This window comes from Miniopterus natalensis, chromosome 14 (assembly GCF_054644295.1).
Source record: "Miniopterus natalensis isolate mMinNat1 chromosome 14, mMinNat1.hap1, whole genome shotgun sequence".
NCBI lineage: Eukaryota > Metazoa > Chordata > Mammalia > Chiroptera > Miniopteridae > Miniopterus > Miniopterus natalensis.
Window position 1 is genome coordinate 41,335,602 of NC_142094.1, and position 466,914 is coordinate 41,802,515.

Consider the following 466,914-nt stretch of genomic DNA (forward strand, 5'->3'; position numbering starts at 1 on the left):
AGAGGAAATATTAGGTGACAAAAGTGGGGACCTTAAACAGTGGGGGGCTTCCAGACTTAGTTTCCCCTTTGTGCTCTTCTGTATTTTCCACAACCAATGTTTTAAATTTCTGTCCATTAAGTCACACCAAGGAGGAATGCAGTCCCCATGACCTCAGGTGACTGTCCCTCACTGCCACCTTTGAAGCACTTAAGCCCGAGGTGCGGCTCTAGTTCCTTTAGTGCCTCTGTCTCCTCAGGCTGTTCCCTTAACGGGAAAGAACGGTCTTACTCACATGGATTTTGGCTTCAGGCTGCGGACAGAGGAGGCCTGGCACCGCCTGTACATCATGAATGAGCCCACTGCTCTGCTGTGCTCGGTACTGCTGCCCCCAAGGCCCCGGGCTCCAACGGTCTCCTGTCCTTGTGTCCCCCCGGGTGGGAGCTTCTAGGCTGGAGGCTGCACCCCTCCAGCAAGGTAGTGGTTCTCAGTCTCAGGCACACCAGGACTGCCTGGGAGCTTTTACAAACCTCAAAGCCTGGGATACGAGGCTGGAGTACAGGAATCTCTGGGTGGGGCTAGGCTGGGAGTCGGGTACAGAATGGGGTACGCAGAGGCCAGGACCTGCCCGGGTTTCTAGGCACCAAGGAGGGTCCAGGGCCCAGGCATGTTTGACTTGGACAATATCAATAATCATAACCAGCATTTATTGAGCACACAACTCCTGTCCAGCAGCACCTATAAACACCCTGAAGGGGAGGTACTGTTGCTCCACACGGGGGGAGGCACACTTAGTTTGGGAAACCTGCCCAGGATAGCAGAGAGGAAGTGGCAGAGTTGGAATTCAAACCTGGCCAGTAGAGCACCTGTCACCTGGGGAGGGAAATGGCTTCCTGAGGGAGCTCTTCCTACTTTCTACAAAGGCAGAGGGTAGGTGTCTTCAGATATGGGCAATGGGACTTCCTCCCTGTCTCCTGCGGGTAACCGGACCAGCTCTGGAAGAGGGGCTGCCCCAGCTCCAACCTCACAGCCACTGCTGTTAAGGAGACCAAGGGAGCCTCTTGGACCCCTTCCTCCTCCAGACGGAAGCATCTGGGGGTTTGGTCACTGCCTGGAGTGGAGACTGCTCCAGCTGAGGTTTCTTTAAGAAATCCTGAGGGGGGGGGGAACAGAAGAAGACAAACAAACAAAAAAGGAATAAAGAAAAGAGATTCTGGGGCTGCCCGGGGGACTGTCCCATCCTCAGGTGGCTGTCATGGACAGAAGAAGGCTCTTGCAGGGGGAATGTATGCAAATGGGGGTGGGGGCTGGAGAACCAGGGTGCATGGGCCACTGTACCCAGCAGTCCACCCTGGCCTAGAGCAGGGGGACACGGGAGGCCTCCCACAGGCGCCGGGCCAGCTCCCCCGCCTGCTGCACCAGCACGTCTATGGGGATGACTGACAGGTGGAGGGCCAGCAGCTCATGACACTTGACGGCCTCGGCTGGGTGGCCCTTGCTGTAGTAGCGCAGGAGCTTCCTAAGGGAAGAAGAGGGAAGACAGGATTCAGGAGCGAGGCCACGGTACCCCCCAGAGCCAGCGGCCTCTCTTGGCACCTCACAGGCACTGTCCCCTCACCAGTTCCCAGCACCCAGGCAGCAAGGCCTTCCCTGCCCCACGCTGACCAAATTGTATAAGGCTCGGCACCGGCCTGCCGCAGTCCATCCGTCCCTCTGGGTTCTCAACCCTGTGGGGGCCTGCTGAGGGCAGCATTCTAGCTCAGATGCCACAGAGCCAGCAGGGAAGTCCTCGGGCCTCAGCGCAGATGTTCGCAAATGCTGCCAAGAGGGTGCCAACAGCAAGATGGGCAAAAGCCCAAATGTCTCCCACTCACTTTCTCTCTCACGGGATGCTGGCCCAGGCTGCAAGGAGCCTCTAATGAGAGTTTCTAGGTTCTTGGGGGCCACCCTGAAGGAGGAGCTGCTCCCCATGGGGGAACTGTCACTTATCACCCAACATCTGTGCACCCGCAGCCCCAAAAGCCTTCCAAATTCATGTCACCTGTAGTAGTCTCCTCCCAGCATGCCCACGGGAGTTGAGTCGTCGGAAAGGACAGGCATCTCAATTATCTGGAGTTTGTACCCCTGCGGGAGAAGGAGGAGGGTCCTGATTGGGGAGGTGGTGGGTATGGTGGGAGGAACATGGTGTGGGTCCGACACACCGGGTTCAGAGCCTGACTCAGCCCTGCCTGAAGTGTGCTTGGTGCTGGGGAAACCATGGACCTCTTTTTACTTTATTTTCTCATCTGTGAAGTGGGAATAACAAAAATCCCAATGAACATTAGAGACAATGTAGATAAAGTTCAGAGTATCGTGCCTGGCACATGGTAGCTCTCAGTCCTATCAGTGAATGGGCCTGGGTCGCTATGCTCATGAGGGCCAGTGGGAGGGTGAGTGGGGAGGTGCCATGATGAGCAGAGCACTGTCAAAAGGCCTGTCTCTTCCTGAAAACACTGGGAATTCCCAGTGTACATCAGAGGGGAGTGAATCAAGATCCACTGGGAGCCCACTATGTGCCAAGTCCAGTCATGGGGCTCCTCAGAAAGCCCATGTGGGACTGTGGGCTTGCCCTGCAGCTGAGGAGGGGAACTTGACAGTGCGAACTGGCCACTCAGGATGGCACAGGTGCAGCCAGACGTCACACCAGGTCTCCCCACCCCACAGCCTTCCTTTAGCCCATTACCCTCTGGGGCCAACCAAGCACATGAAGCCGTGTCTCACCCTAGAAACTAAGGCTAAGGTCATACACACATTGGGAAGTTCTGAGACACAGAGCAAACATGGGAGCCTACAGGTCAGAAGAGCTGAGAACTGGGTTCTGGCTTCATCACCTATGACCTCAGTGACCCTGGCCATGGTGTTTATCTCCAGATCATGTTTCGCCAATGTGTAAAATGGGGTCAATGATACTGGCCCAAATCATTGCTTGGGGCTGTGTAGATGCGGGGTTATAAGAACAGTGGTGAGAGACTCCTGTGATTGCACTGTGGAAAGAGGAATGGGCCATCAGCTCAGGGTCACCTCTCGCCAAGAACAGAGAGAGAGTAGGGCATGAACAGTGGGCACAGGAGAACGGGACCAAGGGCATGGGGGGCTAGGAGAAATGACCTTTAGAGAGCTGGAATCATGACTAATGGTGACAAGTGAGGAGAAAACAAGGAGAGAAACAAAATGAAAGCAAAGGAAGGGCTGGGGAAAGAGACACAGACAGACTAGCAGGCACTGGGACAGCCCAATAAACTCCCAGGCCATGTCTGTACACTGCAGGAACAGTGAGGACTAGAGAACCAGCTAGGAACCAAGAGACATAAGCCACACTGTCAGCTTTATCTGGGCAGGCTGGTTAATTGCTTTGAGCCTCGGTTTATCCACCTGTACAATGGGAACAACAGTGTGCCATGCTTTACAAGTGCAGTGGAGGATGTTGAGGCACTGCTGAGAAAGCAGGTGATCTGAGCAGCCTTTCTCACACGCGGCATGCGCCGCCCTGTTCACGTTACCTAACGCTGCCTTGAACAACAGCCTAGGTGTTTTAGACAGCTGGGTGGAGGGGTCATAGAGCGGGTGTGAAAGTGGGACCTCTGAGTTCTGGGTCCCAACGGGCTTAGCTTATCTGTCAGCTCCACCAGGGACAAGAAGAGATGAAGAGACAGACTGAACACCATCCACGAGAAAAGCATCCAAGAGTAACTAGGAAAGGAAAGCCACACCCACCATCTCGGTCTGGAACCACAGGAAGTAGGAGCAGTAGAAGTCCCCCTCGCGGAACAGCAGCGTGGTGTAGCCCTTCTGCAGGTATCTTCGTGCCAGCCGGATCAGAGACCAGACCTGGGGGAAGGAGAGAGTGCTCAGCATTCCCTGACAGCAAGGCCTGTGGCTTGGCCCTCTCCCCATGGCAGGGGCAGAGCTCAGGCTCTCCCCTCCAGGGGCAGAAAAGTACCCGAAGGAGGAGTTCCTTCAAGGCCAGGGGCGTCTCCTGCTCTTCTCTCCTTTAGTGCCCAGGCACAGCCTTGGCTCGGAGCAGGAGCTCAATAATAATCCCTGTGGGATGGATGGGTGGACTATTCCTCCAGTTCCCATGACGATAAAAATATGTAGAAACACTTTATATATCTTCACTATACAAACCAGCTATAAATTAGTCAACTCATCATTCAGGCCAGAAACTAGCCAAAGACAATGGTAACACTGTAGGAGCTGGAGGGGTGGCTGCCTGGAAACCCTCCTGCTGTCTAGGGTCAGCTCCTCCCTTCTGGGCTGGGAACCTCTGACATGGGTTCCAGGCCTGGAAGATGCTAGTAAGATGTTTGAACACGCAGGGCACCCTGATCTAGGCATGTCCTCTGCTTCCGTGGTGAAGTCCAAGCTAGGCTCATCAGGGGGTCCGATGGAAACACAATGCCCAAGAACTATGTGACTTAGACCTGCCACCATGTCCTCTTGCCTCATTCAAGGACTTGCTGATGCTGTCTTTGAGCCATCTGAGGGAAGGCGGCAGGGACAGCTCGGGGCTAGAAACAAGCCTGATGAGCCCTCTCACCACAAAGCCGAGTGGAAGGCACATGATTCACTCCAAACCTGACTACAATGCAATGTCTAATTAAATCTGCAAACAAATACATGGATTTGCTGTGTTTTCAGGAAAGCAACCTGACAACATGTATCAATAACCTTAAAAACATTCCTCCCATTTGACTCAGTAATTCCATTTCTGGGACTCCACTGTGAGAAAGCAATCAGAGGTGAAGACAAAGACGGATGCTCGCAGGTGTGCGCTGCGGAATTATTTATAACCGCGAAAGCCTGGAAACCATCTCCTTGTTCGACATCAGGGAAATGGCTGAGTAAATTATGCTACATTCCCATGATGGACTATTGTGGAGCTGTTAAAAATCATGTTTATAAAGAATTAATGACACGAGGAAATGCACCCGATAGAAAGTGAAAATGTGGTAAACACAATTGCATAGACAGAAAGAGCCCAACTACAACGAACTGCACAGAAAAACAATGAAAGAGATGAACCAAGAGAGCCAACGATCTCTGGAAGGAGGGACAGAGATGGAAGTGATGATGGTGATGGCAGTCCCAGTAAATACTCAGTAAGTAATCGCTCTCTGTTGTGCCACATACAGTGCTAAAGGTTTTACATGCATTTGTAATCTTTGCACTAATTCCATGTCAATAGTGTTTCCACCCTCTTATACAGGTGAGGAAACTGAGCTTAGACTAAGTAATACCCCAGCCACAAAGCCAGTGAGAGCCAGAGATGGATTTCCAACACAGGCCTTCTGTCGCCCATCTGATTTTAACCATATGACATACCTGGATGCATAAAGTGTGTGTGTCTCTGTATGTACATATAGTCTGGGTCCTCCCTTCTCCTTACCCAAAATACCAGTTTGCCATGAAGGAGAGTCAGTTAAAGAGAATAAAATAATCCCCAGAGAATGCTTCCTTAGTAGAAACCACCTAGTTTAAGTTCTAATAGTCAAATTGATTAAGCTGTGTTTTTTGTTTCATTTAATTCAACAAATACTTATTGGGCATTTATGCGAGGCACTGTGGCAGGCCCTGGCCGTTTCTTCCTCTGACTTCACTGTCCAGTCTCTGCTAATCCAGGACATTAGCAAACGCCCAGGAAGGTGTTCCCCGGCATTGATCAAGGCTCGCGTGGCCCCAGGTGCTGATCAGGGTGCTGGGGTGACAGAGACAAGTTGCTAATCTTAGGTGCCTGCAGAGCTGGACATAGATGCTGACAGAGGAGCAGTAGGAGTTAAGGTGGGGAGTGCTCCTGAGAGCAGGGGGACTAGTCCCTCCCAGGCAGGGGCCAGGCCAGCATGTCCTGTCTGATGGGCAGGGAAGAGTGCCTGGGCCAGGCAGTGGTTACCTTGGTTTTGATGAAGGCAGCCAGGGGCCCCTTGCCCAACTCCGACGAGGTCCTTTCACTGCTGCTGAGAGAAGGGGCCACCATCTGGCCAGTTGTGCGGTCCACGTAGATGAAATGCACCAAGCCTGGGAAGTCTTCTAGATAGGTTCAGGTCTGAGTCAAGGTGCTATAAGCCAGGAACCAGGGTGGATGCTTCTCTGACCCTGACCTAATTCTGCGAGACTAAGCAGTGGAGTCGGAGGCCAGGCCTGCTGCTTCTGCCCCTCTCTGAAGGTTAACGTTTCAGCCAACCCCTAGGAGCCCCTCTCTCAGATCTCTCCTTACCTCCGAACCCCAATCCTGAGAAGTTCTAAGATGCAAGTACAATGGACCCCCAATACTAGAGTTCCAGACGCAACAGGAAAATGGTATGTTCATATTTTATGATCTTCATGAGGGATGATTTTAAATTATACACACAGTGTGGCTAGCAGAGAGGAGAGCCACATACGTACTGAGTGAGCCTAACTGACCGCTCAACCCACACACCTCACCATGACTTTGTTCAACTCTATACTTCACTTTAGAGGTTGGAAGGTTGGGAAAGACACCCAGTGCAGGGCATGGCTGGTGCCTCTGTCATCCCTTTCACCTGCACACTGGAGACAGAAGTTTCAGGGAACTGGAGACCAGGCCCTTTAGAGATTTTAATATAGGCAAAGCTGCTTTATATAAAGTTCCAGGGAAAACCAGAGTTCAGTAAAACTAGTGGTCTGTAATAAAAGGGATATGGTTTTTAAAACAGGGATAAACACATTTAGTGCAGGCCTTCTCAGAGGCTTCCTGCTCTGCTGCGAGCTGTGGCCTCTGAGGAGGACATGGCTCTCAAACCGACAGGGTCTCCAGGACTGCCGCCCCTCATGGAATGCCCATCACCACTTTGCTGGCTGGACATCAACATGAATAAATTTTAAGGTTTTTATGAAGTAACTCTGGGACATCAGGGACTTCTGAAATTTCAGCCTTGGAGTGTTTCTACAGACAAGCGCCTGGACACTATTTCCTCTTACTGTTGTCCAGAGGAAAGCAGCTGAGGTGGTGGAATATGTACTCTCCCACCCCAAAGCTGCAGTCCTTAGAATGGGCAGGTGGAGGGACCGGCTTGGGGCTCTGACATCAGGATATGACACCATGGTGACATTCCTCCTGCTCTTCACCAGGACAAAGTCCTTCCAGTCCATCAGCTTTTCTCTGCAGGGAAAGCAAGGAAGCAGGGAATGGGGAGGGGGTCCCCCTTCTCCTGGTCACCAGGGGCTACACCCACACTCACTGCATGAGCATCTGGACCTGGTCCTGCAGGTGCTGGGGCAGCTGAGGGCCTCCCTGGCTGGGAGCTGTGGTCAGGAAGCTCAGGCGGTAGGTGGCGCAAAGCTGCCGCTTCATCTTCCCGCACAGCTGGAGCAGCCTGGGAATGAGATGAGAGCATCACAGCGGGAAGGGCCCTAGGAGAATACACTGTCCCCTGTGGGGGTCACCCCTGCCCCTGCACTGGCAGACCCACCTAGGACAGCACCTTATCCTGCAAGGTCACCCCTGGGACAGCACCTCATCCTGCCCCTGCACCGAGGACAGATACAGCTAACAAAGCATGCCTCACCCTCATCCCAGTTTCCCCCAACACGGCATTTCCTGCACTTCGGTGCAGTTCATGGGATCTAGTCCAACTTCATGGTTTATTTCACGAATAAATGGGGGGAGTGACATGTGTGAGGTTACACTGGATCAGGGATGAAGCTGGGCTGGAACCTGGGCAGTGTGTCCCTGGTGTGGGGTCCTCATGGCCCGGCTCCTTAGCTTCTAGCCGCTCTGCTTCCAAATTTCCCTCCAGTGTCCAAGGACTGGACCCCACTCTCCCAGACCCTTGTGCCCTCAGAAGCGCTTTCCTAAACATTCTCTCCCTCTTGGCCTGGAGGCAACTTGCCCTTTCTGTCCAAACTTGCCCCCCTGCCCTCAGAGCCCACCACTCACTCCCAGGATGATCCGGGCTCACTTCTGGAGAAGGCCTTGGTCTTAAACTCCTGCCAGGTACTCTGTAGGACAGGGGACAGGTCAGCTTCCTGATGGTGAGACCACAGCGAGGTCCAGGGAGACCTTCCAGATGCCAGGCTCTGAGAGGTTACCCCCTGAAGGCTTATTTAGGGCCCGTGCACATGTGTCCTCGCACAGCCAATGTGGGGGTCTCTGGCAGGTCCCCCAGCTCTCTGCACCCGCTGTACACCATGTTCTACTCACTTGGCAGGTATTCATTTCAAAAGCACTTTCTGTGTGCCAAGTACTGGGCTCGCTGCCTGGCTGGCACAGACACAAAAACTAATACTGCCAGAGTGGCAGGTAAGTGACTTGAGGGAGGCTGGACATGGGGCAGGCGCTGGGCACTGAGAAGGAGCCCTGAGCCATCTCCTTAAAGAGGAACTTTGCATTCCAACGCAATGCCACTGAGAGCTGGGAGCACTGGGAGATGCTGAGCAGTCTTCCAGCTGCTCTGGGCAGAGAATCTGGGCTATCTGGGGCTGGGGCTGGGGCTGGGGCTGGGGCTGGGGCTGGGGCTGGGCATCACTGGCTTGCTCTGCCTCCTCCAACCCTTCTGCTCTTTTTCAGGCCGATGCGCAGGCAGCCACAGTGACTCAGTTCCTCAGGCTGACCCAAGACCCAAGCACCACCAGCAGCTATGCTACCCAATCTACCCCCACTTCCTGCTAGGCTCCCGACTCCACTGAGCCTGTTTCCTGCTGCTCAGGCATTGCCTCCCGCACTCTCCCTTGTCTCCTAACCTCCTCTCCCCATCTGGGCTTTAAGTCCCCTGGGGGTGGGAGTGGCATCTCTGTGAGACCTCCCAGGCTGTGAGGAGCACCAGGGGCAGACCCATAGCCCTTCCTGAGTCCTGGACTCAGGCTCTGGCTCCCCTAGAAATCTTGGCCAAATCACGATCTAAGTCCACGCCTCCTCTAAAAAAGTGGAAATTATAATTCGTGTTCTGCCAAACTCACATAAACATGCTCTGAAAATGTCAAGTGCCGTTAAGTTTTTGTCACAATTGCCTAACAGGGGAACAAGGATCACAGACCCGTGGTGGGGCAGAGGCTGGGCCCAGAGCCGTGGGCCCCTCACTGGTGTGGGCTGAAGAGGCCCTGCCTCCTCTCCCGGGGCGGGCATACTGAGAACTCGGCCTTACCTGTATCTCTTGGCCCCTACGATTCTTGACAAACTTGTCCATCCTCTGGCGCAGGTCCCCCATGAGCGGGTGGGACCGCAGGGAGCTCCGGGCCTCCTGCCCCTCCTTCAGCTTCTTCTCCAGCAGGGAAAACCCATCCAGCAGCTGGTAGAGGACGGGGGCCAGGGGCGCGTTGGGGCCCTAGAGGAAGAGGCAGAGGGCACGGGAACAGGCAGTTGGGGAAGGTGTCCAGGCTGCAGGGAGGTGGGGCAGGTGGGGCCCTTGTACCTTGGTCAGGAGCACCATGTTGATGCCTGGCCACAGGGGCAGGCAGTACATGGTGTGGGGCACCATGGGGCAGTAGCTCTCTTTCACACTGGCATCCAGGAAAATCCTTCTAGGGCAGGAAGGTGCTGGGGAGCTGGGGATCAGTGTTTGGAGTGTGTCTTCTCCTATCTGTGGAGGAAGGGGGGCTGTTGTGGGAGGGGTACTGAGCTGGCGTCCTGCCACGCTGGATCCACCCACCACTGTCCATTTGCCATCCTCACTGTAAACCATGAGGAGCAAATGTTTCAGCTCCAGGAAATCCCAGCTCGTAAGTCCCTGCACCCTAGCAGCTCTGGTTCTAATGTCCATCTCTCAGCTGCTTCTGGGCCTTTCTGCCCAGACTCAGGACTGGATGCCAAGCAAGGGAGGTGGGTGGTAAAGGAGAAATAGAAAAGGCAGGAAAAACAGGCAGGGTGGAGTGAGGGCAAGGGGCTCCCTCCCCATGTCTTCACATAGATGAAGGCATTTAAATTTAATGACATCTTGTCATTTCAACCACCCTCAGAACATCATGATAGCCATTCCAGTGGGAGAAACTGGAACGACTATATGAGCAAGACTACAGCCTTACAGAGGTTCTAAGAAAGCCTTTAGTGGGCAGAGGTAGAGAATTAAGGAACGCATTAGAGATGCCACCAAAACCTCTCTGTAAGGATGTCACTGCAGTCTTATGATAACAGCAAAAAGCTGACACAATGTGCTAGTTCTTCTGGGTGTTTGCCAAATAAGTAACAACATACACACAGGATGGCCTCAAGCAGTAGCAGGCCACACTGTTGAAGAGTACCTAGCAAATGAGAATATGTTTAAGGAAAAGAGTGCAATGAAATCCATTAGAACTCAAATTTGGTAAAAGAAAAAATATATATGTAGAGTGTGTGTATATCTATCTATCTATCTAGAGATTTTTAGTCTTTTTTTCATAACTTACTTTGTGTTTCCCAATTTTTCTACAATGAATTTATTTACATTTTCATTTAAAAAACACACAAAAAACTAAATTGGACTTTCACTCCCAAGACCAGTCAGAGGAGTGGGGATTTATCAGGAGTTGAGGTCATCCTTCATCTCCCCGCCCCCATCCCAGCCCCTGCCTCTGGGCTGAGCTGTGCCCTGCACTATCAGCCCTGAGGTGTCAGGAGTTACTTGGAGAAGAAACCTCAGAGTCCCTAGCCCTCACTGCAGCATCTCAGATCAGCTGGTGCCCTGGCACATTCCCCTCCCCCAGAAGAAACTTACCTGGACCAGGGAATCATCAGTGGGTGGGGTTCCCCCATCCAGCCAGATGGTGCTACCTGCAGGCCACAGGTAATAAAATAACATAAATAATTGGGAACTATAAATAATGACCCAATAGTGTATCAGAGGAGGAGGGTGGAGCAGGAATGGCCCCACCCCAGCTACTCATAACAGCTGTCTGGGCAAGCACTTAGCATGGGCTGGAGCAGCACTACCCTTCCCATCCTCTCCCAAGCGGGCAAGTGCGAGCAAACTCTGCAGTGCCAGGGCTAAAGCAGCCTGGACTGGGAAGAGAAGCCCTCCCAGAGCCAGGTGCTGGCAATGCGGGAGGCATGTTCCTCAGCCCCTTAACCCCCCCTTTGTTTCTGCCCTCTCTTCTCCTTTAGGGCCCTGCCTGGCTGTAACAGTGCCTTGTCACCAGGAGGCAGCACACAGCCTACATTTCCCCATTTGTTTAGTCAATCAGCAAGCTTTTACTCAGCACCTGGAATTGAGCTAGATTTCCCTTCTTAGTATAGCTCACGAAAACCTATGGAGCTCACTACATATTGGAAATGTTATATGTTTGTAATAATAGTGTTCTCTTATAGTTTACTGTGAATAACTATCATTTATAACCATGTTTCTCTGGGGAGAGTCTGTTCCTGTCGCGAACACCTGATTTACAAATGGATGAGTGCAAGTCAAGCCGCCTGTGAGCTGTGAGTTCTGTGCACTGTGGAATGGCATTATTTACCGCTCTGAGGCATCAAAAGCCACTGAGAGAAAGGGGCGAGGAGGAGGACTGTGATGAATGAGGAAAGGGAGCAGTGAGGAAAGGGAACTTCATCGATCACCCCCAAACAGTGCTTCTCAATGTGCTTTGGGCTCACGGAAAAGCTTAGAGGACAGCTACGGACCCCTGCCTCAGAGAAATGTACAAGCATAAGTGAATCAGGACATGACCTCGGGGGTCCCAGGCTCCTTGCAGCCCATCCAAGGACCTAAAGTTAAGGATGTCTAACCAGTGGGTTTTAACTGGCTGCACAGGAGACCTTTTAAAAATCCCTATGCCTAGGCCACACCCCAGGCCAGTGAAGTCAGAATCTCTGGCATAGGCCCAGCTTCAACAGTTTTTAAAGATTCCCAGTGAGCCCACTGTGCAGCCAGAGGTGAGAACCTAAATCTGTGCATAGTACTGGTTCTCACCCTGAGGCTCACTTGCCTCACAGGGAAGTTTCTAGAAGTATTCAAATCTGGACTCCAGCCTGGGACCACAGCTGCCCAGGTTTTTCCACTGCACGGCCAGTGTCCAGAACTGCCACATAAGGAAGCCACATAGGGTATTCGTTTCAACACTCAGTCCCTGCCAAGTTCCTCCTCCTGAAGCCCTGGCCTTTTCTCTTCTATCAGATGATGTCGGCGTTCCCTTTGCCTAAGAACTTCAGAGATAAATATGATGATGCCCATTTATAGTGACAACAGTCTAGATTTTGGCTCCTATATTTCTCTAAGCAACGTTGTCTTTTTTGTTTTGTTAATAGCATTTTGAATATTTTTATTTATTTTTGTTGTTTATCCACATACTTTGAAAAAACAGGTAAGATATAAACTATAGAGACTGAACATTTATATTTTAAACCACTGTACTTGAAATCGAATGATTAGTACTTAATTTTAATTACCTGATTACTTATTAATTACAAAAAAGAAACAGAAGACAGAGAATACATGTATGAGACGAGAATTTTTAAATGAAGCTAACTTGTCATAAAAGTTTTGGCAATCACTTGAGTGGCCTTCACAGTCCTTAAATTCAAGCTGGAGCAAGCAGGGTAAACAGAGGGGCTGCTGCAGACAGTGTCCTGTGCTCTAGAAACCCGGGTGTCTGTGCCTGGGCTCTTACAAGGCAGGGGGTCCACTGAACCTAAGACAGACTCTCCAGGGCTGCCACCTGGCATCTGCCTCCTTCCTACTACCCCTCTCCCCCCCCATGCCCATGTCTCACCTGAACCTGAACTCTGCTCCCCTGGGGAAGGAGCTGGGGTGAAGTACTCCTCAGGGAGGGAGAAGCTGTCTGTCTCCTGGGAGGAGAATAGGGCAGCTTGGGCTGAGGGCTCAACCCTGGTCCCTGCTCTCCCAGCAGGGTCAGGACCCTCCCCTCCCCTCCCCCTCCCCTCCCCCTCCCCTCCCCTCCCCTCCCCCTCCCCTCCCCTCCCCTCCCCCTCCCCCTCCCCTCCCCTCCCCATGGGCACACAGCACATACAGTCCCTGCAGAACTCTTGGGGGGGCCTGAGGAACGAGGGCTCCAGGCCTGCTGCAAGGGGATGTTCTGGCTGCTCTGCAGCATCCGCGGGGAAGGCTGTGACAGGCAGAGGAAACCACAGTTAGAGCATGTCTGACTGGCTCCTCCCCACTGGTCCTCTATCTCCCAGCGATTCACAGGCACGGCCTTCCAGCCCTGTGTCCTCACTTTCCAGGGATGTTTCAATCCTAGGTGGTTTAGTCTTGCTCCAGAACCCTGAGAAGTAGATGCTGTCATTGTCCCATTGCACAGATAAGACTCAGAAGGGGGAAGTACCTGCCCAGCTCACATGGCTAAGTGGTGAAACAGGGACTATCTGACTCCAAAAATCTGCACTTTTAGCCACATGCATTCTAGAGCTCCCCTTCTATCTGAAAGCAGCAGGAAAGCGTCATGACCACCACGTGCCCAGAACAGTGACTCAGGAGCCACGGCCGCCCCAGCAGCCTGCCTAGCACCCTCCAGACTGGTTTTCTGGAGGGTCCTGTCTCCCTGACGGCGCCCGCTGCCCGGCGAGCTAGCTGCTTGAGACCTGAGGGTCGTCCTCGGACTCTGCCGTGCTCTCACTGGGGTAGAGGTCCTGAACCAGGAGGGTGAGGGCGAGGAGGTCGGCTGGGCGCAGAGAGCTGGCACTGTGGCTGCGGAGAGGACAGGCAGCTGGTCAGCATGTGCCCAGTACCCCGAGTGGCAGTGGATGGGGACGGGTTGGTTAAGGGAGACTGGAGCGTGGTCCCTGCCCTCAAGGAGTTTACAAATACACCAGCTGATTTCGTCCTTTCTGGAGAAAGGCAAGGTGTAGATAAAATTAGCTCACTAATTTTTAGACTAAAACTTGGCTGTGTTAAAAAAAAATTACCAATGGGAAACTGCCAAAGACCAGTAACAGCATATCAGGAAGCCCTAAATTCAGACTCTTGAGACAGCACTGCCCAAAGAAACAATTCAGAGGGGAGTGAGCTGAGAGGGGTTGGACAATTGAAGAATCTGAGAAGGCTTCATGGAAGAAGTGGGTCTTGAAGGTTTTCTTGGCCGGGGACTGGTGCTTTGCATGCGGGGTGAGTGGGGGCCGGGGAGCTCACCTGGAGTAGAAGGCCAGCAGCTTGGAGTGCACGAGCAGGAAGGCGTGCAGGGCCTCCTCGCCGGCCCGCGCGGGGCTGGAGTTCACGGCCTGGATGACGTGCCGCTCCAGTGCCTCTATGCACAGCTCACAGAGCTGAGGGTGAATCAGCCGCTCCACAGCCTGGCCACACGTGGGCAGGGAGAGGAGGCCATGTCACCCACCACCCTCTCCTGCTTTAGGCCCTGGCCAATGGGCACATGCATTCAGTCCACACTGAGCACAGACTATGTGCTGGATACTTGGGAACAGGGAGACTCAGACCAGCATGGTCCCTGCCTTTCTGGGGCTTCTAGTCTGCTACCTAGAATCTAGTGAGTTTGGGAGCCAGCCCGTGCCCTCACTCATTAGAAGGATCAAGATGTGGTCTTAAAGCTGCATGGCCCCTCTGATCTGACACTTGCATGGCCTGATGATGCTGGCACCCAGTAGTCACCTCCACAGCGAAACACTGCTCCTGGTCCCGCAGGCGGCTGTAGGTCCACAGCAGACTCTGGAAATGCTCCCACACCTGCATGCGCTGCTCCACATCTGGGGGCCGTAGCCTGGGGGAAGAGCAGGGAGAGCCATGAAAAAGCTGGCAGTCACCCAGCCGGTGTGGCTCAGTGGTTGAGCACTGACCCATGAGCCAAGAGGTCACAGGTTGGATTCCCCATCAGGGTACATGCCAGGATTGTGGGATCAATCCCCAATAGGGGGTGTGCAGGAGGCAGCCAATCAATGGTACTCTCTCATTGATGTTTCTTTCTCTCTGTTCCTCTCCCTTCCTCTCTCTCTAAAATCAATAAAAACATATATATTTTTTAAAAAGCTGGCTGTCCTCAACTTCAACCAAAGAAGCACAGTCCTATATCACTGTCAGGGCCAGGAGAGCTCACGTGACCTGACCAAATAACTGGGAGAGCCCATGAAGCACAAGGTGCAGCGTTCAGACCATGCCCTAGCCGTGGAGTGGAGTGGGATGGGATGGGCAGGAACCCGGAGCCAGAAGCCTGAGAAATTTGCTGCAATTCTCAGTTTGTCTCACACACAAACATGACACAAAGCCAGATAGGTACCCAGGAAGGTGCCAGGAAGAAGCCAGGGGCACAGAATGGACAGGCAGCTTCACAGAGGCTGGGTACACACTTCCTGGCCTCAAGAGGGTGATTAGCAAAGGATCTGGGGGGATCAGCCACAAGGACTCACTCCTTCCGGATGAGCTGGCCATCCACAGTGACCAGCCCGAAGTGCACCTCGAACAGGAACTTGAGCACACGCAGCTTCTGCCGCAGGTCCGCCTCGCCCTCTGTGTGGTCTCCGTTGATGGCGATGAACAGGCATTCTCCGAACTGTTAGCACAGTGGGCTGATGTCAGCTGGCCCCAGGGGACACCCCTCACCGGCCCTGTTCCATGGGGACAGTGAGGGGAGGATCAGGTCCCAGGGGATTTTAGTAAGACTCGGCTTCTGCCTTCTAAAGGAGTCTAAAGTTCAAGATCAGGGAGAGGCATGTGGACTGCCCATGGAGTCAAGGGAGGAGGAACAGGGGCCCAGGACCACACACTCACCAGGTGAAGGACATAGAGGAAGTTGCTGTTTTCTGTTGAGAAGCAGGTGTATGTGTCTGAGAGCTTCTCCAACATTGTCATGGAGGAGATGATGACTGGGGCCAGGAGGGTGCTGAGCTGGTCCTCCAGGGCAGGAAGCTGCAAGAGGGGAAGACAACAACACTGCTTGAGTGTACCAGACACTGGGGACAAAGAAACAGAAAAGACCCGGCCTTGCCACCAAGGGTCTCCACAGTTCTAGATCTGCCTGCAAGGGTATCACTGTTCTGTCAGAGGGGGGAGCAGGAAGACACTGCCTCCAAACCTTGGGTGGTAGTTAGGAAGGCTTGGAAGGGTTCTGTGTTTAGGACTGAAAGCAGAAGGAAACATTGAGGGATTAGGCCACATTCCACAGTGCAATGCTTGGGCATTTAATGGAGAGCTGGCCAACTCTAAGAACATTTGCTGCATCTACTAAAGTCCATGCCCTTTGTAGCAGAAGGTCTGCTGTGGGGGGATGTAGCCTACGGAAAAGGATCAGAGAGCGGGGCAAAGACACATGTACAAAGATGTTTACTACAGCATCGTTTATAGTAGCAAGCAACTGGGAGAAATGCAAATGTCCAGTGCCAGGGGAATCTAAGTGATGGAAGAACAGCCAGCCACTTAAGCAGTGGAGTGCTTCAATGACATGGTACATTCCTCTGATACAATGTTACATTTAAAAAAAATGGTATGCATGCTCTGTATATTAAACTACATAAAAAGCATTGAAAAATATTAAGAAAATCAACATCATTAAGTTTATTATTTCTGGACAGAGGGGTTGTGAGTGATTTCCCCCCTACTCTTTTTACATTTCTGTACTTTCCCTATTTCCATAACAAGCATACTTTTACTTTTATAAGCTCTTCTCCCATCCATCCTCTCTCTGCACTCCCAAATAAGGAACAAAACAAACAAAACCAAAAAGAGACTGGACAAATTAGTTGAAAATCTGCAAACAAAATGGGATAAAGCCAGTGGAATGGTCATAGCTCAAATTCACAAAACTGGAATGAAAAGAAAGGAGGAAAACTGCTGATCTTCCCCAAGCTGATTTCGGGGACTTGGCTGGAATGTGGAGAAAGCGGAGTCCTAACTCGGAGCTGCAGAAACCTACAAGGAGCTGAGTAAGACCTTGCCTTGAGAAGCAAAACAGGCAGCTGGCCAGGGGCCACACATGGCATTTAATATATGAGCACTGTGTGTCTGATTTTCTCCCAACATTCAGGAACCAAGTTCTGTGCCCAGCGGCTGCAGAATCTGTCAGTGAAGCTTAAACACTGGCTCCGTCTCCTCCTTCAGGTCCCAGCTCAGACAGCCCCTCTCCTGACCACCCTCAGGGCACCCTGCCCCAGTCACTCTCCATCCCATACCCAGTTTAAGTTTTTCAGACCATTTATCACTCCCTGAACTCATGGTATTTACTTGGTTCACTGTATGTCACTCCTCTTTAGCCTCTAATTCCACAAGAGCACGGTCACATTCACTGCTTTATCCCCAGATACCGGAACATGGTAGGTTCTCAATTAATATCTGTTGACTGAATATTCCTCCAGATAAGCAAATGTTCACATGTCATCATTTTCTGGAACTGTCATGAGCGAATTATATTAATAGAAAAGTCACTTAAAAATCTAGATTGTGTATAGCAACTCATTTAAAAAATAGTGGCTTTCACTGCAGGTATAGCAAGAATTTATTTGGTTGGGGGGGAGATAAAAATATTTGGTATAGGAGAGTGTAAAGGGACATTCTCATACGAGTTGGTGGAATTATAAAGTGGTACAATATCTTTGAATGGCTTTTGAATCAATGTTTCTATTTTTAGGAATTTATCCTAAGGAAATAGTAAGGTGTGAGGTAAAATTCAAGTACAAATGTTCCCTATAGCAATAGCTACAGACAACTACAAGCGATATACAGTCCAACATTGAGGAAATGGCTAAATAAATGGACGCATTTATTCATACACAGGAATATGTTTCCATGAACGTTTATGCTTTTGAGAATATTTAACAAAATGGGATAATGCATTAGATATAATGGAAGCAAAAAAACCAGAAAACAAAACTGTAAATGTGGCATGATCCCAACTATATATAAAAATGAAAGACACAAAGAAAATATATTAAAGAGCTAATAGCTAAGGGTAGTAAATTTATGGGTCATTTAAAAACAATTACTCTCTGTTTCTAAATTTCCTAGAATTAATTCACATTATCTATAGGATCAGGAAAAAAGTATGTTGTATACATATGAAAGTAGAACTTTAGAGGCTCTTTTCTTTACACTAGTCATGTAGGAACTGAAAAGTCAGGAATTCATTAGTTTGTTCCTTTAACAGGTTTTTCTTAAAGAGGAAGAGAAACATCAACAAATGGCTGGTTGAAATAAAAGCTTAAGGACTGAAAATGACAAAGTGAAGTTATCAGATTAAAAACTTCTGCTCTTTGAAAGACACTGTTAGATGGATGCAAAGATAAGACACAGATCAGAAGAAAATACCTACAAAACATGTATCTTCCTTGGACTTATACCCAGGATACAAAAACAAACAAAAAACAAACAAAAATGCCACAAAATACACAAGAAACTCTCAAAATTCAATAAAAATAAGAAACAAGCCAATAAATTGGCAAAAGATTTGAACAGATACTTCATTAAAGTTATAAGGATGGCAAATAAGCACATGAAACGATGCTCAAAATCGTTAGTCATTAAGGAAATGAAAATTAAAACACAATCATGAGCTTCTCTCGTGAACAAATTATATTAATAGAAAAGCCACTTTCTACTAGATTCCTATCAGAGTGACTAAATCCACAGAGTGACCACAGCAAGTGTTAGCCAGGCTACTGAGGAAATGGACGTCGCATACACTCCTAGTGGACCATAAAATGATACCACCTCTTTAGAAAGGCTGGGCAGTTTCATAAAAAGTTTAACATATGCTGACATGACCCAGCCATGCTACCCTAGGGATTCCCGTGACAAGTGAAAGCCGATGTCCACGCAGAGAGAGACCTGTAGGTGAATGTTCACAGCTGCTTTACGTGTAAGGGACAACTAGAAACCACCGGATGTTCCCATCAACAGGTTGTGGCGCACTGTCAAAGCAGACTGCTCACAACGAAAGGGGATGAACTACTGATACGCAGTACAAGGGGGATGAATCTCAAAACAATCATCCTGCATGAAAGAAATTCTCACCATAGCATCAGACCTACACGGGGCTGCTGGAGCCAACCCTAAAGGGCAGACCCAACACCAAAACCAGCCTGAGTACCTGCTGTATGATTTCATCATGTAAAAGTCTACAGAATACACACTCATCTATTGTGACAAAGAGCAGATCTGTGGTTGCCAGAGCGGGGGTGGGGGGTGGGGGGTGAAGGATCACAAATTTGGGGGATGTGGATATGTCCATTTTATTGACTGTGATGCGATCGCAGGTATATGTACATATTAAAGTACATCAGGTTGTATACTTTGAGTATGTTCAGGTTATAGTATGTCAATGACACCTTAATATAGCTGAGAATTTGGGGTGGAGGGGGTGTGAGGGACTCTGGCGCAGCCCCAGAGGGTGGACTGGCTCTCCTGCCTCCTGGCCTTCTGTGCTGTCCGCTCCCACCCATCCCTCCAGTCCCACACTCACCTCTTCTCCCTCATTCTCTGGCTGCCCAAACTTCAGCCGCAGATTCTCTTCAAACTCCTCGTCTGTCCAGTAAAAGAGGACCTCTGCGCCCTCTGTGGCCACCAAGACGCACTTCATCTGCCAGGGAGAAGCAAGGTCAAGGTCGCCTCCCAGTCCCTGCATCCTTAAGCATGGCCTGAGTGATGAAGAGGATCATAAGCCCAGCAAACATCTACTGAGCCCTCACTGTGTGCCAGGCGCCACCTTGAGGGCCTCCTGGTGTTATTTCGTCACCCCCTCACGGCAAAAAACAGGAACCTGGTAAAACAGGAACCTTCAGTTCCTCCCATTTTATAGAGCACGGTGTGGCACAGCCTGAAGCGGCAGAGCTGGGATCCAAACCCAGGCCTGTCTGATTCCAACGCTGGGGCTCTTTCCTCTGTCTTCTGACCCCTTTCACTACAGCATTAGACCAACTACGGGCCTAATGGAACCAACTGTAAGGAAGGCCCAGCTCTCAATCTGGACAGGAGTCAACTGCACAGGGAGGCAGCCAGTCAGAGCCTGGCCTGGAATGCAGGGCAGCTACTGAACCTCCCTCTGGGTAGTCCAGAAGTGTGTTTCTCCTCAAATCAAAAACAGCCCCAGAAGACAAGCTTCAAAGCCCACAAGGAGTGGTTTCAGCATTACAGGAATTTCATTCACATGTTCTTCCTGCTCTGGGTGGAAACAGAGGCCGCCTGACCTTGTCCCTGCGCATGCTCACACCTGCCTGACTGCTGTGTCCGCAGCCACATCCACCAGTATCTCTGGCCCTTCCGAACCTCCTTCCCCACCACCCACACATGCACCCTCTGTGCCACACATTTTAAGGCTTAATTATATAAAATGTGTTTTATTATTCACCAACTGGTAAATTCTTAATTCAGAGCTTCCCACAGTGTCTTGGACCCCTGGAGTGCAGCAAGACCTCGATCTTCTCCACCGCGGAGAAGCCTGCCCAAGCCTGGTGAGGCCAGAGCTCTCGGGCCAGCTGCACGCAGCTGGGAGAACCCCAGGCAGGAACGTCAAACCTTCTCGTGTACCTCATGTGCCACAAAGACATGATCACGTTGCACATGTGCCAAGATGTGACAATGATTAGGAAACTGCTCTGAGTCTTCCATGAATGGAGGTCCGGTTTCCTCAACAGGATATAGCATTTTGAGGTCTTCGACTCATTTACACTCTTTAGTTTCCCCTATGTGACCAGCTTAGTGGCACTTACTGAATTCTCCCCAAATCTCCAGTTGGTTTATCAATTCTAACTCAGAGCACTCAGCCTGAAGGTGTTTCCAGCACAGTGAAAAACAGAGACTGCAGCCTACCCATGGAATTGCTAAGCACAAGGCAGAGACTGGGAGAACCATGAAGTGTGAAGATGTTGCTGGATGAGGGCAGGTAGACCGAGAAGAGGCTCTGGGACTCCCAGGTAAGAGTCACACGATTGGGGGCTTGAGGGGCCAGCCTGATGTGGGGTTGGGGCATGGTGTGTTATGGAGTGGAGGCTGTGGTCAACAGCAAAGAGCCCCTGTAGGCGGGTAAGGATGTGGGAAACTCCGTGCTGGCCATAGATGGGTGAGGTTAGCTTATGGAGGCAGGTCATCCTGGTGTGGGATAAAGAGGGCCCACTCCTTGGTGGAGGCCAGGAGAAGAATAGTAGCTCAGAGACACAGCAGACCTTGATGACTGCCTGGATACAAGGAAGGACAGAGAGAGTAGGCAAAGTGACATCAGGATACAGCGCTGGGCAAGGGCTGGGGAGAGGGCTCTGCAGAGCCGGGGAGAGCTCAGTCCACTGCCTGCCTCTGTCCGCCTCCCAGAGCCTGAGTAGCCCAGAGTGGGTGCTGCCTGCCTCCGTATGCCCCAGGCAAGGCGCAGTCATCTACCTTGGCGAGGAGCGCAGCAGAGCTTCCAGACAGCCAGAGGTTCAGAAAGGGCTGCTGTTTACAGACTCGGTGACCAGCTCATGGAGCAGCATAGCATCCTGGGGCCTGCAAATGCTTAAAACAGAGAGGTCATGAGGGCAAGCAGTTCCGACTGTTCCCTGTTCCTGGGAGTGGACAAGGTGGTGAAGGACTGAGTGGTTTTCCTCTGGCCATGAGGCAGTCTGCTCAGAACATTCTCCTCACAGCCAGGAGGTATCTGAGTGCCCTGTGTCCCTCTGCCCCAACCCTCAAAGAATTAGAACAGGAACCCAGCCATCACAGTCATTTGGACATAGCTGGTGCCCACAAACATTAATTTCCACCTCCTGTTTCCTTCCATGCGCTCTCATTTCACTGTGGGTCACTCAGAGCCATGGTGTGGTCAGCAAACCCACTCTGAGGAGCCTCAGGGAGCCGCTATGACTGACTGAGTGGAGACAGCATGGCATATTCAGATGGACAGGGAAGTCCAGGAGAGGGGAGGAGCCCGGGATGACGTGATGAATGGCAACAAAGCAACACAAAAGGACCCTGACACCTGGTTCTAGTTTTGGCCTTGCCATGGCACTTAAACCTCTGGGCCCCAACTCCTGCTGTGAAGGGGAGGAAAAATGCCCTGCTCCACCTGTAAGATTATAGGAGAGTCGGGGGTAACCAGGCAGGAGGGCCTTAGGAAACTGCTCTAACACAGGGTGGGTGGGTGGCGGGGGAGGGTGTCTATATTCTTACTTCCCAGGTGCCCTTAGTCAAGTAACAGGATGAGCTAAACTGGTTCCTGATCATTCACATTTTGATGATAAAAGGCAGGAATAATAAAAAGCTTTAGCTTAAATAAGAGGCAACGAAAGGGCTTTTAGGGGCTCAGCATGTTTTTTTTTTTGCAACATAACTGCGACTTGCTGCATCACGGGCATGACTGGCCTTAATGCCCTATTCCCAGAAAAAATGGGAATGCTTCTTAGTGAACCTTAGGTTCTACTTTTCTTATTCCAAAGAACCTCCCGGTGTCGTTCCCTGCTCTATCCCGCGCCCAGGAGGGGACACGGGGCTCGCGGCAGCTCCAGACGGCGCCCGGGCCGTTCACCACCCCGCCCGGCGAACCGCCCCCGCCTCCCGCGGCTCCGGCGGGGGCGCGCTCGCCCGGAGCCCCGGCCTCGCCCGCGCTGGCTGGAGGACCGGGACCGGGAACCCGCGGGCCCCGCCCCCGGCCGCCTTCCCGTTGCCCCGCACTCTCCAGTGGACGCAGCTCACCCCCGAATCCCCTCGAACCTCACAGCTACCCAGGGCAGAAGGCCGGGCTGGTGGAACCCGCCCCACCTCGCAGCTGCACAAACTTTGGCTCCGAGTAAAGCGGCGGGCACCCGGCACACGGGGGTGGGTGAGGCTGCGGGGGCCCGCGCCCCACTTCCGGGAGGGCCGCGCGGGGCAGGGGGACAGGGCCGCCGCCCACGGAGGGGGCACCAGAGGGCCGCGCCCGGACCGCCCGGGAGGCCCGCGTACCCGGCGCCGCCCAGCGGGTCCCGCGCCGCCCGGCCGTCCGGCCCCCGGCGCACTTCCGGGCGGGGCCACGTGACTCCCCACGTGACCGCCCTGCGGGAGTCGCGGGCGCCGCGAGGGCCGGGGCTGGGCTGCTGGGCCCTGAGAGCGCCGCCCCCCGTGCTCCGTGGTCCCTTCGGTGGTCGCCTCGGAGGGCGCGGAGGTCCCAGGCCTGGGGCTCGCCACCGCCGTCAGGGGCGCTGGGCCCCTCCCCTTCCCTTAGCGCGGCGGGAACATCCCCGCTCGGCCTCGTTTCACAGAAGAGGAAACCGAGGCCCGAAGATAAGGAAGAACTTGCCGCGGGGCGCAGTCAGGACGGGAAGCCGGGTTTCCCGGCCCCGGGCTGGGCTCTTCCCCACGGCCTGGCTTCGCGCACTCGCGGGACCTGGGTTCCAGGGCAGGCGCTGCGCGTTTCCCTGGCCTCGCGGGGAGACCGCCGGCAGGGGGCCCGTTGTCCCCAGAGCCCCAGGCTGGAATTTCTTTCTGCGAGTTCTCGGTCCATTGGGCGGGGGATTGCACCTCAGGGCCTTTGTTTTGAGCCCGTGCTTGCAAGATTTTCTTAAATTGTGTATTTGTAGCGGCTGAAGGTGGAGAGAGCTGATGAAGGTCATGGAAGGGATTAAACCCCAACCCAGGTCACCCCTCCGTGCCCCGGAATCTCCTGGGGACTTTGAGTGCAGCCCAGTGGGGGATGACCTTCAGAGACTGGGATACAGCAGACAGAGCGCCCCCTGCCCCAAGGCAGGATCCAATAGTTAATGCCTCCACCACCTGCAGACCCAGCAAGCATCACTCCTCCCCTTCCCCCCACTGCCCATCCCTCCCGGCCCACCTTAGGGCCCAAACCTCCCAACTCCCCCCACAGCACAGAGCGCCCCGCAGCCTCCCTCCCGCCCATAGCTGAGGCCTTCTGGCCGTGCACTCTTCATCCCGTTACCTCCACGCACCAACTTTCCCTCTTGTGTCAAACTCTTCATAAGCCTGAATTTCAGAGGTTGAATAAATTCCATCAAGTGGTTGTGCTGCTGTTTACTTACTCTCGCCCCTTGCTAGTCCATTTCCCAGCAGTGATGCACGAGGGGCCAAGGTTATCCACCTTCTCGCCAAAGCTTGTCGTCTGTTTTAACTTAGCCGTCCTAGTGGGTGTGAAGTGCTATCTCATGATTTTGATTTGTATTTCCCTAGTGGTTAATGATATTCAGCATCTATTCATGTGCTTTGCAGCCATTTGTATATCTTCTTTGCAGAAATGTCTATTCAAATCCATTGCCCAGTTTAAAATTAGGTTAATTATCTTTTTTGTTAGTCATAAGAGTTCTTTATATATTCTGGACACGAGTCCTTTATTAGCTATATAATTTGCAAAAATGTTCTCCCATTATGTGTTTCATCTTTTCACTTATCACTTGTAGCACACACGTTTTCAATTTTGATGTAATCCAATTTATCTATTTGTAATTATGTCCAGGTTTTTGTGTCAACATAAGGTTTTATTTCATTTGGGTAAGTACTTAGGAGTGGGAAGGCCGAGCTCTTTGCAAAGTACAGGTTTAAGTTTATATTAAGCTGTTGAACTATTTTCCAAAGTGCAGGTACCATTTTACACCCCCTCCCCCCTCAGCCATACTGAGAGTTTTAGTTTTTCTGTAGCCTCTTTAGCATTTGATATTGTCTTTTTCTAACTTTAGCCATTCTAGTAGGTATGTAGTGGTTTTTATATATGTATCTCATTGTAGTTTTAATTTCCATTTTCCTAATGATGAATGATGTTGAACTTCTTTGCATGTGCTTATACCCCATCTATATTCTTCTCTGGTAAAGTATTCAAAAAAATTGCCCACTTAAAAAATTAGGTTGTCTTGCTTCTTTTTATTTATATGATTTCTTTATGTATTTGGATATAAATTCTTTAACAGATATCTGTTTTGCACTTTTTTGCAGTCTGTGGCTTTGTCTTTTCATTTTCTTTACAGTGACTTTCAAAGAATAGAAATCTTTGTGCCTTTTTTTTGGTATGCTGTCTAAAAAATCTTTGCCTAAGCCAAGGTCACAAAGAGTTCCTCCTCTGTTTTCTTCTAGAAGCTTTATAGTTTTAGGTTTTGGATTTATGTCTATGATCCATTTCAAGTTGGTTTTTGTAGATGGTATGAGAGAAGGGTTCATTATTTTGCATATAGATGTACAATTTTTCTAGCTCCATTTGTTGACAAAATATCCTTTTTCCACTGAGTTACTTTGACACATCTATCTCAAATCAGTTGACCATATATGTGTGGATCTATTTATGGACTCTCCATTCTGTTCAATAAATTTGGAAGGATTCAGCTCACATTAAGGATTTTATTGATTTTTCTTAAATAGCTTTTGGTTTCATCAGTTTTCATTTCTCTAATTTCTGTACTGATATTTACTATTTTCTTTCTTCTGTTTACTTTGGATTTAATTTGCTCTTCTTTTTTTTTATAATTTCTTAAGGTAGAAACTGACCTGATTTGAGACCTTTTGTCTTTTCTAACAATGAAGTTTACTGCTATAAAATTCCCTCAAGATACTGCTTTATCAGCACCTATAACTTTTGATATGTTATGTTTTAATTTTCAATTAGTTCAAAATGCTTTCTAATTTTTCTTTTTCTTTTTTGACCCATGGGTTATTTAGAAATGTGTTATTAATTTCAAAATATTTGGAGGTTTTCTAGGTATCTATAGATTTCTATTTCAATTCCATTTGGTCAGAGAATATGCTTTGTGTGACTTGAATCCTTTTAAATTTACTGATATAGTCTATCTTGGTGATGCCTGTAGCAGTCTTAGAGGCTAAGTGCTGAAGATGGCAGAGAACCCACATCAGCCTGGATCCCTAAAGGACTACATGGAACAGAACCACTGCCCACCTTAGCCCCATTACCACCAATTGAATTTTACATGATCTGTGAGCAAGAAATAAACTTCAATTGTGTTAAGCCATTGAGATTCTGGAGCTTACCTGTTATTGCAGCTATTAGTTACTTTAACTAAGATAGACAATGACATCTAACTTGAATAATAATATTTAATTTCCATTTAGAGTACTTGAAGCAAAGCTTGTGGGGGAGAGAGGAGAAGGAGAGGGAAGCACACCATGAAATCAAAGATCCCCAGCATGTGTTTGTTCCAGGCAATCAGTCTGAAGGTCAAGGTGTAGCATGGACAAGTGACCTCCCTTTCCCCACAGAACACCCTGAGAACTGAAAGTTAGAGTATTCACATTTTATTACTTACAAAACATTTCCTCAATATATAAACTACCTCATGAACCCAAACTCTCTGCAATCATCAGGCTCATATAAACCTTAATATAATCTGTTTTCTGGAAGAAAATATTAACACCTGTTAAATCCTCTGCACAGAGAAGAAACTTTCCCTGGGAGGTGTTCCTGCCTCATTTTGCCAACTTCCAGATCAATAAAACTAAGGTTTCTTTTTGCTTCTTCCAAAAATATAATTTATTACATAACATTTACAACTTAAAAAAGAATCCTAGAAGATTTTCATGAATAATGATTAGAAGAGTAATGTTAGGCTGCAAGGAAAGCCCGCCTTTCTTTCTGCTGGGTGCATGGGATAGAGGGATTTATTCATGAGCCAATCGTTTGGAGCTTGGCCACTGCTCCCAGGGCTCCGAGGGGCTGCTCTGGCATTTGGGAGGAAGTCGGTACCAAAGCATTTGATTTGCTTTTTTGGTGTTTTGGCTTACTTGTTTTAGAGTGATATTTGTGAATACTACCCATGGGGCAATGATTAATGCATTTTTTATTTAGTCTGGAAAGGTGAAGAGAAACTTCCATACCTCTGGGTGGTGGAGAGAGGAGGAGCACGAGTGGGTGCCAACTGGCTCTGCCACTTACCTCCAGGACTTAGAATATCAAGACTCATCACCTGTTGTGGGTGGTGGTGGTGGTGGTGATGGTGGTGGGAGTGGCCCTTTAAATTGTTCTACAGGACAATACAGACGAAGAGGAGGGGACCAGGAGGGCCACTGGAGGGCCAAGATGAGCCTGGATTCGAAAGTCTACAGCCAAGGCTGGTCACAGCCCAACTTGCTACTTGTCAGAGTTGTTAGTTGGCTTCCCCAAACCCGAGGTGAACTGTCCTGGGTGAAGGCACTACTAGGGTTCTCTGTAGGCACACACAAGATGTTAAGGAAGCTAACTGTGGGCAGCACAGAGATAAGAAAAAGTTGGCCATGACCGGTCCAATGAGAGAGAGCATAATGCATTGAGAGCAAGCTTTGGAATCCAACAGATCTGGGTTCAAGTCCCAGCCCTGCCACTCTGCTTATCTGGATGGTTTTAGATAGATTACGTCTCTGGTCCTCCCCAAATACTCACTGCCCAGGACTGGGATAGGAAGGCAGTTACAGAAGCCTTTGTGTTCCTGTTAGTGGGTCTGAGAGGCAGTGATTGTAACGTTCCAGTTGTTTGGGCCCTATAATAACTGTTTCTCTTTGAGAACCCCTTACTATCTTATTTTCAATTCTGGTACATCCTAAGAAAAGATTGCAAATGTTTCTACAAACAAAACTGAATTCCCTCTTGGTACAGCAGATTTCCCTGGGCTCCAGGGTGAGGACAGAGCGGCTGGCAGAGGTGAGGCTGTGGACCTGGACAGTAAGTTAGTAGAAGAGAGCAATTGGCAGTGTGCAGGCTGGGTCAGTGGTGCTGAGGTTGGGGAGAAGGGGAAGGAGAGGAAACCGTGCTCTGTAAATGTTTATGCCCATTCTTCCCTTGCCTTCTCCAAGCCATATCTCTATTATTTTTGGTTCCTCTATTGCTATTTCAAATGTTTAAAGTCCTTCCCTGTTTCAATGTTTTTATCCACCTGGTTCGCCTTTGTTTCTGCAGAGATTATATACTGCCCTTTTGCTTTCAGAAATAACCCTGCTCTTAATGAATTTCCAAGGTGAGTCCTGCAGCTGCATCCGTCCCAAACACACCAGCCTGGAGTGCACGCAGTAGAGCACACCTGCGGATGCTGGGCCTGGCCTGGACCACTGGCAGCTCAGCAGTTCACAGTCCTGCAGGATCCTCTCCACTGCCTGACCCCAGGAGGCCACAGAAGCCCAGTGGGGGCTTCGCAGGCAGATTCCACCAACAACCTCTGTCCTGTGGGAGGTGCAGGGCTTGGACCCAACTGTCTGGGGAGGGGCTGGGGCTGCAGAGGGCAAGTGGGCCTCTGGGAATTGTGGTTCTGGGAGTCCCAGGCCTGTGTCTCACTCTAGCCCAGTTCTGGCATTTTCAAGCTATTCTCTATCTGGAGATAATGCTAATATCCCATAGTTGCAGCTTTTTCAGGGCACTACAGGAACTGGGACACTCTCTCCAAATAACAATGAGAATTTGTTCTGAGCCTTTGCGATAAGAAAGGAGAAAGAAAATCATTCCTAGAGGCAGAAGGAGCAGAAAATCATCTTAACAAAAGACACAGATTTCTCATTATCAGGCTTTCAAATAAGCACTTTAGAAACCCATTCTTTGGTTTAAAATAAAGTGGTTCTTAAGTCTTAGATTGTCTCAGCCAGGTCCTGCTTTAGGAGGAAATATCTGATCTGGAAGGCTGGTGGGTGAGCTCTTTTGTCCCAGGGCCCAGTCGGGCAAGCTGCTCCCAGATGATGATGGTGGGTGCTGATGCTGAATTCTGCCACAGGCCGGCCTTTGCGGGAAGTGTGATAAGGGCATCCATAAGAAGGAGGCATCCCCACTGATTTAGTCATTACCCCCACCCCAAAATGAAAAATCCAGGATAGATGCTTTGCACTAAAGTCTCTATGGGATGTGATTTTACAGTGACTTTCTCGGTTTCCTTTGAACAATGCAAGTACTTCTAACGTGAGACAGTTGCAAAGTGAGAATTGCAGGGCTCCAGAGATAAATCTCAGTGATCCCCTTCTCCCTTTTTATCAACTAAAAGAGCAAAACCTCTTAGGAGCAGCTTCTAATACATAGAGAAAGCAGCAGCAGGAACTACCTATATTCTGCACACGTGGAGGCTTTGTGAAAATTGGCGCTTACAGAAAGTGTGTCTGAGTGGAGCTTTGGAGGTCCTGGCTGGACTGAAGTAGCAGAAGCCGTGAAGAGGTGAAAGGGCGAGTCTGTGAACTAGGCAGCCACTGAGCGTGGTGGTTAAATGAACAAGTTCTCGATTGTTCTGAGCTCAGCAAACCGTTGCCCCAGGTGACCCTGGGAAAGGTCTGGACCCTCTGCATGACTTACAGGAAAAACAGGGGCTACTGTGTATGTAAAGCAAAGAAGCCCAGGGCTGGGCCTGCAAGGACCTCAGGTTGCTCTGGTTACTATCAGGGGCCCTGCAGCTCTGCTTGCACCAATGGATAGAAGAGCTTCTGATAAGAGTTTGGGGAAACAATCTCTTGGTCTCTCATTTCTCTTTTTTCACTCTCTTCCTCCCTTGGGCTCGTCCTCTGTAACCTCTCTCCTCCTTTCTCTCTCCCCTCTCGGAGCTGAAGCTTCAGTGGCAGGTAGACCCTCTGAGTGGCCTCCCTCTCCAGAGCTGCTTCCAGGCTGAGCCACCCACTGGGTCCAGCCGGTCCTATCTCCCCTTTCTTGCTGCACCTTCCGTGTGCTGTTCCTTCTGTACCTAATAATAAGCCTGTCGAAACCATGTGCACTCTCTTCTTTACACGTACAATGAGCCTGTCAGCTTCCCTCTCCCCAACTTGCAGTTCCCCAAGCTGAGAATCCTCTGCCTCCTCTCCTGTTTCATCTTCCCCCGTCTCTCACCCTACCGTTCACTCTGCACACTTGGCCTAGTCCTTACCTAACTCCTTGGCACCTTCGGCAGTCTCCCTGGCCTCTGGCCTCAGCAGTCCCGCCCCTCCCTCCCCTCCCCTCCATTCCTGTCCTTGGACAGCAGCAGAAATTGCATCGCTCCCTTAGTTGGAACCCTGACATTATCAAATATCTCCTCCTTTTAAAAGAGCATCACTCATGTCATTTATCCTGAGAAAGAAGATCCCATCCGCGGAAAAGGAAGTCATTTCAGAGGCAGATTGTTTGCAAAGACCCCACAGCCCAGACAGAAGGTCCTCACGATGAACTTCCACTCACTCCACTTGCCCCCTTCCAACTGGGAGCTTTCCACCCACCACCCAAGGTTTTCCCATCAGCCCTGTCTCCAGATTCCGCCTTCCCCATAACCGCTAACCGGAAGCTGTGTCCACTGCTCAAATAAGCTGGTCTGGGACAGGAGGGGCCTGGTGGTCTTCAGTGACCAGATTGGATTTCTGCCTAGCAAACGCACCGAGAGGCACACAGCTACTCGCGACGAGGCAGAACGATTAGTCAGCTGTGTCCTACGGTGAGGACCTTTGACCTAGACCTCTTTTATTTTTTAAATGGTTTTGGGGCTTATCCTTAATAAATATTCTTTCAAGTCTGAGGCAGGTCTGATGATCTGCTTTGTTCAGTTGTTGTTGGTGTGTGCGCATGTGTGCTGGTGGTGTGATGTGCTTTCTCCATGCACCGAAACTGCCCCCGCACAGCCACACGGCGGATGATGGTCGCTTTTCGTGGTGCCTAATACACTGCTCTCCACTTAGCGAGTGTTGTCGCCTGACCCCCACTGCAACCCTGGGGAGTCCGGATCCACAGAGGAGTAGAACCTTCTTATGAAGCCTGGAGTATGAGCGCAATTTTACTTTTGAGCACTGGCTTCCCAGAGGAGTAGCCAGTGATCGATGCCACTGTCAGAAACCCAGATGCACAGGCTCATACATCAGCCAGGAAATGACACGGAGCTCACCCCGCAGGCCGGCGCTGGCTCCCCGCGGCCCCCCTCTGGGAAGGGAGCTCACAGGAAACCGGCGCAACAGCGGGAGCAGACGGAGGAAAGGGGCTGGAGGGGACGGGGCTCTCAGGCCCACCCGGCTTTCTTCCTTGCCATCTTCCGCTGAGGGCGGCGGCCCAGGCGAAGGCCTGCAGTGATGCCGCCCTGCGGCCAGCACCGTGGGGAGCTGTCCCGTCTGTCCAGGGAGTGTGCTTCAGCTTGGTTTCGCGGTACACGAACAAGGATACGTACAGCTCTGCACATACCTTCATCCTCACGTAGGTCAGGCGATGTCCACATTCCCCTCTGGGGTGGATGTGAACTACCCGGGCTAAGCTTGTGCTATCTCGGGAGAGCAAGTCTATGTTGATCCCAGCAGGATGGGGCGGCAGAGGCTGGTTTGGTGCTAGATGCCTGAAAAGTAAGGATACTATTGGGCGGAAGGGTGGAAAGCAGTCCAGCAGGCGCGCTGGAGCTTCGTGAGGGCGAGGGTGGCTTATCGGTAGCGGCAGGCCAAGGCGTTGACATTCTTGACCACATAAAAGCCCATGGTGACTGGAGGGATGACCAATGTCCGGCCTGCTCGCAGGGGGCGGGGCTTCAATTCTGGGAGCGTCCCATCGTCCACCATCACCAAGGGCTGGCCGTTCAGCTGCACTGACCTGTGGTGAGGAAAACATCATGAAACTGGTTATTGCATTATAAGGGACCATTGCAACAGAGCCTGGGCAGCCCCTGACGGCTGCCTGTCTGTCTGACACACGCACAGCTCTCACTGACTGACACTTGCGATGCCCAGGCTCTCACCTAGGGGCTTTATTTTAATAACATATCCAAACATCTCAGCAACACTCTGAGAAAGAAACTCATGATCCGCTTTCTACCTGCAGCGGTTAGTGACTTGCCAAGATCAGCTTGTAGGTCTGGAAGCCAGGATTTGAACATAGGTTGTCTAGCTCCACAGACACATCATTTAGATAAGTGACAAGTCTCTGAGACTCAGAAGCTGAAAAGTGTTTAGTGCTTATATATATATTAAATATGTTTTTATTGATTTAGATGGGGGGGGAGAGAGTGAGAGAGAGAGGGAGAAACATTGATGTGAGAAACATTGATTGGCTGCCTCCTGTGTGCACCCTGACCGGGGATCAAACCCGAAACCTGGGCATGTGCCCTGACCAGGAATCAAACCGGTGACCTTCGGTGCATGGATGGTGCTCAACCAACTGAGCCGGGGCTCATGCTTATATATGTTTTAAGTCATAATAGCACTTTAGTTAGACCTGTGGCCTGCTGAACAGGCTTAAAACGATTTCCGGAATCTTTTATTTAACTTGAGGTTTTCACTAATTTACTTGATAGCTTAGAGAACTGACACCATATTACTTGTATAGGGCTGTTCTGAAGGACAGAGATAGCTAACAGCTCTCTTTTTCTAATCTAAGAGTGAGTTTTCATATCTAATATTTAACGATGTTTTCTCTTTTAGCAATACAATGAGGTATAAAGTGATAAAAGTGGGCATTTGTGATCACAGTTCACCTATCCTGCCTGTTTTTTCCTCCTGGGCAGCAGCACCCTTCACCCTGAGAAGGGGCCACACGCATAGTGCAGTTAGAGAGCGAAGGGGAACAGCCCACCCGTGCTTGGCCTGCAGTACAGAATCCAGACAACTTCCCAGCTGTTCCCGACTGGGGATTGCTCGCACAGCCATGTACCCAGGTTGAAGCTCAGCTTTATGGGTCAGTAGAAAAGGCCAGAACCAGGCCACCCACTGGAAATAAGGCTGTGAGTTACCCTCAGAAAATCAACATTGCATGGTGAAGACTGTTTCTGGGCCTTGCCCAACCTTCAACTGCAGTGATATCATCTGAGCAGTAAAGAGAATAAATGTTAGAAATTGATACAAAGGTCTTTGTTTAGTGTTCCTTCTGTGCTGTGAACGATAGGTTTAGAGAGAGATAACCAGACTCAGGCCCAATGGAGCAGTGGATTCCCAGATATAAGTGTGTTGTGAGTTGCTCCCCGTGGAGAGTGAGGCAGAGGGGCAGCTCCCGGCCAGGCCCTCCAGGAGTAAGTCTGGGCCGAGTCCAGATCTGACAGGCCAGAGGGGGCAGCCCACTCTTCTCGCTGGTATGACTAAGGAGTGAGTGAGGAGGAGACTCCTGTACAGAGCCAGGCCCGCCTCTGGGGGTGGGAAAATCTAGGTCTGAAGATTAGGTATTGACCCCATCAAATCTGCTCCAAATTCGAGTGATTCTCTCTGGTGAAGACAGTCTACTCATTAGTGTGGGAGGCAGGATGAAAGAGGTGTTTCTGTTGCAAAAACAAAACAAAACAAAACAAAAATGCAGACAGGTCTTAACAGTGTATTTTCACTATTTTCCTTCAGGTGGTGTGACTATCCAACAACCACACGTATGCACTGTCAAACACAAGTTCAATGATACTAATTAACCTTTCCGAAGCATACTCGCATGTATCACTTCTCTACTTGAAAGCCTTCACTGTCCCTCTCAGGTGCAGAATTAGGTGCAAGCTCTCCCCTTGAGGAACTAGGTGTTGCCCTTTTAGATTCAGGTGATCCCAGAGTACTGGCACCTCTGGCTTCTAGGCAATGCAGGACCGAGTGGGACACAGGCAAGCCTTTTAATTTCTATACTGATAAGGAGTAGTTATGCTGGAACAGGCCCCATTCTGATTTCCTTATTGGCTGGTTAAAAAGTTCACTCGGAGTGGGTGGACCCAGGGAGCACGGTCAAGATTCTGGACTGATCTCTAATTCTAGGAGCCCGACTGCTAACTTGCTCGATGGTTATGGAAAATCTCTCAACCTCACGTCCTGCAGCTTTTGCATCTGTGAGACTGCACAAGGCTGTAGTGGGAATGCAATGAAATAAAAATATGAAAGTGCTTTGCAAGCCTAATGAGCCATGTAAGTGGGAAGTGGTGTTTTTGTTATACTTTTCATTGCCGTGATGGGTAGATACACTTTTTGGTCCTTAGACTTGAGTGCTCTGTGGCAATGACTACTTTCCTGGCTCCCCGGCTGAAGGCTTCTCTTCCCTTGGCTTCTATGTTCGTTCTCTTTCTTCCTCTCTCTCTCTCTCTCTCTCTCTCTCTCTCTCTCTCCCTCTTTTCCTCCATTTCTTTTGCAGGGGGGCTGCTCTCTTCTACCTGCCTCTCAGATGTTGGGGTTCACGGTCTTTGTCCTTGGACCTCTTCTTTTTCCATATTACATACACCCCCTGAGTGCCATCACCCACACCCAGGACTTTATTATCTACATGTCCATGATTCCCAACCCCGCATCTCTAGCCTAGACCCCCCTAACTTATGTACCTCCACTTCAAAGTTCCTACGTCTAAAGCAAAAATCTTCTACTCAGACCCTGTCCTCTTTTCTGCCTTTTTATCTTTGTGCTGGTACCACCGTCCTCAGTTACCTAAGCCAGAAAGCTAGGCGCCATCTGATATTTCTCCCCCAGTTCCTACATGTAGGGTCCTTAAGTCCAATCAATTCTACCTTTTAATACTTTTCACATCTGCTCCTTTCTCTCCATTCACTGCTATTACTTTAGCTCAGACCCCACCCCTGCACTTGCCACACTGTTGCCCTAGTGACCTGGGCTGTCACTGCTTCAGGCTCTCCGGGGACTCCCCATCCCTTCCACTCGAACAGACACGCAAGCCCAGCTCCAGCTACCTCCCAGTCTCCGATCACGCCAGTACCCTTACCCCAGTGCTGACTCACTGTGGGTCACAGACCCCGGGAGTGTGTGTGGGATGAGTTGGCAGTTTCTGTAAGGATTTCATCAATATATGCATGAACAAAGGTTGTTTTACAATGAAAAACTAGTAAGCCTTGCACATAGACAAGATAATATTTCTCAAATGTGAATGCCAGTAGGCACTGTTGGGATTAATAAGACACATGTTAATTTAAAACTGTAATACAATTCCCAATACGATTTTTTGGGAGGATGAGGGCATCATGTGCTTTTTTTCAAGCCAGAGTTCTTAGAAGGACAATGACTCTAATGCTGACATTACAAAGGAAGCCTCCCCCTTTCCAAAGGCCCGCACCCCGTCTCAGCACGACACGACCAAATTACTAAATGACTTGGAGTTCAGCTTCTGGGTTGTTTCAAAAGAGTTCTCTCTGTTGGATTGACTGCTTGGGTAGTTGTAGAGCTTGCTCAGGTGTTGCTCCCTCTGGGGAACCTTCCCTGACCCCTGGGTTAAGAGCCCCACCTCTGAGCTCTCTTGTACCCAAAATTTACCTATAACCCCCTCACTGAATTGTAGTGATTTACTTGCTCTGTCCTTCACTGGACTGTGGACTCAGTGCAGAAAGGGACTGTGTTTTTGGTCCATAAATCCTCGGTGCCTAACAAGATGTAAGGCACAGTGAATGGACTTTTGAGGCTCTTTTGCATTATTTCTGGCCTTCTTGGGTTGAGTTTCTCCAGTTCCGAAGAGGCTCCTGGGAGGCTCGTTGAGTGTCTTTATAGATTTCATTAACACAGCGATTTTCTACCTTTTCCAGCTCATGGCACACATAAACTAATTACAAAAATTCTGTGGCACATCAAAAAATACATTATTTTTTTGTCAATCTGATAAAAAATATATATAGGTATCATTTTGATTTATTTACACTGGTAGGCTATTGTTGTTTTGGCTGTTGTCATTTTTTATTTGACAATCTAAGGGAAAAGAGGTCAGTACTCCTGACTAGTCGGGTATTGCATGTTTTAAAAATTCTTGCGGCTCACCAGTGTGTCTGCCAGGGCACACCGGTTGAAAATCGCTGCATTAACATACCAGTTGCTCTGGCTCTCAGTGGCTCCGGAAATGTTAGATTATTAGTGATTCTCAGTCTCTCACTAGATAACCGTATCCATCCTGAAACAAGGCCACTGATCATTGCTAGTGCTTCTCATTCTTAAAAACCACCTATATCACCAAGTCTTAGCTCAGCCAACATGAGTTATTTTTTGGGATCCTGAGTCCTCAACTGTCCTTATCTACAAAGTCCCTTCATTATGAAGATGGCCTGTGTGCTTACCATCTCCATTCTATTTTTCCTGTTTACATTAAAAAAAATTATCCCGTTACCCAGTGACATTATATCATGCTAAATATTACAATATTTCATTTTTATGCATTGAAGAATTTAAAAATTTACAAACATAATCATGTTAATGATAAAAAATCACTGATTATTGAGCACTGTCTATGCAAAAGGTACCACACTATGATTTACATGGACTATTGCATTTTGTCCTTACAACTACCCAGGCAGGTGTCAGCATCCCTATATTGCAGGTGAGGAAACCAAAGCTTAGAGGGGTCTAGCACTCACCTAAGCCACACAGCTAGTAAGTGGTAGGGCTGAGACTGCACTGCCACCCTTCACCACAGTCCTATCTGGCCTTCCTTGTGATCACTAAAGAGCCCTTTATTATTATTATTATTATTATTATTATTATTGTAACTTTACTATTGAGATGAGGTCAGAGAGGCTAAGTGGTCCGGGCAAGGTCAAATAGCCAGTAGGTAGCTAAACTAGGTCTCAAATTCAGGCCCCTTGACACCTCTTTCTACTGTTTCATTTTGTTCTCCAATTCCAGATGGCACTCACCAGGATCGTGTTTCTTTATTTGAAAACCTTTCTTAGCATATTTTCATTATATTCTGGGGCCTTCTTAATGCCTATGACCTTTCAAATCAAATGCTAAATGATCCAGCCTATGTTGAACTATTTCCCTTAATTCCCTAGCTGTTGAGGGCATTTAAATTATCCAAATATTAGGACAACTGGGTTTTATCACCATCTGTTTTTACAAAGGCTGAGTTACTTTGCAGTTCCTAAAGTTGTTTTGTCTGTTTTGCATGCTATTTGAAATGGGATTCAATGTCTCAATTTGGAGTCAAGCCCTCTGCTCCTCAGGTCTCTAAGGGAGCCTCTTGGCCTGGTCACCCTCCTTCCCCTGTCCACCACCTGTCTATAATCTCTGGTCTTCAGGTCTTAGCATCGTTTTCGTTAGCAGATGACACTGCAGCAAGCTTTCAACTGTTCTGAGGTCTCCTAAACAAGTCCAGTGAGAACGCTCTCTGACAGTCTCGACAATAATCTGCTGGACTCTGGCCTGGCCCCAGGTGGACTTTCGTAGGGGCAGAGACAAGGGAAGCCTGTGCATTACTGGCAGCAGCTTTGGGACCTAGTGTCTGGTTGAGGCTGGCATACTTGGAGCCTTGAGTGGGAGGTGGGAGGTGAAAGGACTCAGAGGTAACCAGTTCCACCTTAGCCACTTTGAGAAAGTGATTTTTTTCTCCGAGGTTGGGTTTCTCAACCTGTAAGACAGGCTAGATGAACTTTAAATTCCTTCTGGTCTGAACATTTTCCAGGCAGGTGGCCCAAAGCCTAACAGCTAGCCTGTGGCAGAGTTTAATGCCAAATTCAGAGCGATCCTGCACAAACAGAAATCTGATCATAACATTCACCTACCTAATTGTCCAGTGGCTCCCTGCTGATCTTAGAATATTGTCCAAAGTCCTTACAAGACCCCATAAACAAGTCCTTCTACACACTCCTCCAGCCCCTTAGAGGCTCCCTGTAGCTCCTACCCATTCCAGCTCCCCACCTCCGAACACCTTTCCTTCTGTGCTGCAACTTCTCCAATCACAAGCTCTCCAATCTGCCTAAACCCTTCCCCATACTCTTTCCCCCCTTCCTGCTTCCTTTTCCTGGCTAACTCCTACTTGTCCTTCAGGTCGGTGTCCCTCCAAAGTGCTCCCATATTACCCAGCGCTTCTTGGGCCTCAGCACTCATCACACGGTCCCTCCACTAGACAGGAAGAGCCTGTTTCTGCGCCATTCGTCCTGCATGCTCCTTCCACCAGCTCACAAAGAGGATTCTTGATGAAAGGACTGGATATAAATAGGTGGGTAGCAGAAAAGACACTGGACTGGAAGCCAGAGACTGGAGTTTTAGTCTAGACTCCACGAGCATGACATGTGCAGGCCTAGCTATGTCACCAGTCCTCTCTGGTCTCAGCTTCTGGCTTGTTAAATGATGAGGGGGAGGGAGGGAAGGACAGGAGGAGTGGGGTGGGAGGGAGGGAGAGAAAAGGGACTGAACGAGCCCGAGTGCGTGACTGGGGGCACACGGAGGGGGCGGCAGGGGCATCAGCCCCCCACAGCCCGCACACCTAGCTCTGACACTCCCGTGTGCTCCCCCTGAGCCACTAGAGGTCACTCTTGTTCCACACAGCGGAGCGCGGAGCCGACGGGGCGCGGGCCCCCGGGTCGCGGAGCGCGCGGGTCAGCCTGTCCCCACCGCCGCGCTGCGGCCCCGGGAAGGCCGCGGGGTGAGCCCCGCGCCCGGTCTCCGGGAAGAACTAACGCCAGGGTCAATCAAATCCCAACAGAAACTTCGCTGCAGTCCTCTCGGCAGGGGGTCCCCGTGGAATGGGGCCAGAATTAAGGGAACGGTGCGAGCCGGACTGAGGTTCCCGCCGGGGTGCGGGCCTCCGGGCCCGCGTGCGGGGCGAGGGCCCGCGCAGGTGCAGGGCCGGCGGGGCCGGCGCGACTCCGGGGGGCCCGGGCGCCCCCGCCCCTCGCCAGCCGCGCACCTGCGAGTGCTTTACGGGACCCCGCGGCCCCAGGCGCCCCCGAGGCCCTGGCCGCGTTGGAAAGCTGGCTCGCGCGGCCGCCCTGCCCTCCTCCAGGTCAGGGGCGGGTTAGGGCCGGGGGGGCCCAGCCGGCCGAGCGGGGCCGCGCTCCCTCCCGCCCCGGGGCCGTGCATCTGGGGCCGCCTGGAGGGGAAGCGCGTTTGAAGGGCCCTGAGTGATCGCCGCCCCGCCGAGCGGGCTGCTCGGGAGAGGCCACCGCGCCGGTGTCCCCGTCCAGGGTCCCGCCGCAGCGCAGGCCTGTGGGACGCTCCGGACCCTCCTGGGCTCCGCCCCTCTGGGGTGCCGGCGGATGCTTCCCCCCCAGGGTGTCCCGCAGTGGCTCTCCCTGCGCTCTCTGCTCTGCCTGGAACCTGGTAGCATCTGTCAAAAAGCAAACTCTTCCCTCCGGGCCCCATCGGATGTGGCTGCCTCCACGGGGGCCGCATCCCAGAGCCCCAGCTGGAGAGGCACATTCTCTGCCCTCCCTTTTAGCACGCATCCTTCTCAGCTTTATTTTATCCATGTGTGGGAGCCATTTTGCCTGCTAAACAGAAATGTTTTCATTTCTTAATTTTTCAGTACCACAGGGTTCAGTGCCTTCTTGCCTGTGATAGTTCAGATTAATGCTTGTCAGTCAGCCTCTCTAGGAGTGCTCATGTGGCTGGTTAGACACTCCAGGCCTCTCCTCTATTATTAAAGAGAGGAGACCAACGAGAGAGAGAAAATGCAGACAAAAGCTTCCTGTTCCCCCTACCCCTCCAAACGCTCACATCACATATGAAGTTCCTGGCCAGAGACACTGGGTGGCTGATAAGATCACCCGCCCTTCATCCAGCCCTCTGAGGGCACACTGACCCAGTGAGGAGCTTCAATCAGGCTTCTGTATCACTGAGCAGAGAAACCACCAGGACTTCTTTATGCAAGCAGAGCCGGGGGATTTTATAGGCAAGTTGTCAGGAATGCAGGCTTTTCCTACTTGGTCAGGTTTGGGGGTCCTGATTTGATCTGTGTTCTATACAAGTCTGTGTAATAATTGTCCAAGCCATAAGGAGAGTCTATCAGTGCTTCTAATGGCTGAAAATAACTCAGCAACTTGGCAGACAAGATGAGAGCCCAGCTATAAGGAGCCTGCACTTATACTGATATTAACTCCCAACAGATGAGGGGATCATCCGGGGGCAGTTTGGGAAGAAAATTTGATTCTGTGACCATGTCAAAGCTCCATGTCATAAGCATATCACACTCACAGCACAGGACACAGTAGGAACCAGCTATAAAAGTCACAGAGACTTGAATATGTGGTTAGCTCTGTTCCCTTCGCATTGTAGATTTGGTGCCATGGTCACCGACATTCACAAGTAGTGTGTGAGAGGCATTACTCACATTCCCACTGTTCTTTGTGTTGTACAGATGTAATTATAACAGATGTAGTCCTTACCCACTGAGAGAGAAAGCACAGAAACATGCAAATGTGTGGTCAGACACACTATAATTAACACATTACACAAGGAGAGAGAGAGAAGGAAAATCAACTTCTTGGCCTGGATTTCGAGGCCTTCAGAATACTGGCACCAATGTATTTTTGTGGACTTCCCCTTCACCCCCCAAAGCATCCTATATTCCAGTCACATGAGACAATGTGCCACACCCCCAAACAAAATGGCCCTTGAACTTTTGTACTTTCAAACCTTTGGTAAGCTCCCCTTCCCTCCAGCATTTCCTAGACATGTGACTTGTCATTCCAGCTCCTGCTAGATGGCCCTCAGCCCGGAAGATTTCATTCCCGGGTCAGAATTCATCTCTCCTTTCCTTACACTCCCACTCTCCTATATGTATACTCTTGTCGTTTGTCTTGTCTTAAAGTATCCTCTATGGGGAAGGACCAGGTTTCCCCAGCCTAATTGTGGGAAGCTGGAAGAGGCAGTCAGGGGGTGGGGTGGGGTCAGTCTGCAGGTGAGATGAAGAGAGTCAGGTAAGAGGGCAAGTGTGTGTGTGCGCGTGTGTGTGTGTGCATGCACATGCCTACATGTGCACAGACAGGTTTTTCCACATGTAACAGTATGAGATAGAATCCATAAGCTATGCCTCAAATTAGCTCCATTACTATAAGATCATGGATACCTATTCAAATATGTTAAATCAAAGGGATAAATATCTCAGTTTGATAAGATTTTGATAATGTTCCCTATAATATCAAGTGCCCTGGTGTACACTCAAAAGGGAAAAATAAGACATCCCAAGTGGTACAGGTTCTTTCCAGGGTCCACAGATGTCAAAGTGCAAAGAGTGTGGTGGCTCTGAATCCTTGCAGAGATGAGCAGGCAAAAAGTAGTCTGCTAAGTGACTGCTGGGGTTTGGCAGCTGGTAGAGTTTGGCACTCTAGCCCTTTGTGTGGAATGAACCACATCCTGCTGTGGCCTCTCAATGCTTGGCAGCCAAAGAAATACCAATCCAGGGGCCAGGCCCTGCTATAGGGATGAGGTGGGTTAGGACTTTTTCAGTTCCCTGGGCCTTACGTTTGTCCATCACTCAGACCACAGCCCCTGGAGTCTGTGGAGAAAGGAGAAGATAGGGGCCACTTCTTTCCAGTCTAACAGAACTGCCTACATGCTCTGCTCCCCAACTCAGTTTAGAATCAACTGCTGGGAAACATGTTAGCTTTAACCCAAAGTGCACATTTAGCAGTGTTTCATCTGAGTCACCTGGAGCAGAATGGAAATCTCTGCAACAAGGGTCCCCAAGTGAGAAGAGGTACAGAGAGGAGAGCACAGCCTTGATGGACAGCTATGCAGAGAGATCCCAGCGGCTGGGAGTGAGCTGGAAAAAAAATGTATTCCGTAGCCTAAAACACCTGAAAAACTCTCAGAAAACAACAGTGAAAACCCTGGGTTCCTAAGCATCTGAATGTCAAGTCACTGAAAATATAAAACATTTTGTAATCCTCTAATCTGGACAGTGATCTGTACATTAGTACATTACTAATTGTGAAGTTAAAAAACAAACAAGAGCACCTTCGGGAAGTTGTGCACAGTCATGGAGAACCCCCGGAGGGCTCATGGCATGTTCACACCTTTGGCTTAGTGCCTGAATGAGGAACAGAATCTGGGTGAAATCAGAGATGCAAATCAGCAGGGATCTGGTTCCAGCCTTTTCTAGAGAGACAATGGTTCTCCACCTTGGCCACATATTTGAATCACCTGGGGAGCTTTAAAAAATACTGGTGCCTGGGTCTGAGCCCAGAGATTTTGGTTTAATTGGTCTGGGGTGAGGCTTGGGCACCGGGGTTTTTAAAACTCCCCAGGTGATTCAAAGTGCAGGCACGACTGAGAAGAAAGAGTGGGAGCATTCTGCAGCTGGGGGTAATGGGGTGTCGGACAGCTTTCAACCATTCATTCTGAATTTATTTTGAATAAAGCAGGCTTTTTTGAAAAAAACAAAAAAAACCCTTTTAGAGTACCATGTCAGGAGGTCACATTTTTAAACCTAAACAGAAGATGTGAGCTTTTAAAAGACATGCTTTTCGTCGACTAGTCTGAAATGGGCATTTTTGGTATTTCAATAGAAGTGCTTTATTTAATGTTTCCCCTGCACCATGTACACCAGTGAGAGGACTGTGCTCCTCAGCACATACCAGGGAGGTGTGCGTGGTACTTTACAGGGTGCATTCAGAACCGAATCGGATGAAGGGCCCGCACAGATAAGGAACTTGGCATTACATGTAAGTCTTCATATAAAGAGATAGTCTCATATATGCCTATGTTTCTCCTTTACAGTGTCTATTTGAGACTTTCTGAACTGGAACACTAACTTCCTATTCCCTCAGGCAGCTTGGAAGTTCCCCCTCGCAGGCACCTTTCCTGCCACTCCCTGCTCCCAGCCTCTGAAGCTTCCCTCTCCTCCTGGGGGCTCCGAGTGGCCTTTCCAAAGGGCTGCAGAGGATGTGGCTGTATCTGCACCAGTAGGGCCTTTGCTCCAGGCAAGGGGGAACCCTTACATTTTTAAAAAGGATCTTTTAAAAATGACATTTTAAACGAGCACCCAAAGCCCTGCAGGAGTGAACAGGTTTCCTCACACACTCTCAGCTTGAGCAGCACCACTGTGGATGTTCTTTGCCTCTTATAGGACGTCTAAATGAATTCCTGATGCATTAAAGAAACGGAGATTAAAAAAACAAAACAAAAAAAGAAACTAGGAAGAAAATAAAGATACCTATTTATCTTATTTCAGAAGTATACATACATAAAAAATATAAGTGGAATGGAAGAAGCCGTAAGGCAAAAGATAAATGGATTTAACTATATAAAAAGGGAACACTCTGTATGTCAAGATAATACCCTAAAAATGAAATAGTTGGAAAATAGCAAATAAAATACTGGAGACAATATTTCAACACATATCATAGATAGCAAAGGGGAAATTGCCTTAATATTAGAAAAAAACTTACAAATCGTTAATAAAACAGATAACACCCCAGTAGAAAAATATGCAGAGGACATAGAAAATTCATAAAGGCAATACAACACCAATAGACATAAAAATGTTCAACCTCACTGTTACTCCAAGAATACAAATTAATAAGAATACTATTTTTCATTATAAAGTTGGCAAAGATTTAAAAATATGACTACTCTGTGTTGATGAGGTAAATTGTAATTAAAGGGTCACATTTCATACTTCTCAGACCTCTACAACTAAGCTTGTCTGAAATAAGAAAATTGAACTGTAAATCACATGAGATAAGGGTCTAAAACTCAGTGAATTCCAAGGCAAAGAGGGCAGAGCGCAATCTCTAAACCAGGCTATTTGAAGAATGGGTGAAAGAGCTGAGAGTGTTCAGCTTAGAGACTAGAATTCTAAGGGGAGACATATTGAAAGAGTGTTATAAAGAAGGTATAGATTTACTCTGCTTTATTTTTCTAAAGCAAGGGAAGAAATGGGCCACATATCAAGGGGATCTTTCCTACAATCAGACCATCTAGTCCTAGAGTAGGCCAACTCATGAGATGAGCAGTCTCATCAAACAGACGCTGCCAGGCTTTCTGTCAGGGATGTTATAGGAGAATCATCTTCATTTTAATAAGTGCAGAACTTCCACAGGTAGAGGGATTTATTTTAAAAAGAAACCAAATTAAATGACCCTAGACAAATGAAGATAATGGAAACCTGCAGGGAGTACATCTGGTCGACCTGAGTTCAACAACTCCAGGTACCAACTAATATCAGCAGTATAGAAGGTAAACACTTCGATGTCTTGAGCCTGCTGAGATAAATGGATCAAAGGCCCTTTGGTCCCAGAAAAGAGGTCTTCAGATTTTGTTGTTGAGTGAGTAAGAAGTCTTGGTATAGAATTCTTAGGGTTAAGATTTTTCCCAAAGCTCAGATCTGTCCAAGTTCCAAAATAAATGTGGTGCTTCCAGTTATCATCAGAGAGAGACTGTGGTGGGCCAGGTGGTGGCCAGCTCAGCCCTTAGGACTTTTCACACTAGCCAAGCTCTGAATCTGGAAATGAAGTATTGGTCTGTGGTCCGTTCCAACATGGACATGAAGTTATTTTTAAAGTCTTAGCACCTGGGAGTTCCTTGAGTATTTTCAGAACCGATTTGTTTGGCTAACATTAAATGACACCTCTCTAAAGGCATGCAGTTAGATGCCAATGTTTTTCTTTGATATTGAATTTAATGGGGGTAAAATCAAAGCAAAAGTTGTATCCCAGAGAGATGGGGAAAAAAAGCTGTATGTAGAATAGGGAGAAAAAAATTCATTTCTTCCCAGAATAGGCAATAAGATTCTTGGTTCATAGGATCCTTGTGATTCTTTCAGCTAAAATCATGGCAGCTGAAGGAGAGTGTCATGCAGATATGAAATTCAAACATTTAATATGGAACCTATTACCCCCAAGGCAGAAGTACTCTGCACCTCTCTCATGGCACCATCCACAGGCTGCTTCTCACTCCTTGTTTGTTTCTAATAATAGAGAGGAACTCTTTCAGAGCCGAGACCTAAGAATCCCGTCCTCTCCTCCTCCAAACATCCCACATTAAATAGCTTTTGAAGGCCAGGTGCTGACATGGCCTGTCGTTAGGTCAATCAAGAGACATTCTGGTCTGAAGTATTCACATTAAACTTTATGTTCAGACTTTTCCCCTAGTTTGTCTACTTGGAATCCCTGAGTTCTTATAGTTATAGGGCCACAATTCATTTAAAATTTTAGCCACATTAATTGCCACTGCATGTTAGGCTGCTGAAGAGGGAAAAGTTATGTCTGGCACAAAAAAAAAAAAAAAAAAGTTGATGAATAGTTGAAGACATAAACTCTCCAGTATCCCTGGGAAACCTTTCCTTCCAGCATCTCTCCCTTACAGGTGGGCCTCTGAGGGTGGGCTCTAGGAGGTACAGGGCAGCTAGCAGTGTCTATGTATGGGGTCAAAATATAACATTTTGAGATCGATTTTTAGAGACCTCAAATTAAACCAATTTACAATCACTCCTGGTATTTAATAATCCCTTTATTTGAGAAGAGCAGAGAAGAAATAGAAGGGAATCACCCAATTTTGCTAAGAAGAAAATTTGCTTTTACTAAAATTCTGTGACTGGGAAGCAGAATCTTAGAAGCAGCTCAGAGTAAAATTTTTAAGAAGGATCTGAAACTAGGAATTGTGCAGAAAATTTAATGGAACTGGGGTGAGTTTAGCCTAAAGGAGAGAGCATTGCAGAGTAACCTAATGCTTTAAAAATGTATCCATTATGTAAAGAACTGAAGATGAAATTAATCCAGACAGTATCATGACAGACCTCAGTTATCCATATAGTATATTTGTCATTATGTAATTACAACTTTATATTACTGGACTCTTGGGGCAATATAGTGTTGAAGAAAGTAACTGACTTTGGGGTCAGGAACTGAATGCTAGGCATTTTCTAATAGTTGTGTGACTCTTGAGTAAGTCACTTAATGCTCTAAGACTCAGTTTCTTCAGCTCTAAAGTGGGAGAGAGGCAGGAATTGTTCTCCTTGCTTCATGGTGCTGTTTAGAAGGTTAAATGAGATAATGGCTATTAAAGCTCTTCATTATCTTAAAGTTCCAGCCACAGGCACAGCAGGCCCCAGTGTTATATAATTCAGTGTTCTTATAAAATTCAGACAGAATTGAAACTGTGGGCACCCCTTCCCCGGAGGTCTTTAAACACAGAGCATCTCCTGGTCCAGATGTCCCAGCCACAGACTGTCTGAAGGCAGAGGAATGAACCAGAACACCTTGAAATGTCATTCCACTCCAGGATTCTCAGCATTTCTGAGTCCCTCAGGTCAGTGTGTTGAAATACAAGGGCTGATGTGATAGAAGTTGTTTTTTCTTTTCTAATTTTTGGGTAGTTTTCCATCTAAATGGAATTGAATAAGACACATATAGAAGAACACTGGGATCTAACCAAACACTTGCTCTTGGTTTGATTTTTCCCCAAAAAAGTGAGTCGTCCCGTTTTTTTTTGCTGTAAGCTGACTGGTTTGGCCTGACTTCATGTTGCTTCTCTGTTGAAAGACACTGGAGATATTTATGTCTGGGGTAGAATTGATTTCCTAGAGGACAATGTTTATTGATTTCTGATCACACGAGGCACTGGACAGATTCTCTCCTTTGTAGATTGTAGAGCTGCCCACGAAGGTGCTCTTTGACTTATCCAGAAAGGGAGCTAGTGCTGTCTTGGGTGTGAATGATCACCTTCCTCACAGAAAGGTGAGAAACCAGGGACATGACAGGGAGGGACCTGCAGCTGGAGATCTGCTGGAGGACACTGGCCCGATATTAGCACCATCTCTCCTGTAGCACAGTCTCTGTGTGGGGCCTTTCAGTGGCTTAGGGGAGCTACTCTGAGGGCGCGCACAGAGTAACGGGCTCCACAAGTGAAGTGTGTGTGTGTGTGGGGGGAGCATGGCAGGGAATTACAGAATTCTAGTTTAGTGGGAAACAGTACCTTGTACCTCAGCCTCCCACTGAGTGAAGGATCTTGGAGCTGCCTCGGAGGTGGCCATGGCTGCTCAGCCTCTGATTAACAGGCTACCTCCTGAGAAAGCCTATCCTGGCCCTGGTCGGACCAGGCAAGCCTTGGGAAAAGGAGCTAATTTTGTGGTGAAATCTTTTTCTTTTAAATTGCACCCCCTGGTTTTCTGTGATTTCAGAGGATTCTAGGCCAAATCTGTTTTCTTTCAGTTAGCAGACCTTTGATTATCTGAGGAAAGTCCTCACGACTTATCTTATTTTTCTTCTCTGAATTAAATCTGCCTATTTCTTTCAGCCACCCTTGAAGAACACATGTTTCAGATACAGCATACCCTTCCCTTGTACACACTGAAGTTCTTTAGAAGTTTCTCTTTTCCCATCCTGGAGGGTACAGAGCACCCACCTTTTGTCTGGTTCCTACAATGAGAACTCTTATATAAAGAGTTGAGACTTGAGTGGTGGGACTTACGACTTGTTCACTCACTGAGAACAAGTGAGTGAACCTTCTTTATGGACCTGGGTGCTTGGACTATGCCTGCTCAGTGGCCCAAAGGGGCTTCCTGAGCAATAACGGCTGACAAACCTGAGCCCTGAGTTCACATGGAGATAACCCTTCAGAAATGTCAATATTTCCAGCCCTGATGGCAATCTACTAATCAAAAAAGTTTGCCCATGTCTCCCTCCTCCTGAGGCCCCAGGAGGGAACACCAGAACACCCGGCTGGTGGCTTGAAAGGTGCACTGACTTGCTCTGTGCCCTCTGCCAGGTTCTTCCAGACAGGAGCAATTGTAGGCTCCCCTGCTCTCAGAGCTTTCCCTCCCACTCTGAACTAATATGGCTTCAGACTGCAGCTAAGAATCAGCAGACACTGAACACAGAACCTGGCCCCAGAGGCTTATAAATGAGAGAAGGAGACACCAAAGGCTGAACTCACTTCCTAGCATTTCCTTCCATCCTTTCCTGCGGCCTCTGCTGCACCAAAACCACACCCTTCCTGTGAGAGCCCCATCCCAGAACCATTGAGGGCTCTTGCTCTTATTAGTAGTTATTGAGCAGAGTGCGGGATGTGGCAGTGAATGTGTGCATCTGGCAGCTGACAGTCTGAGATGGCACAGCGCAAGTCAGAGTCACCAAGGTCTAGAATGGGGGAGGTGGAAAATTAGCAATAGTTTACAGGAGAGAAACAAGTTTAGAGAAGTGAGCGAAGGGCCCAAAATTCCACAGTGGAACACTTGCAGGGTTACAGCTGGAATCTGGGTCTGTTGAGTTTCAATCCCAAGCTCTCTTTAATATCATATACGTAAAAGCCTATGTGGTACCTGTATTTACACTTACATATGTACATGTATGCATAGATGCATAAAATTTTCATTTGTAGGAGGCTTCATTTCACCCTTATGTTCTAATTTGATTCACACAATAAACCGTCTGACAGGTAAGGGAGCTGAGGTTTGGTCACACATACAAATGGTAGCAACTGGATTCATATCCAGGCCTTCTGATTCCAGCTCCCTCTTCTTCCAATTTCGATACATTGTTATTTGACCTCAGTGGCTATTACCAAACCCTTCTTCAGGACCCCTGTGGAACTGCGAGGCATTTGGTCAGTTCCTTCCACGTGGTACACATGGTCTTCCTGACACTGGGCAGGGTCAGCGCCTAATCTCTTTGGTTCCAGAGGACCCTGAACTGTCACACTCACTGCTGAAGAGTCAGTCCCTCCACCAGTCATTACTTTTAGGTCTTTACTGAATGGCAGTGGGAACTTAACCAAATTCAGGGTCCTCAGAAAATCAGATCAAGGATGAGAATTTTAGAGCTGCAAGGGATCTTATCAAATATATAGCAACCCTTGAATTTTGCAGAAAAGGGGAAATTGAGGTTTAGGGATTAGGATGAAAGGATCTGCCCAGGTCATATGATTCTTTAGTCAACCAGGACCAAGTGCCTTGCCTAGGATGAAGACCAGGAATCGAGCCCCCCAGTCGAGCTGCTGGGAAGTTGAGAGAGGGGATAAAACACTCCAGAGAGTTCCTCTGATATAGGTAGGATGGAGAGGAAAGGAAAGTAGGAGCAGTGTGCATACAGCCAGAAAACACAGCCAGAATGTGAACCCAGGCTGGAAATACAGATCGAGGGTGGGCTAAAAAACCTCAGTAAGTGACTTCCCAGATTGTGCTTTGCTCCCATTGCACATACAGTTGGAAGCCAAATGCAAGCCACCAAGGTTGCAGTGAGACAGCGAACAATTAAAGCACAAATAGTTGCGGGCAGCTGTGGGAGTGCAAGCCACCTGCTCCAAGTTTACAGCTTTGTTAAACTTGGTAAACATTAAAAATGGAGTGGGAATGCTCCCATTACAACATCCCATTCCCTTCCTGGGAGGCCTCACTTGGGGAGCTGGGGTGGCTTTACCCTTGACCAGGCCCTTCTCACTGTGGCCTAGAGCTGCTTTCTGATGATAGACGTCAGCATTGTCAATAGTCGCTAGGAGAAACTGAGGGAGGGAGGGAGGGAGGATCGCAGAACCATGTATTTATGGAGTTTGAAGGGACCACAGAGCCCCTAGAATATAATTTCTCTCCTGTTGTTCAGATGAGAAGACTGAGATCCAGAGGGTGATGTGCCCAAAGTTACAAAGTTAGGGGCAGAACTGATGTTCGATATCTGAACTTTTCTGATCCTTTGTTCAGTGCTTCTTTCTCCAAGCCCCACGAGGTTTATAAGTGATGCCAAACAGGGAGTTCTAGCACTACAGAATGCGGTAGCTGGCAGGGGCGTGGTTCTAACCACCGGTGTCTTGGGCTGTCCCATGACTAGGGGGTGCTGTTGGCAGTTAGTGGGCAGGGACCGAGGATGCTACATAGCGTGAAATGTGCTCATCCTGCGTCTTGCCCAGATACCAAGAGTGACCTCGCTGAGAAAGATTTTGTCCATCACTTTACATTACAGTTGAGAGGTCCACGCCTAGAGACAGGGAGATTCTTGAGTAGGGTTCCAAATACTATTCTTAAACAGTATCCCCTGACTCCATGCTGCTGAGCCCAAGTTAATTAGCAGTACCCTGGGTACCTTCAGCAAAGGGGCAACTCTAGATCCCTTCCCACCCAGCTCTTGCTGCCCTTGCACCTAAACTATTTCCAGGTCAGCACTTACTTGGACTTCAGGCCCTCCTGTCCATAGGGCTGCAGCAGATACTGGTGCACAAGCTTGTCCCTGAGAGTCCCAGCCAGTTTGATTTTCTTTCTTGATCTGTGCAAGTTGATGATAAAAAGTGTAATGGACCCTCGAACATAGTTGTGGCTGAGATTCAGAAAGAGAAAGAAGGAAAAGATAGAAACAAAGTAGTCAGTTAGATGCTTCTAAATAATGTACAACCGCATGAAACAGGACTACCCCAGGACAGGGCACTTATTTATGGTTCTTGGCCACCCTAGACCTTCAAAGACAGGAAGGGCTTGTTATTGTGGTTTCCTGCAAAGAAGATGCTCACTTCTCACTGCACTGCTTTTGTTTTTGTTTAAATGTATTGCAATGGTTTGAGAAAACAAAATATCTTTTTCTGAGTACGGAAGTAAAACATGCTAATTGCCAAAAAATAAAAATAAAAAATATAGAAAAACATAAAAAAGAAAAAGAACATTCCCATAATCCAAGTATTTTGAGATATAATAACATTTTGGTAAACATCCTTCCAGTGTTTTTCAGTTTATTTAATTCAACAAATATTTACTGAGTATGCGACACACACATATATTGTTCTCAGGTTTTACATAATGGGGATCACACTGTTCACAGTTTTTCACCTAGTGAACATCTTAAACATGTCCCATGTTATTACATGATATATTCAATTCTACTTATAGGAGGATGCTGAATTCTTCAGCATTAGAAACGTAGCATAATTTATTTAACTAACGCCCTACTTTTGGGAACGTAGGTTGTTTTCAACTGTTTGCCATCATAAATTACATAATGAAGCACTTCATTGCACCTAAACCTTTTCACATCATGATTATTTCTGATAGACGAAGTCTTCGGAGTTGGAAACATTAAGGACAAGAGGAATGCACATTGTATGATTCCTCACCAAATCTGCTTCATTCCCAGTGGTGCCCCTCCCTGTGGAATATTTTCTGTCCTGGCTCTGTTGAACCTGAGAGTGATCAGAAGATTGGCTTTGGCCAATGAAATGTGGGTGGACATGTTAAGACCTCCGGGCAGAAGATTTGAGAGCCAACCCCTGTTTTGCCATGTCCCTTTTCTCTCTGCCAGAAGACTGGCAATGTTTTTGCCAGAGGGGCCCTATTGACCTGCATCCTGGCACGAAGATGATGTGGAGCAGAGCTGCAGCTGAGTGACAGGCAAGCGGTGTGAGTGAGAAATGCATTTGCTTATTGAAAGCCATGGATATCTGGAGGTCCTTTGTTATCATAGCACAACCTCACCTATCCTGACTGATACGCACATTTTGATAATATTGATGTTAACTCTCTAGAAAGTTTGTACCGATTTGCTCTGATTGGCTATGCATAAGAACACCCATTTCCTCATACCATTAAGAACACTGGGTATTAAACTTTCTCAACCCGAGAGGTAATAATGGGATTTCAATGTTGCATTAATTTGTATTTTTAAAAAATTCATAATGAGGTGCAGCATTTTTTTCATTTTGTCTGTTTGGCATTTCATTTCTTTTGTAAACTGACCATGTCCTTTGCCCATTTTCTATTGGTTTACAAGAAACTATTATTTATTAAAGATAGTGATCCTTTGCCTACATGTATCTTACAAAATTTCCCCCAAGTTTTCTTTGACTAATTGTTTGTTTACATTGTATTTGATGTATAAAAGTTAAAACTTTTATGTAGTCAAATTTATTGATCTTTTTGATTTCTGCTCTAGCTGTTTTACCTACCCCTGGGTTATAAAACTATTTACCACTTTGGAATCCTTCTAAACCAGTACAGGATGTTCAGAAGCCTGGGACAACTATATGCCTACATGGCTTTTCAGCATGTATCAACAAAGCTATAATGATTTCCTTCTCTCTAGTAGGAAAAAAGATTTTGTTTCTAAGGGGTCCCTTAAGGCCCCATCTGGATGGGTTAATGAGAGGAAACAGAAAAAATGACCTGGTCCTGCCTTCAAAGGAGGAGTTCAGAGGAACTTTGCCCAGAGGAAAATGTCGTTCCTTGCAGAAACAGCACCCCTCAGCCTCTGGGTCACTCATCTCTGCTTCTAAAGGTGATAATTAAGAGTTGAGTGGCCAAGGGCAGGTCAATATGATAACTTGGATTGCTTATTGGTCTTTAGTGATATAGTTTCCAGGGCTCATCCCTAGATTTCTTGATTCAATCCATTTGTGACTGGGGCCTGAGAAGCTGCACTTTAAAAAAATCTTTCTGGGATATTTGGGCAGATGAGTTGAGTATGGGAACCATTTGCCCAGAGCAATCCTTTAAGGTTATGAGAAGAATTACCAAAGTATATCCCACTGGCTGTGTCATGATTTTTCTTGCATGTGTAGGTGGGGCACATTATTATGTTCAAAGCTTTTTGTATGCCTAAATTGATATTCTAATAAATTAAATGAAAATGACTCTTCTGTCTGGTCCCCCCTCCTCTGGTCCTTCTTCTCAACCCCCTGAAACATGTGAACTAGCTTTTGGAGCCAAATGAGTTAGGTCAGGAGGGAATACCAATTTATTTGAGCAAACTTGTGTCACCAGAGCTCTGAAGAAAGATGTTTCTTCTAGCCTATGTCAGCATTTACCATCATTAAAGAACACCAACTATATTCCACTGATGGGCTTTAAGCTTAACTTAGCTGTGTGCAGAATTGATGAAGACACTGGTTAACTCTCGCTACTCTGGTTCAGAGTGTGAACGGAAGGAGGTATGCATGGGTACCAATTCTGCCCACTACGTAATCCTCTTTGTTAACAATCATCAAACAATCTTCTCAAAGGTCAGCAGGGGAGGAGAGAGCCCCGCACTTGCATTTATGAGTTTCTCCTCTGCAGAGCCAGGGCATAATGAGGCCTCAGAGACTGGAGAGCAGAGGGTGGGAGGTGGGGAAGGGGTGGGTGAGAGGGAGACCTGAAATCACAGCATCGCTCTGGGGCTCCAGGGAAAGCAGTCTTTTCAAGCTGCTTGGCAACGGCCTGATTTCCATTTACATAGTCCCTCTGAGGGAGACAAACCAGTACTGAAAACCAGCCCAGAGGCCAATGCGCAGGGGCTCTCACAGAACTCCTGGGGCATCCTCAGGTAGGAACTGGCTTGACGATTGCCTCAGCCAGGCCTTCCCTGCTTGGCGATGGGCGAGGGCATTAAGCAGAGGTTTTCTCGCTATGAAGACACATTTTTGGCTGGGGAGTACAGCACCAACCTGAAAGTACTGTGTTGAAAATCCAGATTCCTGAAGAATGTATATTCTCTGCCCACAGAAAACTAATCTTGGAACAGTGTCTGTTCCCTAAGAAAATGGGGTCTGACTGAAGGTGTGGCCTGCAGGCAATGAGTCCAGGTGGTTTTTGGTTCTCTTAATGAATGTCCCTTTTTGTCTGGTGGAACATCTGTCTTGCTCATGTCTCACTCATGGTGACATTTACCACCAGCAGAGAATCCACGAATCTGGAGTTCATCTTTCTAGCTGTTCTTTCGCTGCCTGAGACCTTCTCTGTGTTGCCATGGGAGAGGGAGGAAGTGAGTCAGGGAAGGGAGGCTGGAAGTGGAATATCTTGGACATAAGAGGTGGGGAATGTCATCTGGGAGGTGCATCTTGATTTCCAGATTAAAAAATAGTCACTGTTCTAGAAATGTCTCCAGTGAAGCTGGGAGACTAGAAAAGGGAAGGGAAGGTAGAGGATGCTTTGGAATCACAGTTATTCTCAGGGAAAGTCAATGTGCTTGAAAATTAGGTTGGTCCATTGTCTCCAAATCTAATTCAAAGTTTTTGGGTTCGGTAAAAGTTAAGCCATGTTCTGCCAAACATTTTCCCTCCTAATTTCAAAGCCCCTGTGTATTTTAAGGGAAATTTAATCCACATGTTTCTGATTCATTTACACTTAACTCATCAAAATATTGTTTTGTAAGAGCCATTTGATGTCCAAGAAGCCTCAGGAACCTTTTTTATGAGTCTTTAAAAAACTTCTTCTGAAAAACAGGAAGTCATGTTTTGCCAATAATAAATGAACTTGAACCCCAAAAGGCTCAATTTTGCTTCAATATCCACCAGGTTCCAATTGGTTCTGAACTTGGCTAAAAACCCCAGTTCCTCCCCAGAAACATACATTGTCTCAGCAGAATGGTTTAGAAAGTGGTTTTTCCCAGTCAAAAAGTATTTGTTCTGTGAACAAAAAGGCCTAGGGCGAGACCTGCCATGCTGCCAGAGCCCTGACTTGTTATCTCTAGAACAGAGAGCAGAAAACACCTGCTGGTGTTGGTATGAGCATCTAACTTTTGCTCCTAAATCTATCATAAGAGACAATGCTCTCCTACGTCAGAAATGACCCACAATGCAAGAGACTGCCATGAGAGACAGTGAGGGATCCAAGCAGAGGATGCATAACTGCCAGGGAGAGTGTAGAAGGAACGTCTGTGTTGTGTAGGACACTGGGTTAAAAGATCGTAAAACAGTTTGCAATATTCAAGGTGCTATTTGCACATACGAGTGATGCCACGGAACTGTGCACTCGATAGAAGGACAAATTACCGGCAAGAAGCTTGGCACATAGCAAGTGCTCAGTACACACTGGAGTGCAGGAGTTGCGTCAGTAGACACTTTCTTTGGGTTGTTCTACTGGTAAGTTTATACTTTCTCACCCAATCCCTGATTTGACCAAGGATATATATTTTCAGAGCACTGGTCAAGACTGAATAGTGTGAAGCCAACATGCCCACTCTGTGACATTTTTGTGACCTTGGCTTTCTTGGCCACAAATAAGTGAATCAGTAACATTTCTTCGTGACTGCTGTGGATGAGGGGGTACAGACAGGGCATGTGGCTTCCCAGAGAGATGGGGCAGAGACGCCTCTGCTTGTGCCCACCTATCTGGGGCACGTGACACCCCCTGACATGGAGACCTTGCAATCTCAGCCAGTGCAGCATATCCCGAGGGCTTTCTTTTATAAGAGGAACAAAAAGGCCTTCACCCCAATTACTACCAGTAGGGTCATGTGTGGAATGCACTAGTACAGTCTTTTCTTTCTTTTTTTTAATGGGGGGAAGGAGGAGAGGGACTGACTGAAGCAGAGAGGTTCTGGAGTGACTCCCCACAGAAGCAGAGCTGGGGAAGCGGAGGGAATTCTGACTCTAGATGATGTACCTTGTTGGAGGCCTCATGCTAGTGAGTGTAGAATTCTTCACCGCTCCACCACACCTTCTTCTTCTGGCTGGTGGGGCGATATCAAAGCAGAAGGCAGCTAAGACTCTCAGTCAGAAGTAATGTCTTAATGCCCTACTTCTGCGTTCATTCATTCATCAAATATTTACTGAGAACTCCTTTATGCCAGTCACTATATTAGACATCAAGACTACAAAAACAAATGAGACTCTGGCCCTGAGTTCAGGGTATACTCGGAACATTAGTGACACCTTCTGTGAGAATGTAAAAGAACGTCGGGTGAACACTGGGATGAGATGACGTGAGGAGCCCTCTGTGAAGACACTTAAGTCCTGTTAAGCCCATGCTATTGACATTTTCCTCCCCAAGTCCTCAGACCAATAGTATAAAGGCCACAAACTGATGTGCTTCACCAAAGAGACAAAAGGTGCCAAGAATAATTTTTTTTCTCTTGAAGCTGGGAGTCCACCTTTTGGGTGGTTACTTCAGGGCCAGGGTGGAGACAAGGAATACAATGTTTCCTTGTGTGGTGATCAGATAACTGCAGGCCAAGGCCGTAAAGAAGTCACTCTCTGTCAGGTATTGGATTGAGCTTCCTGTTGAGCAAAAGGGACGTTGAAAACCTCTGGCCTCTGCCCAAACCAGCCTCCGATCATCCACAATAGTTACTTGTATCTCAAGACAAGACAACTGGCCCCTGGCCCCCTATGCTCAGAGTGATTCTTTGAAAAATCTTATCATGATAAATTAATTGACTTGGCTCCTCTCTCATCAAGGAAGGGGAAGGAGTGTCTGTTGTAACCTGAGCGTTGGGGCTCTTTGTGCTATCCACTGCCTGAGATCAGCCCCTGATGAGCCTGCTGGAATGAAGGTCTGGCTGCAGACACTCACCGCCCACCCCCCAACCCCATTTTTCTGCACTAAGAGAAGAATTCTCTTTTCCAGGGCTGCCTACTCTGCTCCTTAAACCGGAAGTGATGTAAGAAAGCCATTTATGGTCTGAGGGGCTTGGCTTTAGGCTGAGTTTTAAGTTTTTACCCATATGATCCTCATGTTTTAAAACATTTTATCTGCCAAACTTTGCCTACTGATAATTATTTTCCTGTTTGTTCGAAAGACAACTCTAATGACAGCCAGTGCTTCAGATCAAAAAGAGGATGACTGCACATTACCATGCTGAGCTGTCCAGCCCCTAAAACAGATTTAACCTCTTAACCCTTAAAATAGCTGAAAAGGGTTTTGAAATACTGAAAAAGTTCTAAAGCTGACATTACTACCTTTGGGCACACTTTTTATCTTGGGGACCCGTAGTTTGGGACGCACTGGTCTGGGCTAAGTTTTCAGCAGATAGCTCTCCAGCATGTGTCTTAGAAAAGTTGACTTACTGTGTCAAGCTCTGCTGGTGGATCACAGAAACAGAGTTTATGTCTCTTGCCTTGGTTTAGCCAGAGGCATACAAAAGGCCTCTTGGGCATTACATCAACTGGCACAGAGGAAAAGCTCAGTAAAAATTTGTTGGCTAAAGAAGTAAATGAACAGATGGCATGCACTCTTATTAACATTTTATGAATAAACCCTCTAAGTGTGAGAAAGGGATTTACTTGGAGAAAAGCTATTTATCAGCGATCATTTGAAATCCATGAAGAGCAGGTAGAGTGAGTACTTCCAGAGGCAGTTTTCAGTAAGTCTTGAAGGGGTCCCAAATGGCATGGAATTCTGAGGGGCCCGAAGCCCGAAGGCCCTCAGGTGGCTTTCTGTGCCATCACTCTGAAGACTTACTTGTGGTGGTTTGTGCAGTGAGCGTAAATCCTTAGTTTGTCCCGGATCACTCGGCCTGGCCGTGGCTTCCGCTGGAGCCCGGCCACGTGCACGGCCAAGACTTTGGGGCCGATCAAGCGCTTGTAGAGGAGAGAGAGCCAGTAGTCCTGAGGAGAGCAGAGAGGAGAGTCAGGGAAGGCACATGTTCAGGTGTCCTGAGTACGCACGACACACACAGGCCAGAAAGGACTTCTCAGCAAGAGTAAATCCGCCCAATGCGACTCACCCTGTAAGCACGGTCACCCCGATGAAGCGCTCGCCCCGGGCTGCTAGTGAAGCCAGCATCGTCTAAAATGGCCTTTACATCCTAGCGGGCGACTGGAGCTGGGGGGACTCAGAGCCAGCCGCATACAAGCAAATGAGTCAAAGTTTCATTTCAAATAATTAGTTGGGGCCTTAAAATTTTCAGCTTTATTTTCCTATGAGTATACTTTTATACTGGTTTATGGCTGTTTAATTGTAGAATGAAAGATCTCCAATCTTTAGAATTGCCACCAATATGCAAATATAAAATGTCATTTTCCAAATATTGTCAATGAAGACGGCTAGTGGGGGACGAGGGAGAGGAAGCTGCTCCAGGTAGGAGATCAGAGTACGATCCCAGGGCCAGAAACAAAAACAAGAATGTTTGCAAACTATGGTGCTAATTCTGGATCATGCTCAATAATTCTAAAATAAAAAGAATAATTGTAAACTAAAAAGAACGAGATGTTTTCACCTTTAACTATTCCAGGGTCCATTTGGAACTGATTAATAAATATTCAATCTGTAACCCACACATGTATTTGAATTTACAAAAGCCTATTACCAACACCTTAGTTTGTATTGTATTTGTATTACCATATTTTGTTTTCGTATTTGATATAAATATAAAATTTGCATTTGCATCGTGTAAGTGCTTATCACCTGTTATGGGGTAATGACTTCGGCATTTGTAACTCACCATGTAACACGGGGCTTTCTAATTTGTCTAGGGGCTCCCCCACTCCCCCACCCCACCCCACTGCAATTCTGGAATTCAGTGAAATGCTATTCAAAGTCTTTAAGACATCAACCATGTCCTCTCAGCCTTCATCTTTCCAGGCAGAAGCCTCTTAATAATCTTATTATCTTTTCTTGTGTAGCCATCAATAACACCAGCTGCTTAAAAATGTCTGGTGAGTTGCATAAATCAGAACAAAGTCTCAAAGCCCCCTTGCAACCAGAATAGATCCAAATCTGCCCTGAGTAGTGGGCTCTAAACCCTGCCGGACCATTTAATTAACTTTAAGTGGCCTTAGGATGACTATTACATACAGCCTCCTATTATTTAAAATAGCAAGTATTTAATTATGGTCAGTCATACAGATACAAAATCTCATTGGTTCAGTTTGGCTCTCATTTGATTACAATGTCTATGTTTTTTATTATTGCTCTGTGATGTGTTTTTCACAGCTACTCATATTTCCAACGAGATGTGTACCTTTTTCTTACTGATTTCTAACGTATCTTTTAATATGAGTGGTGAGACTCCTTTCGAAAGTATGTGGAGGAAAAGTTCTGTCCAAGCTTGTAGTTTGCCTTTTATTACTTTTTATGATTTTTTTTGACATGAAGAATTTAAAAAATTTTTACAGGAAAATATGCCAATCTTTTTCTCTCAGTTTCTTCCTTTTCTTTTATTCTTAGAAAGTCCTTCCTCACACAAGGACCAGATAAAGCTTAAGTTATATTTTTCTAGTTATTATTATCATTTTAAAATTTCACCTTTTGGTTCACTGAAGAATATTTTGGTGTATGATACTAGCCTCATTATTTTCTGAATAATTTACTGGTTGTTGTAGCATCATACAGTAAATAATCTATCCCTAAGTCCAATTTTATCACATACTAAGTTTTATATACATGTAAATACGCTCGATGTTTGAACTTTCACCAGGAATGTGTCGATGTGGGCTTCTGCATTAATTTGCTGGTATTTGGGAGTGCTTTTGATAAGAAAGACTAAGGACTTTCTCCAACCTGTGAGAATGTTCTTTAAACACAGCCTTCATCTTATTTCTTTCTGTTTGCTCCAGTCTCTGTTTCAGGGGTCTGTTAGGCTTCCACCCTCAATTTCTGCACAAGTGTCATCTCTTTTCTGTTTTCTCTCTGCAAGGAGAGGTCTCAAGTTTGTCCTGCACATTGCATGCCTATGTTCTCCACGATCTTTTCTGTCATTTATTACAGTTCTACTTCCCTTGTAATCTTGTCTTGTCTCATCTAGCTTACCTGATTGGTACTCATTTAATATTTTTTTCCATTCTGTGTGTACTATGTCTATTTTCCATATACAGGAGAACATACGTAACTTACATGAAAGTACTGACATATGAGAACCATCATCCACCTTAAAAGCTACAGTAACACCCACACTGTTGCATCTAGTTTTCTTCCCTTTCCCATTTTTGTGCTTTCCATTCCCTTGGCTATTATTTTAATTTTATCCTAAGCAACATATTGTTTAATTTGTTAGCTTTTAGAAAGTGGTATCATGCTATATGTAATTTTCTATGGCTTACTTTTTTCACATTATGCTTCTAGGATTCATCCAGGGCGTTACCCCCGTCCACAGGTCATTCGTTTTCAATGTTGCATGCTTCAGTGTGTGAACATACTAGTGTATTTATCCATTCTTCTGCTGACGGGTTTTTGGGTTGTATCCAGATTTTTGCTGTTATGAACAATGTGGCTTTCAACATTCTTGTTCCTGTTTCCCAAAGTACAGGTGAAGCAATCTGGAGGAGCATTACTCCAACTGTGATTGGAGACCAGCAGCAGCCTCCTCACTGCGTGCTTCGTAGAAACATAGATTTACAGACTTTACCCCAGACCTGTTGGATCAGAATCTCCAGAGGTGGGGCCTCCAGACTGCATGGCTCTCCAGGTAATCCTGCTGCTCATTAAAGTCAGAGAAGCCCCGTAGCCCCGTTCTACAGCAATACCTAAGAGTAGACTCGCTGTGCCCTGCACAGGGATACAAGCATTCAGCTCTACAGGATAGTGCCAAATTGCTTTCCAAAGTGATTCCAGTGACTCCAGCTGATGCTTCCTTCAAGCAGAGTCTGAGTTCCCCCTGATCCGCATCCTTGCCAACTCCTGTTATTTTCAGGCTTCTTAATTTTTGCCAATCTAGTCTAGCTCTTTTTATATGCTACAAAGTCCTTCCTTATGTCTAGTTCATAAAGATATTTTATATTTTCTTTTAGAACTTTTACTGTTTTTTCATAGTTATGTCTTTAATCAGTCTAGAATTGATCTGGTGTATGGTGTGATATAAGTATCTAATTTCACATTTTCCCATATGAGTAGTCAATTATACCAGCATCGTTTATTAAATGGGCTCTCCTTTCTTTAGTGATCTGCAGTGCCCTCTGCATCACACACCAAGCTTCCATATATCTGTGGTATCTTTCTGGGCTCTCTATTCTGCCCTATTTTTCTGTCCTGCACCAATACTGCACTGCTTTGATTACCATTGTTTTGTATGTGTTTCGAAAGCTGGCAGAGCAAGTCCTCCTGTCCTGTTCTTCAGTAACAACTTTGCTAACCTGGGCCTTTACTCAGTCATAGACATTTCAGAATCAGATTATCAAGTATCTAAACAAAATCTACCGAGACTTTGGAATTTCATTGAATTTACATATCGAATGAAGAGAATTGATATTTTGATGACATTGAGTCTTCTTATTAACAAATATTAAAGGAGCTGAAAAATGAACTCCTTCCACTCAGGTATCTATCTTCCCTCCCTCCCTCCCTCCCTCCCTCCCTCCCTCCCTCCCTCCCTCCCTCCCTCCCTCCCTCCCTCCCTCCCTCCCTCCCTCCCTTTCCTTCCTTCCTTCCTTTGAAAGTGCAAGCTCAAAATTAAGTAATCTTTTCTATTAAGAAAGTATCCTAGATCTTGACAATGAAAGCAAATCTTGAAAGAAGAAGAAAACATGGAACTTTTCAATCCAGAGACTGAGATCAGAGCGCTTTCACTTTTAGAAGCCTTCTATTCACCACTCAGCAGTAAGGAGGGCAATAAGGAGAATCCAGAGTTAAGGCCCAAATGTGCTCTGTCAGCAGGTTCGCTGCTTTTCCACTTTCAGAGAAAGCGCTTTTGAAGTGCTTCCACACCCCTTTCTCCCTGCCTATCCTTTGGATACTGTTTGAAAACCATTTGTGACGGGTCTCTTCACTCTGCTTCCAAAAGTGTACATCAGTGGACAGAAAGCCTTCATTTCCCTGTCCCTGCCCCACCCCGCTCCTGGAATTCAAGGAGTGTGCGCCCAGGTAAAACGTGCTCTAGGCAATAGCCGTGTGTTTCTTGTACGGTGCAGGCCAATGTTTGCTTTTTATTTTTTATTTTTATTTTATTGTTATTTTTTAAAATAACCTCTATTGATCTCAGAGAGAGGAAAGGAGAGAGAGAGAGAGAAACATCAATGATGAGAGAGTCATTGATCGGCTGCCGCCTGCCCACCCCCGACTGGGGATCGAGCCCACAACCCAGGCATGTGCCCTGACCGGGAATTGAACCCCGATTGCCTGGATCCTAGGCCAATGCTTAACCGCTGAGCCATGCCTGGCCGGGCTGTTTTTTATTTTTTAAAAATATCTATTCACACTTAGGCCACACATGCTGTTTAAGCACACACATCTGTGATAAAATTGTGTGTACAGGAGTACAGCAATAGGCGGATAAACATGGAACTGTGGAGTCAGAGCCACCTACGTGGAGCAGGGAATCATGAAAACAGGGTGAGAGCTCACATTTTGATGGGCTTCCTGGCAATGCTGCAGTTTTGGGGTTGGGTGGTGGATCCGCAGCTGCTGACTACGTCATTTTGCTTTAAAGTAACACTCAGGTGCAGATACTCTTTGAATGTGTCAAATTACACATTAAAGGGTAGTAAAGAATAATTATGTCTGCATGTGTTCATCAGAGCTCCCCTCTGAAGATGTCATCATTGACCCACACATAGGCTGACATCTCTCTGAACTGATGGGTTTATGGTGACTTGCTCTTAGTTTAGCATCTCTTCCCTCAGGGGCCTAGAGGATTTTGGCTGGTCAGTTGATGGCAGGTTCAAAACCAAGGTGAGTGTGAAATTTCCACCTTTCCTTAGCTCCACAAACCCTGTCAGTCTCCTCTCTCGCCTGTCTGCTCTCAGCTCCCTCCTCCTGCTCCTGCTCCGTCTCCACCCCCTTCACCCCCTGCACCTCTCTGGCCTGTAAACCAGCTCTTAGCTGACTCCAACTCCTTTTTCTTCCTTCCTCCCTCCCTCCTTCCCTGCACTGTCCCTCCCTCTTTTCTCCTTTCTCACTCTTTTATTTTACTACAAATATGTGCCAGTTATATAACCATAAATAAAATTAAACAAATAATGTGATCTCTAAATCTCTCTTAAGGTAATGGCATGAAAAAACAGAAAAAATTATCTTTATGCATAGAACAGATAGGAAAGAAAAAAGAACACATACATTTCTAACAACAAAAGAGAACATTGTATGAAAGATGGAATATAATGAGAAGATTCAGACAATAAGAGTCATCAAGAAGGAAGGCAAATATAATGGTTTTTTATGTCAATAATAAAAAAATCTGCAGCAAGGAATGCACTGCAATTTTCACAGGACAAAGAGAGACACAGACATTCTTTAAATGTATCAGACATGAGAAGAGACTGAAGAAAAATAGTGTCCATTTAATAGTTGGAAAGGGAAAACTAATAACAGATGACACTGAAAAGACAGAGGTTTTAAATCTTTTCTTTTTCTTGAGGATTTGTCAAAAAGTCAATTGTCCGAAAGCTAGACAATGCAATATATAGAGTAAGTTGAACCAAAATAAATGGGAAAAGAGAAAGAAACTGACAGAAGGTTGCAGAATTCACTGGATTAATCACTGAACCATGTGTTTCTCGAGGTCTAAGATTATTTACCAGGCCTACAGCCCATGCTTAGCAGAGTGCCTGGCCTGCAGGAGGTGCGAGAAGTCAAATAGGAATGCGGACCATGGTTCAGGCTCTGTGCTGGGCATTAGGGACACGGTGGTGAATAAGGCACATGCAGTTCTTGCCGTCATGACACTTATATCTAGCAAGAAAGAAAGGCCCTAAGCCAGTGAGTGAGGCAATTTATTTCAATAGTACAAATGGTAATGGAGGAATCTATGAGACAGTATGATAGAAGCTGTGACCCCGTCTGGGGGTACGGGGCAATCAGGGAAGGGGTCTCTCATGGGGTGACATTTAAGACTGGAGGAAAAGAGGGGAGGGGATAGAAAGGGTCTTGGGCAAGAGAAAGAGCTTATGCGAAGCTCTGACGGAAAAAGGTGTTTGGGGTGTTTGAGAATCTGAAAGCCGACCAATTCAGCTTGGAGATCAGCAAGTGAATACAGATGAGGATGGTAGGTCCAGGGTGATACAGGCCTCAGGGGTTTAGAATCTGCCTTAAAATAAATGGGAAGCCACTGCAGAATTTTAAGAGATAAAGTGACATTATTCAATTTACATTTAGCAAGTTGACTTTCACAGCTGTGCAGAAAATGGATTGAAGAAAACCATTTAGGAGGCTAGTTAGAGGAAATATGATGATAGTTTGATCAAGGCGGAGAAATTAAATTAGAGAGAAGACCAGGGACTTGAGAAACATTTAGGAGATAAAATTGATTGGACATGATGATTGATTGGATATAGAGGACGAGCATTAAACAGAATTCGTAGCTTTTTAAATGCTCAAATCCTTAATTCCAGAGGATGGGATGGCTCCTGGCAGCATAGCAGCAAGAGCTGTGTTTCCCTTCTGTCCTCAACACCACCTCCTCCCAACCCACCCCCCAGCCCATGAATTCTCAGTGAGATCAAGTTCTGCCAGGGATAAGTAGAGAACATACCTAAAAGAAAAAAATCAAACAGTGTAATAGTAATAACTAACAAATGTGCACTGGTTAAATCTTTCCTAATGTGTCCCCAGACTTTAGTTCTAAGGTTTCGTTTTGTCATTTTTTGTACATATGAATCCAGTGCATATTTTTGAAATGTTTTGTCTTTATCCACTTACGTTACTCATTATTTCTCACATTTGCTATTTCCACTAATCTAGAGCTGGGTGAGGGGGCCCTTGCTTTAGAGAGCCACGGTCTGGCCCACCTTCCGCTGCACCCCTCTCCATGGGGTAAGAAGTCCACAGAGCCAAGGGCCCGTGCCTCTGTGTAGATCATGTTCTACACCCTCGTGGCCCCAGAATTCTCTGCTCAGGTAGTCCCTCGCTTGTTGCCAGGACCTGTGTGGACCTCAACCTGGAGTCTGGCTTCCTGAGAGTGGGCCATAGCTCTGAAGTTTGCACCACTGGTCTGGAAAGGTGGCAAGGGGAAGCTACTAATGGAGGTGGAGCAGGCCTTGGGCTTGCCGACTAGGTTTTCCACCCTGTGTGATCATCAGACCCTCGATGATACACTACAGAACTAGGGGTCCTGGGAAGGGGGTCCTGACCAACTCGGTGAGAGCTGTGAATACATTCTTTCATCCTACAAGCATTTTATGAGCACATATTAGTGGTATGCAAGGTATTCTATTCTGTTCAGCCTGGGTGATACAAAGACGAACAAGACATCTTCCTGTCCTTGAGGAACTTCGGGGCCAAGATACATGTAAACAACTCTCTGTGAAATGAGGCTCACTAAGTAAACCCCACATGATCAGGAACCACTTGTACTTTGGGAATTCAGAAGAGGAAACAATTAATTATGACTCGAGGACTTGGGGAATGCTTCACAGAAACAAAAGTGGAGAAATAATTTGCTTACAGTAGAAAGATATATACTCAAACCCTGGAAAGTTATTTACTATATACAAACCTCAGTTTCCTCCTAGGGGTTTAATGAGATAACACACCTGGAAACATCTATCACAGTGCCTGATATATAAAAGTGTTCAATAAATGCTGCTTATTCTTCTTTATTCCTTGAAAGATTTTTTTGGCCTCATGAAAATAGTTATCTTATAGTATGGACACAGTTATGCTTCAAGTTGCCCCAAACATAAACTTAACTGGTGTGTGTGTGTGTTTCTGTGTGTGTTTTGGAAAGTTTAATGATGGCTGGAAGGAAGCTCCTTGAGATCAGGGCTTGCCTTTGCATCCCTAATGCCTGTGAATAATATTGGTATTCTGGAAGTGTTCTTTGATTGAATGAATTATCAAATAAAGATTCATCCGCTGATGCTGGTGGGCGGGTTTCCAGGGCTGAAGGAGAGCGAAAAGATAACTTTGCAAGGTTTGAAGGTCATGGTTTTCCTGAGCACTGGTAGGCCTTACTGCAGGTGCCTAAACCTGTTCAATGTCAATGTTTTCTGCTTCTGGGAGGTATACACGTCCTGAAGTGTGTCAGCAAAAAGACAAATATTTTTCCTTCACAGAACCTCTTGTCTGACTTCCAAAGTTACAAAATCCAGTTAACTCTAGTGGGCACAAATGCTGACTAGTAGCCACTCTTCATGCAGATATCAACCTGAGAGAGCCAAGGAGAAATGAAGTGGTGCATCACCGTGGGTGTCTGCACCAGATGAGGCCATGTGCCAGAGCTACATGTAAGGGGGAGAGCCCTGCTGCTCCCACCCTCCACAGACAGGGAGCTGCAGGGCAGACCCGGGGAGTTTCCATGTGACTACAGCATCTTTGGAAATACTAAAAGCTACAATTTTCCTTCCTGCCCTTTCTAGAGGGAATGAAACCCCCACAATCCCATTGTTTGACCACCTTACTTAAAACTGTCAAATGGCTTCCGATTGCTTGCAAGCAAGAGGCTGAGACTAGTGGTTTTTATAGAAATTGGGCCCTAAACACCTTGGCTTTCAGGCTCAAGGACATTGATTTTTTTTCCCCCTCCCACCATGGGCAGGGCCTTCCTGCTTCTCTAATTACCTCCCACTCCCTCCCACTCCCATCCCCCTCTCCCCCCACGGTTAGTTCACTCTTATCTCAGATGCTAGCTTTAGGGTCACTTTCCCAGGGGAGGCTTCCTGGACCACCCCTGGCCCCTGCCTGAGCTAAATCACATTTCTGTGTTATGTTTTCTCAGAGAACCATTTCTTTCTCTTAGGATGCTTGGTTCAGTTTGTATTTGCACATTTATTGGCAGAATTTCTGAATCATATGTCTCGTCCCGTCTAGACTATGAATTTCATGATGGGACTGTGTTTCCTCACTGCTGTATTCCCAGAGCCTAACATAGCACCTATTTTCCCTTTGGTCTGGTCCCCTGCCCCTTGCTTTTCTTACCCATCTGTAGATGGACTTTAGGTGATCTACTTGGAACAAAATTACAGGATTTTCCTGTACTCAGCCCCATCAGTCCCAGACCTAAGTAAGGGTGGAGGGGCACCACTGAGGAACTTCTGGCCCAATACAATGAGATGATGCCCAGAGGACCGAGTGGAACTGCAGCCCAGGAAGCCTCCAACCTAGAAATTCAGGCGGAAGGGCCGTCACACAAGGGGCACAGGAGCATTGGTGTATGAAGTGAGAGAAGCAGGCACATGGCAAGTGAAAGCAATCACAGGCCTGCACGGGGAGTCTGCAGAGGCTTGCCTTCGTCTGCTCCCCGGGGCAAGGGAGGTGACGGTGCCTGGCTTCTACATGCCAGTGGCACAACTGAGAGGTTTGCTGTAAAGAATGCCAAACTATATGATTTTGACAAGGGTTACTTTTGAAAACAATGCATTTGAACTACTCTCGTTTCAACGACTTAGATCCTGACGGGCCAACGGGCCAGTGAAACCATTCCTGGTGCTTGGCATGAAGAACGCGCTGTGGGAAAGTGTGGCGGCTCCGCACAAAGCCAACAGAATTACCGGCTGGCCCCGCGGTGCCACTCCTGCGGTGTGTGTGCGTGCGTGCGTGCGTGTGTGTACATATGTATGTATATGTATGTATATATATCTCCCAAAGAACTGCAAACAGGAACTCAAACAGCACCGCAGCAAAGCCAAAAGGCGGAAACAATGCAGGTGCCCACCAACAGGTGAATGGATAAACAAAACGTGGTCTCTACATACAACAGAATAGTATTCGGCCATAAAAAAGAAGAAAGTTCTGATACATGCTACAACATGGATGAACCTTAAAAACATTATGGTCAGTGAAGTCAGACAAATACTGTATGATTTCACTTATATGAAATATTAAGTATAGGTAAATTCATAGGGACAGAAAGTAGAATAGAGGTTACCAGAGGCTGGGGGATAGTTATTGCTTAATGGGTAGAGTTTCTATTAGGAGTGATGAAAATTTTGGAACTAGATAGCGAAGACGGTTGCATAACATTGTGTATGTACACAATAGCACTGAACTGTATACTTAAAATTGGTTACATTGGCAAATTTTATGTTATATATATTTTATCACAATAAAAAAAAGAATGAATCACCAGAAATAACCTTTTTTTTAGAATAACTTGCCAAAATGCATCAAAAGCCTTAAATTGCTGCATACTCTTTGGCCCAATAATACCAATTCATATCATCATTTGCTGAGCACCTGTTATGCACCAAGCAAATAGAAATAACTAAGACAGAGTCTCACACTTTGAAGAGCTCATAGTTTAGTTGGTCTCTCAGTAGAGTTTTTGAGCTAACTCTTAGAGCCCACCTCTTCTCTCTTAGTTGAGTCATCCTTTGGGTGTTGGTAGGCAGAGGGGTGTAAACTCCTGTAGGTGTGAGCAGATCCTTTCTCTCCCCAAACTTACCCCCTTTTACCAAAGCTTTTCTGTAACAAAAGTATTTGTGCAAGTCAAGAAAGTTAAGTGCGCATGAGGTACTTAGAGAAGAGGCTTTATAATAACGCATTTCTCAACAGGCTACAGAAGCCAAGCTAGTGGAGAGATTTCTGGAAGGGCACTTGGAGAGAAACTCATTTATTCCTTTGTTCATGGTGGCAAAATGCGAGCACTTTTCTGATTACAAAGAGTAGAACTGAGTCTGTGAAGTCAGCCACAGATAACCACAGCTTTAACAGACCAACAGCAGGGTCAACCAGCCCCAGAGGCAACATTTTCTTGACAGCCTCTCTGACTAGCTCCGGGGATTCAGAACACAAAAGTGAAGGTGGTCTCCACCCAGACAGCTCCAGGAAAGTCTGTGGAGCACTGCACTGCCCACAAGCTATTTTGCAGCTGTTTCAATTAAAGAATTAAACTGTATCTGAGTAGCAGCAACATCCATGAGAGCCAAATTGGATTTCTCCTTGGAAAACAAGCTACAGACCACATCTTTATTGTGCAGACACTCATTAGCAAATATGTAAAAAAATACCAGTCAGAGAAAAATGTTTTCCTGCTTTGGAGGCTTTTTATTTTATTTTTTATTGAATTTATTGAGGTGACATTGGTTAATAAAATTATATAGGTTTCAGGTGTACAATTCTATAAGACATCATCTGTATATTGTGTTGTGTGCTCACCGCCCCAAGCCAAGTCTCCTCCCATCACCGGTTACCCCCCATACCCTCCCCCCCACCCCCTTTACACTCTGGAGATCACCATACTGTTGGCTGTATTTATGAGTTCTTGTTTTTTTTTTCCTTAATCCCTTCACCTTTTTCACCAAGTCCCCCAATCCCCTCCCCTCTAACAGCTGTCAGTCTGCTCTCTGTATCTGTTTCTATTTTGTTTGTTAGTTTATTTTGTTTATTAGATTCCACATATAAGTGAAATCATTTGGTGTTTGTCTTTCTCTGCCTGGCTTATTTCACTTAGCATAATATTCTCCAGGTCCCTCCATACTGTTGCAAAAGGTAAGATTTCCTTCTTTTTTAAGGCTGAGTGGTATTCCATGGTGTAAATGTCCCACAGCTTTTTATCCACTCATCTACTGATGGGCACTTGGGCTGCTTCCAAATCTTGGCTATCATAAATAATGCTGCAATGAATATGGGGTGCATATATTCTTTCTAATTAGTGTTTTGGTAATCTGCATAAAACTTAAGTGCTCTTATATTAACATTTAAGTCTCACATGCACAACATAAAGATGGATGGCAAAATTCATGCTAATTATTTAAACTTTAATTTTTCTTTACTTAGAACAACATTAAGTGGCAAATAAAAAATACCATAAGTCAAGAGAGAAACTGGCAAAAAGAAAAAAAGCTTTGCATTTTGTACCTTTAATGCCACTTTTTGAAGTTGAGGTACCACATTTTAATTTTGTATGGGGTCCTACAAATTATGATCATGCCTACAAATTATGGCATGATCAGTCCTTGCTTATCTTATCAACTCGACAGGACTACAATATCCCTTTCTTGTTGTATGTTTCACAGGCCTATACCACAAAATGGGGTGGGAGTCCAGAAAACACAAGAGAGACTTGCTGGGAAGACAATTCTGAGGGAGATCCAAAGTGGCTTTTGACAATGAAAGAAAAACGGAGAAGGAGAAGGGAAGATGGCAATTGCTAATTAAGGGAAAGAAATGGATCTTCCTCTGGTGAAAACTGAGTTTGATGGGTGAGACCCACAAGTTGCAGAGAAAGCAAAGCAGGCTTTTGGCCATAGTGACTGACATCTTAGCTCTGTGGCTCCAGATCTCAGAGGGCAGGAAGAGAAACATGGGGGTGCTTGGTCTCGGAGCATGTGAACTCAGGAGGGCGACACTGGTAGAAAGATTCTTCACTATTTTATCTCCATAAAAGAATTTGAGTATTTGGCAGCACGAGGGAAGCAGTGTTGGCAGCTTTTAACACCAGCCATGAATAATATTTCAGTGTAAAATTTTTGATGTAACTCTCCAGTAAGAGCATCTATACTAGGTTAGGTGCTCCCATGAGTACAAGGCAAAATTATATGAAGATCTGTCTAAGAACACATCGTCTAAAATATAACTTTTCTAATATTATATACCCTTAGACATCACACAGAACAGGGATATGATGATTGCCACCATTATACTCAGGCAAAAGTCCACAGTCTCAGAAGCTAGAATTTCTATTTCTAGCCTCCTAATATGATCCAATTTGGAAAAATGTTATGTGTGCTACTTGAGGACCTGGGGCTGAGGGGAGGTGTAGGAGACTGGGTGCAACAAGGGAAATGTCAGCTCTGTCAGTATGGTGGTTAGAAGTAAGATCTAGACAGAGTCTTTGTCTTTTACTGTAAGCAATTTGCATGGGTGATAAAGAAAAGCATTGACAATTCTTATAAAGAAAACTTGGTGTGGCTGTGAAATAGAAATGTGCATAAGTCATTTATACATAATGTGCATAAGTCATTTCTCTCATAACATAATAACAAACACATGTATCAGATCAACTCTGGTGTTTTATTTTGATTACAACACTAATTCTAATATTAAATTAAACTCTATAGCATGGAGTTTAGCTCTAGTCATGGGGAACCAGTCTCATCCCCAAATCACATTTTCTTGGTTCAGATTTCAGTGCCTGTGCTCATGCAGCATGGCCATCTGCTCTCAACTTCAACAATAAATACAGAGAACATTGTTTCTGAAAGACCTGGATGCTAAAACACAGAACATGGTCATCATTAAGTTTACAGACAACACTAATGGAAAGAAGGGCGGGTTAGGAATTCCAAATAGGAATAAATTCAGGGTAGAGGCCTGGAGAGAACATCTTAATCATAAAAGTGAATGATGGTGAAGGACCGCCTTTCTGTGGTCAGGACTAGATTAGGATCAGGGCTCACTGGGGGTGTGGAGATGAAGCTGGTAGAAATTCTGGGGTCTAGCACTCTGGAAGAGGACCTGGCTTCCAACGATTCTAATACCAAAGTCAAGTCCTTTGCAAAGATTTTCAGTCAGTTCACCCTGGCTTGGAGAGGAGTGGAGACCTCAAATCCACTTGGGAGTCTGTACAGTGTTGATGTGATTTAGGATAACACTATCCTAGGGTTTGTATAAAAGGGGGGTGGATGGTTTCTCTCTTATCTTTACTCCTTCCCATCCAGCCCAACAGGGGTCCTTTCATTTCTACCTCCTGTTACATCTCCCAGCTGTTCCCTCTGCCCTCTTCACTGCCACTGACCTGTTCTGAGCCATCACTGTTTCTCATCTTGTCTGCAACAACTTTTTGTCTAGGCTCCCTGCTTTCGCTCTTTATAATCCATTTTTCACAGAACAATTAAAGTCATCCTTCTGAAACTTAAATCAGATCATATCTGTTCCTTGTTAAATCCCTTCACTGGCTGCCCATCGCTCTTAGACTAAAATCCAAGCTCCCTATGGTGCTCTGCACACTCTGCATGATCTGGCTCCTGCTTAGCTCTCCAACCCCATCTGCTCACAACTTCAACAATAAATACAGAGAACATTTCACATCACACTTCTCCCAGCTCACTACACCTCGCCTTCTTTGTCCTGTGAATCCTACAGACTCTCTCCCTTTGGAGGCCCCTGCCCAGAAGTTCTCCCCCGGCTCTTCTGGAGGCCATTTCATTCTCTTCTTTCAGATCTCCTTCACCAGATTTCTCCAGACCTTTAATGAATTTTTCACAATCTGTAGTAATTATCAATTTATCAGGTTACTTATTAACTGTCTCTTCCCTGGAAAGACTCTGAGCTTCTTGAGAGCGAGAGGCCATGCCTGCTTCCTCATAGCTATATTCCCAGAACCTAACAATGTGAGCACAAGGCTGGGTTCAATGAATATGTATTGAGGAACTAAACTTGTCTCCTGTCACAAGGCCACTGCCATGCCCAGCATATTTTTAAAAGGCACTTCTGAATCCTATGGTCATTCCTGGGGAAGGTATCTGCAGCCAGAGCTGAGGAATGTACCTGGACAGTGAAATTAACCATATTTTCCAGCTCCCACGTTGCTTATCTGAGGCCCTTCAGGGTGGGACAGATGAGTACTGTGCATGGTCAGGTGATCTCTGAACCTCTGAACCTTCTGTTACAGCAGTGGTAGCTTTGGAAAAAACTTATTTTTTTCTTTTGTGCACTTTCCACCTCTATTCTCTATGCCTGGGAGAAAGCCTCCAATTTATTATCACCTACATTCTCATGAAGGTGGCTTTAATATCTGCCTTCTAGATCAAGGAGGACGATGACAGAGACAACTTGAGCGGTTCCTCTGCCTTGGCAGCCCCACAGCAGGCATTCCCCTGTCCAGCCCAGAGCCACTCATCGCTCCCCTGCGCTTTGCCCTCCCCCCCTCCCAGCTTTAGTTCCTTTGACTGGCTTCAATTCAACACACTCAAGTCTTGAAAGCTGAGTTTATGCTATATAATTCCAGATACTTATATTCTCTGAGTCATGTCATTCTATCAAAAAAGCATATGATGCAAGTTTTAGAGGGCATTTCCAGAGGCACAGCTGGAATTAAAAAAAGAGTCAGAGAGCAAGAGGAACAATACTTTGATCAACACCCATTCCCCAGGCCACATGGTGATTCCATCAGTGGACCTAAGTGTGTGCAGATCAAACCGTGAGAGCCAGTGGACAACAGACACCCAATTAGTTATAATAACCTTTGACTGGTAAGTGAAAGGAGAGAACTATGAAAACATGGACACCCAGAAGGAATTTGGGGACCAAACCACTCTGAGTTTCCCATCTGATGTGTCGGCTGGAAGTTCAGGCCCTCTGAGTGATGTGCCGTGTGTTCATTAAACTCGGGGAGCCAAGTGATTGGGAGGCAACAGTCCCAAATGAGCTTTACAGTAACTGTGAATGAAAAAGGAAGGCCATATATTTTTAAGAGGAAAAGCCATATAAATCTGACAGCTCCACCCTATTCAACAAATCCCAATCATCTCTAGCCAAACCACTCTATTTTCCTGACAGAGACTTGAACAGTGGGAAGACATTGTGAAAAATAAGTGGTAATAACCGCAAACCTCTTATGGTACACCCTGGGCTAGGTTCTAACGTCTTTGGGTCCATTCAGAGCAAGTTAGGTCACCTTCCATATTTAAACACACACACACACACCGTTACTTAACTAACACACATGCAGCAACAACTTCATATACACAAGATGAATTATGAAAGTAAATATTTTATTTCTCTCCTTAAATTGCATTAAATTTTTCTGTCTGTTTTGAAACTTCTGAGTTATTGGTCTTAATATTACTATTATTCAATTAGTGCTTTTGTTTTTATTGTGTTAAAAGAGACTAACAGGGATGAAAACAGTGTTTTAAAAAAGTTTCCAGCTAAATCAGCAATCTGTTGATCGAAAGTGATATCTATCAACATTTAATACCCTTGAATCAGTAATTTCATTTTTAGGTATGTTTACTACAGACTTACAACAATACACACAGACATCCATAACCATTCACTTTCTCCATTTTTGTGGCCAAGCAGCTGAATGTAGCTTTAGAAAAGCACACAACAGGCAGACAAGTTTCACTTTAAATATGACCCCTTACCCCAAATGTGCTCTCAGTGTTACCTACGACGTGATCCTATGAAGTTTCTCTACTTTCTTCATCTAGATTGCTTTTCTATTTCTGAGAGGACTATTTTGTACAGTTACTTTCTGCTCAAATCCTCTTCTCCACTCACGTCCCTCCCTCTCAGTCAATGACCCTGCCTTATTTTTCAAGCAATAAAAGAAACCATGATTTGGAAGCTCCTTTTCTTCCCATCACCCAATCTCTGTATGGTTGCCTCTGTGGCCTACACTTTCTTCCTGTGCAAGTGAGAAATGCTGTATCTCCTAGAGAAGGTTAGTCTCTGTCATCTTTCATCCTGTTTCTCTCCTACATAGTCGATCCTCAGTCTTTCACCTGGCTTTAAATACACTGACAAATTTATATCTTCAGTCCAAACATCCTTTTTGAGCTCGACTTGTGACTGATCTGCATACTCAATACTCCACTTGGATGTCTCCCCAGCATCTCAAAATTGGCATGTTCAAAAGTGCACACTCGATTCATCCTTCCCTTGCAAACTTATCCTTGCCTTAGTCTTCCTGATGCAGTGAATGGCTCCTCATTAGCTGTCCAGGTTTCCCTTCTTCACTCCACATCCATTCCCATTACTCATGTCAGTTCTACCTTTTAAATATATCTTGAGTTTCTCTATCTCTGTAACCACTAGCCTAGCCAAAACCATCCATCATCATCTTGCCTATACTACTAAAAGTGTCTTTCCTGGTCTCACCCTTATCCAATTGTAATCTATCCTCCACAGAGTATCTGAGTAGTTTTTATATATCTGTATCTGTGTCTATATCTGTATATATCTATATCATCTATATCTCTATATATCTATATCTATACCTGTACCTGTAGCTATCACATTATTCCCCTGAATAAAATTCTCCAGTGGCTTCCCATAACACTTCAGATAAAATCCAAACTCCTTACCATGACTTACAAGATGTATCATGATTGGTCTCTGCCTACCTCTCCAGTGTTATTTCATGCCACTCTCTCTCATCCATTACCTTTTAGCTACATTGGCTTCTTTTCAATTCCTTCAAAATGCCAAGTTCCTTTCTATCTAGGGCTTTGTAATGCTCTTCCCTATGCCTGGAATGTTCTACTATTTCTGGGTCCCAATTTAAATGTCAGCTTGTCAAAAAGTCCTTCCTGGCTCTGCTGTTCAGGTAAGTGTTCCCAGTTAACTTTTCATTAGCACACTCTATTTCCCTCATAGCACTTATCACAGCTTGGAATCATATTATACCCGCTGCTAGATTGCAAGCTCCAAAGGATATTATTCAGATATGAATACTTAGCCCTTCCCATGGCAAGTCACACATAGAGAGGTCAATAAATATTGATCAATATTTGAGTAAATAAGTGAATACAAGAATGTTAGTTATAGCATTATTATAATAGCAAAAAAAAAATAACTTAAATGTCTATTAATAAGTGAAAGGTTATATAAATGATGGCATAATCTTAGAATACTAATAGGTAGAACAGTTTGCACAGAGATAGAAACCTGCCCAAGAGGCAATAACAGAAAAAAGCAAACTGCAGAGCATGGTATTTAAAAAGGTTTATGCCAAATATAAATATATAATTGCATATGCATGCAAAATTTCTAAAACTAACATGAGAAACTGTTATATGAGAAGCTGATACTTCTGTTTAGAGGGAACCTTTATGTCCACCATACAGCTTGAATTTCTTACCATAATTATGTTACTTTTATAATTTAAAAAAATTTAAAATAAAAATAAAAACATATAATAATTAACAAATACTTAGCCAAATACTGTGTTACTGCTCCAAGGGCTAGTAGGCCTTGCTTGCTAGAAGTTATCAGGTAAAGAACCCATGTGTAAGTAGCCATTTTCATTAACTGATGGAGACCTGCTCTGCTTTGTTCCAAAGAACTAATTCAAGGTGTTTACAAATAACTGTACTCAATGTGACAGTTGGAAAACATGAATTTGTAACCAGATCAGGGAGGACCTTGTATGCAAGTCCTCTGCATTTAATTGGACAGGGGGGTCGTAGAAGACTTTGAGCTTTACAAAGTTCAATATGGGCAGCTAGAAGACTATTAATCTACCAGAGTGAATTTAACCTCTTAATAACATTTTATGATTTAAAAACCACAAACCAGGTAATACTCCTATTGCTCCCCTGCTAACAGTGATAAGATGGAGTTGTCTTTAGTTATAAAGTGTGTAGGTGATTAGAATCCTCCCTTATTCCTCTGGGTCAGATCTCATTGACCTTCACCGATTGCCTGGGCTTCATCTTATTTGGAAACCTGCAAACCATATTGGTGCCCATCGGCTCCTTCTGGCTACTTCATTTGTATTTATAGACAGACATAATGCAGGGGTGTGTGTATTTGGTGGGGTAAGGTATTTGCTCTTTCCTATTGAAAGGTACTAAGCCTAACCAGACTTGTTTCGGTTCACTTGTGTGCTTCATCCCTCACTTGGAGGCCTTTAAATCCTCCAGTGGTTGTCAAACTTTAGTATGCATAAGGAATTCCCTGGAGGGCTTGTGAGAATCCATATTCCTGGGCCCCAGCCCCAGAGATTCTGCTTCATTAAGACTGTAGTGGGCCCGAGAACTGCATTTTAACAAGTTCTCAGGTGATGCTGGGGACTCTATCTATGTTGAGAACCACTGCTTTGGTGGAGTACCCCTGACCCTCCTTTCTCCATGCACAGGGATCCTTAGGCACATGACATGACATCATACAGGAGAATACGCATCCCTTTTGTTAGTGCTCAGTCCAAAGCTTTGATTTCACAGCCTGACAAGCTCCTAGCCAGCAGCCTCTGCTTTTAGAGAATCTTCCTAAGTCTATTCAGCTGACTTTAGCCTATCATTTTACCTTTCAGAGGGTAGAACAACAGCCTTTTCTTTTTCTGGGATTCAGAGAACAGACTGCAGACCCTGGAAAAACTTCCCCTTGTCTATTTTGACCTTCATTGCTTCTGGCCTTATTGACTTTCAAGGACAAAGGCTGATCTGGTTCTTTCTCTTTCACAGGTCTGAGTCCATTTTAGTCCATTTTCATTTCTGCAGATGCTCTGGACTTACTTTAATCATTTGGTATCTTAATATCCACTGAAGACCTAGAACCAGGTATGGCCCCTTCGTGGATCCTCAATATTCTCAGTTACAGGGACTGGATGATCTCTATGGTCCCCTCTAATTCTAATGTTCAGGGAGTCTGTAGATCTCTCCTGGTAACCTGTTCAGTGGATGCTTGGCTCTGACTGCTACAAAGCCCGATGCATTCGAGGGCAGTACGGGCAACAAAGATCCAGCCAATGGGCTAGACTGCAAATGAAGCAGCTGTGATGTCAGGAGACTTTGCAATAATTTGAGGCTCAAACAGTGTAAAGTAGAATTTTATAGAAGAAGGTAGGTTTTGAGAGGTAATTATGGGAGTCACAATGGGACATTTTGAAGATATAATAATGCCTTAATACAAAATTTCCTGGCTTTCTTTTGAGTCACTGGAACACACTGTTTATGTTTTATAATGTTAATCACATGCGATTCTCCTAAATCTGGGATCTAATGGATGCAAAAATTGGTCCAAATGTCAATTTTAAACATATGTTTTTTATATTAAATAGACCTGTATGGTTCCAAACACAAGTTAACTCTTTGATGAAATTAGGGTCTGATTTTTCAGAGGTGGTTCTGATTGGTATTCAAGATGGGAGAAATCCTTAGATCCTTCTAACAGTGGGGTCAGTGGAGGAACTGGAAAGGTACTTCCTGAAGCAAAGCCCAAGGGCCTGGGATAGCTCAGTGAATATGGCTCATTCTGAGGAATGGAGGGAATTAGAAAGCTGTCCGGCAGACTCTGGTAGGATCTGGAAATTTTAAATTGGACAGAACAATGAGAGCCAATGTGAGAAGCCTTTCATGGGGACTTTAAATGCAGATGGAGAACATACTGATTTTGTTGGTCATTAATAGTTATTCTGAATTTCAAAATGACCATTTTCATATTTTTCTAATGATGTGAAACAGTTTCACTCGGTCCTCAGAGAGCAATTAACCAGATTTTTTGTTGGTGTCCAACAACCATGCTTGTTGTTTTGTCTGAAGAAAAGGAGGCTGGAAGATGACTTAGCTTTTTAAGACAAGAAGAAATTTATAGTTTGAAAAGTAACAGAAATAAGGGTTAGACATAAAGCTTTACATGCTAGGACATCACAATAAGATCTGGCAGAAACCATGATACTGAGGGATGAGTGGCATCTGCTCTGAAGATCTGACCACTACCACCTGCTTTGTCTTACCAAGGAGATTGAGGACAATTTGATTTTTAAAGCTGGACACCAACTTGGTTACGTGGTGTTTCAAATAACACTGCCATGACTCACAACCATTTGGATATTTAAATTGTATTGCCTTTTGAGCCAGTAAAAGTCATGGAAGAAATCCACTTCATAGTCATAACCTAGGATTTTTTTCACCCCAAGTGAAATTTATCAGTTAAATTATCCATTATTCATTAGTCTTGGTTCAAAATTACGGTTAGTTATATCAGAAAATCCAACCCACTACCGAAGGATAAAGATTAGCCATGGATAAGATATCAAAGAATGTGCCATCAACTCAGAAAGGAACTTCTAGAGATGTTTTATGGATATTTTGAGCAAAGGCAATATCAGTAAAAGAACTGCAGAGCCTTGTGAAGTGACTGTCTCTGAAGAGAAAGCCTTCATTTGGGTACATAAGTTCTGTAAGGTTTGATAAAAAATCAGCCAGTTATCTCCTAAACTTACTTTATATGTGAGGTAGGTCCTTGTCCCCTTCCTACCACATTAGATGTTAATAATTACTCTCTTGTTTTGGAAAATAGAGCTGTTTTTCATAAGATATGTTATTTATATTAACATATAATGGGATTTATTGTTATTTTTGAATGAATTAATACATAGTTTATAAATTTTCTCAACTTTAATTTTTGTATGGTAAACATTGGTAGATATAACCCACATATCCTTGGGTTCTTCAGGATTTTTAAGAGTGTACAGGGGATCTGAGACCATAAGTTTGAGACCTGCTGGTCTAATATGACAAGCTACTGGAGGTTAGGAAATGTGTCTGTTTTACTTCACACATCACACTCAGCCTTAGGGGCCTAGTACAGTATTATATATGAGCTTTATGATAGAGTAGAAAAAAAACCACACTAAAGAGCCAATCAGGCATTCATTCATTCTTTGATTCAATGAATGTTTACTGTTCTAGACATTGGGCATACATTGATGAAGAAAATAGATGAAACTCTCTTTCTTGTGGAGCTTTCATTCTGGGTTGTAGTCCTAATCCTGCCCCTAACTCACTGTGTAACTTGGGCAAGTCACTTGACCTTCCTAGGGCTTAGTTTCCCCACATGTGAAATGGAGAACTTGGAAAGGTGATAACTAAGGACTTCCTTGAATTCTGTGATTTTATAACTTCAGGCTTCTTAATGTGACCCTACCAATTCACCTGACATGCTGTTCCTCATTGTCACCTAGCCAGCTCTTCATCCATTATATCTTATTTTAAATGCCATTTCTTCAAGGAGATTTTGGAACACTGACCAGACTGGTAGTTGCCTGTTCAATATCAGTCTTACCCACTGGACTGTGAGCTCCCTGAGGGCAGGAACTGTGTCTTCTTTTTCACCATATGCGTGGAACCGAGCAGGTGCCCAATAGGTATTCACAGAAATGCCACTCTATAATTTTACCTTTCCCTCCAATACTTCCTAACTACCTCACTTTGCTTTTTAAAAAAAAAGTCCTTGGCATTTATCTTTATGTAATGTGTCTTACTCAGTTATTATGCTTATTAGCAATAGTGGGGATGAGGGTCTATAATAATGAAAATTCCATGAGGGCTACAATTGTCCTGTCTTCAATAACTAAAGGAGTACATGGAACACAGGAAAAAGTCAAAAACTTTTTGTTGAATAAATGAATAAATGTTGCTTGAATAAGCCATCAATGGTAGAGCACAAACACTGAACAACTTTTTTAGCAGTGGGGCTGGATTTGGATTTATTTGTACATGTTTTTCCCTAGTTTCTCTTGTGCCAAAAAATATACAGTTGTGTGAATTTTGAACAAGGTCATGAGCTGTAAATGATGCGACATAAATTGACCCATGTGGTAAAGGGGTTGTGATCTTGACCATTGTTGAACCATGAAGATGTAGTGGCCAAATGCAATTATGGTTGGCTTGCTAATTCTCTAAAACCATTTAAAAATGTGTCTTAAACATGTTTTTGAGGAAACCAAGCACATACGAAGAAAGCAAAAGAAAATTTTTTAAAAAATAGGCTACATCAATAGAGAACAGAGTCCACAGGATTTTGGAGCAACAAACCAAAGACATAAAACATAAACTCTTTCAAAAAGCACCTAAATAACTTAAATTGATAATACTCTCTGAAAATATAGTTTGTAAGATTGAGGAAATGTTAAACAGCAAGAAAATTAAATAAGCAAAAGCAACTAAATCATAGCACATTAAGACTTATATTCCAGTTAGGAAACAGCAAGTTTGAAATGCACAGCCATTTCAAATGCATCCGCCATGATATAATTGGATTCTAGATGTAAAAGAAAATATAAGGATAATTAAATTTAAGATTGTATAGACATAAGGACTATAATATAAACTATCAAATTATAAAGGAGAAGCAAGAACAATGTGGAGAGGAATAGCTGTTCTTTTAGGAATAATCTTTATTTAGGACTCAGATGGCTCATTAGATAGAGAATTTTTTAAAAATCAATTTCTTTTATGTAATTTAAAAAAACAGGATTTTAATATAATAATTTAGTATGGAATAAATGTCTAGAGTCATTGCAGTTGGAAGACCAGTTCTCTACTTTTCAATTATAATTTAAAAAGGCTTTAAATGTTAGGATATCCTCATACTGCTATATCAGAGTTTAAGTTTTGAAATTTAATTTTTCAAAGTTAAACTTTACTTCCCTGAAATGTGTGCATACATCAAATTCTGAACCACACAGAAGCATTATATTTATTAAAACATTGCAATGGTCTTCACAAATTACTTAAATAAAAACTGATGAGGATGTTGGAATTGACTTGTCCATGTGAAAGAACTCATTTAAATTCAGAATTATTTGAACTAGACATCATTTCCAAGTTGAACAAGAGGTCTTCCTCTCCTTTAATAATTCAATTTAAAGACTTATTATGCTCTTATGAGATTCTAGACTCTGGAAATACAGATATGGACAATACATAGTCCTTGTCTTCCAAGCTGGTGGTCTCATAGGGGACAAAAAACCCCACAGATAACTATAATATAATTAAATTTATATATTTCATAAAAGGACAAAGCATCAAGGCCACAGAGAAGATGCATCATTCATGTCTAATAGCTTTATAAAACTTTGGCAATAATCTCGATTCTCTGATGACTTAGTGAGTGTTGTTGACAAAAATATTGTTGACAACAGGGTAGACAAATTAATGGGTAGCTGATTTTATCTCCCCCTCTATCTTCCTGTATGATTTCAGAGATTCAGAGATGGATACTTACTGTTTTTAACCTTCAGGTGAGGGGGTACAGAGCTCCTTTGAACACTGATGTAAGCATGCCATTGTAGGAATCCCTTTTAGCACACCGAGAAGCTGAGATAAGGCCCATTCCCCACCCATAATTCTACAACCAAGTAGTTCAGCATCTGGATCCATCTTAGAAGGTCAAGAAAAATAAGCACAAAAGTAATCTTACTGTGATACTCATATTTCTCTCATTGTGGAAGATAAGACGGATATGGGTCTTTTGATTCACCCCTTACTAGATCCCTACTGAATTTCTTACAGTAGATTCCCAAACCATCCCTGTTTCCACACAGCCTCCAATCTCACCTTCTTTTGCCCACTTGCAGCAGATGACCTCAAATTCGATTTTCCTGCAACTTTAGGTCATCTGACACACGTATCCTAAACTCCCATTCTAGCAACCAGAAAGTCTTTATAATCTTACAGTGTACTGGTTTGGAGTGGAGATTTGCGAATTAAGTTACTTGGAACTAAATCTTGCTTATACAACTTACTGGCTTTGAGACCTCAGACAAACTGTTTAAAACTCTGAGCCTCATTTTCTTGTGTGTAAAAATAATAGTACTTACCTTACAAAACTGTGATAAGATTAAACACAAACTATTTAGAATAGCTCCTGATACTTAGCAAAAGACAAAATAACACTGTTGTTGTTATTAGTATCCCTCCTTTGCAGAGAATGAAGTGTCCTACTTCCTTCTTTCTTCCAACTTCCTTCAAGAGTCGACTCCTCTGATTATCTGCATCTTATATCTTATTTCCATTAAGTCTTTGCCCTCACTACTTCAAAATTCCACTTAAATGATTTATTTCCTCACTCCTGTGGCTCTCCCTCAAGGATGAACAATCTTGAAAAAAACATCTGCAACTCCTGCTTTCTTTTAAAATCAGCTACCCATTAACTTCCTTCTAATCAGTCTGAGCCAAGTGTTTTTTCTCATCACCAGTGAGCTTCTCATTACCCAGTGTGAAGGCCTTCCCTGTCATTATTCTTCCCTACCCCTGCATTTAACATGGGCAATTCAACATTGACCAACCACCTCCTTTTGAAGCTATCTTCTTTGCTTGTTCTGACCCTCCACTGTTTGAGTCTTCCTACCTCAGGCTGAGCCTTCTCCTTTCTCTTTCTTAGATGTGGGTTTTCCTCAAGTTGTTCTCAGCTTGCTTCTACTAAATCTCTTCCTCAGCCATATCATCTATATCACAGTTTAGCTCTGCATTTGACTCCCAAATCAATATCCCAATACCCGCTCAGATCTATACACTAGTGTTTCCAACTGAGTGAAGGATATTTGCACCTGCATTTCTTATGGCACTTAACTGCTATATATAATGGGGAAGATGATCATGATGATGATACTTATTCATAGGGTTTTTATGACACTTAATATAAAACATAATGCTGCCTGGCACATGATAGTTACTAAGTGTTAAATAAATGAATGAAATAAAGTTAAATAAGTAAATGAAAGTATTAAAAAATGAATGAGATAAAGTTGGATGTAAGAGTCTGCATTTAAGTGGAGAAATTCTGATAGATGATGATTTATGAATTATGATCCTAGAGGGAATGATTGAAGTCACTTGAATGATCAAAGAAAGTATGTAGTATATAAAAAACAGAAGGACCCCAGCTTGGTGGGCTTTTTTTCATATTTCAACCTGTCAAAATTCTTCAATTACCACATTTCATCAATTATAGATTATTTTTCACATTTTAAATGTCTCTAGAACATGGATACCTCTTACAATCAATGATATGTCATAGTTTAATTATCATAGTTCTTTTTTCTTAGTGGCACATAAAATAAAGGTGTGTCTTTCAGTTGACAGCATCTTAGATTTGATGAGATATGAAAAGTGTGATCTATTTTCTTTGAACCTCCAAGACATCCTGCATAAGCTTCCTCTGTAACATTTATTTTAGTCTGCCTATATTACTGATGTCTGCCAACTACTACATTGCCAAGTCCCCAAAGGTCAAGCATGCCCCAGATTCCCCTTTTTGTTTCTCTAAGAACACATTAAACAGTTCTGCCTGCAGAAGGACATCAATAAAAATTATGTGAATTAAATTGGATTCCAAAGCAGGATATCAATTATTTTTAGAACTCCTGATAGTTTGCAATTAGCCTCATAGCTGTTCCCATCCCACAGATAATTTGACATGCATAAACACACTTGTTTTCATATTACTCACATACACCTGATTCAAAGCATCTATCACATGAATTCCACATGACATGAATTGTTAAGATCAATTCCACATGAATAGCATGAACTATTTCAAGAAAACATATTGCTGGCATTCCTGGGAATATTTAAAAGTTGTATTGAGAACACAGAACAATGTTCATATATATATTAATTATTAACTATGGAATTGCAGTAGATGCTCATTCTTTCTGAGTGATGTCAGTTTGTATTGTTCCTTCTACGTGTTAATGAAGATTTGTTCCTTTTCCTGCTGACATGTAAGGCTCTGGGTAGCCCTTACCTATGAGTTCAGTCTCCCAGCGTCCCCAGAGGTCAGCTACATACTCAGAAATGCATCCTTATTCAAGAAAAGGGCTCAGCTCTTCCCCAAGCCTACCCCTCGGCAATAGCCAGGAAATTCTCTTGGTCTGCCCCAGCTGACCTTTCTACCATCCTCCTCTCCACCCACTTCCAGCCCTGTCAGCCGCTGCTCAAACCTTAATTTCACCTTTAACTTTTTGGATCCTCAGATCACATGAAATCATTAGCTTTCCTTCTTTTCCAAGACCATAGGTTGCTGAAGCCTCTGCAGCATCTTTCTCTGTCCTGTCGATCCTCTAACCTGTTTGTTTCTATAGTACAATCTGGCATCACTGTCTCGTTCATTAGTGCTTCTCCTCCTGGGAACTCACCAAGGACTCAGAGTACTCTTAGTGTTAAGTAAATAGAGATATAGGCATGTAATAGCCACTCTGGGAATATGTGATTCCTCAGTCCCATTTACCTTTTTGCATCATCTAGAAAGTCAAATTCAAATTTCTTGGCATGGTATCTAATGCCCACCAAGACACAGACTCATCCCACCCTTGAAGCCTTACCTCTCAGAACATCTTACTCACTGCCTTCTCTGCCTAGACCTCCAGCCAGATCAGACTATTCACCGTTATCCAGACTCACCATATACTCAGGCACCTCTCAATCTTTGTTCCTGCTGTTTACCTGAGCCTGAAATGTCCTCCCTCCCTCCCTCCCTCCCTCCCTCCCTCCCTCCCTCCCTCCCTTCCTTCCTTCCTTCCTTTCTTCCTTTTTTCCTCCAATTTATTTTATTATGGTAAAAATACACATAACATAAAATTTACGATTTCAACCATCTTCACAGTGTACAGTTCAGTGGTACTACATACATTCAAACTGTTGTACAACCATTACTACCATCCATCTGCAGGACTCTTTATTTTGCAAAATAGAAACTCTAAACCCATTAAACAATAACTTCCTATTGCCCCTCCCCCAGCTCCTGGCAACCATCATCTACTTTCTGTCTCTAAGATTTTGACTTCTCGAAGTACCTCATATAAATGGATTCATACAGTATTTGTCTTTTTCTGTCTGTCTTACTTAGCATGTGCCAGAATTTCCTTCCTTCTTAAGGCTGAATAATAGTCCCTAGTATGCATATACCACATTCTATTCATCCATTCACATGTTGATGCAACTTGGGTTGTCTCTGGGTTTTAGCTATTATGAATAATACTGTTATGAACATCAGTGTATAAACATCTTTTTGAGACCCTCTCCCTCCTTTTCTGCCCATTGAAATCCTACTCATGCATCTAAGCCTAACTCAAGTAGCACCTACTTCATGAAGTCTCTGTCTCCACCTGGAAATAACTGTCTCTTTCTTTCTTCTTATACAAGTCTTTTCTTGTATTGCTATATCTATTTTTACTTTATTGTGTCTTAAATAATTATTTGTACTTAAACATATAATTCCTCATAAAATTTAAGTCCTTTGTGGTCAAGGACTCCATCTTCTTATCTCAGTATTCCTATATCGCTCCCCACGATGCTTTGTGATGTTTCCTCAAGGAGTGACTACATAAAGTCAGAGAATTTGTTTGTAATTATACAAGTATCATAAAGGTAAGCGGGCAGTGAAAAGAATAATTTGAATATGTAGAAACTCTTCTAATTTTGAATCTTTCAAGTTAACTAGGAAATCTTATCAATTGCAAAGAAAGCACACTGGTCTGGGAATAAAGAGACTTGGGTGTTTGTCTTGGTTTTGCCTTGGGTAGGTTCTCCCTTTCTCTTTCTCTCTCTTGCAAAATCTGCACAATACCTGTGCTTTATTTGCATGGATTTCTTTAAACCAACCCAGGCTTAACATTATTACTAATTTGAGCCTCATCCTAAAAAAGGATATTTGTGAAATTGTTTCAGCGTGTTAGATATAATTCTTTTCTAACACAAAAGAAAATAAATATAAGAATTACAGTAAAAAAAATCTATGTACCATTAAAATAACTTCCTATAGTTAGGAAGTTATCATGGCACATGGACCATGATTTCGGAGGTATTGGCCTAGATGCTCCCTAAGGTCCCTTCCAGCAATAACAGCTCCTTCTCTGGGGAAGTGATGTCCCCTCTTGAGCCATTTAGCAAAATGCATTAAATGAATCTTTAACTGGGAATGCTTCAGCATTAGCCCCAGGGAATAGAGTGTAACTTAATAAGCCTTCCAGCACCCCGACTGCCTGGGATTCCACCCTCTTTATGCCTCCCTTCTGAGCGGTGCTGTTCGCACATTCTGCCTTTTCTGCAGCCTCTGCTTCCTGCAGGGCCTCGTCTGCGTTTGCCTGCCCAGATCTCCCCTCTGAGGGCTGTTTGTGTTTGCACACTCGGCTTGTCTTGTGGACTTGTCTAACTAAACTCCCCTTTGAGGGCTGTATATTTTGGCACAGTCTGGCTCCCTAAGGGATTCTTTTGTCCATTAACACCTCTTGTCTTGCAGTTATACCAAAGTCTTTGCTGCTCTTGCCTCAAGCAAATAAGCCCACACTATTCTATTCACGATTCTTCTGTGTATTTCTATTTTTTTATACTTTCTACAATGAGCATGTATAAAATTTGTTATAAAAAATAAAATTTGTAGTTTTTAAAAATGTAAAGGGGACATCTGGCTGCAGATGATGTAATAAAGGTATTTTAACTTCATTCTCCTCCTTCAAAACCCACTGACAAAAACCAAAAGAATGAAAAACAGCATTAAGGAGAAGACCAGTTATCAGAGAAGTAAGGACTCAGCCACAATACACCACTAGCACCATGCGTCATTAGGAGCACCTTACCGAGTGTCAGGCTTGCTGGTGGGAGGTAGAATAAAGAGCCACATTGTTGAACACTACTCAAGAAATCTAAGGGCATAGGTGGGATAAGTTTGTTCCTATTAGAGGCTTAGCTGCCTACCACAGAAAAGGCTGAGTTGAATAAGAAACCATCTTGACTTCCCACGTTTATTGTTTACCACATGCACTGTAGCCAAAAGAGACTGATGGTAATAAAGGGAGGGGTAAGCTGACCATAGTAACAGAGAGTCTCTCCCTGGATGCAGAGAACAGAGGAAGGAGCATACTCCCGGAGCAAAAGAAATACGAATTAGTGGAAGGAGACATGAACAACAAATCCCAACACAAGCAGTAGATCACCCCAATAAACATACTTCTTCAGCAAATAGATGGCCCCAATTAAAGATGAGTAATAATCAGAAGAGGAAAAATAAAATTTATTATTGGCTGATAATATTATGTGTATGTAGAAAATCCAAAAGAATCTAAATAAAGAGATTAACCATATTTGTAGAATGGAAGACTCATTGTTGTAGAGATATGAATTCTCCCTAACTTAAAGTACAGATTTAATGTAATCTATATAAAAATTTCAGCAGGTTCTTTTGCAAAAATTAGCAAGCTGGTTCTAAAATTCATATGGAAATGCAAAAGGCCAAAAACATCCAATGTAATCTTGAAGAAGAAAAACAAAGCTGGAAGAGACTTATATCATCATATATGAAGACTTATTATAAAGCTATAGTAATTAAGACACTCAGATTTTGGTGCAAGAATAGACAAATTAAGAAATGAAATGTAATATAGAATTCACAAACAGATCCTCACATATATGATAACCTGATTTATGACAAAGGCAACATTGCAGAGCATTTGGGAAAGGATAATCTTTTTCAATAAATGGTGTTGAGACAATTGGATATCCATATGGAAAAATGTTTATCGACCCTACCTTCTACCATACAATAAAAACAATTCCAGATGGGCTGCAGAGCTAAATATGGAAGGTAAAACAATAAGCTTTTAGAGGAAACATAGGAGAACATCTCTGTGACAGTGGAGTATGTAAGTGTTTCTTAAACAGGACACAAAGAGTGCTGATCATAAAGAGGAAATTGATCGATTGTTAAAGTTAAGAACTTGTGTATAGCAAAAGACACCATTAAAGGAGTTTGAAAAGGCAGGTGACTGAGTGGAAGAAGATGTTTGTAGTAGGTGTATCTGTCAAAGGATTCATATCCAGAATATAAAAAGAAAAGTATAGAAAATTCAATAGAAAAATGAGAAAATAACTCAGTCACCTCATAAAAGAGGCTAAGTAGCCAATGAACATAAGCCAATGAACAACATCATTCATCAGGCAACATAAATCGAAACCACAATGCGATGCCAACACACATCAAATCATTACCTTTCCAGGCTCTCTTGAAGGGTGTTCATGAGGCCCTAATGGAATCAAGTGTTTTATACACTGTAATCAGCTGTTCGATTATGAATGAGTTGTAGAAGGAGTGATATCAGGGAGGCAAAGTCCTCCTGAGATGAACCAAGAAAATACACTAAGTAGAGAAGAAAAGGCCTGAGAGGCCAAGAGGAAGGTGGAGCCTATGTGGGGACAGGACTAGGCTTTGGTTTCAGGCTGCTCAGGGTTCACCAGTAAACCACAGAGGGAGGCGCAGGGCCCAGGGCCATTAAGGAGGTGCATTTCAGGGAAGACACAAGTCCTGAATGGCTTTGCCCCTTCCTCTACTTGCTCTTTGTCTCAATAAAATCTGGTTGGGAGAAGCAGATAGCACAGTGAGGATAGATTTGTTTCCCTCAGTTGCAAGGTGAAGCCTGCTACATGAGAAACCAGGTGGCGCTACTGTCCCCACTTCATTTAAACTAAAATGTTCTCTTTTTCTGGGGAGCATTTGCCATAGTGGTAGAAGGCATGCATTCTGAATCCAAAGAGCTTGGGACAAATCGTGACTCTGCCACTAACTGGAGCAAGTTTCTCAACTCTCTGTGACTCAGCTTCCGCATCTGTAAATATGTGTAATAGTACTAAATTCATAGGGGTTATTTGAGGATGAAATGTGTTATCATCCATACAGTAACTGGCACATTGTTAACTATTATTACAGTATTCTTACCCGGGTAGTAGTTTAAATTCTTATTTCAAACTTTTAGTTGCCCAACAATTTGTTAACTTCCAAACCTGCAATCTCTTTTCTACCATCTGAAGCATAATGTACTGGCTCTAAATTCATAATGGCTGCTCATCCACATCCGCTAGCCCACAGCACAAAGCAATTCTGTTTTGGCAACTTGAGTAGTTAAGAATGTTGTTTCCATTAATTTTACTACCTACATATCTCCTGGAGGCAGGGCAAGGCAGTTTAGTTAAACCAAACCAAACAAAGCATTTAAGGCTTGTAAATGAGTACTCACTTGCAGTTGTTCTAAATCATCCCAGCCAGATGGGCATGTTTAAATATTTCCAAAGAGATTTCACAAGTTCTCTTAGAAACCTGTCTTAATGCTTCCAACCCACACTGAAAGTCTTCTGAAAATCTAATGTCTGGGGTGACTCAACAATTTATTATCCAAACGAGGACATTTTTAAGAGTATTAATAATTACCACAGGAACAAAGTGGGGCAGTTCTGGGCAAACTGCTGGGACATGCCGTCACCCCACAACTGGCCCCCTCCTGTTATGAGTGCTGCGCTGGTACTTATCGGAGAAGAGCAATCGGCTATCACAGTCCCTGGAACCGCCTTACATTCTTACGTTTGTACCTTTTGGTCAATTGTGGAAGGGGAACAGAAGCAGCAGAAGGCCAAAGCCTGAAGGCAAACTGGAAGCACGGTTTCCTTGCCCTCTTCCCACTCGATGTTGATGTTGATGACGAGGATACTTATAGGTAACTTACATACCAGGCACTCTCGGGAGTGCTTTAAATGCATTAGCTCAGCTAACCTTCACAGAAACTTGCACTATCATTGTCATGGTTACCCTCCTTGTTTTGTGGATGAAGAACTGGGCCACAGGGAGAGGGAGAGGGAGCATCTTGCTGACGGGTGTACAGCCAGGGCCATCCAGGAGTCCAGGTGCTGGGCTTTTAACCAGGATGCCCAGCAGCAGGCCTTCTGAAGGGCGGGAGGTGGGGGGGCGGTCAAAACCTTTCACATCAGTACCCCGCCTTAACTAGCTATACCAGTCCAGTGGGGGGACTCAGTTCTCTGCTTTCTGAGGTAGGGCACACAAGGGTCTGAGCTAGAGGATCTCCAGTGGAGGGAAGGTGACAGTCCCTGTGGCTCCAGAGGGAAGAGGAAAAACGGGAAGAAAAGTGGATGAGAATTATAGAAGGTCAGATTCAGCCCAACAGGAGATCTTTTCCCTCATTACCATCATCTTACACTAGACTTAGCTGCCCAAGGAAGTAGTGGGTTCTACATGGCAAAATGTACTCAAACAGGGGTAGGTGGCTTGCTCCTTGGGGCACTCACAAGGGAGTCTGCCGTTCAGTAACACCTTTGGGGGAACTTGTGAAATACAGAGTCATGTCCCCATAATGCTGCTCCCAGAAATCTGCATTTTTAATAAGTTTCCTTTCTGACTCTGACCCAGGTAGCCCAAGCAACACGGCTGTAAAGGGATTCCTGTTTGGAGTGTGAGATGAGATGAGGTGGAAGGCAGGGTAAAGGGATAGACACATCCCTTCTGAGCTGAACCATATGTTTGCATGAACTTTACTCTTTTAGTCTCTCTAATATTAATCTTCTTTTTGGATGTTTATTCCTTGGTTTCCTGACAGAGAATGCTTGAGTGACATATGAGGTGAGAGATCTGGGGTGTAATAATACCATGTCATGGAAACACTCATAAAGCCATGACCCTGTGGCATATGAATTCTACGTGGGGTTTGCACAGGTATTAAATGTTCTGTGGTTGGCTTTTGGAAGCCTGCTCTATCCTGACACCAGGGTTTCTAAGCCGGCCTGGAGGAAAGCAAGCCTGCAGCTTCCTGGTGTTTGGAGCAGATGGGGAAAGAGTCTGAAATATTCCTTGTCATCACCTCCAGCTGACAGACCACAGGCAAAGGAGGCAACAGGGAGAAGTTAGACCAGTTGATCTGGGAGAAAAGAGAAGTCAATGGTGATGCCTTGTGAAAGTTTCCTTCTTCGTGTTTGTCTCCAAGTGGATTGTGTGTGTGTGTGTGTGTGTACCAAGTTGTGTAGCACTTGTCTCTGGCTAGGGACAGTAATAAATCAGGGGCTACAGAACCACCACTAGCTACCTCCTGCAGGCCCTGCAAAGAAACAGGGTTTCTCGAGCACAGCTGAACCGGCAGGATCCCCAGTACTGTGGCCCCACTGCATGGGATGAAAATCACACATCTGGGATCTAGTGTGCCAGATGCACAAAGGGCTAACACAGAAAAGACAGTGCTGGGAAGACCATACCTCTCTCAGAAACATTAGTGAAAAATTTGAATGGTTTTATAACTCTACTCACCATAGTGCTTTTATCAGGCTTGGGTAGATTTTTTCTTATGCTTTGGTTCTCTGTCCTGGGTGTCAAGGATGCAGGATGTTGATCCCACTGAGGCAGTGACAGTAAAGATCTAGAAGCTAAATGAGTCCCGGTTGGAGTCTTGAGTTTGAAATCAACTTGGGCACTTACCAGGTGTATGACCCTGAGCAAGTTACTTTAACTCTATGAGCTTTAGTTTGTTAGTCTCTAGGCCAGGGTGGGCCAGCCTCACTCAATGGTGGCACTGGGCCCTCCTGAAGTGCCTGACCCAGAGCTGAGTTTCCAACTCCCTGATCGGTAGGTCGAGCCCTGTGGGTGCTAAGAACATACCTAAGAAAGTATGAGAAACAGTCTAGAGAGAACCTAAAAACAGTGCTTTTAGAATCAGCTTTAGTGATTCTCATATTGTGTGTGTGTCTTCCTAAGATGTTAAGACATTTCTAGAACTCATATATTAGCCTTGTCACTTTTGTTAAATATTTAGAAGTGTTTTTAATAAATTTACAACCAATGTTTAGAAAAAAAAAAGAGTGACAGCTATACACCTCATTAAGTTACCTCTGTGAGATAACACTGAGAATGTCCCTAGCTCAGGGTGTGGCACTTAGCAGCACCGTGGCAGAGAGGGGTAGATGAGCATGCTCAACTGCTTCAGGGAGTAAGGTTAGTAAAAGGGAAATAACTTCCTGCTCAGTCAGCCCCTAGAGGTCTGTAGGGATGGAACAGTTGCACAACTGTCCTGTAAGATTTTCATATTATTGGGTCTGCTGGGAGAAGTGCTGCTTTCTTATCTGCTCCACAACTTTGACCCTGGTTGGCTTCTCTTTTCCTCGAGCCCAACAGCTCCCTTTGTCTCCCTACACTAGAGGATCTCTTATAAATCCTTCCTTTCTGGGATCCAGCACTTTTCCTCCCCACCTCCTGCAGCCCAGCCACATCAGGATGTTTTTCTGTAGAGCAAGTGACATGGGACTTGAAGATTAATGCGAGGCATTCAGGGTTTCTGCCTAGCTAAGACAAAGAATTCCTGGAAATCAGAGTCTCCATTCTCATTGTATTTGTGAGTTCAAAATTAAAAATAGGGTTTCTTTTGGGGGTGATGAAAATGTTCTAAAATTAGAGAGTGGTGATAGTTGTACAACTCTGTGAATATGCTAAAAACCACTGAATTCTATACTTTAAATGTGTGAATTTTATGGTATGTGAATTATATCTCATTAAAGCTGTTATAAATGAAATAGACTAGACTAGTTAGCTTTCCATTCTTCTGCCTTCTCTAGTTTTAATTGAAATATAAATTATAACTTAATTATAAATTTAAATTGTAAAATATAAATTTAATTAAACTATAAAGAGCTATAACATACCATGTAGCATTGTGAATCAAGATTAACTACCACCTCTACTGTAAATCTATATTCCTCTCATTCTTTCTCTCAAGTACTATTGTACCTGTCAAAATTCAATTCATTTTTCCAGATTTATCCCATGAAGCCTTTGAAGCCTTTCCTGCTCCCCACCAGCAAGTCTCCTCTCTCTAATCATTATTAGTTACTCCTGTCCATCCTTCATGGAACCAGGCTCCAAGGCGCAGAGATGAGGAGGCGAACGGGGATACTGACAGGACCACTGATGGGGAGCTCCCCAATCTCTGACTCTGACCAAGACTGACGCACAAAAGACCTTCCTGCCTCCGGGGTCTTCCCATTCCACTGACTCCCAAGGGTTGCTGCAAAAGAAACTTCCTCATATACCAGTTGCATTTACTTTACCCTCCTAATTAAGAACCAAACATGATCCCACTTGCTTATGGGGTCCGTCCGCCTAAGTGCTGAAAGGCCTTCTTGGGACCAGCTGTCTGATATCTCACTGGCCCCTCCTGCCTCTTGCCAACATGCCCACTTGCTGTCTCTGCAAAGGTTCTTCCTGGCAGGTGAAATCCTCTCCCAAGCCATGCCTTCCTTGTCCCTCACCTTTTCAAAGCCAGATCTGGCCCTTCCCTCGCCGTGAAGACAGGCCTCCCTAAGGAGCCTGTGCCACAGTTCCCCGGTCGGTCTTTGTTCAGCTTATGGCCCATTCTGTTGCCCTTACAGCTCACAGCTACCTGTCTGGCTTCTGTCAGGAACTCGAACAAGTCCATTTGCTGACTTGAGCTTTCTTCTTTAAGAAGAGCTTCCTGGCTGCTCTGGAGCTCTTCCTCTGGACATGAGGAAGTTTGTTTTGTTTTTAACAATAAACTGTCAATTAATTAACTATTAGTTGTCCATGTGCGAGGCAGTGTGGGAACTATTTCCTTTTTCTGACCTGGTCATCAGAATAGGAAAACCAGCACTTAGTGGTGACCTGGCAGTTGGCTTCATTGTTCCATCTGCTTAGCCCCTATTTACCGATCCCCTTAACTTTTTCATGTAGAGTGGAGACATCAGATGGTTACCAGACGAATCCCTATGTACAATGTGACCCTGCTGCCCCAGAGGAGGGGTTCAGGTGTGGACAACTAACTACGATAAAGCAATCAACTGGAGTCCCTTCTTTCAAACTGCGCCCTGCACCTTCTGACTCTAAGTTTGAGACTTGAAATAATCTACCACATCCAATTTTAAAAATACTGTTCCTTCCCAGATTCTCTTTTCAGCTGTGCAGTGTTAATTATTGTATGTTTAAAGTTCTAGCACTGTACAGTATAAAATCACAAGTGTATAAATCTCATGAAATATGCTTGTTGTGGCCTCACTGAGGGCAGTGGGGCTGCACAACTTTCTTTTTAAAATATAATTCAGGCAAATAAAGGCATTAAGTTATACTAGCGCAATGGAAGATTTATTATGTAAACTTGGAAAAGTCAGGCAATTTCAGAGTCGGATTCCAGGAGAGATATTTCTAGAAAAGAAAGTAGAAAAGACCTGATGCATGTCAGTGCTGGGTCCATTTGCTGCCTGGTACAATAATCCTGTGGATTAAGCATGGGGATCACATTGCACAGACTCCAGCCCAGCACCTTACACAAAGGAGACCCATATTTAATGAATGATTGCTGCATGGGTTTCAAAGGAGTAAAATAATTTTACATTTTAAAAAGCATTTATCCTGAGGTAACTGAGCAATAAAACTACATGATCTCCATTACAAAAGGGAAAAAAATGAGGAACAGAAAAATGAAGTTACTGACTCATGTCCCCTAACATGTCCATAGCAGGCCTAGGGCTGAGGTTAAGATTTACCCACTCCAGAGACTGGACTCCAATCCTGAGGTTGCAAGGTTCATGGACTGCTCCCTTATTTCATGAGATGAAGAAACAGGAAGCAGAGTCAAGGGCATTCGAGGGTGCCTCCGAAACAAAGTTCCATACAGTTCTCACACCAAATAATTGCCGGGCAGTTGGGCTAGGCTCATTTTCATAGTTGTCCATCTCACGAGGACTTTTGCTTATCTATGCTGGGCTCCTAGTCCTGGAGTTCTAATGCAGAGGAATAGAATTCCTCTATTTCCTTTCCATTCTTATCTGGCCTTACCTCTAATTTCAAAACAAAATTGCTTTCCAAATATAGTATCTCCCTTCCATTGAGGCAAGACGATCTAGTTGATGATGTATTATTTTGTCCAGAGACAGCTTCTGTGTGTTCCAGAGGTCAGTTTATTTGTTTCTATGAACACGTAACTATATCTCAACATGCACCTTTCTGTTTTGGTCACTGCTCTAATTTTCTCTCCTCTCTGATCTGATCCACACATGCCCATGAGCATTAGGAATGACTGGAACTGGGTTTCTGCCTTCTGAGGCACTGTGTTAACTCATACCTGTCATTTGTGTCCTGCCAGCTGATCCTCCCCATCTCTCCATTTTTCTGCTTTCTTGAGAGCAAATTCACCTTCCTTGACTAACGCAATCCGTAGATTTTAATTTCCTAGCATTTCCCTTTAGACTCTTCCTAACATCCTCGTTTGAAAAAGAAACCCCCGCCTTTGACTTAGGAGCTCCACGTGGCCTCCCATGTGGACCCACCACAGGGAGCTCAGAAGCCGCAGGTGGCTCGTGGCCACGTTCAGGCAACACCTGCACAGCTGAACTAAAGCAGAGGCTTCTGAGAAAGCGTTTCTACCGGCATGTACTAAGAGCCAACTGTGTGCTGAGCACCCTGCTGGGGTAGTGAACAAGACAGAGATCAATGAGTAAGGCCTCTGACCTCAAAGAGCCCTCAGGTCCTCAGCCATAGTCAAGGCTGAAATACACAGAAGACAGCCGGAGGCAGTAGAAAGGGCACTGGCTTGGGGGCAACAGACATGCATGACCTTGGGCTAGTTACTTGTATTTTCCTCAATTATAAAAGGAGATGACACTTTTCTCATGGGGATTCTTGTGAGGATTTATTAGTGCAAGTGGCTAGGCATTCAACAAGTGGTGATTGATCAACTGTTGTTATTATTTTTAATATAATAGCAGCATTTACTATTAGGACCTTAGAGCCAAAAATACAAAATCTGAAGCTCACCTCTTTTGTGGAAAAGTCTTCAGAGATACCTTTATGTGAGAAAAGAAAGGAATTATTCCAGCTTATTGGTGAGCTTGACACTGGAGGCCAGCATATGGGAATATCTTTCTACTCCCAAGAAGAGGGCCCATTTTTTTTTACCATGAGACAACTGGAGAAGGACTCTTTGGAGATCCCACTCTGAAAAGTGTTGTTCATTGCTCAGGCCTTACAGATGAAAAGGAGGACACTGAATTTGCTGCCCCACATTCTAGAATCACAGTGAAATGGGGTGAGAGCAACTTTCTCGCTTGACTCCTGCTCTCAGGATAAATAATGGAAACTACCAGCAACTCTGCACTGTTTAGCCTGTCTACTTCTCCCCTTACTTTTTTTCACAAAGGTCATGGGTCATATCGGTCATGGCTCAAACCCAAAAAACTTTAGCTGCTAAGGTAACTGGGCTTGTCGCTGAGGTTAAAAACCACCAACACTATTAAGCAGTTCCTAGAGATGACCCCTAATTTAATTAGTCCCGAGGAAGCAAACCTAATGAGATTACTGCTATATTTCTTTTTCTTTTATACAGCCTTATTGAGATATAGTTCACACACCATACAATTCATCCATTATGTGTACAATTCAATGGCTTTTAGTACATTCACGGAGTTGTGCATCCATCACCACAATCAATTTTAGAATATTTTCTTACCTTAAAAAGAAACCCTGCACCCCTCAGTCATCACCTCTCGACACTACTCTCCTCTCCCACCCCCAGCTCAGGAAACCGCAAGTCTACTTGCCTATTCTGGATATTGCATATAAATGGAATCATACAGTATGTGGCCCCTTGTGACTGGCTTCTTTTACTTAGCAGTACTATATTTCTTGAAGACAGGTATCTTCAATGTTTTTCAAAGGGGAATTGCTAAAGAAAGCAGCGTGCAAACTGTAGATTATTGCAGCACTTAAAAAAATTAGGTACATGTACACATATTAATAAAAGTTTCTAGTATATGCATACAAATATGAAATCTGGAAGAATACACAGCAAAATAATAAAAGTGGAGGCCTGGAGACCTCCAGGTAGAGAGAGAGGATAAGTATCGACGGAATACAAAGAAGACTCTCCTTATTTGGAATATATTACTTTTTCAACAACAATTCATGCATTCCTGAAAATTTAAAAATTAATTTAAAAGAGGATGTGAGACTTCTGGCCTCCAGTTCTGCATGTAAGAAGCTTGGAAGTAGCCACCATATCCTAACAATAAGTGAAAACCCGAACAGACTTGAGAAATCAACAGCTCTTCTTGGACCGCGAGAGCGGGGAGGACAGTGCAAACAGCACTCGCCCAGGCTGGGAGAGTCAGACAGGTGAATGCGGGTCAGCACCATTAACAGGAGCGAAAACTTGGGAGCAGAAACTGCCGTGGCAACCTGTGCCCAGTAGGGAGACCTGAACTGTAATTTAGAGTTGAAAATTTGAGGGGCATCCATTCATGCGGGTCCCCACAATTTACCTCCAGGAGCTTGATCAGGTTCCCACAATAGGTATCAGAGAAAAATCCCCCTGAGCCTCTGGCAAGGAGAGGGGAGGAGGCACCAGAGCACTCTGTTCTTTAGCAAGGCCTGCCCTCAGAGGAAGCTGGTTCACCACAGCCCAGTCTGCTGGGATTTTTATCAGAGACTAACTGACTTGCGGAAGAAAAACACCAAACTACAGGCTCTGATGTTTTTTAAGATCTAAATATAATGGAATGTACCTATATGATAACCTTAGAAGGGATGTCAGCTATCTACCTATCTAGAGAAAGAATGCAGGTCACGGCACAGCTGTCGTGGTCCAGGGTGGATCTTAGGTGGAAGAAAGCCCAACTGGAGTGTCACAAAAAACAGAGATAAGATAGAAGTCACCTATTCTAACCTGCCCAGCCAGAGAGGGTGAAGTCACTTGCTCAATGGTGAATTTGCAGTAGCAATAGCCATAGAAACACTGAAGATAAAAGAGTTAATACTATACTTATATTTAAGTACTTACTATGTGACAAGCACTATGCTAAGCATTTCATATTTATTATTTCAGTTAATCCTCACAATAGCCTTACGACGTAGATGTTATCGCTATCCTCATTTTATGGATAAAAAAATAGTATCTCAGAGAGATTAAGAAATTTGCTTAAGGTCAAACAGCTAGTCAGAGGCAAGAACTACACCTCATGTCTTCAGATTCTAGTCTAATATTACTGCCATACCTTGGTGCCAATTCTTTACTTTCTTGCCTGAGGCCACCTACAACCACCAAAATCTTTAATTCCCTGTAGCTTCCAAACTTAAGACAGGCTACTTAAACTTTTCTTGTCATTTTAAATTGTATATTTGAGTTAAATTCATTTGATAAAAGTAAGATATTATTTTACTAAATAATAATTCACTAGGATTTTGCTAATCCTGTGTGAACCTCCAGTTAGTATTTTTATAGGCTAACACTTATAATCTAGGTGTTTACTGTCACTGTTAACCTAAAAATTGAAATTGACTCAAGTTTCTAAGTGAAATGAAACCCCTGTTCACGTTTTAGTGGAATAAATATATGTAAAGGTCATAAATGAGTTCAGAATAATTTGAATATTATACATTAAGCTATAAAGTGACCAACCTATAATATCACAGATAAAACCTTGAGCAGGTTAAAATAATCAAAGGTGTCATAGAAGAGCACAAATCACCAGGGAAGCAATAAAAATTCTAGCGTCTGAGAAGGCGGATTATTACGCTTACCCAAGGGAACAGCGTGGGCTGGGGGGCAGTCTTTGAAGACCACTCACCCAGACTGAAGTTCACTGAAGACCACAAAGAAATAAAAAACAACTCAATTTGGTTTAATATTTTTTTCATGAGAAACAGAAAATGTTTAAACTCATCTGCTCTTTCAATTATGAACAGGAAACATAAAACTATAGTCAATAAATACACCAAAAATTGTAATAAAAATGACTCCAGGCCTACGGCCCATGCCACAGCCAGTGAGGGGAAGAGGAGCGATAGAGAAGGAGGGGGTGCAGGGAGAGAAAAGGCAAGGCGCAGCAGGCTCCCAGCCACCTGTCACCGCGGACCCCTTCCTCTGAGTGCCCTCCTCAGGACGACCCTAGCTGTTTTCTTGATGCCTGCACTTCGGGAACACTCCCTTAGCTTCCCTTAGCCTCTGTTTCCTCTCCCTCCCCGCGTTCTCCCTGACCCTGGAGCTAGCCATTAGAGAAATCTTGGAGAAGATCACTGACCCCTCTCCAAGCAAGCCCTGACTCTTCAGTCTGCGGCCCTGGCTTTTGATTGCTAATTAGCCCCTTCTTCTTTCAAATCACCAAGGTAATATATATTCACATGGTTTAAAATAATACCAAAAAGCCTAATATAAAGAGTGCTGCCTCTGCCACCAAACATACTACATCCTTAAAGATCAATTTTAGAATTATCCCTGATTTTCTGATATGTAAGATGAGGATTTTAGCTCATCTAAAACCTGGACTCTCTATTCCTTCTCCCAACAGGATTAAGTTATATTCCCACTTCCTGTCCTGTTCACCTCTGTAATTTCAAACAACATATTTAAGCCAGTGATTCTTTCGTTAGCAGCCACACACAGTTCCTTAGTTATACCCCACGGAAAAAGGAAACCAGCTACTGTCTATGTTATGTCACTGTCTTCATCAATGTGATTTTTCTATTCCAGGAAGCTCTTGACCAGGAAGATACAACCCGAAAATAAATTTATTGTTTGTTTCAGGAACTTCCTGAAATATCAAACTTAAATATCAAACTGCTCGTTTTCTATAGATAGTATCAGATGACTGTTTACTCTCTGACTCTTTGTAACTGTCAAAATTAATGACTGAGACTTTAACCAAAACAAGAATGAGGAGAGCCTGCAGGCGGAGCTCTCATGCCCCATGTTGGTTAAAAGCCCTGCAGGAAGAACGTCAGGGTTCTCACACCCCACATACTTCCTCTTCCTATCTGTAAAAGAACTTCTTTGTTCTGCTGGGCTTGCATGTACATGGCTGCATATACCAGATTGCAATCCTTTCTTTTTTCACTCAAATAAATCCTTTTTGCTGAAGGAATGCCTGGCCAACTTTTTGTTTGTGGGCAACAAAACCCTCACCTCAAAACTCTTGCTTTGCTGTGTCCACCAATCTTGAACTACTATGTCATGGTATTCAATCCTAATCCAGCCCACACATCGAAAGACCTACCTTAAATCAGACTTCAAAAAAGTCTCATAGATATCCTGACTTTGTCCTTGCCATTCTGAGATGCTACTAAGACTTTGTAAAGGTATTTTTAGTACAGTAAGCAATAAATTCAGTTTTGCTTTATCAACAGGTTAGTTTACAGTATTTTGGAGCCAGCATTCAACAGTTTGGCAGTCCCACTGAGATCCAATTGAGATCTCATCATCATCAGGACCCAAGGCTCTCCATTCAGAAACAGTGCTTCCCAGAGTTCCTCAGCACCTGCTGGGATCTCTCTGACATTGACACTGAAGGTTATTAAGTCCTGCACTGGGCTGGCTCTAAGTTATTTTTTATTTTATTTCCTGAGCTCCTCAAATGCTGTTTATTTTGTGACCCAGGATTAAGAAACCCATTTTAGGAATCCGTTTGATCAATCCTTATGATCAGATTAGAAAACTTTTCTCTGTGATTGAAATCTGCCTTATTAGTAAAAACACTACTATTTGTTTCTGAGTTTCCTTCCCATTTCTTAGTGTGAATCTTTAAGATGAAAATTCGAAGAGGAGCGGGCAAAGACTCAGAGTCTATTCCGAGAGCTGACCCAAGGTCTAAGAATTTCAGGTTTCGTCAGGAGGAAAACTGTCCTCGACCTTGTTAGGGTTCCTGGCTGGATCTGAATGTTAAACTGACTAAGATTAACAGGAAATATAGCAACACATTTATTAATTTAATTTTTTACATTAATACTTACACAGTAACACAGGAGCCTTTATAAGGAAATGAAGATCCAAAGATATGTTTAAACTTTAGTATTTTTATGCAGGTTTGATAAAGAGTGGACAGCTGTGGAGAAGTAGATGGGTCAAGGAGTCTCACGTAAGTACCTAAGTACCCATAGTAAACGGGGGAAACTCAGAAGGCCCTTCGTTTGCCTTCCCTGCTTCAGGAAAAAAGGCGGGTGCAGGGGGTGGCAGTGTGTGCTTCTGCTGTTTTCTCAAGTCCTTCAGCTTAAAATGACAAGGTGCCAATATGACAAGGTGCCATATTTCAGGGCAGTGTGTCCTGAACCCTGTCAGTTTGTTCTTAAGCAGCATCCTTTGGAGAAACTGTTCAGGTAAGTTATTGAAACCTTATAGGAACTTGTCTCACTCTGTTTTGTCTTTGAGACTGATTCTGGGAGAGATCTCCTCTCTGAACTTTCTGTCCTATGGGAACTAGAAATCCAAGTTTTCCAATGGCGTTGGCCCAGCCTAAGTCATGAGGTACACAGTGACGCTCTTAACCATTTCCAGCCTCTCAGGGGTTTGTCTCAGTCTAAACCCAATCATTCAACCTTCTGGGTTATACTCCTGCTTCTTACATCTACTTACACAAAGTCCAAATTCATTAACTTACTTTCTAAATGGCATAGTTTCAACAAGGATAATTTAGAATTACAGGATTTTTAAGTGACCCAAAAATGCTCATATGAGAAACACCTTTGAATTAAAAGGAAGTAAATATCAAATGGTCTGCATTTTTTGATTGGTATAAAAAACATCTAAAAGAAATTCAAATTCCAAAATTGTTTCCTTAAACAATTCCTTGGCCAAGCCAAAAGAAAAATGTGAAACACTTAAAATGATCTTTTAGCCACGCCACAACTCACAACTTGAAACAAATGGCCCTCACCTGACTATTTCTGCCCCCCATCCTATGTTCTTCCATTTCCCTTGGCTCTATTCCTTCTTCACCCACTCCCTTTCTCTCCTGGCTGGCCAGAAACCCAAAGCTCAGTTACCTCTTAAAGTTAAAACCTTTCCAGAACAGGGACAGGGCTTTTAATTCCTGGTCTCAACCTGAGAAAAAAGACTTTCCAAAGCCTAGACAAGATATAGTGAAATTTGCAGAGAAATTTAGAATAGTTTTAGTTGTGCATCATCCAGGGCTCCCAGATCCACATCCTTTAGTTCATATCTTAGTGGGAACCTCAGATGCAAACAACTGGATGAAGACGGCAGAATGGGAAGACCCTCAGGGTGACTTAAGGGACCCAGAATTGCATCAGAAGCTCCTATTCAGTCCACGAGCCTCCACCATTTCAAATCCCCGACAACTACACATCTGTTCTCCATCTCTATAATTTTACTATGTCAAGAATGCTACATAAACAGAATCATACATTGCTTGACCCTTTGATACTGCCTTTTCTTACTCAGGATACTGCCCTGGCAACCCATCCAAGTTGTTGTATGTGTCAGTAGTTCATTTCCTTTTATTGCCGAGTAATATTTCATGCTATGAATGTGCCACAATTTAACCATTCGCCTGTTGAGAGACATCTTGGTTGTTAACAGATTCTTAATTACTGCTGATGAAGCATCTATGAATAATAGCGTGTATGTTTTTATGTGGACAGAAGTTTTCTCTGTGATAAATGCTTAAGACTATCATGGCTGGTTTGTAGGGTATGTATTTAGTTTTCAAGAAACTGCTCAACTTGGTTGCAGAGTGGCTATCGCGTTTCACAGTAGTGTGTGAGAGGTCCTCTCTCTGCAGCCCCATCAGCAGCATATAGCATTTGAAACAGTAAATGGTACACAAATCTGAGGTAGGTTGCTATTATTTACAGAATGCAGAAGCACCGATCTGTCCCTCTTTTCTAAGCTCTTGAAACTTCTATATATTGGGCCATTTTCCTAGGTTGGCCAACAGGAAAAGTAGAATGACAGGAGACTGTGGGCTTATGCTGAAGCCAGGTGGGAAGACATGTCCTGCTGAGATTAGTCAGGAAGTGGGAGGTGGAGAAGTGTCCTGGGTGATAGTCTGACACGCAGGGTGGGTTACCTTAAATTACTCACATGAGATTCTACTTGCAGCTCAAAGACTCCCAGCCATGATGAAAGCATTATAATCTCAGGAGGGGGCAGAATAGCTAGTCTAGCTTCCCCCTCCCCCGAGATGTGAACAGGGAAGGCTGCAGAAGAGAATGTAGGTGACATTTCCCATCACAGTGTGTCCTCCTTAAATTAACCAAACACAAACCTAGAAATATAATATTTGTCATGGCAGATCCACATTCTAGGTTAGCACACTAGGTCATATGGATTTACAAGTTAATAGTATCAGGTTAATTCAGGAAATAAAATATTGATAAAATCATTACAGGGACAACGGCGGAGGACTTGAATCTGGAGGCATTTTTACTCAAGTATTTGGTGGCTGATGTTAGCTTTTGGCTGGGGCCTCAGATGGGTTACTGGTTGAAACATTTATGTGAAAGCTCTCCACGTGGTCTTTCTGTACAGGCTTGTCTGTGTGTCCTCGCTGCACGGAGGCTGGGCTACAAGAGCAAGTGTCCCGAGAGAACAAGGCGCGGTGCCAGTATGCTAATGAGCTAATCTTGGGAGTCGCATAGTGTACCTTCCACCCGACTCAGTGGAGTCAGTCGCAGTGCCAGCCCGGATTCAAGGAGAGGGAACACCGAGCTTTCTACTCCACGGGAGGCACATCGGGTCACAAGGTAAGAAGAGCATGTGGGACGGAACATAGTTGAGTAGTTTAGAAAACGAGGCACAAGCGCTTTTCTAGGGTTTCAGCTGAGTGACTTTCCACTGGTCTAGGTCCATATGGGGGCAGCTCTATTTCTGAGAAGTGGCAGCTCTCCTTTTCTCAACTGTCTGATTTTGCTGTCATTGCGAACTTCAGGGGTTGGCAAGGTAGCCTTTGGATGGGCCTCAGAGAACTTTTTCCAATGAGGCTGAAACAGCTTTCTGTGGAAAGGAGGTGCAAGAGTGTGCAGGGCTGGGGGGGCGCTGAGTGGGCTTCCTTAACCCCATTTTCAAGGCAAACAGCCAGGGAAGCAGGTTTAATATACCAAGTTATGGGTTATTTGAGTTAATAGGGCTCCTTAAGCCTGAAAGATGGAGATAAGGAAAACTGCTGAAGTGCTGCTTGTCCAAAACTTATTCTGTGTATGCAGCTGAACAGAAGGAAAGGGAGATTTTAGGAGTAAGAATTCAGATTTGTGAAGATTCCATGTAAGTGAGCTTGACAACCTGCTCTATAAAATCAATTAATGATTTGCAGGCTGTCAATAATCCAGGAATTTCCCATTAGTTGAATGCTGCACATATGAAGTGCTCAGTAAAACGCTGAGAGTCAGTTTTTAGATTACTTCTATTTAAAACTGAGGAACACTAGAAGAAAAAAGCCAAATTAGTCTTAGACTCTGACTGCAGAATGTCTTCCCTCTGCCCCCCCCCCACCGCCCCCCCCACACATGTACACCCCTCTGGAGAACTCCTCTGCCCATGAAACTCAGTTTGATGTCACCTCCTGGACAGTTTCTCTCTGTGCGCACAGAGCTAACGACCTCTTCCCGGATGCCCCCGCAGCTCTCTGTACCTTCTTACACTGCAGCGCTGACTACACTGAATTATAATAAGTTATGTGTCTGTCTTTGCCGCCAGACTGAGAGATTTTTGAAGGTAGAATTGATAACACTCATCTTTGCAATCCACAAATTACAAACTACACAGTGCTTGGGATAGAAGAGGAACTGAATGAATGAAGAATGAGAAACAGTGGGAAGTGAAGAGGGCAGAAAGCCAGGCAGACAGGAAGGAAAGAGAATAGAGGGATAGGTTGATGGGGTGTTTTAGTTCCCCACACAAACTTCAGATCTCAAATGCACGAGTAGATTATACACGGAGTCCCTAGAATTCTTAACGATGCAGGTTACAGGGTCAGTCGGTCTTTTCCTATATACATCTCTTATACTTCATACCCCCTTCTGTTGAAAAGGGGTGAACCCAGGCAATATGCCACTACGAGATGTAGTGTCAAAGCCTTTACATAGTATTGTTGTAATTATTTGCTCACTCTTCTTCCTCTTTTCGTGTTGTCCTTTTTTTTATATTAAAAGTTTCAATATTTAAAAACAAAATGTGTGTTGGGTGCCCAAGAACACAACATCTGGCTATAAGCATTTGTAAAAGTCAGTCTTTTCTTCTTAATGAATAAAATCAATTTTTACCTTAAGAAACCCATTTTAACTTATTACAACTTAGTGTGGGTTTTAGAGCCTTTATGAACTCAGAGGTTTTATAAAAATTAACTTTTTAATTCTAGTGCTAGTTTTCTATAGCTGACTTCTAGCAAATTTAGATTTTAATGATATAATTTTTACTCTTAGGGTACCGTATTTTATTCACAGTAAATAGAGTTGTTAGAATATATGAGCCATCATTTGCCATGGTTATGCAACTTAATGTCAGTGCTGTTCCACATGTGGGGGGGGGTCGCCCTGGGTACAGGCATCACGGGGGTGCATTATGTGTGGAGATTTAAAACACAGTAATGAAACCGACTAAAAGTCAGTCTGCTTTTTATTATCACCATGTGCCAACAATTCTAAACACTGCTAGTGATAAAATATTCCTCCTTGAAAGAGTCTTTTGTTGGTCTAACTTTGAAACAAACTTCAATGGTTACTGTTGAGTTTTAATAATATACATGTAAGCTTCCAATTAGCACATTTTAATAATTTATTTGTTAGTAAACATTGAATTCTACATGGAAGTTAATTCCAAGAACTCCTTATTCAGTGAGTCTCCTACTCCTATGGAGTAGGCAACACGTATTTCTTTTGAGAATAAGTTTGTAACAGTGCGAGCTGTGTGGGATTGGGCAAGCTTTCTTCCAGCCAGCACTTCCATTTCCAACTCCTGGTACCACATATTCCTAAATTCAAACCGGAACCTCTAAAGGAACAGTGACTGCTTGGAGATCTTAAAGATGAAAAAAACAGAATTAGGGTTATTTCAATTCTGTCATTTTTGTTGAAAATTTAAACAGTAAGATAGAGCTGTGATGTGTACTATTCCTATTTGACAAATGCAAATTTTAGTTTATACTAAAATCTTCTACTAAATTTAAACAATCTCTGTAAATAGAAATATCTTTAAAATAAAAATGTATTTATTTTTTTAAATTTTCAACTGATTAATACTAAAAAAGGAATCAAGAAAATAATGTTATTACTGATTATCACTACAAGTAACTGTCACATTGAAGAATGGGGATGTTAAAAATGATCCCCCTCTGGGTGCAAATGTACTGAGCCTGTCCTGTGTGATGTGGCTACTAGGGCAAGCCCGGGTGGTGCCTGCACCAGGCAAGGCCAGTTGTGCCAGTTCATCAGCTCCATAGACACTTCCTCTTTCAGGCCCTGCTCCTTCCCAGTCCCCATCCCATTGCTCACCAACCCAAGACTCCTTTTTTGAAGTTTTGCTCTCATCAGTCAGTTAATGGATTCTTATATAGCTTAACTCTCACTAAAGAGTATTTACATTTTTATGGGAACTTTAAAAAAAAAACCAAAAAAACCCCACAGCTAAATTGAGATAAAATTCACACATCATATAATTCACCCATTTAAAGTATACAATCCAATGGTTTTTAGTATGTTCACAGAGTTATACAACCATCATCACAATCAATTTTAGAACATTTTCCTCACCCTATAATGATTAATAGTCACTCCTCATTCCCCCACACTCGTCCTCTCCTTCCTTCCCTCCACTCCCAAACAATCACTAATCTACTTCTGTCTCTATAGGTTTGCCTCTTCTGGGTATTTCATATAAATGCAATCGTACAATATATGGTCTTTTGTGACTGGCTTCTTTCACTGAGCCTAGTGTTTTCAATTTCATCCATGTTGTAACATGTACAATAATTTTTTCCTTTTATTGCCAAATAATATTATATTGCATGAATATATCACATTTTATTTATCCATTCATAAGTTGATGGAGATTAGGGTTATTTCTACTTTTTAGCTATTGTGAACAGTACTGCTATGAACATCCATGTACAAGCTTTTGTGTAGACATGTTTTTAATTCTCTTGGGTAGATACCCAGGAGTGAAAATGCTGGGGCATATGGTAACTCTATGTTTAACATTTACAAAACTGTAAAACTGTTTTCCAAAGTGGCTGTACCATTTTACATTCTCATCAGCAATGTATAAAGGCTCCAGTTTCTCCATATCTTAACAGAAGCCTCTGAAAGCAGGGAGAGGAAAAGGAAGGTAAAGGGAATGAACACTTGCTGAGGACCATGCTATCCTAAGTATATTCACTCCAAAACCTGGGCAATTTTCACTGTGCTACCCAGAAAGCCAAAACACCTTCACTAGAATGAATCTTCAGCCACATAAGAGCAGAAATAAGGAATCAGGAAGTTGAGCAGTAAGAACTGAAACTATCGATACCTACACAACTTACTGTCTACAATACCTGGCTTTACCATTCCACTATTTTCATCACTACAATATTACTAATCCAAGAAAGTCTTGCCCAGAAATGACAGAAGTTGGAAATAATTTAATTGTGCATTCCAGGCCTGGAGGACTCATCAACCCATCAGTAGAAAACAGCAAACAACAGATTATACTCCAAGATTCCTTTGAGCCCCTCACCTGTTTTTGGAGATATTCTGGGAAGCTAGCGTGCAACAGTGGATAGGAAGCCAGAAACCCCAACTGTATACGTAGACAGGTGTCTTACCTTCCTACCTGAAAGGCCAGATCTGCCTTGGAGTGGGTGGTAAAAGGCTCCTGTATTACTAAGGAGAGTGTAAAATATGTGACAAAATATGGTGGTAAAATAAGAAAAGCAAAGACAGAAAAAATATAAATCTTCTACATGAATACAAGTTCTCTTAGAAGTTTCCAATAATTTAATGACTCAATAACTCAATAACCCCTTGCAGTTTGGTCTGGTGCTACCAGGTGGTGGTCATGTGACAAAGCTATGACTAGAATGCCTCCAGTCTCATGGTTTGCCCTGAATTGTGGGTCAGTTGTTACATGGAAAGTTACCATCAGCAAGAAAGGTGCAGATTATACCATAAGCACTTCTTTGTTTTAAAAGTTGTTCTAAAGCAGTGTCTTTTAAAAGAAACAATGACCTGATATTAATTTGATGCTGAATGTTTTATATTAAAGAGGTACATTTTCATAAATGACAATTCGTTAACGCTTACAGGAGGAGGGCAGAAGCCGCCACCACCCTGGAATAAAGACATACCTCTGCCTTGAGCTTTACTTCTTTTTTTGTCTTCACCCTTAAGGCTGGCTCAGTAACAGCATTCATGGCTTTTACTATATTTCTTTATTTACCTTGCGTAAGGTGTTCGAATTAAGTCATAAGAAAACCTCAGTTTTTTCCTACCTTCCCACTGTCAAAAATTCTCATTCTTTTCTGTACAAATCATAGATGAGAGAGAGAGAGAGAGAGCAGGCAGTCTGTTTCAGGGAGCATAACGGGTTCTCAGGCTTTGCTTTCTACAGAAGAAGGTTTAATTGTCACTAAACTCCCAAAGTACAGGAAGCTTAATTAACATGGAGCAACAGTAATGCCCATGCTCAACAGCAGGTGCCAACAGGAAGCCAAAAGACCCGGCAGCACCTCCCCTTCCCCCGTCAGTAAATAGCAGGGTGGTACAACAAGAAGTCAGGAAGGACGACTGAGTGAAGGTCAATGAGTGCCAGGTGACAGAATAGGTCACCCCTTGCCACTGCCAGCACATGAGCTCAGCATCCCGTATACCCAGAAGGCGCCTAGAAGGAAGAAAGAAGGAAGAGATAGGAACTCTGAAGAGTCTGCAGAATTGCCAGGAAGAAAAGACGGAGTCACCTCTAATTGGCAAGTTGATTTCTGTTGCTGGGTTTGTTATTCTCAAGCAGGGTTAGGGGCTCAGAAGTGACCAGTTAGTGAAATAAAGTTTGTTTTCTAAATATCTGAGTTGTGGAGTATAAATTCAAGCCTCTTGTTAGGATAAAGTGCTCTTGGGTCAGACTTGGGCTCGAATCCTGACTCATCATGTTTAGTGGGAATTAAAACCCTCCTCCTTTTAGTCCCCCACCCCCCCAGGCGTGTGGTCTGTGCCTTACAAGAAATCCACACCCTGTAGAAGAAATCTAAACCCTCTTATAAACGATAGCCCTTCCCATGTCTGAAGACAACCTCATAGCACCTATGAGTTTGCCCTTCTTTAGCCTCAATTCCCCAGGACTTTCAACCCATACTCATGTCCTTGACTCAGCCCCTTAGCCATCCAGACTGCCTCCCTAGAAGCGTCTGCAAGTTGTGCCTTTCCCTTCACCCTCATTCCACGCTCTTGTACACCAGTTTGATAAGACTTCACTTGATCCTCATCCTTGATCGGAATGCTTCTAATTCCCTTTGAATCCTCATTTTTGACTCAAACTCCCCATGGAATTACTACAGAATTTAGTCAGTCTGTCAGGAAAAGGCCCTCTGGCAGCTGTGACTCAACTAACTAGATGTTCAAAATTTTCTCTGCCTTGTCTCCATTAAGCTAGTGGATTTGAATACATAAATGAGCTGAATTAAAATTCCACTCTTGAGTCCAAGTCCCCTGGTCACTACTTCTTTACAAAGCAATAAGAGAAAAAAGTTAGGCAGGCAAATCCCAAAAGCCTACTGTCCTTTTCTCCTAATAAAAAAGACAACTTTTCATTCTCTACGTTCCCCATTATGAAGCAGCCATTGGGAATCTCTGGTTATACTCCTAGGGGTCATATCATTTAAAAATTGTACTGTTTAAATATCACTCCTTATTCTTTCACTTTGGAATTCTCCTATCTGTTCAGGATGCAGCAGTCACAACAGTGGCAGTGAAAAGAGTTACATATCTAGGTTGGCGTCACAGTGTGCCATCTGCTGATAGGTACGTCACCTCAGCCTTTCTCCAGTATAGAAACATGCAGTTAACTGAAATCTGTATCCCAGGTTTAGATATACTCAGGATTAGATGCCAACTTTATTCTGATATCGTTTTCTTCTCACCAGGGGAAATGATATTTATGATAAAGTAGTTTCTAAATAGAGTACAATGTAGTGGCTAGAGAGTGAGTCGAAGAGACAGACAGCCTGGGTTTGAATTCCAGTGCTCCACTTACAAGCCAGTAGACAGGTCATTTAATCCCTCTGAACCTGTTTCTCAATCTTTAAAATGAAGGTAATAATAAGGTCTATATCATAGTGTTCTGAGCATTAAATGAGTTAATATAGTAAAGTGCTTAGACCATACAATCAATCCAATCAACAAGGGATTGGAATTATGTAGAGACTTTCAACAAGCATAGTAACCTTCTTCCCCATGGAGTCATACCAATAAGCTATGAAATCACTTAGATGCAGGGAGAATACTGAATTAGGGGTCAAAAGAACACAACTTGAGTCCTTGACACTGCCACTTGCTCCAAATTATTTGTTATCTCTGTGCTTCAGTTTCTTCATCTATAAAAATGAGATAGTAATATTGCCAGGGATTTACTGAGATGATGGGACAATTTATATAGAGCACTATGTAAATGGCAAAACATTGTACAAATGTAAAAGACTGTTATTATCATTGGTCATTATTATTTTTCTAACACTTCGATGGTCATCCAGAAACTTTTATAATATCAGGATATCCCACCTCCCAGAGAGTAATAGATTATTTTCTTCAACTCTTTTTTTTAGATTCGAAGAAAATCTTTTTATTTCCTTGGCATTAGACCATCTTGTCTTCATGCCAGTGTACTAACTAGATAAACTGCAAAACATGGCCCAATTTCCAAGGTCAGAAGTTGCCTATAATGACTACTTTAGCTTGGCTTGTTCAGATGGATGTCTGACCTCCTGAAAAAGTATTTTCAAATGACAAGGAAGGATAAAACACTTCTAGGAAGGCCTCCTCTGGCTGGCCCATATTGCACTTATGACTTCAAGCAAAGATTTTGTTCTTGTCTAGTGAAGGTATCCATTTGAGCTTGAGTATCAGCTTCTCTTGCTTTGGAGCTCTGACTCCATTTTGCCTCCGGACTTTATGCTCAAAGACTAGTCTTGACTTTGGTCATTTATTTTCTTGAGTTATCTAGAAAAGTTAGTTTTAATTTTAACTAAACCTTTCTTCCACCAGGTAAAGCAAAGACTTCATTTATATTCGTGGGCAACAAGTGCCATTTCATATCAAATAGTCCAGGGCCTTTTCTCTCACATCCTCAGGAATAAGAACGACCATCACATGGGCCATGACAACTAGAAACCATCCTTAATGTGTTGTAGTCTCCATAACTTTATTGGGTTCTCCCTCAAACTAAATCTCTCTGTTTCTGATTATATTGCCCCAGATGTACCTGGAGCATACTTTCAAGCTGAATCTCATTTTCTTATTTCCTGTCCATATTTCTAACTTCCCCAGACCCCCTGGATAATTTATCTATTGCACTAATATTTGCAGTTAAATAAGTATAGACCCACTCCTTCTTAGTCTTTGGGCTCAGGAAATATCTCCAATCATTTTTCAATCATTTGTGGTCCACAGAGAGCCAAAACATGCCTTTTCTGGGGAAATTTAATCCACATGTTTATGATTAATTTATATGTAAGTCGTTAAATTGGTGTTTCTAAGACATTTCATTTGGCAAGCTACCTCTCTCTCACCCTTCAAACCCCCTCTCTAGTCTTATTTGAATTGGTATGGAACCACTGAACCAGGTACTTTTCAGAGCTGGCAAAACACTTAGAAGAGTAGTCCTGAATATATCTGAGATTTCATTCTATCCATGTTGCAGTTCATACACAACTGTCTGAATGGTGGATGTGTTACAGTACAGAGCATGATTAAAGAATATATAATCAGTGTTCCTTTAGGCAGCAGCTATAACTGTTCCTCAGAGTGGGATATGACTTCTAACGCCTTATTCACCCAAAATTCAAGTTCATTTCAATTTAATCTCAGCCAACATCATAAGCTTTCCTTATGTACCTATTGTGTGTTAAGCATAAGTCATAATATTCCCTACCTTTGATTTGCTCATTTCCTAAAAGGAGAGACTGATCTGTGTTTTAATAAATATGATAGACAGCTCTGTATAGTGAGAACCAAGTATAACATATAATCAAAGTGCTATGAGAGAATCAGAGTAAGAGATTTCTTTTTGGGACATTAGAGAAGGTGGCACTGGGGATAGGCTTTGAAGCAAAGTATGGAGTTGGGGTAATAACGAGTTTGTGATTCTAGTGGAAGACATGTAATCTGGGAGTGACTGGTTAGAAATAAAACTAGAAAGGCAGAGCAAGTCCAAATTATGGAAGGCCTTGAATGCAAGCTTAGGAGCCAGGGAAATTATGCAGGCAATGGGAATCCAACAAAGATTTTTGAAGAAGGGGAATGATGTGACCATGTCTCAGACTGATACTGTCGAAGATTGATTGGAAGTAGAAGAAAATACAGCTAGGGGAACAATAAGGCGGTAGCTGTGATGATTCAGACAAGAGCTAAAGAGGCCCTGAGTGATTACAGAGAATAGAGTAATGACAGTGGATGGCTCGGCTTGGAGACAAGACAACTACTGAGGTGGACTTTGAAGGGCTTAGAGATGAGCAAGTTATGAGATTATGTAGGTTGTGAGTGATCTTTGAGTAAATTACCTAAACTCTCTGGGCCTCCATTTCCTCAACAATAAACATAGTATCTCCAGTTGTCTTAAGGATTAAAAAATGTGGTATGAAATGTGGTATATAACCAATTATTACAGAGATATGTGGTAGTTAACCTTTAAAAGATGGCATTTAAAAGACAGCATCATACAAACTCCATATATTTTCTAGGATCAACTGTACAAATAATGGTTTCTTTCCTTTTGCCTGTAAAAAAGAACGTATATGCTTAGGTTTCTGAGTATTTAAAGTGGTCATTTAAAAAAAGGCCATGCTTCCTAAAGGGAATCTGAACTGCTAGCTAATAATCAGAGCCAGCATATAGCAGGCTCTCATTTCACGGTAGCTCAAAAGATACAGATGATACTGAAGTGTTTGAACTATGATTTCTAGAACAACCCAACATCCATGCTATCTGGGTCTCTGAACATTTTGTTATTCTATTCACAGGTCTTTCACATATATGCTCTCTATAAACATTTAGTTATTGGCTCATTTTAAAGGCAACCAATTATTACAGAGATATGTGGTAGTTAAAGCGGTCATTAAAAAAAGGCCATGCTTCCTAAAGGGAATCTGAACTGCTAGCTAATAATCAGAAACACCTAGGACCAGCTGTGGGTAATTAGCATATCTGCACCAGTGATTCCCTATGCTGGCTTGAGACAGTCTAACTCAGCAGACAATTTTTTAGTGTCTATAGGTACTGACTGTGTACTTGGTACTAGAATAGATATAGGGATCAGTACACCAAGACCCCACACTCAAGGAATTTATAATCTAGGAAAGGAAATATGACCAGTTTGCAATTTATAGATAACACCATGCTTATTAAATGCATAAAAGGATATATATTCAATGTTAATAAAGTTTAGAAGCTGGAGAGAAAATATTCTCTTAGGAAAGTTTAAGAAAAACTCCAAGAAAGAGCCAATCTGTGACATGGACTTTGAATGTCTAGGATATTTTGTTGAAGAGACATTAGGAAAGGCAACTATGCGGGATTGAAGAAATTCGATCATGCACTCACACACTCAGTCCCTCTCCCGTTCAACAAACCTTTACCGAGTGCCTACTATGTTTGAGGAAGACAGAATTTATTAAAATAAAGTGTCAACACCCAAGGTTTCACAGTCACTTTCAAATCAAGAGGAGCAGAGAGACGAACAGATGAAGTGAAATACAATGTGGTCAGTATTTGGTAAAGTAGCTTTATAATTAAATGCTAGTAGCTTTAATTAAATGTTGTATGTATTATTCAGGACTCTCCAGAGAAACAATCAATAACCAATAGGATATGTGTTTATATCTATATCTCTATCCTTTATCTCTATCTATGTACTGATCTATCTATCTATGTATCTATCTGATTGATTTTACATAATTGGCTCGCACAATTATGGAAGCTAGCAACTCCAAAATTGGCAGGGTAGGTCAACATACTAGAGACCCAGGGATTAGTTATATTGTAGTTAGAGTCCAAAGGAAGTCTGCTGGCCAAACTCCTCCTTGCTCAGGGTCAGTCTTATTTCTATTAAAGCCTTCAGCTGGATGAGGCCCAAACAATATTATGGAGGATAATCTGCTTTACTCAGTGTCTACTGATTTAAATGTCAATCTCATCTAAAAAATACCTTCATTTAAATGTAAAAAATAATGTTTAACTAAGTATCTGGGTACCATGGCATAGCCAAGCTGACACATAAAATTAACCATTATGTTGTACGGGACAAATGCAACAAATTTGGTCCCAGACTCTGTCAGTCAGATTCATCGGAGTGGTTGACAGAGTGACACACTGGTACACTAAGGTATAAGTATGAGTTCAGCCAAGAATGTATAGGGCCAAGGGGTAGATTGTTGGGAGAGGCAGTTGGTCACCAGTCCTGATTGTTCCTGCATGTTCTTGGTAAGTGTGCCAGACTACAAGGCTTATCTGTCTTCTGATATAAAGCAGTTTATGTTGTTCACACTCCCCAGGTGGGTGAGGGAAAAGATATTATTGTGACAATGGGGCAGTAAGCCCTGTGACCCCAACCTAAAGTCAATGTGTCTGTTGTTACTGAGTCAATGAATTCCTAAAGCTCAAATAAATGGTGTCAATCAATAATAATGGCCTTGTCACCTGATAAGAAACTTTGAGTAAGTGCAAACAATGGAAGTTTACTTAGTTGAGCTATGAGCAGGTGCCACACTACCCCAAACTGAAAGTAGTAGCTAAAACAATCTTTAAAAATAAAGAACTTTTTCTTTTTGGGACTCATACTTCCCAACTTCAAAATTTACAACAAAGCTACAATAATCAAGACAGCATGATACTGGCATAAAGATAAACATATAGATCAGTGGAATAGGATTGAGAGTCTAGAAATAAACTCTTACATTTATGGTCAACTGATTTTCAACAATGGGATAAAAACAATTTAATGGGGAAAAATAGTCTTTTCTACAAATAATGCTGGAATAACTGTATCCACATGCAAAAGAATGAAATTGGATCCTTACCTCACACCATATATAATATTAACTCAAAATGGATCAGAGATCTACATGTAAGAGCTAATTATAAAACTCTTAGAAGAAAACATAGGAGTAAATCTTTGTGGCCCTGGATTAGATACCAAAAGCACAAGTGACAACAAATAATAGATAAGTTGGATTTTATCAGAATAAAACCTTTTGTGCTTAAAAGACATCATCAAGAGAACGAAAAGACAATGTATAGAATTGGGGAATATGTTTGCAAATCACATATCTGATAAGGGATTTGTATTATAAAGAACTCTTACAACTCAACAATAAAAAGACAAATTAGCTCCCCTTTAAACATGGCAAAGAATTCCAATTGACATTTTCCAAAGATTCGTAAATAGCCAATAAGCACATGAAAAGCTGCTCAACATTAGTCATTAGGGAATGCAAATCAAAACCATAATGATATACCACTTCACACCCACTAGGATGGCTATAATCAAAGACAGACAATAGCAAGTTGATGAGGATGTGGAGAAATTGGAACCTTCATATATTGCTGGTGGAAATATAAAATGGTAAAGTCACTATGGAAAACAGTTTGGCAATTCCTCAAAAAGTTAAACACATGGCCTGGCAATCCCTTTCCAGTGTATATACCCAAGTGAAATGAAAACACATGCCACATAAAAACCTGTACATGAATGTGTAATAGTGGCATTTTTCATAATAGTCAAAAAGTGGAAACAGCTGTAATATCTATCAACTTGTGAATAGATAAAGTGTGGTATATCCACATGATGGAATATTACTTAGCAATAGAAGGGAATGAAGTATTAATACATATTATAATATGGATGAATCTTGAAAACATGCTAAGTGAAAAAAGCCAGTCACAAAAACGTCACATAGTTATGAATCCATATTATGAAATATCCAGAATAGGGAATAGGGATATCTACAGAGATGTAAGGTAGATTAGTGGTTGCAAGGGGCTGGGGAAAGGAGAATGGGGAGTAACTGCTAATAGGTGTGGGGTTTCCTTCAGGTGATATTCTAAAATAAATTGTGGTGATGCTTGCACAACTCTATGAATATACTAAAAACAATTGAACTGTACACTTTTAAAGAGTGAATTTTGTGGTAGATGAATTTTATCTCAATAAAGCTGTTATTTTAAAAAAAAAAACAACCCACAAAAACTAAATTAATATAAATGCAAAGCCTAGCTTGCTAACATGGAGCTATTCTCTCCTTCACCACCCCCAATCTTTCCCTTCCCCTCTATCTCAACTTGAGCTGTTTTAAGGAGAAAGATGCCTAGATATGGGACTGATGTCTCCTCTATGCAGGACCAAAGGCCATATGCACCCATGTAAGTATGCTGAGAAACTTCTGGAAGAAAGTAGTTCAAATTTTTATGGCTCTATTGGATACAGTGACTAAGTCACCATCCTACCAATTTTGTTGGGGAGGAGGCCTGAATTCAACTAATATTCGGGCAAGGTCCCCAGTGGGTGAGAGTCCCTTGGAGTAATTCAACGTTCTTGTGTTGTAACTTCCAATATACATTCCCTACTGAATGCATATTGGCGTTAATGTTTTACATGATTGTTCCGTGAATGTCCATAATATCCAGAGGGGATCTTCCTGATAAAGAAGAGTCACATGTAGAGAAGTAGTGGGACATGTAGTGGGCTGTCCCACTACTTCTACACATAGTAGGGATATTCACCCACTTCCCTATCTGATCTTGAGTGGTGCCAGGAGGGGGAAGGGAAACCACAGCTTTGATTAAGGTGTAAAAGGCAGCAGGGATAGTAAGAGACATATCCCAATGCGATAGCCCTGTATGTCCAGAAGAATGGGAACTGGACACACATGGTGGATTCCGTTATTCCTATAGCCGTACAATGTTCCAGACATTGTAACTGTAATTGAACCCACTGCACAGACTGATGGTCCTTGGTATGCCGTCTTGGACATTGTCAACACCTTTCCTAGTCCACTTGCCCTTGAGGGTAAGAGTCAAGATCAGTTTGCATTCTTGACAAAGCCTCCAACATGTCTGCAGTTATCTTCCTAGACATAAAATTAGCAAAGATACATTAATGATCTTCCAGAGCCTCTAGAAGCTTCCTCAAGAAGGGAAATGCCCTAGTGTGGCTCTTCCCAACAACTGAATTGACTTCTGGATCTGTCATCCATCATCACAGTGCTAAACATTAGGGGGTGGTCTGGCTCCTGCAGTGTTCATTGTTCTAGGAGGAAGAAGTTTTAAGTGGTCCCACATTCAAGGAGGTAGACATATACATATATAAAAACAGGTGAAATGATAACTGCCATAAGACTGGTAGATACTGTATTTTGCTCTGTTAATATATTCAATTTATAAGCAGTAAAACTAACGTGCTGCTGCATGAAACTGAAAATTTGCTCCTTTCTCCCTTTTTGCTTTCATTATTCAGTGAAAACATAAATGTAGAAGAGTCAGCCATGGTTAAATCCCAGGTTTTATCCCCTGGATTGTTATTTTACCAGTTTTTCTGCTTTCTTATTGCCATTTTTATATGCTTTGGCTGCTAGGGGATACAGCTGACTTGAATTCTTGACTTAACAAAGCTTTGGCAGAACCAACCAAAGGGATAATACAAAGTAGTAATGAAGAATCACAGAACTCAGAACCACTGGTTCTACCTTGCAGTGTTGCCTTGAGTAAGCTGCTGGACCTCTCTGGGCCTGAGTTTTCTTCTCTGCTAAACAGAATGGGTATATCTATCCTACCTGCCTTATCAGAAAGCAGAAAAGGCCTTGGAAATAAGCTGTGGAAACTTATAGTGGAACATAAGGAAAAAAATCAAAGAAACCAAAGATGAAAACTATTATTATACAGGTTTACAGAGTATGAAATGAGAGGTGGAGGATTTTGAAGATTCTAAAACAATCTATATGTGCTAAATAGCATTATTCTAACTGAAATATTTCCTGTTACTGATCATTTAGTAGTACCTGCCTGTTGGGATGGCTGTTTCCCAGGTGTTCCCATCTTTCTCAAGCTGTTAGAATTTCATCCAGCTCAAGGAATAATTTTCATATATTTAGAACAGATAATAATGGTTGCTGTCTTAAGCACTCACAAGAAGCTGTAAGATGTGGAGTGTTAGCAGCCCCATTATACAGATGGTAGAATATGAAGGAATCTGCTAAATGTGACCCAGAAAGAATCCAGATCTGTCTGACTCTAGAGCCCAGTTTCTTAAGCACTTAGCTATACTGGCTCCCTGTACTCAGTGTGCACACAGAACCTGACAATAAAAGTCTGTCTTCCATATTTCCATTACTGGGCATGCATTGCAGCTTCCAGAATCCCAGTCACTGAGCGTCTTTAGAATACAGTAAGGACTGACTATGAACATTATGAGGAATTTAAAGATAGGAGAGATGGCTTCTGTTTTAAAGGAGCTTACACTGAGAGAGGAAATCACACGTACTTGAACAACTCTAATAACAAAAGAAAGTCATTACTGCTGTAACAGGGCCACAAGAGCCTTGAAAAAAGAGGGATTACTCCCTGAATTATTTAAAAGTGAAATCGTGTAGTTTAATTCTATTTTAACAGGGTTTATTAATGTAAGCTCAGCTGAGATGTCTGTCTGAAGATATTGGTGTGGAAACCTTGAAGATGAATCAGAAAATGTTGGATTTGAAGGGGACCGCAGATCCTCAAGCTCACCCCCACATCTGAGACAGACCTGGCGTGCCCAGTGTTTCAGGATGAGTGAGTGGGTGGGAGAACCTGGAATCGGTTTCGAACTCCTGATTGTCCTCTCCTAAGGCACTCCTTCCTTCCTGCCGCGCAGCACGGCAGAGTCCTGGGGGCAACGAGCTTTCTCAGGAACATGTATTCTTTGGGTAACTAATATTACAAATGCCTACTAAGACATCTTGTTGCACAAGCCTTTATCAATTCTCCCTTCTAGATCCTACCCTCTAACCAATAGTAATATCCCCCACCTCAGAGGTATAAAAAGCCCATTGTTTGCTGTTCATTTGGAATCCTCCCTACCTCCCTTCTCTTCACAGATATTTATAGAGTACTTCCTATACAGGTGACCTTATTTTTGGTTCTGAGGATACTGATTGAACAAGACACACCTTAACATGCATCATCTATTAAGTCTCTCTCTAAAGCTCTGTTTTGTCACCCCAAAGAGATTGTAAACATGAAGAGAAGGATCTGACTTTATTCTTGATATCCCACAGTACCTGACACAGTACTTGGCTTTAGTGTATATCATAACACCCTAGCATGGAGGCATTAAAAAATTATCACTGACAGTTTCAAACATACATAAAAATAGAATACTATGACAAACTCCCAAATGTTTGCCACCAGCTTCCATAAGTATTATTCTGCTATTTTCATTTCAAAGCTTGCTAAGAGGTGACAGAGTGCACATGGAGACTGCCAGGTCAGTGATGGGGAAACACAGTAGGCATTCGGCTCAGTCAGGGATCCCAGATGGAAAGGCAGGCGGTGGGATAGCATTACTCACACGAAGGGTGAGAGACGGGAAGCAAAAGTTTGCCAAGCTTGGGGAGGGTATCGAACACAGGCAGCCTTAGATACATTGTACCAACCAGTTTGCTGGCTACCTCTGTGGGCAGAGCAGGCCTCAGGGTGGTCTTAGAGGCACTGCATGGCCTCTGATGTGTGACTGAGCCTCTTCCCCCTGAGACCTATGCGGATGTTACTCCCTTTGAGAGAAGCTCTGCTCTTTCACCAGCTCTTCCAACAGATGCCTCTTCAGTGAAGTACTCCTTGGCCACATTTTCTAAAAAGCTATCCTTTCATTATTCTTCAACATAGCAGCCTGCTTGCTTCCTAAACAGCATTCTGAATTTCATAATTAGTTATCTGTTAATGTTCTTGTTAATTTTTAATCTCTACTATACTGTGAACTCCAACGAAGGCAGGGACTTTCTTTCTCTTGTCTTCATCTCTGTTTCTCAGAAACTAGAACACATGTCTATGTATGTCTGGCATATAATAGATATGCAAATATTTTTCAAATAAATTAATGATAGTACTAAGTATTTTGTTAATATTTCAACGGTTGAAGCAAGGGTTGACTACAGTAGAGGAAAAAAGGTAATTTCTAATCTAATCAGGGCAAGTGAAAATCTCTAACCCAATGGCTCTGAATTTTGGCTGCATAATTGAATCACTTGGGAAGCTTTAAAAAATACCAACACCTGGCTCCTCTACAGACCATCTGAATCAGACTCTCTGGGGCTCAGCATAAGTATTTTTTAAAAGCCCTCGAGGTGACTATAATACGCAGCCAGGTTTGAGAGTCACTGCTTCAATGAAGAGAGGTTATAAGGATTTTGACACCAAGATGAGGGCAGTGAATTTTTCAGTGGAAGGCAAGTCTGCTCAATTCAAGCTGAGAGTGAGTTAACATGGTGTGTTCGATTCAATCCTTCCAATGCTTAAAACCAAATCAGAGATAAAGTAAGCAGAGACTGACAGCTGAAAGTTAGAGAATGAGGTACTTAATAACTGATAGATTTTTTTAAAATGATAGTGTAGTGCATTTAAATAAGAATTAAAAAAACAGAATAACTTTATTTTTTCTATTTCTATTTAAAAATACTGCTTTTATTTTTAAAATGACAACAAAAAACAATTCAATTAGAAAAACATAATGTATTCTCTTTGGCTTTCATGCTCACTTCTATCAGAGGCCTATTTGTTAATTCCTAACCATCATAATGAGACATCACTGTGCCTTAGTATTTTTAAATACAATATTTAAAAAGAAATCATCTTAAGTTTGTCATATTGTGGCACTTATGAAAGATCTTTCCAACCCACCACAGAGCATTCCATTTTGTCTCTCCCTCCTTCCCCACTCCCCTTCCTTTTTCTCTCTTCAGATTATTTTTAGATTATTTTCTGGTGTTTTAGGTGAGCTGATGAAGTTAGGGGAGGTGGAGCTCTTCTCATTTCCAGAGCTGGCCTTGCTCCTCCATCATCATAGGTGGCTTCGAGGATGGCACACTGTGCTCCTAAAGTCAAATGCAGTGAGGCCATAATTGCTTCTACTCCTTAATTTATTTAGGTTGCCGCACAATTTTCTGTAGCTGTAATCCCTCAGTATTGCAATCTGGGAGCAATATAAATGGTTGATGGCAGAGTGGGATTTTCAATTGTTGCTTCTCAGTGATTCACATAATGTGCTGTCGTTAGCACTCTGATGTGACATATCATGGTTTCCAGGGCTTATTGGGCCATTTATAAATACCAAATGAAGGTGTTAGAACTCGTATTGCAGGGCGGTTATTGCCTTAATTGCCTTCACTGGGAAAGGATGGCAGCATCTTCTCTGGAGGAAAATAAAATGTAATTTTTAGTTTGTCTTTAACCATTTGCAGTCTGTTCCTCTCAAGTGCAGGAATCACAGCTTTCCCTTTTTGTTCTTCTAATTTTCTACTGATAGAATTTTACAAAAATGTCTACTTCTCATACATTAGTTATGAGTTTAATTGATTTCTAGATATCTGTACAGATATTCAAATGTATATTACCTTACCACAGTTATGTTCAAGTTACTAATAATTATTATTGTAACTACAGAATTTTGTATTTTACAATGTGATTTTATAAATAATAATAACAGCTAACATTTACTGAGTACTTACTATGTGGTAAAAGCTACATACTCATGGGCTCAACCCTTTCCAGCTACCCTCTGAGATAGCATTATTATTGTCTCCATTTTAACAAGGGAAATTGAAGTTTACTGAGACTTAGGAATCTGCCCAGGGACATAGAGCTTGTAATTGGTAGAGCTGGATTTGAAACTCAGGTCAGTCTACAGCACTACATTAAAATACTCTCCATGCCCAGCCGCAGCACAGTTAGCCCCATTTTACAGAGCTGGAAAGTAAGACTCAAGCAACTGGAACCTTGTGGTGCTGCACTTTGAGCCTGCATCTTCTGATTTCAGGTGCACAGCTCTTTCTACTTCCAGAAGCAGCTTTGCTTCCATCAGAGTGAGCTGTTACAACTGCTAATGTCTGTCGCTGACATCTCCTGCACATCCCTCAGGCTGATGAATAAGCAAAGGATTAGGACTGTAGTAAAAAATCAGAGGGGCTTCTAGAGCTGCCTGCCTAGTAAGACAATGCAGGCGCAGGCTTTTTCTGGGAAGCCAGGGTTTGGAGACACAGAGGAGGAAAGAAGCAAGTCATGCCCACTGGGCATGTAGCCCAGGCGCTTCAGCCACGACCGCAGAGCCGGGCCTGAGTCCCAGTGATTGATCCTGCAGCCCAGGACGCCCTTCTCTCAGCAGCTGCAGGTCTCCACAAAGGAAGGCTGTGCATGGAGAAGTTTTTGTCAGGGCCACTAATGAGAGGATTGGGTTTCACATCACAGCTACCCCTAAACAGGTACACTCTGCTTCTTTCATCTTCCTGATGGCTCCCACGGGAAAGCAAATAAAGAGAAAGGAAGCTACACCAAGAAACAGGTCACAGGCTGGTTTGGCTGGGTTTTGTACCTCCCCTGCTTGACCACCTCCAGCTTTGAAGTTCTTTCATTTACACTCAGCCTGTGTGGCCACTGGACAGCAATGGGAAAAGCTTGCGAAGTAATTTTTCCTAATTCATTCACCATGGCTCCCTGGGAAATGAACGCCTCTGTAGCTTTGCACATGCTACTGGCTGTGTGTGGAAGATCTTTCCCAGGCCGCAAACTATTCTTCCTATGCTTAGCTTGTTCTTCCCCTTCAAGATCCAGCTCAGGTGCTGTCTCCTCCAGAAAGACTTTCTTGCTGCCTGATGCCTGCCTGACATAGGCTGGCTTCTGTTCCTTTTGTCCTGACAAAGTGTTTCTGCCAGTTCCTGCTGACCCATCTGTCTCCCATCCACACCATAAGCTCCTTGAGGGCAAGAGAGTGCCTCCAGTGTCCAGCACAGCATCTATCTGGCATGTAGCATGAGTGTAATAAGTCTTTATAAATGAATGAATCAATGAATGATAAATTAATTAGGCTGGGATTACATTTACTTAACTATTTAAAGCACTTAATCTTTTCAAAATACTCTATTTTTAAAAAATAGCCTTTATTTTTCAGATTATAAAAGTAGTAATGCTGATTATAGCAATTTTACATACCCCAAAAAATCCACGAAGAAGAAAAATAAAAGCTATCTGTAATTCCACTACCCAAAGAAAACCACTTTTAACATTTAGATGTAGTCTTTTCCAGTAATTTTCTATGTGTACATGTATACACAAAATCAGAATCCTATTGTCATATCTAATTTTCTCAAGGATTGTAACAGTATCTTTTGAAGGTAGATAGAGGAGACATTTTTATCACAATTTAAATGATGAGAAAACTGGAACGCAAAGATACATATCTAATTAATGGCAGAGCTGGGACTAGAATCATGAATCTTTTCATTATACCAGGCTCCCGCTGCTTCCCTTGAGGCCTCCTAATTTGGTGGCGTTCTTCATACAAGAAGAAATGGACTCAGACAATAGTGTGGTGAAGGCCTGGGGGGAGTGGGGGGTGGGGTGGAGGGGGTCAATGAGGAAAAAAATAAGGGGACATCTGTAATACTTTCAACAATAAAGATAAATTTTAAAAAGAAAGAAAGAAATTGTGCATCAGTCCAGCATCAATAGAACATGGGTTTGCAACTGGATGTTATTCCTCAGGAAGGGGCAGATTTCAGTTGATCCTGCATCCATATCATGGTTGTGCACTAATGTTTCAAAGGGAACAAGAATGGTGTACCTAGAGTCTTAGTCCTGTAATAGGCTAACTAGCGAAGCTAGGCAGGCATCATTAAGACTCAATTTCTTTCCAATGGCCAAATGACATCTGAACGGTGGTGGCTTGGCTCAGATTCTATTGCTATGGAAACCACAGCCATAGGTTTAATCCCACCATAGACTAGTGAGTTGTGCTGCAATCCATGACCACTGACGGGATTCCAGAACAACGTACGCAACAAGTGTTCAATAAGTGCACACTGGACTGAACTGAAAGCTTATTGTTATTCAGCAGAAGTCAGCAAAAATGAATGCTGACAGCAAATATAAATATTCTGCCACTATGCTCAGTATAGAAAAGGCAACCCAGCTGAACTAGCTTTCTATTTTATTCTAAATAGAGGACTAAGTTGTAATCCCTCAAATGCAGACACATACCAGATTGTTAGCTCTGCAGATGAGGGGACCGTATCTTATTTATCTGCCTATCCTAGCACAGAACCAGACACATTTGAAGTGTCAATGTTTTTTGAATTGAATTATATTTGCTAGGCTGGTGTGGGAGTTAAGAAGATGTTGACTAGTATTTCATCATTCCTTTCCCTGAGAGCTCTGTAAATCAAGCTCTTAAAAAAAAAAAAAAAGCAGCAAGCTAAATTCCAAAACCCTCTCTTAGGAGAATGCCCACGACTGGTGGGGTCTGGACTATGTCCACTGGATGTGCAGATCTCTTCTGCACAAACATCACTTACTCCCGAGGGAGCCCATGACTGGCCGGCTGGCTGTGGAGACTCACACGTTCTCTCTTTCCCAATGGCACGGGGGTCAGGGGAAAAGGGTAGGAGTTGAGTGATGAAGCACTGCTGAACTTAATGTTCTCTTCTTCCCAGGAGAAGGAAAATCTCACAACAGGAGAAGAGTTGGCACTTTTCTGGAAGAACCATAAAGAACATGGATGTAGTTGAAAATGATCTTTTCTGAAGACAAGTTTTGTGTGTGTGTATTTTTAAAGGGCCATCCTCAGATTCTCTCTTACCTTAGATTGGAATGGTGCTATTGGACTGGCTTTGTCAGAGCTGAGCTGGAATCCTACAAACTGGGGTTAAAGTTGACTGAGTTGGTAGAAGGGTAATATGGGATATTGGGTTGAGGAGTCATTAGGCATGATCCTCACTTTTAAAAAGTTTATCCTAGAACATTAACAAAGATAAAACCAAACTGGTATTTTCTAATAAAAACCTTTCCTGAAATGTACTAAGCTAGGTTTGAAGGAGCTAGAATAGAAAATACTGATTTTTCTGGAAGGCAACCAAAACACAACTCAGTAATCCCCTAAGCTCCTAACAAATTCTCTTGAAGATTTAATCACAATATAAAACCCACAAGCTTTTATTGGCAGTGTTTGGTTATCAACTGTACAAGACTGTGAAGTGGCGTCCTATACAATTCCCAGGTCTGTCTCCATTACACATTCTGGGGCTGTTGGCAAGGTCCATCAGATTGGTGCCCTGGTCTAGCCTAGTAAATTCTTTCCAGGGGACTTAGGACACACTCTCCCAGCTGCCAAGTTCTCTACTTATAAGATGCAGAATTTATTAGCACAAAGAAAGATAAAAAGAGTCTGCTACCTTTAAGTGCTGTTACATATAGTTTCTTTATTAGACTTGGTGCTTCCAGAAATGCAGCTGCCCAGCTCATTTGTGCTAAATCAGTGGGATTTGTTTTAGCTTCCTGTGAACTTATGTGAGCTCTGCTCCCACCACGTATCAACCAAGGTCTCTTGTGCGACGCTTTCAAAGGAAGTCACCTGCAGCAACTCTCACTTGGGGAAAACAAAGCCATGAAGACTTGCATCTTTAACCTACACACGGCCATGCTTTGGAATCCAGGTTTGTCCAGTTCTGGAAATCAAGCCTGTCTAGTCACCCAAAGACCATCTTTTTCTTGCCTACGTTTTCTTCTTTCCAATTCCTTAAAATGCCTATTTCCATCTCAAGACCCAGTTCTGAGGCAAACACTGGCCTCAGACCATAGCACAGACACAACAGAGAGCACTGCAAGAAGCAGTGCAGCATGGTGAAAGCAAACAGGATCTGGAGCTGAGAAACCCTGAGAGTTCCAGCTCTTACCACTTGTCTGACCTGGGATAAGTCACTTAAAAACCTTAGTTTCTCTTCAGCAAAATAAGTATAAATAGTCATACTATCAGACTCTCTTCAGAGCAATTATGCCAAAGTGTAATTATTTTGTTTGAATGTTTATTTATTTTCCATTTCTCAATATGTGTCACTAGATTATAAGCTTTAAGAGTCCCTTCGCTTTTCGGTTCACCACAGTAGCCATTGCACATGATCAAGAAAAATGAGTAAGATTTGAATGAATGAAGAAAGGAATAAAGCAAGAAGGAAAGGAAAAAGGAAGGACGGAGGGAAAGGAGGGCAGTGTTAAGAGCATTACTGATGTACTGTATATGAAAGTGGTCTGTAAATTAAATACTGTCCAAATTATTGAAGAAATTATGACTCACATTTGATGCATTAATTACACCAGGGTGATCTTTTAAAAATGTCACATCCCTCCATAAAGCCGTCCAGGTGCTTTTCACACTACTTACAGTAAAAGTCAAACCCCTCTTAGCTTACAAAGCCCTATATGATCTGACTCCAGCGGCGCCTCATGTCCCACCAGTCTCCCCTTCCCTGTCCCCCATCACTCAGCTATTCTTGTGTTTCCTCAAACACATCTGCTGTGAAGCCTTGATGCCAGCCTCTTCCCCCTCCTGAAAGCTCTTCTGCAAAATCCATATGGCTGGCTCCTTATCATTGGGCTCTTAGCTTAAATGTCACCTTCTCAGAGAAGCCTTCCTTCTACACGCCTCTGAAGGAGCCATCACTGACTCACTGTTATATAGTACTCTATTATTTATATATTCACTTACCTATTACTAGTCTCCTCCTTACTACCTTATGATCATTAAGTATTTTTGTGTGACATTATATTTGTTTAAGATACTTTTCTAATTATTATTTTATCTCCACAAGTTTAGGAGCTCAAAACAAACACAAAACCCTATGGTTCCAGACTGAAATATCCTCTCCACCCCTCCATACCCAGCCCCACACACACTTTGAGAGAGGTGTCCTGACCGTGTGAATAAAAGCAGATGTGCCCGTCAGTTTTAGTATTGTGATTTAATTGGAGTGATGTGCAATCAGAGTTGCAATAACTGTTCAGAACTCTGACTAGAGGAATTGTTCTGAGACATGGAAACGGTGCTGCTGGGTGCCTAGCTGTTTTCTGTTCTAGGCTTGGAGGCCTCCTGGCTTAGGCCTGAGAACAGGCAGAGGAAAACGAATGGCAGGAACACTCACTGGTTCCACTGGGTCTGTTTACTGTGAATCCTGGGGAGAACCGTAATTCTGTAGAAAGAGCACTGGACCAGGGCACAGAGACAGGTTCTACCTGCCCACTCCTCCCACCCCCAGGCTATCAGTCCCTCTGTTACATGAGGTGGAACTAGATCATCTCCTAGCTCTGACATTCTATGGGTTAATGAGAGTAGTCTGACCTTGCACCATGAGCAACATGTCTGTGAAAAGGATGGCCCATGTAATATTTCTGATAGGCTCAGCTTTTCCGGACTAAGTTGGATTCCTTTGACTGGTCAGTAGTGGACAAACCCAGATCTCTGCTTCTGCCATTTTTCCTTAGCTTTCCATTTACTTTGCTTTGCTAGAGAAGTTGGTGCTTTGGGCAAATCCCCTATTGTCACATAGGGATCAACATCTAACTATAAGTGCATTTCATTCAGCCACTCTACAAGAGATGAGCTCCTACTGTATCTGATCTTGGCCAACACTCTCCCATCTGCTTTCAACATGTTGCATCTGACGTTAACTAATGTCTCCTATTAGCATTAAAGAAAACAATCTGGAAAAATTCACTCTCAAGCAGAGTTCAAACAGGCCACAAGTAGATGTGGAATCTCAACTGCACAAGGTTTCTTAAAATTATAGTAGTAAATAAATGCATAAATATGTTATTTGTAAATGTATATATGTGTGTATATGCATACATGCACATGTAGAGGTGTAGGTGGTGGGGGTTAAGCCCAAAGTCTGTGAAATAGGTCAAGAATGCTTCCGTCCAACTTATGAAAGTAACTGGTAACAGAAGAAGAAAAATTCTCCCAGTGTGGAAGAAGGCGCGATCAAAAGAACTGAATGACATGGGAAAAGAGCTGGGAATCTTTATCTCACACTTACTGGTAGTGGGTTAAAATTCTGGTCCACGAGGTGATTGTATCCATGGTCAAAAAATGAGTGCCGTATCACAACATCAATGCCCTGATTGGCCAGCATTCCTAAAGTGTTCAACCATCTAAAAAGCAGGGGGAAAAAGCTACATCAATACATTTGAAATAGCATATAACCACTCCCACCACCAAATTTACCTCATACTTTAAAGGAGAAGATTACTTTAAGCATTGAATACACAGCTGGAAGAGATTTTAGAGATTATCAAATCTAACCTCTCATTTTATAGGAAAAGAAACAGAGGTTCAGGAGAGTAAAATGAATTGCCCTTGGTCATAAATAGTTTGTTGCTAATGACTTATCTCTTATTCTTGTAATATTCAAAAATAACACGAACACCCTGGCCTCTTGTAAGCCGCATTATTACCCCTGGCCACAGGATACAGTCACAGGAGCACATACTCTGTACTTTCCATCATGTGAACTCTGCTGCTTATACCCTATCACTGTGCATGTACCTTTCATGTGTCTCTAACTCAAATACTCTTATGACCTGTGCAAGAGTGGGCCAGTCATTTGTATTCCTCATATATTACTATCAGCAATCAATGCATTAATAACTGCCCTTGGCTCTATAACTAAATGTACAGGGATTCAAGTACGCTGCCATCACATACATGTCGCAGTGGAGGACCTGCATTGCTCACTTATCGCATGCCCCACTATGCCAGCCACCCACTTTCCAGGGCAGGCTATCCTTCAAAAATACTGTTCTCTTAGTTCTTTCAACACCCATGCTAACTCTGCCTTCATTGCTTACAAATTCAGTTCATTCATTTATTCATGAATTCATTTACTTTTCTCTTTCTCTATGTATTCCTACTTCTGAAACTTAAGGAAACTTCAAATTGTAATAATATATGTGTAAGAAATGTGACTGAGAGCTTCAGTCTTCTCATTGTAAAAGATAAGGAAGGCATTTCACAATCTTTCCTCAGCATATCTGTCATGTCTTCTTCCCTCTCCTCTCACCCGAACCCCATTCCCCAGGCTCTAAGCCACATGAAGCCACTCTTGGCTGCCCAAATACACCAGGCTTTCACATGCTTACCTGAGTTTTTATACATCTTTTAACTTCTGCACAGTATTCACTTCCTCTCTTCCTCTAACCCATCTCACCTGGCAAATTTCTTTCCATCGGTTGCTCTGCTAGCCATTGTCACTTCCTCTAACTTCTGCCTCCCCAGTCAACAGTAGTACCTTCCTCCTCTGTACTTCCCAGAAGTCTTGCTCAGACCCTTTGCCAGCCCACTAAAAGATAATCACTTGCTTACTTCTCTGCCATCTCCCAGTTGGTTGTAAACTCATCAAGAACAGACATATGTTTTAGGTTTTTACCCAAAACACCCATCACAGTTCCCAGTTCACTGTAGGTGCTCAATACTCTTTATTATGTTGAAAATGATCTGGATCAAATTAAATTCTAGGAACTTTAGGAATCACCACTCAGCATACTAGAGACATATGCATAGTTATGGTTTCCCAAATCTGAAACCATATGGAGCTCCAAACCAGTGACTTACAGAATTAAAGTTTCCCCTTCCTGGAATAAAGAGCACTGCTAACTTTTATACTGTGAATGGATATCATTGGTATTTTCAAATATTTTTCACATTCACAGTTATATTTTATTCTCATAAAAACTAACAAATATTTACTGATAGAGTTACAAACACAAAACAAAACAACGCAAAACACAAAAACAAAAGTTTTAAATGTAAAAGGAAATTTAACGATAATGTAAAAGAAACTCTTTTGTTGTTGTTTTGATTGGGACATTGTAACCCAGGGAATTGAAATCACTTTTGGAATATCACATGCCTAAGCTACTTGACTTTGTTATTTTTACTCATTTAGCAGCCCTGTGAAATCAGGATAACAGGGTTAGCTTTTTCTTTGAGACAGCACTAAGTGTCTTGTGGTAGAACTATATAACATGAGTTCTGGACGGATGCCTCCTAAATCAGTGTTCTTTGAGTGTGAAAATAGCACAAATGCAATAGGGTCTATAACTAACTAATATTTATCTATGAAAGCACATGTGTCTTAGTCTCCTTTCTAGCCCTCTCCTTGTTGAGTGAATGAAGAAACAGTGATGAATAAATACCTCATCACGTATATGTGAACCCCTATACCTACCAGCCTCTGGACGTCAATACAAGACCATATTTTGGTATTTTTATCTATGAAAAGATCCCACTTGTTGACTCATTATTCACCTAACAATATTAATTAATCAACTGTCAATGCCAGGCCTTGTTCTCTGCATTGAGGATAGGTTTTTTAAAGTGCTGTGTGACCATGTAAGTCATTTGCAAAGCACTGGATATGCAAATACCTGTACATTCACATTTACAGGGATGGTATCAAATTCCTCCTTGTGACCTCTGCAGAGCCTAGCACAGTGGTCTGCAAAGATTTTATATGCATATATACATAATTAACAAATAAATGTTAATTAGTAAGTCTGATTTTTTGCTATTACATGGGGAGCCTTTGAAGGAACTCTACCATGAGAGGGAAGGATACGCATCCTCCTCTCCAAGCCCGTGTCCTACATGCACGTCCCTGCAACATTCAAAAGTGACTAGAGTCAGAACCCCTGCTTCCCCGTGGCTTTTCAGAGTAGATGGTTAGTACTGAAGTTATCTTTATCTTCCTCCTGTAATAATAAGCCCCGTGAGGAAGAGATAAATGATGTTCCAAGTCTCCCTTTTATGCTCAAGTAGAGAAGGTGGTAAGCTAGCTGAAATTTTCTACCATGGATGCTACCACAACCATTATTTTCCATTCCACAAAAACTTATTGAATATCTACGATGTTCCAGACATCACTAGAAGCTGGAGACCCAATAGTATGCCAAGGGCATATTGTAGTGCATCAAAGAATCTCAAAGCCCTGGTGGGGAAAATTACCCATGAATACTTGGCAGGGAAGAATTCTGATTCCTCACTGCATGGGTGTGCATGCTAGTAAGCTCACAGTTATGCCATGTACTGAAAAAGGTTAAAAAATGCCTTCTTTCCAATTTATTTCTAACTTTCTGGAACTTCCTATAATGTTTTACTTTATTTTTTTCCTAGGAAGTAATTGATGCCCCTTGAAGAAAACTGAACTCAGAGGACACAATGCTGGGTAGCTGTCAGTGGAGTTGAGAGCAAATGGGTGGTAAAGAGGTAAGAAAGAACACCGGGAGCAGAGTGAGCTAGTTTTCATATGGTCTGTGCCAATTAAGCAATGGGTATCTGAACTACGACTAGAACCTAAACAACTATGTTTATCTGTGTTCTGCAAAATGACTGCAGAGATCTATGGATACTTGATGCTCATGAAAAGACAGGTCTCTCTCCAGCTCCCTCCATGAAGGTCTGTGGTATTCCTCATTTCACATCATTCCCTAAAGGAAAGAATGCTCATGGAAACAGTGCAACTGGGCTGCTTGCTGGGCACTACAGCAGAGTTCTTTTGCAACAACTGAGCAAGAGCCATTCCACTGCTGATGCCAAGAGGTCCCCTGTAGTACTGACTGCCAATCTGGCTTCTTACCCTTGCCCCAGGGCTCACAGTGAAACCCAGCGGGGAATATATTTTTGAAAGAAGACTCGCAGCAACACTGCATCAAATGCTGTTCACTCCATTTCACTCATCTGAATGCTCATTGAACAACTGCTCCATGCCACTTAAGGCGAGGTGCTAAGGACACATGGATGGGAGACCCAGGGTGTCATGGTGAGTTACACTGACTCAATATCTTCATCTGCACTTGCAAGATTCCATCTGTAAAGGCAATCTACTTGCCTGGCCTGATTTTTCCTCCACAAATGTATCAAAGGAGCTTCTTAGGAGAACCTTGCTTAGCCAAAAAGCCAAGACCATAGGACTAGACTTAGATCAGGTTAGTCCGTGGTCCTGAGGGGTTTGTCCCTGCTATGTAACACTGGCAGGCCAGTCACAGGCCCTTATTCTTCTGGCTTAAATTGTTCTCTGGACAACTGCAGTAGCCTTCAAATTCATTTTCCCATCCCTTCCCTCTCCAAACTCTTGAGTATACTATTACCAAAGCCAATGTTTTAAAATACAGGTCAGATGGTGTCTCTCTCCTCCTCCAAAATCTTCACTGACTGGCCACCGAGTCTAGAATAAGGCCTCATTTCATCTGCCTGGTTTTCAAGGCATTCCATGATTTGATGGTAAGCCCTCTCCCAAGTCTCAGCCTTCCTCCATCCCTGCAGATGCCAAGGCTTTTGTCACACTAATCATTTCTCCTCCACTGTTCCTTTGCCCGTAATATTCCTTCAGCTGAGAATGCTCCCTGTCCTATCACCACCATTCTCCACCAACAGGAATTAGAGCAATGTCTCTTTGTCCCATGCAAATGCCACTTTTCCCATGAAGCCCTTCCTGATCCTCCCAGTCAGAGAAATTCTTGATTCCTTTGCTTGTCTATCACTTTTCTTTTATAGACAGACCCTGTGAAAAGTGGTGTGATATAGCAGCAAAGAGGCTGGACTCTGGAGCATGCTGCATGGGCTCCAGTCTAATCTCTGTCACTAACTAATAACAGCATCTACGTCACTGGGTTGTTATAAAGTATCTATTTCACTGGCTGTTAAATTATTAGCCATGTATAAAGCACTTTAGACAGTGCTTGGCACATAGGAAGCAGGATAGAGTTAAAATTATTATCATCATGGCACTTGTCTTCATGAGTTTACTTATCTCTTGTCTCCCTTCCTCCAATGTTAAGCTTCTGGAGGGCAAAAACCTTGTGTTACTCTTACCCATCTCCCAGGACTATAGAGAAAATGTATGCTGTCAGCATTGTGTTTTGCACTGGAGACATTAAATAAACATTACTTTTATGACGACTGCTGCTACTATCTTGTTCTGATGCCTGTGCCTGACATTTTCATATCTAGAGAAGTCTCTGATCACTGTCTACTAAATGGTTAAAAACATTCACAAATAAATGAATGAAGAATTTTCAACAGGAAATGACCTCCCCCTCTCATGGGCAGAATACTGAGCAACTGTGGAAGTTGCACTGTCCTTCTTTCCTCAAAGTCCCTGGGAGTGAAATTGCAAGTGTTACTCACAAGAATCCTGCAGCATAGGAATCTGATAGGTTGTTTGTGCCTCCAGCTGAGGTGGTCACCACACCTTCAAGCCAAATCTTCTTCCCTGGGGTATATGTATTAACCACCTGTTCACACAACAAAAGCAGAAGGGGATAGTGAGATTTTTAAGAGCTGTTCCCCAATGAGAAGAAACATATTCCCTTAAGGAAATTCCTTCAATCTCTTGCTCCCGGGTGGTAATGACCTGTGCTTTTTTATGTTGATGCACCCCACATATGGTGACCTGGTGTTCACACGTGCATGCACGCACATGCACACACACACACACGTGCGCGCATTAATATTGACACATGTCCATTCAAAGAAATGATCATTTTTTTCCTAAGTAAGTCCAATGTGACAAGAGAACAAGTGAATATTCCAGGACATAAACTAACTGCAACACCCTTCACTGGAAAATACAAATCTATGATATTTTCATATTAACAAGCATTGAGAAGCAAATTTTCTTAATGGTCTGTTATAGCACATCCATGGATGAGTGCACTGTCCATGCATTAGAAGTCATGAATGATGAGAGAGGGCAGAGTTCACTGTCTGGAGAAGTATTTTACAATTACCAGGGCATGTGTACATATTACAACCAAATTTTGGAATAAGTGCAATACATGTAAAGAGAAAAATCACTGACACACAGGTGAAATATCCTGCACAGGGAGCACTCTTCCAAGCAAAGGCAAAGCCTCTTGTCAGAAGGTGGTCCTCTGAAGTTTTGAAATGGCCCAGTCTCTGATCCACAAGTTGGAGACTAGCCAAACTATTCCGATCAGAGCTCAGATCCTTTGGAAAGCAATCTGGTAATACTTAGGGATAATGTTGTACACTGCATAGCCTCTGAAAGCAGAGCCTGAGACAAAGGCTTGTCTATAGGTAGTTCATTTGGGAAGTAATATCAGCAGGAATGAGGAACTGGGGGACTGAAATAGGGAAAACCAGTGCAAGGAAGCATTTAAAGTTGGCAACCAATGCTGGCAATTCATACTCAGTTCCATGGAGATCTTGGTAAGAGCCTTGTGAACTGTACCTCAGAACTGTCACCCAAGGGGGAACAAGGGGAAGTATTTATCCCTTGGCTGATATCCTCCCAAAGGTCAAGAGTAGCCTTGTGACTATTAATTCCCTTCCCCTGTTACCCCATTTCATTGTGCAGGCCTGAGTGCTGAGTAGGTTCCCTGTGTTCCATATCTTTGCCTTAGAGAAGTCCCAGGACAGGAAATGGGGGCGGTGGGTGTGTGTGTGTGAAGCCCTACTGCACCACACCAGCACCACGCTGGTTGCAGCCTGTGCACCTATCTCTGGTCTCCACAGAGATGGCTAGAGCAGGAGGTGGGACTGAGAGGGTGCTGGTTATGCACAAGAGGTGCTGGATGACTATAATAGTGCACTGGTTAGGTCCCATGGCCCACCAATTCCTCTCCAGTATATATAGACTAAATAAACTTTCTCTTAGGTCTCTAAGGAGAAAAGTATGAGAATGTTCACTATGTCTGTGCAGGTGTCCATTGCTAGAGGAACAGAAAAGTAAAATGTGGTGGATACATACCATAAAATATTATGCAGCATTACAGCAATAAATTCAATGTAAAACCAGCAACATGAATAAGTTTTAAAGGTTTAGTGGTAAGTTAAGAAAATAGTAACAAAATGAGACTTATGGCCCAGTATTATTCATGTAATTGCCAATTCACACCCAATAACACTAAACAGTATTTAAAGATACATGTCTCTTAAAGACATATATCAAACACATAAGGAAGTCATATATTTGAGGGAGGTACATATGAGTGGGGATTAGAGGTGAAGGTGAAAATTAAAACAAAGCAGATCTTTGCATGAACTGATGATAACAGTTTGCTATAGTATAGGAATATGATTTTAATTAATTCTCTGCACCTCAGAAAACTCATATAATTATACACATACACATACACATATACATATACGTATATAGAGACGCATATATGTCATAACTTTCCTCTTTCCCAAGCCCAGATGGGTAGACATCAGCAAACAGATTTCTTTTTTTGTTTTTTTAATCTCCTCCTAGGTACAGCTCGTTTCCCTTTTCCTCCATTTACTAGAGAATTTGTATTACTGGAGACCTATTTCAAAATCAGAGTTGGCAAAGTGCTTGACTCTTTCAGGAATATAGTTGTAAAAATATTTCAAAAATTTTAGATGAAATAGTGATCAAGAATGAAGGAGAAACCCTGAGAATTAATAGTAGAGGTCAAATTGGAATGTTGTTAAAGATTAAATAAGAATCCCCACTTGTACCAGAAACAGAAGAGTCATTGAGGACACCACAAACAGGTCTCTTCCCCTTCTCAACACTACTCATAGTGCCTAACCCACGTGGAATTGAAAGTAGTATAACAAAGAAAGCTAGGAAAACACTTTAAATAATCAGAAGACAGAGCCATATCGTGAAATTAGACTACATCAATGATTCCTCTTAAAATATACTTGTGTTAGCCCTGGTCAGCGTGGTTCAGTGGTTACAGTGTCAGCCCACGCACCGAAGGGTTGCAGGTTCGATTCCCGGTGAAGAGCACATACCTGAGTTGCAGGTTTGATCTCCGGCTTGGTTGAGGCATGTGTAGGAGGCAACCAATCCTTGTGTCTCTCTCACATCGATGCTTCTCTCTCCTCTCTCTCCCTCCCTTCCTCCCTTTCATTCTCTCTGGAAATCAATGGAAAAAATATCCTCATTCCTGGGTGAGGAATATATATCTACACCTGTGCTAGAAAAATACCTGTGCTCTTGATAAACTTTGTACTTTCTTTATGACTAAGTAGAGCTGAGTAATGGTGTTTTTTGTGTTGTCTTTGGCTTCTAGGATATACAGAATTTAATTTTTGCTCAAAGACAATTATTGAAATGAAGCAGTTAGAGAAAAGGGGTTTGGTTAAACAAAACAAAACAAAAAGATAAATACTACAGTATAATGAGCCTTGAAATCATTAAACTGAAAGAAGACAGACACAAAAGGCCACATATTATATGATTCCATTTATATGAAATACCCAGAATAGACAAGTCCATGGAGACAGAAAGCAGATTAGTGGTTTCCTAGGGTTGGAAAAGGAGAGGGAGGAGAAGAGAGGGGGAGGATGGGAATGGGGTTTCTTTTGGGGATGATGAACATGTTCTAAAATTAAATAGTGGTGATGGTTTCACAATTCTGTGAACATACTAAAAGTAACTGAATTGCATAGTTCTAAAGGATAAATCTTATGGTATGTGAATTACATTTCAATAAAGCTGTGTATGTACATTTTTTGATATTTAAATTACCTAATAATTATAGAGCATTTGGAAAAGTGTCTGGTATATGGTAAGCTCTTAAAGTGCAAATTACCTAGGCCACTCTCCTTGTTCAAAGTACATTTGATTATGCTTGGATCAATCTAACATTAGAGCTGCTTGCTTTTCTTTTGGACACAACACTTGTAGTGGTAGGTAATAGGCCAGATGTATGCTAAGGAGCAGAGAAAGGCCGGTTTAAAACTTCAAATACACATGGATCACTCACATTAACATAATTAGCATTCCGAATAGTTCATTTATCCAATCTCAACACAGGAACAACTCCTGTATTCTTCTAGAGAAGTCACATGAACAAAAACTACACAGTGAGGTAGGACTTAGTTACAAAATCTAAACAAGTTATATGAAATGTTCTGTGGGAAAGAGATTTCTATAAAGTACTCATGTTAAAGGTTCTGGGAGTAGTTGGTACAGATCAACAAGGGTATCCTGAGCATTTACTGTTTGGAACATGGTGAGAGGCTTGGTAAACTGTATGTCTACCATGAGCAGAGAAGACCATTATGGTGATGTGGTGGGAAGGTACTGAGGCTGGGCACTGGGTGGGACTGGGGAAGAAATCGGTATGGGCAGACTAGGAGAGAGAAAAATCAGGAAAACCAGATGGAACCACCTGCAAAATTCTCTCAGAAAGTGAAACTCTAAGAAACTGAGGGCTATAGTTCAGCACTGCGGTTTTCTGCGTAAATATGATTCTCCCTGTGCTGGAAGAGAGAAAATTGCAGGACTGGAAAAAACAAGGGTACGTTCCTGGTGAGAAATGATGTGCCAATGAAGGTTATTTTAAGGAACACATTGTCTGGGGGGAAGGTGGGGAGTACAAATGCTGAGATTACTGATGTGAAAGTAGAGGGAAGTTAAGTGGTTGGCTCCCTTTCAGCAGTTCTTTGTTCCAAATAGACTTGAGCCATTGGACCCATGTAGACAAGGGAGTTTTGAGGCACCCACAGAACAGCTCACCAAGTGACTAGTGGCTGACCAGAATCCTCGGGCCTGTTGGGGGCAGGGTGGTGTGAAGGGAAACCCAGCTCCTTTCCCTCATATTTTGGGGTTGAAAGCATCAGGACTATTTCATGCTGAAGGAGGAGGGCCGAGAGAGAAGAGAGAGGTTAGGAAAAACAGCACTGATTTTTTTTTTAAGTTTTATTTTCTCTACCACTTTGAATTTTTTTAAAAAGAAAAAACAGCAAAAATAGAAAAATAACCACTTATGTGGCACAGTTTCAAACGTGGACTTCCTTTTCCTGTTTCTCCAAAACTGTGACTTAAGTCTTTAAAAAAGACTCCTGAGAGCCTGGTCTCAGCCACTGGCTGTGCAAGAGATGGTAGCCTTGTAGCAGCAGACATGTTGTTTATGGTTATCCAAACCCAACACCTTCCTTAATGAGAAAGGAAGCAATAAAACAGAAACAGTGGACAGGCCAGCTGGGCTAATCAGCCCTGGCAGGAGGCCCAACCTCCAAAGAAGCTGGAGTCCATTAATTCCAGCATCTCATCTACTCAGAAATCAACCTTCCCCAGGACCTCAGGAAGAGCAGTAGCTCTTTAAGAAGCCAGAACTGATCCCTGTATCATTGGCTCAAAGCTTCAGGAAGCTTCTTAAACCTTACCTATGCACAGAGCTCCTCTTGGGGTGCCTCTGCCTCTCTGTTCATGTTATATTTATAAGAGGTCTTGGTTAGAGTTCAGTAATGTTCCGACGTTTCTTTTCATCCTCTGTGTGTGTTTGACTCTGAGCTACCTGCTACATTAGAAGAGGAGGGGATTATTCCATCCTACTCTCTCCTTCCTCACTTCCCCCTTCTGAGTACTAGATCTTACCATTTTTCCCTTGGTCTTCCTGCCCAGGCCTCCTCTAGTCCACCCTCTACACTACTGCGTATGATCACAGAGAGGTCTGTGTGATTAGTGAGATGTGCTAAAAGTAATTTGTTTGTAATACATTTGAAAGCAGTGATCTGGGGAATGAATTACAAAAAAAAAAAAAGAAAGAAAAGACTCAAACTTGTCACAGTAACATTCTTTTCATTTACCAGAATTATGAAATGTTTCCTTAACTGGGAAAAACTATGGAGCCAATAACTGCACACAGCCCATGGTTTATTTTATCCATTTGTCCATGGGAGTATGTTAGACATCAAGACATAACAGTGAATACCACTGACCAATTGGGATACGATGCCAACTGCTTTAATTAACTTAGTATCTAAGATCCTTCATAAACCCATGAGCTACCTCTTCTGCCCACAACACCTCTGGTTTACAACACAGAATGGACTCACCATTTTCAGTTACACTATCTTCTTTCAGGTGTTCACTGATCACTTTCTCCCCTATTCATTCCTCACCCATGTGATCTGACTTTTTTCATGGGTTAATTCATGTTACCTCCTCTGTGAAACTTTACTCAGACTTTCAGAAAATTAATTCTCTCCTCTGGGCCCCAAAGTTCTTCGAACCTGTCTCTGACCTTGACCTTATTATACTGAGTTGTAATTTTCTGTTTGCCCATTTGCTTTCCCTCCTATACTATAAGCAGCTTGAGAAAGCCACATTCCCCCCTCCCATTTTTTGCATACCCTATAGAATGCTTATTAAATACTTGTGAAATAATGATAATGAAATAACTTATGTGTTAATAAACAAGATCATATTTTACTGATGAAAAGGCTGAGTTTCAGAGAAGATAACTAATAGCCTCAAAACCATAACAGCAAACAGCAAATCCTCACAGTTGCAGTTCAGGGCTCTGCCTACTTTCTAGCTGAATTTTCCTGTTTGAGGAGATCTAGAAGCTTCTGGTTGACTAAACTGCTTCCATATTTAATATGTCCTTCTTAGGCCAGACAAGCTGGGTTATTCTGAGCTCAGCCATTCTCATCACATTCTTCTTGATTTATTTCTTCTGTCTAATGTACTTCCCGTCAGTTTCATTAATTTTTTTCTGTATTATTTCTTTTTATCATCTCCTTGTTCCGGAATGCCACATTTGCCCATTTTCTTTTGGTATTAGATCAATTTTTAATTTGCGGTTTCTGTGTCATTTTTAGGATTTAAAATGGCATTCTCTGCTCTTGTTATCTCAAACCACAGAAAAGCAATTGAATGTAATTGCAGAAAAACATAAAATTAAAATAAGACATACACAGAAAAGATAAAGTCACCGGGAGGCAAGGAAACTATAAGCATATGTAAAAAATGAAGAAAGTTTCACAGAATCCCAAAGCCATGACTTGTTCAAGGGTAAATTCTGGTGGAGAAAAAGACTGGACAGCAGCTACTTGCACATAAATCAATCTTCCTTCCTTCCCCAGTCCTTTTCTGTGACTAAGGAACCCCTCAGTCTTCCTGAACAGTCTACCCACTGACAAGTGAGAGGTTCCACCAGCCTCAGAGGTAATTTCCTCTCACTTAGGACAAACCCTATAATCTCCCCACTTCCATGTGGAAACATAGGTAAGTCACCCCAAGTTGCCTCTTCCTTCTGAAGAAGCTTCTTGCCCTAAACAGCAATTTGTTCCCAGGGCCGTTCTTCCAATGTCCATGGGCAGCACACAGCTACACATTGTCATGCCTTGCACATAACAGGACAAAAGCCTGTGCACATGAAACATATAAATGGAGTCCAGTGAATGAATGCAAATCACTCCCTGAAAAGCCTTGTCATCTTCCACTATCTAATTTTGTGGTAGCATTAGATATTATCTAACACTGTGGTTCCAACTTCATTCAATCCTGATTTCTAGGACACTCACCCCAGATTACATAAACTGATTTGGGGATTAAATTGATGTTCTTTCACCAGGAACATTCAGTATTCTTCTTTCAAAGGCTTCCTAATCCTGGGTGGTTAGAAATATAGCTATTATGTGGATTATGAAATAAATGGTTAACAAGTATGGGAGATGCAGATAGTGTAATGGATAGGAGTGTGGGCTCTGGAGGTAGGTGGGCCTGAGGGCGAATTATAATTTTACTACTTAGCAAGTGTGACCTAGGGCAAATCACTGGTTTCTACAATGGGTTAGCAATATATGCTACATTCAGTAAGTGGCAGTCATAACCTAAAAGGTAATACAATTATATTTCTGGAAGTTAATGATGCATTTTTCACATTTTAATGGTTTTGAAATCAGGATGTTTTTCATAATCAATATCAAAAGAAACTTGCCAGCTTTTTACTCTCTCCCCAAGCTGTTATTAAATTGATGGTATATTTACTAATTATTTGTGTTTAAGAATCAAGAAAATATTGTTATGGAATGACAATGTCCCCAACTTTGGCGCTCTTTTGTGGTAAACATACCTTTCCAGCTAGAGTCCCCAGTTTATCATTAGTGTCTAATACATGAAAGAGCAGAGCCAAAGTTTCCCTTGGATCGTTTTCTCCCGTTTGCAGATGCACAGCCAAGAGGAGTCACAGAGGCTAACTCACTGGGAAGCTCATGAAGCTTCAACTTTCAGCTCTCCACTTTCACAGGCCTCTACTACTATCCTAGGCAGTCCCTAGTAATGTGTTCACTTGGTCAGATATATTTCTAAAATGTGCAGATTTGTTCTGTTTCTTTTTCTTAAAGAGGCCCCCATTATGTAAGCTTCTGGCCACATAAAACTCAGAATCACCCAGGGATGTCACCCAAGGTATTAGAGTGACATACATATAAAATACACAGTTTGTATTTAGGGTCCTCTGCCTCTTCTGAGTACTTCTTTGGCCTGTTTCTCTTCCCCTTGATCAAAACCTGCTCTTGGGAAAGGGCCTTCTATTTGATGTTAGCACCATAGGAGGACTCTAAACCTGTGTAGTTTACATCTTCGTGGGTTATTTACATTTTATACCCTCATAGTACTGTAGAATGAAAGATTATTTTTCTAAAATGAAATATCCAGCATTAGCAAACAGAGTGCAATGTTATTTTTAGCCACAAAGAGATCTTTCCTTCACACCTACACACAGACCCAGAAGATAATCTCCTGCTATGTCTACATGTAGGCAGAGCCCATTTATGGCTGCCTAAATCAATTTCTACCTATTCAACACTACCCTACAAAGTCAGTAGCACATTAGATTCTCCTGTTATTAGACAAATGTGAATGAGACAAAGACATTACTTCCGTTACACTTCTTCCATTATTTGACTCTGCTCACTCATCTTTCCCTCCCTGCCGGCCTTCCTCCCTCTAACATTTATTGAGCACCTGCTACGTGATAAGCACTGGGGTAGACACTGGAACTCTGAATTAAGCATTCAACATTACTGAGTGAATGAGTAAATTAATGAATGAATCAATCACATACTGATTTCTGTGGTGATACTGCTGTTCTTGCCCTAGTAATATCTTTTCATTTTTGCAGTTTACTTCATTAGAGAAGGTTAACGATATCACTGTCCTCCTTTTTCCTTGTGAGTTCAGTTATTTTATGACCCTGAAGAATAACTATTATTCTTTTACCCTCCTCCCCCTTTATATACTAAGAGGCTCAAAAAAGTAGGTAAATCAGAAGGTTGATTGAGAACATTTCTTTTTTGATCTATTAATTACTTTAAAAGAATTAAATATTCTTCTTCCTTACCTACTTCCATGATCCTGCAACTAAGATATATCGGAAAAAGTGGCATAATGTTACTGCATTTATTGAGACTTCAAAGGAGTTGACCTTATTAAATATTATAAATGATCATAAGCAATGATGATAATAACAAAAGAATGATCACAGTTATATTAGGAACCATATAAACCATCCCCTCTACCATGTACATCTACAACCAGGGGCCCTCTGATTGCACTTTAAGAAAAACTCTATAAATATGCAGTTGTCTACCCTTTAGGTATTAGCTTAAATATTACTTCCTCTGGAAGGACTTCTTATCTTTTTCCTCCCTGAGAAGGTAGATATTTCCCACTATGGGCACCCATAGCACCTGATATGTCCCTATAATGGGAGACATCACATCTTACTATCATTGCCTGCTTCATTAACTATTTTCCCACTAGACCATAAGGTCTACAAGGAGAACCACCACATCAGTCTTGCTTACCATTTTATCCTCAGGGGTCTGGCAAATACTGAGAATGTTATAGCCAACTGATAAATAAAGGAAGAAAGGGGAGAAAAAAGAAAGGGAGGAAGGAAGAAGAAATTTTTCAACTATTAGGGAAGCCAACTATTCAGTTTATTTAGTATTCAAAATGCAATCATATGGATAGTGCTCTTGGATATACTTCCCTTATGACTGAGATTTCACCAACTCCTTCCTGTGCTTATTGAATTGCTGAAAATAATATCAGAAAGTGTTATTTCCTCCTCTGATTCCTCTAGGACATGAAGACACAAATCATTGAGTCCAAGCGACTTAAGCCAAAGTGGTTCTTCTTGGTTCTTATGTCATTGTTTTGGAGTCAGCCCAGCTCTCCACACTGTACTATACCATCTGTACTGCATCCTCAACATCTCTCATTTTCCCATCTGACTCTTGCCTGTATTGTTAGATTCTCAACACTTTTCCCTTGACTCATCTCCCAAAGTACAGATGATTATCCTCATTCTAATGGAAGGGAGAGAGAGTGGGGTTCATCCAAAGAAGTAGGTTGTCCAAACATTGTCTCTGTTTAGCTTTCAAAAGCATCATGTAGGTTTTCATATTATAAGAATTCGCCCACTGCTCAGAAAACTGACAATTCTTATAAGTGGCAGTCCAAATTTGTAAACCACAGCTGTTTTTAGCAATTGAGTTACTGTATTTCAGGTGCCAAAAATATCACCTATCATATTCTCCAGGGATCAAAGAAAAAGGAAAGAGAAAAAAGAGCAAAAAACAAGTTAAAGGATAAAGGTAGCATGAAGCTTCTCCAGTTAAGTAAATTATTAAAAATAACTACAGTAACTGAAATCACAGTAGTAATAACATTAAGAACTAGCATTCAACAGCAATTAACAGAATAGGGCTTCAGGTGACCTTCCTAGTCTTTCTGAGAGGAAAGGAAGATAGTGTTCTTGGCATCCTCATTTTACAGTTAAAGAAAAAGAATCAGAGAAATTAAGTAATGTCCTGAGGTCACACAACCAAACCTAAGTTCCAACCCAAGCCACCAGACTTCAACTCCTGTATTCTATCTCTTATTTAGACAGCCTTGCCACTGATTTATCTAACCAATTCCATATTATGTTTTGGTGGGAAATCTGCCCTTTTTCTATCACTGTGGGCCTGCAGAAATGGGGGTGGTGTTATTAGGACTTCTCTGAGCTTCCCAAAGTATAGAAAAAACAAAGATTTCATTTCTAGCTTTTGGATGAGGGTTTCGGGTATATACGTATTAAAATCTTACTCGGCTCATCTCTGAACTAGTTCGGGGGGCTCTTCCCCAGTCTGCACCTTGGACCCTAATTTCCCATACCCCCTTCCTACCCACAGGAGACTTCAGGAACAGTAAAAGCAACTTTTCAGCTGGCAAAGCTTGGTGACCCTTCTCCAGTCTTCTCCAGCCCATGTGTCCCCAGGGCTGGCCAGTACCTAGCACATCCTGGGCTGTGATGAGAGACTCTCATCCTGAAGGCCCTAACACTGGGTCCAGGCTACTGCAGCCAATGGAGAGTCTATCCCGGGAATCAAGTCTCAGGGAATCTGTGATCTAGTCACACCTCCAGCAGATACCCATTTAAGGCAGTATCTGGCAGGAGCTTTGTAAAAGAGTTGGAAGAAGAAAACTAGTGAGGGGAATGACTGAAGGCTACTACATGAAACAGGGAGTATGGAATTTTGGCAAACAGTATTTTCCAAAAACAACTGCAAAAATATTTCTGGTCCTTTACACTCTTCCAGAATCTTGCCACTCCCCCATCAAGGGAGCTCTTTCCTTTCCCCACAAACTTCCATCAGTCTTGGTGACTGTCTCGATAAATAAACTATAGTTGAAGTGATGCCCTATGACTTCTGAGGGTAGGTTAGAAAAGGTAATAGAGTTTCCACCTGGCTCTCTCTTGGGCATCTGACCTCAGAACCTTGGGTGGAAGGCCAGGCTATATAAAGAGTTCATATGGAGGTATTCCAGTTATCAGTCCCACAAAGGTGTTAGTCGACAGCTGGCATGAACTAATTGCCACACGCAAGAGTCAACAAGCCTTCTGATGATTCTAGTTGCTACCTTTTGAACCACCCCAGCCTTTAAGTCTTCCAGTGGAAGCTTCAGACATCATGGAGCAAAGACAAGCCCATTCCTTCTGCTTGCAGGTCATTTCTCTTAATGGCTCCACTCTTCCTCCTTGCAACTCCACTTTGCCCTCCCCATCCAAGTCCATCAGACATGTTTTTAAAGGTCTGCATCTCAATTGTGCACAGAGTTTGAGCCTTTATCCTTAAGGTTCTCTGGCCTTGCCTTCACAAATCAAGAGGTAAGCACAGCTTACTGAATTTCAGTCTTTGAACATTCCATGGTGGTTAAGGAGTGTGCAGTGGTGGAGAGTAATGGGTTGTAAAGAGAAAGGAAAAAACCTAATTCCCAACACCTTCGTCTTAGTTCTGACTTAGAGCTCCTTCTTCTACTTTAAAAATTACCTGAGCACAGCTAGAACCTCACTGTCAGTGCCACGATACCACTGAATCATTTTACTTCCACTCTGATTAGGTCAAAACCAGAAAAGGAAAAAATATAGGGACTTGTCTAATTTGTACACTGTCGTAATACAAACCCTTGTAATAGTGCCTGGAACACAGAAAGCACTCAATAAATATCTATTGAATGGACACATTAAATCAGAATATCAGAAGTGAGATTGGAAACTTTATGAGCAAGCTCTGGTGATTTGACTGTATTCAAGTTTGAGAACTGTTGACCAAAAGTGTCTTGTTAATCGGACCTACATGCAATTGCTTAATCCTCACATCTCTACAAATGTAAGATGTTACTTGGCTGATTCTAAGACATCTAGAAATAGTGTAAATATGGCTCACAATTGCAAATTCCTCAGATAGAAATTTTACTGAATAAATGTAATCATTATCTTCTTAAATTAACCCAAAATAAACCCCTGCACTTAAAAAAGAAAATAAGGTAAACCTATCCTTAAGAAACTCACAATTTAGAAGCAAAGTATTACAAAATATTTGCTTTTAAAATAGAAAAGCTTTTAAATCTTGGTATATCACTCAAACCCTTCTCAATTTGAAAAATTAGAAACAATCATCAACTGTGAGAGGGAGCTCTGGACCATGAGAATCTGGACTAATTTTCTACACTGGCTCCCATAATACTGCCATCCAACTGGGCCCCTGTGACCTTTTCCTTGCCCTACCCCCAAACTGACTCCTCTTCTTCCCAGGAGACTTTTACTCACTTTCTGAATTTTCCTAATCTGGTCAGAGAGTGTATCTAACAGGCGAGTTTTCAGGAAGTCCATCACCTTGACCACTCGGCCATCAATGTAGCAACTGGAATAAAAATAAAATAAGAATCAGATAAAATCTTGAGCAGGAGACTACATACACTTCTTTAGTCAGAGGTCTCTGTTGCCTGAGGAAACAGCCCAGGGTTCACTTGGGTTCTCATATCTTAAAAAGTTAGACCTTGGGTACTTTTCAAATAAATAATATACTATTTATTTATTTATTTATTTATTTATTTATTTATTTATTATTTTATTAAATTTATTGGGGTGACATTGGTTAATAAAACTATATAGGTTTCAAGTGTACAATTCTATAATACATCATCTGTACATTGATTGCATTGTGTGTTCACTACCCAAAGTCCAGTCTCCTTCTATCTTCATTTGTGGGCTAATATTGTGATTTTTTCAACCTTTGTCACATGAAGCTGCATTGTTTGCTCTATAGAAATGGACAGGAATCCATGAGACAAATTGGGTAATGGAGAAAAGCTTACATTTCCCTCCTAGGGAAAGTAACTTAACACACCCATCACATATCATCCCTACCCATACTTTAAAGTAATAAAGGTATGTAACAGGTTTGAAAGAGTAAGAAAACATTTTTATAGGTTTCCACACCTTTAAATAAGAAAACAAACACCAACCACAAAAATCTGATTTAGTATAGTGAGTGAATCTTCAAGGTTTTGTCTCCAGCTCACATCCCTGGGGAAAATAACTTGTAGTCAACTTTCTCTTACCACCTCCAAAGTAAATGAATGGTGAATGAATGAGTAAACAAACAAATAAATGAATTGGACAGATTAAAGTCCAGAAGAACTCTCCTAAAACAGTAAGAAGGCACTCCTGGGTGTGGTGGTGTCCAGGTTTTGTTAGGTAGCTTCAGTGAAACATAAGGTTGTGCTGACACTACACTATGAACATTTGACTCCAACAGTTCCATCCAGCTTTGTGAGGACCCTCTTTGTGAATTCTTACTCTCAAGTCTAAACTGAGACCGGCCCAGTGTTAGATGATTTTCATTATCTCAAACCTCTCCACCCCCATCTTTGCAAAATTTCAAATTAAATTAATTTAAATCAATGCTTATGATTCCCAGGTTCCTTTTCCAACCCACTCAGGTCTCCTTGGCTGATGGCTAATGTAGATTATTTCATTTTTAATAACACACCAACCTATCAGTACACATTATAGAACTATGTGAAAATTCTTTTTTAATGTTAATTTCCCATACCAATATATGATGTAGCAGAATAGTTAATTTTTTTTAAATTGTAAAGCAGGCGTTCTGGTTGAAGTGAAGGTGGGAGATGAACTCCACACATTAAACCTTCCCTTTGGCCTCCCTCACTACCAGACACTTCCACAGAATCCAACATTGGTATGTTGGAAAGAGTATGGGTTTTGGAGCCACAGATATCTAAGTTCAAATTCCAAATAAGGTATTTTCTACCTATGTGATCTTGCACAAGATAGTTGGCCTCTATCAGCCTTAGTTTTCTTATTCTTAAAAGACAGTTAACATAGCTACTTCTCAGTCTTAACTAAAGATTAAGCACATAAACCTAAAGTGTCTCCACACAGGAATTCAACAACTCAGTTTTTTTTCCAATTTCTCTTATTTTCAGCTCACAAAAATGGGGTCATAAACAATATGGAGCCAATTAAATTAGTGTGAGTATAGAATTCTAAAAGTAGAATTGTATCAAAGGGTACATGCTTTTGAAAACTTTTGTGGTTATATTAGGGAACAAAACCAAACAATGGCATGACCTTTCACCTCATTCCTGGTACAAATGCTAGACTCAGATCCAATAAACATTTATTATGTGCAACACAGAGTGCTAGGCATGTCCATGTCCATTGCCTCCTATTAGTACTTCACTATTAGCACCTCTGATTTTTTTTAAAAAGTTGTGATTAGACAGCATACGACATGAAAGTTAGGCATATTAAAACAGTGTTAAAATCAGAAATAATTCATGCAATGTTAATCTAACACACACTAAAGGACATGAATACTTGTTACTATTTTACATGATGACTAGGCATATGATAAAACTGCACTGTAATTAATGTTCTTTTATGTTTTTAATCAAATATATTATAGTTTCTTCTTTTCTCTTTGTTAGCTCCCAGTAACTATTTTAAACATCAGAGTTTATAAATTTTGCTGGCAACACATACAGTTAAATACTTATTGAGATAAAAAATACCAGCTGTACTTTTTCAATATGTACGATTCCCTGTGAACACTCTCCCTATTCCACACAATCCATGGTCCATGGTTGAGGGACCCTTCACTCTTCCCCTCCTTCCTTTTGTTTCTTTTCTCAAGTACATAGAACTTAGAGTTATAAAACCTTAGTTCAATCTCAGCTTTGCCACTTATTACTTATATGATAATTAGGTTTCCCCTTCTTTAAAATTGACTTTGAAAGAAACTATAGTATTTTCTCAGGGCTACTGTACCAATCAAATCAGAAAAAAAATGCTAGGCACAGAACCTAGCACATAAAAAGAATTCAATAAGCAAACCTAGCCTCAGGTTACTAAGAGCCCAAGGTGGCAGTAACCTAGACTATAACGCCATGGGATGGGGTGAGCGGGGGAGCACCTGTCTGGGGAAGGAGAGCATGTTCACTCACTGTAGGATTTGGAATGGGGGAAGTATAAAGCAGCAAGAACAGACATTCCCAGTAGGTGGGAGGCATAGGGAGGGATGGACAGGGCTGTGATTATGTTGCAAAAATATGGAGCTTGAAAAATCTTTATGGTCATGTTGCCTAAAGTATGTAAACTTGTTACACCATCCCTTAGAAATGATTATCTAAGACAGGAAACCCACTTTCATATACTACTAGTACTATCCCACTGTACTACAGCTTGAATCCATGAAAGGCTCTTCTAACATGGGTCTAAAATTTGCTTCCTCTTACTGTCTACTTACTCAATAGCTGTTTTCTTAGACCCAAGAAATAGTCTAATTCCTCTTTCATTTAACATCTAGGGAAAGAATTCCCACAAAATTTTGGCTTAAGCTTTTAGAGCCTATTCTTGGCCCACATTTCACCCAACAAGATGGATTCAGTCATTCTTAGTTGGTCTGGGCCTTTTCTGTGGGCTGTGAATTATACTGGAACAAGGGAGAACTCCAGGCAGGAAGTGTGACAAGGTTATCTTATCTCAGTAGTGCAGGTAAGAAGGGATCTGGGTCTAAGTAATGGAGATCACTGAAAGAAGTAAAAGTGAGAGCCTGGGAAGGAAGAACTAATAAAATAAAGCTTCTGTAGAGTGTAAGAAAGAGAGGAAGGGAATCAGCAATGACCACAAGCTTATGAGAGAGAATGTTTTGGAGAACACTGCTGCCAAGGACATGCAGGCCAGTCAGACTAGGTTTTAGATTTGTCAAAGGAGATGAATGACTGTTTGAAATATCAAGGACACAGAGAATATCAAAGAGGAAATATACAACAGGTAGCTGAAGATATAAAGAGGAGGTACAGAGTGAGACACATAATGCTGACCTGGGTGTCTTTTTCAGTTTTTAAGTAATAAATGAAGCCACGCCTGTAGATCAGCTATCCAACAGAATAAGAAAAGTTAACAGAGATATCAGACACCCTCCAAAATGCTTCTCAAATATGGCCCTGGGCATCACCTCTACCTTTGGCCCAGTTAAGAATCCCTTCCTTCCCCAACCTGACCAACATGGTGTCTTTTTAATAACCTCAGTCTGAGTCATGTTCACATTTGGGTGTCAGAGGAAGCCCCATATTATGCTGAGAAGTTTCAGCAACTTTCATTTGCAACCTTAAACCCACATTTATATTGTACTGTGGAAATAGGAACTTTAGTCCCCCAGAATATAGTATCACTTTTAAGAGGGGATAATTTAACCACAGGTATGAATCTGATAAATACTTAAGCCCTTTTCTTGGGAACCCTTGAACAGTTAGCTTGCTGTACTTAACCCTCCTAACAAAATATTCAACGTCGACAATCTGTGGTTATTCAAAAATTCCTGTCTGTTACAGAGCTTTCATTCTCTGATAGTGGCTGCCTGCAGTAATGGGCCCAGAATGTCATTTAGATTTGGATATGAAGGAGGTGGGTTAGCCTGTGTAACTATTTGGTAAGAGTTGTTAAAAATGATGAAGATGGTGATTTCTCACTAAGACGAGGTAAAAGTAGAACTGGATTCCAACTGACTGTCCGGTGGCCTGTGGGCAACTGTTTTCTCTGCCTTTCTCATTGGGATCATAAATATGATTCTTAGCTACTAGTCTGTCTCTCACAAGACTTAATTAATTTAGTAATGGCTACAAAGGTGTCAGAGGCTAAATAAATCAGAGAGGAAAGGAAGGATAAAGGGAAGGAAAGAAAGAAGAGAGAGAGAGAGGAAATTCATTAATTAGAGGTACTTTGACATCTTCCACACAAATCCTGGCAGAATGGTTGGTTCTAGAAACACTAAGACTGGTACTTTTAGGTAAATCATACTCCTCCTCCAAGCTGTCTTGAAATTTCAGCATCTCTTAGTATCATACCAGAGTGTCTGAGCTGTTCAACTAAAAGTTGAAACCAGGAGAGACTGTACAGAAATAACTTTTCTGTGAGCTATTACAAATGCAATGAGGTTGAAACCTTTCTGTGTGGAAAAGCAATCTGTCTGGCTCAATACCAGCAACCATCACCCCTTCTTCTGCTGACTTGTAGATTAGCAGCTCATATCACATCTGGGGAGGTAGCAAAGATGGCAGAATATACAAAGTAAATGGAACCATTTACCAATTCATTCACCAACTCTCTTGCCCTCCTTAGTTTTACATTTTATTTCCAGTTTAATACCTTTCATCTTATTTAAGGTTTTGCTCTTTACTTATTACAAAAGAAACAAGGCTCATTATAGACAAGTTAGAAAATGCACATAAACAACATTAAAATATAAAAATGAAAAATCAGTGATAAGCCCAACACCTAGAGACCCACTAGTTAACATTTTGCTGTGTACCCTTTTGGAGATTTTCATAATAAATACACATAAAATTTCCCATATTAGTTATCTTAAAAAATTTATTCCAGATCCTGTTCTACGAGCATATAAACTTAAAACTACCCCAGACTAGACTCCCAAGCCCATCTCACTGGGATACTGACAGAAACACTAGAGGCTCCTGGCATCAAATCATCTTATTCTTACTTTAATTCCACTCTCTTCACTGAGGGATCCTCTGCCAGAGGCAGGTCTCATCTCCTTTCTGTCTCTGCTAGCCAGGTTTTGACCCTGATTCCCTTCCCCCTTCTCCAGGTCTCTAGATTCAGTCTTCAGCATTGTACTACAATTAGCCACTTATGCCCATTAGCCTCTTAAAAAATTTAATGAGGAGAGTTCCTTGGCTCCAGTAGCAGCTGGTTTTGTTTACCTGGCTCTCTACTTTAAAAGGAAAAACCTTTGCCCCTTATTATCTGACCCCTTCTTTTATTTCAGGTAATTGCATTAGTGCTGGCTTCTCAACACTCAGGAATTTCCGGACCTATTTTGCCGCCTGCTGCTTTTAGGGAGGAGGGGCGGTCTGCTCAGAATTCTAACACCCAGCCTGCTGACTGGGAAGGTAATCCTTAAAACTGGGGCCTTCCCCACTGAAGGGGGGAAAAGCTTGGATAATCATTAGAACAACCCTGTTGACCTATAAAACCTATTCTGACACCCTGAAGCCAAACACTGGAGAGGCTGACTTGAGTCTGTCTAAAGCTTTATAAATTGTATTTGCCTGTCCTCCAAAGACCCTCACTCTGGGTTCCTGCTGAGCTCATTCTTCACACTTGCCATTAGGTTTTCTTTATTCTTGATCTTCTTTGCAATGGGTCAACCCTCCTTCCTTGTGTTCAGAACTACTTTGAGCAAGTAAAGCTTAGATGAAATGAATGCTGTTACTAAAAAAAAAAAAAAAATTCTACAGAATATAGATGTTTCTTTGGTTTTCTTAAACCAGTTCCTATAAATCCATACAGGAGTCACCCAGATGATTAAAGGGTTGTGGTTCAAGAATTTCTAAGAGTTGGTGCTGTGAAAAGATGTTATCATTGAAAAATGGTACAAGTAAAGATTGGGGTTGTGGGCAATCCCATGGGCACAAAATGGATACTCAAACGATACATTTAACGGGGCCTTGGCTGGGTAGCTCAGTTGGTTAGAGCGTTGTCCTGATACACCATGGTTGTGGGCTCAACCCCCAGCCAAGGCACACACCAGAATCAACCAAAGAAAGCATAAATAAGTGGAACAACAAACTGATGTTTCTCTCTCTTTCTCTCTCTCTCAATTCAATAATTTAAAAAATATATACATTTAATGAAAACATGACTGCCTGTATAATCCAATCCACGATGAGCCAAAAGGGTGGCCCTGAAGCTTAAGGGATATTCTAAGGGCCCCATTTTCTGGATCTTTTCTCTCTCCTAATTCCTTGCACACTTTTGGTCCTGAGTCCAGGTCATTCTCCTCCATTAACCCACTCAGTGTATGTGGAAAAACACAGTCTCTTGGCAGAGACTCCAAGACCCTTGCAGTGCTGAGGCCAGCTCTATGGGAAGCCCAGAAGGACAGGGGTGGGAAAGTCATCTGCAGCTCCAGCCACCAGAGTGGGCTCTGAGGAGGGCACCTTGGGGAATTTTCAGAGTAGCAGCAGGTGATGGCACCCAGAGTGTGGGCAGGAGTGGATCCATGTGGTTTTGAGGTTGAAACCTGAATAAACTGTGGGACCCTCTTTAAGAAAAAGGAATCAAAAGTACAAAACACAAAATTAGGTACAAAAATAAATATTTACTTAGAATGATAAAATAAATCACAACAAACTCTCAGAAACTTAGAGAATTAATTCCCTCCTCCCCTTTATTTCTGAGAGCTCTTCAGGCAATTTACCAGAAATGCTTATAGAACAATGTTTCCTGATAGCAACCTTCCCCTACCCCCTTACCACCTAGCTAGGGTATCGAGTTTCTAAAATGAGACAGATGTCTGAAAAATAAATCTGCCCCTCTTAGTAATCTCAGGGTATATTTCCTGGTTCCATTATGATCCTCAATAAAGGGCAAAAATATGAGCAAATGCAGTCATTCTCCACATAATGACATTTTGGCCAATGAAACACATATACTACAGTGGTCACATAAGATTATAATGGAGCTGAAAAATTCTTATCACCTAGCGACATCAGTAGCCAGTTGCAACATTATAGCACATTATAGCATTCACATGTTTGTGGTGATGCAAGTATAAACAAGCCTATTGCACAGCCAGTCTTCTAAAAGTATAGCACACACAATTATGTACAGTACATAATACTTAATAATAATAAATGACTATGTTACTGATATATTTACTATACTATATTTTTAATTGTTACTTTATAGTGTACTCTTTCTACTTATTAAAAAAGTTTGCTGTAAAACAGTGTGTAACAGTATGCCATGTTACTCTGGCAGTAGCCTCTCAGGTTTCATGTTTACTGAGCCTTTCTCTCTTTTTTAAATTGATTTTAGAGAGAGAAGGAGGGAGAGAGAGAGAGAGAAACATTGATTTGTTGTTCCACTTATTTATGCATTCATTGGTTGCTTCTTGTATGTGCCCTGACCAGGAATTGAACCTACAACCTTGGCATACAGGGACAATGCTCAAACCAACTGAGCTACCCGGTCAGGGCATTTACTGAGTCTCTTGATTGCATCATTTTCTCTTGTGCTTGATTTAATCTTGTACTGTTTTGTACAGTAACATGCTGTGTATACTTGTAGCCTAGGGCAATTAAGTTCTATCATATAGCCTAGATGTGTAGTGGGCTATGTCATCTAGGTTTGTATAAGTACATAATTATGAAATTGCCTAATGACACATTTCTCAGGATATATCCCTGTTAAGTGGTGCATGACAATATTTCATATCCTTGTCCTCTGTATGTAAAGTGTCGTTTCCCCTGGCTTCTTTCTAAGTTTTCTCTTTTTCTTTGGTTTTCTGCAGTTTGAACATATTTCTAGGTGTAGTTTTCATAGTATTTATCCTACTTGGTATTCCTAGATCTAGGGTTGTTTTTTTTGTCTGTCATTAATGTTGGAAACTTTTCAGCCATATTACTTCAATACTTGAATTACTCTAAGCCATTATTACTTAATTGTTCTTCAGCTCTGTTGGTTCTTTCTTCTCCTTCACGTATTCATATTCCAATTATGTATGGTATACACTTTGAAAATGGCTCACAATTCTTGGATGTTCTTTTCAGTTTTTTTTCATTCTTCATTTCAGTTTGAAAATTTTTTATTGACCGATTCTCAAGCTCACTGAATCCTTAGATGTGTCCAGTCTCCTGATGAGCCCATTAAAGACATTCTTCATTTTTGTTATAGTGTTTTCGATTTCTAGTATTTGCTTTTGATCATTTTGTAGCATTTCCATCTCTCTACTTACAATATCCATCTATTCTTATATATTGTGTACTTTTTCTATTAGAGCTCTAAATATTTAACCATAGTTGTTTTTAACCCCATCTAATAATTCCAACATGTGTCATATCTGACTCTAGTTCTGATGCTTGCTTTGTTTGTTCAGACTGTGTCTTTCCTTGCCTTTTGTACACCTTGTAATTTTTTGTTGAAAGCCAACATGCTGAATTGGGTAATAGAAACTGAGATAAATAGACTTTTACTGTGAGTATTTGGGCTATGTTATGTGCTTGTTGCAGTTATATGTACCAGAGGCTTCAAATTCCTCAAATGTCCTTGTTTGTGAGTCATCTCATGACTTTATGCTTCCCTAATTACTCCTCCTCAGGGAGAGTCTCTGTCTTGTAGCTCTTTCAGCTATAATTCACTGTTATTATATTAGCACCCTGTTGGTGTGGAGGTTGGGTATAGAAGAAGGAAAGCATCCCCTAACTTTATGACTCAATCTCCGTCTTTTAGTGGGTCTGTATTTTGGGGCTATAAATGTCGCCCCCCCCCCCCCAGTGGTATAGCTATTCCCCCTTAGGTGAGACAGGAAGGCTAGAGGGGTTAGAGTGAGGAAAATGCCTTCCCCAAAAGGAATAAGGCTCTGGTTATAACTTTTCCTTGGAGAGCTGGCCTTTGTTATAGAGAATGCTCTGGTTTTATATTTCACAATGATAACTCTAACTCTCCCCTGGTCAGTGCTACTAGAGGATTTTTCTTGGATTCCACGAAAGTGGAGGGTGAGGGGCTAAGACTGAAGCCTCCAGGAGCTCCTCGCTCTCAAGCTAGCCCACACTAAGTCCCTAGAAATTCATCAAAATTACCACTAAAGTGTTCTTACCAGTTTATGGCTTCAGTATTTCTTGTTTCAAGTAAGTAAATTTTGGTGGTGACTCTGGATTCACCTGTCTTTCCAGATTTCAGGGTGTTGGTTTATCCTGCAATTAGGATTCTGTGATACATCCAAGAAAAGTTGTTCATTTTCTAATTGTTTATCTTGTTCTTATTGAATGAATAAGAATAACAACTTCCAAGTTCTTTACATGCTGGGGCTACAGGCAGAAGTCCGCTAAAAGAATTCTTATTATGCATGCCAGGAGTGATCTTTTGGCACTCCTGCATTAAGGGTTGTATTGAGAAATAGCCTTATCTCCACTGTGCATTGTCAATTAGTGAATAAATGTGATCAGTTAGAAATATCTGCCATGGTAATGAGAGTAAGATATGAAGGCACATGTGCCACATATTTGCCATTTTTGACCAAGATGATTTTTAAGGCCCTTTCCAGATCCAAGGTTCAAGGTCTCCTTTTTGACAGAGTCAAATGATACCAAGGGCTGTCCTGTGAACACATATGAGAATCTTATATTACAGTTAGTATTAAAGAAAATGCATTTGCATACACTGTTGTTCAACAGATGCACATGGGAATATATACAAAGAGAAATGCAAAACAAAATGACTTGCTCAAAGTTCTCATGTAAGTTTCCTATTTCAGTTTGATTTTCCACACTGTCACTTATATGAGACTGAGAAACTACTTCTGTTTTACACTTCCTCAGTCCCTATGCCATGCCTTTTCCTTAATGTGGATTTTGCATCCACGTCTTTGAAAAAATAGGATAGGCAAAAACTGTCTATATTACACATGTGCATGTGTAAAACAGCATCCATGTCATCATATAGTAGGCTTTATAGAGAACCCACCAGAAAAATTTATCTCAAGGCTAATTATCAGAAAAATGATGTTTCTCATAAAAAAATTAGTTTTGTTTTTGACTTATGGACACTAGATTTTGTTTTCCACTTTGTTTTGGATACTTGGAAACACAGAATCAAATTTATAGCCCACCTCTAACAAGAGAAGAAAACCATCTGAAAAATATTTTAGAGTGTTAATCTTTCCCACTGCTTTATTGTTCTTCTAACTCTATTTTCCATTTACTCTTACTTCTCATTTATGTTTATCATTTTGCTATTGGACAGAAAAGCGGCCAGAAGGAAGGTTGAGAGAAACTGTGAGAGAAAAAAAAAGGGCACTCAATAATTCACAAACTATATATTTAGCCCTCTGTATACACAAAGCAAAGTAAAGCCCTTTAGTCTTATTTCCTGCTTTATTTTCTTTTCTCCAAAGTCAATCTTTTATTAAGTATTTGGAAAAGTTTCAGGAAGACATATTCTCTTATCAAGTTTAAAAACACTCTTTTCTTTGTCAGAACAAATGTTTTATTTGATACAATATAGTTTGTGGTTGAATCATGAATCTATTAACATTTAGTTTGTCATAAATGGATTTCCTCTTCTAAAAATTTTTAGAAATTTTTGTTTTCCTGGGGCTAGAATTGGCCCTCCTAAGTGGCACAGAGTTAGTAAGGACTGAATTAATATAATCAGAGCTACCTGATATTTCCAGAATATATTTCCCCAAAGACCACAGAATACTTCACAGGTAAACTTAAAGGATCTTTCTGAATGAGAACAGAGCAACTTTGCTGCTTCTTTCATAATGAAGATGATCGTGTAGGGCTATAGGACATTTAGTCAGTGTCTGTCTGTGTGTGTTGTGTGTGTGTTGGGCATGAGGGGGCGTAAGGAATTGGAGGCAGTCTTGGAGTTAAGGGGAGATTGATAGCCCTACACTAACGTAAAAGCTTATAATCTTGCCCAGGGGTCTGCAAACATTTAGACCTGGAAGCTATGTGGTCTCTGTTGCACCTTCTTAATGCTGCTATTGTAGGGTGAATCTACATTTTTAATCAGCATCTCAGGTAATATGATTTGTGAGTACAATAAATCCAAACTTTGAGAAATGTTGAATTACTGTAAATTATTACATCCTTGGCTTATACAAAACAAACAAACAAAACCCCACAAAGTCCCTAGTGACAAAGAGCAAGTGCTTAAAATAAGTTCAACAGAAAAGAAGGTGCTAAAAGTATACTTGGTCTTCCACCATTGGTTTCCAATAGTTATACAAACCTCCAGATTCCTCTATTTCACTCTTCGTAGTCTAAATAGCTTCCTTCTCTGTGAACTCTTCTAATCTACTGTGCCCGCCTGCAATGATTTATAGTAATATAAAGTCATGAATCCAGAAACAATCCAGGGCCATATCACCCACTCTAATCTAAACTGACTTCATAAAAATGGAATTTGGACTTAAGTAAATACACATGACTGAGTGGATGCTAGGAATCCCCCATCCAATCTTAAACATGTAGAAATGCTGCACAAATGAAAGAAAGAATATTAGCTAAACTTGAAATGATGGGAAATCTCCAAATAGTAGAAATATACAGGGATTCAAAATCAAAATGGTAACTGAATAGAATCAAGAGAACCTGGATCGAGCATAGACCTCAAGGGTAGGAACTGGGAGCTACAATTCACACCACAAATCTCAGAGGGTTGCTCCACACATGAAACAGGTTATCTGGTGAAGCACATCTTCATGTCTTTTGTCCTTGTTAATATAAAATTCCCTGTCTTTTCTTATTGACTAACAGGAATATTTTCTATATTCTGGATGCAAACCTTTTGTTGTATATATAAGGCCAATATCCTCTCATTTTGGACTTTCCTTTCCACTCTTGTATGGCATGTTTTTGTGTGTGTGTTTTTAATTTAACAAACAGATATTGTTAACTGAAATGAAGTCCAATTAATCAATCTTTTATTCAGGGTTAGTGATTTGTAGGTTCTATTTAAGAAATATTTGCCTACTTCAAGGTCATGAGAACACACTGTGTTTTCTTCTGGAGCTTTTTGGTTTTACCTCTCACATTTAGGCCTGTGATCTTGTCTTGAATTAACATTTTTGTTTATGGTGTAAGGTAGAGATCAAGTGAATATATTAAAAGCAGCAAAGAAAAAAGACTTTACCTTTAAAGGAGTGACCATATTACTTACATTATTTGACTTATCAACACAAACTATAGAAGATAGAAGATAAAATGACATTTTTTCAACTGCTAATTTTGTTTTCTAGCAGTATGGCAATGATTTATCTGGGTGTGTGTTTTTTTTATATGTATCATTATAATTTGCTGAGCTTCTCTAAATGTTTTTCAATTGGGGGAAAACTGCGTAACAAAAGAAACCATTTTAAAGTTCACAATTCAGTGGCATTTGGTACATTCACAATATTGTGCAACCATCACTGCTATCTAATTCCAAAACAGTTCCACACCAAAATGAAATCCCATACCCATTAAGCAGTCTCTTCTCATTTGCCCTCTCCCAGACCCTAGAAACCACCAATCTTCTTTCTGCCCCTATGGATTTATCTATCTTGGGCATTCCAAGTAAATGAAAAAATATAATACGTGGTCCTTTCTGACTGGATTCTTTCATTTAGCATAATGTTTTTGGAAGTTCATTCATGTTGTGTCATGTATCAGTACTTATTTTATTGCATAGATATACCACATTTTATTCATACAGTCATTCATTTATGCACATTCATGTTCAAGTATTTGTTTTTAAGAAAACCCACTTAAAAATGTAAAGAATACCTGTTTCAGTTCTTTGGGGTATATAACTCAGCTTGGAATTGCTGAGTCATATGGTAATTCTAGGTTTAACTGTATGAGGATGTGAGCTTCAGGAATTTGTGGCATTTTCTTGGTCATTTTGTCTTCAAAAATTGCTTCTGTTGCATTCTCTCCTCCCCTTCTGGTGCTCCAAGTCTCAGGACAGCAAAAGTCAACTATATCCTACCTGTTCTGTGGAGTAATTTTGCACCCTTCTTTTTCTCCCCAATGTGCTTCATTTTGGATATTTCCTATTAACCTGTCCATAGTCAATCCTATTTTTTGCTATCTCCAGAGAACTCTTAATCGCAGATATTTCTGTACTTCGAGACTGTCTATTTAATTTTTATAAAATAGACTCCAATTCTCTGTTAAAATCCTCTATTTTCACCTTTCATTCATATTTTCCTGAACATACTTATCAGTTATTTAAAGTTCCTTGTCTGATAACTCCAATGCCAGAATCACCTAAGTGTGCACATGTGCACATATGTGTGTATGTGTTTCTTTTCTCTTAGCTTCTGGCCACTTAGTTCTATTTTTACCATGCTTCATAATTTTCAAGTGCATCTGGACATTGTGAATGAAAAATGTAAAAATTTTAAAAGCTATTTGCCATTCTCCAAAGACAGCTATATTTTCTTCAGGAAAGAACATAGAATACCAACAGATTACCTTGATACTACTAAAGCTTGGTTTAAGGCTGTAGTAGGTTTGGTCTGCTTCAGATTTGCACTTACTCCTGAGACACTGTCCTTACTTCTAGAGCATGGTCATTACTCCTAGGGTATAAGCCAGGCAGTCTCAACTGAAAACCTGGGGAGTTTATTAAAGTCCCTTCACATGACTAGGACCTGCGCTCTAATCTCTGTTTATCACCATGTGGTTGCTGAAATCTTTGTGCAGCACTTGAGCCTCTCAGCTGATTTTTTTCTGCTTGGTTTCTAGAGGTCTCATCACTTGTGCATGAAGCTTAGGAGTTGGTCAATGACTTGTGGAAAATCTATATTCATATTTTTGGATTTCTTGTCTGTGCTTTGCTTTTTTCTAGGATTTTACCCTTTAATACTCAGTCACTTTGGCATCCCTAAATTCTGACTCTGTCACCATAGCCTAATAAGAATGCTATTTCTGCTTAAACTCTATTCCCCTAGGCTGTAATCTGCAAAATGTCCTTAGGAAAAAAAAAATCTAGGGATGATGTTCATATGTGATTCATTTCAAGAATTTCCCTTCTTTCAAGGATCCTAGCCTCTCAAGTCTCCCTGTGTTTGTTATACTCCAGTGCCTTAGAAAGGTTACTTTATTATTTGATCAGCTTTTAAAGTTGTTTTTGGTGGTAGGATCAGTCCAATAAAACTACTCAATCATGACCAGACCAGAAACTCTCTACAAGCAAGTATAATAATATCTATATTAAATACACTGTTGCAAAGAATAGACAAAGAAGGAAAACTACTCAACTCATTTAATGATGATAAAACCCTGATCCTAAAGGCAGTAAAGAATAGTACAAGAAAACCAAATTATAGAATTATCTGACCTATTAATATGGAAACAAAAATCTTAAAATAAAATATTAGCAAAGAGAATCTAGCTTTGTATTTTAAAAAAATAGTCTAAATAGGACTTAGCCCATAAATGGAAGGATTCTTCAATAGTAAGAACTCTGTCCATGTAATAAACTATCTTAACATTGAAGGAGAAAAACCACATGACCATTTTGATAGATACAGAAAAGAAGTTGGATAAAAATGGATACTTTCCATTACTTAAAAATAATAGTAAGACAATTCTTTAATAGGCCACAAAAATAAGATCTTCTTAACCTGATAAAGGCTATCTACCAATAACCGAGAGAAAACATCATACCTTATGGTGAAAATTAAGTCATTCCTACTCAAGTCAAAAACAGACAAGGGTGCCTTCCATCACCCTTAGCATTTAACACTGTAATTAAGGTCCTAACTAGTTCAAAATTTTAAAAAAATTAAAGACACACAATTATTAGAAATAAATAAACTAATTTATTGTTATTTGCAAGCATTATAATGATCTATAGAAAAACTAAAGAAATTACAGAAAAATTTTGGAACTGTGAGAAAATTGATCATGGCAGTTACTTAAAAGATGAACATATAAAATCTATAGTGTTCCCAAATACTAAAAACAACTAGTTAGAAACTGTATTAAAAAGATGACATTTAGCAAACCTATAAGATTCTTGGAAATAAATCTATCCAAATGTGCAGGAACTATATGAAGAAAATTATAAAATCAGATTTCTAATTCACATCCATAAAAAAAAATATATTCCAGATGGAATTAGACTTAAGTATTAAACAAACCTTTAAAACTCTAAGAAAAAAAAGAGAAATGTTTTTCATTATACCATATAGCAGAAAAAATAAATGAAATAAATTTATATGTAACAATGTGAATGTCAATCTTAAAAAAACATGTTGAGTAAAGAAAACAATTTGCAGAATATGAGAGTGTTATCACTCTATTTTATGTAATTTTATATAATTTTCAATTATGTAACTTATGTAAATGTTTAAAGCATACAAAGCAATACAACAGCTAGTTTATAGATTCTCATGGCGTTAGTAAAAACATAAAAATAAATATAGACTGGAAGTATACAATCTAAAGTTATATAAGTGGTTATCTCTGGGAATTAATGGGACCAGGTCAAGAACAGGTAGATTTCAATTTTATATCAATGATGTTTTGTTTTATATAAAATATCATAAGCAAAACTTAAAAAAATTAATACTTGTTAATTATGAGTTGAATACATGAATGTTTTCATGTAATTCTTTCTGCTGCCATTTCTGACCTCTTATATAACAGGACAGTGGAAAGGCCCTACAGGTGGTTGTTTTCAAATTACCCTTTCACTTCAGGAAAAGAGTAAAGTCTCCTCTAAACAAATTTACATGCAAAACACTTTAAAAGAGAAAACAAACAAAACTCAGGCCTAAGTGAAACTGAAATTTTATAGGGAGATGGGTCCAGTTCTAGAGGTGGAAAGGAGAGCTGACAATAAATGCCAAGAGTGAGCATCTTCCTCCCTGGGAGCTAGGTGTGACTGACTTCATTGAGTACTTGTGAAGCATTAATGGGCTAAGAACAGGGAAGTTATGAGTCTTCATTCAATTACAATTTGGGTGCAGCATCATTAAAACTAAGCTGTTCCACCTGCTACTAATTTCATTTTTGGCTGCTAGTCCAGTTATTTATTTGTTTGTCTGAATGGAGAGAGGAAGTGCTGCCGGTAGGGCAGATCAAACTGAAGTGCACATGAGGGGGGAAATGGTCATGTGTTAATGAACAAGAGAGCTGATCCTAGAGTGGTTCTCACTGCAAATTTATTGTCCAAAGTCTAAATTTGATGACAGTTTGAATGTGGAATTGCACAAATGCCTGGGATTTCTGTTTTCCCTTTTCCAGTTGTGCTGGGTAGTTTTCTTACTTTAGAACTGTAAGGGGCTACATGGTCCTAAGGACCTTCTAATTTACAGACTTGGAAACTGAGACCCACAAAGGTGAAATCACTGGTCCAAGGTCCTGTAACTCATTACTGGCCTCCTTCCAGTGCCTCTGAAAATAATTCCATGTTCTACTTCTAAAATTATTCCACTCTGAATTTAAAAAGCAGCTTTTAAAAGGCACCCTTCACACACCATAACCTCTCCTGGCCACAGGAAAGACCTTGGCAAAGGGCTGGCAAGTGAGCCCATTTGAACAGGGGAGGTAATTCCTTGCTTTGTCTCTGGACTTCAGTGTCCCCATAATTCCCTTTTACACTCAGGGTGAGCTTGCAGAGCTTGAAGAAGATATGGCCACTTTCTGCTTCCTTTAGGAGGGATGGTGGTGCAGCCACCAGGAGCAATGCTGCTTCATTGTGATTTTAGTGGATGCACCTGGAGCAATTTATGTCCAACAACAAATTCCTCTCTTCCACATATATGGAACCCATTGTGTTTGCCAAGCACATTTTCATCTATAATCTCATTTGAGCCTCAAAACCTCCCTGATACAAGTAAATTATCCCAATTTTCCAGAGGAGAAAAGTGAAATGCAAGGAGTGAGTACGATAAATTGGCATCTCATGACGCCCATCTTGAATCTGGGCTGCTAGCCATCACTTGCCCCCCTCCCCCCCCCCGCCTTTCTCCCAGATTATATTAAGCTTGACAGATACAGAATGACCATAAATGGCGCTCCCCTGGGAATCACAAGCCTTTATTAGGGCTGAGAAATGGGAGGGGCAGGAGAAGGGACAGGGGCATGATTATCTTGTTCAAAGGATGCATAAGGGAAGTCACTGAGGTAGCATGGGACAAAACTTGGGACTAATAAAGTTCTAGAGGATTCTGGCCTAGGAGGGCAACATACAGTTTAGTGTGTTCCAACCCCTTGATTCATTTGAATCACCTTAGGTTGCTTTTTATTTCTTTAATTTCTGGTTTTGAAGAGGAAGAGATTCACAAGGCTCAGGAATCAAAAGGAACAAATGGCACATGGTGGGAAGTCTCCCTCCCTCCTATGTCCCAGGGACTCTGTACACAGAGCATATATCCCCTCACACACATTTTTACATAACAGGTAATATGCTACACATACTTTTCTTGACTTTTTTTCACCTAAATATATTTTGGAGATTATATCATATTAGTACACAAATATTAGTACACTCTTTCCTTTTTAAGCTGCATAGTATTCTTTTATGTGCATATACCATGAATTTTATTTAACCAATTCTCTCTTAATAAACCATTAGGTTGTTTTCAATCCTTTGCTATTACAAAGCTGCAATAAATAACTTCGTTCAATGGATATGTAAGAAAACTGAGTTTTAGTTTAAGCTCTAATATAATGAATATAGCCATGTACCCTTGGGCAAGTCACTTAGGATTTTGACCTTTTAGAAATGGAAGGAATCTTAATGATCTTTTGGTTTAGCACAGTGATTTTCAACCAGTGTGCCGCAAGAATTTTTAAAACATTCAATACCTGACTATTTAGTTAGGGGCATTGACCTCTTTTCCCTTAGATTGTCAAATAAAAAATGACAACAGCCAACACAATAACCATCTGGTGTGAATGAATCAAAATTATACCTTTTTTTTTTTTGGTCAGATTTGCAAGAAACAATGTATTTTTTGGTGTGCTGCAGAATTTTAGTAATTAGTTTGTGTGCCATGAGATAAAAAAGGTTGAAAATTGCTGGTCTAACATTCCCAAAGCATGTGCAAGGGACACTAGTCCAAAAGGGTTGCACACCCTGGAAATTGATAATATACATAAGACTTTGAGAGGGCCAGAGTGAACAAACATTAATTAATCAAGGGTTTCACAAATTTACTTAATAATGGGGTCATTTTTTTTCAGAGACTGTGATGGTTAATTTTATGTGTCAACCTGGAGAGTATTTTGGGATGAGATTAACATTTAAATTTGTGAACTCTGAGTAAGCAGATTGCCCTCCATACTGTGGGTGAGCCTCAACCAATTAGTTGAAAGCATGAATAGAATAAAAAGACTGGCCTTTCCAAATGACACATGGCAAGAGGCAATCCAGCAGATGCCTTTGGACTTCATCTGCACCATCAGCTTTCTTGGGTCTTGAGCCTGCTGGCCCACACTGCAGATTTGGACTTGCCAGTCTTCATAATCACATGAACCAATTCTTTATAATATATCTCTTTTCTGTACATACACAGAGCCAATAGGATCTGAGGAGAACACTGATTAATACAAGAACCAACTGTTGACATGCTATGTAATTCATGTTCCTTAGAACACTTAAAATTTAAAGAGGAAGTGATTTTAATACGGGTCACAAAGGATGAACAGGTTCAAAGGCAGAGGTGTGAGGGTTAGACATTTCAAGAATCATGAAAACACAAGACATGTTCCAGGTATAATGGAAACCAGTTTGATTAGGCCTCTAGTCTTTGCCAATATTCCTTTTGTCCTCTCATTCAACAATTCATTATTAAGCACCTGCTATGTACCAGGCATCATTTTAGCTATAGGGAATACAGCAGTGAGTAAGACTGACAATGCCTCTGGAACTTGTATTCTATGAGGGGGAGAAAAAATAAGAACAAGCTAATAAATGTGTCAGATTGGGGATAAATGCTATGAAGAAAAAAAATAGAGCAGGATGAAGGGGTTACAAGGCTGGGGGGAAACCACTCTTTTGCAAAGGGTGACCATGACATGTCATTTTGGTTAGGGGACATTAGAGCAGAGCCCTAAAATAAATTAGAGTCATTCAGATTTCTGGAGGAAGAATATTCTAGGCAAAGGGAAAAACAAATGCAAGGGTCATGTTCAAGGAACAGTAAGCAGGCAGGAGTGGAATAGGACAGGGAGTAGGAAGGTGGTAGCAGGAGATGAATTCAGAGTTAATGTAATGTAGGGCCTCACAGGCCAATTTAAGGGCTTAGGTTAAGTCAGATGAAGAGATATTGAAGGATTTTGAGCAGAGGAATGATAGGAATCTGGATATATTTTGAAAGCAGAACTAACAGGATTTGCTTATGGGTGGCCTGATGTATAGTGTAGGACAGAGAGCTCTGCACAGGAAAAATCCTGAGTTCTGGTCTCTCTTGCTACTATTTGTTTATGTGACTTTGAGCAAGCCCATGTAACCCCCTTGGGCCTTACTTACCAACCTGTAAAACGGGGTCATTAACTTCTTGCTTGGAGTTAGTGGGCCCCAGTAAATGGTCTCATGATCTTCACTTGATCTATAAATTTGCTTTAGTCTATGCCTCAAAAATAGCACTCCACTATTTACTCTTTTGTATTGCTCACTGTAGTTTCATGTCAAGAACTGTATCTTCCCTGCTACATTGTAAATTCCTTGGATGCTGGGACCTTGTCTATAAGGGCTGTTATCCCACATATCATCCAGAGCTTATCAACTGATTTGAAAATAACCAATCTTCAAGTAATAACCGTAGGTGAATTATAATGCTGTATTCAATTTGCTAATGGATTTTGCAATTCTTCATCCCCTGCTACTTCTTTTACTTTTCTTGTAAATATTTAAAGTTAGTGCTTAAGAAGACCAGTTTCAAGGAGTAAGAAAGGGAAGGGAGAGAAGAAGGAAGTTCCAATTCAATAGTTGCTGAGGTAGGGAGGTTAGTTAAGAAAGATTTAGTAAAGAAGTTGAAAGTTTGACATGGGAGCTCAACTTTAAAGAAGAGATAAGATTTTTCAAGTCAGAGAAGGGGGAAGAAATAGCACTAGCCTGAAAGTGCATGCTGTGGAAAAAGAACCACTGCCTCCATGGGAGCACGGCATGCCCAGGGGTGAGGGTGGTAGAAGAATCAACAGGGATAAAACTGGAATAATAAGTACCATCCAGATTATAAGCCCTACAAGTTGTTCTAAAGTGTTGCTATTACCAAGGGAAAAATGGGAAGTTATCTTTAGAATGTAATCACCATGACAGCAAGTCCTTATGGCTACCTTGTTCTTCATTGTATTCCTAGTCTTTTATATGCCTGGCACATAGTAGGGGTTCAATAAACCGATACTGAATGAATCACTCTTTTTTTTGTTTTGTTTTTAAGATTTTTTAAATCCTCACCTGAGGGTATTTTTTCCATTGCTTTTCAGACAGAGTAGAAGGGAGAGAGAGAAAGAAACATTGATGTGAGAGAGACATCTTTGCCTCCACAGCTCCGACTGGGGCTGGGTATCGAGCCTGCAACTGAGGTACGTGCTCTTGGCTGGACTCGAACCTGGGACCCTTCAGTGCGAGGGCCAACGCTCTAACCACTGAGCTAAACTGGCTAGGGCTGAATCACTGTTTTTAAACAGGAGAATGATATAATCAGATATTTGTTTTAGAAAAAATAACTGGTGACAGTGATGAGAAGGGACTGGGAAGTGAGATAAGAGGCAGGGAGACCTCAGTTAGCTGATTATTAGCATTCTGGGTGAGACTAAATAGGTCAGGTGCACAATGGTCTTTATTATAATCAACAGGAACTTAGCTGAATAGAATATAAATGAATGCTAATAACAACTATATTTTCTTTAAAAATATTAGCATGCAGGGGTATTCAATAAATATTTATAGCTTCAATAATGTGTATGACTTGGGCAGAGAGCAAAGAAGGCAAGCAACAGCTACCACACGACTTGAGGATTCCCAGGAGGCAGCAAGTGATTATAACCTGAGTAAACGGAGGTAGAGACAGCACCAAATGGAGAGGAGAGAATGATGAGACCGGGTTAGAGTCAAAAGGATTTTCCTGTCAATCTGCTAAACTCACACATAGTATAGCTCTTGGAAAGCTGAAGCTGAACACAGAAGCACGTGAGCAGAAAGCAATTGTTAATTGAATAGATTCCAGAAAATGATGCTGTGCTTGAATAATCAGCAGCTTTTTGCAATCTTTTCACTAAATATCTGATATGTTAAGTGTGCATTATTTTCTGTTTATTAAAATTCTTAGTACATTGTAGTAAAAATGCTTGTCCTTACAGATGTTGCCAGACGTGCTGGGAAGTGAGCAATATTCTATGAATCTATGAAGAAGGAATTCATAAAAACTGTACGGATCATGGTATAATACAAACATTTCACTGCCTTTTTTTTCTCTCTTACACCAAAGCTCTGGCAAATATCAGTACAGGGAAAATAAAATAAGATAAAATAAAGTGTCTTCAGATAGTTATATTTGTTGTTTCTCCATTTCTCTCTATAATGATTTAATAAATACTAATCTCATATAAAATTTTGAGGACAGTAATGGAGGGAACCTAAGAAAGACTTCTTTCTCCTGTTACCCACAACTCCTGTCTCTTGTTACACAAGAATAATTTAATTTACCTTAAGATTTTTGGGTCTTTATATAACTACTTCAAAGGCATTTTATTTTATTTTATTAAATTTATCTTTATTGTTAAAAGTATTACAGTTATCTCCCTTTTTCCCCCATTGATCCCCTTCCCCCGGCAACCACCTCCCCCCCAGGCCTTCACCACACTATTGTCTGTGTCCAGTGGTTATGCATCAAAGCATGTAAGTTCTTTGATTAATCTCTCCCCACCCACTCCTCCACCCTCACCTTCCCTCTGAGATCCTTCAGTCTGTTCCGTGCTTCTGTGTCTCTGGATCTATTTTGTTCCTCAGTCTATTTTGTTTATTAGATTCCACATATGAGTGAGATCACGGAAAACTGAATCGGGAAGAATCAGAAAACCTGAATACGCTAACAAGTGTTGAAACTGAAGCAACAATAAAAAAACTCCCAGCAAACAAAAGCCCTGGTCTGGATGGCTTGGACTTGGGGGCACAGGAGTTAGTGCCGTACGAGGGCAAGAGGAAGCAATGCTCAAACCTAGTTCTTAACATAGGGTCTTAGGATTCCTTATGAGGTCCATGGATGGACTCTAGTGGATCCATAAAAACCTTGAACTCTTATGTAAAATTGTGTGTGTGTGTATTTTTGCATATACACATGCATTTTTCTAAGAAAATCACCCGTTTTCATCTGAATTGTAAAAGAATTGATAACCTCAAAAACTGCCTTAGCCCGGCTGGGCGTGGCTCAGTGGTTGAGCATCAACCTAGGATGCAGGAGATCTCGGTTTGATTCCCCGTCAGGGCCCAGGCCCGGGTTGCAGGCTCGATCCCCAGTTGAGGGCGTGCAGGAAGCAGCCGATCAATGACTCTCTCATCATTGATGCTCTCCTCTCTCTCTCTCTCTCTCTCTCTCTCTCTCTCTCTCTCTCTCTCTCTCTCTCTCTCTCTCTCTCTCTCCCCTTTCCTCTCTCTGAAATCAATAAAGATATATTTTTTTTAAAAGGGCCTTAAACCCAAAGAAATAGCAGTGAAAATTTGGCTACTGTGGTAAGTAGATAAGGATCTGGGAAATCTCTTAAGACCTGGAGGTCTTTCCTGGGATTGAGTCCCACCAGCCGATAATCTGCCCACTCATTAGGCTGGTTTTCTCAAGCCCTGAAAGATTGCTACTGCTGGTGATGCTACCAATTTTTCCATCTGGAACAAAGGCTTTCTGCTCTCAGTACAGCAAAATTGGGCGCTTCATGAAATAAAAAAGTCCCCTGTGCCACAGGAAAATCACCAACCCTTCACTCAGGGGACACTAAACATCCAGAAAGGAAGGGAATTTTCCAACTCCCTCTTAGCCCCCCTCCCAGTCTGTTAGGCTAACACCAGATTTACAAAACTACTCACATACAACAGGAAATGCAAATGTTAAAGGGCTCATAATGTTCAACCACATTTTTCATGTGATTCACATTAAAGCATCTTATGTAAAAGTTGAACAAGCATTGAAAAGACTCTACTAATTACACATAATGTAAATGAATTTTTTTAATTATAGAAAAAACTGAATTCCTTGACTTCCGTAGGCCAAGTGTAGAATTTAAGTGTTTGTGGATGGTGGTTCTTTTGTTATCCTTAACTTTGTTTCCTTTTATTTATTTGAAATGAAGTAGGAAGAAAAAGGGGGGGAAATGACAGGAAACAGCTATCCACCTCCGCACCAAATACCAGCAAAAACCACAGCTACATTGCCATGTAACAACAATATATTCTGTTTAAGAAACTTCCTGATCTCAGAAACAGCCATGTAACTCTAGACAATAATGAAATTACATCTTGCGCATGCTCAAAACCATCCTCCATAGCTTCTAATGACATACATGTTTTTTGTGTTGTTTTTTTCTCTCTCTTTGCTTCCTTGAACACTCTGAGATTTTGTTCCTTAGAAAGGAACCTAACTATGACTTTCAGAAAAAGTGGTAGTGGTGGTAATGATGATGGGTATAGAGGTGGTAACAAAAGTTTATCAGGACTTGCTGTTTCAGCTGCCATAAATTTGGGAACTGGGATAAGAGTACTTGACCATTTCTTATCGGAGAAAAGAAAGCAGCCACTTCTCTTAAGAAGAACAAATGTCTGTCAGGGTAAATGATTCACTCAGAGCACTCAGTCCTTTCTCCTGTAACAGTAGCGGGGCTCGATCTCAATTTGTCACCAAGAGACAAGTCATTTCTAAACTTCTTAAGAGGAAATATTTAGCTGCTCTTGAAACCACACAAGTATATTCAGTTTTACTTTGCAAACCTTCAAATGGTGTCTCTTGCTTAATTTTTCCAAAAAAAAAATTAATACTAAATAATAAAAACAATAACTTTTGCACTGAGACCAAGTTTGAAAAGTGTTGCTCACAAAGGCCACCTGAGATGATAATGTGGAATATATTACCAGAAATTGAAAATTGAAGATGACTTTGAATATCTGTATGATTTTCCCAGATGCTATCAAGCATGGTCTACCCCTGGAAATCAGAGTTCTGATAGTGGTAAATATAATGATGGGTCTATGAGATCCTAGGATCCAGTCACCTGTGAGGTTCCATGTTCTGTAATCCTAGAATCCAAACTCCCAAATGAATATAATCAACATTCCATGTAATCTGAGGAACACAATCAAACAGAGTGCTCAATGCACAAAGTAAGCCTGAAAGTCAAACATCCACATTGAGATAATACAGCTCTCCAAGGGATCAAATGACACCAGAGACAAATGTATCAAATTGTTTTGCAACTGATCCAAAGTGTGGTCCAGCTGTTCCCAGTCTGTTTTCCCAACATCAGAGGCTATTCACTTAAGGCAAACTATAAAAATACCTCCTTACTCATAAAAATAGATATTCCCTGACTTGTACGCCAGACTGTTCATCTCCTCAGGCCATGGTCTGCTGTTACCCATTCCCTCTTGTGTTCTCCTCATCAGAGTAGGATTTGGGGAGAATCCTGCCAACAATTACACTTGGATTCCCTAATTCAACAGAAAGGCAGGTTATCTCAGAAGAAGAGGGGAGCATATGACTCATCCACCCACAGCCACACACAAATTCAAGTATCATCTTCTAGACCTGCTTCTTTGGACCAGGTGTTTACACTCAGCCTGTCTGGGCAAATGCTTCCAAAGTACGTTCAAGTGGAAGCTGAGCTATTTCTTTTTTTCTCTATAAAACAGATTATAAAATATGTCTATTAAAAAGAACTGTGAGGGAAATAGTGTAGTGGAAAGAGTATGCACTCAACTCTGTGAAAAGACCTCAGTTAAATCCGGGATCACCATTCACTAGCTGTGAGAACTTAAAGTTACCTGCTCTCTCTGAAGCTTACTTCCCTCATCTCAGGAAGATGGTGTTAATATTTGTTTTGTCAGGGCAGTACTTCTCAGACTTTAATGTGCATATGAAACCCCTGGGGATCTTTTTTGACTGCAGATTCTGGCTCAGTAACTGGTCTAGGGTGAGGCCCAAGACTCTGCATTTCTAACCATTCCCAGTTAGGTTGATGCTGCTGGTCTGGCCCACACTTTGAGCAGCAAGATAGTCAGATCTTTTAAGGATTTAATTTTATATAAAGTAGCTACAACAGTATTTGGTAGATGTAAAGCTTTCACACAATACATTACATTAAACACTATGTATACAGAGCTTCAATTCCTCCAAGGATTTGCAGTTAGAGATAGCCAAAACAGAGTTTTAATAACATAAAAATTCCCATTCTTTTCTTCAAAATTGAAAAGTAACATGGAAAGGAAAACTGTTAGACTGTCTGGGAATATTGGAAAGTCTTCCCTAGAGGTGGCTGTGCTTTTAATTGTAGCAGCCTTTTAGATAATAACCACCGAGAGATTGAAGACCTGGGAACAGTGGTCACATCTCCAATTCAGCTTCAAAATTTGTTTTAATATAACACAGTTTACACCTTTTTCATGACTCTTGCTAAGGGAGAAAAGTATTTATCTCAAAGTCATATGGATAAAAATCAAGAATATGCCTGAAGAAAAGTAGCAATTTCAAAAAGGCACCATTCCATCTATGTGCTATATGGACGATCTTGAAAGATCCTATAACAAACTGAACATTTAGAAATGTGACTTCTGTAAGAAGGATAATAATTATAACCAAAACTTGCTAAACACTCATGAGAACTAAATACTATGCTCAATGCTTTACATGCATCATCTCCTTTATCCTCACAAGCCTATGTGGTAGGAACTAATATGACACCTAAGACCCATCCTGTCTTGGAGCCTTTGATCTCGCTGCTCCCTCTGGCTGTAACACACTTGCTAAAGGTATGTGCTTAGTTAAGTCTCTTACCTCCTATTTACATCTTTGCTCAAATCTCACCTTTTCAAGATAACTCCATTTAATATTGCAGTTTGCCCTCTTCCATCCAACATTTCCTTTATTCCAACTTTTGACCTTCTAGCCATATATTTTTCTTATTATACTTATTGTTTATTGCCTTTTCCTACCCTTCTCCTTCCCACTAAACCCTACCACAGTCTCCCAGAATATAAGCTCCATAAAGGTGGGGATTTCTGTCTGTTTTCTTCACTAATCTACCCCAAACACCTGGAACAGTGCCCGTCACGGAGTAGATACTCCATAATATTTTTTCAATCAATGAATACCTATTTTACAAATGCAAAAAATGAGACTCAGTGCAGTTAAATGACTTGTACAAGATAATAAACATTAGAGCCAGAATTCAAAACCAGACAGCCTGACTCCAGACTAGTGCAATACTTGTTTAACAGAGGAATAAAGAAAGCGAGGGTCAGGGATTTCTAAGTCTAAGCTGGCATCCAGACCCTTTGATTTCCCATGAATAACAAGATGGGTAGATATAATCAACCAGCACTTCCCCAGGGTGGGCTCCTGGGTAATTAAAACAAGGACAGTTGGGACCTGGCACGAAGATAGAAGGGATGTTCTTGGGATTTCAAGTCTAACAAGTCTCTAAAAGCTGCCCCTTTAATATCCATACATTTAGCAGATGCCCTTGATATAATGCATATAATGTGCTTGAGTAACTTTAATTAATGGCAGATGTTATTAGCTATGTGCAAGGCCCTGGACCGGTGTTTCTCAAACTTTCCCTCCTTAGGGAGAGGAGACACCTGTGGAAACCCGGAAATAATGCCAGATGAAGACATCTTTGGGGGTTTGTGTGTGTGTACACTGAAATGGGAAGGGAGCTGCTCACTCTCTCTCACCCAAATCAGTAGGAGACAGACAGCTTCCATGTGAATAACTGAGGTAAAGGGAGCTACTAATGGAGACTATGCAGCCTTCCAGAATAATCACACTGAGAGGAAAGCTATAAGCACCTCTTGAGCCAATGGTAAGGAGCCTACTACCTGGTTACAGAATAAGGCATTAAGGCTCAATGAGGTGCTGAGCAACTTGCCTAAGGTTACACAGACAGTAGGTGTTGAAGACTTGAATTCAGTCTGTTAAAGAGCAAAACCCATGCTCTGGATCACTTCTATAAAGATCTCAGCACAGAGCTTGATCCCAGAAAACGCTAAATTGAAATATGGCTAATATATATATACACATATAGGTGTGTGAGGATAGTCTTCTCTTAAAATAAAGAGCTCTTCAATTCTTCTTGCTTTTAGAAAGTTCTCTTTTTCTGTCTTCCTTTTTCTCTGAGTTTATTTTTTCAGCCAAGTTCCATGTCATTTATGGCTCTCTTCCCTACTTATCCTTTCCTTTTTAAATCCTCTGCAGCAGATGTATGTCTAGGCATAGCTCTCTCTAGGGCCCACAGGGGTTTTCTTCTTGCCATCCTTACTTCCTCCACCAGGAGCACCTTTCCTTTTCCACCTTCTCTTTGGGAGGAAGCAGAATAAGCATAGCTTGCAGAAATGATCACTAGAGAGATAAACTCCTTGCTAACTAGAAGCCCATTAAGTTCCCCAGGAAGGATGTTGTCTCTTTTTCTATCTAGTCTCTCTATAACAGTGATTTTCAACCTTTTTCATTTCATGGCACACCTAAACTAATTACTAAAATTCTGTGGCATACCAAAAATACATTTTTTGCTGATCTGACCAAAAAAAATATGTATAATTTTGATTCATTCACACCGAATGGCTATTGTTGTGTTGGCTGTTGTCGTTTTTCTCTTATTTGACAATCTAAGGGAAAAGAGGTCAATGCCCCGACTAAATAGTCAGGTATTGCATGTTGTAAAAATTCTTGCGGCACACCAGTGTGCTGTGGCACACCAGATGAAAATGGCTGATCTATAACATCTAGCACAGTGCCTGAACATATTTATTGGTGCTTAATAAATACTCTTTGAATTAATTAATAAATAAAACATAACAGGGTTACCCTGAAGAACCACCCAGTTTCCCCCTTTGGCTGAAAAGACCATAAGCGAAAGCCTTGAAGCATCTGCAGAGTGCTATAAAAATGCTCAGAAGTGGAATATGTGCTAAACATCTGTATATTCCATAGTGAGACACTTTCATAAACAGAGAGATTGGGAAGGGTCACAGAAAGACAGAAGGGCAAGGAAGAAGAAAACACATTTTGTATGTATGTAGTGTGCAAAGTGCTTTTCCTGCATTACCTCATTTAGTCTTTACAACAGTTTTGTGAGGTAGTCATTAACCATACTTTGTAGGTGGGAAAACTGAGCTCTGAAGGGTTTACTTTCTCCCCAATGCCCCAAATCTACTAAGGATCAGAGGGATTCTGTCCAGGCCTGTTTGACTTCAAAGCTCTTTTCTTTCTTTCTACCAAACCATAATGCAGAGCTCTATAGGTTCTTTGCTTCAAAAACAGTGTTTTAAATATGTTTAAGCACTCTTGTGAATTACATTGTTCAGTCATTTTTCCAATATTTTATAAATAGGGTCCACATTTTGCTTGAACTCTTCTCTCTAAAATTTAGTATCTATGTGATGGATTCCTTCAGCTTTTCCTTTTAAGCAGAATTTCTGCTTAACAAGTCACTCTAATGTCCCATTACCCCTGGCAACACTCATGAATTTCCAATAGATGTTCTTCTCAGGGTCATTTGCTCACATTTACTTATATTGCAGGCAAATTCATAGTTGCTCTTGCAATGACTTTTTAAAAATGTTCATTTTGCCCTGGCCAGTGTGACTCAATTGGTTGAACGCCATCCCATGCACCAAGAGGTCACTGGTTTAATTCCCAGCCAGGGCACATGCCTGGGTTGTAGGCTCTGTCTCTAGTAGGGGGCATGCAGAAGGCAGCCAATCAATGTTTCTCTCTCTCATCAATTTCTCTCTCTCTCCCCTCTCCCTTCCTCTCTAAAATTAATAAAAAATAATATATATATATTTTTAAATGTTCATTTATGCTTTTAAATGTAGCTAAAATTCTAACTTTTAAAATTGATCTCTCTAAATTGATCTCTTTAAAGCCTATAGCTGTAGTATACCTCTATATTTCATTTTTCTGCAACAACAGAAGTGAGGAATGATGTATATAAGTGCAGACTAAGACCAAAGAAAGAAAAGTGCTGACTTTTATATAAGAAAGTTATTGAAAATTAGATGACTTGAAGCTTTGACTCTGGTTACAAGGGGCAAGGAATTTTCTAAAGGCTAATTCCCAAGGCAATTTTTCTTAAAACTTTTCTCCCATCCACATGTCAATAAAGAAGCTACTGAAGAAAGTTTTATGCCAGAAAGTACGGTGATGAATATATTCTTAGAAATCAGATCCAGGCAGTCATCTTCTATGGCTGTGGTTCTTAAACTTTAGGCTACATCAGAATCACCTGGAGAGAGGTTAGCACACAGATTGTTGGATCCTGATTCAGTGGGTCTGTGATGGGAATTGAGAATTTGCTTTTCTACCAAGTTCCCACATGCTACTGCTGCTGGTGGTATAGAAGCCATAAGGCTGAGTGTGCTCTCTGGAATTTAAGCACCAGCGGTTACTGATGGTCAATCAGAAGGCAGTAGTTCTCAGTCCTCACTAAACATCAGAACCACCTAATGAGCTTCTTAAAAACACTGATGTCTGGGCCACAAAGCCTTAGATTGTTATTCTGTTGGTCTCTGATGGGGCCCTGGCATTGGGAACACCTGGGGTTGCCTAACTTGATAAATATTAAAAATGAGTTTTATTAAAAATAATCCCAGAGGACAAAAAGGCAGACAGAAGGGTTTCAGATTAAATATAGTGGTTTAAAAATAGGCATTTACCAAGTTCCCTCCCAAAACCCCACTAAAACAATGGTAATGAATTAAAAAAAAAAAAAAAGGCATTAACCTACAAGGTCTAAGAGATAGGACAAAAAAACACCACAATAAAAGTGTTGATGTCAGAAAACAGAAGGAAGAGTGGTCACTGATTTACCTGACCGGAAGAGGCTGAATTCATTCTTTTAGGAAGCCTAGAAGCAGGCTCCTTCTTGCTGTGGAACCCCAGAAAGTCTCAGGAGCTGGAAGCACCAGGTGCTTTTGAGAATGGGGTGAACAGGTGGACTGACACAGGAAAACTGAAAAGCAACTAGACCCTCAGATCCCTACCTTCATTCTACATCAGTGGTTATTAGAGTGTGATCCAGGGACTCCTGGAGGTCCACAAGACCCTTTCAGGGGTCCATGAGATCAAAACTTTTCATTATAACACTAAGACACTTATTTGCCATTTTCAATCTATATGACAAGTGACAGTGTCATTGCTCAATGATTAATATAATATATGCATGTATATTCTTGTTTTGTAGATTCTTCTAAAGTATGGTTTTCAGATTATAAATATGTATATTTTCAAAGATTAACTTAATTTGTTCTCAATGTATCTACTGTGTTCTTAACAAGCTTTTTTCTATTGTACCTGCTATAATCTATGTAACCCCATGACCATCCAATAAGTTATTTTGAAGTGCTAATGTTTTTCTTATGTCTAACATGAAAATAAAAACATTTTGTTGTCTCATTCTACAATAACATTTTAAAATTATTTTGAAGGTTATTGTACTTAAAAGAGTAGGCTATTATATTACATTGGCTAGAAAGGTACACGAGGTAGCTGATAGAGCCTTCTACAGTTGACACTGTTGAGTGACTGCTAGATGAAAACTGAGCAAAGTTAGTAAAAGGAATCACCTCAGTGCCACTTCCCAACAATACAGTAACTTGTTAAATTAAAGATTTAGCTACAAACATGAAGACAAAGTTAGTATTTCAGGATATTACTATCTGGATAAATCTACAGACATAACTTTTTTTCTTGCATCCATCCAACATCAACACCAATTAAGCATTAATAAAGATCTTTTATGTGAGTGGCACTAAAATAACTTGGTGCATTGGCACTAAATACAAATGGTGACACAAAGTGTTAAATAATTGATTTTACTCTCACAGTTTGTACTGGAAAACTATGCTGACATTTGGACTGATGGTACAAAAGCAACAGTGGGTAAAACTGCTGGCAGCTTAGCACAAGTCAAGCCATGAGCATCAAACTGTGCTGGTGATCACTGTCACATGTTTGCAATAAAACAAAAATGTCAGTTTTACTTCATAATTCCCCTAATAAAGTAATGAAAGTTATTTTATTAAATTTTAACTCTTAAGTACACATTTAAAGATAATCTGTATGATTAAATTAGAAATATACATAAAAGACTTCACCTTCCACAGCAAAGTATGATGGTTGTCTTCCACTTGTATGATTGAATTACAAACCGAATTGGTCACTTTTTTCATGGAACAACATTTTTACTTGAAACAATGACTGATAGACGAATTGTGATTACTAGGACTTGGGTTTTTAAAAGACATTTTCTCAAGAAAGAAAGAACAAAGTAAGCCTGACTTCAAGGGAAACAACTGACAGAACCTGTGGCTGATTATAAATTTTGAACTGCTAAATGAAAGTTATGATTTTAGAATATTTGTATCTGTTACCATGAGCTGGTCTGCTTCCCCAAACTTAAAGAGTTTTCTAATTAGGTCAGCAGTGATAATAAATGTGCTTTTTAAAATGTATTATAATGAAATGTGTCAACATTTGGAATATCTGCCTAACTCACAACTCAGTAAAACAGTATTTTCCAAATGATCAATGCATGATGCTACAAAATCATGCATGGGTAAAAGATACATTCAAAATGCAAGACTAATAGATTTTAATGCATCAGAGTATGAAAAGCCCATTGAAATGGCTTCATATTCCACATTGCAACAAATCTTTAGGACTATCTCTTGTGGAATTTCAGTGTAGTATCTGAGAACAGCCACGAAAATCTGAAAAAGGCAATTCAAATACTCCTCTAGCTATAGATCTAGCTATACACCTCCATGAGGGCAAATTTTCTTCATATTCTTAAACCAAAACAACATACTGCCACAGAATATAGAAGATGACATGAGAATCCACATATCTTCAGTTGAGCAACAGATACAGACAATTAGGAGACCCATAAGGTAATAACTCAGCCAGGTCACCCTACATAAACCCCCACAAGTTAGGAAATGTCCATGAACAAAACAGTCCAATCAGCTTTCATGCCTCTCTCTTAAACATTAGTGGAGATCCAAGGATCACTGGACATTTAGGAAAATCTTTAATGTGAAAGACAGAAACTAAAATAAAGGAATGGGGAAGGAAGGAAAGACATAAAGGACAAAAATTTTAATTCAGAAACTAAGAAAACTACTGGAGGGGGGGGGAGAGAGAGGGAACACAGAGGGAAGGAAGGAGCAGCGAGAAAAGAACAAAAGAAACTAAATAAACAACTAAAATTTATATCCTCAGAAAAACAAGAAAAGAAGCCATAAAAAAGAAAATTTTGAGGAATAAAAAGGGCTTTTAGAAATTAGAAATATAATAACAGAAATGAAAATGTCAATAGAATATTTAGATGATTAAGGAGATTTATCAGAAAGCGGAAGAAAAAACGAGAGAAAAATATATAAAAATTAGAGTACTGTTTGGGGAATTGTTCTGATATCTGACTAGCAGCAGTTTCAGAAAGAAACAGCACATAAAATAAAAAGAAAATTATACAAGAAAAAATATTCAGAAAAATTTTTCTAAATTGAAGGGTAAGAATTTCACATTGGCAGGGTCTATACCCACTGAGCAGAATAAAGAGAACCACATAAAGGATTGCTTGGGACAAGAAGATCTTAAAAGTATCAAGATAGGAAAAATCAGGGCAAATAAAAGAATTAAAAATTTAAAAGGCACTGGATTTCTCAATAGGAAAGCTAGAACAAAATGGAGCTAAAGCATCAAAATCTGAGGGAAATCTTTATGCATCCAAAATATAAATCACACTCTAATATAAGGTCTCAACATGTTTACCTCTCATTTATCTTTTTTCAGGAATTTCCTAGAAAGAAAAAAGTTCTACCAAATTGAGGGAGTAAACCTCAAAAAAAGGCATGGATCCAACAAATAAGAAAGTCAAAGGAATCCCCAGATGATGGTGAAGGGAGATCCCAGGACAACAGCTGTGCAGGAAGCACAGAGGTCAACCAGTCCAGATGGGACCAGAGGAGGGCCTGCTCCCGCAGTCTATCTCCAAGGACAAGAAGAAACTGATGGCTACCTGGGGTGTTTGCACAGAGAGAGATTTACCCCTTTGGTACAGAGTTAGGAAACTAGGCAAATGAGAAAGACAGTTATTTACTCCAGGGAAGGCAAAAAGTTGTGAAGGAAAGAAAATGTAATCATAGCATGCCACATTCTCTGCTGTGAGTCATATTTATTAGTAATATAAATGTAAGCACTGAATTCTGATCTCACCAATACGTTAGAAAATATTGGAGGATGGGCAAAGGTAAGGATGTTTCAGTGTGTGAGGAGTTAGGTAGGCAAGAGAGCTAAATTAGCTTCTTCCATAGAAAGAACTTAATAGATAATATTTGAATTGGAGAAAATACCAAGAAACAACAGCATCAGATTGTTATTTAGAAATATGCAAACATGTATCAGAAGTGGCTAAAACTGTGATGACTGCTTCTAGAGAGGGGGGATTGGAGGTGGGAAGGGTGGAGGTGGGTACTAATAGTTTCTATTATAAAGAAATATGCACTACATGCTTATTGCAGAAAAATTGGAAACTACAAAAAAGTAAAAATGAGAATAAAAGATTCTCCATTTTCCATATACTTAAATATTAACACTATGAACCTATTTCTTCGAGTTTATGTGCATTTTATATTATTGAGGTATGACTTGTATATTTTATTTTACTTTATTCACTTGACAAAAGCATTTTCCCATCTATTATGTTTTTCATAAATATTTTCACAGCAACATATTATTTCATAATAAATAAATTATTTATTTAGGTGTAACAATTCAGGCCTGTTCCCTAACATTTTATTATGAAAAATTTCAGACACAATTGAAAGAATTATGTAGTGAAAACCATGCTATATGTCCTCTATAACACATTTTTCAATCTATCTATCCCTCTGACCATTCACTGATCTATTTTATTTGACGAGACATTTCAAAGCAAGCTGCAGACTTTGGATACTTCATCCTAAATACTTCATTAGGCATACCATTAACTAGAGCTCAGTATGTGTTCATGGCTATTTTTCTTAAGTTTTACATACAATGATATGCACTAATATTAAGCATATCATTTGATGAATTTTGACAAATGCATACTCCTGTGTAACCCAAATCCCTCTCAAAATATAGATTACATTATAATCACTCTCGAAAATTTCCTCATGCACCTTTCCCTCTCAGTCCATATCCCTACCCCCTACACCCAGAGGCAGTCAGTATTTTAACTTTAAAATCTATTCTTTCTCACATCACATCACTGTGGCCTCCTCCTTGTTGTTAACTCTCCCTGTTCCTCCTTGTTTCTTCCTCACTCTTCCACTCTTATGACTACTCTTATGATTTGGGTTCGTCTGGAAAAGCCAGGATAACTTCCCTACTCTGGGTCAGCAACCGTAATTCCATCCGCAACCTTAATTCCCCTTTATATATCAGATAATCATCTTTACAAGGCAAAGTTTAGGGTAACGCATCTTTGCCACTATAAGCGTCTTCTTGGAGAGTTGGGGTGGGGGGTGTTCTCTCTTGAAGCTGCTTTGTTCCCTTCAGATTCTTTTTGTTTTACTTGCTTCATGTTAGTGAATCTCTTGGCACTAATTAAGACCACTGCCATTAATGTAATGAAGTGTTTCTATTTTCACACAATATATTGAGTAATTAACAATATTTCCTCTCTTAAGGAAATTTATTCCTAAGGAAAAGCTTATGGGGAAACGCTGGCATGTTCAGATTTCCATTACCTGCGCACCGATGACAGACTGATTTAAAAGAGGTCATAATAGTTGAGCTTTCCCAAAAGTGTTAGTATTGCAGTTGTGGGTGTTTTTTTTTTTAATTGTATTACTATGAGATAGTATGTGTCATAAGAACAGCTTTGGAGTTAGTTTTAACTATTTCTCTTGAAGGATGAAGAATAGCTTATTAAATGTCACCTATAAACTTCATGACAACTAATATCTTTCATTTCACAGCAGCTGATAATAAGAGCAAAAATGGTGAATACCTACTGTTGCCAGGTAACTGCATCCACTGTGCTCCCTGCCACCTTCATGAATCTGTAAGAAAGAAAAAGAAGATATTGCAACCTGAAGTAAACCATATCCACAGGTCAAAATGAAATAAGCTGAGACATACATAGATCAGGCCAATGCCTGGGCAGCTGTGCTTCCTGAGAGGGTCCACAGCCACAAACATGGCCTATCCAACAGGGATTGAAGTTAAACTGTACAGGAGGTAAAGGTAATTATACTTTCAGCTTTCCACACATCCACCACCATCTGGAACTCAAGATCCAATAGGATATTCTATCCATCTCTGTCTTTTCAAGCCCATGCCTAATAGCTCCCACACTGCTTTCCCTATGATCAAAACTCAGCCGTTGAAACAAGATGGCGGCGTAGGTAACAGCTGCACCTGCCGCCTCCCGCAGCCACATCAAAATTACAACTAAAATACAGAACCACCATCACTCAGAGCCTCCTGAAATCTGGCTGAACAGAAGCCCACAACCAGGGAACTGAAGGAGCATCGAGAGCGGTAGGAAGGGCAGAGACGCGGGCGGATCGGGGCTGAATCGCAGAGACGGGGCGGAGGGCCCGCAACCAGTACCGCAGTTGAAACCCAGGGGGGGAATCTCGGCGGTGGGGGTTTCCGGGAGGAGCGAGGGGTCCCAGCCCCACAGCAGGCCCCCAGCCCAGGGCTCCAGGGCCAGGAAGAGACGTCCCCACAACTCCGGGCTGTGAAACCAGCAGGGACTGTGGCTGAGGGTCCCAGAGGGTGCGGGAGCCCTAGCAGCTCCTCTTAAAGGGCCCACGCACGGACTCACTCAGATGCGCTCCCTCTGAGCCCAGCGCCGAGCAGCAGCTGGAAAGGAACCTGGGACACTGGGAGGGGGGGGAAACTAACTTGCCTGAAATCTGGGCGAGAGGTGGAGGGGCAGCTTTCACCCAGGCAGAAGAGCTGGCAGAGGCCATTTCTCCTTTGGTGAGTCCTCCCCCCACACAGCCGGCAGGCAGGTGGCATATTTGAATCGCAAGCACTCAACTCACACCTTTGGCCCCGCCCCGTGATTCCTGGAGGCCCCGCCCCTCCCTACTTGTAGGCTCATCCAAGCCATTTCCAGTGGCTTTTCTATGCAAATGGCCTCTCGAGCCTCATGCTTAGGACTTTCCTAAAATCTCTCAAACAAGCAGCAGAGTGCCCCATATGGCTCGATAAGTGGCCCTAGGCCTGGCACTAGTGGCAGCTGCATTGGCTCATTGCTTGGCCCCTCCTGGGCACCTCCAAGCCCAGCACAAGTAGCAGCCATCTACAGATTGCTGTGTAGCTCATGCTGGGTGGCCCTGGGCAAGGCACTGGCACAGTCTGACTCTGCACCTCCCAGGAGGCCCCAGAGACAGTGCACCTGGTGGTCAGACTCAACCACGCTGGATTATAACCCTACCACATCTACAAGTGACACACTCAAGGGGCACACTTGGTGAACACCAAAGCTCCACTGAAGTAAATCCTGCTCCATAGGGGTGTCTCCAGCACAGCAGCTCTCTGGCCATAGTTGCAGCTGGTCCTCACAGCTGATTTGTCTGGGGGTCAATTCCTCCCAGTGATGCCAACAGCAACCAAGGCTCAACTACAACAGGACAGTGTACACAGCCCACACAGGGGAGCACCTAGAAGGCCCAGCTCAGGTGACTGGGGAGGCTGAGCCACTGGACCCTACAGGATACTTACTACACAAAGCCACTCTACAAATTCCAGGAGACATAGCAGCTCTACCTAATACATAGAAACAAACACCAGGGAGCAGTCAAAATGTGGAGGCAAAGAAACATGTCACAAAGGAAAGAACAGAAGAAATCTCTAGAAAAGGAACTAAATAAAATAGATCCAAGCAAACTAACAGATACAGAGTTCAGAGTAATGGTTATAAGAATGCTCAAGGATATTAGTAAGAGTATGACAAAAATAATTGAGAAAATAAAGTACCAATTTGAAATGAAGGCTACACAAACTGAAATGAAGAATAATTTACAGGGAATCAGCAGTAGAGTAGAGGACGCTGAGAATCAAATCAGCCATTTGGAAAATGAAGAAACAAAAAACACCCAACCAGAAGAGCAAAAAGAAAAAAGAATCCATAAATATGAAGATAGCATAAGGAGCCTCTGGAACAACTTCAAGAGGCCCAACATTCGTATTATTGGGGTGCCAGAAGGAGAGGAAAGAGAGCAAGAAATTGAAAACCTATTTGAAAAAATAATTACAGAAAACTTCCCCTACCTGGGGAAAGAAATAGGCCTACAAGTCCAGGAAGCACAGAGGGTCCCAAACAAGAGGAACCCAAAGAAGCTCACAGCAAGACACATTATAATTAAAATGCCAAAGGTTAACTACAAAGAGAGAATCTTAAAAGCAGCAAGAGAAAAGCAATTAATTACATACAAGGGAGCACCCATATGACTGTCAGCTAATTCCTCAACAGAAACTTTGCAGGCCAGAAGGGAGTGGCAAGGAATATTCAAAGTGATGAAAAACATGGAATTACAATCAAGATTACTCTACCCAGCAAAGCTATCATTTAGAATTGAAGGTCAGATAAAGAGCTTCTCAGACAAGGAAAAGCTAAAGGAGTTCATCACCACCAGACCAGCACTACAGGAAATGTTGAAGGGTCTTCTTTAACAAGAAGCTAATGAACAAAAGAATCTGATGAACTAAATAGATCCAGAGACACTGACACAGGTAACAGATTATCATATTTCAGAGGGAAGAGGGAAGGGGGGTGGAGGGTAGGAAAAGATTAACCAAAGAAGTTATATGCATATATGCATAACCCATGGACACAGACAATGACGGGGTGAAGGCCTGGGGAAGGGGTGGGAGCAAGGTGGAGGGGGTCAATTGGGGGGGGAATGGGACACCTGTAATACTTTCAACAATAAAGATAAAAAAAAAAACAACTTACTATTTTGTATTCTCTAAGAACTCTGAGATCTGCTAGAAAACAAACATTTACCAAGGATGACAACACAACAGACGCCTCTAAAAAACCTTACACCTCTCCTTTTGAAGAGAGCATAGGAGAACGCAATTTACTTATACAAGTATAAAGCGCTATTGAATACACCCCAATGATGGGCTGTTACAGCTGTTTGAATGCAGAAACCTGAGCACCACATACAGAAATCTAACCATTTCTGGAGCAGCTAAGTAGAGAAGGGAGTGTCATGACAAGCGTGCTCAGCTCAAAAAGGAAACCAGACCTGTTTCCCTGCAAGGCACAGAGCAAAGTATTACTTGCAATTCCCTTCCTCCTGTGCTATTGGAGGTTCCACCAGAACCGAAGGACCGGGAGAAAGCATCTGAGTCCTCACAGATTCTGAGGACATGTGCTGACATGGCTATTGTTGAGAGAATTACCACCCAGACACAGGAAATCAAAAGGGACAATCTCAGTTCTTTAAGACACTCCTTTCAACCCTGAGACCCTGAAGGAGAACTTTTTTTCAGATGGAAACAATCCCCAATCAGCACTTCATAATTAAAGAACTCTTCCACTAGGAAGGGAGATGGTGTTTTGTCAGGAAGCCCTATCCCTGCCCTACCCCAGCATCATCTTGCCAGGCGTACACATGGGCAAAGGGGTTGCTGTGCGCTGACCAAACAGAAGTTCTGCTTTGCCACGATGGCAGAGGGACAGAGTTTCTGTAGGACTAGAAGAGAGGGAGAAAGAGGGTACCAGGACTGCTGCCTAGCATGAGACTGAAGTTTATAGAAGATGAAGAGGAATGAGAGGAGGGAGACAGGGACTGGGACAGGGAGAGGGTGGAGAGAGAAGGGGGAGAAGGAGGGGAAGGACAGAAGCCGCAGGAGGAGGAGCGAGAGAGGTGGAGGACAGCTCGTGTGTTCTCCTTCCTGCCCTGCCATGTGCTGCCTTTGAGTCAGTGAGCATGCAGTCAGCTACCTGCTTGAAGAGAGGAGAAAACTAGAAAACACAGGGAGAGTAAAAACAGATTAGCATCCAAAATACTATTCCTGCCAATGCATATTCTAAGCAGGGGAGACCTGATAATAATCCTACAAGTAGGATGGCCCAAAAATAGAGAGGGAGAGATGAAATTTTGCACCCCTTCCCAGGATATATTAAAAATTAGAAAACCTATAGAAGTATTTAGATACAAGTATCATTTTTTAAAAGAAATAAAATACTTAAAGTATATTTACATGAGCTTTACTCCTCTAAAATAATTTCTAAAATCTCTGAAACAGAAATAGTATTTTATGTAAAACTGTCTCCATTTACATATAAAAATAACCATAATGAAAATAACACTGACATTTATAGTGCTTTCTCACTGTAAAATTTTTTTCAGCTTCTCATGTGTATAATTTCACATAACCCTGAAAACAACCCTGGTAGGCAGATATTCCTAATTTATAGTGGAGGAGGCTGAGTCTCATGGAGGTTATGTGACTTGCTCAAATTCACAGAGTTTGTATGGACTAAACCCAGGTTCTCTGATTCCGAACCCTACCCTCTTTCTAGGATCCTATGCTGCCTCCAAGCTGTTTTCATGAGGTCAAGAAGTACATTACAACTCTTAGATGCAAAAAATAAGTTGAACTTTTGCCATGAGAAAATACCATCATATTTATCAGAAAAGGCAAAAAGGCCTGTGTACCTTCTTTGCTTGCTGGCTTCCTCTCACAGACTTGAGCATTTCGGTGCCTGTTTGTAAGACAAGGCGTTAAAGCAGGTATCAAAAGGTGACTGACTCAGGGCCTCTGCTTTAAGACAACTGCAATAAAGTCAAGAAGACAGACACTGAGACAATTAGCTATCAGTCTCTATGTGCTCACTACTGGTACAAACTAACTGCTGTGGGAGAGCAGGAAAGGGAGCAGTTAGCTCTACTTCTATGGTGTTAGCAGAAGGGTAAGCACTGAGAGAGGCTCCACATTGCACATGACATTGCACCTGGCATTGAAAGAAGAGTAGGATTTTGCCATGAAGAGCAGCGGAGGCATAGGAACAGCTTGAGCAAAGTGAATGTGTTCTCAGGAGTCCAGTGTGGCTTGATGTCAGGGGACAGGTAAGGGAGTGGGCGGAGGTCAGACCAGCCTGTGATGCTAACATGCCTGGCCTTTATTCTGTAACAACTAGGTATACAAGTCCATGTCCTATTTATCTTTGTCTCACTAGCACTCAACATACTAATTATAAAATATAGCTAGCTCATCCTTCATGTGTATTTGTTGTATTTATCCCGTGTTTAAACGAGAGGGAGTGTCAGTATCAGCTTTATGAGTTTTAGGAAGCTCACTCTGACTTTGGTAAAGGTGAAAGGTACTGGTGTGGACTAACTGGCAGGAGATGAGTATACAAGTTGGGAGACTTTGAAATGTGAAAATGAAGTCACAACTGAGAAATACTGTTGGAGCACTCAAGAGGACACCGCAGGTGTGTTTAAGTGGGGGAGAGAGAGGACCCTGAAGTTTAAAACTTTTTTAAAAAAATTTTCAATTACAGTTTATATTCAATATAATTTTTTAAATTAATTTTAGGGTGGAGGGGAGAGAGAGAGATGTATTCCTTGTTTCACTCATTTATGCATTCATTGATTGATTCTTGTTATGTGCCCTGACCAAGGATTGAACCTGGGACCTTGGTGTATCAGGACGATGCTCTAACCAACTGAGCTACCCAGCCAGGGCCTCAATATGATTTTATATTAGTTTCAGGTGTACAGTATAGTAATTAGACAATCATATACTTTATAAAGTGTTCCCCTGATATTTCCAGTACCTACCTGGAACCATATACAGTATTACGTTATTACTGACTATATTCCCTATGTTGTACTTTACATCCTTGTGACTATTTTGTAACTACTAATTTGTACTTCTTAATACTCACCTTTTTCACCCAGTCCCCCAACCCTTCTCCCCTTTGGCAACTGAAACCTTAAGTTTGTTTGTTGTTGTTGTTTAAAGCATTACATTTTTAGTACCTTTTTTTTTTTTTAATATGTCTTTATTGATTTCAGAGAGAGGAAGGGAGAGGGAGAGAGAGAGATAGAAACATCAATGATGAGAGAGTCATTGATTGGCTGCCTCCTGCATGCCCCCTACTGGGGATCGAGCCTGCAACCCTGGCATGTGCCCTGACCGGAACTGAACGGAGATCTGGATCATAGGTCGATGCTCAATCTCTGAGCCACACTGGCCAGGGGAACACTTAAGGTTTAATTTCAGTAATGCCGTTGTCCATGTGGGCAACCCAGGAACAGACTTTTGAGGCTGATGTTGGTGAACGTATTCCAATCATCCTGATTATGTCTCAGATAACTTGAAGTAAATAGTTATTGATGGCAAGTTATGCATTCACAGAAAATTAGGAGGAAAAAATAATCATCAATGCCTTGTTTGGCTAAAAGACTCTGGGTAGGCAATTAAGAATACATCTAACTTGGCATTTTAGAAGTTGGGAAATGGTTCTTCATGGTACTATAATCTGAAGATCTTCATATGCATTGGATAGTTTGTTCTGCTACAGGTTGGTAAGTCCTTAAATACCCTTCCATTATCAAATGTAGCATTATAAAAAGAATGGGGAAACTAGAGTTAGGAACATTTAAAGTAATGCTAATGTTTTCACCCTACACCCCTGACCCACACCCCTCAAAGAAAATCTATAATATCAATAATTAAAATTTAATGGACCCATATATAAGATATTATATAATTTACAGAGCAATATTTTAAAATTGAATATAGGAAAAGACCTACCATGATCCTGGACAGGAAAATCAATTATTTTTCTTAAACTAATTTATGGGTTTAATAAAATTCTAATAAAAAATCCCAGCAGATATTTTTGAAACTTTATAAAATCATTCTAACATTCATCTGAAGAAGCCAAGAAAATTCTGAAAAATTGGAATAATGAAGGGACATTTATTTGATGTACCATTTATTAAAATATGCCATAAAAGCTGCAATGATTAAAACATTCCTAGCTCAGGAATTATTAAGGAAATCTATGGAGCAGAAAACAATTTTTTAAAAAATTATACATAAAAATTTATTGCAAGAAAAAAGTTTAGTACATGAAAAAGCCAAAGCATTTTTTAATATGGATTTGTGGCTATTTGGAAAAAAAATTAAAGTCAGATCCTCATCTAATATCTTATTTTGTATAAGAAATCAAAACAGTAAAATGTAGCTTAGTTTCATTATATTTTTAAAAATACTTCAATCACAACTTAATATTTTTAAACAAATGATATTGTCATCTTAATTTTAGTAGTATATTGAAGCAGTAGAAAAGAGGTTTTTGCTAAATTTGAGAAAACATCATTATATGTGTTCATATGAATATTGCTATAAACTGTATCTTTTCTTTTTTCCTCTTAGCAAAATGACAGACCAACTTCAAACATATGGAAGCATTTCTACACTTATTTCAAGGAGCAAAAATCTATTTCAAATAATGTCAAACAAAATATACATTTCCAAATACTACCAGGATGACCAAACATACCCTTGTTTTTTTTGAGATGTGTAAAAAGCTCATCTAAAATGAAGCAAATGTTTTGTTTTTAGATGTCCTTGAATGATATTATAAAACCCCTAGAAATACAAAAACCAACCACAGAGCCCTGGCCAGTGTTGCTCAGTGGTTAGAGCATTGGCCCATGCATGGAAGGGTGTCTGATTCAATTCCTAGTCAAGGGCATGTACCTGGGTTGCAGGTTCGTTCCCCAGCCTGGGTCAGGACACATGCAGGAGGCAACCAATCGATGTATTTCTCTCAAATCCATGCTTCTATCCCCCCCTGCCCCACCCATCCCTCCCTTCCTCCATTCCACTCTCTCTAAAAATCAATGGGGGGAAAAAATCCTTAAGTGAGGATTAACCAAAAAAGCAAAAAACAGACAACAAAAAAAACCAACCACAGAAATAACACATAAAGAAAACTGATTAGACAAAACTCCAAGGAATGGATATTATAGCCAAAGAGTTTGGGGAATTCTCCCCACCCCCATTCCCCTTCCCTGAGAATTACGGCTCTCGGTATCTACTCTGCATCTATATCGTTTCTATACTGTGGGTTTTTCTTTAATTTTTAAAAATTTATTTTTATTGTTGAGAGTATTAGAGATACCCCCTATTTTCCCCCCTCTTCTCCCTCCACCAGGCTCCCACCCTACCCCAGGTCTTCGGGTGCTATTATCTATGTCCGTGGGCTATGCATATAAATTCTTAGGTTAATCTCTTCCCACCTCCCTCCCACCTCCTTCCCTTTGAGATCTGTCAGTCTGTCCCATGCTTCCATGGCTCTGGACCTGTTTTGTTAAAGTATGGTTGGCACAGAATATTATATTAGTTTCAGGTGTTTTTATATCTATACTGGCACTGTAGAGGACAAGTCCAAAAAGATCATAATTTTCTTTGTTCAGATCTAACACTGATGGATTCTTCTGCTTTCTAGTTCTCAGAAACTGGCCCAAACCACATAAATGAACAACTTCAACACAGCTGCAGAACACTCAGCAACAGCAATATTAGAGGTAGAATAGCTTGCACACAGACTAGTGCTGTCAGGAGTAAAATACCACTGGGAAAGTGAAATTCTGTTTAGGGTCTGGTGTTATCCAAGGATTTTCCACCAGCCACCTCCATTCTAATCCCTAGATTTAGGTCTATGAATGTGCAAGTAAAAGATGACCCAGGCTGTAATGACAAGAGGGGAAGATCTTGGTTTTCCACGATGGGGTGTCTCCATACCTGCATTGTGAAGACAGAAATTCTAGATGATTACCTAGAGAACAGAAGGTGTCTGCCCTCATGCTGACACCCAGTCATGCAAAGAAGGATAAGGGACAGAGGAGGCAGGGACCTGTATCAAAGGAAATTGGCCAGTGCCAGGCAGACCTTTCAGTACTGGGAAGTCTTTCCTATTGGAGCCAAGCTGCTGCTATGGAAAAAAACAAAATATCCCTTTTCATTGTGAGAGTTCCTTTCCTTCCCCAAGAGACCCCAAATCTGGGAGAATTTCTTTCCTTTGTTATCCACCTGCACATATGACGTATCTGAAATATTGTTGAGCCTTCTCTCCCAGGGCATATCACAGCTCTCTTATAATAAGGCACATCTTTATTCATGGCCTTTGGGGTTTTGATTTCTACTTCTGGACCACAGAGTGCAACCCTAAAAACTGGATTCTAAATTCCTCTCCCAGGAAGGAGGATAAATCCTTCACAGGGGCTGAATGTCTAAGTACAAACTTCACGAGAACGGGCAGCCGGATCTTTCTTCCTTGTCTGCAAAGAGGATCTTTGGTTCTGTAACTAACATGAGTAAGATGTGGCAGCCATTCCATACAAAAACCTAGAAAAACTTGTGAGAAAAGCATTCATTTTGAGTTACAGAAAACCAGGGACCTTCCATTTGGTCCAAAGCCAGTTACTTTTCCATGGCTAATTATATACTGAGCTATACTAGGTACTGCATTGAACAAATAAACTATTGACACCTTTCTTTCTTTCTCTTCCCCTCCTTTCCAGCCTCCCTTCCTTCTCCCTGACTCCCACCTTCCTTTTCTCTCCCTACCCCTATTTATATATAATAGTACACTGGAAGTAGGCTGATAGGCTTCCCCTCCAGCTTAAAATTCCCTTAATTTCATAGATTTATAGAGCTGTTAATATACAGAGACTAGAGATGGGTGAAAGTTTTCAATCAGTCTCTCTTGCCAATAAGTTATACCATCAGGTTTAATTTAAGGAGGTTCTTGAATGAGGAAAGGAAAAAATAAGTTAGCTGCAATTACTGGTTGACACAGACAGCAAGCAGTTTATATAATGTAAACCCCTATTAGGTTGGTATTATCACTTCTGTTTTATAGATGAAGAAACTGTGTTCGAGATCTCCCAGGTAAAAAGCAGCAGAGCTGAGGTTCAAACCCAGTTCTGGCTCTAAAGCGCTTGTTCAAACCATGCAGAGATGGCAAATTTGTGATGTGTGTGGTGCTGCTCCCTTTTTCTGAGTCCACAGTAGATGCTGGTAATAGATCTCAATACTCTCTCACTAATCTCAGAATTGGCCTAAGAATCCTTCTCAAAACAGGGTTCCAGGCACTTTTACCTGGAACTGACCCCCAACATGAAGTCCATTTGCTGCTAATGGGGCAGTGGGGTTTGGAGGAAGGAGGCTACATAGAACAGTGTCTGGAACTAAATGGAGGCAGATGTGAGACAATAATACATAAAGGACAAAATAAGTTTGCTTGATTAGAATGAAGACAAATGGCAGGGATGTGGGGGAGGGGGGTATGAGAGAAGACGCTGAAACATCTGGAAGGCTATGGCTGGAGCTGGAAGGTGCTGGTTAGGGGAGTATTCTGACAGACATCTCTTGACAGTCTAAAATGCTGAGGGGAAGTCATAAAGACTTGGATGCAAGCAAAGAAGGCTATAACTGACCTGATATGATTTGCCCTGGCTATGGTAGGAAGGAGGAAAACGCATCAAGATGTTATGATGGATTTCAAACAAAAAAGCAAACTTTCCAAAAGCTCAAGACCTGGAATGAAGCTGCATCTAAGGGGGTAAACACTGTGGAACTAAGGTGAGGAAGGATTATGTTTCTCATATGCTAGGAAAAGAGCACCACAGAGGCCCAGGAGTCAGACCGATATCTAATTTAAGACCTGGTGCCACAGCTTATTTGCCATGTGACCTTGAGTAAGTTGTTTAACCTCCCTGAACCATTTCAAATAGAGAGAACAGCAACTACTTTCCAAAGGTTTTGTGAAGATTAACAAGATAACATACATGAAGGACCAAGTATACTGTATAATGTTGGCACTCAATAAATGTGAACTTTGTAAATAATTTAACATCTGTGCACCTCCATTCCTTGGTCTGTAAAATAAAGATAATAAAACCTGCTCTGCCTCTATTACAGGGCAGTGGTTCTCATACTTTGATGTGCAAAGAATATCTGGGGTTCCTGTTCAAAATGCCAATATCTAGGTCCTATTTCCACACATTATGGTTTGGTAGGTCTGGGCTGAAGTCTAAGAATCATGCTGCATTTTTAAGAATCTCTTTGGGTGCTTTAAATGCAGGGGAATCATGACCACACCTTTGACAGATTCTGATCTTAGCAGCACCTGCTGGAATGGGCCATTCTTGGAGGAGAAAGTGGGTTCTGAGGTAAAGTAGAAGAGCAAAGGAAGAAAAAAATGGAAGAAAATAAGTGAGGAAAAATATTTCCCAGACCATCTGTTTAGTTAAATCCTAGTCTATGTTCCATGATTCTAGGCTCCTTCTAACCCCCACATGACTTCTCTGACATTAAAGGAAGAAAGAAACGTCCTTAATCATAATGGCAATAACTGATAACCTTGGGCTTGGGTAAGGAATTAGGCTGTTTCTCTAATCAGGGAAGAAGTCCTTACCAGGAAAAAATATATATAAAAGAAAGCAAGTTTAGAAGTAAGCTGTCATTAACACAATTCTCAGCCAGGGAGCAGAGCAGATCTTTGCAGTAGACGGTTCTTCTTTGCTACTGAGCACTGAACAGGGGCTGGGAGGCCTTGCCTCTCTCTAGAGGCAGAGATGAAAATTCTCTTCTCGTGAGCTAGGAGGAATAAACTGTTCTCTCCTCCTGTAGTTTGGTCAAGTCATATAACTTCCACAGTTGAAATAAAACAGAATGATAATTAGGTATAACATTGTAATAATTACTCTGTGTATCAAACTGTCCCCATGTGTACATCTTTCCACTGCAAACTAGATTGTGGTATAAGCAAGTTTCTAGGCAGGAGGTAGAGTCGTGATCACCCTCATTATACTGACATGTTATTGTAGCTACTCTTTCCAGTTCCCATCCTCATTTAGAGCTCTGAACTGCTTAGAAGGCTATATCAAGTCATACTCAAAAAAGCAATTAGGAAAAAAATCTGTCTTTTCATCTTTGAAAAATATATTTTTTAATTTTAACAACTTCGGCTGACATTTCTTTATATGACAACTGTACCAGGAACTGTGCTAAGTTCATTAAATTCATTATCCCATTTAACTTCACAACAATCTAAGAAATAGGTATTTTTATTAGTCCCATTTGACAGATGAGGAAACTGAGGTTTTAGAGAGATTAAATAATTCCTCGAGATGACCTAGCTAGTTGAGAACCTGGGTTTCATCTAGTTTCAAACTGCATGCTCTTCACCATCCTGCTTTTTCCCCTCCCCAAATTCCACTATATTGACTCACTATGGTAGAAAACAGAAGGCTCTTGTTTTAAAATGCCCTTATGAAGGAAGAGACCCATGCAGTAAAAATGCCTACAGCCCACAGTCATAAGGAGAGCCTGTGTATAGGAACATAATGAAGTTTCCATTCTTACCCATCCACACAACCTCCATTATTATCTACACTTTGGATATAAGTGGGGTCTATAAATCAGCATTAGGTACTTAGTAGAAGTATTGGTAATTAGACACAACTGAGGATAGCAATTCTGGATATAAAAGGCTTTTTTCCCTGTTTCTGGTTTGTAGATGACTGAGCATATAGCATACATCATGTAGTCTGTTGTGACGGAAAAGACTGTTGTTTGCTTTCTAATTCTCTTCTGCTTTTATCCTCTGTCCAAATTAGAATGCTTTCCATAGTTCTCTGGGCCATCATGGGAGCTAAAGGCCCTGTCTAGCTTTCTGTTCTAATACAGTTTCAGGTTAGAATATTCCACTAGCAACTCTGCAGGATGTCAGGCTAACTTCTATTCTTCATTTGTTCATTCAACAAATTTGAGCACCTAACTATGTATTAGGCTTTTTGCCAGCACTACATATACATTGATAAATACAACAGACATACTTCCCACCATCACGGAGTTTATGATCTATAACCAACAAATAAATTATAAATATGTAGTTACAAATTGTGATAAATGCTATAAAGAGGGCTGACAGCGAGTTGACAGAGAATTACTTAGCTCAGTTACTCAAAGAAGGACTCTGATGGGTTAAGAGAAACCTGGCATGTGGAAAGTGAGGAGAGCAGTCTAGGCAGAAAGAAGAGCATATGTGAAGGCCTTCAAATACAGAGAGGCGTAGCACATACCAGGTCAGTGAGACCTGACTGAAGTAAGAAAAAGGGAAAGCTGGAAAAGATAAGAATAAAGAGCTGGGCAGCAGCCAGATCATTCATTACAGAGCCTTGTCAGACGTGGTAAGGAGATTAAATTTTATTCTAGGAGCAGTGAAAAGTCATTAAATAGTCGTTAGCAATGACTGACATCATGCAAATTATATTTATAAAAGATTTTCTGGCAACTGAGTGGCAAATATACTGGAAAGGACAAGAATGGACGCAAAAAAACTAAACAAAACAAAACAAAAAACCAGTAATGAGGCTATCAATGGTGGCCTGGGTTCTGAGTGCTCCCTATTGTAATTCTTTTGTTTGCTCTCCTGCTGTCCCTCCCTTAAAGCAGGGCCCATATTCCAAATCAGCGTAGTTCAAACATGTTAGTGAAACACCAGTTCTTCAAGACGGTCTCTGAAAATAAGACTCTGGTCGAATAACTAAAGAAATTCTGCATGCTAAATCCCCTTCTTGGAGATTCATAATGTAAACTAATGTATTAAAGGTTCTGGGAAGTGTTTCAGTAAATTTGTGTATCCCAGTATTTCTCAAACTTACTTGACCATGGAACCTTTTATTTTTCTCCCTTCCACATAATGTTAATAGTCTACAGAACTGACATTCTCCAGAGTACATTTAAGGAAATGCCGCCGCAAGTCATCCTAACCGACTCCACTCCCTGGGCTCGGCAACCCGGGCGTCCTCTTCTCCATCTCTCCATTTATTATTCTAATGAGTTAGACAGCATTTTCTGACTCCACATACACTACATGAGGACATCAACCTTGCGTGTCTTATTTCTTCTTCTAATTTCTACCATGTATTTTCTATCAACTATTCCTTTACTTTTACACTGTGAAGGTCAATAAAGTTTTTACTCTTTTCTGTAACCATCATTTTCTTCCTTGATTCTGGGCTGCATCTCTTATGAGCCAGCTGTTGGGTGTCCTGAATTAATCCTCTATATCAGTAATATTTTATCTCAAACTTTCTGTCTCTGTCTAAGTTCTGTGTATGGGTGATTTCCTTGATTTTATCTTCCAATTCTTTTATTAGATTTTTTTCTTTTAAAAGCTTTTTGGATATATAATTTAATACCATTATATCAATATAATTGTACCTTTTTTATAGAAATGTGTTTTTACTCTACAAGTATAATATCTTACTATATCTTTATAAGAATACTATTCCAGGTTTTTATTTTTAAAGTTCTGATCCTGAGTTATAATCTTCTTGGGTCAATTTTTAAATTTCTTTTTTTTGGTTTTTCTCTTCCATGCTACTGGTTTCCTTCTTATGTCTTGTGATCTTTGGCTGTGAATTCATATTTAAAAATTGGGGACTAAGTAAACTCTTCTAAGTAGCAGGTGCAGATTTTTTTCAGCTATTGAATATGTGGCTTTTTTTAGATAAGTCTCTCTTTTCACTGGGATGTCTCTTTTGTAGGCAGAGCTTGCTGACTACCACATTACACTTTAGAGAGGGGGGAGGAGGAGCGCACAGGAAGCCCTTGGCATGGGTATCCCACAATGCTTTATTCAGTGTTTTATTTACTATGCAAGAGCAACTCCATGTTAGTAATACTAGCTCATCCCCATTCCTTCAGTCTCTTTGGTGAGGGCTCCCAAGCTTTGGTTCGGCATTGGCTTGGAGATAGCAGACTGAGCTGTCTGCTCTATATGGGCAGGGCCAGGCACTTAAATGATGAGGAAGAGCTGAGCTGTGGGAGTAGCCCCCTGCAGACAGACTTTCATACCAACCCCGTGGCTTGGCCTCCCGTCCTCATTCCATCCTCCTGACTCTGAGCCTATTTGCTGGGCAGATTGGTTATCTTTTCCCAGAGCTCATGCTCTCTGGGTTGCCATTTCCTTACTCTGCTTAATCTGTTGACAGGCTTCCATCTGTTTAACTGTCTTACAGAAATCTGTCAAAAATCTCTCATCTGCTGATGATCCCTTTTGTGTGTGTTTATTATTACAGATTTGTTCTTTACCAATTAAAATAGGAGCTGGAATGGTGGTTCCAGGAGGAAATGGAGGAGCCTGGGCTCAGATCTTTATCCTGAACTATATTTTAAAGTCACTTTTTGTTGCTGCAGAGACATTGTATCCTGAGCATGAATATGTGTTCATTCTGGTGTACTTTCCTTTTGAAAAGTTCTTTTTTTTTTGGTATGTAATGGCACTTGAAAGAGATATTAACTATTCAGAAGGTGGAAGTCATCCTTTATTAATTCCATTCTCTCAGCCCCACTCAACAAATCATGTCTACCATAACTTTTCACCATCTCCCCTGCCATTTACCTCAACCCAATCCACCATCATGTCATAGTGAAACAGACTCCTTACTGAGCTCTTTTGCTCTCTTACTTTTAACCCTGCAATCTATTTGGCACACAGAATAGGGAAAGTAGACTATAGCACATGTTGCTGCCCTTTTAACTCTGTAATGGCTTTCCATTGTTCATAGAATAAAATACACAATCTCTTCATCGTGGTAAAGCTGGTCCTTGCCTGTCTATGCATTCTTATGTCCTACCACTCTCCTTTTGCTCACAGTACTGCCCATCTTCCTATTCCTCAAATGCCATAAACTTGTTTCTGATTCAGGACATTGACAAACACAACTTAGAACCTCACCTAGAACTTTCTTCCCTCTATTCTTTGAACAGCTGGCTCTTTCATTCTTTTGTTCTAGGCTTAAATAAATTATTCCTCAGAAAAGTTTTATCTGATCACCTTGTCCAAATAGCTCCCCTAACCCCAGGTATCTTGATCACTTCTTTCACAGGTATACTTGCAATTTGTAATAATTTATTTGTTTTTCTTATGTACTGTGGCTCTCTCTTGGCTATACTCATCAACATACACCCAGAACTTAAGCAAGGATCAAACACAAAATAGGTGTTCAATAAATATTTGAGAGGGCATGTAGTGCTCATCTCCTTATGATGTAAAAGCCTCATAAAAGGCCTCAAAAGGAGCCTTAGTAAACATGCTTTCAATGAATATCTGCTTTTCTTGACACTACTGCATTACCAAAAAATAGATTAGATCCCTACTCTATAGCAGACATAGCAATAAACTCCAAGTTAAAAGAGCTTAACACTGAAAATTAAAACATTAAAAAAGCCCATATGAAAAGGAAATAGAACTTTGTCCTAACTGTATTAGGAAAGAAACAGAAAAGACTATCAATAAGAAAGTAGATGAGATAGTTATAATAAAAATAAACTCCTGCAACAATAAAAACATGTTTCAAAGTAATAAAAAAGCAATAGGTTAAGATAAAATTGTCATTACATAAATGATGCGTAAAAGTTTACAAAAGAAAAACAAAGGAAAGTGATATACCCCTAAAGAACAATTCTTCATGCCTTTAGATAAAAATCAATGACTAGAAATAGCTGGTTCCTGAGTGAGGAAATGAAAATAATAAAACAAACATTTTATTAAGTGCTTCCCATATTCCAGGCAACATGCTAGACCCTGCAGATCTAAACATGAAGATACTATCTCTGTCCTAGTGGAGTTTATATCCTAACTGGAATGATAGTCCTGTAACTACCTAAGTTAAAAAGCTAAAAATTAGTTTGTCTCTATAAAACTAAAGCTAAACATTATGATTTATATAAATCACCATAATTTATTTAAATCACTATTTATACAATGATTTTAAATAAATCACAATCACATTTATGCATACTGCTTTTGGGTCATATGAATGTAGAGCCAGTTGTTGAATAAGACAGTATTTATTCAACAAGCACTTATAAGACACCTACTGCATTCCTAGTTCTGAGGCTACAGAATGAATAAAACATAGGCTGGATCCTGATCCTTGTCCACAATCTATTAGGGGAGATAGATATGTAAATAGATAAGATATCATCATTTGATAAGTGCTATACCAGAAAAATAAACAAAGTGCCATGTAAGGACAGAAAAGGTGATAAGAAATCTTGCCTAAAAGTGTCAGAGAAGATCTACTGGAAAGATGAGAAATTAAGAAAGAGGGTGGTATTCCAAAGACAATGCCACAAGATAAAAAGGTGCAATAGCAAAAAGTATATGGCACCTTCCAAAATGTACATATATTTTGATAGCTAAGGGCAGGTTGTGCAAAAGGGATGTAGCTGTACACTGGCTGCAAAATGAGACTGGCTGCTGAAGGCCAGGGGTGCATGTGAAAGGGTTTGGACTTCAAGCAAGGGTGATTCGATCACATGTTGCATTTTTTTAAAAAACTACTCAAATCTATACGAAGCAATTGTTAGAGTCTAAGACTAGATATGGAGAAATCATTTAGGAGGAAAAATAATAAGGTTTAAAATAAAAATGAAAAGAAGACAGGATATGAGTGATACTAACATGTCAGAAATAATAGAATTTAATAAGTAACTGATGGAACTATGTGAATAAAGGAGAGGAATGAATCTAAAATTGTCTCCTGGCCTGCGCCTGAGGCAAAATGGTATTGTGTCATTAACCAAACTTGGGATGGGAAAAAGGAAACAACATAAGGATTTAGAAAATGTTCAGCTCTTTTCATAGTTAGCAGAATTCAAATTTAAACAATCATAAGGAATCTTGCATCAATTAAAATAGAGTAAATTAATAAAAATTACAATACTCATTGTTGTGGGGTATTGGGGAAAAAGATTCACTAATACATTGCTGCCCTGCAACCTGGTGAAATTGTTCTGAAAAAGAAAAATCTGGCAACAAAAATAAAGGCCATAAAAATTATCATATACATACTTCAACCCAGAAACCCAACTTCTTGGAATACAGCCCAAGGATGTAATTCAAAAGAAATAAAAAACCTGTTTGTATAAAGATGTTTATAGCTGTGCTATATATTACAGACAAAAACTGGAAACAGTCCAAATGCCCAACAGTGAGGGAAAGCTTTGGTACATTAATGCAATAGAATATTTTATTGCTATTAAGAATGACAAATATGAGAACTATGTAGAAATAAAGAAAGGGCAATATAAAGCAATGAGTAAAACATGCAGAACTCAAAATGATACATATACAATGATCACAACTATGTAAAATTATATCTGTATAACCAGGAGAATTGGAAAAGACTACAGAGCTGGTAATTTAGAGTGCTGACATTTTTGTTATTGTTGGTTGAGTTGCTGGGAATGTTTATGTGTTTCAAGTTATATTTCACTGTATATTTAGTACATATACATTAAGAAAGACAAATCTCCAGTTTTTTCCTGGCATATAAAGGGAAAAAAGTGCTCACCGGGACGTTTCTTTGCCCTAAGAGATTTTCCCCAGTCTCTTGAGTCCTGTTAGGCTTTGGATGTACAGGGAAGTGAACCCCGCCACTTGCTACCACAGCATCCAGTTACATGCGCATTTCTTTTATCTGTCACTTACTATTGTATCCAAGTTCCTTGACTTATTCATAACAGATCAGCATCCATGTGCTCACATTTGCAGCATGTACACAAACTAGGATGCCCTAACTACACCTATGCACTGGGTAGAAGTGTATCCTCAGTATGACTTTTTAATCTCCGACATGGAGAAATACTTGTTTCTTACCTGCTGTTACCCTGGTGGAATTATACCTCCATTTAACGAAGGCCAATCTCTCTGGACTCCATTTCTTCTAACCTTAAAGGACTTCTCACTTTGTTTATATCTTCAGTTTCTTATAGCATCTAGCTCTTCTTTCCTGAATAAGTCTCATCAACATACAAACCTGTTCAACTGTCTCCCAGGAGAAATATGCCATCACTATCTTTGACGCCCACTATCTCTCTTAGTTTTCCTGCCCTCCTTCACAGTAAAAATTCTGTTAAGGGTTGTTGTCCATATTATTGTTTCCAGTCTTCACACCCTCATTCACTCTTCAAACTATTGTGATCTGCCATCTGTTCCCACCACTCCCCTGAACTGTGTTATCCGAAGTCACAAACAACTTGCATGTTGTCCAATACATTGGTATTTTTCTATCTACCTGTTACTTGACCTCCTGGCTTCCCAGCAGCACTCCTCCCTTATTTAAAACTCTCCTTTCTTGGTTCCTGTGACACCTAATTTCTCCCTTTTTTTCTTACTTCTAAGGTCATTCCTCTTTTCTCCCTCTAAATGTAAGAGTTCCTCTGACCTCTCTCCTAAGCCTCTGTCTCTTCTTTTTATACACTGTCTCTAATTGATCTCTTCTATTCCTAATGCAAATAGGTTATAAGGATATCCTATTTGCATTTTAATGACCCCCAAATGAATATCGCTAGCAGAGATCTTAATCCTCTGTCTCATTCAATGATATACTTGACATCAAATATAATAAATATAAAGTGAAATCTAAAGTCATGATTTTCTTCCTAGACCAGTTACTCTTCCAATCTTCCCATTTCTGTAAATGACAATACCACACACCCAGTTGTTTGAATATCCCTATGTCATATCGCCATACATTTATCTAATATATCGACTTTGGGATTCTATCTTCAACAATATATTTCCTTGCTGCCATCTTAGTTCTAGGTCCCCATTATTCTTTCTCTCTCTACTACAGCAGCCTTTTCACTGCTTCCTCTCCAATCTGTTTTCCATAGAACACATAGCATACTTTTTGTAAAATAAGTCAAATTATTTCTCTCCCCAGCTTAATAACATTCACTATTTTTCCATTATACTTAGAAGAAATTCTAAGTCCTTAGCTATGCCTATAAATCCCTACCTAATTACTTCTCTAGCTATACCTGTCTTTAGCTAACCTGGTTCTTTTTTTATCCTCAGTCTTTGCACATGCTTTTCTTTCTCCCAAGAACACTGATACTATTCACTTTACACTTTGTCTAGTTAACACCTCCCTATAATTTAGATTACACTTTAAATATCTCTTTTCCTCTTATGTGTGACTTCATTAAGGAAATCCTTCCATGACCTCCTGCTCAGTCAAATCCCAGCCCTTAGAGTCATTCATAGTACTATGTACCTTTACTTGGTATTGTCTTAGTTTTAAGATCAGTTGATTAATGTCTACATCTCTCCTACTATACTATATACTCCATGAAGGCAGAGAAAGTATCTGTTTTGTTTATTATTACATACGCAGCTCCTAACATGGTACTCGGGACATATAATTTACTCAAGACACATTTACTCCAGAATGAATGAATAATTAATACAGGGTTATGCTACTGAGAGGACACTGTCAGCCCCATGAGAATGCATTAATCAAATCATTTTTAAAAAGATAACCCAAAAGCATAACTACATGGACATGAATGATAGAGTTATTGGCTTTGTTTGATTATGTATTATGTATTCCCTCCCCAATCCTATCCCCTGCTGACTGTGGAAAGTCTGGAGAGATGAAAAGTTATTCCACTGTTTGATGGAGAATCCCTGGTTTAGAGTGCGGAAAATCACTATGGAAAAAAAATCTCTCTGCCCTTCTTAAGAACAAAATAACCTGGAAAAATACGAATACATTAATTCATTACATTTAATAAATAATATTATAAGAACTGCTAAATAATCTGACATACCCATCTAGGAGGGCGATGACATTCTTCCTGGGCCGCCCAATATTGGGGCCATACAAGCTGGCTCTGGAGTAAATCCGGATAGGCTGCAACAAGCTCTTCAGCTGGATGTAATCCTTTCCCAACTGGCTGCCATTTACTGCCCGGCCATGCATGGTGCGATAGTTATTTGGCTCTAGGTTAAAAGAAGACATGCAAGTCAGAGTTGAGAAGGGTAAGGCTCTGCCAACCCTTTGCTGTCCACAGATCTCTCTGCCTTTTTCTTAACAATATGAATAAAATAACCAAAAGAGGGTGTGAGCTAGCTTAACTTGAGGAACCACTCCAACAAAACAGTCAAATGCCGTCTTACTATTCTATTCATTTTCAAACTAATTTTCACAAAAGATCACCTAATCTACAACAGAGAGAACATAATGATTTTCAGGTGATATTTGATAATGAGTGTATACTGGGTTGAATTGTGTTCTATTCAAAATTTATGTCTACCTAAAACTTCAGAATGTGACCTTATTTGGAAACAGGATCTTAGAAGATGTAATTAGTTAAGATGAAGTGACATGGGATTAGAGTGTGCCTTAAATCCAACAACCAATGTCTTTATAAAAGAGAGGGAGATTCAGGTTCACAAACATACAGGGAAGAAGGCCATATGTCAATGGAAGCAAAGATTGGAGGGATGCTGCTGTACCAAGGATTGCTGGCAGCTACCAGAAGCTAGGAGAGAGGAATGAAATAGATTCTTCCTCAGAGCCTCCAGAAGGAATCAACCTTGGTAATGCCTTGATTTCAGACTCCTGGTCTCTTGATCTGTGAGAGAATAAGTTTCTGTTGTTTTATACCACCAAGCTCATGATATTTTGTTATGACAGGCTTAGGAAACTAATATAAATGGTAAAAAAGGAAAGCTACATAAATATGGTCATTGTACCAAAAAGTTAGAAAAATGTAATGTTTAATAATAACAAAATAGCTGAGTGAAAAGATGTAGAGCAAAATCCCCTCTCCTAGTTTTTCTTAACTTGGTAGTTCTAAAGGGCAAGAAAAGTCTTAAATACCAGCAGCTCCACTGTTGAAGGGAACTAATTTGATTTGGAATGAAGTACATGCTCCAAGAAGACATACAGGCTAGCTTGAGGTTTTGATATTGGCAGGGGAAATAAACAGACCAGCAGACTTGCAAGAAATTTAGCAGGGAGATTTGGGGAATAAGACAGCAACAGTGAGCCTTGATAGCTCACATACACTCCTTATAGTCCAGAAGGCTGTGCATGCTCAGGAGAGACTGGAGAGGGCACTAGCTATCTATGCATTCCCAGATGAACGTGAAACCTAGTACACTCATAAAGAAGACATGAGAAGGCACGTCAGAAAGTTAAGTCAGTCAGACTTGTAAATTGCCTAAATTTTTAATGTGTTTCCCAATCCACATACAGATCCACTGGCGAATGGTGGAAGCCTTAATGGCTTAATTAAGCACAACCTCGGATCAATCATTGTCTCACCATTAAGCAAAGTTGACTCAAGGAAACCTCTAGGGAGCTGGCCTTAAAAATAAAAAAATTAAAAAATAAAAAACTTAAGAGATATTAGCAGGTAATAATACAAGGGAGACAGACTCTACAGAATTAGTTCAAACAAATAAACAAAAAGAAACAACACAAATAACCTCTGGGATGGAGGGTTTGGAATTCAGGGTTGCTCTAACATATTATCTAAATATATTGTTTTCAATTACCTAACATATTGTTTTCAACAACAACAAAATTATGACACACGAAGAGGTAGGAAAGTATGAACACAAACAAGAAAAAAAGCAGTAAATAGAAACTCTCTCGGGGGGTCCAAATGTTAGACTTAGCAGATAAGGACTTCAAAACTGTATGTTCAAAGAAATAAAGGAAACAATAAAAATGAAAGAAAAGTATAAATTTATTGACTGGTCAAATATAAATAAAGAGATAGAAATTATATAAAATGATCAAATGGAAATCTTGGTACTGACATGGCTCTTCACATACAGAAGAACACAGTAAAACAGCAGCTGAATTTTTACCAGAAATAATGGAGACCAGAAGACAGTGGGGTTTTTATATCAAAAATGCTGAAGGAGGCGGAAGGGATCGATGGACATCTATAGTACTTTCAACAATAAAGATAAAATTTTAAAAATAAAATTAAAAATAAATAAATGAAGAAATGAATAAATAAGCAATCATTTATCTGCTTATGCTTTAACCATTGGCTGTAGAGGTTTTTCAGAGTTTATAATATCTGATATAATCATTAAAAACAAAGTTGTTCTGCCACATATAAAGAATAAAATGTTAATTATTAACAACAACAAAAAAAGAAAGAAAATGCTGAAGGGAAAAAAATGTCAACCAAGAATTCTATAAGCAGCAATCCTTCAAAACGTAAAGCAAAATTTAGACCTGCCCAGAAAAACAAAGGACAGAATTTGTTGTGAGAAAATCTGCCTTTCGAGAAATAAAAAGGGAGGTCTTTTAGGTGAAAGGAAATGACACAAGATGGTAAATGAAAACCACACAAAGAAAGAGAGAACACCAGTAAAGGTAATTAAATAGGTAAACATAAAAACAATTTAAAATAGTCATTACTCTTAACTAATTTAAATAAGAGTTGCATAAAACAAAAACTAGAAAACTGTACTGTTGGGCTTAACACTTACAAAGATATGATATTTAGAATAATAATGGTATAAAGGAGGTAGATATAGAGCTCTATTGGAGTGAAGTTTGTATATTTAACTAGAATCAAGTCACTATTACTCTAAAGTACATTGTAATGAATTAAAATGTATTATAACAAGAAACTACTAAGAAAATGACTAAAACAAAACAAAGAATTAAAATGATACCTTAGACAATATCTGTTTTGCATAAAAACAAAGGAGAAACAAACGATCAAAAAAGAAGGAAATGGAAAACAGCAAGCTCATAGATGTAAATTCAACTATATCAGCAATTACATTAAATGTAAATGAACTAAACACTCCAATTATAAGCAGAAATTGTCAGACTGCAAAAAAAAAAAAATCCAACTAAAGAGACACACTTTAAAGTCAAAGGCACAAATAGGTTGAAAGTAAAAGGATGAAAAAAGATATGCCATTCAAACAGTAATCATAAGAGAGCTGGAATAACTATACTATCATCAGACAAAATAGACTTTAAGACAAAAATGTTACTAGAGACAATGGGGAGCATTTTTATAATGGTAAGAGTCAATTTATGAAAAAGATATAATAATTATACACATATCAACAACACCAAAATGCATGAAATAAAATTTTAAAAATTGAAGAGAAAATTCAACAATAATGGAAGGTGACTTTAATACCACATTCTCAATAATGGATAGAACAACTAGACAGAAAATCAGCAAGGATACAGGAAACTTGACCAATTGTATTAGCTAAATTAACTTGATTGATATCTACAGAACACTCCACCTAACAACAGCAGGATACACACTTTTTTCTAGTGCATACATAACATTCTTCACAACAGACCATATGCTAGGCCATAAAACAAGTCTCATATATTAAAAGAGATTAAATCATATAATGTATGTGTATTGACTGCAACAGAATTAAACTAGAATTTGACAAAAGAAAAAATTTTGAGAAATCTATGAATATTTGGAACTTAAATAATCCATGAGTCAAAGAAGAAATCACAAGGGGACTTAGAAACTATTTTTAATGGAATAAAAATTTAAAAATATAAAAACACATGGGATTACACCAAAGGCACAGTCCATGAAAGAAATAATTGATAATCTGGATTCATTCAGATTAAAAATGGCTGCTCTGCAAAAGACAATGTTAGGAGAATGAGAAGACAAGTCACAGACTGGGGAAAAATGCAACTGGGTTCTTTCATTTAACATAATCTTTTCAAGGCTCTTCTAGGTTGTAGCATATATCAATACTCCATTTTCATGGCAATATAATATTCCAATATATGGCTATACCTCATTTTATTATTCATTCATCAGTTGATGAACATTGGGTTGTTTCTGGGTTTTGGCTATTATGAATAATGCTACTATGAATATTTGTGTACAGGTTTTTGTGTGAACATAAGTTTTCATTTTTCATAGACATAAACCTAGGAGTGGAATTGCTAGGTCATATGTAACTCTTTTTAACTTTTTGAAGAACTACCAAATTGTTCTCCAAAGTGGCTACACTATTTTATATTCCCATTAGCAGAGTGTGAGTCCAATTCTCTACATCTTTGCCAAGAGCGGCATTTTCCTTTTCTATTATTACAGCCGTCCTAGGGATGTGAAGTGCTATTTCACTGAGGTTTGATTTGGTTTTGCTTGATGGCTAATGATGTTAAGCATCTTTTCACATGTTTAATCACCATTTATATTTCTTCTCTGGAAAATCTTTTGTCCAGTCGTATTCTTTTAACTGATTCTTCTGTTGTTCTTAGTATGAAGTGAAAGGACACAACAAGTAAAATTCATAGTTACAAGAAGTATGTCTACACTGTGGCTCATATTCTTTTTCATAATTAACAGACTGTATTTTGATATTTTAGAGCAATTTTCAGTTTATAGAAAATTGCACAGGTAGTACAAACAGTTCCTATATACCCTATCCTCCCCCCCCACACACAATTTCCCCATTATTAACACCTTGCCTTGGTGCGGCACATTTGTTACAATTGATGAACCCATAATGATATGTTATAAGTCAAGTCAATGGTCTACCCTGTGTTCTAAGGCTGTATGGGTTTTGATAAATGCATAATGTCATGTATCCATCATTATAGTATGATACAGAATAAGTTCGCCCTCCAAAATCTTGTACTCCGCCTATTCATCCTTTCTTCCATCCCCCTGAACTCCTAGAAACCACTGATCTGTTCACTCTCTATAGCTCTTCCTGCCTTTGCCAGGGTATCATGTAGTTGGAATCATGGTTCACAGTCTATTAAATGGATATGGAGTTGGCTTCATATGCCCTGAACAGTCACTGCTGGTGCATGCCCCGCAGCCATAGCCAAAAAATGACCAAAGCAGGTTTTCTGTCCCCTGTCAACCTAATATGGACAGAGAAGTCACTGGTGTGTCAATGAGGCAAGTCAGAACAACAGATTTCACCTTGGTTTTTACAAGTTACAAAAGGGATTTAAAATATTTAAGAATAGCAGGTGAGAGATAGATTGGACCATGTCAGTTAGATTGTTCTCTCTCATTATATCATGTTCTAAACAAACAAAGATGAATGTTTAAGAAATTTGTAGAAGGTGATAATTATTTATTCTGTTTCTTAAGGACTCAGTTGCACCTCAACAGTGGGTCATACCAGTGATAACAATAAAATGAATGACCTTGGTCATATCAGTGATTCATCCCGTGCCCACACATGTAACAGCTACCCCACAAATGCTTTCTTCAGCTATCTAACTGTAACACTAAATAGTCAAACACTGTAAACTCTAACACTAAACCATGCTCATGAGAGAACACGGCTCTCCACTATGACAATGAACTCAAACAAAGAACTGATGTAATCCAAACATCATCACATTCCCTTAACAATCAAAGAATATAATTAACTTAAGTGCTTACAAATGTAAGCTATGAATTTATCAACACTTTTGTGCATTATTTATATTTTTATCCTACATTATTTGTTGGTTAAGCAACTTCTCTGATTTATTCTATACTCCTTTATAACTGTAAAGGGTCCTCCAACTTTAATATATGAGTGTTTAACCATTCAATAGCTTTAACTTTATCCTACCTTTACCTTTAGACAACATGCTCCTACAAACTAGGAATTCTTTGTTGCATTTACGCATTCTCCACCACAGTATCCTCTACCAAGAGATGTGGCGGTGGGAGAGAAGGATGCTAAGGATGTCCTTCAGCTCCCACGCCAGTACTTGGCATATTTTGCATAGCAGGTGCTCAGTAGTAAATACAGGAATAAGTAAATAGCATAAAAGTATGTATGTGGACGGATGTATGAGGAGAAAGGATTGAGAAGATGAAGGTGATGAAGGTGAGGAACAGACGGAGAGGGAAAGGAGAAAAGTAAGTATGTTGAGTTTAACAGACTATTTATTAATCATAGCAAAGAAACTACATATGGTTTTTCATCTACCTCTCTCCTCTTTTCCCCTCCTCTCCTTCCCTAACCATTAAAACTTTATCCTATGAAAATACAGTTCTCTAAAGCTCTGAGCTACGACCTACCCTCATAAACAATTGGCAATGTGTTTGAAGACAGTGCCTCAACCTTATATTTGGCCTTCCCAAGGCTGTAACTGTCATAAACACAAATATATACAATTGAAATGGATAAATGGCTAACATAAGTATATCATACATTAATCCACACAATCACAGACTAAAAGTTTAGTAAATATTTAGTGAATTAATAACTAAATAAAGCTGGGCTGCTACAATCATCATCTCTAAGGAGCTAAATTTTGTAAGGTCAGAAATTTGATTTTATGAAATCACTCAGTAGACATCAGATTCCAAGAAACTGAATCATATAACTAAAAACATAAGAAAATAATTGGTAAGTGTATAGGTCAGGTGTAGGGGTGAACATATGACACTAATTAAGTAATTATAATAGCTTTTATTTGCTCACAGAAGTGGGCAGATCTATTTTGGGGGTGCACTTAATTTGGGGAGCAATTCATAATGTAGAGTTCAGTTAGAGATGCTGCATTACTTTCAGAGGACTTCTGTTAAGAATAACCCTCTAAACAACAAACACCATGTCCCTGAAGCAGATTTGGACTAAAATTCTTATTCTACACTTCCAGGGGTTGATTACCAGCTTCAAAATGCCCCAAGTTCTTCCTTACTTTAGATTTACCAATGAGTAATAGAAATGCAAATAATCACAATCATCCCCTAGCATTAAGCAAATACAGAGTTTACAATTTATCACATTTAAGGAAACATTTTATATCTACAGAATGTAGCTAAAAATTTGTATCAAGAAAGTCATTCTTTCATAGATTTTGACATCCTAAACTTTGTAATTTTCACCTCTTGATATTGTGTATATCTTGATTTTCTGGTCTATCGTGCACACTATTCACTGATTTCAAAGGGGGGAAAAGTAAGTTAGTCACTTGAAGTTTAGCTACTCTCAGAGAAACAACCAAAGAAATGTCTACTTTGGTTTTTCCAGTGCTATATTTTCTCTAAAGATAAAATATTTGTTAATAGGATGTGGCTATATGGGAAGAAGAGTGATTAGAGGACTGACCAGTTCTACTGTCCTTCCTTAAATCTGGGTATAATGATTAAACTATTACCTCTGTCCAAAAAAGATAAGGTTACAAAAAAAATAGATAAAAGTTTAGAGAGACAAGTGTAAGCCAGGAAGATGACCATGCAGATAATTTTTGAGAGGGAAGGACCTGAATGTATAACACAATGGTTGTGAGCAGAATACACAAGATATCTTAAGAGATATAATTCTAGCACAAGAAAAATTATCAGTAGTTTCAAAATAAATTAGAAGCAGCAGCAAAATAAATCTTCCTCAAACCCTAAAAGGTGTGTTGAATTTGACAGACTATTTATTAATCATATCAAAAAAACAGAAATGCAGTTTTTAAAATAAAAGGACAAAGTCTAGTCTTCTTGACTAGAGACTCAAAAACCACCTATTTCTACCTGGATAGAAATGCTCATAAAAAAATTAGCAGGTATTTTCCACTTTATCAAATTTTAAAATTCACAAAAGTCTCAGGCTACCCCAGTACTACCCCCTATAGCAAAAGCATCTTCATTTGGGTCTCCATCTGGTCCCTAACTCTCCCCCAATTTCCCCTACTCCAGGGGAGGAAGAAGAAGAGTAAGAGAGCTACATTCAGTTAATGGCTACAGACAGGAAAATAGGACACATTCTTACAAGGCCTTTATTTCTTCCTATCTTATTATGAAGACTTCTAATTCTAGAGTGCAATAAAGTTACACATGCATGTGTATGTGCGTGTGCTCCAAATATGGGTGAGTTACAGATACACAAGGTCATGAACAAAAATGCTGATATCATTTTGTTACAGTAATCTTAAGAGAAGTCTTGGCTTGTTAGACTCAATTGTCTTGTTCTAAGGTTTATCAAAATGTCTTTTAATCAGAGAATCAGAATATTTTAAAACCCATATTAATTGCCTCAATAATATTAGAGAGTCATGGAATCTATAGAATATCATAAAATATATCATACATACATATCATTAGAAAGGATAGTGTAAATGCAGGCAATATTTCTCTAAAGTGTGTTCCATAGGATGATAATAGGTCACACACACACACTTCAATGATAAGATCGACCCCCGTGAAAAATGAAAATGTGGGTCCCCTTATTAAAAGATTACAAATTTTAAGATGGCAACAGCATAGCATTAAACGAAGCATGGGACTCTTCCAAGCATGGGGCCTATGTGACCATACAAGTTGTACATCCATGAAAACAATCCTAGTTAACTGGCTTAAGAAATGCTGGGTAAAAAAAATGTTATAGAGATTTCATTGTAACAAGACTTCTCAGAGCCTTTTATATGCTAATATGCATTGTGAACGTCTGAGAGTTATGTATACTGTAGAGAAGTCCCCAAATATATCTGACCAAGCTCTTTTGAATTATTATAAAGGTCATCTTGTAGGACCAGCGTTCCATAGAACACACTATAAAATGTAGCTCAGGCTTTGCAGACAGGTTGTATCTGGTTTAGCATCAATTTGTTAGTTACAAATCACATATGGCATTTTCCCCATATTTGGAATGAGGTAACTAGAGATAACTATAGATACAAATGGTGTGGATTCACTAAATTTACTGCTCTTCACTATTTGGTCTTTTACTATCTGGAAGGTCAACTCAGTGGCCAAAACTCCCAAGTGTTTTCTAGGCCAGTACACTAGAGATGATCTGATTGAGACTATATCCCAGGCCAACTTATTTTTTTACCCTTTATCTTGTCAATTAGAGGAGATAACATCCTTACTTACCATTACCCAGTTCCCAAGAAATGTTGTATTTTTTGCTGGCGCTGTACTTCAGTAGACTCAGGGCACTAGAACTGTTCCAGGAGTTGTTGGGATTACGACGCAGTGCATTTAAAGCAAATATCAGGTGGAGTCCAGAGCAATCAGCAAAGTTATAAAGTTTGTCTAGAGACCTGGCTGGGAAGAAGCAGAGAAAGGCTTGTAACTTTCAAATCATCATTGCAACAAAAGGAAAATATTAGCTACTAGAAAAAGCCTTTCTATGAGCCTCCTGATAGGAATTACACAGAGAGGCTTCTAAAAGCAACTATTACCTTTTGGTTCAGGGTACATTTCAAGGTGATTTTAGAAAGCAGCATATACAATTGCAGACACTGGGAAAAGAAGAGCCATCATCCAAGGATATTGTTAAAGGGTATGACAGGAAGTAGGACAGATACTGTGCTCAGTGGGCTTTGGGGTCTAACCCAGCTCTGAGCAGAGGACTGTGACCTTCTCTGTCCTTGGGTATTTCCAGAGATTCCCAGAGACTTGGAAATTATTTCAAGAATAATTTCTCCAGTGCAAAAAGTTTGAGAAGGTTGTCCTAGAATTAAAGGATGCATAGAAAAATAAAAATCATCCTAACACCAAAACATTCACAGTTGAATAGAGAACTGACTTAAATAATCCTTTCACTTTACAACATCCTCACTAGTCAAATCAATGATGTTTACAATTTCTCCAATATAATGCAAACCCAATATAAATTTATTGGAAAGCCGAGTTACAAATCTGAGCAAAGGAAGCAGAATTTCATGAGATTAAAAAAAATGTCTGATAACTGCTCAGATCATGTAAAAATCTATAACAAGGATTTAGAAGAATTAGATCAGTTAACTGAACAAGAGAAAGCTCACAAGTATGATAACAAAGTAGGTTGCTCATAAAATACTTCGAATGTTAAAAGGTCAAGAGAGGTCTATTTTGAAGTATTTTCATATTTATGATTGTGCCACAAAAGTTAAATTATCTTATCAGAAAAATACTATTCAATTAAATAATATTTTGTTCATTCAAATTGTTCATAGTTGCAACACCACCTTATATTTTGTTTAGTATACAATGAAATACTTATTTTCATAATTTTTAGTTTCATTTATAAACTAAAATCTAATCAAACTTTTACATAAAAAATTAATACAAATGACCGATAATCTTTTTAGGTAGATTGATTCCCTTTAAGTGGTCTTTTTGTAGAACTACAGTAGGTCCTCAGTAACATCATTTTGTTCAATGTCGTTTGTTCTAACATTGATGAGATGCCATAGGAACTTAACCCTTGTTTATATAAATTAGCATATGGTAAAATTGGTTTCGTTATATGTAGTTTGGCTTAAAGCCACATAACCTAGCAAGGACTAAGTGAAGACTTACTGTAATTATCTCCATATAATGAGGATTTCCTGTGTTTGTTTCACGTATATTAGCAAAACAAATATATAGCAAACACAAAAGCACATCAAACCTGTGATTTTGTGGATTTGATGGTTTAAGACAAGGCAAAAGGTATTTACTCCCAAAAAAGTGTCAATGAAAAGTGTGAAGAAATAGCAACATAGATAGTTTTCTTAACATGGCAACATTGAGAACTAAAGCTCTAAAAATTTTGGAAATACTTTGTTAAGGATAAAGTCCAGCCTCACTCATGAAGTAATTCCTGAACACACCAACCTCCCCACAGTGACTTCAGCCTTCTCTAAACTCAGGATCTATACCATTTATTGACATCTGAGTGCCTAGTGATGTCTCCTGTGACATTGTCTTACCTTGAGGTTTACCTCTTGATTTGATTTAGTCATTTCCCCAGAGTGAATGGCTTGCTTCCCAGTTACACTATTAAGTTCCTTAAGGCTGATTCTGTATCTCATTATATCCTTCACAGTATCTATCAGAGAGCAATTTCCTGCCTTAAAATCATGCTGAAGAGTTCTGACAACCCAAATCCTTTCAGTTGCAAATTTGTGGTCTAGTAAGAAGCTGAAAGGTCCCAAAGAGAGGTTTAATAGATGTTATTGCTAGTTCAAGAGATATAGCTAGAGTTTATTAGAAAATTACATATGTTAGAATAGAGAACATTCAGTAGATGCTCAACAAATGTAATCTTTGCAACATCTGCTGTAAGGTCCCATCTTTAAGCAAGCAGATACTTAAAGATGACTTTCTACTCTCTCCACCAGGGGGTACCAATCCTCAGTGTCCTATAGCCAGGTTCCCTGGCATCTCATATGAACATGATTCTAAGGAGCCTTGTCTCGGGAGCAGCTAAAGATGAAGAGCTGGTGCTTGAGATGTAAGAGAGAATAGGCTTGGGAGTCATGCACAGGGTGGGGCAAAAGTAGGTTTGCAGTTGTGAGTATGTGAGTTTATTCTTGTATTATTTATTTATTGTATTATTTTCCATACAAACAAAACCTACTTTTGCCCCACCCTGTGTGGTATATTGTGCTGACAGTTGATGCTGTACAAGTTCTTGAGGCTTCTGAAGGACAAAACCTTAAGAAATGTCTACAAATAAATGTCAGGAAAAAGGAAAAGGGGGTGCAGAGAAGGAGAACCCAGAAATGTCGTCATAAGGAACCAAGGGTAAGTTTCAAGAAGGTGATGGTCAATAACAGCAAGTGCTGGTGAGAAATTAAGGGGGCAAGGACAGAGGAAAAGCCATGACAGCTCATCGAAAAGTGAGTTGAGAAACTAGATGGGGCTGGGGTGTAAACTTAAACAACGAGTAGTAGAGAAAAGGAATAGACTCTGGTCTATTCAACTTGTTGAAGCTCTGTGGCAATAACAGGAAGAAAACAAACAGATAGTTACTAGAAAAACACCAGAGGTAAGTTTTAAAAAATCAAGATCCAAGACCTCATTTTGTCAAAAAGCCATTTCTTCAATGAGACTAATCTCAGCTTTATATCACAAATAGATAAGATCACTGAATTCACACTAAGATATGAATGACAGTCATGTTCCTTAGTTTCCTCAGGTGGACCAGGGTGGTAGCAGCAGAGTGGTGGGAGTGGTTGGGTTTCTCGGATGTTTCAAAGGTAAAGCTGACAATCTTTTCTGAAGAGTTGAATGTGAGGTGTGAAAAAAACTAAAAACTCTGAAGCTTTAAGTTTGAGCTACAGAAAGATGAACTTGACATTGAAGAAGAAAGTGGAAGAATTGGGAGGAGGAGGGGAGGCAAAGGTCAGAATTGGTCTGAGGCATGTTAAGTTTGAGATGCCATACAAGACATAGAAGTAAAGAATCTGAGTGGGCAGAATACATAAATCCAGTCAAGGGAGAGCTATCAACTGAAAATGTAATTCCAAGTAAAACATTCTGAAAGGCTGAGAGAGACACAAAGCTGTAAAGGAGGAGCAGTGGAACTGTCACTGGAATTTTCTGGTTTACAGATACCAGTGTGCTCAAAGCAGCCTATCCGGTCCTTCCCCTGCTCCTTTTTGCTGAGCACCCATAGGTATTTGATTCTCACCTTCTTTGACTTCCTCTATAGGATTAGCTTTCTCCCTCTTTCATCCTGTTTTTGTATATTTCCCCCAAAGGAATGGTTACCCTAATCTCTCCCCTGCAATCTTTAATATGAACAATTGACATTTTCTTAATCTTATGTAAAGTGCTATACAAACCAAGTTTATAAACATGGCCCCATCCCTCACTTCCCAAACTGATAGCCACCTTTAAATTCCTCTTCTATAGAAATTATGGAGCCATTAAATGTCACCTGGGCATTAAATAGTGATTTATTGACAAATTTTGGCTTCTACTTGTGTTTCCCCAGAGATCTATCAAGATAAGTCATTAAAACTTCTTCAGGACCTAATACCCAGGTAGTTATTCCAATAGTAACCCTCCCCAAAACAGGCCCATTTCCATTACATTTTGCTCCCTTGGGGGTGGGGGGTAGGGTAGAGCAGCTGCCTCAGAGGAGGACAGCAAAGTATTAATTGAGCTCTGCTAGAGTATGACTTATCTCTACATTTTGTTGTTCATGTGATTTTATAATCTATTCATATTCACATGTGCTCACTATTAGAATAAGCTGACACTGCTCCACTGTACTCAGCATTAATTTTCCCTTTTGGAGTCAATGGTAGTGTCTTCCAAGAGCTAAGGGTAAGGATCGTATGTCCAAGTCCTTAGCCACACAGAAAAAGCATTTAAAAAAACACACAATAGTCAACAACGGGGAAATTTAGGTTATTTTTTGGTTTATTTTTTTCTTTCCAGTTTAGAAATGCACAAAATTGGACCGAGTCCTTAAAACAAATACACCCTGTCTTCTGTGTGATACCTGCTTGCACTTGGTCATGGGTTTATCAAACACTAGTCTGATCAACTTTGGACTGCATCAGAACTCCCCATCATTCTTCAACAACATTATTCCATGGCTCCCTATTGTTCTAAGCTTTTAATCTTTGTCTAGAATATCCTTTTTCCTCTTTTCTTCATTCTTCATAGTCTAAATCAATGGCCTCCTCTGTGAGGTCTTCCCTGACTCCTAAGGTAGAGACACTGGGGCTCTCCCTCCTCTGGTCTCCCCAGCTATTAACCAACGATGCTATCATTATTCAGCTCTGTATCCTGCTCTAATGGCATACTGGAGAAACTGCCAGAGAGAAGCTACCATGTCTGCTTTCTTAGCATCTATTTCAGTGTCTGATACACAATAAGCTTTGATAAATGTGTAACTCATATGGATGTTCTTTAGGCCCATTCAATGCCATTTAGGGACAATCTGCACCCTAAACACTCAACCTCAATTATCATTATTCATTGTAGCAAATTCCCTCTAGATTATGTCTATTACTCTATGATGCTACATACATTCAAATAGTATTCTCATTGCTTTAAGTGTTCAGTTTAGAATGAATTACAGGGGAGGCATAGGTTACTATACAACAGACGCCGCAACAACAGAGGAATTTCTAGTGGAAACCAGAAAAGATATGTAAGAGTGAAACAGAGTAAGGTTCACCTTACTCTGAACTAACTCTGCCTCTTATAATTCGGTGAATGGGGAACCATTTGAATTACTGAGTACAACCAATAAAGGGGGCATTTTAATTGTAGCTATTAACAGAGAATAGTTTGAAAATTGCCTAGGAGGAAAAACACAGCCATTTTGCAAAGAGTGAAGCTAAGAGTGAATTTTAATATAAAGAGAAATATCTCCAGTTTAGTCAGGGCAATGAAACTTTAACTAGGTTATAAAGAAATCAGCATAAATGTCTATAATCTGACTGAAGCTGTTGAAGGATAATGAGACTTGAGAAAAGTCTATGAATAAAAATTACAACACTATCAGAAGACTCTGGGCTAGACACTAATGACTGTATTAATCAATGTAACTCGATTAAAGGGAAAAATAAATGCTAGTGAGTCTTGGGACTTCTGGGTCCCATCAGAAGTCTATCTAAATGGTGACAGGAAAAGAGTAAAAGAGACACTGACATTAGCAAACAGGCCAGGATTGCTTTTAAGAAATGTACCCTTAAGAAAAAGATTTTATTTTTATTTTTTAAATTTTATTTTTGTTTAAAATATTACAGATGTCCCTTTTTAAAGGTGCAAATAGTATTTCGAGAGGGTAGTTTGGAGATATCCATAAAATTTTTAAATGTTCATTTCTTTAGACCAAGCAAGCCCACTGCTATACATTTTTTCCTATATATACTTGAAAAATCTCTCCAAGCTATATGTACGCATATTATCATTGCAGTACTCTTTTTAACAGCCAATAACTAAAAGCAATCCAAATGTCTATCAAATGGGGACTGTTTAAACAAATTATAAAGAATTTATGTTAAAGAAAGAGATTCCAATAAGAAAAGGGAGAAGGCTAGAATAAACTCTGTGGAATTACATTAGAATTAGAGGTTTCAGTATAACCCATGGTTTTTAATATATTTACAGATGGATAGATGTAGAAATATAGATATATATATGGGTGATATATACATCTGTAGATATGTAGATATAGATAATACTGTCTGCTGAGCAGGCCTGGAAGTAATGATATCCCAGTATCAATGAGTACACCTAGCACCCAGACCTTGGTTTCTAAATACCATTCTTTAATAAAAGGAACCAGGACTCCTTAGAGAAATGGCTGATGCCAGAGGTAGGTCAGAGAAAACACAGGATGAGCCTGGAACGTCTGGTACCAGAAAGTAAAAAAGTACTCAAAAAATGATAGAGGAATGTCAAGAGGACATAGGAGCCAACCTGAAGGAGCCCCCAATGGCTAAAGCTGAGACAATTTAAACAAAACAAATAATAATAGCATTGAATTATAACCCACAGAATAAAATAAATACCCCAAAATCATCTTGTATAAGTAAATAATTGCCTAAATAAGTTAAAGGGAGAGGAGGAACAGCTGTTCTGCACAGGATACCAATTCATAAATGTAGAAAATTGCCATTAGGCAATGCCTCAGTAGTAATTGTTGAAGTCAAGACCACTGATGGATGCTAAAATTATTATGTGAGAGTAGCATGACAAAAAAAGATATGTGGATCACCTCAAATTATCCATTAGTTACAAAGACAAAAATAGTAACTTTACAGAGAAGAAACCTGGCAGACACCATCTTACCCTTGTTATCAAAATTAACCTTAGTTTCACTTAGCATATTCTCAAAATCCATCCATGTGGGGGGTAGTAAAGGGTAAAGGGGATCAAATATATGATGATATAAGAAGATTTTATTTTGGGCGGTGGGCACACAATGTAATATATAGGTGATGTATCATAGAATTGAACACTTGAAACCTATAAAATCTTATTAACCAATGTCACCCCCAATAAATTAAATAAAATAAATTAATTAATTAACCTTAGTAGACATAATGACATAAGGAACCTGATATGAAGCCCTGATGAAAGCACATAATTTTTTGTGGTGTTTTGACAGAATACGTAAAACCTCAATTTAATTATTAGAAAATATCAGACACACTCAATTTAAGGGAAATTCTATACAGTAACTGGTCTGGACCCTTAAAAAGTGTCCAGGTCATGAAAAAGAATAAATGACTTAGGAACAACCACGGACTGAAGGAGACATGATAACTAAAAGCAAGCAATGCAGTGTCCTGGATGGGATCCTAGGACAGAAAGAGAACAATAGTGGGGAAATTGGCTAAATTTTAAAAAGCTCTATTGGTTAATAGTATTGTATCAATGTTAATTTTCTTATTTTTATAATTGTACATAGTTGTCAAATGTTAACTTAGGGGAAACTGGATGAAGAGTATATGAAAAACTCTATGAAGTATATATAAATTATAAGTTCATAAAATTTGATGAACTTTTCCATAAGCCTAAAATTCAATATAAAGTGTTTAAAAAGGAACAAAGTAGATCTATGTATATTTAAGAAAAAGAATACTAATATATATTTTTGTTTTTTAGAAAGCAGAAAAAAAGCAATGACCAGAATGGCATAATATGATATATATACATATATACATAAATATATGTGTGTATATATACACACATACACATATGTGTAAATATATGGTATATGAATAACCATTTTGTTGTAAGAAAGCAAAACTATTAAGACTGGTAATTCGGGAGGAGGGAAAGTGAAGGTAAGAGAGGGGAGTGAGACTTTTATTTTCAGTTTTTATGAAATCTGCTTTTCTCTACAAACAAGGCTTACCTAGGTGGGGAACTATAGTTCTTTCGTGTACCTTTCTATATTAAAAGGAGTAGAAGAAAATTTGAAAATATTTGATATGTAATATTTAGCATATACTTTAAGGGTTTGCTTTGTAGGAGTTGTTTTTTGTCTGTTTGTTTGTTTTTTAAATTAACTCTTCAGTGCCATTGCTTCAATCTTCTATATAAACTATGGTTTTAAAAAATATAATCCCAATATTTCTATGAGTATGGTTCACATAAATTCCAGAGTGAAAAGGTTTCTCACTCACTGCTAGGAAACAATATAACCTAGCACTTGGTTGTAGTGAAACAAAGAACAAGTGGGTTATTCTTATCTAGGCTCATGAAAGTTTAGATAAGAACCAAATCACTTATAGAGGCTTTATGATATGGCACTGTCTCAATCCCCAATGAATACATGAACGACCATGCTCAGTCCTCTCTGCCTTTACTTATTCAGTTTTCTTAGTCTGAAATGTTCTTTCTCTTTGCTGCTCAGTAAGCTATTATTTGTTTCTCTTCTATGAAGTTTTCCTTCATTCTAGAGCAGAGGTTTGCAAGCTTTTTCTGCAAAGGGCAAGATGGTAAATATTTTAGGTTTTATGGGCCACATACCATCTCTTTCACATACTCTTCCTCTTCATTTTTTTAAAACAACCCTTTAAAAATGTAACAAGTATTCTTATCGCATATTGCGTTTCCAACCTGAGAGCCACAGACAAGTTTCAGACATTATTCCACCTTTAGGATAAATAAATCTCATATATCATACACATATTTACTGATACTTTTGTATAATATTAACCTTCAAAACAAGTATTAACACAAAACAAATTATTTGTAAAAGCATTATTAAATTTATAATAACTTCCTGTCCTTAATAATTTTCTCAATCAGTGAATACCAAAATTGCAACTGGTCTTATGTGGAGTGTCCATTAAATGCCTCAATACTAAAAAGAAGTCCTCACACAGAAACTCAGAAACTGTATCTTCCACTCACCCTCTTAAAGGAATTACTTAAAGTTCCAATTCAGTCAAACAAGAAAGGAAGCCACGGGATCCATAGAAAGTACACCAAACTCAGAGAGTAATAATGGAAAGTCCAAGAATGAGACTCATGCAGAAGACCTAGAGGGGAATGAGCTTACATTAGATGAAAGGGTTAAAAAAATGTGTGAACATGATGAAGACACATTTTTTTAAGGGAAACAAAAGCAATTTAAAAACTTAGAAACAAAAAAGCTGAATAAGAAAGTCAAGTCGAAATATGAAGTAATCTAAATGTGACATGGTCTTACGCAGTTAAGAGTACAAAGGAAAATTTGTTTGACATTAATGGTAGGAAAATTTCTTCCTTGAATGACCCAGGAGTTGTAACATGAGATACAAAGTGGAAAATATCACTCTAGTCTAGATCTTCTCACAACAGTAAATAACTTTTATATGTCATAATTATGCAAATCCTCTATATTGCTTTTCAATATCTGGGTACTTTCCATAGTAAAGCATAGAAGATTCAGTTGGGGTTGCAGAACAAAATATAAATAATACCACTGATAAGGTAAAAGTAAATGTGTTACTGAAAATGGCAGAGTCGTAAAAGGGGAAGTAGGTAAAAAGGTTGGCAGTATTGATATCTTCATTTTACAAAGCAGTTGCCAGAATCCCTTCTCTGGATATAGACCCTGAGACACTCTCACCTGCTAATATTGAACATGAAGACTCACTGATTTTAAGCAATGACTCTGGTGTTTGATGGGCACGCATGAGCTATGGAATATGCCTTGCAGAAGTCCTGCTTCAGAAAGCCTAGCTGATTATTGCCTCTAGTTGCTGTCCTTCTGCAATCATCATTGTGTTCATGCTGAGGCCACACTTCCCATGAGCTGCTCCCATTCAGTGGCCAAAGGTCCTAAGGTAAGTCCATTCCAGCAAGTTGTAGGACTCCTAAGACGAATTTGGCTTGAGGACTCCTCATCAACCTGAAAGAACCTTTTTTGGAACCATGCTGTAGTCTAAGGCTCCTCCTACCCTATTATCTCTTTCCTCTCTCCACAGACATTAGACTACACTGGAGGCTAAATTTCCAACAACAGGAGAATGAATAAATAAATTCATAGAATGGATTCAATAAATGCACTACAGAAAAATATTTCTGATATGGAAAATATTAATATAGTGCTAAGTGAAAAATAGCAGGCTGCAAAACAATAAATATAATACCTTTGTTGTTTAAAAATCACTAAGCAAATATTTCTGTGCTTTTAAGTTTTCTGCATTGGCTGTAATTTTGACCTTCTTGTCTCATTCAAGCCTTAATGGAGATCTTTCAGATTAAAATTAACATCAGGAAATCTGGATCATCTTTTGGATACACACACACATGCACACACACACACAAACACACACACACACAGGAGTGGGCAAAAGTACATTTACAGTTGTGAGTACACAAAACACACAACTTGTATTATTTATTAATTCTTGAATTATTTTGCATATGAACATCATAAACCTCCTTTTGCCCATCCCTGTGTATACATACACACACATATTCTATTCTGATCCTTAATGTCTTCTCTGCCTTTGCTGTATCTGCTTGGGTATACACATACGTTTGTATGTATCTATGTACACAAAAAAATTTCAGTGAAGGCAGAGAAGGCATTAAGGACCAAAATTTAAAAAAATAGTTAAACACGAAACCCTGATCAAATTTTTACAATTCTCCTTGGCAAAGCTAATATAATATTTAAAAGAAAAATTACTCTGCTCCACATATCAAGCAACATTGGTGATTCAAGAAAGCAGAAGCTAGAGAGCCACTATCAAACCATTAAAACAACCATTAAACCAGCAACACCACCAACAATCAAAACAAAATATAGCGTTATGTTTAAATGATTAGGTCAGTTCTCTCTCCTGCTCCATGGCATCTGACTGTATTATTAACGCGTGTCAGTGCATGGGAGAAGCCTCCTAAGTCAGTGGGACAACCAGATCAGAGCTCTCAGGAGCTTCCCACTCGCCCCAGCCCCCACTCACCGCTAATTGCATCCTCCTTTCTTTCAGCATTCTTGGGTCTGGCTGGTGAGGCGTGGGCCTGGTCAGGGGAAAGAAGTAGGGCAGATGCTGCAGTTTTAAGTGAAATCAGGTGTTGCCTTGCCTGACGTGAGATCTGGAAAATGTCAGTACTTAAGTAACAGGTATTGGCAACTGAATACTCAGCCTTCCCCACTGGGCTCAGCCTTCCCTTTTCCTGCAAGAAGTACTGTTTAGGCTTTCCTTTGTCCTCTTACATCGCCAAGCTCCTCTTTAAAGACCACTGAATAAGAATTTCCATTTTGTAGACATTCACCTGACATGAGTCTAAGCATGTTGGGAATGAGAAGGTTTTTGGTAATAGAATATCACAGTGTCAATAAAGCACCGTCTAGTGTTGTTGGTGACTCAGGCTTCTACTTGTGGGGGAGGTATAAAAGATTTCTTGGAGGAGTGGGGAGCAATGAATGACTCTTTCCTCCATATGCTGAGAGCTACAGGGAGAAACATAGTACAGAGTTCGATAAAGTCAAAGCATTACATGGGGCTGGGAAAACATTCTTTGGGTTTCCTTTCTTTTTCTTCTGATAGGTTAGTCTGGAACTATTTCATTGCAAAATTGCAATCCAGATTACAGAAACACACATGTGTGCACACACACAGCTGATGTATGATCATCTTTATTGTGTTTGGTTGACCTGCATAATGTGCCTAGGCACATTGTTATATGGGATGGGGAGCCTCCCCATTTAGCATCCTTCAGTCCCGTTTCCATACTACAGTCCCATCTTAAATAGGGTGTAGCTTCTTTGGGAGAAACAGCCCCACACTTATCCAGGATACCTGGATGAAACATGGATCATTCTGAATATGGGATCAGTGCCAGTGATTCTCTAGTCTAGTTGGGACAAATGTAATCTGTGATGAGGGCCAACAAGTCTGAATTTAATTGGTGACTAAAGAACAAATTAGTGGAACAACCTCAAAACTTAAAATGCTGAAAAACTAAACAAGAACTCCAGAGAAAGAGCACTGGACTGGGAGCTATGGCTAAATCTTCACAAAGAATGCTCTATCACCCCACTTTTCACCCAATACTTTCTCTAGGCAATCTGATCCATCCCTATGGCTTTATACCTAACTATATGCAAATATTTCAGTCCCAAATTTAAACCTCCAGTACAGGGTTTGTCTCCTGAACTGCAGACTGGTCATTTAATCATCTCAACCTAAATGATGCACAAGCATTTCAAACAGTACATGTGAAAAAGAAACTCATCGGCCACCCCAATAAACATTTCTTATATTCCCCAAACTGATGAATGACCTAGTCATTCTTCAGTAACCCTGAGAATTATCCTAGGTTCCTCTCTCTATCAACCTGTCACAACCAAAACCAGTCAAGTCTATCTTCTAAACCTTTGCCAGATTTTTCTCTTCCTTAGTCCCCACCACCTCTACACTAATTCAGGCCACCAAATAATTGCCACAGCCTTCCCTTTTAGCACTCTTCAATCCTGTCTCCATACTACAGCCCAGAGAGCTTTCTAAAAAGGAGATCTACATATCATTTATGTAGTATTCTTGCCAAACATATTTAAACGGACTCTAACCATAAAGAAACAATCAGGCAAATCCAGATTTAGGTGCATTCTACAAAAAATCTGGCCTGGGCTATTCAAAAATGTCAATGTCACAAGAGACAAAATATAATTGAGGAACTATTCTAGATTTTAAAAGATTAAAGAGTAAGAAAACTAAATGTAAATATGATCCTTGTTTGGATGCAGGATTGAGGGGGAGGAGGTGAAAATAGCTACTGTGGACATTGTTGGTACAATTAGGAAAAGTTAGGATATGAACTGTGTATTAGATGATATTGAATCAATAAATGTCAAATTTCTTAGGTATCGTAATGGTATTCTGGTTATGCAGGAAACGCTCTTGTACCTAGGAGTGCAATCTAAAGTATTTAGGGACAAAATGTCTGCAACTTAACTCTCAAATGATTCAGCCAAAAATTACATAAGTAGATATATAGGTGATAAAAAGAAAACAAATGTGGCAAAATGCAAACAATTGATGAATCTAGACTTTCAACTTTCCTTTAAGTTTTAAATTTTTCAAAATAAAAAGGTGTAGAGGGGAAAAAAGAGGGAGAGCAGCCAGTCAGTCACCATTACTAAACTGTTCTTCCAGGAGACATCTTCCATGTTACAAAAACTATTTGAATTTCTTGGAGATTGAAAAATAATGGTAGGGAGGTCATTAAGGTTGAATTACCAAAGCCATTTACTCTCATCCCCAGCACCTTGGGTAGGCTTAATTTTCAAATACAAGTTAACACATGACTTAAAAGCTATCCGTAGAAGTGGCTAGGTCGTTCAACAGAGAAATTGAATTTAACCATTTTCTTTTACACAAAAGAATATAAAAACAATTACAAGCAAACTCTCTTTAAATTCTCATAATAATTAAATGAGATACTTTGCTTCATTTTAAATATGAGGAAAACAAGGAAAAACCAAACTGAATTATGTCCTAGAGTTTTTATAACTGTCAAAGCAATAAAGCACATTATTATGTGATACCAAAAGTTTGCAAAGAGTAAACATGTTAACCTTTTAAAAACAGGATAGCTGAATCTTTATTTTTCTTCTAACAGCATTACTAACTTGCTATGTGTCTGCTATATTATAATTTTCTTCTGCTCCACAACAAAATAATTTAAAAACCCTATGTCAAGTCCTAATAAAATTATTGTTAAATTTAGAATAGGAGTCCCTCTCTCCCTGCCCTTCCTCTTCTCTTGCATCCTTTTTTTACTCCCTATGCTACAGCCATATTAACTACTTGTGCTTCCTTGAAGCATAGGTTTTCTCATGCCACCAGGATTTCTTGGTGGTGGTCTAAGTCAAGGGAAATAGGATGTGCTCCTTCATGCCACAGGTATGCCTATTGCAAGAATATCAAACACAAGAACACCTAAGACCAAATCTAAACACAGAGGGAATCAGACCAGGATTCTGCTTCCAGGCTAGCTACTAAGGTTAGTCCCTTATCCTCACTGAGCCTCAGTTTGCTCATCTATAAAAGGAGGTGGTTAAATCAGACGATCTCCAATGTCAATCTGTTCTCTGCTCGCACTGTCCATGAATCTGTGAAGCTGCTCGAGAGAAATCACAAGAGAACTTGGGTAATAAATTCTGGTACAGAAGTTTTCCTCCTCTTAAGAGAAATCATCTCAAAGAAATTGTGAAAGACAAATAAAGGGTTAAGTTTCAAATCACAGTCAAGTTTAATGGGCTTTACCGATGATAGACCCAAATTCCAAAACATGTCATCTGTGAGATTTATATCAAATTACATATAAAAATTTATTATTTTTTTCCAACAAAGAATTTTTTATTTTTTATTGAGTTTAATGGTGTGACATTGGTTAATAAAATTATGTAGTTAATAAAATTCTACAGTACATCATCTGTATATTGTATTGTGTGTTCACCACCCCAAGTGAAGTCTCCTTCCATCATCATTTATCCCCCCTTTACCCTCTTCTACCTTCCCCTTCCCTCTGGTAATCACCATACTTTTTGTCTGTATCCATGATGCTTTCTTTTCTTCTTAATCCTTTTACTCTTCTCACCCAACCCCCCACCCCTCCCCTCTGACAGCTGGAAAATTTAAATAATATGGAAAAACAGATGTTAAGTGAGACATTAATTTTAAGCTGCAGAATGAGATTTAGCTCCATTTTGTAACCAGGCAGAAAACAGGCTCAGGGGCAGTGAGTTTATGTAAATGTGCTCTTATGAACGTAGCTCATGAAGGAGAAAAATTAGTTTCTTAGTATCTCATTTTCCCTCATCTGTTAGATACAGAAATAAGTTTTAAAAAGCTCTAAGGAAGATCAGTGCCTGAAATCACTAACATAGGAATGCCTTGAAATTATTCAGTCTTTCCTTCTCTTCCAAAAGACTCAGAGCTCCTTCCATGGATTGCAACTGACACCTAAGTGGGGTGAAATCAACTGTAATAAAGCTAGAGGAAGAAGCACTCCCATATTATTCAATTCATTCAACATGGGCAATGGAAGTGCAAATGTGAGAAGGCATTGCTTTCCACAATTCCACTCTTTTATTCAAGAGACTTCATGCAAGTGGTAACAGTATAAAAACCTGATGTTTACACACACCATGGGTGGGCTCTGCCTAATCAAGCCCTAATCGGGAATTATCTTGAAAATTAAAAAATTAGTATGTATTGTTCAAGAACTTTAATTTTAAAATGTGTTGATAGGTTCAGAAGCAAACTAGCAAGAATTTTTAAAGAAGATTCTAGTATTCATTCATTCATTCATTCAATATTTATTGACTACCTAGTCATGGCATACACTGAGCAAAGTTAAGAGAATATAAAATAAATAAGACAGAGTCCCTAATCTTGAAAACCTCACAAACTGGAAATCAATCCTCATACGGCCAGTGTCTTTAAGGACATTATCTTCAAGTCCAAACCATTGGAGTTAGATTTTTTTCCAGAAGTTGACATCAAAGGGTAGGGAGTTGCTTGATTTCGAAGAGACTCGCTAGGGAGTCAAACATTGTTTGCAAGCATGGGAGTCTCCATAATAAATATTTTTGTCCTTCAAGCTGGAATTCTCTGAATAAATTTTTTAAAAATTACATTTAATTGAAATAGTTTCTTCTGTAGTATTAGGTTTCTCCACTACAAAGCTAGTTTTCCCATCTCTCCATACCTCTTGTGGGGAGTTATTCATGGGAGACTTGTTTATTCATCCCCACTTATTTATTTATTAAATAATTTATACCAATATAGAAAAAAATGTTTCCTCTATAAGAACAAAAGTGGGTAAGGGAGGGAGAGTGAAAGAGGAAGAAACAGTATGTGCAGGAAGGCAGAATTAGAAAGGAGGTTCTGAGAGCTATTTACAAGGTGACATCTTTCTGATACATTATAGGCAGATAGTTTAATAGCTGAGGCAAGCTTGCAAAGTGCTGATGAAACCATAGCCAAACACAAAACATAGAAAAATCTCTAATTCTTAGAATTTTTTTTTTATCTAATTGATATCTAACTAGATTTTTTATTAGGAAGATAGTTCATTTGTACTTAAATTTTTTTTCAGTCTTGTTCTTTGTTATAATTTTCTTTTAGTTACAACTTTTAAGACATGTAAATAATAGTAGTAAGTGGGAAAATCACAGATGCATGGTTACAACTGGGCTTCTTATATATTTAAAATATTTTTTAAGGGAAAAGCATATATCAACGTGATTTTTGCTTTAGAACTTTCACTTCAGCTATGGCATAGAAGATTGACTGGAGGCTGGAGAGTGGGGAAGGGCTACATACAGAAATAGAATATATGAGGGTGCTGTAACACTATAGACAACATTTAGACTTTTGATTAGAGAAGATAAAAGAACACAAGATAACCACACATTTTCAATAGGAAAGAGTTTGTGAGTGATAATGTATATGAAACAGATCTTAAAATAGAGCAAAAATTCTGAGAAAATTCCTTCAGGTCTTCTTCAAGTGTCACTTTTTCAGTGAAGCTTTTGTAGCAGGGAAGAAAATGGTAAAATCACCACACCATTTCCTTTCCCGAGGCAGGCAGGAGGGCATTTCCTGGTTTCCTTGTAGTTAAGTCTGGGAGCATGAGATTTAGTTTTGGTAAATGAGAATGGACAGGAGTGATGTGTCACTTCCAAGCCAAGGCACCTATTGGCTACTAATCTATTTCCAACTCTCTTTGACCTTAGAAACTACATAGCAGTGTGGTACCATCACAACATGGAGGAAGCCTGGAATACTGAATTACTGTATAGAGTAATGAACCACCTATATCAGACTTATGATCAAAACTAAAATTTTGTTGGGTTAAACCAATGACAGTTAGATTTATTACTATAAAACAGCATAACCGATGTTGATTAATACACTTTCCCTGACCACCATATCCAAAATTTTCTCTGCCTTGTCCCCCCACAAAAAATCCAAACACACATATATACACACTTCCTATACTTCTTTCTGGCGCTTTTTTTTTTTTTCTTTAGTGCTTGTCACTCTATAACTTATAATGCATTTCATCTATTTATCTTGTTTATTATCTGTCTTCTTCAGCAGGCTGTCCTCCACATGGCCAGGAATTTGTGCTTCGTTCATTGTTATAACCCCAGTGATGCAGTGCTTGAAACATGGTAGGCACTCAAGAGACATTTGTGGAATGAATGAATAAAAAGATAATTTTAGTTCTGCCTGGAAAACATTCAAACCTGCAACTGCAGAGGTACTAAGAGCAGCTGTGAATTCAAGTATGAGAGACACATAGACACGTGTTTGGGACACATCAACATAGTTGGAGGGGTCATAGTTGAAGTCATAAGATTGTGTTCCTTTGGAGGGTGAGTTTTGCAGGTCGGGCTCTTCAGAAGCAGAAGCTGAAACACATTGTGGATGTTTACTGAGGACAAGTGCCTCTGAAAGGAAGTGAAGGGAATGGATACGGCAGAGGAAGAACTCAAACTGCAGTGCAGGCTGGGAACGCCCTGGCCAATAGAACGGGGAGCTCTGAGCAAAGGCTGCCTGATGGAGTCGCCCTGGATCCGACCAAAATGGCTGGGCCTTGTACCCCCACTTCGTCTAGTCACTGATGTGGGCTGCCCTCAGAAGGGCTGACTCTGGGTGACAAAATACCTAAAGGAGCTGATAGCTGGACACTGTCTGCTGACTTCAATCCCTACTTCCGGGCAATCCCTTTTTTTGAAGGGCAATCTGAGCAATACATCTCCGTATCTACCACAAATGAGGAAAGAAGACAAGGCTAATGGCTAGATTTAACAAATACAAATACTGCTATTTAACAATATAAACATGTCCCATGTAATATTTCGGGTATACTTAGGCTGAAAAAAGTATTCATTGTTTATTTTAAATTCACATTTAAGTGGGTGTACTGTATTTTATCTGGGAACTCTACTAAAGGCTAAGTCTTAGAGTAGAGCCACAGTTGTCAGGACAGAAGTAGGATTGTCAAGTAGAGATAAGAGGAAGTCACAGAATGATCCTAAAACCAAGACGAAATAATAGCAATGCGATCCAAGGAAGGAGGTGATTATTAAAATAAGGTGACATAATTGAGACTTGAAAAGTAAAGAAGATAAAGACTGAGAACTACCGCAGTCACTGAGAGACTACGGATAAAAAAGCTTCAGAGAGGAATGGACTCCAGTGCCAAATGACACAGACAAGCAGAGCACAGCTAAAATATTGGGCATGGGGGGTTGGGGAGATGCCAGTGAGGTATCAGTTTAAATGTGGTAGGGCATGCCTTGCCACAAGATGCCACTCCTTGTGTCCCCTCCCCTGCTCCCACTGGCTCACTGTCACTCCCTAGCCTGAGGTGTCAGCAAGAGAGGCTTCAAAGCACCTGAAATACAGGTTTTCCAGCAAAGCCCTGGGGGCCTGGGGAGGGGCCTGGGCGAGTGCCTGTGCGGGGTGGGGGCGGAGAGGGCCCCCTCCTCCAGTGCAACCAGAGGGGCTCAGCTGTGCGTCTGCTTCCTGCAACAGAATTCCATGCATGCTGCCGGAGCCAAGGGCTCTTTCTGAGGATGAGAAAGCCGTCCAGCCCCCTGGTGGAATGCAACCCTCAGCAGGTCTGCCCTCTGTTCAAGCCTCCAGCCTTAACGTCGCAGTGAGAAAATATGTTCATTATCATTTGTGCTTCTTACAAAACCAAGTATAACCTTGAGATGAACTTAAAAGAAGAACTTACAAATTAATGTACCACTGAAGAGGCAAAATCCTGTGCCCCCTGTTTTAGGTATATAGTACTTCTGCTAGAATACCATCTTACCACACAATCAAAAACAGTTTTCCACTGATAAATTCAGTCATTAGTCATTTATTGTTATCTTTCTTTTATCAAGGTGAAAACAGTATTGGTGTCTAATTTGTGTAAAAAAATTTTTGATCTCTTTAGACACAAAAAAGAGTAAAATTAAAATAACTTTAGCTTTCTTTCTCCCCAACCCCAAACACACACAAAATGGTAGAAGGGCTTCTATAGCTAGTTCACCAAAAACTTCATACAAGCCAAACAAAAGGAAACTTCAAGCCTGCTTTGTGGCTAGGCCTCCATGGGGAATAGCCTTCTTACTGAGTTGGAAAGAATAAAGGGTATTTTTGAACTTACGAGTGTCTGAAAACATCATGTCTGCAAAGTGTGGTTGGCATTTGTATGCATTTTAAAGAGTCTAATGAAGCCCAGCTTCTTACAAACTCCTACAAAAAATGAAGAATGGGAAATGGTTCCTGCCACCCAGGGGTCAGAGTAGTGGTTATTGTTCTAACCAATTGTACGAAGAAGACCTGTCATTTATAGATAACTCCAAAAGAGACCTGTCATTTATAGATTGCATTAGCAAGAACATCACAAAGACTGGCCCTTACCCAAAGAATTTACTCAGAGAGACATTTAATATGGAGTAAATAGAACCTCAAAGAGAACAGCTTTGAAGAGGGCTTTGAAAAGGTTGGAAGATGAAATGAGGAATGTTGTTACTTGGTGCCTTTATTAAACAAATGCTTGCCTTAGCTCTTCTCCAGCACATCTCAAAATGTGGCAAATAGCATGCCCATTAACAGACAAAAATATAACTTGGAATGTGAAATTTTTCATTAGGATGAGCCCTCAAGATAATGGGTTGTTCTCAAAACATGTGAGTGCCCTATTTCCACCAACATGGCTACCACTCCTCTCTCAGGGACGTATCTACTGCTCCATGAACAGTCCAGGACAGTTTGGATCTCAGATGGTCTCCCCTAATTATCATAGCAGTTAAGTTTGGAAACTCTATTCTCCCCAATCTTTAAGCCATTTCCTATATCCCCTCAGGCCCTGGCTCAAGGTGGAAAGTAATGTCACTGTCATTACAGCAGACAGCACTTTAGGTGTCAACTCTTTGGGAGTCATGGACACCTTCTATGATGAAATCCACTGACTCATGGAGTTGAATAAATTTTTTAGTTATTGATAACATCCCCACAACTGATTTTTTATGCTGCTATTTATCTCTAGTCTCTGTACATATTAATGCATTCATCCACTCAACAAATGTAACTGAGTACCTGCTATATGCCAGGCATTATTCTAGACAATGGGTTTATAGCAGTCATCAAGATAGGTCCCTGCTTTCATGGACCTATATTGTAACTATGTAAGAAAGGAAGAGTGGGAATGAGGGAAGTTACAGGCAAAAAATAAACAAGATAAATTCAGCTATGGTAACTCCAAGAAGACAAAAAAACAGGTTAGTAATTGAGGCCATGTGGAGAACTCTTTTTGTTTGAGCAGTCAGAGACTGATGCCTTGAGCTGAGGTGCTTAAGTGTCACCTTTGAGCCAGGGTCCAACCATGACAAGAAGCCAGCCATGCACATAACTGGAAGGAGAATGTTGCAGGCTCAGAAAATAGAAAGTACAAAAGGTTTTAAGGCAAACCAAGCTTAGAATGTTTGAGGAACTAGAGAAGGCTAAGGTTGATGAATCCTAGCGAAAAGAAATAAGTAGGACATGAGTTCTGAGAAATCCAAGAGTCAGGCTGGGGCTCCTAGATCATGAAGATGTTATATACGGGGGATCTCAAGAACTGTGAAAAGAATTTTTTAACTCTTACATATTTGAGTGTATTTTTCCTAAGATCAAGGATAATTATGGAAGTACAATTATCAAAATCAGGAAAATTTCACTAATATAACCAGAGTATAATTATCAAAATCAGAAAATAACATTAAAACATTATAATAAGTATATCTCAATTAAAAATATTATCTAATTTATAATAGACCTTACTTAAAATTTTTAAAGATTTTTAAATGTCCTTATAGAAATTTTATTATTCCAACCCAGCATCAGATACTGCATTTAATTTTCATACCTCTTTAGCCTTCTTTAATCTGGAACAGTTCTTCATCCTTTATTTTTCATGACATTAACTATTTTTTTAAGTACTGACGATTTGTTTTGGAATATATCCTTTAATTGGGGTTTGTCTGATGTTTCTTTGAGCTCATATCCAGGTTATGAAAAGTTTATCCTTCAATGTAGAATATCAGGAGGCATACAATATCAGTTTGTTCCATTACTAATATGTTAGGAAGGATGGAAAGAAAAAATATATATACCTTGTTTTGCTAGAAAGAGATCAATGTATCTTTATGCTTTAGATGATAGCAAAAATATAATGTTAATTCCAAAAATAGAAGTATAATATGGACAAATTCCCATGAATTAAATGTAAATGGAAGAGGCTTTCTGTACTTATTCAAAATAGTGATTATGAGACTTTAGGAAAATCTCAAGGGTCACTAAAAAATTAGGGAAGCAAGAGATAGATAACAAAATATGAGTTATTAATAAGGACAAAGATGTTTATAAACTTCCAACAAATAAAAATAACTGTGATTTTGAATATAAATATATGCACCTTAAATTTAAAATAGAGTAAATATTTAGGTCAATAAATAAGTTGCCTTTACATAAGGAAAGGAATTGTTGAGCATTTATGAAATTAGTTTAGACACCCAGTGGCAATCACAAGGGTCTCCACTGCAGTCTAACTTTTCTTCAGCTGTAGTGTAGTACAGTGCATTTTGCCACTAATACCAGCTAAATGCAAACAAACAAACATAAAATGTGTGGCTAGAAATTTTTTCACTAGGAATAATGAAGAAGAAATAGACCAGAAAATCCAAAGTCTGTATAGAAAATATAAAGAATGAGAGTGGGTAGAGATTGACTAAGAATTTCCATAATGTGAATGTAACCAGACCACTGGATCATAAGAGCCTTGAGGGCATGGACTATGGTTGTTCTCTGGTTACAGTTTTGTTCTTTTAATCAAAGTCTATCTTTGAACATGGTATCCAGAATCAAATTAAAACTCTATATATGACCTAGCACATACAACAGAGCTGCTGCTTCCCTTTTTATTCCTATACCTCTATTAGTGCCTAAGTTACAACTATCAAATCTAATCTGCAGAATTTTAGAGATGAAGAACTAAGACTGTCATTTAGTTCAGTTCCCTCAGTTTCAAATGAGAAAAATGAACTGATTAGAGTTAACTGACTTGCCTAAAGTTACCAACAGTGACACTTCTAGTGAGCTGACGGTTTTGGCTTAGAGCCCCAGAACACTGGTAAAGGTGTAGTAAAGGCATTACTATCAAATAACACCACTCAGGGAGCTCAGGAGATAGACATCACACTGGACTTAGAGTCAGAAAACTTGTAATTTGAATTCTAGGTCTTCCTCTTTCTATGAAACCATGGGCAATCACTGCAACTCTCTGTAGAAGGGGAATGAAAAGACCTACCTCATAAAAATGTTATATATATGCAATGCAAAGTGCTTCATTAAAAAACATTAAATATTAAAACTATTAAGAGGTATCATTATGATGATGATCTCATAGTCACAATTTGGTTACAGAGATGTAACGTTTCTCAAGTAGGTAGACTGTTATTTGGATTTTGTTTATATGCCCAATTCTCATGCTTCAGAAACATTATGCATACATTTAAATTTGCCTTTAAAGAATCTTGATTTTTAAAATTTTTGATTATGAAAAATTTCAAACATATCCAAACTAAATAGAATATAATAAATTGCCATGTACTCGTTACCTAGCTTCAACATTTTCAAAATTTTGCCATTCTTTTCTTTTTATTGTGGTAAAATACACATGACAAAATTTAAAATTTTAACCATTCTTAAGTGTACAGTTAGTGACGTTAAAGTATATTCACATGTTGTGTCTGCCATTCTTTTATTATCTACACCTCCACCCACTCCCCACCTATCCACTCCATGATCATGACAATCTCACTTTTTAAATCAGATGGCTAACACTTCAATTTCCATCCAAATTCACATGGGACTTTTTGGTCTAAATCCTCAGTTCCCCTTTCATGAGAATCATACCAACTTTTTCTCTCAAAGTTGCTGTGAATGTTAAAGAATACGCTGTAATACCACTGTTAGCTCACTGCCGGCACTATTCACGTCCTCTGACTGTTCCCAGAGAAACTGTGCTGATAACACAAAGAATTCTGTTTCACTGATGTGATGACTCTCAGGTTTTATTTGGAGTATTTTCTTGACATTTCTTCATTGTTCCCTTTTACCTTATCTAGGTGGGACATAAATCTAATTAAGTTTCCAATATGATAATAGTCTTTGTAGAAAAGTAATGAAGTTCTCTGTATCTTGATTATAATATTTAATTATAAAAGTAATAAAATAAGCTCTAGTAGCCTAAGTGAGTAGTTTCTCAACTTGTTGCAGCCCCTCATTCAAGTGTATTGTTGGGCAAATCAAAAGCAGTTTTGCCCTCTGAGTCACTGTGAAGGGCACAAGAAAGCACCGGCTCTTCCTCCTGGGTCGCTGCTCTGACTGGACTCTCTCATCCCTCTGACAGATTCTTCTCAGCCTCATTTCATCCTTCTGCACTGACTGGGAAGATATTCTAAGACCTGCTCCTCAGCCTTGAGTTCTTTTACAAGCTCTAATAGATGACTCACTTATATGACCTCAGCCTACATCTCTACATGAGCTGCTCTAAAATCACTATCTCCAGCCCATAATTTTCTGATTCCAAGAATCTTCTGAACTCATCATCATCCCCCCAAACTTTTTTCCCTCCCAGAAATCCTCTGTTTCCATTGATGGTACCATCACCCTCCTGGTTGTCCTGTCTTAAACTGGAGCCTCATCCTTTTGAAATCCCTATCTCCTATACCCAATTTAACACCAAAGGAGAGTGATTCCTTCTTCGAAATATATCTCATTTCCTCCACTCTTTTCCCAACTCCACTAATTGAGGACATTACAACTTCACAACCTAATTAATGCAATAGTTCACATGGTTCAATCAAATATAATTTCTAGCACATAATGCTTAATCAAGAAACCAGGATTCTAAACTCCTTGAAGAATTAAGTGAGAGCCATGCCTCAGCATTCCTTCAACACTTAGGAGAGTTTAAAAAGACATAAATCCTTTTCTGAGCCAGAAAAAAACCCCAAAGTTCTCTTTATTGATAAAGTATGTTATTTTATAACTAGGTCTGAATAATGCAAACATCTGATAATCTTCAGAGAAATCAAACAACAAAATTTGAGTGCAATCTGGGCCCTCTCAAATACAGCTCACATTTCCCTAATTTTACAGTCTGTATAAAAAACTTATACTCCCATTATTACATTTAGAGAGCCCTTCAAAGGTGCCATAAAGTTCCAGTCTTGATAGCCTCCAATTAGTGTCCTAGCTACATAGCTCTGAAGTTCCAGTTTACTATTTTAACATGCAAGCTAGAGCTTATCTTAACTGAGAACATTTATCTCTAATGACTGGTTTCCATTCCAAGTGCCCAACTATACAAAACAGCTAACTTCCAGATTTTAGCTTTCCTTTTAGTTTCTCTCTTGCAATCTAGTATAGTCCAGACATTTACCTTCCCATGTGGCCCTTCCATCAGAGAATACTCCAATTGACAGTCAACTCACTTCCGAGCTAAAGTTTTGATAATATGCATGCACAAATACATTTACAAATACATTCACTATAGTTTCATTTGTTTAATAGACTCTTAGGTTATAACCTTAGTGTCTATTCATAAGTGGGTAGCACAGTGGTGAGTTTATAGATGAAACACAACTGCCATGGGTTGTTAATTCTTGAAATCGAGCAATGGGTTCATTATATAATTCTCACTTCTTTTTTCATATGTTTAAACATTTTTCCATAATTTTTTAAAATTAAGGTACATACCCATTATGACTACAGGGTGGGGCAAAAGTAGGTTTACAATTGTTCATATGAAAAATAATACAATAATCAAAAAATAATACAAGAATAAACTGTTTTGTATACTCCCAACTGTAAATCTACTTTTGCCCACCCTGTATAATGTAACACCAGAAACAATTAATATTGATCTATCTGTATTCACAGGATGGGGCTATAGTAAGCTGTTAAGTGAAAAAAAAAAAAAACCCCAAGTTAATAAACAGTAAGTATAATATGCTCTATTTGGGGATTTTGAAAGCCCTGTGGGATTATAAATATATATGTTTGCATATATACATAATTTATATATATGCAAACATATATATTTGCATATATATACAAATATAAATGTATATATTATAAATATATATAAACTGACAAAAACTGACAGCTAACTGACAGCTAACCCTGTGAATTAGGAGGGATAAAAGTGGATGATCATATCTTACTCTATATACTTCAATAGGTTTGAATTTTTACCAGCATCTGTAAATTTAAAAAATAAAGAAAATAATTTAATAATATTAATAACTAAAATCTTTAGTGCTACCGAGGCCTAGAAGCTGTATTTTTGGGAGTATTAAATACTAAGGAATCCTAAAGGGATACATCTATACTTTGAAGCATATTAAACATACAATCCATTTATTTGACCTACTACTCTCTCAAGGCATTGACTTTAATAAAAAAGAGCTTTTCCTACCTTATCTGAGACTGCCTTCTGTTACATTCTGACAAGGTTTTAGGTAATTCTTTGATCTTTCCTTGTTATAGGCAGAACAAATGAAAGAAAACCATAAAAGATTTTCTTGCCCATGATTTTTTTCAAAATAGTGATCAATTTGTGTTTCTATGGCAACCAGTAGCTACTAACTTTCTGCTTGACCCAAAGACACTCCTACTAGTTCCTTATTTGTACTATAGGATCTGCATCTCTCCTTGCTTTTGTACCTACTAATTCTTATAACTTTCAGGCGCTAGTTTCCCTAGCTTTCACTACTTCTCTACCCATGTCTGGGTTCAGTGCGTTCCTATATCACAGCACTTGTCATAGTATACTGAAATTGTTTACTTAAGACTATAAGAGGGCTGCAACCAGAGGTGGATCTAGGTTTTGTGACACCTGAAACTAATACAACTTAGGGAGCCTTCTTTAAGAAAAGAATATAGGAATTGTTGATCTTAGAATCTCTAAAATCACTTCCTTCTCCATTGAGGTATAAAAGTGGCCCTGCCCCCAAGACTCAAGTAGAACCAGATTAACTGAAGGACTGCTATGCAAGAGTAAAATATGTTTAAATACACAGATTCTGGAATCAATCAGGGCGGGACTAGGTCCCAAATCCACTGTTGACCAGCTCCAGCCTAGGCTAATTTGCTTTATTTCTCTATGCCTCATTTTTTTTTAAATCCTCACCCGAGGATATTTTTTCCATTGCTTTTCAGAGAGTGGAAGGGAGAGAGAGAGAAACTGATGTGAGAGAGACACATTGATTGGTTGCCTCCCACGCGCACCCCAACTGGAGCTGGGGATCGAGCCTGCAACCAGGGTACGTGCCCTTGGTCGGAATCAAACCCGAGACCCTTCAGTTCGCTGGCCAATGTCTAAGCTTCATTTATCAGTCGAAAAATTATTTGTAGGATTATTAAGAGATGAATTATAGAAATATATAAAAATTATTTTATATATTATATATTACATGCACAATATATATTACATGTATTTATATATTAATTACAGAAATATTACATATAAAGTATGACACATTTATATAAATTATTTATAAAATGTAAAATATCTTTATGTAAATGATTAACTATTTATGGTAAATTTATCTCATATATGATATAAATGACTATTCATTGATTAATTAATTTATGTTAATTTTAGTTCATTAATTACATATTTATAAAAATTATATATATACAGCCCTGGCCAGGTGGCTCAGTTGGTTGGAGCATCATCCTGTACACCAAAAGGTTAAGGGTTCTCTTTCCAGTCAGGGCACATACCTAGGATGAGGGTTCTATTCTCAGTTGGGGCACGTATGGGAGGCAACCGATAGATGTTTCTCTCTCACATAAATGTTTGTCTCTCTCTCTCTCCCTTTCTATCTCTCTAAAAATCAATAAAAAAAAACATATCCTTAGGTGAGGATTAAAAAAAATTATACATATACACACACATATAGATAAAATATATAACTATAGGTACCATGTACTGAGGCTCTCACGTAATCACAGTCTAGAAGAAGCCAGATGATCTACTGGTCCAACAACCTACTGTGAGCCCTCTTATATCTGGCCCTGGGCTCCTGCTGCATTTCATAATCAGCTTTCCTGAAAATGACTGCTAACTAAAAATACATTAGATGCTTTTGGACAAAATGATACAATAATATGCTTTTGCATTGAGCTGATGCTCTGAGTATGACAAGAGTTAAAAGATATATCTGATAAGGGGCTAATTTCCAAAGTGTACAAAGAACTCATACTACTCAGGAAAAGGAAGACAAACAATCCAATTAAAAAATAGGCAAAGGACCTGAACAGACACTTCTCCAAAGAGGACATATACCTACTATATGTCAGGCACTGTGCCACAATATTATATTAGGAATATAATATTGAGAAAAATGGGTATGATGTCTATGTTCTTACATCCAAAGGTACAGAAGGGGTCCCGTACACTACTCAAGTTATCGTACTGAAAATCTCTGCTATAATAATTACAACAAAATAGAGATACATGTATCTTACAAAAAATGCATGGTTCTTTACAGTTTATCAATCCAAGAAGGTATGATCCAGTGTTTGGATGAATGTGAAGTGGGAGGGGCAAAAAAGGTTTTCCTGAAACCTTCAGCAATGCTTGAGCTGAGCTTTCCTAAAGAAAAAATAGGTACTATTATGGATAGCATACAGCCACTGGGAAGGTCACAAGCAAAGGTTGAAATGAATATGTGCATAATTACTTGAGAAAAGTCTGGAGAATTACTAAAAGGCCAATTACATAGTTCCTTAAGAGTTTCCTTTTCCTCAAGCAAGGCTGGCTCCTTCCTGTCATTCAGATTTCAGCTTCCATGTTATCTATTTAAGAAAGGTCTTTCCTAACCTTCTAAATTAAAATTTAGTCACTGAGGTTAAAGCCAGTTCCCTCTTCTTCTTTGTTATTTTACTTACCCTCCTCTTGAGCAGACAGTGCTTGTGGGGAGACACTCACCATCTTGGGGAATGGGGAATGAATCCTACTAAGTCAGTTATGGTGGTCTCATTACCATTACTAGGATTGGTTTAAGCATGAACATGTGACAAAACTCTCGCCAATAAAACATGAAGGAAACCTACCTCTGGGGAAAATTCCCTCACTTATGAGAAAGGAAAAGAGAGAAGATGTGCATACACATCCCTTCTTTTTATCTCTTTGTCATAGGGCATAGTCATGAATGTATGGGATGCCAGAACAGCTGCAGCCATTTTATGGCTATGCGAGGGGAAAGATGGAAAGCACCTGGGTTCTCAATGATGTCTCTGACCACTCCATTAACCACACAGAACAACCCTACTTCCAGACTCATTATTTAAATTACTCTTAATTAATTGCAGCTGTTACTTGCAGCTGAACATATACATTTTTTAGTCATTTCATCACATAATGTAGCTCAGTTCTGTAAGTAGTATTTAAAATCATTAGATTATCATGTATATGTGCCAAAGAATTCAAAGACCTTGTCTCTGTTGTTCACCATTGTGTTCTAATTGTTTAGAACAGTGCCACATACATAGTAGATTCTCAGTAAATATCTGTTGAATGAGTACATGAGAAAACTCTGAAGGATATTAAGTGTCTGTATTATGTAGGAGCAAAAGCAAGCAAACAAACAAACAAAAAACTGGCCCTGTCTCTAATATTTTTAATATTCACTTTACTGCACTTTATATTTCCTTTAATTTAAAATAGGAACTCTGAAAAGAGGGCAAAGACAAGACCTAACAATGAGATTTATGGAAGTATCTTTGTGGCAGATATAAAACTTGGCCACAAGTACTTTGACACCCCTCCCACTGAAAGGTGGAATCTATGTCTCCTGTCCTTGAATCTGGACTTTGCAACTATTTGACCAATAGAATTATCCAGAAGTGATAATGTGTCAGTTTTTAGGACCAGGCCTCTTAGGAAACTGGCAGCTTCCACTTCCTCTCTCTTCAAATGCTCATTCTTGATACCAGCCATTATGCCATAAGAAAGACAGACAGCCATGGAAAGATCCGTGTGAAGAGGAACTGAGGCCCCTAGCCCAGTTCCAGCAGGCATTGTGCTAACTCCAACTACTGGCTAAGTGAGTCAGTAGTGTTGGAAGTGGATCTGCCAGCCCCCAGGATCAGCTGTCCAGCTGGCTGATACCACATGGAACAGAGATGAGCATTACCTGCCAAGCACTGGACAAATTGAAAATGTGAAATAAATAATTATTGTCATAAACCACTAAGTTTGGGAGTGGTTTATTATTATATATAGCAATAGGTAACTATAATAGCCTTCAACAGAAAAAAAAGATGCTTAGAAAAGAGCAGCTTATATTTAGTTACAAACGTAAAACAATAATGTTAGTTATAAGTATGGTAGTTAAAAGACAGGGCAGCCCTGTGGGCGTGGCTCAACAGTTGAGCATCGACCTCGGCCCCAGGCCCCAGGAGATCGAGATTCGAATTCTGGTCAGGGCACATGCCAGGGTTGCCTGGTGGTTTCTCAGCAGGGGGCGTGCAGGAGGCGTGCAGGGGGCAGCCAATCAATGACTCTCTCATCACTGATGTTTCTCTCTCTCTCTCCCTCTCCCTTCCTCTCTCTGAAATCAATAAATATATTAAAATAAAATAAAAAAGACGGGAATGAAAGGTTGAATGAATTACATATTTTATCATGTGGCAAAAGTTAATAGTTAAAAGTTGCTTCAAGATTGTTGGGGCAGCCAGGCTGATGTGGTTCAGCGGATGAGCACTGACCTATGATCCAGGAGATGGCAGTTCGATTCCTGGTGAAGGCACATGCCTGGGTTGCGGGTTCGATCCCCAGTGGGGGGCATGCAGGAGGCAGCCAATCAACGATTCTCTCATCATCTATGTTCCTATCTCTTTCTCTCCCTCTCCCTCTCCCTTCCTCTCTCTGAAATCAATAAAGATATATTTAAAAAAAAAAAAAAAAAGATTGTTGGGGCAGTGGTGCCACCAAGGAACCTATCTCCCCACTCTCACCATGTGATGATTAATTTTATGTGTCAACTTTGCTAGGCCATAGTTCCCAGATATTAGCCCAACATTATTCTAGATGTCTCTGTGAAGATATTTCTTAGATGAGATTGATATTTAAATCAGTAGACATTGAGTAAAACAGATTACCCTCTATAATGTGGCATGGGCCTCATCCAAAGATGTGGCAAAGGCCATAAAGGGAAAAAAGACTGACCTTCCTAGAGGAGAAGAGATTCTGCGAGTAGTCTGCCTTTGGTTTTGAACTGGAACTCTTCCATGGGTCTTTAGCCTGCCAGCCTATCCTGCAGATTACGGACTTGTCAACTTCCACAATGGTGAGAACCAATTTCTTAAATTTTTTTTTCCTCTCTCTCTCTATATATACACACACACACACATAATCTCATTGGTTCTTTTTCTCTGGAGAACCCTAATACACACAGTTTCCTCTTTGCATAAAGCTTTGTAGTTTTCAAAAATATTATGTTTTCTTACTGGATGCCCACAATCCTGAAAGGTAAGAAGAGTGAAATTTTCGAGGATGCTGAAGGTTGGAAAGAATAAATAATTTGGAACAAAGTCACAATGCTGTTAAGTGGTAGAGCCTGGACTAGAACTCATAATCATCTGATTCTTGGTACCGATTATTGATGCTATATCATCCTGCCCTCTTTTTGAACTTTGACACATTCTCATAAAGGCTTGGATTACACTTTCAAAGTGATTTTTGAACACCATCTTGAATTGTGAAATTTTCATTACTCACTATTCTCCAATATCACTGGGAATTTTAAGTTACTTGTTTCTGGATGTTCTCATTCATTCATTTATTTAATTAGGCAGTCTTTCAGCTAGTCAATAAATATTATTATACTATGTGCCAGGTACAGAGGAAACTGCAGTGAATGTGGTAGATGCAATTCCTGTTCTAATGGAGATTACATTCTAGTGGGGAAGAGAGAAAACAATAAGAAGTGTAATGGAGAGGGGGAGGAGCAAAGGGAGGGGAATTAAGAGGAGGAGGGGAAGATGAAGAAAAAGAAAAAAATCAAGGTAAGGCCCGGCTGGGCGTGGCTCAGCAGTTGAGCATTGACCTAGAATCCAGGAGATCAGAGTTCAAGTGCCAGTCAGAGTACATGCCAGGGTTGCAGGCTCAATCCCCAGTGTGGGGCATGCAGGAGGCACCGGATCAATAATGATGTTTCTCTCTCTCTCTCCCTCTCTCTGAAATCAACAAAGATGTATTTTTTTTTTTTTTTAATCAGGGTAAGGAATAGGACTTAATGAAGAGACAAGTTTTACCTCTCACTAACTCAAGATCATGCCTTCCTCTACTTAATGGGCAAATGGGCAAAAGACACCTATGATTCAGAAACAAAAGTCTTCAATCTGAAAATAGTAGGTTACATGACAACCCTGAATGCCAGGAATTAAGGAGAAGGAAAAGGGAGAAGGGCTTAAAAAACTATCCTTGACACTTCCTCAATCTAACCCTAGAGTAAAAGTGCTCATGTAGACACAAGGAAGGTTTATTAACAAAACTTCTAACATTACGAGAATTTTTTTTCACTTTAATCAAGAAGTTTAAAAAATAAACAGCCATCTTGTGTGTGGGAAAAAGACTTAATGGTTTAAAATATTCTTTAACTTAACATCCCTTGGTTAAAAGCAAACACACATTTTGGTCCTGGAGAGCATGATTCTCCCCTCAGAATCAATGGGAATGGGAATCAGGGCCACACATTTTCAATAGAGGACATAAAATTCAATTTGAGTCACAATAGTCCATGCAGATTTTTTCCCAAGTTATTTTTATATTAAGGCATGCTTGAAAAATTTCAACCCAGATTTAGGTTTAAGTTTCCCAGACATAGTAAGTAATTGCTGCAGTAATGAGTTCTTATGTCTTAATTTGGTCTGCTCCAGATGTTAACATCTAGATTGTTTGTTTTTCATTCTCCACTCCTCTGCACTTCCTTATAAAACAGTACATTTGTAAATGTTCTGATTTTTTTTTTATAGGAAAGGGGGGCTGCAAGAAAGCAGGAAGAAGTAGGGTGGGCAAGAAGTTTAGTCTCACCTGTTATGCCAATTTGATCAGTTTATATGTTGCAGAGAGGCTAGGGATGGGCCACTTTTTACCTTCATAGAAGAAGCTATACTGGCCTTTCTATATTTGCAGGATGGTGTGGTGCTAAGGAACATGAATTCGGTGCTGATGGTATGCTTCCCCCAAGGCAAGGTACTATATTGGTGGTCCTCTTTGAGTGGGAAATAAAATCCCTGTGGCAGAATTGGCTGTGCTATACCACAACATAACTTACTCCCCTCCTCCCATATTTACTGAACCAAGGGAATGAGTCCCGTCCTATAAACCAGCACAATTGAATAACAGTAAGGAAAAACTTGGCTTATACCTCCAAGCTAATAAAGTAATGTACTGATAGAATATATTAATAAGAACCTGCATTGTAGACCCAGCTGGTGAGCAGCTGGATGGCAGCTGGGAGATCTGGGATTGTTCTCCAACAGATAAAGGAGACCTTGCTCAAGGGCAGTGGTTCTCAAATTTTAATGTGCATGGGAATCAGCTAGAGTGCTTTCTAAAAATGTAGATTCAATGGTCACAGGCCTAAGAATTCTGAGCCAGAAGAACTTGGATAGAGCCCAGATATATGCCTTTTCAATAAGCAGCTTCAGGTGATTCTGATGCAGGTGGTGGGAAACCACATTTTGAGAAGTACTGCTCCTCAGAACTACTAATATCATCATTCAAGATCTTTAGCAGCTGAAAAAGATAAATAGAGCTTTCAACCAATCTTTCCGCTTGGTTTTTGACAGCCGAGTCCAATCCACAGCTGGTAAAGAGGTTGGATAATGACCATAGATAGGTTTGATCCCTCAGGATAGAATGCTTAAAGTGGTTTGGGGACCTCTGTTTCTCCCCCATCAATAAGGGGTTTGGAAGGCGGCCACAGACTGGGCTTGGAATCCAGCTGGCACAAAACTTGGAAGACAATCCTCAGTGAGGTCTGGGTTCAATATCTAACTGCTAAAGAGCTTGGCTGTCGGCCTTGTGGTGTGCAGTCAATCTTCAATCGATATAATGCTTTGATAACATATGAACAGCATGGGTAAAATCCAGAAACTGTAAAGAACTTAGATAAAAGTCCTAAGACCTAAAGTTTGGTCCCCAAATGGCATGGAGCTTGGACAATATTTGGGAATGAATTTAATCCTCAAATGGTAAGAGTTTTGGATGTCAGGAATGAGGTCTGCGTTCAATCTCTTGTCATTAAAAAGCTTGGAAGACCAGCTTGGGGTCTGGTTTCAATCGTCAGATGGTAAAGAGTTCAAATGACAACAATGGTTTCTAGGTTCAAGTGAAAGCTGACAAACAGCTTGAAATAAACTGCAAGATCTGGGTTCAATCTCAAAATGTTAAGGGTTTAGATAATTGTCATGAGGAATGAGTTCAGCTTGGAGGATTCTAAAAGTCTAGGTGAGGTAGCTAAGAATCTGCACCAGATGATCAGAGACAACTTGTGGTCATGATCCATGTGGGAAAGGATTTAGATAGTGGCTACTCTTTTCAGATTATGAGAAGAGAGGATGCCCAGATACCCTTGATCTAGGACTTCATATTTAGCTAATATAGAAAGAAGCTTGAATTCCAGCCATGGGGTAAGAAAATGTATAATTTTGCAAAGAATATTATGGGATCTCTCTATACCCATAACTATGGAGATGCAGGCACCAGGTCTGGGAATGTGATTCCTGAAATAATGGAGCTCTTTTGCCAGGACTTTTGCTGACAGAATGACTGTTTTATATGGCTAAGAGAGCAGATGTCTGAGAAGCATGGAAATCTATGATGTGTGTTCCTAAGTGGGATGACAGCTGGCACCATTGCATAAAATCTTGTTCCTACTTTTACAGTTTCACTAATACTCTTCTTTCTGATTATTCTGATTTATCAACAAACAGCACTTTCTGGAACCTTTTAAAAGCATACTCAAATAGTTAAGAGTCAGACAGTTCTCCAAACACCTAACAATCCATGGGGCTCTTAGAGACACAAAAATGGAACAAGATCCCTTAGGGAAGAAGCAAAAATCAAGCCACAACTACCACCTAGTTTTCTTCCTGGAGATCTTTATTTGACCTGACAATTCAAGGTGAATTCAGAAAAGATGGCTTCATTGGGGGACTGGTTTAGAGCATGAATATATGTGCCAAAACTTTCTCTGCTTCTTGAATCTGAGCATGTTCTGAAGAATACCTTTTAAGGAATAACCATGCTTCAGACTTCTGGAACATATTAGGCATTTGTTTTAAGACATTGCTATTGAAAAATATTGGTATTAATAGGTAACATTTATTGAGCATTTATTATATGTCAGGTACTATATGAAATATTTTATATGTACTAACTTATTTAATCCTTAACATAACCCTATAAAAGAGGTCTTATTATCCTCATTTTATAGATAAGGAAACTGAGACCCAGATGTTAAGCAAATTACCTAATGTTACAAAGCCACTACTGTGTTTATCATGTCACTTTTTCCTAGGCACAAAGGAAGACTATATTTCCCAGCATCCCTTGCAAGTAAGTTGCAACCATGTGATTAAATTCAGCCAATGAGGAATGTGGACGGAAGTGATAGCTACCACTTTGGGGCTTAAACTTTTAAGGCATCTGGTACAATCCTCAGATTTTTTATAACCTTGCCACAGTAAGCTTAGAGGCCAGTACTTTAGATAATATAACAAGATGGACAAGGGCTGCTTAACATGCCTCAATCAGACTTTAAGCAAGAAATAAACCTTAACCGTGTTAAAGTACTTCAACAAATCTCAGATGCTACTGATTATATTATCTAATATTATATATACGTATGAAAGAAAAAAGTTGCTAAATAATGACATCCAATTAATTGTAGGGCACACTCTTATTTCAGAGATGTTGATTGTGAAAAAATGACAGGTCCTTATCTTCCTCATGATCAGTACGCAGGAGGCAATTTCAAGAGGCTCTAACTAGTTAAGATGGAGCAATATAAGCTTCAAAAAAGATAATAATTACAACTGATTGAAACACACAAAATATATTTATGTCATTAATCTATAGTGATATTTCAAAAACTAACTGGTCACCTTTGAAGAATGATAGAGAATTTAATTATCTTGAAAATGGTAAATAAGGGAAAAGAATCACTTACCCTACCTTTCCTATATTAACTGTACCACTGAGTTACCAGTAGATGTGGAAAGCAGATTTTTATAAAAGTATTCCAACCAATAAATTAAAAATAAAACATAGAATATGCACCATTTTTGTAACCACCAATGATTTAATGCTTTTGGGCACTGAGCACCAATAGCTGCTATCACCAGACATCATGTCCCTCTTGATGAAAACCTCAAAACCCCCATAGAGTTGCCCAGAGATTCTTATAGTCCAAAGTCCCTGGAGCCCTCTCAGGGGATCTGTGAGGTCCTTATATTTCCAACTACAAATGTGTGTAAGGCCAGGTTTTCTTCATACACTTCAAAAAAAACAACATAATACAAAAGCAGATAGGATTACCCAGCTGTCTACTATTAAACTAGACATAAAAGGCATTTGCAAAAAATGTTAAACAATGTCATTCTTCTCAGTAGACATTTTGTAAAATATAGTTCTTTATGATTTAAAATGCTATTTATGTTAATATGTTATGGGTTTATTAATGTTATTTTAAGTGAATTATTACATAAATAATTTAAATTTCTCAGTTTTAATTTCTAATATGAAAAATATTGATAAACATGACAGATAAACAAAAGCTTTTGGGGGGACCTTCAAAAATTTTTTAAAAATAAAGAAATCTTGCCCGGCCAGGCGTGGCTCAGCAGTTGAGCGTCAACCTAGGATCTGGGAGACTGGGGTTCGATTCCTGGTCAGGGCACATGCCTGGGTTGCGGGCTCCATCCCCAGTCAGGGGCATGCAGGAGGCAGCTGATCGATCAATGACTCTCATCACTGATGTTTCTGTCTCTCTCTCCCCCTCTCCTTTCCTCTCTCTGAAATCAATACAGATATATTTTTTAAAAAAGAAAAGAAAGAAAGAAACCTTGAAATTAAAAGTGTTTGAGAACTGTTGGTCTTGTCAAAGAGATCGAACCTGAGTCTGATCAAGCCTCTGGCTGCAGCTGTCAATTTTCAGGAAATACAGAGGACAGAGAAACATGTTGAACTGCAACATAAGTACGTAACCAGCACAACTCAGACTGTGGGAAACTCTATAGGTCAAATGTCCTGGATTCTCCCACAGACAAACTGTAAGGAAAAGAAAAGAATGAAGGAAGAACTTAATAAAAGAGACTTCAAAGACATAATTTTTTTTTAAACGGGCAAGACTAAACTACAGTGCTTAGAGATACATACTTGAGTGACAAAAGTATATAGAAATATAAGAAATTGATTGCTATAGAGGTTACTTCAGAGAGAAGGGCGGGGTTCATTGGAATGGGGCACACTGACGGGATTCGGGGTAGCTGAAAAGGTTTTCATTCTTGACCTCAGTGGTGGTTTATAAAGGTTTTCACCTTATAATAACTCATAAAGTCCTAAAGAGTCCATCTGAGAATTAATAAGATACGGGAAGTTTCCATGCCAATGCCTTTCCAATGCAGGAATGAGTGGAAAATCTATCTGCTTAACTATTATGCTGTTACAACTTAAGATCGCTTTTCAGCTACATACTTAACAGAAGATTAGGTACTGGCTATATGCCTCTCAAGTTCTTATGTCTTTAACTCTCTAATCATGGATTCTCACATCTTTTCTTTAGAATCTAAAACCATCTTTGTAAACGAAGTACAGTCATCTACCACTGAACAACAGGGATACATTCTGAGAAATGTGTCATTAGGTGATTTTGTCATTGTACCAGCATCACAGAAAGTATTCACACAAACCTAGATAGTACAGCCTACTACACACGTAGGCTATATGGTAGAGTCTACTGCTCCTAGGCTAAAAACCTGTACAACATGTTACTGTACCAAATACTGTAAGCGATTGTAACACAATAGTAGGTATTTGTTTATCTAAACAAAGAAAAGGTACAGTAAAAATAGTGTAAAAGATTTTTTAAAATGATATACCTGTAAAGGGCATTTACCATTAATGGAGTCTGCAGGTCTAGAAGTTGTTCTGGGTGAGTCAGTGAGTTGTGAGTGAATGTGAAGGCCTAGGACATTACTGTACATTACTGTGGACTTTACAACCACTGTATCCTTAGGCTAGGCTAAATTTATAAAACAACACCATTAAATTAAGCTCAAGAGAAAATGATGCAATCAAGAGATGTGGTAAACAGGAGATGTATAAGGCTGTTGCTGGAGTAGCACAACATACTGTTTTACAGCAAACATTTTTATAAGTAGTATATACTCTAAAATAATAATAAGTATAGTATAGTAAATAAACAACTAACAGTCAGTTATTATAATTATCAAGTAGTGTGTACTGACACATAGTTGCATGTACTTTTATATGCCTGGCAGTATAGTAGATTTGTTTAGAACGGCATCACCACAAACACGTATGCAATACATTAAGCTACATTACAAGGACTATGATGTCACTAGACAATAGGAATTTTTCAGTTCCATTATAATCTTATGAAATCAGCATTGTATATACAGTCTGCCTGATACATTTTTATGTTCCTCACAGCAACTAGCACAGGTCTAGGTGTTCAAATGATTATTAAAAATGTGGGAAGGTGTACATTCCTTACTGGCTTCCTAAGCCCTTAGCTAACCTCCTACGAGGCAGAGCTCTCCTAACTATGACAAAAGGGTACATCTGTAGATCCTATATACAGTCTTCACCCAGCTACAAGATTTTGGAAATTTATGATCTAGTCTATATTTAAAATTCATGAACTATCTAGAGATGTTAATATAAAACTGTAATAGATCAATTCTAGAAATAGGCCAGTAAAAAAATATGTGATTCACATTTTACTAAAGTATGTCTTTACTAATGTAGGTAATGAGCCATATAAAGAACATTCATTTCATTCATCTAGACATAATTAAAATGCAGAAACTTTATAAACTAAAAGCCAAACCAAATCCATGCAACATTAAGACTACAATTTGAATGCAGGAGTTAGAGAGATAATTTTCTCATGTTACTGATGTCTGGTAACTCAACTCACATAACACTGCTATTGCATTTGATATCAGTTATGAGGCTCTAAACTCTTACCAGATTCAAACCCTTCCCAAAACCTCACTAGCACTCTATTCTTGAAAGATGAGATGATTAGAAAAAAGAAATGGATTATAAACAAGTGAGTAATACTTTTGTAATCATGAATTCAAATTCATCATTCATCCATTAAGTATAATAAAATATCCACAATGTTCAAGACACCATACTAGGTCCTAGAAGGTGCATACAAAGATGAAATGATCTGGAACTCAGTTCCCCAGAACCTTACAATTTAGTAGAAGAGATAGGACATACACATAAATAATTATAATAAAAGATATACATTAAAAGTGACCCAACTAAAGTATAGTGAACGTGCTACTGGGTTCAAAAAAGGGAGGACTTACTTTCAGTTGGAGGAAGAGGTGATGATGTTAGATTAAAATTTCCAAGAGTGGCATTTAAGATCATCTTTGGGAATCAGAAATGGGAGAAACTAGTAACATTTTAAAATAGTTCACAAAGCATCTTAAAAATATACAATCACATTTTAAAAATATATTCTTATTTAAATCTCATAACAATCTTCATTTGGATTTCATTTTTTACACATAAGGACATTGAGGCTTGGAGAAATTCAGTGACTTGTCCAAGATCCTACAGCTGGTGAACTTAAATTCAAGTTGTCTTATTTCATATCCATTGTTGATTCCAGTAAACAAATTATCCTTTAATCAGGAAAGCCTCCTGACTATTGGGTTAGGGCAGGAAGTCATTTACAAGGAAAAGGGAGTTCAGCTGACTGAATTACATAATGAGTAAAAAAGAAAAGTAAAAAATATAGTTGAAAATAGGTGAGAGCAGATGGCAGGTCTAAAAGAGCAAGCTATTGTATCCTTAGATGTTAAAAAGTTCAGAGCGGAGGCGTGCCATGAAGTATGAAGGGAGAATAAATATGACAGCACATTGAAAATGGATGGGGAAGGTGATAGGCTAAGAACAGAGATAGTAGTTGGTAGCTTCTTCAATATTGTAGGGGAGAGATAATAAGAGCTTGGGTTAGGGTGATGACAGTGGGGATAGAAAATAGAAGCACAGGGAGAGATTCTATGGGACTTGAACACTGATTGGATTGGGGAGGAGACAAAAGAAAAAATAGGTTTCAGAGATTACTCCAAATGTTTAAGCCTGAGTAGCTCAGAAGAGGATAGCGTCATCAACTGAGTCATAAAATGCAGAGGAAAAATCAATGCTGCAGTGCTGAAGACTGGGTGATTGGCCTAAAGACGACTTTCACCATCAGTTCACATCTCTTTTTCCTGCTTCTAACGGATGGTTGGTGGCAATGATGGTACCTCTGGTGATATTTACCTCCTGTGTACACCTTTTTTCTGAGCACCAGATCTATATAGCAAATCACAAAGTTTTTGGTTGAAAGATCAACATGTGAATATAAAGAAATGAACAAATTTCTTGAGAAGATCATAGTCTCTAAAGGCCATTCTCAAGGAGACATTCTAAAAGTGTTATAAGCAATGGCAGCATTTTATGTTTTCCATGGTGACTACTTTGAGGAACAATCCTCAACTGGATGCATAAATCCTGTTCTTGGTCCAGTTGTCATGTTTTGTTTCTGAGTGAGCCTCATTACTTTCCAGTCACACCTGGTGCGTGTCTCTGATGTGGCTACAAGCAAGCTGGACAAGGGACTTCCCGTCTACTCTCCAGTGTGTCCTGGCCAGTGCACAGGTGTGTCGTGGACTAACATAAGGTAGGGAACTGGATCATTTGCAGGATGAAGGCAGCTGGAGTCTTTAGCACACAAGCTCCTACTGATTGTCATGGGACTGCTCAGCAAAGGAATCAGAGATTTTAATTACCAGTAGTTGTGTATCCCAACCAATAGGAATGCTTTTCCATTCCAAGTATTTCCCCCTTGAACAGATGCAAAATAAGGGGCCTTGGGCCTGGCATGTGGTGTGGGATTTCTGTTTCCTATCAAGCAAGATAACTTTACAGATTCTCTTTACAGCATGGGGTTTTGTTATGGCTGATTCTGCAGAGAAATATATCATTAAAAACTTACTAACAGAATTTTTATTTTGTTTTTATACAGCTTAACAAGAAAATAAGCTGAGTTAAAGAGTCTGTATTATCTTTTGAGAATTATAAGAAAGAAGCAAGTCAAAGTTGAAGTTTTTGGTGGCTATATAATCCCTGGATGCCTACCTCCTAGGATGACTATACAGATCTATTTATCTGGAAGTGCTTTAAAAAGAAAAATGTTCTGTTTAAATCTGACACACAATTGACTACGAAGAAAATTAAACCTAATGACTTTATTGACCATGGTCATATATGAGTCATTTTAAATTTTCTTTTCATAGGTATACTAAGAAATACTGAATTAAGACTTTTTATCCCTTTCAAATAAAACATTCTTTGTCATTAGTTAGAAATTTAAAAGTGTGACTGTTATTTTATTTTTAGATTTCATGTTTTGAAGTTCTGAAATAGAAAACATAAAGCATTATTTTAAGAGATGTTCTTGAAAAACTTTGAAATGGCAGTTGGTATACTACCTAAAAATAACTTAAAATTAACAAGAAATAATAATAAAAATTTTTAAGAGTTCAAGGAGCAGAGACTAGAAACTAAGGGTACAAGGGTATTACTGTCTACTAACTATCCCCTAGAGGCCAGAAATTATGTTACATTCACATTTGAACATGCCAACATTTTTAAGGCAAAGATAACATTTTATTTATTTATTCTTATTGTTGACACTATTACATCTGTCCCCATTCTCTCCTCCCTTTGACTACCTCCACCCAGCCCCTGCCCCCCTTCCTTCTGGCCATCACCACATTGCTGCCTGTGTCTATGGGCTATACCTATATGTTCTCTGGCTAATCCTTTCACCTTCTTTCACCCAGTCCCCCTTCCCTCCTCCCCTCTGACAGCTGTCAGTCTGTTCCATGTGTCTATGCTTCTGTTTCTGTTTTGTTCCTCAGTTTATTTTGTTAATTAGATTCCACATATAAGTGAGATCATATGGTATTGAAGATGCCAATTTTAACAGATTCTGGCATCTTTTACATAGAAAATAAATGTAGAAGAGGTATGAGATACCTGAAAAGTTTTGCTTTTTAATTGTTTTAATACATGTTCTACCAACCAAGGAGAGTTTTTTTTTGTTTGTTTTAGTTTTTGTAGTCTTATTTATGGAATAATATACTTTCTGTTTTTCAAATATAACATTAGAGTATTGAATATACTTTTTCACAGGAGCCTCCACTGCATTCTCAAATGCCCCAGAGGCTACCCCAGGTCATATAAGAGTCAAAAATATTAGGGCCCAGAGGGAGAGAGAGAGACAGAAACATCAGCAATGAGAGAGTCATTGAACATCAGGAATGAGAGAGTGAGTGCACACCCCCCACTGGGGTTTGGGCCCACAACCCAGGCATGTGCCCTGACCCGGAATCAAACTTCGATGTCCTGGATCATAGGTTGATGCTCAACTGCTGAGCCACACCAGCTGGGCTGGTTAGGTGTTTTTTAAACAAGAAAGGTCAGACAACTCATTAGGACCAGATCTGGGACCAGGACCCAAGGTTTCTGGATCTTTTAGTTATGCTTTGCTCCTTCCTACAATTGATTATATTTCTTCTTTAACATGACCTGGGTTTTCAAATTCATGATTAGATGAAAAGAAACCTGGAAATACAGCACAAGGCTGTATGTGAATATGCTGAGCCTGGATACATGCCTTGCTACATATCTCCTGCACACATTTTTTTCCTTGTCTAGGAAACTCAGGAATGGAGCAGCATCTGTTAGAGATATCTCTGGAATAACTAATGGACAATTTAAACATCTTCATTAAGGAAAAAACTTTCAGTAAAATCTGAAAAATCAAAGTTCTAAGGCTCAAGCTAACAAACAATGAAACAGATAAAACTATAAATAAACAAATGCTGTATTGTTTTAAATTTAACTTTATTGTTGAAAGTATTACAGATGTTCCCTTTTTTCCCCCAATACCTCCTCTACCCTGCACCTGTCTCCCTACCTCCCACCCGAGGCCTTCACCACCCTTTTGTCTGTTCTATGGGTTATGCATATATGCACGTAAGTTCTTTGCCCCACCTACCCACCCCCGCATTCCCTCTGAGATTCCTCAGTCTGTTCCATGCTTCTGTGTCTCTGGATCTATTTTGTTCATCAGTTTATTTTGTTCAGCTTCCCTCAGGCAACTGCCAAACTGCTATAATGGCACATTGTTTTGTATGACAGAGTTCACACTGATGAGTGTGGGAGATGAATTCCATAATATTCTACACAAGTTAGAGACACAAAGCAGCCTAGAGAAGTTTAGAGCAAGTCTAAAATACAGAGGAAGAATACTGATGGCTGAGGTTAGTGCAAGCACATCCTTGACAGTCTGGGATAGTCTCATCTTCAATTCACCATCCACCTTCAGATTCAATAACAACATCTGACGGGAAACACAAACTCCAAGTTATTAAGTGGTTTCCCAAAGCTATGTAGAAGTTGTACTAAGAGTATAATTGATCTCCCCTTGCCTTTCAATCAGAGATGGGTCATACTACCAACCAAAATGTATTTGGTAACTCTTCAAATTCTAATTATAATGGCAGCTATCATTTATTGAACACTTATGTGTCCAGCATTTACTGAGTACTTCATAATATCTCATTTAATACTTATAACAACCCCAGGAGGCATTTTTTATTATCCTCATTGAGGGAACTGAGGCCAAAAGAGGTTACACAGCTAATAAATGTTTCAGCTGAGATTGAACCCAAATTTGCATAAGCACTAAAACCTGTGGTTTTAACCACTACTCCAAGCATGGTTATTGAATTTCACTTTATAAGCCAATTTGCTTGGATTGGGAATACATTCTTGGATTCTTAGGCAAACTGTGACCTCAGTGGGAAAAAGAATTGTGATCACTTATTGATGTCTGCTATGTGTAAGAGATGAAAAGTAGTAGCAGTGACATACACATCAAGTCTTTGCCAACTCTGCCCTAGTTAATATTTCCTCTATGAAGTATTACTCTCTCTACATATGATATGTAATCTATTCTGTAGACTGGTTTATGTCATGTCTATGTGACCATATTTTGCCAGACTAATATCAGAATACTTGGTCTGTCTACTTAATAGAATTTCCTTAATTAGTGCTTTATTTGAATATCTGGGCTGTATGGTCACAGCACTATTTGTGGGTAACAGGGACCAGCCTTGAGTTTTCCATAAGAATTTGATGGCTCAACTGCTGTGAGAGAACAACAGGAATCAGCATATCAGTTTTTGAAATGTTAACAAGTCCTTATGCACTAGCTACATGTTTTCTGTGCATATCATTCATAAAATAATTCAGGTGAAAAATAGTCTTTAAAAGGTTAAGACTAAGATGAAACAGACTTGTCCACAGCCAAGGAAGTTAATTCAGGATTTGAGAGTAAAAAAGAAATCAGACTTGGCAGGAGGTGAGCAAAGAGATTAAAAACTAAGAAAGGTCAAAGAGCAGCAAGGTTAGAGAAAAAGAGAATCAGATCAAAGCTAGAAACTCATAAAAGCCAGGTCCTACTATAAAGAAAGGATTATTTACTTACTGCCTATGTTCTGGTAATTTTTATTACTGAACCAAAACAGATGAGCCAGAGTTAGTCTTGTGGATACAAAGAATGGAACATACGTTTCAGAGGCCACGGAAACAGGAGAGTGTCCTAAGACAATGGCAGGGAAGTGGAGTTACTAGCATTCCTTTAGCTGCAATACAGTCTCACTAAACTCAACTAAGATAAAAAAAGTACCAAATGCACTGAAGATTTTTCCTCCACAGTCCCCCTTTCCTCTTAACTGTGTTCCCTTCTGTCCTTCCCCTTACTGCCCTTCCCTCCCCTCTTTAATCTCTCCTTTCCTTCCTCTCACAAAACACTGTTGAGGGTCCGCTATATTCTGAGTTCATCGGGTTTACACAAGTGAACCAGATTCCACTCATCTACTGATGGGCACCTGGGCTGTTTCCAGATCTTAGCCGTTGTAAACAATGTTGCTATGAACACAGGGGTGCATATATTCTTTCTGATTGGTATTTCAGGCTTCTTAGGATATATTCCTAGAAGTGGGATCACTGGGTCAAATGGCAGTTCCATTTTTAATTTTTTGAGGAAACTCCACATTGTTTTCCATAGTGGTTGTTTCAGTCTGCATTCCCACTAGCAGTGTACTAGGGTTCCCCTTTCTCCACATCCTCACCAGCACTTGTTTTTTGTTGATTTATTTATTTAATTTTATTTCTGTTTAAAATATTACAGATGTCCCTTTTTCTCCCCAATAACCCATTCCACCCCGTGCCTTCCCCCTCCCCAGTCCCTCTCCCCACCATTATCCGTATCCTTGGGTTGTGCATATATGCATATAAATTCTTTGGTTAATCTCTCCCCCTCCACCCACCCACCCTCCTCCAACCCTCTGACATTTGTCAGTCTGATCTGTGCTTCCATGTCATTGAATCTATTCTGTTCATCAGTTTATTAAGTTCTTTAGATTCCACATATAAGCGAGATCATGTGATGTTTGTCTTTCTCTGCCTGGTTTATTTCGCTTAGCATAATATTCTCCAGGTCCATCTATACTGTCCCAAAGGGTACGAGATTCTTCCTCTTTACAGCTGCATAGTATTCCATGGTGTAAATGTCCCAAAGCTTTTTTATCCACTCATCTACTGATGGGCACTTGGGCTGTTTCCAGATCTTAGCTATTATAAACTGTGCTGCTATGAACATAGGGGTGCATATATTCTTTCTGATTAGTGTTTCAGGATTCTTAGGATATATTCCTAGAAGTGGGATCACTGGGTCAAAAGGCAGCTCCATTTTTAATTTTTTGAGGAATCTCCATACTGCTTTCCACAGTAACTGCACCAGTCTGCATTCCCACCAGCAGTGTACCAGGGTTTCCCTTTCTCCACCTCCTCACCAGCACAAGTCGTTTGTTGATTTGTTGAAGGTAGCCATTGTGACAGGTGTGAAGTGATACCTCACTGTGGTTTTAATTTGCATCTCTCTGATGATGAGCAACATTGAATAGACACTTCTCCAAAGAGGACATACAGATGTCCAAGAGACATATGAAATGTCTGTTCACTAAGAAATGGTCCTTTGCCCATTTCTTAATTGAGTTGTTTGTCTTCCTCTTGCTGAGTAATATGAGTTCTTTGTACACTTTGGAAATTAGCCCCTTATCAGATACATCCTTGGCAAATATGTTTTCCCAGACCGTGGGGTTCCTTTGTATTTTGAGGCTATTTTCTTTTGCTGTGCAGAAGCTTTTTAGTTTGATGTAGTTCTATATGTTTATTTTGTCTTTTGTTTCTCTTGCCCTAGGAGATGTATCAGTGAAAATTCCACTACATGGGATGTCTGTGACTTTACTGCCTATGTTTTCTTCCAGGATTTTTATGGTTTCATGACTTACATTCAAGTCTTTTATCCATTTTGAGTTTATTTTTGTGTATGGTGAAAGTTGGTGGTCTAGTTTCATTTTTTTGCATGTATCTGTCCAATTTTCCCAGCACCACTTATTAAAGAGACTGTCTTTACTCCATTGGATGCTCTTGCCTCCTTTGTCAAATATTAACTGACCATAATGGCATGGGTCTCTTTCTGGGGTCTCTGTTCTGTTCCATTGGTCTATATGTCTGTTGTTGTACCAATACCAGGCCGTTTTGATTACAATGGCTTTGTAGTACAGTTTTAAGTCCGGTAATGTGATCCCTCCCACTCTGTTCTTTTTTCTCAAGATGGCTGCAGCTATTCGGGGTCTTTTTTGGTTCCATATAAATTTTTGAAATGTTTGTTCTAGATCTGTGAAATATGCTGTTGGTATTTTAATAGCAATTGCATTGAATTTATAAATTGCTTTGGATAGTATGGACATTTTAATGATATTAATGCTTCCAATCCATGAACACGGTATATTCTTCCACTTGTTTATATCTTCCTCTATTTCTTTTTTAAGTGTCCTGTAGTTTTCGGAGTACAGGTCTTTTACATCCTTGGTTAAGTTTATTCCTACGTATCTTATTTTTTTAGTTGCAATGGTAAATGGTATTTTTTTTTAGCTTCTCTCTCTGAAAGTTCATTGTTGGTGTATAAGAATGCCATTGAGCCCAGCCGGGCGTGGCTCAGCGGTTGAGCATCAACCTAGGATCCAGACGATCAGGGTTCGATTCCCGGTCAGGGCACATGCCCAGGTTGTGGGCTCGATCAATGACTCTCTCATCATTGATGTTTCTTTCTCTCTCTCTCTCCCTCTCTTTTCCTCTGTCTGAAATCAATAAAGATATATTTTAAAAAAGAAAAAAGAAAAAAAAAGAATGCCATTGATTTCTGGATGTTGATTTTGTATCCAGCTACCTTGCCAAATTCGTTTATCAAATCTAGTAGCACTTTGATGGAGTCTTTAGGGTTTTCTATGTACAATACTATGTCATCTGCAAACAATGACAGTTTTACTTCCACCTTTCCAATTTGGATACCTCTTATGATTTCTTCCTGTCTGCTGGCTGTGGATAGGACTTCCAGTACTATGTTGAATAAGAGTGGTGAAAAGTGGACATCCCTGTCTTGTTCCTGTTTTTAATGGAAAAGGTTTTAGTTTTTGCCCACTGAGTATGATGTTGGCTGTAGGTTTGTCATATATGGCCTTTATTATGTTGAGGTATGATCCCTCTATTCCCACTTTGCTGAGAGTTTTTATCAGAAATGGGTGCTGGGTTTTATCGAATGCTTTTCTGCATCTGTTGATATGATCATATGATTTTTGTCCTTCATTTTGTTTATGTGATGTATCACATTTACTGATTTGTGGATGTTGTTCCAGCCTTGCATCCCCAAAATAAATCCCACTTGGTCATGGTGTATGATCTTTTCAATGTATTGCTGGATCCGGTTTGCTAGTATTTTAGTGAGGATTTTAGCATCTATGTTCATCAGGGATATTGGCCTGTAATTTTCTTTCTTTGTAGTGTCTTTATCTGGTTTGGGGATTAGGATGATACTGGCCTCATAAAAAGAGTTTGGGCGTTTTCCTTCCTCTTGAATTTTCTGGAATAGTTTGAATAGAATAGGTGTTAATTCTTCTTTGAATGTTTGGTAAAACTTGCCTATAAATCCATCTGGTCCAGGATTGTTGATTTATTGATGGTAGCCGTTCTAGCAGGTGCGAGGTGGTACCTTATTGTCATTTTAATTTGCATCTCTCTGATAATTAGTGACCTTGAGCATTTTTTCATATGTCTCTTGGCTATTTGTATGTCCTCTTTGGAGAAGGTCTGTTCAGGTCCTCTACCCACTTTTTAATTGGGTTGTCTTCCTTTTGTTGAGTTGTACGAGTACTTTGTATATGTTGGAAATTAACTCCTTATCAGATGTATCATTGGCAAATGCTCTCCCATATATCCCTATTGATATGATCACGTAATTTTTGTCTTTCAATTTGTTTATGTGATTTACCACATTTATTGAATTGTGAATATTGTACCAGCCTTGTATCCCTGGAATAAATTCCACTTGGTCATGGCATATAATCTTTTTAATGTATTGCTGGATCTGATTTGCTAATATTTTGTTGAGGATTTTAGCATCTATGTTCATCAGGGATACTGGCCTATAATTCTCTTTCTTTGTAGTGTCTTTATCTAGTTTTGGAATTAGATTAATGTCAGCCTTGTAAAAAGAGCTTGGAAGTTTTCCTTCCTCTTGGATTTTTTGGAATAGTTTGAAGAGGATAGGTGCTAGTTCTTTGAATATTTGGTAAAACTCCCCTGTGAAGCCATCCAGACCAGGGCTTTTGTTTGCTGGGAGTTTTTTGATTACTACTTCAATTTCATCTGTTGTTGCCGGCCTATTCAGGTTTTCTCTTCTTTCTGACTCAGTTTTAGAAGATTGTATTTTTCTAAGACTTTGTCCATTTCATCCAGGTTGTCCAGCTTGTTGGCATACAGTTGTTCATAGTATTTTCTTATAACCCTTTGTATTCAGTTGTTACTTCACCTCTTTTGTTTCTGATTCTATTTATTTTGGTCTTCTCTGTTTCTTTTTCTTAATTTATTTATCTTTATTGTTGAAAGAATTACTGATGTCCCCTTTTTTCCCCCATTGACCCCTTCTACCCTGAACCCATGCCCCACTCCAGGCTTTCACCACACTATTGTCTGTGTTCATGGGTTATGCATTTATGGATATAAATTCTTTGGTTATTCTCTCCCCACCCACCCACCCCCACCTTCCCTCTGAGATTCATAAGTCTGTTCCTTGCTTCTATGTCACTGGATCTATTTTGTTCACCAGTTTATTTTGTTCTTTAGATTCCACATATAATTGAGATCATGTGATATTTGTCTTTTTCTGCCTGGTTTATTTCACTTAGCATAATACTCTGCAGTTCCATCCATGCTGTCCCAAAGGGTAAGAGATTCTTCTTTACAGCTGCATAAATGTCCCAAAGCTTTTTTATCCACTCATCTACTGATGGGCATTTGGGCTGTTTCCATATTTTAGCTATTGTAAATTGCGCTGCTATGAACATAGGGATACATAAGTTCGTCCTGATAAGTGTTTCGGGTTTCTTAGGATATATTCCTAGAAGTGGAATTACTGAGTCAAAAGGCCTTTCCATTTTTAATTTTTTGAGGAACCTCCATACTGTCTTCCATAGTGAGTCTGGCTAAAGGTTCATTAATCTTGTTTTTCTTTTCAAAGAACCAGTTCTTGGTTTCACTTAACTTTTTGTATTGTTTTTTCAGTCTCTTTGTCATTTATTTCTGCTCTGATCTTTATTATTTCCTTCCTTCTACTTACTCTGGGTTTTTCTTGTTGTTCTCTTTCAATTCTTTAGGTTGTAGGGTTAGATAGTTTATTAGAAATTTTTCTTGTTTCTTGAGGTAGGCCTGTAGTGCTATGAATTTCCCTCTCAGGACTGCTTTTGCTGTGTCCTATAGATTTGGGGTTGTTGTGTGTTCATTTTCATTTGTTTACAGGAAGTTTCTGATTTCTTCCTTGATCTCACTGGTGACCCAGTCATTTTTTTTTTTTTTTTTAATCCTCATCCAAGGATAATTTTTCCACTACTTTTTCAGAGAGAGTGGGAGAGGGGGAGAAACATGGATGTGAGACAGACACATCCATTGGTTGCCTCCTGCACGAGCCCCAACTGGGCCCGAGCCTGAAACTGAGGCACGTGCCCTTGGCTGAAATCAAACCTGGGGCCCTTTCAGTCCGCGAGCCGGCACTCTAACCACCGAGCACCCCGGAACCCATTCATTTTTTTTTTAACAACATGCTATCTAGCCTCCATGCGTATGAATGTTTTGGGATGTTTTTATTGTAGTTGATTTCTAGTTTCATGCCATTATGATCTGAGAAGATGCTTGATATGATTTCAATCTTCTTGAATTTGTAGAGACTTAGTTTGTGCCCTAACATTTGGCCTATCTTTGAGAATGTCCCATGTGCCCTTGAGAAGACTGTATATTCTGCAGCATTGGAGTGAAATGTTCTATAAATGTCAATTAAATCCATCTGATCTAGTGTGTCATTTAGGGTCGCGTTTTCCTTGTTGATTTTTTGTCTAGATCTAGCGAATGACGTCAGTGGGGTGTTATAGTCCCTACTACGATTGCTGTGTCAATCTCTCCCTTAAAGTCCTCCAGAAGCTTTTTTATGCCCCTAATGACAGAGAAGTTTCCTGATAGAAAAGGCCTCTTTGTACTACACAAATTATCCCATATGAAGTGAACCACACATTCCATGTCTATTTCACATTGTTCAACAGCTGTCCCAAGCCCTTACATAACTGAAAAATACAGCTTAGAAGTGATAAGAAAAGAATAAAAACAGTTCTAGCAACTTTAGAGGAAGTAACTATCTAAAACAAATTGGAGAACTCCAGTACTTGCTGGGATCTAGGTATTACGCTATATGAGTTAGAGTTATTACTTCAATCCTCCTGACAAGTCTGCAAAGTGAATATTCTTATTGTCATTTTATAGGTGAGAAATCTCAGAGAAGTTAAATTACTTTCTTAGACAAAACCAGGTAGATACTTCTTTTCCCATATTGTCTTCCAAGAGCGCTGAAGGAAATAGCTGTTTAATTAGCAGGTGAAGCAGAAAAGAACACTAGAAATGACTCTAAAATGTAGGATTTATTGTGAATCCATGTCAACTAAATTGGCAATATGACTAAAATTAAACACCTGAAATTAACATAGTCTATTATTTCAAGATTGATCTACATGATAACAATATGACGAACAGCCAACCATACATGTTGAGTAGAAGTAAGTTTGGAAAGAAAGAGGTACCTCAGGAGAGATATCGTGTGATCTGGACCTTATAAAACTTTGGAAGTGAAACCCCAAAAGGTTTTGATGACAGTGGCAGGAAGTTACCTAAGACTTAGGGAGCCTGGTGTAACAGAGGAAGCCTTGAATTTTAGTGATGCTACAGTTGCTGCTACTTTTCTCTGGAATGCCTCAATGTCCCCCCTCTTCCCACTTGTCCTTAAACTCCTACTGCACAGGTTTTTACAAAGTGAAAAGGTTTTATTTTTGTTTGGCATAAAGCCAGGAAGGTATGCCTCAAGAAAATATGTCCCATAACTAACTCATGGGAGTCTCTTCCCAGATCCTCTGCTTTTCCTCTTTTTGAAAAGAGCAAGTTTCTCTGATATGGAACAACCCTTTCTCTATAGTGTCTCCCTGGCTTTCACAAGTTAGGTCTTCTCTCCCAGATTCATTCACATTTTGAGGGATTCTTTCTTTAAAAAGATCTCTAATCTTACACTCATATTCCTTAAAACCGAGCTAGAATGCTGGCTTCTTGAGGTCACTAAGACAAAGAATAAGCTAGTTTTTAATTTAATTGTGCTGAAAATAAGTTCACTTCTACATCCAAGAAAGTTTCTATATGGGATCATATCAATTATTTCTGGAGTTCTTGTCTCTACAACCATGTGTCCTAAGTAACTAGAATCATCTAGAATCACCTAGATAAAGTCAGGTTGGTAATGCTTTTCCTTTACCTTGCCTTCTAAGAAAGCTGGGAGAAATAGATGCTGTGATTAGGAGGTAAACCAGAAAGGGAGTAAAATGACTCAAAATTTAGGGTTCATCATGAACCCACCATGTCAGCAAGACTAGTTTCCAACTATAGTAGCTTCCACTTTCATTTACATTGGAAGAACTAATCCTCTTTAGAAGAACACAAAGTTTATAACCCAGCATCTTTTCTAACAATATACAAACTGAAGGAAGAAACTGAAGAAAGAAGTTGGAGAAAGCAAGATGAGCTTTTCTCCCTACCTGCCACTAGAGAGCTGCTGACTTCCTTGACTGAGAGCTAAGGTTTCCTATATGCATATAACATTCATTGGATCACTTATTTATTTGTTTACACAGTTTCAAAGCCCTCTGCTGGGCTACATGTAGTCTGGCTGAGCTCCAAAACGAGTTTTAAAATGTAAATTAAATACAAATGGCAAAGGCCACATATCTGAATAGTTATAAATGAAAGTCACAGAGGCATATTCATAAATATCTTTGTCATTAATCTTCTTTGAAAAATTCTTATGCAATAGGCAACTTATGGAAGGCCAAACCATTTTATTCTTACAGCTAAATGAGGAGGAAAAGAAAAACAGAAAACTTCCCCTAAAAGTTCTGAGCATTTATAGAGGGCTCTTAAACACACACACACACACACACACACACACACACACACACACACACACACACACACACACACACACACACACACACGAGATGCTTCCCCTCTTATGTTTGCATAAACCGAATAATGCCTTGAGGTAATTTCTTCCATTCCTCTCAGAGAAGCAAGGTGCTTCAGCAAACAAGCTCCCCAATATTAGAGTTCTAGTCCAAGTTCTCCCAGTCAGTGTTATTGCCTTGATGTTGATAGTAGACACAAAAACAGAGCTTCCTATCTTTATCTGTTTTTCATTCTCTTTTTCCTTCACTTCTTTGTCTCACCTCCTTATTATCTCTTCTCCTTATCTCCTCTCCTTTCCATATGTATCATTAGGAAAAATGTTTTGGCATAGTAAGGCGGCATTGTTTAGAGTAAAATGGCCAAGAAAAAGTAAAAGTTCTGTCTCCCCATTAGCCCTATCCACCCACAATAATCTCTTCCTTGGCACCAACTATTTCAGCCATTTGGAACTTGAGTATATATGTGAATCCTAACAAAAACAGAGCAGTTAGAAAGAAGTAATTTATAATGCTAAGCTAGAAGAGACGACTCAACTCTACCTCTCACTAACTGCATGACTTTGGGCCACTCATGTATCTACTCTGAGCTTCAGTTGCTTTATCTGTAAAATAGAACTAAAGGTCCTAACAAGCTTACACATGAGGTATGTGAAATTATTTGTAAATTTTAAAGGGCTAGATAAATGAAAGGGAATGTTATTATCTTCTTCTTCTCTCTGGTCTTTTCTCTAAGTTTAAGTAGGCTAACAAAAAAAAAAAAAAATCAAGATAATAAGCAAGACTTGTGCATCTTAATAATTGTTAAAAATTATATTAAGAAAAGCAATGTGGAATAATACAACAAGAAAAAGTTTCCCCTTTTTCTTTACTCTGGGAATTGAGAGCTAAAAGCCAAAAATGAGAATTTAAAAGTGAAGGTTTCTTGACGTCCTCTGCTCTTTTTCTTAATTTCCTCTAGACTGGTTTCCTTATATTGCACATTTTAAGCACACTTTGCATCATAATGACTATTTCATGAGTTGTTGATTCTTTTATGAGAAATGGTTTTCTGTGTAATCAAGCAGAGAAAGAATTGTCTCAAGGTTCACTTACAAAAAAATCAATTATGAATTGCTAAATGTACTGCTCACACAGAGAAGATTGAAACTTATTTTTTTGTTTTCTTTTGTTTTGTTTTAATGTGCCATTAGGTATTAATGTCAGCATTCTTTGCTTGTCAAGGCCAACTCATGACATTTCAACTTTCCATTCAGGGAATGAAATGACTAAAGACCCAGTAGTCTAATGATCTATAATTGAGGTCACTAGATTAAATAACTTTCTTTAATTGAAATTTAGTAAACATGTATGAACCTACCAATACACATAGGAAGTATGCTAAGGGGAGTGGGAAAGGCAAATATGAATAATAGATATAACTCTGCCCTCAAAGATCTGAAATTATAGTAAGTAGAAAAGAGAAAGACACATAACATGTAAGGAGCATATAGAGGAACATATGAAAACCAGGACTCATGGGCACTAAAGAGGGAGAGACACTTACTACTAGTGAGGGGCAAGAAGATCAAGCTTTCTATTCTAAACCACTAAAGTTCCTTATTGATAACATTCACTTATTATAACCATATAAAAAAGAAATTAATCTATTCAACATTAAAAATTCTGGTGTCAACTCACTGTACTTTTGATGGCTTCTTTTGTTTTTAATATATCTTTATTGATTTCAGAGAGAGGGAGAGAAAGAGATAGAAGTATCAGTGATGAGAGAGTCATTGATTGGCTGCCTCCTGCACGCCCCTGACTGAGGATTGAGCCCGCAACCTGGGCATGTGCCTTGACCAGGAATCAAATTGTGATCTCCTGGATCCTAGGTCGATGCTCAACCACTGAGCCATGTCTGGCCAGGCTATGACTTCTTATAATACAAGAAGCTTCACTTCTACCATAATGATTAGAAAAAGCCAGGTAATCTAAAGTTATTTCTTGAAGCTATCAGAGACAATTAAAATATCTCAGGGTAACCAATTAACCTGAATTCTAAGGAAAGACGGACACCTTCAAGGAGCGATGGGATGCCTGCACGTGCTCACCTGGGACAGAGCATGGGAGCAGGAGATGCCAAACACCATGCAAGCTGGTAAGAAGAACTCAACTAAAAAGTTCAACAAGTTGCAAACCAAAGAGTATGGGCTAGCATGAAAGCACAGGATCCCTGGGCGTCTGAGACACAAGGGTACAAAGGGAGTTTGACAGCCACTTGCAGGCTCTTCTTTCTGGATCTCATTGGGCATGCATTCAAGTGATTGGGCGGGGTGGCAGGGAGGGTGGGGCAGGAAACCAAGGAGCGCTCTACTAGGTGGCTCCAGCCTGGAAGAGGTGAGGGGTGATAAGGAGAGTAACAGTCATTCTGGGAAAGGCACAAAGCCTGCCCAGGTCCTTCTGCCCTATCTTCTCTAAGGTACAAAAGCTCTAAGCTGCTAAAGAATTGGAAGCACACCCTATCACTCTCAGGGCACAGCTGAAAACCAACTGCAATTGAGGGATTGGATGAGGAAGAAAAAAACCCATGCCCCCTGTGGGTGGGGCAGGAAACAGTCCTGGGCTCAGACCATCAGAGATTCTCTATCATCCAGGATGAGGCAGAATCACTGATGAGGAAGCCCCACCTCTGAGACCCAGGGACACAGTACCTACCTAAGACTAAGTCTGAACCAGGACAACACAGAATGAACTTCTTGGCCCTTGTTTTTCCCAACTAAGCTAGCAAGCACACAGTCATCCCACAAGTAGCTATCCATTTTCTCCAGGAAAAATCAGAAACATTGTGATAGGAACTACTTCAGTATTATTCCCACAGGAGAATCCTTACTACTCAAGGAAGTCAAGTATGGCCAAGACTCAATGACCCAGCAGGTAGTCTAGCTTTTCCACAGTACATATAGACAATGTCTCCTTCCCCTCTCTATCATTTCCTCACATTCAGCTTCTCCTCAGCTAACTTTTACCTCCAGGCCAATGGCCATCAAATCTTGATCACAAAATGTTATAATTAGTAGAGTCACTCAGACACATCATCTCTCAGGAGATATCAGACCAAGTACGGGATTCTGTGCTAACTCATCCTCTTTCTCTTGGACTTTCTATTCACCTAATTATGTTGATAAGTCCTTCCTATGTATTCCAGGATCATATGTTTTATTTACAGTCCCCTTTGAGTACCTTACTTGCACAGGTAGAGAGGATTCCACATCTGTTCTTTGTAGCCAGACATATATGTAATAGAAAATAGAAACATGTTTATGTTTGTATAAGCTAGAAATAGCTCACTACAATGTAAAGGCAGTTCAGCCCTTCAATTGCTAGTTAGAGTAGGAACAGTATGATCCTTTTGGAGCAACAAATATTTCCTTATTGGTTGAGAACACTGAACACCATAAATTTTAAGTCATTCCCAGAAGTATATTTACATAAGTACAATATTTACAACAGAAAAGAAGGTTTTGAAATACAGAATAGTAAGTATACATACACACACACCAAATCAAATCCAAAAACAAAACAATCTACAGCATAGATCTCAATGAAGTTGTGTCTTACCATAGAAAGAAAATTACATTAATGACCAGAAGCAAAGATGAGTTAAATGTATATGATTTTTAGTAAAGATGTATTAATAATGAGGTTACCTGAGGATCTGATCTAGGATAGTTTTATTTAGCATTTTTATGCATTATCTGAAACAGAGAATGCAAAGTGGAAAGTTTACATTAGTGGAGTACAGAATCTCTTCTGAATTATAAGATGTTAAAGAAATGAGGAGAAAATGCAACATTCTGTGATTTCAAAAAACACTGTAAGTAGAAAAAATATGGAGACTGAACTATTTGAGTAAGAGATAGTTTATAAAAAGCACAATACTGGTCTTAAAGGAAAATAATAATAGCTATCTAATAATAACCATAGCTATTAATAGTTATCAAGTATCATATACATCATCTCATTCAATCCTCAACAATCCTTCATAATAGCTATTCTTCCTATTTTACAGACAAGCTAACTGAGGCTCAGAAAAGTTAAGTGGTTTGCCCAATGCTACAACAATGGTTGTTGAATGCAGCCTGCAACAAAACAAAACAAAATCTCACTCATGATTATTAACCTTTGCTTCCTTGGCAACTTTAAATATCTAAGATATTTTAGGGCAATTGACAGAACACCAAATTTGACAATAGGAATTTCATTCCTGTACTTGGTAGGTTGACTTCCATGATCTTAAGGCCACAAGCTTCATTAATAAATCAGCAGGAATCAGAGAATAGTAAGTTTGGAAAAAGAACAGTGGTCTGTACCAGAGACTAAAAGTTGGAGATGGAAAGTTGCTGAAAAAGCCTCTTTAGAATTGTATGGAAAGATGCCAAACTCAATGTTACTAGTAAATGTGAATTGGTATTACAAATTATTTGTAAGGGGAATGAATTCCTGAGAAATCTGTTCATGATAACGTATTTGTGAATAAAATCAACCAGCAGAGGGGGCTGCTAAAAGAATATATAATAGAGGCAACTTAGCCCCTACCTTACTCACAGGTTATATTACAAACGTCTGTTTTCTAAGTCAATTGTTTAGGATGCAGAATTCATTTCACCAAGGGAACAATGTTCCAAATCTGGGATCAGCACTATGGCCCTCAAGCCAAATCCAGCCCAACACCTGTTTTTGTATGGCCCACAAGCTAAGAATGGTTTTGACATTTTTAAAAGGTTGAAAAAATTAAAAGTTGACTAATATTTCATGACATATGAAAATTACATGAGATTCAATTTTCAGTGTCCATAGATAAAGTTTTATTGGAATACAGCCACACTCATTTGTTTATGTATTGTCTATGGCTGCTTTCACATGTAACAGTAGAGTTAAGACAGAGACCGTATGTCTCACAAAGCCTAAAACACATTCACTCACACAATATGTGGCCCTCTACAGAAGAAATTTGCCAGCCTTCATTAGAAATGATTATTACATTCCGGGACTGGCTGGCAAAAAGTGATATCATTTAAAATGTGGTTGTACTGTGGTGTTAATAGCATCCCCAAGGCTATGTCTGGAGCTCTTTAGAGAACCCCAGTGGCATTCCAGCTGTGGAAGCAGTGAATATCAAAGCAAATCTTTCAAAGTAATACTTTTTTTGCCTTTGCTTATGCTGGCCAATCAATTTGGAATACCCTTTCCTCAACAACAACAAAAAAATAGCTAACAGTTATGAGTTAACAAAATTGAGCATTTTGAATGTTCTAAGTATTTTACATGCATTGTTCTATTTAATTATCACAACAACTAAGTGAAACAGTTGCTATGACTATGCCCATTTACAGATGGGAAAACTGAGAACAAGAGAAATTAAATAACTTGCTCCAAATAACACTTCTAGGAAGTGCTAGAACCAGGATATAAGTGCTGGCAATCTAGAACAATCTTGGATATTGTACTATTATCCACTAACCACAAAGCTATACTTTTTTTTTCAACTTTTGAAAGCCCTTTCAACTTTTAAGACTTAATTCAAATGCCAGCTTCTTTGTGAAGCCTTGCTCTCAGATTCCCTAAGCCCACAAGTTCAAAGTAATTACATTAATAGCTTTATAAGTACTCTGCGTGTCTATAAAAGCATTCAGTTCATTTTACTCTGTATTCTAATTGATATGCCACCCCTACCTCCATAGGCACATATACAAACAAAATGTAAATTTTAGGCTCCTTGAAGGCAGGGAACATGAAATTCACTATATCATACATAACAGGTGCTTCATAAATGCTTTCTGATTGACTGGATAAATGAAAAAAAGCAGCTAGTTTCTGATATGAAACAAAACATTCTAATGAAGAAAAAGCAACTGATAAAGATATTAAAGTATTCTAATTACGAAAGGTAGGGAGGGCGCTTGGTTTCATCTGCTGTTCAAATTAAGACATTCTTCTCTGATCCACATAACCATCTGAAGCAAACCTTAAGTATAGCAAAATATGGAACTTAAAGAAGCTCTTTTCTTTATATTCATCTCATTTTGGGATTAAGAAGTGCTCTTCCAATCTTTTTTATTCACTGAATATTTTATTTAATGAAATCCTATATGGAAGTTCAAGTTATAAAACAGATAAAGCTAAAATTCTTGTGACTGAAGCAGTAGAGGGTGGAAAAGTGGGGAAAGGAGGATTCTAGAATCATATTACCTCCAGGGGACCCCTGGAGCATTACCACAGAATATGTAGAACACAGAGCACAATTTGATTTTGGAAACCATATTGAAATAAATGCTAACATATTCATGCATTTTCATCCATTATTATTTTATTACTTACTAGAGCATTAGTTATCTCTAGTACAAGAGAGGGCCTTGAAGCAATCAGCATTTGATATCTGCCTGTTGTCATAATGTGAAGATAAATTTCGATAGATATGAGGTCAAGAAAGAATCTTGAGGCATCCAGTAAAGAACATAATTTGGCAGCCATCTCAGTCCAGTCCATTACTGGACAACCAAAAGATAATGACCCTGGGTACTCTCAAAAGAGAGATGCAGAAAAAAAAGGATTTGTAGGGCTACATCTCAATATTACAGCAGGCTGACTCTGGTATCACTAGTGGTAAAGAATGTGGTGTTGTTATATATGATTCCAAGATGTCTCATGATTTAAATATCACCTGGGGGGGCGGGGCACGGTGGTGAATCTTTGAACTACAGTGTTTACAGAAATGGTGAGTTGTCTATTATGATATCAAAGTGAAAATTCATGGTTAAAAAAAATTAATTGTGAGGTCCTAATTAAATATTGGTTAACAGACATATCAAAAATTTATTCCAGGGATTTTCAAGATGGTAGCAGAGTAGGTGGATCTTACACTCACCTCCTCCCAGAACCAAACTGGAAATGCAACTAAATTAAAGAAAAATCACCCTGAATAACTAAAGGCTAGCCGAAGAAGAGTCTTATAACCAAAGATTTACAGAAGAAATTCTTGAGACTACATTGAGACTGCACCTGCACAGCAGCTCCATGCTGTGGTGGGGGGTTGAGCCTCAAAGCCAGCTGGCCTGAAGGGCAATTCCATGCATGAAGGGGCCAACAGTAATCAAAACTTAATTACAACAAGCGGACCCACAAAATCCACACAAGGGACATTCCTAGAGCACCCAGCTCAGGAGATCAAGGAGACTGCACCACTGGGTCCCACAGAACAGCTACTACATAAGACCACCCCACAAAGACTGGGAGTCATAGCAGATCTAATACATAGAAATGAACACAAAGAGACAGCCAAAATGTGGAAACAAAGAAGTAGGCCCCAATGAAAGAACAGGAGGAATCCTCAGAAAAAAAAGAGCTAAATGAAATAGAGGCAAGCAATTTATCAGATACAGAGCTCAAAGTATTGTTTATAAGGATGCTTAAGAAACTCAGCGAGAACTACAACAGCATGAAATAGGACATAGAAACCAAGAAAAAGAACCAGTCAGAAATGATGAATAACATCTGACACCAAGAATACACTGGAAGGAATAAACAGTAGGTCGGATGAAGTAGAGGATTGAATCAGTGATTTCAAAGACAAGGTAGAAAAACCCCACCCAATCAGACCAGCAAAAAGAAAAAGGAATTTTAAAAAATGAAGATAGTTTAAGGGAACTTTGGGACAACATGATCAGTAGGGTTTATCCTAGAAATGCAAGGCTAGTTTAACATTTGAAAATCAATCAATAATTTATTATACTAACAAACTAAAAAAGAAAAATATTATCTCAATAGATAGAGAAAAAGCATTAGACAAAATCCAACTTATTCCAGATAAAAATTCTTAATGAAGAACTTCCTCAACCTGATAAAAACCTAAGAAAAACCTAGCTAGCAATATACACAATGATATACATAAATGCTTTCCTTTTTTTAAAAAATCTCTCTCTCTCTCTCTCTCTCTCTCTCTATATATATATATATATATACTGATTTCAGAGAGAGGAATGGAGAGGGAGAGAGAGAGATAGAAACATCAATGATGAGAGAGTTGTCATTGATCAGCTGCCTCCTGCACACAACCCAGGCATGTGCCCTGACCAGGAATCAAATTGCAATCTCTTGGATCCTAGATCAATGCTCAACCGCTGAGCCACACTTGGCTGGGCTAAATGCTTTCCTTTTAAGAACAGGAATAAAACTGAGATATCTGCTCTCATGACTTAAACACATCATTGTACTAGAGAATCTAGCCAGATGATTACGCAAAGAAAAAGAAATAAGAGACATCTAGATTAGAAATAAATAAGTAAAAATATCTTCATTCACAAATAACATGGTTACCTATATAAAAATTCGTTGGAATCTACAAAAAAAACTGCTAGAACTAATACATCACTTCAGCAAATTTGCAGGATCAAGATCAATATAAAAAATCTATTGTATTTCTATATACACTGGCATGACCAACTGGAAATTGGACTTTTAAAAGTATTATATAAAATATTATCAAAATATAAAATATTTAGGGATATATTAGTCTGCTTGGGCTGCCATAACAGAATAGCACAGACTAGGTGGCTTAAACAACAGAAATTTATATTCTCATAGTTCTGGAGACTGGAAGTCCAAGATCAAAGTTTGTTTTCTGGTGAGGCCTCCCTTCCTAACTTCAGACAGCCACCTTCTTGTTATGTCTTCACATGGCCTTTCCCTTGTGCACATACACTCCTGCTATCTCTTCCTCTTCTTATAAGGATACTAGTTCCATTGGATTAGGACTCCAATCTTATGGCCTAATTTAAACTTAATTACCACCTTAACTGCCCTATCTTCAAACATAGTCACACTGTGAGTTAGGATTTCAACATATGAATTGGGGGAGGGGCACACAATTCTGTCCTTAACAGGATAAAGTTGGCAAAATCTATAAATGACCTGTGCACTGAATACTATAATATATTGCTAAGCGAAATTAAGGAAGACCTAAATAAATGGATAAATATTTATTGTTAAACTCCACAAAATAATCTATATACTCAACACTATCCCAATCAAAACCCCAGCCAGTTTTTTGTAGAAATAGGCAAGTTGATTCTAAAATTCATATGGGAATGCAAAGTACCTAAATTAGCTAAAACCACTCTGAAAAAGAAGAACAAAGTTGGAGGGCTAACATTATCTGATTTCAAGAATTATTTTAAAGCATAGTAATCAAGACAGTGTGGTGTTAACATAAAGACAAAAATATAATGATGGAACAGAGTACAGTCCAAAAATAAACCCACACATACATGGAAAACTGATTTTTAAGAAGGCACAATAACCGCAAGCGGTGGAGAATGAATAGTCTATTCAGCAAACAGAGGGATTACCAAGGGGCACAAGGAAACTTTTAGGGTCGATGGATATGTTCACTATCTTGATTGTGGTGATGGTTTTATGAGTGTATGCATATTTCAAAAGTTATCAAATCAAACACTTTATATATATACAGTTTATTGTCTGTCAATTTTGCCTTAATAAAGATGTTTTTAAAAGGAAAATATGAATAAATAACTTCATCTGGGTAAGAAGAATACATAAATAATTTAAAGAAGCAGATAAAACCATTTGCTAATGGGAGTGGTAATGTAGTTTAGTATTTCTTATCTTAGGAAGGCTTGCTTGCTCACTTTGAGAATATTAATAGACATTTGTTAAGTAGAAATGGTTTTTGATTTTTTTCCCCAATGAAACCAATTTTAAAAATCGAAAAACAAAAAAACAGTTTAATAATGTTTAAATAAGAAATTGCCTTACCTCAAGTCTTTAGAACAAAAGGTGTGGCATCAAAAAAAAATGTTCCCTATAAATTTACAGTTATTAAGGGTACCTGATCCTTCAGAATGACATTTGATTTTTTTCTCTAAAATAATTTTGATTTCACATAGTGCACTGTCATTGACAAGAAAGTTTTTGTTTACTTGATTTTTTTTTTTCTCTCATTAGTTTCTATTATAGAAATTGGGCCCCTAAAGAAGTTATTCCTAGGAGGTATTTCAAAAGGCTAAAGGGATCTGGCACACCTCAACATGTTTTAATTGGAATTTTATATAAATTGTATTTTGTATATTAAAATTTGACCAACTGGAATTTTAATTGGAAAAGTGCAAAAGGAATAAATGTGGAACACATTGTTCATTATATTTGTTATTTATGCCGCACTGTAATGTTTTGTTAAAAAGCAGAAGGTCAAAGTTTTATAAAAATAGTTATATAAAGGAGAAGTATGTTCTTTCTTAGTGGCTGAAGCAACACTGCAGAACATTCTTAGTAAAAAAACCCACAAGGTCACTGCAAAGGTCAATGGTTTCCAATAGGAAACTAGTACTATAAGCTGGATGCCAACAAATAGAGCAGTGGGTATTTAGTGAGGATTAACTATATGATTAATAACAATGAAATGGTGCATATATACAATGGAATATGACTCAGCCATAAAAAAGAATGAAATCTTGCCATCTGCAACAACATGGATGGACCTAGAGGATATTAGGCTAAGTGAAATAAGACAGAGAAAGACAAATGCCAGATGATTTCATTTATGTGTGGAATATAAAAACTAAAATACATGAACAAGAAGAACAAAAACAGGCTCATAGATAGAGAGAACATTTTGAAGTTTGCCAGATAGGATGGGGGTTGAGGGTGGGCAAAAATGGTGAAGGGGTTTAAAACTACAAATTGGTAATTACAGAATAGTCATGGTAATAAGAATATAGTCAATAATATTGTAATAACTATGTATGATGTCAGATGGGTAACTAGATTTGTCGGGGTGATCACTCTGTAAGTTATATAAAGGTCTAATCATGGGGTTGTACACCTGAAACTAATATAATATTGTACATCAACTATAATGTAAAAATTTTTAAATTATAAATTAGAAAAAGAGCTCCAGTTTATGTGCAAAATTTAGGGGAAAAAAGTCAGAAAACACAATTTCATGCCTAGCAGGCCAACTGAATTATAAACAATTTATATTTGCCTATTAGTGGTGCCATTTAAACTGACAGCCCAGCCATTGATATCAGTAAGGTGAGAACTATACTGTTCATGTGCATTAAAATTTGGGCAAGATGTTTTGGTAAGTACTATGCAGTTATTTTTAACAGTGGCCATCTTTCAATTTAAAATAATTTTTACTTATAACAGTGCATCCCATCACTTACTCACTAGTGAAACTCGTGTTTATAAGTATACTCAAGAAAATTAGATCTGATAAAATGTCATGAAGAAGACTAAACAACTACCCACAGTATATCATGCTGCTAATTTAGGAAAGTGCAATTTCTCCTGGGTTACTTCCATTATGTTATGATAAAGTTAGCAGAACAAAAGCATCATTAAAGTCAAAATTTTTCTATAATGATTACAAGGCTTCACATTTATTTCTATGAGAACATATATCATTAATTATGTGATTTTAAATATATAAAGACTTCAGGAAACTATCCCTCTCATAATTTGTTGTAACAAGTACATTTTTGTGACGGACCATGCCACTTAAGCATAGCAAGATACATCTACTCAAAGAAAGTGATATTTTTACTCTAACCAACACATTCAGCAGAAACAGAAGGTTCAAATATCATTAGACTGGCTGGTCTCTTGGCTCTCCTGAAAAATATAAAGTGTAGGATGGTGCTTCTGTTCCCATTCAGCATTTTTTTGGTCTGTGACTTTCTCTGACTTTCAGCTGACAGCCTGTGTCATGTAAGAGACTGCCATGATGGAAAGGTCAAGTGGCATCAGTCCAGGAGGGCTTTACCATGTGACCCTGCCAACAAATTTCAGTTTATCACATCACAAAACATTCTGCGGGGCAAGAAAGAATTCCATTAGAAGTTGGGATTTGCTATCAGACACATATTTTAGCATATTTTCTTGTTAAAAAGTATTATTTAGAACTTGAAGCAGGTAGTAGAAGTTTTGAATGCTATTTTTATTATGAGTTTTTTATTTTAATTTTCAACTTTAACCTTAAAAGTTTGTCACAAAATCCAATGGAGAAGATAAATGAGCAGAGAAGGAAAAAAGAAAAAGACGGACAGATTCCTATGTATTACCTAGAAAGACATACAATTGCACTTTGTTCTGCACACTTGATGCTCTCCTAGATGCCTGGGTATGGATGGGTTTAAAAACAAAACAAAAAATAGTGTAAATTTAATTTTGGATGCACAAAATTACTTTTATTTTTAAAACACACAAACAATAAATCTCTAAATTCTTCATATTTAATATATAGAATCACAGACTATCAGAGCCAAGTCGAAAGTCTTTAGAGAGTATCTAACCTAAAACCACCCATTTTATACCATGAGAAAAGAGAGCTCAGAGTGGCACAAGAACATAAGTTAGTGACTTTAATAAACTGAAGTTCATTTAATTGTCTTTATACCTCACTGTCATAAATAACTCATGTTTAAGTTATCTGTTGCATACATCTGGAATATTATAGAATGGGGCACAGCTGACTCAGAGCATGACATAAGATTCTTAATTATTAGCTAGTGCTAAAATTTCTAGCCATTTTAAACACTGGAAAACTCTGATTTATTACTGCTAGTAAAGTTTTTATTAACTGAGAATGAATACCCACTTTTAGAACAATTTACATTTTCATATAATTACCCAAGGTTCTGGCCGGAAGGATTCTTAGTTTCAATCCTCTTTCAAGCGAACTTGATTCTCTATGATATTGGAATCTTCTCTGTAACATCCACACCCAGTGGTCACTTAGGTATCTGTTTGGATACATTCCATCTTTGAGAACTTTTGACGGTTAAAAGGATTTTCTTTAATTGTGTCCAAATTTATATCCCTTTGATCTTTCTATCCACTACCCCTACCATGGGTACTACATTTTAACAACACATAAAACGTATCTTATCTCTCTCTCTTCCATATGATAGCCTTTCTGAGCTAGGAGGATGGTGAACATATGGCTTCTCCTCTCCAAGCAAAGCAGCTCTGTTTTTGTTAGACATTGCTCATATGACATATTTGGGAGAAGGGAAGTCATAGTGGGTAAGGGTACAGTCTTTGGCATCACACTCTGAAGGTTCAAATCCCATAACCACAACCTCCTGACTATGTTATATTTGGATACTGAATATCCTTTTAGTATCTCAGTTTCTCTGATTTATAAAAGAGAAATAGTAATGGTATTTATCCCATGGTATTTTTATAAGAATAAAATAAATTATGTGTGGAACACTGGTGTAGATTAGATGATTACTGTTCCCAACTTCTCATATCCTCCCAGTATTAGAAGTAGTATATACATTCATGCTCTTTGCCACATGTGCAGAACCACTATGGGTAGAGCATATTGCCCTGTCCCAGTCATACTAGGTTTGACAAAAGACTTGCTTCAGCCAATGTAACATTAGCAGAAGTGATTTAATGAGAAACTTTAAACATGCTTGCATGGTTTGCTTGCTCTCCTGTGCTGTAATAATCTTCCATACAAATATGCCATTAGGAAGTCACCAGTCCCAGGAAAATAAGAACACACACAAAGCAGGCTTAAACCGAACCTGCAACCAAACTTAGCCCATCACAACCAAGACCAACAGAGCCACAAATGGTTTACAGCCTTTTGAGGAAAAATTTTTCTGTTGTAAGCCATTGAAATTTTAATGCCTGTTACAATATTGGTCGACTATCATCACAGTAATGCTGCATAACTACCCCCAAACTCAGTGTACAACAATAGCATTTATTTCTAGCTTTCTTGCCAGGTTGACTAGAGCTCAGCTGATTATGCTGGTCTTGGCTGTGATTCACTCCGAAAGCTGCAGGTTGGGTTTGGGTCTGCTCCAAATATGCCCTGTCCTCCTCAGACCAGAAGCTATCCAAGACCTGTTCATCTTATGGTGAAAAGAAAATGTAAGAGGGCAAACCCAAGTAAAAAAACTAAAAGAACAGAGCTGTGCTTTTGTCTGTCACATCAACTAGCTTGCCATTGGTCAAAGAAAATTATGTGCTCAAGTCCAAGGTCCAGAGGAGGGGAAGTAAACTCTGTGGACCCTGAGTCCAAAGCAATCACACAGCCATGCTCAACATTAATGGCATGGAAAAGTTTACTCTTCTAATGGATTTGGGGAGAGGGAGGAATGAATATTTAACTAAACAATAATCTAATCTACCACAGTTACGCAGCAAAAACTAATACAAGCTCCTAACAGAATGTTTGGTACATAGAAACTGTTAAACAAATTCTATCCATCATAATTATCATCATCACAATAATTCAGGTTCTTCTCTATTTTTGTTATTTTCCTATAAATGCAGTTTGTTACTATTCCTCTCAAAAATAAGGCATTGATGCAGAAAGCAACAGTTATATATGGTCTGACTTGGTGAGATTACCATACTTCTGGTTCTAGGTATTTTTCTTATTTTTAAAATGACCTAAGTGTTAAAGTCGTTGGTAGTCCATCACTCTCACCTAAAATCATAGTTCTCTTTCAGAAAGATTGATGCTTAAACATCCCTTGCCATTAAGTGGTAGATCATTTAACTACATGTATAATTAAGTCCATTTTGTTATATTTAATTTAGTTGCAGACTATCTAGATATTTGGGGACCCTGATTTTATTACCTTCGTGTCATACATGTACTATCTTTATCCAAGTCATTGAGAAAAATGTTTCACTGACAACACAGGAGAGAAGGACTCAACCGGACCATATCTACCCAAAGCAACTGTGGAATCCCTGCCCATAAAAACAGGGCTGAAAGCTCCCAGCAAGAGTAGACCTCCTGGAAACCCTGACAAGTCTATGAGTTCATGATCCTTTCTGTGTTCTTCCTGAGCAGCTGCTTGCAGCCTGTGTTGAGGCCACGAATCTGTGGTGGAAAAGAGGGTGGAGGGCCAAGCCCAAGCAAAGAAAACTCTGCTTCTGGTCAGGAACTAATGGGTCCTGCAAGCTGTCTTTGAATAAAGGAGTAACACTATGGGGTAGAGCGCCCCAGCAGCGGGGTACAAATCCTTTGCAAGAATGACAGACTTTCCATTGACAGTAAAGAAGGCAACCTTCAGAATATCTGAAAAGACAAACTCCAAGAATAGAAAATATTTCTCATAATTTACAAGATGAGGGTTTATATTCATATTGATTTTGCTTTGCTGGTTTTTAAAAAGTAATACTTGAACATGGAAAAAAACTCGATGATACAAAGGATGTACAGTGAAAACTGTCTCCCTCTTTCCTCTGGCCAACCTCTAGTGGCAGCAATTGTTACTCAGGCTCTGTCATAGTGCTGCAGAGTTATTTCCATGAAATTACAAGCATATTTACACATATAGTATTTAACAATCAAAAGGAAGCGGAGTACATAGACTCACTTAATTTTGAATATTCATTTTGTACCTGGCAAGAGCAGAACATGAGTTACACATATGAAGTTCCTGAGGTTCACAAAGGCTAACTGATTTGTCAAAGTCATAAGTCTATTAAGAGGAAAAGCCAGCATCTGATCTGAAAGCCAGGCCTGGAATAAGACCTAAGCATAACAGGCGTGAGTTTACATAAAGGAAAAACAGCGACCACACTATTTAGGGAAGAGTATCCAAATCTGCAAATAGGTTGTAGTCATTTAAAGGAGCAAAAAATAGTTTGGTTGTAACTGTGACCCAAATCCATGCCCTACAACATTAGCCACACCATGGCAGCTTAAAAGAGTGACTGATGATTTCTTTTTTGCACTTTGTGAGTTGGGGATCTGGCATTTCTCAAAACCCTAAAATATTCTAACCGAAAACTGTCCTAAGAAAAAGGAAATGTTTCAATTTGAAATCTTTAATTAAAACCACATTCATAATTCTAAGTATTTAAAAAGAAAGTTAAAGAAGAAATTTACTTTTGCACATCACAGAGATTATAATAAACACAGAACCTTGCCAAAAGACATGCCTCCAGCTGCACTGAGGAAACATCAGAGTAGACCAGCACTGCAGCTTAGCAAGAGAAAGGCTGAAGGCAGTCATGTACAGAAAGGCAAACAACAATAATGTAAAACTCATGTTCCCTGCTGGAATAGAATTCTGCAGAAATGCATCTTACACACACACACACACACACACACACACACACACACACACACACACACGAGAGGGGGGGAAGAGAGAGAGAGAGAGAGAGAGAGAAAGGGGGAGAACTACAGTTGTTCCCCAGTATTAACTGAAAAACTATCAGCTGTAAGTCTGTTTTCTTGAGATCCACCAAGGCCACAGATGTTTGCTCCATAAAACCATTGCCACTTTGGGGACAAGCTCAATCAACTCGTGCCTGAAAATGATTCACATGGGTCTTTATACTGCAGAGCTCATTACTTCAGGGATTTCTCAGAGCTCCACATTCCTGGCTGCCTGATCCAATAAGGGAATGCATGTTTATTTTGCCAGGATACACATTATGGTAAAAGAAAACCCTTCAAAATTCCTGTAATTCCTAAGAAACCTATTGACTCAAATATGGAATGATATACCTGTTAGAGAGAAAAGTGGGTCCTTATAAGTCACCAGAATAATGCTTTCTGATTTCTCTATCAAAAATGCTTATGGTGCATGCACTTTTTATAGAAGTTTACACCAAAAACTTGGGAGAAACGGAAGCACTCTAAAGGAAATCAAAGACTAAGAGCATCTCTTACAGAATACAGATGTGTGAAACACCTTAAAACAACTACTAAACATACAGAGAAGTTAAAAAAAAAAAAAAAAAAAAGGATGGAGGACAGGACAGGTATACTTTTACCAACACCCACAGCTTCTGTTAGCATCTACATGCCAAAGCCTCCCCTATCTTGTGGCGCTCTCGCCTGTGCTCTAGGCCTGTGTATTCACTACCTGGACAACTTCACAGGGATATTTCATAAGCATCTCAAATGCAATATGTCCAAAGTCAAACTTATCTCGTCCTCCCCCATATATGTTCCTTTTTCAGAACTGTCTCTTCAGTAAAGAACAACAATAAAGATCAAAATTCTTCCAGTTGCTGACCACAGAAACAGAGAGGTCATCCTTCACTTCTCTCTCTTCCTTTCCTCCCTCCCCAGACTCTTAACACTTAATCTATCACCCAATGTATCTCACTCATCTACTTCTTTCCATCTCATTGTCATATAATAATACAGTCTCTGCAATCACCTACTGGGACATCTGCATTAGCCTCCTAACTGATCTCCCTGCCTCTTGCCCATTCCAGTTCATTCTTGACTTAGAGTCAGAGTGACCTTTTAATAATACAAAATTGGTTCAATTTCTTCTTTGCTTAAAAACCATCATGGTTTCCCACTACCACTGGGATAAAGCATCATAATCTTAACATGGCCCACCACCCTCTGACATTTTCTGATCTCGGCATCATTCTGCAGCTTCATCATAGCTCCTCAAAAGCAATTTGGAGCCAAGTTAGTAAAGAAAGTTTGTGATTAAAATACCTAACTACATTTGGAGTAAAAAAACAATTCTTAACCACATTAGAATGAAATTGGTTTTCTTCTGATGAAGTCTTAACATAACTGTCTGAAAGCTAATTCTCCCAAACAAAAATGTTTAGCATGATAAAAACATTGCTATGGTATATGTCTGACCTCTAATAAGAACTATTTTAAAGGAATTAAAACTCATTTGGACATGAGAGTTCTAATGTATTTATTTTTAAAAGATTTATGTATATAATTTTAGTTTGGCATCTAATAAAATTTACAACAATAGTAAACAAGAATAATAAATAACAAGAGAGTAGCCAGACGCTGCACCTAATACCTGTTGTTTTATTTAATACTCTAAACAGGAATTCCTCCACACTAGTACTCTGAACAAAATTCTAGCATATTTTTGTGTATCTTCCCTTTTCCAAATTCCAGAATATGTTTCATTTAAGCCACTCCTATTAGAAAGATTAGATGTAACAACAATGTAGAGAATTGTTTATTATATTAGAAAATAAGACAGCTTCTTTTAGGGAGAACACAGGACTTAATTGAAATAAATGTTTTATATGCTTAGAGTTTGGAGTAAGACCCCTCAAATAATAAAAGAAGATCATGCCTCCTAAGCAACATATATCCTACTACTAAGGGTCCTTGTGTGTGTGTGTGTGCGTGTGTGTGTTTAATTAACCCCTGTGATGGATTTAGATATATAATTTTGCACGTAAGAGCTAGAACTAACCTTAATAACACTGCATAGTAAGTGATGAGAAACTGAGAATTTCTCATAGAAAATGTGGTAGAGAAAAGAGCCAAGAAAGCTGCGTAGTGCATGGAGAAAAAACAAGGAAGGAAAATTCTTGATGGTTGCAAGCCTAATTGAGAGGCTTTAAGGAGCTGAAATATCTGACAAGGGTTTTGAAGGCGCTGGCTGTAGAATGAATAATACAAACTCCGTTTCTTCAGAAAATCGGCAACAAAGTCTACATTGTTTGCTGGTGCTTTAAAGCAAGTGAATTTAGGAGAGGTGATGAGAAGGTTCCAATAGGTGCTAAATTCTATATCCATAACTATACAGAAATGTAAATGATGAATAGCTGATTTGGTGATACTCCAGAAAAAGAAGGATGGTGCTGGGAATTTTTAAAAGGTAAAAATGTTGGCAGATCAGGATTAGAAATTTTTGCTATGTTGCCTCAAAGTACATAAAGGAAACATTCAAAGGTAAATCTAGGATTTAGAAACTGTCTGCTTAATTGAGGGGAAAGAAGCTAAAATATGTAGAATAGAGGCTAAAAAGTATGCTTTGGTATGAACAGTGCTAAGGCCTAAGAGGACTGGGAAATGCCTACTCAGTTCCACAGAGTATATTAAATTAAACCTATCTGCAGTTTTTATTTTTGTTTTTGTGTTTCCATTCAAAGCATCGAAATTATTTTAATCTCTGGAATCATGGTGAACCTGAAGGCACAGCATACAACCTGAAAGGTGTTGAAAGTGTAGATGAAAGACCAACTATAGAGAAATAAACATCTTCTTAGTATTCATATTACCTGTGAAAAAAGCATAATCAATTTATGAGCATCTTGTTAAAACTTTAGGATAAAAAGAATCTGAAAAGTTTCTTTTGAGGTATCAATAGTAAGATATACAAAATAAAGAATTTTATAAAGACATTTATAGACAAGTTTAGTCCTTCTAAGACTATTCTTACCATGAGCTCTTATATTTCTCTATCATAAATCTCATACCCCATGGTTTTTCAAAAACAAGACTGAAGAAGAAATATTGTAAATACTTATATATTCTATACATGAATTATATGCACAGATACTTCCAAAACACATAAGGTAAAACCTCATTTGCTTGGACTAAATAAAAGGCTTGACAATCTGACCTAGTAGAATATATTTAATAAAGATTTATTACTTTCACATATGCCCAACTCCATATATATTTATAGAGCCTCTATTATGTATAATGCCTTAACACAGAGAAATACATAATTTCTAGCCAGATGGAGTGAAAGGTCTACTAGGAGACAGGGAGATGCATGCTAATGACTCAGATACAAAGCCTATTAAGAGAAGGGCACCATAGGGAAACTCATGCAGAGTTTAGAAGGTCCAAAGGAGAGAGAGAAAAGGATTCATTAGGAGGGCTTTTGAAATTCATCCATTCAACAAAGATTTGAATGAAGCAGAGCTCCTAACATAATCCAGGCTTAGTGCTAGATACTGGAATGGCCTGATGAGCAGATTTATCAGGAGTGGAGATTAGGGAAAAGGAAAGGGTTGAGAGGACTGGAAAAGCACAAGAAAAGATAGATGTATTTAATGAAGATATATATATATATATATATATATATATATATATATATATATATATATATGTAAAGCAGGGGCATGATATACTTAATCATAAATTTGGAAGATACAATAGCATAACCAGCTGCTTAAAAATGGTTCCCAAATCTCAATGGGTCTAATCTGAAATTAGTCAGATTCATATAAAGCAAACAATAGGGCCAAATCCTTCTCAATCTTCTGTTTTCTGAAGAAGGCAAAGCAGAGACTATGATTTGGAGTTGTCTGTAAATTTATAGCGATGGTATAAAGGAATACCTCAGTGCTATCAAAAAAGTTACAAATTTCAAATGATTATGATACTAAACAATGAGTTTTCCTGTATCACAAAATGACCTCTGGTAATGCTGTATAGAACACAAACATACAGTATAAGTTAATTTTTTAAGGTCAAAGCTAGGAATCATAATATCAGTTTTAATACTGCATGAATTCCAGGGTTAGAGCTCAATTTACCTCAATTTCTTCAAGACATTAGCCCCCTCTGTTTCTGCAGTGGAAAAAAAATTGATATTACCCACTAGCTCTGTTGTTGTGTGAAACAACTCAACATGGGTAAAGAGGTCTAAGACATGAAAAGTGCTAAATTTAATTATTTATTATTAGCATCTCCTCCCCATGCAGATGTTTCTGGTTTAAAAAATGTGAACCATGTGGACAACACAGCACCAGAGAATCTAGTAAGTGGGGAGCAAGAAGAATAGATGAAGAGGCATTATGAAAGCCATGGGGTCAGGAAAGAACGCATCTGAGGTGTGGCAGGAGTTCAAAAGTAAATTAGGACTAATCCAAGAAATATTCACAGGAATAAACTTTCAAGAAAAACAATTTGGCAGATGAGAAATGAACAAAAAAACTGAAAAGGGATGAAGGGCAGAAATTATGCAATCTTGAAGACTTAAAGGGAGAACCTAACAAAGGAAGAGTAAGAGAAGGTGCATGGAGGAGAGAGAAAAGACAAGCATTTGCCAAACTTGGTGCAAATGTATCCTCTGGAAAACAGGACATGTAAGCTTTGGTGAAAACAACATGATTCCTGGGAAATATAATTAAAACAATTTAAAAAAGAAAGTGTGAACATAAAAAGACCAGTTGCAGAAGTTAATAAGTATAGAAAGGACTTTAAACACACATGCACACAAGCACTCAAAAACACATACACATGAAGACAAGTTCCAAAGAAAGCCCAGCAGTGCATGGTAATGAGCCTTGAAAGAAATTTAATAAATAGATTCATCTTTCTATTATCTCTACATTTATTTTCCATTGAAGTCTGTTGGTGGAGTCTTATCACTTACATTCTCATAGTTAAGGAAATTGCTTCAGGGTAACTCTTAGAGTCACTATTCAGAAATCACCTTTTCTAAAGTCAGAAAAGGACAAACATTTTTGTCTGCTTATTTAAAAATGGTGATTATAAGGGGTAAATGATGTTATGGGAAAATATGACATAATGCTAAATGAAGAAGCATGACCCAAACTGCTTGTGCATTATGATTTCAATTATACAAACATGTGCATACACGTATATAATGGTTAGAAAAGAACAGAGAAAAATGAAATGAGTTGATCTAGTTGTATAAATTGAGTTATCTGTTTTTCTTTTTAAAAACTTTTTGAATATTAGTGTGGTATTGTTATGTAATGCAATTTAAAATTAATTCAGTAGATAAAAACAAATAAATGAAACAAAACAAACAAACAAAAACCCTTCCTGGTAAAAAATATTTTAGTCAATGACAGTTCGGGCTCACTTGTGTTGTAAGAGGGATACCAAGCCCTGGGCATCCTAATACCTAAACATCTTTATGATGCGTGCACAGGGTGATTATAGTGTATGCTTTTGACATGGCTATTTTATTGATAGGACTACAATTTAAACTCCTCTGGTCACTCCATCAAAATATTTACTCTAAATATCAATTGAACTGAGAAAGATACAAGCCAAAAAAGAAAACCACATGCAAATTAGCCCCAATAGCCAATGAAAACTATTTTGAACAGCAGGTCATAAAAATTTCAAAATAATCCCATAAGCAAGGAAAAGACTAAACTGAATAAATAATTCAAACCAAATAAATCAGTGCAGTTGAAACCCATAGATGTAGAAAATTTATTTTGAGCTAATTCATGGACTGTAAGTAATAAAATTAATAGTTGTTACACTCTTAAATCGAGAGTGTGGGAGAATTATTTATACTTCTAGCATTTGGTCACAAATCTTTCAGACACAAAACTATGGATGGGGAACATAAAATAAAGATGAGCAAAAAGTTGAAAAATATTATTCTCAAAATTAAGTGAAAGGAAAATAAAAACTTAAGTAAAATAAATTTCATCAGACTATGACAGGCTCCTGGGATTAGCTGCCTGTCTCTCTGTTGCATTATCCAAATCCTTGACTGTCAAAAGTCACAACCTAATATGACAACCAAGGCCCCATCACAACCCTAAAGATCCCAACTGAACTTTGGAATAAATTTGGAATAAAATTATTCAAAATATTCTGATACCACTAAACCCATCTTCTACTTATTTCAGCAAATATTTACTAAGTATTTACCACCTGCAAGGCATAGGAGTAAATATGGGAAATCTACCAGGAATAAACAAATATGAACCTTTCTCGAGCCCTCCCAAATTTATGAACTCTCAGATGTTTCCTGAGGAAAAGAACCTTCTACTATCCTTCGAAGATCAATATAAGATCAAACATGATATTCATAACTGAGTTTCAGTTCCAGCTTCCAAAAACCACAAACAAATTCATCAACCAGTTAACCAACAATGAAAATAACTTGCCTTATGACAAGTCTCTTGTTCCCCCTGAATGATTTTAATTATCCCTGAAGCCAAGAACTGTGGCTAACTTCTGTGACAGAAGTGAGAAGTACTTTGTTGAAAAGCCATTAACACTTTTATTTTGTTGTTAAACCTTTGTAGAGCTGTCCTCTCCTGCACCAAAGAAGAGGAGACTAGCTAGCTTGAATACTTACCAAACGCCATACACTGGTCTAAGTGTTTTATGTACATTATCTTATTGAATTCCTGAAACAATACTATGAAGGAGGTATCATGATCACTCTCATTTTTAGAATGAGGCTTAAAAAGATTAAGTAACTGCCACATAGTCACAAAGCTACTAAGATATCCCTTTTTCCTAAAGATGAAAGGGAATGTATTCCATGCAAACATCTGTATTGATAGAGTCAAATTACAAGAAAGTCATGAACTAGAATACCAAATATTAAAAGAAAATGTTTGAATTGCATTTCTAATCAGACAGCAAATTAGAAACCCTAAACATTACTTGCATAAAAATTAAATTCTGAATAAAATATAAAAATATCTTGTAAAATTACTGAGCTGTCAAGAAAGTAAGAAAAATCAAAGAAGGAAGAAATTAGGGAATCTAAAGATTTGGAATCATACAGGGCATAGCCTTTTCAGACTAGCTTCTTTCATTCAGCAATATGCATTCAAGATGCATCCATGTCTTTTGTGGCTTAATAATATTTATTTTTTATCACTGAATAACATTCTACTGTATGGAGGGCATCTTGGTTGCTTAAAGTTTTGAGCAATTTTAATAAAGCTGTTATAAACATTCATATGCAGGGTGTTTTTTTGTGGACAGAAAAGTTTGTATCAGTTGGGTAGATACCTGTAAGTGTGACTATTGAATTGTATGGTAAGGCTATGTTTTACTTTATAAGATAGCTGCCAAATTGTCTTTCAAAGAGAAAGAACATTTTGCATTCCTTTTCAATATCCTAATAACAAAAGATGTTGAACATCTTTTCATACACTTATTTACAGCTGTATATTTTCTTTGATGAGGTGTCTGTTCATATCTTTTGCTTGTTTTTTAGGTTAGGCTGACTTGTTTTTCTTATTGTTGACTTTTAAGAGTTCTTTGTATATTTTGAGTACGAGTCCTTTACCAGAATTATATGCTTTGCAAATCTTTTCTTCCAATCTGTAGCTTGTTTTTCATTCTCTTAATGGTATCCTTTGCTGAGCAGATGTTCTTAATTTCAATAAAGTCTAACTTAACAATTTTTTCTTTCATGAATCATGCTTTTGGTGTAATATCTAAAACTCATCACCAAACCAAGGTCTCGCAGATTTTCCTCTTATATTTTCTTCTGAAGTTGTATACTTTTGCATTTTATATTTAAATATATAACCCATATTGAGCAATGAAATAAAGTGGTATTAAATTATAACCTAAAGTACAAAGTAAATATCCAAAAGTCCATACTGATATTAAAAAAAACAATTTAACAAATAATAAATGGGGGGAAGAGACAGATCTCTCCTTCAGAAGAATTCCAAATAATTTATAGAGCTAGTCCACCCTCATGGAGGTAGAGCATAATAACTCTTCACTCTTTAAATGTGGGCTATGAATAATAACTTCCAAAAAGCACAATATGAACAACAGGGCAAGAAGTAACTTTACAGTGGAGAAACCTGACAAAGGTCACCTCAGTCAGGTGATCAAGATCAACAGGGATAAGTCATGTTGATAGTCTATATCCTTGATATTAGGTGATGAAAATGGCACTTTACCTCTATTATCTTCTTGCCAAAAACACATAATCCCAGTCTAATCATGAAAAAAATATCAAACAGATCTCAAATTAGGGACATTTTACAAAATACCTGATTGCTGTCAGGATAATAAAAAACACGGAATGCTTGAAAAATTTATAGCCAAGAGCCGAAGGAAAATGACAACTAAATGCAATATGGTAACCTGGATGGGATTCTGGAACAGAAAAAGAACATTAGGTAAAACCTAAGGAAATCTTAATAAAGCATGGAATTTATCTAATAATAATTTATCAGTATTGGTTCATTAACTATAACAAATATACCATACGGATGTAAGATGTTAACAGTAAGAGAAACTGAGTGTGAAGTGTATGGGAACTCCCAGTACTATCTTTGCAATTTTTCTGTAAATCTAAAACTGGCTAAAATCAAAAGTTTATTTTTTTGTGTTCAGGTCATAAAAGATAAGGAAGAATTGAGACTTTACAAACTAAAGGAGGCTAAGAAAAATTAATAAAGAAATATAATGTTGGATCCTGGATAGGAACCTGGAACAGAAAAATATTATTAGTGGAAGTATTGGTAAAATTTAAATTGTATAAATGTTAACTTCTTGGCTTTGATAACTGTACCTTGGTTATGTAAGATGTTAACACAAGAGGAAGCTGTGTGAAGGGTAGTCAAGATTCTCTGTATTATTTTTGCAGCTATATTTATAAGCCTAACATTTGTTCCCTATATTCAACTTGTAATTTAAAAACCATTTATCTAATAAAGCACTTGTATCCAGAACATACAAGGAACTCTAAAAATTCACTAATAAGAAAACAAAGATCCAAATTTTAGAGTGGACAAAATATCTGAACAAATATTTCCCCAAAGAAGATATATGGATGGCAAATAAGCACATAAAAATATGGTCAATATCATTAGTCACTAGGAAAGTAAAATCGAAAGCATAACGAAGTGCTAACAGATATCTATGAGAATGGCTAAAAATAAAAGACTGACTATATTAAGTTTTGGTGAAGATATAAAGGAATGAAACCTCTCATACATAGGTATAAGGAATGTTAAACAGTACAATCATTTGAAATATATTTTGGCAGCTTCTTGAAAGTTAAACATAAACTTACCATGTCATCCAGACATTCTACTCCTAGGTATTTATCCAAAAGGAATAAAAGTATATGTGAAAATAAAGAGATGTACAAAAATGTTCGTAACAGCTTTATTTATAATAGTAAAAAGCTAGAAACAATCCAATGTCCATTAAAAGATAAACAGGCGGTGGTAGAGCGATACAGTAAAATACCACTAGCAATAAATAAGAATACTACAACATGGATCATTATCAAAATAATTATGCTGAGCAAAAGAAGTCCCCAAAATGCATACTGTAATATTCCATTTATATACAATTCTAGAAAATGAAAATTAACCTATAGTAATTTTTTAAAAGATCAGTGTTACCTGGGAACAGAGGATAAGGCAGGAGGGGAAAAAGGGCAAGTTGCAAGGGGTCATGAGAAAAAATTTTTAGGATGATGGATATGTATTGGTTGTGATGATGGTTTCACAGGTGTACATACGTGTCAAGCTGTATCAAACTGAATACTTTAATAGGTACAATTTATTGTATGTCAGTTATATTCCCACAAAGCTGTTACAGAAAACACATGCAATGAGATACTACTACATGTCCATTAAAATAAATAAAATTAATAGACTGACAATACCAAATGCTGGTGAAGATGTGGAACAACTAGAATTCTCATACACTACTGATGGGAATATAAAATGGTATAGCCACCTTGGAAAACGGTTTGGCAATTTCTTACATTTACCATACAACTCATGAATTCTACTTTGAGGTATTTACTGAAGAGAAATGAAAACATATGTCCATACAAAAATGTGGACATAAATATTCATAGGAGTTTTATTCATAGCAGCCAAAAATTGGAAACAATTCAAATGTGGATCAACAGGTGAATGAATAAAGAAATTGTGGTATACTCATACAATGAATACTACTTAACAATAAAGAGAAATGAGCTACTGGTACATGCAACAATATGAATTAATCTCAGAAACACTGTGCTGAGGAAAAACACACAGACACAAAACCCAACATCCAGTATGATTCTATTCATATGAAACTCTAGAAAGGATCCATCTAATAATCTATGGTGAGAGAAACAGATTAGTATTTGCTCGAGGCTGGGGATGGATGGTTCTTAACTGGGGAGGAACACAAGGGCACTTTGGAGGCTTATTGAAATGTTTTATATTTTTATTTTGGTGATGATTACATGGTTGTATAAATCTGTCAAAAGTACAATTAAAATGGGTACATGTTGCCGGATGTTAGTTTCACCTCAATAAAATTGCTTTGGAAAAAAAAAAACACCTTCCAAGTGATTCCATTATTGGGGAAATCTCTGAACAAGTGCAGCCTCCAACTGCATGCAAATATCTTCTCTACAACAGTCACCTATCCCTACCTGAATACTTCTCATGTCTGAAGTTTGCTGCTATACAAGGCTGCCTTGTTTACTTCTTGGGCTCTGTCAGAAAAACTTCCCATGCTGAATCTAAATATCCTTCCTTCTAATGGCCATATTTGGTCCAAATCCTGCCCTCAGCAGCTGTCCTAATATAATCTTTCTTGACAGCCTTTGAATATTCAAAGATACCTATCTTGGAGACAGTATAGCAGAGTTGTAACATGGGCTCTTGGCTCTGACAGATCTGGAATTTACTTCTGAACATATAATTTGTGAGTGAACTTGGGCAAGTTACATAACCTCTCTAGGCATCAGTTTCCTCAGCTGTCAAATATTCATAATAATAGCACTTTGAAGATTATGAGGATTAACGAGATAGTGCTTGTAAAGCACTTCCGGTAATCCCAGGTTAGGCACATCCTCAGTTACTATGACTAGCTCTCTTTAGCCTTCTTACCCAGGCTAATCAACACCAGGCACTTCGGTCTCTAGGCTTTCATTCCAGAGAATGTGACAGCTAGGTTGCCTGAAAATGTTGTAATTTATTAATGTAATCACAACCCACACAGTCATCCATTAGTTCTGTTACCTTTAAAGATACCTTAGAATTTAATTCACAATCACAAAGTACTGACTTAAGAGGTATTAATTATGTGAGTCAAACAATAAAGGGATAAGATTTAGAAAAGAGATTTAGAATAAAGTTTTAGCAGCAGTAATACTTAAATATGATTTTACAAACTAAGAAGTATATGAATAAAGGTGTATTTGAAGGAAGAATTGAGAATTTAACATTATCTTGGCTAGACTTTTCAGTGTCTTAACTTTTTTTTTCATGAAGTTCTCTGAAAGGAAACTTTATTACTTGACATATAAAGTCCTGCTTCATTTAAGCCTATGTACAATGAGTTAAAGTCTAAAATTATCACCATGTTAGGAGGCTTCCTATGGGTCACAGCAACCTCAATACCTAAGGTCTAGATGACAATGAGAGTAAAAATATGCTAAACTGAGGTTCTATTCTTCCCTAGATTTTGAACGAGTTACTTCCCCTCTCTGGATATCAGTTTTCCTATCTGTAAAACTGGAGAAAGGAGTCTAATGACTTTCAAGGTTTTTTCTATAGCCTGGGCTACACATGTATGCATTTGTTAAAACTCAGTTTTATTGGTGCATTTCACTGTGTGCAAACTTTGTGGGAAATGAATAAACCCTATTTACAAATAATAAATTTTAATGACATGCATGCTAAAACATTTAAGGATGAAGTATACTGATTTCTGCAATTTATGTTCAAATGTACCAAAATGAGATGGATAAATGGGTGAAGAGATGGATAGAAAGGTGATAAAGCAAGTGTACAAAAAATGTTAATGGTAGAAGCTACATGGTGAGTATGTAAGTGTCCTGTCAGTCAACCTGGCTATGTGTTTGAAAATTTCATAATAAAATGGTGAAGAAAAAAGCAGTTAAGGAATTTTTTAAATATCAGAAAAAGTAGTCTTTTTCTTCGTACATATTCAAATAACATTGATCCTATACCCCCCTGGCACATGGAAAGGCTCTCTTCCCTGACCTTTTCAGGATAGTTCCTTAGTTCCTCCCTTCTATAAAAACCAAGGCTAATAAAAAGATGACAATATCAAGTGTTAACAAGGATATAAAGAAACTGGAACTTTCATGCACTGCTGGTGGAAATGTAAAATAGTGTAGCCACACTGGAAAACAGTCTCACAGTTCTTCAAATGGTTGAACATAGCATAACCACATGATCTGACAACTCCACTCCTAGATATATACCCAAGAGAAATAAAAACATGCCCATATAAAAAAAACCTTGAACACAAGGTCCATAATAGCATTATTCATAGTAGTCAAAAGATGGAAAAAACATAAATGTTCATCAACTGATGAACTGAATAAGTAAACAAACATGGTATATCCATACAATGGAATATTACTTAGCCATAAAAAGGAATGAAGTATTGATACATGCTACAACATGGATGAAACTTGAATACATTAGTCTGAGTTAATGAAGACAGTCATTCAGACATATGTTGTATAATTCCATTTATATGAAATATCCAGAATAAGTAAATCTAGACAGACAGAAAATAGGTTTGTAGTTCCCTAGGGCCGGGGGTGATGAGGGTTTAGTGGTGATGGCTAATGAGTGCAGGTTTGGGGAAGGGGTAGTAAAAATGTTCTAAAATTAATTGTGGTTATAGATGCACATCTTTGTAATGACACTAAAAGTCATTGAATTGTACAGTTTAAATGGGTAAATTGTATAGTATATGAATTATACCTCAATAAAACTTAAAAATTTTAAAAATCAAGTAGAAAAAATTATCCCATTTTTCTCTAGCCTCGTCTCCACCTTATGCTTCTTTAGTGGAAGGAGTAGTTTCACTGACTCTTTCTCTTGTTTCTTGCTTTAGAGGCACTTAAAATTGTCTTATATATTCCTGGAAAACTGCTCCTCAAATTTTCTTTTGGAGCTTTATTTCACCTGCTTTCTTGGACTACAATAATTTGTGAGGCTTTCCTTGACAAATGTATGGAGTAATTATGTCATGTTAGACACTCTACTAAGCACCTAAGGTATAAAGTCAAATAAGACCTGGTGCCTGCCCTCAAAAAGTTTACAGTCTAGTAAGGGAGGCAGATACATAAATACGTAATTAAGATATAAATGAACATGCACCATAACTGAAGTATGTAAAGTGCTAAAGGAGAACAGACATTGTCATTAGACTTAGAGTCAGAAAACATGGATTAAATAAAGTAGGCTTAATAGCTTTGCGATCTTAAACAAGTTATTTAATTACCTTGAGTCCCAGTTTTTAAACTGTAAAACAGAGAAAATGCCACCCACTGGGTTATTATAATAATTACATGCAAACATGATGTGAAACTATTTTGTAAACTATATATTATAGGACACTGTGACATATCAATAATTTAGAAATAATTGTTGCTTTATTTACTTTCTTTGTAAATTAGTGAAAATAAAGTTAGTGATGTTCTCTAAGCTCTGAGAAGAAGAATAAATACAATATTTTTTCTTGTAACTGAGAGTAACAGATGGAATTTTAATAGTTTCTGGAAGAAAAGGAAACAGCTTGAAATGTAATGATTTCAAGACTGACTGAGGAGATGGAGAGTAAAATGGAAGAAAGGTTAAAATCATGGCCGGAAGAGACAAAGGTCAACTGGATAGTCAGCTTGAAGAGAACATAGATGTAGTAGAAAACATGGTATTGAAGACAGAGCTCTAAAAGTGAGGAGGAATTTTAGTGAGAGCTATGACCTTGCTATACCCTTATCAATCACATGCATTTTCTTTTAAAAGGTGAAAGTGAAGTTATCTCAGTGAGGACACTATTCTCCCCCAGAATAACTTAAACAAGAAACTCTATTGTAATTCAAATCTCCCACAAATGAGGACCTAAGCAACTACCTGCACAGGCATAAAAACAGCATGTTTTCTAGTTGATTTAACATTTGCTTAACTGTACAATAACAGATTTTAGTAAAAATTGTGGGTTCTCTGCATATTTCCTACCCCTCCCTATCTTAAAAACCATTGAGGAAATTATAATGAAAGGACAAGTTAATCAATAAATACATATAAAGTCAAGAAAAAATAATGGTAAAAGGTGGCTCTATGGACTGATTGTCTATATTAAAGATAGGCAAACAATTTAAATTATACTCTCAAATAATGCTCAGTATAATATAGAAGAGTTAATATTATTTGACATTTAATATTTCAATTTCTGACTCTGGTATACATATATTTCAATCTTAATGACATAGAAGTTTAAGATATTTTCATAAAAATCTTTAACATTTAATACATTATTGCCAGTTCTCACTTATTTGGAAATAATAAGAGACAGGAAGGAGTAAAACAGAGACCACATATAACATCCATCATATATACGGTCTAAATGTTTGCATTTATTCCTATATAATACTTACCATGGTTACTAACAACTACTTCTGATTGGAGTCCAGAAAGTGATAGATGAGAGGGGGAGAAAAACTAAACTTAAGAAAATGGAGGCATTTTAAAAGAAACACGTAAATGTTCAGGCCCCAGTGACTCCTATTCAGCTAGCCTACAGGTATAGAGGCAGCAATTATTGCCCATTGCATTCTGATGGCCCTCTTTTCCAGATCAGCATTAGAAACAACTGGTTATTAAGATTTTTTTCAATAAGTTGCTATAAATAGCACCAATATGATAATCTTCAGTAAAGGCTGGAAAGGAGTAGATAAAGAGTTACTGACCCTGGATTGAAAAGCCCTTTGTTGTGTTCAGATGCACTGTTTAAGTTCTGAGGCAAGACTAGAAGGACACAATTGGAAACTAAAAGAGTGATACTCAACAGAGAAAATGGAAGACTATGCCCTTCAGGGTTAGGGGAAATGATTGCAGAAAACAAGTAATAGTGAATGCTACGTTACCTACCAGATCCTTCTTCAGGATTAAATGACTCACTTCTCCAACTTCGGGGAGTGCCGCCTGTTGACAGCCCTCTCCAGGAATTACCGCTAGCTGAATAAGACTGCTTCTTTCTAAGTCATGCAGCCTGTATCCAATGACTGGCTGATGTCAGGGTCTGAAAGTCTGACCCCCTCATCTCCACTCTGAAAGGCCATCCCAACTCCAGAGCTTTGGCTGAACTTCCTGAACCCTTGTTTGGAATTCATCACAGATCAACTTCTCCCTCTGCCCAGTTCTGCTTCCTTTCCTTCCCCCAAAAGTGTTGATCCTGGAGAGCATTCCTCAAAAACTCCCTCTATGCTAATCTCTACCTCAGAATCGCTTTCTGGGAAACCAAACCATCAAGCCAAGGAGATACTGAAACACTGCCATGCAGTTTCATTGTGAAGAAATTATGATAATTAGGAACATCACAGGTCTCTAGATAACTTAGAACATTAAACAGTTGATCACGTTCTTGCTCAATTATGCTGTTAAACTCAGTACTTGACAACTGAATAAGCTACAGAAAACCTGGAGAATCCCAGTCAGTGCCAAAGGAACACCAGAGGAAAAGTGATATAATTGGAATTATTTCTGAGACAAGTGAAGGGGAAAAAAACAATCATATAAGAATAGAGAGTGAAACTTTAGTATAAAGGAATGGGTTAAACATTTGCTAATAAAAGTGCTAGAATATTATAACAAATCAATAATGAAGGTAATTTATTCATTTAATATTTATAATAACAATGATTGGATATGGACCTTAAGGGAGAGTGAAGAGTCCTGTATTTAGCAGCTGACTTTGTTCTCTGTAATAAACATCTCTAATATCAACCCAGTGAATTGCTAACATCTGCCTCAGCTAGACACCATGCCCAGTAAGACATAATTCTCCAGCAATGTCATTTGGTATGAGTTTAAGTTTCTCTTCTTTCTTATATCTCTCTGCTTAAATAGCTAAAGTTAAGATTCTCTATTCAAAGATTTCAGGTATTCAAAAGAAATGTATTGAAGAATTACATTAAATAATTTTTATCCACAGTAGAGTTACAATCTAATAGCAGCAACATTAGTTGCAAAATGTTAAAAGAACCCCATCTCTTTATACTGAAACCCTGAGTAGCCTATACAGGTCCTGTAACGAAATTGAACTGACTAAAGTCACTGCCCCTAAAACTTGCATATTGTACACATTGAAAGTCAATCAGCATTTTAATTTATTTATCTCCTTTAATGGTAGAACTATTGAGATGAGCTCCAGGACAGAAATCATTTGTAATCTACCTTCATGTAATGAAGTAAATTGTGTGTAAGTCTCCATAACCTTTTATGGTATCTTTAGCTAGTGCACAGTAGGGGCAAAGCAAGGCCCAGATATACTTGGGAAAAGAACTGGCCTCAGAGAAAACTGAAATATTCCTGGCTTTTGTTTCCTTCTGAAATATCAGAAAATAACATCATAAAGACACTTCATTTGTGAGAAAAACTGATCTAAAATTTTCCCAAATGAGCAGCCCAGATGCCACTAATAGACCAGGGATGTGAACCACTGTGTGCCTACCATGCTTGGAAATGTCTGAATCAGAGCAAATAAAATAAAATTAAAGCTTTCACTGGGGGCTTGTAAGATGGATCTTCAAAATTTTTAAAACCGATTTCTTAAAAGGAAAGAATTCAAGAACTTTAAAAGAAGGGGATAATTCCTTAATAAAAGCAAGCAAAGTACCACACTGAATGACTGGTGGAGCCTCAGGTCGACAAGTAATTGAGGGAAATAAACTAAACAGTTAACTTTTTTCCTTTCCCATAAGATCAGTGAGGGAAATGAAATTTTAGTAGGTGAAAATGGAGTACTTAAGCATTATGAGACCTAGTGCTATTTCTTCAACAAAAATAAGAGGCAAAACAAAACAAACTAGAAAACACTATAATTTCTCAAACCCACACAATTTAGTGTCAGTTGGAGCATTAATCTTCCTGGAAGGAACCATAAAATAGAAATTAAGATTGCTCCAATATGTTGACCAAAGGCCAAATAGCAAACACTTCTTAATCCAGGGCAGCCGCACTTAGTAACTTGCGGTAACATCAGATGTATGTCAGATCTAGTATCTTCTTACATAGAGAATGAATGTTTATTGAGAAAAGTTACATAGGTCCTATGAAAAAAATCACCCTAATGGAAGTCGAGAAATCTGAGCTGTGGAAGAACTAAGATACCTGCCCTCTGCATTCAAGGGCAAAGGGAGAAGAGCTTAAAAGATGGACATCCATCTACTACCAATCTGAAGCCAATTTTATCACATCCCAGATGCCCTGCTAACTAAACATTCAAAGAACAATGGAAGGGAGCTATGTGGTGTGGTACACTTTACCCCAAGGCGAGGCCCCTACAGAGAAGATCAATTTAAAGGGGAAAAATTATAAAACTTTCCAAGATTAAAAAATATCAAAAAATGTATAGACAGTATAATCTCAACAATATAGAAATATTATGCACTATAAAAGATTGGAAGGAAATATGACATCATTCATTGTTTTTATCTTTAATGGTAAGATAATTTTTTTCCCTACATACTTCTATATACCTCATTAAGCTTTGAAACCATTTTTATATTTTTCTTTATACTTCTCTAAATTTTTCATATTTTCTACAATGAGCAATCATTAGTTTTACAGCAAGAAAATAAATGTTAAAATATTTTCTTAAATGAGAGGCAGGGAAAAGCTTAGTTCTACAGGGATAATTCTAGGATCTTCTTTAGAATGTCATCATCTCCTCTGGAAGTTAGCATTACTCAAAGTCTGTGATCGTGACTTAGAAATGTAACCAACAAACTAACACTTCACATGCCCCAGTCTCTGGTCTTCCTGTGTTTGCTTTTCCTCTGTGCAAACTCGATAAAATGCTAACAATAATCTCATTCCATGAAAAGTGTGTAAGAAGAGAAAGAAAGAGAGCAATCTGCACTTGGGGAGGGGAAGAGTATTTGGAAAATGTCACTAGAAGAAGGGGTGTCTGAACTGTTCAGAGAAACATTCACAGGTAAAAATGCATATAACACTCCCGATGAGATAAAATTGGGGCTGGCCTTACCAACAGGGAGGAAAGCATGAAAAGATTACAATGGACAGGAGAGAGCAGAGTACAAAAAGAATAACAGGAAATATACAAACTTCGTATGTTTTTTTTTCACATAGGATTCACAACATTCCTCAGAAAATTCAATTTAGTTGCCCTGTTCTAGCTTGCTAACCAGAACCAATTTAATTTTAAATCTACACGCAGAGCCAAGGGGGACAAAATATTTTGCAATTACTTTTAGCTCCCTCTTGGAAGGCAGAATAAGATTTAACCAGTTCTGTTCCAGCTGTAATAACCACCCAGGTTTGTCAGAGACTTAAATAGTGTCCTTTGCTTGGAGATTAAAGAATAGAAAACTCTAGAACAATTACTTGCTTTGTTTAACAACTTAATGGGAGTGAATTTTTGAGAATGGGACAAATTGCTTTTGATTTATCTGCACAGGGCATAAAATACCGATGCAAGAGAGCAATTTGTTACACAGACAATGTCTACCCCTTGCTATAAAACTGCCCACTGTCACTCTATTTGACACCCAGTTAGGTGATTTTTGAAGAACTAGTTTATTACTGCATTTAACAAAGAGCAGAAAACTGACATATGACTCTCTCGTTGCTTCTCAGCTACCAGGAACACGTTTCTCAGATATCCAGCCTATGCAAACGTTTCTTGGTTTTATGCTCTATTGTGACAGATAGGTAAACAAGCTGATAAAATCAAGCCCTTTCAAAAAGGGAAAGTTATTATACTCATGTATGTCCTAGCTTGTCACGAAAACTTCAAACAGTTTCTGGTTCTGCTTCCCATCTGCACAGATTTATTCCAAATAACATAACTAAGTTTGTTTCTTGATTTCTTTCAACATAAATAGAACCATTAAGTTTTGGGAGTGTTTATATATCTGGGAGATAATCAGATCATCTATTCTGATTAGCCTTAACACATAGGCCTGGCCCCTACCTTTACACAGAGCTCACCCTCCACTCCCCTCCTCAGTCAGCCCTTTCCACATTAGCATTGCTCCATCTCTAGAGCATCTATCCTCACCATGCCTCCTACTGGGAAGAAATGAGGCTGCTATAGGTCTGAGTGGTCCCTTTGGGTTATACTGTGGTTTGTCTTTATTGAAAGCAAAATATAGGCCTCACATGGGGACTGGCAACTATGTCAGATTGTGCCAGGTTTTTTGATTCTTGCTTTTTTGGTGAGGGCTGTAGGGAAGGAAGAGGCCTTTTTTTCTATTACAAAAGTTTATTTAACAAAAAAGTTCAATATGAAAATGTAAATGACCAAATTTTCATATTGTAAAACAGGTGTTGTAGAGAGGGAACATGTGGAAGCAGTTGATTTCTCCGGTAAACACAACCATTCTTTATATTCATTCCAAGCTTCTTACATGATGATACTATTTCCTCATATTATCACCATTCCAATATTGTTCTGCTGCCCACTAGTTGCATCTCCACACATTCATCTATCACAGATTCATAAAGGGGTCAAATCCCTATAATATTCCTTGGACATGTCTGCCACCATTTAAATGCAGTGACAACTTCTTATCCATAAATGTTTTCAACTTGGGAGGGTAAGCTTTGCTAATAATGTCTACTCAGAGAACTTAAAGATGCTTCCGAATGGGATTCCTCCCTCACACTTGGAGGAAGCCATTTATAAAAGTTACACAAAAACTGATCCACTCAAGACTATTTTATCATTGTCAGTTTAAATGCAGACACCCTCCCCACCACCCCAACTCACTTTTAGCTGGTTGAAAACGGGAGGAATTTGAGGAAGAACCATTAGCATTTTCAGTAGAAACAATTCTTATAGGCAAATTAATACCTAATTTATAAACATTCTAACTATATATATTAGATGTTCAATAAATAGTATGGTGACTCAGAATTTAATTAGGTGTGCCTTCTAATATGGAAGTTGGTATCATCAGATTCCTGGGTTGAGTGGAAAACAACTCAGATATATAAATTACATAAGCAATCTTCAGGTGAGTAGTGAGAATAATTCTGAAATCAATCCTGAAATAGAGCTATTTCAAAGCACTAACTCCTATCTTCGAATCCTAGCTCCCCTTGTTAACTTCTCTGAACATCCAATTCTTCATGTTTAAAATGAATATTTTCTACTACTTCACAGAGCTGTTTTGAGGATTAAGTCACCTAGCTTGCCGCCTGAATGAGCATTCAATAACTGACAACTACTCTTTATTTTTTTTCCTTATGGATTGTTTTTACCTACCACAATAAGCTGAAAGATGAATGAATGAATGAATGAATGAATGAATGAATGAATGAATGAATGAATGAAAGAAATGATAAATGAAGGAACAAATAAATATGTAGCAACATTTGTAAAAGAGGGACTCTGGTAGGCATTTAGCAATAAAGTTTAATTTCTTTTTTGTAAGTCTTTCTAATGGCAAAACCCACAGGGAATTTTAATGAAGAGCAGTCACACATCACTAGTGACATTTTTCTGAAGATATAACCCGATATAATTGCTCAGGTACAAGTTATATGAAAATGAAAATGATATGTGAGGGTCATGCTTGCAAGGTAACTCAGACCCTCAATTCTTGCTTATTGCATCATCATATTTATATAAACATATGTTATACACAGATGAATGGTGTAGACCCCAGAGTAAGGCAAGTAAGGCAACTGCTCTCAAGTAATGAAAATCGGTGAGATGTAAACATTATCAAGTCCAGTTAATGAATACTGAAATTGAGTTTCCTTAAGGTTCCTTAAATACATTTTCATTTCATTCATTTACATCCCATTTCACAAATAGTTGTTCAAAGAGGATCTGTAGTAAACATTGTGGGCAATGCAATGAGGGTAACTCAATTTTGGTTTAGTTCACCAATATTTATTGAGCACCTCTCATAGGCCAAACACTGTACTAGGGGCAAGAATTACAAATAAAAATAAGAAACAATCTGGTCCATTACAGAAAGGATACAAATAATTATAATGCAAAACATGGAGCTTGCAATTACAGACCAATAGGGGATTCAGAAGGAATACAAAAGATGAAGTGGTCCATTCTGAACAGAAATCCAGAAAAGCTTCAAAGAGAATGTGATATCTGACCAGATTTTTAGTAGCAGTGTGTCAGTGGGCACAAAATAGTATAGTCTAGACAAAGAAAACGTATATAGATAGGCAGGCAATGTGCAGAATACGATTGGTTCCATAGCACTGGAATAGAGAGCACATGGAGGAGAACTGAAGGAGATAAGGCTAGCAAGGTGAGCAGGGACAAGTTATGGACTGCTTCACTTCTCATGCTAGGGAACTTGGATTTTTCCCCTCTCTAAATGCTAATAAGCCATGGAATTTTTCTAAAAAGGTCACATTTGTGTTTTGTACCTGTACAGAAAGTGAACCAAACATCAACAAGACAGAGGCAGAGAGAACAAATGGAAAGTTACTAAAATAATCCAAGGAAGTAAAGATGAGGGAACTGTGCTAATCTAACAGCACAGGGTATGGAGAGAAAGAACAAATTTTAAATATATTCAAAAGACAAAATTATCATTTTAGATTTATCTATATTTATGGAAAAGTGAAAGCGAAAAGTAAGTGCAAAAGTGTTCTTCCTATGCACATCAAAACTTAAATTGAAGCATTTAGAAAAATTATTAGATATCAAAATTGCAAAGCTTTAGCAGATTCCAGAAAAAAATAATAATAAAAGGCTAGATAGTTGGATATGGCATCTAGAAAGAAAGGGATGAAGGGGTTTCATTAGACAATGCATTTTGAAGCCAGGGGATTTATTTTTAGGAGAAAATAGTCTACTTCTTGGTTCATCTGACACTAGCAGTAAATTTTAGGAAAGTACCCCAGTTCAGCAATGCAGTATGTAACTGTGGCAGACACGGATATGGCTCCCTCAGCTCTCCTCCCTTCAAGAGAACCTGCTGCTAGAAGCCGTCTGACAGCCTCCAGCTATTGTACCATTAGATCTACTGCATTGTTCACTCTAAGACCATGCTCCCCACCCCACCCTCCACCCCTTGACCCCCATGCTGCTCCTAGGCAATGACTAAGCACAGAAGGTGAAGTAGAGCTAGGTCATCCCCCAACAAATTTCTTTCACGGGGAATGCTTGCCTAGACTCCCATCAGCCTGGCCAAGACTTCCTCAGAACTGCATTGAGGTCTGAAGCTCTTCCTGCCCAATCTTCTTTCCTTCTGCACCTTTCACAACTGTCAGACCAGCATCACTGCTGAAGGCTCTCCCTGCCTACCCCTGCTCCTTTCTTCTTTACCTTTCAGGGGTGTTTCTCCAAATAAAACTCATACATGTCTACTTCCTGCCTTAGTGTCTGCTTCTCAGAGAACCTAAACTGACACAGTAAATAAGTTTATGAAGAATAAGAATCACAAGGAAACCTGAGGCCTTCTGCAGAGAATCTCACACCTGAACCACCTCTGGGAGATAGAAATGTCGCTGGTCCTCAGGATTTTCCAGAGGTTACACAATGACCAAATGTTTAACAGCCCTCACAGTCAGACATTTTATTCCTAATGACTTACCCACCTCCCTTGGGTCATATGTTTCATTCTAAGTTCCAGAACATCTTTTACTAACATTTCATATAATTGAATTAAATTAGATTAAACTTCCCATAAAAAAACGGATAACTAAAAATAGTGAAAACTCTCTCCATAAGAATTTTGTCTTGAACCAAGTGAATTCTCAACTTAAATAATCATAGTCTCCTCTTTGAGCCCCAAGGGCACAAGCAATTCAGGCATACAACAGCAGAGTCTTCTCTGGAGTAAAACACTCATCAACTTCTCAGGAGAATTTGCCTTTCCTGCTACAAGCAGCTTCATCCAGCTGCCAGGAGAATATTTGGATGACATTGCCTCAAAGTCAACACACAAGAATTCTAGTCAAGGGAGGCAGTCTGGTATGAGAGTTAAGTGTACAGATTCTGTACTCCTACACACTTGGGTCTAAATTCTACTCCACTAGGAGCTCAAGCTGGGTGACCTTAGACAAGTTTTTTTCCTCTCTGATCCTCAACTTCATTTGTAAACTAATTAAAATAATAGTACCTAGGTGTGTGCTTATTGTGAGAATTAAATGGGTCAAGGCAGATAGAGCACTTAGCACAGTTCCTGGTACATACTGAGTATTCAATAACTGGAAATCGCTATTATTTATGTCCTTTTCATCAGTGGGAACATCTGCTCTGGGAGTGGATGGAGTTGCTCTCCACATTGGAGAAGCCAGTGACCATATAAAGTGATCTGGCCTCTATTGACTAGAAAGCTGAGAAGCTATGTAATGGCCACACATTAAGGCTCAGCCTTCACTCACAGCAGCAAAGGGGAAGCTGGCCTCTCTGAATTAAGGGCAGACAGCTGAAGAGGGCCAAAAGAGGGATTACCAAAAGATTATGATGGTCAGGGGAAAGCTGAAATAACTATTTTAACAGACGATTTGTGATCCAATTACCATCTAAATGTTCATGGTAAATAAGGATCCATAAAAACACATCTGTAAAATCCCAACTTTAGTGACTGGGGCTTTGCATGGTTCATTAGCACATGTTCTTTTGCCCAACTGTGACATCACTTATCAGCACAGCATTCTCTTTTCAAAGTCTATTCTCTAACAGTTGGAGCCAGTGTCCTGTGAGGAAATGTTCTGAAGTCAGTGCAGTCACAGACCTCCTCCCATGCGTGCAGGGGAATCTTATTAAGGAAATATTTTCCGTAATGTTCTATCACCTACCCTCATGCTCCTCTTTTAAGGTAAGGGTTAGTAACTATAAATTAGTAGGTGACAATTTGGGGAGACAGATTTGTGTGCTAGATACAAGTGATCAGGTGTAAGAAAAGGCTAAATATAGGACCTCTCTGGCATTCCCAGAGATTCTGTGAGCTATCTAATATCATTTAATTAATTCCCTTTATGTTTAAACAAGCTAGAGTGGGTTATGTAGTTTCAACTATGAATCCAAACTGATAAAGAAATCTAGAGAGTGTTCTATCTAGATTTTGATATATAGTCAAGGGTTCAGGTCCCAGCTCTGCCATTTACTGGTCCTGTTACTCTGAACAAGCCATTCAGTCTCTCTAAATCTCATTTCCTCATCAGTATATAAGGGAACAATAATACCACCTTCCTTATAGAGTAGTTGAGGAGTAATAGAGATAATGTGTGTCATGTTTTTAGCACGGGGCTTGATACATAGTTTGTGCTCATAAAAACTGCTCAACTATTATGATTATCGGCAATGGCAAGATAGGGTACTCTACCTACTTCTTTGTAACCCATCCTCACTCCCTGGTGAAAAGTAGGGTGTCCAAGAGCCTAATAACTTGAAATTAAGCTACAAAACACCATCAGGCTAAGCAAAAGAGGTGTGTTTGCCTTGGAGACATTCCACTCTAAAACACAGGGTGAATGAACATAAAAGGAGAGGATTCTCACAATCACTGAGCACAAACATGACAACAACATGAAACTGACAAACTACGAGAAGGGGACAGGGAAGAAAAAAGGGGAAGGAGGGAAAAACAAATGAAAGACTGAGCACCTATCTGAATCATATTCAATGAAATAAAAGGAAAACTAACGGAAACAGAAATGGTTTACCCCCCTCCTCAGGGCTCTGAGTGCATACGTGATTGATAAAGAGTAAAATTATTGGCCAGGCCGGGCGTGGCTCAGCGGTTGAGCATCGACCTAGGATCCAGGCGATCGGGGTTCAATTCCCAGTCAGAGCACGTGCTCGTGTTGTGGGCTGCAGCAGATCAATGACTCTCTCATCACTGATGTTTCTATCTCCCTCCCTCCCTCTCCTTTCCTCTCTCTGAAATCAATAAAGATATATTTAAAAAAACGAGTAAAATTATTTATTTCTGGTGATGGAATATGCCTGTACAACAACAAAGTTACATTGTAATCCTACTTATTATATGTAAAATTCTAGGAAGAAGAATGGGAGAGTTGGATCTGTATGATGCAAAACAAGGTTGAATTTATGAACAGAATTAGGAATTTACTGTGTGCCTAGATAGGCACTGGAAATATAGATGCAAACTGCAAATAAGACGCTGACTCTGTCTTCAGGAAACTCATATTCTAGGGGCAGAAAATATATAAGCAGCTAATTGTAAGTTCTACAATCAAGCTACTGATTACACTGGCTGCTCCTCTAGCGGAATGGTTTTTCTACAAAATAGGCACATGATTAATTCCCCAACCTCTTCAAATCTTTGCTTAAATGTCACCGTCTCAATTAAACATACTATGACCACTCTAAAATCATACTTCCCTGCAAATCTAGAATTCCCAAACCCCTTTATATTTTGCTCTACTTTGTTTTTCTATTCCAACTTAATTAATTTTAATTAAAATTTTTATTGAGATAATTATAGATTCATATGCAGCTTAGAGAAATATTATACAGAGAGATCCCATGTACCCTTTAATCAGTTTCCTCCAATGGTCACATCTTTCAAAACTATAGGACAATGTCAGAAGTAGGAACTATAGGACAATGTCATAAGTAGGAACTATAGGACAATATCACAAGTAGGATATGGGCATTGATTACAGTCAAGATACAGAACATTTCCATCATCACAAGTATCCATCTCCCTTCTGCGCCATTTCCCCCTCTTCCAATTTAACCCTTGGCAACCACTGATCTGTTCTCTGTTTCTGTAATTTTGTAACTTCAAGAATGTTACATAAATGGAATCATTCAATATGTAAACTTTGAGAATTAGCTTTTGTCCTTCAGCATAATTAACTGGAGATCAATAGTCCACTCATTTGCATTGCTAAGTAGTATTTCATGGTTTGAAGGCACCACTGTTTGTTCAACCATTAACCCATTGAAGAACATCTAAGATGTTTCATATTTGGGCTAGTACAAGTAAGGTACTATCAACAATCATGTACAGGTTTTTGTGTGAACTTGTTTTCATTTCTCTGAGGTAATTTCCAGCAGTGCAACTGCTGGGTGGAGAGGTAGTAGCATAGAATTTTTAAGAAACTGCCAAAGTGTTTTCTGGAGTAGCTATGCCATTTTACATTCTTACCAGTAATGTGTGTTTCTTCACATCCTCACCAGCATTTGTTGTCACTATTTTTAATTTTAGCCAGTCTGACAGGTGCGCATTGGTACTTCATTGTAGTTTCAACTTGTATTTCCCCACTAGCTAATGGTATTGAGCATCTTTTCATATGCTTATTTTCCATCTGTATATCCTCTTTATGTGAAATGCCTGTCATGTCTTTTGTTAGTTTTCTAACTGGATTTGGGTTCTTTGGGTTTTTACTGTTATTTTTGAGAGCTCTTTATATAGTCATTCTTCGGTATCCACAGCGGATTGATTCGGGAACCCCCTGTGGATACCAAAATCCGAGGATGCTCAAGTCCCATATATAAAATAGTATTTGCATACAGTCTACAGCAATATATTCGTACACATCACTTCACTCGTGTAGATTCAGCATAGGGCTCAGTGCCTGGCAAATTCAAGTTTTGGTATTTTTTTTCTGAATATTTTACTTCTGCAGTTGGTTAATTTAGATGACAACCCACAGATACAGAGGGCTGACTATTCTATTTTGCCAGATATGTGATTTGCAAGTATTTTTTCCCAGTCTGTAGCTTGTCTTTTTATCATCTTAAGAGGGCCTTTCACAAAGCAAACTTTTAATTTTGACAAACTCCAATGAATTAACTTCTCTTCTAAAGGGTTGTGCTTTTGGTGCTGAGTCTAAGGATTGTTGGCCTAGTTCTAAATCTTGAAGAATTTTTTTGGGGGAAAATTTACAGCTTTAACTTTTATATTTTAAGTCTATAATCTACTTTGAGTTAATATTTGTATAAGGTGTGAAATATAAGATGTTCAACTGCTCCAACACCATTTGTTGAAAAGGCTATATTTCCTACTTTGAATTGCTTCTGCACCTTTGTCAAAATTATTTGGGCATATTTTTGTGAGGCTATTTATAGGTTCTGTATTCTGTTCCACTGATCTGTGTGTCTATGCCTCTGCCAATACTACACATTCTTGATGACTGTAGCAATCTATAAGTCTTGAAATTGGTAAGCTGATTCTTCTCACTTTTTAAATTTCTTTTTCAAAATTAGCTGTTCTACTTCCTTTGCCTTTTCATTTAACTTAATCTTTCTGTATCTACAAAACATCTTGCTGAAATTTTGATAGGAATTATGTTAAATCTGTATATTAATTTGAGGAAAATTGACATTTTATTATGTAGTCTTCAATTAATAAACATGGTGTGTCCCTCCATTTATTTGGATCTTTTTTGTTTTTTTACGTGCATCTTAGAGTTTTCAGCATACAAGTCCTATGCATGCTTTGGTAGATTTACAACTAAGCATTTCACATTTTTTGAGTGATTATGAATGGTATTGTATTTTTCATTTCAATGTTTCCTTGTACAGAAATATAATACATTTTTATATGTTGAATCTTGTATCTTTCATCCTGCAACTTTGCTGAACTCATTTCTCAGTTCTAGTTTTTGTTTGCTTGTTTGTTTTTGGTAAACTCCTTAAGATTTTCTAAATAGGCAAGCATGTCATCTGCAAATAGAAACAGTTTTATTCATTTCTGTTCTGTATGGCTTTTATTTCCTTCTCTTGCCATATTGCACTGGTAGAACATTCAGCATTATCTTGAGTGAGAGTGGTAAGAACAGACATCCTTGCTTTGTTGCCAATCTCAGGGAGAAAGCATTTAGTTTTCACCATTAAGGGCAATGTTAGCTATATGTTTTATGTAGATGATCTTTATCAATAAAGGAAGTTCTCCTCTATTCCTATTTTTCTGAGTTTTTATAAGGAACAAATGGTGAAATTTGTCAAATACTTTTCTGTATCAATTGATATATCTTATTCTTCTTTAGTCTATTAATATGTTTTATATATTGCTGAATTCTATTTGTCAATATTTTGTTAAGGATTTCTGCATCTATATTAATGAAAAATGTTGGTTTGTAGTTTTCTTTATTTGTACTGTTTTTTTCAAGTTTTGATATCAGGGCAATATTAGCTTCATAAAATAAATTGAGAAATGTTTCTTTTTCTGGGCCCTACAGGAACCTACTGCACAAGGCCATTCTACCAAGTCCAGGAGACGTAGCACCTCTACCTAATACACACATAGGGAAGCAGAAAAAAATGAAGAAACAAAGCAACAGGTCACAAATGAAAGAACAGGAGAAACCTCCAGAAAAAAAAACTAAGTGAAATGGAGGCAAGCAAACTACCAGATTCAGAGTTCAAAATAGACTTGTATGTTTACTTCCTTCACCAGGTTAGGGAAGCTTTCTGTCATTATTTTTTCAAATAGGTTTTCAATTTCTTGCTCTCTCTCCTCTCCTTCTGGCATCCCCATGATGTGAATGTTGGTTAAAGTTGTCCCAGAGACTCCTTACACTATCTTCATATTTTTGGATTTTTTTTTCTTTTTGCTGTACTGATTGGGTGTTTTTTGCTTCCTTATATTCCAAATTGCTGATTTGGTTCTCAGCTTCATCTACTCTACTGTTGATTCCCTATAAATTATTCTTCATTTCAGTTAGTGTATCCTTCATTTCTAACTGATTTTTTGTTGTTGTTTTTATATCCTTTTTCATGCTATTGAAGTTCTTGCTAAGTTTCTTGAGCATCCTGGTCTGCCTTCTTCTCACTACCTTTATATATATTCTTACATTTTATATTATATATAAATATGTATATTATATATAAATACATACAAAATATCCATGGGTTTTAGTTGTACTTAGCAAGAGAAATAGGGAAAAGTACATCTACCCTATGTGCCTGAAAGTAAAGTTAGGCTACATTACTTTTTAAAATACTACCTTTATTCAGTAATAATGTTTATAATTTATTATCTATCCTCCCCTGCTAGGAAGCAAGTTTTTAAAAGGCAGGCCTTTTGACTGGCAATAGTATTTTGATAAATGAATTTATGAAGCCATAAAATGACTGCTCTCAGAAAAAAACCAATAAAATAATTCTGATTTTTGTTTTTGAATTTTGATTTTTAAAATCGATTCTGAGCCACTGGGAGGAGTAATAAAGAAAAGGTCTAAATAAGAATTAAAGGTAGGAAACAAAATTAAAATAAAGTATGACCAGAGAATAATGAAACATATAGAGTACACAGAGCTGAACTGAGGGAAAGAGATAGTGTATACAGCGAGGCTTATCCATTCATGGAGACAGATCCTGATTTAGTGTACCCATGACGAGTGAGCACTGCATGAAGCATGAGAAAAAGGAGGCATGCTTCATATTAGCTGTTCAGGTAGTGGAAAAGTTTGGTCTATTTAAATTGTCACTAACCTATTTGCCTAAATACCTTCTCATTGCTTGCCCTTCTAATCAGCCAATGTTCCCAGCATTGACAACAATGGTTATAACAACAAAATACAACATGTCTTGAAGGCACTATTAAATCTGAGACATGCTGAAGTTGGAAAAAGAAAAAAAGGCAGTTATTAGGACACATTAAATGAAAGTTATAATACATCTTTTCCCTTACTCATCTTTAGTCTTTCCATAACACTGAAACCCTGGCCCCAACTTTAAAGAAAAAAAAAGCTAACCAGACATACAAACAAGTTTATTTATCCAGTTACCAACAAACCCCACATTTCCACCACAAACCCATCCCTCCTTTGAGTCTTCCCTGGCCTCTGATGCTCCCTAGCAGCCATCAACATCCTTCCACATTACTATTAATACCCATGGTACAGTGAACATGCCACTGTAAACACACATAGCAGACACAAAGTTCCAGAAATATACACCACTGTCATCAAGCCAGGCAAAGGGACAGAGAAATTGGAAACTTCAATGACAGTGGACACTGCAGATCCTATAATCTTCTGTTTTCCTATTCTTTATGACCTATGTCAAACTAAAGCTTTCCTTCACTAGGGTTGTAGAACTATCTCTACCTTTGATAAAATAAAAGTTTAAAAAAAACTCTATACTTCAGATTACTTATTTATAAAATGGAAAAAGGAGTAAAGAGATAGACAAGATGATATCCAAGGTCTCCTCTGGCTCTACTGATCCAAGATACACCATACTAAAGTTCTCTCATTCTGAACAAGGGAAACAGAAGCCCAGCTTTGTGAAGAAGTATGCATATTGAATAGTTACTGAAGATTTAGGGTGGTTACCGGAATAATTTCCAACAACCAAAAATTGAGATACTATAGATAAGAAGCTTGCACTAGAGGGAATAAGCCAGAATTATTTAATATCTTTAATGGAGAAAAAAATAAGACTATATATTTGTATTTGCTTACATTTGTATAAAGGAAGTCTAAAACAGAGGTTGGCAAACTACTGCCAATGGGCAAACTCGGCCTGTTTTAACTATAACGCACAAGCTAAGGATGTTTTTTTCATTTTTTTAACAGCTGAAAAAAAATCAATATAAGAATATTTCATGACACAGAAATGTTTTTAAAAATTCAAATTTCAGTGTCCATAAATAAAGTTTTACTGACAAAGACCATGTCCTCTTGTTACACTGTCCTCTTATGCTTTGTGCTACAACAATAGAGCTAAGTAGTTGCAACAGGGATGGGAAGAGATTAACCAAAAAACTTATATGCATATATACATAGCCCATGGATATAAACAATAGTGTGGTGAAGGCCTGGGGTGGGGCAGGGGCTGGGTGCAGGTGGGGAATAAAGGGGCATCTGTAATACTGTCAACAATTTTAAAAAAGGACTTGTTTTGAAGCAACTAAGGCAGAGAACAGTAGGACAGGAAGGAGAGAGGAAAAGCTTTGCTGGTCTAGGATCCAAGAGACTAGCATTTCATAAATCTGTTGTGCTTCTAATTAGCTATGGGATCCTCGACAAGCCTCTTGATCTCTCTGGGGATTCAGTTTCCTTATCTAAAAAGGAGTTGCATAAGATGTCTATAAACTCTGCCACTGGAGTATTCTCTTTGCACAATGCTAGAGGCAGTAGCACTGCCTTGGGCAAATTATAATTTATACTGTTTCAGTGATCTTGAGGGACAAAGGTATTGGCAGGGCATCTTCTTAGATCGGAAGGCAATCCCATTCATGCTTTTGCATGTATCACTTACTCAATAATTGTTTACTGAGTATTTCCTCTGTGCCAGGCAGAGCAATGTACTAGGTTTTAGGAGTGAAAACGGATTTAAAAAGTCAATGAGACACAATAACATTCCTCAGGAAACCCATAACACTTATTCTGCCTGGTCTGACACTATCCCAATACCTGCTTTTTGGCTTAAGTAGAAAAGTTCCTCTTTCCCTCATCCATTTCTGAAACCCTTAGCTTCAAATTTCTTCATCCGTGAGCTTTTTAAGCTTGAACATCTATTCTTTTATCTTCTCCACAGTGCTGGCTTTTGAAGAAAGGGCATTTGGTGAGCCAAGGACCTTCCTGAGCTCTATTAATTTTAATAGCTAAGGAGACCATTATTTCCCTTTTAATGAACATTACACATCTTTTAATGGAGCCTGAGATTGCTTAGATTGCTGTCACACCACAATGGTTGCTCAATCAACTGCAAATTCACTTAGGTACCAATTCATTGAAGCCTTTGTAAATTCATTTGATGAAATCAATATACCGTTTGTGTATGGAATTCTCCAATACATCAAGCCACTAACCCCCACCCCCAAAAAGAAGCAAATTTACTTCGGCAGAGTTTCTTAGTGAACATAAGTGGCTCTTACTGACTACTACTTTTTCTTCTAAATGTTCACAAAGCCAAGATTTATAATTTTCTACATTGTTTTTATATTATTAGGAACATATAAATCACTTTCCTGTGTCCAAAATTCACTCCTTTTCCCTTAAAAAAAAAATGGCTTTTTGTTCACATTTGACTCTCTGATAGCTTTCTCTACTTACCACATTTATAGATGATACAGAAAGGTTCTTTCATTGCTTTCTTGCTGTACCCTCTTAGATGTAAAACTGTCAATCAAACAAGAAAGAATTCATAAGATGTGCTGCCTTTAGCAGACACTAGCTTCTAACAGCCATCAAGATAGTTGAGTTGCTCACAATTACTATAATTTGTTCTGTTCATCTTTGTAATCTGTATTAGGAAGGCATTATCCATTTCCTCTCTCTGGTCAGACTATCTGTACACAGTTGACATCAGACAATCAAATAATTTTTTTATTTGAAAGGAACATTAGAAATCCTCTAGAAACTGAGGTTCTGGAGAGTAAAGGGGTTTGTCTAAGGTCACAGAGTTGGACAGATAAAGAAGTCAAAGTTCTTGATACTGAAAGCATCTCACATGCAACCGATCTCTCCCTCGTCACAATTTCAAGGGCCTATGACTTCCCTTCTTTTATCCTCAGCCAAATGCTCCTTCCATGTTAAAGCTTGTTTACTTACACGAAGTCTATTTTTTGACACATTGACTCATGTAAAAAGTATTTATTGAACACTTAACCAGTCTTGTAATTGCCAATTTTTGAACAAAGTTTTGCTAGTACAACCTATCTATAATCCAGTACACTACTAAGAATCTACAATACATAAATCAACATTTCCGTCTCAAATAACTCATTCAAGAAGGTGAGCAATTCAAATGGTAAGTCATGAACTGACAATATGCTCTTTCTTCCAAAAGCCACAAAGTACCATGTGTTTTTTAGCCCATCGAAAAGTGGTAAGACCTTTTCCCCCTTTACTTGTTCTACTATTGGCATCACTGTTTATACCTGCACTGACCCCTGTCTAGCTTTCTGTGCCATCTTATATCAGAGGCTGTAATAAAGGAAAGTTCATGTGAAGGCTATCTAAGCCAGGCCTGTATATACAAGTGACAAGAAGTGGTGGTTAGCCCCTTTTGCATACTAATTTAACTAGAGAAAGAAGAGGGGTGCAAAATGAAGGTGAGAGAGCCATTTTATAAGCATTAGTTGACAAACACTAGCTCCTTTTCTGTTTCAAACCAAGCACATTGCAAAAACCCTGTCTGGACAGCAACAGTGTGACTACAGAAATACCACAGTCTTGGCTCTGTCAAAGAAGAGAAGCAAATTACTTTCATCCTAATTGGTACCATTAAGATACACTGATCATTTTTACAGAGCTATGTTAGTTGTTTGCTGTTGTTTTATCAAGAAAACATACTGCATTTGTGAAGAAATGGCAAAGTCAGCATACGTGATACATGGAGCCTTTGGACTAGATGTTCTTCCAAGGAAGTCTCCCTCCTTTGCATGCAAGAAAAGGATCTGCTTTGGAGAAGCACCAAGGAAGTGACAAAAAAAAATAACACATGAGGTATAATATTTGGCCACATTGTGCACAGGGCTAGGAGGAAAGATACAAAAAAGCCAAATGTAGCTGACTTCAAAAGGCTTAAGAAGACAGATAAACTGAGTGTGCAGAAAACCTGACAGTAGCTTTACTGGAAAACAAGGATTTTGAAGATGTTTTAAAAGACCTGGTGTCTATGAGGGTCTCTTAATCTCATAGGAATTCTGCATGCTGTTTTTCATACTTGTAAGATTCCCCAAGGGCAGGAACAGAGCACTATTTCTCTGTGTATTTCCAAATATAGTATACTTTATGGGAGATGCTTAGTAAATTAGATTATTGCAAATTATATTTATTGTCTACTTAGATAACCTGATTCTTGCTACAAGCTTAACATAGATTACCCAACTATATTTCTATATCCCTTTGAAAAATTATTATCATAAACTGCATTTTATAGATTAGGCAATGAACGCTTAGAGTAAAGAGACTTGCCTAAGTTCATATAGCTAATAATCTGTAGAGCCAAGATTCAAGCCTAGGTAGCTGATTCCAAAGCCTTAGCCACTCTTAACCCTACACCAAATGATTGCTGACTTGAACTGCTGTTCTTAGTTACAGAGAGAGATGTTACAGAGAATCTTTCTGATTCTGTCTTACAGGATTTTGTTTCTCGCAAGTCATGCACAGAAAAGAACAATCTATTGTCAGAGGTGGGCTCCCTTTCATAAGTAAGGTACTAAAATCACTTCTTTTTCTCATACCCCACCAACCCCATGTATGTGAAAAGGGGGAGTTCAAGAAAGTCAAGGGCGACTAAGGAAGGATTCCTTGCTCAAAAGGATCAGGGTGTGTGGCTGTGTGGCTGTGTGTGTGTGTGTGTGTGTGTGTGTGTGTGTGTCTGTGTAATTGGAAAAAATGGGCCAGGATTGAGGGTAGAGGATAGAGAAAGAAAGATGGGCTGCAACAAATGTCACTTTAAACTGGAAAATCCCTCTGCCTTCAGTGTAAACTTGTTAGTCACTCACAACTCAGTGTGAATTACTTTGATCAGTTTGCTTTCCTTTTAGGGACTGAAAGAATTCCTTTCATTCTGGCCAAAGAAAATGACCAGCCACTGAGGACAAAGGCTCTGATGATAAAGTAGATGTATTCATCAGCTCGGAATAACAAAATACCATATAGGCTAGGTGCTTACACACAGAAACATTTTTTCTCACAGTTCTGGGGGCTAGAAGTCCAAGATCAGAGTGCCAGGATGGTCAGGTTCTTGTGAGAGCTCTCTTCCTGGCTTACAGATAGCCTCCATCTCTGTGTCCTCACATAGCCTTTACTTGGTATGTGTGCATGAAGAAAAAGAAACCAATCTTTTCTTCTTCTTATAAGGCCACCAGTTCTATAGGATTAGGATCCCTAATTACCTGTTAAAAGCCCTATCAAATACAGTTACATTGGGGGGGGTAGAGCTTCAACGTATGACTTTACAGGGAACACAATTCAGTCCATAGCCGTAGTGGTAGTGAGCTCTGACAAAGAATAATGACTCATGACACTTAACTCACCCTTTTTCTTCCCCCCACTTCTGCCAGAGCCCCAAATAAGTCCAAGGCTCTGTTATAGTTGAAAAAAGGTGTCAAAGGCTCCTGGTGGACAAGGTAATATTTCTTAAACAAGAGAGCTGGGCTTCCTTCCAGTAGCAGGGTTGACCTGGCAGCTCTAGATGCTCAATAAAAGGCTTCAGTTGGAATATCTCAGTGGGAGTTAGAATTCATTTGGTACTCTGCTTGGGCCTTGGAATCAGGGTCTTTCCATATGACTGGACCCTTGCTGACTTGGCCTCATCCCACATGCACATGCACATGCACATGCACATGTCTAATCCAATTCTGCTATTGTGACTGTGACCTTTTGGCCTTATCAATGCCGGCTTACATTTCCATGCTTCTGTCCAACACGCCAGGGACCTGGGCAGACTCACCCACCTCACTGCACCAAACTGTGCTCACACTACCTGGGTCTGGCCTCTTCTACTCCGAACCCAGGTCTATGCACTGTAGTATCCATTTAGCTCTGCTTGATGCTGGTGGGCCCGCATCCTTAAGAGCAAAAGGACACAGCTACACACTGAGGGAGTGGAAAGAATAGCCTGTTTTGGAGCTTGAGGAATAGGGGGAGATGGGTAAGACATCTGAATGATACTTACCTGAATCATAACTAGGGAGTGAAACAACAGGCTTGACCAAGGAGGCAGTATAACATGCCATATGATCAAACAACTGATTAAGAAAACAGGTTTTGGAGTCCAATAGACTTGGGTCCTCATCTCAGCTCTGCCAATTGATCACTATGCAACATTAAACACTTTATTTAATTTCTCTAAGCCTCAGCTTCTTCATCTCTAAACTGGGAATAAAATTCCCAAATTCACATGGTTTGCCAGGATTAAAAAGGTAATGTAAGCAAAGTGCTGAGTATAGTATCAAATCTTTACTAAACACTCAATAAACAGTAGTTGCTGTTAGTCAGAAGGAACTTACAGCTGGAGGGAAAGGGCACTAAGAGTTTGGAAAGGACTACAGGCAGTAAAGGGGCAAGGCCTACAATTTTCATTCCCTTTTCCATTCTATTGAAAGCCTTAGTGACACCACATATGTTACTAAAAATCTCCTTGATTAAATACTCACGATAGCTAGATCCCAAGGTTTCCTAAAAAATAACAACACCAGCAACATTAGAGAGAACACAATGAGTTTTAATCTTTACAAACATCACCAATCGGTTGAAATGGCTTTCTGACATTTCTGAATGTTCTTTATTTCCTAAGTTTTTAATTTTCTGTAATAGAAAGGAAATCTTCAGATTGATTTTAATATAGATACTTTTCTATAGCTTTTGTAACTAGTTTAGAAACCTTATTGATTCATATGAAAGAATATAATTTTTTAAAAAATGCTTCCTTCATTTTGAAACATAAGATGTGAGGTGAGTGTTGATGGTGCCCACACAGAGGAGACAGGCTACAATTTTTCTACCCAATTCATCATTTACTGAGCACCCCTAAGGGCCAGCACTGTGTGAATGCTGAGGAGTCTTTTGGGGGAGAGCTGTGCTCTCCAGCTCCGTATTTGGAGTAACATCCTCTTGCATTCTCCCCACATTTCCTTCTACTTTCATTATCCTACTCGCTACCACCCCCTTCTCTGCAGCAAAACAGTGAAACCTATTTATCTTTCAAAACCTACCCTCACCCTAATGGGTATGGAGGTCTCATTCTCACCTCTGTGAGCACAGGGCATCATGTTTTATCACCTCTTCTCAGACAGTCCCTATATAAGTCCCTATATATACTTATACCATTTCATCCTGGGTAGTTCCTCAGTTTCCTCCCTTAAAACATTAGAAATACATCAAAGTTAACAAGTGTCCCTTGGTTTCCCACTACTTGCAAAGTATTCTGAACATTTTTTTCATACCACCAGTGGTTGGTTTTTACTCACTTTTAGGGAGATTTAATGTGGGGGTTTTTTGCATTAAGTCAAAAGAAATGGCAAGCTGCATACCAGTCAGCAACATGTAGCTGCTGGGATGTTGGGAGCACAACTCTGTACAAAGTACCAACCTTGTTCCATAAATGAAATAAAAAACCTTTTCTTCCATTTGAGGAAACAGTTATGAGGTAAGTAATACAACATAAACCCAGTATTCCCACCTTCTTTAGGATAAATGTATAGTTAATGTTACTTTGTAGGGAAACTCACAATAACTCAAATTTGATCTTTTTAAGTACTTACAGATGACAATAGATGCTCCCTCCCAAAACAAAATTAGAAATGAAGGTTAAGTATTAAATACTTGATGGTTCAAAGCTAGAAAGAACTATTTAAACATATTACTATATCCAAAGAAAGAAGGTGTGACTCACAAAAAGACTGGTCCGCCATAGAAGCAGAAGCAGAGAGACAACTGCTGATATGAATAGGAGGAATTTTAGTCTGCAGATTTCATTCATTCAGAAAATTGTTTATTGAGTACCTACTAGAAATTATTTTAGTTCTGAGGGCACCATAGTGAACAAAGAAGATAAGGTCCCTCCCCCACAGACATTACATTCTAGATAGGAAAGACAAACACTAAATAAAGAAAGAAATGAGAATTTCCAATTGCTAAAAGTGCCATGAAGACAAACCAAAGAATAATGGTATAATAAACTTTGGCATTATGCAGGCAAGAGAGGGATACTTCAAGTTAGTTTGGCATAGCTTTGGCTGAATATACAAAAGAAACAACAGTGGCTTAAATGAGATAAAGTTTATTTCTTTCTCATTTAAAAGAAGCCAGGAAGTAGACAGCCTAGGGCTGCTTTAGAAACTCACAGATTCATCAAAGACTCAGTTTTCCAGATCTCTGCTCCACCATACCTAGTGAATTCCCTTTTCCCCATGATTCAAGATAGCTACTAGAACCCAGTTAGCACTGGTATTCTAGGGAACAGGGCAGAAAGGGGGAGAAAGAAGGGCGCACTTCCTTCCTTTTAGGAATTGTTTCAAAGCACTGCATTACACTTTGGCTTACATTTCACTGGCTAGAACTTAGTTATAGGACAACATGCATCTGCAAGGGAGCCTGGGTAATATAGCTGTTTGGCTATGTGCCAATGCGCCTAACAAGGAAAGAAAAGGATAACGGATATTAGGAAGCAAATAGCATTTTTTTCCAAAGGTGGTCAGGGGAGGCCTCTCTGGGTAGCTAACATTTGGCCCGAAGCCTCAATGATGAGAAGGAGACAACCATGAAAAGATTTGGAGTTAGAACATTTCAACTGGAGGAAGGGACAAGTGCATTTGCTGAAGTGGGAATGAACTCTGTGTGTCTTTGGAGTAAAAAGAAAGCTAAGGCACTGTCAAAAATTGAATGAGAAAAAGAGTGTTACAGCATGAGGTCATGAGATAGCACGTTAGACCTTATTACGGGCCACAGTAATAAGCCCAGACTGGAGTACTTTCAGTCCTCTTGAAGGGCCATCCTCATGATAAGGATGAACAGGTCCACCTTTCCTGAGACCGTCAAACATCTGATTTATCTAAGTTCCCTTGTCATAAGTACATTTTTCTAATTCTACATGCTCCATCAATAATATGGCTTCTGATTCTTGAGTCTCACTCCTCCTTCCCCCACTTCCTTAGCAGCTTTTCCCAATTGTTGCATTGAGTGCTTGGGCTTTAAGAAGATCACGTAGGCAAGTCATGAACAGAGACACAATTCAAGGTAGTTAAATCTTAAATTGCCTCAAAATAAACATATTGGTCAAGTAATATAAGATTTCATTCTTGGCTTCCAAGAAAAATATCCAGCAAGACTCTCTTAACCTTTGTTTGCAATAAAATAAACAGCTCAACAGTTTCCCTTCTCCTTCTCCCAGATTTCATACAGGGATTTGTGGGAAGTGTTCACATCTGTAGAGAGAAGAAAGGGAGCAGCTGGAGGGGCTGCCTCTTCTTCCAGCATGTGCTCTCAGTAAGCTTTGACAATCTGAGTCACAGATCTTCCAGAAACTTTAGCTGTTTAAAGATTGATCTAGATTCCCTAAGGTTGATCACTAAGGTTTCTAACAAAACAATGCCCTATAAGGCTAGTGTCTCAGAGGTCTTTCATTGTCTCTCTATATGTCACCCACTCACCCACTCAACACACACACACACACACACATATATTCATATATACTTTTATGCATATATAATAGCTAAACTAGGCCAAGCAATTTGCATAAGACATATTTTTAACACATTTGTAGAACCTGGATGGGCATTATACAGAACAAGTTAAAGTTAAGGATCAGTCAAACAGATAATAGAGTTGTAAAAAATATGCAAGGAACAAGAGGTCACAAAGAGAACTATGAAACAAAAGAGAAGCTAATGCAATAAGAAAAGTCAAACTTTGATTTTAAAAAAATGACTAATGATAATGATTATTAGTTGTGCTATCTATTACTGAGCATTTACTACATGCTAGGCAATGTGCAAATTACTTTATCCCACTTAATAATTAAAACCTCAAGAGACAGTCACTGTTATTACACCTGATTTATAGTTAAAGAAACAGAGTGCTAGAGAGATTAAATCTCTTGCCAAATCTGAGAATTAGTAAGTGATGGAGCTGGACTCAAACCAGATCTGTCTCACTCCAAGCCCTGTACTATTAACAGCTTCTTAAGCTTGTGGTGCTCATATACCACAGGGGGTAAGAAGGAAGAGAGGGAAATGTAAACTTAAACTTCATTAATATTAAAAGTTTATAATATTTCTACTAGATTATATTCCTATCACACCTCACCTGGAGTATCATGTCAAATTTAGAACCTAATTTAAAGACAGACTTGCACAGTTAGCAGATACCAGTTCCTACCACTTCCAGCTATATGACCTTGGTCAGTTCCTTAAGAACCTCAATTTCTCTATCCGAAAGTGGGAAAAATATCTACTTTTCATAGTCGATGTGAAGATTAGAGATAATGTGTGTGAACTGAAAAAGTGTCTAAAGTATACTAAGCAGAGAAGGCACGAAAAACAAGGCATCCGATATAGTTATTATTATTCCAAGAGGAGGGTGACTAGGATATTGATCATGTTACTGTGAACATTAGCATGAGATGTGAGTTCATACTTTCCAAGGGAGTGGTTTCATTATTACTTTGCATTCTGCTACAATTATCATTCTTAGCAAGGTTAAAGTTGGGCTCTTCTGAGGCAAACAAGATAGATATTACAAATATTGTATTTTCACATTCCCCAGAGAACTGAGAGGGATTCTCTCCAGTTTTTTGTCAAAAGTATCTCTGAAAAAAATGGCCAGTGGGAAAGAAGTTGCAGTGGCTGCTGATGTGCTGCCAAGTCCAACACTCATATCTCTTCAAAGGTCTAGCCCATAAAGAAATAATCACTTTCTGTCTTGACTGACAGCATTTATCTTGGATTTCAAAGCATCAAAAAACTTGGTGCCCAAGATGTTTTGTGAAATGATACTAATGTGTTCAATGATCTACATTTAAGAGATTGTATTTCTGAAGCTGGTAAGCTCCAGCAAACCTCACTAGCAAAGCCCCTTTTTAGTACATAAACTCTGTCTGCATTGGAAAAGGCGCCCGTTATTCACATCTGCAGGGGCATTTATAGTCTAAAGCAGACCCACAGATGTTGGGGGCAGAGGCCTTCATCTAAGATAGAGACAACTAGAAAGGAAGCATAGAACTACAGGAAAGCTAGCATTCGGCTTATCCTCATGTCTAGACCCAAAATGAATTCTGGGGGCAGAAAAATAAGTTTGTAATATAGAAATCTTCATCCTCCTCCTCTTTCTACCATAGAAACCAGTAGCTTCTATGAACAATTTTTCCATGGGAAAATCCCTGCCTCAGATTCTGCCAAGCAAAAGCCTCAGACACCTCTTCCATGAAATCTGCCTCTTTCCCACTGAGATCATGTCCATCAAACCTAAAATCTGGCCTAGTGATTCACCAAAATACTTCCTAAGAAGTGAGACTGGTACCATGTGTGGTAAAAGAAGTCATTATACAGCACTGAACCACACAGTGAGCAAGCCATTCCATTTTCCATTCTGTTTCTGATTTCTTAAGAAGCAAGTCTCAGTGTCATGCTAATATGTCATTAGCATCTCTCTAACACTTGCTTGCTAAGCTTTCTTTTTATAAGGATTCAGTCTCAGAGCCAAGGAACAGGCAACACTACCTAGATAGAATTTAGTAACACTATTTTGTTTATACCATCTTTATTTTTAGTTACTGTCTTTTTATGGTAAGTGAGCTGGTTTTCCATTTATAGTACTAAGATAAAGTTTACTTTCTTAATTCATTTATTTGAATTATTAAAGTTAAAAAGACAGATCAACTGTAAAATGGTATGCAGATAGGGGGAAATTATAAAGGTGAGCTGAAAGTGAGTATATTTGGAAGATTCTAATTATTATACAATCTGAAAAGAGAACATTTAAAATGTACCCCTCTGCTATCCAAAGGAAGAGCTAATCTCTCCCTCACTTGCAGACCTGTAGCTGTTTGTAACTCTAATATAGCATGAATTCATTCTCTTTGAATTGCACTTAGCTATGTGCATTTCTCATTTTCCCTAAATGGAAGGTTAGCTCCTAAAAGTCTTGCTCATCTTTGTAGATTCCCTTTATGTTATACAGAGTAAATTCTCTGTAAACGTTTGTTGAACTGGGAACCCAATTCTCCTCCATCACACTTGAAGAAGAATACCGGTGGTCGCAGTAAGAACTCTCAGGACCCACACAACATAATTTCTCTACAGCACACAATTTTAATGAAAGTGTAATTACATTGAGCTATTTGGCATTCCTTGGCATTGCTTTCATTCTGTCCCTTTTTCTAGCTAACTTGATTACTGTTTTAATAATAACTTAGAAACCATGTTATCTGCAAGTATCAAGCACCTGAAACTGCCACAATATTAATTATACTAAATTTCCTAAAACACCTTCCTTCCTTTCCACAGTGTTTCTCTAGTCCGGTTCTCCGACCCTCTAACACTACTATCTGTACTGAGTTTCAGTTTTCTCTCTTAACCGAGGTAAACCATTCTCCTGGATGACTCAAAACCTTGAAATCACCCTTGGCTTTTCTTTCCTCACCAAGCACTGTTGATTCTTCCTTGACCCTCTTTCTAATACTCATAACTTGCCTCCCATGTTTCCAATTTCCAGGTAGGGCCACTTGTTACCTCATGCCTAGGCTACCTCAATACCTTCTTTACTAGTCTCTCTGTCAACAGACTCTCCTACTTCTCACCTATCCTGCACATGCCTACCAGAATAATCTCCCTAAAATGTTACTTTCATCATGTAATTCCCCTGATCAAAATATCTTTAATAGGTTCTGTTGCCTAAAAAATAAAGTTCAAATTTTTTAGATTCCTCTACAATCTGTTTCCAACCCAAGATTCTTATTTTGGGACTATTTGTAAGAAGCAGCATGGAAAAGTAAAAGAGTACTGAATTCCAAATAAGGAGAAAGGGGTTAAAACACCAGTTTCTGCTACTTGCTAACTGTGTAATCTTGGGCAAATTACTTACCCTCTATGAGTCTGTTTCCATATCTAGAATATAAGATAAGTAATGGTGTTTTCATATAGTGTGGTAAATATAAATTAATTTTAAAAATATTAACATGCTTGAGACTTGGTAGGCATTCAATTGAAGTTAATAAAGTCTCTTCCACCTCTAAATTTCAATGATTCTCTTTCCCAATCAGTCTGTGCACTCCAATCCAATTCTCATATTCATTTCTCCCAAACAAGAATATTCTTCCATTTTCTTGTGCCCCTCCTCTACATCTACACAAATATTATCATCCTTCAAGTTCTCTTCAAAACCTACACTACTCTGTGAAGTCTGTAACAAAAACCTCAGCTAAAAAACGATTGCTGCCTCCTCTAAGCACTCAGGTCTCTGTCTTCTATTATGAACTTTTCATGTATTCAGAACGCAACATCCCAGCAGTATTACATGCTCCTTCAGCGCGACTGCTCTGCATTTGTTCCTCTTTGTATCCCTCATTCATTCAATCATCCATGGGAAGTCCTCCTTGATGGGGACTAAATTACACTGAGTTCTGAAGGATTAGCAGAAGTTGGCTGGGCAAAAAGAGGAAGGAAGCGCTTCCAGGCAGAAGGAACAGCTTGTGTGAAGGTCCTGAAGCCAGAAATAGCTTGGTAAATTAAAGTACCTTGAAAAAAGAGATGAGCTGAGAAAACAGAAAGGCACTAGACTGAAGCAGAGTAAGGTGGAAGAAAAAGGAGCAGTTCCCTCCCCTGAGCGTATTCTACCAAAGTGCCACATTTTGAAATAGATACCAGTAATATATTGAATTACAGATGTTAATGCTATAATGAAAAGATTTCAGAGGTAGCAATAAGAAAGCTGCCAGGGTAACAAAAAGAGAAGACAGTTAACAGTGGTGGGTTTTTTTTTTTATGGTAGTTTTTCTACCCAGCTCCCTTAGGCCACTCCCTTTGACCTTCCCCCTTCAAATCCTCTGACACACAAATCCTTCTAGGGTGAGGTTCAGATCATGCAGGGCTCTTCCAGGCCATAGAAAAAAAGTTAAGTTTTTAGGCAAGGGTGTGTATGATCTGGTTTGCATTCTAAGAAGATCATCCTCTGCCTTGTGAACCATGCTTTAAAGGAGAGAGCACTTAGGAGAAGGTGATAAACTAAAATGTTTTCTTCCAAGCTTTTAGCTAGCAGTTGCCATGGTGGCTTAAGCTCAAAAAGATAATATGAATATTGAAGCTGGTCTAAGCTAAGAGACAACAGAATATCCCAGAAACAGTAGTACTATATTAGCCCCACCCCAGCCATGTCCCAAATGTGGCTCTGTACTGGAGTTTATGACACTATAGAGTGCTATAACACAGGTATTAAGAAGCCATATTTTTTTCTCTCCACTTAAACCAGTGGAAGGCTTCCTTCCACAGGTTTCCCTCACCTAACCCTTCAGCTATTACACTATGAACTGTTTCCAAACCACCTGAGGTTGCAACTTCCCTGTGCTTTGTCTCAACACAAATACAGACTCTTTCTGGGAAAGTCTGGGGAAAGCTCATGAAATATTTGTATGTTTTATTTAGTTTTTCAAGTGGAAAAAACTATAGACATTTCCCTGTTCAAAAGGAAAAACAAATCTGTTGACTCCAACATACAAATAACTCAAAGCAGCTGACCTTCAAAATGTCAGACTTCACATGTGGTCAAGCCTCAGACAGACTCTAAGCTAAGTTTGGAAAAAATAATTTTAATAATGAACTGGTAAAGCAAATAAAGTAAAATATTTGCATGATGATTCAGTTGAGTAACCACTAGTGACCCCAAACTGCCACTTGTTTTGGACAGATGCCACATAAGATTGTAACGTGGGAGAGTTCAGAAACAACCCAATTATGCTGGGTGTCTATCCAAATTGACCAGGGGCTAGAAGCAAGAGGAGAGGGTGTGTCTGATCTACTCAAGATTGAAATTCAGAGACTTTAAAAAATACTGGAAACAAGTCTATCACACACATGACTCATTTACTCCTGGCTCGAATAATGATTTTTTTCAGATTAAAGACTGAAACCTTTATAATGCTGAAAAATTAGGGGCTTCCCCATCCCTACACATCTCCCATCATGTAAGTCAAAATAAAACAATACTAAAGAAAAGTGTAAGAAAGCCCAATAAATTTCTGATTTTCTCCACAGTGGCACTTATATGCCTTTAAAAAAATGATATTCTTTGCAAAAAATGTGGTGCACCTGATTTTCCTAGCACTCTAAGCATATGCTTAGTTTGCCTGTATGGATCCCCATAGCTACATTATTCGGATTTCTTATAATTAACATTCCCTGACTTCTATAAAGTTACTATTGTATAAAGTCTTACATAAGTACTTTTCTTTATTTTAACCTAAATCAAAGTCCCTTCACATTACTAGATAATTAAATAGCTAACTGTAATAAAGAGAGTGAGAAGGAGATACTATGACTACACAATGAGACTCACATAACACACTATTCAAGGCTGCACATAACAGATGTTTATGCATCAGGAACAATGTAGCTTGGCTTACGGAAAACTATGTAAAGTTTATGTAAGTCAAGTCTTAGCAACCCAAGTTTACTAAACAAATTCTTTCTTTTTCCACTGTTCCTCAGTATCAGAAAGGAAATGTCCAATGTTGATTCCTAGAGTTCAGGTAGTTAATACTTCCATTGGTCTGATGCCCAATACCACCTATTTTTCTCACACTTCCCCCATTCTATAGGAAAAGAAAAATCCCAGAAGCCTGAAAGGTAGAAATAGACAAGTCTGTACTTAAACTTTCTCTTCTTTATGTTTCTGACTTTATCTTTCATGTTGGGTCCTTGCTTGAGGTAAACTAAGATGCAACATGATGTGGTTTTCTAGAAAGTACCCTCAATTGAAGACAAAACATGTTGTGGCTTTAAGCCAGTCATTTCTCCCTACTGCCTTCAGTTCCTAACCACTGACCCGAATGTTTGCAATAGAGTGACATTAAAGGTTCCTCATAAGCCTGACATTTTATAATTACAGAGCCTTCTCTGGTTCAGTGAAGGAAGAATAGGGTTAGATTAGTGGAAAATTAATGATTTGGCAACCCTGCTCAATCAAAGTTTGCTAATACTAAAAAGCACGTTAACTTAGGTAATGTACCCTTTTCCCTTATTATTGCATCCCTTGATTCCAGGACACAAATAACCAGCCTAAAACACACTTTTTGATTGTCCCAAGTATCTGAAACCACTTTCTGGGTGAAAGAGCATTATTCTAGGACCAGAATGTGTAAAGACAAATAGTCATCAAACAACATGTCACATTTGTGAAACGAAAGAAGTTCCCTATGTCATGGAGTTCAGGGTGCTTAAAGAAAGAAATGAAGCAAAAAGGTAATTAGAAGCCAAGTTATGCACATGTTAAGTTTTTTAAAAGTCACTTTCCCCAAAAAGTTTAAATGGAGCCAATAAAGCATTTGATCACAGAAGTAATCAAATTTGTATTTTATAAAGATGCTTCTGATTTAATTAAAACAGTTTGTAATGCAGTGCACACAGCCACCAAAATGGAGAAGCTATATTTATTTCTCTGATGTAGAGCAGTTTAAAACTTGGAGATAACAACAGTAAGGAACACAGGATTACTAAAAAATAATTAGTTGTACTCATTCATCCATTCCTTTTACTCATTTAATTAACAAAAATTTACTTAGCACTTACTACTATATGCTAAAGACTAAAACATCAACAACAAAATTCAGACTTTCAAACAACACAGAATTTGTAGAATTGTAGATGATCTTTATTTATTTATTTATTTTAAATATATCTTTATTGATTTCAGAGAGAGGAACAGAGAGGGAGAGAGAGAGAGAGAAACATCAATGATGAGAAAGTCATCATTGATTAGCTGCCTCCTGCACACCCCCAACCGGGAATCGAGCTCGCAACCCAGGCATGTGCCCTGACCAGAAATCGAACTGCAATCTACTGGGTCCTAGGTCAAGTCTCAACCACTGAGCCCGATGATCTTTATCTTCAATTTCTGTTATTGTTATCTAATTCCTGCTATTGATATAGCATTATTTTTGTTGCTGTTTGTTTTGTTTGTGATCTCAAGTGCAGAAGGTAGAATTAATTATACTCAGTTCATGACACATCATCAATGATCTTTGCAAAGCCCCTCTCTTATTTCATTTATTTTTTTATTTCTCTTTATACCCATACCACATTCAAGTCCCCTTTTTTCTGAAGACAACCACTTAAATGTATTTAATATATTTTTCTTTGCATGTGCTTTTATAAATGTGCATTATTTTGTGAACATCTATTTTTAATTCACATAAATAGTACTGTTTTATATTTCACTGTATGTTTCTTTCACAATGCTTTTACGATCCATCCATGTTGCGATGTATAACAAGTCAGTTGCTTTTAATTTTTGCATAATAGCCCTTGTGTAATCACCACACTTTATCTATTCACTCTCCCAGCAATGAATACCCAGATTGCTCTAACTCCCTCCAAGAAATAAAGCTACAATGAATACCCTTTATTTTTCCCCTTATGGACACACATGAGAACTCCTATGGGAGTGAAACACACAAGTGGTATTTCAAAGGCAGAAAGTAAGGATACTCTTTATTTGCTCCGCAGAATAGCTGTACTAGTCTACAATTCCACCAGCAGTGCATGAGAGTTCCTATATCCCTCAAGCTTGCCAACACTCAGAGCTGTCAAACTTTCTAAAACTTCAACAGTATAACGGACAGAAAGTAATATCTCCTTGTTTTTATAATGTTTATCTTCAAAATTACTACTGATTTTGAGCACATTCTTGTTACCTTTTAAGGTTTTCTTTCAAGTGAAATTTCTTTTCCTATCCTTCACTTATTTCCTTTTCTTGTTGATTCTAGGAGTTGTATATATACCTAAGAAATTAAACTCTTGTTAATTATAGACATTACCAATATATTTTTTCCTTCTGTCATCTGTCTTTAATTTTGGCCCTGGATGCTTCATTGCACAAAAATCCTTAATTTTAATTTATCAGTGTTTGCCTATGATTGTGCTTTATTTTGTTGAGAAGTCAGTTATTGAGCCCTTAGCTCACACACATTTTCACTTACATTTTCTTCTATTAATTTTATGGACTTATATTTCACATACAGGTCCACTGATTTGTGGCAACTTATTATATGTATGTAATGTAACACATATACATGGATATTTCTTTGAGATCTCTATTTTCTGCTGGGCTGTTTATCTGACATTATTATTATTAATGCAATAAATAAAACAATTGCTACTGTCTTTCCTTCTTCCTCTCTTCTATTACCTCACTTAAACCACTCCATTAACACCCATCCCCAAAAGCTTAATATTTCCAACAGAAGACAACCATCCTAGTTCTATTTTCTTTTTATCAAGTCCTACCCTAAACCAGCAATGCAGAAAACATTTTAGTTCCCATAAATGTAGTCTCATTTGATGCAGTTATCTCTCAATGTATTTATAAGATACGTAGTTTGAAGGACAACTCCATGTGGGCATGTTCATTGTTTAGAGATCAAAACACTTCTGATACAGGTGATCTTTTTTATAAAGATGATAAATTGTATATATTGATTCCTTTTACATGTTATGTAATAGTAACACCATTATGCTGAACTGTGTGTGTATTGTTCTACAGGACTGTAGTGGCTTCCACTGTACAATATAGTTTTGCAATGATTTGTATAAATCAAGTGGGAATGATAATAAACTACACTAATGAACTGTAACGTTAAGGCTTATTATACCTTCTTCCATCAATCACAGGCTATAGTAACTCTTGCCAAGAAAACCCTCAGCAAAGTAGTAACAAAATTGACAGTGTTTGCAAGTTTCTGTTTGAGCTGTATAACTATGATTATGTCAAAATTACTTGAATAAATAGGCAATCATCTGTCTAAAAGTCACAACTTTGACACAAAGAAAGAAACTTCTCAGAAAAGAGCTGTTACCCAAGTAAAATCACCAAGCTGATTCACTAAATTCAATATATGTATCTATACTGTATCATCATCTGCAAATGCCCAGAGAATTTCCTGCCTACAAACACTTTTGTTTCTGAATGTAAATTCTCATGTAAGTAGAGGAAAATGCTATCTCCAAAGTAAAACACCCAGGCCTACAAAACTTAAAACAATATCTGCTGTGTAAACAGTAATTCTGAATTAGATGGCCTTGATGATCATATCTTAGTTATAACAAAAAGAAAATTTCAAATTTGTTTTACCAAATGTGAACAACTTCTAACAAGAAAAAGACATTTTTTTCCCCACTTGGTAAAAACATTCTCATGGTTTTCATTAGAATTTTCCAGAAGTATATTTGGGTAATGTTTTTAGCCTTATTTTCTACTTGTCTATATTGTGCAAATTGCCAGTGATGAGCAAAACGGGCAAAAAATGAACTAATTTCTCTTTTTAAAAAAGTTTTTATTAATCCTCATCATATCCCACATCCCTGCTACCAATATCACCACACACATACACAGTGACAAACAGAGGTTCTAAATACAGGGGAGCTTGAGGGAGCAAAAATAATGATTTGTAATGCCAAATAAAATATCTTTAATGTGGGGTTTTAAAAGACTTCAGCAACTTTATAGAGATGATAATTACCTGGTGATCATAGAAAGAGATTGTGAAAAGTTGAGTTATATGTTAGGCATGGTAATTCAACTTTAGGCACCAATATATTCAATATAAAGTAACTACAAGGCTTATTGCCTTGTTACCTTTTACTGTTAATAAATATCTCTCCAGCTATAGCCACTAACTGAAGATTGACTGCAGATGTACTATTTTTGGAAGCAGGAAACTGATACTTAATAAAGATAGCATCAAACCTTTATTAGTGGGAAAACTTAATGCTATTAATTTTCTTATTATGGTATTCAGTGCAGTTTTGTTATTCTGGTGTTCAATATAGCAGATAAAATGTTAGACTTACATTCTTTAAATAAATAACAATTATATGAAGGCTGAACTATGAAAATAAAGTAAGAATATTCTTTTAATTTGATTTTAATTTTATCTTCTTCAACTTAATCTCCTAAGTGAATTCCTTTTCCACTTTTGTTTGGGTGAATGCTTTTCATGAAACTATTAGATTTAAAGATTTAACAGAGAAACTGTAACAGTTGCTGAGATTAAAATGTTAATATATCTGGCAGAATCAGGGCATAACTCTGCTGCATACTTACAAAGCAGAAAAACTGCTGTGAGATCACACTAACTGTTCAAAGAAAAGAAACAACAGCCACTTGTTTTTACAAGACTTTTGCTCTTCTTTCCTCTTGGCTATTTCTTTGTATTTCCATCAGAGGAATGGAGTGAAAAAAAATAAGTATTTAAAGAAAAACATAAGCATATGTAATTTACTCAGGTAGTCCTCTTTCATATAGAGGTGCCTGAGACTCAGCTCATATGTTTTAAGAGCAAAAAGAGTAGGAGTGAGGGAGTGAGTGAAAGGTTAGATAATTCAGCAGAGAACAATTCAGACAACAGTAGAGGTTGGAACTAGGTTAGTTAGGCTTCTGGCACTCAGTTCACCTTAACAAATAGTTGGACCTAGGAGATTCCTTCAAAAATCAGAAGAGTTAATAGTCATAAAACTTGAGCTCTGGAAGGAATCTTATTAATTCACCTTAGAGAAAAAGTCTAACCAATGCTGGTTTTAGAAATCGACTAGAACTAAGAAAATGCTTGTTTCCCTCCCACAACAAGGCAAAATAAAGTTGCTAAGTCTTAGTCTGCTTTTCCTTAAAACTCTTCACTTACCCAACCCTTCTACTCTATTCTATAGCTCCATCCACTTCAGGCCGCTTATCTAACATGAGATTTGCTATAATAACCTGAGACAGACTTCTCGACTTTGGTTTCTGAACCAGAGCTCAGCTATGTTAGTCCTGTATTTGCCACAAGATTTTCCCTCAATACAATTTTCTGTATTTCCCTTAAGGAAAGGGACCATGTCTTATATTTTCTCCTGTATCCCCTTTGTTAGGCAAGTACAATAGCTAATAATAGTTCATATGCATTAACTAATTAAATGCTTACTCTGTGCCAGGCACTCTTCTAAATGTTTTACAGGTATTAACTCATTTAATCCTCACAACAACCCAATGAAGTAAGTACTATTATAATTCCCATTTTACAGGCAAGACTTGCCCAAGACCACATGCCTAGTAAATGATGGGGGTATAGTGAGGGATTTATAGCCAAGCAATCTGGTTCCAGAGCCTGTATTCCACTGTCTTCCCAGGGAAAAGTGGACTTCATATTCTCAATAAGAACTTAGCATGAGTGGCTGGGAAGATATTCAAAACTTAATATACTTTATAAAGAAAATCCTTAAGCATGGCTGAGCTGTGTTTTATACACACTGCCATCTCCCTGTTTATGGCTGTCAATATAATCATTTCTCACACCTGAAGTAAGAAACTGTTTGTAGCCTCATAAAAACAGACTTGACAGTGGTTGTTGCCTGTGGTAGAGGTTGGAACTAGGCCTCTTAAAGTACCCATGTCAAAACTCTGGAGCCTAGCTCTGCCTGGGTGGCTGAGTTGGTTGGAGCATTGTCCTGTACACCAAAAGGTTGCAGGTTTGATTCCCAGTCAGGACACATACGTAGGTTGTAAATTCCATCCCTAGTTGGGGTGGGAGGCAACCAGTTGATGTTTCTCTCCCTCTTTCACTCTCTCCTCTCTTTCTCCCTCTCGCGTTCCTCCCTTCCTCCCTCCCTTTCTCCCTTCCTGTCTCTCAGGTGAGGATTTAAAGAAAAACCAAAAACAAAATAACCTCTAGAGCCTGTGAATGTTACCTTATTTGAAAAAAGGGTCTTTGCAGATGTAATTAAGTTAAGGATTTGAAATAAGGTCAGCCCTAGTTGGTTTTGCTCAGTGGTTAAAGCATTGGACCACAGACTGAAGGGTCTTAGGATCGATTCCAGCCAAAGGCACGTACCACAGTTGTGGGCTTCATCCCCAGCCCTGGTTGAGGCGTGTATGGGAGGCAATCAGTCAATGTGTCTCTCTCACACGCATGTTCCTCTCTCTCTCTCTCTCTCTCCTTCCTCCCTCCCTCCCTTTCACTCTCTCTGAAAAGCAATGGAAAAAATATCCTCAGGTGAGGATTTTTTTTAAAAATGAAATAAGGTCATCTTGGAGTATCTGGGTGTGCTCTAAACCTAATGACAAATGTCCTAGAAGAGACACACAAGGAACAGAAAAGGACAGGGGCAAAGTGACCACAGAGGCAGAGATTAGAGTAATGCAGCTGCAAGCCAAGGAATGGCTGGAGCCACCAGAAACTTGGAGTGGCAAGAAACAGGCCTCCCTGGGAGCCTTCAAACAAAGCTGGTCCTGCAACCTAGAGTTTGGACTTCTGGCTCCCAGAACTGTGAAGGAATAGATTTCTATTGTTTTATGCCACCATGTTTGTGGAAGATTGTTACTGGAGCCACAGGAAACTGCTGCACTGTCATCTGCTAGCTGTAGTTAGACTGTACACTCCTTGAACAGAAACTGTGTTTGTGCATCTTTGGAGTCTTCACTCTTTTGGTCTAGTGTAGTACCTCAGAAGCGTGGCTAGAATGGCAATAATACTGAGAAATAAGAGTGAAAATGGAAAGCAAGAGGGCTGATTTACCACACAAAAATTATGACCTTGGCATTTAATCTATTCATTCAGTAATCATAGAGTGGGGACCTACTACGTGCCAGGCAATGAGCTGGGCAACCAGGAAGTCGACCATGAAAAAAACAAACATGATCTTTGCCCACACATCTCAAGTGACTTATTACATTATCTTATAATTAATACTCTAATAGTAAGAACAGGATTCATTGTAAATTCACAGGAGGGGCAGACTTAAAGGTGGTGGAGTCTGGCAAACAAATCACTTAACTTCTCTGAGACTTCATTATAAAACATAATAAATAATAGAAGTGATATAAACACCACTTGCCTTAGATAATTGTTGTGTTGTCATTTAAAATAGGTTCTTTGTAATGATAATACATACTTCTTATAAAATGCTTATAAGTACCTAGCTTGTGTTATGCATTTATACTTCTATTATTTTACTCTCACAAAAAACAAATAATTATTTTTATATATGAATTACATATTAATTACATATAGTACATATTAATATAGCTTTCATAAATTTTCATTTATGTGACTATTTCATATGTTTATAGCATATATAAAATACTAGACTATTAATTCACCAGTTTTAAGAGAAACAGATTAGGGACAATATACATCATGCCCAAATCTATAGAGCTAATAACAAGTAAAGGCAGCATTGGAACCAGGCTTATTCCACAGCCTGAAGTCAACCACTCCATCATACTCGTTTTGCTGTTAAATTTGCAAATATTGTTAGATAAACACTTCAAAATGTATTTGTTAAATGAACACGTACCTCTGACAAATATAAAAGAGAAAGGAAAAAAGGCTATAGGCTCAGAGAAATCACCTTTCATCAGCAGGTCCTTAAAAACAAGAGGAGGTGTGAAGTACCACGAGAAGCGGCACAGCTAACCTGGCCCTCTGGTCCTCTCCGTCACAACTGCACTTTGACTCATCAGTGGCTTATTTCATGATTTGACAATAATCACTCTACTTACTTTAACTTCTGTTTGTTTAACAGCAACCTGATAACAAGTTCAAATTCTTCCTTTACAGGGCTCCTCTGAGAAATACATGGTAATGAAGCATGTAGTAACCTTTAAGACTTTACCTTGTTCTTCTAAATTCAAAGTGTCATGAGGGCCTTAAAATTGTCATGCATAAAAAACTGCGGTAACTGTGGTTTGTAATAAATCCAGTTACTGTTGATCCTTTTTTCCACTATTTCTGTATATGCGAATTTGTCCACTTGCTAAAATGTATCTGTGACCCCGAAAGTCAATATTCGTGGTGCTCTCATGGTCATTTGCAGAAAATTTGACATCTAACTCAAATGTTCCCAGCTGAGGTCAAAATAGGTGATTTCTTGTTTCAGCTTTCAAACAGTAAAAAAGTTAGTATGCCTTTCTCCTCCCTGATTCATGCCATCTTTTTTTTTTTTTTTTCATTTTGGTGCTTTTTGTTGGCCATTTTGCTATTTAAAGTGGCCCCAAGCATAGTGCCGAGGTGCTCTGTAGTGATCCTAAGAGCAAGAATGATGTGATATGCCTTGCAGAGGAAATACAACTCTAGTGGATTAAACAACACCTCCTTACTGGCCTTTTGCCCTCAAACTGCCCACTTGTTGGCCTTAAGTTCAAAGTTAATGAGTGAATAATATTGTTCCTCCAGAAAAAGAAGGCCACTCCAAATAGCGCTAAAACAACATCTATAGTATGTGCTGAAGTTATGGAAAAGCTGAAAAAGCAGCTTAATTTCTGGATTCATGAGATAATGACCAGTTTTTTAAAAAGCAGAGAAGACAGCATTGCTGTGAGTCAGGAAAATGTTATACCCTTCTCATGTAGTGTTTTATTATTAAAAAATACTGCATACAATTATTTTGCATGAAGTACATACAGGGTGGGGCAAAAGTAGGTTTACATTTTTTAGTGTAAAACACAGAGTTTATTCTTGTATTATTATTTATTATTGTATTACTTCCCATACAAACAACTATAAACCTACTTTTGACCCACCCTGTATTAAATAAGGTATCTTTAAACAAAAACACATATGAAACAAAGCTATGTATTGATTGGTTGATGAAAGTGTGGTCAGAACTCACAGGAACCTATTCTTGTATTTCCTCCAAGAGCAACGACTCACTATTCACTAATCAATGTTTTTGGCAACTTTGTAAGACAAAACTACTACAGTAGCTCATTAAAAAAGAAGCAATGAATAGAAAAGGAATAAATCTTTTCTGATTGATAGACTCTTTCAAACACCCCCCCATTTTCCAAAAGGATATTTAAGGAACAAAAGCAGAAATGTCTAGAGAAAGAGTTTGCAAGGCAAAGAGAAAAAAGGAAAGCCACATTGGACTGGCCTCAGAATAAACCTGAAACCGCATCGGGAAGGTACCTGCAGCTAGAGAGTCAAGATATCCAATTTTTGCATGGCTTAATTAAAATGTAAATAAAGCATTCCAGGTGAGATGAATACCACAGACAGCCATTATTACTACAAGTGTCTTCATTTTTATAGATCTCCATAAGGAATCAACCTGGTATACTGAAAGGCAGGGTTTTTATTGTAAGAGAGACCTCAAATATGAACTCTGCTGCATTCCAAACTATCTGCCTATGGAAAACTCTTAACATTTCTTAGCTTCATCTCTAAAAGGAAGAAATAGTATTTAATCACAAGGTTTGCTTTGAAAATTAAATAAGATAATAATGGTAAGCATATCATAAAGATTTAGTAATGTCAAATTATTGCTCTTATTATTTTGTTACTCTTGTTAAAAAAATGAATATTGACAATTCCACATGACTGAACCTAATATTAGGGCACAGCCCGACATTTAATGATAAGATTTAACAGTTAAGATAATATTTTTGTCTAGTAGTTATATATTCTGGCTGACAAGTCAAGATATTTTTCCTCTAATTCTCAATCTCTCCTGTGTTTTGGCTGCTAATATGGAGTATGATAGGATATTATAATTAGAACCTTTCCAAATTCTGACAACTTCAGTAGTTATCCCTCATGAAATCTTTAGCCAAAAATGAGACCATGTTTGTTTGGTGGCACTATTCCAACGTATTCCGTATATGAAATATTGAGAGAAAAGTCTCAAGCACTAGATATCTGAAAAAAGATCTCAAAGAGAATCAACTATACATTTATATAACCTGGTTTTGGATAAAATACAGATTCTCACACTGCTTAAACTACTCCCTGGTTTCATTCTTAGACAACTATTTCATGCTCTCAATCTGCGCTCTCATTCCCAAATTATTTGTGTATTTCTTGATACCTATATCCAGTTTCCTTCCTGTCCCCCCACCCCCCATCCTAGGTGGAAGAATCAGTGTGATATAAATTCGAAGGGCAGGTGTGGACTTTGGAAACAAAATAGTTTAACCCTGGCTCCACCATGTGCTAGGCAAGTCCCTTAATACCCTCATCTGGAAAATGAGGTTCATATCCTCACAGGGTTAGTGTAAGAGTCACTGAAGTAACATTTATGAAAGGTTAGCATAGTGTCCAATTTCTAACGGTTTCAAGAAATGTTCGTTCCTCCTGTTCCCTTTCACTCTGGCCCCACCAGAATATCCAAATATTCTTTAGATAAAAGAACACTAGACCACTGAAAGTTCAAAATTCTATTTCCAATATTGACATCTCTTCCAACTTCTTGTCCAATATCATCACCTGCCTGGTGGCTCTTTCTATCTCTGTGCCCTTCTCCCCTCCCCTACCCCAGTACATCTAAAACCAGTTTGCCCTCATGAATGCCTTATGTCTACAGCTATTTTTATTTCTCACTTACTACTCTTCAAAAAAAGTCAATCTTATCCTTGCATTCATAATTCTTTCCTATTTCCTTAATACCTCCTTAACACTAATACCTGAATCCTGGATTAAACAATACCTTCCTAGTAAGGGGGCCAATAGGCCTTCTTCCCTCAAATTGTCCACTTGACTGGTCACTAACTTCATACTAATTTTAAATCACTGCTTCCAAATTATCACTATGAGAAAGTACCTCTTCTATTTTTTCTCTAAAATTATGTTTTGTTTTATTTTTATCAACATATGTTTTAGGGGGAGGGGGTGGAAAAAGATTAACCAAAGAACGTATGCATACATGCATAGCCCATGGACAAAGATAATAGTGCGGTAAAGGTCTGGGGTGGGGCAAAGGGGGAAAATGGGGGACATCTGTAATACTCTCAAAAATAAAAATAAACATTTTTGTTTTAAAATATTTTTTTAAAGGAAAAAGGCTTAGCCTCCATCAGAAATTCAGGTAAAGAGATAAAAGGTCATCTTTATAAAAAAAAAAAAAAAAAAAGCCTGTTGATAGGAATAGTGTCATTTAAAACTTTCTTGATTATACCCACAAAAATGCTTTCTTGTGAGAAATCTGGGGAAATGAGAAGAGAGATGGGTATAAAGCTGCCAAGTTATAAGATGTTTAAGTTAATCACAAAACAACAATAAAAACAAATGAAAGAGCTGGGGCAAGAGGGTATCCTATGGAGAACGTTTTCTCTATGAATTCAATAGATTCCCTAACACTTAACAAGAATCTCATATACACAAATGAATTCCTGGCTCAGTTTTTAGGTAAAGTTACTAAGCACATAACATCTGAAAGCTAAGGAAATAAATTTGGTTACTTCTTGATAAGAAGGAATAAAACAGAATCAAGAATCAGGAAAAAAGAGCCATCAAGCACCTAAAAACAGATGTGGCTTTCTAATGTCAGAGTTGCTAGTAACCAAGCAAGCAGATAAAGCTATGGTAAAGAAAATTCATTATGCATTCTAGATAGGGTCATAATCCTAATTAAGCAATCAACTAGGGCTAGTTCTACTTATAGTCCTATTCCACTGCTTTTTTTTTTTTTAATTTTTAAATTTTAATTTTGTTTAAAATATTACAGATGTCCCTTTTTCTCCCCAATGACCTGTTCCACTCCATTCCATTCCCCTCCCCAGTCCCTCTCCCCACCATTGTCGATGTCCTTGGGTTGTGCATATATGCATATAAACTCTTGGGTTAATCTCTCCCCCTCCAACCACCCGCCCTCCTCCAACCCTCTGACATTCATCAGTCTCATCTATGCTTCCATGTCATTGAATCTATTCTGTTCATCAGTTTATTAATTTCTTTAGATTCCACGTATAAGCGAGATCATGTGATGTTTGTCTTTCGCTGCCTGGCTTATTTCACTTAGCATAATTTTCTCCAGCTCCATCCATACTGTCCCAAAATTATGCTAAGTGAAATTTCTCCATTGCATTTTAATCCAAAATATATTTCATTTAGTTATTTACTTCTAATATAATAAAAATGTTATATTTTAATAATTAATCATTTAAGGAGTAAAAAAATTTAAGTCTGGAGCCTGGATTATGTAATTTCTTGAATTACTTGCTGTAAAGGAACCATAAATAACAGTTGCCAAAAGTCTAGAGTTGGGAACAATTTTTTTGAATGACCATAAGGTAAGCCACTGAAATTCTTTGGGACTTGTTTCCACTCAACAGATAGTGTTCATAAAACCAGTACTTACTGGCTCCTAAACGCCAGACAATGTGCTAAACAATGGTTTTTGCCATGAAAGCACAGTATCATAGTAGAAGTTTAAACAGTATGTCAAATGTGTCTCCCAGCTCAAAATGAAAATTAGTTAAAATCTGTTCATATATTCCAAAATAAGGCAAGCTTCTGGAGCTCTAGGAACAGGGACAGAGGAGAGATTGTAAGCTTCCATGGGACGTGCCTAATGTATTTTGTCATGGCAAGAGGAAAGACACACTCCATTCTCCTAAACCTGCAATCACTTCTCATTATCTACATATACAAATAAAATACGTTCGCTTATTCTTCAGAACTTTTCACAGTATACCCCAACATAAGTTTACAAATTGTGTCGTACTATTTTTCAACTCAAACTCAATGCCCTAGTCATAGTAGTTGACTCATTATCTCTATAATTGATTATATACCCACCTCCCCTTATTTCCTTAAACTATTTTCCTAACCTGGAATGACTTTTCTAGCCTTCATCTCTGAAATGTCTACCCATTTGTCAAATATCTACTTCATTCGTTCATACAAAATTTAGTGAGTATCTACAACACAACAGTAGGCTCTGAGAATATAACTCAAAACAAAACAGTTTCTTACATTCAAATGAGAAGTGACGAACGCTAAACAGATAAACAAATAAATATATAAAGTAGAGAGAAATAAAACACATTAAGGGGGCTAGAGTGCGCTAAGGTCAGACTGGGAGTTATCATTCTAAATAAGTGGCCAGAAAAGCCTCCTTGTCACTTGAACAGAGACCTGAAGGAAGTCAGAGATAAGACACACAAGCACCTGAGGGAGTTTCCAAGCAGAATAGCCAATGCAAACGCCCTTACATAAAAGCACGCTCTGTATTTTCAAAGAAGAGCAAGGACACCAGTGAAGGTAACAAATGGGAGAGTAGTAGGAGAAAGATCAGAGAGTAGACAGTCAACTGGGGTGGGATGGAAGGTGAGCAGCAGACCACAGGGCCTTGTCGGCCACTGTAAGAACTGTGGCTTTAATCAGAGAGACATGGGACGCCAGTGAGAGGTTTTGAGCAGAAGAATCAAATAGTCTGACATAGGTTTAAAAGGACCCATGTTTGTTTGTCAATGAAAAGTGAAGGATAAAGCAGGGGAAAGAATTGTTAAGTTTTGAGGAGAGAAGATAAAGTAAAAGTAGGAGAGTAAATGGACAAGAAAAAGAGTAAGGTTACTGAGCATTAGTGTGGCCGATTTAGGGTTATTGAAATCATGAAATTGAAGTGAGGCTAGTTTGTTTTTCTCCAGCCACATAAAACTATTTGGGAGCAATTCAAAGCAGGCTGCACCCAGATAACTCCACTGTTTCCCTAACCCTAACTCTAACCATTCTATGTTTCAGTCTTACCTCTTCTATTTCATTAGTTCCAGAAATATTTCTCTAAAGCCATAAGGCATTGACTCCTTTCCACTAATGTAGAAAAATAAACCAAATGCATCTTTATCAATTGCATCTTTCAACTTTATCTTGTTTTCAACTAGATTTTAATTTCCTTAAAGACAGAGACAATTTGTTACTGCATATTACTAAATACAGGATAAACTCATTAGGTAAGGCAAGGTTACTTTTTAAAAATAAATGTTCAACATGACAAAAAATATATTTTTACTGTATAAAATACTTTATTGTTCCCTTGGGCTTTAGGAAGCTAGAATAGTCCCTTTGGCCTTTAGCTTTCTGCCTTCTTTAGGACTGATTCTATAATTTAAATAGTTGTTTTTTCATAGTAACTGGGTGGTTTTTTTGATATACTGTCTTTAGTAATAACTCTCTAAGAGGGCCAAAATAAGGCATTTTAAAATAGAAGATGTTAATATATTCCAAACACAGGCATGGGATTATGTTGCTGCCAATCATTTACTGGAAGATCTACAGGAAAGTTGAGGCAATGAGGGTTTAATTCCCAAGCCACAGCCCAGCCTCTGTGTTGAATCATTGGAGCAGTAAGATATAATTCAATTCAATAAATTTTCATGGAGTACCTACTATGTGCAAGACACTGTGCTAAATCTAGGGTGGAAATAAGAAAGAATAAGGAAAGCCTTGCAGTCGATAAGCTTATTATACAAAGTCTGTAAGGAGGCCCAATGTGCTTAAAGAAAGGAGTAACATCCCTCTTCCCTACAGGTATTAATCAGTGGTAGCCAGGTGTGGAGTAAATTAAAATGTGATATAGGAGTCAAAAAGTCTTCATATTATACTGGTTTAAAGCATGGCATTTGAAGTTAGACAGCACTGGATTCCAATCCTGGTTATACTCCTTTGCAGCTGTTTGACCTGGGAAAAATTATTTAAAGTCTTTGAGCCTTGTTCAAAACAGGGGTAATGGTTATGGTGGGAATCACTACTACAGTTAACCAATATTCAGTTTTCTAGTTCTGGGTACATAGGAAGATTGTACATTCTTGTCCCCTCTCTGATCTCTTTGACCTCAAGGTGTGCCATCCAGTCATTCACCAGTGAAAATTTAGGTTGTAAGATTGCCTAAACACTATAATTGGTGCTAAAACAGAAGGAATTACAAGGAGAGCAGAGCAGGGAGTAATTAACTGCCTGGAAATGTGGGTAAGGCTGCACAGAAGAGGTGCCTTTTGAGCTGAGTCTTAAAGGATGAAGAGGCTGGGGCATGTGAGCCACAGAGAGCTGCATTTACAATAACATGAGAATGAAGTGTCGTGTTCTGGAAAAGGCAAGTTGTTCAGACATACAGAATGTCCTAAAGTTTTGCAATGCAATTTGTTAAAATTGAGCATAGTTGTCCTCTTGGACATCAACTTCAAACCTTAGAAGTGTCCCTGTTCCCTAGCAGTCACAGCCTACCTCCCATAAATAACTCATAGAACTGCCATTCATTAAACCTTTCAGCCTTTCCTCTGAATATATTTCTACCTTTTTACCTTTCACTACCTCTTCAGTTAATAAGTACCATAAGTTATATAAAATCATTCTTCCTCTTTTTTTACTTAAGCCTCTCTCAATTAAAGAAACTTCAATGATGGTCCGCTTACGCTACAGTCATGGGATGCTGTGACTAAAGCCATGCTCATTTTGTCCCTATTCTGAATACTTTCTGTATTGGTTACATTTCCTCTCAGCTTCATGTATCATTTCCAATCTGTATAATTTGTTCCTGAGCACCTCCATCACTACCACTCCTCCTTTTCTTTATTATTTTAGTTGACCTTCTGATTCCATCATTTTGAAGTATGGTGACCAAAAAAATTACACATGGTGCTCTAGGTAGAAGGGCACTAGTTTTATCCAAGGATAAAATAGTTTTCCAGAAAGTTATCAGTAACTTTTGCTACAGTGACATCAGGAAACAGTATTCCATAGCTCTTGGTTTCCATGTCCATAGCCACACACACTGAAGCGCACCCATTTCCTTTGTCTGTTAGAATGGTGCAGAAATTAAGCCTGCAGGCTCTGGTGTCAGGCTGCCTGGATTCAAACCCTAAATTCACCATTTTCCAGCTGTAAGTTGAACAAATTATTTAACTGCGTTAAGCCTTGCCTACCTTTAAATGTGGATAACAGTAATCCTACCTCATAGGATTGTTCTGAGAATAAAATAAAATGAAATAATGCTTATAAAGCAATAAGCAAAGGTTCTGCTATACACTGAGCACCCAACAAGTATTAGCAATTATTATTGCTATTATTATTATTAAGCCCATTCCTGATATCTCCACCCCCTTCAGGTTTATATTTCAGAGCCCAGGCAAACTTAGTTCAACCTACCTCTCTGAAGAAGTCCTACTATGTTCTTCTCTCCAGATTATTTCAAAAATATTAAATCTGAGTCCTCCTTATAATCCATTGGAACTCTAACATTATACTTCCCTCTTATGATATATATCTATCTGACAATAGACCCATATCCAGAACAAATAAACAGTTCTCAAAAATTCATGATAAAAAGGCAAATAAAGCCCTCCCCCCACCCAAAAACAAAACAAAAACAAAAACAAAAAAACAGGCAAGACACTTGGAAACTTTACAAAAGAAAATCTATAAATGGCCAATGAACACATGAAAAAATGATTATCATTAGTCACCAGAGAAGTGCAAATTAAAACCATAATGAAATTAACTGCAATGTGGTATCCTGGATTTGATCCTGGAACAACAACAACAGCAAAGGACATTAGTGGAAAAATTGAGGAAACCCAAATAAAAGCTGTAGATTAGTTAACAGTATTATAACAATGTTAATGTCTTAGTTTTGACCAATGTACCAGGATGATGTAAGATGTTAACATTAAGAGAAGCTAGGAGAAGGGTTTATAGGAATTTTTGAATCCAAATTTACAAAACTTCTGTAAAGGCAAAATTTGAAAATAAAAACTTAGAAATAATGAGGTACCACTCCATGTCCACTACAATCGGTAAAATGAAAAAGAATGTTGGAGAGGATGTGGAATAATCAGAATTCTTGTACCTTGTTGGTGGGAGTGTAAAACAGTAGAACCACTGGAAAATAGTTTGGCAGTTTCTTAAAACATTAAACATGTATCTTTCTACCCTATGATTCAGGTATTTATATGAGAAAAATGAAAATCTATGTCTCAATAAAGATTTGCATGAGAACTCATAGAAAGTTTATTCATAATAACCAAAAACTGGAAACAATCCAAATATCCACTAACAGGATAATGGATAAACTGTAATATATTCACATAAGAGAATTGTACTCAGCAACAAAAAAGGGACAAATTACTGATACAAAGAAAAAAAAGGGTGAATCTCAAAAATGTTATGCTGAGTGAAAGCAGCCAGACACAAAACAAGTACATGCTGCATAATTCTATTTGTATGAAGTTCTAGAATAGTCTAACCCAATCTATGATGATAGAAATGGTTGCTTAAGTGGGACAGGGTGAGCACTGACTAGGAAGGGGCATAAGGGGCTCTGTGGGGGTGATGAAAATGTACTGGGTGCTAATAAGAATGGGGTTACACAAGAGTATGCATTTGTGAAAACTGATCAAACTATTCACTTACGATCTTTGCAGACTTCACTCTATATAAATTATACTTCAGTAAAACAACTTTTAATATAACATTAACTATGCATTATTCAACCTTTTGTTTCCTATTCCTGAAGTCCCTACTTCAGTCAAAATGAGACCCTTCCCCATCCAAAATCAATGCAATAGCTACATTTTAAAGACCTTTGATTAGAAGACTTGTTATAGATTTTTGAAAGTCTAATTGGATTCTATACACTTGTTCCCCTCAAAATAACTGGCAACTTATCTTCACAATCAGGAGACAGAGGCACTACAGTATTTACATTTGTATTGCATACTTTGGCACATTTTTCACACAGGTTAAGAACATACAAATAGCCCTCTTATATGAAGGAATCCTAAGTGTTTTACAAACCTTCAAAACAGATTTTTAAACTATCTAATATTTTATAGGAGGAACATTTCATGCACACTAATGTGCAGCGACATCTGGCCTGCAACATGGCAGCTGTTTAACAGCCATGACACCTCACAAAAGTTTAGGACAGGAAGTGAAGAATTCTATAGCCAACCAAGGCAAAGAGGAGGAAGACTGCAGAAGCAGAAGGCTGCAATGGCTTGGGCTGGAACATAGCCAGCATGATGTGGTTAACACCTCTGTTGTAATGAAAAGCACAAGTGTCATTAGTGGTCAAAGCCTCATCTCACAGAAGACATGTCCCACAGCACAGTGACCTTTTCTTTGCATCAGGAGCACTGGTTTATTTCTAATACAACAGGAAAAATGCTCCCACTAGTCATGCCCAAACCATTCCTTTCTGAGGTCTCCTTTCCAGGTACTATATACTGCATACAAACTTAACTATGCTGAAAGTTGACAAGGTCTTTATCCTGATGTCAGAAGATCAAGCCAATCCTTAGATTGATATATTTCATCACAGGTAAATAGAACAGAGAAAGCTGTGATTTGGGTTGAAGGAGCACAGGCAAGCACATTGCCATCCAAAGACACTGCTTTTAGGTATTTTTTATAGCTTTTGTTTTATTTGTTTAGTTTTGCCAAGTTAAATGAGAAAATTTTGAGTGCTTTTTTTTCCCTTTGTGATACCCTTCAAGTATCTCCCTGAATGGAAAGCTCAGCTAGTTTTTGTTGAGCCTAGAGAAGAATTCCAGATATAGAAGAGATAAAAGAAGACCACAGATTTCTTCACATGCTTTTGGCCAGTACTATCTGCCTATGAAAGCTTCATGTAAGAAGGGCATGAACTTGCCTGTAAATAATCATCACACCTTGGCCTCAGCTCCCTGGAAACATAGATTGTCCTTCATTTAACTCCAAACTGTTTTGGATGCTAGACCTCAAATCATTTGTTCCATATACAACTGAACCAGATCACTCAGCCTTCCAGCAACTCCTCATCACTTCTCAGGATAACATAAGGACCTGTGCCTTGAATTTCAATGCTTCCCCCTTGATAGCCATGCATGCACAATTTAAAAGGTCAGATGAAGAAAACTCAGTATCCAGAGTTTCCTACTATAGTAAGAGGCCCACTCATGCAAAAGGTATGGTCTACCCTTTCACAATGCATATAAGGTTGTAGTGACACCTCCTGGATACCAGAGGATGCAAAAAAGACTCCAACCTTGTAATATTACCCATCCTTGCTAAAGGACAAGTTCTTATTCCTCTTCCATTCTTCCTAAAGGGCAAGGCAGGTCAGAGAAAGAATTCTAATTGAGGCTGGAATTAGATTTATCTGTTACTGTTTGGATCCAAGTAAATGTGTATGTATGTATGGGGATGGGGGATGGTATTAGGAGATGACTGAGGTTGGGGGAAAAGGAGATGGTTACACTTAAATTCTATGCCATCAGGTGAAATAATATATATTAATATTCATTGGCCCCATACTATACCCAAAGTATTCTGCAAGGGGTGTGTGAGTGTGTGTGTGTGTGTGTGAGAGAGAGAGAGAGAGAGAGAGAGAGAGAGAGAGAGAGAGAGAGAGAGAGAGGGAGAGAAAGAGAGAGAGAAAGATGTGTGGAGGGGAAGGGGATGGGTGAGGAGGGAAGGGAGGGAAAGAGAGGAAAGTAGAGGAGAGGAAAATTACAAAGAGATAACTCATTATCATCGTAAGGCAGTAAACATACAGAGGGGGAAGAATGAGTTGTGCAAACAATTCTACTACAATTTAGGTTTGGAGACTCAGATGCAACAAATAGTTTTGGGCAATTACTAGGTGCCAGACACTATGCCTAGAGAGTTTACATGTATCTAATTAATCCACCCAACATCCTTGTAAAGGTTAACGGTATACTCTAACTTTTACAGATTAGGAAACGAAAATTGGATGGGCAAAATGATTTGTCCAAAGCCACCCAGACAGTGAAGTCCTCTCAGCTCAAATCTCTTGTTTCTCCTATCCACCACACTACCTTTTCATGCCATTACTCTGTATTCACATTGGAAGTGAGATATGAGCTGGGACTTGAAGGATGTACGGATTTCACTTTAATGTCAGGCCAGGCAACCCTGAGAATGGTGAGATAATTAACAGAAATTTAAGAGAAAGGAAGCAAATTTAAGAAAGAAAAATGACAGGTTAAAATACACTACATTTGACATGACCTAAGATACCACATGAAAATGTTTTCTGGAGATAATTACCCAGGAGAGAGATTTGGCTGTAGATTTAGATTTGACCATCAGCTATATAGAGGTGGAATCAAAGTAGGGAACAAAATCACCAAGGAACATTGCATAGAGTGACAAAAGCTAAGAGCTAAAAACTAAACTTTAAATACACACAGAGTTACAAAACAGTATCAAATGCATGCAAATGAAGGAAACTAAGGCAGGGAAAAGACAACTAACTATATTTGGCAATTAGGAGATCATGATGACCTTCAAAAGTTCTGGTTCTGGCAAGTAATCAGAGGAAAAGGCAGATTTCAGAGAACTAATGAGAGTGTGGATTCAAGGTGGAAGTCAATGGACGACTACATATTTGAAAAGATTGGCAGTGAAAGAAGAAACAGGCCTTTATATTATGTGCTAAGCTTAAAGTACCTAGGAGAATTTTAACTTTCTCAGTTCATTATTTTAACTTTTATTTTTATAGTAAAATTCTAAAATAGAGCACCACTATACTATAATCTGAATTAGGCCATACTATGGGTCAAATCCTGTTCCCTGTGTGCACGGCGTAACATAGGGTATCAGTCTCAACACAGTATAGAAAGCATATGAGTATTATCCTGGTCCATTCTACACCTATCTTATATTACAGGGTTAAACTGTAATTTGAATTTATAACACTAATGTCGCGTCACTGGGACTTTAATAAATACACTTATTATTTGAAATAAATCACCCCATATCTCTAATTGCTCTCTATTGACAACTTTGCTAATTTGGTGAGATGATGATACTGGAGTGTGAAAACCATACTGAAGTAAGATTTATGTTTAAATCCAGATGTTTAGACATATTAAACCACTATGGAGCCTGATGATTTATTTTCTCTCAGTATTGGTGAGAACACACGGCTTAGAAAACACTTAAGAGAAGTGGGCTAAGGCACTCATATTTCACTATTGGAATCTTTGGTTCTAATTTGAGTAAATTCACTAATGAATAGGCTTGATGGACCTGTACAAAACTCTAGTCAACATTCTTCACATCAAATTCTCCACCTATCTGTTTCCATGGGGCAGACCTAGTGCTATCAACAAGAAGTTTCTCAAGTACAAACCATTAAACAACTCAGACCTTGGTTATATAAGTTATTTTAGTCCAAGTTAGTAAAAGGAATATTTAATTTTTCCTTCCATGAAAAAACTACTAACAGAAAAGGTATTTTACAACTAGTCAAACACCTGGGCAAGGAAGCAGTCATAGGCCAAAGAAACATAGCCACCAAACCCATGAGTGTTAAACAAAACCTTGTAAATGGTACCATCAGTGACTAAAGTTCAGGGTCAAGATCATTTTCTGAGAGGGGGAAAAAATGACAAAATTAAATCTGAAAATACTAGAAATTATGCTCTATCAAGTTATAGCTATAGCACATTACTAGAAAACAGAGAATGGGGCCTTGGTAGCTCAGTTGGTTAGAGCATCGTCCCAATAGACCAAGATTGCAAGTTTGAATCCCAGGCACATACAAGAAGCAACCAATTAATGCATAAATAAGTGGAATAACAAATCAATGTTTCTCTCTCTCTCTCCCCTTCCCTTCCCTCTAAAATCAATAAATTTAAAATAATTTTAAAAACATAGAGAATGGTCTAAATCAAGAGTCAGCAAACTTTTTTCTGTAAAAGATCAGAGAGTAAATATTTTAGGCTTTGAAGGCCACATGGTCTTTGTTACAGGGATTTAACTCTGCCTTTGTAGTACAAAATCCACCACAGAGAATATGTAAAAGAATGGGTGTAGCTGTGTTACAGTAAAACTTTATTTTAAAAAGACTGGTGGCAAAAAGAAGCACTCAAAAACAACAACAGCTCGGCTGGAGTGGCTCAGCAGTTGAGCATCAACCTAGGATCCAGGAGGTCATGGTTCAATTCCTGGTCAGGGCAAGTGCCAGGTTGTGGGCTCAATCCCTGGTAGAGGGAGTGCAGGAGGCAGCCGATCAATGACTCTCACATCACTGATGTTTCTCTCTCTCTCTCTCCCCCTTTCCCTTCTTCTCTCTGAAATCAATAAAGACATATTTTTTAAAAACCACAAAACTATAAACCCAGTGATGGAGTAATTCAAAGGCACATGGGTGCCAACTAAAAGAATTTCCAATGACTAAAGCTGGAACAATTCAGCAATGAAATAAAGTAATACTGGATTATAACCAAAAGAATAAAATAAATATCTATGAGTCCATACTGATATTAATAAATGAATAGGTGAGTGAGGAAGAAGAGATAAATCCCTCATGCAAAAGAATACAAATAATTTATGTTGATACTCCATCCACAAGGATGTGTATCTTCCCACACCTTAAGTGTGGGCTGTGCATAAGGACTTCCTTCCCAAAAGTACAGTATAGAAAGAGGAGAAAAAAGAGTAACTTTATAGTGGAGAAATCTGACAAACACTACCTCAGCCAGGTGATCAAGGTTAACATCAACAGTTATAAATCATGTTGACAATATGTACCCTTGATATGATGCAATGAGAACGGCATTTTAGCTCTGTGGCAAAGTTTTTACAGGTTTTTCTCCCCAAAACCTGTAGGCCCAGTCTAATCATGAGAAAAACATCAGCTAAATCCCAAAAGAGAAACATTCTATAAAATATTTGACCAGTACTCCTCAAAACTGTCAAGGTCATGGAAAACATGCTAAGTCTGAGAAACTGTCACAATTAACCAGAACTTAAAAAATGCATGTCAACCAAGGATAATATGGTATCCTGGATAACGGATCCTGAACAGAAAAAAGAACATATGTGAAAACTAAGGAAATCTGAATAAACTGTGGACTTTTTTTAGTTAACTTAAAAAGTAATAATAATAAATGGCAGGCCAGATTTAACCCGGGCCAATCTGGGTTAATTGCTATATTCACTATAGGTCATGGTGGTCTCTCACAGCACTAAACAAAACACAGATATATATGACAGAATGAGAGCAGGGTCTTTAGAGACTATCCACTCTGGCCCCTTATTTTACAGCTGAGAAAACAGGAGCAGAGAGGCTGTCTTACCCAAAGCCAACCAGTCTATAACTGATCAATTTAAAGCTGAGATCTGGGGGTCTAACTTCCTGGCTAATTCTCTTTATGTGACACTATGCTGCTGTCTTCTCCCCTTCCCCTATGTACATAATTCCAAGTAAGTACAGAAAAAAGAAAAAAAAAGAGCACTTTGGCAACTTGCCTGACATGCCCTCCAAAAAAGAAAATCCTAGTATGCCTTCCTGTTTTCTTTCCATATAAGATTTTTTTCCTAAGTTCCTGCAGCTGAAAGCTAGAACCCAAGAAGCACCAGGGCCCAGAAAGAGTAACTCCTCACTGCTTTCCATCTCCTGATCTTGTTTACATGTGCTTGTCTGCAAAAATTTTAATGGAATAAGAGAAAATGAGTGCTTTAATTTCCCAATAAAATCTTTGCTGCAGTATGAGTCATTGTTTTCTTTTTTTTACACTAGCCAGGGTAAAGCCTTCTGGTTTTAATAACTAATACTGCTGAGTTCAATAAAAAGCACTTAATTTAATTTAATCCAAAACTTGATCAATGCCAGCTTCCCCTGGAATTTTATCTTTGTTTTAACTTGAGTCTCCATGTTCAGAAAAATGAGAGGCCAAGAGGAAAGGAACAGAAGTCAATTAGCTTATAGGCTTGTTTCTAGGCAAAGGACATGAAAATACAAGATTGACAGGTAAACTCCAAGATTCTAATATTTCTGCCCTGCTGGACAAACTTTTCCTGGCAGAACTAACGTTTTCTTTAGTCCTGAATAAAGAAACTGAACAATTCACAATCCCATTTGAAAAATGTTTTTTGAATAAAATATCCCAAAGCCAATTAGTATCAGATTTCTAAGCTAGAAGTATATTGCCTTAATGTGTTAATAATCGAGAGATATGCTACTGTAAAATTAGATACAGACAGCCTCTTGAGTCAGTCTGCTTGAATACTAATGCGGCCAGACTCAGTGCTTGGGGGTGGAATGGACATGGGGACTGAAATGGAAATAGAATGAAGCAATATCAAGAAGAGTTTGGCAGGCTGGTCATTGCCAGAGGGAAAGGGGGTGGAGGAAGGTAGAAGAGGGTAAAGGGGGGATAAATGGTGATGGAAGGAGACTTGAATTGGGGTGGTAAACACATAACACAATATACAGATGATGTATTATAGAACTGGATACCTGAAACCTATAAAATTTTATTAACCACTATCACCCCAATAAATTCAATAAAAAAAGAACAGTTTGGTAAGCTTTTCTTAAATGGCTCCTTTATTACTGAAATAGAACTCAATCCTATATCTAAAAACATGCATCATTTTATTTTTATTTAATTGTTAAAATATGTTTTTATTGATTTTAGAGAAAGAGGAAGGGAGAGAGAGAAAGATCCATGTGAGAGAGAAACATCAATCAGCTGCCTCCTGCACATACCCCTCCCCAATGGGAATTGAGTCTGCAACCTGGGCATGTGCTCTGACTGGGAATTGAACCAGCGACCTTCTGATGCCTAAGACAACACTCAACCAACTGAGCCACACTGGCCAGGGCAACATGCATCATTTTAGAAGAACTGCCATTTACTATTAATGATACCACTTCCTTAACTTATACCTGAAAGTTCCTATTGCCCTGTCAAGTGTGAACCAAAACACTTTTTGAGGGTTGAGAGTAATTATGAAAATCTCCATTTTGGTTCAATTATGTAGTTATTCAGTTCAAAAGCTTTTAGAGCTGTTCTGAAAGATCTTGAAAGAAGACCCAGCACAAGCTCCATCTTTCAGTCTCCCCCCAGAGCAGGGTTACTGGTAGCCACATGACTTTGCCACCATCCTTAAGTACTGACCATCCTGAAGTACTGATTCAGCAGTGGACCCGAAGGACAAGGCAGCCAGTATCATGCAGAATTCCAAACTTCAGTTCCTGTAGCACCTGGATTCTCCATAGGTGTTTTATGTCTAAGCCCGATCCAATTACAGTTGACAGACTATAGAATGTTAACCCTGGGAGAAGACTTGGAGAACATCTAAGCCAGTGATTCACATACTTATGGATTTTATGAACCAGAAACATTTAAAAAAAAAAAATCAAGGACACCAAAATAAGGTTACTCACTTTCTCATAGTCATTTGCTTTAGCAAAACAGAGACATTTAAAAAAGGAACTACCATCAATTATCAGCACCATTTCATAATGTTATAAAAATTTTAATAACAAAAATGTGGGAAGGAATTAAGCTTGGAACTTAAAAATTAGATAAATTTAGCACCATTAAAAACTCACCACATTGTTCTTACTTTCTCGTTTCATCCTAAATTGTTGAAAACTTCATCACAGACTGACATTCATTTATAGGTCATTGTTTGGGAAACAATCAGCTAGTTCAACCCTTTTACTTCACTGATGAGAACACTGACTTCCTGGGAGATGAAGAGACTTGCTCAAAGAAATCAAATTTACTAGTCATAGAGATACACCAGAACCTAGGTCTCTAAATTCTGAGTATGTTGCTTTTCCTTTGATAGCAGATTATTTCATTTGCTCAACAAACATTTCCTTACCCCTGACTACTTGCTTATGGAAAAGTTAAAAAAGAGTGAGAGAAAGAGAGAGAGAGTTCTTCTTAAGAATTTATGGCCCTGGCCAGGTTGTTCAGTTAGTTGGAGGGTCATCCTGTGCACCAAAAGGTTGTAGGTTCGATCCCCAGTCAGGGTGTGTGTGTGGGGGGGGGGGCAACCAATGGATATTTCTCTCTCACACTGATGTTTCTCTCTCTCTCTCTCTCTCTCTCTCTCTCTCTCTTTCTCTCTCTGTGTGTGTCTCCATTCCCCTCTCTAAAAAATCATCCTCGGGTGAGGATTTTAAAAAAAGAAAAAGAATTTATGGTCAACGTGGAATAGGAGGGTGGAAGGTGGTTTGGAGAAAAGATAAGTAACAACTCTAATTTAGAAAAGAATATAACATGCAGGGAACTGTAAATTGCTATGGCCATTTTAGAAAAAGGAGGGGCCACTTATATGTGGGGACTTCCTGATACCTTTATAGAAGAGGCCACATTTGAACTGGGTCTTAAAGAAAAAAGAGAGTAAGGACATTCATAGTGGAGTAAATAGTGTGAGCAAAATTAGTAGAAAACTATGATAGAATATCAAGTATTTTAATTTGGACAAAGCTTAACAGTAGATAATAAGAGAAAGAAAAGTTGTTAGTGCATTTCAGTAGATGTTTCATTTAATCTTAGACCCGTGCATCTCATTTTTTATTATGCATGAGAATCCCCTGAATAGTTATTAGAACACATATTTTTGGGATCAGAGATTCTGATTCAATAGGTCTGAGTGGGGCTTGGGAATTCATTTCCAGTACGTTCCTATGTTATATTGATGCAGCCGATTTGTGGATCACACTGTGAGTAGCATTAACAGTTGGCAACATTTAGAGCAGAGGAGTGATATGCTCTATTATTGCCTGTATATTCACTTATCTTGGGCTGAAAAATGAAATTATTCAAAGACCAGTTATTAATGGAACACCATTAGAATCTTCTCTTGTGACCACAGCTGTTCTCCCATAAAGATATAATCCAAAACTCAGTAAGATTTGGGAGGGAATGAGATTCTTTACTCTGCTTGAGGAGGATATCAAATGGAACATAAAGCAACCATCATTTCAGAAAGCAAAAATACTAGGAAGGAAACTAAATGTGTTTATTAACTACAGCTTTGAAAGTCTTTAAGCACAAAATATTATAAAAGGTAAATAAGACATACAGGGTTTCCTATAACCCTGATGTTATAGGAAAAATTGCCATGGAATCTGCCTATTTAGGAATCTTCATTTTCCCTTAGAAGCAGGAATAATATTAACAATATAACCTCCAACCTTGGGAAAACACAGACTCATGAATTCAGTGTTGTAGAAGAAAGATTAGACTTGATTCCTATGATTCCAGAGATCAGAACTACCACCAATGAGTAAAAATTTTAAGAGATGCAGGTTATTGCTAAAAATAAGAATTTAAAGGCATAACTTTCTACGTCTGTTTAAAGATGACTGGACCACCTCATGCTTTGAGGAGCTGCCTATCATAGAAGTGCTTTAAGCAAAATCTGTCTAACAATTTGTCAGATTTATGGCAAAGAGAAATCAAGCAAGGCTTAGATAGTATATTGGCCTAGATGACCTCTAGGTCATCTAGAAGCCATCAAACTCTAAAATCTCAAATTCCTTTCTCATCTCAACCCCTACCAGCCAAGAATCAGCAAAAGATCAGTCAAATACTTCAGAATAGTCAAAAAACCCTCATGAGGATAAGTGTTAATTGCACAATTTCAGAATACCAACTACTCAGCAATCATCAGTCATGCTTGGATAGGCTACTATTAGTGTTGGGAATCTGAACTATTAAGTAAAATGCTCTTCCTTTAATAGAATGTTACTTTTCATTAGATCAGAATATTTAAATACATTTTGATATATGCTTTTCTTAAGTTCCTTGAACATCTTCATAATCAATACTCTGAACTCCGTTTCTGATAACTTGCTTAACTCCATCTCATCAAAGTCTTTTTCTGGCAATTTTTCCTTTTCTTTTATTTGGGGGTTGTTTCTTTGTCTCCCCATTTTGGTAGGTCTTAGTGTTTGTATCTATTTATTAGATATATTTGCTGTCTCCCAGTCTTGTGGGATGGGATTTTGTCCTGTGGGTCCAGTGGAGCCCAGAGGTGTGTTTTCCTTATGCTTCTGAGCTCTTTGCTCTAGGCGTGTCCCTCTTGTGGGTGTCCCTTTTGTTGTTTCTTTATATTCTCCTGTTGTGGGTGGGTCTAGATTGTCGTAGATCAGTCCTTGGGAGGACCCTCCTCTCAGGTTGGCTAACTGTGTCTCAGCCCCGACCTCGTCGTGTAAGCTGTTGTACATGTGCCAGGTTGTAGGTTTGATTCCTGGTTAGGGTGCATATGGACTGATGTTTCTGTCTCACATCAATGTTTCTCTCTCTGGGAGCAAAATGAGGAGATGCTGAGTTTCATCTAAAGATTCATTTTCCCAGTGACTTCTGGGTACCCTCAGCTCCGGGTCTGCAATCCTTGCCACCCCAGAGAGACGGCCCCTGGGAACTTTTGAGAAGTTTGTGACCCTGGACTGTGGTCAGACCAGCAACTGAGGATCTCCATAAGCAAGAGATTGATATATGCTTTTAATGTACATTTTTAAGCACCTACTTCATGCCAGGCACTATGTCTAGGTATTGTCCTAAATTAAACACACCCAGATTATTACATGAAATGAAGCCTCTTTAATTTTAAAGAGTCTTACTCCCTAACAGAGGAGTTAGTAGTAATAAGGAGGGAAAAAAAAGAAGGAATAGGTACCCACTTGAAGAGTTTCGCTATCCAGGAATAGCTTCCCACCACCTGAAAGTTCATGAAACTCCATCAATAGGAATCCTTTCCTTTGGTTCTTAAAGATTTCTCTTTAAAAGTCCCCCATTGCTATCATCTTGCAAAACTACAATATGATATCATAACCATGACATTGACACTGATACTATCAAGACACAGAACATTTTCATCACCACCAGGATTCCCTCAGATGTAAAGTATAGCATAGGGAATATAGTCAATAATATTATAGTAGCTACTATGTATGGTGCCAGATGGGTACTAGTTTTATTGGGGTGATCACTTTGTAAGCTATATAAATGTTTAATTACTATGTTGTACACCTGAAATGAATATAATATTGTATGTCAACTGCAACTGAAAAATAAAAAATTATTTTTTTAAAAAAGGCAAACACCTCCTGGGAATAGGAATAAGTTAAAACTCCAGCAGCTAAATCATTCCCATCTTTGGACTTCAGTTTCCCTACCTGTAAAACAAGTAGTTTGACCAAACGATCTCTGTGGACTCCTGCAGGTATGGAAATCTAGGAGTTACTAGGCCCACAGACCAGAGAATGAGAACAGCTCATGGCTGTTTTCAAGACTACCTAGAGACGGAGGGTGGAATCACAGGCAGTCCAAAGTGCTTCCCGTGGTCAACCCTCGCCTAACCCTGAAGCAACAGGGAAATACTTAAACGTGCTGCCAAGCCTCATGGGCAAATTCACTCCCTCTGAGCTGTTAGACAACCTTTGGCTAATAAAGATTAAACAAATAAATATAAAAAATGGTTCTATCCAGCATCCTAAGAGGCCAATTTGCTGCTAATGGTGGTGTTTAGGCCCTAAAAGGGTATTAACTTACAGAGTAGTTAAGTCTCCAAACACAGACCAGAGCTTTAAAAGATGTACAGGTGCCAAAATTAAGGGCCAAATTACCAATCTGTTTTAAATGATGGTCTGGGAATGCTCAGTATGACAAGGAAAATGTATGACAAATAATATCTTCAATACAAAGAAAAAGTTGCTTGAATTTATTAGAGGAAATGTGCTGCCTCATGGGACTTCTTTTTGCCCACTCCCCAAAGAGGTGATTTTTCAAAATCGACTTGAAGACACAGCTAATGCAAAATGACCCTTTAACACAAAATAAGCTCATTTTTAACTAAAACAGTTTCCATGTCAGCATTTGCCAAAACCTTTGAGAACTTAGAAATCCTTTCCTTAATGCACATTCCATTAGTATCAAATCTAGGTGCTTCCATGATATGCTAAATGCCTGCATTACTCAACATGTGCAAAAGCTTTAGACCAGAGTAAAGCTGGCTGCCTCGCTACTCACCAACAAGTTTAAAGAATTGCATTGGCAGCCCTGCTGGATGACAGCAGAATGACTTCCTGTTAAGTAACCTCCATCCTCCAAGGTGACAGGAAATGGGTTTAGACACTGGTAATATCACTAATCAATTTGAGGGAGCACATGTTCCCAGCCTGCATTGTGAAGTTTGGTTGCAATGTGTTAGCTGCTTGCTGGGCCATGTGATTCAGCATAATGACAGATGAAAGGAAAGGTCAGATTTACTAAGTGTTGAAGAGGTGTCATCAAGAGTTGCATATTACTTCAAGATGCCCTCCGCATCAGAGGCATCTCATAGACAGGAGGTGATTTTTCCTACAGAATTCTTCAGTTTCCCCATAACTTTTACAGAAGCGCTCAAATTTATTTCAACACATGAAGAATTGGACTTTCTTTTACTCCTGATTGAGATCAAATAGTCCAAGTAATGGTCTTACCTTTATATGATCCTACCTTGGCCTTTCAGATAAGCACATGCATGCATATACTTTCAAGCTTTGCCAAATCCCCTCTTGTCAAGTTAAAATAGCCACATTTCCCTCAAAAGTTCTTTCCAGTACCCCCATTATCTTGATGCTTCAGAGATTGAAATGGTTTCTTCCTCAAATACAATGGCATTTGTATTTTCTCTATTTATTCAGTTTTACACTAAAGAGGACAGGAGGATATTTTATCTTTATTTTTAGAAAAAGAAAGGACTTCTCCCAGAGCTTATTCATAATATAGATTCATTTTCAGTCATAATTATTTTTGAGTACTTATTCTAAGTCAGGAATTATGCTAACAGTTAAAATAACCAGTAGAGCCAGACATGGTTCCTGATCTCTTGGAGACATTCAATTAAATAAAAAATATTAACTAAATAATTATTCAAATGAATGAATAAGTCATAAATTAAATATTCATAGTTATTAAATAAATTAAATAATTGTTCAATGAATGTATAGTTATTCATTAACTGGACATTTAATATATAGCTATTAAATAGACATTGAAAGGTAAAGTGACTTCTAAAGGTCCCACAGTAAGTCTGTTACAGAATACCAGTCTCCTAGCTCCCAGCACAGTTCCCTTTTACTCTATATCCCAATGCATTTCAGTGTGCTTCCCCTGGACTGAAAGATGATCTGAAATTCTATATCCAAGGGAATCTCCCAGCAGCTTCTCTAGAAGAGCTTTCCAGGCTTTTTACCTATAAAATGTTTTGTTCTTTGCTGAGGCATAACTGGGGGAAGAGCAAGGTAGGCATATGTTTATGTTTTCGGAGGCGGGCAGGGCACTGAGAGGTAACACCATGATGAAGGTATTCTAAGCTTTTATGAAGAACACACAAGACTACCCTAGTGAAAGTAGAAGATAGCAGTGCCCTCATGGCTGTTCTTTAAAGGACAGGGATAACCTGTCCCTAAAATAGAAGAGATATACCTGGGAGAGGTGAAGAGAGGCATTCCAAGTGATTTTCCAATCACTAGCTGCTGTCTTAAATACTGGCTAAAAATGGTGACTAAGCTTAGTTTACAGGGCCAGGAACACAGAGGCCATGGACATGACTTGGCCAAGCAGAACAACCAGCTATGGCACAGGAGGATGACTCTTGGCTAGGAGAGCGGAGTCAGGGCCCTCTGAAGCATTTTCTCAAAATTCAGGGTAGCAGGATCAGGTAGTCTATTTCCCAAAATTATAACTCCTCTTACAGCTTAGATTCCTGTCTCCAAAGGAACAAAATAAGCAGTTCTCAACACTCAACCTACAAACTATGCACCTAATCAATATTTGTTGGATGCACAAATGGTGTGGACAGTGGTATTAATCTGAATTTGTGAACATTAATAAATAATAAGAATTTATTGAGCACTAGTTTTTGTGACAAGTACTGTATTAAGGCTGTGAATGCATTACTTTACTTAATCATAATAATCCTGTAAAATAGCTAATATTATTATTCCCATTTCATAGATGAGAAAACAAAGGAAATTTAGAGAGGTTAAGTAACTTATTCAAGATTAATAAGCTAATAAAAGACAAGAGCTAGGATTTTAATATAGGTCTGGTACACTTCAAAGCCCATGCTCCTGATCACCATATTTATTGCCTCCTTGAGGGTGAAGGCAGGACAAGATGTAGACCATCTCACTACAGGGTTCTACTTTCAATTAATTTGGGCACTTTCAGCAGCAAAGAACAAGAAAAAAGTAATTTAACATACATAAATGTAATATCTCACATAAAAAGGCTAGTCTTAAAATAAGGTGTTTTTAGGGCTGATTAATTCAGTGGCTTAGTGATATCTTTAATGGATATCTTTAATTGGATATCTTTCCAAGTTCTGCTCTGCTATTCTTAGAGCATTGGCTTTTGTCCTCAAGCATGTCCCTTAATAGTAGCAAGATGGCTGCAGCAGCTGCAGGCCTTACCTCCTCACACAATTGCTTTTCTCAATACATTTCTTTTAAAAGCGAAGAATCCTTCCCTAGTAGCCTCCCAGTAGACTTCCATTTTTATTTTATTGGCTATTCTTAAACCAATAACTGGTAAGGAGAATAGAACTACCATGATTGACTTACAGAAATGAAGATCTACCTACCTAAGGTTGGGAAGGAATCAGGTTCCCCTGAAGCATATAGCTGCCGGTAACTGAACAAAAGTGAGGCTCTTTTAGAAAGAAAGAAGGGCAGGAATGGCTGTCGGGTAAGAAACTAATAGTAACTGCCACATACCCACCAAATCATAAGTGAACCTAGAAGCTGTATCAACTGAGGCACTTTCTAACCACTGCCAAATATTAGTTGACAAATGCTTTCATATCCAGTTATGTTCAAAGGCAAAGTAGCAATCAAGTCCAATCTTCTAGGCTTTGAGAATGAGAGGAAATTGTAGAAGCAACAAAGAGAGTCAGTTTTCCACCCATCTGATGTCAAAGACAGACATCTGTGGTTTCTCTCTGAGTCTAAAGTCCAGACTCCAGAAAAAGAGAGGAAATATGTAGCAGCCATTCTCCCAATCTCCCTGCCCTTGAACAGAAGACTAAGTACTACTTTCTGCATCAAGGACCCAGAATGGCTCCTGAGCATCTACCTCTGTTGCAGAATTTCTTCCGTATAAAATCAGGGGAAAACCATTCCTGTCTATTCATCCCTTCCTCTAAAATCATTAAAAAACAAACAAACAAATAAAAACAAACGTATCTTTGGATGAGGATTAAAAAATAATAATGAAAACAAATAAAAGGCACACATATAAACACTGAAACCAAGTCATCAAAAGCTGGTTTTCAAATGTGAAGAATTTTCTATGTGGGTGGGCCATGTCAATTGCCTTACTTTTTCTGCTCTAATAGTTATTTCATATAACCATATATGTAATATCTCTTGACAACCTAAAATTTATACTAGTCCTAAAGAAATGAAAAGAATTTCAGAAAGTCCCTATAAATACTCAAATTTCCACAATACATACACAGCAAACTAACCTCTCTATGACAAATTCCTTCTAATTTAGAGGAAATAAGAGAATGTTTCATTTTAAAATATAGAATTTGGGATTTGAAGAATTCTTGAAACTTCTTGTAGGCTGGGATGGAGGAAGGATAAAATAATTCTAAGTAGAGGAGGCATAGAAAGGAAAAGGTACAACTAGTTGTGGGAACCAAAAAACAATGAATTTTAATATACTAATATTATTTATAGGATACATTAGAAGGTAAAACAGGGAAAGCTGTGAAAGTCCTCAAATACAAGGATAAACAGTAAGTAGGTCCATCTCTAAGATAAATGTGACATAACGGTAATGAAAAAGGAACAGGCTCAGCACTTTTTAGGCTGATGTGGAGAATACCAGAAGTTCAACTATGGCAAGCTATCAGTGATTTTTGTTCCTGGGATTTCCACTACCTTATTAAGTATGAGAGCAATCACAACATTCACAAAATATGCACGAATCAACCTAGACTTTTAGTTTGAATGTCTGCATCAATCACACCACATAGAACTGGCTCAAGCATAAGCACAATAATCTTAATCTCCACTTGCCACATCATAAATAAGACATCTTAAAGATGTTTTTCATAGATACTGTTGAATGTTTGAAGCACATCATAAGAAAGTGAGAAACAGCTGTTGTATCTAGATTCGGCAGACACATATTTGCACATAGAGCAATGTTTAGAAAATGTCTTCAAACTGTTCCATTAGTCCTTGAGATCATGAGGTCCCCCTTCTGTTCACCTACTCTTTGAGGAAATAAGTAGAGAGAAAAAATACATCAGCACATAAAAAACTATGGGTCTACAAAAGCAGAAAAAAACAGCACTATTCAATCATTAAAAATTAATCATCTTCACAGTGAATACCATAGAACCTTAAGGAGTCCACTAAAGTACCTCAGGATTTCCTTTGAGCAAAGCTTCAGAGACCTGTAAGATAACTTCAATCATATCAATACACTGTAAAGGGAATCTCACAAGGAGAGCAAAGAGAAAAGGGAGAGAAAAAGTATTTGAAGAAAAAGAGCTGAAAATGGTTCCAAAATGATAAAATACATTAATATAAATATCAAAAAACTCAAGAAACTTTAAGTGGGATAAACACAAAGAGATCCAAACCTAGATACATCATAGTCAAACTTTAAAAGACAAAAGCAAAGAGAGGTTTTTGGAAGTATCAAGAGAAAAACTACCCATAACATATAGAATAACAATACAATTAAAAGCTGACTTCTAATCAGAAACAGTAGAGGATAGAAGGCAGTAGAATGACATATTCCACTTGGTAATTAATCTAGTCATAAGTGAGGCAGAATCCTACAATTGATATTTAGAGCTACTATGCCTTATACCTTTGTTAATAGCATTCTATTTTCTCCTTACCATTTCTGATGAGAGCCTACTAAAACACCAACTCTTTGCAAACTCTTTGCCCTAGCCTCACTTTATTTTCACAGAAAATATTCCATTGTGCTTAATCCCTGATAATCCAAAACAAAAATTTCAAAACTAGAGTTCTATCATTGTTCATCAACCAAGATTTAATAGTAACACATTTTCTTCAAATCCTTGAAACAACTGGTTTGAAAATGCTTACCATTTGTTCATAAAATTTGGAATTTTGTGGAAATGATTCTCCTGAAAATGCCAACTGCTTATTTATTTTAAAGTGGTAACTTCATACATTTCTTATTTGATGACACTCACAACTCTGGGAGGAATTAATCGACTACGTGCCACAGCATGCTAAGTGAAAACTGGGGAAGGGCTGCTTCCAAACACGTGCAGCCGATTATCATGATGTAGACTCTTTCATTTAAAAACAAATAAACAAAACTTCTATTTTTCTTCACAAATTACAAGACCTTTCAAACTTTCCACAGCTCCCTAGAAAGGGTCTTCTCATGTTGCATACCTGCTAAAACAGCTGCTCCTTTGCAGCTATGTGCAGTTGCGGCTCCACTTGTAAATTTTCAAGTAAACTCTATCATTTTTAAAGAGAGAAAGAGAGCAAGTTCTAGGCTTCTCAAATGTCTTTACATGTTGAATACTTGGAAAAGTCAGGACACCAACCAACGTTGGAATATAGGGCACTATTTAACTTTCTACCAAACAATATACAAAATAAGCTTTTTCTCAGCTTGATGATTATTTTGGTTTTGTCTAATAACATGGTTGTTGCCAAACACTTCAGAATCACTCAAGGCGTGCATTTTTTTAAACTAGAATTAGTAGAATTTTTTCAATAACCATGCTTTGAAGATGCATAAAAAGGACTAGCAAAACCTGATGTGAGACATTGATTTCAATTTTACTCTTAACACAACCTGTGAAGCAGAATTTAAAGTGAGATGGAAAACAGAAGGTAATTAGAGCTTTTATTTTCACTGAGAGGCTGGCAAGCCATTTCCCACAGAGAGGGCTCTGTGTTCTTACTCAGGAGCAAGAACATTAAAGGATTTTATGATATATCTTCCTAGAATTGCTGAAACTTTGATGGTGAATAGGCAAATTAAGTTACAGGCAAATAAAAATCCAATTTGAAAAAGAAAGTAATTAATGAAAAAAATTTAATAGACCCCCGTGGACCTTTGGGACAATATGGTATGACTTAACACACATATAACTAAGTCCTGAAGGAGAGTGGGACAGATAAAATATCTAAAGAAATAATGGCCAAAACTGGTGATGAGAAACACCAATAGTCAATCTAAAAACCAAAAGATTAAAAACTTACACAGTGTGTTCTCTGACAAGAAAATTAAATTAGAAAAAAATAATGAAATACCTAGAAAATCTCCTAGTATTTGTAAATTAAATTAAACAATACATTTTATATAACCGACTGGTCAAAGAAGAAATCACAGAGAAATTAGAAAATACTTCAAGCTGAATTACAACAACATATCAAAATTTGTGAAATGCAGTCAAAATAGCACTTTAGGGGAATATACAGCATGGAATTCTTACATTAGAGAAAACAGAAATATTTAAAATCAATTATTTAAGTTTTCATCTTAAAAACTTAGAAGGAAAAAAGAGCAAATTAAGTCCAAATTAAGTAGTGGGAATGACAAAGATCACAGTAGAAATCAGCAAACAACAGAGAGAAATAACAATGCCAAAAGTTTTTTTTCTTTTAAATGATTAGTAAAACTAATAAATACCTACCAAGAATAATTAAGAAAAAGAGAAAAACACAGATTAACAATATCAGGAATAAAAGAGATGCATCACTACAGATCCTACAAACCTTAAAAGGAAAATAAGGTAATACTATGAATAACTTTATACTAACATATTTGAAAACTTAAATAAAATGGGCACATTCTTTTAAAAAAACACAACTTAAGGCCCTGGCCGGGTAGCTCAGTTGGTTAGAATATCATCCCAATAAGCCAAGGTTGTGGTTCAATCTCTGGTCAGGGCACATACAAGAATCAACCAATTAATGCGTAATTAAATGAAATAACAAATCAATGTTTCTCTCTTTCTCTGTCTCTCCTCTCTCTCTCTCTCTCTGTCTCATCAACAACAACAAAAACACCACACACAACTTAAAAATAACTCAAGAAGAAATAGAAAATCTGATTGGTCCAAGATATATTAAAGAAACTAAAAATTTCCCACAAAGAGAACTCCAGGCTCAGCTGAGTTCACTGGTAAATTCTGTCAACCTTCAAAGAAGACAATATCAATACATATACTCTTTTAGAAAAATAGAAAAGAATGCTTCCACCTTATTTTATGAGCCAGCTTAACCCTGATACCAAAATCAGACCAAGAAATTACAAAAAAAACAAAACAAAAACAGTTACAGTTCAACAGACCAAATCCTCAACTGTATAATTAAGTGGAGGAAAGAATAGTGTTTTTAACAAATGCTGCTGGATAAACATATAGAAAAATGAACATTAATCTCTCCCCGACACAATCAATATGAAATGGATCACAGACTTCAGTGTAAAACCTTAAGCTACAAAATGCCTAGAAGAAAGCATGAAAAAAAATCATTCGTGGCCTTGGGAGTAAATAAGGATTTCATATATGAAACAAAGAGAATATTATACATTAAAAAATTCTGATAAATTGAACTTATCATAACTAAAGCTCCCTGCTCTACAGATTAGAAGTTCATTACTAGGAGAAGCATAAACAAATTGTGGGATAGTCATACAATAGAAAACAAGTCAAAAATTTTAAAAATGAACTACTGAAACACAACGTGGATGAGTATTAGAAACATTATGTTAAGCTTAAAAAGCCATACAGCCATAAAACATAATGAAATATTGCCATCTTTGACAACACTGATGGACCTAGAGAGTACAATTTGAATAAAATAAGATGGACAGAAAAACACAAATACCATATGATTTCATTTACATGTGGAATCTAAAAACAAAAACAAATGAACAAACAAAATGAATAGAAACAAACTCATAGATCAGAGAACAAACTAATGGTTGCCAAAGGGGAGGAAGGTGTAAAGATGGGCAGAAAAAGGGAAGGGGATTAAAAAGTACAAACTTTCAATTATAAACTAAGTCATGGGGCTGTAATGTACAGCATAGGAAATACAGTCAATAATATTATAATGATGTACAGTGAAAGAGAATGAGTAGACTTATGGTGATCACCTTGTAAGATATATAAATGTTAAATCACCATGTGGTACACTTGAAACTAATATAATATTGTATGTCAACTACAATCAAAAATAAATTTTTAAAAAGGACCAGACACAGAAGAATACACACGAAGTTTAAGAACAGGCAAAATATTCTATGATGATAGAAATCAGAACAATAGTTACCTTTGGGAGATAGGGAATGACTGTCAAGAGAGGGACAGCAGGAGACTTTCTGGATGACAGACGTGTCTAGATCTTATCTGAGGTGGTAGTTATATAGGTGTATACTTTTATTAAAACTAATCAAATTATATACTTCAGATCTTTGCATTTTATGATAAATTTTACTTCAATTTTTTAATGTGACAACATGTAAAAAGAAATTTCAGTTCCTGCCAATTTATGTAATTTTCCATCTAGATTTCAAAAGGTACCAAGTACAAGTAAATTAAACTCAAGTGATACATGCACCTTACTTGAACTCAGTTATGGTCTATAACATACCTAAAATGGAAGGTTACAAAATTCATCCATTTAATATTCTACAAATTAGGAAAGGTATAGTCACTTATAGAAAGATAAAACCCTTGTTTGCAGCAGGTAGCCAACAGCATAGGGTTTAATTTGCCATCTGCTTCTTCCCTTCACCTCCCAGAGTGTTCAATTTCCAAGGAAAATCCACCTGAATTCTTTAGAAACCAAAAGATGCCCATAAACTTTCAGGCCTTGCCACCATATGATAGATAAAAGTTATCATCAAGACAATAGTCAGGACCAATTCAGAAGCAATCACTTCTTTGATAGATCCATCAAAGTCACTCAAGTCAGTGAAACTGCCCTTACCCAACATTAACCCAGGATTCTAAGCAAGTTGATGTGGAGATGAACTTTTTTGTCTAGCTGGCTACAAAAACACATGTATGAATTCTTTCTTGCTCACCCTTGTGCTAGCCTTTCCCTCTTCCTGTTTCTTTTCTTTTTCACACATGTACAGTCACGTTGTCAAATGAGACAAGTGAACACTGAATCTTATGGGTAAAAAAAACAGATGTTTTGCAATTTTCCTTTGCAAACCATATTTTATATTGGGTTCTTCTATGGATTTATAGCCAATGAAGAGATGTTACTACATTAGCTCATGAAGGGGGATGATAAAAACTGAAAGGAAGACACAGACAAGGCAAAGAGAAGCTATCCAGAAGGTTGCAATTGGAGAAGCATGACAAATGGGCAGCACAGTTGTAGAGGGCTCCGGTAGAAAGGCAGATTGCCTGACTGGGAGAGATTCTCCACAGCTGGAGCATCGCACACACCATCTGGAATTTTTTAAATCTGCTTTCCCCAGGTGATCTGATTCTCAGAGTGTCAGTGGAGATGAGAAAGAAATAATTGTGTAGTTCAGAACAGCTCCAAATGCTCCCCAAATTAGTTAATAAAATCTTTTGAATCAGTTTCAGCTTATCCAAATCAAGCCCCTACTTTTGTGGTGGTGTTTCTCCACAAAGAATTGAATGGTAGGAGTTTAACCCCTAAAGGTTTTCTGTACAGTGGAACAAAACAGGATTCCTAATGCGATGGTCAAAAATGATGCTCAAATTGTCAGATCTGGTCCAAATTTCCCAATACAGGCCAACAAAGCATTTTCAGTCTCACTCCTCTTGACTAGTCTTAGCACTACTTATAGTTGTTGCCAAATGGAGAGCCTACATACTGAGGACCCCAGTTTTCTTTCCCATATGGTCCAACTCCAGATTTAAAACAATAAAGGAAAATATAATTTTAAAAGTATAAGCACACTGCAAATCTTAATAATGAAATATTTTGGGTTTTTCTCTTTTGCAACATATATGTCTCTATAAATCCAGAAGTAGGGTGCAGTGAGGGGTGGGAGTAGAGAAAAGAGAAAGGGAGATAGAGCTTGCTGGGGAAGCAATAAAAGGTAGCAGGAAAGGGATTCTGCCTTTATGTTATGTCCTCATTTTTGCCTCAACCCACTTTTTTTAGGAAGCCTCCTATCCTATCTTCTTTTATACCAGAAGTATAAAAAAATCTTTTTCTGTAGCAGAACAGATAGCAACTAATGTAAATGCGGGTTCTGTCCCAACTACTAAACTCTGCCATTATAGCAAAAAATAACCATAGATAATATGTAAATGAATGAATATGGCTTTGTTCCAATTTATGGAAACAAATTTGGATTTCATATACTTTTCATATTTCATGACATATTCTTTTGATATTTTTTCAACCATTTAAAATTTTGAAAACGATTCTTAGCTTGCAAACCATACAAAAGCAGTCAACAGGCCAGATTTGGCTCATAGGCCATAGTTTGCCAATCCCTTTTTAACACCAATAAAGACCATTATTCATCCCGATAAAGACCACATTATTCAGGGTTCAGTTCCAGAACTGTGCAATGGTTACATCAAGAATCTCACATTATTCCTTACTAGATTAGATTTTTTAAAATAATTGAAGTATTCCATCCTACTGAGAAGAACTGTGGTAAACTTTTCATTCTCAGATCAACAGATGCCAGAGGTCTAAATAAATGTGTATCTAAACATCAGTTTTCACATTGCTTACTCTGGTTTCTTTTGGGCAGCATTTATTTTCTCATTTACTTTCAGGTCAGATATCATCTTTACCTGAAAGGGTAAATGGGTATAATTTTTAAAAAATATTTTAAGAAGCATACCACTAATACTACTTTTCATTTCAAAAAAAGGTGTATAGTTTTGGAACACGTCTTTCTTTTTAAAAACTATATATGGAACTTACTCTTAATTTTGACTCTTAGGTACTGTATCTCATATTATATGGTCTTTAATGTTGAAATGATGTGTATCACCAATAAAATCATATCTGCATCCTTAAAATAATAAATAAATAAATAAATAAATAAATAAATAAATAAATAAATAAATAAATAATAAAAATGTGTACTTAATATAAATTCCTTCTGCACTTTCAAACTTGCAAAAATTTTCTACTTTGCCTAATTTTTGATTGAATTTATTGAGGTGAGATTGATTCAGAAAACCATACAGGTTTCAAGTGTACAGCTCAATAAAACATCATCTGCACACTGCATCTTATGCCCATTGCCCCAGGCAAAGTCTCTTTCCATCCCCATTTCATTCACCCCTTTGTCCACTTCCACCTACCCCCACCCCCTTTCCCTCTGGCTATTACCACACTGTTGTCTGTGTCTATATGCTATGTACATATATATTTTTAGATTTATCCCTTTACCTTCTTTCATTTTTTTAATGTATCTTATTTCATTCTTGTTGGTATCAAGAAAGGGTAGTCACTTAATGATCACAAACATTTTCAAGTATCTACTCAAGATTTACTTTGGTGATGATAAAGGTTAATGTAGATACCAATACATTTCTTTTTCTCTTCTCTTTTCTCCTCCTTCCTCCTCCTCCTCCTTCCTTTTTCTTCTTCTTCCTCCTCCTCCTCCTCTTCTTCTTCTTCTCCTTTGCCTCCTCCTCCTCCTTCTCCTTCTTCTTCTTGTCTGTCTCCTCCTCCTCCTTCTCTCCTCTCTCTCTCTCTCTGAAAACACTACCATATCCACCTAAATAAGCATCTCTACTATGGTATGCTTCTTTGCTAGGAAGAGGAAAAAGAGCTGGATACAAAGAAACAACAGGAAGGAACCAATATTGTGGCAGAGTAGATGGAAGCTACACTCACCTCCTCCCAGGACAAAAATGAAATTACAACTAAATTATAGAACAAGCATCCTGAATAACCAACTGAAGACTAGTTGAATAGAAGCCTTATAACCAAGGATTTACAGAAGACGCCACACTGAAACTGGTAGGAAGGGTGAAGATGTGAAAAGGGCTGACTCTGTGCCCAGTGTGGCTAAGGTTCTGGAGGGCTATCTCAGCTGCCAGGAAGTGGGAGTATTACCCCCTGAGAATTATGGGGTCTAAGCCCCAAGCCCGGCTCCCCCACCCAGAACATTAGAATTGGGAAGAGGTGCCCACATAACATCTGACTGAGAAAAGAAGCAGGGTTTCTGACCACCAGGGAGAGATGGCTAGAGACATAGGCAACCTCTTAAAGAGCCAATACACAAAATTTCAAATTTCACTCACAGCCACTCACTCTGGGCTCCAGCAAAGGCACGCCAAGCAGACTAGAGTCATATGAAGAGTCCAGGGTTTGTGACTCTGGGGAAGAAGCTAAAGGGACAGTCACCAGGACCCCCTTGCTAAGTCATTATCTAATACTGCAGTTGCTATCTTTCTTGGGTGGAGCACTCCCCTCCCTGAAGCATCAGCCTGGGGGATAGCAATAGTCCCACCCTGTGAACTCCCTCTCACCCCACCCTATGTAGCTATGCCCTGCTGAAGAGTACAGCCAGAGGCTCTTTCAGCAACTGAGACTAATAGGCAGTTGGCCAGCAGAGGCAGGAGGAGGCAGATCTCATCAAGGTGGCATGGGGCTTTTGCTGACCTGCCCCCAGGCCCAGTGTTAGTAAAAGTGGACTTTGGTGTGCAGCTTGGTTCTTCCCATATATGCCCAGGCACAGCAGAGGAACCCAGAAATTGTAGATCACTGGTAGCTCCAAACAGGCTACCCAGGGCCAGTCACAGGCAGTGTCTGACAATGGACTGCACCAGAGCCCCTCCCAAGAGGCCCAGAACCAACACACCCAGGGGTCAGCTTCAGACAACAACAAAGCAGGTTCCAATAAGCTTTACAAGCAGCATACCCAAAGTAAGATCTCGGAAGGCACCAAACCCTGCTGAGGCAAATTCCACTTTGTGGGGTCAGCACATACACAGCAGCTCACACACCATGGTTGGGGTTGAGCCTCACAGTCAGCCAGGTTGGAGGTCAATCCCACCCACAAATAGGCTAATAGCAATCAAGTTGCAATTACAACAAGAGGGCCCACATAACCCACACAAGGGATGTTCCTGGAGCACCTAGTTCAGTTGATCAAGGAGGCTGCACCACTGGACTCAACATGACAGCTACGACATAAGGCCACAGCATAAAGACTGGAAATCAAAGAAGATCTATCTAATACATAGAAACAAACACAAAGAGGCAGACAAAATAGGGAGACAAAAAAACAGGCCCCCAAATGAAACAAGAAAAACTTCCAGAAAAGAGCTAAATGAAATGGAGGCAAGAAATTTATCAGATCTAGAGTTCAAAATAATGGGTATAAGGATGCTCAACAGCATGAAAAAGGACATAGAAGCTATAAAAAAGATCAGTCAAAAATGAAGAATACAGTATCTGAAATGAAGAATTCACTGGAAGGGATAAACAGTAGGATGGATGAAGCATATGACTGAATCAGTGACTTGGAACACAAAATAGGAAGAAAAAAGCAAACATAGCAGCAAAAAGAAAAGAAAAAGAATTTTAGAAAATGAGGACGGTGTAAGAAGCCTCTGGGACAACTTAAAGTGTAACAACATCCGCATCATAGGGATACCAGAAGGAAAAGAGAGAGAGAAAGGGATCAAGAACCTATTTGAAGAAATAATGACCAAAACTTCTTTAACCTGGTGGAGAAAAAAGATACACCAGTCCAAGAAGCAAAGCATCCCAAATAATCCAGGAATTCTGAGAAGGCTGAGGACTGGGGTAGTGGTTTACAGAAGAACACAGTCCTACACATAGGGCCCTGCAGAAAAAAAACACCTATATATTGAGAGGAAGGAGTGGTGCACAGACAGGGTGATGATGAGAGAGAATTAGAGCATGAAGGAAACCTGTCTGCCCATGCAAAGGGAGCCTGTTAGTTGTAAAGTAATCCAAAAAAGACCCAGACAGCATAATGTCCAACAGTCTAACATCTCTTAATATTATCTATCTGTTGCAATAATCAGTGAACATTAGAATCAGAAAATTCTCTTGAGATGATCTAACCCTATGCACTAATTTTATAGATAGATCTTCAACCAACAGAGGCAAGCTAACTTAAACAAAGTCACCCTCTCCCAGATGGTCTAGTATGCTGTCCATTGCACCAACTGCCTTTACAGTAAATTCTCACAAGTGATGTTTGTCCATTCATATTATTCTCTCAGAAATTTCCAAAAATTGCCTTTCAGTATCTGAACTCATAATTTTAGGTTTGTAAGTTCAATACTTAGAAGACTAAATGCAGCTGTGTTTTGTTGTTTATCAGTATAGAAAATAGTTATTATTATAGGTCCTGGCATCAGACAAATCTACACTTAAATTCTAGCATTGCCATTACTGATTTAGCCTCGAGCAAGTTATTTTACCTCTCTAACCTTGGGTTTTACGTCTATAAAATAGAGATAATAATAGTGCCTCTCACAAATGACTATCGTGAAGATTAAGTAACATTTTACATGCAAAGTATGTAGTACATGTCTTGAAATATAATAAACACTCCGTAAATGTTTACTATAATAAATGCTAGCTATTGTTAAAGAAAACATCACCCTCTCCCATATCTTTGCCCATGAGGGGCAGCATAGCATAGCATAGTATAAAATGGTAAAAAGCATAAGACTCTGGAGGCTCTCCTCTACCACTTACTAGCTGTGTGAACTTAGGTAAATTACTTAAGCTCTCTACATCTCACATCCTTACCTATAAATAGGGTTGTTGTAAGGATTAAATGAGACATTTATCTTAAAAAAACAGAAGTGCTTCAAAATAGAAGTATTTGTTAATAAAAATTAACTTATAGAAATTTCCATCTGCTGAGAAGTATTAGAGAAAATTGGCTTTTCCCCTATACTTAAAGTAACTTATGGGGTTAGTAGGAGGTGAGAGGGGAACAGGCAGAAACTGCTCCAAGACTTCTATCAATTTACCACCAAAATCCTTATCAGGAGCTTTTCTACATCAATTAGAGCCAGAGCTGGATTTTACTGATTATGAGTTAGAATCCTAACCAATATTCTAGGGTAGTGTTTTATTTTATTTTATTTTATTTTATTTTATTTTATTTTATTTTATTTTTATTTTTATTTTTTTTAAATATATCTTTATTGACTTCAGAGAGAGGAAAGGGGGGGGAGAGAGAGAGACAGAAACATCAATGATGAGAGAGTCATTGATCGAGCCCGCAACCCGGGCATGTGCCCTGACCGGGAATCGAACCCCAATCGCCTGAATCCCAGGTCGACGCTCAACCGCTGAGCCACGCCGGGCCGGGCGTGTTTTATTTTATAATAACAGGATTACACTATGCACAATGTTCTGTACTTTGCCTTTTTATCTGACAATAATCAATTTACTTTACTTTCCAGATTTCAGATCAGCTAGAAGGTGCATGACAGTTACTTCCAGTCTCCCTACTCCTCTAAAACCCCAGGTGACGGAGTGATTAGGAAAAATTTATATGACTTCAATCCATGCTGAGAAGTAAACTGCACATAACTAGTTCTTTCCAGTCAGAAAGAAGAATAAAATATACCACTCTTCCAACCCACTCATCATATTTCCTCACAAATATTTGGTATCTAATAGCTGAATTTTTCTCGTTAAACACTTTGAGAGCATTTTTAGATAAAATTTTTTGTTGCATTTTCTCCAACTCTCCACCCTCTGTCATTCACCAATACAAAGGCCCAGGATTAGCACCATGGCCTTCAAACAGGGCCAAAATCATAGATCTGGAACCAGGGGATCCACTAAGATTGTAGCCAGTAATCTGTCCATAGGCACAGCCAATGGTCAGAGCCAGAAGTCATGAAGTAAGCAAAGTTAATATCCAAGATCTGAGCCAAGAGCCATAAAACAAAGCTGGCAAGTAGCAGTGAGGAAGGGAAATGGGTGTCAAATCTAAGCCAAAGGAGTTACAAACACCTCGTATCACTAGAACCACCAAGAGGCCATTGCAAAACTATTACTGCTGCTTTAAGTACAGCCTCCTTAAAGACTGTTGACCAATGGATGGGCCCTGAGGAATAGTCAGTTTGGAAGGGAACATGCTTTATTCTGTGGCTCCTTCTTTGTTCTGTGGCTCCTTCTTTGTTCTGTGGCCCTTTAGCCAATCTATCTATTTTTCTAGTTTCTAGCAAGGAAGGCTTAGATATGAGTCCCTTCCTCCCTGGGCCAGTCATTTAAGCTCTATGAACCTTTGCTAGTTCATCTGTACAATGATGATAGTAATTCTTACCTATACGGACTTAAAGATCGTATGAGAATATAGGTAAAATCTTTAAGATTTCACAAAATAAAAATAAATATTTTGTAAGACACAGTATAAAGAAAGTTAAAAGATAACTGTTAAGCTCAGAGAAAATATAACAAATATTTAACAAAAATGTTAATATCCCTAGTAATTCAAAAACTTCTACAAATAAATATGAGGAATACAAATAACACATGCACAGAAAAAAATGGCAAGGCATGCATAGGCAATACAAAGAGGAAATACACAATGTACAACCTCACTAGAGATCAGGAAATTGCAAACTAAACAGGGTGATACTGCTTTTCAGCTTGGCAAGACTTAAAGAGGTTGATGATACCCATGTTGGCAAGGGTGTGAGAAAAAAGATACTCACATATACAGTTGGAGGGAGTATAAACCTTTTAAGTAGGCAATATGTCTATAACATTTAAAATGTGAATAACCTTTATTCCATCAATTCTACTGCTTGTAAACTATCAGAAATACTATTATAAATTCATAAAAATACATGTATAGGATGTACAGTAAAATAACTAAATTAATTATGAATAAATGTGTCCATATATAAATGTTATACCTTTGCTATATATGTTATATATACACACAAAAATATATTTACATGTGAATAGGAAAAGGTCTGGAAGTTTACATAACTGTTAATGGTATCAATTCCTGGTAAGTAGGATTGAAGAACACATGATTGTAGAACATATGTTTTATATATATATATATAACACACACATGTATATCCTGTAATTTTCTCTAACCAAATAAATTTCTTTCATAATTTTTATTTTATTTTTCAAATTTATTTTTCAATTATAATTGATATACAATATTATATTAGTTTCAGGTGTACAACATGGTTATTAGGCATTTAATATACCTTACAAAGTGATCACCCAATGGAATAACTAGTCTTTTATAATTTTTAAAGAAAAAATGCTTTGCAGATTATAAAGCAAAATACAGGTGTTATTGTTCTTGTTATACTGTATCAACCAAAAAAATTAAGGTGATATACAAATGTAATGTCTCATTTTTTGCCAGGATGTCTTACTTAAAATTATTTTTGAGTCAAGGAAAAAAGAAGAAAAATAAAGTTGTGTTAAGCCTTATATATGCATTAAAAGTTGAGGTAATCCTAGTTTAAAGTATAGAATGATAGCTCTCTTCAGAAAGAATATAATCAGAGAAAATTTCCTTATAAATTTTAGAAATTCTTACCCTTTTTCTATTATTCTCATGCATAAAGCACATTATAGACATTAATGTTATTCTTAGAAAATGACTCTATCTCTGGCCTAATTGCCTTCTAAAGCAATTACACCAAATTGAAATGTCCTTTTTATATCTTCCCCTTTTCTCAATTTGTCAGATCTTTTTTTTCTTCTTTTTTTTAATTTGAACATATTCCTCTCAAGTACAAGATCACCAGCTCAATTTTCTGAAATAACCAAATTAAACATACATTCTTTCCATTTCATCACTGAAGGTAATATAAAAATGATACACATTTATTAAAAAAAAAAAAAAATCCAATAAACCATGTTAAACTCAGAGGTAAATGGAACCTGTAGTGTGCCTTTGCCCCTTTCTATGCCCAGTTCTCCTTTCGTGCTGCCTCCCAGGGTACCTCAAGCTCCCTCCCAACAAATCCTGCTTTCAGGAAAGGATCTAAAAGACAAATTTACATTGATGAGTAAAGAACAAACAAAGTAATAAAGCTGTAACTGCTAAATTTTAGAAATCCAGTTTTTAAATTCCACATGAGTATCCAATATTGCCAGGTACTGTATATCATGTGAACCAAATTGCTCGGCCGTGTCCTTAAAGAACATGGAGCACAGTAAATAAATAAGCAGTTACACTAAAGTGTGGTAATTGCTATGATAGAGTTAAGACAGGGTGTTATGAGAGAAAAGGTCTAACCAAGTACAAAGGATCAGAGAATTCCAGAAGAATGAGTATCTAAGTCAAGGATTAAAGAATGACTGGACATCAACCAGACCAAGGCAGGTGGGAAGAAAAAATAAAGGTACGAAAAATGCCTTCCTGACACCTCTAAAATCCCATTACTTCATTCATTGAAAATATATGTCTAACCCTGACAAGCAATGAAGTTGGAAACAAAATTCAAGTCTTCTAACTTCTAGTTCCTTTTATCATTTGGAACACTATTTCCCTCACTTCGTCCCTTCTCTTAAGCTTCAAGTGATTATGGAAAACAACTGAAATAGTAAAATAAGAAGTCACCAAAATCACAAATGCAAGGCAGAAAGTGAATAGGTATAGGCAGACAGCTGGGGAAATGGTTTTGTAAGACTTTCTCCAGAGAACAAATGTTTGGTACAAAACAGAATTCCCAGCAACACTGTAGATGCCCCTAAAGATTGTAGCTTTGGCAGGGCAGTAAATATTCAACCCCAATGTCCAAACAGAACAAATATCTGGATAGTCTCTGCCAAACCAAGATTAAAAACTACTACTATATCTTCTGAAGTAAAAAATAGCCAGCAATAAATTTATCCATTTTCAGCTAAGCAATACTTAGAGGGGAATTTATAACTTTACATGATTCTGCTAGAGAAAAGATCTCAAATCAATAACCTAAGCTTTCACCTTAAAAACCTAGAAAATGAAGAGTAAACTCATCCCAAAGTAGAGAAGACATAAAATAATAAAGATTAGACTGCAAATCAATTAAATAGAAATAAAAAAGCAATAGAGAAAATTCATAAAAACAAAAAATGCTTCTCAAAAAAGGTAAAAAAAAAAAACAAAACCTAAAAAAATATCCTACAAAACCACACTGTCAAACCTTTAGCAAGATTGAGAAGACAGGTCACCAAAATCAGATACGAAAAAGGACATATCACCACTGGTCCTACAGAAATTAAAAGAATTATAAGGGTATATTATAAACAATTTTATGTCAACAAATTAGGCAACTCAGATAAAATGAACAAATTCCTAGAAAGACACAAATGACCAAAACTGACTCAAGAGTAAATAGAAAATTTTAATAGACCTGTAAGGACACTGAATTCGTAATTTTTAAAAAATCTTCGCTCAAAGAAAAGACTGTATCCAAATGGCTTTACTGGTGAATTCTATGAAACATTTAGGAAGAAATAACACCAATCCTTCATAAACTCTTCCAGAAAATGGAGAAGGAGGGAATAAACCTGGTCTGGACAAAACAGGATCACAGAACTCAGTTAGTTCTTATACCTCTGGGTTCCAGATGAATTCTCAGGGACAACTAGAAAGCTGGAAATGTTGTCCAAGTACAGGTTAAGAAAGCTCTAGAACCAACCTGGATCTCAAAAGTCCTTTAAATATTTAAGACCATCTCATAGGGAAGTTGAGAACAGCTACCTAAAAAGCTGGTTAGGGAACTTTTTTTTTTCCTATCTTTGCCTAAAAAAGTTAGTAACTGAACCACTTTGGCTTGCAGGGCAATACTGGGATCAAGTGAGAGCTAGGCCTCTCAGTTCTCAAATCTATAGATTTTGGACATCCTTATTATTTTAGGTAATATCTCATATGTGAGGTTACTACATCTGTGGAAAACAAGTGACTTTTTTCCAGTTAATAAAAACTTATATAAAAAGTATTTTCCACTTTCCTCTCTCCTTCTTTTCTATGTGCTTACATGTATTATATATACACTATAGCTATAGCTATATGCTAATACTCAATTTTACAGTTGTTAGTGATGCTGAAAAGTGTTTAACTAAACCAGCATAAAATGGAAAGATAATGATAGGCATATTGAGCATTTACTTAGTACTCACACCTATCATGGATCATCTCATCTACTTCTCACACTGTCCATGTTTGTTCTCATCTAAAGAGGGTTATACAGACACTGCAACTACTATAAGTATAGCAGCTTCTTATTTGGTAAACTGAAAAAAAAAACAACTATGCTTATTTGAACAAATAATTTTGGGATATTTTGTCTATAATAAAGACAGGAAAAATGGGCTAGAGGAGACACAGAGAATAGTGTGGTGATGGCCAGAGGAAAAAGGGGTGGGGGATGGGTGAAGATGGGCAAAGCGGGGAAATGGGGACATCTGTAATAGTATCAACAATAAAAATAAAGCCTAAGCCCGGCCAGGCATGGTTTAGCAGTTGAGCATTGACCTAGGATCCAGGAGGTCATGCTTCGATTCTCCGTCAAGGCACATGCCCGGGGTTGTGGGCTTGATCCCCAGTAGGGGGCATGCAGAAGGCAGCCGATCAATGACTCTCTCAACATTGATGTTTCTATCTCTCCCTCTCCTTTCCTCTCTCTGAAATCAATAAAGATATATTTTAATAAATAAATAAATAAATAAAGTTTAAAAAAGAATCTACATATCTAGGTACTGAGCAGATTTGGAGAAAGTATAGAGGAAATTCTTTCAGTACTGTTGTCCAGAGCAATTCAGAGAAAGATGTCTAGAGACTTTTTTTACAGTTTTTCTGTGCATTAAGAATGTAACAACACCAAAAACATAACCAATAAAAGAAAAACAAAATGATAAATTAAATTGATCAAAAGTAAGAATTTCTGCTGTTTCAAAGACACTGTTCAGAGAATAAAAAGACAAGCCACAGACCAGGAGAAAATATCTGGAAATCACTTATCTGGTAAAGGACTTTTATCTAGAATATATGAAAAAATTCAATAATAAATCAGCCCAACTTTTTAAATGGGCAAAATATTTGAACATACACTTCTCCAAACATGATATAATGATGGCAAATAAGCTCATGAAATGATGTTCAAGACCATTTTTCATTAGGAAAATGCTATCTAAAACCACAATGTGATACCACTATATATTAGAATAACTAAAATTACAAAGACTGATAATACCAAGTATTGGCAAGAATGTAGAGCAACTAGAACTTCCATACAGTACTAATGGAAAGTAGAATGATTACAACCACTATATATAAAAAATAGCTTGGTAGTTTCTTTAAAAGTTAAACATATACTTGCGAGAGAAATAAAAGTATATATCGACACAAAGACTTGTACAAGGACATTCAGAGCAGTTTTATTTGTGATTTTCAAAAACAAAAAACACACAGATGTCCATTAACAGGTAAATGGATAACCAAATCATGGTAAGCAGATACAATAGATTATTATTCAGCAATAAAAAGGAATGAACTTATTAATATGTGCAACAATGTGGATGAATTTCACAATCCTTATACTGAGAGAAAGAAACCAAAAAAAAGTACACACTGTATTATTCCATTTATATAATTTTTTTAATGAAATCTGAAGTATGATGACAGAAAACAGGTCAGTGGTTGCCTGCAGATGGGGGAGCCAGGATGGGGCAGAAAGAATATATTACAAAGGGGCATAAGGAAACTTGAGGAACATAGATGCGCTCATTACCTTGATTGTGGTGAAGATTTCATGGCTTTATATTTTTTATTCCTTAAGTATGTGCAGTTAATTATATATTCGTTATATATCAATAAAGCTGTTAAATTTTTATTTTGTATTTTAAAGACTAAGTGTCTTAATTCAGTTACACTTTTCTGCTATTTCTCTAAATAAGATACTACAGAGACTAGTCATGTGGAACCCAAGTTATTTTGGGGTGTCAACTGTCATCCTCATTTTACAGATAAACAAAACTGAAGAACCAGAGTGGATAAACAACTTGACCAAACGCACTGACATTGTAAACGATAGAGCCAAGATTTGAATCTAGATCTGTCTGGCTTCAAAGCTCATGTTCTTCACATTGTTATAATCTGTGGGAAAAGTGTAAAACAAAATGGTATGGACACGACACTGTAATTATCTAAAAAGAGCAAAAATGAAAATATTTGTCTTAAGCTGTTAAGATAAAAGATAATTTCTCATTGTAAAAAGATTTCATTTGGGTTTTGAGTTGTTAGCCTAATGTTCCTTGTGTGACACTACTTTACTGTACCTAGTTTAAACTATTTTGGCCAAAAATCCAATAATACCAATATAAAATGCTTTTGTTGCATCTTAATTATTTAGAAAACAGTATAAATCAGGCTTATGGCATGTGGGAAATAAATGGCTTGAGGACAAATACCATGATACATTTCCTTCGTGAAGCCACAGACTCTGTCAAGATGAGAGGATCTTTGGCATTGACTCTGGAGAGCCTGCAACCAAAGTACTCTTAGGTATATGAGAAAATAAAGTTTAGAGTTCATCACACTGTTTTGCTTGGCATTATCCTGACACTGCTCAATCATTTTGTAGATCTGAGTGATGCCAAGTCTACATGTTTCTGATTTAGTTCTACTTGGCAAATCAAAGTGCTGTTTTATGAGTGCTGTTTGAGATTTAAGGCAATACTCAATTGGTATCCTTTGAAAAAGGAGACTGAGTCAGAAACCACCACTCAAGTGGCAGATGGGTTAAAGATGCTTTATGCAAACCAGTTCTATCAGTATCCACTGAAGTCCATGCTCTTGTCAAATGCATTCCCTTAGAACATACAATGAGACTTTTTTCACATTTATAGGCCAAAATTCCTCTTGCAGCCACATCTTGCTTCAGTTTATTTGGAATAAGTTTCTATCTCTTTTATATAATGTTGATTGTAGGACATTTGAAGCCATGTTGCTTGAATTCTAAGAGTCAAGAAATGCAGTAGAGTTGACAGAGAAATCAAGTGCAGAGAACATGAGACCTGGGCTGGTTGAAATGCTTACATTCAAAAGAAAATAAATGAGAAATAAATAGGAAGAAAAGGAAATGTGCATAATCACAGATATTTCTTCGAAGGAAGATGAGGCTGAGATGGAGTAAACGGAGATAACCTAGATGCCTGGAATTTTAAAATATTGCAATAAATTAACACAGTTAAATGGAGGGGTGTTAATTCCATTTTCTCTCTTCCTCAGTCTTACCCATTTTCATGTTTCTCTCCAACTCCAAATTTCTTATCCTATGCAACATGAGAAAAAGTGTGGTGCAATGAGAGGGGTTTTTTAAATAAAAAGGAAGAGGAGGAGAAGGAGGACAGAGGAGAAAGAACGAACTATATGGGAAGGAATGGAAACGGAGAGGAGAGGAGATAAAAAAAAATAGTATGAAAACATCTGAGCACCTGATAAGTTTTAATCACTGAAACAGTTTTAAAATATAGTCCCCAAATTTTTTTACTCTTTCCATCAATAAATGGGCATTGTATCCCTTCCCCTTGGATCAGAGAAGTCTTTTGACTGCTTCTACCAACAGAGGATAGCAGAAGTGATATTATGTGATATCCAGTATTCAATCATTAAAGACAAACAGCTTCTACCTAGTTGTTTGGAAATATTTGCCCTCTGAAAGGTTGTTCTAAGGACTCTACTGCTTGGTACCTAACCACCACATTGGGAGAAATCCAATTCATATTGAGAAGCCATACGTAAGTGCTCTAGTAAACAGGCCAACCTGAGTTCAACCTTTGAGTTATCCTATCCCACGGATCAGAAATGTGAATGAAGTCAGGACCAGTTTCACAGGCATGCAACCTGTACAGTCACACTAGGGCTCACACTCAGGGGGACCTTATGTTCGGTTTAATCTCTATTGTTGCCATCTTAAAATTCTTCATAATTTTATCTCTGAACATATTTTGTAAGTGAAATTCAATGGGACAGTGGAACATGAGTGAGAGCAGAGGGGATGCACACAATATTCATGTCCTCCACAGCTCCTTGCTGTTCCATTAGCATAGAGCTTTTGTGATACTCACTACACAGCTTCTATAACACCTTGCAGTCAAAGCCCTGTGCTCATAAGGGATCTGTGCTTGGTTTAATGTTCTGATGTCATCACTTTAAAATTCTTAATGATTGTAACTTTGAGCTTGTGTTTTGTAAGTTAAGTCCATGGGACAATTCAGCATGGGCATGAGTAGAGGCTATATGCCAAGTATGCATATATCACCCACCTCCACACTCATGCTCTCTCACTTGCCACTTCTTTCACATATAGCCTTTATGCTGCTACATCCTCAGGTCATATAAACTTCAAGTGATGAAGTTGGAGGGGAGAGAAATTCTTGACTAGAATGTTGTTCCTAGGAGGACAGAGATTTTGCCATCTTTGTTTACTGCCAACGTCTAGTGCTTGGAACAACTAGATACATGTTATTTGTTGAATGAGTGAAAAAAATGAATTCACAAGGAGCATAAACACCATTAATTATGCCATTACTTTTGCCCTATTTCCTAGGAACCTCAAAGTTCCTATTTTCCCAGATTCTAAATTAAGGCCTTATCATGCAAAATACAAAAATATTTGAAGGTCAAAAACTACATTATGTCATTTGGTAGCAAAAAAAACCACAGAACAAATATGTGATTGCTATATGTAGAAATACATATAAAAGAAGAGAAAAGTTAATCTTGAAGCACTGATCATGCCTTTAATTAGAACTCTGGTGCTCTACAACTAAAACAAGATTTGGGAAATTGTGAAGATGTTTGAACAATAAAGTTTTTGAAAATAGTCACTATATAGAAAATCTAAGGAAACCAGACATACTTCACCCAGAGGCACTGAGCTTTTAAGAATTTAAAAATATGTTACACTAATAATAGTGAATGGATGTCTATTTCCATTATAATAAGATAAAAGGAACAGCCTTCAATCATAGCAGGAGATCGTTAGATTGAGATCCTTAGAATTCACATCGCAGGGATGTGAAACACTGGAGAAGACTTCCAAAAAAGATACAGATTCTCCTTTCCAGACTTTGATGAAAAGAATATCCATCTTTCTAAGATTGTTTAAGTGAATTTCTGCCAAAAAGAATGTGTGAACTAGATAACTTCAAGGTCACTATTCTAAAAAATTTTTAATCAAAAGCAACTGATAAAAATAGGGCTTTTCCAAGTACTGTACCTAAAGTAAATCCTATAATAGGTCTAGAAGATTTTTTTTAAACCCTCCCTTTCATTTTATATAATCTTACATTTAAATAGCATTTCACAATTTACAGTGAGCTTTCATACATTTCACTTCTTTATTTTTATTATGCCATGGTACCCCAGATTTCCTACCTAAGTTTAAGTGATAAAGGAGGCAAGAGAACAGATCAGAAATCTTGGTTTTAAAGACAGACAGGCCCCATACATGATGAACAGTGTGATTTCACACAGTATGAGAACAACAAAGGGAGAAGACTGCAAAGATAGATAGGCCCAGGGCACAGAGAACACTAACCAGAAGTAAAGGTCTTTTCTTCCTCATTCTAGACAGCACTATTCCTCAGTGCACTGTGAGCAATCCAGAGAGCAGTGAAAAGTCCTCCACCCTTCTCAACTATCTTGTCATTTAATTTTCTTAGAAAGAGGTGTTTGTTGAGAGAAACCCTGAGTTTCTTTTCTTCAACAAATATGCTTTTGGGTCAATAATAGAAAAGAAAATGTCTCAGGGGGAAAAACACACAAATGTCAGAGAATACAATGAGAATTTTGCAAAAGGCTGAAAAATCCTGAGCCAGAAGGCATTGTTCGTCTGAAAATCTGACCTAAATTAGGCCTACAAAGTTGCATAGGAATCTGGGAAAAGGCTTTTTTTTAAGTGACTGCCCAAGGTTCTCCCCCAAGAGAGAACCATTACCTCATTTTCAATCTGAAACAAAAGTTATGGCTATTGGAAAAAGGTCAGAGCCAGGTCAGAAGTCTGAGATTTGTTTGGCTTGTGCCCTTTTCAGAGAAAACCATAAAACTCAATTCCTCCCCATCCTGAAATAAATGCTAGGCAGAGTAATGTTTCCATAATGTCAACAGAATGCCACAGAGAAGCATTTGCTTTTCTTGGTAACCAGTGTATTTAAGGGCACTGAAGTCCATATTTTCAATTCCAGAGAACTAAGGACAATGACAATAATGTCAAGCTTTTTTCCTTTCTAAGGAAAATGCTGGAGGAAATTAAGATGTAAAGTGGCCTTTTTTCTTTGCAAATATGTACTGACTCCTTTTCGTAACAAACCACTTGGTGCGTATTAGTTCACAGGTAGGTCAAAGATCCTCACAGAAGAAGGATCCAAATGTTCTCAGGGAATGCATTTTTCCTTACACTCAAGGGGTTATTTTTAAAAGTTAGACATTTCTACAAACAAGCCAACACTGAGCCTCCCTGGGGAACTACTTTTGATGGGCAGGTTGGCTCCACTGGTTAGAAATTTATTTGAATGAGGCCAATAATTTTCATTTTATCCCTCAACAGACAAAAATTCTGAAAAGCAGAAACAAAAAACAAAAAGAAAATAACCTGGTAAGAGTAGGGATAGCACTTCTTGTACATGCATGCCTCTGGTTCCTAGCAGAGTGATTGAGTCTGAAGAAGTTTTAACAGACAAGAACCTGCAAAAACAAGCCAATGAACCAACGGGCCAGTCAATGCTGCCTGACACACAGAAGGTACATGTAAAAGTAACACATTCAGCAGTGAGAAAGATCAGCTACATCTATTTTGTAGTTCTGCCTCTCTTGCTCCATTATCCTTCCTACTTCCCACTCAGAGTATACCTTGACTGCTAACTTTCCTCTCTACCTGCAGCACCCCTCATTCCTGCCTCCTCCACCACACTTCATTGGGGCTGTAGGGTTGAAGCAAGGTGAAAGGACAGAGAGAGAGACACAGGAATCTGCGTGTGCATCCAGAGTGAGATACTGGTGCCTCAGCACTGGCCAGCAGCAACAAAGAAAATCCAGGAGGAGGTCTCTCTTGCTAGGTGCAGCTGTGACTACTCAATATTGAATCATGGAAGAGAAGAGAACTTGGAGCTTATTTAGACCAGCTCCTCATTTTCAAAATAAGTAATGTAAAGTCCAGAGAAGCAGAGTAATTTATCCAAGTCTGTGTACTGGTGCTAACACAGAGGCCAAAGATTATTTCCCAGCACCACAGTTTGCCAGGATGGGACTAGCTGCATGCCTATACTGATAACATTAATCATCTACAAGCAAGAGAAAACTACAAGAAAATAAGAGCTAAAGGCTTCATGTATCACTTCTTCACACAAAGATTTCACACCACCCTTTTCCTCCTTGAATTCTATGATAACCATCATATTGGTTCACAAACCTGTTTATTCAATATTAAAACTTTCCTGAATGGGTAGAGAATCATATTTATGGAAAATAGTGAAAGTGAAAAAATAAAAACTACATGTGAGTATAAGAGGCTTAGAGATAATATCTGTGAAACTACTTTTATTAAAAGAAATGACTGGAATTTTATCCTGATTTAGACTGAGACTGGACAAAAACATTAAGAAATATGAAGTGTTTTCAGAGCAAAATCCAAATTCCTCAGCTTGGCATTCTAGGGCCACAGGTTGGTCCTAAGTATTTTATCTCCACTATTACTACTCAATGTTCCCTATGTTCTAACCACACCAGACACCTCACTGCTTCCCAATATCCATATCAAGCACTCATCTCATTCTTTCTTCAGGCTCTCCCTGGAACACTGTTCTCATTATTCTATCTACACCTCTGTCCCAGTCAAAACCACATTCATTTTCAAAGTGTATCACAGATGAGCAGGGCTACTTGGGGCCTTTCCAGAACAGCAGGCAAATTTGAACATTTTCTCTCCCACTTTATTCTCCCCCAGAATTTTGTTTATATGTCTATTATATAATTTACCACACTCTTTCTTCTGTGCATAGTGTAGTATGTCTACTCCCATCATTAGACACTAAGTTTTCGGCCCAGAGTGCCAGCCCTGAGACTATCCTAAAGGAGTAACACAGTTAATGTTTCTTTAACTGAACTGAAGTTGGGGAAAAAGGAAGCATTACTATATAATAAGCATTAAACAACCTAAATACACAAGAGCATTTCTATCTGACAAGTTTAAATGATGACCTCTATATATATTTGAATTGGATTTCTTATAAAAAACAAATTTTCCTAATCTCATCTTTCATTCAAAGGACAAAATGTGTTTTCACAAAATGTGTGTCACAAAATGAGGATTCCCTTGTATTTACTACTATGCATAAAAAGAACCAATTTCTCTCCTTCTAAGGACTGACAAGTGCTTGACCTCCATCCAAACACCAAACCAGAAGATCATACAGAGGATCATTTTCCCATTTATTGAATTCAAAAGATTCCTAGCAATTCTCAAACTTTAGACACCTTCATTGTGGAAAATGTACCCACCAATGGATGAAATGTAGCTAGTTTGTGGAATGTTTGTTTTTTTCTGTATTATTCCAAATCTAAAATTATAGAATGAAAGTGATTTTGGAATGTTAGGGTTTAGAATTTTAATTCCACTTCATTTAGAAGTATAGAGCAGGCAAAGGATTAAAACTTCACTAGAGTCATCTCCTACATGTTTGAAAAATCATGTGTACTCTTGAAAATATATTTGCAGGTCGTAAATGTTTGTAAACTTAAGCAGTAATGGAAAGGACACTTATTTTGCATCCCTGGGACATCTTAATCCATCAGTGTTGACATTACCACAGAAAAACTTCTCTTTCATGGTTAGTAACTTGTCCCTCTCAGCAGATCTGTGATACTTTCTGGCACCCCACACAGGGAATTATTTAATTTAATTTCCAAGGGCCAGATCCTGCCCCTGGATACATGTAAGCAATAAGTATTGACGTCAATGGAAATTCCGGGTGTGCGTCTGAGGGCAGACTATGGTCCTCTGCATATTCCTCACATGACTGCTGAATTTCTCTTTGTAAAGACTGGTTTAATTTGGCTCCTTTTCTCTTAACTGAGTACACAATTCCAGAAGTGATACATGAAGGCCTTGATCAGATGAAGAACTTCACAGCTGGGTGGGATCCTGTGTGGCTTTTTGACGTAAGGAAAGTATTAGGTTTGAAATCCTTTATATTCCCTGGTCTACTATTACCCTGATGACCAGCCCAGAGCATGATTTTTCATCCAGATACATCTCCTAGTTAAAGAGAAAATAAAACTGAGATTTCAATTAATGCTGATAATTTTAAAAAACAGCTGTTAAGAGAAAAAAAAAGCTGCACACAATTCCAAAACAACTTGACTGTCTTTAGCTATTAAATCGTTGTCTTTTTATTTTTTTTATTTGTTGTTTTTTCACTGAATTGAACTATACATCTAACAATTCCAAACACTTATGACCTTGCATACAAATATAGACAAATTGGTAAAGTGGCAATCTAGAACTACCTGGAAACACAAGACTCATCCTACACCCACTCATTCTTCTTCGTCTGATCTCTAGCCTATGCTGCCATGAGCACACTTTTTCCCCAGACAACTGCAAGTCTCATTGTTCTGGTCTCCTGTCCCCCTATCTTGAATACTATCCATTTTCCACAAAGGTGAAAAACGATCTTTTAAACTCCAAATCTAAAAATGATACTCTCATTAATATAATCCAATGATTTTATAATTGGCTTCAGACAATACAAACAATCCATTATCTAAACTGTCCCAAAATTGCAAATTCAGTCAAATTATCTGGATCCCTGTACCAACCAATCAATCAAGTTCAATAAGATTTAGAAACTCGGAATTAAGCTCTGATTTCTTTACAATTTTTAAGTCCCAAACAAACAAAACAACACAAATCCTGAGTGATAACAAACATGTTACTTGGTAAAATAGGTGCAATGCATAATTTTAAGAATTAAAATATATCCAATTTATTTCGATTTAAAATATAACGAAGGGAAAGACATATCTTTTATCCAAAAGGAATGTTTTTGTGATTGTGTAGGCCTTGAATTCATCTGAGGAGCAGGAGTTCACATCAAGAACTGATTATCAAAACTTGACTGAACTTCGCATTTATTATCAAAATAGACTTATAAATAATTTCTTCTAAAAATTCTTATGTGGAGATCTCAATCTCAACCCCATTTCTGACGATTCATTTCAATATTAAATGCTTACTTTGCAGGCACTGGATTTTCAAAGAATAAAACATTTTCCCTGCCCTCAAAATTATTTTATCTTGTTTGGCAATTCTTAACCAGATTATTAAAACCCAACTCAGAATGCTGTGATGCTTTCTCGTTATTTTAGGATCATTATTCTAACTTGAAAATTTTCTAAGACCATAAATCATCTGCCCCCCTCCCATACCTTATTTCCCAAACCTCTCTTCTCATAAATTCTCTGAATACATCTCCCTGTTACACTCCTCTTGCTCACACCTCTCCAGCCACACTGTGCTCCTGGCTGGTTCAGGAACAGCAGACATGCTCATGGCTCAGGGTCTTTGCCCATGATATTCCATCAGCCTGGAACTCTCTTCCCCTACTACCTGATGACTTGCTCCCCAACTACTTTAGGTCTTCCTCAAATGTTGTTTCCCAGCAAGTTCTTCCTCAACATCTTACTAAAAACCGGATACCTATCCCAGCACTACCTCTCTTTTTTGCTTTTATTCTTCTCCATAGCACTTTTCACCATCTAGCAAAGCATGCATTTTATTCATGTAGTTTATCTTCTAAAATGACCATTGTTACATTCTACAGCAATTAAAACAGTGCCTGGCACATACTGAATCCCCAATAAACAAGTTTTGAATGAACGAGGGAAACTTGTTCCAGAAGAACCTGGAGCATTTGGGAATCTACTGAAACAAAACTTCCCCAAAGCATTAAGTTATTATCAGAATATTCTTCTTTCACAAGTATAAATTTAAATATCTATAAATGCTATATAAAATTTAAGTACACTTGCTTAGATAAGAAAGACATAAACCAATAAGTAGATGAACAGGGTAAGAAAAAAATTTCGATGATTTTAACATGGTGATCAAATGTGTAAAAATATTAATAAATTTTCCAAGTCATTTTTTTATCTGTATGTTATTATTATATCTTATTCCATTACTATTATGATAGTTTTATATAGGCTGAAGTTCAATTTTTTCAAATTGTGATCAAAGATTTATCTGCATCAAAAACATCTGAGGTGCTGATTGGTAAAAATGGAATTTCCTGTCTTCACTCAAGAATTATGGAGCTACAGCCTATAAACCTGCATTTTTTCCTAAGAAGTTCCCCAGAAAATTCTTATGCTTACTTAAGTTTGAGAACTATTGCTTTAGTCCATCAGTTCTCAAAACCCACTGTAGCCACATCTGTCTAAGCCTCCCTTCCACAGGACTCTCACTGAGTCCAAACAATCTTTTAATTCTATCACTTGGGTTTTTACCTCAACTAGAGATTTTTTAAAACTATACTTTCTGCTTTTGATAGTAATAAGTCATCAGAGATGTTATTTACAGACCAACATTTCTATCAGTGACAAAAGTATTCCTTTTAAACTATTAGTCCTTAGCAGCTTCTTGTAATAGCATCCCATAAAATTAGGAAATGAAATAGAAGTTCTAAAATATACTAACCTTATTTTATGTACTCAAAGAGACAGAGCTACAACTAAATTTATTAAGCTCCTACTATGTAGTGCATTCACTACCTCATTGTAACATGAACTTTGTGAAATAGGGTAAGTAACATTATGTTATTTGTCCAGAGCCACTTAGCTGGTACCTGCAGAGCAAAAACTGAACCCAGGACTCCAGACGTTAAGTCCACGATTATTTCTAGAATATACATAGCTTCATCAACCTATAAATAACAGAGGTCTTTAAAGTCACGGCCATTACTTCACTACTTGCTGTGATTTTGGCCCAATTCTGTTTTCTTAAAAAGTGAAGTGGCTCGAGGAGAAGGAGAAGGGTACAAAGTCTCCTACACATGTTCTATTTTGTATTCTGTGCTTCCCTTCCCTATTGTGCTGTTTCTTGATAGCTCTGCCAGCATATTCTTCTGCCCCAGCTGCTCTTAATTTACCTTTTTATAGGGGCATGAATGTCATTACTATGTTCTCTAATTCAAATGTTCTTGATATTGCAGTTCAGCTATATCTTTTTTTTCTGGTCCTTTTTACCATGTTCTCTTCTAATAAAGGACATGTTGCTTTGTTCATTAACTTAAAACAAAATTCATTAGGGGTTTTTAATTCTCTATAAGCTTTCCTTTCAAAGTTCTTTAAATTAAAAGTTACTCTTATCTTTGTTCCATGCATGAGCTCAAATGCTAAGAATCCTGACGTTTCGAAACAAATCCTTTTAGATGGTATTTTCAAAAGTATATTCTTCAGATCATCCCAGTCTCAAGACATGCAGAGGAAGTGGGAAGGTAGAGGGGAGAGAAAGGGTTATTGATCAATAAGATTAGGAAAAAACACATTCTATAGCCTCCTCACTGAAATTCATAAGTATATCAGGACATTAAAGGCTGTGATAAGTTTTTCAGTGAAAAAAATGGTTTTAATTCAATATTTCCCAAACCTGCATAACCATGAAACCTCCCTCCACCACTCAACACCTAATAACATCCCATAGAATTTACTACATGGTAAACAAAAGATCCAATAAATGTACAATGCCTACTAAATAATAAGTGCTCAATAAATAAAGCTCAAAAATTATTGTTTTTATCATTAATAAGCAGGTCAATAAATGTCATGACTCATCTAATCCATTACTCTAAAGATGGCAAGCTATGGTCCTATGTGCTCAATCCAAAGCACCTCCACTTACCTTGGAAATAATGTCAGTTTACTATTTCCAGTGGAAAATTCATAAGGGAAAATATTTAGTGTATGCCTTCTGGGTTGACTGATCAAACTTTTGTATTTGGGGACAATCCATACTGTGAGGCTCAAATATTTTCCAGGAATTTTGTTTTCTCTAAATTGTGGAAAATGAAATAAAATGTTTTCTTTCCCACAGGAAAAAAAAAATCCTTCTTTTGATTAAAAAACTTTTATATCTCCTCAATCCCTAAAAAGCTAATAAACAAAGCCTCTTTTACAATTTTAAGAAGCATTTGGATATTTTGGTAATATCAGAAAATCCATCTTTTACTATGTTTTTAGATTTCTCTAAAAAATCTGGAAAATAACTAATCCATTCCAATTAGTTCTATAGCTTTACTTTTGCAGTAAACTCTAGCATTTACTTCTCATAATCTAATTTCTCTATTAAAATAAAGAGGTCAAAAATTTTTATTTTGCTGTAAGTTTACAAGCTTCTTTTTATAGTGATTAAATACTTTGTAATAATAATCCTTGTAAACTACTTCCTTAAGCACAATATAGTTAACACCTAGGAACATCCCTATATTACAATACTGCCTCATAATTAAGTAGGGTTTTGGTTTTATATTTGCAAAGTACTGCTATGTACATTATTTCATTTAATCTTGAAAACAATCTTATGAGGTAGATAAACAGAAATCATTATCCTCATTTTACAGATTAAAAAATGGGTTCACAGGAATTAAGTGACATGTCCTAAATCAAAATGCTAGTAAGTGGAAGAACTAGGACTGAATCTCAGGTCTTCTGCTTTTAAAAACGCAGACAGGGAAAGTAACTGTCTCATGAAGTTGTCAAGACTGAAACAGCTGGGGGGAGGGGGAGGAGTGGAGTCTTCTATGGCTGTAACTTATTGTTGAAGGTTCTGTTCCTCCCTCTGAGCCTCTCTTTCTTGGAGCTACCTATTTTCCATTTCCAAATTTAATCCAGTTTTAACCTTTTGTCATTAAGTTCTGTCACAAGATAATAGTGAGTCAAAAACACACACCTCATTTTAAGAGGGCCTATATATTTTGCAAATATGCTGAAATTTAATTCCAATTTTTTTAACCCTTCCTTTCACAAAGCTTGAATCTCTCTTATTAAAACTTTCTTAATATGATGTAATAAATACTGAACGAGTGCTTCTTATGTGCCTCTTTTATTCTTAATTCCCCCTCATTACGTTTCTCACTAAAGAATGCAAAATAATCTGGTGTACTGGTATTTAGGTTGGTAGAAAACCTTAGTTCTTAACAAGTTCTTAAAACAGCCAACCACTCCATTTATCACATTTAGAAAATCTATTCTGAAATCTCTATCTTCATAGTTTTGGATTCTTTTTGCTCTTCTGATTGGGTGGTTTTTGCTTCCTCATGTTCCAAATCTCTGATTTGATTCTCGCATCCTCTACTCTACTGTTGATTCCCTGTAAATTATTCTTCATTTCACTTGGTGTATCCTTCATTTCTGATTGGTCCTTTTTTGTGTTGTTGATGTTCTCACTAAGTTTCTTGAAGTTCTCATTAAGTTTCTTGAGCATCCTTATAGCCATTGTTTTGAACTCTGTATCTGGTAGTTTGCTTGCTTCCATTTCCTTTAGTTCTTTTTCTGGAGATTTCTTCAGTTCTTTCATTTTCCAGGGACTGAGTGACTCTTTTGCTTTATTTTACTAATCCTTACAAACATCTTAGATAACTGAAAAATCCAAGGTTCAGAGTGGTAGAAAGATTTATGAAGTTACCACAAGTTAACAGCAGAGCTCAAATTTGTTTTTGATTGGTTTTATCTTACCAAACTGTGTCTACCAGAAAAGAAATTTAGCTACCCAAGAGTAATATTTGCATTTGAAAGCATAGTAAGGTTAATCACAATAATAAATCTAACATACAGTATACTGAACATTTACTGCGTGCCAGGCACTGTGCTAAAGTACCATGTACATAACCTCATTTAATTCTCAAACAACTCTCTGAGGTAGGTAAGATACAGTCACCATTTTATGCCTAAGCTTTAGCATTAAAGCTAAAGAGAGGATTAAAATAAAAAACTTGCCCAAGATGAGAGGACTGGTAAGTGGCTATTCTAAAGTTAAACTCAAACTATCTGATTCCAAAATTCCCATGTTGAACCAATACACAGGTGGAATTAAAACATGTCCAGCCACTTGTGCATTTCTGCACCAAGGGACCACTATGGTTCCTTCTTTTAAAAGAGATTAAGAAGATCTCTTATCATTTAAGAAGTTTTTTCACATTCATTATTATTCAAATACAAGAACAGAACAGTATTCCTCTAGTTTTGACACACTCTGAGATGACAATTTCCAAAAATAATTCTAATAGAAAAGCAATGCACATCTTATTACCCACCTATTAATGATGGAGACATGGAGGCTTAGAACACACTAATAATTAATTTACAGCTGAAAAGTCTCTGCTAAGAGAGGATTTCCCTGACTGCCATATCTAGAGTAGTCCCTGCTTCAAAACTGCCAACCTCATCACTGTCATAGTGACAGCCAATAGTTGAGTTTGACTTCTATGAGCTAGTGCAGATATAAGTGCCCTGGGATAAATGGTGGACCAGAACCAGACCTACTAAATGGGGGGGGGGGGGGGGAGCATTACTGGCCTGCTACCAGAAGCAACAATTGGTGGGTAATGGCAGGGAGAACGAGTAAGAGGAGCTGCAGAATACTTAGAACTGAGGCAGGCCATGTGGCCCAGGGACTGGATGCACGACACCCCAAATATCACCACAGAGCAGAACCAAACACCACTATAAAACCTGGTCCTGGACTAGGAACACCAAGGGCAGGACAGAGACATTCTTCAAATTGCTAGTCTGGCACAGTTGAGCACAGAGAAAGAAAGAGGGACAGAAGAAAAACAAAATGGAAAGACTACTAAACTATACATACTAAACAAAAACAAACTTTAAAAGCCCAAGAATACATTTTTTGCAATATACATGACAAAATATTACTATCCCTAACATATAAAAAGATCTTATAATTCAATAAGAAATTGATCAAAAAGTAGACTAAAGAAATGGATAATTCACAGAAGAAATAAAAATAGCAAAGAATAACCTCACTAGTAACCAATGAAATGTAATTAAAAACAACAATGCCATATCAACTATTATCTATTACACTGATACAGATAAAAGGATGGAAAATAATCAATATTAGCAAAAGACAAGATAAATTAATTCTCTCATTCATTGATGGTGTAAGTATAATCTGGCATGACCTTTCTAAAGGTGATACCATTCCTTTGACCATTCAAAGGAATGCATTAAAATTTTAAATGTTCATTCCTTTGACATATGACTCATACTTCTAGGTACTGCACAAAGATATATATGCAGTGATGCTCATCACATCATTTATAATCATGAAAAATTAGAGACAACCATGATATCTATCAACAGAAGACCAGTAAAATAATTATAATATATTCCATACAATGCAATATCTAATGTGCCGATTACAAAGAGTATGAGCCTATATTCCTTGATATAGAAAGATGTCCACAAAATATTAAGAAAAAAACAAGTTACAAAATAATAAGCATGTATTATATTACTTGATTTGCATAAAATGTGTTAGTATTTCCTATATGTTTATGACTCATGTATATGTGTATTATATGGATAAAGAGATATCTAAAAGAACCAGAATATTTTTATCTCTATTATTATAATAAATAATGTCATTCTCATCTTGAAAAAATATATTTTGACTTTAAAGGTATTGATTTTAGTGAATATACAGATGTTTACACATGAGATAGTAAAGTCATTTTCATTAAAATAATGTGAAAAGCAGCTTTCAGCATTATTTTTCAAGATACTTTTGGAAGGTTTTTCATAATTAAAAAAGAAAAGAAATGGTAAAAATTTAGAAAAGGGGTATATCTACCTGTGCCTTTAATCAATAGCTTCTCTTTACACTGAAAATAAGTTATAAAGAGAAAGAAGTTCACTCTTAATATCACCAAAAGTATAAATTATTACAGAATAAATTGAAGAAGAAAAGTATAGGAAAAAATTTTTAAATGTTATCAAATGACATAAAACAAGAACTGAATAAGTGAAGAGATATTCCATGTTCTTAAACAAAAGACAATATCAGAAAAATATCAATCCTTCCCAAATTAGGATATAAACGTATTGCAATTCCATTCAGAATCCAGTAATGAATTTTCTTGACCTGGAGAAAATTAAAAATACATTTCAAAAAGTAATTATATGAGAACAGTCATGGAAACCTTGGAAACAAGAATGAGGGAGTGGTTAATAAGCCTTACCAGATTTCAAATTAGTATAGCAATGGCACAACAATAAAGACTAGAAAAATTACAGAAACTAGAGTTCAGAAATAGGTACAAAGATATGTGAGAGTATAATACATAACATATAGGATGTTTCAATTTAGTGGGAAAAGAATGTTTTATTTTAAAAACAGTGTATGCAAAGCTGGCTGGTTACTTGGAAGAAAACAATGCTATATACTTACATCATACTATGCATAAACATAAATTCCAGTCATAGTTAAAGATTAAAGCTCTTAATTAAAAACAGAGACAAAAAATAAATGATACCCATGGAGGAAAATGTTTTGCAATACATATTACAAAGGATTAACATTCCTAATTTACAGAGTACTTACAAACTGATAAGAAACAGATCAACATCCAATTTTTTTTAAAAAAGCAAAGTATATGAGTAGGCAATCCACAAAACAGAAAATGCAAATCACCAATAAATATGTGAAAACATACTCACCCTGGCTATAGCCAGTAAATTACAACGAGATAATAGTTCTCACTTGTTACACTAAAAAAGACTGAAAAAAGCACTACTGCCCAATGCTAATGTGAATGCTAGGAAATAACTGCTATTATACACTGCTAGTGGGAATGGGAATTGCTCTGACCTTTTCTGAAAATTACCCAACAAGATGCATTAAAATTTTAAATGGGAATCATAAAAGAAAAATTTCATACATTGAACTTCATCGAAATTGTTTCTGCTTTTCAAAAGAAACCGTTAGAAAATTTTTTTAAAGTCACAGAGGAAAAAAGTATTTGCAAATCACAAAGCTAATGGAGGACATATAGCCCAAAATACATACAGAACTCTCAAAACTCAATAGCAAAAAAACAAAATTCATTAATATTTTAAAAATGGGTAAAAAGCTTGAACAGACACTTCACCAAAGATCTATAGATGACAAATAAGCACATGAAGAGAGATGCTCATTATCATTAGTCATAAGATAAGTTGCAAATTAAAACCATGAAATACTACTACATGTTCACTAGAATAGCTAAAATTTAAAAGGCAATACTAATTGTTGACAAGAATGTGAAGGAACTAGAACTCCTCACACACTGTTGGTGTGATGTAAGATAGTACAGTCACTGGAAAATAGTCTGACAGTTTCTTAAAAAGTTAAATAGACATCATAAAAGCAAGCAATCCCACTCCCAGTTACCTACCTAAGAGAAATGAAACTCTATGTCAACACAAAGATCTGAGAACAAATGTTTACACTGGGTTTATTCCTAATCACTAAAAACTAGGAACAAACCAAATGTCCATCAACAGATGAATAAATAAATTGTAGGATATTCATAACACATTACTCAATGATAAAAAGGAATGAAACACTGATATATGCAACAAGATGAATGAAGCTCAAAAAAAATATGCTAAGTGAAAGAAATAATACACACACAACTACTTTTTTACATGACATTTAGGGTCAAATATCAGATCAGACACACCTAAGGACTGGAGATTGGGAAAGGAGATTGACTGTATAGGGAAATAAGAGAACTTTTTCTTTTCTTTTTTTTAAACTTTATTTTTATTGTTAACACTATTACAGATGTCTCCATTTTACCCTTCCTTTGCCTACCTCCACCCAGCCCCCACCCTCACTTCCCTCTGCTCATCACCAACCACACTGCTGTCTGTGTCTATGGATTATGCATATATGTCCTTTGGCTAATCCCTTCACCTTCTTTCATCCAGTCCCCTTCTCCCCATCTCCTCTGACAGCTGTCAGTCTGTTCCATGTGTCTATGCCTCTGTTTCTATTTTGTTCCTCAGTTTACTCTGTTCATTAGATTCCACATATAAGTCAGATCATATGGTATTTGTCTTTCTCTGACTGGCTTACTTCAATTAGAATTAATAATATCCATGTCCATGCATGCTGTCACAAAAGGTAAGAGTTCCTTCTTTGTTTTACGGCTATATAGAGAACTTTTAGAGTGACAGAATCTTGTATATCTTGATGGTGGTGGTGGTTATATGACTATATAGTCTGTACATTTGTCAAAATTTACTTTTTCTGCATGTAAATTATACCTCCATAAACATGAATTTATAAAATTTAAAAATACACATCTTTTGACCCAGACGTCCTTTTTGATATGTCTCCTCCACATAAATAAATGGGTCAATATAGATAGAAATTAATGGACATTAATAAGAAAATAATTAAATAAAGTTATGTTATATTCAGTACTACAGAATATAATGTAAATAATTAAGAAGATCTGGAAATAGTCCTTTGGGCATTATGGTTTGTGGGAACTGAAAGAACAGCTCTCACTGCACCAACCTGAGCCCTTTCTCTTAATAGAAGTTAAAAAAATGGGTCACAACAGGGTACTATGAACATCTGGAGTAATGCCATCCATTTATAATGGTCATGGTTCTGGCTGCCTGGTTATTCTTGCCCTCCACGAGTTTACGCCCTAAACAAAATCCTAGAATATGTGTTGCCCCTTAAAGGCCGACTTTCAACTTTTATTTCCTGTTTTTCACTTGATTATAGTATAAGGATCCAATTTACACTTCAAAAGGGGGGTGAGGTGAGATGAAGTGAAGTGAAGGAAGACAAATAACTGAATCTAAACCTATAAAAGTTATTTAACTGATGTCAAAATTATCCCTTAAAAAAGAGTCTTCATGCTAATTCATCCATTCACAGCAGAATATTTTCAACAAATTTATAGAACATTATTATTAGATTAAGAATCAGGAGAGCACACACACAATAAAAAAAAATCATGAGAGCCCTGGCCAGTATGGCTCAGTTGATTGCAGCATCGTCCCATACACCAAAAGGTTTCGGGTTCAATCCTGGGTTGCGGGTTCAATCCCTGTTGGGGTATGTACAGGAGGCAGCCAACTGATGTTTCTCTCACATCGATGCTTCTCTCTCTCTCCTTTCCTCTCTCTCTAAAATCAAGGAGCATGTCTTCGGGTCAGGATTAAAAAAAAAGAATCATGAGAGCACAAAGAAATGGAAGGCATGATCCCTGTTCTTCCTTAAAGGCTCCTACCCAACTTCCCCTTACTGTCACTCCTCAGACTCAAGAAGCTCCAGGATAAGCAGACATTCAGGTGTTGGTGAGTCAGTGTGATAAGTGCAGTATATGACTCATCACCATTTAAAACAGTTCAATCACAGATGTTATACTGGAGGTACTCTTTCACCTTCCTGTAGCCCTAGGGTTTACTTCAAAACTTTCTGTTAGGTGAGGCTATTTCCAATACCATGTAAATCATTCATATTAAGACATGCTTAGTATCATGCAAAAATATAATCTACTTTTCTAAAAGTATGATATAATGAGGAATACTTCAATAAGATATATGCATTAAAGAATTATTATTAGTTTTCATTAACTGGGAAGTTACTAGGACTGTAGAGTTGTTTCCTTTTATTAAATGGTCAAAAGGCACTCATCTGAGCGGTCAGTATCTTTTTAAGAGTGATCATGAGCTGAAATAAAGAACATGAAGGCATGCCTCTCACCTCAATGCTAATAGTCACATCAGATAAAGATAAAACATCTAAGAATGAGGGCTTGCTTGTGACATGAAGCCAACAACCAATATTTTTTAAATGCTTATAACCATCTGACATTTCAATCACTTTATTAATTTCTTACCATACTGACACTTCGATCACTTAATTGATTTTTTTCCTATACTGTGATCTTAGTTATCCAATTTCAAAATAAAGAATATACTATTAACTGACCAGGAAATAATTACGACACACTGCTACCCATATACATGAAATTCTGTAAATAACTGGGAGAGGTGTTTAGGGGAGGGCAGAGGTGTGAAAAAGTGATTTTCTGAGATTTTGGAGGCCAAATTCCTCATCCCGTTCCCACATAAATACTTTACTGTAGATATCTCAAACATTATGCCAGAGTTACACAAAATAAGTGGAACATCACCAAGCAGAGCTCCTAGAGTAGGTGTTCTGAGAATGTTGGTAAAGAAAGTCACTTCATCTGAGAGGTCTCTGCCCCTTCAACCTCACCCTCCTTACCAATATACATTCATCACTGAAAAGGGAAATATTTACAAAAGTTAGTTTAGTTATGTTTAAATATTATGTTTAGCTGTCTGGAGACCATGTTCTCAAAATTTATACAAGAAATCAAGGATTAAACTTCATAACAATTAGAAAACCACGCTGTGTAAAATCAAAGACTTAGTTAAAGGACACTAAAATAGTTTTACCATTGGTGCTAAATTGAAATGACTCCATCTCTTCCCAACACCTGGAACCAAAACCTTTTGAACTTTCATGTAAACACACTGGGGCACACCAAATGCTCTGTCTGCAGCAAGGTACCACCTCTGCAAAGGCATTGGGTGAAAAATGTGGAAAATGCCTAAGGACTCTTTGAAGCAGCTTGGGAGAAGTGAGAGCAGGAAAGAGGCTCTTCACTAGGGTAAGTTTGTTTAGTGGAAAGTAAGCAAGTTGTCAGGGTAAAAGTTGACAATGTTGATTCCAACAGTTTGAACTGCGAATAAACATCCAAAGGGATTATGTTACTGAGAATTAGAAAAGATTCCATTGAACTCAATAGAACACTTGTATTTTCAAAGATAATATGCTGTTGAGCCACACTCTGGATCCACAGTTTAGGGTTAGAATTACCCTAAGCCCTTTCTATGCCATGTTAAAGAACATGGGGTCTGACCTCTCTCTTATATGTGCTTAAAATATTAGAATAAGGATAGAATAAAAATATTTCATTTCCAGTAACAGAATTGGAAAACATTAAATACATGTAGATTTGTACATTTGAGATAAACTGGAGAAATCTATGTTCTTCCCAAATATCCAAACACAGTTTCACTCACCAATTTAGGGAAACACATGCACTGGCTATAAATCACTTTTAAGTTTTCCCTCTTTAATGACCTGTCAAAGAGCAAAAAACAGGGCCTATACTTATGAAATCCATAATCATCTTCTCTGCTCACCAAAGCGACATTTAAATCTGGCTTTCATCTCATGCTAGAGTTTTCTACCAGGTACAAAATAAAAAGTTGAAAAACTTGTTTTTTTAAAAACGCAAAACAATTTGGTTGCCACTCAGCAATTCCTGGTGAAATGCCAGGAAGCCTGTAAAAAAAAAAAGTTAAAATTCCTAACTTGGACTTTACAAAAATAAGTGTGAGATGTTCATAGCCTGTCAGACAATCCATCTTTTTATTTCTTAAATATTCATAAACAAGGGAAAATATACACTTTTGATTTGTTAAATTTTATTTGGATAAATATAATGCAGGTCTGTCTGCCTTGCATACCCTCAAAAAAATGGTGGTAACTTGAGCTGCTCTTGTTAATTCATCTCAAGTCCCTCATGATTCTCACATTAGAGTCTGCTATTAGAATCTTTGTTTTATTGATTTTTTTACACAGAGAGAGAGAAACATCAATTTGTTGTTTTGTTTATTCACCCATGCATTGGTTGATTCTTGTATATTCCCTGACTAGAGATTGAACCCCAACCTTGGTGTATTGGGACGATACTCCAACCAACTGAGCTACCAGGCCAGGGCCTGCTATTAGAACCTTTTCCAAAGCTTGACAAAGGCATGTAACTCACATACTCTACCAGCAAAGTTTGCAGGCAACCCTGCAAAAAGTTGTTTCTCCTTTGAGCTCTCACATATATTCACTTCCCTCATAGAACCAAGGATGTAAGGGAGTATGGCTCAGTCTCATAGCCTCTTTGCTCTTAAAAAGAAAATCAAATTCCCCGGATATTTTCAAACTCCACAACGAACAGAACATTCTCAGCTCTGCCTGTGGATCATTATCTCTTTTACATTTCATCTTTATATTCACTGGGTTCATAGAAAGGACATACACAGAAAGAAGAAAATAGCTGCTTCTTAGACACCAAATTTAGTAATTCTCTCAAATCTACTGGCACACAACTAAAAAGTTATATTTTTATAAGGCTTCATTAGGTTTTCATTGGTTCTGTCTTTTAAGAACACACATGCTGAATCGCCCATAACCTCAAGCCAAAATACATCTGCAAACTACAAGAAATGTTTTTTATAGGAAGACAAGAGTCATCACAATTTAAAAAGGGATATAGTGAGTAAAGACAGACAGATGTGGATTCATCTGGATCCCACTTTAGTGTCTCCCAAGCACCAAGTTGCTAACTGATGGAGGCCATCAATCTACAGTGCTCTGAAATTCCAGCCGGCTCCAATAGCCTTACCTGTTAATATGAGATTACTGTAAGTATTGGAGAATTGCTCCTTTAGAAGAACCAGATGCATCTGAGCTGCCTTCTCCCGTTGGAGCTCCAGCATAACATCAGGGTGCTGGGCAATCTTACAGCCTTTCTGTTTATCCAAGGCAACATCACTTCGAACAATGTCTACAAAAAGAAAGAAAAAAGGCAGGAAACACAAATGAAAAGCAAAAAAATAAAAATTAAAAATAAAAAAAAATTTAAAAAACCCATACACATATCACAGTTCTGTTTTACCACAAGATGACAATTTATAAACTATCAGTATTTTCATCAGAATTAAGAAATGCAGAAGTAATAAACCTGAGAGTCTCCCACTTGATACATCCTCCAAGTTTCTCTGCTCATTTGCAAATTCTTGAAAGATTTTTTTGTTTCTTATCTCTCTCTGACCTCATTTAAGATTCTCACTCCTCTGTTCCCCTTCTAAGCTCACCTCTAGTACTTATTTACCTCCTGAGGCCTTTTCTTAACATCTTTTAGCCTTCTCCATGGGTAAAAACAATCCAACTTTGTCTGAACACTAGTGACTATGAAGGTCATTTCATCCACTTTATGCCATAGGACCAAATGATAGCTCCAGCATGTGTATTTAGGACACTTGGCCTATTTTCAAATTTACCTCCCAGCCAGCCTACTCAGCTCAAACTAGGGCTGCCATTCTGTGGGTTAGCTGCTCAGAATTTCTCCTGATATTTTCTTCATATACCTCTGGGTACATTCTGACTCAGTAGATCCTTAATCTAGAAGCATTTTGTGAGTCGCTAAAGAAAGCAAGAGTAGGGCTAGAGTCACTTTTCAGATCTTCTTCCTTCCAGTTATTTTCCCATTAGTGATAGGCTCCTTTTTATACTTTTTATACAGTACGAATTCCACTCAAAGTAGATGTATTCTCCAGAAAAGAGCCTTCCTCAAAAACAAACATTCATCTAGAATGTATCCCAGTTACCAGGAAGCTTTCATGCCCTAAAGTTATTTGTTCCATTTTTACAAATTAAAATATAACTCAGCTGATTATCATAGAAACAAATGATATTATCAACAGCAATCTGGATGACAACTCTAGAAACTTCGAGTTTTACATAGCAAACTAAAGGATTTTAGGACAAAATGCTAAAAAAATAACTGCTCTGCCATTGTTGACATCAATGACTTTGGAAGGAAAATAAATGAATGCCCATGTTGATGGTACCAGTAGAAAGATTTGGTTCTTTAAGCCACGCTAAATGGCATTTAAGAAAAAAATTGGGTATGTGTCCATAAAGGGAGGAACATCATTGTGGACAAATAATCTTCAAATCTATAAATAAAGCCCTAAAAGAGAAGCCCAGATATTAATAAAAACCCATGACAATGAGGGTTAGGATGTTTGGTACACAAAGATTAGCCAGATGTGGGAATGGTCTTTATTCATTCTTACATAAAAAAAGAGGAGCTGGTTGGAAGTAATGCAGTATTTATACCTAGATATATTTATACCAATTTCTAGAATGTAGGCAATAAAGTGAACTCATTTAGCATTCAAGTAACTAATCTCATAATTTTTTGAGGCTTTAATACAAAATTAGAATAAATTAAAGCAAGGATACACTCTAGTTTAAGACCAGCAATAGACAGCAAGAGAAATATAAATATAGTTTACATTTATTTAAATTACACTCTATTAAATTTTTTTAAAATATATCTTCATTGATTTCATAGAGAGGAAAGGAGAGGGAGAGAGAGGTAGAAACTGATGAGAGAGTCATTGATTGGCTGCCTCCTGCACGCCCCCAACTGGGGATTGAGCCTGCAACTGGGGCATGTGCCCTGACCAGGAATGGAATCCTGGTCGCCTGGATCCTAGGTCGATGCTCAACCGCTGAGCTACGCCTGGCCGGGCTATTAATTTTTTAATTACATTGTATCACTGAATCCTTCCAACAATCCTATGAAAGTATGAGGCAGATATTGTTGACTAGCCAACACAAACCCTAAATATACTCCCTTATCCTTTGCCTTCCACTACTGTAGAGAGTGAAAAGCTAAAATATACAATTTCCCAGCTTTTCTTGAAGCAATGAGTGACCATGTAACGTGGTTCTGGCCATAAGCTGCAGGCAGACATCCCTAGGAGGACTTCCCTTGCCAAATTAAAAGAGAAATCTCACTAAGAGAAAACCAGGTTGTTGTTTTTTTCTTTCAGCCTTTTAGTCCTTCCTATTCTTTATGCCTGAAACACAGACATGAGGCTTGGAGTTATACAGTCATTTTGTTGCAATGAGTCAAGAAGCAAGAGGGTAAAGGACTCCACACTAAGGATAGTGAACAGAAAGATGGGACGAGCCTAAGTCCCTAATGTCTTTATTGAGCAACCATAGCTATCATACTTGTTCTAAACTGTCCTCTTGATTTTTTGTTATGTGAGATAAAGGCACTATTTGTATAAACCATTAATAGACAATTATCAATTTTTGAAATCCTAACCTGTTTTTGTGTTGTTAAGTAATAAGGGATAATATTATTAACCCTACTGTATATATAAGGAAACTGAGGTCCATAAAGCTGAAGTGATTTGCTCAAGTTCACAAAGTATGGTCAGACCCCAAATCCAAGAATTTTCAAAGCCAAGACCAGTGATCTTTCCAGAAGTTATTCCTAAACAGAAACTCATGAACTTAATAGTAAAGAACACTAGACAATAAAAGATAGGAACTAAAAAGAAAAACCTAATTATACTATTACAGTGGCATACTACGGTCCATCCAGAAAAGAAATATAGATGATACTTTCCTAGAAAGCATTAAAAAACTTATAAAAAGAAAAGTGGAGTTTCAATTATCCTGATATCCTCTGATAGAAGTCTAATTCAAAGAATAGAACACCTACTAAACTTTTTATTTCCTATCTAATAAGTTTATTGCTCAGAAGGCTGAGGAAGCAATCATTGTAACTGATATCCTCCATATCATTCAACCAGAACCTCAAAATAAAATGACCATATTATCGTAATATTAATAATACTAAGAAAAGAAAACCATGGGCATGGCCAAACATACTTTCTAGACTTTAGAAAAGTACATTATAACAATGTTTTGAGGAAAAATAGATATTCTATATGGATTTTTATTCATACTTAATCTGTTCAGCATTGTATAAAAGACTAGATAAACACAGAGCAAGAATAGTTATCAAAGATGCACATGGTCATATATCAGTAGAAAGAGTAAGCATCATAAATGACTAGCTTAATATTCAAAATTGTCTTGGCAATCTAGAAACTTAGGGTAAGATTTCCAACATGTAGTTAAAGACATGAACACAAATTCCTGCACATAAACTAATTAAAATTAATTACATAAGATAATATGGGAAAGCCAGACCAGACAGAAGCTCAAATATTTAAGATCTTTTTAAGATTTGTAAATTTTAGTTAAATACAGGCTTAACATAAGCCAGTGATATGCTGCCAAATACGATATTACCATCAAAAAGATTAATCTAATCTTAGATTAAATTAATGGAACCAGAACACACAGAATACAAGAGGTAACAGCGACACTGCATTCCATGCCAGTCAACGGCGGCAGAGTGAAGAGCTGGAGTTAAGCAGACCTCAGTTCAAATTCTGATTTGGTGTTTAGTTGCAGAACTGACAGGTGAAAGCACCTCTGTAGCCCTCAATTTTTTCATCTACTGTTATTATAAAGAAGCATAAAAGACTTAGCACTATGCATGCCACCTAATAAGAGTTCTATGAAAGGTAACTATTATTATTTTTGTTTTAGTATCCTACTTGTGATAGTATATTTATTTCCAGCTATAATAGTTTCAGTAGGATATTAATCATCTAGATAGCATCCAAAGTAAAGTACCAAGATAGCAAATAATTTTATTTTGTTAAAACAGCTGAAAAAATTGAGTGTTAAGCTGGCAAAAAAATACAAAAGAAAACTTGCTTTCATATAGAAGGGATAACTGACTTGTTCCATGTAAACCTCAAAAGTCAAGCATTATGGGAATAACCAAAAAACATACTCTACGGTTTCACATGAGAAAATTGTGACAACAGAAGCTGTCATATAAGGAAAAGAACTATTTGAGGATGGAGTGAGTTTCCTGTTCCTAGAAATATTCAAGCTGAAGCTGAATGACACAGGCACAATAAAGTGATTTCAATATAGTCATCAAAGCCTCCCAAGTACAGAGTTAGGTACTTTCTCTGACATTATGTGAGGCAATAATAATAGGTAGTTAAAGGCACAGGCCTTGTATTCAAACAGATACTTCATTAGGAAAATGAAAAGATGACACAAACAAAATATTTGAATATATACAATAGAAATACAAAGAAAATTTTTGTAACTTAATAAAAAGACTAATAACCCAATTTAAAAATGGATAAAATATCTGAATAGACAATTCTCCAAAGGAGATACACAAATGGCTAATAAGCTTGTGAAAAGATGCACAACATAGTCCTTTGAAAGAGATTCACAGATGCTAGAAGAACCTCTGTGAGGAGAGCCTACAGCTCCAAACTAAAGTACTCATAATCTGCTCCCTCCAATTGGTTTGCCCTTTAATTTCCCTGTTTAGTCAACCACATAATTTCCCAAATCCTCTAGTTTCTGACCCCTGTTATCTTTTATTAAAGGAAGAAAGGTCTCTTCCTTTCCCTTCAAGTCACTAAATTTATCCACTTTGGCTTTAAAATGTCTCTTAGAGTTACCCTCCCTCTTCTTTTCAATTCCAGTTAATACTATGTACCTTTTTCTGGATCATTAAAACAGTGTAAGCCAGCATCCACAGCTCTAGACTCATGGATCTCCAAGGCCCTCAGTATGTCACTTTTAGAAAAAATCCTTCATTTTATGTTTCAAACAGAGAAATATACAAAGAATACCCACTCACACCCATGTACCATCACTCAGCTCTATCCTTTTATAACATTTTATAATCAATTACTTTGTTAAGTTAGACATACACACATGCACACACACACACACAGCTTATAGGAATTTGAACTGCACTGAATTTATAAATTAATTTGGAGACAATTTCAAGATATTTAATCTTCCTTTTCATGGCATTATGCATTTCTGTGTAGATCTTCTTTAATATTTCTCAGTAAAGTTTTAGTGTCTTCTATTAAAATTTGATATATTTCTTAGATTTATTCAAAGATACTATGGTTTATTCATGGTATGGTATGGTATCTTTTTTTTTTACTTTTTTTACATTTATCTTTATTGTTTAAAGTATTACAAATGTCTTCCTCTTCCTTCTACCCTCATTTTTATTTTTATTTTATTTATTTATTTATTTATTTATTGGCCCCTTACCTAAGGGATATGTGGGACTAATTATAGGAAGAAGTTCACGTTCTAAGGCAGGAATACAGGTCCTCCCAGGAGTAATAGATTCAGACTATACAGGGGAATTAAAAATTATGATTCAACCTCCAAAAAAAGACTATACAAATACACCTGGGACAAAGAATAGCACAATTATTATTGCTCCCTTACTTGGCCCTTCCAAATGTTACATTAAAAGAAGAGAGAGGAGATCAAGGATTTGGCTCTAGTGATTTAGTAGCTTGGGTACAAAAAGTAGGAAGGCATAGACCCATGAAAAAATTATTGATAGAAGGAAAAGAAATAGAGGGCTTAATTGACACAGGGGCAGATGTCTCCTGCGTAGCTGGTAAGCTACCCTCATTTTTAATAATATGTTCTAAATTGTTGTCCACAGTTTATAAAAATGAACCTGGTTTTGCTATATAGAGCTTGAATTTAGCAATCTTGGCAAACTCTTATTATTTCTAACCATTTGTGACTAGGTGTCCATGAATTCATTATGTAACCAATTATACATGTGCTAATAAAAACAAATTTGTTGCCCTGGCCAGTGTGGCTCAGTTGATTGGGCATTGTCCAGTACACAGAAAGGTTGCTGGTTTGACTCCCAGTCAGGGCACATGCCCAGGTTATGGGCCCAATCCCTGGTAGGGGGCATACAGGAGGCAGTCGATCGATGTTGTGCTCTCGCATAGATGTTTCTCTCTTCTCCCTTCCTGTCTCTCTAAAAATCAATAAACTTAGCCGGGCCGGGCGTGGCTCAGCGGTTGAGCGTCAACCTAGGATCCAGGAGATCAGGGTTCGATTCCCGGTCAGGGTACATGCCCGGGTTGCGGGCTCGATCAATGACTCTCTCATCATTGATGTTTCTATCTCTCTCTCTCCTTCTCCCTTCCTCTCTCTGAAATCAATAGATATATAAAAATAAAAATAAAAATAAAAATAAAATAAATAAAAATCAATAAACTTAAATATAAAAAAATTGTTTCTTCCTTCTTAATTCTTATATATTTTATTTACTTTTCTTATTTGATGGAAGGCATAGGGCTCTTGCATTTCTGCTTCTCTTACAATCGGAGACACTGGTTGCCTTTGTTCTAGATTATCTTTTCAAAGATGGTTGTATATTGAACAGCCTTAGAAGATAAAGATTGTACCTCCCTCCAAAGCAAAGGGCAGGCATGCTTAGTATCCAATATAATAAAGACAGCATTTCCCTCCAGAATACAGGGCAGGCCTGTTTACTTCTCATTATAAAAGATTCAGGTTCCCTAACCTCAGGGTTCCCTTCCTCTTATATAACCCATTGCATGTGCAAGTATCACTTAGCATTCTTCCTATTGTCCTGTGAGAACTGAGACTCAGCAAAACAGTTCAAAAATGTGCTGATACTCTGGCCACAGATATTGTTGTAAAAAAAACAAAACAAACTGTTTTGTGTCTGACACGGGAGTCTCATATCTTATGCCAGCATCCATGCCATTCTGGCAGCCTACCTTGTTAGTTTGCAAGTGGGGTAAAACCTCAGACCCTTCACAATTCTTGTTACTATTGTGCCCACTAGTACTCCAGTACAAAGGTGAGGTGAGGGCACTGTTGGCTTCTTCCTGACTTTAAAGGGAATGCTTCTAATATTTCACTATAAACATAATAATTGTTTTAGGTTCTTGGTAGATATCTTGGTGGATACTCTTTTTCAAGTTATGGGAAATAGTTTAAAAATTCATAACTCATTTAAACTTGAGACATTGTTGCCTTAGTGGTCTAAAAGAGTTGATATAGCTTTCAAAAATGGATCTCCTTAGAATCAAAATAGGGAAGGGATCCCTAGAAGGGAGCTACTGGAACTTCTGGTAAAACAGTTGTTCATTATGTCCTACCCTGCAGGACATTTGACATTCTTGGCCCCAACCAACAGATACCAGTAGCATCCCCAGTGTCAATGCTTATAACCGCCTCCCCTCCTCATTTTTTAAAAATGTTCTCTAGACCAGGGGTTGGCTGGCTTTTTCTATAAAGAATCAGACAGTAAATATTTTAGGTTTTGTGGGCCATACAACCTCTGATGCAACTACTCAATTCTGCTGTTGTAATGCAAAAGAGCCACAGACAATACATAAATGGGAACAGCTGTGTTCCAATAAAACTTTATAAAAACAGGTAGTGGTGAGATTTGCCCTGCGGGCTATATACTTTGTTGACCCTTGTTCTAGAGGGATAAGCAAAAAGTAAAATACCCTCAGATTTCACAGATAAGGAAACCAGAGATAGGGATAAAGTGATTTACCCAGCATTTTGTTTGTACAGCATTTTGTAATAAGCAAATATTAGAACCCTGGCCTCCTAACTGCTGGTGCTCTTCCCACATCACCCAGTAGAATAAGTGACACCCTGGCAGACTCTGCCCCTGCAAGTATTTTTATCCATTTCTACTAAATGTATGCAAATATATATGGATTCTTGGAAGATGTCTATGAATATTCAAGTTTCTGCTCCAGCTCGCTTATCTGAGGTCTGCAGCATTTCTCTAGTTTTACATTATTCCCAGATGAAGACACTATTGTTCCATTGCAAGAATGTTCATGAAAACAAGCAATACAATTGAGTTGGAGGGTGAACCCAGAAGCAGAGACTTCCCACAACAACTCAGCATAAATCATTCATCTGCTAAATATTTCTAAGGCTCTCCTAACAGTATTGACCACAGCCCTGATTTTTCATCTGTACAGCACGACTCATACTCAATCAACTTGAAGTCTATTTTCCTTTCTTCTTTTTTTTTCTTTTGTTAATCCTCACCTGAGGATATTTTTTAGAGAGAATGGGAGGGGGGAGACAGAGAGAGAAACATTGATGTAAGAGAGACACATCAATTCCTTGCCTCCAGCACGCACCCTAACCAGGGCCAGAGACCGAGCCTGCAACTGAGGTACATGCCCTTGACCAGAATTGAACCCGCAACTCTTCGGTCCGCAGGCCGATGCTCTAACCACTGAGCAAAACTGGCTAGAGCCTGAGGTCTGTTTTCAAGTGAGAGTTCCTAAATAACTGGATCTAATACTACTCTACACAAAATAGCAGAATGTATCACATCTACTTCTTTTCTTTCACTTGCAATTGCTGAAATTCTCTCCACAAAGATATTTTTGCACTGATTGAATCTTCATAAAAGTGCTAAATAATCTGTCTCATGGAAGTACTATGCAATCATAAATAGCTGTTAATAAGGATATACACACCTTGAAGTAAAGCATTAGTTCTGAGGACTGAGATCAGACAAGAACAGTTACATAACCAGCCTTAGCCAAAACTAAGATATTTGCTGGTTTACTCAGTGTATCTGGAGTCATTTTTACCCATAGTTGGTGGGATTCACACAGTGGATAGAAGACCAGACTACATGAACTAAATTTCTTCCAACTCCAAGATTTAGTTAGTCTGAATTCAGAAAAAAGAGAGAATGCTACATCCAAGAGAAATCCTCATAGAAGGTAAACTCAGCTTGAATAACAAACCATTCAGATTGTGAAAAGAGAAGACAGAGATGCATAAAGAAAAAAAGGTAGCTCTGCACCAATGGGCTCCTCTCTTCCTCTTCACACCCAAATAGTAAAAACCACTCAGAAGCTCTAGGGTTATCCCATTATCAAAAGGCTCCTAAAGAGACAACCTTGTAACAAATGGTTTAGAATTTACTTCACCAGAGAAACAATCATGAATGCCAATTAGAGCCAATGGCCTGACATATTTGTTCATTGAGCAGCAATAATTTTAGATGGCAATTCCCATTGGAATCTGATGTATTCAAATCTTTTGGAGCTAACTAAATAACAGGCAAAAATAGCCAACAATTACACTTAATACATGCTTTTTGTTGAATAAGAGAAAAAGTACTTAAGCACTGGATTAGAGTCAGTTGCACTGGACTTCATTCTGTGCCTGAAAAACTATCAGTTTCTTTGAGAGTTGACTTTCCCCATTGTATATGTATACTGGCTAAGAGTATAATGTACATATCATTTAGGTATGCTATAAATTCTCCAAAGGACAATGTGTAATCCAAAGCTACTAAATATCAAAATCAACCAGAAAATAAAACAGAATTCCAAAGAAATTAAAACAAAAGTTTAGACATCTGAACTTTTAATAAGGATATGTCCAGCAGCATCATTTCCTTGCCTAACTTGGAAGCAAACCAAATTTCCTCATGTGGATGGCTTTGGAGCCTCCTAGTGGCAGCCTCAGGGGACCCACAGAAGTAGGAGCCTAGAAAGGACCACGCTTTCAAGAGCGTGTTAGTTATGTATGCTGGTGATAATTCAAACAAACACATCAGCTCCTACAATGTGCTCAACACACTATATTGAACACTAGAAATGTAAAGATGAATAAATGTTTGTTCCTACCCTCATGGAGCTCACAGCCTACTATAACAATAAAAACAGAAATAATTCTAAAACAACGTAATAAGCACTTATAACCCACACACCTAGGGAAAGGGGATGTAGTCAGAAGTGAGTAATAAAGGGGGTGACTTCTTAACCAAATCTTTATTAAAGGGTAGGTAGAAGTCTGTCTGATGGAGACTCCAAGGACACTATATATTTTCATGCCTTTCCTAATTCTGCTTACTGTTTAGAATAGTTCCTTTCCACATACCATAATTAGAATGCCAAGACTAATGTACAGTGCAGTGGGAAGAAACCTGAAGAAACAAGCTGGGAGCAAATGTATGAGTGCCTTTATGGTTTCAGCTTTATCTTCTAGCCTCTGAAGAGATGTCAGAGGCTCTGAATCAGAGAAGTGACCTACCGAAGACTATACACGAGAATAACTCTAGTGGCAGTATAAGGAATACATTAAGAGAGCTGGGAAGCAGAGAGACCCATTAATCTGTCATTAATAGTCCAGGAGAGAGGTAAGATGGGCTGGCAATAGAGCAGTAGCAAGAAAGAGGATTCCAGAGTTAAGGACAACTATACCTGACAGCCAAATGAATATGGGAGATTAGACTCAGAAAAGAATAAAAAATAATACACAGTTTTCCTTAAGAGACAAGGTAGAAAGTGATGCCATTAACCATGGCAGGGAACACAGGAGAAGTCGAGGGGATGAGTAATAATGAAAAACTTTAGTAAATTTTATTTGAGGTACATATTAGATATGAGGTTTGTTTAAGAAACACTAGGAAATATCTGCAAACTTCAAAAATCTGAAAAAAAATTATAACCATCTCAAAATAACCACAAGAGTTATAACTGCAATTAAAATATTATTTTATTGATATAGAAAAAAGAACAATCACTTCCATTTTTGAAGATAACCTGAAATTGATCAAGTATCAGAAGCCTAACCACTCATTAGACAATGAAAATTTTCTAACAAACGCGAATATCTTATTCCCCTTACTTTTGTCCCCTTTATTTTATCCAAAAATATTAATCCTTCAAGGAACACCTTGATTTCCATTTTTGCACAAAGCCTTATTTTATCCCTTCGAGGCCTTGTATGTTAATTTATTAGGTTAACATATCTGAACTCTCAGAGCACTTAGCATAAATATTCTACTATGTTGTTCTTTATGATTTGCTGGAGTATTAATGAAATTTAGTTGTGTTTCTCCAACTATATTTAAGTTTCTTAAGTAATAAGACATGGACCTACTGACCTCAGCCAGAGAGCCAACTAATCACTTATTCTTCTTCCTTTACATTTTACAAATGATAAAACTGGGCCCACACAAGTCAAGTAAGTTGGCCAGGGTGCACACAAAACTTGTTGTAGACCTCAGAATGAAACAAGGTACCCAGAGTTCTAGTTCTATATTTCTATGCTTTCAAATGCCCCGTAAGTATCTAGTGAGCTACTTGTGCTCTTATACTTCCTTTCCTATGGAGCATTTTTGCATCTTAATATTCAAATGCCAAAAGACTCAAATTAATGATTATTTAATGGTAGAATTATAAGCACCTTGGAAGGCAGTTAAGGTAAATATTTGGGGACAGTGAGGCATTCTGGAAAATTTAAAATCATATCACAAATTTTAGCATCCAGTCATGATAAAATAACAGAAATTAGATTAACTCTCCTACCTTAAATAACTTAAAAGAGAACCAATACACATGAAACAATGGTTTCAAACATAGGAAAACAGAAAGCACAGGGCAGTGATCCTTAGGGAAGGAGAAACAAACTAGGTGAGCCCTGTGATGCCCTAATGCCCTATTCTCACTATCTGGAAAGAGCTTTTAGGCTGTAGTACAGGGAGGGGGAACCCAAAAAGAACTCAGCAGTCTTGCTGAGTTGAGGAGGCAGAGTTCAGAGTTAGGAGAGGCTGAGGCTGTTCTGTAACTTCTAGTTACAGGAGAGATGGGAGCTACACAAAGAGCAGGAGATCCAGAGATCTGCAGAGGAGTCACCTGACATCTCTGGGTAATAACCTGCCATATGTGAAAAAAAATTACCATTGCAAAAAAAAAAAGAACCACCAGAAAGGAGTAAGTGAAACAATCACCACAATTTACAAAGGATCAGAATAGTTAATGTTCTGGGCAGCCAGACTAAAGAGAACTCAGAATATACAGGCATGGAGTAAGAAGGGTACGCAGCCCGGCTGGGTGTGGCTCAGCGGCTGAGCATCAACCTAGGATCCAGGAGATCGAGGTTCAATTCCCGGTCAGGGCACATGCCTGGGTTTCAGGCTCGATCCCCGTTTGGGGGTGTGCAGGAGGCAGCTGATCAATGACTCTCATCATTGATGTTTCTATCTCTCTCTTTCCCTCTCCCTTCCTCTCTCTGAATGATGATGCATAGCTGAACTTATCTAAATGAAGGGCACAGAGATTTTTTTTTTTAACCTTTTGACCCCCTTCTCCCTTTGACTCTTTAAAAAAACAAATTTTAAGAAAATAAAAGGGCAAACCAAATGCAAGGGGAAAACAGCTACAAAACAAATATCTAACAAAGGATTTATATCCATAGTATATAAAATCTCTTACAACTTAATGATAAAACAACCCAATTCAAAGGTAAAGAATTTAAACAGAATTTTTACCACAGAAAATATACACGGCACATAAGCTCATGAAACAATGCTTATCATTCGTTAGAGGAGTATAAATAAAACAATGAGGTCCCACTACACGCTCACTAGAATAGCTCAAGTTAAAAAGACTGAACATAACAAGCTTTCGTGAGCATGTGAAGCAATTGAAACTCTCAGAAAATGGTGGCAAGAATGCAAAATGGTCCAATCATTTTGGGGAAAAGTTTGACAAGTTCTTAAAAAGTTAAACATGTATTTACCACACAATCCAGCAATTCAACTCCCAGGTATTTATCTCAAAGAAATGAAAACATGTCCATGCAGAGATAAGAATTTTCATAGCAGTTTTATTCATAATAGCCCAAAACTAGACAGACCCAAATTTTCATCAGGTGGTAAATGGAATAAGCAAATTGTAGTATATCCGTTCAAAGGAAATCACTATTTAACAATAAAAGGGAACAAAATGCTGATACATGCAACAGCATTGATGAACTTTCAAAGTGTTATATTAAGTGAAAGAAGTCTTTCATAAAAGGCTATCTACTGCATAATTCATTTAAATAAAGTCTAGAAAGTATAAACTATAATGACCAAAAGCAGATCAGTAGTTCATGGGGGAGAAAATGGGGGGTGACTATAAAGGGGCAAGATGAAACTTTTTTTTTTAATATTCTGTATCATGATTGTGATAATCATAACAAATGAATATATTTGTCAAAACTCATCAAATTGTACACTTAAAATGGCAAATTTTACCTGAATAATGCTGATAAGTATTTAAAGAGCAAAAAAGGATGGAGAAGAAGTGGGGGAAAAAAGAGGAAATTTTTTACAAAACCATTTGCAAGGCTGTTACTTGTTCTATCCACTCACAAGGTAATTCCTCACGTAAGTCTAATTGAGACGTACTAAATACACTTGAAACACCAGCAAAATACATCAGAAAAGAGCACAGTTATTGTCTCCTAGTGCTTTGAACTTCAGACAAGAGAAGGCTTAATTAAGCCATTGCAATAAAAGGAAGATTGGGAGTAAGGTAGAACTCAAACAGGACTTGGAAAGCAGGATAAATCTGGGATTTTAAAAAAAGAGCCTTTGGACACGTGAAATAATTTGTTTAAATATTTTTAGAATATCGAAATGGAAATTCATTTGCAGAGATGAGAAGCTATCCTTGGAAAAAGCCCCTGATTTCCATACAGATTCATATGAACTAGTTTCTGTGCTCACGGCTTCCTAATTCTGAGAAATGGAAATTCCACACTCCCTTCTCTCTGCAAGAGTCCTGTTTCTCCACATGACTTTTCCCCCTTTTAACACAAGAGACATCTAATTAACTTTTCTGCCACATGCAGCTGGCACCAAAGCAAACCAAGCTGTGGGGTGGCTGACCCAGAATTACTGATGAATGTTCAAAGTAAACATGTTTTCAGCCAATCTGGAATGGTATATTTCTAAGAGGACAGAGAGCTCTTAAAATTAATTAACTCATCCGGACAAACTGTCCATCCAATGGAAGTTTTTCAGTAATGAATATCAGACCACAGATCTTCCTGCAGCTGAGCTTGTTTATCATTCAAGGAGGCTGCTTCTGCATGTTTCATGGATAACTTCATGATTTTTATTTTTACTGGCTTCTGGTTTCTTATATTTATATAAACAGGCCAAGAAAGCAAAACACACAAGTTTAAATGGAAGATCCCACAGTTCCCCAAAAGGCAGGGATACCTATCTTTCTCTTCTTTTCTACATGTCAGAGTAGAAAACTAAGGAGAGAAAAACATGTTTGGGAGAAGAGTAGAGGGCCTCATTAAAAAGCATGAACTTACTTAAGTGGTTTTGTCATTTATGGAAATTCTAATAAAGTGCTTTCTGATGCAAAGATTGACTGGGGGTCATACACAAAATGACATCAGACTCACATGAAGGATGCAGCTTAACCCTAAATTAAGAAGTGCCAAAGTCGGTGACCTGAAAGAACTCACTTGATTGCATGGTCCAGTCGAGCCTGGTTTTTTCTGTTGTTTTGTTTGACTGTTTATTTTTATTTACATAGAACATAATCTTCTGAATGAGCTCTGACTATGACTCTGAATGAAGCAGTTTATCTCACATGGGTCCTTTTGGAGATAGAGGGAAACCCTTGAAATATCCTAAAATGTCTTGCCTTCCTCTGAATTAATCAACCACACTGCCTAATGGGGAGTTCTTACTGTTCTCTTAGTAACAGGGGGCCCAAGAGATGCTCTGGCCAGCTTAGGAAGCAAACAGAGTGCCTCCAACCTTCTGAAAACTAAGCCTACATAGATCCTTTGTTACCCCACATGAATCTACCCCACTGCCTGCCTCCTTATGGAGTTTTTCTAACTTCATTCATTACAAGGTCCTTTCTGTTACAGATCACTTTATGGGGCAATTATGTAATGAATCAACTAAAACAAAAGTGTACCTACCATTTGTTAAGGCTCTACTATGCACTGGCACTGTACTAACACCTTACATATCATATCAGTTAATGTCATGACATATAATATCATGTCATTCTACAATAACAAATGTGGCAGTACAGAGCACAGGTTCTAGAGTCAGACCACCTGAGTTAGATTTTTTACTTCACCACTTACAAGCTGAGAACTTCGGAGAAGTTACATAACCTCTTTGTTCCTTAGTTTCCACATCTATAAAGTAGAGCTGAGAGGATCTGTTCACAGAATTTCTGTGAAGATTAAATGTGCTCAATAAATTTATCCATTTATTATCTCTGTTTTACAGATATAAAAATTAGCACCTCACAAGATGAAGTGACTACAGGTCTGTCTGACTCTAAAGCCAATGTCCTTAACTACTATACCACACTGACTCAAAAAAAAATTTCTCAGACCCAGGGTTTTTCAAAGCATGTTCTGGGAACACTGCTCTTATGAGATACAAACTTTATCCCTCTCTTAGATGCACACTGCATATTAGTATGATAAAAGCCCCTTGAAGAAACCTACTTAACTTGACTTAACCTAATGTTTCACAAACATATTTGATAATTAAGCTATACTTCATAGATACTCAAGATTATGGAGACATGATCTTGAACACAGGCTGTCTTTTCCTTTCTTTGTGTCTTCTTTAATTTCTTTCTTCAACGTTTTGTAGTTTTCAGTGCACTCATCTTTCACCTCTTTAGTTAATTTTATTCCTGAGTATTTTATTCTTTTTGATGTTATAATAAATAGAACTGTTTTCCTAATTTCCTTTTCCGATAGTTCATTGTTAGTGTATAGAAATACAATTCATTTCTGCATGTTGATTTTGTGTCCTGCAATGTTACTGAATTCAGATATTAGTTCTAAGATAAACTGTTATATGTTTTTTGTCACAATTAAAAAACTAAAAAACCTACCTGTGTAGATAGTGACTCATTACTATTGTCACTGACTTATTGAAATGTTTTCAATATACAGCAAAATGATGGGTACATAGAAACGTGGTATCAAATACTTTGTAAGTAATTCCTAGCCCCTATAACCAGATTTCTCCTTTTGGAAGAGAAGTAAAAAAAAAAAAAAAAAAAAAAACCACGATAGAAAATGGGATTGTTTCTAATTGAAATGACAGAGACAAAAACCTGCTCTGCACTGACTAAATTTTTTGTAAAAAATTAAGTTTGACTCATGCTGATGTTACTAATCCCTCAGTTTATATGCATTTTTTGGTCCCAGTGAATTCTCTAAAAAAAAAAGTCTCCCTTTCATGTTACAACTGGAACACAAATTAACTGCAAAGGATACTATCTGTATCAAATCAATTAGAGATTGACCATGTCCTGTCAACTTTTCATTTGTAATGACTCTTTAACTATCCTTTTCTTTCCCACTACTGATGCATTAATGTTATCTGACCTCATCTCACTCCTGGATATCTTCACTAGCTTCTCTTTGGTCCCTCTGCAGCTAGGAATCTACCATTGTTCTATTCTGTCCTATGAACCATAAAATAACTTTAAAAATTTCTAAAACACCACATACAATTTTCTTAATTACAACCCTTCCTTGACTGTCTGTTGTCTAAAGGATAAACTCCAAACCCTTTACATTATGTTAACTTAACATTCAAGTTAACGCTCAGAGAGACTGTCTTCCACAGTCTGATTCCAAACCCAATCCATTTTCCTCTCTCAAGAAAAGCCTTTTACAATTGGTTCCTAAATGGCCTTAGTATGTTGGAAATTGGATTGACCCAATGGCACATGATTATTATTTTTAGCTCATCAATTCCCAAACATTAAGCAGTTTGTGAAGAAAAAGATAAAAGAGCATCCTTTCATTTCCAAATATTCCTGAGTATGACTAAAAATCCCAGAAAAGAGATCAAAGTTTAATATGTGTAAAACAAAAACCCACTCTATATTTCTTAATTCCCAAGAAAAGTTTAGTTCTCAGTCTAGGCTCCCAGTTATGTCCAGAGGCCTTCCAACTTCTAAGAAACCAAGACTGCCAGAAGATAAGCATAATATTGGTCTCAATGGTGGTAACTCATCAGTCTAACAATGTCATCAAGTTTTCACAATACTCACTTCCATATCTTCACCACAGCCCAATCCTATACTAATAAAGTAAATGAGGCTACTGGGAAGCAAAGCAGGAGCTGGAAGTGGTGGAATAAATCAGCTGCCAGGAACAAATTCAGGAATTCTACTGCCTCCTTATACTCTTATAGTAAGAGTTATCCATTTAGTTTTTGTCTGTTTTTAGTTTTTCCCTGCATTTTTTTCCTTCTGAATAAACAAACTAGCTCAAAGACAGCAAGACTCTCAAGATGTGAGAGTTCCTTCTTTAAGTGCAAACACAGGTTCTCAAGACCTCTATTTTCCACAGGAGAATATTTTATAACATTAGACTTATAGGTTCTCATAGACACTGGGGCTCTTTTGGTTAACGGTGATTGCAAACAAAGATCTAGTAAGAGCCATTGGAAGGACAACTACCGTCAAGTTAAGTGAATTCAAGACCTTCATTTTCAGTTTGGATGGATTCCAGACCACCATAACTTAATCCATTCATTATTCTTTCAACAAATATTTATCAAGCACCTACTATGTGCCAGGCCCTATGCATGGCACAGAATATATAGTTTAAAAAATACCACCACACTCAGGTGTAGAGATACCAGGGACAGAGGTCTACTCTAAAATGAAAGTGTGCAGTGAGTCCTTAAGCATCATTATTTTATAGTAAGAGGATCATTAGTTCTCTCTGGCTTTTAAATGTTGTTCATTGTGTTAAAACAGGAATTCATTATAAGTAAGTAAGCATTTCTGACCATCCACTATGTACTCTAGATGTGATGAGATTCTAAAATGGACTATTGTTGAAAAAACAGATTTTACAATCATCACCTCTGACTCTAAGTCCTAGTGGTAAAGCTGGGGGAGGTTACTTAACCTCCATGAACTTCAGTTTCCTCATCTTTAAATAGTGATGTTTGGGAAACCTGCCTGGTAGGGTTGTTGCGAAGATTAAATGAGATATAATATAAAGTGTACCTCTTTCAAAGGGTAGGTGCTCAAGAATTGTTTCTTTCCTTCTTTCAAAGAAATTAGGGCCACTGACAGCAATCAGGAGGTTACTATTTTTGTAGAAGGCCTGGGATAGGACATTAACAGTAAGACCAAAGAGAAAATGAGAAATATCAAAGGCAGTTAAACAGGCAAAAAAGAGAGTTGATGTTGCATCAAAAAGATTTCACTATACTCATGAACTAAAAAAAAATGTACTTTTAGGGAAAAGGTTAGGTCTCAAAATAAGGGTGAACTTTTTCTATGTTAAGAAAAATTAGACTTCTAGGTCAAAAAACAGAGAAAAGGAAAATATATCTTTGGGGTAAAATGTATTAGGTCATTATACTTCAGTAAGAAGAAGAAAAATTATCTACAGATGGAAAAAGGGGTCAGAGAGAGGTAGCAAAAAGTAAAAGGGATCAGGTATATGGTGACGGAAGGAGATCTGACTTTGGATGGTAAACACACAATGCGATATACAGAAGATGTAGTATAGAATTGTACACTTGAAATCTACATAATTTTATTAACCAATGTAAATAAAAAAATTAAAAATAAAGAGCTCAACAATAATAAGTTCCTTCATAAACAATCTTTTATAAAAAATCATACAACAATTAAATAGATCACTTTAGCCATGGGCTCCATCCCTCTATGGCCCAAGACCATGGTGTCCATGACCAAAGGAAAGCATCCTATTTCACTGAGTTTTGGTAAAGGAAAAAAAAAAAAACTGCTCCCTTTGAGGTACCCCCCTCCTCCACCATATACAACTTAGGTTTCAGGGAATACCTTACACAATGTAAACATCAATAGCCAGAGCCAATAAAAGAGGTTTAGAAGTTTTGTTTGGGGTTTTTTGCTCTGGGTTCACTTTTTCAGAAAAAGTAATCTGAAGAAAGCATCAAGAGTAAAGGGCTATAGTTAAACTGCCTTCCAGGGGTGGAGTGAAGGGTATGGGTTCGGTATAAAATCTTGGTTCTGCTACTTCTTAGCTTTGTGGACTTATCTAAGAGATTTAACCTCTCTGAGCCTTAATTTCCTCTTTCCATTCATATGAAATATCCAGAATAGGCAAACCCAGAGAGACAGTATGTTAGTGGTTTCCTAGGTCAGGGGTAGGGGATAGTTGGGGGAGTTAACTAAGAGGTGTGAGGTTTCCTTTTAGAGTGATGAAAACGTTCTAAAGTGGATAGTGGTGATGGTTGCACAAATCGGTGAATATACTAAAAGCCACTGAACTGTACTTTAGATGGTATGTAAATTGCATGGAATGTAAATTATAGCTCAATAAAGCTGTCTAAAAAATATTAAATGATACAATGCTTATAGAACCTTGGAAGTGCTCAGTAAACGTAGGCTGATGATGTTACTGATGTTGTTTCCAGAAGAAAATACATTTAATCTCAATTTTTTATGCATGTAATTGCTGAGAATCACCTGGACCCTTAATCTCAAAATTATAAAACCATTCTGTAATTCAGAGGAAATCTTAAGAAATCTCAGCAATGGTCTAATAACCTAAACTTTTATAAACATTTATAACAATAAGAAATAACAACAAGAGTAAATTTGTCTGGTGACACCTATAAAGTCTTTCTCAACAACTTCAGGTAAGTTTACTGCTTCTTTCTCTGTAATCTATCTATTCATATTTCTACCATATCATTATCTATTTTTTTAAAACATATCTTTATTGATTTCGGAGAGAGGAAAGGAGGGGGAAAGAGAGAGATAGAAACATCAATGATGAGAGTCATTGATCTGCTGCCTAGCCCGCAACCCGGGCATGTGCCCTGACCGGGAATTGAACCCCGATCTCCTGGATCCTAGGTGGATGTTCAACCACTGAGCCACGCCTGGCCAGGCAATTATCTATGTTATGTCATTGTTTCCCCACTAAAGTGTGAGTTCTATCAAAGCAAAGCCTATATCCCATTCACTTTTGTATCCTAAAGAGAGAGAGGATATTGCAATGTTAACAAAATACTATGTTACATAGCAGGTGCTTAATAAATGTTTATTGAAATATTTAACTAAAAATCTGTGTTTTTCTTGTAATTTCTCATCTCTCTGAACTCCTGTTTTAGCCTCCTTGAAGAAAATGAGGAAAAGGTTTAGAAAGCTGACCAATTTAGCAATTACAACCCACATCTCTACCTGACCAACAGATGAAAACACCTCAGCAAGTGAAGTTTTATTAGTTTTGCCAGCCTTAAAGTTCCCAGAGTTCTCAGGAACAAGGAAATAATCTAAAACAGGTTATTTAGTCCTAGGAAAACACTGAGAAGTTTATATAACCAACCCATGATCCCTACCATCATCACTAATGTTAAGTGGATGAGAAGCCCCTGTCAGCTCCCCATCTTGCTGCTTGCTGCCTTTCAGGAACATTTTCCCCTTCCAGCTACCATAGGTACTAATATTAGTATCAAGTAGCAGAGCCTGCTACTCCAAGTATGGTTCCCAGACCAGGAGTATGGGAAAGACCTGGGAGTTTGTTAGAAATGCAGAATCTCACTTTTAACTAGATCCCCAGGTGATTCACATACATATTAAAGTTTAGGTGGCATTGCAGTAGAGGTGGCTATGCCTGGGCTCTAGATTCAGACTGTCTAGATCTGAACCCAAAAGACCAGCAGGGGTGCCTTACTCAAATCATTCACCCAGAGGTTCTGACCCTGGTGTGCACTTTAGAAAACACCTGGGGAAATTTTTTTTTAAATCTCAATGCCTCAGCTCTACCCCAGAGAATTATTTAATTGGCACAGCACCCAATATTTTTTAAAGCTCCCCCACTGACTAACCCTTCTATCAAATGGGACAAATAATAGTACCAACCTCATCAGGTTGTGAGGAGAAAATCTGATCATCTTTGAAAAGCTTTTGGTCCAGTACTTGGGATGTATAAGTGCTCAGAATTATCCTACAGTAGGGATAAAAAAGAACAGGCTCACATGTACTAGTCTGGCCCCATCCTACAGGTATATACCTGCCAAGCTCACAAGACACAAAAGAAAGGACGTAATCAAAGAACACATTATGCCCAGGATGAGTTTTTCCTAGCTGCAAACTGTTGATTGAAGCTTCAAGGAAACTACATTGTGTTAGGTGAGGGGCAAACCATCTCTGCAAGGTGTCAGAAAAAGCCAGCACCTTCATTTGGAATGTGTTGATGGAGGGTGGGGGAGCACTATTTCAGCAGTTCTGTAACACAGGAAATCCCCCTTACCACACCTTCCTGATTTACACTGATTTTTGATGCACACCACATGTGTCCTCAACTCTTTTTTCCCCTCCCCCCAAGTTTTCAATCGTTCTGTTCCACATTTAGGTGATGAAAACTTAAAACCTGTGGTTATAACTTCTATGAGAAATTTCATTTTGAAAGCTTTCTAAATTTCAACTTTATTGCCATGAGGAAAACAGAAGAAACAAAAGACCTCAGTCATCCACTAACACAAAAACCCCTAGTGAAGACATTTAATAAGTGTAAGTATTCTGCTGCAAGTTGTTGAAAATCCTGACCTTCGGACTGGGGTGCCATTCATTTGCTTCTACAAATGTTCCATGAAACAATAGCACATATTTTTCTAATGGTTTTAGGTTACGTGTTTAGTTTCACCTATGGATTCTAACTTGGCTAAGCCTGGTCTGTATGTAGTTCCTTTTTAATCTACACCTCACTGGATTTAACCTGAGTCTACTCTTCCAAGGGGATTCATAATAGCCAGGCAAATAAGTCCACAACCTGGTTTTTCAACAATTGCAAGGAAATAAACACCCAGATGAAAACAGCCTACCTATTAGGGCATTGACTGATACATAAAGATTTATCTCAGTGGTGATTACATTTTTTTAAAGTGTGTGTGGTTCAGTGACTGTGTCACCAAAAAGCTCATGTTCTATTCCCAGGTCCTCTGCTTACTCACAATGGGCCCTCACAGTGGTAGATGAACAGGCTCCTCCTCGCTCTCACAGGGTGCACTTCAATTGCTAATGAACATCTGCATTTAAAAGGTTTTGAATTTCTTAAAAGGGGACATCTGTAGCACTCTCAACAATAAAGATTTAAAAATAATAAAATAAAAATAAATAAAAGGCTTTGAAGTTCTTTGTTGGTAGTCTCTTCAGTGATAGTGGCCTCCCACCCATGCTCTCAAAGTCCCCTCCATCCCATTCTCTGGACTTGATCTAACCTTATCCTGGGAATAGAGCCCAATCTCAAGGGAGTCTGGGACTTGGCTGCTAGGTCTCCAAGAATGGCATTCTGTGGCCTGTGCAAGGGTTTGTCAATGAAGAGCAGTTCAAAAAGACTCAAAAACCTGGGCTAAACTGGACCCCAGCACAACTACAAACAAAATGGCCTCTCACAAAAACCCCATTCTAGCTTCCCAGAGAGCCTGTTTCAGACTGACCCCAGCACCACAGAGCAAGAGTACCATCTGGTTCACTGCAGTGAAGGGATTACTAGCTGTGATACCTCATTTAAAAGTGTCAGGCTTGAAGACAGGGGTATTGAGTTCTAATTCCAGCTCCGCCACTAAAAAGCCAAGTTACTCTGAGCAACTTCTTTGAGTTTTTTTCATTTATAAAATGGAAATTTCAAAATTTAAAATAAGACTAACTATACACAGTTTCTGTAAAGATCAGAAGAGTTTTTATAATCTTTAAAAAACATTACAAATGTAAAATATAATTATTTTTCTCCTGCAAACAACTAATTAAGAAGTTATTTAAAAATGACTGCCTTGTGCCTTCTTTAGTCTGTTTCTAACAAAACATATGCCAGGTCTTTTTATAAATTTCTTCTTCAGCTGACTAGGATTCTAATTCACAAAGCAGCTTTGACAACATGAGTGACATTCAAAGAGAATCAAGAAAGCCTTAGCTAGGATTTCTTTCAAATCACACAGTGATACACTATTTGAACAAAAAGTCAAAATACTTTTAGTGTCACTTTCTATCTGTATCCAAAACTTTATAAGCACTTGTTTTACTAAAGAAAACCATACTTTGATGCACAGGGTTAGTTTTGCTGTGGCTGTTTTCTTGACATTGCTCAAAGAATATATTATAGCTAAAAGGATCAAAATGAGTGAGGATGTTTAAAAAAATGTTAGGGGAAAATAAATAATTTAGATCAAGTTCCAATTTGGAAAAAGAAATATGATACTACAGCACAGCTTTGTTAGAAACAATAGACAAATAGCAAACAGGTGCTTGCTAAAAGGGAGTTAATGAGAATGGTTAAATTATAGCTCACCCACACATGGAATATTCTTTAGCCACTGAAAAACAGACTGACATTATTGACAAAAAGGTTATCTAGATAAGCAAGTTGTACAATATGATTCCACATTTATATATTTAAAAACATATATATATATATATATATATATATATATATATATATATATATATATATATGCGCATAGAAAAAGGTCTAAAAAGATACATGCCAAACTGGTATGAGTGGGATGGGGGTTACTTAATATATGTATTATTAAATTTATATTAATGAACATGCATAACACTGGTAATACAAGCATAAATATTTAAACTAAAAATATGAATTAAAAAGTTAAGCATTGCCCTAGCCAATTTGGCTCAGTGGTTAGAGCATCAGCCTGAGGACTAAAGGGTCCTGGGTTTGATTCTGGCCAAGGGCACATACCTTGATTGCAGGCTCAATCCCCAGCCCCAGGAGGCAACCAATCGATGTCTCTCTCTCACATGGATGTTTCTCTTTTTCTTTCTCTCTCTCTCTTCTGCCACCCGACCCACCCACCCCTTCCACTCTCTCTGAAAAGCAATGGAAAAAATATCCTTGGCTGAAGATTTTTTTAAAAAAAGTTACTCATTAACCAGAAATATCCTATAAATTTAAAAAAAAAAAAAAAAAGCAGAAACAATGAATGGAAGAGAGGTTATTCCTTTTAGCATATTAAGCTACCAAATAAATGACAATCAGTCAACAAGTATTTACTGAAGAGCTACTATGCAAAAGGCACTCTACCAGATGTTGTAGAAAAAACAGAAATGATATAATCACTACCCTCACGTTTACCTAGGAATAGAGCCAACTCTGCATGATCATACACAAAATGAAATCTGAGAATATAAGGCAGAATATGAAAATAGCCAAAGAAGTGATTTTTAGACAAGTGCCTTAGAAATTCCGGCTCAATAAATGTTTCATGAATGAATGAATGAATAAAATCACTTTGAGCTGAGATAGTGAATTCATAGAGGAGGACAATTTTGAGCTGGACTTTAAAAGATAAAGAATTCAGCAATGGTTAGGAAGCGGGCAGATAAATGATAAAGTGGAGGATTCAAAGGGTTAGAAATTAAGAGAATGGCAAAGAGTAGAAGCTTTGTGACAGGAAGCTACACCATTTGATTGTGAATAGACTCAGGTTCTTGTTGATAGAAGGAAAGAAGCAGCTGGTCAAGGAGGGTGAGCTGACTCTAGAGAGCCTTGGAAAGCTGGAGGAGAATGAAAAGGACTTGAGTTAGCAAACAAGGGATGTCCTGAAGGCTTCTAGGTAGGCAGTGACAGGAAGACAGTGGAACTTCAGAGAGGTTAATCAGGCAGCAGGATGGAGAGAAGCTGGAGACAGGGAACCCAGTTCCCTGAGAGAGAGGTGACAGGTGTGAGATGAGTGCCCAAACAAGACGGAAACAGTCACAAGAAAAACAATAATAAATTTCATTTAGTTCCATTCTCAAACTTTCAAATCAGACTTAAGCTAATATAAACCCCAAGAGAAAAGACCATTGAAGCTGTCTTAGTAGATGAGGAACACTGTTGATGTGTTATTTTGGGGGCAGAGAAAATCATCAACTTTGGAGTGAGACTGTCCTAGATCTAACCACAGCTCTGCCACTTACCAGTACAGTTACTTAAGTAACCCCTGAGATTTTGAGTAGAATATTTAACCTCTTTGCTCCTTGGTTTCTTCTTTTTAAGTGACTATAAAAGTGTTCTCTACTTAAATTTAACAAAATCTCAGTTCAAAGAGAAAGATAAGGGAGGGAAGAATGAAGGAAGGGTTTTCTTGAAACCTACCCTTAACAGTTCCCTTTACCCTTCACAAGGTTTCACTGGGCTTAGAATGTGAAGGAAGAAGGCAGAATATGGTTCGTTTATAAACTGAAACAATAATTCTAAAAATGCTCAACAATTTGATGGTAACTTTCTAACAGGTGTTTTTCCTGTTTTCCTATCTAGTCTTATCTTCATGCTTTTCTCTGCCATTTCCCTTACATCAATAACACTGGTGATTCATGCCTATTAATCCATTTTGATGAAGAATTCTCAGAAGAGGCTCCTGACTCCAAGAGCACAGACCATGTGACTGGCAGGCTCAGGGAATTTTGAAAGAAGCTTCTTTTCTTCATGAGGTACCCATCTCAACAGGAGTGCTTAGGAGAACAGGAAAGAAAATTTAAACAAATTTGGCAAGAAAAATAATGATATTTGGTATTGGAAACAGTAGCACAAATTGTGTTGTACAGGAACACACAACTGTTTGTGAATTACCTTTGGCCTCAATGACCAGGTGATAATTATACAAATGTGGTTGAGACTGAAAGGTTTATTTACTGGACTTTCTGATTCGCTCAAATTAATTAAGCCACCTCTACAAGCAATAGATTAGAGTATCCTGATCTCTACTACCTCCAGCACTATACAGATGGCCACAATGACTAAATTTTGACTAAATGACATAATGACTATGTCTTTGTGAGGTACATTCCAATTCACAGGGGTACAGTGAGCTGCAGCTAGAACTCAGGACCTGATTACCAAATTTCAAACACTATAGAAAATGAATATTAAATTGTATCAAATCCTAAAGCTGCTGGCAGATCATAAATGCCAAATGATGAAAGTTGGAAAGGAGGCTTTACTTGGGCCTAAGTATCTCCAGAAACTGCTTTTGGATTACGCTGCATAAGTGACAAGAGGTCAGTGGTATGCAGTGTGACAGCGGTACCTGGGCTTCATTCATCTTCCCAGCCTCAGTGTCAAACAGGAACCTGAAACCAGATGCCTATTCAATGAGCAAATTCATGAGTGAATGAATATAATAAAATACTAGGCTATTTTTACCTTATAAAAGAAACGTAGGGTAACACCAAAATTATCAAGCAAGTTCTAAAACTTTTTTATTTTATATACCCTGTAACATAAGAATTTAAGAATTCAATTTTAAATTATCTTTCAAATATGCTTCATAACTCAAACCTCACCAAGTGCAGTTATAACATACTAGAGTATGTAAATGTGTGCAATGATTTGGAAAATGAAAATGGCAGATGGCAAAGGTCACTGCTCAGGCTGAAAATGTCCTCCCCTTCTCCAAAGGAGTAAAAGAATTTATAATGGCATCTGTTTTCCTATAGGGCCAATTCCTTTCTACTATGCCTAAAATGCAAGTTTCTCATAATCTAATCTGGATTTACCCAACCAGCCTTTTCTCTCAAACATGTACTTTCTTGTTCTCTTTTAAGCACATATTTTGGAGCTAACAGAAATATATTAGAACTTCTTAAAACTCAATTTAGACATAATTCTAGCAATATGAGCTTTTCTTAGTATGATTTTTAACATACACTTTATTTTTACATATTTTTAAAATTATAAGCATTTCTGAATTCACAAAAATGTACAAATGAGCTATTAAAAATGTGACATGGTTCTAGCGATATGAATTAAGATAATTTCTAACATGTACCTGCTATGAAGCCAAGGTGGTCTCCTTCCTGCCCAAACACATACTTAGGCTTTGGTTCATGTTCTTTCCTTTTAGTTAAATGTCCTCTCTTCTTGTCTCTTCCTCCAAAATCTACCCATCTTTGTAAAGGCCCAACCTAACTCCCATCTTAGTCTGGCCAGTATTCATCTCTGCTTTTCCTGTTACATCCTGGCAGATTATTATGTTCTACTTTGCACTTTATTCTATATTGTCTTCGTGTTACTCTTCAGTTTTATCAGTATAAATATCATCTCACTAAGCTATTAGTTCATTGACAGCAGGAACGATGTATTTGAAGGGTCAGGTCAGATAATTTGTAGAGTGTCCTTCAATCTGTTTTCTCAGGTTTACAGAGAGTTATGGATTTCGGGAAAGAATATCACAGAGGTGAAGTGACTTTATCACATCAGATCAGGAAATACATGATATCAACATTACTTATCTGCTAATGTTAACTTGATCACTTTCCTGAAGTAATGTCTGTCATTTTCTCCACCGTAAGTTAACATTTTCCCCTTTACAGAGTCTCTTCATTAGAAGCAAGTCATTAAATCCAGTGTACACTCAACAGGAGAGAAGTCAATCACCATATCTTAGAGGGAGAAGTATCAAAGAATTTGAGGACATATGCTAAAAACCACCACAATAATTAATAAATAAGTATTCTGAAAGACATGCTTTGAGACTATGCAAATAGTCTATTTTACCTTAAAGTTTCCTCTAGTTATTTTAACACCGATTAGTAGATCTTGCCCATAGCAGTTTTTACTGTTCTGTTCTAATGGTGATTTAGGACAATATCTTTTATTTATTTTATATTCTGCCATCTTTGTCCAGTTTACAACTAAGCACAAAGTAGATAATCAATAAATACTTGTATTTTAAAATAAATAAATACTTGTTAGGTGTAATTAAATTTCAAGGAACAGTTATGTGAAGTAAAATGAGAACAGAAGGTGGCTAAGTTCAAGGCAAATACATATTTTGGCAGTTGTGCTGTTCTTATGTCATATGTCTTCATTAACGGGGTGGGAATAGAAAGAAAAAGAATTAATTACCTCACCCCTATTAAAACTAGAAGTTCCTGGAGAAAGGAGGACAATAGTTAATAGTTGTATAGTGCCTTAGAGTTCACAAAGTGTACTCACATTGATCATTTAGAATTTCAGAAGCTCTCTGAAGAGAAAGTCTTCAGAAAATGGAGATAAAAAAACATTTAAACTTCTGAAAGGCACTCTTAAATCAGGAATTGGAAAGTTAGGCATAGAAACTACATAAGGCTAACAAGGAAAAGCAAAAGTAAAAGCAAAGAAGAAACAGATATAATTTTTTTTAAAAATGGTGTGATCCCAGTGCAAGGCTTTAAACCAGGTGGTAAGGTTGATTTAATGTGGAGCATGAAACCAAGACAACTTAGACTACCAAAGATAAAGAGTACATGGTTAAAAAAATGAAGAATGTCATTAAACTAAGCATTAAGAACAGACTTCATAGGAACATGCATTAAAGGTGAAAAATGAATAGAATCTTCATGTTTGAATTCACTCTTTTCTTCGTTGGTCACCTCCACTTTCCCAGTGCCTTTAACAGTGCTCTTAACCTCTTATGTATCCAAAAATATTTGCTGAAGTTCTACTATGTGCCATACATAACGCTAGACATCTTGGGATACACAATAATTAGATATGATCCCTTGAATGTGCATTCTTTTTTTTTAATCCTTACCCAAGGATATGTTTTTACTGATTTTGAGAGAGAGAGGAGGGGAGGGGGAAGAGAGAGGGAGGGAGGGGGGGAGGGAGGAAGGGAGAGAGAAACACTGATGTGAGAAACATCGATCAGTCACCTCCCACACAGGCCTGAACCGGGGATAGAACTAGCAACCTAGGAATATGCCTTGACCAAGAATCAAACCTGCCACCTTTTTTGTGGTGTACCAGACAATTTTCCAACTAATGGAGCCACTTGGAAAGGTAAAACAAAACAATACATGTTGAAAAGTTAAAAAGCAAAATAAGGCAGAGGGGGCCAAAAGAACAGCATAAAGAGTAAAAGCTACAACAGTCCAGAGAAAGAAGAGATCACTATAGAATGCCCAGTTCAGGAAAGGCTTTGTGAAAATAAGGGGCATTTGCAATAGGCCTTCAGGAATTGGGTAGGGGGTGAGTTGTGAACAAAGCCAAGAGAAAGGCATTCAAAGCAAAGATGTACCAGCTGAACAAAGGTATGGGGTTGGGACAGTGCTTTAAGAAGACAGTGAAATCAAGCAGGGTTGTAATAAAAAGAATATGAAAACACAAGGTACAAAAGGTAAACTGAGGTTGAAATGTAAAAGGCTTTGAATGTCAAGTTGAGGAATTTAAACATTTCTGTAAGCAATACAAAAATAATCAGTTTTTGAGCAAAAAAGTGACATGATACACTGGAAACTAATATAATATTGTTATGTCAACTGTAATTAAAAAAACAAAAAATGTTTTTAAAAGAATGGGACGATGAATGTGATATTTTAGAAATATTAAGCTGGCTTTTGATGTACGTAATAAATGGTATACATCTTGATTAAAGATATGGTTATGGCAGTAAAGAGACAGGTATATAAAGAAAGCACATTGAATATGTAACAAAGAAGGGCACATAGGAGCAAAATAAACTTAGGAACAAAAGATTAACCAAAGATTTCTTTGTTGCAAGCAAGAAAAGCATAACATCACAGAACAGAGAGGAAGGTAGGCAAGGGTAAGATTCCAAGGTATGAAAAACAATCCAATTTTTATTTCCTCCATCATCATATTTGTATGAAATGTAAACTGCCTAAACATAGAGTGTATTAAAGGAGTAACCAAAGAAGCTCCCCAAGTGATAAACAGTGGCTTTAGAAAGAGAAAATGCAGTTGCATTAAAGTGCTTAAAGAGTATTTGAAAAATAGAAGCCACATGACTTTCTGTTATTATACAATATTATGTTTAAGTTTCAGTATATCTTTTTTTTAATAAGGTGCTTATGCCTAAGTGCCTATTACAGGGCAATTTACTAAGAAGACTTAATTATTTTAAGATGCTCATGATTATAATTATCACTGAATGAAAAGTAACAACTAAAGTATAATTTTTCAAAATTGTTGAGAGTATAAAACAATTCTGCCTTGAATTCTGCAATGCAACAACAAAGACAACATGGGTGATTTAAGGATATGTGAGCATCAAAGGGCAGAAATAGGGCATTCCCACTCTCTTTAACTCTGCTAAGGCCTCAAATACTGATATAGTTCAGAGCATCTTATTACCAGAGAAACATAAATCAAAAGGAGTTCAGCTAGGAGCAATAAAACAGATTAGTGTCTGCAAGGACTGACTTTAAAGAAAGTTTTAAAAGAATTAAATCCAGGTAGTCTAGATAAAAAACATCCATGAGAAAACCTTTTTTTTAAGCTGACACACCAAGGACAGAAATTATTTTGAAGGTAGATGTCTAAAAAACTAAAAAACACCAAAAGAATACTTATAAATATTTAGGGGATATTTATAAAGGGAAAATTCAGGATAAATTTGCTGGCAAAAACCTATAGGACAGGAGAACTCTCCTACATAAGTGGCGAAAACTACATTCCTAGAGATATTTAATGCCAGGTTGGACACAACAAGAAAAGGATTCCATATGGAATGATCCTGTACTGGCTGGCCCCTGAAGTGGTAAGAGGATTGAAGATGATCTCTTAGATCTTTTCCAATTTTTTTTTTTTTTAATTCTATGAAGTTTTATGGGGCACAATCTCTTGCCAATTTCCTTTCTCCCCATGATGCCCACTTTCTCCTTTTACAAAGTAAAACAAATTGTATCCTTCATTTGAAGATGATCTCATGTTCTCAGTGAATCAGTAATATAATCCTAGATACAAGTTTGGGAGAAAAAGGCCAATTCCTATAACTTATAATGGTTGTTTTTCCCCCCAGTGGTTCCTGGGGCTCTTACAAGTTTTCCTACAAACTAAAGAGGAAGTATTTCAAATGGATTCAAAGAAGAGCTGTTTCATCAGGAAAACATTAATATTTTCCCTTCTTGCCTCTGATCGCAGAGCTGACAGTGACCCTGGAAGCTATAAGGCCCTGGGTCAAATTACCAACAGAGCTGCTGTTCAGGATTATCTTTTACCTTTCAGCATTTTATGCTAAGTGACAGCAAAATCTACTTGCAATCTACTTTTTATGTCAATGACATTTACCTTTGAAAAGATATAGCCTTAAATACCTACATACTTTGGCAAATGTTATAAAAGAAGTCCTAGTCACACTTCAAACTCAAGCCTCAGCTTTGCTCTCTTTCTCCGTTCTGCCATTTAAAAAAAAGTTTCTCAGCCACCCTTGAAATAAATCCCAATACCTCTCCAGAATTCCCATTCAGTGAAAGCCCCAGAAAACACAACAGCATTTCCTCGTTTTGCTGATTTACAAGGACAAAATGTAACAAAATCCAGGGAGCTCTGAGAAACTGTCCCTGAACCCTTTAAAAATAAAACTGTAGTTCACTTATGAGAAGGAACAGCAGGACAGAGATAGCCCTCCAAGAATGGACACTAACGCCTCTTCTAATCTAAACAGCCTCAGTGGCTGAAGACCCACCAATTCCCATCTTGCATGTATGAAAGAATGCCCCTTTACCCATACAGAAAGTTCGTAGATATTAACACCAAACCCTCTAAACAATTTTTTAAATACCATTTTCATTTTTTCCCTAGTAAAAATGAGGCTGTTAAACCTAAAAAGATTGGCCTCTCAGACTAGAATAGGATTTGGAGTTTTCAAAGCCTGATGCTTAACTCATCTGATCCTGGCATTTTGGAAAGACAGCTGGCATTTATAATCCCATTTTTAAATGGAAAAAAAAAAAAATTAGATTCTGAGATTAGGCAGTCTGAAGAAAAACCCACTGGGGAGATTTTCAAACCTTCCCTAACAAGGGACTAATCTAAAAAGGATTATTTCAGAAAACTTCAGAGTAAATTTCAAAAAAAGGCCAGATCCTCATCCCAGGAAAGCAAAAAATAAGAAAAACGATAGGCACTTTTTTCTAGAACTTCAGCAATGAAATGTGAGCCTGACCCTTTAGTATCTTATGAACCTGCTTGTATTTTCTCAAGAAACCCACTCTTCTCCGCACTGGACTAGTCTGCCAGTTTTGGACAGTTCATGCCCTTAGGACTGAGCAGCCCAGCGGAGGGCTAGCAGGCGGGATCTGGGCGACCTGGGAGCCCCCTTTGCATGATCACGTCAGGAATCCCACACTACCGTGTGCCCTCGCTAGCAGCTACCAGCTTTTTAGGGGAGCTTCTACCAGGCTCTCCTCCAAATCTACCCCCACCAAACACGCACACACACAACTCACTCCCACTTTCCAAACTTCCTCCACCCCTCAAGAAGGGGAAGCAAGTTTCTCACCATCCTCATAGTTTTTGAGATAGTAATCAGGTCCGGGGCCCCCGCGGCTTTTCGCCGGGTTCCTCAGGTTCTGGAACTGCAGGAAGTCAGTCCTTTTGCCCCCGAAGCGCAGGAAGGCGGGCGAAAGTCCCCGGGCCAGGGTCACCAGACGCTTGGAGCTGCAGGGATAAAGAGAGAGGAAAGGATCCCGAGAAAAGGCGGGAGACCGGGGGACACTAAGCCAAGGCCCTCTTCTCACTCTCTGCAGGCGAACTGCCCGAGGCTCTGGGGCTCGGTGTCCGCCCCAGCTCTCCGACTGTGCGGGCCCCCGGCCGCTCCCCGGCCTCTCGGGTGCGCCTGTTGCCCCTGCCCTCCCTCGCCAGGCTCCAGGGGCTACGCCTCCTGGGCCCAGCCGGCGGCGGCCCCCTCCCTCCGACACTCGGACGCTGGTCTCCAAAGGTACTTATTTCCAAAGGTTAGATTGTGTTAGTTAACAGTGGGGGGGGGGGGGGCCCTTCTGAGAACGCGGGCTAAGGCGCAGTTGCCCGGCTCTGCTGCTGCCAAGAAAGCGCTCCTGAAGGAGACTCGCAGCGTGCGGACCGGACCGAGAGGCTCCGATTTTTGTCAAACTTCTAGGTTGAAACCCGGGATCTACCTCCTCGGCCCCAGGGGCGCTGCCACCTCAGTAGAGAAGGCGAAACCAATCTTCTTTCTCTCAGACCAGGCACCTGAGGTCAAACTGATTCTGACTGATTTGTAATGCCAAAGGTGATTTTCCTTTTCCACTACTTTATAGCAACCGCATCCGTCTCCCAAATCCCTGGTCAAGAGTTCCTTCGCTTTTCTGTGAACACTCCACCCCTGCCTTGCACAGTAAGGTCAGTGTCTCTTTGACCCCTACAGTAATTCAGCCTGATCTCAGAAAGGTATCATTCTTCTCTCCCCTCCCCACCCCAGTTGGACTTCATCTTTTCCCCTTCCCACTTGGGGCCGTTTGGAAGCGATGGGGAAAGTGAAGTTTGCCGAAATGTGGAACCTGCGCGTCGGATGAAACTCGAGGAGCACCAGAACAATAGCATTTACCTCTATTTAGGTTCAGGATTTCCACAAACAGGTTTTTTAAAGCCAAGCGCTGCTACTTCGGAAAGGGGTGGAAAGAGCAATGCAGATGCTCTTAATGCTGAAGGGATTAGCTGTTAAGTTCCAGATCTGTAAGTTATTTTTAACGCTTTGCTGGTTCGGGTTCTGAAAATCCAAATCCAAATGGAGAAACTAAATAGTATCATAAAGGGGATGGATACGAGACGGGGGGGGGGGGGGGGGGGGAACCGCGCAGATTCTAATTAGGGACTTTCTGTGAAGTCTTGGCCACCCGGGCAGTCCGGTGGCGGAGGACTCCAGGACTGCGTTCCAGGTCAGCGCGGTCGGGCGTCGCGTGGGCCTCGGCGGCCAGCGAAGACCCCAGCATTTCCAGCAACAGTCAGTCCGGAAGCCTGCACAGCCAATGCAAATGCGCCCCACCACGGCTTGTTCCCTCAGTGCCGCCTCTCAGAATCTTTTCTGTGGCAAGCATTTGGCACAAACAGGAAGGTTTTTTAAAAAGAATCCTGAATGAGTCTGCGCAGCTGGATAAGTGCAGTGCAAGTGGGGCGTGTATTTCGGCAAACCCCCGTTGCCCCCACCTGGGGACGAGCTCAGAGACGCGCTCTGCTACAGGCAAGAGCTTCGAAGGTGGACCCCGGGCGGCGCGGAGCGGTTCCAGCCCTCCCAGCGGAGCTGCGGGCAGCAACCGAAAGGGCCTCAGAGGCGGTGGTCGCAGCCACTGAATCCTCCCCAACGCTCGCTCCACGTGGAAGGAGCGCCCCACGTTGCGCCTCCCGCTACCTGCCGCGTCCGCTGACCCGGCAGAAGCCATGGGAGACCCAGAAGGCTGAGGGGCGGGCGCACGCGAGAAGCTAAACTCGAGTTTCGCAAGGAGTGAAAGATACTCACGAAAGACGAGCGGCGGACGCGGCCTCAGGGCGGAGAAATGAGAGTAAGAGCGCTCGCTCAGGACTCTTCGGAGAAGCCCACAGCTGAGGCTCCAATTTGGAGGGAATTTTTAAAACTCACCACTTGGATTCAACATTGCAGACGATTTGTTTATTTTTCTTTTTTAACAATGCAACTCTGTCCCTGATGGGAAGGGACTGTGGTTGCCTAACTGCTGAACATTAACAACCGGCGAGAGGGTGAACCCAATTAGATTCCAAGCCCGAGAGTAAGGGTGTCCGTAAGCACAAACCTCCGGGTTTGCTAATCCGCCAGTGCCGGGTTCAGACTTCCAAAACATCCCCGGAGTATTTCTAGAACCCTTTCCGCTCTCCTTATATACGCTATGATCAGAGCGAGGATTTTTTTTTTTTTTTTCTTTAAAGAAAAACTGAACTATGCAGTTACCGCAAGAGATTTGAGGAGGAGGGACTGGGGGGGCCTTTCGGTCTATAAAAAGCGACCTACAAAGTCCTGAAGTCTGGAGAGGACAGTGGAGAATATAAAATTAAAATTTAAAAATCCAACCCACTTGCCTTCCTGCGCACAAGCCTCTGCTTAAATTCGTTTTCTGTCTGGGAGTGAGAGAACTGACAAAACTCTTTCCGTGGAAAATTCCATTTTCGTGCTATTCCCCTGCTTGAACACTCACAGACACGCATAGACACGCACTCTCTCTCTCTCTCACACACACACATACATTTCTCTCCCTTCTTTGTTGCTAGAGACCTTTTCTTCACTTCTGTAACTGTCCCGAACCTCTTGTTTCTTTTTCAGAAGGAGACGGGGAGACTAACTGTGGATATATGTAAGCACAACATTTTTTCAGTCATAACTGATAAGTTTCTGAAATGCCTTCTGCATTGCAAACATGTGCATCTTAATAGAAAACATTGCTTTTTCTCAATCACCAGTTACAGCCTCACAGCAAATATTCCAGGAGGAAAACCTCCTTTCTTCTCTTTGAGAGATCCACTTGGCTTATTTTCTTCTTCATCCCCGTTTGGAATGGGAGATAGGAGGGGGTGGGGGTTGTTACAAAAAAAAAAAAAAATGATCCATGGAAGCCCCTGCCTTACCTTAAGAAATCGAGCCAGCCATCATGAATGATGGACGGATCCAGCTGCAGAGAGAGGAAGTTTTCATTGACTGTCCTGATTGGGTTCTTGGTGCTCACATCAAGTAGAATCAGGGTCTTTTCCTTCAAACCTGGAGCTCTGTCTACAGGCAAGGGTCTCCTGTCTCCAGCTTGGGAGGAAAGGAAGAGATGGAGCAACAGAGCCAAGAAGAGAGCCACCGGGGCTAGGCACGAGGGGGGGCGGGAGTTGCTGGAGGGCATGGCTTCAGGGAAGGCACAGAGCACCCTCATTAAATCCCTCTGATTTAAACCTCTCTTCCTACAGGGTCTCGCTGGTGACTAATTGTCCTTATCTAAAGTGTGTGTCTGTCTGCTTTCCCCCCCTTTTTTCCCTTCCTTCCCCCCCCCTCGCTTGCTCTCTTTTTTTTTTTTTTTTTTTTTTCTTCTGTGTTTTGGTGCTTGGTGGAGCGAACTCACGCCCCTAGCCAGCCTTCTCAGCAACTCGTGCCAAGAGTATTCGTTCACCAGCACCGCCCCTTTAAGAGATTTCGACTGCAGACATTTTTTAACTTTTTAAAGGTAAGGGGGTGGGTGGGGGGAGAGGCGGGAAGTAGGAGGAAGGGGTGGCGTTGTACCCTCCTGATTTAACCCTCTAGGGTCAGGAAGAGGAGGAAGGGATCCAAGCAGTACTGTTTTAAGTTTCAGTCCGAGGTTGGGATGTCTTGTTTTTACTTCCCTCCCTGCAAGGCTCTGGGGAAGGCCCATCTAGCTCCAGCCCTGACAGGAAAGCCTAGCGCCAGCCCTGGACACAGTGGACTAAGAGGTCCACACTAGCCTGTGCCAGTTGGTCCTGACAGCATCAGGTATTTTGCCCACTCTGGGCCCTTCCCTCTGGGTTGAAGTAGCAGAGCAAGGGCGTTAATTAAGTAGCAAAGGGGTCCTGATTTCCTGCAGCAACTGATTCCTGCCAAAGCACAGAATGCAAAGGGAGACTCCGTAGACATAAGTTGAGACCTCTGCAATGCGACGGTCAGCCATCCAGAAGCATCCTCTGGCCTCCATAGGCCAAAGAGTGGCCAGAAGTAGTACACAGAGTAACCAGGTAAAAGAGCTTATCTGTGTGTAGGGGCATCGGGGTGCAGGCTGAGCATGGCATGGTTCTGCCTGCAGCCAAAGTGAAAGTGTCTTGGGGGCTTCAATTTATGCTGACTTAGGCCAAGTCAAAGCAACCTGGTCTGTGTTTGGACAGTCTGGACAGTGCTGTGCCCATATGAGCCACTCTACTCCAATGCACAAGCAGAGCTGCCCCTCCTCAAGGTCAACCTTGGACTTACCCTTGCCATGGGGAAGTGAGCCTTTATGGTGCTGGAGAGGAACAGAATGACACAGTTGGGTTTTCAAACTCAACGTGAAGTCAGCCAGAGTCTACCCACAAGTATCCCCCCCCTAACCCCCCAAAGACACAAGAACAGCCCAGAACTTGCATGGTACACCACCTGTCCTGGCTCAAGCCTGGATCCATAGCACCTCTCAGCTCCAATCTTAGGTCTCAACCAAAGCCAGGCCCAGTTTGTGCAGTCAGACCATTGGGCCCCACTTTTGGCTTCTTTCTGGAGCAAAATGGGCCTTCTACTTGGCAGATGAAGAGAATGACTTTATGCAGTATGGGTATGCATGAGTGTCCCAGGGCCTCCTGATATCAAACAGGTAAAACTCTACAATGCAGATCAAAGGTTTTCCCTAAGGGTGGTCTCAAAATCCACAAACACTGAAATGGAACCTGTTTCCCTTTCCCTCCCCCTTGATAGGATTAAGGAATCTGTAAAGGGCTGGAGTAGATGACTTTCAACTGAGGTTTCCTGAGGAGCTTCTACTAAACTAAGCAACTAGGAAAGCCAGAGGTTAGGTTGGGCTAGACTGGGAAGTGCCACGAAGACCTCTTTCTAGAAATAGGACTGCATAAAATGAGGCCAAAGGAGAAAGAAAACCCAAGGCATATTATTTAAAGATGATTTCAAAAATGAGTAAGTTATATACTGAAGTATTAGATGTGAGTCTGATAGATGTTGGTCCCTAAGGCCTACTTCCTTCAGTTCCTGAAAATTTCTCACACACCTAGATCCTTTAAAATATGTGTGTGTTTCTATGTGCAGGTGTGTGGTATGGTATAAGTTCCAGTAGAAATTATTATAATTTTAAAATGTACATTGAGCACCTCTCCTAGAGATGGTGACAGCCTGGTGAGCAAAGTTTTTAATCTGTATCTTTATATCTTCAGACCCAAGCACTCAGTAGGCATTCAATAAATGTCTGTGAAATAAATTAATCGTAAATCAAATCATGCTCAGCACACTAAAATCAAATACTGCTCTCAAGAAGAATGTGAAAAATAAATAAATAAATACTATTTGTCACAGTAAACTTTGTCTTAGGCTGCTGCTCAGTAATTTGTTTTCCCAGTTATGAACATTTTCCTGGTCATCTCCTCCAGGAAATAGTTATCTTGCAAATTCAGAAGCCATTAGTTCATTTGCTATATTCAGAATTAAAACTAATGAGATATTTTTACAAGGAGACAAATTTTCTAAGGGCTTAAAGAATCCCTGGTTTACAAATTAATGTAATGTACTTTTAGAAGCCACGTTAACTGGGACCAGAGGAAGACCACTTGAATGAAATAAATCACTTCAGCCCTGGCTAGATGGCTCAGTTGGTTGGAGTGTCCTCCCCTACGCCAAAAGGTTACGGGTTTGATTCCCAGTCAGGGCACAGGCTTAGGTTTCGGGTTCAATCCCCACTTGGGGTATGTAGGGGAGGCAACCAATCGATGTTTCTCTCTCACATCAATGTTTCTCTTTCTCTCTCTCTTTTTCTCTCACTTCCTCGCTCTCAAAAATCAATTTAAACAACATATCTTTCGGTGAGGATTAAAAAAGAAAAAAGAAAACATCACTTCACCCACTAGATCTCTATAAGCAATGTTCCTTTAAAAAATACCTACTCTTGTAACTAAGGATGAACTTGTGTATAATGAGAATCTGCTTAATCATTAATTTTAACCACAATTTTTGTTTACTGACCCAACTATGCTGTAATTGTTTGGTGGCCTAATTACTTTAACCAGCAGTCAATGTTTTCATCAGAACCTGTATGTGGAATAAAAATAAAAACCAACAAAACAAAAGTGCTTTTTTCTTTTTAAATATCTTTATTGATTTCAGACAGAGGAAAGGAGAGGGAGAGAGAGAGAGAGATCAATGGGAGAGTCACTGATCAGCTGCAGCCCGCAACCCGTGCATGTGCCCTGACGGGGAATCGAACCCCAATTGCCTGGATCCTAGGTCGACGCTCAACCGCTGAGCCACGCCCGGCCGGGCAGTGCTTTTTTTCTTAATTCCTGATTAAAACCATCTCTCTAGTGTAGCCACTGAAATTCTATAGTCATGTCCAGTCTCAGGAAATCAAGGCAAAGAAAACAATTCAATAACATCTAAGGAGTTCCAGAGAGTCCTCGTTGACTCCAAGATGACCTGATTGTTTGATTCTTTGGTTTAGTTTGGGTATAGATTTGCACAGGGCTACTCCTTCCAAATAGCCCCCACGCCCCATATCATGGTTTTCATCTTGCATCCTGTCTAACCCTAAATTATATGTTGTAAGTAACTCATTATTAATTTGTTTATTAGACTGATATTTCTACCCTACCTTCTGTGTGCTGTTGGGGAACAACAATCTGCATCTCTGCTCTGTCTTAGATTGTAATTTCCTAGGGGACAAAAACTGGGTCTCTGTATAAAATATTAATTACTGGGATCTAGATACATTCAAGTCTCCTTGGAATGCTCTGCCTGGTGTTACTGAATGGTCCTTACAGATAAATTTCTTTGATATCTAGGAGTCTAGGTTCCCAGACCTGTAAGAAATCTTAAAGATTAACTGGTTCAGTGGTTTCTAGACTATGGGATTTCAAAATAAATATTAGTAAGTGGGGGAAAGCTGACATATTTGCCAACTTTTTATTTTGTCTAGTAAGGACCTTAAAAAAATCAACTACTTATCACTATTACTTCCCAAAAGAAAAGAACATTTTTACAGCCAAAAAAAAGCTGAAATTATATGTGAAAATAAAGAGCAAGTGTTTATACTGAATAAATTTAGCTTCATGAAAAATCATTATATTTTTATCATTTCACTTCAGACCAGTGGAAATATGCCAGTGACTAACATGAGTACTAGGACTGGTGATTGGGACAAATGATATATCCTGTGTGTATGGCCAAATTCTACTTTTTAGTCTATAGTGTAGCTGCAATATGTGCATACTTTTTAATGATCGTCATCTTCACTACAATAATTTCTTTCTACCTTTCCTATGCTTTTTTTTACATTTAGCCTGTCACAAACTCATTGACTCTATATGTCACCTCCTTTTCCTTCTATTAAATATTCATGTCCATGATGACTACTATTTATTGAGATCTTATGGTCCATGCATGGTGGTCAGGACTATACCAATGTTATCTTTAATCTCGAATAACTCTGAGAGGTAGATAGAGTTCATTATTATACCTAGTTTACATATAAGAAAATTGAGACTCAAAGGTATTAAGCAACTTTCTCATGGTACACAATAAGTGGCAGCAAGGATGGAAACCCAGGGACGCCTGACTCCAAAACCTATGTCTATGTTCTTAACCACCACACTCCACTATAAGTGGCTAAAATAATGCATGCCCTCAAACAACTTGTCTATGTATAATGGGAAAAAAACTTTAACTAGGAGTTGGAAGACCCGAGTTTGACAGATTCCAGCTTTGTGACCTTGGATAAATTTTTAAACTGTTCTAAGCCTCAGCTGCCTACTCTGTAAAATTAATATGATATCCTAGAGTAAAATAAGAATTAAATAAGGTTATTATGGAGAAAGTACTTTATAAATTCTAAAATATTATGCAGATTGTGCTATTTCATGTTATTTCTAATTCCCTCTCTACCGCACTTGTCACAAATACATCCTATCAATTGATAGAGACAAGAATTAAATTATATACAAATAACTTTGTGATAATCTTGAAACAAAAGGTCAACTCTAATATGCTATCAATAAATACAGTAATAAAATATAATAAAAGTACATACCACATATTTTAACCATGTAGGCTCTTCTGCCTATAATTAGCATCTGAAAAAAGAAGTAGGTTTTACATGCCTCCTTCAATTTCCCACTAGGAAAGGGGAGACAGAGTGGGGAAAGGACAGTGCTAAGGAATAAGAAAGACTGTGTCTCTGTCCTGCTAAGAGGAGCAAGGAATGGTGACACTTTCTCCATATAGGAAGTTGAAGGGGAAAGAAATTTCTAACTCTACAATTGTTCTACCTCATTATATAAGAAAATTCTAGCTGAATGGGTTTTTGTTCCCACTGTTGCCATCAAGTAGTAAACACATGTGGGGAAGATCATAACCATATAAATGTAGTTGACTCTCTTCAGTTCAGTTTGAAATCCCTTAGCATGTCTGAGGGCAGGTATGACAGTTATTCTGGGAACTGCTATAGGTGGAAAACCAAGTTACAGTAAAAAAAGTACTCGTGTCCTTACATTCGTTGATAAGTCACTTTACCATTCTAGCCCATTTTGCCTCTTGTACATTCAGGTAAGTCCTGAAAAGCATCATGTTATACTGCAAATTGCATGGGTTTTGGAGTTCAATAGACTTTGATTAAAACCTAGTTCACAATCTACTATTTGCTCATGTGACCTTTGTTGAACAAATCATTTATTCTTGCTGAGCCCAATTTTCCCATCTGTAAAATAGGCATAAGTATACTTCCCTCCACACATGTTCTGAGAATTAAGTGAGGTAATGTCTCTAGTTCCTGGCACATAGTTACTACTCAACTGTCATTTTCACTATTGGATTTCACAATGGAAATAAATGTAACTTGCATATATAAGGCAGGAAGAAGTTTATACACCTGAAACTTAAAGTTTTTGAAATAGTCTAATAATAACCTATACCTACATATATGATTCCATTTTGTGCTCATAGCATATAGATCAGCAATTTTCAACCACTGTGCCACAAGAATTTTTAAAACATGCAATACTTAACTATTTAGTCAGAGGCACTGACCTCTTTTCCCTTAGATTGTCTGTCAAATTTAAAAAATGACAACAGCCAACACAACAATAGGTGTCCAGTGTGAATGAATCAAAATTATACCTATTTTTTTCAGATTGACAAAAAATGTATTTTTTGGTGTGCCGCAGAATTTTAGTAATTAGTTTATGTGCCATAAGATGAACAGGGCTGAAAATTGCTGATGTAGACAGGGCAAACTTTATCCTCTAATTCAGGTAAGGAAATCAAGAGTCAAAAAGTGCAAAATGCTACTTCTTGAAGAACCTGAAACTAAAGCCAGCTCTGCTAACTGAAAACTAGACAGACTGCTTTTGGTATGTTTGTTATTGAAAATACTTGAGAACTTTTACAGATAAAAGTTATATGTATGTATGTTATATGTCCCAGGATAAAAATTCAGATTGACTTTCACATGTTCTACAGCTTCATTAACTATAAATCATTTATACCTCCAAATAACTGAAAGTTGTTTATAGCTTCCTCTATACCACCTACCTTATCAGATAATCCTAAACCTTAATTAATGTTAAAGATAATTTCTAAGAAAGTGAAATATATAAATCATATATATTTATCTCAATATACTTATTTTAGTCTCAACATTGAGAAATTAGACCTGTAATAAAACATTTGCCTGGAACACAAGTGTGTTTTTTTTTACCTCCAAAAAATGACTAGCTGTGATTGTATTTTCTTTTGTTCCCTAGGCTAATGGTACACTTTGACCTTTTTAAATACAACTAATGTTCTCAGTTCATAATAATAGGAGTTGAACAAATAAGGACAAAAAAAGCCTACCACAGGTTCAGGCCACTCCTCAATAATCAAAATCAGCTGATAGACTCTACATGTACATACTTATTCAACTGAGTATTTTACCTCTGCCTGAATTAACATCTAGATCCCTAATTCTTTGGAGTAGTTTTGTCCCCACATAAGCAGATCCAAGTCCTTCCTTAGTTCAATGGCCATTGTGCCAAACTTTACCAGCCTTAATTCTCAACAGATTTTTCAATTTTCTTTTGGTAACCTAGAGACAATGATATGCTGCAACTTTTAGAAAGTATGTTTCATTTTCATCAGACACTTAAATTTCAAATCTCTTTCTTGATTTTTTCTGAAGCCCAGTCAGTATAATACTGTGTTTAAATACTTTAAATTTTTTTTTTCCCCTTTCAGGAAGAAATAAAAATAGTTTGAAAGTCTGGGTCAGTGATTCTTAGCCCTGGGGGCACATTAAAATCACCTGAGGAGCTTTTTTAAATAATCATGCCCAGGACCATCCCCCAGATATTCTGATAATTGATTTGGAGTGGGGCCTCAGCATGTCTTAGATCCCATGCTATACACCTCTATTTGGTTTCTAGTTTCAGAGAGCAAATTTAGATGACACAGGATACCATGTTATCTGAATCTGTTTAATTCCTAGGTTTCAGGTAATGAGGCAGAGTTCAAATACTAAGGGATACCTCAAAAAAATTATTGGAATCTATTATGTTCCTAAGTTCAGACAATGAAAGTTCAGATAGTGAGGAACCATCCTCAAAGGGGGGAAAATTATGCAAGTAAATATAACCTACAACCTATTAGCTTTAATGGATTCTCAACTGATTATTCCTTCATTCAAGAAATGTTTTCACTGTACACCATCTGATTGGCAAAATTAAATATTTGATAACACTAATTGTGAATATGGACTGATGGTAAACTTTCTGCATGCTGATGGGAGTGTAAACTAGTTGGGCTGTTCTGGAAAGTGATCTGGCAATATTTAGTGAGATTATGTGTATTCCCTAAGACCCAGAAATTCCACTATGGGCATAAACTCCCAAGCAATTCACAAAAGGCTCATAAAAGGACTTAAATGAGGATAATCAGTAAAGCACTGATTTTAAAACTGAGGAATTGGAGGCACCTAACTGTCCATCACAAGGGATATGGACTGGTAAAATGAGGAAGGGAGCAGTTAGAAGCAATAAACTAAATGTACATAAAATGACATGGATAACCTTTTAAATATCTGAGAAACATGAAAACAAAATGAGATCTATAGCATAATAACATCAGTGAAAATAAAACACACAACAAAACAATATATTTTACAATATAAAAATATCAAAGGACATACATCAAACATATTAGAGTCAATACTAGTCAATAAAGTAAATGTTGAAAGGAAAAAAAAACAAAAGGCTTTGCAAGGACCAACATCCATAAACATTCTCCTGAATTCAAGGCAATACTTAACTGACTTGGGGGGGAATGAAAGGGAGAAATATTTATTGAGTGCTGACTGTGGCTAGGAAGTGTGTCTGCCTACCCACCCACTCACCTGGGGATCCAAAGAATAATCCTGTCATTGGAAACCTCACAGTGTAACTGGGAAAATGACCAAGTTAACAAATACAAATCCATTTGATAAGTGCTGCAATAGAGTATGGTGAAAAGTGCCATGGAGCACTGTAAAGGATTATGACTTAATATTAATTTGTATATATAAGGGTCTATTACTTGATATGTAATTTTCCATCCCAATTATAGTGGAAATATTTCATACTTTAATAAGTTAGGAGAGTTTTTTGGTTTGTTTTGTTTTTTGTGTCCCATTTTGCCTAAACTCTACATGCGAATAGCTATGGGTTGCCTGCTGAGAAATGTTAGAGTGCCATCTGCTGGTGGAAATGTTTCAAGTCTCCCCCATTTACCTCAATCCATTTCCAAAAATAAAAATATCACACATATCATAGGATATTTGGGCTTGAAGAAATCTATTTCAGGCCTCTGATTTTAGAGAGGAGGAAATATATTCTTATAGACTGAATCTCACTTAAGGAAAATGTACACACACACACACACACACACACACACACACACACACACACACACACCTTCCATCACCATTATAAGCATCACAGAACTCCATACAGACTCACAAAACTAAACTATCTAAAATTTTCCAGATAGAGAAACATAAAAATTCCTTTAGAGGATTCCACAGACATTTTAAACATTTATATAAAGCCAATTTCCCAGAAAAACAATCTTAGGAAGGCAGCTTACTGCAGTGCCAAATGAACAAGCTTTAAAGTCAGACCTAAGTTCATCCCAGCTTTACTATTTACTAAGAAACCTTAAGGAAGTCATTTAACTTCACTGAATCTCAATTTTTTTATATGTAAAATAAGATCAGTAATCTAATCTGCAGGGTTGTTGTAATAATTCATTGGGGTAACATGTAAAAAAAAAGACCCAGCAATGTCAGAATAACTTTAATCGCTAAATTAAACAACTAATACTAATTTAAATATGCTTCCTAATCCATCCTAAATGAAGCTAAAAACTGTAAATAGACCTTCCTCTCATTTATCTTTGACCCTAATATTTAATATAAATAATATGCTAGCTCTAAGATATGTCAATTAATTCCCATAAAAATTTTAAAAACAGGCAAAATGAGTGTTAATAGTGTGTTGTACATCTTGTCAGATCACACTTCTCTAAGGCTTGCTATTCAAAGTGTGGTCCACAGATCTAGCAGCATCAGCATAACCTAGGAGCTGGTTAAAAAGGCAGAATCTCAGACTCCACCCCAAACCTACCTAATTAGAATCTACATTTTAACAAATCTCCCCAAGTGATTAAAATTCAGATTTAAAATCTGAGAAGCATTACTTTATTTTTTTTATTTGTTGAATTTTTTTTAATTTTATTTTTGTTTAAAATATTACAGATGTCCCTTTTTCTCCCCAATGACCCGTTCCACCCCGTTCCTTCCCCCTCCCCAGTCCCTCTCCCCCCCATTGTCCATGTCCTTGGGTTGTATATATATGCATATAAATTCTTTGGTTACTCTCTCCCCCTCCACCCACCCACCCTCCTCCATCCCTCTGACATTCATCAGTCTCATCTATGCTTCCATGTCATTGAATCTATTCCATTCATCAGTTTATTAAGTTCTCTAGATTCCACGTATAAGCGAGATCATGTGATATTTGTCTTTCGCTGCCTGGCTTATTTCACTTAGCATAATATTGAGAAGCAGCATGTAGAGCCTGAGCTCCATTTTTTTAGAAGAGGTTTCCTCTTGGCTAAATTTATCTCAGTTTTAGCCATTAAGTACTGAAACTTCTTCAATTCTTTAAATTTTTAGTGAAACTCACCTTTGCACTTCACGTAACACTTAACGTACAGCCCATGGAAAGAAGGGAGAAAGGAAAACACTATTATGTCATTGATAAAATGATGTTCCAAAGCCAAAGAAGACAGAAATTGACTGAGTAAACACTACAAGGAGTAAACACAGTTACAGGGTTTCTGTTACTGATGGTAAATAAGCAATTATAAAATATGGAATAGATCAGCCAAAAACATCATGAAAATTAATGCCCACAGATGTGTCTATGTATCGTTGTGAGTGTAATGATAGATGAAGCAGCAATTCCAAACCTAGCAACAGCCACCACTTGCTAGAGAAACAATCCCCAGTTGCTGGGAAGTCTAAAAGTCCAGGTGGTGAAAAAGCATGAACTGCATGAAGACAAAATCGGGCATGGCCCACGTGAACCTTACAGATTATCTATAAAAAAGTAATGTGCTACTCCTATTCTGTGAAGACAAAAACAGTTATCAATTATTTATTTAATATCCACTGTGTGCAAGACATGATGAAATCAAAACAAGGTCACTATTACAAAAAAAGTGTAAGCACACAATACAGAACAGGCAGGCAAGCAGGCAAAAACTGTTCTTGCCAGGGGGAGACACAATATGAAAATAAAGCTGATGCCCCTATAAGCCCTTCCTTCATCATCTCAGGTATAAAATCTATCTACTTACCCAAGTTGACAAAGAATAATACTTAAAATAACCAGCTTTCTTGAGCATATATTAAGTACCAGGCACTGTGTAAAGCATTTTAATGCATTTCTTGTTGAATCTTTACAATAACTCTAATAGGCAGGTTTTCATAACTTAATTTTAAAGAAGGAAAAAACTGTAAGTAAGATTAAGAAACTTGCTAGTAAGAAGCAGCTTGGGGATTCAAATCTAGTTCTGTCATTCCAGAGGCTAACCTCGTAACCACTGGGATATTCTGAACCAGTCTGTGTAACATATAAGTAGGCCCTATATTATATTTAATTAGTTAATAAACACTTAAATCAATGTAATATGTCTTTTAACACTTTAACAGCTTTCTCTCCTCTATCTAAATGACAATGCCTTCTGTATAACAGAGGACATATTTTGCACAAAACAAATTTTATTTTATTTTTCAGCAATACAGACAATTTGGTTTTCTCAGATTTTGAATTTGATACACAGTATCTATTAGTATATAAAGACTAAATCTATATCCATGATTATTTTTCACTTTCACTGAGCATACTATGGTATGGTTAAAGGGTAAGGCATGGAAAATCTGGCTCCTGAAACCTGCTCAGAAATCCCCTAACTCATGTGTGTAAATTCTTGTTTGTGTTCATTCATATTCATTCATTCTCTCTCCTTGTTTCCCTCTTCCTCCCCACCCCCTCTCATACAGACTCATTGGAAAGAGCATCAGACATATTTGAAAACAACAGCAGAAAACTAGTGAGACATCTACGTACGAACAATATTCACAGTATACTTACTTAAAGAACTAAGACTAAATGATAGTTATGAAGGAGAGAATATAGCAGGCAATTGTCTATATGCTGTAATAATTTAGATCTAAAAAAACTATCAAAAAATAAGAAAGGATAAAAAAAGTAGAATAAGCTTGCTGATTAACTGGAAGTAAAAGGATATTACTTCAAATCAGATGCTGGGGGAGAAGGACTGGGGAAGGAAAGAAGCTATCTAGCTAATTTTAATACTTCTCACATTAGAAGCCAACAGCCAAAAATCAAAATATAAGTAAACTGAGATATTATATATAGATATTGAACTTTTAAAATTAGCTTGTTTTACTGATTTGACTTAGAACCATGCAAATATTTTAATTATAAAAGAAAAAATTTAAAACAGCCCTTAAAAACTGAAAATCAAATGAAATACAGCAACCTAAATATGTATCCAAGTGGAGATTTAACTACATACAGAGGAACTACTTCAAGTGACTTTAAAGCCCACGTGAACCTTCCAGAGTATTTATACATAACCTTACAGGTTAATTATACAGGAATTTATACATCTCTAATAGTCATAATCGTTAATGGTAGTGTTGGTTTTATTATTCTTAGGCTATTATACGTGTAATGTGGGAAAAAGAAAATTAAATTTTATGTAATGTTCTATTTTATTCTATAATATCCAGCATTCATGAGAACCAGAGTTCTCAGCATAGAAGAAATGAAAGACAATTAGAATAACACCTAATATTAAAAAAAAAAAAAAAAAAGACGAGGTTAAGAAAAAATTCTTTAGTACTGAATTTGAATTGGAAGTATTACTAAGAAGTCAGGTGTATTTTATCTTTTAAAATCATATTTCCTAGTTCTATCCACTGAAATAGCCTAGAAACAGTGACCAACCCAGTAGCAATGAGCACCCTTAATGCACAGATTTCCCTACCAAGAGGAAACAACACTACAAAAAGAGAGACCATATCAGGTATGATGTACCTCCTGGTAAAAGAACACAGGATTACCTATAAAGAAGTCGAGGAGGGGGGAAAAAAAGAACCTGAATCTCTAAACTCAACTATCAATTTATAGGAAAATCCAGACTTAAGAAAATTCTACAGGACAAATGATCTAATTTCTTTCACACCAAAACTGCAGGGGGTGAGGGGTACTTCAGATTAAAAGAGACTGTAAAACTATATCATCAAAATAAAAATAAATTCAGAGTATTTATGAGGAACTGAAAATTTGGTGATATTAAGGATTTACTGTTAATTCCTGTATGTGATATGGTTTTATAGGTGATAAAACTATATGGTTACAGTTATGTTTCTTAAAAAGCCATTTTCTTTTAGAGGTACATAATGGAATATTTATGAAAATGTCCTCAAGCTCTGAGCCTGTATTGGGAAACCCTAGAAAAGCATCTGCTTACAAGTGAGATTAAATAACTGTAACATGGCAATATAAGGGGTAACCAGATAGGGTCTGAATCATCTGTTCACCAGTATCTGATTTAAAAAGAGGGATTAAAATTCCCTTTAACTCTGACCTTCACTAGGTTCCTATGCCCCCACGTACACACCCTAATTTCCCCTTCATTCCTTCCTATACTCTTCCCATTATCAAAGTTCCCTTTAAGCAAAAACTAGAATATCAAAGATGGAAAAAACTCAGGCTGTCATGGCAATGTTTAAAAAAAAAGAAAAAGTCCTCAGAGTTAATGATGCATCCTGGTGTATTTATAAGTAAATTACATGCTGGGATTTGCTTTAAAATACTTGAGTGGGGAAAAAGAGAGAGAAGATAGCTGAAAAAAATTTTCAAAATGTAATTATTGAATCTTGGTGATAGATACATAGGGAGTCATTATATAATTCTATGTTGGGGGTCTTTTGGAAATTCTCCAAAATAAAATATATATCCTGAGAGTTTTCCTTCTCCGTCTGCGTTTGGCCCAAACATAATGACTGTAAAGTAGATTAAAGGTAAATGCTTAACAAATTATAAGCAAAGAAAATAGAATCTAAAAAAATAGGGTTCTAAATCTAGGCACTAAAATCTGGGAGAATCAGGTCTAAGATATAAATCCCTACTACAAGAGTGAAACTAGTTTCCAAAAGAAATAAAGGGTACAAGTCTTATCTCCTGGAGTTACTTGATACAGGCAGGACACATATAAAATGGGTAGATATGGTGGATGCAAAAAAATAAATAAATAAATAATACAGTAAAATGGGCAGATAGAGGAATAGGCGGATGGATGGATGGATGGATGGATGGATGGATGGATGGATGGATGGATGGATGGATGGATGGATGGAGTGACAGATAAATGATCCAGTAACTGACACTCTAAAAAAACAAGTGCTACAGAGAGAGGGAGTGGCCATTAACAATGGCAGGGAGCCCTGGCCTGTGTGGCTCAGTTGGTTGTGCATCATCCTGTGCACCAAAAGGTTGCCACTTTAATTCCTGGTCAGGGCACATGCCTGGGTTGTGGGCTGGATCCTCTGCAGGAGGTGTGCAGGAGGCAGCCTCTCACATTGATGTTCCCTTCTCTCTCTCCCTCTCCCTCGCTCTCTCTCTAAAACTCGATAAAAAAATCTTTTAAAAATTATTTTTTAAAAACCCCACAATGGCAAGAACAAAAAGGGAGCCGTGATGCTCTGGCTAGTGTGGATATATGCGCTATCTCTGATGCCTGGGACATGACTTCTATGATCCAATCTAAAGCAAGCAGCCCTTACAGAATAATGGCAAAGAGATCAGTAACCGATCTGGGGTCATATAACTTCTCTGATACCATTTGTATAAATAAAGAATAACTAAGTGCCTTTCAACAGTGTGAGGCAAGAAGTCCAAGAAGACGGGAACAGAAACTAAGCACTAAGCTTGCAGCTCCTGAGCTGTAATCTATCTATCAATGGACACAGAAACACAATGGGAGCTTTCAGCTACTGCTTCAGAACTGCCTTGGCAAGAGATGACATTTCTGCAGGCAGCTGGATGTTTTCAGAGCTTCCCATTTTGTCTGAGATCACTTCTTAGGAGGCTACATGTAGGTAATGAAATTCTCTAACAAGGATGGTACTGCAGCTGTCTGCAAAATAATTTTTTCTCAATTTCCACAGAGCAAGCTGGAACAAGTCTTCATGTAGTATAACACTCAGCTGGAAAATATACTTCACCAAACAGCCCACTTGGTGATCTCACTTAAATAGGTATCTTTTTAAACTAGAATAAAATTCTGCAAGGGGACTCTTCCTGTCCACTTCTCATGAAAAATATATATATATATATATATTTAATATCAGAACTCCAAGGGACCTACGAAATAATTTAATTTACTCCTCCATTTTACAGGTGTGGAGATTTAGGCTCTTACAGGGCCAAAGAGGAAAAGTCATATAGCAAGTTACTGAGTTAGATCAAAATCCAGTTCCTCAAAAACCTGGTACTTTGGAGAATTAGAGTACTCGTGCATTCAGCTTCTAATTTTTCTTACTTACTAAAATGAAAACAAGCTGAAATGAAACCAGCTGAAATGAAATTAAAGTTTATCTTACTGTTTGCAGTTAATTATTTATCATTTCCCCTCTGTGCATCCCTGTTCTCTCTGTACGTGGTCATGTAGATGGCATGAGCCAGAGGAATTTTTTTCTTTATTGCACTGGGATGACATTGGTTAATAAAATCATACAGGTTTCAAGTACTCTGTAAAACATCATCTGCATATTGTATCATGTGCCCACCACCCAAAGTCAGGTCTCTTTCTGCCACCATTTATCCACCCTTTGCCCTCTTCCACCTCCCTCCCCCCCCCCCCCCATTTTCCTTCTGGTAATCACCATACTGTTGTCAGGTTGTGCGTTATTTTTTGCTTAATTCCTTCACCTTTTCCACCCATCCCCCCAAACTCCCCCCAAACTCCCTCCCCTCTGACAACTGTCAGTCTGTTCTCTTTATCTATGAGTCCTTTTCTATTTTGTCTGTTGGTTTATTTTGTTCATTAGGTTCCACATATAAGTAAAATCATATGGTATTTGTCTTTCTCTGACTGGCTTACTTCACTTAGCATAATACTTTCCAGGTCCATCCATGCTGTTGCAAAAAGTAAGATTTTCTTTGTTTTTTTTTTACAGTCGAGTAGTATTTCACTGTGTAAATGTACCATGGCTTTTTTATCCATTCATCTACTGATGAGCACTTGAGCAGCTTCTGTATCTTGGCTACTGTAAAATAATGCTGCAATGAACGTAGGGGTACATATATTCTCTCAAATCAGTGTTTCAGGTTTCTTTGGATATATTCCCAGAATTGCAATTGCTGGGTCATATGGCAGCTCCACTTTTAATTTTTTGAGGAAACTCATACTGTTTTCCACAGTGGCTGCACCAATCTGCATTCCCACCAACAGTGCACAAGGGTTCCCTTTTCTCCACATCTCGACAGCACTTGTTTGATGATTTATAGATAATAGCCATTCTGACAAGCATGAAGTGATATCTCATTGTGGTTTTAATTTGCATTTTTCTGATGATTAGTGACTTCGAGAATCTTTCCATATGTCTCTTGGCCATCTGTATGTCCTCTTTGGAGAAGCGTTTATTCAGTCCTTTGACCATTTTTTAATTGGGTTGTTTGTTTGCTTGGTTTTGAGCTGTATAAGTTCTTTATAAATTTTGGAAATTAACCCCTTATCAGATGTGTCATTGGTGAATATGCTCTCCCATTCAGCGGGTTGTCTTTTCATTTGGTTGATGGTTTCCTTTGCTGGCAAAACTTCTTAGTTTAGTACCATTTGTTTATTATTTTCTTTTGTTTCCCTCACCTGAGGAGATGTATCAAAAAAAGTATTGCTATGAGAAATGTCTGAGATTTTACTGCCTATGTTTTCTTCTAGGATTTTTATAGTTTTGTGCCTTACATTTAAGTCTTTAATCCATTTTGAATTTATTCTTGTATATGGTGTAAGTTGGTGGTCTAGTTTCACTTATTTGCACGTACCTGTCCAATTTTCCCAACATCATTTATTTAAGAGACTGTCTTTACCACATTATATGTTCTTGTCTCCTTTGCCAAATATCATTTGACCATAAAGGCATGGGTTTATTTCTGCGCTTTCTATTCTGTGCCATTGATCTATATGCCTATTCTTATACCGATACCATGCTGTTTTGATTACTATGGCCTTGTGGTATAGTCTGATATCAGGTAGCATGATACGTCCAACTTTGTTCTTCTTTCTCAAGATTGCTGAGGCTGTTCCGGGTCTTTTGTAGTTCCATATAATTTTTTGGAATATTGTTTTAGTTCTGTGAGATACGGCATTGGTATTTTAGTAGGAATTGCACTGAATCTATAGATTGCTTTGGGCAGCATGGACATTATAATGATGTTAATTCTTCCTATCCATGAACACTGTGTATGCTTCCACTTATTTTGTATCTTCCTCAATTTCTTTCTTCAGTATCCTATAATTTTTCAAGTACAGGTCTTTTACCTTCTTGGTTAAATTTATTCCTAGATACCTTATTTTTTTGTTGTTGCAATTGTAAATGGGATTACTTTCTTGGTTTCTCTTTCTGACAGTTCATTATTGGTATATAAAAATGCCATGATTTCTGAATATTAATTTTGTATCCAGCTACTTGACTGAATTCATTTATCAATTCTAGTAGTATTTTGGTGGAGTCTTTAGAGTTTTCTATATAAAATATCATGTCATCTGCAAATAATGACAGTTTTACTTTTTCCTTTCCAAATTGGATGCCTTTTGTTTCTTCTTCTTGTCTGATTGCTGTAGCTAGAACTTCCAGTACTATGTTGAAGAGTGGTGAAAGCAGACATCCCTGTCTTATACCTTATCTTAAGGGAAATGCTTTTAGAGTACTATGTTGGCTGTGGGTTGCTCATATATGGCCTTTATTATGTTGTGGCATGTTCCTTCTATTCCTACTTTGCTGAGAGTTTTTATCATAAATGGATGCTGGATTTTATCAAGTGCTTTTTCTGCATCTATTGATATGATCATGTGATTTTTATCCTTCATTTTGTTTATATATCATTTTTATTGATTTGCAAATATTGTACCAACTTTGCATCCCCAGAATAAATCCCACTTGATCATTTTGTATGACCTTTTTATTCATTTTTTAATTTTTTAAATTTTTTAAAAATATATCTTTACTGATTTCAGAAAGAGAGGAGAGGGAGAGAGAGATAGAAACATCAATGAGGAGAGAGTCATTGATCAAGCTCGCAACCCGGTACGTGCCCTGACCAGGAATCAAACCCCGATCACCTGGATCCTAGGTCGACGCTTAACCGCTGAGCCACGCCCGGCCGGGCTGGATGATCTTTTTAATGTATTGTGTTGGATATGGTTTGCTAATATTTTGTTGAGGATTTTAGCATCTATGTTTATCAGGGATATTGGCCTATAATTTTCTTTCTTTGTAGTGTCTTTTTTTTTCTTTTAAAGTTCTCTCTTTTTTTTTTAAATATATCTTTATTGATTTCAGAGAGAGGAAAGGAGAGGGAGGAAGAGAGATAGAAACATCAATGATGAGAGTCATTGATCGAGCCCACAACCCAGGCATGTGCCCTGACCAGGAATCGAACCCCGATCCCCTGGATCCTAGGTCAACGCTCAACCGCTGAGCCATGCTCAGCCGGGCTCTTTATAGTGTCTTCATCTGGTTTTGGAATTAGGATAATGCTGGCCTTGTAAAATGAGGAAGTCTTCTGTCCTCTTGAATTTTTTGTAATAGTTTGAGAAGGATAGGTGTTAGTTCTTTAAATGTTTGGTAAAATTTGCCTATGAAGCCATCCAACCCAAAACTTTTGTTTGCTGGGAGGGTTTTTTTATTATTAGTGCTTCAATCATTGGTCTATTCAGGTTTTCTGGTTCTTCCTGATTCAGTTTTGGAAGACTGTGTATTTTTAGAAATTTATCCATTTCACTCAGGTCGTCCAATTTGTTGGAACATAGTTGTTCATAGTATTTTCTTAAAATTCTTTGTATTTCTATAGTGTTAATCGTTACTTCTCCTCTTTCACTTCTGATTTTATTTATTTGGGTCCTCTCTCTTTTTTTCTTGATGAGTCTGGTTAAAGGTTTGTCAATTTTGTGCATCTTTTAAAACAGGGGTGGGAATCTTTTTTCTGCAAAGGGCCATTTGGACACTTATAATTCTTGGCCATACAAAATTATCATCTTAAAAATTAGCTATGAAAAAAGCTCCTAGATTTATTGAATTTTTAGTCCCACCTGCAGTTGCCTTGGCAGGGCCAGATCAAATGATTTCGCACCATATATGGCCTGCAGGCCAGACATTCCCAACCCACCAGTTTTAAAAGAGCCAGTTCTTGGTTTCATTGATCTTTTGTTTTTGTTTTTTAATTTCTATATCATTTATTTCCACTCTAATCTTTATTATTTCCTTCCAGGGGAACTTTCTTGACTCCTACACCTTAGTATCTGAAGGGTAAGGTGACCATATAATTTGTCATCAAACATGGGACACTTCTGAGAGATAAGGGAATACTAATAAGTACACAAGGACCAAGGTGTAAACTGGACTCTACTGGACAAACTAACATATTATGGTCACCCTATTCAAAGTATTACCTGTTTCAACTGTCTGGACCAAAGAGGATCCTAGGAACATCCGCCTTCCTTCTTTCCTTTTTAAATTAATCCTGACCGATCTTACTGAATCCTCCCTCCTCCCTATCCTCCCCACTCTCACCCACACTCCCAGCTCCTAGGGTCCACCCCAGGGGTATGTAAATCCCATTCACTTTGAATCCTCCTTTTTTCAGATGTACCATCCTTTCAGGGTCTTCTCCATCCTCTCTCCCACAACAAGATGATTGTAGTGTTGCCCTTTTAGGACAGTCAACATCATCCCAGCTACCAGCCCTGACCAGACTCCCTCAGGCCAGAATCTCTCTTAGGACATGAGACTGTAAAAGAATCTTTCTATGGGGAGTGAAGAGAAGAGGTTGTAACAGGAGGGTGTGTGTACATGTGTGGGAGGGGGTGAGGAGGGGAGGGAGGCAGGGGGGAGAGGGAGAAAGAGAGGGGAAATCCTCATAATGTTAATGACTGAATAATAATAATAGTACATATGGTACTGGATATGGGAAAAGGGATATTTTTAAAATGTGTTTTATTAGTAATCTTTAGTAATGATAGCTTATATGTTCAAAATAATAGAATATTATCCTTCTGACTATCACACATAATACTCTGCCTACAATAAATTCCTAATAAACATTTGTTGGAAAATGAATAAAAACTAATTTTGAACTATTTTATCACATACATATAATCATATTACTACTTAGAACAATCATCATAACTTAGCTCCATTTACCAGCACCTATAATGTGCCAGACTCAATGTTCAGTTCTTCATATACATATTCTTTACTAATGCCTGTTTACTTAAAACTCAACTCACTTTATGTCATTAGCATAGGAACCCTAAAGAAAACTTAAAAATTTCATAGTTGAGTACTTGTGTAGTGTGGTTATCAAGTCATAAGTTTTAAAGGAATTTTGCCGGGCCGGGCGTGGCTCAGCGGTTGAGTGTTCACCTAGGATCCAGGTGATCGGGGTTTGATTCCCGGTCAGGGCACATGCCTGGGTTGTGGGCCTGATCCCCAATCGGAGGCATGCAGAAGGCAGCTGATCAATAACTACTCTCTCATCATTGATGTTTCTATCTCTCTCTCTCTCCTTTCCTCTCTCTGAAATCAATAAAGATATATTTTTTTAAAAATTAAATAAATAAATAAATAAATAATAAATGAATTTTGCTTCCAGTCCCTGGTTTTTCACTACACACTAATCTCTTTAATTATGTGTATCTTATATAACCTATTAGCCCCTTCTCTTCTCTGCTCTCACCTGAGCATTCATAGCCTCATCCAAATTATATTTATAATGCTCTTTTATGCATTCTACAGTTGTTCATTTTAAAAATCTATTACTTTTGTGATCTGTGCTTAGAATCTTGAAAATCTCATAACTGGCAAATAGCACAATTGCTATGAATAACAACAGACAAGTAACAATATTGAGTTCTAATCTCTGCAGGGGTTATTAAATCAGTGACAGTGACACATGTACTGATACCTGCAAAAACTGATGACTGCAACCATTTATATTGATTATTGTAAGAGTATGTGCTGAGAATAGAAATATTAAATCATGGTGCTATGTTTGCCAAGAGTCACAATCTTTAAGTTACCAGGTCAATTCTGAAAGAATAAGAAAAAGAAGAGAAAATGGATAGTGACTAGCCCCTAGTAGGTTTGTCTAATTATAAAAAAATATTTAAAGCAAACATGCTGGAAAACTGCTGGGAGTTCATTTATCCCCCATTCAAAGCAAGATATCCCCCAAAGGATGGAAGGAGAAATAGCATGAAAACAATCATCTCTATCACTTTATGGCATTATAAAGTCCAAACATACAACATACACACACACACAGACAACTTCACACTTGAATGCAGCCAAGGCTTACAGACAATTTGAGTAATTTTGTTGTTGTTAATCCTCAACTGAGGATATTTTTTCCTTTTTTTTAAAAAGAGAGTGGAAGGGAGAGAGAGAAAGAGAAACATCGATGTGAGAGAGACACATCAATTGGCTGCCTCCCACACTTGCCCCGACCTGGCCAGGGATTGAACCCGCAACCCCAGTATGTGCCTTTGGCCGGGAATCCAACCCTCGAACCTTTGGTTCACCGGCACACACTCCAACCACTGAGCCATACTGGCGAGGGCAAACTTGAGTAATTTTTGAAAAACTGTGTTGTGACAAAGGGAAAAACAATTTTGCTAGGACCCTGCAAAAAAATGTTCAACCAGACTTAACAGTAAAATGTTTCTGTTCTTCTCTTCATATAATCTGCTGGTCTACATTTTAAAATTATGGGTACATCGATCTAAATCTGCAAATATTAGGTTTCCTTTCCTTATGCCTACAGAGACAAAATGGACCTACTGGATGCCTTAATTTTTTCTATTGATTTGTTTTTGGCCCAGAAATTAAATCAAGGAAAAGGGTATTTAGCACATAGCAAATATATAATGTTCAGAACAAATAACGTACAGGGTGTACAACATTCAATGCAATATAAATTATAGAAAACAATTAGAACACTAAGAATCAATGAAATTAAAAATAAAACAATGAATTTCATTTTGTCTAATTAAAAAGAGTGAAATAAAATATTAATGCCTAGGAATATAACTAATTTTCACCAAGGTTATAATAATTGCATACTCTCATCTACTTCTAGTGGAAGAATAAAGTGATATAATCTGTCTAGGGGCAATTTGGCAATATATATCAAATCTCTTAAAATATTGTTATGTGTTAACAAAATAATTCCAATTAGGATGCTATCCTAAGGAAATAATCAGAATGATACACAAGAACTCATGTAAAAATATGAGCACAGAGCATTATTTATAAGTTGGAAAGCACCTAAATGTCTACCAATAAAAGGATACTTAAATATCCTTGGAGTGTAATATTAGAGTTATCCTCACAAAATCTCCTACCTGGGAAGGCGACATCTCAAGGGATACTGATAAGTTAGAGAGCTTGTGGAAAGAGAAACCAGGTGATAGAAGGCAAAAACAATATGAAGGTCAACTATAGAAAGGCCTCAGAAGACTTCTTAGCTGAAAAAGGGACTACATAAAAGAGAGGCTTCAGATATTAGAAGGATAGAAGAGAGGTCTCCAAACTTTTTGATCATATTTTAACAAATCAAATATACATTACTGACTTGGTACATTAACACATTAGTACATTAACAATTCATAAAAATATATAGCAAAAAGGTAAATTATCATACTTATTCTGTTGGGAAGCTTGCACCCCACTTAAAGAAAACTCAGAAAGAAGCTGAAGTACTTTGTTCTGTTTTGCAGTGGAGGGCAGAGCTAGGTACAACAGGTAGAAACCAAAGGAAAATAAGGTTTGGGCTCAGTTTACGGAAAATCTACCAAGTAAAGCTAATCAACAAAAATGAAATGGATGCTTCATGTGGTAGTGAGTTTTCAGCCTGGCTGGCTGAAGCGATGAGACGATAGGGACACTGGATGGGATTGGTTCTTCTCCTAATATGGAGATCTCTAGAAGCCACTCCATCTCTGATGGTACTTTAGATACTACCCCACCCTCCATATTAGAAAGCATTTAGGAACAGAAATACTTAGCATTTGTGCATCCTGATGGTTTTGGAAACAATTAGCTAATGGTCTTGATAGTACAAATGCCATATGCATAATATAATGAAATAACTCTCAAATTTCTAAAAAGAGGATGGAAATTTCAAGATTTCTATCATATAATACAGTTTACTATGTGTGCACCTCACTTTAAGAAAAGGAGATATGTAAAACTCCAAACTTAATAAATTAGGGACAGCAGGACTCTTCATGATACTTTGACAATGAATATGTATAAAGTAATAGTATGTCAAAAAAAGGTTTGAAGGTAGATATGGCTATTCTATTTCTGGTTTTAAAAGTGATTTTTTATGTTATTCTTTATAGTTTTCTATGTTTCCAAAACATTCTATAATACATACATATTACTAATGTAATCAGAAAAAATAAGAACAGTTTTAAGAAATAAAATTTAAACTTTAGGGTCAAAGAAGGGTAATAAAGAACTTCAAAAATGCAAATTTTATTATGTGTGTTATTATTACATTATGAAAGTTAAAGAATTCTGGAAGAAATAATGCTATTAGTGCCAATAATAACTAATGTGTAATAGACAATTTAACATTACTATATTCCTATATTTATTACATAACTTGTTTCAGTCAGTATATTAAAAATTTGCAAGAAAAAGGAGAGAGATCTTACCAAAGACTGTACCATGAGATGTCTTTAAATGCTTAAGAAATGTGAATACAGAAATGTCTTAAATACAGGTTCTGGAATCATAGATATTTGAATTCAAGTCCCAGTTTTGCCATATACTACCTGTTTGAGAGTGTGTGAGTTACTTAAACACTCTGACCTATGGTCTCCTCACTTGTAAATGTCAATGATAATTATCATTACTATACCTATATCCATTGGATTGTTTCAGAAATACTAAAATAATGCAAGTAAAATGATTAGCCCAATAACTAGCACATAGATGTGACAGAGAAAAAGATTGCCCCTCTGTCCCAGTGTATCTAATATGATTTAATTTTCAAAGCTTTGGTTGGTCTCCTGTTTGTCATAAATACATCTGCAGCATAAGTCGTTACACCTATAAGTATACTTCATAGAACACATTTTCAGTTAAGAACTTGTGACCATAAAGCAACCAGTGTTTCTCAAAATTTAATAGGCATACAAATTACCTGGGGATCTTGTAAAAAATACAGATTCTGATTAAATAGGTCTATGGTAGTTGCAATTATTATAATTCCCAGGTAATATTGATGCTGCCGGTCCACCCACTATACTTTGAATAGTAAAACACTGAATTATATTGAACTTAAAAAGTTAGTCACTCAGCTATTCAAAGTACAGCAGGCAAGCCAGCGGTAGTAAATGTAGAATAGTTCTTGAAGTCTGTCTTAGTTAGGAACTACATTCAGCTGCTTTTTACACAGATCTAACAAATGAGGTTTTCCCATACATCCCCTTATTAACATAAAGTCTGAAGGTAGGTTGTCCAGGGCCATTATGGTGGCATGATATCATCTTCAGGGTCTCAGACTTCCTATTTTTCTACTCCACAATCCTTAGCATTGGCATGTAGCTTTCATTCTCAGGTTTCCCTCATGTTCACAAGACAGATGCTAGAATTCCAGCCATCACATCTACTATCTAGACAGGAACAGAAAGATGAGAAGAAGAGTAAAAGATAACTCCCAGTTGAGTCATTCCTGGAAGTCCCATCCAACAATTCCCACTTACATCTCATGGTTACTCACTCCTAGGTGAAAAGGAGGCTGAGAAATAGTCTTTTATTGCCTCAAAAATTGGGGTTCTGTTTATAAGAAAGTGGAATAGATGAATATTGAATAGGCAATTGGCATTCACTGCCACAGAAGTCAATAAATCTGGGTTTTAATCCTGGCTTTATCACACTAACTGTGTGAACTCAGGCAAATTACTTGGACTTTCTGACCTTCCATTTCTTTATTAGTAAAAATTAGTTTAAAAGTAACCACTTCATAAAGTTGATTATGCGTTTAAATGAGTTAAAGTATGTAAAAGTAGCTATCATACAGTAGATGTTCAATAAATTAAAGGTGATCATTCCTTTACTGAAAGTACCAAGTGGGTATTCTGTAATGGGGAAGAGAGTAATAGTGAAGTGTTTAAAAGAGACTATATTCTATTATCTATTCCTGCATATGTCAACATTAAAATTTTTTAATTTAAAAAAAGACTATGTTCTAGGCATATTTTTCCCTTTAAAAATGACTGTTTAGATTCTAGACTTCAAAATACCAAAGATAACTGATTAAGTCATCAAAATCACAATTTATAAAAACCATTATTTCTCTCCTACTCACTGAGCTCATACATATTCCCTGGATCTTCATTTATCATCAGAAAAAAAGAAATCTCATTTCAGAACAAGAGTTGCAATTGTTGTTCTTTTTGATAGATGACAGAACCAATTAGGAAGGAGGAAGAAACAGTTTCTTTCTTTCATTAAAAGGTTGCCTTGTTCTTTACTGATATCACAGAAAGTGATAGCACATAAATGAGCTATCTCAGATAAATGCTACAAGCAAATTACATACAGAAAGGCAGAATTATGCTGAATCTTTGGGCCAAGAACATCCATCCTGATACAAAACATGTTAGCACAGAGGTGAAAGAATTTATAGTTCTCAATAAGAATCAAGGCTTTTATTCTTTACCAAAGGGAATACACTTTGTGAAGAGAGATTCTTAAATTGTAAATAAAATTCAGGTTTCAATTTTCTCCTCTAAAAGACTAGCTTTCCTTTGTCAAATACTGTAGTTTATCAGAATACCCAAGAAACCAATTTCTGAGTGGTAGATTTTGGCACGTTCTAAATCTAATGCATGGAGGAGCTTCATAAGTAAATTATGAATACCCAATGTACATAATAAGTCAGAAATATTTAATAATTTTCAGCTTTGTCCCATATGAAGCTATCCAGGGCTGTTTTCATTATGGGAAATCAAGCTATGACAAACAAAACCCAAGGGAAACAAAATGTTTTCCTCCCCCCTTGGAGACTGGCAAGTCGCCAGGGGAGGCAGACTAAATAAATTCTATATTTGCATATTGCTGTCAGAGATTACACTGAGTAAATAAAACAGACGTGACTTTCTCGAAAAATCCCATACTCTATATATGAAAATTCACATTGGCACATATTTTAAAGTTGATGTCAGAGGAGACCCAGAGGCCCTCCCAGCTTATCCTTTAGAGACTGCTCCTAGCAACCCACAAGTCAGGCAGAGTGAGGCTGTGCATTGAGCCTATGACTACAGGTTTAGGAGAACTGGGTTCTTCACTAGCTTTGCCATTAACAGTTGTCACCTTGGACAAGTGTCTTAAGCTTTCTGGATCTGAAGTTCTTTAAAGTCCCTTCCAGCCCTGCCCTCAAAGCTCAGCGGTTGAGCATCGACCTATGATCCAGGAGGTCGATTCCCGGTCAGGGCACATGGCCGGTTTGTGGGCTCCATCCCCAGTAGGGGGCGTGCAGGAGGCAGCCGATCAATGACTGTCATCACTGGTGTTTGTTTCTCTCTCTCTCTCTCTCCCCCCTTTCCTCTCTCTGAAATCAATAAAGACATATTTAAAAATAAAGTCCCTTCCAACTTCAAAACAGCAAGTTTGTTAACACCTCAGATTTATCACAAGAGAGGATGTGGATAAAAAGGAATCCTCGTGCACTGTTGGTGGGAATGCAGACTGGTGCAGCTACTAGGCACCATAGTAAGATTAGGAATAGATGAGAACTATAATTATCGAAATATTTTTTTTAAATTAGTGATAGCCCGGCCGGGCGTGGCTCAGAGGTTGAGCATGGACCTAGGATCCAGGCTATTGGGGTTCAATTCCCAGTGAGGGCATATGACGGGTTGCCGGCTTGATCCCCAGTTGGGGGCGATCAATGACTCTCTCATCACTGATGTTTCTCTCTTTCTCTCTCCCTCTCCTTTAGGGAGAAATCAATAAAGATATATCTTTTTAAAAACTTAGTGATAGAGTATTAAATGTTTCCATGTTAATGTACTGAAATGAGTCAAATAACTCATAATTTCACAGTACTGAGTAAAAATATTTCTAAATACCACAGTATGAATGTCAACATCTGTTATGTCTATGGTCACAAAGGTACAGGTATCATTAATACTACGCGATTTCTATTAACATATGGACTGCTAATACTACTCTTGTTTGACAATTACTTTCATAATTGATAAAGATGCAAAATTTTTACTTAGATGTTAAAGAAAATAAAGATTCGGTATTCTTTCCATCCTAGTGCACAGGCCACCAGAATTCTAGGGTTAATAACTCCAGGTTTAAAGGAAGGAAGGGGGAATGATGAGAAGGAGACAAGCTAGGGAAGGAGTGAAAAAGTTAGGCGGGGAAGAAAGGAAGGAGGGTGATAGGAGGAATGAAATGAGGGCAAACAAGGAACAAATATATCTAAATCTTGGACTAAGTTTAAGCAGTAAGCTCGGAGGTCCACTGCCAGTGCTATCGTTATTTCCAAGGTGATTTTACATTAATATTTCATAACCAGGTTCTTCAGCCAAGTCCTACCCACTAATCTCTTCCTCAGCTCCATAACGGGTCGCCCAGATGCAGCAAATGAAAGTCCAAATACAACCAGTATTTTCCACGGTCTTCCGGAGCAGTATAAACCGGATCCCTGCACGGCCATCCCCCAAACCTTGTATTCTCAACCCTCACCCCTTTCATTAGTTGCGACCCCGTACATTCTTGGGATACCTCCTCCTCTATTAGTCCCTCTAAATGTCCTCAGAAAGGGAGCGAGGCTTACCTGCTGTGAGAACAGCCACCAGCCGCTCTCCGCCCTCCGCCTGGGTTTCTTGGCCCCCGGGCTGGCCGGCCTCCTCCGTCCACCGACCCTGGGGATCTTCACCATTGCGACCGCGAAAAGTAATCCCTTCCCGGGTCCCTCTCCTTTTGAAAGTAGAGCTTTCCTGGGCTTCCCGATGCCGCTCTGCCGTTTATCTTCTGCTCGTGGCCCCTCGGAAGGGACAGGCCTCCGCCTGGCCTCGGGTCGCCGCTCCCAGCAGCGTCTATGGAATCAGGCTGCGCTGCCTCACTAGCGGGCATTTTTCCTGTGTCAGGGGCTCTGGTCAGGCGACCACCATCCTTCCTCAGGTTCCTCAGGTTCCTCAAGTCCTGACGTCTGGGCCGCGCGGAAAGACAACCGCAGACGTGACGAAACGCGTGCTGAAAGGTCACTGCCCATTCCACGGCCAAAGTTCCTGAACTTTCGACGACTTCCCGGAAGTTCCCCTCCAGCAACGTTCTGGGCCCCGTGGAAGCTCCGCGATGCCTTCGGTGGTTTTGAAGCATCGCGATATTACCGGCTCTGAGGCGTTCCCGGGACATCCGGGCGCCCGCGAGGAACAGCGTGGCCCAAAAGCAGCCGAAAGACACTGATACACCCGCAGAGTAGGACCACCGAGGAGGAAAACCTAAGATTAAAGCGGCCCCGCCTACCCCTGGCCCAGGCCGCCCTTTTCCTGGCCTCTGTCTCTCCTGAGCGCCTCAGCAGCCCTTGAGTTCTCTCTAGGTTGTGCTTTGAATCACCCCCGCAAGGGAGCCGAACAACAAAAGAACTATAGTGCTCCCTTCCCAACCCTCAGTATTAAGTTTCTAAAAACTTCCAGTATACAATACCCTATTAAGGAATTTTAAATCTTCTGTTTGTTTATGCAACAAATAGGTTCCTGGTGCCTGCTGGGGATTAATGATGCGTGTAAGATCATCACAGCCCCTAAAATCACAGAATCCAAATTCTTGTCAAGGAGGTAAACTGGCAATTATAACGCACAAATGATATATCAGGGAAAGAAAAGGAATTTATAGGAATATAAGTCAGGGACTTCTGACGCAGACCTGGGAAATCCCGTAAAGCTGCCTGGAGGAATTTCCAAGCTGCGCTCTGAAGGATAACTGGAGGGAGGGGTTTCCACCGGAGAAAATTCCAGGCAGAGGCTACGGCGCGGAGAGAAGCCTAAAGAGAAAACAAAGCCCAGTTCATGGGAGGTAATGACAGAAATTCAGGATAGCTTACTGCTGGGCCCTGGAAGGAAGCAATTAGAGTGTCGGCTCTGGAAGTTAATTATCTGGGTTCAAATCCCAGCCCTGCCAGGTACCACCATTGAGAAGCAAAGTGATGGAACAGAGAGCAGGCAATTCATGAAGGGCTGCGACAAGCCATGTGAAGGGATTTGTACTTTATCCTAAAAGCAACAGAGCCCCATTAGAAGCAAGTGGTTGACGTAATCAGGTTTCTGTTTTGTAAGTATTGATCTCTTCCCAAACAAAAGCTGAGGGAATTCATCACCGCAAGACCTTGCTTACCAGAACTGCTAAAGGGAGGTCTTCAAGCTGGAACAAATGATACTAATTAGTAATCAGAAAACGCGTGAAAATATAAAATTCACTGGTAAAGGTAACTATATAGTCAAATTTACAAAACTAATCCTGTCATGATGGTGTATAAATTGCTTTGAAGTGTAGCAAAGGTTAAAAGACGAAAGTATTAAAAGTAACTATAGCTAAATTTTTTTAATGGATACCCAATATAAAAAGATGTAAATTACGACATCGGCAACATAAAATATTCAGGTGGAAGGGGAACAAGTGTATATGTAGAACTTTTTTATACAATTGAAATTAAGCTGTTATCAGCTTAAAATAGACTTTTCAATTTATTATGAAAGACTCACAGTAACCACAAAGCAAATCCTATAGTAGATACACTAAGGATAAAGAGGTAAGAATCAAAGCATACTACTACAAAAAATCATTAATTCAAAAAGGAAGACAACAAGAGGAAGAAAGGAGCAAAGAAACTACAAAACAAACAGAAAACAAATGACAAAATGGCAATAATAAGTCCTTATCTACCAATAATTATTCTAAATGTAAATGGATTAAATTCTTCAATCAGAAGACTTAGAGAGACTGAATGGCTTAAAAAAAAACAAGACCCAACTATACCCAAAGTCCATAGTTTATATTAGTGGACTTTGGGTGATTATGATGTGTCAATACAGGTTCATCAACTAATAAATGTAACACTCTGATGGGCACATTGATAATGGAGAAGTCTATGCATATGTGAGTCAGGCGTTATATGGGAAATCTCTGAACCTTCATCTCAGTTTTGCTGTGAACCTTCAACTGCTCTAAGAAATAGTCAATTTTAAAAAATGAAATTTTAACCAAGATCCATCTCTGTGTTGTTAATGAATGGAGAAACAAAATAAGAGTCACGGGAAATAGAGTTGAAGAAGCCAAGGCCATCATGAATAAACCAATGAAATCCCCTATGGATATGCTTTCATTCCTGCTAATAAAACAGTAATTTCAATGTATCATCCCATGCTTGCTAAAAAAACTTTCAATTTTGACAAGATGCTTGGAAATGTGTTCTGCTTGGCTGCAGAAAATCTGCAAACTAAGAAAATGTTGTCCCTGTTGGTTCCCCTGTGCCTGTGGTAAAACCAACAAACAACAATAACAGCACAGGGTAAGGAGAGGAAAGGAAAAAAATATTTATAGTTTTAATAAAGGAAAATAATTACACTATAATGAGGAATAAAAGGAAACAAGACTGCAATTGTAGAAATGTTAGAAGTGCAACTGTGTAGAACCATGTAAGTGGGCAAAAGCACGATAGATCCCTGCAGTGTGGTGCAGTGTGGGGGCGGTATTTCTGCCACTGGTTGGTGTTAACCTTGGCCACCAAGGCACTTAATCTCTCTGTAGCTTAACTTACTCAATAAAAATGGAAATGATAGTATCAATACCTACTTCCAAATGTGCTTATGAGAATTAAATGAGTTCATTTATGCCTGATATATAGTAAAGTTTATATAAGGGTTACCTGGTATTATTTTTCTAACTTTTTAAACTGTAGATTCCAGACTCAGACTGTGTATCCAATTAGGTCTCACTACCCATTAAGGATGTGACGTTCACAAACTAATCAAGTTAGAGCCTCAGTTTTCTCATCCACTGTGAGGATTAAAAGAGATAATATATATGGCACATAGTAAGCACTCAATAAATGCTAACGGATTATATTATTAGGAATAATATTAATACATTGTCATGGTTTTTAAAGTAGTACGAAAAGGAATAGAAGGTACAAAATATGGCATTTTTCATGTTCTTCCTAATGTATAAATTCTTCCTTTTTTGTTAAATTTCATTTCAGGAGCTAGTCTTCCCAGATCTCCCTCTCTAGATACATGGCACTTTGAACATCTCCTTCACAGGAGTAATTAATGAATTCGGTAGGTAAGTGATTTCTAGTTCATCTCTGTCATCCTCGGTAGACTCTAGGCTCCATGACAGCAAGGACGGTATCTATCTATACCCAATATCTATCACAGGGCCTGGTACTTTGTTGACTAACAAGTATGTGTTGAATCAATGAACAAGTAATGGGGGGAAAAAAACATTTTAACATATACATTCTAAAACAGCATAGTCATGAGATTAGAGGCAAGTATAATTTCCTCCATCTGTCTGAGAAGTGAGGAGTTGCCCATTTTGTAAGCTAGGAAGACAGTTAACATTCAGATTCTGGGGAGTTATTTTGGCAGCTTTTCCTTACTAGAATCACACTGCCTGAACTTGTTTCAAGAGTCCTTCCAGTTATAGTAGAACACTGGAAACCCAGCACTTTTCTAGAACCTCCTGTCCAGTAAAAGAAAAGCACTCCGTCTCTCTGGATTGTCTTCACCCAGTGTACATTAGCCCTTAGACGCTGACTCATGAAAGGGTAGGGACCTTAAAAGTGCCTTTCATTTCACAGATGAGGAAATGGGCCCAGAAAAATGGATTGACTTTCCAAAGCCTAATGCTTGCTAATAATAGAGCTAGTGCAACTGGAAAAAGAACCATTCTTACATTTCTCTCTCTCTCAATATTATAAATATATATGTAACGGTGTCATTCATGAAAAACTATCTTTATGAAATAATTTCTTTACATTAGGGGAAACACTCTTGATATGTTAAGTGACAAACGCAGACTAGAATTGCATGTATAATATGTATTTAAATATAAAATATACAAATATATGTGTGTGTATTTCTCAGTTATCTATCTTTATATAAAATTTAAAAAGTGTGCCATAATACTGTTCACTTCAGGTTGGTAGGGTTATATTTTATTTTTATTTATGCTCTTCTGCATTAAAGATTTCTCTCCAATGAGCATGTAATTCTTTATAATCAGAAATTTAGGTTTTAAATTCCTGATCTAATATTTTGAAAGATTTTATTTTGATGCTGGTCAGCACTGCGGGGTGAGGAAACATCAACCTAGAGTCCAAAAACATTTCATCTAATCCACAAAATGGGGATAATTATATTTACTTCACAGGGCTATTGATTGAATGAAATAATAAATATAAAATTCCTTTATAACTCTAAAGCTTGATAAAGGTGTTAAGTGGTATTATAATGATGATAAAGTCCTGTGGCCTAAAAGAGGTGGGAGAACCCTTAGGATAACATACCTTTGTGCTGAGAAGCTTTAGGTTGAGAGAGGAGAGAGATCAAAATATCAAGAGAAAAGTGAGAGCTTCCCCCCCCCAATACTTAAGGGAAACAATCACATGTCTAACCCCGTTTCTCCAGGTCCCCTATATATCCAATAAATGCCTCAATGTTCCCCCTTCAGATTAAATCATCCATCTATCTCTTAAGCAGCCTATGCCAGAGGCAGCTAGTAGTGGACAGGATACAGTATATTTTAAGGCAATGGCACCTTTGTTTCACATTCCCTGCAGAGTGAAAAGGAAGCCATGTAGGAATGTGACCAGCAGCCTACTCAGGCCTGTCTACTCCCAAACCAGAAAGGGGCTATTTCCACTCTGGAGGATTAGAGTTTGCTGTGAAAAGAAGGTAATGTTTAACTGGGACCATTTCTATTGAGCTTTATCCCCCGCAAGGCTTTCTTAATCAGTATCTTCGGGCTCTCACACATTCTGTGGAAAATAAGATTTCACACAAAGCAGTGATTTTTTTTTAAATTAGTAAGAGGTACCAAAGGTAATATGCCAAATTAATGTTACTTTTATATTTTAGAAAGTAATACAGATCTATGGTAAATTTACATGAGAGAAATGAAAATGTATGTTCACACAAAAACCTGCACATGAACATTTATAGCTGCTTTACTCATTATTGCCTCAAACTGGAAATAATTCAAATGTTCTTTAACTGGCAAATGGATAAACAAACTGTGATACATCCATATAACGGGATACTATCCATCCATAAAAAGGAATGAGCTCTGGATAAACACAACAACATGGATAACTCTCAGATGCATTACGCTAACTACGGAAGCCAGATCCCAGAAGCTGCACATTGTATTATTTCAATATATGACATTCTGGGAAAAGGAAAACCACAGGGTAGAAAAACACAGCAGTAGCCGGAGGATGGGATGAGGGGAGGGTTGACTGCAAAGAGACAGTGAGATGGAATATTGGGGAGTTATGGCACTATTCTTGATTGTGATGGTTACATGAATATGCACTTGTCAAAATATATAGAATAGCAAACCAAAAAGTGAATTTTACTACATAAAATTTAAAAATAAATGCATAAAAGTAAAAGTAAAGTAACAGGCCCATGGTAAATTCAAATAAAACAAGGAATTCAGCAAAGTCTCCCTCTCAGATCTTTGTGGTGATAGTTCTGTATTTTGTTTGCAGTGATGGTTATATAAATCTACACATGTGATAAAATGACATAGAGCTATACACACATTATACCAATACCAATTTTCTGCTTTTGGTACTCTAGTTAGATATAACCATTGGGGGAAACTGGGCAAAGGGTATTGGAATCTCTTAATGCATTACCTTTGTAACGTCCTCTGTGTGTTTGTCTGTGTGTGTGTATTTTAAGTATCTCTCAACCAAGCTTCCAGACTCTAGTCCTGCTCCCTACTCCCCAAAGGCAAACATTATTACAAATCTTTCATACCTTCTGCATATTAAATCTAATACATATGTATATGTGTACATATAAGTTTATACATAAGTGCTTTTAACACAAACAGTAGCATATTATACACATTGTTCTGCACCTTGTCATTTTTCAACTCTTACCTTGAAGACTTTCCTGTATCACAGACACATGGGTCGGTATCATTCTTTTTTCCTGCTGCATAGTATTCCATCACACAGTGCCATCATGGTTTCTTTCAACAATTTCTTACTGATGGACATTCTAGTCTTAACAAAGAATTGAACTGAATTTAGAAAATTTTAAACATGAAAGATCAGCTGGAGCTGAGACCAAACACAAAGTTTTAAAAATTTAAGACTTGCCTCCAGAATATCTTTTGACCAGAAGGGGGAACGCTAGCGGCAGGAGAAGCAAAACGATGGGAAATCTCCCCCGCCAATGGGAAGAAGAGGGCCCGGCAGGGAATTACTGCCGGGTAGGAGTTCGCTGAGGTGCTCCCCACTGCTTA

General features: G+C 38.9%; 2 protein-coding genes and 1 pseudogene across 5 annotated transcripts; all 3 read right to left on the reverse strand.

The window, feature by feature from the left end:
- Positions 1-667: 667 nt before the first annotated feature.
- On the reverse strand, positions 668-22,674 carry HPS1 (HPS1 biogenesis of lysosomal organelles complex 3 subunit 1). 3 transcript variants are annotated; one of them, XM_087824493.1, is made up of 20 exons: positions 22,560-22,674; positions 21,204-21,317; positions 19,297-19,413; positions 15,615-15,752; positions 15,254-15,396; positions 14,502-14,610; positions 14,028-14,188; positions 13,481-13,586; positions 12,910-13,005; positions 12,652-12,727; positions 10,665-10,720; positions 9,387-9,554; positions 9,120-9,299; positions 7,916-7,977; positions 7,218-7,352; positions 7,073-7,138; positions 5,909-6,053; positions 3,733-3,846; positions 2,021-2,103; positions 668-1,498 (listed from the first exon to the last, which is right to left on the reverse strand). In XM_087824493.1, exons 3-20 carry the CDS (start codon positions 19,411-19,413, stop codon positions 1,336-1,338), a joined length of 2,118 nt encoding a protein of 705 aa, XP_087680619.1. In that variant the 5' UTR covers positions 21,204-21,317; positions 22,560-22,674; the 3' UTR covers positions 668-1,335. The 3 variants fall into 3 exon arrangements, with proteins under 3 accessions (XP_087680619.1, XP_087680620.1, XP_087680618.1); XM_087824494.1 differs by having other exon boundaries at positions 22,512-22,674; XM_087824492.1 differs by having other exon boundaries at positions 22,494-22,674.
- A 6,433-nt stretch (positions 22,675-29,107) lies between these two features.
- HPSE2 (heparanase 2 (inactive)) lies at positions 29,108-432,806 on the reverse strand. Of its 2 annotated transcripts, XM_016219880.2 has the most exons (12): positions 432,410-432,806; positions 429,321-429,478; positions 397,143-397,304; positions 210,095-210,268; positions 201,065-201,236; positions 180,388-180,435; positions 144,892-144,985; positions 132,185-132,291; positions 127,038-127,152; positions 56,404-56,549; positions 49,430-49,576; positions 29,108-31,260 (listed from the first exon to the last, which is right to left on the reverse strand). In XM_016219880.2, exons 1-12 carry the CDS (start codon positions 432,697-432,699, stop codon positions 31,095-31,097), a joined length of 1,779 nt encoding a protein of 592 aa, XP_016075366.1. In that variant the 5' UTR covers positions 432,700-432,806; the 3' UTR covers positions 29,108-31,094. The 2 variants fall into 2 exon arrangements, with proteins under 2 accessions (XP_016075366.1, XP_087680621.1); XM_087824495.1 differs by lacking the exons at positions 29,108-31,260; positions 49,430-49,576 and adding an exon at positions 54,512-54,673.
- LOC148091559 (small nuclear ribonucleoprotein G pseudogene) lies at positions 297,944-298,218 on the reverse strand (annotated as a pseudogene).
- Positions 432,807-466,914: the final 34,108 nt, after the last annotated feature.

Coding starts and splice junctions, on each gene's coding strand:
- HPS1 (XM_087824493.1), bottom strand. CDS start 19,413: ATGAAGTGCGTCTTGGTGGCCACAGAGGGCGCAGAGGTCCTCTTTTAC. Junction 7,978..9,119: donor GTAGGGGCCAAGAGATACAG/GTAAGGCCGAGT, acceptor CCTGTCCTACAG/AGTACCTGGCAGGAGTTTAA. Junction 2,104..3,732: donor TGTGGTTCCAGACCGAGATG/GTGGGTGTGGCT, acceptor CTTCTCCCGCAG/GGGTACAAACTCCAGATAAT.
- HPSE2 (XM_016219880.2), bottom strand. CDS start 432,699: ATGAGGGTGCTCTGTGCCTTCCCTGAAGCCATGCCCTCCAGCAACTCC. Junction 429,479..432,409: donor GGCTGGCTCGATTTCTTAAG/GTAAGGCAGGGG, acceptor TTATCCCTGCAG/CTCCAAGCGTCTGGTGACCC. Junction 49,577..56,403: donor CACTGCACAAACCACCACAA/GTAAGTCTTCAG, acceptor TCTGAATCTCAG/CCACAACTATGTTCGAGGGT.